Source organism: Acomys russatus, chromosome 3 (assembly GCF_903995435.1).
Source record: "Acomys russatus chromosome 3, mAcoRus1.1, whole genome shotgun sequence".
Lineage (NCBI taxonomy): Eukaryota > Metazoa > Chordata > Mammalia > Rodentia > Muridae > Acomys > Acomys russatus.
The window spans coordinates 10,115,243-10,682,030 of NC_067139.1; the positions used below are offsets into that span (position 1 = coordinate 10,115,243).

Below are 566,788 nucleotides of genomic sequence, written 5' to 3' on the forward strand. Positions count from 1 at the left end.
ATTCCGGTATGCGACTCAGTCTTTAAGCCCTGATAATGGGATGTGTAAGAAACACTGCCCACCATTCTTTCTGCCCCTTGATGCCACTTCCTAGATACTTTTCATGTCCTTAATAATACTGAAAACATGAGCAATAGTGTCCCACCCATCTCCTCTGGCTTGGATCCTCACTACAAGACACAATTGTCAAAATGCACCTGGCACCCATTTAACCTGCAGAGTACAGAGTTGGTTTGTGTCTATTTAGGCGCAGAATTCCATCCTTTGATGCGAAAGCAGCACTTAAAACCCAGAAGATAAGTTATGTATCGGAGGGGGAGGAGTGCAAAAAGCTCCGCTGAAAACAAGACTTGAATAGCAGGTGATTTGACTTAGAGGAGCGGGCCAGGCAGTGCGTGCTGCCCGGGCGGAGGATTTTTCTAGAAGACCTGTCCACCCCCTCAACAGTTTGGAACCATGGCTGGGAAGAGGTGGGCGAGGGACCAGAGCAGGGAAACGGAGGGCCCTCTGCTTTGGCAGTGCGGGCTGCAGCACAGGCCATCCCTAGGGGCGTGTGTGCGCGTGCGTGTGCGTCGCCCTGGTAACCCGGGAGGCGGAAAGGCGCTGAATCACCAGCGCCCGCAGGCAGCGTCTGTGCAGCAGGAGGGCCAGGCAGGTGTCGCCAGCAGGTGCATCTCGCAGGTGTCCCTACTGGACACCAGCTTCTGGGTGGTCAGGAGCACTGGAGATCGCTGGAGATGGAGGTAAGACCTGCACTCTGTCCGACGCTGGCGTTCCTGTTTTGATAGACGGGTTCTCAGTAGGGTGGAGTCAGGGAGACTTGGGTGTCTAACAGACCTCAAACCTAAGAATCGGTTTCTTTAAAGTTCATTCAGTGCTGGCGTTTGCTAAATGCATTTCGTATCTGATCTGTGCAGTAATCGCAGGCTTTCTATCTGGACTCCAGGTCCCCAGATTTCTAGCTAGTGCCTAGTTGATACCTCTGCCTAGGAATGAGGGTGAGAATGTGTTTGTGAGGCTGGGTGGTGGGATGGTGAGTGACGCTCCAGTGAGCCAGCAGTATTATCCAGCTTCAGTGTCCCCAGAAGCCACCTCAGGGCCCAGCTGGCCAAGTGACATCAACCAGGTAGGTGGTGCCAGTGAAAAGCAACCAACAGGAGGACTTCTCTGGTCCCTCTGGACACCTAAGAAAAGCGATCCAAGATAGTCGCATGATCTGATGGTTTCCCTGTATGGTGGAGGCAGGAGATTTGGGGATATTTCCAGTCTCCCAAATTGCATGCCTTAGACATGAACTGTTGCCTTTAAATTCCATTTAGTGCTATTGACGAGTTCCTTGCTACCATTTGCCAAATACCTGAAGCCTAACACTCTTTCAAGGCTTTCTTTCCTGCTCTTTGAATTCCCTCCAAGGAATGTCACAGATTTATCAGGAGGGGCACAAAGCTGGAATCGTTAGTCGTCACTCTCAACACCATTTGTTCTCATAATTGTATGAAAGGAGAAAGCAGTGTGATCATATTCGTGCTCATGTTTATTGCTGGCTTTCCTGAACATTTTTCTTTCTGAGTTAGATGTTGATAATTTTTCCAGCGCTCGAATAGAAAAGTTGAATGATGGTTTTGTTAAGAACTGGGGGAAAAAAAACCAATCACATTTCCTAAAAAAAAAAAAAAAAAAACCAACAACAACAACAACAACAAAAAACCAACAAGAATATTTGAAGTGAATGCATGTATTGCATTAGTCCTGAAATGCATGGTGCCTGGGAAAATTCTTTAGTGAGACAACTGAAGTTATGCCACGTGTAAGTTTTTATTTTGTGCTCATGATTTTACTTATTTCGAATGCAGCTGGGGGCAAAGTGGAGATATCAGTTCAGTTTGAAACTTAGAACTCATGGAGAAAGCAGAATTCTCTACAAACTGAAAAGGAGATTAAAAAAAAAAAAAATACAGCAGGAATTTTTAGACCCACAGGTAACAGGAACACACATCACATCTTTGCTGTGTAAAATGCCAAGGCAGGGGATGCATTCATCTCCTTTCAGAAAAACACAAACAGCTCAGCTAACACCCTCACAATTTAGAAAGCTGAAGGAGCGAACGCATCAGTAAGTTATAAGAGAATGCATGTGTTGGAGGGTTTTTTCTCTTGGTTTAAGCACCTCCCCCGAAACAGAATTTTTAAAAAAAAATAAATCTGTAGATGTAGGGCTGCCTGTTGTGGGGTGGGGGTGGGGTGTCAGAGGTGAGTGACATAGATAGCCTGATGAGAAAGATGGCCTGCTTAGGGCTGTGGTTCCACTGTTAGTGGCAGTCTCCTCCTCTGTAAAATATAGAAAATAGTAAGACCTACTCACTGGAATTTCTATAAGAATTAACATAAGATGGCTGGAGAGATGGCTCAGGCATTAAAGGCTGGGCTCACCAACCAAAATATAAGAATTAAAATAAGACAATAAAACTCCCACATGCTGAGCTGCAAGGATTGTTCAGACCCAAGTGTTGGAGGGCAGGTTTGGAAACACTGAGGGATGCTGTTGTCTCTTGTTTTAATAAACATTTTCATTTTTTATTTGTGTGTCTGTCTGCCAAGTGCGGGAACTTGGACCCCCTAGAGCTAGGTAGGGTTCAAGGCACTTGTGAATTTCCTGACATAGGTGCTAGGACCCAAACATAGAGACCCATTAAGAAGATCGTTAAAGCCAGACGTAGTGGCACAAGCCTTTAACCCCAGCATTTGGGGATGGGGGGGTTGGGGTGGGAGGGAGTAGGTGGGGGGCAGAGGCAGGCGGATTGCTGTGAGTTTGAGGTCAGCCTGGTCTACAAAGCAAGTCCAGAATATCCAAGGCTAACAGAGAGAGACCCTGTCTCAACACCACCCCCCCTCCGCCCCCAAAAAAGATCAGTAAAATAAGATGATATGTATAGAAATGCTTTTTTAAAAAACACGGGTTTGTGTTTGTGTTTTGTTTTTGTTGTTGTTTTCTGTATAGCCCTGGCTGTCCCAGAACTTGATCTGTAGATCATATTGTGTAAAGATTTAACAAGTATACTTATGTCACTGTATGTATGCTACCTGTGTCTGGGCACCAGAGAGACCGGAAGAGGCAGTGTGACCTGCCTTGTGTGAGTACTGGGAACCAAACGAGTTCTCCGAAAGAGCAGCAAGTGCTTTTACCACCGAGCCACCTCTCCAGTGCAATAAAAGTTATTTTTGAGATAAAGGTGTTCAGGGAAAAAAATTCATTTCTTCAAAATAATATGGCACTAGAAGTAGGTTGTCTCTCTCTCTCTCTCTCTCTCTCTCTCTCTCTCTCTCTCTCTCTCTCTCTCTCTCTCTCTTTCTCTCTCTCTCTCTCTCCCATTTTTTTCATTCTTCGAGACAGGGTCTGTCCTGAACTTCATTTGTAGATCTCGAGCTCACAGAGATCCTCCTGTCACTGCCTCCCAGAGTGCTGACTGTGCCACCGTGCCTGGCAGAAGTGGAATTATTTTAATTGTGCCCTAACTCTTTTCCTGATGTATAAAGTTGTTTCATTAGAAACATCAGAAAATTCCCTTGTAACATATACAAACAATAAATATAACAGATATGATTTAAAGGCATGCCAATTTAATACCCTGCTAATTACATTTAATACTCCAAGAAAGGAGATTTGCTTTGATAGGCACAAAATAACTGGTGGGTTATTGTTTTATTTCCTTTAAAAAAATTATTTTACAAGACTACAGAGACCTTGTCTCAGAAAACCACATAACACAAATCCCATCCATTAATGCTCACCTCTTATCATCACACTGTATAAAATAAGTTTAAATTCCAAATGCATTTGGGAAGGATTCAAATCCACACTAACGCACCTGCTCAGAATATCTTAGACTGGAAATTGTTCTTTTCTAATTTTTGGCCCTTGTATTACATTTTTTCTATCACCTTTGTTGAAGTATAGTTGAGTAAGAAAAACTAGCTAAGGGTGATTGATACAAGTGTGGAATTCCAGCACTTGGAGGAGGGGGGCAGGAAGATCTGGAATTCAAGTTCATCCTTCACTCTGTAGTAAGTTTGAAATTAATCAGGGCTGCATGATACCCTGACCCCCGACCCCCACCCCACAAAACCAAAATAACACCCAACAACAAAACCCTACCACCAGGGCCAGCGACACAGCTTAGTAGGTAATGGTACCTCCCACCAAACCCGACAACCTGAGTCTGATTCCAGGTCTCACATGGTTCAAAGAGAACTGAGTCCCACAAGTCTGCTTTTGTTTAGTTGGGGTTTTTTTTTTGTTTTGTTTTGTTTATTTGTTTGTTTTGATTTTTCTTTTCTTGGGTTTTCAAGACCATGTTTCTCTGTGTAGCCTTGGCTGTCCCAGACTTGCTTTGTAGACCAGGCTGGCCTCCAGCTCAGAGATCCACCTGCCTCTGCCTCCCTGAGTGCTGAGATTACAGCCAGCACACTTGGCTAAATTAAAAAAAAAAAAAAAAGTATTACTAGTTTACCTGAAAAAAAAAAAAAAAAAAAAAACTAAAGCTTACAAATAAACCACTTTTTAATTAAAATTAAAATAGATTGTAATCTCTTGGTTAATATCTGAATAATTAATGCAAAAAATCTAAGAACATGAGTTGGAGGAGGGAAAACTGATTTGAATATGTTGTATAAAGAAAATTTATATAAGCCAGGTGTGGTGGCGTACACCTGTAATCCAGCCCTCAGGAAGGCAGAGGCAGGTGGATCTCTGTAAGTTAAAAGGCCAGCTTGGTTTACAAAGGGAGTCCAGGACAGCCTAGGCTACATGGAGAAACCCTGCCTCCAAATTAACGTATGTATGTATGTATGTATGTATGTGCATGTATATACATATGAGTGTATGTACATGTTGTGGTGTAATTGATGTATATGGTGGTTTGAATAAGCATGGCTCCCATAGGCTCATATATTTGAATGATTAATCATCAGGAATGGCACTATTTAAGAAGGATCAGAAGATGTGGCCTTGTTGGAGTAGGTTGCATCTTTGTTGGAGGAAGTGTGTCACTGGCTGTGGGCTCTTTTGCCCACACAAGGCCCAGCATCTCTCTGTCTGCAGATCAGGGTGTAGCTCTCAGCCACTGCTCCAGCACCATAGTCCCACTGTGCTTCCACCCGGACAATAGGATAACCCTCTGAAACTGTAAGCAAGCCTATGGTTAAATTATTTCTTTTATAAGGGTTGCCTAGGCTATGATGCCTTTTCACAGCAGTAGAACAGTGAGTAGGACAGAAGTCAGTACCATGGAGCAGTGTTGCTGACAGGCCTGACCCTGCTGTTGCTGGAGGAATGTGGAAGACTTTGGGATTTGGGGTATCAGAAGATTTTAAATAATCCTAATATTGTAATACCACTGAGCAGCACAGGAGGGTCCCACCTGCTGACCTAAAAATTAAGCCAAACACCTTGCATGTAATCAAAAGGGAATGTGGCAAGGGTATTTATACAACTGCAGAACAGTCCTTTAAAGCACATGAAGGATTGTGCTTTCAGTTAGGGTCATAGGTCTTCTGCTGGGTCACCAAGAGGCATGGCCCTTCTTATCCTGTGTGAAATGGTTGCAGGATTATCTGAGCTTGTGATGACAGAAAGGCTGCTGGACGTCATGGTGGGAATAGTGCCTTTTGGAGTTAAAGCTTTGCTTTAGCAGTAAACAGCTATAGTTGCTTTGCAGCTTCCTCAAGGTGTCTCTGGAGTCTTCAGAGCAGTGGGTAGCCATAAAGCTGCTTGGCTGATGCTACTCCACTCAGGGCTGTCAGGTCAAGTGAAATGGCAAGGGGTTTTGTTTGTTTTTGTTTTTGTTTTTAAGATGGAGGTCTCTCTATTGTATAGCTCTGGATATCCTGGAACTCGCTGTGTGAACCAGGCCGACCTCAAACTGACAGAGAGCCACCTGCCTCTGCCTCTCAAGTGCTAGAATTAAAAGTGTACTTCACCACCCTGCTAAATATTGGGTTCTTAACACTCTCACAGAAATCATTAAAAGTGTGTTTTCAGTTGGGCATGTTGATATAAGCCTTTATTCCCAGCACACAGGATGCAGAGGCAGGTGGATCTCTGTGTGTTTGAGGTTATCCTTGTCTACACAGCAGGGCAGGGATACATAACAAGACCCTGGGGTGAGATATGTTTACTGAAAAGGTAAGGCCAACAGTTCTAATCCCAGGGAGCCAAAGATAGTCTTTAACAGTGTTTAACAGGGCTTAGTTACCCACTGCTTCAGCATCCTAGTGAGAACTGAGTCTCTCCGAGCTCTCTCAACCTCATAACTTATCTGTTGGGTGATCTTTTTGTACCCCGTGTCAAGGTTGTCTTTATATTATTCAAATGCTGATTTCTGTACTGGTAGAGATCTAACTACAGGCTTTGGTATTGTTATTCTTTTGTCTGCATCATATTTTGTAAACACTCCCTCCCAACACCTTCTGATTGGTTTAATAAAGAGCTGAATGGCCTATAGTAAAGGCAGGAGAGGAAGACAGGACTTCTGGCAGAGATAGGAATACTGGAAAAGAGAGGCACAGAGAGTCACCTGCCAGATATGGAGGAGGAAACAGCGCTGGGACTAAGACTGAGAGGTAACAGGCAACATGGCAGAATGTAGATTGATATAAAGGGATGAATTTAGGAGCTAGTTGGGAACAAGCCTAAGCTAAGGCCAAGAATTTCTAATATAGAAGGTCCCTGTGTCATTACTGTATTGGGTGCTGGTAGTCCCAGAAAGTCCTGTTTGTAATTGGCCCCAAACGGTTATACTTACCTCTTCATTTTTTAAAAGCTCTTCCAAATTTTTGTAAATTCTATCATTGAGTGCATACTGAGCTGTTGGCTACTTTATGCTTCTTCTTCTTCTTCTTCTTCTTCTTCTTCTTCTTCTTCTTCTTCTTCTTCTTCTTCTTCTTCTTCTTCTTTTTCTTCTTCTTCTTCTTCTCCTTCTTCTTCTTCTCTTCCTTCTCCTCCTCCTCCTCCTCCTCCTCCTTCTTCTTCTTTTTGGTTTTTCAAGACAGGGTTTCTCTGTGTAGCCTTGACTGTCCTGGACTCACTTTGGTTCTTCTTTTTTTCCTTCCAACTTTTTATTTCTTTGAGTTGCATTTTGGGTTATTATACCAGATAGAACTTCCATGTTCTCAGCTTTTTGCCTCAAATCAACTGTAGATATAATTTCTATTCTAAAATTCAGTAGCTGGGTCACTTGCTTGTTCTTCCTTTTTTCTTTAAAGTTTTATTATTTAAAGATTTTTAGAGATTTGAGTGTGTGTGTGTGTTTTCCCTTGGAGCTGTAGTTACATAAGGTTGTGATCTGCCCAGTATAGATGCTGGGAACCAAACTTGAGGCCTCTGCAAGAGCAGCAGGCACTCTTAACTCCTAAACTATCTCTACAGCCCCATTAAAATGCTTACTATGCTACATTCAGTGTAGAGACACTTTTTTTTTTTTCTGAGGCAGGGTTTCTCTGTGTAGCCTTGGCTATCCTGGAACTTTGTAGATTAGTCTGGCTTCAAACTCACAGAGATCCACCTGCCTCTGCCTCCCAAGTGCTGGGGTTAAAAGCATGCACCACCACCGCCCAGTTTAGAAATACTTCTAAATTAGTTCTTTACTGAGTTCCCAAAACAACATTCTAGTAATCAACATACTTTGGCAGTTTGGCTATTTGTTTTCAACCTTGTAGTTTATGACTGTTTTTTTTTTCCTAAGTTTTTTTTTCCTAGTAATAGGACTCATTACTCCTTCTTAGCCTGCAGTGGTGTTTATGAGACTTTTCACAATATTTTACAATGCCAGTCAAGGTTCACTCTCTTGCTTGCTGCATTAGTTTGATATTGCCGTAGAATATGAATAGTGACTTAAAACATCACACATTTGTTAGAATTTATGATAGTCTCATAAATTCTAGACTCAAATCAAGACAGATCAAGTTGGGGTTTTTTTTTTTTTTTTTTCCTTTTTGGTTTTTGCTTCTTTGTTTGTTTTTGATTTTTCAAGACAGAGTTTCTCTTGTAGTTCTGGCTGGCTGTCCTGGATTTGCTGTGTCGAGCAGGCTGGCTTCGAACTCACAGAGATCTGCCTGCCTCTGCCTCCCAAGTGCTAGGATTAAAGGCGTGCGCCACCACGCCCAGCTCAGATCAAATTTGCATTGCACTGTACTATGTGGGTTTTTTTCCCACTGGGAAAATAGGGAGGGCGATGATACTCCAAAAACACAACATTATACAAGTTCAGCTTAATGAACATCAACAGCATTACTTACAGGAGCAGCTGCATCACAGAGAAGTCCACCCCACCATGGCTGACCATTCACAAAACTACAGCACTGGAGACTCTTGAGACACTTGCAGGCAGCTACGCTGCTGAAGAGTCTTCTTAACTATAACTTGTCATAATCTAAGGGTCGGGCCTTACGATCCTGTGAGTTTCATGGGCCTGAGGAGCTTTCCTTCCTCCTCCATCCAGTGAGGGACTATTTCAGTCCAGACCAAACAGCTACCCAGCAGCTCGTGTTCTCACCCGGAGGCTCTGTGGGAAAGAACCTGCACGCAAGCACATTCTGGTGGCTGCAGAATTCAGGGTTTTAAGGTTGTAGGGTTTATGTCTACATGGATTAAAGGCATTAGGAATAAATTCCAAGTCAGTAATAATTCATTGGTGTCTCATCAAGGAAGGAATCAAAGAACTAACCCTTGGTGTCATTTAACTAAGAGAGCCCAGATTTGAATTCTCTGCTTTGGGCTCGCTGTGTCTTCTGCCTTCTGTCCGTCTGTTGTATGAGGATGATTTTGTGCCTGACTGACGGCTGTCTTGTGGATTGTCTGCGTCTCTGTATGACTGTGTGTGTCTGTTTGTTACAAAGGGCTTTGCTCTGTATTTAAGTGTTTTTCATTTTGTGGCAGGGTCTCTCTATTATGTAGCTCTGGCTGTCCTGGACCTTGCTATAGTAGATCAGACTGGCCTCGATCTCACAAAGATCCACCTCCCTCTGCTTCCCAAGTGTTGGCAAGTCTGTTCCTGGACAGGGACACAGAACTAAATTTCCCTTTGACCTTTCCTCCAGGCTTCTGGAAAGTCTTGGGTTGATCTGGCTCCCCACAGTGTCCTCTGTAGCAGCTGTGGCACATTTCTCTTGCTCTAGTTCCCACTTTGAGCAATGGCAACTCCATTCTTCTGTTTGCTGAATTTGCCCATAGCTACCACCTTCCATTCTACCCATAAGCAGATCCAGTAGATCACCTGAGCCATCTCTCCAGCCCTTATGTTTTGTCTCTTTTGAAGCAGAGTTTCTTGTAGCCCAGGCTGGTCTTGAACTTGTGGTCATCCTGCTTCTGGCTCCTGAGTGCTGGAATTAACATTTCATTCTGTAAGGAAGCAGCACATGGTAGTGATCAAATGGATGATTTAGGATCCAGACTGTACCTGCCACTTGTAAAAATTAATTAGTAGATGGCCAAAAGGTTTTTAAAAATATTTATTTGTTATTTGTATAGTATTCTACCCACATGTGTGGCCACACCTAGAAGAGGGCACCAGTTCTTATTATAGATGGTTGTGAGCCACCATGTGGTTGACTTTGGAAGAGCAGACCGCACTCAACCTCTGAGCCATCTCTCCAGCCCCCCAGCCAAAAGGATTTTTTTGTTTTAATGTATTTGAAATTTCAATAAAACAACTATTATTCACTCTGTGTCTACTATGACTTTATGCAAACCCAAACACTTTACAACCCATAAACAAAGAGCAACCATAACATAAGAAAAAGGAATTGAGAGAGGGAGAGAGAGGACTAGAGAGGAGGGAAGAGGAGGGCACAGGATTTTGTTTCTTTACTTTGCTTTTTATTTATTTATTTACTTACTTACTTATAGTTTTTCAAAACAGGGGTTCCTCTGTGTAATAGTCCCAGCTGTCCTGGAACTCATTGTGTAGACCAGGCTGGCCTCAAACTCACAGAGATCCACCTGTGAGTCCAGAAAGCAAGCCTGCCAACAGACTTCTGGGAACCTGGATTGACAACTCTAGTATTTCATGAGGCTAAATAATAGCTTCTACAGCAGTTAGCCCCAAGTAGGCAGAACTTCAGTAACTGACCCCTTCCCTATATTTTAACCGCCTCTCCTAGCTTGAGACCAACCAGAGAAAGCAAGAAATGCTCCTGTCTTAGTTAGATTTTATTGCTGCCATGAAACATTATGACTTAAAAATGAACTGGGGAGTAGAGATAGCTGAATAGCCATCGTCCTAAATAAGGACATTGTGCAATCACAGCTGGCTGTATTATGATAGTGATGGAACTGTTAACAACCTCTAGGACAAGGGGAAAGAATAAAGAAATATTTAGGACTTTACACCATGACTTTAGTCATTATTCTCCTCTGTCTCCTAAAGCAACATCTGATATTGAGAGGTCTGTCTGTCTGTCTGTCTGTCTCTCTGTGTGTGTGTCTCTGTCTCTCCCTCTCCTCTCCTCTTCTCTCTGTCTCTGTCTCTCTCCCTCCCTGCCTCTTTCTCTCTCCCTCCCTCCCCCCTCCCTCCCTTCCCTTCACTCTCTTGTTCTCTCTTGCTGTCTCTGTCTGTCTCTATTTCTCTGACTCTGTTTCTTTTTCCTTCTAGGGTGCCCCTTTCCATTACTTGCTCTTCCATGCTCCTGAAATAAACTTCTCCGTATCATATCTGTTGCCTGGCATCTCATTTTAAATCATTACATCCAGGACAGCCAAGGCTACACAGAGAAACCCTGTCCTGAAAATAAATAAATAAATATTTTAAAAAACAATCCCCCCCACCCCCCCGCCAAAACCCAACAGCATAAAAACAAACAAACAAAATCTCATTGTGGAACCTGTATCATGTTACAGTGTGTCACACAATATACCCTTACGTCCACGCATCTTTACTTACAAATGTTCATTGCAATGAGTCATCCATCAGTCTGGTTGGAGGCCTCTGGCTTCTGCTACTCCATCAGTAGTGGATCCTCATGGGGACTTCTCTTGGATCTCCTGTTGTTGCCCTGTGTCATGGAGAGGCTGCCGCTTTGGATCTGCAGGACCAGCCCTGTCATGAGTTCCAGGGTTGTGTAGGTGCTGGGGTGGGCCAACTCAAAGCCCTGGATCTGGGCCTGGGTAGTAGCTAAGTTGGTCAGCCCACCAGCTCTCAGGAACTCCCACCACTAGGGCAAGCTCTTCAACACTGCACTGGCTGGCAAGGGGCAGGGCCAGCTCTTCTGAACTCATACTCTCATGGTGGCTTACTTGAGCCCATGCCAGCAGAGCCAGTGCTGCCCAGGGGAGTGTCTTGGCTATTTTAACAAACTTCTCTGGAGATATAGCTTGCTCGGGATGTGGCCCCATTCTGTGAACAAGACAGCCTTTCTGTTAACATGAATAAATAATAGGAACAAGTGTTTGTTTCCACATCTGCCTACCCTTTTCTTCTTTCTTGTCTCTGTTTTGTCTTCTTTTAAGTTCTAGAGGCCACATCTGGCTCGTCAACCATCAAAGGGAGCCTGTCCCAAATCCACTGCCTAGAAGGCCTCATCCTGAGTGAGGCAGAATGGTGTCCCCAACAGGAGCACTGTCTTCATGGCTGCTGCTGGCTGCCATCACAGGTAGGAAGCCATTTGCAGGAGTTGTCATTGTTTCCTGGGAGAGTTGTAAAAGTCGGCTTCTGTGGTTTCTGGTAGCCTGAGCCAGGCATTAAACATGATTTTGCTCTGATTCAATTGCTGCAGAACAGCAATGTCTTCAAGGGAACGAATGCACGTCTGACCATCTGGGTCAGGAAGAAGCTTCTGGCTTGAGGTTTCATAAGCCAAGAAGAGACTTAATGGTTGCAAAAACAAAGCAAAACAAAAACCAGTGGTTTTGAGAGGTTGAGGGTTCCTTAATTCTTCTTCCCCCCATCCTCTTGTGATCATCCTAAGAGCTGCTGTTTCATTGTGTTCAAATTACTAAATTAGTGTTTCCTCTATATCTGGGATCTAGCTCTTCTCTGAAAAATGATAGATTAAAACCGCCCACATGATTTGGAAACTAGATTTGCATCTGAGAAAATACCACATCAGCTTCACATGTTGATTTTTTCATTTGAAAAGGAACGTGTGTGGCATATCTAATTCCTATTACATTGGATGAAGTAGTCTTTCCATAGAGCTGATGTTTGTCATTACATCACATTTACTCGTGTGTGTGTGTGTGTGTGTGTGTGTGTGTGTGTGTGTGTGTGTGTGTGATGGCATCCGTGTGGAGGTTAGCTTGTAGGAATCAATTCTCTTTTCCTATCATGTGGGTTCAGGCCACCAGTCTTGACAGTGCATATCTTATCCACTGAGCAATCTTTTTAGCTGGCACAATCTGTTGCAATCCACCTACCATGCTAACGAGACAACTGACATGGTGCTACTAAAAATCTACCTATTACACCGATCTTGTATACAGAAAGGTGATTCCTATCCATTTTCACATATTTTCTGTGGAAACTATGTCTGACAGCCCCTTCAGTTGATTAAATCAACATTTACTAAAATAACTTTGAAGGATTATCCCTTAGTAGGAAGGAAACCCCATGCTGCTGAGGTCGGATTCTACTGTTTTGCCATAAAAACAACATGCAGTGCTTGCCGATGCCCACTGTAGTGACTCTGCAGAAAGATTAATAGTTTATTATTGAGAATCTGACGAGAGCTAGTAGAATATAAACAAGGCATAGTGGAGCATGCCTTTAACCCCAGCATTTGGGAAGCAGAGTCACTTGGTTCTCTGTGAACTCCAGGTTGGCTAGGATGACATAGTGAGGCCCATCTGAAAAACAAACAAGAACTCAATCAGAGATGTGTACTGACAGCAAGTTTTTTTCTCCTTAGACAATTTTTGTTCAGATCAGCCTGTGAGATTTTTAAAAAATCTGTTGATAACATTAACAAAACAAAAATACAGTAACTAACTAGTTTTTACATGAGGTCTAGTGTAAGTTACATAAAAAGGAGAGAAGAATGGAAGAAGAAAGTTACATAAACATAGAGAGGAATGGAATTATAGAAGGCATAGAATGTATAGGTAAAAAGATACATGGAAAGCTGAAAGAATATATGCAGACAGAAAGGTAGATAGAGGGATGGAGAGGTGAGAGGACGGATAGAGAGATGGAGAGGTGAGAGGACGGATAGAGAGATGGAGAGGTGAGAGGGCAGATAGAGGGATGGAGAGGTGAGAGGACGGATGGAGGGATGGAGAGGTGAGAGGACGGATAGAGGGATGGAGAGGTGAGAGGATGGATAGAGGGATGGAGAGGTGAGAGGATGGATAGAGGGATGGAGAGGTGAGAGGACGGATGGAGGGATGGAGAGGTGAGAGGACGGATAGAGGGATGGAGAGGTGAGAGGACGGATAGAGGGATGGAGAGGTGAGAGGATGGATAGAGGGATGGAGAGGTGAGAGGATGAATAGAGGGATTATGGACAAGTAGGTGGGTTGGTGGGTGGGTGAGGACTGAAAAGTGGACGAATCAGTGGAAAGACAGGTAGGACCAACTGGATGAGAGGTGTGATGGATGGATGTCTAGTGCATAGGGAGTGCTGATTGCTGGCTGCATAACCAGGGATGGAAGAGCCTCTGGTTTTATGGAGTGGCTTTCCTGGAATGTAGAAAAAAATATATATATATACATGTGTGTGTACATATATGTGTAATATATATTATATATTACACTTTTAGCATAAAACGGTAGGCTTTGGGCCAGCAAGATGGCTCAGCAGGTTGAGGGGGCACTTTCTGTCAAATCTAATAACCTAAGTTGATTTCTTGAGACCTATATAGTTAAGGGAGAGAGACAACTCCCGTATAGATTGTCTTGCAACGTTCATGGTACATATGTGTGTGTGCATGCACACATAAAAACAAATAAATGTAAATCATTTTTAAAAAAATCTTCATTGTGACAGTTCATATATCATGGTTGTATACCATGTTCCTCTCCTGTGCCCCCTCCTCCCAAAGTGTGCTTTTCCTTTCATAGTATGTATGCATGCATGTATGTATATATGTGTGTATGTGTATGTGTGTACATATATGTTTATATGTGTGTATGCATGCATGTATGTGTGTGTGTTTATATGTGTGTGTATGTATGCATGTGTGTGTCTGTATTGTTTGTATGTGCATACGCATGCATGTATCTATGTATGTGTATGCATACAACTTAAATCCAGATTCTGCCTGTGAGGGGAAACATGGCCGTCTGTCAGCCATCATCCTCCCCTTCCCCTTCCTTTCAGAGCCCTCTTCCTCCTGTAGTCTCCCTTCTACTTTCATGTCCTATGTGTGTGCATATGTGTGCAGATATGTCATATAACCTAAGTCTAGATACTGCATATGAACTCTGGTTTGATTTGATTTCTTGAGACCAGGACCCATGTAGCCCAAGCATGCTGGCTCCGGCTCTCAAGGACAACCTTGAGGGGACCGTCCTGCCCCCACCTCCAGCGTGCCGACATTACAAGCATAGGGTGCAGCTTGGATATTTCCCTGAATGTTTATTAGCCATTTGTGTTTCTTCTTTGGAGAGCTGAGCAATTCCTTTGTCTACTTACCGATTTGACTTTTGGTGTTGACGCCTGGTACTGCTCTGGTCTTCAGGTGGCAGCTCTCAGCAGTGCAGCGAGGGGAGGACTTACTCCAGTTCCATCATTTCACCCAGCCTGGAAACCGTTAGAATCATGCGGGTATCACAAACCTTTTCCGTGGGAGTCTGCACAGCCGCTTGCTGTGACCTGCCTAGCTGTGACCTGGCCTGGTGGTTTGAGGGTAGCTGCTACCTGGTGAGCTGCCTGCGCCAGGAGAACTGCGAGCCTAGGACCACAGGCGCCATCCGGTCTTACCTCACTTTTGTGCACAGACCTCTCCAGAGGCCCGAGCTGAACTACGGAGATATGATGCTGGGCAGGGGGTTCCCCTCAGGAGCTTGGGGAGATTCCCTTGAGGACCTCAAGAGGGACTTGCCCTTTCTAGGCAAAGACAGGGGACCAGAGGAGACTGCTGAGTACCCAGATGAATTCAAGGAACTGGAGCAGGGCCTCTTGGAGCCCTCCAATCAACAGGACCCCAGAAGCAGCGAGGAGTACCCGGACTGGAGCTTGTTGCCAGGCAACGAGGGAGGTTTCAATGCCTCGGCTGCAGGAGACAGCTCAGCAGCTTCCACGGAGAAGCTACAGGACACCATGTCACACCCTCTGGACCAGGAGCACCTGCAGGCCCTGAAGGAGTCGACTTGGTCCCCCACGCCCACACACTCCGCAGAGAGCAGTGTGTGGCCCACTTCTGTGACTGCTTTACCTGCAGGAGTGGGGCTGGATGGAGAGGAGACGTTACAGCTCGGAGGGCAACCGAGCAATACCTCTGGAAAAGAGGTGGGTGTGTTCGAGATGTGCTGAGGTGGGCAAGGGAAGGTGCACACGGCTGAGTCTTGCCGGACGCTTTTCAGGCTGGAGGAACCCAAGGGCACTGCCTCGGGTTGATGTAAGAGGATCAAAGTTGCCAGAGCCTCACCGGAAGCAGAGCAGCTGGAAAATAAAAACTCTCAAAGGAGCTAGGGAGGTAGAGCTGTCAAGGAGCACAACTTGTTAGGATGGCTGGAATAAAATATTTAAAAAACAAACCGCAGGACTGGGGTGGAGAATAACCCAAGGTCCATAACCCGAGTTTTCGCAGCAGCAGCAACAACAGCAAAGCCTGAACTGGGACCGTGTTAGTAGAGACCCTGCAGTGCTCAGACATGGCTGATGGGGCACACAATGCCACACACAAACAGTGATACATACCATCCCCAAGCAGGTGACCCAGCAGGACTAGGGGGCACTTCAGAGGAATGCGCACATTTCTCCTTCCGAAAGACAGTTGCACAGCGGCGTTATTCAGGCCACAGCACCATTGAACAGGACAGCCAGAGATACCCAGCCAGTCTTGTAAAGGGTGAAGGGCATGCCAGTTCCTCCTGCTGCTCACCCCGCTCCTTTCTCATCTCCCCCCTTCTCCTCTTCCCCCCTTTCTCTTCTCCCCCTCCTTTCTCCTCTCCCCCTCCTTTCTCCTCTCCCCCTCCTTTCTCCTCTCCCCCCTCCTTTCTCCTCTCCCCCTTTTCTCTCCTCTCCCCTCTCCTTTCTCCTCTCCCCTCCCCTCCCCTCCTTTCTCCTCTCCCCCCTTCTTTCTCCTTTCCCCCTCCTATCTCCTCTCCCCTCCCCTCCTTTCTCCTCTCCCCCCTCCTAGCTCTTTCCTCCTCCTCCATCTCCTCTTGCCTCCTCATTTTCTCTTTCTTTGAAACAAGCTCTTGCTATACAGCCCAAGTTCACCTCAAAATATGCAATCCCACTGCCTCAGCCTGTTGAGTGCACCCATTAGGAGCCCACACCCCCCACCTAGCACTGATATTATTCATGAGTCATCACTCCCCTGGCCTGCCCACCTACTCTTCCTCCCCCTCACCTAAAAACCATCCCATCGTGGCTTGGATCCCAGTGCATGAATTTGGAGCGAGTGGGCACAAAACAGATTTTGTATTGTTCAACCCAAATAGGCATTTTTTTTTCATAACAATATGCTCTTGTTAATTTATCCCTTAGGTTCTAGTGCCTTCCCATAATCCTTCCCATGCCAGCCTGGAGTCCAGCCCAGCCACGATGGAGAAAAGTTCCATTTCCACAGTCACTTCATGGAATACAGAAGGCAGCACCCCAACATTTCCCACCAGTACAGTCCTCCCTGGGCTAACCCCACCAGCATGGCCCGTGTCACCTACAACCTCCAGGACAGGTAACTTGAAAAATATAATTATAAGGCATTTACTGAAGAGGCAGAATCCAGCAGTGACAATGTGTTTAAGGTTTACTCCTCCCCTCGGCCGCAGCCTTAAGAGAGACACATAGCAGACATCATGCTAATGTCACCAGAGCTAAAGATAAATCACCTGCTGTCGTCTCCCTCTGGCTCTGTGCGGCAGGGGAGGAGACTGACAGGTGAATGGATGGGTCCAATACCCTATGGAAAATGCCTTGAGACATTGCTATGGCAACAGGGGTGGTTACCTTACTTACCTACCAGGAGTGCCAGGGAGCCTTTCTGGAGGAGGGACTGGCAGGTCAGGGAGAGCCAGCTCACACGGGGCTGGCCTGTTCTGTAGCAACACATGTTTTAACAGGAGTGAGTGTTATGTATACTTCTGGTTAGTGAACTTTCAGCAAGAACACAAGGCAGCTGGGTTTCTATTTGGGGTGATCTCAGTGGGGAGATAAGGGAACTGCAGAAAGCTGTCCTGGTGCTGGGGAGCAGGAGAAACATGGTGGATCTGAAGGGCCTGCAGTGTTCCGCAGCTTCCGATGGCTCTCTCCATGGGAAAGCACGGGTCTTGAGGGAACTTCAACAGCATGAGTGATCTCCTCCATCACGTGTGCAAGAGAGCAAGACCCACCACACTTTGGAGGAACCAGAAGAAAATGGGTTGGCTAGAGCTGGTTTTGTGGGAGAGGAGGGCAAGGTGGGAATCTGGAACAGGAAGGATTGTCTAGGCTAAGTTCACTGAGGTGGGGAGACCTTAACGGTGAGCAGTGCCATTCTGTGGGTCAGAGCCTGGATGGCATCAAAAAGAACAGGTGAGCCAAGCACCAGCAATTCATCTCTCTCTGCTTCCTGACTCGTGGACACAGTGAGCTGCTCACACACCAGCTGCCTCACTTTCGGGCTGTTTAGCATTCCCTGCCTTAATGGAGTGTGTGAGTGCCTCTCACAGAGTGAGGCAGAACAAACCGATCCTTCCTCAAGTTGCTCCTGTCACATATTTGTTACAACAAGAAAGTTAAACAAAAACTAAAATAAGACCTCTGTCCAGAAGGTCAGTTGGGGGCGGGGTGGGGGGAGGGGAATGCTTCCAACATCATCTTGAATATGAGGGCGGCTGTAGCAACAGCCCAGTTCAAAGACTGAGCTGTACTGAGTGCGGCATGAGGGCTCAGCTACATTGAGACTTGACTGGTGTTCGGGGTGCGTCCTGAACCAGAGCTTCTCAGTTTTGATTCCCTGGTGCTCCTTTGTGGTGAAAGAGAAGCTGTGTGGGGGAAGAGAAAGCTGTGTGGGGAAGAGAAGCTGTGTGGGGAAGGGAAGTTATGTGGGGAAGAGAAGCTGTGTGGGGAAGAGAAGCTGTGTGGGGAAGAGAAGCTGTGTGGGGAAGGGAAGTTGTGTGGGGAAGACAAGCTGTGTGGGGAAGGGAAGCTGCCCTGGGATTGAGCTCCCTGGGTGCTATTGGTGATATGGGAATGTTGGGATATCTTTAAGAATGACCGGCCTAGCTGGGCATGGTGGTGCATGCCTTTAAACCCAGCACTCCGGAGGCAGAGGCTGGTGGATCCCTGTGAGTTTGAGGCCAGCCTGGTCTACAAAGAGAGTCCAGGACAGCCAGGGCTACACAGAGAAACCCTGTCTTGAAAAACAAACAAACAAAAAGAATGCACAGCCTTTCGAAGCTCTTTGTAAGCGCTCGGCTCTCAACTCAACACAATAGTTTACTCTGAGCCAAATATGAACAACAGTAAATTGAATGCCCAATTGAGGCAAACCTACAAAACCACAATAGGACTATCTCAATGCCATTCAGGTTGCACAGTGAATGAGCTCTGTTGCATTAGCAGGTAAGTGCTTCTCATGAGAGTTAGTGTCCCTGTTGCTGGAATTAAATTACCTTTTTATACTGAGCTTGCCTGGACTTCCTATTGGAAAGGCTCCAAGAGCAAAGCCATTAGCAGCCATTTGTGAAGATCTCCCACCTGCGAGCAGCATGGCTAATGACAGGACACGGAGACACTTAGGACCACTCTGGACCTTTTTATAAGGACCACTCACCAGGGAGCCAGGAAAAGCTGCTTGTCACTGAGAAAACGAATTCAATCAGCTGTTGGTAAAACTGCCACCCAACACATGGCTTCTTCTGAATGATTCTTTTCTTCACAGTGGCAAGTCATGTAAGAAGTTTTAAATTTACAAATTCTATCTTCCAGCATAGCAGAGCACACTGACCTTGGGTGGAGTGCCATAAAATTATATGAGGAATGATCATTGGAAGAACAGGTATATTATGGAGATGTAGTTAAAGCCGTTGTATTACATAATGGCACGCACTGTTTCTAATTAACTTTTAGTTGAGGCGCTTGCCGTGTCTGTTGGAGGTAACCTAGTTATAACCTTACCGGACGATGAAGCAGAACTGAAGGCCTTCGTTGAGCCAGCGCCCCCTGCAGGTGAGAGTTCGATATTCTTGGTGATTCAGGCAGTGGTAGCGCTGGAACCGTCTCTCCCAGGGCCGGTCTCCGCAGACCATCAGCCTGATGCATTTTCCCACAACATTCCGCAGGGGGAGATAGGCAAAGTTTACTGAGTTGGCATAAATGCAGTAGCTGTCTAGAAAGTTCAATATAGTAACTTTGTGTCTTTAAACAAAGTTCTGGAAAGATCAACTGAGTTGAAACCTGTTTGCCTTTCATCAAGAGGAGAAAAGTTAATTAAGTTTAAGTGTCCGTTGAGCTGGGCTGCGGGCCTTTGATGTCAGCACTAGGGAAGCAGAGCCATTCTGATCACTGTGAGTTCAAAGACTACATAGTGACTTCCAGGCCAGTCAGAGCTACATAGCGAGAGCCTGTCTCCAAAAAAGGTTTTTGAATGTTAACCATGAGGTTGTGGAGGTTTAATTTTTTAGCCTCTATTTTCTATCATTTGTATATTATGATCAATTTGTTTTTGTGTTTGTTTCTCTTTATTTACAAAGACAGAGGCCTTGTGATTCCTCACCAGGCTGAGGGTTGGAAGCAGAACTCGGTGTATCTAAGGCAGTTGATACTGCTGTCGGGTTAAGGCTCTCACCTCCTTAGGGTTGTAAGGCAACCTCTCAGAACTGATGAAGCATTCACATTTCTCATTTGCCCTCAGACACAGCTTACAGCTATGAATGGCGTTTACTGAGCCACCCTGTAGCCTTCCGAGGTCAAATCAAACAGGAGAACAGGCCGACTCTTCACCTCTCTCAAGTAAGTAGCAAGGCAGGTTAATGCACCTCAGAAGGCAGTTGGCAACACCTTCGCTGTTGAACGCAGTTCCCTTTTAGGATTAAGAGGGAATGAAGAAGCCAGGCAGGGTGGCCTGTGTCTGCAGTCCCAGCTACCGGGGAAGTGAGGCAAGAAGATTGTTTTACCCCAGAAACTCAAGGTCAGCCAGGGTGACATAATCAGATATCCCATCTAAAAAAAAAAAAAAAAAAAAAAAGGAAAAAAAAAAGTCAGAAAGTTATAATTAAATAAAATAAAACTCAGCCAGGCAGATGGGTGGCTCTTCTTCCTTTGAATGGCTTGCCATATCAGCGCAGGAGAAAGAGGCTGGGGGCCCATGCTGTGTAGTAGGTTCCAAGCCTGGGCTCTAATTCTTGCACTCTTTATTATAGAGGGACTTTCTGCAGACCTACCAGTGGTAGAAGTAATGACATGAGGCTGCTATATGATTTAAAGCTCAGGGCGTTTGCTTGGACAACCTCCCAGCTGGCTCATCCAACTTAACCTGACTTTTCTTGCCCACAGCCCGGGGCATGTGGCTAGCTTTCTCTGCTTGCTTCTGTTTCCCCCCCCCCCCCCCCTTTGTGGCTCAGAAGTCCTGCCCTCTACTTCCTGCCCAGATATTGGCCAGCAGCTCTTTATTACAACCAGTCATCAGCGATACAATTCTAGATTGCTGCCAGGCATGGTGGTTCACGCCTTTAATCACAGCACGTAGGAGGCCAAGGCAGAAGGATCCCTGTGAGTTCGAGGCCAGCCTGGTCTGCACGGTGAATTCCAGGACAGCCAGGGCTGCACAGAGAAACCCTATCTTGAAAAAACAAATGAACAAACAAACAAACAAAAACCCAAAACAAAACAAAAAACAAAAACAACAACAAAATTCTAGATTGCCTCTAGACTTATGGGCTGTCTGACCTTTAAATATCTGAGCGGGTGTGTAAGGACACTTTTTTTTTTTAAACAAATGTAAAGCCCATGATGGGTCATAGAAATGACAATGCCAAGATCCTGTCAGCACTTAACTCTCTGGGTTCAGAATTAACAATTGAAAATACAGAAACACACCTATATACAAAGTAAAGAGAGGTCACCCCACACTTTATAGTGTCTTGGGTGTCCTTCAGGCACATTCTCTGAGTTTTCGGCAGTTTCAGTCTAGTTCACAAATTGCTTAGATTATCAAATACCACACTACTCACAAGACACCACATACCGCTTTCTTGGCTCTGAGGAGTAAAAGTACGTTGACTTACTAGCTAGAGGGCTGGTTCAAGGCGGTACTAATCCCCATGCCTTACCAGCTCACATCACTGCTGCATGACTGCTCTGTCTCTTAAAAGTGTGGTACCCAGACCTCTGCCAGTAACTCTGTGGACCTGCATGTTAGAAACGCATGAGTCCAGATTGTCTCAGGTCAATGCAGAGTCCTTGCTTGAGCCATGTGAGGCCCCATCCATAAACCCCAAAATACAGCATGGTTCCATGCATACCCATCTGAGAGCTGATGTCCTTGGCTGATATAAGGCCTGTGGTATCTGTTACTAAGCAACAGGCCTATGTCGGTGTCCTAGAGCACCGCTCTCAAATGGGTAGCCGTCTCAGACAGACTGAAACGAGGTGTAGCCTCTCCTAGGCAGCAGGAGCCTGTGTCTTTGGATGCTCACCTGTGTGTCTGTTTTCACGTTGCAGTTGTCTGTGGGACTCTATGCCTTCAGAGTGGCTGTTTCTAGTGAGAATGCATTTGGAGAAGGATATGTCAATGTTACTGTGATGCCAGGTGAGTCTGTTGGGAAAATGGCCTCTTGGCTGTGCTAGTCTCAAGTTCTGGCACCTGGATGGCATGGGGGTATAACTGATGGATGTGGCTACTCCATTGCATGGCGAAGGGGAGGCTTTTATTGTAGGAGAAAGGTGGGGAGAGGGTGGGATCTGGAAGAGTCCAGAGCAGTGAGAAAATGAAGTAGACTGAACACAGCAGACTAGACATGGCCAGGGCTCTCTGTGAGAGAGAGGAGAATAGCAAGGAACGGAGAATAGAGGAAACACAGCACGAGAAGCAGGAGCAGACTGTGGGGGAAAACAGTGAGAATAGCAGGGTTATACGGAGACCGAGCATCTGGGGTGAGGGAAGCCAGTGACTTGGAGGGAGTTTAGGGAAGGGATGAACTGAGAAGAGTGACAGTGCTAGCACGGGCTTTGTTACAGGTAGTTGTGACAGCTGAGGGAGCCAAGAAGCCAGAGTGGGCTTTGATATGCTGATAGGCACCACAGGGTGGCCGTGTGCCCTGTCTGCCAGAGGCAGCGGTGTTATATATAAAAATTAAGGCAGATGCTAGATAGAAGGTACCAGGCAGCAGATGTTATGTTACATGGAGTTTATTAAATGAGCATGGGGGGGGGGGAGGTAGGGGGGAGGTGCCTCAGATAGAGAGAGAAAGGAGAGAGAGAGGAAGTGTAAAAAGCTGACTGAAGAGGTTAGAGGTGAACGGCGGAGCCGTACAGAGGGATGAAATCACACCATGCAACAGATCCACTTAAGACATTTAATAGGGAGATACAGGAACCATCTCTAGAGACACAGGTGCAGGGGGCGGGGGGAGGAGAGGGAGAGAGAGAGATAAAGAAGTAATGAAAGGTAGAGAGGAGCTAGAGAGGTAAAAAACAAAGTAGAGAGAGAAGTAAAAAAGTAAAAAGAGATAGATAGAGATAAAGAGGTAGAGAGCTCTAGAGAGGGGGAGAGAGAGAGAGAGCCATGTGGAGGGTCTGTTCTTTTATGTGGTCCAGGGCAGGGCCACGCCCCCGTGGCAGGTAAGCAGTGACATCACAGGTAGACGGACTGTAGCAGATTCCTAACAAAGCGGAAAGACTCCCTTTGGCTTCACAAGTTCCTGAGGAGTGCTGGCTTTTCTCTAACCATCACAGATTCTATAGTCCAAGTTGAGCTCCTTGATCGAGGTTTGCACTGCCTTTTGGTGTTTGGATCAGACAGCTTTTAAACACATATTCTTTTATTTTTACCTTAGACACTGACTTAGAGTTGTATTGCCATGAAGAGACACGATGACCAAGGCAACTGTTAAAAGGCAGCTCTTATAAAAGGAAGGCAGTTGTCCGGGGCTTGCTTACAGCTTCAGAGGCTTAGGCCATTAGCATTGTGGCAGGGAACATGGCAGCTTGAACGCAGGCGTGGTATGGTGCTGGAAGAGTAGCTGAAAGCTTTACATCCTGATGCACAGGCAGGCAGGCCAGCAGGCAAGGTGGGCGTGGGGGCTGGGCCTCAAAGCCCATCCCCAGTGACAGGCTGCCTCCAGCAAGGCCACACCCACTCCCATCATGGCCACGCCCCTAACCCTTCTCAACAGTTCCACTCCCTGCTGAGTAGTTAGTCATTCAAATATATGAGTCTTTGGGAGTTATTCTCATTTAAGGCACCATTGTAGAGAAAACATGCAAGGATTATGTTTGGCCTTTCTGTCTTTGTTTTCTTTTGCTTTTTATATAAGTCTAGCATTCACTTGCCGTGGCTACTCAATTAAACATGGTAACTGCTTGCTCTTCTGGAATGAGGACACACTGTACCTTGGCCGTCCCTCTCCAATATCCACTTTCTTTCCTCACAGTTCAACTTTCATGTAGGATCATGGTTATTTCAAATGTGTTCATCTGTGCTTCTAGAGGATCGGGGGCACATGTGTGTCATGGCCTACCAAGCTCGTCCCTGGGTCATAGTGCAGTGCATTATGGGTGTGGGTTAGAGGAGGTGACTTTTGGTCCTGGTAGGCACATCCCACTCTGTGTCCTGGTCTCCGGCTCCCACTTACCCATCAGCTCAGCTGAGCCATTGGCCTGCATCATCATGCTTGTAGCAACTCTACCTCCTACCCATCTCTCCAGGCCTGCCAGCTCTACCTTTCTCACAGTCTACTTATTACGGCTGAACTCTAGTGATGGTGGTAAGGCCTCCAGTCAAAGATTCAAGATCTTCTTCATGGCCTTGGGATGTAGGTTGGTTGTAGAATGCCTGCCCAGCACTGAACACACCTATATTCGCCCTGTAATCCTAGCACCTGGGAGGCACAGGCAGGGGGATCAGGACTTCGAGGCCATCCATAGTGAACTGCAGGCTTCTTCTTTTCTGTAATCACTGCACACATCCCATAACTCGCCTCTTGCCTCTGAGATTACCTATAGAAATGTAAACTGACAGACAATCCACAGGAGGGGTTTAAAACTTTACAGAGTTCTGCACAGTTGAGACGTGGAAGGATGAAGACCTCTATAGGATGTTTAGAACAAGCTTTTAGAGCCTTTAATCCCAGCACTTGGCAGGCAGAGGCAGGTGGATCGCTGTAAGTTTGAGGCCAGTCTGGTCTACAAAGTGAGTCCAGGACAGCCAAGACTATACAGAGAGACCCTGTCTCGAAAAACAAAAAACAAACAAACAAAAAAAGCTTTTAGAAAGAGGATGCCTTTGCTTGTGTGTGACTGGCATGTGTTATTGATGTAGGCTTACCTGCTGTCTGTTTTTTGTTTTGTTTGTTTGTTTGTTTTTTCCTGTCCCACAGCTGCAAGAGTCAACCAGCCACCCGTAGCTGTTGTTTCTCCCAAGACACAAGAGTTCACTGTGCCTTTGATCTCAGCCCTGATTGATGGCAGCCGTGTGTATCCTCCATGTTTCGGTGGTCTCTGGTGTTTGTGCTGTCAGATTGAGCTGCCTGCGTCAAGGCCAAGAAGATCTACGGTTACACCGTGACAAAACGGTGTCTTCCTGTCCTAGGCTATCCAGCTTCCAGCTGGGAGCGGGAGCATGCCTGTAATCCTAGCGCTTGGGTGGCAAAGGCAGGAGACTTGGGCATTCAAGGTCATCTTCAGCTCCTTAGGGAGTTCCAGGCCAGCCCAAGATACATGGGACACTGTCTAAAACAAAGTACAAACAAAGAAACACAGTGTTCTTTAAAGTCAGATGTTTGACTTGTAATTCAAATAATTACTAAAGATTCTCTTATGAATCATTTAGCATTTATAATATTAGCAATTAGACAGAACCTTTAAATATGGGTGAGGTTTGCTTTAGTGAGAGTGTGTAGTATTTTGCTTACGAATTTATTCAGAATTACTTTAAGTAGAGGATGAGGGTAGTATAACTTCATGTGTCCAACCAGGCACAGTGGCTCATGCCTGTAATCCCAGCACTCAGGGAGGCAGAGGCAGGCGGATTGCTGTGAGTTCGAGGCCAGCCTGGTCTACAAAGCCAGCCTAGGACAGCCAAGGCTACACAGAGAAACCCTGTCTTGAAAAACCAAAGCTTCGTGCGTCTCTACAAATGAGAATAGCCTGTGAGCACATGCAGTATTCCCCTGGTTTAACAGTGTGATGTGCTCAGCAACTGCTTTCATGTTCATTTAGCCACAAAGTTAACCCCGTGTCCTGCCGAGAGTGAAAAGCCGTGGTGGTCAGGGCTTGTCACTCAGGAGTGTTGCTCTGTCTCCTAGTCTGCAGATGTGGACATCGCAATGATGTGACTGCTCACATCAATTCAGTGTCACGTCCACGTCCTCCACCCACTACAACCCGAAATCCAGCCCCTTTGTCCGTTTGCCTGCTCTCTCACGCAGCTCAGGCTGGCACCATACTTGCTATGCACTTTAGGTTGACCTTGACCTCCTGTTGCCCTTTTGACCCTTTCCAAAGTGCTGGGATTATAGGAACGTGTGCCTCTATGCCTGGGTGACAGAGAGCACTTTAAATGGAAATAATATTATGAAAAAAAGACCTCACAATATTTTAAATCTTTTGACTCAGCATAGCTTAGTTACAAAAACCACACAGGATTATTAGTCAGCCACATAAACTAATTCCCTAAATGAATGTGATGAAAAGCCAGCTTTCTGAGGTCTATACAAATCTATGGTCCTATAAGACATATTGTTGCTCTCTTTTATCATTTAAATAATATGTTTATTTTTGTGATATGGAGATTGAACCTAGGTCTTTGTGGAGGTTAGGCAAACACTCTGTCACTGTGCTGTATCCCCCAGCCATGTTCTTTTGTGAGACAAGGTCTCACTATGTAGCCCAGGCTGGCCTTGAACTTAGGATGATACTCCTGCCTTCGTGTCTTGAACACTGGTGAACTGCCATGCCAAGCCACAGCCCCCTTCTCCCAGGGATCAAACCCAGGGCTTCACATGCATGGTAGCGAAGCACTGTATCACTGAGCTACAGTCCCAGCCGTCTGTTTGTATGTGTGTGTGTGTGCACGTGCATGTGTGCTTGTGTGTATGCATGTATTTGTGCATGCCTTTGTGTGTGTGTGCGCGCGTGTGTGTGTGTGCTCGTGTGTGCGCGTGTGTACGCACCATGGCGCAGGTGCAGAGCTTAGAGTTGCACCTTGTAGGTCCCAGCAGTTAAGACCTCTATCCGTAGCCACAGGTGCCTTTAGCTGCTGAGCCATCTCAGTCCCACCCTGGTTTCTTCTTTAAAGTCGAAAAAATTTATTTTAAGATACAGTTTTTCTCTGGAGTCACAGTTAATCGTTAACGTGGTAACGACATCGGCTAGTTCAGATGTGAGGCTGTTGGTAGCATGTCACTGTCACCAAGGTGAGCGGGAGCTGTGCAACAGCACCTGTCACTCTGCATCTTAAATATTCAGCAGGTTAGACTAGCCCTGCTCAAACCTATGCAAATCTAAAACAAAACAAAACAGTAGGAACTGGGAGCTGGCTACAATGCTTCCTGCATCCGGCTGAGGTCTGCGTGAATGTTTATTTGTACTAAGCACATTTATATATTCAGTAAGTTAATACGCTTTCATCTCACTATTCCCATAACTCATTCTGGATTTTGTTTTCTTCATCTTTGTAGAAAGTACAGATGATACTAAAATAGTGAGTTACCACTGGCAAGAAGTTGACGGGCCCTTCCTAGCAGAGGTGTTTCCAGCTGATGCCCCAGTCTTACGACTGTCGAACCTAGATCCTGGTAACTACACTTTTAGGCAAGTGGGTTCCACCTTCATTGTGTCTACCCAGGACTTCTCTTTTTGACTATTTCTTGAAACCAATGCTTTCTATAAAAAATAAAAGCAATATATCTCTAAGCAGAAGGAAATAAAATATTTCTCCATCATCCATGACCTAAAAGTGGGCTCTCTGGATAGTATGGCGTTTGGGCGCCTTTCCTATTCACGTGCTGCTTTAAGCCTTTTTCTTTTTTCCTAACTTGGATTGAAGTTCTGATGGGAGAGACCCCCGCGGTTTGGTTTGTGGTCAAAGCTCCAGCTGGAGTCTGGCCCTTGTCTGTGTGGAGTTTGTAGGATGTGTGAAAAGAAGCCCAGAAGAGGCAGATGACCCTTCATATACACTTTACCCTGCGGTGTTCTTTCCCAGGTGTTATTCTCAATTATGCAGCTTAGCTCCAAGACACCCTACCGCATGCCCCACCCTCACTGAGGGTGAGTGAGCCAGTGGAGATTGTGCTGTTCTTGGGACCACAGGAGGGATCATTTCTGTATGGGAGGGCCTGGGCAGTTTTCTTTTTCTTTTTCTTTTTCTTTCTTTCTTTTTTTTCTTTTTTGGTGTGTGTGTGTGTAGGTGTTAGCATTTATGTGTATTTGAAAATGCTTAACTCTAAAACCCTTTGCAAACACTCCACTCAGCATCTCAAAGACTAGTAAATTCATAGAAGCTAAGCCTCAATGTGGGGAACATATTATGACTGAAAATAAAACAAATCTGTGGCAACAGAAGCAAAGAAAAGTCTCCGGCCTGTGTGTTTTTCTTAGCCTCATTCTCGAGTTTCTATTTTCACCTCCTCTGAGAGTGGCTAGTCTGAGCATGCGAAGGTGACCACCTGCTTTCAGATGTGTCATAATCCTAGATGTAAGAGCTTCCTTTTCAGGCCTGGTGTGGCGGCACACACCTTTAATCCCAGCACTTGGGAGGCAGAGGCAGGCAGATCTCTGTGAGTTCGAGGCCAGCCTGGGTTGTTACACAGAGAAACACTGTCTTCGAAAAAAACAAAACAAAATAAAAACAAAAACAACAACAACAAAAAAAAAACCACCACCACAACAAAAAACCTCCTTTTTTCTTTATAGATTGACCGTCACAGACTCGGATGGCGCTATTAACTCCACCACTGCAACCCTCATCATCCATGGTCCAGTGGACTACCCACCTGTTGCCAATGCAGGGCCAAATCAGACCATAACCTTGCCCCAAAACACCATCACTCTGAATGGAAACCAGAGCAGCGATGATCACCAGATTGTCCTGTATGAGTGGTCCCCAGGCCCTGGCGGTGAGAGCAAAGAGATGGGCATGCAGGCAAGTCCTCTATCCTGCCTGCATGCAGACTTGTCTCTATCAGCTATCTGTCTGTCTGTCTTTCCATCCATCGGTCTGTCCATCTGTCCATTCGTCAATCCATCTATCTATCATCTATTCTTGGTTCAGGGAGGTTGTTAAATCAGAAAATCTATTTTATAAATTTCTCAAACCATGAAACCGTTGGAAGAGCTTCTAACCTCACAAATCTCCCCCAGGTTTGCATCCCTTGGTCTCACATGCCCAGGTGAGCACAGACCAGCAACCAAGCAGTCCATCCTGCTGTTTCAACCAGATCGTGAGGTCAGTCAGGAAGGGGAGCTGACTCAGTATTTAGTAGAGCAGTATTTAAGTCTTGGGATCTAACCTCATTACCAGAAAAGCAGTTATTATTTTGTTTGCCCTGTTTACTGACATCTGTACTATCTTGTCTACATCTAACATCTAGAAGTTTCTTTTAAAGAGTATCTTTGTGATTTGTGTGTGTTGCTAAGGATCAAACCTAGGGCTTTGTGTACGTTAGACAGATGCTCTACCATACGAACTACGGCTCCTGCCCAATCTGTTCAAACCTTGAAGTGCATTTGTCTAAAGACAAAATAATGTGCAACCTTTGCTGTAGGTAAGCTGTCTCCTTACTCGGGGTTACTCAGCTTTCTGTTCTCAGGACTGGAATGACAGCGTATACCAGGAGGCCTGGCTGACGCTTTCACTTTAGTGTACGTGTACCAACTCATCCTTTCATTACTAGCATTGTTGGGTCAGGCATCCCGCTGTGGGCAAGCATCTAAATTGTTCTCATGGCTGCGCTGCCCATCGCACATTGTGTTTGGTGAGCATGCAGTGTGGCCTGCTGTGATCTCTGAGGAAGAGATGCTGAGAAGCGGGCTTGCTTGGTGAAGGATGGGCGCCTGTGTCCCCTTAGCAGAGACTACGTGTTTACCGCTCTGGAGGCGGTGGGACCCGGGAGGTTGCACATGAGTAAAGTGTGCAATCACAAGGGCATGCCTCACTTGGCGAACAAGCTGTACATGGCAAATAGGTTTCCATAGAGGCATATAAACAAACACAACAGCCAGTTGTAAGGAGCCATCTGAAGTAAACACCCTTGCCTCTCTCTGCCACACCTGGGAGGAGCATACAAGCTTAATTCAAGAACAGTTTGGTGCTTTCGAAATAACTCTTGGCTTGGTTTCTTGGAGCTTTCTCACATGACACAATCCCTGGACCCCGAAGTTTTATTAGTTTACATTCCTGCAGTGATATGAGGATACGTGACAGACTCAAAATTACATTTTCTTGGGTTTACACCTGCTTTATTTTTCTTCTTTCCTCCAACTCTCCCTCTTTCCCCTCCCCTGACCCCTTTTGGGAGACAGGGTCTCACTACGTAGTACCCGGCTGTCCATCTCTGCCTCCTGAGCGCCGAGATTAAAGGCGTGTGCCACCACACTCTGCTCCTCCCCTTCTTCTTTTAACTTCTGTGTGCACTGAACCCAGCATGTGGCAGGCAAGCACTCCACCACTGAGCAGCATCCCTACTCCTTTTTATATTTTTATTGTCGAGCTCAGGTCTTCCTAAGCTACACACATTGGCCCTGAGCTTGCTTGTATCCCCGGCAGGCCTTGCGTTTGCCCCCCTCTGGCTTCAGTTTCCCAGGAGTCTTTGCTTTCTGTTGCTGTGATAAAGATGGCGGCCAAAGGTAATGTTGGCCAGGAAAAGTCTTATCTCGCCTCACTGGGTGTACTCCGTTATCAAGGGAAGTCAGGGCAGGAACCCAAGACCAGAGCCGGAAGGCAGGAACCAAAGTGGAGGTACACGGAGGTACACTGCTTAAGGCTTGCTCGGCCCACTTTCTCATACAACCGAGAACCTCCTGCCTAGGGGTGGCACCACGGCTGGGTTCTCTAAAATATGTCATCAGTCAAGAAAAGGACACCACACACTTGCCAACAGCCAATTTGATAGAGGCATTTTCTCAACTGCAGTTCCCTCTTCCCAGATGACCCTAGCTTGTGTCAAGTTGAAAAAAATAAAAATGTAACTGGGACACTAAGTATCTGGTGTGGTAGGTCTGCACCATTGCACCCTGCTTGTTTTCAAGCAGGATTTCTGCCTTAAGTAAGACCAGAAGCAACTGCATGGCACACTGTTTCCTAGCACTTTTTGTTTGTTTGTTTTTTGGTTTTTCGAGACAGGGTTTCTCTGTGTAGCCTTGGCTATCCTGGACTCGCTTTGTAGACCAGGCTGGCCTCAAACTCACAGAGATCCTCCTGACACTGCCTCCCGAGTGCTGGGATTAAAGGCGTGCGCCACCACTGCCGGCTCCTCGCACTTCTTTAATGATAGTTTCTTTGTTTTCGTGTTTGCTGTTGTGTAGGGAGTGCAGACCCCATACCTTCACTTGTCTGAGCTGCAGGAAGGAGAGTACACATTTCAGCTGATGGTGACGGATTCCTCGGGACAACAATCTACCACTTTGGTCACTGTGACTGTCCAGGCTGGTAGGTGAGACACAAGTGAGATATGACCCCAGAGATGAAAGCAGAAATGATAACTATACCCTTGGCCTTCAGATATGTCTAACTTGGTGGTAGCATTTTGAGATTCCTGAGCTGGCAGGAAATCAGAGACATGAGAACTGATGTGGCACAGAAAACCAATTTTTCTTTGGGGTTTTGAGCCTTGTCATATGTCTCTAAGCCATAGTGGGAACGACAAAATGAGAGTCATTGCCAGCACCATATGTGTCCTGACTTGTCATGTGATAACTCCTTTGGCTGTTGTACTCCCCTTGGGAGAGTCCCAGGGCATCTTGAGGAGACTGACTGACTGTGTGGCCTGACACTCAGATGCAGCCAGACACTGGGGCTTTGACCCCCACTCACTTAGTAGTCTTATAAAAATACAGGCCTCAAGCCAGGCAAGGTGGCGCATGCCTTTAATCCCAGCACTTGGAAGGCAGAGGCAGGTGGATCTCAGTGAGATTGAGGCCAGCCTGGTCTACAAAGTGAGTCTAGGCCAGCCAAGGCAGCACAGAGAAACCCTGTCTTGGGAAAAAAACATTCAGACCTCTGCCTCGTGGATACAGCCTTCAGGAGACTCACAGGTAGCCAGGCAGACCTTGCTTATAATGGTCTTAGCTTCAAAACGTCTCTATAAAAGGCTTGCTGTTTCCACACCATTACCCAGCACACTGGTGATGGGAACAGTCGCAACTGAAAGACAACTACGTCATTTTTTCTCTCTTTCACCAACTGATTCAGCTAAGCTGTTTAAGGTGCTCTGAGCCAGACCCTAGGGATGTGGAATTAAAAACCTGGCCTCTGCCCTTCCGGGGCTGGGGCAAGTGCCTGCGAAGTGACATGAAATTATTCAGGTGCTTTTCCTCAGTAAAGAAACGAGCCCACATAAAGAGCTCCCACAGAGCACTTGGGTCCATAAATAGCTCAGTTGCCACACTCAGGGCAGATGATCAGGAGGAGAAAGATGGGGAGTGGAGGGCAAGAAGAAAGGCATTTAGAAAGAGGGGACTGGATTCTCAGATACCACAGGTTGAGAGGAGGCTGGGTACATTGAAGAACTAGAGAGAGAGAGAGAGAGAGAGAGAGAAGAGAGAAGAGAGAAGAGAGAAGAGAGAAGAGAGAAGAGAGAAGAGAGAAGAGAGAGGAGAGAGAGGAGAGAGAGAGAAGAGAGAGGAGAGAGAGAGAGCGCAGGAGTGCACCAGGCCTGTGTGTAGGCCAGGATCAGAGTGAGAGGGCCCAGGCCCACAGAGGGACAGGGCTCTTATGAAGGGCTTTGTAGATGATTGCCCCCAGGAAGTCTGGAAGCCACTATGCATACTGAGGAGGACAGTGGGGCAGGGGTGGGGGGGAAGACACTACATCCCCGTAGTAATGGCTGTGGCTATGTGGTGCTTAGCTTGGACATGTGGCTATTTATTTATTTATTTATTTATTTATTTATTTATTTATTTATGCAGGGGAAGAGGAAAAGAAATAGTAGCTATTCATAAAGTTAACACCATGAGTTTTATTTCTTTTTCTTTCAACATTCCACTGAAATATTTTCCTTTGTAAAAATATTTATTTATTTTTATGTGCATGGATGTTTGGCTTACACGTGTCTGTAAAGCTAGAAAGAAGCATTGGAACTGGAGTCACAGACATTTGTGAGCTGCCTCGTGGATACAGAAAATTGAACCCAGGTCTCTCCAACCTACAACTGAAATATTTTCAACATTTGCTATTTAGCAAGTACTGTGCTAGATGGTGGGTTGCAGAGACAAAAGAGAAGCCTATGTACACCGCCTTCTGTTCTCTCTTTTTTCTCCTCCCTAAATTCTTCTTCCTTCCTTCCCATTCTTCCTTCCTCCTCCTCCTCACCGTCCCTCCCTCCCTCTGTCTTGTTTTCTCCTTACCCTCCTTCTCCCCTTCCTCACCCTCCTCCTCCCCTTCCTCACCCTCCTCCTCCCCTTCCTCACCCTCCTCCTCCCCTTCCTCACCCTCTTCCTCCCCTTCCTCACCCTCCTCCTCCCCTTCCTCCCTCTCTTCTTTCTTTTGTGGAATATCTGCAATTCTAGAAAGCAACCAGGCTCCGGTAGCTGTGGCGGGCCCCAGTAAGGAACTGTTCTTGCCGGTGCAGAGTACTACACTGGACGGGAGCAGGAGCAGTGATGACCATGGCATCGTCTGCTACCACTGGGAGCACATCAGGTAGTGGATCCGACAAGGCCGTGTCACTGATGAGGACAGCATCCCTTCCCTGGAGGACTGCATTAAACAACAACTCGGGCTTGTTGAGGAGTCAAGATCTAAGCAGAGAGTAACTGAGCCTTACTGATAAAGATATGTATTACAGGCATGCTGGTGCACTTTGCAATCCCTGCACTTGGCAGGCTGAGGCAGGAAACTCTTGAGTTCAAGGCTAGCCCAAGATACATAGCAGCCCCCCCCCCCCCCCGGCTCCCTATCTCACATAAACAAGCGAACAAATAGATGGTATTGTCCTAGGGAAGGTGGACATTGGTTGGTTGGCACTGGAGGGAAATGGAACCCAGAATAGGCGGACAGGGCTGGCTTGGGGTACGGTGAGCTTCCTGGTAAAAGAGACGTAGAGAAAGCTGCGTTTGGTCTGCTTACACCCAAGCAGCCCTGCGACTGCACACAACAGATGTACAGAGTTCAACGTGGAATTGTATCAGCGTTTGCTGAGCTCTTACCTACTGAGTCTCAATACTACATGGCTTCGGAGGAGGGACCACATCATTCCCATTTTTTGTTTGGTTATTTTGAGACAGGGTTTTACTGTGTAGACCTGACTGGTCTGGAACTCTCTACGTAGACCAGGCTGGCCTTCAGCTCACGGAGCTCCACCTGCCTCTGACTATCCTCTACCTCCCACGTGCTGGGATTTAAGGCAAGTCCACCACGCTGCCCTGGATCATCCCTATTTTAAAGTTTATAAACTCAAGCTGGAAGAAGCCAGCCAAGCTGTGTAGCTTAGGTTTCCTAACAGGAGGAGTCTGCATGAAGACACAAACCTGCGGCTGTCAGAGGACCAAGCCTAGGCTCTCAATGACTAGACGTGATGGTCCATCATCTGGTCAATGCCTTCCTCTTCTACACATGCCCCGAAACTAGAAGAAATGGGAGGCTGGGTATCGTGGTGCAGCGTTTAAGAGGCTGAAGCAGAAAGCTCATCATGAGTTCAAGGCTAGCCTGGGCTACATAAAGAAACCCTATCTAAAAAAAAAAAAAATGAAGAAAAAAATTGAGCTTTTTCTTAAAGTTCCATTTTCTAAAAAGAGTATGTCAGTGGCCTCTCAATTTGAAAAAAAGAAAAGAGGCCGGGTGTGGTGGCGCACGCCTTTAGTCCCAGCACTCGGGAGGCAGAGGCAGGCGGATCGCTGTGAGTTCGAGGCCAGCCTGGTCTACAAAGTGAGTCCAGGATGGCCAAGGCTACACAGAGAAACCCTGTCTCAAAAAACCAAAACCAAAAAAAAAAAAAAAAAAAAAAAAAAAAAAAAAAAAAAAGAAAAAAGAAAAGAAAAGAAAAGAAAGCCCTTTTCCTGGAATCCCGTACAATTTGTTTGAAACTGGCTTTAGCTTTGGCCCTCATGCCAAGCTAGAGAATATGTGTGCATATAAAGTTATCTTAGAACTCCGTAGAAGACCAGATGGTTACTATGGTCAGAAGCACAATCATCTACTAGGGCACAGATCTCATGTCGCACCTTCTGTCTACACACCCCCATTTTACAGAGGCCCCAGTGCAGTGGAGATGGAGGACGTGGACAAAGCCATTGCCACCGTCCGTGGCCTTCAGCTGGGTACCTACCACTTCCGTTTAACTGTGAGAGACCGGCAGGGCCTGAGCAGCACATCCACCCTCACTGTGGCTGTGAAGAAGGGTGAGTGGACGTGGTGACAGGACCTGAGCCTGCCCTGCCTTCCAGCCTCCCAGGTCCCCATGTCAGGTCCTGACTATGCAGCAGTGCTGGCCTTTACTCAGGAGTTCACAGCTGAGTCAGCTCTGCCCAGAGGAGCCAGCCTTCTTTCTCCCTGACGTCCAGTTCACTGAAGTCCTGGCTAGCCGGAGGGAGCGTGTAGAGGAGGAAGACATGAGCCAATATTCTCCAGAGGGAAATAGTGTGGCCTCTTGTTTGCCAAGCAGGTCACTGGGCGGTGACCCTGGCCATGAAAGATCCTGTTCTGGGCCGTGCTTTGCTTTCTACTTTCTTGGAAATTCCAAGAACAGAAATATGTTCAAGTTATATAATTTATTTTCTAAAGCAGAAGTTTTAAAAAATTATGTTTTTATTTAGTGTGTGTGTGTGTGTGTGTGTGTGTGTGTGTGTGTGTGTGTGTGCATGTAGGTCAGAGGACAGCTTTCAGGGAATTAATTTTTTCCAATTACCATGTGGGGCCATCAACCTTGGTGACAAGCACCTTTACCCACTAAGCCATCTAGTTGGCACATATTCCTCTTGCCCCCTTTTTAAAGACACGCTTTTGAACTTCTGATTCCCTTGCCTGATAGGATTACAAGTGTGCGGCATCACACTTGGCTTTATTGGATGATGTAGACTGGACTGAGGCCTTCAAGTACGCTGTATATCATTAGCCTCTATATTAGTTTTTAACTGTACAATTTTCAGTAAAATTACTTTCTTATGTCTGTCTTCCCATTGGACCAAGAGCTGCTCAATGTCTATATCTTATCTTGTAGGTATTTAGGATAGAAAATAATGCTTTGGGGCATCTAAAACAACCTTGGCTACAAGATGGAGCAGTTGTGGGTGTTTTGTGATGTGCCGTTGCTAGTGTTTTAAGTCAATTTCTTTGCTTTTGTTTTTGCTATGTCTGACTTAGAAAATAACAGTCCTCCCAGAGCCCAGGCTGGTGGCAGACATGTCCTTATACTTCCCAATAATTCCATTACTTTGGATGGTTCAAGGTCTACCGATGACCGAGGAATTGTGTCCTATCTGTGGATCCGGGATGGCCAGAGTCCAGCCGCTGGAGTGAGTTCTTGAAGGGTGTGCCCCTCAGCTGTGCACACGGTATCCAGATTAGTCCGGGTGCTCTCCTGGGACAAAAGACCACATGCAGGGTGACTCACTCAAAAAATTATTTTCACATACTTCTGGAGACTGGAAAACGAGGACCACAGTGCCAGCCAGTTTATCTTTGGTGAGGGTCCTCTTGTTGGACCCTGGATGGCCACCTACTTACTACATCTTCATGTGGCAGGGCCAGAAAGGAGGAGATGTGGGCGAGCTGCCCCTATGTCTCTTTATAAGAACACCAATCCTATAAATTAGGCCCCACCCCATAACCTCATTTAACTTTAATTACTCCTTCTAAGTCCTAACTTTAGGTCACATTGCAGATTAGGGCTTGAACATGTGATCTTTCTCTGGTACTGTGTCACCTCCCAGATAAGACTCGTGTGCCTCCATTTTTGAGTATTCTGAGGGATGGAGACACCAGGCAGTTGTTAGGTTTAAGCAAAGCTGAAGTCCATTTCCTGGGCTGACTTTGGGTAGGATAGCAATCCATGCAGGTATACCCACTCATGGTGCTCAGGCCTCTTGTGTCCCGGAAGAGCTGAGAATGCAGCCTAATACATCTGTAGAGAAAATAAAATCTCAGAACTATGAGAAAATACAACATCATGTCACAATGTCAAAAGGTTGTCACCATGAGGGACATGGAAAACCAAGCTTCTGGGGGTGGGGGTGAGGTGGGGTGGGGTGGGGTGACCTTTCTTACTCTTCATCTTCCTACGTTAGTCTTCTTCCATGTCAGATGCATGGGGATTCCTGTTGCCACTTCACAGGGGCAGAGAGTAAATATAGAGATGGAAAGTGACTTGGCCAAGGCCAACAAGCTTAGTCTTAAAGCAAACAAACCCAGACTTTTAGCTTTTGGAAGCCGTTGGGTCACTCTGCCTCTTAGAATTTCTATACATCTCCTTTTTTCCATCGGATCACTGTGAGTTTGAAGCTAGCCTGGTCTACAAAGCGAGTCCAGGACAGCGAAGGCTACACTGAGAAACCTTGTCTTGAAAAACAAACAAACAAACAAACAAAAAGATTTGAGATCTACAGAAGCACTCTTGTAGCTATATGAAGGGCACAGGGAAGGGGGTGAAAATGCCTTGTGCATCCTAAAGTACTCCTAGACTGAGTTCTGTTCAGCTAGATGGTAGATTAGCTTTTAAATGTAATTGCTGTGTGTCTCAGTTCAGATTTCTGACATTTTGTTGCCATCCATGTGGTCAACAAGTACAGACTAAAAAGTCCAAAAGATGTTCCTTTCACTTTTAGGGGCTATGGGCCTGTAGGATGAGTGATCTGTCCACCAAGGCCTTGTGGCCACTTGAGAAGGTGAATATGGTATCCTATGAGGGGACCTGAGGGGAGAGCTTTCTAAAACTCTATTAGACAGTAAGACCATGAAGCTCCAGGCTTTGCCCTGGGGCCTTCAACCTAAGCTCCCCAGTCTCCTGCTGACCAATCAGTTGGTACTTCCTGGAAAGTTGTCTACCAAGTCTTAACTGTGGTCCCTGCACCCCTGGAGTTCCGCTTAAGGAGGAGCTGAAGATTCAAAACCTCAGCCCTGCCCCCTGCTCCATCCCCCTCCCCCCAGCTATATTCCTCACGCACATCCAAAAGCAAGGAACTCAGAGCTCTGAGCCCCACAAAGGCTTAGAAACTGACTTCCATTCTGACAGCTGCCCTGTGGATGCCTTCACTTCTCAGGATGTCATCGGAGGCTCTGACAACGGGCCAGCCCTGCAGCTCACCAATCTGGTGGAAGGAGTCTACACTTTTCACTTGCTGGTCACTGACAGTCAGGGGGCCTCGGACTCAGACATGGCCACTGTGGAGGTCCTGCCAGGTGCGTGTTCAGTGATGTCACTGGAGTGGGAGGACATCTGTTTCTAACTTCTGGTCTTGGCCAGCCCCAGTTTAGTGGTTTTCTTTTTAATTAAAAAAAAAAAATGTGTATGTGCGTTTCTGTCTGTGTGTGGTTTTGTGCATGGATGTACTGTCGTTGGGGGCCAGAAGAGGGATAAGATCCTCTAGAATTGGAGTTAGAGACAGCTATGAACCACTGGGTGTGCGGTGCTGGGAACTGGACTTAGGTCCTCTGGAACAATGATGTGCCTCTTAACCACAGAGCCATCTCTCGAAAGCCCACTTTAGGATTTTTCTATACTTTCCTTTATACCACCAAGAAGATCCCAACTTGTACCTTGTTGATGAGAATTATAGCTGGCAGGAAGATTTTGCCTTCCTGATTTAACATGAAATGACCATGATCAGACTGAGGGAAGACAGCCTCAGTGAGGTGGGTGTAGTGACGCTGAGTGTAAACTGGATTCAGGGAGTGCCCACAAGCAGGAGGACAGCGTTCTCCGGTGCAGGGGAAGTGTGTGAGGTGCCAAGTTTCAAAGTAGCCAAAAGGGAAAAACTACTAGATGACAAGGTGGAATAAAATTGGAAAAAATACTCCAGAGTGACTTCTGTGGTGTTCTGCCCACCCGCTTTCTCTTCTTGTTTTTCTTTTTTCTTTTTTGTTTTTTTTTGTTTTTTTTGAGACAGGGTTTTTCTGTGTAGCCTTGACTGTCCTGGATTCGCTTTGTAGACCAGGCTGGCCTCCAACATACAGAGATCCACCTCCCTTTGCCTCCAGAGTGCTGGGATTAAAGGCATGTGCCACCACCGCCCGGCTTCCTTTCTCTTCTTTACATAGGGTCTCGTGTGGCCCAGGCTGCCCTTGAACTTACTGTGCAGTAAGGATGACTTTGAACTTCCGATCTTCTTGCCCCTACAGTCCCAAGTGCTGCTATTGCAAGCGACCACACCCGACTCTGCTATTTAGAATGATCTGAGTCCCCAAAGCCAAATATAGAGACACACAGGAGTTCTTTTAAACTTTTACTTGTGTATTTTGACCTTACTTTTGCTGTGCCAGACATGGAGCCCGGGTCTGTGGGTACAGGGCCAGCGCCCTTTCCTGAGCCACATTGACAGTCTGGCTTTGAACCCTTCCACAGACCTTATCATGCCTGAGATCGAGCCCCCATGAGAGTCCTGTGTCCTCTCTCTCCTCAGACCCCAAGAAGGATGGGCTGGTGGAGCTGATCCTTCAGGTTGGTGTTGAGCAGCTGACTGAGCAGCAGAAGGGAACCCTGGTGAGGCAGCTGGCTGTGCTTCTGAACGTGCTAGACTCAGACGTGAAGGTGTTGAAGATCCAGGCGCACACGGACGTCAGGTATGAGGCTGCATGCCCAGCACATGGTGGCTCGTTGGTGTCACATAGGAGCACTTACCCAGCACTGAGCCTCAACACATGTGTCAGGTTTGCTGCAGTCCTACTCTGCTCTCTCTTAGGCCATCGTTCTCCTTGCTCTCTTTCTTGTTCACTTTTTAAAAAAAGATCTATTTATTTATTTATTTATTTTATTTATTATTATGTATACAATGCTCTGCCTGCATATGCACCTGCAGGCCAGAAGAGGGCATCAGAATACATTATAGATGGTTGTGAGCCACCATGTGGTTGCTGGGAATTAAACTCAGGACCTGTGGAAGAACAGGCAGTGCTCCTAACCGCTGAGCCATCTGTCCAGCCCTCTTGTTCACTTTTTATCACATTCATGGTCCTCTATTGCTTTCCTTAAGGAGTAGAGTAAGAACAAATCATCCTTACTTATTTCTTCCCTTGGGTCCTGCTTTGTTGGCAGGGAGTGTTCTGGATGAAAGAGTTAGGGCAAATCCAAGAGAGATAATGTTTTGGCTCTGCTAGCTTTTGAAGGATGTGCAAATGGCCTGGGGCTTGTGACGAAGTTGATGTCAGATATGGCTCAGTACCATTTGCTGTCTTTAAGGGATCTATGTAGCCTTTCATTCTCACAAGACTTTTGTATTTAACTGAGTTTTATTTTTAATGCCCACCAACCCAGCACCAGCATAAGGCAGGAGATTAGAAAGAATGGGGCGATTAAAATCCACCATTGCCAGGAGGTACATTTTGTAGCTATAGTTGGCTCTTCTATCTGGGTTGGTTTTCCAGAGAACTGAAATTTACTTAGAAAAGCGACTAATAAAAACATATTCTAATGGGGATGGAGAGACGGCTCAGTGGTTAAGAGCACCGACTGCTCTCCCAGAGGTCCTGAGTTCAAATCTCAGGAACCACAGGGTGGCTCACAACCATCTGTAATGTGATCTGATCATACTGTATACATAATAAATAAATCTTTTAAAAAACATATTCCAATGAACAAATCATGGCGCTGTTGATGGAAGCCGGGGCTTGTGCACTCCCAGAGTGTCCATCCATTGAGATTGCTCAGCAATTAAGAATATATAGTATGTTTCTAAAAGACCAATGTTTCCTAGTACCTATATTGGGCAATTTATAACCTCTTAAAACTCCAGATCCAGGGGAGCCAAAGGCCTCTTATGGCCTGCATGGGAACTTGCACACGCACACCCACACACCCACCACACATATCTCACATGATTAAAAATAAAATTTTAAAAATGAAAGAAAGATTCATATAGTCATGTCAGTAACTATGGAAAAAGATTTTGATAGAGTTTAGCATCCCTTCACGATGAAAATATCCCTCTCTGGGACATCGAGCAAGTGTTAACTGCTGTCTAAATCAGGATTAGTGTTAACGGCAAGCTCTTAAGTCCTTGACGTAAGCACTTTTCCTAATGCTCAACTCTCTGTAAATAAAAGTGCCAGGGCTGGGACCATCTGACTCCCTAACTGAAGTTCTTGGACACTCTCTTGTTGTCTTGATCGCTTTAGGCTGAAGGGTTGTCAATCAAACAATTGTCTGGACTATACTTGCAGGACACTCGTCAATTTAAACACTCCATGGATGCCCTGAGATAACTATACAAAGGTACCAAGACATAACTAGGTAACACTGGATTTCTCTGGCTCCTTCAGGCAAAGCTTTAGCTGGGGTTGTTAGAAACAGTTTGTACCAGACATTAGGGTATTACAAACTGTGGTGGTCCGAGTAGGAACTGCCTTCATAGACTTGAATGTTTGATCCATAGACAGTGGCACTCTTAGGAGGTGTGGCCTTGTCAGAGTAAATGTAACTTTATTGCAGGAAGTATGTCATTGTGGGAGTGGGTTTTGAGGTCTCATATGCTCAAGCCAGGCCCAGTGTGGCATTGCCTCTTCCTGTCACCTGTGACTCCAGATGTAGAATTCCCAGCTCCTTCTCCAGCACCATGTCTGCCCATATGCTGCATCCTTCCAGCTATGACGATGATGGGTTAAACCTGTGAACTGTAAGCCAGCCCCAGTGAAATGTTTTCCTTTATAATAATTGCCATGGTCATGGTGTCTTTTCACAGCAATAAAAACCTAAGATACAAGCTGAGATTGTTAATTTCAGTTATCAACGTGATCTCAAAAATCAGCTCGGAGGCCAGGTGTGGTGGTGCACACCTTTAACTCCAGCACTTGGGAGGCAGAGGCAGAGGCAGGTGGATTGATGTGAGTTCGAGGGCAGCCTGGTCTACAAAGCGAGTCTAGGACAGCCAAGGCTACACAGAGAAACCCTGTCTCGAAAAAGAAAAAAAATCAAGTAGGAGATGACTCTCTGGACATGCCTGTTGAATAATTCCTTCGGTTAGGCTTACTGAAAAGGGAAGACCAGGCACTGTGGGTGGCACCATTTCCTAGGCAGAGGATTCTGGCCAAATAAAAAGGAGAAAGTGACCTGAACACAGGTGTTCATCATTTCCTACTTTTTGATTGTGGATGCAGCATGACCAGCTGCCCCAAGCTCTTACTACCAGGACTTCCACCCAAACAAACCAGTTCTCCCTTAAGATTCTGTGGTTGTAACAGAAAAGTAAGGGAAGGAGATAAACATGGTTTTGTGTTGTTGTTGTTCTTTAGATCACAAGTGGGGGATGAGAAAAAGACTTGTGAGAGAGCAGGTGATGTTTAACCCCTTACAAGTCGAACCACTGTGTGTGGGAGATTGGTCGTTAACCAGCTGAAAAACATTCTTGAACAAATTCTGAGAGGAGGTATAAATGTGAGCCCAAAACAAGAGGCGGGGCCTTTAGAGACTTGGGATGGTTCTGGCTGTTCATCCCTCCACTTCAAGAGGCTCCTAGAGAACCGCTCAAGGGAAGGCTTCAGGGCTCCCGGCTCCGGCTGAGGTTCCGGGTTCTGGTTGCACCAGGTTCCAGCAGAAGAAATCCTGCAGATTACACCAGGAGAATTGTTCCTCAGAACTGATATCCTCATGGTTTCGTTATTGTGTCCTTTAATCTCCTTTTCCTATTGTTTAGGTTAGTCGGGTTATAAGTGAGGTACTCTTGGTTAATAAGTTCGTAATAAAATATATTTGTTAAGAAAATTGAGCCCACAAGTAAGCAAGACAGAAATTGGTACCAGGAATAGGGTCAGTGCTCTGATAAACCCGATCATGTGGTTCATAGGCTTTTGGAATCTGTTTATGGGAAGACTATGTAAGAATTTGGAACTTTGGGGTAGAAAAGCTCTAGAATACTGTAAGCAAAACCCAGGAGACGAGAATGCTGAAAGAAACATGGGTAGTGGATAGATTGTCTGGCCCGTGAGTTTCAGAAGAAAACAAGGACTCTATTAGGACCTGGGATAGGGCCCATTCATGTGATGTGTCTCCCAGAATCTAATTTAATTCTGTCCATGTCCTAAATCCTTGAAGGAAATTGAATTTAAAGCTAACAGATTAGTTTGTTAGGCAGAGGGAATTTGAGGGCAATAAAGTATTTAAGCTGGTTCTCAGAAGGCTGGTCTCAACATGCATGTACATACCTGCATATGCACACACACACATGCCTGCACACACATGCATCTGTACACATACCTCATAGGCACACACACATGAGCAAGAGACATACAGGGAGACACATGGAAAGAATGCCAGGTAATAAAAAGGCACAGGTGGTACTAATGCGTCTATAAGCCCAATGCCTAGGAACACCAGGAAGCTGAGAGAAAGGTGTGGAACATATCTTTCCACAGAGCACCAGAGAGCATGACCTTGCCAACACTTTGATTTGTTTGATTTGGGGCTTTCGCTGGCCTGAACCTTGAGACTGAGAGATTGCTATTTTCAGTGAATTAAGCTGTGGGACTTGTTTGTTACAGTGCTGGGAACCTCACAGAGATCCGAGTATGTGTTTCTCTTGAGAAGATGTAGGTGTGCCAGTCAGCACATGAGAAGATGCTCACCAGCAAAACCACTCCCAGGGCTCAAAGATGGCTTAGCAAGGTGGGGCTGCCTGCTACCAAGCCTGAAGACCTGAGTTCAATCATCAGGACTGACATCGTGGAGGAGAGGACTAACTCCCATAAGTTCTCCTCTGCTCTCCACATGTCCATATGATCTCCATGTGCTGTGGCACATGTTCATGCATGTACACACACATACACACACACACACACACACACATCTTTTAAAATCTGTTCACTCCCTGCCTATAAGATGATAATAAGATGGCTATAATCTTAAGGTCAGCTATGGCAACTGCTTGGAGCACTATGTGTTGCTGGCGCAGATGTAAACCGGCACTGTGAAAAAATTTAGCTAAAGAATTAATTACCTACAGAATTGAAAGGAATAAAAACTTTACATTTACATTAAAAAGTATCTGTGGATATTCACAGCATACATTCATGATAAACAACCTAAATGTCCATGAACTGAAAGAAGTGATCTATGGGGACTGGGGAGAGACTGTTGGTAAAGTATTTTGCCGTGCAAGCATCAAGACCCAAGTTTGTTCCAGATCTCAAGTAAGAATCTGGACAAGGGGTCAACAAGATGGCTCAGCAAGTAAAGGCACTTGCTACTGGGCCCGATGGCCTGAGTTTATAATTTTGTTTTGTTTTGTTTTTTTCAAGACACAGTTTCTGTGTAGCCTTGGCTGTCCTGGACTTGATTTGCAGACCAGGCTGGCCTTGAACTCACAGAGGTCTGCCTGCCTCTGCCTCCCTGAGTGCTGGGATTAAAAGTGTGCACCACTAAGCCCAGCTGCTGACCTGAGTTTAATCCCTGGGTCCAAAATGGTGGAAGGAGAACTGCCCTCTGATCTCCACAGGTGGACTGTGTCATATGTGCAAACGCCCCTTCCATGCAACACACACACACACCCACATAAATGTAAGGGGGCAGAATTGGGCATGCTGGTGGCTGTGGTAGTTGTTGGCCTTCCTGCTCAGATGGAAAGATGTCCTGCGACTCAGGAGCACACAACTCTGAGGTGGGACCATGTCCCAGTGGAAGAACATCCTGAGCTACAGGCGCCCAGGAAACACACAGCTCTGAGAGGAAGCCTCCTCAGCAGAGGTGTTGCAGCACCCAGGGGAGGGTATCCCTAGCTGAGCTCAGGAGCTCAGGAGCCTCAGCCCATTCCACCTCTTTTCTTCTCTTTATTGCTTCTTGGCCTCTTCCTATGCAAGAGTCACACCAGGCAGCAAACTCTCATAAAAGAGATTTATTGGGAGAGGAATAAATTGAGGGTTGGCTGCCACTGCTCCTGGGAGAGGACAGCAGGGAACTGAGCAGACACAGCCTTTATGTAGGGTTTTTGTTAGAGGGTGACTTCCTCAGTCTCTATGACCCCTGCTACTAGGAATCTCAGCTAGAATGTCCTCATATCCTCCCAGAAACCTACCCTGACTTAGGTCTCCAGTTTGTCAGAGATGCCCCTGTCCATGGTTTCTCTTCTCTCTGGAGACTTTCTGTCCTCCCACCCCTGCTCTCCCCGAGTCTGATCTCCACCTTCATTTCTCTCCTCAATCCCTCTCCTCCTGTTCCCTGTCTTCAGCTGCTTCTGCTGTCTTTTCCATTTCCCCTTCCGGTTGAGATTTAAGCATCCTCATAGGGAGCATTCTTATTCAACCTACAGTGGTGGTCTGAGAGTGGGGAGGGTTTGGGGTAGGATACTCGGGGCTCACTGCCTGATCCCCCAGTGCTGCAGTGAGAACTTTCTCAGGGTCTGCCAAGATGACTCAGGAGTTAAGAGCACTGGATGCCTTTCAGAGGACCTGTGTTTGCTTCCTAGCACCCACATGGTGGCTCACAACTCTCGGTAACTCCAGTACGAGGGAATCTGGTGCCCTCTTCTGGCCTCTGTGGGCACCAGGGACACAAGTGGTACACCGATAAGCATGTAGCCACACACATAAAATAAATGCATAAATAAACAAGTAGCCCCCACCCCCTTTAAAAGAAAGACCCTGTTTCATTAAACAAACAAACAAACAAACAAAGCTGGATGGCTACTGATGACTGACACCCAAAGTTGACCTTTGACCTCCATGTGTACACCCAAATACAAACAAATCATACAAATTATTTTAACATATACGCAGAACCGGGGTGGTGGCACATGCCTATAATCCCAGCACTCTATGAGGCAGAGGCAGGTGGATTCCTGTAAGTTCTAGGCCAGCTTGGGCCACAAAGCTAGTCCAGGACAACCAAAGCTACACAGAGAAACCTTGTACTAAAAAAAAAAATAATAATAATAATAAATAAATTAATTAATTCTATCACAGAACTATAGTGGTCTCCTTTTCCAACTGTGCAGGTCAGGTGGCTGAGGTGAAACCATGCTAGCCACTGTCTAATACTGTGACTGTCCTCTCTTTGTCTCTTCCACAGCACTGCGATTATATTTTACGTACAGACTGGGCCACCTTCCAATGTTCTTAAAGCTGCTGCTGTGGCCCGGAATCTGCACAAGCGGCTTTCAGAGGAGAAGGCAGCCTTCCTTCATTTCAAGGTCTTGAGGATAGATACAGCAGGTGCATCTCCCTCGGAAATATTATAATAAAAAAGTCAGACTTGCCAATCATGGATGAGTTTTATAGGCACATCGTGGACACTGTTGTAGTTTGAATGTAAAATGTCCCCCATAGTGTCCTTAGATACTTGGATCCAGCGGGTGGCACTGTATGGAAGATTATGGAACTTTTAGGAGTGGAGCCTTGCAGGAGGAGGTGGACCCCGGGGATGGGGCCCCACTCACCCCACCCCCCACACCCCCATCTACTCTCCCAGCTTTCTCGCTGAGGAGCCATGTTACCAGCCTCCATGCATTTCTGCCAAGATGAACTGTATCTCTTTGAACTGTGAGCCCTTCCTCTTTTAAGCTCAGGAATCTGGCCACAGAAACAAGAAAGGCGTCTAATAGAGGTGTTTTCCTTCCAGCCCCCGGAGACTCTGCAAACGTTCTGATGTTGCTCCACCTTTAGGAAAAATATGATATGATATGTTTTTAGTATGCATGCGTGTGTGTATGCGTGTGTATGCATGTGTGTGTATGTGTGTGTGTGTTTATGTATGTGTGTGTGTTGTTGGGGATTCAATCTAGTGTCTTACACATGCTAGGCAAGGTGCTTTACTACTGAGTTGCATCACAGCTCTTGTAAGGTGTCCTTAAACTTTACGTCAGACCATTATTATTTCTTCCCTGCATTTGCTTCCTCAGGAGCTGGTAGATGGTGAGAGTTTAAGCTCCTGTTGTGGTGGTGGTGGTGAGGGCTGAGACAGGGTCTTATTATGTAGTCCTTGCTGACTTGTTGCATTCTGGGTAGCCAAGGCTAGCCTCACACTTGCTGAAATCTTCCTGCCTCAGCCTCCTGAGTGCTAAGATTTTAGGCATGTGCTGTCATGCTTGGCTCATAAGAGACTTTGTTTTGTTTTTCAAGACAGGGTTTCTCTGTGTAGCCTTGGCTGTCCTGGAACTCACCTTGTAGACCAGGCTGGCCTCAAACTCAGAGATCCACCTGCCTTTGCCTCCTGAGTGCTGGAGTCAAGGGTGTGCGCTGCTACCCTGGCTGCTTATGAGATTTTTAATTCACCCATTTGTTCTGGTCTCCACTGTGGAAGTGGAAAGCCGGCGACCTCCGCTTGTTCACGCTGACCTCAGCTCTGCACCACTTTTTCCAGGATGCCTTCTCAAGTGCTCAGGTCATGGTCACTGCGACCCCATCACAAAGCACTGTGTTTGCTCCCCGCTGTGGACCGAGAACCTCATACAGCGTTATACGTGGGATGGCGAGAGCAACTGTGGTGAGTGGTGTGTGTGGTGGTGGTGGCGGCTTCTGGTGTGGCCATTTCCTCCCAGCTTAGCATCTGGAGCCATCCAACCCAACTCTTTTTTTTTTTTTTTTTTTTTTTTTTTTTTTTTTTTACTTTATTTATTGCATATGAGTGCTTTACAGAAGAGGGCAGCAGATCTCATTACAGATGGTTGTGAGCCACCATGTGGTTGCTGGGAATTGAACTCAGGACCTCTGGAAGAGTAGGTGGCGCTCTTAAGCACTGAGCCATCTCTCCAGCCCCTCCAACCCCATTCTTACTCGAAGCCAAGTGAGCCAACTCACTTGGTTGTACCTCAAAACCTTGTCCCAGTCTGTCTCTGGAGAATCATCTATAAAGCCTCCTTTGAGATAGATTTGGCAGGGCAGTTCTAAAAAACAAGTGTTTTGAGACTCCCGCCTCAGATTGTACCTGCTGAGGCTTAGGATGTTGGGACCTTATGATGACATACCCCCTATGTACTCTGCTGGGATAATACACAATGGGACGTGTGGCCCACACTGCTAGGCATCAGCCCAAGCAGGTACCAGCCACAGGAGTCACAGTCTTCTCACACAGCCCATGCTGGTGCCCTTCAGTCTCTTTAGAGAGAAAAACCACACATAACACACACACACACACACACACACACACGCACACACACACACACACAGTATATATATATATAGTATGTATGTATATATGTTGTTTTGGATTTTTTGAGACAGGGTCTCATGTAGTCCACTCTGACTCTGATTTCTCTACAAAGCAGAAGATGGCCTTGAACTCCTGATCCTCCTGCTTCCACCTTCTGAGTGCTGGGATTACGTATCTGCATCACCATACTCAGCTAGAAAACTGTTAATGGCAGTCTACTCCTAAGAATAAATTTGCTATCTTGGGGATGCGGATGGTCATATATGGCAGAAAGATTTTAAGAGCTGCCTGCCAGGTTGTGCTCCTGCTTGACCCCCCCCCACAAACATCAGAAATGAAGGCAGCTTCAGGCCACTATTCTAGGGAGACGACATAATATGTAATCAGGTTAAGCACGAGTCTCTGTTCCGTAGGTGTTTTGGTTTGCTTGTTTTTGTTTTTGAGACAGAGTCTCTCTATGTTGTCGTTGCTGTCCTGGGACTCTTTATGTAGACCAGGCTGGCCTCGAACTCACAGATATCTGCCTGCCTCTGCCTTCCAAATGCTGGGATTAAAAGTGTGCACCTTTATCTTGGGCATTCACTAACATTTTTGCACCTAAGTTATTACCGCAAAGCGTAGGGTGTAGAAGGAATGAAGAATAGTTCCCAAATTGACCTCTGGCCCTGGTAGATGCCGTCATGCTACAGGAAGCCATCTAGACCCTTGGCCTGCTTTAGGAAGACCATGCCGTAGGTCGGGGGATAGAGCTTAGTAGGTAGAGTGCTTGCCTCGCATAGCCAAAGCCCTGGACTCTATCTCCCGCACCACATAAAACCAGGTGTAATAAGCCGGGCATGGTGGCGCACGCCTTTAACCCCAGCACTCAGGAGGCAGAGGCAGGTGGATCACTGTGAGTTCGAGGCCAGCCTGGTCTACAAAGCGGGTCCAGGACAGCCAAGTCTACACAGAGAAACATTGTGTGGAAAAAACAAAAACAAAACAAAAGAAAAAACAGATCTAGGGTTCACACCCATAATCCAAGTATGTGGATGTGAGTAGGAGGATCAGAAGTTCAAGACCACCCTTAGCTATGTAATATATTCAAGACCAGCCTGGGTTACATGACAGCCTGCCTTAAAGAGAAGACAGAGGAGTGAATGGAGGAGCAGAAGCCGGAGGGGGAGGACGGGGAGGAGGAGGGAGGAGGAGGAGGAGGAGGGAGGAAGAGGGATTCCTACAGTTCTGGGGTGAGCATTTTAGTATTTAATATATTTGTATGTAGGAGGCATAGCTGCTTCATTGCTTCACTTCAGTTATTTTGGATTTCCTATTCTCAAGTTAGCCTGAACTGTGTGCCTGAGGTCCTTGAGTTATGTGCCTCATGAGGTCCCTCAACCAGATAGACAAAGCCATCAGTCTGTTGTTCTGATTGGCACCTGGTCAGGCTCTATTGTCTGCCCCACACAGTGGTCCCTACACCATAAGTGGCCTCTGCTTGAGCAGAGCAAAGCTGTTCAGTAAACCGTTTGTCATTGTGTACACTGGCCCTCCTCCTTTTGCAGAGTGGAGTGTATTCTTCGTGGCAGTGCTGGCGTTGACCCTGACAGTGCTAACTGGAGCTGTGACTTGGCTGTGCATCCGCTGCTGCAGGAGGTACCAAATGTGCTTCTCTGTTGTGTGTAGAGAAGAGCCTTCCTGGGGTGATGGACAGCTTTGGGCTTGTTTGCTTGGTGTAACTAACTGACAGCCAGTTTAAAAAACAAACTGGAGTTCATGAGCGTGGTGATTCCGTGTGTGTGTGTGTGTGTGTGTGTGTGTGTGTGTGTGTGTGTGTGTGTGTGTGTGTATGTGTGTGTGTGTGTAAGTGGTCGGAATTGAACCTAGTATCTTGCATGTGCTGGGTAGGAAATCTCTCCTTGTCTCACGTGTTCACCGGATCAGTGCCCAGGCAGCCTTACATGTCTCAGCAAAGAAAGACATCCTAGAGATGCGTGGGTCTAATTTGTAGACTTGGTTATGTGAAGCAACAATTGGGTCAGTCTGAAACCTTTAGCCCACCTAAAGCTTGAAGAGAGGCAATGGTGTACCCAAGGGACCCTTGGATTTTGGTGTTTCTTCTTATTTTCCCCTACAACGGAGGGGATGTCTGAGAAGTCCCTGGCCTGCCTCATGTCAGAATCCCCCAGAACCCCCATGCTCAGCCCTCATGAGGACATTTGTGAGGAAGGATACCACTAGACCTCAGAAGAGAGTGGCGGGCTCATTTTCCTATAGGAGACACTGTGTTGTCTAAGTACGCACTTAAAATGGCATACTGTAACTAATACTGCTTCCACAAATCACAATTTATTTGAGTTTTACCTGTGATTGCATTCCCAGCAGTGGGTGTGGTAGGAGAGCCATGGTCTGAGGAAGAGGCTCAAATCTCATTAAGTCCCCAGGACCATGTGTGATAGGGCCCCCTAATGAGTGTGGCTTTAAACACTTTGCATCTCAGCTGGGTACGGTGGCACACAGCTATACCTCAGCTACACCTGCATCCACCGCACTCAGCTGCAATCCCAGCACTCAGGGAGGCAGAGCTAGGTGGATCCCTGTGAGTTCAAGGCCAGCCTGGCTTACTGAGTGAGTTCCAGGACAGCCAAGACTACACAGAGAAACCCTGTCTCAAAAAATAAAAACCAACCAACCAACAAACAAGAAAACCTCTACATCTCAGGTTCCTGTGTAGCAGGTAGCTGGTGCTGACCTTGAACGTCTACTGAGCGTTTACCATTTTGATTCATAATGATTGTTCTGACTGTATTGCTTGTTGTGTTTGGTCCTCTCAGCAACCACAGGAGCAAGGGACTCTTCCGGAGATGAGGGTATGGGACACAGAAGACTTAAATAGTATTTCCAAAGTCTCCAGCTAGCAAGCACTAAACTGAGAACAAGAAGCCCTTGCTTTTAATGACATATGATCAGAATGATTATTGCCTGACTGATGCACACCTTAGTGTAGTGGTCTGTCTGTCTGTCTGTCTGTCTGTTTTGAGATAGTGTCTCACTATGTAGCCCTGGGTTCTAGGACTTGCTATGTAGAGCAAGCTGGCCTCAAACTCAGAAAGTTCTGCCTGCCTCTGCGTCCTGAGTTTACTGTCATTTTAATGAGTGTTTTGTTGTTGTTTTGAGACAAGATTTCTCTGGGTAGCTGTCCTGCACTTGCTTGGTAAACCAGGGTGGCCTTGAACTCACAGAGATCTGCCTGCCTCTACCTCCCTGAGTGCTGGGATTACAGGCATGCGCCGCCACTGTGTCTGGCTTCAGTGAGTGTTTTCAAGTGATTCATTGCAGCTCAGTCAGTGCTGGGCACAAAAAGGATCAGCCCAGGGGCTGGGGTGATGGCTCAGCAGATAAGAGCACTGACTGCTCTTCCAGAGGACCCAGGTTCAATTCTCAGCACCGCAATCACAATTTTCTGTAACTCTAAGATCTGACACCTTCACACAGATATACTTGCAGGCAAAACACCAATGTACATAAAATCAAATAAAAAGTAAAAAAAAGAAAAGAAAAGAAAAAAAAGATCAGTTTTTTTTTTTAATATCTTGTGGGAAAAATGAAAGACAGAGTAATTTGTAAAGTAAGTATAGGGCTCCCTCCGCTTGCTGGTTTCAGTCCTGCATCTCTGAATATTCTTGGTTAGCACTGATTTGGAGGACTCTTGCTCACCCAGACCTTTCTGCGTGAGGCATTAGTCATGGGGGAAAGTGGCCTGGGCTGTACACAGGTGGTGAGCATTGGTCGGTGGGGCTCCAGCACCCCAGGCTCAGGGGACCCTTTAGTTATGTAGGGAGGATCCCAGGAAGAGCTCTGAGCCTTTGAGCCAAGCATTTCATTGTTTCTTTCAGACGGAAAAGGACTAAGATAAAGAAGAAAACAAAGTATACCATCCTTGACAATATGGACGAACAGGAAAGAATGGAGCTGAGGCCCAAATACGGTAAGACGCTTTCCTGACAACTCAGAACACCTTACCTAGGCACTGGCCAGAAAGCAAGGCAGAGTCAACAGTTCAGCTAGGCTGGAAAAGCAAGCCTGGGAATCTACAAGGGAACACAAACACCGTCAGTCCTGCAGGCAGGCTGTCCACCAGCAGCCTAGTAGTAACCCTATTAGACACTTAATGAAAAATTGGCAAGTACTCTGAGCCATTAGTGAGTGAGAGATTGAAAGTACTTTCTGAAGGTTGAGCCACTGCCAAGTGACCCGAGGGCAAAGACTTCTCTTCTTCTGAGGGGCCCTCGGTGCCTGCTTCCTCTCTGCTCTGGCTTGGAGGGAGGTCCCACACAGAGATGGACCTCAGTGATGCTTCAAGCAGTCTTGACTCCATCAACTTGACAATGGAAAATAAGCAATCAGAAGAACCTGGACAGAAGTTCCCAGGGAGCACCAACAATAGCTGTGAACCTACTAAGCGCTCTGTGTGGCAGAACTTACTGCCAACGGAGTTATATAGAAAAGGGCTTTAGTCCCAAGAAGTCGGGGTGCTTGGGGTTGGTTACCTCACCAACCTTCTACTTGATTCACACCCACCCCAAGACAAACTCTTTCTATTCACTGAAGCCCATTGTTCTTTTTCTTTCTTTCTTTTTTTTTTTTTTTTTAAAAACGATTCACTTATTTATTTATACAGTATTCTGCCTGCATGTGTGCCTGTATGCCACAAGGGGGCACCAGATCTCATTATAGATAAGCCCATTGTACTTACCCAGGTCTGGAACTTCACGTGACCCGACTTACACTACCACCTCATACTGCCTTTTACTTTTGCGTACGCCCCACATTATCGTTAGTATCCTGGCTCAGATCTTTATAATTCCACCCCCAAACTCACGATAGTATCTCTCTTCAGTAGCATAGGAACTTTCAACACACTTTTCCCCTTTGAGGCAAGTACTATGACTATCCCCGTTTTATAAACGGTAAAGTCTGTGAGCCTCAGAGCAGGGCTCTGTTCCTCCGTGTGCCCCACTGCTGTCTAAGTCTCCCCCAGCCACTATAACAAAATAAGAGACCAGGACTTAAAAACTATAGGTGTTTACTTGTCAGAGGTCTAGAGTTGGACCCAAGGTCAAGGTAGCAGATTCAATCTGATGAGGGCCACTCTTTCATGGCTAGTACTTTTCTCCCTGTGTCCTTGCATGGTGGGAGGGGTGAGGTAGCTCTATGGTCTGTCTCTGTGTCCCTGCCTCCATCTCTTTCTCCACCCTTTTCCTCCCATGGGGATAGAACTGAGGGTTTTACAACATATGTTAGACAGGTGCTCTACCACTCAGTGACATCCCCAGTCCTTTCTTGTGCCTCCTTCATGATGGTATTATAAGTTGTATTATAAGGGTACCAATTCTGTCCACAAGGCCAGTAGCAGCACCCTGGAGTGGGTTTCAATGTGAGAATTTGGGAGACACCAGCGTCAGACCATAGTGTCCTATAAGTCTGTAGCAGACTCCCCAGTTCTTCCTGCATACTGTGTGCCTTCTGTGCATGGGATAAAGTCCACCCCCTTTTTTTTCTTCCTGTAAATTCTTCTGGATGCTTCTAAATAGTCTATGCCTTTTTTCTGTCCTTCTACCTCAATATCTCTCCATGCTATTTGGACCATCACAGAACTAACCCCAGGTACCAGGGAGTGTTCATATCTTTTTTGTTTCGTTTTGTTTTGTTTTTCAAGACAGGGTTTCTCTGTATAGCAGAGCCCTGGCTGTCCTGGACTTGTTTTGTAGACCCGGCTAGCCTGTGCCTCCCAAGTGCTGGGATTAAAGCTGTGCACCACCACACCCAGTCCCTCATGTCCTCTTGATTCATGTATGATTTTTATGTATTATGTATATATTAGTTTTATTTCTTAGATATGTTGAGCTACCATGTCACGGATCCATGTTCTCTTTAGCTAAACACTCTAAGTTCCTTTTAAACATTTTAAAGCCTTATTTAGTGATAATTATAAGTTACTGTGACTTAGAATATAACTTACTGTTAGTGAGATGGCTCAGTGGATAAGGTGCTTGTCTCCAAGGCAGACAGTGTAAGTTCTACGCCTGGTGGTGTTTGAAGAGGGCCAGCTTCCACTGTTACGGTCTGGCCTTCACAGGCGTGCCATGGCCCTGCACCCCCAGAACCTTTTTCTTTCCTGTTAGACACTGTAAGTTGGTTGATATGAAGGAGCATATCCTAATCCTCTTCTTTGTTTTGATCCCCCAGAACTCAAATCATCTATCAAAAATATTTGGTGGGGTTAAACTTTGAAGTCACAACAGTGTGTTACGCGTTAAGTGCTGCTCACCTTGTGCTAAAAGCTGAGTGAAGGACTTTACAGTGAAGGGCCTCGTGGGCACGGTTTCATTCAGTCCTCACAGGTTAGGTATCTGATCTTGTCCAGCAGGATCACAAAGCAGGTGTCAAAGCTGTGGCTCAAGCTCTGAAGTCTCTGTCACGCCAGCCCACCTGCCGTGAAGGCAACTGCTTTAAAGAAAGGCTCAAAGAGCAATCCATGATCCTCCCTCCCTCCCGGAAGACTGCCAAAAGGATGGCTGTGAGGAGAGCAGCGCTATCCTCACATTGTCTCTGCTGCTTCTCCCCCAGGTATCAAGCACCGGAGCACGGAGCACAACTCCAGCCTGATGGTGTCAGAGTCTGAGTTTGAAAGCGACCAGGACACACTGTTCAGCCGGGAGAGGATGGAGAGAGGGGTCTTCAAGGGTTCCGCGAATGGCTCTGCCAGAAATGGTCCTTCCTTCAGTTACTTCTCCAAGGACAGATAACAGGCTGCTGTGGAGGCACCTGGGAGCCTGGGGCTCAGTACCGGGCAGTGAGAGTTAAAACACAAAGCTGACCCCTGCTTGGCACAGTGCATCATCAACCCTCTGGGGGGCCTTGCTCTGTGCTCTATGTATTGACTAGAAGACCCAGGTTCTTGGAACTTTCAAGACACACACACACAATACTGCTTATTCAACTGATGTTCAGTAATAGAGAAAGGGGAGCATAAAGCTTCTGCAGAGTGAACTGGAACGTTCTGTGTCTCTGTGGTGGACACTTCATTATAGTTATTGCCCAGAGTGAAATCAGACTAATACCTGTTTCTATGTATATAGCCCCCCAGGAAAGACAAGTTCAGGAGGGTTGATGTCCATAGAAGCTGTGATTGCCTTTAAGAACTTTCCAGAAGCGGCTTCTCAGAGGACCTGCAGGGTGAGCTCACAGTTCATCTAAGAGGCAGGGACCATCTGTGTGCAATGTCCTGCGCTGACCATGGTGTCCATGATGCCATCAGCTGCTGCCTAGGCCAGAAGTCCAGGAGCTGAGGAAGAGTCAGAGTGTAAGGACAGGAGGGGGCTAAAGACTTGCAGGCTAAATGTTGACATCTGCCTTTACCATTCTTTTCACTCTCTCTCTAAGAAAAAGAAACCAGAGTAGGGCTTCTTTCAGCCCCAGTAGACATTAAAACTGATTGCTTCTTCACTTAACTTATATTGTAGCAATGCCACAGAAAAAGGGGAGGACTCGGTGACCACAGACATATTCCAAAACTCTGAAATACATTCTTACTGAGGGGAGTGTGGTCACCAGGCTCTGAGCACCTACAAAGGCTTTCCATAGAAATAACTGGACAGAACATTCACTATTTATGCTTAAAAACATAGTTAAGGGACTGAAGAAAGGGTTATATATAAGACCACTCCCTACCCTTGCAGAGGACTGTGGTTCAGTTCCCAGCACTCATGTGATGGCTTAAAACTGTCCATAACTCTACTTTCAGGGGCTCTGAAGCAGCAAGAATGTACAGAGTTTGTACATTTAGGCAAAATACTCATGCACATAAACAAATCGTAACAAGTACTTAAAATTTAAAGAGCTAAATCTTATTTTAGTTCTTAACACAAAAAGGAATTAAATCATGTCCTCCCACAAAGCGGCACCCCAGAGCAATGGCTTGGAGTTAATTGCAGCCTCAGATGTTGATTGACTTGTAGTTTCCTAGCTGCCCACAGCCCCAAAGCTGGTGGCCTTGGCAATGCCCTTGACATTCAAAGAGTAGAACAGCCCAGCACTATTGTCCTAACACTTGGGAAAGGAAAGCGGGCAGCAGAAATTCAATACTAGCCTTGGGTATACAGCAAGGTTGAAGGCAGCCTGGGCTACATGAAATCCTATGTTAAAGAATGAAAGAAAAATTCAGGGAATTACAACCACAATGTAAATTTTAGTTAGTGTTTGTTTCTGAAATTTTCTGTTTCTGAGCTACAGGTAACAGAAAGCTTAAAACACACACACACACACACACACACACACACACACACACACACACACAGAAAAAGAAAAAAAAAGGAAAAAGAAAAAAGAAACCATGAGTAAGAGGGTCCAGCCTATTATACTTTATTGGGGGAATGTTCAAATTAAAATGTGAATGAATGGACTTTTATTTTAAAGGTAATTTGTTTGTGCCTATATAGCCTAGTTCAATATTATCTATAATGTTAGAGGAAAAGTGGTTTTTTAAAACACTAGTATTTAGCTTCATAAACAGAATCTTTCCTATCTACAGAGCAGGGTGATGCTCTTTTTGTAGGTAACTGAACATTTCTGGCATCGAGAATAGATGCTCAAGTTAAAACTGTAGAGCATAACAGTGAGGCCCGTGGACACTGCGTTATGTTCATACTGTTGACCTGTACAGTTAACCTTGAAGGAAAATGTTCCTATGTTGTAGACACCACTGAAGGTCCACGGAACCTAGGCAATTTTTCCAGAGTCACCATCTGTGAGGGATCTGGGAATCTGAGTGCCGAGACCTATTTTCCAATGCATGAAGAAATCCAGCCTTAAACGTTGAAGGGCACATCCTGGTGAACCTTCTAGACCCCTAAACGTTCTGTTGCTAGGACGAAGAGGAGCTCTTTGGGTGTGTCTGCAAGCAAAAGACAAAGTGGGAGATCATGGACCTAGTGTTGTCCCATGGAGCACATTCTGAGCCACCGTCCCTCTAGGTTTGCAATGTGTTTGCCAGTTCCGTCCCTGGTGTCTCAGCCCCATCTCTCAGATCTATTCATCAAAAAAGAACCTTGAATGTATAGTGAATCGGAAATAAACAGCACAATGGTGATGCAAAAATGGATTCTGTCTTGTGACCCACTTGTTTCCTGGGGACCAAACAGGGGGTAGGCTAGCCACCCAGCATCCATTCTTGTGCGGTTTACAACTAGGGATCTTGGGACCCAAAGACTCTGAGAGTGTTGAGAAACAAGCATCCAGAGTAGTGTTTCCCAGCCTTCCTAACGCTGCGACCTTTTAATCCGGTTCCTCATGTTGCGGTGACCCCCAGCCATAAAGTTACTTCATTGCTTCTTCATAATTGTGATTTTGCTACCGTTATAAATTATAATACAAATATCTGATATGTCACTCCATGGGAGTCGCAGGTTGAGGAGGTCTGCTGTAAAGTATGGGAGAGAGCATTGGTAGAGGGCCCAGAGGCTGAGTGCATAGCCTAGTTACCGCTTCAGACCAAGATTCAAATGCCAGCATTCCGCAACTGATCATGTTTAAAATACCTTAAGACATGCAGCGAGGAGTAGCTGTCACTTGTGATTTTTTTGCAGACCTGTCTCAAGCAAACAAACGTCCAGTGAAGTAAGAAAATGGTGGCACAGCTTAGCAGGTAGACGCCTGCTGCCAAGCCTGAAAGCCCGAGTTTGATCTGCAGGACCCACACAGGAGAAGGGGAGACCCAATGCCCAAGATTATCCTCTGGCCTCAAGCAAAATATTTGCCAGTGCATGCACATGTTCATCCACGCATGTGCAAGTGCACGTGCGTGTGGCGGACACACACACACACACACACACACACACAATTTTTTTCAAAAAATGGATTCTGAGTCTTAATGTTCTTTTCTTCTTTTTTTCTTCAAGACAGGGTTTCTCTGTGTAGCCTTGGTTGTCCTGGACTCGCTTTGTAGACCAGGCTGGCCTCGAACTCACAGCGATCCATTTGCTCCTGCTTCCCGAGTGCTGGGATTAAAGGTGTGTGCCACCACGCCCAATTGTTATTCTTTTCAATGCATTATTTTCCATACTTTGTGACAAGGTGTTGATCTCGTGCAATAATATTAAATACATACGCTGATCTAAAGAAAATCTGCATTTTTCTCTAGTGTTTACTTTGAAGGAGAAATATATTTCCTCTCTCTTTATAGAGCACTTCCTCCCAAGTGCTGGGATTAAAAGCCTGTGCCACCATGCACAGCATTTATCACAAATAAAACCAATTTAGGACAGGATATATAACTCAGTGAGTGTTCACCTAGCATGCGTAAAACCCTAAATTTAGCTCACAGTATTGGGGTGGGGGGAGTAAATTTTAAAAGGATTTTAATCTGCTTAGAATAAACTGCACATAAAAGTATAAATTGATAGATTTTTGATATGTGGCTATACCCTGGAGCAGTCTCTGTAACCAAGCTAATGGGGATGCCACCGCAAAAGATTTTGTGCCACCCTTCAAAGGGCCATCTTCCATTAAACCTCGCTACCAGATGTTCTTGAATTTCCTAGTTTTGTAGAATTATGCTGTAATGTAATCATTTTTGGACCTCCTCCACCAAGAAGTTGCCTCCAAGGTATTTATATCAGTCTATTGGCAATTTTGTTGGGGTAAATGGTGGAGGTCTCATTCCGAGACCCGGACTGCTACTCGTTAGCTTTATGAATTAAAAGTCTCCTTGATCATTACCGTATTGCAAGAGTTCTGTATTTTACCGTTTTCTAAAAGCAAATGAAGCAAAAATGTGTCACCTCAGCAACAATGACCTTCGGCCACTGTTTGGATCTAAAATATTCCTGAAAGGCCAGTATATGGAGAGGCTTGATCCCCACACCCTCCAACTGCTGGAAGGCCCTGGAAGCCTTGAGCAGTGGGGATCTGTGTAAGGAAGTGACCTCACTGCGTGTGTGCCTTCCTCGCTCTGTTTCTCTACCGTTTTCCCTCTGCCCAAGCGCGGTTGATGCTTAGTCTGACCCCGTCCCAGAGCCCCAGAGCGAGAGGCTCACAGCTGTGGACTAGACCGGTGAGTCACAATAGACTCCCCCTTGTAAATTCATCACCTCAGGTATTGTGGCCAATGACAGAAAGCTGATTAACATTTTTTCTTTATGAAAACGAAAATAATTTAAAACGTTTCACAAAGATATAACTATGTATGTTCCCCGCCCCCACCCCTTTTTTCTTCTATAGGTCGGTTTCCTCCCTTGCCCCAGAACACACTCAGTTTTTTCTTAGAGGGAGAGGCTTCCAGCTCTCCCGCGTTCTGCTTTCCCATGGCGGAAGTGACTCTCCGGGGAAGCAGAGGCCCGTGGACCGCCCGAAGTGTGAAAGAAATTGCCCCTGGTATGGACATGGCAGGGTCTGGCTGCGTCTCCGGTTCCTTGGGATTTGGCTTGGCTTCCGTCCTTTGGGCGATTGTCACTCCTGTCAACTGAATCTTCTTGAGTTCATCGGCAAGCCAGGGGTTGGAGGAAGCCCTCTGAGCAGCCTTGGGTTCTTTGTCGTGGGGCCCTGGGAAGGAAGCCCCACTAGGTATCCACACAGCTGGGGGAGTGGGTGTCTGTGCCTCTCCCTGCTGCCACTCAGGGGTGGTTCCCTGCACGCTCCGGATACTCTCTGTGTCCTAAGGCTTACAGGCCCGATATTGAGGTAGTACACGAAGCCCACAGCCAGCCGGTCCCGTCTTGATGACTTGTGACGCATTACCGCCCTCCTGCCTCCATGTCCAGCCGGGACCTGAGTGCACCTCTTGAGCCGTGAGGCCTGGGAGCTCGTCCTTGTCCTGGTCTCTGCTCAACGCTGGTCAAGGCTCTGCCTGGAGTTTCCGCTGCTGTTGCTTATTAAATGGACTCACTGGGTGTTGGGGATGGGGAGGGGTAGCTCATGTCAACATTCCAAGTCCCAACTTGAGGGAAGATGGTTGCCCGTGCACAGGAACCCTGTGGCCAAAACTTCATACGTTGGACTCCTAAACCCCAAATTCTAGAATGTATGAAGAGATGAGCCTGGTAAAAATGGCTAATCCTAATCCAGTTTTACAGATATCTTAAGGTAGTCTCCACAGATGGTTTCCAGGGGCACAGGAGCCCAAAGAGGAAACACAGAGAGAAGAGGGCCATCTGTGGGCCCAGGAGGCGGGGTCATATGGGACCTTTCCAGAGCTGACTAGAGCTTTGCCTTCACGGATACAAGCACCCACAAATTCAATGGATTAACGCAGTGTCTTAGGAGCAAGTCTACTGTAAAGGCCAGTTTGGTGAGGTCTTCTGCCTGCTGCTGTCCCCTACACCGCCTAGGGATTCTGCCTGCAAGGCCGTTGCCCAGCGCCTTGACTTTATACCACAGCAATGACCCAAAGCAATGCCACTTACCCAGGCTGTAGTGTGTGTTATTAGCAACTGAAATTGCACTCAGACAAGTGTTACAATTCATACTTGAGGATCATATCTGGATACCAGGGACTCGGAAAATGCCCTTCTTATACTTCTCTGTAAAATAAAGGACTGGGGAAAGTGGCTAACAGTGGAATTTGTAGAAGACATATTGGAGACAGCTGGAGCGTTCGTGAGCACCTGTTGCTGAAGTGCAAGTGAGAACAAACATCCCAGCTCCTGGCACATGGTACTCACTGATGTGGGCCTCGTTGGTGAGAAAGTACCATTTTATATCCACATTGCTCTAACATTTTCCAGTTAAGACTCAAAAGATGCACACCTATAATCCCAGCACTTGGGAGGCAGAGGCAGGTGGATTGATGTGAGTTCGAGGCCAGCCTGGTCTACAAAGTGAGTCCAGGACAGCCAAGGCTACACAGAGAAACCCTGTCTTGAAAAACAAACAAAAAAGTGCCTCAACAATGACCTTGTGTAGAAAAAGGCAAAAACAACACAGCCACTCACTTTAACCCAGAAATAAGAAATCTTGTTAGTCCAAGATTTATTAATGAGATTCAACTTGACCAGACAATGTCAAGACACTAGAAAAATGAATCAACATATACATGTTTACAGAACAAAATAAGTATTTCTCACCAACTTTCAAAGTATGGCACGAAATCACAGTATTAAGTACTATTCAAGTAAAATCTTGATTTTTAATTAGCTGCACCCAGGTAGTTTAAACACTGGGGTCCAGCCTTCAGAGAGGAAAACCCAAGCGACCCAACTCGGTCATAACACCACAAAACAGGCTTGTTTGCATTGTGCGTCTGATCTTTATTGTTCACAAGCACTTGCTATGGGGTCAGGTTTAAAGGACCCTCAGATGGAAAAGACACGGATGAGCTCTGGTACTTCTGGGGAGCCCCACTACCAGGGGGAAAGTGCTTTTCAAGGAGACAGGATTATTATCAGGCTAATGTCATTTGAGTTGTTAATTTCTTCCAAGAGCTCCTGGTAACAAATGCCCAGAAGATGCCCCCTTTTCCCAGAAGGTGCCTGGTAGAATGAAATAATGCCTATGAGCACGGGAGGCCAATGTCTGCCTCTTGCTATAGACGAGCGGCTGCAACCCTCCCCTCGCCCCAGCTTTGCAGGAAATCCTTTAGGGTCTATAGGCTTTAGTGGCTCAGCACATGTACTCAGGCACAGGGCACTGTGCTTGTTTACAGACACTGGGAGTTCATGAAATAACTATTATAGCCCACCCCAACCATTTGAATATAAAATAAACATTTAAACTCATGAGTTAGTCAAAAACGGGTGGCAGGTCAGGTTTGGCTCACAGGCAGTTCATCAACCCTTACGTGTCTGTAGATACATCTTCAAAAATTCTATCATATATCTTTTGGAACAAAGTTCATCTAAAAAACATGTCTTAGCTGGGCATGGTAGCATACATATATAATTCCAGCGCAGGAATTTGGGGCAGGAGAGCTCCAAGGTGGCCCTGGACTACATGAGACCCCAAATCAAAAACCCCTAAAAATAAATGGCTTTTGGCTGATTTGGTGCCAATATGCCTATAGTCATAGCTATTGGGAAAGAAAGGCAGGGGGACCACTTGAGCCCAGGAATTTTAAGGCCAAAAGGAGATCCTGTTTTTAAAAAAAATATTAAAAACCAAACTCACCATCTTCCCATAGCCCAAAACCATTATTCTAAAGATGTTCTTTTGGGTTCATTTCTTTTCAGTGATAATTAATCCCACGGTCTCCAGCAGACCGAGTATACCCCTTCCCACTGACAGCCACCCCCCATCGTTTTAATTACAAAACTGGTTACAATTGTTGTAATTGAATATCTAGGCCCCTGATATACCCCGGGGGTTAAACATGCGCACACAAGAAGGACAAGTTTGCCACATAGTCCAGGAACACCCCCTGGCTGACACTCTTCAAAGTGTCCTTAAAACTATTTCATTTCTCTGTATGTGTACTTTCTACAGAATAACAGCAGAGCATTTTATTACTTGAAAAAAGATGGGCACAAATCTTGAGAAATTAGAAATACTGTAGCTGCAAGGTAAAACAAAACAAAAAGTAACCCAACCCTGCTCCCTGCAATTTAAAACGCAGCCTGGAAACAAGGAGAAACAGCCCCTCCTTCCATATATTACATATGGCTTAGAAGGAAGTCTTAGGAAACCAAAGCCTTTGTCCCCAGCCCCAAACAGGTTCATCACCAAGCTAACAGATGCCAAGGCAGGGATGTGCACCCCATCCTAATCCAGCTGTCTCATCACCCCAGCATTTCCTCCCCTGCATCCTGGGCCCAAGTCAGGCAGTGCCATGTGGACTGGGACCCACGGTCCACACAGTGACTCTCTGCTTTGTGAGGGGTCAGAGGGCCTGTGCACACTGGCACTGTACCTTGTCCCGAGGCAGTGGGGTTGGGCCGGGGTCCCAGTACTGGTTGGGACCCACAGCCGTAGGTATATGGCGTCCATTGGTCCCTAGTTAGATAAGGGGAAGGGGTAGGATCTACATGTAAGGTAATGAGGAACGGGCTGGATTTTAAAAAATTCTTACTTGTTCATTTTAAGAAATGGGTGGCATGTCCCTACTGATCTGAGCAGTTTTCTTTCTTAAAGAAGTGAAGAACCCTATAAGCCTCCGTAACACACATACTTGACCTCTAAATACTCGTCAATGCCATACTTGGACCCTTCTCTCCCAAGGCCAGACTGCTTCACCCCACCAAAGGGACACTCCACTGAAGAGATGAGTCCTTCATTCACGCCGACCATGCCCACCTCCAGCTGCTCCGCCACTCTCCAGATCTGCGCCGGGTCCTGAGAGTAAAAGTAACCTAGCAGAGGAACAAAAAGATGTACACAGCATGAGCAAGTGTCCTTAAAGTCACTCGCGCCTGCCCCTGAGGATGCCGGGTCACGTGGACCCCCCGGGGCTCTCCTGCTTGCATGGAAGGGCCCCCCCCCCCCCGGGTTGTTTGATCCATATTTTCACTCCAAGGATCTCCGGCATCATGCTGGGCCTCTGTTTCTCTCTTGCTGAGGTTCTCCCCTCTCCCATTGGCTCTTTGTAACCAAGAGCTTCTGTGCCTGTTTCCTGCTCTTGAGTCCATCCGTCCTTTAGCTACCTGGGCGACACGTTTGTTCAAGCCTTGCAGTCAGCCCTAGTTGTCTAGAAAGGAAGGCCACAGTTCTTGGTGGGCAATCCATGCTTCCCCAAAGCCGCATTCTCGGCTTACTCCTGACCGCAGTTGACAGCCACGGTCTCTGGAACTCATCCACGCAGTTAGAGCTCATCTCGCTCTTTATCATGCTGCCATCTGCGCTTGCCTGGGCCTCTCTGTCCAGCCTTCTTTGTTCTCTGCACAGTCACCCTCTTACCACTTAGGACCTAAGGCAAGGCATGGCTTCCTTCACGTCATACCACAGAAGGAGGGGAGAAATAAGCATCGATCTTGAGCTTGCAGAAAAGCCTTGGGCCACACGTTGCTGCAGCATTGTGGCAACTGAGTGTGTGACATCACCTACTCAACTCCAGAGCACATTTGCCTTCTTGTTATAAACAGTTTGCATTATACTCTCAAGGGAGTCTTGAGACAGCTACAGCTGTACCTTTCGTTTGTTTGTTGTTTTGTTTTTCAAGACAGGCTTTCTTTGGGTAGCCTTGGCTGTTCGAGAGCCCTCTTTCATAGATGAGGTTGGTCTTGAACTCAGAGATCCACCTGCCTCTGCCTCCCCAGCATTAAAGACAAGTGTCTCCACCTCCCAGCTCTGCTACAGATGTAGCTTATATGTGTCTCTACACTTGCTTTTAGCCGAAAGGCTATACTTCTGCATCCCGCAGTTCTGCATTTACACCCAGGGCTGTTATGTACATTTTCTCAGTATTACCTCTAAACTGCAAGAACAGGAGCCAAGCACATGTGAAAAAAAAAAAAAAAAAAAAAAAAAGCATTGAGCATTATGCCTCTGGGGAACTGCATGTGACTCCCTCCCTGCCTAGAACAATCTGAACCCCCCCCTATTCTGTCCCCTCACCCCTTCCCTCCATGCTGTCTCCCACCCTCAGCGTTAAGTGGAAGGCTCTATTTGTGTGCCTTGGTTCACAGGAGAAAGAAACATGCTGGCACAAAGCCACTCTGGCCATTTGTAAAGCAACAAAGCATACACAATGTTTAAAGTTTGCATCTCAAAAACTCAGCGGTTTGCTAGGTGTGATGGTGCATGACTTTAATTCCAACCTCAAGACAGAGGCAGGTAGATCTCTCTGAGTTCAAGGCCAGTTTGGTTTACATACAAAGTTTCAGGCAACCCAGGGTTACATAGAAAGACTGTAATCTCAGCATTTGGGAGGCAGAGGCAGGTGGATCGCTGTGAGTTTGAGGCCAGCCTGGTCTACAAAGTGAGTCCAAGACAGACAACACAGAGAAACTCTATCTCAAAAAACAAAACAAAACAAAACAAAAACAAAAAACAAAACAACAAGAGAAAGAAAACTGAAGAGTAATGTGTAAAAGTCAGAGCCTGGGGCTAGAGAGATGGCTCAGAAGTTAAGAGCACTGTCTGCTTTTCCAGAGGTCCTGAGTTCAATTCCCAGCAACCACATGGTGGCTCACAACCATCCATCTATAATGAGATCTGGTGCCTTCTTCTGGCATGGAGGCACACATGTTAACATAACACTGTGTACATGATAAATAAATAAATCTAAATCAACAAACAAGTAAGTAAATAAAAGTCAGAGGCTGGAATTTACTTGAGGTAATGACAGTGCTGGCCGCCAGACAGACACGTACCTGCTAACCCCACATCAGCTGCATTTGCGATGGCAACGGCCTCTTCCTCTTTATCAAACCTGCCAGAGTTAAAGTAGGTCATAAGCAACATCTGTAAGGTGGAGAATAAAGACAACCAGCTTCATGGTCCCCTGAGTCATTTCCTAAATAAGGACAAGAAGGAGATCAGAGCTGCAAAGTGATCCAAGGGGAGAGCACAGGACTGGAGCACAGACGCAGACATGGCAGCTCACACGGCAGGTCAGTGAGCCCCACCTTTTCTAAGAGAAAGGGAAAAGCAGACCAATGTGGCAGAGACACTGTCAAGCAAAATCCTTTACGAAAAGGATGCCTGGGTGCTGGAGTGTCGGTTCACTGGTTAAGAGCACTGTTGCTCTTGCGGAGGGTCAGAGTTCAGTTCCCGGCACCCACACGGTGGCTCACACAACTGTTCACTTCAGTGCCAGCAGATCTGACACCGTCTTCTGAGCCCTTCTGGGCCCTGGATCCAAGTAGATAAAAGAATAATTTTCAGAGCACTGACCTGAAAATTATCCAGGAAAATAATTGTTTACTTGCTAAAATGGGATAAAAGATCACACAAGGTCAAAGTTCATTCCCTACAGGCTGCTGGGAGAGAATCCTTGAGGGTATTAGGAAATTACCCTTAGGAATTAGGGGGTGGGGAGTAAGTTTAGAGGCAGCGAGAAACCAGATAAAGAAGCTTGATGAATTTTGTGCTTGAAATTTGGTGTGGCGTGTGCCTATAGGGAGGCTAACACACGAAGATTGACAGTTCAAGGCCAGCCTGGGTTACAGAAGGAGGCCTTGTCTCAAACGCCCACCCAAACCCCAAACAACAATAACAACATCCACTATCCCAACAAAGACAAAACACAAACACTAAAACTGGGGCCAGGACTAGGGAGATGCCTGGTTCTATTGGTAAAGTGCTGAGTTCTACCCCCCAAAACCCATATCAAAACCCAGTTGTAGCAGCCTGTGCTTGTGATCCCAGGTCTGGGGAGAGAGACACACACAAGGGTCCCTGGCATTGCTAAGCTAACCAGCCTACTCTAACTAGGGAGCCCCAGCTTGCAATGAGAGACCCTGTCTCAAAATCTAAGGTAGACAGCTTTCAAGAAGCAACTCTCGGGGCTGACCCACTTGTGCATCCAAACACAAAGACACCCCCAAATCAAACCCAAAATATCATAAACCCAGTGCTGCTGTTCAACTGACACATGCAGCTCTGACTGCAGAAGCTCGGCCTCCCACACAGCCCCTGAACCGGCATAGGAACCTCTCTCAGACTAGCTTTTCCCTTCCATCTCCGTCCTCCCACTACCTGACAGACGTACTTGACAACCGGCGCCAGGGGTCCAAAGGTCTCCTCAGTGACGCACAGCATGTCCGTGGTGACATTGCTGAGCAGGGTGGGCTCAAAGAAATTCCCTCCACGTTGGTGTCGCTTCCCGCCCATCACAACTGCTGCCCCTTTGGCGACTGCGTCACTCACATGCTTCTCTACCTGTGAGATGAGAGGGAGGAGAGAAGGCTCGATGAGGACAGCTTCCAAACTGCACGGTCTCTTAAAAGGTTAAACAGGAAATACAAAGTCATTCTCCGTTTCCTTATAAAATAGGCTAGCAAGGTGGCTTAGCATGCAAGGCTGAGGATCAAGATTCAACTCCTAGGAGCCACATGGTGAGAGAGAGAGAACCAGCTATGGAAAGACCATTGTTTCTCTGAGCTTTGCCTTTACTGCACTCTGGGACAGTTGCACTTTCTTGGCTTCACTTGTCCACTTCTATCTGGGTTGAAGGGATGCTTGCCTACTTCCCAAATACAGAGGCGTTGCTTACCCATGGCAGATGTTCTGTCTCAGAAATATGTCCTCCCTTAGTTGATCCCACTAATGAGTAAACGTCATACAGGATTTTGATGCAAACCCAGATGGTCCAGCGTGCTGCATGCCTAGCCTATCTATACAGGGTGTGTATAGGCTCTATATGGTACAGCCTACTCCTCCAAGGACAATGATGAATAAACCAACTCAAGGTCAAATCATGCTTAGGAGAAAGCCGCACAATCGAAAGGCACTATAGGGAATCTGCAGAGACGGCTCAGTGGCTAAGCGCACTCACTGCTCTTGTAGAAGACTTGAAGTTGGTTCCAGGCACACGTTGATCAGCTTACAACTGTCTGTAACTTTATCACAAGCAGGTAAGAGCTCTTAGCCTGAGTCGTCACTCCTTTGGCCTTACCACTTCCTGACTCTTAAAAAGGATGTTTTTTTTTTTAAACAGTAGAATAAAACATGAAACATACGTGATGTGAAAGCAGAGTGGGGACTACTTGGGGAAGAGAGGAGTTAGCGAGGAGGGAGATAGGAGGAAGGGAGACAGAGAGCAGGCAAGAGCAAAGTAAAGTGAAATGTCTGTGTGCAGATGCCAAGATGAAACCCTCAATTTTAATGAAAACTTAAATTAAAACAAGCTAAAAACCATGGCTGGTCAGGTAGGTCAGTAGGTGCGCATGCTGCCAATCCTGAGAACCCCCAAGTCTGTCCCTGCCACCCACATGGTGGGAGAGAGAAGGACTCTAGCATGTTGCCCTTTGATCTCTGTACCGGTGCTGTGACACACGTGTGCCCTCCTCCCCAATACTCACACTCAGACACACTACATAAATAAATGTAAGAAAAGTTAAGCTAAAGGCAAACAAACACCAATGTAACAGAGAAATCACCACTGGATGCACAGAAAATGTAGGGAGGCAGACCTAGCCAGCCCGGTCCAGCCCAGTCCAGCTCGGTCCAGCCTGGGTCAGGTTCTCAGGTGGAGCCGGGAAGTGCATGTCCAGACACCACCATCCAATCACACACATTGGTAGGAATTCACTTTTTTTTTTTTTTTTTAACCTTTTTGCCTTTTCCCAATATTTCTGAAACAGCCCCACTGGAGACCTTATGAAACTGAAATCACAAATTTTCCTTAATGCAGACAATAAAACTAACTTACCTTTTCTACCGCTTTCTCGTTAATTAACGGCCCTTGAGTTGTGCCCTCCTCGAACCCGTTACCTACTCGCAGGCTGTTCTGCATTGCTTCTGCAAACTTCTTTACAAAGGAATCGTGGATACCCCGTTGGACCAAGAATCTATTTGAGCAGACACAAGTCTAGACGGAAGACAAAACAAACCCACAGGTAAGTTTTTCAGAAGTGGCTGATCTGAGACACATAAGGCAACCCTTCCCAAGAGGGTCCGGGTGAGTCCAGGCTTCTGTGTCCTTCCTAGGTGGGTTTGGCCCCAGGGATAAAGGTACTGAGTAAACACACTGTTCCCGCTATTCCCACCGCTGCCACACATCTGGAGCTAAACACATAAGCAAGAATAAGCAGCTGAGGAACAAAACCCAAATAACTAGAAAACCAGCCATCCGACATGCTTATAAAGCAAGTGGGGTTGAAGCGCAAAGGCTGTGCTGTTCCTGAGGAGCAGGGATGAGCTGTAGCAGCCGCAGAGAGCAGAGGCTGGAAAGAATGAGGCCAAATGATAGCTCGCACACTCCAGCTCAGCTCCTGCGTGACGTCAAAAATGGATACAAGGCCTTGTGTGTGTGTGTGTGTGTGTGTGTGTGTGTGTGTGTGTGTGTGTGTGTGTGTGTGTGTGTGTGGTGAGGCCAGAGAGATAGCTCAGCAACCTTGCAGAGGTCCTAAGTTTGGCTTCTCCAGCACCCTTGTAGCCAGTTCAGGACTGCCTGTAACTCCAGGTCTAGGGGATCTAATGCTCTCTTCTGGACACACATGGATACACAGTTATGCATCTAATCAGTTTTTTTTTTTTAAAGGACTGGAAATAGAGTTTCGCGGTAGGTTGCTTGCCTGGCACACAGAGCCATGGGTTCTATTCTTAGCACTGCACCCTCCTGCCCCCCCTCCGCAAACGCCAATCAAACAACAAACATAAAATTAGGAAGGGATCTGGAAAGATGGCTCAGAGGTTAAGAGTATTTGCATAGAACCCAGGTTCAGTTCCTGGCACTCACAATGGAAGTTCACAACAGTTCCAGGGGCTCAGATGTCCTCTCTGCCTCTGAGGGCGCTGGACACACACATTGTGCACATTCATGCATGCAGGAAAACATTCACACTCATAAAACAAAAAAATAATTTTTGAAAGCTCATAAACTTGTAGCTTTAGAGTTTTTTGTATATTTGTGAATAAAAAAATTAAAACATTTTTAAAAAGACCATCTTCCACGTCATGTTAAATTATTGAGACCCTTGCTTGTTTTCTATCCAGTTAAACTTTACATTTTAAAATGACAAAATATAACCATACAGCAGGAAATGTAGTTATTGATAAATTTTTCTTGCTGCTTTTCTAGTACAAATAAGTATATGTATAATTGTGTTCTAAACGGTGTTATTGGCTTAACAGAGTTCAGATCCATAGTTTTGTAGTAGAACTCTACTGACATTTTGTGTTAGCTTAAAGAAACATTTGTAAATTCTGTAACAAACAAACAATAACAACAAATTACTTAGGTTATATGAAAAGGGAAAATTAATTACCAAAGTCAACGCAAAGAAGAAAAGTCGTACAAAATAGTTTGCATCACCACCATCCGTTTCCCATGTCACCTTTTGATGTCCCTGTCTCAGGGAAGCCTTTAAGAAGCTCATTGGGCTGGACAGGCAAACAAGCCTTCTAACTCCAGGAGGGATGAGCCCCCATCCCCAACTCCCCCCTCCAGACTGTGCTAAGCAGCAAGTTCAGTGCCTGCTGGGCTACAAGGGCAGCACCTGTTTTTAAAAATAAAGACAATGATTTTCTGCTTGTTGGTTGTATTTTTAAGGCTGACTTGTCTTAAGTAGCTAGGTTCCTGGCAGTGGCTTGGGCAACAGCTGGGGAAAAAGGAAACAGGGCCCTTCGCTCATAGCACCAGGTCTTTGAAGATGGCTTGAGTCACTCAGTCTCTGCTTTCTGTTCCTAGTTTCTATCAGAAGTCATAAAGGTGCTGTCAGATCTGACATTTGGATTTCTAGGCAAACACGAGCTCATTCAGTGCCTCGGGACAACTGCATACAGCTTGGGCACAGTGCTCATGCTGGTCTGTGTATCCTGTCTTTGTGTCAGCTTTTGGGTTTTCCCAATGTTTACCTGCCTTCTTCTCTGTACAACAGGGGACCTCAGGCCTTAGCTGTTACATGTTGTTTCCTAACTGAGGAGGTGACTGCACTGGTTCAGTAAGGACCAGGGAGGAAAAACCATGAAAGGATGATTCAAGATGTAGGGGAAAGAAGTGAAGAAGAATCATTTGATTGGAAGACAAGGAGCTGGGGAGATGGCTCAGTGGGTGAAAGAGATACTGTGTAACATCCCGACTTTAGTTCAAATCCTTCCGACCCACATAGCAAAGCCAGGCGTGGCTGCTCCTGCTCATAGCCCCAGCACTGGTGGGAATAGGCTCATAAGAGGATCATTGAGGCTTGCTAGTCCATCTAGATGCAGGATCATTGAAACAGGCTGTCTCAAGGGCAGAGCGTGGTACAGCAGGACCCCAGGCGCCCTCCTCTGGCTGCTGCGCATGCTCAATAGGGGTCACTTTGCTATTTTGTGGTTCTTCTCTCCGCCCCCCCTCTGCCCCCTTCCTTTATCCCTACCCAGTTTCACCCCCTAAGGCTACATTGGAGAGAGACTAGGATAGAGGGGATAGAGGAATTAGGAAGATCCCGGAATCTAATTTCTTTCCTTCTGTTTCTTCTTTGACCACAGCTACTAGCAAACCGAAAACAACCTACCTAAACCACCACCAAGCCTACCTATTGGAGAGCTAGCGTTTGTACACCCTCAGAAAAGTTCCCAGAATTCCAAATGGCCAAATGTCCCACAACCGCAGAAACTCTGCAGCTGGCAAACCGACGCCTCTGCTGGAGCACGACCCAAATCATTGTCAGCTGTAGTGGATATAAACATGTTTTTGTTTTGATCCCAAGTGTGGGATGGGGAAGAGACTTGTGAGAGAACAGGTGATGTTTATCCAGTAAGAGATGAACCACCTCATGCCGGGGCTTGTTTTTTGCCAGCTGAAATACATCTTAGTACAGACTCTGAGAGGAGGAGCCCAAAACAGGAGGCGAGGTCCTTTTGGGTCTTGGGTATTGTTTGGCTGTTCATCACTCCTAGAGAGACCCGCTCCAGAGAACACTTTGGAACTCCAGGTTCCGGCTGCTGTTCCAGGTTCCAGCAGCAACTTTGGCTGAATTGCTGGTCTGCTGAAATCCTGCCAGCTATGCCAGGGGAATCGCTCCCAGGAACTGAATCCAAAAAGGTCTACTTTTTCTGTTCCCATTAACCTCTTTTCTCTCCTATCTAGGGTAGGTGGGTTGGAAGGGAGGTGTAAGCATTAAAGGACCTCAAAGTAGGTTTGGAAAAGGTTGAAGCGTACAGTTAGCTGCTGTGGACAGTCCAAAATAGCCCCACATCCCTACACCTGGGATTAAAATGAAAACACATTCTTATAATATTTCTGTAGGGTTTTTTGTATGTTTGTTTGTTTTTGTTTTGCTTTTTTTTTTTTTTTTTTTTTTTTTTTTTGAGACAGGGTTTCTCTGTGTAGCCTTGGCTGTTCTGGACTGATTTGTAGACCAGGCTGGCCTCAGACTTACAGAGAGCCACCTGCCTCTGCCTCCTCGAGTGCTGGGATTACTGGTGTGCGCCACTACACCCAGCTATATTTCTCTGTTATTAAAGAGACGAAAATTCCAAAATTGTCACTACAGGTCATGGACCTACACACATGTGTATTCATACACATATCCTATACATAAATTAAGACATCTACAGCTCTGGAAACTCTATGAAGCAACAGACTAGCTCTTACTTTTCTTTGGACTTTGCACGCCTAACTAGTGCCTAAGAGAAAGTACTCAGTAGATGTTTGCTCACAGGATGAGTGAATAAGCAAGCAAAGAAACTAGGGAGAGAAGCAAGACCGTGGTGGTGCTACCGTCTTTGCAAAACCACATACACCTACCCTTATCCCAGCACTAAAACACCTTGCCCGACTCACCTGCCCAGTATTTCTAAACTTAGATGCCATTGCCCCCGCGACAGCCTGGTCCACGTTGGCACTGTCAAAGACAATGAATGGGGCAAGGCCGCCCAGCTCCATGGAGACACGCTTCACGGAATTTGCTGCATGGTGTAGCAGGACCTGCGGGGCGCAGCAGGAGAACACTGTAAGAATCTGCATCAACATCCAGGGTGCTACTGTTTGCATAGAAAGTCCCTTCCTCTGATGGCTTTGATGTCCAAAGACTGGTCACCAGCTGGTGACTCACTGAGAAATGGTTACGGCTGAGTGGGCCACTCGTTAGCGGGTGGATCTAGCTCAGGACAGAGGACATGGGAGGAGGACATGGGAGGATGTATCTGGTCCTGGACCCTTTCCCCCCCCCCCCCCCCCCCCCTCTCTCTCTCTCTCTCTCTCTCTCCTTCCTGGCCACCATAAGGTGAGCAGCTCTTCTCCACCAGTGCCTCCTGCCATGTTGCTCGTGCCTTGTTACATGGTAAAAACAATGAAGCTGAGCAACCGTGGACTGAGACCTCCTAAATAGGAGCCAAAAAAGCCTCTGATCATCCCTCCTCTTTATTTTTCTCAAGAATTTTTGCAACAACAGAAAACTAACATATAAGGCTTCTAAACCTGTTTTACAAAATTACCCAATAATGCTGGGTGGTGGTGGCTCACGCCTTTAATTTCAGCATTCTACAGGCAGAGGCAAGTGGATCTCTGTGAGTTTGAGGCCAGCATAATCTACAAAGAAAGTTTCAGGACAGCCAGGGCTACATGTCTCAAAACAAAAACAAAAACAAACAAAAAACCCAACTCCCCCCAAGTTACCCAATAATGAAAAATTTAAGGTGCATATAAGGTCACCTTGCTTTAGATATCATTTTACATAAGAAAGAGGAGACATGAAATATATTATTACTTAAAATTTTTAAATATATATTAATTCTTTGATAATTCCACACATGTATACAATGTATTCTTGAGAATAGAGATTCTTATTTCATTAGATTTGATTTTTTAAAAAACCCACTAGGAAGGTAGAAGGAAACTAAAAGCAATCATTTGGAGAAGAGGAAGGGCCCAGGGGCGTTGTGAGCTGGGGCAATGCCACAGGTAGACAATGCCAACACTGCCTTGAGTTTTGAGCCATAATACCAACTCAAAAAATACATGACAGGCCAAGTGTGGTGGTACATTCCTTTAGTCCCAACACTTGGGAGGCAGAGACAGATGGATCACTGTGAGTTCAAGATCAGCCTGGCCTACATAGCAAGATCCTGGACAGCCTGGGCTATGTAGACCCTGTCTCCAATAAAACAAAACAAAACCCATGAAATTGTAATTGTATACTCTATAAATAGAAAGCATTAGGATACCACCTGCTTGACTCTGATGTCACATACCTTTCCTGTGGCTGTTGAACCAGTAAAGGAAATTTTGGCCACCAGTGGATCCGTACACAGTGCCTCTCCCACCTCCTTGGCCTTGGTTCTAGAGCAGGGAACGACATTATAGACACCTGGAGGGATTCCCGCCTGGTTCGCAAGCTTTAAAGAGAAATAGCAGGCACACTGTAACAAGGACTGAACTGAAAAACAGAATCAGAAGTAAACATGTTTAATGCAGAACACAATGCAAAATACAAGCTTGCCTTGGGCCAGAATGAGAACACACTGAGGAACCCAGACACGGTGGTGCAGGTCTATAACCCTAGCTCCTGCAAGGTAGAGGCGGGAAGATGACAAACTCAGGGTCATCTTCACTTACAGAGTGAGTTCAAAGCCAGCCTGGCCTATTGGAGACCGCAAGCTCCGAAATATATGTTACAAGATGGATAGCCAGCTCAGTGGTTATAAGCACGAACAGCTCTTTCAGAGAGTGTGAGTTCAGTTCTCTTGCCACTGCCCAGCTCCAGGGTACCCAGCTTCCTTTTCCACACATGAATGTATGCACATGTGCGCGTGCACACACAAACACACACACAAATAAATGCAATAAAAATTGTAAAAATATATTAATATCAATACCAATAAAAAACCTTATTTCAATTCCATATATATGTGTACGTATATGTGTGACTGTGTGTATATGTATATTCCACACATGAATAAATGTAATAAACATTTTAAAAATACATTAATATCAGCACCCATGAAAACCAATGTATGTGACTCTGTGTGTATATGTATATAAACACATACAAATAAATGTAATAAAAAATTTTAATATATTAATATCAGCACCCATAAAAATCTATTTAAGTGACATATATATGTGTACATATATGTATTACTGTGTACGTATATGTGCTAAAGATTAAACTCATGGCCTCACTCTGCTAAGCACACACACTATGACTGAGCTACACTCTTAATGCCCTAAATAAACGTGCATGTATAACAGTGTCACTCTTAGGTTTCAACAATCCAGGGTCTTAGGTAAGAGCTTTGGTGCCACCTTCTGTTCTGCCCGCCAACAGAGCTGAGTTTTCCAAGCCTCTCTGAGACAATCTCAAGCTTTTTGACGGACTGTAGCTTCCAGGGAGGAGTGTGGGAAGGGTGTTTAGAAAAGAGCCACAATGCTGCTTGCTAGTTCCTTGTGGGGCGGAGCTGAAGAAAGGGAATCCTAGACAGGAGGAACTCGGCAGAGGCGAGGGCCTGGGGAAGACTAAGTGGCTACCTGACCTGGGAATCTGGCCTTTCCATGCCAGGGCTCCGGGTCAGGTCTGCCCTGAGTTTGTTGTGTGACTGACTCAGTGTCTCTCTTTGTAGGTCTCATTGGCCTCAAACTGGTGGTCATCCTCCTGCCTCAGCCTCTCCAGTGTTGAGATTGCTGGTAATGTGTGGTTGTGGAGAAAAGTTGTCCCTTGGTCTTCTCATAAATAATGTCCTGATATTTGTGATTGCTACCTCATTGATGATTTGATTTGTTTAATTTTTAATTAACATACAAAGATATTTGCTTCAAATTTATTGTTTTTAATATATTTTATTAATTTATTCATATTATGTCTCAATTGTTATCCCATCCCTTGTATTCTCCCATTCCATATTTATTGTTTTTAATGAGATTAGTGAGATTAAAAACCTTACTAACTCCAGTAATCTCAACATTGGAGAGGCTGAGGCAGGAGGATGACCATCAGTTTGAGGCCCTAGGAGAGGTTCAACTGAACAGAGAAGACAGCCTGACTGGGGATTGGGGCCCACAGACTGAACAACAAGAGGAGAAGGAGGAAGCTGAGGACTGCCAGCATTCACTTTCTGTCACCTCCTGATGCAGACACAATTGGACCAGCCCTCTCACGCCCCTGCCGACATGGCTTCTTGGCCATGGTGGATTGCATCCCTCAGAGCCACTTGCTTCTCTCCACACTTTTGTCTGGCGTTTGGTGGCAGCAGTGAGAAAATGGCTCAGACACCCCCAAAAAGCACTGACAAACCAAGCGTTTTCTCTTTTGCTTCCTGGCTTGGTGAGGCCAAGAATTCTGGGGGCACTGCTTGGCAAAGTTCCAGTGCCCCAACAACCAGGTGTCCTTAAGGCCTGCTTGACAAAGTTCCAGTGCCTGGATGCCCTGCACTGATCCTTTACTGCAGCAATTCCTGTTAGAGGCTTCCCTCCAAAGGCTAGAATTGAAAATTAGTAAAAGCTGATACTAACAAAAACTAATAAAGTCATTGGTGACTCCCTGGGAAAATACAGCTATGCAGAAAATTGAGTCTTTTATAAAACTTATTCAGCTTCATCGTTAGATTATTAATAAACGAGTCTGGTAAATGATTTAGATGATTTTAGAAGAATTAATCAAGAAGAAAATTTTAGGGAAAAATTGAAAGCTGACAAACTATAATTAAAATCACTAGGTCTTTACGCTCAGCTTCGGAAACAAAGAACTAGTTTAGAAAGAAAAGAGATCCTGACCATGTCATCATCAATAGACCTTGGTGCCTACCTAGATGCAAAATAAAAGAGTTTTAAAATTCTACTGTTCCTTCACAGGATTATAGTAAAGACAGAAATTGCACTGAAGCAAAAATTCGTGATGAGGTTAAAGGTAGACATTGGAAACAGTCCTAAAGTCCCAATAGTCTTCTATTTCTTTTTTAAAATATATTTTATTAATTTATGCATATTACATCTAAATTGTTATCCCATCCCTTGTATCCTCCCATTCCTCCCTCCTTCCCATTTTCCCCTTACTCCCCTTGCCTATGACTGTGATTGAGGGGGACCTCCTTCCCCTGTATATGCTCATAGGGTATCAAGTCTCTTCTTGGTAGCCTGCTAGAGTCTTCTATTTCTTAGAAAGCTACAGTAAAGATAAAAGTTGTATTGATATAGAAGTTCAAGACAAAGTCACAGAGACAGGCATGTTGCCTTTCTGAGTAAACTTGACAGGTCAGGACTTTCCTGATGTTCTGGAAAGACAAAGGGACCAGCTGCTTCCAAGTAACAAGGCTACATAATAGTTTTAAATTATAGCTTTATTTTAATTATAAAATGGGAAAAGAAAGGATTAACTAAGGGTCAGGAAGACAAGTGTAGGGTACCAGGTGAAGGGACTGATCTTTGATCTATTAACTATATGCCAAGTTAAAGTCAAATAGAGTCACTTTGTTTAATACCTTTTGTAACTGCAAGGCTTTAAGAAACCAATCATAAGGAAGAAAGTTTTAAGTTAAAAGACAGCTGATTTAATCCTAAAGTTAATTTTTAGTTGTCAGGAAATTTGCTGTTTGCTTGCTTTGTTCCCCCTTGTCCCTATATACTTATGTAACCAAAAAGATTTCAAGCTGTGTCATCAATGATTAAAGTTTTTAAGGAAATGGTTTTGTGTATAAATAAAGCTTAAAGGAGACTCAGGTTGTCAGAGTAGGTAAAGCCACTAAGATTTCCTCTCTGTCCTGTCTCTCATCAAAAGAATTGAATGGTGTCCCATGTCTGATTCTTTCTTCCCTCATCACTCTTAGATACACCCTTCTTCAGGGCCTGTCCCTCATCTGGAGCTGAGGTGGGCAGTTTGCTTTGCCACGTTGCTCTTACCATGGTGTGTACTGCTTTACCAAAGGCACAAGGGAGGAGAGATCATGGCCTGGAACTTCTAAAACCTATGAATGAAACAGACCTTTTTCTCTTCCTAGGCTATCATCTCAGGTGCTTCGTTATAGTGACAGAAAGCTGGCTAACACAAAGTTTCAAGAACAGAATACCCAGAGAGGCATAAAATAAGTACTAGTGGTGTCCAAGCCACAGCTCCTTATAGAACTAAGTCCAGACAAGGAGGGAAAAGAAGAGGGTACAGCAAGCATCTCTTGGTTGTAACCCTGGACATTGCAAACCTGGAACTATTTTGTTACTATTATTAGTAATTGTTTGTACGGTCCTAGGAATTGAACCTAGGGCCTCATGCATACTGAGCAAGAACTCTACCACTGAGCTGTATTGCAAGTGTTCGTTTTTACATTTTATTTTGAGATACAGTCACTCCTCGTTGTTTCTCTAACTGCTGTGACCAAATCTCAGCAAAAAGCAGTTTGAGGAAGGGAGGTTTATTGTGGCTAGAGTTTAAGCTGGGATGTACTCCATCATGGCAGGGAGGCAAAGATGGAAGAGTGTGAGTAACACTGTATCCACAGAAACACAGCAGCAGACAGGAAGTGGGGCCATATTAGACAACCTTGAGGACACACCCACATGACACATTTCCTCCAGGGAGGCCCTACTTCCTAAAGACCTCACAACCATTAGGCCTGGTGGTGCATGCCTTTAATCTCAGCACGAGAGGCAGAAGCAGGGGTATCTCTGTGACTTCCAGGCCAGCCTGGTCTACAAAGCCAGTCCAGGACAGCCAAGGCTATACACATTACACAGAGAAACCCTCTTTCAAAAAACAAAACAAAACAAAACAAGACTTCACATCCATCTAAAGTAGCTCTAACAGTTTGGGGATATACATTCAAATACATGAGCCTGTGGGGGAGTCATTTCATTCAAATAACCACAGTGGCAAGCTCCAAGTTGCCCAGGCAGGCCTTGAACTTCGGAATCACCTGCCTCAGCCTCCTGAATAGCTGGGATATAGGCTGGTGACATTTAGTTCTTATGTGAATTCTTTGACTGGATGTAGAATCCCGGTGAATACAAAAGGTAATTGACAAAAGCATAAATGTTATAGTAAATTTGTATGAGTACAGTGCCCATCATGAGACAGTAAAGTCTGAAGAAATGACCGCAGCCTGGTCCTTGTATGCACTTTAGACAAAGAACAATGCATGTTTGAAGGAACGACAGGACGTGTGGGTCTCGGATAGGACGGCGTGTTCTATGAGCTGTACAGAGAGGCAAACGGGGACTGGAGGGACTACAAAGGCTAATGCGGCCTTTTCTTTTAAAATTAAGCACCATTCATTTAATCAATACTCTACTACTATTTGGAATACAAGGTTTATAATCTTACAGAAGATTAGCCTTTTCTAATGATACTATAGACTTTTTATTTCAGAAAAATCTGCTTTGCTAAATGTTTTCACCAGCTCCCTGCCTCAGATCTAAAGGTGCCTCATACTTGTGAATTTTATACCCTTTGTCTCTCCCTAATGTCTTCCATTACAATGTCACATGCTCTAAATAAATATAAAACAATTAACCCACACCCTTGACTTTCAGTGATAATTTTTTAAATTGGATATATATTTATCACTGAGTGATCATTCTTGTTTGCTGCAGTCTCGTGCTCTAGTCTCTGGTGACTCATGATTTTCCTAGTGTGTGAAGTGCTCCCTCCAAAAACTACATTTGTGGCTTCTTACATGTAGGAAGAGTTAGGCTGAATGGCCCTTTGTGAAGTTACATTTCCTGTACCTCAAAATAACCTTTATGCCAATGGGGTCCCTTTGAGGTGCATGCCCATCACTTCACTGACAGTGCAGGAGGCCGACTACATGTTAGCTCTCTTCCTTATAAAGACACAAAGAATGATGGCAAGGTGCTCCGTGGGTAAAGTGCTTGCTATACAACCTGGAGACCGCATAGAGGCAGAAGGAGAGGACGGACTCCACAGAGTTGTCTGTTGACCTCCACGTGAGTGCCACAGTGCACGTGTCCATCCCCATCTTGTACATATACACAACAATAATAAATAATTAATATTTTAAAAATACACAAAGAAAGCAGGGCGTGGTGGCACAGGCCTTTAATCCCAGCACTCGAGAGGCAGAGGCAGGCAGATCTCTGTAAGTTCGAGGCCAGCTTGGCCTACGAAGTTAGTCCAGGACAGCAAAGGCTAAACTGAGAAACCCTGTCTCAAAAAACCAAAGTGTATGTGTGTGGGGTGGGGGGCGAACAACCAACAAAACAAACCAAGAAGAAAAAGCCTGTTCGATACCCGAGTTGAGGGTGAAGTTGAAGGGATATTAGGGGTCACAGGGGCCAGAGTGGCTCAAACAGAAGACCAAGGGGCTCTGAAGTGAAGACAAGCCAGAGGGTGCTGGAGTATGGGAGGCTACTGCAGTAAATCTGTATTTCACTCAGAGTAGACACATGACGCCATCTGAGAGCTTTAAGCAGAAGAGTAAAAAGATGTGTCTGAATACAGCCTGAGGCAGCATCCGGGGTAGTGCATAAGAAAGCTCAGGCTAGAGAGACGGCTCGGTGGTCCAAAGCAGTGGCTGCTTTTCCTGGGGGACCTGAATTAGGTTCTTAATACCCACATCAGATGGCTCATGACCACTGGTAACTCCAGGGGAGCCAACACTTTCTTCTGGCCTTTGCAGGCATTGCACAAACATGGCATATACAGAACTCAAACATACATATAATGAAAATAAACCTTTTTTAAAAAGTCAAAGACAGCTCCTAAATGTAAGAAACACCCACATTTTTAATGCAGTGAAAAATGATGATGGATCAATATCACTTTTAGGGTATCAAAAATGTGACCAATGAGTATCTGAAAATCTCCTCTCCTTTTCTTTTTTTCCTATTAAAGAGTACAGCATGTGATATAAAAATAGCCGCTAGTGGACTAAGACACATGCTTGGTACAAGGCAGGGATAGGCAGAGAAGGAAATTCCAAAAATGCTTCTTCCTGACCTTGAGAAGCATCCACCTGGACACCTGGTTGGTTCTGCACATAGAGAAACTCACCTGAGCCAGGGCCAGGGCAGAATAGGGTGTGTCTTCAGCAGGTTTCACCACCACGGTGCAGCCAGCTGCTAGGGCGGCCCCCACTTTCCGGGTGATCATGGCACTAGGAAAATTCCACTGGAAAAATAGAGGAAGGATGTGAGTGTGTGGACTGCCTCCGGATCTGAGACAAGGCAGGGCAGGAAGCCAGTCACCATCCCATTGCCCAACTGACTGGCAAACCTGTTTGCTGCTATGCAGCTTTGCGCTCTCAGAACACCTGGCCTTGGTCAACTGGAGAGACTCAGGAGGTCAAGGTTCACAGAAGCAGAGTTTGCAACCATACAAAACTATCTAGACTGCTGTGTTCTGTGAGGACCACATTTTGTAGGGTGTGCAGTTTCTGTCGCAACTCTGTACCACTGCAGTTGCCTCATAAAAACTGGCTCACAAATGTACCCCATGTATACTTTATTTTTTGACCCCATGTATACTAATAAAACTTTATTTATAAAGATAGGAACTGAGCTAGATTTGGTCTGAAACTCTTTAAGTAAAATACTGGTGATGAGCCGGGCATAATGGCGCACGCCTTTGAGGCCAGCCTGATCTACAGTGTCTTCCAGGACAGCCAGGGCTTGTTGCACAGAGAAACCCTGTCTTGAAAAGCCGATATATATTGGTGATGTGCCTTTGAAATGGCTGATGATTTACTTCTTTTGACACAATATTTAGAGGGAATAGATAGCATCAAATCTATAATAATTTTCTATTTATGCATATGTATGTATAATATATGTGTGTAAGTGCCTGGGGAAGCCGGAAGAGGGCACTGGATTCCCCAGAGCTGGAGTTACAGGCAGTTGTGAGCTGTCTGATGTGGGTACTGGAACCAAACTCAGCTTCTCTGGAAGAGCAGCCAGTGCTCTTAACTGCTGAGCCATCTCTCCAGCACCACAGAAACTTTTATTTTTTGGCAAACTCTCATATATCACATAATAATAATATCCCAGGTACTGTTCTAAGCACTTTGAAATTCCAGTGAACTAAGTCCTTGGGATATCTCAATGAAATTATTGTTATTACTATCCCATTTACAGATCTTGGGAAACTGAGGCTGCACAGTTAAATAATTTGCCCAAGATCATACAACCTGCTCCTTCAGGGAAGGCTTCATCAGTGTAGGTAGCAAGGAGGACTCTATTTGAAACTGTGCTGAACACGGAGGGCCAGCAGCCTTGCAAACAGTTGCCAGATCCTGGAGAGAAGTTGGCACCTTCAGGATTGCTGGTGAGAGGAATCTGGTGTCCACCACTGTACTGCAAACTCATCAAAGCAGAGACAGCATCTTTTTTGTTTGTTTGTTTGTTTGTTTTTTGAGTCAGGGTCTCTCTGTGTTAGCCTTGGTTGTCCTGGACTCACTTTGTAGACCAAGCTGGCCTCGAACTCACAGCGATCCACCAGCCTCTGCCTCCCGAGTGCTGGGATTAAAGGCGTGTGCCACTACGCCCAGCAGCTTTTTAAAAAAATTTATTTATTCAGATTACAGCTCAATTGTTATCCCATCACTTGTATCCTCCCATTCCTCCCTCCCTCCCACTTTCACCCTATTCCCCTCCCCTAGGTCTATGACCGAGGGGGACCTCCTCTCCACTATATGATCATAGGCTATCAAGTCTCATTTTGGTAGCCTGCATCAGAGACAGCATCTTATTCATAGCCCTTGGACCTTGGCTCTACTGTTGATGGTAATCACAAAGTAAACATATTTCTTGAATAATGGTACAAGTAAAAAAAGTAAATGTCTATTTAAAATGACAGAATACCAAAGGTCTTTCCAGAGGAGCTATGTAATACCAGGATGGAGCCTACATGCCAGGTCAGAAAAGCCCCTGTTCTTGATGCACTCCCACTTATGTCACTACACTTGACACTGTCTCAGAGAATGTGGCAACATACCTCTACATCCAGGAAAGGAATCAGGAAACCAAGGACAAGTGGCAAAGCTAGCAAGATGGGCACACCTGTTCACCAGGAAGAAGAGATTGCTTCCTGCCACCCGACCCAGGCTCCCACCCTGGGGTGGTGCTGGCCTTGCTACATACCGGCGTGATGATTGCCGCCACACCAATGGGCTGCTTGAGGACCAGGCCCCGCTTATCTTTGGCAGAGGTATAGATGATGTCTCCGTAAACACGGCGAGCTTCCTCTGAGAACCATTCTAAGAAAAGGGCTGAATATAGAATTTCTCCCTGGGCCTCTTTTAGTGGCTTTCCCTAAATCAAATCAGAAAAGGTCATGTGTGTTGTCTTCTAGTAACCACCACCACCACCACCATCATCATCATCTGCACAGCTCTGTGTTTCTAAGTTATTCAAAGCTGTAAGGAAAAAAAGGGTGGGCAGGAACTTTGCATTGAAAAGCTCAGAGGTTGCTGAGAAATGACTAACTTTGGTGCAAGTCTTAGAGGTTGGAATGATAGAATAAGTGTTCACAGCTTAGGGGTGGACACAGAGCACTGCACAGTCTAAGGCTTCCTGGATATTAAGTCATGGTATGAAATCTCCTAGTCTGTGAATGAACTAATGGTGCAGTTTACAAACTGAAAAATAACGAGAAAACAAAAACAGGCTACTTAGAGAGCTGGGTGTAGTGTCACACACCTTTAGTCCCAGCACTCAGGAGGCAGATGCAGGTGGATTGCTGTGAATTAGAGGCCAGCCTGGTCTACAAAGTGAGTCCAGGACAGCCAGGATGACACAGAGAAACTCCAACTTGAAAAAACAGCAAAACAAAACAAGAACAAACTGGTCACTAGAAGACAATGGTGGCGCTCACCTTAGCTAAAGGCAACTACACAAGACCAAGCCGGTCAAAGTTCCAACATCAGAGAGCATAAGGCCCCATGGAGATACAAGCAGTGGATGGCTTCTGGGGCAGGGGAGGTAATTTTTATGTGAAGGAGTAGCCCTGTAGGTCACCATGCCCCAGGGTGTGGCCTCACACCCATGACCAGCACTAGCTGCACTAAAGTCATTAAAAGTACAATGAAGAGGACAAGGAGTTGGCAGGAGACTTGTTGGAGAGGGGTCCAAGGGGGACGTGGAAAGGGTAAAGAGTATGAAAGTCTCAACAAATAAGTAAGAAACATTATATTTAAAAAAGAGAAAAACTGGCTCAGTGGTTAAGAGCACTGACTACTCTTCCAGAGGACCTAGGTTTGACTCCCAACACCCATATTGTGGCTGACAACCATCTATATCTCCAGTTCTAGGGGATTGAATGCCCTATTCTTGCTTCCTCTGATATTTGGACCCACAAATGTACATACGAACATACACATGAATAAATACTAGCATAAATCTTAAAAAAAAAAATTTAAAAAACTAGATTAAAAAAGTCAGTATCCATATAGCTCCAAACCAACCTATTCCCTAAATATTTATTTTTGTTATTTTTAACTATGTATGTCTGTGGGGCTGTGTATGCACATGAGTGCCGGTGCCCACAGATGTCAGAGGCATTGGATCCCCTGGCGCTGGCATGACAGACAGCTGTGAGCCACCCCACGTGAGTTTGGGGAGCCGAACTTGGGTCCTCTGCAAGAGTAGTGCATGGTCTCACTTGCTGAGCCGTCTCTCCAGCCCGCCGCCCCTCCCCCATCTAGTTTTTGCAAATCAACAACAAATATAATAGAGCACATGAATTTTGTTTCAGCAAATGTGTTTTCTGAGCAGCATGACAACGCAATCCCTCATCATCAAAGGGCCGCAGGTTCTTAAGCTTCTGCACGCAGTCAAGGGTAGCCAGGGGCTTCCCCACGCTCTGATCTAACCACCCCAGGACTCCTCCTTGCAGCCGCAAGCCAGGACCTTGAACTCACACTCTCTGCCGTTATGATCTTGGCCAGGTCGTCCTTATTTTGCATCATTAGGTCGTACCATTTACGGAGTAAAGAACTCCTCTCCTGGAAGAGAAATGAGGCAGAGGAGCAATGAACTGGGCAGTGCAAGAGAGATGGCTCCATAACCTTTACCTGCCCCTCCCTCCCCTGAAAGCACCCCACGTGTGAACTTCACCAGGCTGTGGGATGCCCCAGTAGCTCCTAAAACATCTTTGGTTTTATCTATGGGGGCTTTTCCCAAAGAGATTAGCACCTGGCAGGGAACGGTAGCGAGGGAAGGGGATGAATCAGAGCAAGGTATAATGACACACATATATGAAGGAGCCAACATGAAACCAAGGAGGAAGCTGAGGCAGGAGGATTGTCTGAGCCCAGAAGTTTGAAGCAAGCCTGTATCAATTCAATGGCAAATATATACCTGAGGATGACCTTGAACTTCTGACCATCCTGCCTCTACCTCCTGAGTGCCCGAATTAAGTGTCTGCCACAAGCCCAGTTTATGGGGAGCTGGGGATTGAACCCAGGGAGTCATGCATGCTTGGCAAGTTCTTTACCAAATAAGCCACATTGCTAGTCCAGGAGGGCTATTAGACTTACCCTCATCTGCCTGAACCACCATCCAAGGCAATGAGCAAACCTAGTGTGTCATCCCAACATTGTTATCCATTCAGAAGTCTAACTTTTTACATTTGTAATTCCACTTGTGAACAGAGAGCCTGTGTGTACACACAGCACTGCTGCCTCTGGAGAGTGTCCCTTTCCCTATTCTGAACAGACTAACAAGCTGTGTCTCCTCACGCCTCAAGGATTTTGCTGAGGACACGTGTTCAGGAGAAGATGGGTCTCAGCTCTGCCTCGAAAGTACACCACCATCGTGGCTGCATTTTACTCCTTCCCATTTCATTAAGCACCACGTGTTCTTTCACCCTGATGAGAGAGAACTTATTAAAATCCAGGCAGCCTGGCTCTGAGGAGTGAATACAGATGTGCTAATGAGCCTGGAGATGTACTCCAGTGGGTAAAGTGCTTGCCTGGTGTGCATGAAGCCCTGGGTTCCATCCCAACTCAGCATAAATCTGGGCATGGTGCAACGTGCCTAATCCAGGCACTCAGGAGGTGCAGGCAGGAGGGCCAGAAGTGCAAGGGCCCCACTCACTACATGCCATGTTTCATTCCAGCCTGGGCTACACATGACCCCATATCAGGGCGAAAGTGACAGTGGCCAGTTTTGCACTGTAAACATGGGATACCATGTTTAGTCTGAAAAAGAATGAGAGAAGATAAAAAGCAAAACTATAGAAATAAAAAGTAATATGTGGGGCTGGAATAAAAGTTCAACAGTTAAAAGCAAATATTACTCTGGAAGAGGACACAAATTCTAGCCTCTGTAGGCACTAGTATTCACATGCGCACACACACGCACACACACACACACACACACATATGCTACACATAATTAAACATAAAATATATATTTTAAAAGTAAGAATTTGCCTTTGGTTACCCTGGTTGAAGGTACATAAGCCAGGGGAAGTCATGACTAGCCCTCTTATGCATGCAGGGGGTGGACTTGAACTGTTTACCTCAAGCAGGTAACCCCTGGGGTCTCAGAATGCTACCTTACCTGGAGACAAGGTCTTTATGGAAGTAGCAACACAAAATGAGGCCCTTTAGTTTCATCCTAACCTAATATTAAAGTTGTCATTCTAAAAAGAAGATGTGGGTTGGATGTGGTGGTCCATGTGTTTAATTCTAGCACTGAAGAGATAGAGCCAGGGGGATCTCTGTGTGTTGTGGGTTCCAGGCCAGCCAGGAATAAATAGTGAAAAAAAAAAGTGTGTGTGTGTGTGTGTGTGTGTGTGTGTGTGTGTGTGTGTGTGTGTGTGTTTGGGTACAGAAAAGACCATCTGAAGAGATACAAGGAAACAGCCATCTACAAACTATAACCATGTCTGGGATAAACCCTGCCCTCGCAGACTTCAGAAGACCGCTGCTGGAACACTTTGCTTCTAGACATCTATACATTAGCTCTAAGAGAGGCTGTTTCTGTTTGTTAAGCGCCCTGTTGGCAGCATCCTGTTACAGCAGCTGGAGAGCACTAACCGAGATACCCCTTTGTTTCTGATGAAAATGCTCCTAATACAAGTCACCGACTGAGCAGCCCAGCTCAGTGACACAGCAAGTCAAGAGCTGACTGCTTCTTCTCAAGCTGACTGGCTACTGCAGCCCAGCATCAAGAGGGAAACCCCACTGCACCTGGCTAGCCTAAGAAAAGGTCAAAACCTCCATTCCATAAATACCTTCTACCCAATGTGCACTCATCTCAAACCATCATTAGGTGCACAGTCCTAACCTGAATAATAAGTCAGTTGAAGATCACCTGTCTGCCCTAACAATGCAGCTGTGTGGACATGCAAAACTCAAGCAGGGTCTCGGACAGGCCAAAGAGTGGATGGTAGCACGTACCTCCCATCCCAGCTCCTCCGCTAGACCCACTCAGACGCTCCAGCCACAGCATGGCTCTAATGTCCACCTAGCAGAATCTTCAAAAGACTAAACACACCACCTACAAAGCACCGGGAATGCTATTTAGCCTTCAAAGTCATCCACAGCCTTATTCCCTGAACTTGTGGCTGCTACCTCAGATGGCAGAAGGGACTTGGCTAATGTGGTCACAGATTGGGCAGTAGAGATTATTTTGGATCCTCAGGTGGGCCCAGTGCAACCCTGAGAGTGACTGCAACAGGACAGAGTCAGCAGATCCCATGCCACCAGAAAACCAAACGTCAGAGAGATAGAAGGCAGTGGGCCAGTACGTATGGGAAACTTCTAGATTCCAGAAAAGATAGGGGAACAGAACTTTCTAGAATTTCTAGAAAGCATAAAACCTTGCCAACCCAAGCTGGAAGGTGGTAGCACACTTTTAATGCCAACACTCAGGAGGCAGAGGCAGGCTGACCTCTTTGAGTTCAAAGCCAGAGTGGCCTATGTAGTGAGTTCCAGTTCAGCCAGGAGTTCACAGAGAAACCTTTTCTCAAAGGAAAATTTTTCACTTATAGGTGATAATACCAAACTCCTTTTAAATTGGGAAGCAAAAACATAAACATTACACAGTATTCTTTCTCCAGGTAACCAAATGTGGCAGTTTACCTGACAAGTTTTTGAAGCCTAGAAATTTTTGGGCAAACCTAAACATTGCCAATATACATGGAATAGAAGAGTAAAATAAATAAATAAATAAATAAATAAATAAATAACCTCAGGTTACTGCCAGGACCTACTTCTGTTCTCTGCTTCCTGGTCTAGTGGCCCCATGTGGAGATCCCCCATGTGGTCCAGCCACCATGGAGCAGTGTCACCATGTCTTTCTCACCATCATAAGCCAAATCCCCGTGAATGGTGAGCCAGGCTCACTTCTTCCTCCCTTACGTTGCTTCTGTCAGATATTTTGTCTGACACAGATGCTCTAGTTTACAAGGTGGGAAAAGGTCGTAAACACATGAAAGATGTGAGGCTGATGACGAGGTGTATGGACCAGTTCTACTGCTTCAGAGGAAGTAGAAAATGGAAGGCCAAGGGACTGACAAGCCCAGAGGCAGAAGCCACACCTGAGCTAGACCTTCAAGAACACATAGATTGTGGTGGTGGGAGGTGAACGGGCTTAGAGAAGGGAAGTGCATCCTTTCTTCCCTCAGCGATGTCCTAGCATCCAGGAACGCCTTCTTCAAGAAGGAAGTTCCCCTAAGAAGTTCCAGGCTCTTGTAATCTTAGAGCCCAAACACATTCATGCAACCATAGCCTCCATCCTAATGCATGGTGTTGCCTATTTCAGACAGGCCGCAACAGCAAGTGGTTGGTTGCCAAACTAACCAACAGTTCCCTGCACGGAGTGGTGCCCTTGATCTTGGTGAGCCACTGGAAGTCTGTAAAAGGATGCTACAGTATCAAGGGGTCTGGCCTGCCCTGCTCCCCTGCCATCATGCCTACACAGCTGAGTGCACATGCAGGTACAGCGTGTACCTGCACGTGCAGCTTTAACACTTACCTCTCTAGCCCAGGCTCACTTTCAAACTGTAGCTCATCTATACAGACCTCTACCTGCGTGTCTTCTGGGCAGTCCATCATTTTAGAGGCATGAGTCCTGAACACTGCTCCACTTACATTTGCTCAGACAAAAAAAGAAAGAAAGAAAGAAAGAAAGAAAGAAAGAAAGAAAGAAAGAAAGAAAGAAAAGAAAAAAAGAAGAAAGAAAGAAAGAAAGAAAGAAAGAAAGAAAGAAAGAAAGAAAGAAAGAAAGAAAGAAAAAAAGCCGGGGTTGTCACTGATTCCTTTCTCTCCCACCCCCTGATACACACCAGTCAGCTCTACCTTCTAACGACATCCTTTATGTTATGGGATCTTTCGACACTGCCTCTACCTAGTTTGAGCCATCATGCCCTCCCACCTAAGCCAAGCAGTAGCCTCTGTTATGGTCGAAGTGTGTCCCTAACTCCTCAGTCCCAGGTTCCTGAGCTGGAGGCTTAGTCTTCAGTGATTGATAAGAGGCAGCACCTACCCAGTGGCCTGAACATCTTTAGAAGGGATTAAAGTAGTTTGCATGGACCCACAAGCTAGATATATTTTTAATGTTTGGTTATTACCATTATTAAAGTGAATATATGTGCTGCCCAGCATATATGGAGGCCAGAGGACAACTCTGTGAGGTTGGTTCTTCCCTGCTTTTATGTGAGTTCTGAGGGACAGAACTCTTGTCACCAGGTGTGTACAGCAACGGCCTTTACCTACTGGCTCCTGGAGTCTCCAGCTCTCTATCTGGAGATATGATCAGGCATGCCCCCACCATGACGTCATGCATCATTGGGGTCAAATCCATTAGGACCAGCAGACATTGGACATTTTGTAAATGAGTGAATCAATTACTGGTTCAACTTGTTATTCTAACTTTTTTTTTTAATTAATTATAATTGTAGACTGGAATGGTAAGCTTACTTTTAAAAATATTTTGTTTATAAATAAAATAACTTTTTATTTATTTTTATTAGTTTCATATAGTATGTTTTGATTATATTGCCCAAGATCCACCCCCACCTTCCCTACCCACACAACTTTGTGTCTTTTGTGTTCTTTTCTTTACCCATCAAGTCCAAATGTGTGCTTTGTGCATATTTTCAGATGTGTGGCCTTCCACTGGACTGTGGCTGACTGACTCACCCTCTTCCAACAACTGCAATTGCGTCTTGCCCAGGCACGGATGTGAAAGTCCCATTTCCCCTCTCTGCCGAGATCTGGTCTAGCTTGGCCTTGCACAGGGCTTATGCATGTACTCACAATTGCTGTACGTTCCTATACATAGCTGTCCTGCTGTGTTTGAAGGACCCTGTTTCCCTGCGCTCATCTTCCAGCTATGGCTTTTACGGTCCTTCTGCTCCCCTCTTCTGAAATGGTCCCTGAGCTTTGGGAGGAGGAGGCAATGTAGATGTCCCAGTTGTGGCTGAGCATCCCCAGTCTCTCACTCACTGCACCTTGGCCAGTTGCTGCTCTCTGGCTACTCACTGTCTACTCAAAACAGAAGCGTCTCTGATGGGTGTTGAGAGATGCATTAATCTAGGGATATGAGAATAAGTCGCTAGGAATCAGCTTAGTACTGTGTCTGTTTAACAGAACAGCAGTAGTAGGTTCTCCCACAGGGCTGACCGTGGTGCTGGGGATGGGCCCATCTTGTGGAATGTGGCTAGTTACTCTCATGATGTTCATGCCACTACTTGTGCCAGCAGGCATGTCCTGCCAGTTGTTGTTGTAGCTTGCTGGGTTCACAGCTGGGTAAGGCCGATAATTACCTTTCTCCTCTGGTAATATGCTATCTGAGCGTTTCTCTTGCTATGCTGAAACACGTGACCAGAAGCAGCTTGAGGAGGAAAGGGTTTATGTCATCTTTGAGTCCATCATCAGGACGTTAGGGCATGAGCAGGAGGTAGAAACCTGGACCTTGGAACTGATGCAGAGGCCATAGAGGATGGCTTCTAACTCGCTTGTTTCTTGTGGTTTTCTCAGCCTCCTCTCTCTTATACATCCTAGGACCACCTGGCCAGGGCCACCACCTGTAAGCGCTTGGGCCCTTCACATCAATCATCAATCAAAAAGGAAAAGCTGCGCTACAAGCCAATCTTACAGAGGCCTTTCTTAAGATTACTTCTTCCCAGATGACCCACCTTGTGTCAAGGTGTCAAATTGATATAAATTTATCCGTTGTCAACTTCACACACAAACACACCACTTGAGCCATAACTTTTCCTTTCTTGATGTTCTCTGGATAGCATGTAACATAAAGCTCACAATGTAAAACCTTCCTATGTCTAAAAGTCCCAGTCTTTACAAATCCAGCAATACAAAAGCTCAGTTTCTTTAAAACACTTAAAGACGCAAAAAAAAAAAAAAAAAAAAAAAAAAAAAAAAAAAAGGCCGAGCGTGGTGGCGCATGCCTTTTATCTCGAGAGGCAGAAGCAGGTGGATCACTGTGAGTTTGAGGCCAGCTTGATCTACACAGTGAGTCCAGGACAGCCAAGGCTAACACAGAGAGACCCTGTCTGGAAAAACAAAAAACAAAAACAAATAAATAAATACATAAAGTCTCTCTAAAGCATTGGAACTCTTTCCAAAATAACCCAAATCTCCCTGAAGTCTCTCTAAATATCCAAAATCTTTGTAAAATTCCAAAAATTTCTCTTAATTTTCCAAAGTCTCTTTACTGAAGGTGTCTATAAAACTAAAATTAAGTTAAGTACTTTCTTATTCCAAGAGGGAAGGGCCAGGCACAGTTACAATCAATTAGAGCGAAGCCAACGTCCAACAGCATAAGGCTAGTGTCAGACTTCCGGAGCTCTCCGTCGTGAGTTTTGTAGCAGCACATCTCCAGCTCTGCCATCCACAGCACACACAGCTTTCTCCCAGGCTGAGGCTAGCTCCACTCCTAAGCTGCTGCTGTCCTTGGAGGCCACATCACCATCACACTGGCATCTCTAAGATGCTGTGCTCTCCTGCTGTAAATGGGCTGCATCTTCACCAATGGCCTCAGCTGCCCTCCATGACCCAGTACCACCTGGGTAACTCTTACAGACTACTAAAGATGGATGGCTTCCAGCATGAGAGACATCCTCTCCCTACTCTGGACCACAGCTTCTGTATGCTCACCCTGAGGAAACCCCCTGAGAAGATTTCATCTCAATGTTCTCTCTTTAATCACCACTAATTTACCGGCTCCTGCTGACCAGGATCGTTCCAGAAAAGCATAAATTTTGCATTGGTAGCTTTTAATTCAAAATACCACATAAATGGCTTTCACGGAGTCTTTAAGGGACCTTTAAACTCTTCTCTGGACGGCCACATGCCAGGCCTCCATCATGTGCGCTGCTCTCAACTTTAGCTGCCAAACTCAACAGTTCTTCCTGGCCAAAGTTCAAATGATACCACAGTCCTTCCTCAAAACACGTGGCCAGGTCTGTCACAGCAATGCCTGTATCTGGCACCAGTTTCTGCCTTAGGGTTTCTATTGCTGTGCTAAAACACCACAACAAAAAGCTACTTGGGGAAGAGGGTTTATTTCATCCTACACTTCTCAGTCATTAAAGGACATTTAGGGCAAGAATTGGAGGCAGGAGCCTGGAGGCAGGAACTGATGCAGAGGCCATGGATGAGTGCTGCTGACTAGCTTGCTCGTCATGGCTTGCTCAGTCTGCTCTCTTATACACCCCAGGATGACCTGCTCAGGGGTAACACCACTCACAATGGGCTAGGCCATCTCCTATCAATCAAGAAAATCTCCTACAGGCTTTCCCACAGGCCAATCGTTTTATTAAGATTCCTTCTTCTCAGATGATCCAATTGTGTCAAGTTGAAAAAAGAAGCCAGCCAGCACACATTCATAGCAGTGACTGGCACTATGACATCTTTAGCCAGTAGAGGCGAAGCTTCTAGATCAGTACCAGCTTGATACCTCCATGACCTCTGACTCAAATATTTGGTGTCTTCAGCAATAGGATCTTAGCATCAAGTTCTAGGAAGTAACCAATAGCACTGGCAATAACCTTTAATAACACTAGAGACCTCTTTTTTTAAAAGTCAGATGGAAACCTACCTTCTACTGTAGAAGCTTCAATAGATAGATAGATAGATAGATAGATAGATAATAGATAGTTAGATAGATACACAGACAAATTGATAGATAGATGATAGATAGATTGAAAATGAAGTTACTCTTTAACAGCATAGCAATGCCCTTACTGGGCCCCATATGCTAACAAAGAGCTCAGTGCCAGGAATAGAGTACATCTTTTGGAGTTGTTAGCCACTGAAGTCCTGTAACCTCCAAACAGTATAGGTTATTATTGATCTTGAATTCAGTTAAATCCATAGGTGAAAAACAATTAGTTTCCTTATAAAGTTGGCCTGCCTCAGGAAAACAAGCACAAGCCAATAACTCCTCTTAGCAGGTCTGTTCTTCCACCATGCCCCTCTTACAGCCTCTCATCTTACAGCATTCTTGACACTGCTGTCAGGCAAAGTAAGCCCGGAAGTCCTAGGAAGGTCCACAGGTTCCGAATGAAGCAGCCCCCAGCCCTATCACAGCTTCCTGCATCTCTTCCTAGCTCTCTTGGTCTTCTGTGGGCCACGGGGGCATCCTTGTTGTTCTGGAAGCTGAGTAGCCATGTTTCTGAGTTGCTCAGGATCTCCCCTTACCTCACTCTCTCCGCCTGTATACCTTATATCCTGAGGAAGGCCTGCCCTGATGTTACAGGAGGAAATGTGTCCCTTCCTAGAGTGACGCGTTGAAGTCTTGACTCTCCTCATCAGTGCATCAGAAGGAGACTGTCTTTGGAGATAAAGTCTTTAAAGAGGTGATTAAGTTCAACGAGACCTTCAGTCAACAATTGGCCCCAGAAGAAGGTGATAGTGACAGGACCTCAGAGACCACGTGGAGAAAAGGAACAGTGTCTACAAGCGTGAGAGAGAGGCCTCAGAAGAAAGCGGGCCTGCTACCATCTTGACCTCTGTCTTAGCAGCTCTACTGCTGTGACAAAACACGACAATCAAAAAGCAAGCTAGGGAGGAGAGGGTTTATTTTTATTTATTTATTTTTATTTTTTTCTTTTTTGAGACAGGGTTTCTCTGTGTAGCCTTGGCTGTTCTGGACTCACTTTGTAGACCAGGCTGGTCTTGAACTCAGTGATCCACCTGCCTCGGCCTCCTGGGTGCTGGGATTAAAAGCATGCACCACCACACCTGGCTAGGACAGGGTTTAATTGCTTACACTTCCACAACACTGCTCATCACTGAAGGAAGCCGGGGCAGGAACTCAAACAGGGCAGAACGTGGAAGGAGGAGCTGATGCAGAGCCCACGGAAGGGTGCTGTTTACTAGCTTGCTCCACTGTGAGTGGGTGATACCACTCACAATGGGCTGGATGCTCCCGTACTGATCACTAATTAAGAAAATGTCTTGGCAGGGAGATATGGAGGCCCACACCTTTACTTGCAGCACTTGAGAGGCAGAGGCAGGAGGATCTCTATAAGTTCAAGGCCAGCCTGGTCTACAAGAGGAAGTTTCAGAACAGCCAGGGCTACATAGTAAGACCCTGCCTCATAAAACAAAAAACAAACAGAAAAAGAAAATGTCTCACAGGCTTGCCTATAGTCTAATTTTTTTCTATAGTCCAATCTTATGGAGGCATTTTCTCAAATGAGGTTCCTTCCTCTCTGATGACTTTAGCTTGTGTTAAGTCCACCCAGAACTAGCCAGCACAGCCTCTTACTTCAGACCTCTATAATTGCAGGAAGACACAATTCTGTCACTTGAGCCATCCATATGGCACTTTACAGTAATGTCCTCACAGACCTGAACACATGACCACACTCTATTCAGCACTGTGACCTTCCCTCTCACCTCTGACCTCTGGCCCTGCATCTCCCTTTTGCCCCTCACATCATTCATCACCCCCCAGTACACTTCCTTGCCAAGGTAGGTGTTTATTGCTTGCAGTTTGGATCTCCAAAACACACCCATCATGTGAACTCTATAAGGGGCTGCATCTATTGGGGTTTATTTGTTTGTTTAGACGTATTTATTTTTATTTCATGTATATGAGCATTTGCTTGTATGTATGTATGCGCACCTTCTGAGGACTTTTGATCCTGGAACTGGAGTTACAGACTCTTGAGAGAGCCCAGAAACTCTGCCAGAGCACCAAGTGCATCTTAACGGCTGAACCATTCTCCAGTCTCCCGGCACCTTTTCTCTTGACTCTCCATTGCAAGCACCTCCAGAAGCCTGTAACACACTCGGAAACTACAGGCTGGGTGGGTGGATGGTAAGACTTCGGTGTGCTTGTACCCCTATCACTAGGCAACTTCAGAGAGGCTGTGAAGGGTAAGGAAGCAATGATTTCATGGGGCTGACTGCAGGGGTAATAGCATAAGTAAAGGAGGAAGACTTTTTCTAAAACAGCTTTCTGTCAGTACCATCTAAGCCCGACTCTCCAGCCATCTCTGTTAGTAAGCTGTAGCACTTACCCACTCCGATCTAAAATCAGAGAATGTGTCTGAACTTTTCAGTCCCCTAAACAAAACTCACACATCCTTTCTCGGTGTCCTTGACACGACCCCCACATACAGATACATACCCCCTACATGCAGCTTCCACTCAGGCAGGCTGGCTCACAATAATACTCAGCTGCTCAGGTTCTTAATTATGCACCCCTGTCAGTCTCTCTTATTTGAGGTTTGAAAGCAGGAGGCTCTGACATTGAGCTGGGGACCGACCCATGCTCCAAATTTATTTGTCTCTTTTTGTTGTTCCCCCGGCTTTCGGCTTTCGGCTTTCGGTATTGTGTATCCCCAGGAACTGGGACGGAAGTGTCACGGGGTTAGTTTCACTTTGGGGATCTCTGCCTCTCGCTAGGCCGAGAACCTGCACCTGACGCGCTGCGCTCTCACCTTGACCGAGACCCCTTTCCAGCTGCAGAAGGCATGGTAGGCGGTGCGCACGGCAGCGCGGGCCTCTGGCACCCCGCAGTCGGCGACGGTGCCCAGAGTGGCGCCACTGGCGGGGTCGTGCACGGGGAAGGTGGCGGGGGCTGGGAGCCAGCGACCGCCCACAAAGCTGTCCCCACGGAGTAGGTCGGCGGGGAGGCCAGCGGGGCCCCGGGCGTAGCTGCGCCGCTGCTGGGCTCCTACGGGACAGAGGCGGAGACGGTGGCCCGGAGTTGGCAACGCCGGACGTGCGGCCCAGAAGCTCCGCAGCAAAAAGCAGGTCGCCATGGCCCGGCAGTGGCGGCGACAGCGGCAAGGGACAGGCAAGCGGGCACGCAGGAGCTCAGGGGTCGCGGGGAAGCGGGAGCGCGGCGGCGGGGACGCGCGGGGTGACAGAGACCGCGGCGGGAGGGTGGCGGAGACGCCGAGAGCGCCCTCTTTCTGCGCTCCTGGAGCTGCACCGAGGTCCTGAACCGGCCTATACTCCCCAGGTGCCTTTCTTTAGGGCCTGCGAAGTGAAAGACTCCCAGAAACATTAAGGCATCTTTCCCACTGTCGGATGCTCACCTGTCATTTCTTAGGCCTTAATTGTGACAAGAAAGCCTTCTGTTCCCCTGTACCCTGGCCTTGGCAAACTGCGCTTTGTCTAGAGATGACACCAAGGCCCAAATTGCGGGTCCATAAACTGCAGCTCCTGAGTACTGGGATTTGGGACCACTGTTCAACGAGGGGCGAAGTGTGGCTCAGTAATCCGTCCCTTGCATACTTTTCTGCATATCCCTTTAAGAATTCGGAGCACAGCGCTCCTGAGCGTTGGGATTTGGGGCAAGCATTCAACCAGTGTTGAACTGAGGCTCTTGCATACTTGCCTGCGTATCTCCTCTGTTGGTCCTGAGCAGGGTGCTCCCAAGACATCTCAAAGCCTTTGCTTCATGACCTAGCTGCTGTAGGTCAAGCAACTAGCAAGGCTGGAGTTTGCCAGGCAGTAATCAGAAGCGATCCAAGTATCATCAATAAAGCAGTGTGGTGGCCCATGCCTTTAACCCTAGCCATTGGGAGGCAGATGTAGGAGGCTCTCTGAGAATTCACGGCCAACCAGGCCTTGTTTTCTTTTTTTTGTTTCAAGTCAACAGAGGTGTGAGGATCGAATATAGCATGATCACCGTAAACAGCATCTTCACTCTCTTGTGACACCTGGGCCCCAAACTCTGCAGCAGCAAAGGACCCTAAATTTTAATTTGCATAAAAGTAATAGCAGGTCTGTGCTCAGTATTTGTGGTGTCAAATGCAATTCAACCCTGTGCATTATTTTAAGATCCCAAGTCCTAACATTTTCTCATGTTCAGTTACTATAGACTGGGTGAGAGTATCTTGCTGGTCTTTCTAGAGCATGCAGATTCTTCACTTAAAAATAATAACTATTGTTATTTCGAGAACATATTACTGTGTAGCCTAGGATGACCTACATCTCCCAGTCTTTCTTCCTAGAGATCTGAAATTACAGGCGAGTCCTACATGCCCCAGTTAGAATACTGTATTTACAAAATGCTTTTAACTATTGGCTTTGTCTTCTGCTGAGTCACAGCCTCCCAGCCTTGTGCCAGTCACATCTGGTAGAAGTCATAATGTTGTGCCAGGTTTCAATGAAACCCCAGTAAACACTAGGAGCCAATGCAGATGCAAACACACAAGGCTTTTTAAAAATTTCAGCTTAAGCTGGACCCACACTATCACCGACGCAGTGGATCAGGTGTGAGCCCCGAGTATAAGAAGGAAAGAACTTTTATAGATTGTAAGTGGGCTCACTACTGTTGCCCTTTGTCCTTTGTATTTTATTGAGGGAATTGTGGAGAGCAGGGCTCAGGCAGGATAAGGAGGACCCCAGTGGCTATCCCAAGCTGGCCTAGATGCCTGATGCCTGTAGGGGGCGCTCTGGGGACAGCTCATTCTACCTTCTCTGGGCATTTCTTTAGATCAGTCATGTCTTAATCCTTATAGGCCCCAATTTGAAATCAGCTGTTTCAGGTTCCAATCCAGAATTCCTTCTATTTCACTCTCTCTCTCTCTCTCTCTCTCTCTCTCTCTCTCTCTCTCTCTCTCTCTCTCTCTCTCTCTCCCTCTCCCCCTCTCTCTGTCTCTCCCTCTCACCCTCTCCCTCCTTCCCTCCCCCCACCTCTCTCCATTAACTGGTGGCACACGCCTTTAATCCCAGCATTTGAGAGGCAGAGGCAGAGGCAGGCAGATCTCTGTGAGTTCGAGGCCAGCACGGTCTACAGAGCGAGTTCCATGACAGCCAAAGTTACACAGAGGAACCTTGTCTCAAAACCAAAACCAAAAACAAAACCCCCACAAATAACCAAACCGAACCAAACCAAAACCCCAGAAAAACAAGGTCTCATTCTGTAACCAAAGCTGACCTCAAAGGCATTATGCAGCTTAGGCTGAGCTTGAACACAGCAAATCCTCTGCATCAGTTTCCTGTGTGCTGGGATCATAGGCACGTGTCACCACTGGGTTGAGAAACCATTTAAAGGCTTGCCTGCTCTCCTTCTCAGGTGACTTGCCCACCAGGCACTGGAGGAGTGATACCTAGGATCTATAGCACTTTCACTGTTTATTTCTGTTAAAGTAAGAAGGAAACAAACACATGCAAACACCCAATTTAGGCAGAATCCCGCTAGATTAATCTCCACATCAATGCAGTAGCAAATCCATGATTTATTAACTCCCTTGCTGGTGGAAGGAGCTCACCAGGGCAACTCTTCTCACAGTCTGAGGAGTTCATTACGTGCCACTCCCTGCTTCCCACCTGATTATTTTCCCCTACAGCAAGGCCCCATTTAGAGCAGAAACAATTCTGTCCAGTCTCCTGTCTTATTTTCCAGAGGTCTCTCAGATCCTGGACGGGCATGCTCAGTAGGACCCATGGGAGAAGTGCTCTGGGGGGCTGAGGTCTCCCTTTTCTCCTTATGGTCTTGGGCACCGTTAGTTTCCAGATCCTGGCTTTTTAAGACCTATTTATTTGTGTGGAGGAGGGGAGGGTGGCCAGACTTGGTTCTTTCCTACCAAGTCTGGGGATTGGACTTAGGCCATCGGGCTTGGCAGCAAGTGCCTTTACGCAACAAGCTGTTATCACTAAAGCCTCAGTCCCGGGCTTTGTCCATCCTCTTCCCCAGCTATTGTCATGGTCCTGTAATGACAGCAACATATTAGATTACCGGAGAAATCAACTGTTTTAGTCTGGATACTAAAGTTATATCTAAAGTTGGGTTTGACGGCTCATGCCTGCATTCCCAGCATGGAGACGCAGAGGCAGAGAGATCGAGAATTCGGGGTAAGGGCTGGGGAGATGGCCCAGTGGGCAAAAGTGCTCGCAACACAGGCCTAATGATCTGAGTCCAGACTCCAGAACCTGTGTGAAAAGGTGGGTGTAGTGGCACATACCTGCGATCCCATTGATCCTATGGCAAGATGGGAGGTGAGGACAGGTGGATGACATGGAAGCACCAGTTAGCCTGGAGGACTCAGAGAAGCAGAAACAAGAACGACTCTGCCTCAACACGGTGTTTGTATGTGTGTGTGTATGTCTCTAATGGTGTGCCTGCATACACACACACACACACATACACACATGCACATGCACACACACAGGTGCACGCATGCATGCATGCACTTACGTGTGCGCACACACACGCCCACATGCGAACATGCAAACACGCACGTGCACACTTAAAAATTAAGAAATCAAGGTATAGCTCAGCTACAGGGGGATAGGGGTATGAGGACAGGCTAAAACTACATGTGGCTTTATAAAAAATAGTGTATCTCATTTATCTGCACATTGGGACTTGCTTTCATTTCAATAGCTTCATCCAATTTTGCTTTATATCCATATCTAAACTTTTAGAAACAATCTGTCCCCCCTCTCCTCCTCTCTGCCCCCCCCCCTGCATACAAGAGTCTTTCTCTGTGTAGCCTTGGCTGTCCTAGGCTGCTTTTGTAGACCAGGCTATCCTCAAACTCACAGAGATCTATCTGTCTCTGCCTCCCTGAGTGCTGGGATCACAGGTGTGTGCCACCATGCCTAGCTAGAAATAATCTTCTACTGACTACCTGAATGCAAAGTCTTTTTTTCTTGACTGAAAATAAATCAATAAATGGGTTTAGGTTAGAACACTTGCCTAGAAGGAAGGAAACCCTAGATTTTATCCCCTGTACCACAGAAACCTGGTCACACTCAGAGGAAGGATAGCAGGCTACCAAGAAGAGACTTGATACCCTATGAGCACATACAGGGGAGAGAAGTCCCCCTCAGACACAGTCATAGGGGAGGGGAGTATGGGGAAAATGGGAGGGAGGGAGGAATGGGAGGATACAAGGGATGGGATAACCATTGAGATGTAATATGAATAAATTAATAAAAAAAAAGAAAGAAAAAAACTAAGCAAAACAAAAATCGACAAGGAAAATAATGCAATCATGATGAGCCTTTTGGGTTGGGAAGTTTTCTTCTGGGTGATAGTTGTGAACGTGTATTGCACCTAGTGCATTCTAACATCCATTTAAAATGCATTATGTATTTACTCATCTGATATTCACAATGACCCATAAGGTGGAAACCATTCTTACTCCCGAATCACAGAGACACACAAGGTAGCAGAATTGGTATGCAAATAAAGTGCACATGCCCACCCCCTCAGAGGGGACCTGCACACTTGCTTTTCAATTTGTGTGTTTGCATTTCAGGAAAGCTTCAAATGATGGAATCACATTGTCTCTTTTTAACAAAGAGCTGTGTTAGCAAAGGGAATATCAATAGAATGAAAAATGGTTTCATAAACATGTGTGCACGCGTGTGTGTAGAGGCTAGAGGTCAATATCAGGTGTCTTTTCCTGTACCTTTCCACTGGCTTATTTTGGAGATGGCCTCTTACCGAACACGGAGCTCACTGATTTGGTAAGGCTGTCCGGCCACGGAGCTCAGGTATCTGCTTGCCTCTGCCTCCCCGGCACAGGGCTTACAGATGCACATTGCTGTGCTGGCTTCTACATGATGGCAGGGATGGGAACTCTGTCCTCCTGCTGGTGCTTTAATGACTACGACATCTCCTCAGCATTTCAGATAGGTTTCTTAATACTGAGAACCATAGCTTAGCCTTATCTCAAAGTCGTAGCTTTAAAAGGGACATGTAACCGTGTTGTCATGCTTACAAAATAGCAAGAACTTCACAAAAACTCAAGAAAGCAAAGTTATCACCTAACCATCACACTGTCCTGAGTGAGGAATTCCTTCTTTTCTTCCTTTTTTTTTTTTTTTTCTTTAATCACACTAATAAATATAGTCATTCTAAACTTTGGATGTATAGGGTAGTCCAGGCTAGCCTCAAATTCCCGTCAGTCATCCGGCCTCAGCCTGCAGAGGGACTATAGTGGGACTTTATTTTCTGTTTCTGACTTAGGTTTACTAAAGTCCTAATTTATCACCACTGCCACTTCACCAGCAGGCTTGAGGAGTCTCAGAGTGAGAGGCAGGCAGGCGGAGTGGAACTCTGGGGCCCACCACAGACTGCGTGGATGTCTAGGACAAGAAGATACAGAGGACAGCATGATCATTGAAGGGACACCTGGTTTCCTGTTTCAGTTGATTGTCGTGCCACAAAGGGAGGTTGGGTCAGGGAAGTCAGCCTTTGAGGATTTTATGTTGTTTTGTATAGAGAGCTTAAATTCTAGATTTATAAGTGAATTTCTTCACTTAAAAAAAAAAAGCTAGTTTGACCAGGTATGCCGGTTCACAACTACAATCCCGACACTGGGAGGTAAAAGCTGGTGAGTCTAGAATTTAAGGTCATCCTTGGCTAGATAATTAATTTAGGCTATCCTGAATTTTGTCCCATTGACAAAAAAACAAAAGCAAGCAAAGTGGTGTAAGTTTATAAACAACCTGCCAGCCAAATTAAAACAAACAAACAAACAAACAAACTTCTAGACTGTGACCTATAGGCCATTAGAAGTACTCAGGCCCAGGGTCTCTAGGTCAGTGCCCCTGCAGAATTTATTTCTTAGGTTTGAATGGGGCTGAGTTAAGGTTACAAAACACACTCCAGCAGACAGCCTTCTCAAATTCTCCTGCCTTTTGTTCCTTGTCTCTTGCCCTGAGAACGAATACTAATTCGGTTTCCTCCCAGTCTTTTGGGAGCACCCTGCTGCTTTGAGCACTTACAATGCATCATCTGAATGTTAAGGTCACCACCATTTGTGTCCACCAATGACCTGGATTGTTTGCCTTGGCTGCCTGTTGCTGATTGGCTACTTCATGAGTATGTTCTGATTTTCAAACCCTTGTCTCTTCGCCCTAATCTGCTTCCTGCTTCCACCTCCCAGATGCAGTGGGTGTCTTTGAGCTACAAGAATCCGTCCTTGAAACACATCTCAGGTAAGTCCTGTTGGAAGAGCCGGAGTAGAAGGCCAGGAGTGGCTGGGGTTGCAAAACACACATACATGTGTCAGTATCTGTTGCCAAATACAAAAAGAGAAGCCGGTTCTAGATGATCACCGTAAAAGCTTTCCCAGCATGCACTTGGGGCTTGGGAGGATGAGGAAACTCTCTGATTAGTGTGAGCAGAGGATGCCGAGATGCTGCCTGTCAACTTGCACAGGTGAGTGTCTTGTTTAAAAAGCAAGTGGAAGGCAACCTTGATTTGCTGAGCCAATTGGCTGTTGAGGGAAAATCTGGGTGGGTAGGAAGAAAAAGCGCCTCCAGCAACAACAGGCTGCTAGAGAGCCCAGCTGATTGCTTTCTCTCCCCTCCCAGATGGACAGCTTGTTTGCTCTTGTGGACAAGCTAAACAGTGGGTGGTCAGTTGACTTCATTGGAAAACAGAATAATTTTGAAACGAGGCTTGGTTTCCCGTGTCAGTGACCTGTGTAGAGGGAACACACAGAGTCTGGGCTTGGATTTTGGAGTCAAACTTTGGCTACAGCTTGGATTGTCCCCACATGAACAGAGCTGCCAGAGAGGAATGACAACATGTCTGCTGTCGGGCTGTGGTCTGGCCTGCTGCTCCTGCTGTCTTCTTTTTGCTCTAGAAGTTCGTCTTGTGGCCTCTCAACACATGTAGAAATAGGTAAGTACCAGGCCTTATTTATCTGTCTGTCTGTCTGTCTCTCTGCCTGTCTGTTGGTCTGTCTGTCTGTCTCAGAGATAGGATCTCCTGATGTAGCTCTGGCTGACATGGGGCTCACTGTGTGGAACTGGCTGGCCTCAAAGTTGAGAGCATCTTCCTACCCCTCTTCAGTGCTGAGACTATGACTGGTCTACTATATTTGTGCTCCTTTGTGTATTTGTTTTTAAGGATGTTTATTTTAATTTTGTGTGTGTAGGTGCATGCACATAAGTGCAGGTGCCCTTGGAGGTCAGAGGCATCAGCTCCACTTGAAGCTGGAGAGTTACAAGCAGCTATGAGCCACCCGACATGGGTGCTGATGGACAAATTATGTCCCCATCAAGAGCAGTATGTACCTTTAGGCACGGGGCCATCTTGCCACCCCTATTTGTGTGTTATTAATTGGACAAGAATCTATTAGTAAGCTTAAGAACGAGATTGGAAATCGATCCCACATATTGACCCACTTCTCCCTGCTGTGGGAAGTGGCCCGACAGTGGAGAGAGGCAAGGTTGGGAGAGTCCAGGGTTAGGGAATGTCAGGCAGGCTTGGTGGAAAGATAGGTAGGTGAGAGAGCTGAGGCCCTTTGTGTAAGGCCACTGGGTGTTCCTGGCAGGGGATAGTGACGAACTGAAGAAAGTCACAGAACTAGGAGAGAAGGAAGGTGGATGCTTAAGGTAGGAGTGTGAGGTCATTTTAGTTGCTTTTATACAAAGCAACTAAGTGGATAGGCATTTCCAAGTAGATGTAAAGGGCCATGTGTGGCCGTGGGAATGGCCCCTGAGTGGCTGTGAATGGGTATGACACATCATTTGAACTTTAAGGTCACCCTAATTTCCATCACTGACCTACATTATTTCCCACAGGTCAAGTGCAACTGGGCAGGCTGCGTGCTTGTTACCATTACAGGAGTCCAGCTTAGCATTATGGGAGTTCGTCAGGAGAAGGCGACACACCCCAGTGTGCCTGACCTCAGGGGCACAGGCAGAGCTATCTTGACAAATCTACAAGAGGGAATCTCAGCTGAGGAAGGGCCTCCATCAGATTAGCCTGTAGGCAAGTCTGAAGGACATTTTCTTGATTCATAACTGATGGAGGAGGCTCAGTTCACTGCGGGCAGGACAAGTCTGGGTGTATAAAAAAGCAGGCTAAGCAAGCCGTGAGCGAGCAAGCCAGTAAGCACCGTTCCTCCGCGATCTCTGCTTCAGTTCCTGCCTCCAGGTTCCTACTTTGAGTTTCTGCCCTGATTTTTCAACAATGGAGGACTGTGATAGGGGTGTGCAAGCCAGTAAAATCTTTCCTCCCCAAGTTGCTTTTGGTCCTAGTGTTTATTTCAGCAATAGAATTCAAGCTAGGACACAGATAGTGGATTTAGAAAGGTGAAAACATGAGGGTTTTAAAAACTTACTTTTTCTGGCTTAGTTAAGGTATAGTTGGCAAAAATAAGTTGTATACATTTAAGGTATGTGATGTGACATGCAGATAGCTAATGCCACTCCATTACAGCAGCTACATGAGCCAGTTAATTGAAGATGTGCCTCGCTTTGCATAGCTACCGTCCTAAGCTTGTGTGACAAGTTTCTCCTAACAAAAGGATTTGGTTCTTATGCAATGTAACTATGACATTTTTTTAAACATGTGGAACATGTAAAGCAATTCATAATATAATCAAAATAGCACATTCTACAATGATTTTTAGGTATATTTGATGTTCTAGGCTCTCTTTTATTTCAATAAAGATGATACTGCTTCATAGTTATGCCTGCTACTAAGAGTGACAAGGTCACAAACATAACAGGAAAACTTACCAGTGTAAAGTAGATGTAGATTTTGAACCATGGCAGGCAGGAGCGTAGGATCACAGTTAGCAGTGTAAAGAGATGCAAAGGGCCCTGGTCCAGGCCTTCCAATCTGCAGATGAGGGAATGGACCCTACTGTCTGAGGCTCATTTGTGGGTGGTCTGGCTCGGAATGACATGTCTTCACAGTGAGTCTGCGGTTAGACACTCTCCGTAAACTAGACGTGTGGTTCTGAGCAGCCCACGGTTCCTGTGTGTCCCATTAAGCTGGGGGAGGGCAATCTAATGACTTCCGAAGGCTCTTCTAACTCTAGGCTAAAGTGACAGTCACTGAAGGGGAACACGTGTAAATGAAAATAATTTTTCTTTTTTAAAGACCCTTGGAGTAAAACAAAAAATTAAAGTTTCTGTGTCGGTAAAGTAATGGATGGATAAGTCCTAATGGGTATTTGAAAATAGCTAATCAGGGTGTGGGAGCTTATACCCATGGGCCCGGCAGTCCCAGAGCATAATTGTGAGTTCCGTGCCAGCTTGGGTTATAGAGTGAAACCCTTTAAAAAAAAATCTATGTCTACAGACATACATGAAATAGAACCAGCACAAATTCTAAAATTTTCATATAAAAGGCAACAGAAATTCCACTTTGTATTTATTAACAGCCTAGACAACACGGCTGGTTTGTTTTCTCATTTCTCATGTGAGGCCTCAGTGGAAGATTGATACTTATGTTAACTTGTTATTAGAGTTGTCCTTGGTCAACGGTTTGCTTTGGGGAAGCACTGGAGTTCTGAATCTGGATGCTTTGTACGCTTATGACTTGACTGTTAGGGTGTGAAGGCATACAGTTAGAGGAGTGGCTATTTTTTTAAAAATTGATATATGGATTTTAAAAATGATGTTCAGGCTGGAGAGATGGCTCAACAGTTAAGAGAACGGATTGCTCTTCCAGCGGACTGGGATTTGATTCCGAGCACACCCATACGTCAGCTATTTACTATCTGTGACTCCAGGGATCCAATTCCCTCTTCTGGCCTCTGAAAGGACTGAATGCATGTGGTGCAAAGACATGTATGTGGGCAGAACCCCCAAAGATGTAAACATTAGTCTTAAAAAAAAAAAAAAAAAAAAAAAAGAGTGTGATTCACAGTAGAAATTAGGTGTTGCCACTGAGTGTGTGTTCCCAGGAATATCAACCCTCCCACTGATGCTGAGATTCAGGTTGGATCTCTGTTGTCTGTGTGTGTGGGGTGGGGTGGGGTGGAGGAGGCAGCTTTCTGAGATAACTTTGTCTTTCCAAGAGAAGAAATACCCCTGGGGACCATTGGGCAGCCATGCTTTGGATCTTTATTATGTTTTATGTCAGGGTTTATCTATCTAGTTTTGAGGCAAACACCACGACAGTCTCTTGTTTCCCAAGTTTCTCCCTGGTGACTGTCACTGTGTCCTCGTTCACTATTTATTTTCTGCGGTTCTCTCAGCCAACTTGTAAGGTGGCATTTTGCTTTCATTTCACAGAGGAGGGAACTGAGGTCTACAGGGTTAGGAGACTTGCCCAAGGTCATAGTTACCTAAGCAGAAAATTTAAATTGCCATAAAAATTTGATTTGTATTCTAATAATATAAGCATTTTAAAAACAATTATGCCTAAGCCAGGCATGGTGAAACATGTCTTTATTCCTTGTACTTGGGAGGAGGCAGGTGGATCTCTGGGAGTTCAATACCAGCTTGGTCTACAAAATTCCATGCCTGCCAGGGCTACACAGAGAGATCCTGTCACAAACAAACAAACAGTTATGCCTAAAGACAACTTCAAGTGAGTGCAAGCTTACTTTTTATTTCCAGTTTTCTCTGTAGTTTGTAACTAAAAACTCCAATGCTTTCCTTAAAAAAAAAAAAAAAAATCTCTACAAGGCTAGATGGTTCAGCAGGTAAAAGTGCTTCATGCTCTTGCAGAGGACCCAAGTTCACTGTAAGCAGAAATGTTGAGAGGCTCACCACTGTGTGTAACTACTGTTCCAAGGGATCCTATGCCCTCTTCTGGCTTCCATGGGTAACTGCACTCATGTGCATATACACATACATATATACAGACACATAATTTAAAAGAAATCTCTTTTTTTTTCTTTAATGATCTCTGGTAAGAATAGTTGAACTTAGTTTTTATGGGATTCATGTCTTTCAGGACACAGGGCTCTGGAGTTTCTTCGGCTTCAGGATGGACACATTAACTACAAAGAGGTAGGAAGCTGGAAATTGTTGATCGTACATATATTTTCTTCTGTGGGTGTCAAGCAAAGGTTTAAACAGATCCTTAAACTAATCCTAAGAGTTATGCTTATGTCTTTATAAAATTAATGTTATAGTTAAAGCATACACATGGTCCTAGACTCAAGATGTGTTTCCTCTGCCCCTTGTCTGAGCTAGCCATACTGTAAGAGTCAACAAAAAATCGAGTGAGCACATTCAAGAAACAACATTCTAGAGAAAACTCTCCTATCCACTGTCACATAATTTTCAAAGGGAAAGGATATTTTTATAACCCTCTGAAACACAATGGAAGAGGAAAGGAAGGCAGAAGAGAGAGAGAGAGAGAGAGAGAGAGAGAGAGAGAGAGAGACACTAAAGTCCTATAGATATAACCTTGGACAGGCACACAGCAGTTTGTTGTTGCTACCTATACATTTGTGTTAAATCGCATGCACACGAGCGTGCATGCATGCGTATGTGCGTGTGTGTGTGTGTGTGTGCGCGTGTGTGCGTGCGTGCGTGTGTGTCTGTGTGTGTGTTTGGTTTTTCTAGACAGGGTTTCTCCGTGTAGCCCTGGCTGTCCTGGAACTCACTCTGAAGACCAGGCTTCCCTCGAACTCACAGAGACCCACCTGCCTCTGCCTCCCAAGTGCTAGGATTAAAGGTGTGTATCACCACTGCCCCCCAGCACATGTGTGTGTGTGTGTGTGTGTGTGTGTGTTTGTATGTATGTTGTAATATGTATGTATCTATAGTTTTCTCATTTCACTGTAGGTCATTAAAGTCTTCTCATAAACCGACTTTGGATTAGTTGAATAGTCTTATGGAATGCCAGGTATGGTGGTTGGTACATGCGTGTAACCCCAGCACTCTAGAGGTAGAGTCAGGAGGATCAGGAGTTCAAGGCCATCTTTGACTATACATCAAGTTCAGGCCAGCTGGGCCTTGTGTCAGAGAAACCGAAACACACACACACACACACACACAATTTTAAAAATAGTCACAGCAGAATTCTACTCCATTAGAGAAACAAAAATAGAAAATGACAGATGAAAAAATTTAAACAGGTGGTTTGGCTTTTAAACCGGCCTGCTACAGAGAAAAGACACTGAAGTTATATGATAGTGTCTTATGGTGAACTGTGCCTGGGATTTCAGCATTTACTTACTCCTGTCTGCCTTCCCCCATCATCCTGTGCATGTCCAGTGTAGTTCTAGTCTTTCATAGCTAGAAACGCACGGGGCTGACTTTCCCCCCTGCTCACTCTGGCCCTCTAATCTCTGCATTCTCTTGTTTCTCAGCTGCTCTTAGAGCACCAGGATGCGTACCAGGCTGGGACAGTGTTTCCTGACGCCTTTTATCCTAGCATCTGCAAAAGAGGTAAGTGGGGAGGGGATTCAGAGGGAGTGACACCACACTTACTGGGTAATAGGACTCGCTTTGACTATAAAATTTTGTTTATTTCATGGGCTGGAGAGACAGATGAGTGGTTAAAAGTGTATACTGCTCTTGCAGAAGATGGGGGTTTGGATCCCAGCACCCATGTAAGCTGGGCTCCAGGGCATCTGACACCTTTTCCTGGCCTCTACTGGCATCTGCGCTCACATGCATGTCATACACAAACACATACACACAATTAAAAATAAAATGCAACTTTATATATATAAACTTGCATATGTGAAATTGTTCACCAATGACTTACCTGCTTGGACACAGAAGTTCTGGAACCTTTGCCTTGTGGTTACTAGGGTCTGAAAATCCAAAACAACCCAAGCAGACACTGGAGTTCAGCAAAGTAAGCTCTTTGTTTGAATTAGGCAGCAGAAACTCTCCTGTCAGGGACAGGAACACTGACTTGGGAGTTGACTGCATCCTCAGATGTTCATCTTAGTGAGCATTTAAGCAGCTGATGAAAATTTTTTGTACTCAGGCCATTACTGATCGTCCAGGGCTGCAGAACTGTGACCCCAAGTCAGAATGCGCCAGGTTATCTCACCAGTCAGGATTTAGGGATAGGGGACTTCCTTAGGAACCTGTCTTTGTGGTACACCTATCCTGTTCGCATTGGTTGCCTTATTCAGCTGTGGCAGGGAGACTTGTTTAACCTTCGTGTCTCTCTCTGCCAGTTACCTACGTACACGTCTCTTTCTGCCAAGCAGGAGTCAGTTACCTAGGGAGGTCTTGGGAACTTAAACTTTATTTGGTCCCTTTCAAAATGGAAGTTTCATTCAAAATGGTGTCATTTTGGTTCCTTCTTATGTGGTAACACCTGATCTAGTTGTCGCTGCTTGCTTTACTGCTTTGTGGAAGTCCCTTCTGTGTTTGTTGGCATGTGACTTTCAAAGGGTCTCAGTTCTGTGTCTGCCCTACGGCAACCTCCTCCCTGGGTTCTTGGTACTGATGATGGTATTGATGAGACCACCGCGCGCGGAGCTATGAAGGTCTAAGCTAGCTGAGCACTTTGAGGGGGAACTTAATGAGAGCACCATTCCTAAAGGTGCGGGACAGTGTGTAAGGAGTCACCAGAGACAGGTGCAGGGCAGTGGTTACTGCATTGTGCTGGGAGACCTTCATGGAGGGGCCCACTTGACAGGAGTGGAATTTGTAGCTAGGGTTCATAGCCAGCCCACTTCCACCCTACAGCAGTGGAACTGAGCACATAGAACCCCAACCTCCCCTCTCCTCCTTTTCTCTCATCTCCTTATTGAGTCTGCCAGTTGACCAATCCCAACCTAACTAAACCCAAACAAAGCCAGGGCACAAAGAAGCCAGCTGAACCAGATACTGTCAGAGTAACTGTGCAGGGTGGAAGTGGGTGGAAAGAGGGTCTACAGGGATGACGTTTTCTATTTTATTGGCTAGTTAGGTCACCATAGAAACCACTTCTAGTGCCTCATGAGTATCTATTGTTTTACTCCCCTCCCCCTTTGGGTTTTTCAAGACATGGTTTACTGTGTAGCCCTAGCTATTGTGGAACTCACTCTGTAGACCAGGCTAACTCACAAAGATCTGCCAGCCTCTCTCCCATTTCTTAACACCTCAATCCCATTTCTTAACAAACGGGTAATGATGTTTAACATCAGTGAAATGCCAAGGTGCTACTCTCCCCTGTGCCCAGGACTCCAGACAGCTAAGTTTGGCATTTTTTGTATTTATAAATACTTCTTTCTGTTTCCACTAAGTCTGTCATTCTTCAACATTATTCTTTTTGTCTGTGGGTCATCGCTCATCTCTCTAACCTACCACTTCTCGCTGGGCATGCCCCAAGCAGCATTCAGGGAGTCCCACTGTCCCTTGATCTTCTGAAAGCCCCTTATCTTGAAACATAAGTGACTCATGAAAAAGAGAAAAGGATTTTTTTGATCATTAAATTTAAGAAGCACTGCTCAATGTGTGCTGGCCTTTGGTTCTGAGAAGTGTGAACAGGGTCATGAGACCTATCATCCATCTATCTATCTATCTATCTATCTATCTATCTATCTATCTATCTATCTATCTATGTGTTTTATCTAGGGGTTTATTGCTGTGAAGAGACACCATGACCACAGCAACTCTTATAAAAATTTTAATTGAGGCTGGCTTACAGTTTCAGAGGGTTGGTCCATTACCGTCATGGCAGGAAGCATGGTGGCATGCAGGCAGACATGTGCTGGAGAAGGAGCTGGGATTTCTACATCGTGATACTCAGGCAGCAGAAGGAGGCTGTGTCCCACACTGGGAGGACCTTGAGCATAGGAGACCTCAAAGCTTGTCCCCACAGTGACACACTTCTGCCAACAAGGCCACACCTACTCCAACAAGGCAACATCTACTAATAGTGCCACATCCCACGGCCCAAGTATTCAAACACATGAGTCTATGGGGCCATAGCTATTCAAACTGCCACGCTATCATTTGTCTATCTATCTATCTGGGTGTCTCTGTCTGTCTGTCTCTGTCTATCCATCTATAATCAATCTTTTTCTCCCTCATTTCCTTCTTCCCGCCCTTCCCCCCCACCCATCTGTCTCTCCCTCCCCTTCCCGCTCTTTTGTTATAGAGTTGTGTGTAGCCCAGATAGGGCCTCAAACTCACCATATAGCTGAGGATGACCTTGAACTTCCTGGTCCTCCTGCCTCTGCCTCCACGTTTTGGGTGTTGGAAGTGCAAGTATGTGCCACCATCCTTAGCTTTTCATGTTCTCATAAATCAGTTTACACCCTCTTCTGTGATGTAAAGATTAGGACCAATATATGATAGAGAAAAGTAACTTTCAACGAATAACCAGGGAGGGTGTGTGTGAGATGGCTCAGCAAGTAAAGGTGCTGGCTTCCAGGTCTGATGACCTGAGTTCAATCCCTGGGACCCTTTATTAGAAGGAGAAACTGGCTCCTGGAAGTTGTTCTCTTACTTCTGTGTGAGTGACTTCTGTGATGCAAGTTTGCGTGTACACATGGACAGACACACCATAAACAAATGTAGTAATAACAATAAATAGTAAAAAGTAAAATAAAGAAGAGTAACAGGATACGATGTCGGAATATAGGCACATCCTTTTGGAAGTATACTTTCAGTGAACCTTCTAAAATCGCACCTGGTCCTTCTGTTCCTGAGGTGTCCTTGGAGCAAGGAGAGAGGAAACAAGGGATCTGAGGGGAAGTGAAGGGATGCAGTGGCGGGGGGGGGGGTCATGAGAAATTTGAGGAGGCTTTCAACTTTCTAGGCTCCACAACCTCTCTTTTTTGTTTTATTAGGAAAATTCCATGATGTGTCTGAGAAGACTCACTGGACCCCATTTCTTAACGCCAGCATTCATTACATCCGGGAGAACTACCCTCTGCCCTGGGAGAAGGTAGGCATGCCTCTAGCACTACACTGTCCCCTGCTGTGCTCCAACTTCTGCGATTGACTCCACTTGGAATCTCTGCTCTCCAGGCTGAGGTAGTTCATGGCCATTTGACCTGCAGTGCTGTGCACACTAGAGGGGACACAGCAATGCCAAATCAATACTTAAAGTTATTAGAGAAAAGTTTGGAGCTTGTCACTTGGTCATTTTCCTCAAATGTAATAAATCTGAAAACCTTCCAAAAACACTGCATAATATTTTAGAAAGTCCTATGTACTTTCCCATGACTAGAAGTTATGTAATCCACCTGCTTCTAAATCTTTGTTGAGTCTCAATAATAGAAATTGGTTCATGTTTGTTAAAGCCTTGTCATAAGATGATCCAACACATAAGACTTGATTTTTTTTTTTTTTTGGCCAGGACACGGAGAAGCTGGTGGCTTTCTTGTTTGGAGTCACCTCGCACATGGTTGCTGATATCAGTTGGCACAGCCTGGGTATTGAACAAGGATTCCTCAGGACAATGGGAGCTGTGAGTGCATACCTCACACCACCCACACCCACACCAAAACCAGACTTAGGGTGGGGCGCGGGGCAGCTCACAGGTAGAGTGCTTGGTTAACATGCAACGCCCTGGGTTTAATCCCCAACTCTACAAACAAGACTGGATTATTAAAAAAAAAAAAAAAGAAAGAAAGAAAACTTTTAACTTATTCACATATCCTGTGAGAATAAGCCTTCTTATCAAAAGTGGCTTCTGGTCACAATCTTGTCTGTTTAAAAATTATTATTATTAATTCCTTTTATTGTTATAACTTTTAAAGACTCATATACAAAAACTAAATGGACCGATGTGCTGGAAACAGGGGCAGAGGTGTCCCTGTGGTGCTTTTGAGGCTGTGTGTCTGAATAAGAAAAGAAATACCTGCCACAATAAGAAAAGAAATACCTGCCACAATAAGAAAAGAAATACCTGCCACTTGGCTCTGCTCGAAACTGACAGCTCTCAGACAGGGGGTCACAATCTCGCCTAATGACTTAGCTGAAAGACCCTACTGATCACTAGTTGTTTTATTTGACTTTTGGCATTAAAAAAAAAAGATTTATTTATTTATTGTGTATACAGTGCAAATTAGATCACATTATAGGTGGTTGTGAACCACCATGTGGTTGCTGGGAATTGAACTCAGGACCTCTGGAAAAGCAGTCAGTGCTCCTAACCTCTGAGCCATCTCTCCAGCCTCCTTTTCACATTTTTTAAATTAAGATTTTAATCATTGCTTTTATTTTATGTGTGTGAGTGTTTTTGCCTGCATATATGTCTGTGCACCATGTATACGCAATGCCTGCAGAGGCCAGGAGAGGGCGGCGGGTCCCCTGGTACTAGAGTTACAGACAGCTGTGAGTCATCATGTGGGTGCTGGGAATTTCTGGAAAGGCAACCAGTGAACCAGCTCTCCATAGCATATCAAATAATGCATTTCATCATATGCGTATGTATATGTCAGTGCACCTTGTTCATGTTTACCCCTCCTCCACCCACTTTAGTTGCTATTAATTTTATTCTTTCGGCCCTGTAACCTTGGACTGCACTGGAAAAGTTGTTCACCCTAGAAAGACACAATTGTCTGCAGCAGTCTTGCTACCCAACTCAGCGGCCAACACAGCCAAGAGAGAGAATGTTAGTGTGAAAACCAAGTTCACAGTCCCCTGGGAGAGGCTGCCACCTCCCCTCAGCTTCTCCGACTTGGAGTGACATTCTGCGTCACAATCTGTGACATTCACCATGTACCTCTCTTTGTTCCTCAGATTGATTTTCATGACTCCTACCCTGAGGCTCACTCAGCTGGTGACTTTGGTACTGTTTATTCACTTCTTTCAAATGTCAATTACTTTTCTTTCTTTATATGGGGTGTGTGTGTGTGTGTGTGTGTGTGTGTGTGTGTGTGTGTGTGTGTGCATGTGTGCGTGTGTATGTGTGTGTGTGTTTATGTGTGAGTATGTGTGCTCTCATGTGAGCCACATTGTGCATGTGGGAAGGTAAAAGTATCACTATAGGAAATGGTTCCTTTCTGTGGGTTCTGGGAATTGAACTCAGGTTGCCGGGCTTAGATACTGAGCCATCCTGCCAACCTTATATGCTAAGTATTTTTCTAATTTTAATGCTGCAGTTTATTTAGAATACAACACAGCTCATTCAACACAGAGACATACTTCCTTTCTTTTCCTTCTTTCTCTCTTCTTTTTTTCTTTTCTTTTGTTTTTTATTGAGATAGGGTTTCTCTGTGTAGCCCTGGCTGTCCTAGAACTCTCTCTGTAGTCCAGCGTGGCTTTGAACTTAGAGATCCACCTGCCTCTGTCTCCAAATGCTGGGCTGGAAGGCGTGTGCCACCATACCCAGCTACAGATGCATATTTCTAAGTGGGTGTGTTAATGTATTTGTTTGCTCGAAAACATGTATTTATTATTAACATAATTTTATGAGAAATTTTTGCTTATATGTTAGATTAAAATTTACCTGCTACATTAGTTATAGTCACCTGCATTTTAGCTTTCGATTGGTGAACTTATCATCTTTTTTCTGGTAATAATTCTCTTTAAATATGAAAGTTAGTATTTATTTGAAAGAACTTGTATGGTCTATCTTGAAATAAAATAAAATAAATTTAAAGCTGGTTGCGGTGGCACACACACCTATAATCCCAGCATTTTCGAGGCTGAAACAGAAGGATTACTGCAAGTTGAAGGCCAGCGTTAAGCGCACAGTGAATGCCAGACTAGCCAGGCCTACTCATTGAAGCCCTGTTAAAACAAACAAAAAAAATAGCAAACAGAATTCTTTTATTATATATATGATTCTTAATTTATACACTTCATTAGCTACGGTTTTTAATAGCTTCTTCTTCCTGATATACCTAGAACAGAGAAGGAGCAGCTGTGGGAATGTGGTAGAAGAAGGTGTTTGTCACTAACTCACAGACTGTAAATATTTCTTGCCATAGGAGGAGATGTGTTGAGCCAGTTTGAATTTAATTTCAATTACCTCTCACGGCACTGGTAAGACCAACATTTTTTTAAAATATATGATGCGAAAATGGCATTTGTAACTTGTTGCATTTGCTTTTTAGTTTAATCCCTATTTCCCACTTGTTTGTCTATTTCTTTGTGTAATTTCACCCTTCTTACTAGGTATTGAACCCAGTGCCTTTTGGATGCTAGGCAGCTACTTTATTACCTTGCTAAGTCCCTACAATTTTTTTTTTTACAGTGTTTAAAAGTTGGAGACAGGGTCTAACTGAGTCAGGTTAGCATTGAACTCACTCGATAGCCCAGGAATGCTTTGACCTTGTGACCTGTTGCCACAACCTCTTAAGCAGCCTGGGTTACTAGCTGGTGTTACCAGTTCTGGCTTTTGTTAGTGTTTTGACTATATAGCTTCTGATCTCATCATTTTGTTAAATTACTTCTTAAATTATGTTTGTGTACTTTGTAGTATGTAATTTCACTAAGGGTGTATTTTATTCTTTATTCTTTTTTTTTTTTTTTAATCTCAGTTTTTCAAGACAGGGTTTCTCTGCATAGCACGGGCTGTCCTGGAACTTGCTGTGGCCTCAGACTTAGAGATCTGCCTGCCTCTGTCTCCTGAGTGCTGGGAGTACAGGCTGACTAGCAGAGTTTGTTAATCTATAGTAGTTGACTATATCTGTTCTTCTTGGTTATGTGTGCTTCTAATGTTTTTTTTTTTTAAAGATTTATTTATTTAATATGTATACAGTGTTCTGCCTGTACATACACTGGCATGCCAAAAGAGGGCACCAGATTTCATCACAGATGGTTGTGAGTCACTACTATGTGGTGGCTGGGAACTGAACTCAGGACCTTTGGAAAAGCAGCCAGTGCTCTTAACCTCTGAACCACCTCTCCAGCCCCCTTCTGATGTCTTTTTAAAGAAATAGTCTACTTTCAAAGTAGTATTATATGGAATCTTCTAAAACCCTTATGGTTTTAAAGAAGATTAATTTTTATTGTGTGTATATGTATATGTGTATATGCTTTCCTGTGTGTGTAACACTTACATGCAGTTGTTTGTTGAGGCCATAAGAGAGCTGGAGTCACAGGTGGTTGTGAGTTGCCTGATGTGGGTGTTAGGGAACCAAGCCTGGGTCTTCTGGGAGAGCAGAAAGACTTTTTACATTAATGTATCTGGGAATTTTTGTATAAGGTGAAGTACAAACTAATTTACTTTTTCCATAGAGGTGGCTGAGTGTTCCAGAGCCATTTTATCAATAACCTCTTTCCTCACTGGTCTGCAGCACTGTCTGTGAGCTTTCCTTTTTCTTCTCTTGGCTGGAGTGACTGCTTAGGGGCACTGTTTCTTCCTATCTCTGCAACTTTATCGTAGGTCTCCTTCTAAAAGGGCAGAGCTTCCTATTTGTCTTGTGTCTTAGAGACCATTGAATTGTGAAGAGACACCATGAGCAAGGTAACTTACAAAAGAAAGTATTTAACGGGGATTGCGGGCTTGCTTACAGTTTCAGAGTTCATGACCATCGTGGCAGGTAGGCATGGTGCAGGAGTGACAGCTGAGAGCTTACATCTGATCCACAAGCAGGAGGCACATACACACACACACACACACACACACACACACACAAACATAGACACACACAGACACACACATACACACAGAGAGAGACACACACACACACATATATAGAGAGAGAGATAACACAGTCACACAGAGACACACACATACACCGCTCCCATACAGAGACACACAGATACACACATACACCCCCCCACACACAGACATACACACATACACACAGACATACACAGAGAAAAAGAGAGAGAAACAGAGACACACAGAGAGAGACAGAGACAGAGAGAAAGAGACACTGGGCTAGACTGGGGACCAAACATTCCAGTCTACAAGCCTACGGGGGACATTCTCATTCAAACTATCTTTCTTCTTTTTCAAAGGTGCCTTTTGTCTTGCTCTTTCAGATGAAATTTAAGATCAGGTTGATGTGTTTCAGGAAAAACTTGTGGAAATTTTTATGAATGTTTATTCACTCTATAGTACAGCTCTGCCCTCAGCAGAGAGGCTTCTCCGTGCAGTTTAACACACTCATAGCTGGTCAAAGTGCAGAGAGTAAGTGCCCGAGAAGTGACCAGTCATACACGGGACATCTGTATCACCCAACCCCAGGACTCAGGGACCTTCTCAGAAGAGGAGGTGGAAAGACTCTTTAGGATGAACATAGTCACGGACTCCTACCATCTGTGGCTGCCTGCATAAGAACAACGGCATCCCAATATAGAGGAGAGAGAGAGACTCATCACTTCCCACTCAGAGCCGAGGAGTCTGGGAGGTGTGGTCCCTAGGAGGCCGACCACACTGTGGTGGATGGCCTTATGTCCATGCTCTCCGCCATCAGAACCCTGCAGCTTCTGGGGTCCGACAGATGCTAGATTAGCAAAGCTGGCTCTCATCCTCACTTGCCTTCCAAAGATTCCACTTTCTATTTGGGTTTGGACTTTGGAATTACTATTTTTTTTTTTAAATTTTGTTGCTAACTTAGTGATTCATTAAAGCAAATATTTTTGCCATTTCCTTTTGCCCATTAAGCTATTTTTATTGAGAAGGTCACAGGTGCTCTTATGAGCTAAAAGGGGACATCTTAATACCCTTTTTGCCTTGTAAATACACACAAATCAAAATTTAACTCCTTTTTCATTTTTGTTTTTTCATCTTATTATGGAAATTGGATTTATTGATTGTTGTATTATTGTTTATTCTGAGGATTTTGAAATTGAAGAAAAAATTATTCTATAAATCTGATTTTAAAATACTGTTCTTCTTCTAACTAAAATAATTAATGTCTGTGAGCCAAAAGCTGGGCCTACAGTTCTTTCTCTGGTTTTTCCCTGTGCATCTAAAACAAGTACAGTGGAGAAGGGAGCCACATCTGGTGCTCCTTCCTGGGAGCCCAGCACCCAGGAGGCTGAGGCAGCGGGATTGCTGCCAGTTTGAGGACAGCCTGGGCTATACAGTGAGTTCTAGTCCATACTTAGTTACAAAGTAAGATACTGTTTCAGAAACCCAAATGCACACCTACCCCCTCCCATGCCTCCCCCCCCCCCACATACACACCACAAACACACAAATGCACGTCAGTGATTCATGAGACTAATTTTCATGAACTCTGAAGTCACAAAATTGAACACTCTTTTTGAAACTTGATAATTTCTGATATTTAAATGTCTTTTTTAAATAAATATTTGGCTAAAGCACCTGTTTCTTGTTCTGTATCGTAAGTGCCGTTGGCGAGGCTAAATAACCAAAGCTGGTGAAGACTGTTCATTATCTGACACATAAAATTGATCACGGGACCCTGGGAGCTTGTGGGTTCCTGCCGTTGTTACTGTTATCTTCAATTTCAGAACCCAACCATCTTTTTTTTCCCCCTTCATTTTAATGCGTTTCTCAGGTATGTGCCAATCAAAGACCTTCTGAGAATTTACGACAATCTCTATGGCCGACAAGTCATCACCAAGGATGTCATTGTTGACTGCACCTACCTTCAGTTCTTGGAAATGTGAGTGCGAGCCAGAGGGACGTTAGCACTGCCTTATGGGGGCTTCCTGAGCACCCTTGTCCATAGTTCCAGTTCCAGGGGTTCATTTCGAATTCATGGCTTTTGCTTCTGTAAAGGCAGTTGAATGATAGAAGGCACACCCAGCTGGAACTGTGTTTTCATTACTTGCTTCATTTTCTCCCCCCTCTGGAAACTGCAGCTCATGAAGATTCTTATTTATGTTGCAGGCATGGGGAGATGCTAGCCGTTTCCAAGGTAAAGGCGTGCTTTTCCTGAATCTTGGCTAAAGGGTTGTGTGTAGACAGCACCATGCCTTACCCCTCCTGCCTTCTGCCTCAGCTCTACTCCACGTACTCCACAAAGTCCCCATTTCTGGTGGAACAGTTCCAAGAGTACTTCCTCGGAGGACTGGATGACATGGCCTTCTGGTCCACCAACATCTACCGTCTGACCAGCTTTATGCTGGAGAACGGGACCAGGTGAGTTTTGCCTTGCTACCGTCCCCACACGACCTTCCTCATTTTCAGCAAAAAAAAAAAAAAAAAAAAAAAAAAAATCAAAGGAAGCCAACCTCAGAAGTGTTGTCTGAACCCATGCAGGGAGAAAACAATGGAAACTATGTCCTCTCTTAAACCTGACTGGGGGACATTTGGTTGACTTGGTGAGTGCCTCTCAAGTTTGAGGCATGGAGGGACAGAGAGGCAGACATGGCAGATCACTGAGAAGTAGGTCACATGTTCCTGCCCCATCCTCCAAAACCAAGTCACAAACAGGCTCCGGAGGAAATCTGATGGCGAGCACCAATGAGATTGCTGCTTAGCCTCTTCTGGGCGCTAATCACCTTCATTTTGTTATGTTCAAGATGAGAGCTACTCAGAGACCAAACATAATCAGAGCAAACAGAAAGCAGATCTTTAGGAAGAACTGCCCCTACCGTCCTAGGAGGCCACTGTTGCTCAGAGGATCCACATACCCTCAGTATTGGGTGCACAGCTTCCCCAGCTGAGCTGCTGGGTTGTTGGGTGGGGGTAAGCAGGGTAGGAATCTTTGATGCCTGCTCCTGCTGCACGGAGGGAGTGGTGCTGGGAGCATGACTGAACCAGCAGGGTAGGAAAGCAGGCTCTTTGCGCAAGAGCTACACCCCAGAGCTGGTTCCAGGTCAGGAACTAGGGAGCGTCAGTGTTGGTAAGTTGGAGTGCCCACAGAGTTGTAGCTCCAGAGTGTTATGCAATATGTTCTTTTAAAAACTTTGCAGTGTTTTACACATTGTTAATCATAATTACATAGTACGGATTTGAAGCGAAATTCTCCTTAGTGCTAAGATTGACTTCAGCTTAATCCATAGTAAACTTCCTTGAAAGACTCAATGACTGATGACTTGGTAGGGTTAGTAATCTAATATAAATCCTATGTAATTTAATTTGTGAGTGTGTGTGTATCTATGTGTATATGCATGTTTGCATGTGTGTGCATGTGGAGATCTGAGCTGATGCAGGTGTCTTCCCCTTACACCTTGTGACAGGGTCCTTTGCTGAATGCTGAGCTCTCTTATTGCAGATGGTCGGACTAGCTAGCCCACTCGGAGATCGCCCATCTCCATCTTCTGAGCATTGAAATTTCAGGATGGTTGCCATGCCTACCTTTCATTTATGTGGCTTCTGGGGACTCAAATCTTGGCCCTCATACTTGCACAGCAAGCGTTCTACTCTCTGAGGGATCTTCCCAGCTCCCAAATCTTATTTTAATAATGAGCAAAATCTCAAGTCAGATTCCTAAGCCCTTGCAGTGGTGGTGGTGGTGATGGTGTGTGTGTGTGTGTGTGTGTGTGTGTGTGTGTGTGTGTGTGTGTGTGTGTGTACACATAGAGGCCAGGGGACTAACATTCCTCAAGTGCTCTCTACTTTGTTTTGTGAGGCAGGTCTGTCATTGATCTGGAGCTTGGTGATTAGGTTAGGCAGGCTGGCCATTGAGCTCCAGAGGTCTGCCTGACGGTGCAGGCCACCATGCTGGCGAGGAGTGACTCAGTCGTCTTCCAAGCTTGGGTGAGAGTATACATGCCAGCCTAGATGTAGAAAAGGTGGGGTTTGGAATTACAGACACCTCCTTCTCAGCACTGAGCTCCGTGCCTCCAGTTGCTAACCCTTCTAAGCCCTCGCTTCCTGTTAAATGGGGACACTCATCATTCCATTACTTATGAGGGTGTGAGGAGTCAGTGAGAACTCTCATGCAGAGGGTTTAATATACAGCGAGTGCTCAATACATGGTGGCGCCATTATCAGGGTTGCTATTAGGTAGGAATTTATATTGGCAGAACTCAGAATACCCAGTCACAGTAGAATGAGTAACCTCTCTCTGTCTCTCTCTCTCTCTACCACATGCAACAATTCCACCCTCATTTTTGGGTGATTTTGGACTACTTCTCTACACAGTTAAGGAAAGACAGGATGCAACAGAGGAGCACAGTTCTTGTCTCTGTTCTAATTTGTCAACACATGAAACTTCCTAAATTGATCACACACACATACACACACACACACATGCACACACACAAATACACACACACACACACACACAGAGAGAGAGAGAGAGAGAAAGAGAGACAGAGAGAGAGAGAGAGAAAGAGAGACAGAGATAGAGATAGAGAGACAGAGACAGAGAGAGAGAGAGACAGGGAGAGATATCAGAGTTTATGGAAAATTTAGAGAAGGCTCTAGAAACAAAAAAATTACAAAAGAAGAAATGTATTATTTTATTAACCAGCATCCCTCCAACTCACTAAGAGTGCTTACCTTTTAAAGTGCATTCTTGTTATTTGAAGCATACAGTAGGCTTTCCTGAAGAAACACTGAGATGGTGGTTAGGCCCCAGCCAGAGCTCCACCCACCTCAAGAAGGAGCTGAGGGTTTAGTTGTGTGTGTGTGTGTGTGTGTGTGTGTGTGTGTGTGTGTGTGTGTGCGCTTGCCACGTCACCTTCTGACTCCCAGCAGAGGAGCAGGAGGACTTAAAGAGAAAATCTTTCCTCAGCTCAGAGCTGCCACGATGGAGAGAGAAAGTGTGTGGAGACACTCAGCAGGAAGGATGGAATTACATCATCTGTAGGGAAATGCCGCTGAACATGACCATATTAGCTAAAATAAGCCAGACTCAGAACATCAAGTTTTCTCTCACAGGCAGAACCTAGAAAGCACAAACACCATGCTCATTAGGAGGAGAAGTAGTGCTTGTGAGAGGGGAGATGGAAGTGGGTAGAGAGAGACAGGATGGTGACTGTGGTTTCAGTACACGATATATAGGAATTAACATGGCATTAAGAAACCACTCACTTTATAATGAACAGATCCTCCAAAAGCGAAGGGATGGGATGTAGCTCAGTTGGTGGAATGGATACAAGTCTGGTCTAAGAGAATCGCTGATGGGGAGATGATGAAAGCTTTCTCTCAGCTCCTCCTCATCCCCTTACCCCCAGTTTCCTTCCCAGAACTGGTTTTCCCCTTGCTGTAAAGCCCTCACTCACACTTCTAGTCTCTTCCGGTGGCCTCCATAAATTCCCTTCAAAGTCCTGTTCCTTCCACAACGTCCCCACCCACTCCCATGAAGTCTCTTATGGAATGAGGACATCCCTTACATTTTCCAAACTCTAATTATTTATGAGAGAGATACCTGTGATCATATGGTTGGGGAGGATGTCTCCTTCTGTCATAGTCCTAGGGGAGGGGAATAGAGTGAAGGAGAGAGGGAGGGGGCAACAGGAAGATACAAATGAGGGGGTAACAATTGGGATGTAATCTGAATAAATTATTTAAATAAAAGAAAAAAGAAAAGAACCATGGAGGAAGAGAGAGAAAGAGAGAGAGAGCGAGAGAGAGAGAGAGAGAGAGAGAGAGAGAGAGAGAGAGAGAGAGAGAAAGAGACCTGATTTCCTATGTAATGATTGAATTTGTAGGGTTTAATAAGGGAATCAAATTGCACTCTGTAGGTCTATTTGGTGTAATTGGCATAACTGGGAAAAGATGCTGTAGTTGGGATCCAGTTTGTATCATATTCTCAGACTCTGGGCATTTCATGTTTGCCTGCAAGCTTGGCAGAGGAGCCAGGAGGGTGGAGGAAGGCTTGGCTAGAAAGACTTAGGCTTTCTATCCAAACGGCCAGGCAACGGAACTCTTTGAGCCTATGAGCGTGGTCTAAATGTGACTCCATGGCCCGATGGATAGCACATTGGACTTTAGTGATAAGAGTGGCTGAAAGTACTGATTCCCTGTCAGATCATGTGTGGAGGGAAGGAAGAACAGCCCTGATGCCTTCCATTGTTTTCCAGTGCCTGCTACCTGCCTGAGAACCCTCTGTTCATCTCCTGTGATGGCCAGAGGAAGCCCACCCCCAGGTAAGTGGGTCCAGAGGAGTGCCTCCCCAAGATGGCTGCCCAGGAGAGGGTGCAGCGTGGGGATTTCAGGCAAACAGGTGTAGGCTCCTGTTCTAGTGGAGCCATTTACAGCCAGGTGGCCTTTAAGCACATTGGCGAGTGTTTTTAAGCCACAAATCTTTCTGATAATGAAGAAAACCTATCTACCATCCTGGAATAGCATCATGCACTACAGATGATAGGGGCAGGCGCAGGGCAGATACATACAGTGAGCTGCTCACTCAATGGTCACTGGTACTCTCATGATTATCACCATTGTTATTGTGATTTATGGACCTTACCTAGATTCCATCCTTAAATAGCATTTTCCTGACTAGGTGGATAGCTGTGTGCTGTGGAAATTTCTGAGGAACAGGCCTCCTTTATATGGGTAGAGGTGGCACCTCCTTCTGGAGCAGGTACCAGTCTCCAATTCATGCTGTTTTCTATAAGAAGGGACAGCATTTGTTATTAATAAATTAAAACAATAACGTAAATAGTAATACCTGGAGCCAGTCATTGAGCCAAGAGCTCAGGGCATGCAGACTGACAGCCGACTGGGCACTGAAGATGTCATTGTAAATATTGCTGAGCATTAGAAAAAGGAGGGACGGCTGCTCCGGGAGTGCACCATGGTGGCCCAATCAGGGCCCAGCGGAGGAGTTTCTTTGCACAATCAATGAGATATTTAAGAGCAAAAAAATAAAAAAATAATGTAGATATTAAAGTGAAGGTGCCGGGTGGTGGTGGTGGATGCCTTTAATCCCAGTGCTTGGGAGGCAGAGGCAGGTGGATATCTGTGAGTTCGAGGCCAGCCTGGTCTGCAAAGCCAGTCCAGGACAGCCAAGGCTACACAGAGAAACCCTGTCTTGAAAAAACAAAACAAAACAAAACAAACAAACAAACAAACAAAAGTGAGGGCTTTCCCTGGAAAGGTCCTAGGGAGATTTAGGGCATTTTGAGAATTAAAAGGTGAAGGGAGGGGTTCCTCCAAGGCTTTGTTGTTTAATTCATTTAAAATAAGCAAGTCTGGTTAATGCTTTAACAACAGCAGCAGCAGCAGCAACATCAAAGCATCTTTAGGCTAAGCTTGCTGTCTGTGGCTATCAGAACCCCTCCTCCTCTGGCACCTCCCCTGGGGCCTGTTCTTCCCTAACCCTTAAGCATTCTGAAGCCTGAATGGCTCTTTCAGGCACCTGTGGTGTAGGCTGCCTAACATGTGTGATTTTTTTTTTTAAAACAGCGTCTCATGTAGTCCAGGCTGGCCTTTAACTCACTGTGTAGCTCAGGCTGGCTCTGAACTCCTAATTTTCCTATCTTTATCCCTGAAATGCTAGGGTCATGGTCACATCAAGTCATGTGCCACTGCACCCAGCTCAAGATCTCTGAACTAGGAAGTTTACTCACTTAATTTTTTTTTTCTGAAGTAGTTTTTTTTTAATTTAATTTTTAAAAAAAATTTATGTGCATCAGTGTGAGGGTGTCAGATCTTGGAGTTACAGACAGTTGTGAGCTGCCACATGGGTGCTGGGAATTGAACCCGGGACCTTTGGAAGAGCAGACAGTGCTCTTAACCACTGAGCCAACTCTCTAGGGCCCCTCACTTAATTTTTTTGAGACGGGATTTCTTTGTGTAGCTTGGCTGTCCTGGAACTCGCTATGTAGACCAGAGTGGACTTGAACTTACAAAGCTCTGCCTGCCTCTGCCACCCAAATGCTGGGATTGAAGGTGTATGCCATCATAGTCTGGCTGGAAATTATATTTTAATTTGATAACTAGTTACAGGATATGTCTTTATGGATGAGTCAGTCTGTCTATATACTGCCATCCTAAGTAGGTAGAGCTTGACCTCTTTAGTAAAAATTTGCAGTACATTTACTTGTGGTATGGTTTTCAAGAAGTACTTTTACTCCTACTGTGAGCTCCAAGACCACAGGAAATCCTACTTTTCTTCTTTTTTCTTCTTCTTCTTCCTTCTCCTTCTTCTTCTTCTTCTTCTTCTTCTTCTTCTTCTTCTTCTTCTTCTTCTTCTTCTTCTTCTTCTTCTTCTTCTTTTCCTGGTGCTGGGTGTTGAATTCAGGGTCCATGCATATGCCAAACACACACTCTGCTATAATCACCGAAACATCAAGTTTTGTAAGGGCGGCCTTCTAAGCCTCAGAAACACACTCACCCAAAAGATTGTATGGAGCAAAGCTGTTTTCTAAAATCATGTTTTCTGTCTCTTCAATTTCTTGATGCTAAAATCCCAGTATCTCAGGCAGCATTAACATGTTTGATTGTTTTATTCCTCTCTTTTCAGCAGTTCAAAAGTGCAGAAAAATGATTTTCACAGGAACCTGGCTGTGCCCATAAGTAAAGACATCAGGAAAAACCTGAACTACACAGAGAGAGGCGTGTTCTACAGCACAGTCTCCTGGGCCCCGGTGAGAACTTCCTATTATCAGTGAAGGAGGGTGGACCACTTCTCGGGACAGCCTGCTTGGAGAGTCCCTGCGTGGTGCCAGGCCATAGAGAGTGTCCTTGGTTTGTAAATACGGTATATTCTAGAGATGCCGTAGACATGAATGTGGGTCAGTGAAAGGGGCTGTGGACATGTAGGCCCGTCCTGGTTTGACCTTAGGCATGTGCTCCCTACACAGTCCCATGCTGACACACACCATTGCATGTGAAATGTAGCCATAGGGTTATTTCTTCCCCTCCCCGCTCCATCCCTCTCCCCCTCGCCCCGCTCCCCCGACAAAAATCGTACTTTACAGTTAAGACTGGCGTCAAACTCTCAGCATTCCTGGTCCTCCTGTCTCAGCCTTCTGAGTGCTGGGATTACAGGCATGTGCCATCATGTCCCCACCACAGGGGGTCATCTTTGAAGTCCCATTACTGTGAGGATGAAAATGGAAGGGGAAGAGCTTTTGTTCTTGGGAAATGTTGGCCTAAGGGGAGCAGCAAGGTCAGCAACAGCTATTACGTGGGGGAGAATGTGATAGAGGCTGCGGCGTGTTGGCGGGAGTATAGTGGAGAGGTCACTTTTCAGTTCAGGGGCCATCGGGGAAGGCATCACAAAGGAGCACTTCACCAGCGGAGAATGCGTTTCTGGCGGTGCAGTGCGCTGGGGGAAGTTTCAGAAGTCTGGAAATTCAAGCAGTTTCATTTGCCGGGAACCCAGGACAGGGTTCCAAGACTTAGAGATAGGTTGGCACTGGGTTGTGGTTGTTCTCCTCACCAGAAGGGTTTAGACCACAATGTGAAAGCTATACACTATGAGCCGGGCCAGGGCGGGGCCAGGACCAGCTTCCCGAGGTCAACCTGCACAGTCACATGGGATGGTCCCTCACTACTCTTAATCAAAGAGCTCATGCTTGGCTTCCTACTCTGCCATCGTGGCCTTAAAGTTCATGCTAGTAGGCAAACAAACGCCTCTGAATGTGGACTCCACGGTCATGTAATTGGTCCGCGAGCTTGGGAACTCTCGCCAAAGTACAAAGTGCACCTTTACCTAGATGTATTTGTAGTTGTCTCTGTAGGGGGAGATGTCTAAGCTGGGGTAAATACCTAGGAAAAGCCCCTCAAGGGAAGAAGGTTTGTTTTGGTTCACTTTTTGAGGGGACAGAAGCTCATCGCAGTGAGGGAATGTGGCAACCTATGGCTATGGCAGTGGGAGGGCGGTGGTGGGAGGTGGCAGTTGTTGCTTACATCTTAACAGGCTGAAAGGGAAGCTGAGGGTAACGATGCTGCTTCTCAGCTCACTCCCTCCTTTTTATTCAGTCTGGGTCCTCAGTGGGTAGGACGGTGCTGCCCCCATTCAGAATAGGTCTTCCTTCTCCACTTAAATGTCCCTGGAAATGGTCTCATGGACATGCCGGAGGTGTATCTCCTAGGTGATTCTAGAACAGTGAAGACTAACATCACAGAGACTCGGTATTCCCAGGGTCTGTCATGAGGGTTGATACCTTACAACAGACGATGATGCAGTGGTTTCTGCAAGAATGCGCAAGCCAGGCTGCCGGGCATGAGACTAAGTGGTTTGCATGCAGCCTGCTGGCAAGACAATAGTAGGAAGACAGGAGGCATGTTGCTTGCCTGCAGGCCCTTACACCACCAGTGCTTGCCCTGAGCCTGGGCTGGCTGGCCTGCCTCCATGTTCTCAGATGGAGCTGCTTTGCTGCACTCTGCTGGAGCCTGTGAAGTCTTCTTTGGTTTTATGTCACCTTGTGGTGAATTTAGTGGTGACTTTGGTGCTCCCTTAACTTGGATGGATTAAGGGTTTATTCCGCTTGCTAAGGATCACCCTGGTTTGTATTTGTGCCTTTGTAGTCAGCACTTTAAGACAATTAGGTAGTTCTATGTGGTGCCCCCGGTGGTGATCCCACCACTTGGGATGCTGAGGCAGGAGGATTACTGTGAGTTGAGACCTGCCTTCGCTATAGAATGAGATGCTGTCTCTAGACAAACAAACAAACAAAAAACTAAATAAATGAAAAAGGGGAAGTTGAGAATTCCAAGCTTGGCGGCCAGTTGTCCCCAGGTTCCCTGCCACAGGCTTCCAGCTCTCTTAAGGTCCTTTCCTGTCCCTCTGGTACCTTGAGGGTCAAAGCAAATAGCATCTCACTATGGGTGTGGCTTAAAGCAGTGGTTCTCAACCTTCCTAATGCTGTGACCCTTTAATACAGTTCCTCTTGTTGTAGTGAGCCCAAAGGTAAAACTATTTTTGTTGCTCCTTCATAACTGTAATTTTGCTACTGTTATGAATCATAGTGCAAATACTTTTGGAGATAGAGGTTTGCCAAAGGGATTGCAGCCAACAGGCTTAGAGGGCGAGGATTTTTGGAATCCAGCTATTGTTTCAATTCATTTGTTTGAGGAAAAGGAACCATCAATTTACAAATGTAATTCTGGTTCTAGGTTAAACAGGCTTGTCTTTCCTAAAATTTGGTCTGTAGAAATTCTTTTGTTGGCCAGGCATGCCTTTATCTTGGGAAGCAGAGTCAGGAAGCTCCTCATGAGTTCAAGGCCAGCATGGTCTACACAGTGAATTCTAGGCCAAAAGAGCCTGTCAGTGAGATCATGTCTAAAAGGAAAACATCTTTTACTGGGCTTGAGTCTTCAAATCAATGCAGACCTCTGGCTTTGAGGAGCTCCTAGCTGACTCGTCCTCTGTAGGCCACCCTCTCAGTTTTATTTGTCGGCCCTTGTGACTCATTTTATTCCCCCAGAGTGTCACCCAACACAACCTTTCATTTCAGGAATCCATAGCCTTTGTGTACCAGACTCTGGAAAGGAACCTGAGGACCATGTTTATGGGCAGCTCCCAGACTTCTTTGAAGCATGTCTCCAGCCCCTCTGCCTCCTACTTCCTGTCTGTCCCCTATGCCAGGCTTGGCTGGTAAGCATGGGCTTGTTAGATTGGGAATGCTGTATCCCATGCAGACCTTCTGCAGCTTTCGGTTGCCGCCATTTGTGTTAGCCAGTCACACGGGTCTGTAAACCTTACTGTCTCTGTATTTTAGAAGAAATCAGGACACAGAAAAAATGGATTTATTCCAAGTTTGGGAGAACTGGGGACAGAAAGAAATCCAATTTCCTCCCTACTGAGCAGTTGGCTATCTTACTGTTACAGAAGGCTGGGGGACAAGGCTGGACCATTAGTCAGTTGAGCTATAAAGCATGGGGACAAGGCTGGACCATTAGTCAGTTGAACTATAAAGCATGGTTCTGATCCTCTCCTTAGGAAAGTGGACCTGGGCCTCAAGTTGCCTCCATTTTGTTAGAGACTTTGTGTGCAAGTCTAGACTTAGGAAAAATGGGGTCTGTCTTGCCTTGTTTTCCACTGCTGTGATAAAACACCATGATTAAAAGCAATGTGGGGAGGAAAGCGTGTGCCTGGATTACATGGCCAGATCATAGTCCATCATCCAGGGAAACTCTGGCATATGCAGGCAGAGCACTGTATACATAATAAAAAAATCTTTTAAAAAAGGAAGAGATAAAGAAAATGCCTCCTAGACAATCTGATGAAGGCATTCTTCTCAACTGAAGTTCTCTCTTTCTAGATGAACCCTGGCTGTGTCAGGTTGACAAAAAACTAAGCAGCACAGGGTCTTTAAAATGTTTTTAAGATTTAGGAAAAAAGTCTGTATTTGTGTGTTTGTCTGAATGTATGTTAGTGTCCTGTGTGTGTGTGATTAGTTCTCCTGAGGCCCAGAAGAGGACATCATATTTCCTGGAGCGTTAGTTACAGTTATGAGCTATCAAGTGGGTACCCAGTGCAAGTACTCTTAACTACTGAGACATCTCTTCAGTCCCCCAACATAGGTTTGTAAATACCCCCAGTTTTGAAAGAGAAAAGAATTGTATTTGGTGTAGTAAAATATAAAGTCCCTGACAGTCCCAGGCTTGCAGAGCTCTTTGTCCCGAGTCCCACTCATTCCATGGTGTTATTTCTTTGGAAGTAACTCATTTTTGAGTGCCTGTTAAACACACCAATACTAGAAGTAAAAAGGGGTGAGCTGCATAGGCAAAGGGAGAGGCATAGGGTGGCTTCTCCAGAGTGCCTCTTCTTTGACGGGGCTCCAGCAGAGGACCCTGGCTGTGATAGAACCCATTTTTTTTCTCTATAATATAGACACTCAGAAAGGCAAAGGCTACAATGTCCCTGAGTTTGAGGGCAACTTGGTTTACATAGTGAGTTCCAGGACACCCAGGGATACATAGAGATATCCTGTCTCAAAACAAACAAACGAAGATATCAACCCAAATCAAACAAAAAAGAACCTCATTTTCTAATTAAGTCATCATCAGAAAGTCACTAATTTAATGTACAAGCTATATAAGATTCAATAGCTCTTGATAGTTAGCCAAATATATTTAAGCACCAGGATCTTTCTTTTTGCTAAGTACTTACAACAACCAAGTGCCATTTTGTAAAAACAGCATCTTTTTGTAGAAACAATATCTTTAAGGCCCCAGTGTCCTTGGGGACTTATTATCATGGCTTTCCTGCCATAGTATCATGACACTCTAAGACTGCAAGCAGAGAGCTATGATGACATGAATACTATTGCTTCTCCTGGTGAAAGCCTGGTACTCAGTGGTCTCTTTATAGAGAGAGTTGGGGATTCTTTTGATTTTGAACCTAGCCAGGTGATGAAAGTGACTGTTCTGGATGATTTGGAAACACTGGCTATGTCTTCTTAGAATGTTTTCTGATGGCCCTTTATTTGGAGGATACTGTTATATACAGCAAGCACGGGGGGGGGGGGGGCGTGAGGTGCCTCTGCTGTCATTTATGTGTTCTTTCTAGCCACCTTCCTGGAAGAGCTAACGGTGGGAATGGCAGCCAGAGGAAGCAGGGCCTTACCTGCTGACTAGTCTTGGCCTCGGGGGCTCTGCTCTGGCCTTTGCCCTGTAGGCATTGGAGAAAATGTGTTGTCCTCTCCCTATGCCTTGTTCTTTCCATGAGCTAGAATAAGCATAACTTTCATTCTTTTCAGTCCTGGGATGACATGTGAACCCTTGACTGTCATCTCTGTTATCAGTCAGTCACAAGTCCCCCTTAGGAGTATTTACTTGATACAAAAACAGTTCTCATCTCAAATATAGGGTGTATTCTGGAGCTAACTATGAGTGACCATGATCCAATGTATTAATAATTTCATGAAGTTTTTATAGTGATATAACAAAGAGAATTATAAATCAAGACACTTTAAAAAATATGTTAGTGGGGCCTAGGCATGGCAGCACACTGCTTATATCAGCACTTCAGAGGCAGAGGCAGGAGGATCCCTACAAGTTCAGGACCAGCCTGGTCTACATAGTCAGTTCCAGGTTAGCTGAGTCTACATAGCGAGACCCTGTCTCAAAACAAACAAACAAACAAACAAACAAGATATATTGGTGAGAACACCAAGCAGACTGGTTAGAGTAATGTGACTGCTACAGGCCTCAGATGGCATCCATAACTCTCTTAGTTTTAGGGTTGGCTATATCTGGGGGTCTGGTGATGCATTCCCCAAAAATTTCTCTGATCATCTCAAGGATTTGAGGTTGGACACAGGTAGGCAGTGAATGGCTACTGAGATGCCAAAGACAGTCCAAGATAAGTTGGCCCTGGATTTGCAGCATTCCAACTCTCCACAGCCAGGAACTTCCAGTCAACCTTATAGAATCTTTAATACAGGCGTGGCCTTTTCCCACCTTAGAAATATCAGTTCACACACTAAGCATGTTAGCCACCTAATTTAATGCCATAAGAACTGGGTTGTGTCAGCAGGGTAGAAACAGACTATGTATTTGATTAGGAAACAATGAGCCAAACAGGCCAACCCTGGGTCTCAGTGGCTGCTTGTAGGACACATAGCTCTATGAGGCAGCTCTTTTCCTCTTATGGTTCTGTGTTCCAGAAAGGCCCAGATGCCTCTAGGTGTCCATTTTTGTTTTGTATCCCCTGGGTGTAGAGTGACTGCTGCAAGTGATACAGTCCCCGACCCCCCAAGAGAATGTTCCCAGAAGTCGCGCAGAATGGTAGCGTCAGCAGCCCTCAGTCCTCTTCCTCTCTCAGGGTTATGGCCTCAGCCGACCTCAACCAGGATGGGCACGGTGACCTCGTGGTGGGTGCACCAGGCTACAGCCACCCTGGCCGCTTCCAGATTGGGCGGGTGTACATCATCTACGGCAACGACCTGGGCCTGCCCCCCATCGACCTGGACCTAGACAAGGAGGCCCACGGCATCCTGGAGGGCTTCCAGGTGAGACCCCCGTCACATCTTTCCCCTCTCAGGGGTGAGTAAGCCACTACTGACATCCTAGAATGTGTTCACTGATTTTGCTTTGCTAGTCCTGGGGATTAAATCCAAGGCTTCATGCATGCCGGGCAAGCACTTTACCACTGAGCCTGCCTAACCCTCACTCTGGCTCCTAGACAAATGCTCTTATGCTGAGCCCTGACCCCAGCTCTTCAATGGGGGTGTTAGGCTAACACCCTATCACAGGGTACCTCCCACACCTGGAGGGTTATGGGTCAGCACTGAGCCATGATCGCAGCCCTTCTCATGTGGAGTCTAGTGCTCTACCACTGAGCCACACTTAGTCCTCTCACTGATGGAGTCTGAACAGGTGTTATATCACTGAGCACCCCCTCAACCTATTGCTGGAAGATTCTAGACCAACATCCTACCCCTTAGTCACACTCTCAGCCCTGCACTGGGGGATTCTAGGCAGGTGCTCTGTCACTGAGCCATGCTCCCAGCCCCTTTATGGGAGGGGTTCTAGGGTAGAACTCTACGGCTAAGCCACTGCCCCCAGGCTTACATGACACATTTTGAGGCAAGTTCTTCACCTGAGTCACTAGTGAGAATAATTATAGTAGCAAACAGTTGGCAGCCTTACACACATGGCAGTGCCTTTCATTGTTAGCGTCACCTTCGTTTCATTGATCTCAATTTGTTACTATCTGTGAGTATGAAATGCAGTGCCTTCGCAAAACATACAAGTTATTTACAATGGCTTCAAGTGGACATTTGGGATTTGATTTCTTTTCTATTTTGAGAGACAGGGTCTCACACTTTAGCCCAGGCTGCCCTAGAATTCACTATGTAGCGCAGGCAGGCCTTGAATTCCTTAGTGCCTGTTCTTCCAAGCCCTGGGGTTACAGTGTGAAGAGCTGCAGTTTCTTGACGTTGCGGTGTAGTGGTGAAGGTAGAGTGTCCATATACTCTTCACCATTTCCCCTGTGCTACCATCTTCTATAATTATGGGATGTTTGTCAAAGTAAAAGCTGCCACGGGCCTACCCCCGAGCTCTATCCGGGCTTTGATTAGATCATGTTGCTTTGCTTCGCATAGTTGTTTATCACCAGGGAAACCCAACAGTCACTATTTATCACTGAATCAGTCTGTTTATTCCTCTTGGAACACTTAGGGCCCTGGAGGGCTTTGGCAGACACAGAAGCCATCAGCCATTTTAGTAGCAAGGAGAGACATCAGAGCTTCACTGCTAGTCATGAGAGAGGCTTTGGTGACATTGGCCTGGCCCTGAATCACTGAGTGTCAAGTGCCCTGGGATTAGGAACCTAGATTTTGGGGCGGGGGTTGATGGTGGCTGTCTGACTGCACAAGCCACCGTAGGCTCGATTTTCCTAACAAATATATTTTATTACAAACTTAGTAACTGAGAGTACCTCATTTATAACTCGACTAACTCAAACAATAGAAAAAGGAGATTAAAGAATACAATAATGAAACCGTAAGGATATCAGTTCCAAGGAATGATTCTCCTGGCGTAATCAGCAGGATTTCTTCTGCTGGAACCTGGAGCAACCAGAACCTGGAACCTCAGCCAGAGCCCAGAGCCCCGAAGCCTTCCCTCAAGTGGTTCTCTCTAGGGGAGTCTCGAAGTGAAGCAGTGAACAGCCAAAACTATCCCAAGTCTCCAAAGGCTCCGCCTCCTGTTTTTGGCTCACATTTATATCTCCTCTCAGAATTTGTTCAAGGATGTTTTTCAGCTGGTTAATAACCAATCTCCCCCACATGGTGGTTCGACTTCTGAGGGGATAAACATTATCTGCTCTCTCACAAGCCTTTTTCTCATCCCTACTTGTGATCTAAACAAAAAACATGTTTATCTCTCCTTCAAGCCACTTCTTCATTGCTTACTTATGAATGCTGTGGAGAGAAACGACACCATACCTGTCTGTAAAGACAAGAGGTTATGATGTAGCTTAGGCTCTAAGAAAAGCAGTCCTGGCCCTCCCCACATGTACGTGCTATTTACAATGGCTTCATGGGGACATTTGGAATTTGATTTATTTTCCAGTTTAAGAGACAGGCTCTCATAATGTAGCCCAGGCTGCCCTGGAACTCACTATGTACCCCTGGCTCTCCCATGTGGAAGTGAGTTGCCTTCCCAGTATATGAGTTCACACTGTAAAGGCTGTTCTGGAGTCTTCTGACACATGAAACATTTCCAAAACAATTAAAGCTGTCCCCATCTCTTCTTATTACTGCACAGTCACTGCTGTTAGACTGGTAGGTAAAGCCTAAAATTCTAGGCAGTGGCTTCCTGCACAACAAACTCATTCAAAGTCCACACGGGGGAGGCAGCAAGGGCCTCCACAATGTGCTCCTCCTCTGTGACCTTTGGCAGTTTGGAAGATGGCCAGAAGCAGGCATGGATGGACTAGACTTTGGTCCATGGCTTCATGGGGACATTTGGAATTTGATTTATTTTCCAGTCCCCATGTCATCATGAGCAGAGCACTCCATGTGCCTGGCTACCACGGAGAGGGTTAGGTTCGCTGCTGCAATGCTGCGGGAGCTCTGCTGTGAATGAGTGGCTGAGTCAACAGGGCCAGGCAGCACAGCTGCTGGAGCTGACACGGCCCATCTGCAGAGGGCAAGGCTCAGCTCTCACTGCTCCCCACCCTGCCCTAACATACATTCAACCCTGGGGGAGTCCTCTGCTCGTTGTCATGTTTCTGGATCATTTCAAAAGGCCAGATGCCACGATACCATTGCACACACCGTAGGAATTAGCTAATAGATACTATACAGGGCACTGGGCCATATGTGATGTGGCAAAATCACCATTACCAGACAGTTCCCTGCGGTGTACACTGTGGGAAGCATGGAGAAGCCGATGAGCTGGGTTTAGGCTGGTTTTGGACAGGAGGATGAAAAATACACATAGAGAAAAAATCTACATTGGGAACATATTGTGTTGGAATAGAACCGACTTCCCCCTATGAATAGGATGTGTCGCTCATAACAACAGCACCTAACTTACTCCATGTAAGACAGGCTTTTCTGCCATGATGGGCAGGCTCCACAGCTGTGCTCTGTGGTGCGAGTCATTGAAAATGGGTGTTCACATATGTGAAATGGGGCCATTGCAGCTGGGAGACTAGTTTTGTATTGATTTATTTAAACTGAAATATAGTAGCCATCTTGGGCTGGCGGCAGCCATGGCAGTGTGGCTCTGTCACCCGTGTCACGAGTGTTCATCAGAAGTCAGCTGCTGTTGCTGGTACTCTGTGATTGCGACTTAGCTACTTTCAGCTGGACCTGGGGTTGTAGGCCTGCCATTCTAGTTTACTCAGGAAGCTGAGACAGAAGAGAGTGTCACAAGTTTAAAGCCTGCCTAAGTTACAAAGTGAGTTCAAGGCCAGCTTGGGCAATTTAGGAAGACCCTGTCTCAATGAACAAAACCAAATAAAACAAAAAGGCTATAGTTTAATGGTATTGTACTTGCCTAGCATGTGTGAGACATTCAGTTCAGCCCCAAACACTACCACACACACACACACACACACACACACACACACACACACACACACACGATACTGTAGTGTGGATTAAAGTACACACGACCATTTCTATGAATCTAGAGATACCAAGAACTGACTGCTTTCTTGTACTTCTTAAGATAGACAGTCTTGCTGGGACCCAGATGTGCTACAGAGCACTGAGGTTCTGGGCCTTGGCCTATGGGTAGTAGGTGGGGGACCCAGGCTCTGCATGGTGGGGGTCTGAAGGCTATGCTTAGGCCAGAGAAGTAACCTGCGCTTCCTCAGCCTTCAGGTCGCTTTGGCTCAGCTTTGGCCGTGCTGGACTTCAACAAGGATGGGCTGCCAGACCTGGCTGTGGGTGCTCCCTCCGTGGGCTCAGGGCAGCTCACCTACAATGTAAGGCTGGGGGGAGGATGGAGGTGGGAGGGGCCAGGGCTGGGAGCAGTGTGCCTAGCAGGGAGGTGACAGGAACTGAATGGGGGCATGTGACTACAGATTGGGAGACAGGGATAAAAATGGCCTCCCCCCTTTCTTTCTGTTTTGGGGGCTCTCTTAAATCTCATGGGAGTGAAGGTTTAAAAGAAACATAGCTAGGCATGGTGATGATACATGCCAGTCATCCCTGCCAGGAGGCTGAAGCAGGGGGATTACCATGAGTTCAAGGCCAGCCTGGCCTACACAGTGCCAGGTCAGCATGGAATAAATGCACAGCAAAACCTTGTGTTAAACAATGATAAGCTCCAGTTTCCAGACTGTGCTTCTGAGAATAGTGAGGCCTCTCTGTTTTGCTGTTGTTTAGGATTTGTTGTTGTCAGTACCATGAAAGCATTATGGTTTGTTGCTGTTTGTGCTTACCTAGGGCTCAGTGTATGTCTACTACGGTTCCCAGGAAGGGAGGCTGTCTTCTTTTCCTAACATTACCATCTCCTGCAAGGTATGCTACCGCCTTCTGTCAGGGCCTTACTCAGCTGCTGCCCTACGGCCTCTGGGGATGATGATGGATGATGCGGCTGCCTCTAGGGATGACAGGTCGTGCTTTCCTATTTCCCTCCTAAGGACACCTACTGTAACTTGGGCTGGACCCTCCTGGCAGCGGATGCAGATGGAGATGGCCACCCGGATCTGGTGATAGGCTCACCTTTTGCCCCAGGTGGAGGGAGGCAGAGAGGGATTGTGGCTGCCTTCTATTCACACCCCGGACAGAATGACAAAGGTAGAAGCTGGTGTGGAGAGGGGCAGGGGTCATGGCTTGACTGTGGCTGCCATGGCATCTCTTGCATGTGTCCTTTTCCTGAATGTGCTATAATGCCCCTTGCTGATAGAGGCACTGGCAAAAGGTGGGGACAGAAATGCCAATGAGGACAGGTGAGGAGGCACGGTGGGTATGTGGCTTACCGCTAGGCCTCACAACCTGACTTCAATCCCCAAAATCCATAGGTAGCGGGAGAGAGCAGACTCCCAAGGAAATGTTCTTTGACCTCTACATGCATGTCATGGCATGTGGGTACTTTAACACACCCCGCCCCACCCCCACATACTCCATAAATAAATGTTTAATAAATAATAATCTCTGCATATACAAAAGGCTACCTGGTTTCTTGATCCAGATACAAAAGGGGACAAGAGGTTATTCTTAGAGCTTCAAAGAGTAACAGAGAAACGCTGTAAACCCTGAGGACCAAAGCCACCCCAGTTGCTCCAAGTGCCCTGAGAGGGGCTTTTCCAGATAGCATCCTTCCTCTTTGGAAATGAGCTCCAGAAACACACTTCTTGTCTCAAGTGTGGCATCTACTTCTAATGCTGGGCTCTTGGGATCCGTATATGGCAAACAGGTTCTGGCAAAATCTCACAAGGGACCTGGTTCTCATACATTCATAAACAGGACCAGCCCTCCTCTTCCAGGTCCTCCCTCATAAAGGGAATAGGTATCACTCACTCATTCATGTAGGGGTCTGTTTTTAATATGTATAACTACATATAGGCAAGGATGACCCTGAACTAATCCTTCTGCCTCCACATGCTAAGTTCTGAGATTACAGATGTGCACAGCATGCCTGTAACACGCCTTTGCTTGTTTCTTTCGTGTTCATGTACTGGGCCTGGGTTTCACTGATCGATGATTGACTGGGTGGTTGACGGAAAATGTTTTCTTCAGAAACACTCACTGTGGAGGAAGCTGATTGGAAGGTGAGCGGCGAGGAGGACTTCTCTTGGTTTGGATACTCCCTTCACGGGGTCACAGTGACAAAAAGAACCCTGCTGCTGGTCGGGGCCCCCACCTGGCAGAACGCCAGCAGGTCAGTGTGGACAGTGGGATCTGGGGAGGGGGAAGACAACCCGCATAGGTGCAGTGCCAGCTGTGTGGGGGTCTCAGTAAGTGTGGGAGTGCAAAGGAAGGGGCGAACAGCTGTTGCCCACAGAAGAAGCATCCTCAGCCCTGGAGGGAAGTCACGGACTTTTCATCTTAGAAGCTACAGCTGGTCAGTGCACTGGCTTGCGAGAATCAGCACACCAAACGCCTCACCTGAGGTGATTAAACACAGAGATATTTCATCTTACTGTTCTGGAAGGTAGAGGTCCCAGATCAAAGTGTGTCCAGGGTTCTGCCTATTCAGCTTATAGACAGTCATCACTGCAAGACACAGCTCTCTTCTGAGGAAATAAGAAACAGCTTCTTCTTTTGAAAAGGCTTTGTACACAAGGGCCCTCAGAGGCCAGAAAAGGGATCCCCTGGAACTGGAGTTACGGCCAGTTGTGAGCCACTATGTGGGGGCTGGGAATCAAACCCCAGTCCTCTGGAGGAGCCATCAGTGCTCTTAACAGCTCAGCTATCTCACTAGCACCAGAAACAGTTTATTCTTGAGCCAAAAGTGAATGACTGGGACGTTGGAACACAGATTCAGGTTGTACAAATAACATGTTTTAATGCAGAAATGGTTTCATGTTATTATTTTAGTTACACAACAAAAGAATGTAAGAAGCCAAAGTGCTTTCCCCAAGATGCATTGGTGGAAACAACAGTTAGGTGGGTTACAGGAACTTAAGATATCTCCACCTATTCAGAGGCTCTCTGATGACACCCTTAGCCACAGGGTCAGTGGGGGACAGCTGTCTATGGCTTCCAAAGGGTTTTGACTGAGAGTCACTGAGATGCTAGGTCAGACACAGAGATGGCCAGGGAGTGGAAGATATTAAGAGAATTAAAGAAAGCCCAAGGCCACTCGACTCGGTCTGCATCACTACAACAGTCAGGGGTACCAAATGGGGTGTATTCCCTGACATCTGCCCTGGGAACGTCACACACCCCGGTCTGTGTACAGATCTGTTCTTTTAAGGACTAAGCCATATTTGATTATGGCTTTCTCCAGTGTTCCCCTTCTCGCTTGGTGACCCCTTTAAAGACACTGTCATACAGTCTGATTCTGAAGCCTGGCAGGCAGGACTTCCTCCTAGGGACACCAGCACTGGGTGCAATTCAACCACTGGTCGTAGGCATCCCTCCTCTTGCTGTGTTGGGGAAGCAGAAGGGATGATGCGAAGAATGGGAGCCTCCATGTCAGGGAGATTAACTTCATAGGAGCCAATGCCTGCAGTTCAGGAGTGCAGGAGAGAGCTCAAGGGTCTGCATGGCGCTGTGAGGCTCGGCTCCTCTCCTGGACATTGGTCGCCATTGTGTTCTTCCCAGGATGGCACGCTCAAGCCACAAGAACCACGAGAAAAGCAGTCTGGGAAGGGTGTATGGCTACCATCCCCCAAACTGCCATACTGCGTTCACTATCTCAGGAGATAAGGTACTTGCCGCAGCCTCCCTCTCCAAGACCCGCTGAGGTGAACTTGGTTGACTGGTAATGATCAATTGTTCTTTGCAGGCGATGGGAAAGCTGGGCACCTCCCTGTCAAGTGGCAATGTGAGGGTGAATGGGACCCTAACGCAAGTGCTGCTGGTTGGCGCCCCTACTCATGGTAGGTCACCCACATTCCATGAGGTTTTTTGGCCATATTGTCTTGACAGAAAGTCATAGGAATGTGCCAGGAACAAGTGGACTTACATATTTCCTGTTTAAAAATTCATGAATAGCATGCTGTACCCCTCTGAGTAGCTACTCAACCTCTCTGAACTTTTATGCCATCATCTACAAAATATCTATATTATTTATTTCAAAAGTTATGGCATGAACGTGTCTGAAGCCCCCACACCACTGCCCTCAGAGCTAGAGATGTTTAGTCGTGTTTCTGTTTGTTACTGAGACACTGTTTAGCCCAGGCTCACCAGAAGCTTGGGACTGACTCTGCTGGTCCCCACTCCTGCAGGCCAAGCAGAGGCAGGAGGATCAGGAATTCAAGAGCTGCCTCTGCCACATAGTGAATCTGAACGTAGCCTGGGCTACATGAGACTTCCTCAACAAACAAATGCACCCAAAAGTTACAGGGCAGTCGGATGGCTCGGTGGTCAGAACACTGGCTGCTCTGTAGCACCCATGCCACGTGGCCCCCAATTGCCTGTAACTCCAGGTACAGGGGATCTAATGGTCCTTCTGGCTCCTACGGGCACTCACTCATGCACACAAGACACACATACACAGAATAAATGTTAAAAGCTTTACTCATATCTTAAAATTATTTTTATTATTTTTTAAATTTTAGTTTTGGGGTAGTCAAATCCTTTAATAATGCTGGGCACTTAAAGTATGTGGGGGTTAGGAGGTGGGATTGGTGATCTACCAGCAATTTCTTCTTGTATTTTTCATTAACTAAAAAAAATGGATTTGTATTTTATCATAAGCATGTTCTATGTCAAATATTCAAAAATATGATAATTCTTACATATACGGCATTTCCCCCACTTGCACCTGCCACAGTCCTTTGAGGGAAACCGGTGGGTACCACTTTGACATTGTTCTAGAGGAAGGGCTGAGCCTTCTTAGGCACAGAAGCCAGAGCTGGGGAAATGGTGGGCTAATTTTCTGATGTGATGGGCACTTTAGGGGGATTCCCAGATTTAGAGGAGCCAGTATCCCTGAGATCCTCCCTGCATAGTGCCAGACTATTTTTCAGAATGACTGCTTCCTGTAAGAGGGAGAGAGACTTGACTAGGAAGAGTGTTTCCAGCAAAGGCCTGGCTGCGGTCATTGCGCGATTAGGGATAGGACAGTGTGAGAACATGTCACAGTTGACATACACATGCATGAGGCACGGATGGGCACTGCTGGGATCCTGTCCTCACTCTTATGATGCTAGGAGGCCCTGTGGCTTGTTTCAGATGACGTGTCTAAAATGGCATTCCTAACCATGACCCTGCACCAGGGAGGAGCCAGTCGGATGTACGAGCTAGGCCCCAAGAAGACACAGCCTGCCCTGCTCAGCACCTTCAGTGGAGATCGGCGCTTTTCTCGATTTGGTAGCGTTTTACACCTGACCGACCTGGACGATGATGGCTTAGGTAAGGTCGGGACTGTGACTTCAGCTACACTTAACTCCCTTTATACTCAATGGACCCATGTCCCAGTTAGATGGGCAAGGCTCTGCCCTCTGGCTGACAGTCCAGTGGCCCAGGGACAAAGCCTCACATAGTCTAGGTTTGCTTCCAACTCCTCATGCAGGCAAGGCTTTCCACCATGGATCCTCCTGCCTTCCTCTTTCCCAAGTGCCAGCACTGCATGCATGTGCCACGCCTGGCTGCAACGGCTTCTGAAAGACCCAAAGGTAGCAACCCAAAGGTACAGCAACAAGCTGCACTTCCTAAGTGGGAGAGTCACCCGGCCATTATTGATGGGTGATGAAGGGGGGAAACAAAGGCCTTTAGCTGGCTTTGGAGGCAGCCATGGCAGACTGAAGGCTGTGCCGATTACTTGTGTGTGTGTGTGTGGGGGGGGTAGGCTCAGGATCCAGTGGTGCAGGAGGAAGGCTGATTGGAGTCTAATGCCCCCTTCCACATTTTGTGATCCATCATGTGGCTGCTGGGAATTGAACTCAGGACCTCTGGAAGAGCAGACAGTGTGTTCTTAACCACTCCAGCCCTTCCTTCCACATTTTGTTAACAGATGAAATCATCATGGCTGCCCCACTGAGGATAACTGACGTCACTTCTGGACTGCTTGGGGGAGAAGATGGGCGAGTGTACATTTATAATGGCAAGCATACTTCCCTAGGTGACATGACAGGCAAATGCAAGTCCTGGATGACTCCATGTCCAGAAGAGAAGGTAAGGGTGGGCTACGGATCCCACGACGGGGGAGGTCCTGTGCTTAGTCGCCTGCCGGAGTGAGCTGCCCAGCTGCCGTGTGCTTACAGCTGTGCTGGCACCTCTGGAGCTGGAAGCCCAGTTGTTCACAGCTGGCCACGGCCTTACTAGATTTCTGGGGCAGAGGCTAACAGCAGTTCTGGCCACACTAGAATTTCACTAAAACCTACAGCCTTTTTTCTCATTTATTGCTTTGTGTTAGTCCTTTCTCTGATGGGTTTCCATATGTTTCCAAACATTTAGCTTGGCTGCTATCATCATCATCATCATCATCATCTTTCTTAAATTTAAAAATTAAGGTGTAGTGCCACATGCCTTTGATCCCAGCACCCAGGATGCAGAGGCATTTAGGTCTCTGTGAGTTTGAGGCCAGCCTGGTCTACATAGTGAGTTCTCTGGTCAGGGCTACAAAGGTAGACCCTGTCTCAAAAACAAACAAAATTTATTTTTTAAATTGCAAAATGAATGACAGTTTGGTGTGAAAGATGTACACAATGCAGAAACACAAAGAACATTAAAACTAACCCACTTAGAATTCTACTCTACATAGCTTCCCCTGTTAGCCAGAGTGTACATTCATCTAGTATTTTCTACAGTTCGATACGTTAGTATTGTGGGGACTGGGGAGGGCAGGGTCTTGCTATGTAGTCCCGTCTGGCCTAGAACTTTGTACTAGTCCCCTTGCCTCTGTTTCACTAGTGCAGGACTACAGGCCAGCAGTACCATGTCCTATTTGGTATGCACACAGTAAGTGCTGTGTGTAGCTGGACCTACATCAAAGCTATGAAGCCACTTTGATGCCAATGACAGACAAAGGACCCGCAGGACAGAAGGCTTCTGTTCAAGTCACACTACAAATGGCAGCCAGAGACCTGAGCTAAGACCTGTTTCTAAAACTTGTTAAACGTGATCATATCATGCCTGATTTTGTTCACAATTTTTAATTTTTTTTTTAAAGGTAGAGTCCAGGCTGGCCTCGAACTCCTGATCTTCCCACTTCTACCTTCCAAGTGCTGGGCTTTAATCAGTGGGAGGCAAGTTGAGCATCCTCAGCCTGCAATCTGAGGTGCTGCAGAAGCAAAGGCTTCCTGAGATCTGACCTGATGTTGCAAATGGAGACCCTACAGTGGGAGACTGTCTCATGTTTAGACCTATGAGGCTGGGGGCCTGATAATATCAGCTCCTGTTTAGTCTCTGGCCCATTCCCTGGAGATCTCACTATGTATCTGTAAACACTCCACAATCAGAAGGATCCCAAATCCAAACTTCCAGACACAGGAGACCATAACAAGAACATTGGGCCAGCGAAGGGGCTAGGGTGAAAAGGCCCCTGCTGCCTGCCAAACCTGAGGGCCTAGGACCCACATGGTAGGAGGGAACCTACTCCCAAAAGTTGCCCTCTGATTTCCAAATGCATGCTTTGGCACACATGTGTGCACACACAATGCAAATAAAATAAATGACTTAAAAAAAAAAAAACAAAACCAAAACCCAGATAGCACTTTATGGAAAAATGTACACACTGTTCCAGAGGAGTCTGAATATGTGGTGATGGCTGTCATCTTAGAACCCCAGGCGTAAAGGCGGGGGGATCAGTAAGTTAGGATAGCCTTGGCTATGCATTGAGTGTGTGGCCAGCCTAGATTACATGAGATCTTGCTGAGATGGAGTTGGGTGGGGTTCTATTATCTGCCAACTTTTTCATCTTTGAGTAAACCCAATGAACTGACCTTAGTCATGGCGATCCTTAGTCACTTTGGCCGATTCTATTATAAACCGTAGGGCAAACACTTCCATGTACACGACTTCATACAATGGACTATGTCTTAGGACCTAAGCGCCTCTAAATAGGATTTTTAGAGTTGAAGGACATACTTGTAAGGATCTGGAAACATTGAAATGTGAGCATGAAGCGGTCAGACTGGCTCAAGCCTTCGGATGATTAGTAATTACGTAACCATGCTAATAGTCGCCCCCCGTTCTTTTTTTCCAGGCACAGCATGTACTCATTTCTCCTGAGGTAAGTACCTGAGATCTGACACCCTGGCCCCCGGCTCCTGGTACTTACTTTAACTGCTGAACAACCATGCTGTGTGTGTTTTACAGGCAAGTTCAAGGTTCGGGAGCTCGCTGGCCTCTGTGCGGTCTAAGGAAAGGGTGAGTACAGGACCTGCACTTTGACAACAGATCTGATAATCTCTTCTTAAAGTTTAGAAAAGAAAGGAACGCATGAACTTACCACCAATAAGTGCATGTCCCCAACTCTGCAGCAGGGCTTAGAAGAAGACAGCTGATGGGCCAACTATATTTGACTTTTTAAATAGTTGAAATAAGACAAGAAAACAAAGAACATTTCCTGACATGAAATTTTAAAGAATTTCGAATTTCCAGGTTCATGCCTCAAAGGTGTTTGTTATATGGTGCTGAAGGGCTCAGCTTGACACGTTCCTCATGCTCACTCATTCTTGATCTGTCTATGGCTGTTGACACATTGCAACTGCAGGTTCTGAGACTCATGTCTCACATAGCCTAAGATACCATCTGGCCCTTTAGGACATGTGAGCTGATCATTTGCTATGGCACTGTCAAAACTGCCAGTTTTTAAATGCTTGTTTTGTGTGTGCTACATGGATGTTCAGGTGCCACAGCACTCTTGGGGTGATCAGAGGACCACGTGAGAACATTAGTTCTCTCCTCCACCATTTGGGTCCCAGAGACCAAACTCAGGCTGTCAGGCAGGGCACAACCTGATGAGTGAATCCTGGCTGCCCTGTCAGTCTTTAAATGAGTCCAGACTAGAGGTTCTCAGCCTTCCTAACGCTGTGATCCTTTAACACGGTTCCTCATGCTGTGGTGACCCTCAACCAGAACATTATTTTCATTGCTACTTCATAACTGTAATTTTGGTACTGTTATGAACTGCAATGTAAATGTCTGTTTCCCGATGGTCCTAGGTGACCCTGGTGAAAGGGTCATTCAATCCCCAAAGAGGTCACTACCCACAGGTTGAGAACTGGTGGCCTAGGCAGACCTACACACCATGGCTGTATTTTTATGCACTTTTACTTTCTCTCAAATAAGTACACAGAGCCACTTAATTCTTCCCAATAGTTACACAATACTTTATTTTCTGGACACTCCATAATTCAGTTCAATTATATTCTCATATTTATGTTATTTCTTTTTTTTTTTTTTAACCTATTACAGAGAGTGCTGTAGTGAGCATTCTTGCACCTGTATTTTTACAAAATCGTGCAAAAATATCCTTGTAGGCGAGAAGCATAGCAGTGGGACTGCTAAAGGAAGCATCATTTAATATTACACTTTAATAAATAAAAATTTAAGAAATGTACCTCAATATATACTACTAAAGAGCCAGGTGTGGAAGCTGATGCCTGTAAATCCAGCACTTGGGAAGCTGAGGTAGGAGTTTTGAAGCCAGCCTGGGACTCAAGAGTTCCAAGTTAGCCAGGGCTGGAGTGAGAGCCTGCCTCAAAACAAACCACTACAGCCCTCACTTAGGATGTGGCACTGTAGACTGCACTAGGCTATGAACACAAACACAGGGAAGGTAGGACTGTGACAGTGGCATAGGACTAAAGGTTAGGGGGAGTGATTACAGAGGCTTTAGAACATGAAGATGGTAGTCTGGCAAGGCCAGGGAGGTGCTGAGGACACAGGTCCTGCTTGGAAGACTCAGAGTGAAGCTGCCCTCTAATGGCCAGCAGTTCTCACTGACATAGACACCCTGATGCAACTTTAGGGTTAAGCTACTAGAAATAGCAGTTATTAAGCTTACAGAAGGATTCTCCAAAGGATACACTTGACTTTTACTTACTACTTTATGCATTTTCAAAAAATTAGACATTATCAAGAGCATGGACCAAGGGCAGCGATAACAAAGGTCAGCTGAAAGTACTAAACAGTTAATTCCAGGTTAACCTTCCTAAGTGCAGTTCACTGTGTCACTATTAACCCCTCACTGTCCCAGCTCACATCAGAGACTCGGTGTTAAGGCTCAGCGCCTATAAACCATCAGAGCAGACTTTTTCTGCGACCTGAGTCAGGGCTCCTAAGGCAGGCTTCCTCCCTGGGACTCACACCTCGTGGACTGTGGAGGAACTGTCAGCTGGTGAGCCTCGGCGGGGTAAGCTGACCTGCTTCACTGGGCAGCTGTGAGGTAGATGGACAGTGAGATGGCCTGATCTCCCGCCTGCAGCTTAGGCGGAAGGATAAAATGTAGGGAAGATATTGGACATCAATATGCAATGATGCAGGGCTAAAGACGGTGGCTGTCTATGTGGGCCAAGGCCAGGAGGCCTTGCAGAACCTATGGGCCCCTAAGATGGCTAGGCTAGTGAGATGGCAAGCAGACAGGAAGGGTTAACTTTAGGGAGGAGTATGGTTTAACCAGGAAAAGGAAAAAAAGCACATTTAGTAAGTCAGTTCCATAAATAAGGGAAGAGAAAAAACAACTATCATTTTGTTAACTGCAAAGATTAATTTTCTCTTTGCTGACACTGGGGTATTAGGTACCAGCAAGGGTTCCACCCAGGACCTGACACGTGCTAAGGGTCTGAAACAGCGCTGCCATTATCATTTTGAAGTTGTTAGTAGTTTTAAAGTTAAACCACCAAGACAAATGCCATAACCTGCTGTCTAAAATGCTGGCAGCCAGCATGATCAGCTACACTTCACTCACCAGCAAGGATCTAGAATAACTTTTGGCAATTACCAAAAATCAAATTTAACTGCTGTGAAGATTTTGCCATTACTAAACTGTTTCAGAACCTGCGGCAGATTTTAAAGATAATTCGAAGGTGGGCCTGAGAACGCCTGAAGCAGCAGGAATGCTGTGTGAAGGCAGCCCTATGCAGTTCCTTATCATTCCAGATGCATGGTCCACATGGCCACAGCGAGGGTCTGGAATAAGCACGCACTTATAGATTCCTCCTTTTTGTGTGTGAGAGGGCGGGGCTGGGGCCAACTTCCACCACAGTAGTGTTTGGAACTTAACAGATCTGAGAAAGTGGCAGATCCAGACAAAGGGAAAGACACACAAATTGGGGTTGTGGGGTCTGGCTAGCACTGCCCTCCTATGTGTCCTGAGCACAGCGTGATGTCTGCTTTATGGTAGGGATGTCACGAGCGCTGTCTCTATTGTGTCCTCCACAGAACCAAGTGGTTGTCGCTGCTGGAAGGAGTTCTTGGGGAGCCCGGCTCTCTGGGGCGCTTCATGTCTACACCCTCAACTCAGATTGAAGATGCCACCCTACTCTGCTATGGAGACCCTCTCTCTTAGGCCAAGTCATCTCCAGAGTGGACAAAGTAGTCCTCCAGGGGAGCTATGGTGAAGCCTGACAGAGGAGGGGCTCCTGAGACAGACATATTGACAGCCAGGCTACCTGGAAACGTGGCTAGCTATGTGTGGTCACCGGATGATGGGGAGGAGCAGGCACTTGGAGGTCATGTCCCCTCTAAAGTGCGTTTGCATCCTCTGACCCTGTTGCCTGTGCTTGGCACTGTGACAACTCTCTTCTTCTGCTGGAACCTATTTCTCTCCTGTCTAGAAAGGCTGTGGTTAGTTTTAACATTCTCCAGATAATTGCTCCTTTAAAAATCCTTGTTAGTGGCAGCTGCTCCTATTTGGACCTTAAATGTGCCCCTAAAGTCCCATGTTGAAGGCCTGGTCTCTAGCTCAAAGAGAGTGGAAACTCTGGAGTGGGATCTTGTTAGAGGAAGTTATGCCACTGGGGTGTGCCAGGACCCTAGGTCTTTCCTTGCCTCTCTGTTTCCCAGCTGCCACGAAACGAGCAACTCGCCACTACCATGACATACCACTCCCTCTCCAGCTGCAAAGCAACAGGGCCCGAGCACCCTGGAGCAGACAAGGCTGACACTGTGAGCCACAATAAACATTTCCTCTTTTTAAGCTGCTTACCTTGGGTATTTTGTTGAAGCGATGGGCAGAGTGTACAGTGAAAGCACTGTGGGAAGGCGCGGAGAAAGGGGCTGCACACTGGTCCTCCCCGGTGAGGGTGTCTGTTCTTACACTGTGTGTGGTGAAGGACAGTCAGGAAAACTAAAGTCTGCTGAGCTGTCTCATGTCTCACAGGAGTCTGTGGAGCTGGCAGGAGATGAACCTCACGACTGTGGTTTTAAGGCTCACAGGGTGGGAGGGCTTTGCTGTGCTAAGCTGCCAGCTCCATCAACAGAGCAGAAAGGAGTGGTGTGGTCTGAGCCCAGGGAGACTGCATGGGACCAGCAGTAGACCCAGGGGGAAGTGGGCTGTGGCTTCACTGTTCTTGGGCTGTTCTTTAGGGGGCTTCTGTGTGCCAGCCCCACGGTGTGGCTGCAGGAGAAATTCACCAGCACTAGTACCTGCAAACAGTCACTGTCAGGCAAGGGAGATACCGTTCTTTCTGATCCTGGGAAATGATACCAAAATTAGAAGGAAATGGGTGACAAGCTCCACTCAGAGAGAGATTTTTCTGCCTAGAGAACGAGGAGAAACCAAGGAAAAGTAACTCCACTGCGACAACTCATAGTGGAGAAAGGGGGACAGGACACAAGCGCTTACCCCAGAGGGCACAGACTAGCTGTTGTGTGTACTGTGTAGCCCCCTGAGGCACAGCAAGAAGCACACAGAGACACTGGCCTTTCCTTGGGTAGTAACTGGCAGTGCAGCCTATGAGAAGACCACTGCCAGCAGAGAACTTTTGGCTAATGATAGCAAATCAGCAAATAGAAACAGCAAGTTAAGCCCAAGGCCCTCGCACAGCAGGCAGGGGCTCCCTCAGCCTGGGCTGATGCGCTAGCCCCACTAACTGACCAGGGCCTGTCTAAACATGACCATGGTTGGGCCAGAGCTTGGCTTTGGCTCAATGTCTGAACTTAGCACATAGCAGGCATCAGATAAAGAAAGCAGAACGCTTACAGATATCCAAACACATCTTCACTTTGAAAGGATACTTAATATACTGACTCCTCTGTGAGAAAGTAAATGCTACACCCACTTTTGAAGGTCAAAAGATTATGGAAAAACCTGGTATAGAAAAAAACTCAACACATGACAGTCTGAGCATTACCCTCCACAGCCGGATTAAAATCTGCCACCAAGCACCAACAGTTCTGAGAATCAGCCCCATGTCACTTAGTAACACAGATGGAGCAAGCTGAAGCAGGTCCCTCCCCCATCGGACTGTTTAACTTGGTGATCTTGACCTCAAGACACCAACAGACATTTCCGTGTTGGCTTTCTATCTTTCTCTGTACATTTTCAAGTACAATGGGAATTGTTTTATGCCTTATTCCCAGACCATGAAGTCAGGATGACAGCTTTGGAGTAGAGCTCAGGTTTCTAGACCCGACCATTAGATCCCCTCTCTGGCATTGCTGAAGTTATCACAGTGAAGTTCAAATGTAGCTTCAGTGCTGCCATTCCAAGCAACAGAGCTGAGCGCGGCTCCTGGCCCCACCACACAGCCTGCCGGTGTGTGCTGTTCAGTGCCCACTCCACATCTACTGTCAAGGCAACATGAGGAGGCATCGTTTTATAAGATGACCTCTGTTGAGCTCTGAACACGAGGACAGACTCAAAACTATCACACATCCCTGCTCACACTCAGCGCTAGATGTGACTGCTTGCTCATTCATAAAACTCGGTATTTGATATTTACAACATTTTCTTTACGTAGCAGTTTCAGTTGAAAATCGTACCTGACCTAATTACCTTTAAATTTTTAACAAACTGTTTGTTTTGTCTTTTTATCTGAGAAGCAGTTACATTTTGTCCCACTGCTAGAGACAATTACTTTATTCAAGCTCATAAACTAACACTATAAGGAAAAATGAGCTTCAATCCTGTCTGACCTGGGATGCAATGGACTTTAATTCTTATGTATCTCAGCTGAGCAAAATCTAAGACTTCACAGTGTAAGGCTGATGACAGCAGTGTGCTGTGAAACTCAGGCATCAGCAAAGAACTCAGCTGCCACAGTTTCCATAGTAACATTCCAGCATCTCACCCAGAGGAGCAAGGGGGCCACTCTCGGCTGGATACCAGGCCAGCTAAGCACCCTAGATCAGCTTCTCACAGCCCCACACAGGAGGGGAGCTCTCTTCTTGGTTTTCTACTGGAGTAATTACCCAGGAAATGGACCTGCCCATCCCCGTGGGCCACTGTTAGGGTATCAGGTGCCCAACATCTGGGGTGGGTGTCCTGCTTCATTATTCCTACCCTGCAGGCTGAGTTGCTCTAGCCTTCTACAATCTTACAAGTGTACCACTTTGGGAAGCACACTTTTTAATGTTCCAGCACACAGCTGTATGAAATCTTCAGGAAACACACAAAGGTGGCTACACAGTTACTAGGATGAGAGCTCTCAGACTTACAGCTCCGTTCATGAGGCAAGCACTCTGCCAATGAGCAGCACCCCCAGCCCCATTTTATTTGGTGCTTGGAGATAGTTTTACTTTACAGTCCAGGTGGGCCTGGAATTCACTCTATAACCTCCCCTGGCCTAGAACTTACTCTGTAGCCCCGGCTGACTTCAAACTCTCAGTCACCTTCTTGCTGCAGCCTCTCAAGGACCAAAGTACTGGTGAGGGACCAAGCACGTCCTTCTCTGCCACTTGTTCTAACCAAGAGCTTCTGGCTGGGAAGATAACGACCCCACCACTCTTACACCAGTTACCCTCTTGTCTGACAAGCCCACCTGCCAACGCTGGGAGGTAGGCGAGCACACTGTCTGTCTACGTTTTCTTTTAGAGGTATAGCATGACAATCTCTTAAATCAGGCAATGATCAAAACAGTTACAAAACTGTAAAAGAATAAGCACTTTCTTTCAACTTTACTTCCCAAGGTTCTATTTATATCCAAAGAAAAATAGAAAAAAATTTTATCCTTAAAATTGTAAGCGAATAAACACTTTCTTTCAACTTTAATTCCCAAGGTTCTATTTATAACCAAAGAAAAATAGAAAAAGTTTTATCCTTAAAATTGTAAGAGAATAAACACTTTCTTTCAACTTTACTTCCCAAGATTCTATTTATAACCAAAGAAAAATAGAAAAAAATTATCCTTAACATTATAAGAGAATATTTTGTTTCAACTTTACTTCCCAAGGTTCTATTTATAACCAAACAAAAATAGTAACAATCTTAATTAACTGAAATCTACCTACGCTGACATTAAATCAAACTTCCTTTTTCTTTCTCTTATAAATAAAAAGAGCGCAAATACCTGGCAATAAGGTTCTGTGGAGGACTGACACTCCCAAGTTTGCTAACAGATCTGCCAGTTTTCTTTCCTGAGTCAGAAGCTGAAAGCAACGGGCGGGACTCCCTGTGTGAGGACTGCAGCCTGTAAGCTCAGAACTGTGGGCTCCAGGGAGTTCCTGGGCCGCTTCAGCACAGAGCTGCATCTTTTGTGCTATGTATGACAACACTGAATCTAGGTAAGTCTGTCTCACAACAAATCAATCTATCCTTTAAAAAGCCCATAAAAACAGCATTTAAGGTTGGTAGGACACAAGATTTTGGCCTTTTACAAAGAAAGCACTTTGTCTCAGAATTCCGAAGACGCAATCAACTTTTAGTGCTGTGAATGCCATAGTATTTTCAGTCAGACATAATTTATATACCAGTTGCCTTTTTTTCCTAGATAGTGATAACAGCTTCAGAAGCGTATGAATCTTTGCCAGGCTGCTGCTAGCGGCTTGCCAGGAGAGTCCTGCTTGCTCCAAGTCCTTCTGGCCTGAGGCTGTTTTTCACTTCCATCCTTCTATCTGCCACAAGGCTCTTTTTAGGTAAGGAGGCCATCTAAACAGAGCAGGAAACACGTTTCAGTTTGTGTCTTTCTGGGAAGCCACTAACCAGATGACAAGGGAGGACTGTGCAGGTTCGCGCCTGTGGCTTGCTCCAGTGTTCCTGACTCCAGATACAAGGTAAGAAGGGAGGTGCAGCTCCCATATGGTCACAGAGGTGTCAGTATGGCTACGGGAAAGCCCTGCAGAGTGATGAGCATCTGACTCTATAAGACTCTTGCCAGTGTCCTACAGAAACCAAGTCATTTCCAACTGATTTGCTGTGTCGTGGGGCACTGCTAAGCATCTCACCTCACTTAACTTTCCAAATCACAGGAAGCAGAGTGCTGCTTGGACCAACAGAAGGGAAAGTAAGGAGAATGTGTATAGGCTTACAAAGCTGGGGCCAACTGGACCCCAGGCTGCCTGACGCTGGGCCCAGGACTGCAGATACCCCAGCAGTGTGGCTATGAGCCCCCAGTCCATACCATAGGGGGCAAAGGAGCTTCCAGCTGTCTTCCAAGGAACGACAGCAACCTCCTCCAGATGAGGCCACTTCCCATAAACATAATTCCTGTAATCAGCCAGAACACACGATGGTCCTGAAAGAGAAATTTTATTCTGATCACACAAGGTTAGGTTCCTCATAGACAAGCTCGTCTCCAGAGGTGAGAGGAGCCTTCCTGTCATCACAACAGCAGTAGGGAACTAGGCCTGCAGCAAAGACCAAAGGCCAGGGCCATGCCTCGTTCTCTTCACAGCTGGGTTCCATTGTACCAAGGACTGTGCAAAATGCCACTATTGGAAAATGCTGGAAATCAAGGTTTTGCTGCCCAGGCTGGCTCAGAATTCCTGGGCTCCTGAGATCCTACCGCCATACCCTACCCAAGGTCTGAGCCTACAGGTGTGCACCACCACATCTGGGTCAGAAAGGAATATAAACAAAATCAAAACCACTTTTCTTTTTGGGGGAAAACAGGCAAGAATATTAGAGGGAAGTATAAAACAGAGCTAGCTTATGGATTAGTTATAGCTAGGATAACTTATTGGTTACCCCATCTCAACTCCTTGGGACGAAAACATACTTCAGTTTAAGGATTTATAATATTGAGAAAATAAGAAGAAAGCACCATTCTTACATTAATTATTCTCTGTTCCACAAGCTCACCTACTAACTCTTAAAAGAAAGAGATACAGATTAGCTATATATGTTTTCTCTTGGTGGGAGGCAAGTGACTTAACAATGGTATTTTCTTTTGGTGTCTAAAGACAAAACATATTTCACATCATTATCTATACACATTTCATTATGCATCCATATTAGTTCAAATATAACACCATACAGTACTTTCAGTGTACCCATAGCTTGACTGACACCACAACATACCAACTATGGAATTTTCCACTGTCAATGTAGTGATTGGTCCTCAAGACATTTATAATGATAAGAAATTTTATATTTCCTATTTTCAGGTTTCTACCAGCATACAGATACAAGCGTGACTCTTAGCAAAAGCTAAGACCTGAGAAATGAATAGGAGTGAACCAGGTGGGTTACAAGCCTGGGAGCCAGCACTTGTGAGAAGTGATCAGGACACAGCCAAGGTGAAGCCAGGAGAAGTGATTAGATGTTTACAGACCTGGGGGTCTGGATTCACCCTGAGGCTGCTCAGGAGCACTGAAATACCTATATGCAGAAGGTTCAGACAATCAGTCTTTTAAAGATCACTTTTTACAAATGTGTGGTGGTCTGAGAGATGGTGTTGGTTAGACTACAGTGACAGTCATGGAAACAATAAACTACATAGGACATAGGACCAAACATCAAAATGCCAACTGTACATTCAGTCATTGCTAGAAGATTACCCTGAAGACTACCCTGAAAATACCACGCTACCATGGTATTAGGAGCCCTGGTGTCCAGTACTCTGTTAATATGGAAAGGCAAGAGGGCTGAGTAGAAAGCGGTTATCTTTGGGTTGAAATCCTCTTATTTTATAGATCTACAAACTAACCATTCTGAACCTCTATTTTCCCATCTACAAAATAGGAGAGAGAGATTTATTTCAGAGTTGTGATGACTATATCAAACAAGTACCTATCCCAGGTACAGGCCACACACACTAGAAATGAAGTCCTTCACTGCCATTGCCTCACAGGGTGGGGCTGTGTTGGTCAGCTTCTCCTGTGTGCTTACATGTCCTAGGCCATAAGGCACTGCAGGCTCTGGTCACAACTGCACACAGGGGCCATTGCTAGCTGCCGGGATTCTCAGTGACTGACAGTCTACATTTAGCTCCTTACACAAATGTGCAGATGTGACAGCTAATCCTAGGAGTCACTTAGGAGAGGGAGAATCACCTGCTTCCTGACTGTGGCCCACGTGACTCTGCTGCTTTGCCTTCCCTGCTATGGTGGACTGTAATGCCTTTAAACTGTGAGCAAAGCAAACCTTTTGTTGGTATGTTGCCTTTGCCGGGTATTTCTCTCAGCAATGAGAAAGGTAACGAATAAAGCACACCACACTTCAAAAAAAAAAAAAAAAAAAAAAAAAATCTAATAACCTAAACACTGAAAAATACAATCCTGCAAGTCATTTAAACAATTGCAAAAAAACCAAACAAAACAAAACCAAAACAAAACCAACAACAACAACAAAAAACCAATTGCATTCTCACCTCTTCAAGGGAAGATTCCAAATTCATGCCAAAAGCAACTCCCATTAGTCCAAAGAGTGAGAGAGAGAAGGTTCCCATGGTCAGCTGGAGATTCAACCTCATCATCACATTGCGATGGCTGGAGAGAAAACCTCTGATTCAGAGCAGCAAACACCCAAATCCAGCAGACCAGTGAAGGCCCTCCAGTGATGTCTAATACTGTCCCCTGACAGGGGTTGAGTCACTATAAAAACAAAGACCCACCCTCATCATGGGTGGTAGCACTCCCTGGCTGGGGCCTGGGTAGGAGAAAGGAGGCAGAGTGAGCTGAGCGCCACCACTTACCTCACTCTGGTTCCTGACTGGACACGTGACCGCTATTTCATGTCCCTGCCCCTCCTTGTCACGATGGACTGTACCTCAATATAACTCATGCACTCCCTTCAGCTGCTTTAGCCGGGTTAGGTAACTAATAAAGCCCAGTTACGGACAGTCACAGAGGTGATGGTGCGACATCTTCCAAACAGCATTTTGTTAAACGGGGCTTTACTCTAACCCTGGTCCTTACTGCCTTCTGCAGGGCAGCCTCACCTGTCTAGATTGATGAAGATGATGCTCTGTGAGTCATCAATCAGGACCCGAAGCTCCCGAGCTTCATTGGAAAGGTCCTCGGCTAAGCGGTAGTAGTTTTCCAGCAGCAGCTCCATTTCCTCTGCATGGTCAATCCCAGTGCTGCTCTTCTCACTTCAATTCAGTTACCACAGTCACAACCTGAGAAGGTGCAACACACACTCCCCCAACTCCAGCCACCAGTCAGGAAGCTAGCCTCGTCTCAGCAGTGAGACGGCTTCCAATGTGTGAGAAGCTGTGTCATCTGATCCTAAGCATGATGCGCTTAGCCCTACACGGGTAAGTCAGCATTACTGTGCTCCACAGCCCCAATCCGAAAGACACACGTAAGTACATGCCATTATGACGGGAAAATACAAACGTGAATACTGATGAGAAAGTGCAAATCCTAGGCCACTATGAAGAACGAGAAAATGCAGACTAAACTGAAGAGAGCATTTCCTGGGGTTGGAGAGATAGCTCAGTGGTCAAGGGTTAAGGCTCTTCCAGAGGATCTGGGTTTGATTTCTAGGACCCACTTGGTGCCTCACAACCACCTGTATATAAGTCCACTTCTGGGAGATCTGATGCCCTTTTCTGGCTTCTGTGGGCACAAACATACAAGAGGCACACAGGCATACATGCAGGCAAACACCCATAAACACTAAAAAGAGGATTTCCCTTTGAATACAGTCAAGTGCAGCAGAAGCTGAGTTCTCTCCTCCCTGATGAGTGAGCAGAGGACTGCTGATATCTGTTTCCTGAGCGCAGCCTGTGCGGAGTGTCTAGTTCTAGCCTATCTGCAGGACAGATTTAGTAAATGTGAATTTTATTGAGCCCTGGTGTCTCTACTCTGGCATGTTTGTACAAATTAAATGTTGGGAAGAGAGGGTTGTGTGATTTGTCTAGGGGAAACTAAAGAGAAAAGAATTTATTTATTATTTGTTTATGGTGAGTGTGAGGGTGCATACGTGGAGGTCAGAGGACAACTTTTACATGGGCTCCGGGGATGGACCTCAGGTTGGCAGGCTTGCACAACTCTCTCACCTGCTGAGCCCCCTCACTAGCCTCTTTCCTTGCTTCTTAATGCTTGTTAGCTGAAGATGAGCAGAGTACTTACAAGCGTGCCGCTGTCTAAGGGTGCATTTCTCTACAGGCTTTGGGCTCTCTGCTGGAGAAGACTCGTCTCCAGTGACTTAAATGCATTGTCTAGTAGTGTAGATCAGACAGTGAGTTCCATACTCTGGGTGTTTCTTGGACCTGCTTTATGACATATAGCAGTAACCATGTTCCATTAGATCTGTTCCTCAAAAGCAAATGATCTCTAGGGTTATATATCAGAAAGTTTGTAAGCTGTGTGTTTATACCAGACAGGGCTTATGGAATCCAATCCACGCTGCCTGGCTGCTCCTCCTGTCCTCTACCACGCAGTTACTGCCTTTTGCTCCTCAGGGAACATATTTCACTGTGCGCATGTTGCCTAGTGAGCCATCCCGAGGGTAACCGCAGTGTTTATGTTCTCTTCAGCCCAGCAGTTGGATGCAATGTGCACTCAATGCAGCCTCACTGAGCTGGGGCACGTGCAAGCAAAGTATCTGGAGATGAAAAAGCCCTAGTCTCTGTTTTAAAAAAGACAGGATCACCCGAAGGAAGAGTCAACACAAGGCGATACTTACAAAACCTCTGGGTCACTCCACTTGCTTAGACAGAGCTCTTCCAGCACCTCCTCCTCATCCAGGAGCTCCAAAATCGATTCTTTGAAGATTTTAATGTCTGTTTCTAACTCGGAGAGACTGTAGGAAAGGTTACACAGCAGAGATCAGCAGCATAAACGTGTGCCACTCACTGAACAACAGTGTGTAGGGCATCTTATAAGCAATTCATCTATCACGCAATGCGCACTGGTAAGAACATTTCAGTAATTACACAAAGTAGCCATTGCCAAACCCAAACATATTAGTAAAGTTAGCCAGTGTCACAGCTCTCTATACAACTTTGGTGGCTGCTAAGGTTACATCAGGCTAGAGACTTAAAGGTACAGTACATACTTGGTGTTTACCCTTAGCTAAAGGCTCTGCAGTGAATTAGATCAGAAGGTGTGAAGAGGTGCACTGAGGAGGTTTTCAGGAAAGTCAAAGGAAGCCTACGAAGCATAGTCAGGAGGTTACAAGGTTCATAGTTTTGCTTGTGAGATACACACGGGGACGGGACAGACCCTTCAGTTCTATGTGTGGTTCTGAAGGTTGACCCTTGTTCAGGACAGACAAGGGCACTGTCAGATTACTTACCCCCCCCCCCACCTCCACCTCTTTTTGAGAGAGGCATCACTCTGTAGCCTAGGCTGGCCTCCAACTTGAGGCAATCCTCCTGTCTTAGATTGCTGAATGCTGGGATTACATGTGGGACACCATACCCAGCTCTGAGCATTCTTTTACAAAATTAATAACATATTTATGTGTGTCTGTGTGTACTTATGCCACATGTGTGCATGTGCCTATGGAGGCCGGAGTGTTGGTTTCCTGGAGCTGGACTTATTACAGATGGTTGAGGGCCACCAGATATGGGTGCTGGGATGGAACTCAGGTCCTCTGAAAGAGCAACATATTAACCACTAAACCATCTCTCCAGCCTGGAGCTTGGATTAATGGATAAAAATACCCGAACAGTGGATAAACAGACAGGAACAACAAACCCTTTTACAAGTGTGACTGGGGTGGAGGCTTAGGAGAGAGGTGTCTACGCAGTTCTCATCACTCGCTGTTCTTGCAGAAGACCCAAGTTTGGTTCCCACTCCGATTCTAAGGGATCCAAGGTCTTCTAACCTCCCCGGCACCAGACAGACACATGGTGCTCATACATACATGCAGACAAAACACTCATCCACATAAAATAAACATTAATTTTTGCTCTGAACTAGGGCCAGTAAGAAGGCTCAAAAAGGTCAAAATGCCTGTTGCCTGATGACCTATGTTCAATATGTGGGACTTACGCGGAGTGGGGAGAGAACCCATTCCAACAAGCTGTCCTGATTTCCACACATGTGCACACAGTCTTTCTCCACCTTCTCTCCCACATTCACACATAAAATTTAATAAAAGCTAATTTTGTTTTTCTTTTTGTTTTCTGAGCTGGTGAATGGCTCAATAGGCAAAGGTGCTTACTACCAAAGCTATCTACCTGAGTTAATTTGTGTCAGAGTTTAAGTAACTATACTCTGAGATTTGTACTCCCCAACTTTCCTTGAAAAATTAAGTTAAATGCTGTGGTTGTGGCTCAGTGGTAGAGCACTGACCTGGTGTGTATAAGGCCCTGGGATCAGTCCTCAGCACCACAGAAAAAATATTCAAAATATTGACAGCTAAAATTTGCCATGAGAGGAGGAGTGTGATTGTTAGAGAGGTGGCTCAGTGGCTAAGGACACAAACTTCTGTCCCAGAGAGCCCAAGATTGTTCTTAGCACTTAGAAGGTGCAGGGTGTGAATGTGTGTGTGTGTTTGTGTGTGTGTGTGTGCAAAAGGGATGGGAGGGGGGAGAGGTACATAGAGCCATCTCTCTAACAATTGCACTCCTTCTGTCACACTGAATTGTCATGTGTAACTGTAATGTGCTGGGGCTGAACCCAGGCCTCACACACACCAGCTAAGCCGCAGCCATATCCTTTATCTGTTAAATTTTCAAGGAAAGCTGGGGAGTACAAATCTCAGAGTATATTTGTTCAAAGTATAACACAGATTAATTAAAGCACAAGTTTTAATCCTTTGATGAATCATGATTTTAGAAAATGAACATGGACCCTTGAGTGAGGGATAAGTGAGTTTGAATTTAGATCATGAATTTGCTATCAAAATGGAGATTGCATTAGCTACAAGGGGATGACAGATGGGCCTTAGGTAGGGCTTTGTGCAGTGTCTTTCTGATTAATATTAGACTGTGTACTCCTTTTAGGTCAATCTTCCACCTATACCACTTAAAAAAAAAAGTTTTCATTATGAAAACTTAACTCCCAGCACTGAGGGGGCTAAGGCAGGAGACTGCAGCAAATCCAAGCTTCTTCACTGAGTTCAAGGTCAGACTAGGATACATAATAAAGTATGTCTCATTCTCCCTGGAATCCTGCCCCCTGCCTCAACCAAAAAAGAAAAAGAAAAAGAAAAAAAAAATAAAAAAAAAAAAAAAAAAGAAAGAAAGAAAGGAAAAAGAAAATACGGCAGTGCTGACACGGTGAGGGCATCATTGAAAGCTGCTGTTAAGAACCAGGATGCACACTGGCTTCACATGTGAATTGTGTTAGCAGCTCTCTGCAGACACCAGCCAGCATGACCAGCCACCCGCACTCACCTCTTGCCATTCTGCAGGAGGACATGCAGTTTGCCCCTGTCCACAGAAGAGTGCTTGGGGTCCACTAAAGCATCCAGGGTCTCCAGGATCAGTGGCTGCAGGATGCTAAGCTTCCCCTGCAGGGTGTTCATCTAGATAACAACATGGCCTTTCATAAGAATTAAAACAACCTTTTTAGAACTTAGGATCAGTGAAGCCTCTGATTAAACATAGACATTTGTATTAGCCAAAAATACTGACAGCATTTCAGAACACAGCCCCTGCCAGACACCCACTCAGAGATGACGTAAAAGCTACACCTTCTGGGTTAGAAGAGCAGCGCAATGCTGTCTCCAGGCTCAGAATGAACTCTCATAACAATCTCCTCCATAGACAGCTGCTATGAAAGGACTTGGGGATGATGTGTTAAAACAAGAATCTGACATCCCCCACGCTGGCCTATCTCAGAGGCATGACTCCTCTTCTGACTTGGAAGTTGCAGCTACTGACTCTTTATTATGTGCAGCAGAATCCACTCCAGGCTCAGAAGAGCTGGAGTGGGAAATTAAGGTAGGCCTAATGCTTCCCTATCCTAAAAAGACACCAGCCCTCTGGCCAGCAAGGGCTAGCCGGCTAGGACCTCACCCCGGGTCCCTGTGAGGCCTCCTGCTCCTGGTGTGCCATAGACCAGAGGTGGGTTTAAGAACTCCCCTCTATTTGAAAGTAGATTTTACGAGGTGATGATTGGCTTGATACTGTAGTGCTCTTTTAGAAAGAAATCTTTTGGGGACCCCGTGTTACAGGTAAGATTTACTATTTTACACTAGACCGCCGAGCTCCCTTTGTTGTCCCCAATGCCGACAGCATGTGTTCCCACACTATGAACTCCTGCGCCAGCCCGGCCTGTCAGACCACTGCCTGCACTGTGCTGGTCTTCTGTAACCCGAGTAGAGAGGGAATCATCTGTTCCCTCATTAAAACAAAACAGCTGACAGAGTACTAGGTTCACCAGTCTCTTCTGACCACGTAAATGTCCTCTCCATCTCCCACTCTGGCTAATATGCTCCCAGCACTGACTCCAAATTATAGTTACCTCCTGAATAGTACATTCCAGATTAGTTGTGTGTGTGTGTGTGGGGGGGGGGGAGATCATAAAAAAATTGAAGGGGCTAGGAAGACAGTGTCCACCTTGATTGGGCCTATTCAACTTCCAGGAATCCAGTGACTACTGATGTACAGGGTTGGGGTCATTAGAGGAGCTGTGGTTGCTGTCAGCCTAGGTCCCAAATAAGTGGCATCTCCCTGAGTTCTTCAAACAGAGGGCCATGATGCGGGAAACAGAGGACCATTTAACAATGATGCATTCTTGGAAGAATGATGTGAAAGGTGCTCAGAGTTCAACATGCAGCTTAAGGTCTCGTGAATTCTCATCCCATGATGTGGTCACTGAAGCACACAGACAGCTGTGACCCCAGCACGAGAGGTCATGGAGCAGGTGGACCACCGTCGTTCAAGGCCAGCCTGGTGTACATACACAGGGGATCCCGATTCCACAAACAAAAACGTAAAAAGATAAAAGTGTATAAAAGGGAGCCAGTTTGAAATGTGCTGCCTCAGTTTCCTCTTCAGAGTCCTTAGTTCTACTTGGTTCAGTCATAAAGTTGAAGAATGAAACTCTGTCTCCCTGGAGGAGCCTTACAAGGGATTCCGATGTGGCTGTGGAAAGTGGCTTTGAAACAGTCAGTGCTAGCTTTGCCGATGAGGGGGCTCTGGCAGGCCTTGGCCTTCGTCCCGTTCTCTCTGCCTTGCTAAAAGCCTTTAGATGCATTTCCAGAGCTGCCACCAAGGTTTATACCCTTATTTGGCCACTTCCTCCTCCTGATGTTGACTACTGAGGGCCAGCTATCAAGGCCCAGCAATCAAAGCCCACATTGGCTGGCCTAATTAACATATCTAGTTAAAACTAAACACCTCATCCTAATACAGGGTCCTCCTTGTACCTTTAAAAGTCATCATTTTCCTATGGGCCATGTCTCCTCTCTGTGCTGAGGCAGTCTTCTTCCCTCCTCTTCTCCTTTATCCTCTACTCCTGTGTTTGTCTCTCGTTCCCTGCTCTCTGTCTCTTTAGTGCAAATACATCTCCTTTGTGCTGAGAACATGGTCCTGGGGGTCCTGAGCCGGTATCTTTACTAACATGTCCAGTCACTTGAAATCAGAACAACTCCAGTCAGTCTGTCAGACCAGGCTTACCCAATACTGCAGGAGTGCTTCAATAGCTCTGAACTCAAACGGTAACGGGTATGTGACGAGCTGCCCTTCCCCAGCCAGCTGTGACGGCAGTTCCCGGAACAGCCACTGTTCCAAGTTTAAATTCCGATAATCTAGTATCAGAAGACACTCTGGAGTTATCACAGCCTTCAAATACTGGAAAAGCAACAGAAAGAATGTATGTGTGTGCGCACACACACACAATCATACAAATGCAAGTTATTAAGTTGAAGGAAAAAGTAAATTCATAAAACTGATTTTGGACTAAACTAAATCAAACCAATATTTATTTTATAAATATATTCAAATATATGTAACCCTTGATAATTCTAAGCTGCTGTCAGAATAAGTGGAGTTACACAGATTAGATATTTACTAAGACTCCAGCCTGGTGTGGCACAGGTATGTACCCACAATCCCAGGGCCTGCGAGGTGGAGGAGAGCAGATGTTCACGGGCATGCTCAGCTACAGAGCAAGCTCACGGCCAGCCTGGTGTACATGAAAGCCTGTCTCAAAAAATCCAGACGCAAAGCAAGACATCTGGCTGGATGCACATGAGGAAACAGGGACTAAGTGAAAGATCGAGTTCCCTAGGCAACCATGCAGGGGGCCCAGCGAAGGCCAGTGCCTGGAAGCCAGCTCTTGGGAGCTGAGGTGAAGACTGCTATCTGAAGAGAACAAAATAAGCTTGCAGATCCCCATCACGAAGCCATGAAGAGCTCTAACTCAACAGTGTAACTTCCTTCCCGTTCTGTATTTTATGTGGACCCGAGCCCAGCCATAAAGAGGCCTGCTTGCTCTTACTCTGGATAGTCTCACTCTTTCTCTGAATGAATCCCCCATACAGCTGCTTTGCCAGCGGATGAGCTGCTTGCTTTCCTAGGCCCCAACTCAAAAGGCAAAAGGAACTCTTTCTCTAAATTAGATTTTACTCATTTTATTTTAGGTGTGGTTTGCTTGAGTGTACATGTGTGTACCACCTGTGTGTCTGGTGACTGTGGAGGTCACTAGAAGGCCTCAGATTGCCTGGAATGTGAGTTCTGGATCGCTGTTAAGCACTATATGGGTGCTAGGACTCAAACCCAGGTCCTTGCAAGAGTAACAAGTATTCTAGCAATCGTCCATATCTCCAGCCCGAGTATTTCTCTTCTTATCCATCCCCTCATTTTGAGATCTGCTGTTGTTTTCTCCTCTCTTACTCCAGTAAAAATGGTCCTTGAGCTAAAAAAAAAGGGTGTGTATGTGTGTCAAGTTTTGGGAGACTTTTAGAAGTAATTTAGTTTAATCATAGAGGTGCATATCTGTAATCCCAGCACTTGGGGAGACAAAGGGAAGTGGATCTCTGTGAGTTCGAGGCCAGCCTGGTCTACAAAATGAGTCCAAGACACCCAGGGCTACACAGAGAGACCCTGTCTCAAAAACAAACAAACAAAACAAAGAAGTTTGGCTCAAAGGGAAGTGGTTCCTTTGGAAAATATTGCCAACTCATTGAATTAATTGGAAATTATAGACAAGACATAGTTTCAGGGCTTCAAACTACAACAGTATGAAATCAGGAAATTTCTTAACCAGGTGTGAATAACCAGAGTTACATCTAAAAGAGATATGGAAGGCTGGAGAGACGGCTCAGCCGTTAGAAGAACTGGTTGCTCTTCAAGGAGACTCAGGTTCAACTTCCAGAACCCATGTTACAATCAGTGTGACTCCAGTCCCAGGGTATCTGATGCCCTCTTCTGGCCTCCAAGAGCATTGCACACATGTGGTACACAGAAATATACACAGGGAGAACACCCTTACACATCAACAAAATAAAAATTAAAACAAATTTAAAAAGATGTGGGAAGAAAAAAAGATACAATAGCCCATGATTATTTTATTCATGACACAGAAATTAGGATTGATCTTTTTTATATATGCCTTCCAACATTTAAATAAGAAAATGTTCACACAAAAAAAGTTGAGAGGTGATATGGTGCTATCTGCCTGTCTGTCTAGTATATCTCCATTACCTGGGTCCCACAGTCTAACGTCCTGTTTGACTCACTTCGTCTCACACACACTTATCTATTCAAAGAGCTGCTGTTTAGAAGTGCTGGCTATTGATAACAAGAGTGAAGAGTATTTTCTGGAGAAAAAAAATCATTTGGGAGCAGACTGCTTCTGTTGTGATTATTTTAATTAAATCTAGATTCAAAGACAAAAATGTGATCAAAGACAAATTTAAAAAACAAGTACACGCATACTTCAGGGCCCAGCACCACTAAACGGTCTCTTATTTATTTCAGGATCATAGACAAGGGTCCATGTGAACCCAAAGAGATCCAGTACATCCCAGTGTCCTCTGAGTAGGCAAGTGAGGCACAATGACTTTTACAAAGCGTTAGATGCAAATTTAAACTAAGGCCTTAAAACTTAACAGACATTCCTGGCGTACATGGAAAACCAGATGCTTCTCGGTAGCTAAGGCGATACTATAATTGCCCTTAAGAGGATGAAAATGAAAAATATCTATTTCAGCTGGTGTGCTGGCTTGTGCCTGCAGTTCCAGCACTGGGGCGGGGGAGGCAGGAGGATCAGGTCAACCTCATCGTCAGCTACACAGTAAGTTTAAGATAACCTTGACCACACAAGACCCTATCTCTATAAGTAAATTAATATCAAGTTTTTTTGTGTGTAATTTCAGAAACTGCAGACTAAATTCAAAGGCCAGTGAAGATCACAGTCAGAATTCCCCACAGAAAACTGAGCAGCTTCGTGCCTGGTGATATCACAGAATCCACGGAAAGCAAGTTCTGCTCTTATACTGCGCTCAGCACAAAACCTACCTACCTTTTCTTTTCTTTCCCCTCCCTCCATCTCCCCTCCCTCCCTCCCCCCTCCCCCTTTCTTCTTTCTTTCTTTCTTGGACAGTTTCTTTACATAGCCTTGGCTGTCCTGGAACTTGCTATGTAGGCCAGGCTGGCCTTGAACCCACAGAGATGTGCCTGCCTCTGCCTCTAAGTGTGGGGATTAAAGGCGTACACCAGCTTTGTGAAGTTTCTTTTACTCTACACGCCGAGCGCGAGGGCGAGGACTAAGTGGTGAACACGCAGCATGACCCTTACCTCCATCCTCATAATGATCCTGTTGTTCCTGGTGGTGATGCTCATCACGTGCTGAAACCTCAGGTCTCTGGCTTGGAGTGCTAGCTCATGGTATAACTCAGTTTTCTTCCTCTCTATAAGAGAAGCAGTGGGTAAAACTAAGAACTCACGAGCACGGGCTCCTACAGTGTCCTCCCAGCCCCAGCAGTGCAGTGTCTCCTATTATGGTGAAGGCTTCAGTGCCCATCCTACCCTTCAAAGCAGATCTGTGCTAACACACTCTCCCGTCTCTTCTGTTCTGTGACACTTCACCGTGCTCAGCAGCCCACTGGGGACCAACATAAAGACCACAACCAAATACAATAAAACCCAGCAGCAATTTCTACCTCAGGACACAGTCTCCTTCTCTGACTGGACGTCATGCATCCCAGGCTGGCCTTGAACTTCTTTTACAAAGCCAAGGATGACCTCAAACTTGCGCAGTTACTGCTGGGGACTGCCATGCACCCTAGTGTCCTAGGCAAGCTCTCTACCAACTGAGCTACATCTCCAGGCCACAGTCATTTTTGAACATGAATTTTATTAACTAGTGTTTTGCCTACATATACAAATGTGTCTGACATGCAGTGTCCATGGAGGCCAGAATGCTGCACCGGATCCCCTGGAACCAGTTACTGGTGGCTGTGACCTACTGTGTGGGTACTGAGACTCGGACCTGGGTGCTTTCCAAGAGCAGCAAGTGCTCGTAATTGCGGGTCCATTTCTCCAGCCCCTACATTTTCTATTTTCACCACTATAGCATCAGATTCAGGGTCTTAATCTGTGAATGGAATGAATTTGGTAATATATTATTGGACAACTAAAAACTAAGAAAAGTCAATATTCACAGCAGATTCTCTTATCTGAAAACTAAACTTATTAGCTAAGAATTTAGCAGATGAGAGAAACCTGTGATAGTCTGGGGACAGGAGTATCTGAACTTGTATGCTAAACCATCTCTCTCACAGGCTGTTAAGCAGAAAGCTTAGGGAAGAGCCTCCCACACAAACACAAGGATATAAGCAAGGACCACAGCGCTGCAGGGTGAGGTCAAATTGGAGCCTCTGCTGCTCAGTAAAACAATACCTAGCTCCGTTGTTAGGAGTCTAGAGGCAGATTGCCACACGCCTGCCACCCGGTGCCTTACACCTCCATTTTCTCACTGCAATGGTGGGGTTGGAGTGTTGGGGTGTAGAGCAGCGGGGGCACAATTCTACCTTAAATCTGGTTTAGAATGAATAGGAATTAGAGGGCTGTGTAAGGAAGACGGACAGAGGAAACACAGGAGGGAGGGGCAGCAGCTCCATGTCAGCTCTCCTCCAGACACGCTAGGTACCCTGGCCATCCAAGGGGCTCCTGCCCGAAAGAAGTAACGCAGGAGATCCACACACAGTCTGACAGCCCCGACGGCTGAAGCATAAGCCCTGAGGAGGGACCTCCTTTAGCACAGTGGCAACCACAAAGCACAACATATGATTCCCAATTTTTCACCAAACTCACTAGTCCATTGATGAAGATACTCACCAAAAGAGGTAACATTTCCTTCTTTGTCAAACTTTGTCTAAAGATAGATCATAAAAACAAATATTAATCTCAATGTAGTGCATTCATGTACTGAGAAATAGCCTTAAATATTGAAATGCAGTTATAAATCATATCTGACCTTTAGTTAAATACAGTTGTAGAAACTAGACCCCATTTCTAATCAATCCCTTTGCTAATACAAACCCGATAGTAGACTGAATTGCTATCTTGGCTCCTCTAGACATGCACTCATGAGAATCAGTCCTGTCTCCAGTAACCTTGCTGTGGCTAACAATGAGCTTGTGAGTGGGGCACTGGCCTGGACATGCTCATTGTGGGGACCCTGCAAGCATGCCTCCCATGCTCCTCTGCAAATCCATCTGCACCCGAGGTATCAGTGAGCAGCAGGGAAGCCTCGGGTGGCTGCAAGGACATTTTGGCTGGGAAAGGATGTGACAATAGTCCCTGGGTTGGAAACGTGATGAAGCCCTGCCTTGTTTCCAAGTGTGGCTGTCTCATAATCGTAAATGTCTTCTCAGAGCTAAGAAGTCTCTGGCAGGCAGTGCGGAATGAACAGAAAGGCACAGGAGAGGAGCCTCAGCACTCTCAGGACACACTAGGCTGCTACATTAGTTTCTGCTCAGTCACAATTGAAGGTACCAAAAGTGAATACACGGCTGTTCCACTTAAGAAAGTAAACACACCTCAAGCACTGGTCTTGACCCTGGCTTACAGTAAGAACCAAAGCAAACCCTACAGTGCACTGTAGCACTGTAGCCTGCTTCTCATGAGAAAGGCCTGATCAACAGGAGGACAGAAGCAGCAGGAAACCCCCAGTCAATTCTTAATAAAAGCTTCGTATCTTTGTAATACAGACTGGCTTGCCTTAGACTTATTTATGAAACACATATACTCAGTGCAGAAAGTAAGAAAATTTGTAAAACTACTTAAATTGCACGATTTGATAAATTTTAGAGGAAACCATGCCAATAACAATTTACGGGGTGTTTTCCAGTGTTCCCGTAAAACGTAACTCTACCAAAACATATTAAGTATTTTTACATCACGATATTTATGTATCCTTTTTCTTTAATAGGGTCCCTTTTCGGAAAGACATCATATAAAATTGACATTTAAGGTGTTTACTTTGTAACCAGCACACTCTCAACTCATTTAATAGAATCAGTTGATTGTTCCTGTTCTTGGGAGAAATTTGTATACAAAGAATTTCCTTTCACTCATCATCTGACTTTGTATCGTTTTGAGGGAAGCAGGGCACTGTGTGGTCCCAGCTGGCCTGAAATGCACATCCTTTTGCCTCAGTCTCCGGACTAGCTGGGGTGATAGATGCTGGGCTTAATTTTATTGTGGACCGGATCAATTCCAGAACACTAAGAGTAACTACTTTCCATGCAGTTCTGCAGAAGCTCGCATGGTGCTGCAGGGCTGGAAACCTAGCACACTAAGGCCTTGCCTGCCTTAAAGATTTTAAAGAAGCGAATATTAATTAAACCCAGATAAAGCACGTACTGCATGGTCATTATGTCTGAGGCACCTCTTCAGGGTTTGTGAGTTTCATTTTCAGTAAAAAGCGGTGCTTTACCTTTTTGGTCTTCCTTTTTATGAGTGTGTCTGTTTATTTCTGTATGTACCTGCAGCACAGAAGGTGTCCAACCCTGGAGCTGTGGCTAACGCGGTAGTGAGCCACCCAGTGTGGGTGCTGAGAGTGAAATCAAGCCTCCTGGAGAGAAGCGGTGCTGGGCATGTCTATTTCAAGTTCGCAAATGAACATATTACAATACAACGATGTTATCTCAACTTGTTACTTTAATCCTCATGATCACCTAAGGGAGCCTATTCCTAGTTATTAATGAGAAAACCAAGGCACAAGATGTCATAATAACTTGTCCAAATCCCCTACATCAAGAGAGCACACTCACGTTTATACTTAGGAAGTCGGGCTCAGGTCAAGCATTTATTCTTATAACATTTTTAGAAACCACAAACACCTAATGAGCTACAAAAACAATCAACTTACAATTTTACTTAGGTTACTTTTTGCCACCAAGGCCTCCTTTTTCTTAAATGCACACACAGAGACAGACAGACAGACAGACAGAGGATGTATTACTAACTCACTTAATTCCCCCTGAGTCATTTCAGAGAGTTGTAGAGATCATGATGGCCCTTCAGGGCACACAGCCAAATACTGCACTCAGCATCCTCCAAGTCTTTCAGTGGCTTCCAAGGGATTCTAAACAGACTCACAGAACATCTGGAATGTTCACAAAGGAAACTTTGGGGCCAGGGATGTGGCTCAGTTGGTAGAGTGCTTGCCTGGCATATAAAAAGCCCTAGGTTCAATTCCCAGGATCACATAAAGAAAGTGTGTCAGAACATTAAAACTCCTGTAATCCCAGAACTTAGGAGAGTAGAGCCAGGAGGAACAGTTCAAGATTGCTCTAGACCACAGAGCAAGTTCGAACTCAGACGAAGGTACATGAGACCTGTCTCAAAGACAGGCAGCCTTGGGTGCTGGTGGGAGCCCTTAACATGTGCTCCATAAGCTTTTCATTTTACTGAAAAGGAGAAACCTTTTGAGCTGTCATTTGAGCAGCCTATTCTGTATAGCAAGAGCCCCAGTCGGTAGTAAAGCTTCAAGAATACCGCTAAGCCAACCTCTCAGGCACTGTGTCCACTGGCCAAATACAACAAAAGGCAAAGATTTCTGTCAACTTAATAAGCATGGGAAATTTAGAGGACTTTTAACTGAGAACATGGCTGCTCTGGCAAGAGATCACATCCAAAGACTTTCTAGGTCTGTGTGATCTGGCTGGAATACAAACTCACCTTTAATCCGAGACAGAAGCAAGCAGACATGTAAGTTCAAGGCCAGCCTGGTATACAGCAAGTTTCAGGTAAAGAAAAGCTTAGGCTCAGGTGTGGTGGTATAGGCCTTTAATCCCAAACAATGAAGGTAAAGTTTGTTTGTAAAAGGAAGCACCCATGTTTGAAAGTGATGTCTATGGAGGGGCAGAAAAAGTGAAAAATTGGAGAAAGATTTGACAGAATAGGATATACCCAACTCTCATGAGAAGAGACAGGAAAGGGGCGCTACTTAAGGGGCAAGAGGGGGGGAATGAATGTGTGTGTGTGTGTGTGTGTGTGTGTGTGTGTGTGTGTGTAAGTGTTATTTTTACCAGGACAGTAATAGAGAGGCAGGTTGCAGAGAGAAAGAACTCAAGTGAAGACTGAGTGAGCCAGAGAATAAGAAAGAGCCAGAAGATTAGAGCAGATTGCTGGAGTTAGTTTGAGGCCAAACAGAGCAATTCTGGGGCCAAAAGGGAAGCCAGATAGAGTAAGTCAGCTGGGAGAGGAGTTTGACCCAGAACAGCTGAATTGAACCAGCCAGCCCAGAGCTCAGAAAGCACAAGAAAGGGTGAGCTTATCAAGCAGTAAGTCTCAGAGGCTGAAAACATTCTGGACCTAGGTTAGATTGTATGGAGGCTAGAAGCTTCCATGGCTAGGCCTAGGTTAGCTGACAGAGGCAATAAGCCTCAAAGACAATTAATTACTTCAGGCGAACAAAGTTCTTTTTACAGCAGGTGCCTGCTTTGAGTTCCAGGATGCCATGTACTCACCACAGCAAACACCTGGGCCACGCTGGCTAAAGTGGCTTGAGAGGCATCAGAGCTTCTAAAGCGGTGCACAGCACCTACAAAGAAAATGAGAGAATAAATGTCCTGCGATCATGGCTGGTTTTCAAGGAAGCTCAACTGCAGCTCTCACAGTACACGGAGCCTTCAGAACACCTTGTACTTAGAAATTTTTTCCTACTGCGAAAGAAACACGTGTTCTGTCAGGATTCTCCGCGGATCATTCCGTCTTTATTCCTTCCCACTACTTCCATGGACTGAATTCACACATTGCTAACTGAGGGGATTGGAGAGGTCGGCTGCAGCCGAGGCAATCAGTCCCTGTCTGAGATGTAAGTTAAACAAACAAATAAGTAAACTCACTTTTTTTTCTTTTCGAGACAGGGTCTCTCTGAGTTAGCTTTGGCTGTCCTGGATTAGCTTTGTAGACCAGGCTGACCTGAACTCACAGCGATCCGCCTGCCTCTGCCTCCCAAGTGCTGGGATTAAAGGCGAGCGCCACCATGCCCGGGCTAAAACTTACATTTTTTTCCCCTAGGGTGCGCATGAGCACTGTGGCCGTTAGAAGTCACTTTGCAGGTGTTTATTCTCTCCTTCCACCATGCAAGCTCTAGGGACTGAACACCGGTCAGGATTTAAGGTGTTGCCTGGATTACTACTCTGGATTTCATTGTTTATTCTCAAAGTCCCTGTGCCTTGCAGACCACTTGGTTCCCAAACATTATCCTCGTAGCTGTGCTCAGCCTGCTCTCTTATATAGCCCAAGACCACCTGCCCAGACATGGCACCACCCACAACGGGCTGGGCCCTCCCACATCAGTCACTAATCAAGAAAATGCTCTACAGGTTTTCCTACAGCCCCATCTTATAGAGGCATTTCCTCAATCACTCTTCCTCTCAGAGGATTACAGCTTGTGTCAAGTTGATATGAAACTAGCCAGCACAGTCACCAAAGAAAAGGACCACCACCAGCTGCCCTTCTGATGCCACATCAAAGACCTGGGGCCAGAGATAGAAGTCGGTGGTTAAGAGCACTTGCCAGTCTTGCAGCACATCCAGGTCTGCTTCCCAGAACCCATGAGGGACAGCTCACAGTCATCTGTAACTCCGGTTCCAAGGCATGTGACACTCTCGGTCTGCAAGGGCACGAGGCATGCATGCGACGTACACTCGTGCATATAAAAATGCAAATAGGCTCCCCTCTCCCAAGAAAGGGTTTCTCTGTGTAGCCTTGGCTGTCCTGGACTCGCTTTGTAGACCAGGCTGGCCTTGAACTCACAGAGATCTGCCTGCCTCTGCCTCCCGAGTGCTGGGATTACAGGCATGGGCCACCATGACTGGTTCTGCAAGTGGACATTTTTTTTTTTTTAACAGATAAACTCCATGCAGCTGGGGGATGGCTCGGTTGGAAAATTCTTCCAAATACTCACTTAACCGCCAGTGGGCACATATCTATCACTCTGGCTCTGGGAACACAGACACAGGAGGCTCCCTGAGGCTCACTGCACACCCAGTCTAGGCAAACCAATAAGCTCCAGGTTCAATCTCAAAAACTAAGATGGAGAAGAATTGAGGAAGGCGCACACCCAGTCTAGGCAAACCAATAAGCTCCAGGTTCAATCTCAAAAACTAAGATGGAGAAGAATTGAGGAAGGCGCCTGGGGTTGAGCTCTGTCTTCCACATGTGCTCACACATAAACAGAGAGAGAACGAAAACGAACAGAATGAACAGAATTGATAACACCCTAATCTTGCTAATCATGGTAGCTCACGCCACACAGCTTCGAGTTTGGTCTGGGCTCCACAGCCAATTAGTTCCAAGCCAGCCCGGGCTACAGCACGATCATATCTCAAAACAAACAAATAAAAATCTCCACTTAACAAAATTCTGTGACTTGAAAGCAGAAGAGGGTATATGAAAGTAAAAAGGCCAGTAGAGGTGAGAGGTGGTGTCAAGAAAAAGTTTGTATAAAAGAACATTCATGAAACCCATGATTTTGGGCTAAAACGACGGCTCTGCCGGCAAAAATGCATGGTGCCAACCCTTATGACCTAAATTTGATCCAGGAGGGAACTGATTCGAGCAAGCTGTCATCTGACCACACACAGATTCAGAGAAAGGCACACGCACGCTCAGCAAATTCTTAAACGCTAAATTTAAAACAATAACCAAACAAACCAAAGTAGCCCAACAAAGCGGTTAACGCTTCTAACTGCTGCATTCAGAAGGTGTAGACAAGATGAACGCTGTCAGTTTGCGGCCAGCCTGGGCTACACAGAGACAGACTCTGTCTCAACAAACAGAAATCACAATCAGGTCCTCCCGGTGCTGGCTTGAGAACTGCCGCGGGGTGAGCCGGGCAGAGGACGGCGTGGCCAAGGGCGGGGGAGGCAGAGGCCGCGGGCCCCGCGGGACGCGCGTACCGGCAGCGAGGGGCGCGCTCGTAGCCTTCTGGCTCCCGGAGAGCAGCGGGGTCGCGCGGCTGCAGCAGGCGGCGGGGTTCGGGCGCGCAGCAGCGGTGCACAGGACCCGCCGGGACTGCGCGGCGCGAGGCAGCAGCCGGGGCAGGCAACGCAGACACTCCATGGCGGGCATGCAACCGGGAGGCGGCAACGAGACGCCGGCCAGGCATGCCGGAACCCGTGTAGGTAAACGCACCTCGACAACCGCACAGCGCGCCTGCGCGAGCCGTCCCGCGCCTGCGCGCTGCTGTCTATGCATGCTCATGCGTGGACCGCCTGTGCGTACGCTTCCTGTATCCCGTGACTGACGGTGGAGTCTGTGTCGTATAACGCGGGTGAGCTCCTGGAAGTGGGAAGGTAGACTGACCTGAGTAGCGGCGAAAGTGTCCATTGTTTCCAGGAGCTGAGATTGCTACTTTCTGGAAAGGTTCCATATGTATAATGAAATATGTAATTTGGAGATGAGGAAGTTACCACCATTCTTACGTTTTACTTAAGCTTAATGTGTTAAAACTCACTTGGAAGGCACAGCGAGTTAAGCTTTTGCTGCAGAATAAGGAAAAAACAAAGCGGAGTGCTGGCTCATGCCTGTAATCCCTCAAGAATTCAAGGTCATTCTTAGCTAGAGTGTAAAAGGCCGGCCCGCACTACCTAAGCTCCAGTGTTGACACTCCTTCACCCCGCCCCCCAAAGGAAATAAAAATGTGTCAGTAGATTTATTGTCCACTCCACAGAACTTAAGACAGACCTGAGTGTCAGAGTTCCTTTCATTAATACATAGAGATCTCAACATTAAAACCAGATGCACTGCATCTGATAGAGGAGAAAGCGGGGAATAAATATGGGAAAAGGAGAAGGGTGTCAGAGAGAGTAGGACCACCCATCGTCAAAACACAAGTTAACAGTAGCAAAAATACCTTACCAATGACAAGAGTAATGGAGATGTCCGGAAACCAGGAAAACCCATCCGTGCCACGCCCCCAACCCCCCCCCCCACCCTACCCCCCCTCCTCCCTGCTGTCGATCCTGAGCAGGTTCATGAAGCTTAGTGAGACCCAGAGTTGGAAAAACTTCTAAACCCGTGTGACAACATGACCGTCCCCACTCCACCAACATACTCAAAAGCACGTTGAGACTACACTGGTTTATTTGGAGTTAGCCTAGTGACTGTCAACCTGTGGGTGTCAATTGCCCCTTTCGTGGGGGGTCCTTTAAAACCATCGGAAATACTAGATGCTTACATTATGACTCACAACAGTAGCAAAGCTACAGTTACGAAGTAGCCACAAAAATAATCGTATGGTTGGGGGAAGCGCACCACAACATGAAGAGCTGTATTAAAGGGTTGCAGCATTAGGAAGGTTGAGACTACTGGGTTAGCACCTGGTGCAGTTTGGATACGATTTGCACATGTCCCCCATAGGTATCTGTGCTGGAAGCGTGGCCCAGTGTATCAGTGCTTAGGTGATGAAACCTTTAAGAAATGGAAGCATGGACCAGGTGTGGTGGTGCACGCCTGTAATCCCAGCACTCGGGGAGGCAGAGGTAGGTGGATCTCTGAGTTCAAGGCCAGCCTGGCCTACCAGGACAGCCAGAGGTACACAGAGAAACCCTGTGTCAGAACAGAGCGAGAGAGAGCGAGAGAGAGAGAGAGAGCGAGAGAGAGAGAGAGAGAGAGAGAGAGAGAGAGAGAGAGAGAGAGCGAGAGAGAGAGAGAGAGAGAGAGAGAGAGAGAGAGAGAGAGAGAGAGAGAGAGAGAGAGAGAGAGAGAGAGAGAGAGAGAGAGAGAGAGAGAGAGAGAGAGAGAGAGAGAAGTATGGGCCGGAGAGATGGCCCAGTGGTTAAGAACACTTGTTGCTCTTACAGAGGACCTGGATTAGCTTTCTTTTTTAAAAAAATATAATTTATTCATATTACATATGAATTGTTATCCCATCCCTTGTATCCTCCCATTCCTCCCTCCCTCCCATTTTCCCCTTACTCCCCTCCCCTATGACTATGACTGAAGGGGACCACCTCCCCCTGTATTTGCTCATAGGGTATCAAGTCTCTTCTTGGTAGCCTGCTGTCCTTCCTCTGAGTGCCACCAGGTCTCCCCATCCAGGGGACGTGGTCAAATATGGGGCACCAGAGTTCATGTGAAAGTCAGACCCCACTCTCCACTCAACTGTGGAGAATGTCCTGTCCATTGGCTAGATCTGGGTCGGGGTTTGCATAGCTCAGGGAATCCCAAAGGGGAGGAGGTGGAAAGATTTTATGAGCCAGAGGGGATAGAGGATACCAGGAGAACAGGGCCCTCTGATTAACTAAGCAAAGTGCATATGAGCTTACAGACACTGAAACAACAAGCACACAGACTTCATATGTCTGCACCAGGTTTTCTGTGTATTTTATAGCTTTTAGTGTAATATTTTTTATGAGACTCTCAAGTATGAGAAAGTGCGGGTCTTCGACTCTTATGCCTGCTCTTGGGACTTTTAACTTCCTGTTGGGTTGCCATGTTCAACTTTAGTACGATAGTTTTTACTTCAACTTATATTTTATTCTGTTATTTTTGGCTGTTATCTCTTAGAAGCCTGTTTTTTTCCAATGAGAGACAGAAAGGGAGTGGATTCCAAGTGGAAGGGAGGCGGGGAGGAACCAGGAGGAATAGAAGGAGGGAAACTATAATTAGAATTTATTGTATGAGAAAGAATCTATGTTCAATTCAAGGGCAAAAAAAGAAAAAAAACATAAGATTTCAAAACTCACACTTATGCATGCGTATAAATACCACAGGGAATTATATTAATTTGTTCAGTTGTGTTTTTAATTTTAAAATGAATATTTTAGGCTCAGCATACAGTCTTCATCCCTGTGTGTCAGTACTCTGCTCTCATCTGTCCCTCCCCCCATCTTTGTACCCCTTCCCCAAACTGGTTCTTTCTTCACCCAGTCTCCATTTTTGCTTCCTTAGCATACTCCACTTCTCATTCCCCACTTTCCTTCATATCTCCTTCTCCTTTCATGGTTCCCTTTATGGTTTCATGAGTTAAAAATAAACAAATAGGTGTATAATTGATAATACATAAACACACACACACACATATAATTTTAAATCTTGGTTCCACATAGGAGGAAAAAACATGCAAGTATTTGTCTTTCTGAGTCTGGCTTACTTCACTTAACACAATGATTTCCAGTTGCAGCCATTTTACTGTAGAGGTCATGATTTCATTTTTTTCCACTGCAGCATAAAATGTATGTATGTATGTATATTCACCACATTTTCTTTATCCATTCATCGATTAATAAGTATCTACACTGGCTCAGTTTCCTGACTATTGTGAGTAACATGTCTATAAATATGGATGTGCAATTAATGTTTAGCAATATAGATAAATGAATGAATAAAATTCACAAAATTACTAGTGCCAGACCCCACCACTATTAAAATTTACCCTTATGTTTTTTCACCTGAAGTGCATTTTTGTATTTACTTATTTTATACGTCTGAATGTTTTGCTTGAATGGATGTCCATGCATCATACGCATGCCTGGTGCTCCCAAAGGTCAGAAAAGGGCATTGGATCCCCTAAAACTGTGCTTAGATTAAAGACATGCGCCACTGTATCCGACAAAGGTTCAACTTTTTGAGTCATCTTTCTGTTTAAATCCAACATCTACGGCAGTCAGTGGCTTGTGTGGGTCTCCGAAGTTGCAAGATCATCCTCGCCCCCTTGTTTGGAGAGTTTGGCCACAAGGGGGAGCACTGTTCCTTGTGTTTATGTTTGTTAACTTAAACATACTTTCTTTTATTGTTCTTGTTATTCGTGTGCACATGTCCATGTGGTGGTCAGAAGACAACTTTTGGGAGTTGGTTTCCTCCCTCCACCCTGTCTTGGCATGGTCTTTCTTGTTTGTCTATGCCGTGCTGCGTACTCTAGTCTAGCTGGCTTTGGGGCAATGCTCCTACCTCATCTCTCATCTCACTGCAGGAGTTCTGCCTTTACATATATACAACTGTCTTATTTTTTTTTTTAAAGCTGAATTCCAGGGATTAAACTCAGGTCCTAAGTCTTATGTGTCAATTGTCTTTACTTGATGATCCGTTTTGTAGGCCCTCATGAGGTAATCTTTAAAAACCACATTTTTTTGTTTTACCTTAAAAAAGATGAGGTCTCACATCCCCTTGATGGGGAGGCCCAGTGGCACTCAGAGGAAGGATAGCAGGCTACCAAGAAGAGACTTGATACCCTAGGACCATATACAGGGGGAGGAGGTGCCCCTCAATCACAGTCATAGGGGAGGGGAATAGGGTGAAAGTGGGAGGGAGGAAGGAATGGGAGGATACAAGGGATGGGATAACAATTGAGATGCAATATGACTATTATCAATAAAAAAGAAAAAAATAAATAAAATTAAAAAATGAGGTCTCATGTAGCTCAAATTAGTCTGAAAGTGTCTTTGTAGGGGAGGATGACTTTGAACTTCTGATCTTTCTGAGGGCTGGGATTGGAGGCAGTCGAGTTACATCCCTCAAGGTTCACTTTAAAAGTGAAATCATCAATGAAAACAAAAGCGCATTTAATTTGGAGGGGAAACTTTTCACAGACAGCGATTATTTATTTCAAAAGTGATTTCAGTGTTTCCTACCTGGAGACACACTCAGTGCCGAGGCAGTGTCACTCTGGTCTAATGGACATTGCATCTCGCGCGGACAACTGAATATACCACCGGATCCCACAGGTGGATGTATTTGATAAGTGCCAGCTGATAAAGTTTTAAGTCAGAGTTTGTGTGTGTGGTACCAGGGCTGGGGATGCAGATCAGTGGTAAACTGTTTGCCTAGCCTGTATAACGCCCTGGTTCAATTCCCAGTATAACACCCACATGTGAAAAACCCTATATGCATTACTGAGCATGCTCATAACTGGGTAATGTCGTGGTAGTGTGGCCAGGGCCCAAGTTCTGGCTTGTGTATATAACTGCTTCATGACTATTGCTTTGCCAAGGCACTTGACAAGTTAATGGGTGAGGCTTCGTGTGCACAACACGTCCTACTTTAGATGTAAAGTTGTGCTTAAAATGTGCATCTTAGGATAAGGAAGTGAGTAATTTGGTTTTTTTTTTTTTTTTTTTTTTTTTTTTTTTTGTCCTCTTTCTGCCTTGAGTAAATTCCTGATATTATCTTGATTTGTCCTTTCTATTTTTCAAAATTGACTCAAACATTCTTAAAACATTTACATTTACTAACAGATACACTTGAAGACAGGATTCTATTTTTGTTTCTGTGGTACTAAGGATTGAATCTATGGTTTTGTGCATGTTAGACAAGAGCCTTACCACTAAGCTGCATCCCAGACGGAACACGAGGTTTCCAAATCTAGTCCAGTGGGTGCTACTGGTTTCCTCTGAAAAGTGATTGGGAAGATCTGAGTGGCAGGAGTTGGCTGGGGTGTGTGCTGCAGAGACTGATGCACCAACCAAGGACTATGCATGGTGAGGAGCTAGACCCTCTGCTCAGATGGAGTAGATAGGCAGGACAGTCTCCTTGTGGGTCCCACAATACGGGAAGTGGGTGCTACTTCTGACATGGTGCCCATTTGTTGATCACTTCCCCCTGGCGGGGTGGCCTTGCCAGGCCACAGTGGAAGAAGATACAGATAGCCCAGACGAGACTTGATAGAAAGAGGTCAATGGTAGGTGAGAAGGGTTCCCCTTTCTGAGGACTAGGGGAGGGGGAGGGGGTATGGGGGAAGGAGGTTGGGTCAGGAGGCAATGAGGGAGGGAGTTATAATCGGGATATAAAGTGTAAAGAAATAATTTTAAAAAGAAAAGTGATTGGCAAGTATCTAAAGGGTTGTAAAACTGGCAAGTTGAACAGAACCACAGTTTACAATCAGAGGATCTGCTATAGTTTATCATTAAGTTAACAATCAATATATGTAAGTAGATACTCGGCCTTTGTAATGCCACTTCATAGCTAATCATGTTCTGGATCCGATTTTTAAATTAGAATTCCCGGGCTCAGAATGGCACCAGTACCACACAGCTCACTAAGGCCATCCTTTCCATTAATGCTAGAAGCTGCACTCAGTTAATCAATAACTTCTGTATCAGTGATGTAATTTGCTGCAGAACTGTTATCTTGTAATGGTTAACTTCTTTTTCCACCGTTCCCGGCAGGAGGTGATTTTTATAATGAGTCTTCTATTTATTAAATTTACCATGACCTAAGTCATTTGGCCCCAAAGCAAACAAAACGGAATCTTTTATGTGCAGAATAACAGTTCCATTTTTACCTCAGCAAACGTTATTGAACTGGGAAATGTCCTTGAAAACCATGAATGAAACATTAACAGTCAAAAACAGATATCTAAAATAGAAAAAATTAAAAGGCTTTGGTTTAGTTATTGAGAAAAAAATCTGCTGCCCTGGCTGGCCTTGAACTCATGACCGTTCTGCTGTTGAATACTGAGACTGCAAGCATGATCTCCATTCTAATAGTAATATACTGATACAATGATGGAGTCAGACATAATCATCGCAGTACAGTTGATGCTGGTTGCTTTTTGAAAGATTGTTTTTTTATGTATATGAGTGTTTTTCTGCTTTGTATGTTCACCATATACATGCCTTGTGCTTAGTGAGGCCAGAAGAGGGCATTGGATCCTCCTGGAACTGGAATTACAGATAGTTTTGAGCTATCATGTGGATGCTGGAAACTGAAGCTAGGTCCTCTACAGAGAGCAGCAAGTACCTTTAACTGCTGAGCTATCTCTCCAGACTCTGATGCTGGTTGGTTGGTTGGTTGGCTTTTTGAGGCAGGCTCTCACATCGTCCAGGCTAGCCTTGAACTTGCTATGTAGATGAGGGTGACTCCGAACTCCTGATTCTCCTGCCCCCCTACCTTTTCAGTGCTGGGATTACAGGTGTGTGTCACCATGACCAGTTTTGGCTGGCACTAAAGAATAATGAGAATCTCAAAACTAAAAGGAGGCCACTCCCCTCCCATCCACATCCTGGGTTGCTTTCTCTTGCTGAAAAAAAAAATCACGATTAAAAGCTGCTTGTGCTGGTAAGAACTTATCTCACCTGAAGCTTTTTGTCCATTGCTCAGGACAGGAAGAGACCCACAGGCAGGAACCAAAGCCGAGGTCATGGACGAACTAACGCTGCTTACTAGCTTGTTTTCCAGACTCACAGTGTGCTACTTGTCTTCCAAGCTGAGTTGCTCGGGCATGATGTCACTCACAGTGGGCTGGGCCCTTCCGCATCAATCACTAATCAAGAGAATGTCTCACCCTTGCCTACTGGCCAATCTGAGGGAGGCATTTTCTCAGTTGAGGTTTTCCCCAGTTGGTGTTAAGCTGACAAAAAACTAATCAGCACACACCCATCCCGAGTACCCCCGTTGTGTGTGATACTGCATTACAGTCATTCTGAGAACAGAAAAGAAACGCGTCAGGAAAGGGTGGGAACTCAGTCAAGCCCACCCAGCCCAGAGTCAACTTGATTCCTGACATTTAAATTAGGCTTCAGAATGAACTTGCCTTCCACAGAGCCAAGAAGCCAGATTTACCTCTTGTCATGGATTAGTCACAGAGGGGGACGGGGTCTCTCTGACAGCTTAGAGGATGCTGCTTCATTGGTTGGGTGGCTTGAGGGAACCAAACGGGAGGAGCTAAGCACTAAGAGAGGCAACTGGCTTCAGACAAAATCTAAGGCAGGGGCTGCTTAGCCCTGCTTTTTTGTATTCCATGGAAGCCCGCCAATCTCTTACATGTAATCCTTAGTATTTACCACACTTACCTGGACAATGAAGAAGAGAGATTTATCTTTAAAAGAGAGATGTTTCCCAGTATGGTGGATCTTGCTGATATCACAGCACTTGGGAGGCGGAGGCAGGAGGATCATGAGTTTAAGATCTTCGGTTACTGGGCTAATTGAGACCCTGTCTCTAAAAAAGCAAAACCAGCCAACCAATTAAAAACCTACTAATTTGGCACACACTGCACGTCAGATACGCCTCCAAACGCAATGTGCTGATTACTTCTCTTTACCTAACATGGGTGGATTTCTTCGCCTACTTTATTGAGGAAAATAAGGCTTTGGTAGAGTAGCCATGAAACAGACCCAGCTAGTGAGGGAATGCAGCCCAGATTCAAAGATAGGGAAGAGGAATCATGTGCAGCAGCTAAAACGACCCAAGTACTTCTGTTGAAAGTAGAACGACCCTTCAGTAAAGTGGCTATAGTTGCCCTGAGAGCACCCATGCAACGGAAGCTGATCTTAGTAATTGGACAAATGTATTAGCAGTGTGTGCGCACTGTTATTGCCAGTGTATATTGGACAAGTCCGTTTCAGAGTGGAGACTCTGAAAATCGCTCACACAAGACCTCTGTAGCTAGAGCACATCGTTGGCATACTGTGTGGTGTGGTGCAGGAGCACTCCTCCCACCCCTCCTTCCTTTCCCTCCATCTTTCTGTTATATGTGTCTGTACGTGTGTGGGCGCGCACATGCGCACGGCGTCCTCAATTGCTTTCCACCTTATTTTTTGAGATAGAAGCTCTCTCTGAACCTGGGGCTCACCGATTTGTCTAGACTGGCAGGGATCCTTCTGTCTCTACCTCCCCAACACTGGAATTATTGATATGTACAATCTTACTCTGCTTTAAAAATATCTTCTGTGTGTACATGTGAGCCTGAATTTATGTATGTACACGGCATTCCTGTAAGCTCCCTGGGCTGGGAGATGAGAGAGGTGTTGGGCCTCCTGGGACTGAAGTTATACACGTGTGTAAGCCTCCATGTGGGGTGCGGGAACTGAACCTGTGTGTAAGCCTCCATGTGGGGTGCGGGAACTGAACCTGTGTGTAAGCCTCAATGTGGGGTGCGGGAACTGAACCTGTGTGTAAGTCTCCATGTGGGGAACGGGAACTGAACCTGTGTGTAAGCCTCCATGTGGGGTGCGGGAACTGAATCTGTGTGTAAGCCTCCATGTGGGGTGCGGGAACTGAACCTGTGTCGTCTTCGACAGCAGCAAGTGACTTTAACCTCTGAGCAATCTCCCCAGCTCCCCCTTGCGTAGATTTCTGTGTTTGTTAGGGAGTTAATTCAGGGCCTCAGGCCACCCTAACCTTTCCTTCCTTCTTCTTTCCCCGCTCCCTGTCTCTCTCCACCCCCCCTGCCCCCCCCACCCCCCCCCCCCCCCCCCCCCCCGCTCCAGAATAGCCTAGCCTGGCCTTGATTGTTCAGCAATCCTCCTGCCTCAGTCTCTTGAGTTCTTGGACTACAGGCATGATCGGGATGTCTGGCAAGCTTTTGTTCTTAGCGGACTTGTGGCTGCCGAGCTCCTCTCATGTGTTTATTGACAGATGAATTTGACCACGGGTTGAAACCGTGGGCAATCTTTTCTTGCTTGCTGTGAAATAATTGTCTAGAGATAGGAGAATCCTCCAGGTGGCTAGTTAAATGCCTCCAGAAAGCTTGGAGCACTGAGGACTCCCTCCAAGGAGTTCTGTAGTTTGCAAGTGGCCTGTCAGTCAGAGCTCTCATTAAGGACATGCTCCCCAAGAGGCCCTTAGAGAAGGAGCCGCCATTCTGCTTCTTGAATCTGGGTCGAGTTTTGCCTCTTGAAGACCTCAGTGATATTTATGATCATCTCTAATGTGTCTTTATAAGTATTACTATGGGCCATTTTTATATATCTTTTTAATACATACATATGTGTGTTAGTGTGTGTATATGTTTGTGTATGTGTGCATGCACATGCATGTGTGTGCCCGAGGAGGCTAGAGGGTGACACTGGCTGTCGTCCTTAATTGCTCTCCATCTCCGTTTCTGAGACAGGGTTTCTCCCTGGCCTGGAGCTTGTTGAGGAGACTGAAGTGGCTAGTTAGCAAGCCCTAGAGACTCTCCTGTCTCAGCCTTGTTTCTCAGGCTCCCACATTTTCAGGCCTTGAGTAAGGTGGGTCAGAATGAGTAAGCACAGCTCACTAAGCTCTTGTTCCCACATGTAAAGAGTACAAACATCCCATAAGCTTTCCACAGGCCCCCTGATTACTGTTTCGTCTGCACAGCTTGGAATGCCCCTCATCCTGGGCTCTGCTGCCTTTGTCACTGTTGCCTACTGAGCAATCCACTGCTTGTGAAGCTGGGTACCGACGCCTGAGTGCTGTTATCTTGGAAGTGATCCTGTCTCCTGTCCAGTGCCATAGCGGTCTTCAGGGCCCAGAGCAAAGTGCTGAGATGACTCAGCTCCCTGCGACAGTCAGCCTCTAAGGTCCCGGCCATTTCTACATTATAATTTACACAGCTACTACAGCTTTGTCCATTGCATTGGAGAATTTGTATTGAATATTTAATGCAAGTTGTACTCTGTGTCCAAATCCCCATGAGCTCAGAGAGATTGGAAGCTCACACGAGGAGTGCCCTTCTCCCATGGCCAAGCTTACAACACTTACTCTTACTTCAGATTGGAGTTGTTTCTTCAGAAGATGCCCAAGATTCCCATTAAACTACACTTTCCATAAAAGCAGGTCATGAGCCTTTAATTTCACCACCCTAGAGGCAGAGACAGAGCTCTGTGATTTTCAGGTCGGCCTGGTTTACATAGTGAGGCCTAAGCCAGCTATCTCCAAAAACAAATGAAACAGCAACACCCACAAATACTCTCGCTCTGTTTACCTAACGATGTGCCAGACATACCTGGGTATGTGTGAATTCTGAAGTAGATGTAGTCAAGTCACAGTGCTTCCTTTCTCCTGCCTCTTTTCCTCTCTCACTTCCACTCCTTCCTCCTCGATCTCCTTCCTACAGCCACAGTTACTCATTTGCTGAGCACCAATTATGTGCCAGGCTGCTCTAAGCACTTCAACTGAGCAATGACAAAAACAGATGGTGCCCCCGCTTTCCTGGGCATTTCAGAGCAACTGATGCTTTGAGCAGGACAGATAGCAAGGTACAGGAACCAGTCTACACGGGACGATGAGGAAGGCCTTTCTGATGAAGCAAACAAGGGCTTGGCTCAGGTGAATGACAAGACAGCTCTCGTTAAACAGAAGACTGGCATTTGGGCCTTGCGCACAGAGAAAACAATATTTGTACAGTGAGGACCTGAATGAAGATAATCACAAGAGACATTTGTGTCCCTTAGTCTATCAGACTATTGAAATAGCAGACCCCCAAAGAAAGGGATTTTCCCCAGGAGCCCTATACTGTGAGAAGGAAAAGGCACCAGCAATTCTAGTAACCTGTCTCCTAGGAAGACATTTTACACAGTTCTAATAACCTTGTCAGAGCATCTTAGAGGATGGGACTGAATCTCAATGACGGGCAGTGGTGGGTGGGGCCACACCTTGACCAGGACTGTTCAGATGTTCATATCTTTGGTCTTCTCTCTATTTAACTAGACAAGACTCCTAGTGGAGGGAGGAGAACACCAACCCACCCACAACAATTTTGATCCAAAACTTATCTTACCTACATGACATGTAAGGATAAAGATAGAACAGATAGAATAGAGATTGAGGGAATGTCCAACCACTGCCTAGCCCAACTCAAGACCCACCCCTTGGGAGAGAGCCAACTCCTGACACTATATATATACTCTGCTATACTCGCAGACAGGAGCCTATCAGAGTTGTCCTATGAGAGGCTACGAGAGGCTCCACCCAGCAGCAGTTTGAAACAGATGCTGAGACTCACAGCCAAACATTGGGTGAAGCATAGGTAATCTAGTGGAAAAGTGCGGTGTGTGTGTGGTGGTGGTGGTGGTGGGGGAGGATAAAAGGACCTGGTGGTGACAAGATCTCCACAAGAAGACAAACAGAGCCAACTAACCAGGGCCCATAAAAGCGTGTGGAGTCTGAAGCACCAACCAAGGACTATGCATGCACTGGACTTAGGTCCTCTATGTAGATGTAGCAATGGGTAACTTCATGTGGGTCCACTAGTCAGGGGAGTGGGGGCTGTCTCCGACATGGACTATGTTGCCTGCTTTTTGATCCCCCTGACAGGATTGCCTGTCCTGATACAACTTGATGAGCTGGAATGGGTGGGTAGGGGGGCTCTCTTTTTCTGAGGAATAAGGGAGGGTGGGTGGGAATGGGAGGAGAGGAGGGAGGGGGCTACTACTGGGGTATAAAGTGAATACATAATAAAAAAGTTGAAGAGAAATTTTTAAAAATGCTCTTTCTCTTTTCACGTTTCATTTGGCTGTTTTAATTGGCTCGTTGGAGACTGATGTCCAGATCTGGCTGGAGCACGGCTTATGCTCCTAGGTTGGATAATAATATTGTGTATCCTAATCTACCTCTGAGAGATGGACCCCAGTAATGCAAGAAACAGTGTTTCCCGCTCAACCCTCTCCACTGGCTTGCTCCATTCATGCAGGTGTTACACCGGAGCCCACCTTGAGTTGTACTCCCCAGTGAGTGATTGTCTCCTGTGGTTCCATCTATGGGGCTCCTCCATGGACTGCTCTTGAGGCACAGTCATATCTCTGGGTCACCACACACTCTAATGGGGCCTCTGGGCATAAGGTTCACAGGGTTTCTAAACCTATTCCACTGGGAAGCATGCTCCAGGGAAATCCAAGCCCAGATGCAGAAGCTTAGGACAGTGAGCCCAGTGAGGAGCCCAGGTGTCCCGTTCCCAGGAATGCCAGAATCCAGGGAGCTATCTCCATCAGATAAGGAAGAGCACATATGTGTCTGCCCAGGGTCAGCTCTGATAGAGCAGGAATGTTTCTCCAAGATGACCTTGGACCCCAGGGACTCTGAAACCTCGTGAGGTCTGGGTTTCCTTTCCTCAGAGGGGATGTTGATTACCCTGAGCCAGGGTTCCTCTCAGCAGCCTCTGCCGCTTTCTCTTTCTCGCTTTTCAAGGTCCTTGCTGATAGGGCTCTGCCATCTGGGCACTGTTCGCTTTTCATCACTTGGCCACAGGACTCTCTCTGTCTCCAGGCCAGGCCCTGTGTGGGAGACCATGCGCCTTTGAATCCTTCCACCTTCTTCTCTCACTGAGACCAAATCATCTCACCTTTGCTTCTTCATTACAATCACACCAAGTTAAAATTTTTTTAACTAATTAACATTATGCCCCCTCCGTAGAACAAGTCCTTTTCATTTATCTCTAAGTCTAAGCTGATGTGAGGACCGTGAGAGGGGAGGAGGAAGATGTAAACTAATACAGAGTCTCATAGAAGAGATGAGGACAGTATTTCTTAGAGCCAGACACTGGGGTCCAGCCCAGGGCTTCATGCATGCTGTGTATCTTGACTGCACCCTACAGATTCAGGCACCAGCATTTCCAAGGCTGGTGTAGACAGCCTAATACATCAACCAAGAGTTCAGCTATTATCAGACTGACTTAATTAACTTGACAAGAGGCATTAGGTCCTGTTTGAAACAGTAACCATTACCCATGGGTATATCTGAGAAATATAGTCTTGAGTTAGAACTATAACTCACTTGGTAGAAAGTTTGCATTCTGTGAAGGAGGCTCTGGGTTTTAGTTTGAGACTGGAGAGATGGCTCAGCCATACAAGAGCTTGCTGTACTTCAGAGGATCAGGTTTGGTTCCCAGTACCCACGTCAGGTGGTCAACAACTGCCTGTAACTGCAGCTCCATGGGATCCAATGTTCTCTACACACACACACACACACACACACACACACACACACACACACACTAAATCAATTAGTTAATTAAGAAAAGCATAAGTTAAAAATAAAAGAAAACCAAAGTTCTTGCTCATTCAGAGACTGAGATGTGAAAAGCCATAACACTCTGTAAGGGTAAGATCTGGCTCCATATTTCATTCATGTTTCTATTGTTTTGCATAAACATTAAGATCCTAGCTTAGTGGTTGAGGACTTGCCCTATGTGTGTGTGCATGTGCATGTGCGTGTGTGTGTGTGTATGCATGCATGCATGTATGTATGTGAAAGTACATGTGTGTGTGTGTTTAATATGTAAGTGTGTATATGTGCGTGTATGTATGTATGTGTGTATGTATGTGAATGTATATGTGAGTGTGTTTAATATGTGAGTGTGTATGTGTGTGGCCCAAGTTTGACCCTCAGCACAAAATAAAACAAAACAACACCTTAATCCTGGGCAGGAGAGCTTATTCTGTGTGTTTCATTCCTTATGCACACAGTGATGTGTTTTCTATTTGAAGCCAAACTATTAATTTTAGCATAAACAAAACAAACAAAAACCCTGTAGTGTGAGATCTTGACTCAAAAAAAACAACAGAATTAGAACCCCCTCAAAACTCTTGTAACTGAATGCTCATTTGCCTAAAACTGAAATTTGTGGCATAAGAACATTTTCCAGCTTATTTTTCTTAATTTTTATAGGATATTTTCTGTTCATTCACAAAATAATTATTTGTTCCTTACTGTGCTAGGCACTGGGAAGATGGTGGAATAAAACAGGCACAATGCTTTCCCTCAGGAGGTTTACACAGGCATACGGTCCTAAGACCAGGCATACAATTATGTGAAGATTTATAATTAAACCTATCAGTATACAAAGACATAACTATAGTTGATAAAAATGATGGAGGAACAAATCCTGATCTGGGGAGTGGCACAGAAGTTATTTTCTGGGGTGATGATATTTAAGTAGAGGTTTGACACAATGGTTCGAGAGAGCCAGATAAATGGAGACTGGGAGAGGACCGCAGTTAGAAAGCGCAGCCCAAAGGGATGTTAAAGCAAGTGGAGAGTGGAGCTTTGGGTTTGGAGAGGTACAGGGAGGGCCATGGGAGGGCAGAGAGGGTGAGGAGGCCACATTTCACCCCTCCCAGACCCATGCCTGCCCCTGCCATCCCTCCCACCCCCTATCCCCCTACTCTCCCACCCTTGGGAAGGAAAGCGTCTTCAGGGGGTTTGATGTTGTTTTGTTTTTCTGAGACAGGGTCTCATTATGCAAACCAAGGCCTGAAACTCATATCAATTGGCTGCCTCGGCCTCCCAAGTGCTGGGGTTAAATGCTTGTGCCTCCACTTGGCACCAGCAGCAGCATGTGCCAGGAAGTGGGGAAGGAATAAATTTGTTTTTCAGCAGTCTTTCAGGCTGGCTGGAGAACAGAAAATAGAGAAACAAAACTGGAGATAGGGTCACTTTTTAGGGGAAGACTGCTTGCTTTTGGTAAGTAGAAATGGGATGGGATAAAGGAATTTACGAATACATAGGAGGTGGGATTGACAAATCTGGGTGGCGGAAGGACACTTACAAATGCACACTGTAGGTTTGGATGTGTAGTGCCAGCAGAAAAACACAATAGAAAACACTCCAGGAGGTGGCCAGAGTCTGGCAGCACTTTTAGTGTGCAGCAAAACTTCCTTAAATATCCTTTTGGGCCATCTTGCCCATCTTCCATACCTTTTACACACTCGTGAGAAGCTAGAAAGACTCCCTGCGCGTCTCTGTGTACTCTCGCACACTGCATCACCCTTCTGCAGAGAGCAGCTTCTCACTCTGCTACTTCAGGGCTTGGCTGACCTTTCTGTCTTCTGAGACCATTTCCCCCCTCACCATTAGGGGTTCACATCACAAAAGAACTTCCATACCAATTCAGCAAAGGAAAGGGGCAAGGAGCGAGAGGCTAAGATAGCCTGACTGTTATTTTGTGTTGCAGTTGGCCATTAAATGAATGTATAAGGAAGTGAAGTGTTCAAGTCCCAGCTTCAAGCAAATGAGTAGGGGGCATCCACTTGTACAGAAAGGGGGTATCTCAGTGTAGGGTTTTATTGCTGTGAAGAGACGCCATGACCACAGCAATTCTTATAAAGGAAAACTCTTAATTGAAGCTGGTTTATAGTCCAGAGGATTAGTCCATTATCATCATGGCAGGAAGCATGGCACCTTGCCGACAGACATGTGCTGGAGAAGAAGCTGAGAGTACTACACCCAGATAGACAGGCAGAAGGAAGACAATGCCACATTGGCCAGGCTTGAGCTCCTGGGACCTCAAAGGTCACCGCCTAGTGACACACTTCCTCCAACAAGGCCACACCTCCTAGTAGTGCCACTCCCTATGGGCCTGTGGGGGCCACTGGTATTGAAAGCACCACAGGGATCAAAGGTGAAGAGGATGTTTTAAGAAAATGTGTGCTGGATGGAACTAGAAATGATCATCCTGAGTGAGTTAACCCAGACCCAGAAAGATACATATGGCATATACTCACTTAAAATTGGACACTAGCCCAACAGAGATGTCCCCTGAAAGTCTCCACTTAGCTGGAGATTGGGATAGATACTGGGACTTCCTACTGGGACTCTAGGTGAGAGAGGTAAGGAAGAACGGGGAATAGAAGGATCCAGAGGCTCCTAGAAACCTATAAGAAGACCATTAAGGCTGGTGGATCTGGACCCAGGCGGGTCACTCAAACTATTGCACCAACCAATGACAACGCGTGCAGTAAACCTAGAACCTGTATCCAGATCTAGCCAATGGACAGCAAATTCTCTACAATTGTGTGGAGAGCAGGGACTGACTCAGGACATGAACTCTGGTGCCTCCTCCTATTTAAGCACTTCCTCTTGGTGGGGAGACCTGGTGACACTCAGAGGAAGAGTAAGCAGGCTACCAGGAAGAGACCTGTCAGGCTGTGCTTTTATAGTGGGGGACACAGACCTAGGGGAGGGGAATAGGATGGAAGAGGGAGGGAGAGGGAAGGGAAGATGCAAGTGAAGAAATGACAAACGAGATGTAATCTGCATAAGTTAGTGAAATAAAACAGAAAAGAAAAGAAAAGGTGTGTTGCTTTCTCATTGCTTTGTCCCAACTTCATGGAGGAGGGTTTTATTTTGCTCTCGGGAGACTTCAATCCATCATGGTAAGACACGGTAGCAGGTGGACCCAAGGTGGCAGGAGTATGTAGCAACAGCTCCTGGCCCCCGAAACTCACAGAGCAGGACACACAGCCCTTGTTCCCCCTTTTATTTGGTTCAGGGAGTGGGAAATGAAGGTAAGCTTTTACCCTGTGACTCCGTAACCAAGAGTGGATTCCGGAGGTAAATTCCAACTGGAGATACCATTATGAAAAGCAGAAGATACAGATGGTGGCTTGGCAGACTGGTGACAAGTGACCCACACCCAAAAGTACAGTGGGCCTGGGCTTCATTTAGTGCTATGCCTGCCTTTGGGAAGCTCTTACGTTTTGAGCAGGGAGCATGTTTTCATTCTGCCCTGGGGCTGGTGTGGGCAGCAGGGAGCTTGACCCTGTTGGAAATCTGAGTGCTCAGCTCACTTGTCACAGCTGCTTTTCCCACAGGCCTTCCACCTCTGTATTCCAGAAACAGAATTTCCATGCCCTATTCTCTCTGCATTATTCTATTCTCTGGCACTTTGAAAGCTGCCAGTTTTCCTTCCTTCCTTCCTTCCTCTTTCTTTCTTTCTTTCTTTCTTTCTTTCTTGTTTTTTAATAAACATTTATTTATTATTGTTTGCACAGTATTCTGCCTGTATGTGTGCCTGCATGCCAGAAGAGGGCACCCGATCTCATTATAGACGGTAGTGAGCCACATGTGGTTGCTGGGAATTGAACTCAGAACCTTTGCAAAAACAGCCAGTGCTCTTAATCTCTGAGCCATCTCTCCAGCCCAAAAGCTGCCAATTTTTCAAGGCACCATTACGGGTTATGATTTTAATTGAGATGTTTCTGTGGCTCCTGATGTAGCTCAGTTGGTAGAGTGCTTGCCATGCATGAAGCACCTGGGTTTGACCCCCCAGCGCCTCATGCACAAGCAGGGCACATCTGCGATTCCAGTATCCAGGAGATCGAGGCAGGAGGAGCAGAGACTCAAGATGATCCTCTGCTGCATAGCAAGTTTGAGGCTAGCCTGGGCCTTATGAGATTCTTTCTCAAAGAAGCCAAACCAAATGAAGCCCCAATTGTTCTGTCTCGTATCGCAACCCCCACATGGCCATGTTACGTCAGCATAGTCAAGGGAGTGCTACAATAGGGCAGATTGAGTTTGGAGCCTTGAGTGCAACTTACTTCAGGCAAATTGCTTCAGTTTCTCTGAACATTCTTTTCTGTATCTGAAGATGGCTGTGAGCATTAAATTAGACAATGTGTATAAAGTGCCTTGGTAAATTGTTAAGTGCTTTGTGTACAGTTTTTTAAAAGTATTTTTACTCAATTATAATGAATTAGGAATACCTGCTTGTTGTTGGCTGTTGTTTGTTGTTATTTTCTCATCTACGTGACCAAATACCTAACAAGAAACAACTGAAACAAGGAGAGATTTATTTTGGCTCACCTTTTGAGGGGCTACAGTTCACCATGCTAGGGACCCACAGTGGCATGTGGTTGCATGGCGGTGGCAGGAGCTGATGGTGGCTGCTTGTTCACAACTATGTGACTCAGGAAACAGAGACTGGAGAGAAAGTCTGAAACCTTAAGATCTACCTCTTAGGGGTTCCACACTCACCTCAAATACTCCGCTGGCTGGGGACCAAGTCTTCAAACACTATGGGGGCATTTCCTATTCAAAAGGCAATGCCCGCTTAAAATGTAGCATTTTAAAATACTTAGCACCAGTAAGGGGAACAGTGGTTTGGTTTGTGTCAGCATAAATATCTGTATTTCCCAAACTGGACAGGACTAAGCAGCTGTACTGAATTTTGTTTCGAATCTTTTCTAGAGAGGGTCTCACTATGTAGCCCCAGCTAACCTGAAACGACGTATGTAACTGGCTGCCTTGAACTCATAGACATCCGCCGCTTCATCTTTTAATGTTGGCGCGCGCGCGTGCGCGCGCGCGCGTGTGTGTGTGTGTGTGTGTGTGTGTGTGTGTGTGAGCCCCCACGCCCCTTCTTGTTGGTTTGCTTGTTTTAGTTTTCTTGGGACAGGGGCTTACTCTGTTCCTGGCTGGCCTGGAACTCGCCGCTAATCCTCCTGCCTTTTGCTCTCTTAGTGCCGAGCTTACAGGTGAGCTCCACTAACCGTGGCTTTACTGAAGTTCTTGATTAAAATCTCGACTCCATCTGGACTCGACACAGCCAGTGTAGATGCAAGCTCGTGGGCACAGCAAGGCTTCTTGTAAACATCCCCTTTAAATCATTTGTTACAATAGTAGTGGCTGAAAATACTGTAGAGTATCACCTACCTAAGCCGGGTGCGGGTCACCACTCTGGCACAACACTGACATGGTAACTTCCTTCCCAACCCCCTTACGACTTTGATGCCAGAGAAACACAAGGGCGCCAGGCGCTCTCCAGGCCTAGTTCACAGGCTAGCTCTCCGCGCGAGGCAGCAGTTGCTATGGAAACAGCGAGAAAAAAAAAAAAAACAACAAACTGGGCTCCCCGCGGGCCTAGGCGGGCCCTCAGAAGACACCAACGGCCGCGGCGGGAGGATCGGTGCTAGAGACGCGCGGCCTCCTAGGGTTCACAGTGGTGCTGGCCCTTGAGCTTGCAACCCGCCCCGCCCCCACGTGAGCCCCTCCCCCAGCTCCCCCCCCCCCCCCCCGCCCGAGTGTCGGTAGGTACCATCGCCAAGGGCTCACCCCAGCCTCGCCACTGGGCGGCGCTGGCCAGAGAGGAGCGCCGGGGTCTTGGACTCAGGAGCTGTCTCTCTCTGTGCAGATTATTTAGTTTATTGATATTAATTTAGTTTGACTATAATTGAACTGGCTATAGGCCAGAACTTTCTAGGTAGTCTAGGCTGGCCTCGAACTCAAGGCAGTCCTCCAGTCCCAGCCGCTCTAATCCTAGGATGACAGACGAGCGCCACATCACTCGAAGTTCTGAATACATTTTTAAAACATTTCGTTTTCCTCAAAGGAAAATCCCGGCAACCTTAGTCGGGATCTGAAATGGCTTTTTGGGGGACAACGATTGAGCTGGTGGTATTAGAGTGCAAGCCAAGGGAAAGAACGAGAATCTGCACCTACTGCGAGAAACAACGCAGATGTGATGATAGGCACTGAATCTCGCCATGTTAATAATGTGCACTTGAGTTCTCGTGCGTGTGTGCGCGCGCTTGAGTGCGCGCGCGTCCGCCGCTGTCCCTCCTGTCCCAGCTCGCGCAGGGGTTTAAAGCCCAAGCGGGCGCAGGTTCCCAGACAGCACACCTGGATGCTGCGGGGCGGGGGGGGGGGGGGGGGGGGGGATACAGGTGTGCGAGCCTGTGGGCTCTGATTGGCCGTCGGTGCCGCGCCTTACTTGAACTGCTACCAGCCAAGGCTGTCCCCGCAAGGCTGGCCCTTCATCATCTGCGGGTGACTTTCCTTGTCCCTGTAGGAGGCGGTTCACGAGCTGGTGTTGCAGGCCGGTGGAGTGCTTGCTAGCGGGTCCGGCGGTTCCACGGGGGAAGATGAACGGTCCCAGCGCCAAGTCTACCCACCTGTCGCTGCCGGTAGTGAAAAGTGTGCTGGTGTACCGCAATGGGGACCCCTTCTTCGCCGGGCGCCGCGTCGTCATTCATGAGAAGAAGGTGTCCAGCTTCGAAGTCTTCCTCAAGGAAGTGACGGGTGGCGTGCAGGCGCCCTTTGGGGCGGTTAGGAACATCTACACCCCAAGGACCGGCCACCGCATCAGAAAGCTGGACCAGATCGAGAGCGGGGGCAACTACGTGGCTGGAGGCCAGGAAGCTTTTAAGAAACTCAAGTGAGTCAGTGCGTCCCTGCGCGCGCTTCGGGGTGTGGTTGGTAGGAGGCGACCTCTGGATGGGTCTGGCAAGGAGCTGGCAGTTAGTTGCAGGTAGAGTTGAAACCAGAGAAGGAATTTTACTCCAGTAGCAGTAGGTGCAGATTTTAAATGAGTGGCTAGATAGTGTATAAACAACAGGATTATTTTGTTATTCTTAGGGTCTCTGTAGTGCTGGCCGGCCTGAAACTCACTAGATCACTCTGGCCTCGAACTATCTGCCGTCCTCCTCCTGCCTCAGCCTCCCCAAGTGTGGGATTACAGGTTCGTTTTACTTTATTTATTTTATTCAAGGCCATCCCTTTAGCCTAAAAAAAAAAAAAGTTCTTATGAATAAATTCCAAGGATTGGATGCTCTGTTAGGACTTTGCTCTTCATTGTTTGAATTCCTACATTGCAAGCTGAATACACACAGCCAGGCGCTGTGCCCTCTTCCTGTATCCGGGGTGTTTGTGCTAGTCACAGAATGCTTGGAAAAGTCCAGGCTTTTGTGTCTGTGCACATATCTGTCTCGGACCTGCATGTCACTTGTTGGCAGGAAACTCGCTCACAGTCATTTCTGTGAATTAGCAACAGAGCTTAAGATCCGTGGAGTGGACTCACCTTTGAGGACTTCCAACCTACACAGTGATCATTTTAATGCACATCGTAAAAGTGCACGCACAGTAAGCAAAGTACTTTAAATTTCTGTGGGAGTTGGGAGCTGAAAGTTGTCAGGAGTGGACAGGATGGTAAACTCTTCCATCCCATGAGTGGCTTAAGGCTTTGCTGACATATACTTTGGTGAATCCACCCATTTCGGCGATTTCCAGAGTTGGGAACCATCACCCGTTTTACCACATTTCCATCCTTCCCCTATATAAACTGACACCTCCCATCGTCAAATCTTTCTGCAGGCATGAGCCAACCACCTGTACCTATGGGATGGAATAGTGCAACAATGGGACGTAAAGTGTCTGCTGTTTGCCACTGTATCACTTTCAAGGTTCATCCACACTGCAGCATGTGTCAGTGCCACTGTGCTGCTGAGTAGTTTCTGACGATATGGAGCTAATGATTTTCCTTTACCCATTAAGCAGTTGATGGATATTTGGGTTATTCACTTTGGGGCTATTAATGAAGACTATTTCTGTGAACATCTGTTTAACATGTTTCATTTCTCTTGATTGTATCTACCAATGGAATTGTGGAAGTATAGATAATCCTATATTCTATAGCTTTGAAATAGAAATATTTTAATTTAAATTTATCTTGGTCCCCAGATAGCAAAAAGTTTAAAAAAATATTTGCTATAAATCTAGTTCCTGTGATTATTTTCTAATTGTATGGACTCTGCAGGGTTAACTGTTGCTTTTAATTCACACGTAAGCACACAAGACCTGTGTTTGCTATTGGAGTCCCCATGGTTAGTTTTCCATGCTGACACCGGTGTTGAAGTAGCAGTCAGTCTCTTGGTGCTTGCAGTGACAGACACTAGAAGAGTTAAGTGCTTACTATGTTGAAGCTTCGTGTTGTATGTTGGTAACAAGCAAAGAGACTGGCAGAACAGAAGAGTCTGAAGTGTGCCATATTGTTGTTAGGGAAGAGAGCAAAATACTTGTCAGAAAGAGACAATCAATTTCCTGCTGGGATGTGTTTCAGTTAGACATTTCTAATACTTTTGACACATCCCTAAAGTTCGGGTAGGTTTTAGACCTTTCTTGTACAGCACCTTTTGGGAGTATTTCTCTCAAAACTTCTCTTGGGGTGCCAGTGAGATGGATCAGAGGGTAAAGGTGCTTATGGGTGTAAGCCTGTGACCGGAGTTTGACCCCTGGAGCCTATGTAACGGTGGAAGGAGAGAACCCACGCTACAGAATTGTTCTCCGACCTCCATGAGTGAGCTGCAGCACGTGCATGACTGAGCACACGCATCCAAGTGCTCACGCATGCACACGCCTCTATAACTTTTCTCATACATTTTTTGGAGTTGTCTCGCCAACATTAACCTATGAGGTCTGAGCCATTTAGAATATAAACCAGGAAGCATTCTCCTGTAGACAACAGAATATTTTATTTTCTTGACAGAAATACCTCTAGGAAATTTACAAATGACCCAATTCATTTCTGTTGTTCACACTTTCTCACACAATTGCTATTTGGATAGAGAAATAGAGTTTCATTTTCACATCAACTAACTAACATTCTATCAAAAAGAAAAAAAAAAACCCAAAACAAAACTAAACAACATTAGCCAATAGTGAACATAGTTCAATAGGCAAAGTTAATGCTAACTCACTAACTTGTAGCAACAATGCATTACATTTATTCTTGTTGTCTGTGTGCATATGTGTGTAGGTGCGTGTATGTTACAGTGTAAGGGTGGTAGTCACAGGACAACTTTGGGGAATCAGTTCTCTCCTTCCACTATATAGTCACAGATGAACCTCAGTCAGGCTTGATGGCAGGCACCTTTATCATGTGAATAAACTTTTTTTTTTTTTTTTGACAACTTCTCTGCTACAGTAGTTAAGATAGTTGAGTCCCTAATCGTGGTTATAAATTAGAAGGTAGACTTATATTTTTATATTAAAATAATTACTTAGGTTTTTAAAAAAACCTATAAGACAAATTAGGGAGCATTTAAAACTGGAAGTAGATCACACTGATGGGCCAATCCCCTGATGTTGACAAAGATAATACATTTTCAGGTTGTGTTTGGGCACTGGCCACTAGTTAGTATCTGTGATGAAAAGAAATGGGAAGGGTTTCAGAGGTTAACCAGCCCCAAGCTGCCTGTAAGCTGAGCCAATGCCTACCCCACATGGCTGGGCACCTCAGTGTCACTGGGAAACCTACCCAGTCTTTCCCAGGTCTTACTCTGACACCCTAGTCTGTCTTTCCCAGGGTTCCACTATTTCCTTCAACCTAACATTGGTAATTAATGGAATTAATAAAATTTATAGGATTCCGAGAATAGAGCTATGTTAAATAGCTAGAGAGTAACTCAGTTGGTAGAGTGCTTGCTTGCGCTGAGTTTGAGCATTACTTAAAGCAGGTGTGATGGCATATGCCTGTGGTCTCCGCCCTGGGGAGATAGGAGCCAGAGGATCAGAAATTCAAGGCCACTCTTGGCAACTAGGTGAGTTCGAGCCAAGCTTTCTGTATATAAAAGCTTGTCTCTAAAATAATGGAAGAGAAAGGGAGAAGGGAAGAAGTAAGAAGTCATGGGTGGGGAGAAGAGACAGGGGTAGAGAAATGAAGATGGAGAAGAGGGAGGAGGAGAGAGGGGGAAGACAAAGAGGGAGAAAATCAGTCCAGAGTGAGAAACTAGTACTAAGGGAGCAGTGCTTCATAACCAAAGCATGCATTTCCACCACTTTAATTCTTTTGGTGTTTGGACAGATGTTTCAGCTGTAGTTGGTGAGGCCACCCAAACACCATTCTAACAACTCTAGTACCTACTGATTTCTGCTTCAGGCTTATGCATTTCCTATAACTGGCTTTACTTTTCAATAATGCTTAAACATTTTTATATGACTGACTTCAAACCTGTAAAAGCAACCCCTACTTTTTCTTCCCTTCTAGTTACTTGGACATAGGAGAAATCAAGAAAAGACCAATGGAAGCTGTCAATACTGAGGTAATACAAATTCTATCTTAAAGGTTTAAATTAATGCCATCTTTCAGTTGTTGTCTATAATATGTATGACATGTGGGCAGTACTCTACTGGTAAGATATGGGTTCTCAAAGGTATGTAAGGGGCACTATATATTTTAAGGAAAAAGTGGTCCTTTCTTTGCTAGACTATTTTCAGAAATGCAGAGATGTAGCTTTGGGCACGCAAGATTGGATGGAACATTCTCTTATTTTCCTATTTCATGGCCTTGTGTTTTCTAGCTGAGACCCATTCAAGTCTCTGTTCAGTGTGAGAAGATTCTAAGTAGTTCTGTATGAATCTCTGTTCAAAGCTCACAAGGAACCCTCCTTCCTGACAGTGTACCTGTCACAAATACCCAGGGTCATGTTTCCAGCCTGAGGCCTTCCTGGAAGACAAACAGTTGCCATATTGGACTTGCCATGTCATTATTTTTGGTTTTTTTGAGACAGGATATCTCTATATAAAGTCTTAGCTGTTCTGGAACTCACTATGTAGACCAGACTGGCTTGAGACTCACAGAGATCTTGCCTCTGCCTCCTGAGTGCTGGGTAAAGGTGTGTGCCACCATGTCTGGCTTAAAAATGTGTCTGTTTTGTTTTCATTTTTCCCCTTGTGATAGGATTAAACCCAAGGCTTTATACATGCGAAGCAAGTGGTCTGCTATGGAGTTAACCCCCTATCTATCTATCTATCTATCTATCTATCTATCTATCTATCTATCATCCATCTATTACGTTGATGACAGGATCTTTCTAAGCTTAGCCTCAAGCTATTGTAGCCTAGGCTTCCCTTGAATTTACATGCGTGTCTAGGCTTCCAGAGTAGGTAGGATTATAGGTGTGTAGCATGGTGCCCTTTTGTTCATTTCTATCTTGGGAATTGAACCTAAGACCTTGCCCATGCTAAGCAAACATTCTGCCTCCAGGCTACAGCCTGACTGCTGTGTTGTTTGAGAGCCACCTCCAACTTGTATTAACCTTCCATTGTGCATGGTCAGCAGACACTTGCACCAATGTTGGAGGTGAGCCTTGTGAAGCAGGTAACCAGGACACTGTATTCTAAGTTGCTTCAGAAAGCCTGGTGGAACTTCTGGTAATCCTATAGCATGCATTTCTTGGCTTGTCATGAGAACAATAAAAAACAAAGCGAAACTAAGATGACAGCCTGAAGTTCTTCAGTGAGGCAGGAAAAGATGTAGGCCAGACTGGACTCTGCCCACCAGTCCAGTGGACAGTCTTCCCACTCACATTTCTCAGATCCAGTACGGCCCATGCAGGAATCAGTTCTTCCCATTCAAAGTCCAGACCCAGAGAGACTGTCTACTGCTCACCACTTTCTCTCTCATTCTTCTTAAGTATATAGCAAGGCCAACTAGATCCCTCCAAGAAAGTCACATAATCATGCAGTTTTGAACAGTGTGAGGTTACATTCATTATTCAGTGAATAGTCACTGAATGGTTTATAAAAGGCGCTATTCCCAGATCTTGTTTAAAATAATATTTTGTCTATCTTTTTCAGTTGTATGTCGTATTATCTATGAAAATGATGGGCTTTAAAGCTCAAAGCAGACAACAGTATACATTTTTCTGGTTGTGTTTATATTGTGTTAATAGCTATACTGAGGGGAAATAACGAGCAGATTAGTGGATTAGTTCTGCATGTGAACCTGTCCGCACCTGTATGAAACAGGCCACCTTGGATGCGGATGATGCTGGGACATGGATGTCTGCTGTCAAGTTTGAGATGTGGGAACTCCTTAACAGCACAAGCTGTTCCAGCCTCTGTCACAAAGGCGTCAAACCCAGTAAAGTATAGCAGGTGTACAACAGGGTTGTCAAGAGTAGCTTTTCCATGTGATCCTAGCACAACAGAAAGATCAGAAGTTCAAAGTCAGCCTCAACAGCTGGAGGCCAGCTGGGACTACGAAACCTCGTCTTATAAAACCAGTATCAAAGTCAAAATCAAACAAACAAATAACAAACAAAACCAAAATACTACAACCATCTGTAACTGCAGTTACAGGAAATCCAATGCCTTTTTCTAGTTTCTGAAGGACACACAGACACACACAGACACACACACACACACACACATGCACATACATGGTTCACATGAATACATACAGGCAAAAAAATACACATAAATTAAATAAATCTAAATAAAAGGAAATACCACTTTAGCTGTTAGATGATGATGATGGTGATGATTATTATTATTATTACATGTGTGTGCATGTGCATGCCACAGTACTCACCTGGGAGTTAGAGGACAATTTGTTGGAGTAGAGTTGGTCCTCTCCTTCTCCTTCTACCATGAGGGTCCAAGGATAGACAAGACTGGCATGGCTTTGACAAATTCCTCTATCTGCTGAGCCATCTCACCAACTCCTATGATGTCGTCATGTGTGTATGGTAGTGAGACCTCATTCCAGCTCTTGGCGCAGGGTATCCATGCTGTGTTAGTCAGCAAGCAGCTGCCCTGATGTCCAGATTGACAGTCTCAGTATTGCAGTGCTTATTTCATTTAACAAAGGCTGCACTATTACTCGAGTAATAGTGCTGGGAGTTCACTTATGACAAAGAGAAGCTGAAAGTGCTACATTACACGAACATGTAAAAGGTAAAAGTCATGTGTTCCCCTCCCACCCCCACCCCAGCCCCCTGCCCCGCCCCCTGCCACCTTTCTTATGACTGCTACTTTCTTGTTGCCTTGTTTATAATCTCTAGGATCTGGTAATGTCTGTGGGTTCGGGTGTTCATGGGAGGTCTTGGAATGTACCTGATTGTATAAGTAGCGGGTAGGGTTGGGATGGAGAGTGCTGTGTCCCTAGTCAGGGAAGGAGCCCTGTCTTCTGCACATGGTTTATGAACAAACTCTTGGCGTTCACTGAGGCTTTAAGTTAGAAGACTGATGGCATTCAAATACTGAAACTGGACTTGGAAGCCTTTCACAAATACACATTTTTCCTTGACCTAAGGTGGAGATTTCCTTCTAGTACTTAGTGTCCACTGAGAGAGAGCACACCACATACCTTCTGCAGACCTCAGGCCTGGCCACTGCTGGTCCCTCTTGCAGCACCACGTAAGAGGGAGGCCATCTGCAATGACTTGCAAGTGGATTTAGAATACACAGAATTTTAGAGTTTAGGGTTGTTTCAAAGGGAAGTGCCAGGGCCGCACTGACACAAAAATGCCTTTTCAAGGTGTGACACTATAAAGGATGAGATTAGAGGAAGGTTTTTTTTTTTTTTGTTTTTTTGTTTTTTTTTTTTTTTTGTTTTTGTTTTTTAATCTTTCAAATACAAAGAAATTCCCCAGCATCGGGGTTTGCCAGTCACTTTAGGCACAGGCATTCTAATTATTCCCAGTGGGCTTTGCTGCAGAACGTTCTCTGAATTTCTTTGGGCTTATGCAGAATAGAGGGGGAGTCCTAGCTACCATAGCTGGACTGTCCTGGGACTCAACATTCGCACTCAGCTCCCAGAGCCTGCAAGACTGCGGGACGACGGCTGCTTTTTACATAGCGCTAGAGATAGAGTGCTGCCATGTCTTGCCTATAGGTGCTGGTTGCTAGAATTATACTTCTCATCTTAACACTCAGAGCTTTATGGCTGGCGCCATTGCTGCTCTGTCCCACCAAGCTCATTTTTGTCCTCTCTGTTTATATGTGAGCACATGTGGATGACAGAGCTCAACCCCAGGCGCCTTCCTCAATTCTTCTCCATCTTAGTTTTTGAGACTGAACCTGGAGCTTATTGGTTTGCCTAGACTGGGTGTGCAGTGAGCCTCAGGGAGCCTCCTGTGTCTGTGTTCTCAGAGCCAGAGTGATAGATATGTGCCCACTGGCGGTTAAGTGAGTATTTGGAAGAATTTTCCAACTGAGCCATCCCCCAGCTGCATGGAGTTTATCTGTAAAAAAGAAATCTATTTGCATTTTATATGCATGAGTGTTTACATGTATATATGTACGTCACATGCATGCTACAGACCGAGAGTGTCACATGCCTTAGAACTGGAGTTACAGATGACTGTGAGCTGTCCCTCATGGGTTCTGGGAAGCAGACGTGGATGCGCTGCAAGACTAGCAAGTGCTCTTAACCACCGACTTCTATCTCTGGCCCCAGGTCTTTGATGTGGCATCAGAAGGGCAGCTGGTGGTGGTCCTTTTCTTTGGTGACTGTGCTGGCTAGTTTCATATCAACTTGACACAAGCTGTAATCCTCTGAGAGGAGGAGTGATTGAGGAAATGCCTCTATAAGATGGGGCTGTAGGAAAACCTGTAGAGCATTTTCTTGATTAGTGACTGGTGTGGGAGGGCCCAGCCCGTTGTGGGTGGTGTCATGCCTGGGCAGGTGGTCTTGGGCTCTATATGGGAGCAGGCTGAGCAAAGCCACGAAGAGCAAGCTAGGAAGCAGCGCCCTCCGTGGCCTCTACATCAGCCCCTCTCTCCAGGGTCCTGCTCTGTGACTTCCTGCCCTGACCCCCTCAGCGACGACGGAGTATGACCCGAGAGAGTGGTAACCTGAAACAAACCCTTTCTTCCCCAAGTTGCTTTTGGTTATGGTGTTTCATCGAACCCTGACTCACTAGTGCAGTGATTCATTTGAGAGACCATTTGTGTAAACTGTTTGCTTCAGGATTATTGTGTTGCTGCAAAACCGTGTGTGAGCCTTCTGACGGAAGCTTCTGCCTGCTCTGACCTAGATGAGAACTCCACTCCTTACCCTGTACTCCTTGAACCATCCCCGGAGAGGGTCTTCCAGACAGTGGCATTCATACATAGTTAGGGCCAAAGTCTCTTTAACCACCAAGGGACCAAAGCTCACAGGCATCCTAACTGTAGAGCACTTATAAATTAAATGCCTCACAGCTCTGCTCTATAGGTGCAGGAGTCTGGTAAGAGTCAGAAGCAAGCCAACTCTTTCCCTTACTTTCCATGTCCCTGTGACCAGATACAGGAGAAGAAGTAATTTAAAGGGATTAATTTCATTTTATGGTTTTAGAGGATTCATCTATCATGGTCTCAAAGGCTTGGGAGCTGTTGGTTTTGTGACCATGGGAACATGAGGTTGGGGCTCTCTCACCTCCTCAAATCTCATGGGACAGGAAACAGGCTAAGCAACATAACTCAAGGCACACCCCCCACCCACTTCCTCTATCTAGGTTCCTCTTCCTAAGGGATCCACACCTTCCCATAACAGCATCACCACGTGGTGACCAAGGGTCACACACACAAGCCTGAGGGGCACATTTCCTTCCAAACCACACCATTAACTCTGGTCTTCCAAGGGCATCTGCACCTGGCTAGAGGTGTGTCTAGAGGCACGGGGAAGTGCTGGTAGAGGTTCAGTGGGTTGAAAAGTGTTTTAAACATGAGTCTTATATTTTTGGCCTGTTCCTCTTAGATTAAGATCTTAAAAACATTTTTCTATAAGTCATAGAAGAAATTATTTAATATTTATCTCTGAAAGAGTAAAAAAAAAAAAAACCCGTGTTTCAAAGAAAGAGTGAAAATTGGCTTGGAAGAATGTGAGGACAAGGCAGTGCTGTGTCACTCAGGTTGGGAGGCTAGGCAGGCAGAGGCCAGCTGGGCCTTGGCAGGAAGCTCTGTGTCTCCCACACTGTGCGGCAGCTTTGCCGTGAGCTTAGGGGCCTGTGTGTGCTGACATGGCCTTCCTCCTGCCCACACTGTCACACAGTTTTGCTGCTCCCATACCTTAACTGCTAAATCACCCTCACCTCACAGTCACTCCCAGGGAAGACCCATCGCACCTCAGAAACAACCAATCTAGAATTGATCTCTGCTTCATTTCGGTCCTCCCCAGAGTCCTTCATTACGCCCCTGTAAGAGGCCTCATCGGTTCTCTCAGCATCCTGTGGTTCTCTGAGCACTGCACTCTCCTACATCAAGTCAACAATCCAATCATGTTGCTCTTAGCTGGCTTCACCTGATCAGCTTAACATATGCACTGGAACCTTCTGTTAGGAATTTCTAATTTTTTCTGCTAGGAATAACTAACAGCTTCTTATACCTGCTGGTAATAGCTTCAATTCTTTTTAATTTTGCTGTTCCTCATTGGTTGAATAAAGTAGACATCAGTTTGCTGTGTGAATATCCCATTTTTTTTCCTGGATTTCACACAGATAAGATTGCTCAAGTACCTTGAAAATCTTTATGTATATGTTGGCATATGTTTTGTTGCAGGTAAATGCTTGTTACATTTATTTTTCTACCAGGATAATTTGAAGTTACCTTGAATGAGTACTGCTCACTCTGCAAGCATTTACTGTGTATCAGGCACTGTGATACCTGCTCAGGACCAAACCCAGTCCTGTCCACAGAGCTTAATTTGTTAAATCACTGGTTTTAATTGGATTTTAATCTTCTCAGTATTGGCTTTTGTTGTAAAACTTGATGTCAAAAAGCTTCTTTGGTGCAAGAATAACTTTTGGGTCCAGAAACACAGTTTTTGAATTTTAAAATTTAGATTAAATATAGTATAGTATATAGCAATGTGGCTGATTTTTGAGGCGCAAGAAATGCTTGAGTCCTGAGAAAATTTGTACAAACTTCCGAAGGTTATAAACATAAGCACAGATTGGCTGTAAGGTGACCCCTTCTTGTGGCCTCATTGGCTCTAAAGTATTGGTTGAATTTGTGACCTATAATGATTCCTTATGGCTTTTGTTTGTTGAGTGTGCCATCAACCCAGAAACAAAATCCTCTTCTTGACACCCGCATAAAACCCGTCCTATGCTAATGGCATTTACCAATAGTTTATGGAGCCCAAGGGCATTTTTGGTAGTGTATACATTTCAGCTGAGAATTAGCATTCCACTTGGCCTTCTTAAGATGCAGCAGCCCAGGCTCCATTTTTGCTCACACTTTAGAGTGAACTCCTCATTCTCTTCCTCTTCCCATAGCTCTCCTGCCTTCCCCCCACCCTGTGTTCCTGCTGAGTGGAAAACAGAACAGTTTAGGGCTTCCTCGTGTTCCCTTGAATCTTGCTGATCCACACACTCAAGATCAGTAAATATTTTTGTTATTTATTTCTTTGGTGTATGTGTGTTGGGGGAAGCCAGGGGGCAGCCTTGCTGAAGGTGGTTTTCTTCTGCCACTTGGGTCTGGAGGGTTGAACTCAGGCACCTTTGTCTGTTGTGCCATCTCAGCAGCCTAGTAAAGATAATTTTATTTTTTATCCCCATGTTTAGTTTTGAAAAACCAGGAGTCTGTTTGGACATTCTCCTTCTTTTGTTTGCTGGTCCTTATACACTACTGTAGGCGCCCTGGTCACCAGTAAAAAGACAAGCAAGAAGAGGGAGGATTGGCTTTCTCCTTCTCCATGTGACCTGTTGATGAGGAAAGTGGCGGCCTGTACCTGGGAGAAACACTGCTTTGAAGCCATCTGCTAGTTAGGAGTTGGGCTTAGACCTCAGTGAAAAGCTTTGTAAGTCGTAGCAGTTCCCCTATTGGAAAAAACCACACTACTAAACCCTCTTGGATATACCCACCTCATTTTGGAGTTTTCCCTAGGAGAATCTGAGCAACTTTGGTCATGTGGAGAAGCCTGGGGGGGGGGGGGGCGGTGCCAGGAGAAGAGAGGGAAGGAGGAAAGCACTAGGAAACTGCAAAACTTTGCCTTGATGGAAACGCGTGGGGGACCTGAGCTATGTCGGGTCACCTGCTCGGATGAATGTCCTTCAGATTGCAAACATCACCACTGAGACTTGACTGGCTCTGTTTAATCATTAGGCACAATCTCCAATGAAATATACCATGAAATTGCTACTTAAAGCACTTCGGATGGGGCTGGGGTTCTAGACATTAAGCTGAGTGTAATTATTAACCGTGCTGCAGGAAGGCGTGGGGACTCTGGCCGAGCACACTAACTTTTAGCTCACATATTCTGAGTTCTCAGGGGAGTTCAAAGGGGCAGCCATGGAAAAGTTCAATAGTTTTTTTTTTGACTCTAGGAAATCATTCTAGAGACTCAGGTGTACTAATCTGGTGAAGAATAAAAGAAAAAGAAACCTCCTGTAGACTCACCTAACAGTGCTGGGGCCCCTTTCTGCTCTTTCTTTGCACCATCCCCACCTCTCAGCAGAGGTGTTCTGTGAGAAGCATACCTTTGCGGTGTGAGCCAGGCCAATGCAGTGGCTGTAGTAATTCCAATGTGTAAGACATTGCCAAGGCTTTGTAGAGAGAGTCTTGCTGAAGAACAATGGGTTATTTTGTATTTTTTCTTAAAATTATTTTTTTATATTTATAAATTTTGTGAGTGATCATGCTTGCACCATGATGCTGGCATGGAGATTAGAGAAATAATTACGCCAACCTGAAAAATACTAGTTGAATGAAAAAAAAAATCCACCAATAGTTCTCATCAACTATGATCAAAGCCAATACATTGGTGGTTTGCGTGTGTTTGACCAAGAGCAGGTATCTGGCACTGATTTAAAATAGTTCCAATCCTCTTTGCCTTTAGATGTGGTTTTAGGAAGCCTGCTACACATGGAAATGCATATTCAAGCTTGTATTATTCTTCCTTGTGTTAATAAGTTGTTGCAAACAACAGGAAAAATTCAGTACCTAACATTTAGGTCTCAGTCTCCAGTTTCAGTTTGTCCCCCTGAGATTGTGCTGTTCTCTCATGGGTGATGCTCTTTACAGCTTGCAAAGGACATAATAGCCTGTATAGGTTGCCGCACTGTTAAAATGGCGGAAGACTGTGTCTTTAAAGCAGCAGGCTATATACCTCCTTGCACTATGTGGAACAGGCACCAGCGTGGTTCAGCGCCAGGCAATGGAGGTCTGCTTTAAGGGCTGGGTCAGTGACCTAATGTCTGGCTTGGCCAACAGTGAAAATTCCCACATACCATCATGAGAGACTCCCTTGTGAGCAGCCAGCTAGATCCAGCTCAGATATCACCCCATGATTACATAGTTTAGATGTTTGTTTGTTGAAAGAAAGTCAGCCTCGGCCCACCTGCTAGCTCAGGGCAGAATGCTGAGTGGCTCAGAATTGTGGGAAAGACACAGCGGAGTCAACTCATCATGTTTGCTGCAACGCTTGGTGTTCAACGGGAACCTCTCTCTCTAGGAAATTCCGAATGGCAGCCTATGCAGCAGTGTGCTTCCTGCTTCTTCTAGCCATGAGCATTTGGGACTTGCAAAGATTTAGGAGCCCCAATGCCTGTCCTTGCTAGTTCAGGTCCCACATCCTCATGTAACTGGTCTAAGACTTAGAAAGTTTTATGTTGCCTGGCTTCAAACAAGTTTGGTTTACAATGATAAGGAAGGCTGACCAGGGTCCAAACCTCTCAGCTGTCTGTTGCATGGAAGACTTCGTCTGCCCAAAGGAAGACAGTGCGGTCAGAGTCAGAAAACACAGGGTGCTGGAAGGCAGTGGCTAGAGGCCAGGGCATCCTCAGCAGCCCCCTTGATGAACTGATACTTTTACTGATCCCTGTTAGCGGAATGGAGGAAGAGCACTAAAGGCAGAAGGGAAATATTGTCATGGACTAAGACAGAGGAAGGTCAGAGCCAGAATGGTGGGGGTAGAGTGACGTGAGAGGCAGGGCCTGAGAAATAGGAAGAACCTAACTGCAATGTTAAAAATATAAATAATAATAAAAAACTTCCTCCTAAAGCCAGCTAGAACCGTTGATGGGGCTTCAGCCAGGAGTGGCCACAATCTCTGTTGTCATCACTGTGAGCTGGGAGGCCAGGAAATTCCTGCTGGCAATTTTTACGTCAGATGGACACAGTTATAGTCATTTGAGAGGAGGGAGACTCAACTGTGGAAATGTATCCATAAGATCAGGCTACAGGCAAGCTTGTAGGGCACGTTAAATAGTGATGGATGTGAGAGGGCCCTGCCCATTGTGGGCGGGGCCATCCCTGAGCTGAGGACCCTGCTCCTGCCTCCAGGTTCCTGCCCAGTTTGAGTTCCTGTTCTGACTTCTTTCCATGACCAACAGTGATGTAGAAGTACAAGCCAAATAACCTCTTTACTCCATGAGTTGATTTTGGTTGTGGTGTTTCATCAAAGCAACAGTAACCCTATCCAAGACAGTAGCTATATAAACCATGTTTGCATTCATAGAAACAAAGGGACACTTTTTGTTTGTTTGAAAAAGGGTGTTGCTGTGTAGTCTTGTCTGGTCTGGAATTCACTATGTAGACTGTACTGGCCTTGATCTCATGGAGATCTGCCTGCCTCTGCCTCCCGAGTGCTGGGACTAATGGTCTCTTCTGTTATGTCTGGCCACTCTTGGTGCTTTTTGATAACAAAGACAATCATAAATACCACACAAACTACTGGAATATACAATGTTGAAGGATCTGCAAGCCCAGGATATGCTATGAACACATGTGGATTTCTGTGTTATGTTTTTAGTATGCTAAGTCCTTTACCTTAACACAACTGAAACTTCCTGGCAGCCTTACGATGAAGCAAGGGTTGTCACCATTCCTGTTTCATGAAGCAAACTCGTGAGACCTGGTGTTTGTATCTGGCATCGTGCAAAGGGCGGCATTTCCAGATAAACCAAGAGGATTTAACTGAAAGTGATCACTCAGAGTCTGTTGCCGTGGAAGGACTTCTGAGTGCGGTGAAGGTCTTCAGAAGTTACCATATGTGATTTAATCATGATAGGAAGAAAATGAGGAGGATGGAGCATTGGGAAGTGAGTCTAGACAAGGGTATGGTCTTCTCTTAATTACCTCAATGACCTTCTTCAACAACTTGTTAGTGACAGTCCTGCCTAGAGCTATTTTAGTTGTCTTCTTAATTGGCTTTTTTTTTCTTTGCCATGGCTAATATTCCCTATAGGACAAGATATTTATGTTGAATGTTTCCACTGCAGTCCTTGAAATGGCTTTGGCATGTCTACTTAGAAAAGACTCCCACAGGAAGCTGAAAGTATTTTTACATGGAAATTTACTACCGAGCATGAAGAGATTAGTGACAGGGACACTGAGGCAGGAATGGCTGATTAAGGGCTTCATGCTACTGTCAGAGCACCCTTTGGTCACTTTGACTCTTCTGACTGGATAGTTAGAGTGCCATCAACCACATTATCAGGAACATGGTGTAACTTGCCAGGCTGGAGGAAAAGGTCGGGAGGACCACCAGGTGCTGCAGACAAACTGCTTCCAGCCCCACCTCGTCTCCTTTGTGGTTGGAATGCATAGGCTTATGTCTTCACTGCCCTGTACAATGGACTATAACCTTGTAAACAGAAGGACATTTTCCCCTCCCCTACGTTGCTTTTGGTCAGACCGTCTTGTTACAGCAACAAGAGATGAAGGTAGAATGCCTAGTTTTAAGGATTAAGTCAGAAATCATCCCAGAACTTAGTGGAAAAAACAGCACTGTATTTTATTCATAGATCCCATGTGTTAGGAATTCAGAAGAAGTGGCTTGTCTCTGCGTTATGCTATCTAGAGCTTTTAATGAGATACTTGAAGGCTGCGTACTAGCCTCTTCTGAAAACTAACATGGCAGTACAACGGATGTCAGCCATTGGCTAGACCCTTGATGATTTTCCTTCTCTTTTGTCTTGTCCATGTGGTTGCTCTTTCCAGGGTAGATTCACCACCATCATAAAACAGTCGTGGAAGTAGGGGAAGCAGGGAGAGGGTGAAGGACACATTTTCCCTGTGTCTTCGTGTTACTGGTCTAGGCTGCTTAGTGAGCAGGGGGCTACAGGTTGTTCAGGATCTTAGAATATGGGCCAGGTCGTGATCACTACACGCAGACATAGGCAACATAGGATGCTCCAAACAGACTTGTCTTAGAAGGCTTTGTTAGTATTGCATTTGACCATGGCTCACTGCTTGTTGAAGAGCCAAGTGAAGGGAGTACTGTGGGAGTCTCACAAACCAGGGGAACCTCTCTTTGTGTCTTCCACTTACACAGGAAAGATTTCATAGGATGGGTAGCGTTTTTGTAGCTGCTTAAGCAAAGGAGAGAAGCTGTCTGGAAGAGCTGGAGATGAAAGAGAGCAAGTGGACAGGGAACAGTGTGCATTATTTTTTTCTTTAGATTTATTTATTATGTATACAGTTGTCTGCTTGCATGTGTGTTTGCACACCAGAAGAGGGCACCGTATTTCACTATAAATGGTTAATGAGCCACGATGTAGTTGCTGGGAATTGAACTCAGGACCCCTGGAAGAGCAGCCAATGCTTTTAACCTCTGAGCCATCTCTCCAGCCCCAGCAGTGTGCATCTTTATCATACTGGACAGAAAAAAGAAAGAATGCATATGCCTGGCCTCCTTTCCTTTCCATATTCCTTTCCCCCCAAAAGTTATATTCTTTAGAGTGAAGGCTCCAGTTGCTTCTCACAGTAATTCCTCTTCATGGTGAAAATGCCTACTTCTAAAACTACAATCCAGCCCTGCTGGGCACACATCCAGGCTTTGTCATGCTGGGTAAAGGTTCATCACACAACTGAAAACCTCGACTAAACCGACCAAACTTCTCTTATTTAGACCCAATGTGTCATTTAAAATGCCATTCCTTGTGGATGTTGTTTTTCAACTTCTCAGTTGCTGTGGTTCTCGGTTCTTTTTGCCCTGCCTCTCTTTGAATTATGATTAGAATAGAAGAAGAAATGGAATATTAGGGAGTCAAAGACAGTGGCACAATCCTACCAGCCCAGGGTAGTCTGAAGAGAAGAAAGTGTTAAGCATGAGAGGAGAGCCTTCACATTGGCAAAAAAGTTACAGTGTAAAGTTCTTAAGCCTTCTTCCTGGTGGTCCCTTTCCAAAGGCCAAGTCTTAAGATAGTTTTGGGGACAAAATTCCTCTTCTCTTTGAAGCTGGACAGAATGACTTTTTAGCGTGAAGTTGCTCAACCAGCACCATTTGTACATCGTGACCCTTTGCTTTGATTTATTATTCTACTCCCTATGGGTGTGAAGATTGCAATTCATCATTTGGTGCATGCAGCAGGTTTTAGAGTCTGCCTGAGGTTGTTTGGTCCGTGGTAACCTGGAAACCTAATTGCAACAACAAGCCATTTAAAGGCAGCTCCACTCTTTGTGCTTACAATAAAAACAATACCGGGAAGGATCAGCCAGTGACTGACCAGTAGGTCCTTCAGGCAAACTCACCCTGATTTATGCTTATTCATGATTGGGATGCTGTAATCCAGAAGTGTGTTTAGTAGATTAAAGAAGAAAAATAAAAAAAGAAAGAAAGAGGAAAAAAAGGAAGGAAGGAAGGAAGGCCATTGAATGTAGTAGTTGGTTGAGATTAACATTTTCTTTTTCCCACCAGGCGAGTGAAAAAAAAAAAAAAAAAAAAAAAAAGAACTAAGAAAGGAGGACATGACTGCTCCTAGGTGTGGTGGAGGAGAGAGTTTATTGTAGATATGAGGAAGAGCACAGCCAGAGGTAGAGATAGAAACATCTGGGAGAGTCCAGGGTGAATATGACCCTGAGCCAGGCCATGTGAGGAGAGGTGGGTAGGGAGAGGAGAGAGGAGAGACCAAGAGACCAGGAGACCAAAGGCAAGAAAGGGCCTGCATAGCCAAAATGGTTTGATTATACAGAGAAGACCAGCTGGGGGAAGGGCAGCCAAGCCCTTGTGGTTGTGGGTCAGGTATACCAACCAGGAGGACCCTGTAACAAATAGGGACTGAGGGATGCTGAGAGAACTTGGTGGCCAGCTTCAGCTTTGATGTATTAATAGGCACCTCAATTAGCTGGTTGTCCTGGGTTTGAGACCTAACACCCCGAAGAGCTGAGTCTCTTTGCTTCCTCTGTATTCAAGATTGCGAGAGACTTGCTCTCTCAGATGGATTTGTATTCCTACTCTTAGTATTATTTCACATTATGCAACAAAACCTCAGTCTTCCTCACTGATGAAATCATAGAAATTAGGTCTGGAGAAAAAAGTTAGCTCAGATAAGCTTAGTCACTCCAAGTGAGTATAGACAGACAGTAAGTAGTACAGCATAAAGAAAGCAGTAAACACAGGGCAGAGAAAATAGATGCGTGGAGGAAGTGCTTGGTATGCAACATGAGGACCTGGCGTGGATCTCTAGCATCCACATAACAAGTTGGGCGTGGCAGGGTGTACCATGTGATTCCATCACTGGCAAGGCAGAGAAGGGCAGATACCTGGCTTGCTGGCAAGACTTGCAGGTTAGCGTTGGGGTTAAAGAGAAACTTAGAGTGGAAATCTGAACACAAGCAATCTCTTGCCTTTCCCTGTTTTATTCAACCATGTCTTCATTTTGGTACCGCAGAAACAAATGCCGATAGAATAAAAACATGTGCAGGGAGTAGCCACAGGCTTCATGCGCCTAATCTGTGTCGTATCATGGATTCTCTGGATAACTTAAACAGCTCCACTGAAGACGTGCAACAAGCTTGACCACGTCCCTTGGTGGGCTCCTGTTTTTATGTGTTATAAGAAGCGCTTCTGCAATCCCCACTGCGTGGAACTTGGGGAGCTCATGTAAAATTGCTGGCCAAGCCATCTGCTTGCACCACAGCTTTACTTCCAGCTGCCATCTTAGCTTCTCTTCCTGTCACTCTTGACAAAGGCCACTTAAGGCAGGAAGGGTCCGTTTCTACTCTCAGTTCAAGGGTGCAGTCTACCATGGTGGAGATGGGAGGCGGCAGGAGGCTGAAGCGGCTGGTCCCATCATGGCCACAGTCAGCTATCTGAGAGTGATGAGACCCTGTATTCAGCTCAGCGGTCTCCTCTAAGGTCAAGATCCTGCCCAGTGGGCCTCTTCCTCACAGACACGCCCAGAGGCTAAGCAATGTCTCACAGGGGTTCTTAGATACAGATCTTCCTCCCTGTAGCACTGTGGGTTGACAGCAAGGTATAGAAGCAAAAGCACACGGGTCCCTTGAAAAACACATTTGTTTCAATAAACCTAAGTTGAGAAAACCAGATTTACTTAACCTTAGTTTTCCTCTTTATGTTGGTTCTCTGCTTAGGGAAGCAAGCGAATTCTATCTTCCGTGCAAAAGGAATGGGTGTGAGCGTTCCTCTTCAGTTATGCTCCTTAGTGCTCTGGGTGTTGTTCTGCTTACAGGCGAGTGAGCATATTTAGCCCAAGTCTTCTCTCCAGATCCGTGCCTGTGGCTTGGGAACAGGAGCTGAGGTATTTTCTGAAGGAGCTAAGCCAACTGACCAGGCTGTGGGCTGTCTTAATCTTCTCTTCAGAGCATAACAATCCAGATTTCACACCGCCTTTCTTTTTTATTTATTTATTTTTTATTTTTTTTAAATTTTATTAATTTATTCATATTACATCTCAATTGTTAGCCCTTCCCCTGTTTCCTCCCATTCTTCCCTCCCTCCCACTTCCCCCCTTCTCCCCTCCCCTATGTCTGTGATTGAGGGAGACCTCCTCCCCCTATATATGCTCTTAGAATATCGAGTCTCTTCTTGGTAACTTGCTATCCTTCCTCTGAGTGCCGCCAGGCCTTCCCACCCAGGGGACATGGTCAGAAAAGGGGCACCAGAGTTCGTGTGAGAGTCAGATCTCACTCTCCACTCAACGGTGGAGAATATCCTGTTCGTCAGCTAGGTCTTGGTAGGGGTTCGAAGCTTACTGCCTATATTCTCCTTGGCTGGTGCCTTAGTTTGAGGAGGACCCCAGGACCCAGATCTGCCTGTTATAAAGATCTTATTATAGGTTTCCAGGACCCTGTGGGTCCTACTATTTCCCCATTCTTCCATGCTACTCTCGCCTACAGTCTCAATAGGATGTCCTCTCTTCTGACCCACTTTTTTGGTAAGTAACATTTTTCATGGTACGTATCCCTTGGACTAGTGTTTTAATATAAGTGAGTATACACTGTTTGTCTCTTTTTGCTTCTGGGTGAACTCACTCATTATGATAATTTCTAGATCAATCCATTTGTCCACAAATTTCAGGAATTCCTTGTTTTTAACAGCTGAGTAGTATTCCATAGTGTAAATGTACCACAGTTTCTTAGTCCATTCTTCTACTGAGGGACACTTAAGCTGTTTCCATGTTCTGGCTATTATGTATAAAGCAGCTATGAACATGGTTGAGCATATGTCCCTGTTGTGTGGTAGGGCATTTTCTGGGTATATTCCAAGGAGTGGGATAGCTGGGTCTTGAGGAAGCCCTATTCCCATTTTTCTGAGAAAGCGCCAGATAGCTTTCCAAAGTGGTTGTACTAGTTTGCATTCCCACCAGCAATGAAGGAGTGTTCCTCTTTCTCCACATCCTCGCCAACATGTGGTGTCATTTGAGATTTTGATCTTAGCCATTCTGATAGGTGTAAGATGGAATCTCAGTGTCGTTTTGATTTGCATTTCTCTAATGACTAACAAGGGCGAGCATTTCTTTAAGTGTTTCTCGGCCATTTGATATTCCTCTGTTGAGAATTCTCTGTTAAGTTCCAAGCCCCATTTCGCAATTGGGTTGTTTGGTTTTGTGGTGTTTAATTTCTTGAGTTCTTTATATATTTTGGATATTAAACCTTTGTCAGATGAAGGGTTGGTGAAGATCTTTTCCCAGTCTGTAGGCTGTCATTTTGTTCTACTGACAGTGTCTCCTGCCTTACAGAAGCTTCTCAGCCTCATGAGGTCCCATTTATTAATTGTTGACATTAAGGCCTGGGCTGTTGGTGTACTGTTCAGGAAGTTGTTTCCTGTGCCTATGTGTCCCAGGCTCTTCCCCACTTTTTCCTCTAACTGAATTAATGTCTCTGGTTTTAAGTTGAGGTCTTTAATCCACTTGGACCTGAGTTTTGTGCATGGTGACAAATAAGGGTCTAATTGCATTTTTCTACACGTAGACATCCAGTTAGACCAGCACCATTTGTTGAAGATGCTATCATTTTTCCATTGAATAGATTTGACTTCTTTGTCAAAAATCAAGTGAGCAAATGTGTGTGGATTCATCTCTGGGTCTCCAGTTCAATTCCATTGATCCACTAGCCTATTGCTTTGCCAGTACCATGCTGTTTTAATTACTGTTGCTCTATAGTACAGCTTGAGATCAGGTATGGAGATTCCTCCGGAGGATCTTTTATTGTATAGGATTGTTTTTGCTATTCTGGGTTTTTTATTTCTCCATATGAATTTGAGAATTGATCTTTCAATATTTTCAAAATATTTTGTAGGTATTTTGATAGGGATTGCATTGACTCTGTAAATTGCTTTTGGTAAGATGGCCATTTTTACTATCACACCGCCTTTCTTAACCCTGGGAGGATGTTAGGATTTGCTTATTTGCTGTAATATTGACAAGCTGTCTGGAGTCACTAAGATGGTGGCCCATGAGGGCCTTTCTTTGAGAAGAATTGGTATGAAACATGATGAAGTGCTGTCTTGTACCTTCAGTGCTGGTTGGAATGTTTGAGTTTGGAACACTGGGCTTGGGAGGTTCTGGGTTTGGGAGAAGCTGGTAGGTGGTGTTCCCATCAGATAGCCCTTGGGTCCAGGGCCTTTACTGAGGTAGACAGGTTGGGAAAAAGAAGAATGGAGCCTCATCCATGCGGAGCCTTTTCTACTTTTCTATGTGCTGTGCTGTCTTTGATGTAACTGAAATATTCTAAGTATCAACACACCTCAGCTGTCTCATGAGCTGCCCTCACTCAGGCAGGGAAGGAAGAGGAATAAGGGGGAAATATAGTGAGGGAATGCTCAATCTGCATTCTTAATGAAACAAACATAAATTTTGTCCCAATACAGTTTCTCTAAAACAGTATCAGTCAGTGCCATTGAATCCTGTTCTTAGATGATGGTGTTTCAGTTATGTAGGCTGGAAAAGCCAGCAGTGGGCTGATGAGATGACACCTAGTGCATTGCTGTCAGTAGTCTCCAACAATAACTGTTTTCAACTGGCAAGTAATTTTTCCATCATCTTGTATTAATTTTTATATAACATATTTTGATATTTTCTTCTTCCCCAGCTACTCCTTATCCACCCAACTTTATGTTCTTTCTCTCTCTCTCTTCCAAATACAAAAACAAAAACAAAAACCCAAAACATTCTCATAAAAACAAAACTCAAAACAAAAGCCCAATAAGACAAAAAGAAAATGACAAAACAAAGCCAAATGAAACAAAAGTACACACACACACACACACACACACACACACACAAACATGGAGTTTGTTGATATACCCAGTGACACTCCATTAGAAAAAAAAAAAAGCAGTGCATTAAGGGTGTGGCTGTATTCCAGCCAGATCACACACACCTAAGTCTTTGGATGTGATTCCTTACCAGAGCAGCCATGTTGCTGGATTAAAATTCCTCTACAAGGGCAGTGGTAGTAGGTTCTTCTGTAAGATTCAAGGCCTCATTAGCCATGTACATTTTGCTCTGCTGACAGTACCAGGCATGAAGTGACTTTCCCTTTACCAGCATGTATCAAGCACACATAGCTTCTGGGTTAGGAGTGGGACCACGTGTCTGTTTCCCCCACTCAGCGCTAGAACTCTGTCTAACATGAACCTGTTGCCATAGTCTCTGTAAATTCATATGTGTTGGTTACTGCCAAGATAGATGCTTGGGGCGTTACTGTCATTACTGCTCCGTTAGGGCTCTCTTGCTGTGCTGATTGTTGCTGTGGTCCATGGGCATCATGGCTGGAGCGGCTACTGATTGCTTTCCTCCATTGGCAGCTCTCGGGGTGCTTTCTTGAGGCATGAGAGCTGGTCCTCAGCGAGAAGACTTTCTGTCCAGTTCCAGCTCAAATCCTCTGAGGCCTACATCCACAGTGCCTGGTACAGCCACCTCATTTTTGACAGTGGTGTCAACATGTCCTGGAAAAAAGACAATTGGGAAACTGGATTTCTACATATAGAAGTATGAAATTAGATCCATACCCTTCACTCTGCACAAACATTGATTCAAAATATATCAAAGACCCTAGTATAAGGCCCAAGGCAGTGAAAACGGCTGGAGGAAAATATAGCATGCGTGCAGGCATATGCAAAGACGCTTTGAAAAGGACTTCAGTAGGACAGGCAAGAGCCCTCTGCATGGACAGTGGGAGAGTAAGCGATTTTAATTGAGGAAGTGGCTCAGCGAACCCTGAACAATTCTTCTTTATCTACACTACGTGCTTTGACCTCCTGGATGGTGCGCTTTTGATGTGGAGCTGAGGTTCTCTTGACCCACTTCTACCCTTAGGGAATGTAAATATTTTCTCAATTAAGCCAGACCCGCTGGCTAACAACAAGCCAGCCATTGTTTCTTACCGTTCTGAGCTAATAAGCTTGGTATGTGAACGAGGACCCCCCTGGCTCTGCAGATCAGCCGCAAACCTCACGGCTGATCTTCATAAGATAACTGCGAGAAATAATTAATTTAGTACAAACTTGGTGTGGGTACTTTTGTTTGTTTGCTCTTTTCAACCGTCCCTTGGCCTAACAAAGTGAAGGAGGGTCACATTTCTCTGACTCCAAAGCAAAAGCCAATGTAACCACAGGTCTGAGGTACTCAGGGTTGGTCCAGCTGGACTGGTGTTGGCTCCCAGAGGTGAAATAGTACAGAACTCTTCTTCGTCCTTATGCTACACAGCTTCTGTTAGCTTTTTACTTGTAACCACTTACAGATACCAGATACAACTTGGAAATTAAAATTGATACAATTACCAAATCTGCAGATCTTGAGGAATTTTGTCAAATTTCCCAACATGTGTGCGGCTTGTGCAGAAACATACTTTTCATTTAGTTGCCAATGTTTTCTTAGTTAATATGAAGCTATGACTCCTCATCAGATTTTCATGTTTTTGGTGATTCTGAGGCCCCCTGCTTAGTAGCAGGTCTGTCAGTTTGTGTCTGCGTGTTGTTTCCCTGTGGTCTGCTTGGGAGCGTTCATTTTGGAGACACAAAGTCCACAAAAAGCTGCTTTGTCCTGCTGTCATGTCCTATCAGAAGGTATTGCTCAGGAAGTATCATTAGAAACAAGACACCATCATCACTACAAGGAGATAAAAGTAGTGAGAGAGCTGCCTCTATTGCCGAACAGCCTTAGGCTGTAATCATAGAGTCAACTAACGGGTTGCCCGGCAAAAGGAAGCTTCACCATTTTGTATAGCCAAGTACTCGCAACCTCTCGCAGCCATGTTTTCCAGAAGCTTAGTAACCAGTCCCTCAGTGAGGGCTCTGGACAGGACCCTTTGTACATAATTACCCTATCCTAGTTGAGCCAAGCATCGGTGTAAACTGGCCGCATCCAGAGGAGAAACAGACTCCTCTCATCTTGAGGACAGTTATCTTTGCCCCTCGGAACAAGTCACTCTTCTGTTAGGCTCTCAGCCACCCATCTTGCTTTCTGCTCTCGCACAGGCACCTGGGAATGGCGCTGCTTCCGTTCCTGGACTTTTCTTTTGCTTTAAAATTCTTATTTATTGGGGCTGGAAATGACTCAGCATTTAAGAGTATGTATTCCTTTTCCCAGAGAATCCTAGTTTGATTCTCAGCACTCACATGGTGGCTAACTCCAGTTCCAGGCTGTCTGATACTTTCTTCTGGTATCTGTGGGCATCAATCACTCACTGTGGTTCTCAGACAAACACTCAGGCAAAATACTCATACACATAAAATAAAATAAATATCATAAATATTTATTTAAAACTTTCATTTATTGTATTGTATTTATTTCATGTATGTGTTGGGGCTTGCAGATGGATACTTGCATCCCATGGTACACCTATGGAGGTCAGGAGACAACTTGAAAGAACTGGTCCTTTCCTTACCATTCTTAGTGGCAAGTTCCATCCTGTCCGGCTCCCTTTCCTTATGATTCTGAGAGATGCTTCAGACGTCTCTAAGAAGGTGTTCATATGAGCGATGAGAAGCCTGTCTGGCTTTATTTATACTAGCCTGTCTAGTACATTCCTTTCAAAGAGAAAGTAAACTGTTTAAAATATCTAATTTTCCCAGAGTGTGGAGAGGAGGGAGATGCCATTTCAGCTGAATCAAACCTCTTATTCAGTGTTAACTGTCCTGGCAGCACATGATGCGAGCATGTGGTGCTGATGCTGATGCTGATACTGATGCTGATGCTGATGCTGATGCTGATGCTGATGCTGATGCTAACCTTAATCACAAAGCTAGGTGTGCTATCTGCCAGCTCTCTGAGCTGACAGGGATGCCCTGTGGAGAGATTTAGAGACTGCACAGGTACACTGTTTCCCCTTACAGGGTTCCAACCACAGAGTATGTGATGAGTCAGTGGGTCTTTTCTGCATCAGCTGGCATTGTGTGTTGGCCTGCGATGGTTTTTTCTCCCCTTTATTGCTTCACATTCCTAACTGGAATTCTACTGAACAGGACAATTTCTTCTTATACATTCACTTTATCTTTTTATTTGTATCAGTAGGGATATGAGTATTTAATTTTCTTTTTACTTACTGTTATTCTTTGTATGTGCACACACATATGTGTCACAATGTGCACATAAGGTTAGAGGACAACTTTGTAGCATAGGGTTTCTCCTTCCAACTTCCCATGGGTTCTGAAGATGATCATAGGTCATTATCTTTGTCATTGGGCAGGACCATGGATATTTGTTTTGACCTAAATTCCAATATTGTCATTATTTATTGTATTGCTTATGTTATCCCTGATTTGGACCATGGTCACTTCATCAGGATGGCTGTGAAGGCCCTGCTGCTCTCTGAGTGCTTCCTTACCTTCTAGCACCAGGAGCTGCTCCAGACTCACTTGTAACTTTTAGTGTTTAGTCTTGGATTTGCTTGTTCAGAAAGTCCTTATTCCCTTTTGTTACAGTTAATTTTTTTATTAAACTGTGTTTAGTTCTCTTAGTTTATTTCTGAACCTGGCTATCACACAAATAGTTGACTTTTAAAATATTTGTTTATAAAGGTTTACAACACAATCTTGAGCAGTTTAAGTCTGTTCTTAACCCTCTATGTTATCCTGACTCCATCTTTGCCACAAACTGCAAATTACTTGCTTTTTAATTCCTTCTTTGCTCTAAGCTGAATCTTCTTCATCCCTCTTGGACCTCTGCCTGTGGCTGAATCCCTGATCCTTCTTCTCTCTCCTCCTCCCCTGGCTGGCAGGAAGTCCAGCCCTATTATCTCCTCTGCTCAGTGATTGGCTGTAAGCTGCTTTATTGGTGTATCAAGGGACAGTTGGGGAGCAGTGTTTATACAACATTAAGATAGGAGATTCTCAGAACAAGGCTTGCAATCAGGTATGCGGAGTACAGAAATCAACATTTGTATTATACAATAACCTTATGCCTACACCTTTTAGTTTAAGGTTTTTGAACCCATCAATCTGGGCATGAGGTGCTGCTTGCTCTTGGGGTGTCACTGCTTGGAGGCTTTCTCAGTAGACAGTGTTAAGAAGTAGATGCATGAGAGCATGCACACATGTGCACACAGCTGTGTTATTCTACACGCATCCATCTTTATAAATGTATGCAGATATGTCTTTCGAACATCTGAATTTATCCTGACACATCCAGTTATACTCCAGCTCCTCCTGACCTGCACCTATTCCTCATTTGTAATTCTCTCTAGTTAAACCTCTGTGGCTTTAACATCTTTATACCACAGTGGGAAGCCATGGTCTCCTTATTAGCCACATTAAGCTATATAATATGATGTACTACGTACACACAAAATAGTTACAGGAGTGCCAGCCCATACTTACACAGGAAGCCTTTGGGTAACTACAATATATGATTTGTTTTTGGTGCTTTTTGCATTTAGATTTCCAGTATACAGCAAGGATCCTGTTTTCCCAGGCAACTTAGATTAGGATCTCTGTCCCTTTTCCACTGCATGAGTAACTTTTTGTTGTTGCTGTAACTGAGCACCAGACAAGAAGCAGGAGGCAAAGGATCAGCTTATCTTGGCTTTCAGTCTGAGCACACTGCCCGTCGTGGAAGGGAGGCATGGTGGCAGGAGTGTAAGGGAGCTGGCCGCACTGCTTTGCCATCAGGAAACAGAGTACACAGAAAGTGGTCTCAAGGTCCATCTTCAGTGATCCATCTCCTCCACCCCAGCTGTACCTAGTAAATGTTATGCTACTTTCTAAAACAGCGCCACTACCTAGGACGAAAAGCCGAAGCTCACAAGCCTGTGGTGGACACACCGCGTTCAAAGCCGGAACTCGCCCTTTCCATTCTGTGTTATGGCTGTGTGACAGGCTTGCTTATTTCTGCTGACTGAATCAAACATTTAGAGAAGCCTCCCCTACTAAGGAACATTTACTCTGAAATACAAAACAGGGCTCATTGCGGTGTTGATAAGCAGGAAGAACTCTCATTTTCATTAAATAAAATTGAAAAGGAGAAAAAAATTCTTTAAAAATTTTTTAAAAGTAAATAAGCAAGCAAGTTTATTGTCTTTTTCAGTAGTAAGAAGAAGCTGGAAAACCCTGATAGAATATCAGATGGTCTTAAGGTCCTAATTGGATGCTGCATGGACAGTTGTTAAAGAAACTAACATTTAAAAGATAAAGCGCGTGGCTTCACTGCAGTGGACCAGCTGGGCTATTCCTCAGCAGCTGTTTCTGACATGAGCGTTAGTTTTCATTATTTATTTTTTGTTTCTTTTCACACTTACAAGAGCATTTAAAAGTTTGTATTTCCCCATTCATTCTAAACTTATCAATGTTTTAGCATTTGCTTCTCACATTAACCTTTCTCTCAGCAGTATTCAATTATCATTATCAATACTAATAATGCCAATACCAATACCAATGCCAAGACCAATACTAAAGCCAATGCCAATGCCAATACCAATGCCAACACAAATACCAATGCCAATACCAATGCCAGTGCCAGTGCCAATGCCAGTGTCAGTGTTCCCTTCAGAACATCACACTCTTTTGGTTCCCTTTTATTTCCCTAATCCTCTCTTGTTTCTCCTCCATTACTTAACTTCAAGGATTAGTCTCAAGCCCCCTTCTTTCCTTTGTGCTTCTCCCTTAGTATATTCTGTACTTTCGTTGCTGTGGTCCAACACCCAGCAAGAAGCAACCTAAGGGGGGGGGGGGCAGGAGCCATCTTGGCTTGTAGTGTGACGAGTCAGCCCATCATGGCAGGGAAGGCCTTTCAGTGGGAGGCAAAGCAGCTGATCACACCGTGCCTGCAGCCAGAAAAGAGAGAGGACTAGAATGGCGGCTCATCAGGCTTTCCCTTTCCCCCATTTTAATTCATTCATGAGCCTCAAGACTAGGGGATGATACCGTCCACACTTAGTTCAGAGTAGACCTTCTCCTCTTAAGCCCCTTGGGAAGTCCCTCACACTCATCCACACCCAGAAGTATGCCTAGGTGACTCCAAATCTAGTCAAGCTGGCAATAAAAATTAGCTACCACACTTGGTGAGTTCACTTCCTTTCATGGCTCTAAATATCATCTATGCAATAATTACCTTCGAGCCTGTGTCTCTAGCCCCGACTTTTCTCTGAACTCCCAGTGATCTGTGTGGGTGACATGGGGGGGTCTTCTGGGCACCTCAGATGATGTAAGTGCAGCAATGGCTGGCACGGGTGAACTTGAGTCATGGGACGTTCCTTCAGGCTGAAGTGCTTCCCTGAAAGGCTGTAGAAACACATGGTGTAGGACTGTACATTTAAAATGCTTAGATTTATGAGTGTCATTTTCCATCTTGGAAATCAAAGTATTTTCACCAGTATTGCTTGTTTCCTTTGTTTGGGTTTTTTTTTTTTTTTTTTTTTTTGAGACAAAGTTTTCCTGTTTAGTCCTGGCTGTCTTGGGATTTGCTATGTAGAGGAGGCTGGCCTTAAACTCAGAGATCTGTCTGCCTCTGCCTCTTGAGTGCTGGGACTAAAGGCATGTGCCACCGTGCCTGGCCAACTGTTATTTAGTTAACTCGTGTGGGCATGTGTGGAGATAGGACGGTAACATGAGAGTCAGTTCTTTCCTTCTACCATGTGGGTCCTGAGGACCAGACTCAGGTCTTTAGGCTTGGTGGACAGCATCGTTTGAACCATCTCATTGGCTTGCCACTGGGACTTCTATCAGAGAAGCATTGCTGTTTTAAAAATGTAGGCAAAGGAGGGGTAACTTCAGAGACTGGATTCATCTAAATCAGAAACACACTTAAATCATTATATTTTGTTTTTAGGGAAGAAAAACACATTTCTTTTGACAAGTCTCAGCATTAGCACTACTTGCACTCAGCGCTGCTTGCACACAGCACTACTTGCACACACGCTACTTGCACACAGTGCTACTTGCACACAGCACTGCTTGGACACAGTGCTACTTGCACCAGCACTACTTGCAAATGTAGTGGTTTTGGTGAAGAACAGAATATGTATTGCAACTGTTTAGAGCAGTTGAAGAGGCGCCATAGGCTTGACCATGCCAGGGAGAATTTCTTCTTGGATCTCATGCCTTTTAAAACTCAGGGGTGCTTATCGATGCAAATTTAGTTCCTGTCCTGTTGCCTTGTGCAATGTATGATTACAGATGGAGTATCTAGAAGATGATGAAAAGTGATGTTTGTGGATGATTTTTATAGATAAATATAAATCAATGCAACAAATTCAAATTTTCTCTCTCATATTTCTAAATTGATGTCATTTCTCGGAAGTAGTGAAAGGATAGCTGTATCTGATTCCATTTGTTTACATGATATTTATTGCAAATATTGGAGGTTTCTGTGGCTTGGGTAAGTATCTGATATTTGGGCTAGCATGATCATATTTTTAATAGTTTAAATTTCAAAGAGTTTCTATTTGCTTAAGATAATATTCATTGTAGTAATATTTTAATATCTCTGCAGAAAATAAGACCTTGAAGGTATTTTAAGGATCTGAAAGTGAAATGCTTGACCCATATCCTATGTCTGAACATGTAAAGGCACCCAGGTGATGAGGCAGTGTACCACGGGAAGGCTGCTGAAGACTTGACATTTTTAGGCCTTGAAATGAGCCCCCAGATCAGGGCTCCCACAGGAGGCTGAGCGTTCATCCTTTAAACCGACACTGCCATCCTTATGCTCCAGGGAGAAAAAGTGATGGTGGTGGTGGTGGTGGTGGTGTGTGTGTGTGTGTGTATGTGTGAGTCTTTATCTGTATCTGCATGTGGTATCTGTGTCTGGGTCTACCGTCCTCCACGGTGAATCCTCAGTATAAAGCCCAAAGCCAGGGCTGGCTAACCGTGGTAGCTTCCCCTCTCGCACATGTGTTTCTGGGTGAATAGCTTTCTTAATATTGTTTTACATCTGAGTACAGGTTGTGTGCACACATGTGGCACAGAAACCCCAGTTTCCATGCAGCTGGAAGCCATTCCCCTGTTCTACACGCCTTCCCTCCTGACTTGCCCATTTTCATCTGGGATTGCTGCCTTATACTGTGTTTGATCCTCTGTATTCTTAGAGGATAAATATTCTACTGCACAGATTGGTTTGGTAACCTAAATCCCATTTGGGAAAACAAAACAAATCAGAGGCTGCTAATGGCGAAATAGCAAGTACGGCCAGGAAGGAACATGCAAATAAAAGGCACAGTCCAAAAAAGGCGTCCTTTTTAAATGCTTGGTTAGTGGCAGTTCCCGTAACTTCTGAGAGCTCTCTTGGGTTAATTAGTTATTTTTTAACTTTACAGGGGTCATATTGTTCTCTTCAGCATAGCATTAGGAGACCCACACAGACTCACTTATGACTAGTTGCCTTGACAGTATTCAAGTACTGTCTTGTTTCTCTATAAGGCAAAGTGCCCATTGAATTAATTCTTTTTAGATTAATGTAATCAGCCAGAGTTTTAACATTGCATATGAGGAGTGCCCAGGGTTAATGTGATCTTTCAAAATATTCCACAGAGTGTAATAAAGAGAAATTAGACTGTAATGTCAATGGTTTATAATCATTAGACATGTTGGGAAATAGATTTAATTGGATCAAAATTGGTTGAAGATTTAGCAATATGAGCATTAATTAGTATACACATGCATTTTAAAAGTGTTTCAAGCAAAGGTTTGATTTCAGTGATAAGTATTTTTATCTTTTGGATTGTGTGCATGTTTGTATGCATGTGTGTGTGTTGGTTTATGCATGTGAAGGTCACAGGACCACATTTGAGAGTCAGTTTTCTTCTTTCACAGTGGGTTCCAGCTACCAAACTCAGGTCTTCGGGCTTGTATAGAAATCACCTTTGCCCTCCTGAGACATCTTGTTGGTCCTCCATTTCTATTTTTACTTTTTTAAAAATTAGACATCTCTTACTGAGCTGGGACTCTTCAAGTAGGCTGGGCTGGCTGGACAGCAAGCTTTAGGCTGTCTTTGCCTCCCCAGTACTAGGACTATAAACGTACACCACCACACTTGGCTTCTCAGCCTGACAGATGAACTGTAGCCCACCTTCTGGGAATTGCTGCCTGTGCTGGGTACAACCCAGGGACCTGCACAGGGCTCGGCCAGGACTGAGGTGTTTCATCAGCTCAGAGACTAATTGGAGCCTCCAAGGAATGCTCTGAGCAGCCTGCTCGTTGTAATTAGGGACACCGTCTGTGACTAGATTCTTACTGAAGTTAGGCTGGTTGGAATTTACAAAAAATTCATAGCTCAACAGTAAAATGTTATTCAGCCAGAAGTCTGACTCTGCCACCACCCTCGGTACCTGAAATTTCTGTAAGCTTCAATTTCCACTCTATCTGTGTACACAGAAATTATACTGATGAGGTCATGTCAAGTATATTTGACAATAGTAGCTGGAGAGAGAAGAACTTGAATGAGTTGAGTCGTTGACTAAACAAGCCCTGTATGGTAGTATGTGGAATATGTGCATCTATGCATCTTTACATAGCCCAGTAGATTCATGTAGATGATCACAAACACATGCCAGCGCTTTCTGCTAGTGGCTAGCTTTATCTTGACACCACCAGCAGGGTGAATGGTGCTCTGAGAAAACTGGCATGGGAAGCAAGGGGGCTTATGGGACTATTTCTTTGGCTACTGAGGTGTGAAAAGGCTCCTCATGATTAGAACAATGTTAACCATATGGCTAGTGAAATGGCTCACTGGGTGAAGGCAGGAGCCACCAAGTTTGATGACCTGAGTTCAGTCACCGAGACTCACTTGGTAGAACGTGAGGACCACTCCCGAAAGTTGACCTCTGACCTACTGTGGCACATGTGCCTCTCTGCCCTGGAATAAATAAGTGAGATGTAATAAAGAAAAATAAAACAATGCTAACTTTTTAAGGCACTTTTTATTAATAAGTGTGGATGTGATTTAAAGTTCTTTATAAAGTTGTAAACCTTCAGAAAATAAGTGGCTGCATTGTAAATATATGAAAAGCAAAGGGGATGAGATGCTTGCTTAAGCATGATTTGTGTTCAAAACTTACCCTAATTTGTTTAATGGGAGTGTTCTATCTCCAAAGTGCCATCAGTGAGTTGCAGTTGAGAGCATTTACTGGGAAAATAAGAAGAGATGCAGCCCTGTGGTGTGGTTACTTATAACAGGAGAAGGGTGTTACATTAATGGAAGATGCACAGTGGATCCTCTGGAAGAAGATATAGGATTTCCGAGGGGAGGAATTCTATCCAGCTAACTGAACAGCCTGTGAGAGGGCAGATCACTGAACAAGGCCACAGCATGCTGGGTGCGGCCAGAGAACAAGTGCTCAAACCTCTGAGTCCACCGCTGTGACCTTCCTCTGAGGGAGGGGCTGCTAGCCGCTGAAGCTCTGGGACGTTGCATGCTCGGGCCTGCACAGACTGAAGAACAATTCAGAAATGGGTGACTGAGCGAGGAAAGGTACCAAAGGCAGAAGCTGTGCTCAGCTGTTCTGGATGCTGTGGGAGGATTTGTGAGGTCCTAAGACTGGGCCTTGGTTGAGGGTGGGGCGCAGAAGAGGGGGCGATGCAGCAAACTTGAGGAAGGAGGAGTTATGCGAGCCATCACTGACTGTTCAGCAGTACATTTTGTCATTCAACCGCTCTGAAAAAGTGCAAGTTATCTGAATAACGTGTGAGACAAATGAACATTTGTGCTGCTCGGTGAAAGCTTAGGTACAAATAGATGTTTCCAAATCTTCATTTTAGGGTGAAGAAGCGGACACATTCTGTGTCAGGAGAAAGATCTGGACAGCAGACAGAAACTTGGTTGAGAGTGACAAAATCATGTTCGGTCGCAGTGGAGTGGACAAACTCGTCCAGAATATTCAGGTTAAGAGAGCAGAGCAGGTGTGGAAGCCTGGAGAAGGCCACGCTGACCTTTAACTGCGGGTCCAGAGGAGGAGCAGTTAGCATAGGAAATAGAATGGTCAGAATAAAAGTGGATCAGAGGCAACATACGGATGAATTATGGTAGAGTCTCTAGCCACGTATTGTTAGAGTTTTCTCTTTGATACCATGGAAGATCGATGAGGTAAAAGCAGCTCGGCGTAGTGCGGTCGTATTCTGAAATGCTAATATGTGTCCTTCTGCAGATTAATTTTTTGAAGTCTCAAAGAACACAGATACCACAAAAATATACTTAACACACCAGCCACATTGTAGCTGTTCTCTCTAAGGAGTACTCAGCTTTGGGCTGAGCCATGGCTCCGTGGATAAGGGCACACTCTGCTCCTGCAGAGGAACTGAGTTTGGACTCCAGTACTTAGCAGGCAGCTTACAACTGCCTGTCCTGGAGCTCCAAGGGATCGTTGCCCTCAGCGGACTCTTGTGGGCATGCGCACTCTTTACCCGAGACAGACGCGTGCGCGCGCACACACACCCATAATAAAAGGAACAATACATTAAAAAAAAATGCTCAACTTTAGAAGTAAATACATGAATTATCTATGACAATTAATGAAGGAAATGCGCATTATATGTCTCCTATACTGTCTCATTGATCAAACCATTTGGATTGACTTGGGTCACGTTCAGTTAGTGTGTGTCCCATGCTTTCCATCTGTTCCCGTCTTTATACCTAAAGCGAGTTTCTTGTTAATGGTACGCATTTGGGTGTTATTTTCTTATGTGGCTCCTTCCATTCTGCACTTAGTTGGAACTTGTAATTCCTTTATATTTAGTGAGTTACAGGCATAGCTGGATCTGAGTCCATCGCATTGCTAATTGCTTTTGTTTGTGCTTTTCTGGATTCTTTAGGTACATTAGACATTTGAAATATTTAACCTTTTATCTCTAAAACGAATGCTTTGTTATGATGTTTGAGATCTGAAAAGTTACTTTAGTGTTTATCATATGTACCCTTAACTTTAGTGTGATTTCAAATAATAGCCTCTCAGGTCTTGAAGAACGTTATAGTAGCATAACTCCGTGCATCTTCACTCATTTTTGTGTTTATGTTAAATAATATGCTTTTAATAATGTATGTTAGCAACTTCATGAGTCATTGTTTTGCTTTAAAACATTTTTTTTTCACAAAAAATAAACACTACATTGCTCATATACCTGGTACATTTCTTTCCAATGTCCTTTATTCTTTCATGCACACCTAGGCTTCTGTCTTTAATTATTTCCCTTCTGTCTGAAAACTCCCATCACATTTTTTGAAGCGTGGGTCCATTATCAATTCTTTTGGCTTTTTTGTACTTAAAAATGTCTTTATTTCATTTCTTTTTAAAAATAGCATTAATGGAACTAACTTTATTTAAACTGCTATTTATTGATTTTGTGTGTGGGTGTGCACACAGGCATGTCATGGTAGTCACATGTGTTGGTTCTTTTCTTCTTTATGTGGGCTCCAGGGCTCAGTTTGCCAGGTGTGTGTAGCAAGCATCCTTACCGGCAAAGCATCTCTCTCGCTCTTCCTTTCCTCTTTCAGAATATGCTTCCTCAGGTACACTCTGCTGTGTCTTGGCCACTGAGTCTATGTAATGAACCCATTCATTCCAGATGTTATGTTTTATTGCTTCTAACATTTTCATTTTTTCTTTTAGAAGTTTAATTTGTAGTCTAGATCTCTTCATAAAACATGAATATTGTTTGATATACCCTTTGCCGCCAAGTTGTTTAATTTACTTACAACAGTTACAGTAAAAAACTATATTGCCATCTCTGGTTTGATTTTGTGCCCCTCCAAACAATGGACTTTGTTTCTTCCTTTGTTTGAATTGTTTTGTAATGTCTGTTGTATAGAGGTCACTTTGTTAATGTTTTGTTATGTAGAAACTGAAAGCACATAATACTTTTCCTCAGAAGAAAGTACTCCTGCCTCCCCTGTTGAGTGGATGTCGGGGAAAGGGGCTGGTCATCTCCCAGCCCACAACTGGTTTCAACACAGGCTGGAGACAGCTTTCCCTGCCTTCACTATATCAATGCCTTCAAACACTGCAAAGGTAAATTAGGACTTCTCTCAGGGCTCGAGAGCTAATCCTGATGAGATTTAGAGCTGTCTCTTGGCAGTTGGTCCAACTGTTAGCTTTATACGCCCCTGGAGAATCTATTACCTAGCCCCACCTCCACCCGTCCATGCCATGGGGTTTCTGTCCCTGTTTCTTTGCCTTGCTCCTAGCTTTCATTACACCTCTGTGCGCCTGAAGATAGCTCGGGTGAAGAAGACTTCGTTGGTGGCGTGGACTTATTGCATTCTAGTCTTCTCTACAATGCCAGCCCATCCTCTGGCTAACTCGCTGCAGAAGGTTTGTCATCCTGGGCATGCAAGCAGCCCTAGACTTCTTCACACTCAGGACTCATTCTCTCTAGAATTTAGGTCATCTGGGCTTCTTTGCAACTTGAGTTATGTTATGTGCTTTTAAAAATGCCTTTCAGCTTCCCTTGTTTGGGCAGATGCCACTGTCTCCTATAATGTCCCTTCAAAGCAGGACTGAGGTTGTGTCTTATATTCTTTCTTATGGAGTCAAGCATCTGTCTTCACTTCTTGCTGTACAGTCTTTCCTTTGCAGATGTCTTTTTTTTTTGTCTTCAGGCTGTGCACCCTGAGCATTTCTACAACAGATGGCTTATCTGTTAAGTTTAGGAACTGTTCCCAGAGTGAAATATCCTGATAGAGGCCTTTCCAAAGTCACGTATAAGCCTCATGGTCAACAGCAGACCAGGCTCAGTCCCATGGAGTGTGTGCTTACTCTGCACTGCCTTTTACCTGTCATTTATTCCACTGAAAACAGTGACATTGGGGTAATGACTGACAATAGTGACTGTTACTCATCTTTTGGAGGGGTAGTTAGTGGGGATCAAGCCCAGTGCCTTGTGTGTCCCAGACAAACTCTTCACCACTGATACACCCTGAATGATTTTTTTTGTTTTTGTTTTTGAGGCAGAGTCTCATTGTGTAGATAGAGCTGGCTGGCCTGGAATTCACTATGTAGATCAGGCTGGCCTTGGACTCACAGAGATCCACCTGCTGCTACCTCCAGAATGCTGGGAGTAAAGGCTATGACACCATGCCCAGACCCTTAGATGATTTTTAAAAATTTTCTTTAGGACAGTTTATACCTGGAATGTCTATTATATTGGTTCCTAGGTAAACTATTTCTTATTTTTTGTGTCTTTAAACTTTTTTTTGAAATGTTATTTTTTAAAAAGGTGAACATTTTTGATTAAATATTTTGCATAAGACTTTGTTTTCTCTTTGGTCCTGGGTGGTGTTTGCAAAGTAACAAAGTTTCCTCAAAGATGTTCAAAATCCCTTAAGTACATACCAGAAGGAAACTAAAGTCAAAACCTGGTGCCGGGCTGACTTTGGTACACTTGTCTCTCTAACTAGACCAGCATTTCAGAGAGTTATAGTGAACTGAGCCTTTAAACAGTGTAAGGGCTTTTACAAGAGGTGAGCTCGTGAGAATCCATTCTACTTGTTCCCTTGGGTCCTAAGGCTGACTTTGCTTTTTTTGGTCTAGGGTTAAAAAGGTGGCAAGTGCCAGTTAAGAGCCCCAGGGAGCAGCCAGGGGTGTGCAGCTGCCACTGTGGCAATTAGTTCACCGAGCAGCTCTTTGGGCTAACTTAGCAGAATCACTCTAACTTCTCCACATTGATTGATTGAGTAGCATATATTTTCTACTTAATCTATCTAATCCATGATTTATCTATCATCTATCTATCTATCTATCTATCTATCTATCGATCATCATCCATCACTTATATGTCACCTATCAGTTATCAATCTATCATCTATTCATTTGTCAATCATATATTATTTACCTATCATCTATTACTTATCTGTCATTCCAAGCTGGCTCCCCTTGTCCCATGGTTCACATGCTCCACAGCTATCCTCTTTTTTAACTGTCTATGTTTAGATCTATCATGTGTCTCATCTATCTATGTATGTCTATCAGTTATCTGTCTACCTCTCATCTAACTATAGCTATCTGTTGACCACCCATCTACCTATGTATTTATCACTTTCCCTCCCTCCCTCCATCCCCCCTTTCCTGTCATTTATCTGCCCTCATCTGTGCTTTCATTTCCTTTACTCATGGGCAGAAATGAGTACTGACTTGGTCAGAATCACCCACCTGTCTCTTTCTGAATCATTCTGGTTTTCTGCTTCTCAGTGTTTTAGGAATTTGTCCTCTTCTAGTCCTTGGGTCGGGACCTGTGAGCCTGTGGGTGACATCTCATGCTAAACCATAGTGTGTGCTACAGAGACCCAGGTCTAGCCCCTCCTTCCTGGGTGTATGCTGCTGTTTCTTACTGCAGTTCTTCCTGCTCCCTCCACCCCCAGCCATGCCCTTACCAGTCTCTCATGACTGCTGTTCCACTCTGTTCTCCTACAACAGTATTCACTCCCACAGACAATGAGTGATGCCCATTCATTTGATTTGGCCTCAGTTGTAGGTTGTATTCTGGGGCCGCTAGGCCTGCTCCCCGGTGTGAGCTACCCAGGGTCCATAGGTCCGAGTGGGAATTCCCTACCCTCCAGCCCTGATGCGCACTCCTTTAGACTCAGTGTGCGGATACTTTACATCATCTCATGCTAAATACTGTTCATGTCATGGGAAAGTGCAATGCCAATATGAGAAGGACTGATACAATTATAAGCAATCTTCTTTACTGTTGTCTCCCACTATCCAGAGTCATAATATTGATCGGCAGCAGCATGTGACCAATACTCCCCCCTGTGCCCCCCCACCCCCCAGATCAGAGTTCTGGAAATCCCCCACCCCAGTCTTAGTTTAATTTATTTTGCACTTAGATGTGATGTTATTGAAAATGCCATTTGGAATCACGCACGCACGGCGAGCTGGGTGTGGTGGCACATTGCTGTTCTTCCAGCACTTGGGAGGTGGAGGTAGGCCGATTAGCAATTCAAGGCCAGTCTTGGCTATATAGCAAATTTGAGGTACACCCACACAACATAAGAGCTTGTGTCAAAACAAGAACATAAACTATGGTTTTTCAAAAGGTAAAAATTGCTTTATCTGATGTCCTTAAGTGATTTTTCAATCCAGACATATTATTTTGTTTTTCAGATACTTTTATTGGTCTGTTGGAAATTGACAATGTAGCTATTTAGCTAGTATCTCTGGGCTGGGCATAATTAAGATTAATCTTCAATATAGACGGTTAATCATGAACCCTTATACACCATCTTGGCCATGCTGGAAATAACCAGTATTCATCCAAGCACTGTGATTTTTTTCCAAGAACCAACTTTTATATTCAGAATAAAGTTACAAAATTATTTTATAGCTGTATATATTCATTTCTCTAAATTACTAAAGTAAAATAATTTAGACAAGAGCTTTAAAGCCATTTCTTTATATAACTTAATCATATTTATCTTTAATTCAACAATCCAACAAGGTTTAAAGGCAGCAGTGAGTACATGGTAAGATGTGTACACGCGGAAAACTTTCCAATGACATAGTACATGTTGACTACATTACTGGGTAGTGTCAAGAGGAACTAAAGTAACATGGAATTGGCTGTTGCAAGCCCAGTCAATACAGCTATGGGAAAAAAACAGAACAGAGAGCAGCAGAGAACTTGGACACCCCAGCAGCTGTCAGCGGGAGGTGTGAGGAAGGCCTGTCCTGCACTTGGATAGAGCTCTATTCACACCTAACCTGTTAAGACCTAAAAGCAAGCAATCAGACATGAAGGTGTTTACTGTCTTCTAAGGAGTCCATAAGCCCCAGCCCTGTGTCAGACAGCATGGTTTGTATGTTGAGTCCAGGTTTTTATGCAAACGAGTGAGCTTAGCAAATAAAGAGACTCTTCAGATTAATTTGATCTTGTCATGAATATCATTGAGCTAAACATTTTATTTTAGAAAATTCTCAGTTTTCCTAGTTGATTGTGTGGATCAACTTACATATGTTGAATAGGAGATGCTGAGCCACAACTGTAGGGATTGCTTCAGAGGTGGTTAGCTGAGCTATAGCACATCTGTGGGGTGCAGGGCAGATAGCTGGCATGAGTGGCACAAGTATCCCCCTAAGTACCAGTGTGAAACCATTTCCACGGCAGACCACTAAATAAAAACACAAGGTGTAGAGTGCTCACGGCCCTCTATCGCTTAGCTTAAAAATTACACATCTGCCACATCTATGCTAGATAATATGCAGAGACTCTCTTTGAAGGAATGTTGATAAAATTAAGATGAAGCATAGCCTTTTAGGGGGACAAAGATTCTTCTTCTGAGATGGATGGAAAGGAGAAAGGGTTGGAGATGTGGGAGAGCTGCGCTACGAGGGGAAGGGAAAAGCAAAGGCCTTTATGTCTTTGACTTGTCTATTGACTTCCATTTTATTTCTTTTTAAAAATGATTTATTTATTTTTATTTTATTTTATTTATATTTATTTTATTATATTTTATTTTATGTACATTGGTGTTCTGCCTGCTTGTATGTGTGGGTGTCAGATCCCATGGAACTGCAATTATAGACAGTTTTGAGTTGCCATGTGGATGCTGGGAATTGAATCTGGGTCCTTTGGAAGAGCAGCCAGTGCTCTTAGCTGCTGAGTCATCTCTTCAGCCTCTACTTCTATTTTCTTGACGTTTGGAACAAAATAATCTGGTGTGTGTGTTTATCCATTACTGGGTTATCCATTACTGTTAGTGGTTGTTTTAAAATTGTGAGTTTGGCAGTCTCTCTCTTAACCCAGCTTCCACCCAAATAATTAAGAGTGGTCTATTATATTTGTTTAATAACCTTTATGGCACAACAGCTGAGCATTATTACTCTCTTCTTAACCCTTTATGCTAGTATGGCTCCCTCCCAGCATAAAACTCTAAGATACTTGCCTCTTATGCCTTTCTCTGCCCCAGCTGCTCTTTCCTCATGTCTCCCGAGCCCCTGTCAGTGACTGAACCCCATACTGCCTCTCTCTCTCTCTCTCTCTCTCTCTCTCTCTCTCTCTCTCTCTCTCTTCCTCTTCTGGTGGTTGGAAGTCCAGCCCTATTCTCTCCTTTGCTCAGCAATAGGCTGTTAGGCTGCTTTATTGGCATATCAGGTGACAACTGGGGAGCAGTTTTTACACAACATTGAGACAGGAAATTCTCAGAACAAGGATTGCATCCAGATATAAGGGGCACAGAAGTCAGTATTTGAATATTTACACAGTACACAATAACATTATGCCTACACATTATAGAAGGTAGCAATACTCATTGTCTAGGGAAGACTGAGTGGACGATTGGTCAAGCATTTCTTCTAGTGTGTTCCACAGGGTTGTGTGGCTCTAACTGCACCCTAGACTTCAGAAGCAAAAGGAGATATGGGAGGCTGGGGACATAGCGCAGTTGTAGAGCACTTATGCATGAGGCCCTGACTTTGGTCTTCAATTCTACATAAACAGGGTGATGGTCATGCCTGTAATCCTAGCACTTGGGAGTCGGAGACAGGAGGATGAGGAAGTTCAAGGTCACCCTCGGCTATATAGTGACTTTGAGGGGAGCCTGGGGAAGAGAGCCTTTCTAATAAAAGAGAGTGAGTGGCAATCAGAGGAGCCTGAGTAATGATGGGATGCAGGTGATGGATACAACATGAAGTAATGATGGGATGCAGGTGATGGATACAACATGAAGTAAAAGAGCTAAGAACGGGGAGGGGAGAAGGCAAGAGACGATGCTGCAGTTGCAGGTGAGGGCGCTTCAGAACTCAGGGTTGATGGGATTATTTGATTTGATTGTGCTGTTCTGGGTAACATTATTTAAGAAGTTGCCTTAACTTGTTTGGATCTTTGGCACAGATTGTAGTAAGTATGTGTAGGGCTTAACAAATAACTTTTTCTTTTATTTTTTGGAGAGCTTCTTTGAGGGCTTTTAGTTACCGATGGAGGATGAACCTGGAGTGTGTGTACAAGTGGAAAAATAGCAAGACTTTGGGGCTGGGCGTGGTGGCGCACGCCTTTAATCCCAGCACTCGGGAGGCAGAGGCAGGCAGATTGATGTGAGTTCAAGGCCAGCCTGGTCTACAAAGTGAGTCAAGGATAGCCAAGGATGACACAGAGAGTCCTTGTTTTGAAAAGCCAAAAATATATTAATAAAAAAATAAAATAGCAAGGTTTTAACAGAGACACTGAAATGAGCCATGTGAGATAGTTATTGACAACTATGCTGATTAAGCCTAATTAAAATTTTATGTCTTTTTATTGATGGTCAGACCAAGAGTTGGCTTGTGCCTCTGAAAAGACTCTTGGTGCCCAAGCTCAGGGGTACAGAGATTTTAAAGGCAAAACCCACAAAGAGCATAAGTTTTATTTCAAAGTTAGTTTAGAATCAGAGTAACCTTAAAACTTTCATTCCTGGCAGAGCACAATAATTATTTTAGATGTAACATGCCAGTTATTTTTTACCTATATTTTTCTAGTGATTTTAGGTTAATTACTTTCATTAATACTTGTAGACCATAGTCAAGGCCATGGAAATCTCAAATGTGCTGCCAAAGCAAACCTGACCATTGGGTAGAGTGGGGTATAGGACTGAGAACTTGCCTTAGCCAACAGAAAAGGGAGTCAGCAGAAGATGATGTTACCTTAGTGTTTCAGCATAACAAATACCGTCCAGCTTCCCCTTTAGGAAGCTAGTAATGTTTCCCCCTCTGCTTTGCTTCCAAAGGTGAAACCTGTCATCCACAGCAGGATAAATGTGTCTGCCCGCTTCAGGAAGTCGCTGCATGAGCCTTGCACCATTTTGTAAGTTGGGGCCCTCTGATTTCAGGGTACACTGAATTTCAACCAATTAATTGGCTGTGTACTTTCCTTGGGGTTTGGAATTTGAATGTTATGAACATAACTGTTGGACGTGTTGTCTCTTTTCTCCTCCCTGCCCCCACAGCTTGATTGCAAATGGAGACCTCATAAACCCAGCTTCTCGCCTTCTCATCCCCAGAAAAGCTTTAAGCCAGTGGGATCACGTACTACAAATGGTCACAGAAAAAATAACTCTCCAGAGTGGGGCTGTCCACAGGTGCGTCACAACGTCTTCCCACAGGGGGTGGCTTGGAAATCCTTGAAGATGTCCCCAAAGGCTCTGGAGTCACTCATCTCTAGATTTGACGTTTGGTTGATCCTGTTAAGCTTAATGTGCCTCAGTTTCTCTATATGAAGACTATGATATACAGTGGCACTTCAGCGGTGTTGTTTCCAACAGTCCTTGGCATGCTGAAACACACCAGGAACCCTGGCCTGCTCTTGCTATTTTAGTGTAGAGTAATAAGCAAGCATCACACTGTCTTAAGGGAGAAAGACTTCTTGGCCTGAACCAGCTTCTTGATTCATAGTTAACTGTCCTTTCCCTCCACGGATGCAAGACTGCTTATTAATTGGTGCCAACTGTTTGTCTCAGGCAAACACGTCAGATGCTAGGAAGAATAGGTGGGCTTACTGGGGAGACAGGTGACAGAGGATGAGTGAGATGATCTAAAATTAAAACCAGAAGCATTTTCAGTGAACTTTAAGTGAACATGTAAGCCATGGCGTAGCCTATGAAATTATCTCCTAAAGGCTTTACATTTATTTATTTGCTTATTTATGTGTGGTTGGAGGGGGCACATGCTGCCTATGCACACATATGGAGGCCAGAGGACAACTTTTGGGAGTCATTTCTCTCCTTCTACCTTGTGGGTCTTGGGGTTCAAACCCAGGTTGTCAGGCTTGGTGGCAAGCACTTTTAGTCACTGAGCCATCGCACTGGCCCTGAAATTATGTCTTTATTAGATAGAAGACAAGTACCATATAGCTGTACAAATAACATATCAATGTACAGAGCACATTAAGAGTATATACAGTGCATGGACACACAAGCCCATACTCATATATGTCTCAAAATACAAGCAGTCCCCTCACTATCGTCTTATTTTTTCCTGATGCACTGCTCCAGTGAACACATTCTTGCCTGTTGGTTGCATACACACCATACACATCATACACACATGTGCATGTATACACACACACACACACACACACACACAGAGTAAAATGAGCTTTTATTTGCCTGATTTATTGTCATCTCAGAGGCTTACTGCTTTTGTCTGTTAACCTAGGCCTAGTCCTGGAAGCTTCTAGCCTCCATACAATCTAATCTAGGCCTAGAATGTTTTCAGCCTCTGAGACTTACTGCTGAATAAGCTCACCCTTTCTGTCTCTTTCTGAACTCTGGCTGGCTGGTTCAACTCAGCTTTTCTGGCTCAAACTCCGCTCCAAGCTGCCTGATTCAATCTGGCTTTTATCTTGGCCTCTGACTGAATTGCTCTGCTTGGGCTCATACTAACTTTGGCAATATATTCAGTCTTCTGGCTCCTTTTCATTCCTTGGCTCATTCTGTCTTTACCTGTGTCTAGACTGTTCTCTCTCCAACCTCTCTCTGAAAAATGTTCCCAGTAAAACTGCCTCTGAATTCCACGAACTGAACTGCCATGAACTTAATTGCACTGCACTGACTTTCAACTCATTGACTCAACTGAACTGCCTGAACAGAACTAACTAGAGCTCAGAGATCTGCCTGCCTCTGTATCCTGAGTGCCTGTACCTAAGCTTTTCTTTTCTTTTTTTAAAATATGGAATGTTTCATGAATTTGCGTGTCATCCTTGTGCAGGGGCCATGCTAAAATCTCTGTATCGTTCCAATTTTAGTATATGTACTGCCGAAGCAAGCATGACCTAAACTTTTCTTTACCTGAAATTTACTCTGTACCAGCCTGGCGTTGAACTCAGATTATCTGCTTGCCTCTGTCTCCTGGATTAAAGGCATGTCTGTATTCCAGCTGGATCACACAGACCTACAAAGTCTTTGGATGAGGTATCTTGTCAGAGCAGCCATGTTATGAATTAGAATTCTTCTACAATGCACACACCAAAGCACAGCCACAGCTTAGAGTAAGTCCCAGATGACTGCACCTTGTGTCCTTCAACCGAATGCATGCTTATCTTAGAGTTTTATCATCACTGAAAATTTAAGTATAAAGTTTTAATCAAGAGTAATGCTTAATGTATGACAAAAACTCAAGTAGGACAGAAAGTGTAAATTAAAAATATTTCCCCCACCTCAGATCCACCATCCCCTTCCTGAGTAGTTTTTGTTTCCTAGAAATCAGAGGCAGAAATGCTCTGCAGGTACAATTGTATACAGTTAGCTTTTCCCTCTCTCTCTTTCTGCCTTCTTTCATATCTTCCTCCCTCCTTCGCTCCCTCCTTTCTTTCTTCTGTGTAGTGTGTGTGTGTGTGTGGGGGGGGGGTAGATGACCTCTGTGTGTGTACAGAAGCCAGAGAAAGATGTTGTGGGTCTTAATCTATCACATTTCCTCTTCACTTGGTTGAGAGACTTTCTTTGAACCCAGAGCTAGGCTGGCTGCCAGCAAGCCCTGGCAATCTTCTTGCCTCTGCTCGCCTCCTCAGTATTAGGGTTATAGGCACCCACAAAACATGTACACAAGAGCCAGAGATAGGAGGATCTATGGGGCTTGCTGGATGTCAGCCCCCTGAGCTCCAGATCGAGTGAGTGACACTGTCTCAAAGGAATAAGACGGAGATAGATCCAGGCATCACGTGACCCCCTCTGACCTTTTTTTCAAGCGTGCATATGACAGGTGTACAACTTCACGTGCTTATAACACACATTGCACTGATACACAGGTGGCTTTCATTGTTTCTTCATTTGTATTTATTTGGTATACATTACTGTCTGTTGATTCCTCCCCTTTTCCATTCTAGGTATTTTTATAATCACTTTACATTTTAAGTAAATTAACTCAGTGTTCTTATGAATTTAGTTGTGTTATTCTTTTTTAGTAGATATGACATATGAGACTCAGAGAGGCATGTCTCCTATCCAAGATTAAGCGGACCCTGGGTGGCATGGCTGGGCGACAAGCTTAGCGGGCTGGTTGGAGCTGGGGCTCTTAGCTCCAAAGCTACTTTCTAAATATGTGGCATGTGTATACACCCCATTTGTGTGACCTGTCATGGTCCTTACACATTTGTCTTAGTGGCTTTAGGCCAAACTTTGTGTATTAGAGAAGACAGCCTTTTGTTTGTAAGTTTCAAATGTGTTTCCACTTTGTATTTTCTTTATTTGTTTTGTGTATAAATGTCTTGCATTTTCAGTCTTTGTGTTTACTAATTTTATCACTAGCTCCAAATTTCCTGGATCTGGGAGTGTAAAAATAATTTTGTGTTGTTTCATTTTGCACATTTAACTTTTATGTAACCCTTAGCTACTTTTTGGTTTATTTTAGCTCCAGTAGGGAAGTCAACATCACTGATAATGCACAGTTTTTAAAGAAAATACAGGTTTATCTTTTGACATCCACATAAATGCTGACTTTCCCAAAAAATAATATAAACTATACAATTCCTTGTCTAAATGTATCTTCTCTTATACATGAACAAATTCTTATGTAGAAATAGCTAAACATGCCAACACTAACAGAAGTAAAAATACACATTTCCCATACATGAATATTTAGAGAAATTAATGTTTTTCTTTCTTGAAACAAGGTCTCACTTTATACCTTTGACTGGTCTGGAACTCACTCTCTAGCCTCAAACTCAGCAATCCTCCTATTGACACATCCAAATGAAAAACATTATTATTATTATTATTATTATTATTATTATTATTATTATTATTATTATTATGCTTTTTTGACACAGGGTTTCTCTGTGTAGCCTTGGCTGTCCTGGACTCACTTTGTAGACCAGGCTGGCCTCGAACTCACAGAGATCTGCCTGCCTCTGCCTCCCTGAGTGCTGGGATTACAGGCACGCACCACCATGCCCAGCAAGAAACTTATTATTTATTCAGTGCTAGACTTGTGCTGCTCACTTGGGAGAGCCCATTTTCCCTAACTAGCACACTGGTAAGTCCTCACGTTATTCATCAGTGTATTTATGTAATAATAGGGTGTTAATGTGTCTTTCTGTTGTACGTCAGTATATTAATTCACCAATAGCAATCACAGAAACCGGATGAACTCCCTATTCGTCATTCTCGTGCTTTGAGGGAACAGAAGGAAACAGGTCAAAAAGGGCAACATTCAAGAGGCATAATGAAGCCACAGGTTAGAACTTACTCAGGAGCCTTATTTTCCTGCAGCCTAGCCCAGGCCGCTCTTGGTTGGGAGGCCCTGGAGTGCTCAGCTACACTGCCGTTTAATCTCTAGTGTAACAGCTAACTGCTGATTTGGATCTATTTTGGAGGAAAGATGGTGAAGAATGTCTGGCCATCTGTTCTTGGCCAGTGCTTCTCATCCAGGTGTGATTTTGCTTTCAGGGCACATGCATCTGTGTCTGGAGCCATTTTTGGTGAGCACAGCTGGGCATGGGAACAAGTCCTCATTCAGTGGAGACTGGGGTGCTGCTAGGTACCCTGCTATAGACAGGGGAGAGTGTGGGGTGCGGCTAGGTACCCTACTTTAGACAGAGGATGGTGTGTGGTGCTGCAGGGTACCCTACTATAGATGGAGGAAGGTGTGGAGTGCTGCTAGGTACCCTACTATAGACAGGGGAGGGTGTGGGGTGCAGCTGGTATCCTACTATAGACAGGGAGGGTATGGGGTGCGGCTGGGTACCCTACTATAGACAGGGGAGGGTGTGGGGTGCTGCTGAGTACCCTATTATAGACAGGGGAGGGTGTGGGGTGCTGCTGAGTATCCTACTATAGACAGGGAGGGTATGGGGTGCAGCTGGGTACCCTACTATAGACCGGGGAGGGTGTGGGGTGCTGCTGAGTACCCTACTATACATAAGGGAGGGAGTAGGGTACTTCTGGGTACCCTACTATAGACAGTGGAGAGTGTGGGGTATTGCTGGGTATCCTACTATAGACAGGGGAGAGTCTGCGGTACTGGGCACCCCATGATGGACAGGGCAGCTTCCCTGGTGGAGGACTGGTTACAGGGCCTTTGCTTAGGATTGATGGTCTTGGTGAAGCAGGACAAGTAGAAATCTGGCTTGTACTTCTCGTTATACTTATAGCCTTAGAAACATCACGTTGTAAGAAGATGCTAGCGTCTGCATGCGAATACTTTTCAGGAATTTTGTGGATATTTTCAGCGTTCTTCTTGGCTCATATGATATGGCCAGCTGATAGATCAATGGAACCTTTTTTTCCCTCTTTGAGACAAGGTCTGTAGTCCTGGCTAGCCAGCTTGGAATGCAATGTAGCCTAGGCTAGCCTTGAACTCATGATGTTCCTGCCTCAGCTTTTCTAGTGCTGGGACGTTTTCTTATTGTCATTTACCTTATTATGTAACATAAGAATTTTCTAATATGTTAAAACTCTATCAAGATAGTAATATTTTATTTATAATCTTAAAAATTGCATTATCATCCTAGTTTAGTTTTTTAGTGGCCTACTTTCCTCTCTTTAAAAAAAACTGTAGATAATTTAAACCATCTAGTAAAAAAAATTCAGTGTTCTTACAATAAGTAACCTATTAATTGCAGTTACAGCAGCAGTTTTACAGTAACGGAGGTTCCATGGGCCCCACGGCTCTGGGAGGATTGTGCTCACTCTCCTGCTTAGGCATGGCTAAAAAAGGAGACAGAAACATTTATGCTATGCAGTTCTGGGTCATTAGTGCCAGCTTGCCCCTGCCTCACTTCCCTCTCACCTCCTGTTTTTGACCCAGTTCTATGTGTTCGGCTATAGTACCTTGGCCAGGGGCTATCCTTACCCGAGAGTGGGCAGGAAGCTCGTTGGCTTATGAGTAGCCCAAGAAAATACACACGATGTTGACAAAACATCCATCCATCAGTCTTCCGTGGAAGCTGAGCTTGATTTAAACCTCACATTCTGGGGCTGCTGAGATGGCTCACTGGGTGAAGGCACACACTTCCACATAAGCCCGAAGACCTGATTGTGAGTCTTTGGAGGAGAGACCCGACTCCTGAATACTGACTTGACCTCTCTCCACACTCAGCGTGGCACGCACATGCCCTACCCCCAAAATAACAAACTAAGACAAATACATTCTGTCCAAGTTACTTTTCTCCTCTAAAATCTTCCTATGGTACCAGAAGGGGACTCTGTGCTGACAGACACCTGTTCAGCCAGATAGTGGCCAGCTCTCTGGTATGAAGGGAAATTCCTGCTGAATCTGTTGACTTCATAGTCAGCACCTGGAAGAGTAAGAGATGAGCCACATGAGGAATGTAGTGCCTTTATTTAGTTATCACTCTGGCAGCTCTCTGAATGCTGTGGAGATTCTAATGGTTGGCATTGGTGTTTTGACAGGCTCTACACGTTAGAAGGAAAACTGGTTGAGAGCGGGGCAGAGCTGGAGAACGGGCAGTTTTACGTGGCCGTTGGTAGAGATAAGTTCAAGAGACTACCTTACAGTGAGTTACTTTTTGACAAGTCAGCGATGAGAAGGCCCTATGGGTAAGTTGTCATCTTTGTTCGCTCATTCTCACGCTTTAGTTACTGGTTGAAGTAGACCTGGGGTGACATCAGTGTGGAGGAGGAGGGGGATCAGGAGTGGGCAGTGGGGAAGAAAGGCCCTATCTCATGGGTTCCCTTGTATTTGGGACATATAAACATAAGTGTATGGCTGATGTTAAGTGTGAAGGTACACACAGAATTCTCAGCACAGAGGCGGAGGCAGGAGGACAAGGGGGTTAAAGCCATCCTCAGTGATGTTGTAAGTTCTAGGCTACCTCTCTCAAAACCAAACAAAAACAAGCCTTTCTGTAACCAAGCCTTACTCATCAGTTAGAATGAACAGCATTCATGACCACCGACTGTTGCATAAAACATACTGTTAGAATTTGTGAAATTTGTGAAAGACTCATCACCTCTGAGGTAACCACAGCGCTCCTTTGTGAAGTAGACAATGGACCACGAGCTCTCTGTGTAAACCTCATGGGTGGCTGTACAGTATATCAGTGCAGCAGAACAAATGAGTTTTCCATTGGCTTAGGTAGAAATCTTTAGTAGCTTACACTTGTTTCTATTTATTTGTTTGTTTGTTTGTTTGTTTTTGAGACAGGGTGTCTTATAGCCCAGACTGGTCTTTTTTTAAATTTAAATTTTATTAATTTATTCAGATTACAACTAAATTATTATTCCATCACTTGTATTCTCCCATTCCTCCCTCCCTCCTGCTTTCACCCTATTCCCCTCCCCTAGGTCTATGACCGAGGGGGACCTCCTCCCCCACTATGTGGTCATAGGCTATAAAGTCTCATCTTGGTAGCCTGCTTATTCTTTAACTTGCTAGGCAGTCTAGGCTGGCCTTGAACTCATCCTTTTTCTGCGTCCATCTCTGGGATGACAGGCATGCACAGCCTCATCTGGATTACACCCCCTTCATCCCCTTTAAAAACCATAAAATACAAAAGCAATGTAATTGTACTTGCATAAACAAATAGAAGGCTGTTAATTGGACGCGAGCATGTGTGTGTACTTGTGTGTACACATGCCTGTATGCGCATGTGTGTGCATGTGTGTGTGTTTATATGTTTACTTGTATGTGTACACATGGACATGTGGAGGTCAGAGGTTAATGTCGCATCTTTCTTGGTTGCTCCATGCGTTATTCTTTGCGACAAGGTCTCTCAGTTAAGCCCCAGGCTTGCTGATCCAACTTAAGACAGCTTATTTCTGGGGTCCCTTATCTCTGCACCTTGAGCCTCGATATTACAAACCAGTCTCTGTGACCATCCAGTATTTCCATGGGTACTGGAGACCTAAACTTCATGCTTTTCAAGTACTTCATCAATTGAGCCATCACCTCAGCAAGGCTTTCACTTTAGTTACACATGACGTACTATGATCTTTTTTTCCATTGGGAAAACCCTTTGTGAGGATGTCCTGTGTGTGGATGTCATGTATAGCTTGGCATCTGTGCTGGAGAGCCTTGAGCGGTGACACTGGAACCTTCAAGGTGGGTGCTGGGGACTCACCTCTGTTGTTTGTACTGAGTTCAGGGCCTCTTGGCTCCTGGAACTGCCTTCTCATGGCTGTCCTCTGAGGAGGCCGAGTGGGACTCCACCAGTGTGTTCCCTGTAGTTTGCACCCTGCAAGGCTGATGCAGGTTAGCTGAGGCTTCTGGAGAGAAACAGGATGCGATTTCAGGGGTGTTGGGACAATTCAAGAGCCCAGGCCTTCATGAACGCTAGAGTCCTTTGCCAGCAGACTGGGTTGATTACCCAACCCATGAAATCCATCCTTTAACAACTGCTTAGCAATGCAGGTCAGCCTGCTGTGAGCAGCACCAGGTACTTGTTGGAATATAAAACAGAGACTCAATGGCTATTTCATACACAGTCATAGGGTTCACCATTATATGTGTGTCCTCTACTTTCAGAGACAAATTTCAGGGTGGATTTTTGCCTAATGACACAGAGATTTAAAACTTATAAAAAAGAGTTGTTTTTGATAATGATGATGATGTGATAATTGGCCAGTTTAAAAACTCTGGATATAAATGCCAGCATTTTTCATTCTTCTCCATCAGAAATGTTCATACTAGAAATTATTTTTAAAAGTCAGCATTATCATTATTACTATTTTGAGGCTAGCCTTGATCTCTCAATACCTGAGACTCTGCTTCCTTAGGGCTAGGATTACTAGATGGGGGCCACCATGCCCAACAGATTTATTGCTTTTAACTTAATCTGGCACGACTGTCATTTAGCTTAAGAAATGATATTTTAAAAAAATCTACGAATAGAAAGTTTGGAAATTTGAAATAAAACTGTTACTAAAAAACTTTGTATTAAAAGTTTGTAAGCATCAAGTCAGATCATATCCAGGAAACCATTAAAATGATTTAGAATGGGATTTTGAGATTTCTGTGGCACTAACCACAAGGGTGAGTGGACAGGGGCTTCTGGGTGGTGAAAGCAGGTTAGTATGATTACCGTACATCATGCAATATTTGTAACTAACATTCAGACGTCCAAATTGCAATTTGTTTCCACAGTCAGAAAGCGTCTTCACTGCCTCCCATGGCTGGATCCAGGAAGTCTAAAGGGAGCGTAAGTATCAGCAGCTTTCCTCATTAGCGTCCGTCTGTCTGTAGAGCCATCCTTTGGGTTTCAATTAAATTCAAAGCAATAAATCTTAGCTACCTAATGGCATATAAGCAAATACATGAAACATTATGAGAGTGTCAGTGTCACAGCTGAAGTCCTAAGCAAAAGCTAATGCTTTTCCTCACGTAGGTATGGTGTAGCTTATGCTGTGAGACCCTTGAGAGGTCACTGTAAGGCTTAAGTAGTCTTGTCCCCTGTGTCTAAGAAAGACAGAAAAGAAACTTTAGGTAAGAACATGGTGGTCTTTAGTTACATTTCTCTGTTTAAAAAAATCAATAATCATCCTCATAGTTTAGTTCCACCCCAGAAGCTTTTCCTGGCCGTTCTTTCACTGTTACCTGAGCAAGGACTAATGTTGTGCCTGTAATGTGGGACCTAGAGTCTGCAATGTGTAATTTATTTGCTAACAGTCCAGCCTGCACTGCAGCTCACCCCTAACCTCCAGCCTGCACTGCAGCTCACCCCTAACCTCCAGCCTGCACTGCAGCTCACCCCTAACCTCCAGCCTGCACTGCAGCTCACCCCTAACCTCCAGCCTGCACTGCAGCTCACCCCTAACCTCCAGCCTGCACTGCAGCTCACCCCTAACCTCCAGCCTGCACTGCAGCTCACCCCTAACCTCCAGCCTGCACTGCAGCTCACCCCTAACCTCCAGCCTGCACTGCAGCTCACCCCTAACCTCCAGCCTGCACTGCAGCTCACCCCTAACCTCCAGCCTTCACTGAAGCTCACCCCTAACCTCCAGCCTGCACTGCAGCTCACCCATAACCTCCAGCCTGCACTATAGCTCACCCCTAACCTCCAGCCTGCACTGCAGCTCACCCCCTAACCTCCAGCCTGCACTGCAGCTCACCCCTAACCTCCAGCCTGCACTATAGCTCACCCCTAACCTCCAGCCTGCACTGCAGCTCACCCCTAACCTCCAGCCTGCACTGCAGCTCACCCCCTAACCTCCAGCCTGCACTGCAGCTCACCCCTAACCTCCAGCCTGCACTGCAGCTCACCCCTAACCTCCAGCCTGCACTATAGCTCACCCCTAACCTCCAGCCTGCACTGCAGCTCACCCCCTAACCTCCAGCCTGCACTATAGCTCACCCCTAACCTCCAGCCTGCACTGCAGCTCACCCCCTAACCTCCAGCCTGCACTATAGCTCACCCCTAACCTCCAGCCTGCACTGCAGCTCACCCCCTAACCTCCAGTCTTCACTGAAGCTCACCCCTAACCTCCAGCCTGCACTACAGCTCATTCCTAACCTCCAGCCTGCACTGCAGCTCACCCCTAACCTCCAGCCTGCACTGTAGCTCACCCCCTAAAGTCTAGTCTGCACTGCAGCTCACCTCCTAGCCCTGCACCATCTCTAGCTCCCTTGGAGTTGAAGCCCACTTTGTTTCGGAGTGCTGCTGCAGCAGGTCTCTCGGCCTGAGGGCTCTCTGACCTATCAGTGGCTTCAGCAGGAGTGATCAGCCCTGACGTGGCATTCCTACCCCACTCTCATCAGCTGAGTGGCAGTTGTGGTGTCGTGTGTTGTAAGTGCTTAGTGAGCAGTGACAATCTCCTAGTGGACATGTGCCCCTCTTCCCCTACTATTTTATTTCATGACATTCTTAACAAACAAGAGAGAGAAGTTTGTTTTTATCGTTTGACTGGACAGCCATTCAAGCAGGCTGAACTGCTTATGACAAAGCTCTTGCCCTCCACACTCTCCACACTCTAAGGGAAGGTGGAAAACTACCTGGGAGGCCATGAGCAGCCTGGCACGGAATACCCAGTGTATGACAACCAAGAAAATGGAGTTTGAGCGTCGCCCTTGAGTACTAGTGTGGATTCCAGGGCATGTAGCTGCGAAGAGAGGGGTTCCAGGAGGAGGGTGGGGTGTGTGTGTGGCAGAGAGGGGGTGGTGGTGGTTTGTGAAGATGCCATCATAGTAACCATTGTTCAGTGTCCATCAAGGCCCCGCTGTGCCAAGTTCTCTCTAGGACCTACATAGTGAAAAGCAAACTAAGACTTGTGAATTTAGATTTAGAAATTATATTTTCTCTCCTCCTTCTTCTTATCCTCCTTCCTTTCTTTTTCTTAAATTTGTTTCTGAAGAATGCAGGTGCTTCTGCCTTCTGTGTTTAAAATTAAATACACAAACAAAAAATCCCAACAACAACAACAACAACAACAACAACAACAACAACAACAGGTCAAAGGCTTCCTTCTACTGAGCAACTGGCAGGCAAGGGGATCGTATGCACCTGCTTGCTCTGAGATATGGGGTCTGACCCTTGCACACTGTGACCAGTGAATCCTTAGGCCAACTTCAGCAGAGACTCTCCATGTGTGTAGGGTGATGCGCCTGGAAAGTCAATTTCTAGGCGCAAAGTCAATTTCTACATGATCATGAACTCCAGCATGAGTAGAGGGAGGTCTGAAAGCCTCTGAGAGGTTAAAAAAAAGGCTATCTGAGTCAGCTGAGGAGCCTCCGATCTTTTGTATGGGGGGGGGGAAGAGAGAGAGAGAGAGAGGTAGCCTGGGTATCATGTGCCGAGTCTAGACTTAGGTAGCCAGCAAGGGAAACTGGACCTGACTATTGTTCATGAAGACAGAGTTTTCTCACTGATTGGATAGGTAGGGTCGATGGAAAAGATAGAACCAGAGATAACCACAGGGTTTTTGAGTTTGGATGCCAGAGAAAATGGTAGTTCAGTGACCAGAAAGAGGACAGGCAGAAGAAATAATTAATAACGGCTTCCTTCCAAGTGTGCTGAATTGATATGGCTAGCCACACAGTGACCTGATTTGAGGCGCCAGCAGTGATGTAGCTTGATGGAATGGATGAGTATTAACCTGGGCAGTTGAGTGATAACCATAGATGACCAAGCCTAGAGTAGAACATCTGGTCTCTCAGGGTGGAGGGGAAGAGGAGTGAGAGTTTGTATGTTAGTAGCTGAAAATACCTTCACCATTAAAATGATAAATGAAACCCATACGCTTAAGGGTTTGGAAATTCATTTACTAACATTTGTTTTATTTCTAAACATGTGAATGTGCCTTTGTGGTGGTGGTGGAGGTATGTGCGCATGAGTGCAAGTACCTGCTAAGGCCACACAAGAGTGTAAGAGGCCCTGAAGATGTAACCACAGGCAGCTGTAGCTTCCTGATATAGATGTTAGGAACCAAACTTGTCTTCTCCACAAGAGCAGAAAGCAGACTTAACCTCCAAGCCATCTATCCAGCCCCAAGAACTGAATTTTGTTCTCTTATCTTTCTTTGGGCCTTGTGGCAGAATCCCTTCTGCATACACAGCATGCACGTCTCAGCTCTTCAGTCTCACAAGACAGACACGCAGTGGTTAAACAGAGACCCAGCGTAACCGGATAAGTGACCCAGGGTCACAGGGAAAGTGGATGGCACGACAAGGGTTACAACCCAGCTCTTCACAGCTTCAGCTATTGTGCTTTGCAGTTTTGTATTTGCTAGCATGAACTCTGCAAAGCCAAACGTTTCAGTAAAGATGTGAGACAGTCCCTGCTCCACAACACATGCTTCGGCACGCATGTGGCTCTTGTCCCTGGTCACTCCTTAGGAAGATTTCTGCATTTGTGGTGAATACCCAGAATGGGAATTGACCGTCCAGCTGTCTGAGTGGGTACTGAGCCCTGGGGGGACATAGATAAGTAAAAGGATGCTCATCTCTCTGACGCTCGTGGTCTATTGCAGGAGACAACTGTTGACCCAACAATTGCATAAGTCAGCGGATAACTAGAGAACATGATAAAAATGGAAGAATACTTCAGAACAGTATGTGAGGCAATAAAGAGAGAACCAATTTAGATAGCTGTGCAGAGGTCTCATTGAAGAAGTGACTCAAAGATACAAGGTATATTCCCATCCCATAGAAAACAGGCTCAAAATGGTTAAACATATCCCCATGTTACTAAAATATAACAATTAAAATGGCAGTTTGTCTCTCTATCATAGCTCTCCCACAGTGCTGTGTATATCCATCTATTTCTTGTTCACTTTCTCAGCTATGCATCCAACAACTATCACCCCATCAGCTCTCCACCCTTCCACCATCAACCACACATCTTTCTGCTCTATCCACCATCTATTCTCACAACCAACCATCCACCAGTACACTCTATGAGCGATCCATTCACTCATTCCATGAACCATCCACCCATCCAGTCCATCAGCCATTCCAACCACTCATCTCATCAGCTTTCCATCCTTCCATGCTGTCATTTACCTGTATGCTTCACCAGCTATCCATCTATGACACTTCTACTCTACCAGCCATGCACCCTTCTACTCTATTAGGCACCACTTACACATTTTATGAGCCTACACACTCTGCCAACCATCCACTCATCCACCCCAACAGCCATCCCCTCTATTAACCACCCCATCACATATCTACATCTATACATCTTCTCTATCAGTCATGTACTTACCCACTCTGTCAGCCATCTATTTTATCACTCACCCATCCTATCATCCATCTCATTATCCATCCACCCACCCATCTGCTGTTAGCCATCCATCTATCTACTCTGCAAGCTACCCAGTCACCTATTCTATCCCTTGTCAATCCATTCACTGTATCAACCTATATCAGTCTATTCATCCTATCAGCCTCTCACTCAACACATATTTGTTGACTATTTGCTACATGCCAGGAATACACATTCATTGTTACACATGTAAAGAGACTGACCAGGATCTTACAGGGCATGCTTCCAAGTCCATGTTTGTGTGCCAGGGGAATGAAGCTGTCCTGGAGCCAATCATACAGAAAAGAGATGACAGGGAAGAAGTGGAGGCAGAGAAACCAAGACTGTCCAGGTTGTTGTTAAAGAGCTTAATAGGCGAAAGGGAGGGAAACGACCAAGGTGCTGAGTAAAGTAGGAGGAGCAGGCAGGCGAAATCATATAAGCCAAGCAAGGTTTGTATCCAGACCTCCATGGGATGTCACTGAGCGGCTTAAGTAAGAGTGCTAGTATTTGGTTCATACTTTTGAAGATAAAAATTGAAATTATGTGTACTTGTGTATGTGTATGAATGGGTGAGTGCACATGAATGCAGGTGCCTGTGCAGGCCAGAAGAGAGTGTCAGATCCCCCGCAGCTCAAGTCACAGGTGCTTGTGAGCTGCCTGACATGGGTCCTAGGAGCTCGATTTGGGTCCCCTGCAAGACCAGCCAGTGCTCTTAACCACAGAACCATCTCTCCAGACCTTGATTTATAAATTTGAAAGCTTACTATGGCAGACATGGGGCGGGGAAAAGATATAAGGAAGGGCAGAGGGTGATTGGAGTCCAAGTATGGGATGCAAGTAACTGGCTGTGTGGCTGTAGGGCTGGCGGGGGCTCTCTGTTATAACTCTGTTTTGAGTGTGTTGCTGCTACTGGTCAGTTTACTTGCCCAGCAGCTGTTTGTTGAGTGACTGTTCCTACCTGGGGCACAGTTGTGGTCCTTGGGTGTCTAGAGATTTCAAAGCTTTCACTGTGCACAGGTTATCGTTCTAGTGCATGAGAGACCAGTCCACTAGGGAAAGTTGGTTGAAACAAGAGGGGAGGGATGGGACAGTAGGCGAAGGTTGTGCTGCTCTCTGGTTAGTTACTCTCTGAGCAGAGACTAATCCGGAGCACAGTGCCTGCCTGGTGCACACAGGGTTCACAGTCAGCTCACTTAGGTGTGTGTGGATGCCTGGCAGTGCACCCTATGCCAGCAAACCCAGTAGCTTGGTTTTTAACAGAAGAACTAATTCACGCCTTTGCTGTAATGAACAGGCTCTCCGGGAACACTGGGCTCCATAGATAGATCATTAACTGTCTGGCCCCAGGGGAGGGTTATGAGTGAGGGGACTGTGTAGGAGGGGCTCAACTTCCTGCTTTAGGTGCGATGAACTTAAAGGGGACACATAACTAGATGGTTAAGAATGCATGTCTCCCACATAGATTTCTAGTAATTATTTTAGTGCATGAAGAAGAGTGGGGAGGAGAGGAGGCGGTATAGGACTTCAGGATACAAGTAGACGGAAAACAACTAGTAGAATACACCGTACAAAACTGCCCACCGGCTCACAGGTGGGAGGATTGCAGGATTTACTAAGCTGAGAATAATTTTAGGCTGTTATTCTACTCTTATATCCAAAAAGAGAAAAATGATTTATTTTGTACAGAAAACACCATGAATGCAGGTCTGCCATTCACAGTCACACCACACAGGATCAGGGTGCCCTCTAGAGGAAAAGAGGTGAAAATGTCCGAAATGCTGAAAAGCAAAATGGGCTTTCATTTTTAGGCTTTTTCACATTTTATTTTTTTTATTAATTTATTCTTGTTACATCTCAATGTTTATCCCATCCCTTGTATCCTCCCATTCTTCCCTCCCTCCCATTTTCCCATTATTCCCCTCCCCTGTGACTGTTTCTGGGGGGGGATTACCTCCCCCTGTATATTCTCATAGGGTATCAAGTCTCTTCTTGGCTACCTGCTGTCCTTCCTCTAAGTGCCACCAGGTCTCCCCCTCCAGGGGACATGGTCAAATGTGAGGCACCATAGTACGTGAGAAAGTCATATCCCACTCTCCACTCAACTGTGGAGAATGTTCTGACCATTGGCTAGATCTGGGAAGGGGTTTAAAATTTACCGCCTGTATTGTCCTTGGCTGGTGCCTTAGTTTGAGCGGGACCCCTGGGCCCAAATCTGCCTATCATATTGTTCTACTTGTAGATTTCTAGGACCCTCTGGATCCTTTTATTTTGCTATTCTCCCATGCGTCTCTCATTTAGAGTCCCAATAGGATGCCTTCCCCTCTGTCCCAGTTTCCTGGTAAGTGAAGGCTTTCGTGGGACATGCCCCTTGGGCTAGTATGCAGATATAAGTGAGTATATACCATTTGACTCTGTCTGCTTCTGGGTTAACTCACTCATTATGATCATTTCTAGCTCAATCCATTTATCCACAAATTTCGGGAATTCCTTGTTTTTAATAGCTGAGTAGTATTCCATAGTGTATATGTACCACAGTTTCTTTATCCACTCTTCTACTGAGGAACACTTAGGCTGTTTCCATGTTCTGGCTATTATGAATAAGGCTGCTATGAACATGGTTGAGCAAATTTTCTTGTTGTGTGTGTGTGTGTTTTTTTTTTAAACCATCTGGGGTCAGTGCATCTTATGGTTTGTACTTTGGGGTGGAACATAAGAGCATCCAGGGTTTGGACACAGGACTCATTGGCTATCATGACTTCATGAGTATCGCAAAATCACTGTGAGGCAAATTATTATATTTTACTTTTATTTGCTTTGATTTCTCAAGACAGGGTTTCTGTGTGATAGCCTTGGTTGTCCTGGAATCTTTTTTGTCGACCAGGCTGGCCTTAAATTCATAGAGATCCACCTGCCTCTGCCTCCCAAGTGCTGGGATTACAGGGGTGCACCACCACGCCCAGCTGTGAGGCAAATGATAAGCACATTAAAGTAAAATTCTTATTCCTCAAATTGCATTCTGACACATGGGGAAACTGAGGCCAGGAGGGGCAAAAGGTCAGTTTTGCCATCAGTAGGTGCGTGTGTGAGGGAGAGGACAACAGAGTCATGGTGCACAATTAGAAGTCTCCAGCAAAGCAAGCTCACAAAATGACCTCAGCCTTGGTACTTTATGCCCGTGTGTGTGTGTGTGTGTGTGTGTGTGTGTGTGTGTGTGTGTGTGTGTGTGCGCGTGCGCACACGCATGTGTTAGGAAGTTTATGAGGTTGGAGTTGGCTAGATCTTCCTCGAAAGAGCCTAGAGAACTGTAGAGTTGAGATCCAGCTGTGCCCCACTGTGCGTAGGTTGGAGGGGCTATTGAAGGCTACACTTGGAGCCAACTCTGAGCTTCTTATTTATCTTTCAGTGTGCATATGAGGTACAGGCAGACCAGTGGCTGGAGGGTGTCCATGTGAGGTACAGGCAGCCCAGTGGCTGGAGCGTGTCCATGTGAGGTACAGGCAGGCCAGTGGCTGAAGTGGCTCTTTCTAAGTTTTGCAATGCACTCTCTAAATTTTGGCTGCTTCTTGATTGTTTCTACATGACCATAGTGTGCTATATGTGGGATGGCTCTTTTAGAGGGCCACGCCCCATAGTGGGTGTTTCTAGATGTTAGGACTCGGTGGGTAAAGGACTTGTCTGGGAAGCATGGTGACCTGGGTTTGGATCTTCAGCTCCCACATTAAAACAAAACAAAACAAAACAAAACAAACAAAGAAACAAACAACAACAAACCCCAGGAATATCGGCATGGCTTTAAAATCCCAGTGATGAGGAAGTGTAGACAGGAAATTCTCAGGTGTTTCCTGGCCAGCTAGTCTATCCAATTAGGGAGCTCTAGGATTCATTAGAGACCCTGTCTAAAATAGACAAGGAAAAAAAACCCATCATATCTGGAGAAAGTGGATTCTTTTCAGTAGACAACGCTTCTGACAACACTTTCCTTTAAAGCTGAAAAGCATGGCGTGAGTGCATAGTGGTGCTGCTTTACCCACTAACACACAGTAGGGTTGAAGACACTCTCTGAAATCTAACAGCAGTGACTGATGGTGTCTGCCCATGTCACATGAGCAGCAGGTGGTCCCTCTCACTCTCCTTCCTCCCGATTTAACCTCCATATGACTTACGGTATCATACACAAGTTATAAGACAAAGCATTAGCAATTCTTTCTTTTCTCTCAGTTGGGTTTACGTTCCACTTGGAAGGTATCTGGATGGCATTCCTTACTGAATGGTTCGGAGCATGTGTGAACGTCAGTTACCAATGACATTCTTTCCCCCTAGGACTGTCTGAATCAATCAGTCTTTTAAAACAATTTCAAATATGATTTTATTATTTTATTGTGTGTGCATGTGCATGCTTGTGTTTGTATGTATGTGCACATGTGCATGTAGTGTATGTACACATGTGTGCATGTGTATGTAGAGATCAGTTGACATCAAGGGCTCTGTTCGATGGCTCTTCACCTTAGTTTTTGAGATTAAAATCTCTCACTGAACCTGGTGACCAGTAATTGGATAAACTGGCTGGCCAGCAGGTTCCTGACTTTGTGCCCTGCCTCCTCCACTGCTGACTTCTCAGAGGCACTGACGATCTGAACCCAGCTCCTCACGCTTTGTGTGGCAAGCACTATTCCTGTGGGAACAGCTTTTCTGAAAACACATCTTGCTTTCAGAAACTGAGCTTTTGCCTGTCTTGTAACCAACTGAATAATAGTCCCTGAGAGCCAGGTGGTCGTGGCGCATGCCTTTAATCCTAGTACTCAGGAGGCAGAGGCAGGCAGGTCTGAGTTCAAGGCCAGCCTGGACTATAGAGTGAGTTCCAGGATGACAGAGAAACTCTGTCTTGAAAAGCCAAAGCAACCAACCAAACCAAACCAAAATAATGTGCTTTGAGATAATTCAGAACCATGAACTCGGCCTGCTATCCCACTGTGTACATAGCAGGTTTAAGTTTAACCTTTTACATTTAAGGTATAATGGAACCAACCTTACTATGTTTTGTACTTCTCAGGTAACCATCTTTTCTAACCCAAGCTAAATGTATGGCTTTAATCTTAAACTATGTACTCTTCTGCGCCTCTGACCATCAGGAATAGTATGTGTGTGTGTGTGTGTGTGTGTGTGTGTGTGTGTGTGCATGTTGTGCTTATCAATTGCTAAAATAAGTCAACAAGTTGGAAGCAACCTTTAACAAAACAAATAATCACCACGAATGTTGAAAATACATGTGGATACAGGTCGCTAATGTCTGTTTGTAGTTCTGAGTGCTACTCTGGGTAAAAAATGTAAATCCTTTGCTCTAAAACTCTGCTAAAGATTTCTGGGAAAAGTATTCACCATTATCTTTCTATACAATTTTTTATGCTGTTCAATAATTATAGATCAAAAATCTTAGTTATGGATAGGCAAAAGGGATAGACACACATACCAGGCAGACAGCAGATCTGCCACAGAACACAAACCAAAGAGAAATGGAAGACACAGGGAAAGGAGTGGAGAATTCCTATTTGGGTTTGCCCCTGGTCCAACTATTTCAAAGGGGAGTCTTCCAATTGAGCCACCTCCCAGCCTTCAGCCCATCTTTCTTTCTTTTTTAAGTTTTTATTTATTTATTTTTATGTATCTTATTACACACAAATACAATAAACTACATACAGCAAGAAGAACCACAAAACAATCAGAAATTATAAAAATGTCACATTCATAATGTTTTGGCTATTTGAACTTGGTAGCCTTGAAGAAAACATTTTTCCTATCTTGGTGAGTCTAAAATTTTGAATGTAAATCAATGTCCATCATGTCTTGTCATTATCAACTTAAAACATCTATCTAGACCTAAAAACATCTTAACCCCTAAACAACTAAGCTTAATTGTAAAACAAATCTATCTGGTCTTCATCTCCATCAGAAACTTGAGAAGGAATAAAAATTAACCCATCTTTTTTAATGCTTCCTAAGCCACTCCTCTAACTGTCCCTTCTGGAAGTGAGGTAAAATTATTGACCTAGGCAGTCTACAGCGAGATCTCTGATCTTTCTTGTCACACACTGCTGCTGGTGAGTGAGGTTTTCCCAGAGTGTAGTAACACCATCCTTGCTGGGAGCCACTGCCTCACTCCCTGGCCTTTCAATAGCACCCTTCCACATTTAATGGCATCTTCAAACCTTCTAGAAAGGCACCAACCATCTATGAAGGGCTGCTGTTGTCACAAGCATTCACAGTGTTGGGATCTCAGGCTGTATGGGCTGCGCTGACTGCAGACTACAGTCTGGGTCTTGGCTAATGACTTCGGAAGCTCCACTCCCTGCCATGCTGTCTGTCTTCTCCAGACAATAACTGTGCTGAAAGAACAGAAAGAAAAAATAAATCTCTTCTTGTAGATAATTCAATAATTAAATGGAAACTGGATGTCTAAATTGCCAGTGGAATGGAAATTAAATTATGCAAAAATGTTATAGATTTGGACAAGTTTTCATACTGTTAATAAATCTATGCATGATTCATTTTCTTGTAGGCTGTGACAAAATAGCATAAATAACTTCATTTGTAAGATGGTGATTTTTTTTTTCTATTCTTAATTGGATGATGGCTAAAACCATTTAAATGCTTTTGGGTGACTGAATATATAAATGTTTAAAGTGAGCATTTATAATAGGCTTCCAGGCAGATTTGTTTACTTAATATTACTACATTTATTTTCAGATAGTGGCATAGTACAGATGTTGTATGAAGGTTGCTCCAATCTGGTCGAGTTATTTATTTACTTACTTATTTTATTCTTGCAGTGCTGGAGACTGAATGCAGGGCATTACACACACTAAGCAAGTACCGTATCACGCACCCACACCCCTATCTCTGATATGACTTTATATTTTATATCTATATCTATATCCTCTGATCTTGGAGAAAACACCAGACCCTCAGCATCAGGCAATATTCTAGTCATGTTACACATCTTCCCCTTCATCCTTGGGACAGTATAAAGGCAGCTGCATCAGGCACATTCAGCTGATGAGGGAATTGTGTGTGCTCGTTCATGTGCCCAGAGGTCAATGTCTGATGTTGTTGTTCCTTGGGGCCCCTTTTGCTTGTTTGTTTGTTTTTAACAGTGCCTGAAATCCCTTGCCCCATTTTGGCTAGGCTGGCTACATGGCTGTGGGGCTCTAAGTGATCCCTTCCCAGTGCTGAGATTGCAAGTGCAACCTCCATGGCTGGCTTTGCCTGTTGGCTTTGGGAATTGAAGTGTGGTTCTCCTGCTTGTGTGGGCCAGTGCTTCACTGAGCCATCTATCTCCCCAGCCAAGGAATGGCTTTGGTTCTGTTTTTCTGTGTGCCGTGGTGATGGAATCTTAGTCTCACAAAGCACTAGTCAAGCGCTGTGCCTCTGAGCTCCACCCTCAGCCAGGACTTCCTCCTGCCTCTAGGAAGGTGCGTTTGCACTTAGCGTGAAACCAAGACCAACAGTTGGAAATGAATGCAGGGCCCTGTCTCTGGGATCACTAGTTAAACACATGTGTGTACTGGGAATACCTTTGAGAGTTCATTAGCCAACAGTAAGGGTCTAATATTTTGTCATTTAGGGAAATTATCGCCAATCTAAGTCAACCATTGGCTCCAGTGACAACTCATCTCCTCAGCCCCTGAAGAGGAAAGGAAAGAAAGACTCAAACTCAGAAAAACCCACAAAAGGGAAACAAAGTGTGAAGTCGAAGAATTCCCAACAAGCAATCCTAAGCAATGGTGAGTTTGTTATTGCATTGTCATATGGCTATTTTTAAGGATGTGGATCCATTTTAAAATCTTTCTTATTGAATTTTTTTTTATCTTTAGTTATAGGTAAGTGTGCTTGTATGTGTGGAGGGGTATGTACTTGTGAGTGCAGGAAACTTTGGAAGCTGGGAAGTGAATTCAGGTCCTCTGGAAAAGTAGCAAGTGGTGTTAACCACTGAGCAATCTCTCTCTAGCCTTTCAATTTTCATACTTTACTTGATAATGTTCATTTCTCCGGGCACACGGAGACATTCCTTTTTTTTTTTTTTTTTTGCCTTGTTGTATATGAGGTTGTTCAAAGAAGATTTTCACTGGACGAGAAACAACTGTTTCTCACACTCAGCTCCTATTTTAAGTCAGTCTTACTGGGATAAAAAGGGAACACTGCCACTCTTGCGCACCTGCTGAGAGTGCTTGCTTGGTACTTTACACTTTGCTTAAGTATTGCTAATACTGGCCTCTGCAGGTTAAAGTTCTAAAACCCTTGTCTGCACCTGTGATTCACTGGTATTCATACCTCATATTTCCTGAAGGCCTTCTGACATCCAAGTGAATACTAACCACACATAGATTTTACATGACATAACTATAAGACCAATTTAAAAGTTTTTGAGCCAGCCATGGCAGTGCATGCCTATGGTTTTAACACTTGGGAGGCAGAGGCAAGAGGATCAATCAGGAGTTTGAGGCCAGTCTGTGCTACATAGAGAGTTCCAGGCCTTCTAGGTCTCAAAAACAGAAACAAACAAACAAACAAAATCACACACAAAACAAAGAACAAAAACAACAAACCTCCAGTAAACAAAACCCAAAGCAAAGCATTTGCACTAGTCTGAGATCCATTAGTGGGAGACAAAGGCAGCCTGACATCAGGACAGGTGTGGGGAAATGGTGAACTTTCACACTAGGGTTTTGTAGAGAAGGGCTGTATTTGGTTTTATTCCAAATGTATTCTTGATAGGACAGGCTCATAAAAGTGGAGACAGACACTTGGCCCAGGCAGCAGCTGGCTGGAAATGGAAAATGGAGTGAGATGGACAGGAGAGGGCTGTAAGTCATCAATAGAGCCCAGCCACTGTATGGGAATTCCATCTGATATGAGGAGTCATGTGGGATGCAGGGCACACACTCATGCAAGGCAGCAGTTTAGAGAATGCCACCCAGATGCCTGAGGAATCAGACAGAGGCAAGGACCCAAGGGCTGAAAGAGCAAGCAAAACAATCAGACTGGGCCTGGTGACACACACCTGCCACCTCAGCTCCTCAGAGGCTGACTGAAGCTGAGGCTGTCGGGTCTCAAGTTCAAGGTCAGGTCTGAGAGTTCTTTCTTTCTTTTCTTTTCTTTTTTTTTTTTCACCAGAGCTGAGAACCGAACCCAGGGCCTTGCGCTTGCTAGGCAAGCACTCTACCACTGAGCTAAATCCCCAACCCCTCAGGACGGAGAGTTCATTGAGCCTATGTTTCAAAGTAAAATGTAAGAAAGATTGAGGATATAGTTCAGTGTAAAATACTTTCTGATTTGCATGAGACCCTAGATTCACTCCTCAGGGCTGCAGTGGGGAGTGGGGACAGGGCGGGCGCAGGATAAATGCATGCTCTGGTTCCCCAGAGAGGAGAAAAGGCTCTCCTATCTCCTGGGATTTCATTGGTGGAGATTAGCAGAAGCTAGGCCTACTGGGTTCTCTGCTGTTGACTGACGGTCCACCTCCTCCTTCCAGTCCTGCTGTCCCACTGTCTTCCTCCTAATTGCGGACTCATGTTGTAAGTTTTCTTCAGTACTTTGCACGACCATGGCCTGTTATATTCCCTCTAGAGAGCAAACAGTGAGGAGGTCAGGATGGAATGTAGCTATGTAGCTGGCAGGTATCATTGGGTGCCTATTTTATAGCAAGAAGGGCAGGAAAAAAAGGTAGCTGGGAAAAACAGGCAATTTCTGAAAGCTAAACACAATAGAGGCTTTATTTCCATAAACATATGTTACATTTTTAAAGCCCCTAAGACCATATGGACTGTGGCATACTCATGTTGTTTTGTTGAGACAAGGTTTCACTCTAGCTTGGGTTGACTGGAAACTCACCATGCTGTCCAGACTGCTCTCAAACTCATGGCAATCCTCCTGCCTTAGCATTCTGAGTGCTGGCATGAGCTGCTATATCTAGTTTCTTTAAAAAAAAAAAGTCTCAACAATTGCCTAGGTCTAATAGAAATCAAGGCATTTAATGAATGTTGGCCAAATAAATGGTAGAAACTAAAGATGGGTGGGTCTCTGTAATAATTTAAACTCCACAAAGGGACTGGACCAATTTACAGCCTGCAACTATTTTATTCAAGAGGGAAGATGCTCTTTGCTCTTTGTCTTTGAGGGTCTTATCAGTGTGCAGAGTGCCAGGTTTTACCTTGCAGCTTGGGGATTTTACATCTTTGGGCTTACGAGTGGTCACTGTGCAGGATGGAAAACACAAGATCGAATTAGCATTCCTTTCATTGGAAAGCAGACTGTACTGGCAAGTTGAACTCTCAGAACCTTGTCTTGTGTATTCAATAACATTTCTATCTTTGGGCATGAAAACAGCAACCGTCTTTAATACTGAAACAAGTAGTTTTAAAGATGCGATCAGAGCAGGTGGACCCCCTCAGTGGCCTTGAGGGAACGGGAAGTTGCTTCAGATAGCCTCCCATCCTAGACAGGCATTCTCCAGGCTAGCTTTGTAATGCAAGGGCCACGGGTTTTTAGATGGCTCTAGCTCATTATTCCCTGCAAAACTATAAGCTCCTTTCAAAGGAAGGTCTTGGGGATGATTCCCACCCCCACCCCATACTAGGACAATGTTGCTGGTTTGGAAACATTGTTGAAGAGCTGAGATGAAGCATTCCCACATATTTTCTACAATAGGAAAATCATATGACTCCCCCCCAATAAACCTTGACTTCCAAAATCATTTATTTTTCCATGAAAAATGAAAAGAAAAGGTACAGTTTTGTAGCCGAAGATGCGACACGGTAAATGTAACTATCAGTTCATATCGGCACAACTGAAACCTAAGCAGCTTCTCCTTAAAGACACCCCCATGTCCTTTGCTATCAGAAGTTTCTAGATTATAAATGTCACATGTGTCTCTCCCCTAATTCAGCCTTTGTATTCATTTATAATCACAGCTGCCTTTTACTTTAATGCCATCTATTTTAGTAATTGGAACCAAGTGTGTGCTTCTTGAAGCTCAGGTCTCTAGAGGGCCCAAGCAAAAGGAATAGAGATCACAAGAAAAAAGACTGTGCAGGATGCCAGGAATCAAGATAATGAGTAAAGATGTGCAGGGGATGCTTGTGGAGATGGAACCCTCGTCTTTTCTATTAAAAACTGTGTATATAAAGCGAGGAGAGGTATTTGGTATTTCAAAGACTTAAATTTGAGGGTTAGAGTGAATATTTAAAATTATTTTCTGATACCTATTAAACTATATACAAGTATTTAATTCAGTGTTCTGTACCTGTATACTGTTGTAATTATGATATTAAAAAAATAATGGTTTTAGACACATGTTTTGCTTTTGTAAAATCTCTGATGTTCACTGATGTTCAGCTATCAAGCGAATGCTCCTTGAACCAGCAATGCTGCCTTCTGACTGTAGATGGCAACCTGGCTCTAATTTTATTTTTCTTTTCTGTCTTTTTCCTTGACTCTGTTTCTCTCTGTAACAGTAAAGCTTAATAATTCAGGCAGAGCGGTGACATATTTCTTCAGGGAAACAAATCCCATTTTCTTTTGTAGCCAAGATGCAAAGTAAGATTGGTGAGTGATCGATGAAGGTGGGGCTGCAGCGTGTTTCCAGTGCTGCCTCCGAGATCAGCCCCAGTGGCCGCACAGCTTGCTGCCCTTTTCCTTGGGTTGCTGTGCCTGAGAGATATTTTAGCGGTGTTAACTAGCTACACTTTCCACTGTGGGCAAAAAAACATAATGTTGATTTGAAATGGCATCTTGGGTGCCTGGTTTTGTTCATTGCTATTATTAATATTGGATAATTGAAAAAAATACAGAAAATATAGGAGTTTGCTTAGGAATACTAGAAAGACTGCAAAGAAAGGAGCCTATACTGTCATGATTTACATTACACTGATAACAAGAAGTACTTTTAAAAGGAAAGTATTATTGTGAAACAAAATGCAGAGATTGTCTTCTTTCAGGACATTGTGGCGCTCTCTCTCTCTCTCTCTCTCTCTCTCTCTCTCTCTCTCTCTCTCTCTCTCTCTCTCTCTCTCTCTCTCTGTGTGTGTTTTATTAGAATAGCTTTCAGACTGTGGTCCAGCTAGTCCAACAGTGGCTGCCTACCAATGGAAAGTCCAAGGATCCAGTTGTTCAGTCCATGAGTATGGATGTCTCAGCTGGTCTCCAGTGTACTCCAGAATCACAAAGAAGTAGGCTTTGGAGGTAGTGAGGGGGTGTACTTGACAGTGAGAGCAAAGGCAAGCAGGCAAAGAGCAAGAGCTTCCTTCATCCACGTTGTTTATACAGGCTGCCACCAGAAGGCGTGGCCCAGATTTAAGGTGGATTTTCCCACACCAAAATATTTAGATTTAGGGTATGTCTTTCCAGCTCGAACAATTTAATCAAGAAAAATACTTCACAGTTGTATCCAGCCCCAGTTGGGTTTTAGTTAAGCCAAGATGTGGTCAAGTTGACAACCAAGAATAGTTGTCACAAGGCAGCTGGTCACATTGATCACAACACAAGTGTGTAGTCCTTTATCCCCAAAGGAGAAGTAAGTGAGGTGTTGAATTACATACAGATTTTCTCTTTCTCTTTCTTTCTTTCTTTCTTTCTTTCTTTCTTTCTTTCTTTCTTTCTTTCTTTCTTTCTATTCTTCTCTCATACAATACATCCTGAACATAGCCTCCCCTCCTTCCACTCCTCCCAGCACCTGCCTCCCCCTTTCCCCTAGATCCACTGCTCCTCTGTTTCTTTCAGAAAGGATCAGGCTTTCCAGCAATATCAACTGGACATGGCACAACAAAGATGCAATAAGACTAGGCACAAACCCTCCTATCAGGGCTGGATGTGACAACCCAGTAGGAGGAAAAGGGTCCCAGGAGCAGGCAAAAGAGTCAGACACTCCCCCACTCCCACTGTTAGGAGTCCCACACAACACCCCAAGCTAAACAACCACAGCATGTATGCAGAGGACCTAGCGCAGGCCTATGTAGGCTCTGTGATTGCCACTTCAGTTTCTATGAGCCCCTATGAGCCCCACTTAGTTGATTCTGTCCGCTGTGTTCTCTTGGTGTCTTTGACCCCTCTGGATCCTACAATTCTCTCCCCCTCTTCCATGGGGTTTCCTGAGCTCCACCTACAGTTTTGGGTGTGGGTCTTTGCATCTGCTTCCATCAGCTGCTGGAGGAAGTCTCTCTGATAACAATTGGGCTAAGCACCAATCTACATTGGGATTTTCAAACCTTTGGAAGGCTGTATTTCAAGGATTCATTTTAAGTAGGTATATTAGGACTCAAATCATATCATATATTATGTATTTCTTTTAAATCTCAATGCAATGTGTCATTCCATGTAGTCATCGTGTTGTACAGGTGGCATGTGAAGTACCCACAGGTGCAAGGATGCTTCCAGTGGAAAATGAAGCAGGAATCTGATTCCAGAAAGCCAAGACCTTATTATATCCTACTATGTGTAGATAAAGAATTGCACTGGGCTGATTTACTGGCCTAGGCCTGTGGGGACACAGGCTCTTTCTTTAGCATGCTCCACTGTGGGAGGAGTGTGTTGGGGCTGCATCTTCCTCACGTTGCCTGGACCCTGGGCTTGGCTTGCACTCTTCTCAGCTGTTGCCCATTACTTTTAAGCTGAGTGTTTTTCTGTCTCATGCTACCAAGAGCTCTAACAATTCCACAGCATCATCCTCACTCAAAGCCATGTCTTTTGTAGCTTAGTAAGCTGAAGGGGGAGTTTATAAGGGGCACTAAGGTTGAAGCAAGATGTTTCAGAAAGAACTAAAATTGGGCCACCTGTGCCTTTCATTCGGGGATCTGAGGTCTAGACTGGGCTTGGCTCTTCTGGTGTCATGAAAAACAATTAGGTCAATGTACTTCATAGGGGATGACAAGGGTGCAGGAGGAGACACAGCTGGTATTATTATCAGTCATCCCTCCCCATGCCCCTTTTCTTCTCTCAGGCCTGGAGTGGAATAAAATCAGGATTGGGTTTGGGCCACTGGTGGACCAGTGACTCCTTGCCTATCCACTATGTCTGAAGGATGCAGATGAGCGTTCAGTGGTGGATAATGCAGAGGGGCTATCTGTTGAGTGTGCATGTTTGCATGTGGTCCATAAGGCCCATGTTGCAATCTTTGAAAAGAAGTGTTACCATGGTATATACTCACTTATATCTGGACACTTGCCTAAGGGGCATGTCCCATGAAAGTCTGTACTTATCAGGAAAGTGGGACAGAGGGGAGGACATCCTATTGGGACTTTTAGCGAGAGAAGCATAAGAGAATGGGGAAATAGAAGGATCCAGAGGGTCCTAGAAACCTATAAGAACAACATTATGATGGGCTGTTCTGGGCCCAGGGGTCCTGCTCAAACTATGGCACCAGCCAAGGACAATACGTGCAGTAAACTTCGAACCCCTACCCAGATCTAGCCAATGGACAGGACATTCTCTACAGTTGAGTGGAGAGTGGGGACTGACTTTCACATGAACTCTGGTTCCCCATATTTGACCACATCCCCTTGACGGGGTGCCTGGTGGCACTCAGAGGAAAGATAGCAGGCTACCAAGAAGAGACTTGATACCCTATGAGCATATACAGGGGGAGGAGGTCCCCCTCAGTCACAGTCATAGGGGAAGGGAGTAGGGGAAAGCAGGAGGGAGGGAGGAATGGGAGGATACAAGGGATGGGATAACTATTGAGATGTAATATGAATGAATTAATAAAAAAGGGAAAAAACTTTTAAAAATGTCAAACACACACACACACAAAAGAAAATAAGTGCTACAAGTCACAACTGTTATGATGCTCAGGCTTGGCAACTGGTCTGTGCTAGATACTGATCTGATATTTTACAAGCTTTGCTTTCAAATTCTCAGTGTAACTTAACTGACATTTCCCTAGATTGGCCAATGGCCTGGGAACAGGGAAAGAGAAGGCAGTTCATCCAGAGTCCAAGGGCATGGCAGTAGCCAGTGGTTCTGGAAATGCACTGGCTGATAGGCAAGAGGCTTAGAGGTGGACATTCTTGTGTGAGCATCTGCAGTGCATCTCTGGGAGGATGGAGAGACACTATCTCACTACGCTGTGACCTATCTTCCTTCAGGGCTAAGAGCTGATGTCTCACACACTGCAGAGTTTTCATTGTCCACTCTTCACTCCGATATTTCTTCTTCCTATCGTTAGCGGGGAGAATTGATTTTAGTCCTTCTTCTTCCTTGGCAATCTGATGTAACAGTGGGTCTCCTCTGTTCTCATACAGGCCAGCCAGGGAGTCATCCTCAGCATTCAGGGAACACTGGAACAGACAGCCGTATGTGTGGATGGCCGCTAATTTACTCTTCAGATGAACAGACTCTGACTTTTCTTTCTTTCTTTTTTTATTCTTTATTTTTTGGCTAGAGTATCATTGTGTAGCCCATGTTAGCCTAGAACTTTTTCTATGATCCAGGCTGGCCTTTAACTTGTGGTAATCCTCTTGTCTCAGCCTTCTAAGTGCTGCTGTGACAGGCACGAGCTACCACCCCAGCTGGGCTGTCCTTATTTATTCATCAAGCAGTCACTTGAATGCCTACATCTCACACTTGTGGGGTGCAAGCCTTCCTCCATGTCTTTAGACTTAGGAGTCCTGCCCCCCTTTCTAGGTGCTACTCCACTTGTAAGCATCCCCAAGTGCCTGCTGGGTACCACATGCTGAGCTAACCCTTGGCATCCCTGCACTTTCTTTCCTTTGTACCAATTGCTCTGAATTTATGGCTTTGCTTCTAATGGCCACAATTCTGTCTTTATGTAGAAGTTTTCGTTGGTGAAGTAGAACCAATTTCTCTTTTTTATTTCAGTAGTCAAATTTCTTCCACAATTTGTCAATGCCAAAATGTGTTTTGCCATGCAAATATTGACGTTGTTCCTTGTTGGTCATGAAGTCTTTTCTTGGGCCTCCCTGTCTGTCTTATCTGTATAAAAATTAGCAACAGTCTGAGAACAATGAGGGCCTTCCTGCCCAGTGTACACATACAATGGTGTTTGGGGGGTGGGCATCAGCATTGCTAGTTGCTATGATAAGACAGGGTGGGGATATTTTTCCAAAAGCACAATATGCTGGGATTTTTCTATAGCCCATGGCCTACTTTATATCTGACTCTATTTTTGTTCTCTGCTGCCTGCCCCAGTTGTTTTTAGCCCAAGATAGAACCTTTATTGGAGACCAGCATGCCTTGTGCTACCACAGAGAGGAGAAAGAGGATGATAAAATATCCACAGAGAACTTCTGAGCACACTAAATTTAGAGCGTTTCCACTTATTTTTTATTCTATACAATTGGATGATAATTCAAAATTGGTCTGATTTCACCTCCCCCACCCCCCTTTAAAATGCCATCGTAACAGCCACTTCTCCCTTTGAGACAGGTGCCCTCCCTTAACAAGTTCATAGTTTCCTGTACCTGGGTCCTCCTAGGCTTAACAGTAAGGAAGTCACACAGAGAAGTCACTTCTCAAAGGGATTGGTGCTACAGTAAAGAAAAAGTGTTTCTTCCACATAAATCCCAAGGTCAGGTCCTGCTGAGGAGGCAGCCCATCAGGTTGGCGAATGACACCACCTCTAGCCTACTGCACAGGGTGGGAGGATGCTCATGAGGAGGTTCTTAACCAGGTCATTCCCTAATGTGGAGTTTGTGGAGCAAACAGTCTTGACTTTTGAAAGATATTTATAACAATAAGAATTTGATGCTCAAAAAACTATACATTTGGGAAATGGATTATTTAAGATTAAGCCACATTTTCTACTGAAAGATTCCAAAGTCTTTGCAGGTGTGCCATCTTATGTGTGCATAGTATGTTTGTGTGTATGTGTGCATGTGGTATGCATGTATGTATGTGTGTAGTATGCATGTGGTGTGTTGTGTGTGTGTGTGTACACCCTCTGGTGCATATGCACGCAGAGCCCTGAGGAGGACATTGGTGTCTTGCTCTTTCACCCTTTACCTCACTCCATTGAGACAGAGTCTCTCAGTGAACTTGGGGCTAGGTTGCTGGCCAACAAGACCCAGCAATCCTCCTCAGTTGGTGCCCCACAGTGCCGGGCTGGCAGATGTGCCCATGGCCATACCTGACTTCTTATGTGTGTCCTGGGGACCAGAGCTGAGATCTCTGTGCTTGTACAGCAAAGCACTCTTGCCTACTGTGCGTCTCCAGCCCTCTCGGAGCCTTCCCGGCGTAAGTAATCCACGCAAGCTCTCTTTCGCCTTCTTTTTGTTTCTTTCTTCCTTCTCTTCCTCTTGCCATACAGCACAGGCCGATGTCAAACTTGTCCTGCTCCTGCATCAGCCTCCTCCTTCACCCTCTGTGCTTGTCCCCTGTATGGGTCCTTGGTGCTGGAGACCCCCTCGGGAAGAAGCAAGGGCAGCCACACAGGTTTTGAGGCAGAGGAGTATCAGTGGATACTGTTTTTATGCAGTTCCAATCAGCGGTACCAGCATCCTGCCTACCATTTTCTGGGTGCACTGGGCACATCAGGTGTGCAGTCTCATTGGCGCTCACAGCTGCTGTATGAGGCAGATGTCATTATTGCTGCCATTATCCCATTTTATTGATGAAGGAGCCAAGGTGCTGAAGTGGTACAAAGCCTGCTTGTGACTCCTCAGTGCTGCTCACTGTCAAGGCTGTCATTTAGGACACAGGGCTGTCCACCCTCCCACAGATCGTTATGTAGTTCATTAATTCACAATGGCATGCTCACACAGGGACCAGCAATAGTGTTTATTAATGACAGAAAAAAGGAAGAAAAAAAAAAAAGGCAGTATGTATTTGACAGCCCTCATGTTCTGCACAAATTGAAGAATTATAACATGAGGCCAGGCTGCTGTTTATTTTGTCCTCTGCCTCATTAAATTTGTGTTCCCTTAACGATGATAAAGAAATTCCACGGGATTTCATAGCAGGAAAAATGTATGTTACTCATACTGAAGAAGACAATGCATGGAGGATATGATGAAAACTCACTGTGTGCCTGCCTTGGAGTGTGTGTGTGTGTGTGTGTGTGTGTGTGTGTGTGTGTGTGTGTGCGCACGAGCATGTGTGTGTGTGTGAGCATGTGTGTGTGTGAGCATGTGTGTGTGTGAGCATGTGTGTGTGTGTGCATGTGTGTGCATGTGTATGTGCAGGTGTATGCATTCCATGGTGCATATATGAAGGGTCTTTCCTCTCACTGTGGGTTCCAGGATTGAACCATCTCACTGCCCCATTAATTTTTTCTAGTAGAAATATGAGGTCTTGAAACACTGTCTTCTTATGGACCTCTTTTTTTTTTTTAAAGATTTATTTATTATTTATACAATATTTGTCCACACATATGCCTGCTCACCACAAGAAGGCACCAGATCTCACTGTAGATGGTTGTAAGCCACCATGTGGTTGCTGGGAATTGAACTCAGGACCTTCGGAAGAGCAGATAGTGTTCTTAACCTCTAAGCCATCTCTCCAGCCCCTTATGGACCTCTTTTAATCACACATTTTTACTACTTTTTTTAAACCTGCATGATCTGACTTTTATCATGACATGCTGTGGTTCAGTGTTAATCTTATTTGCGATTTCTGGCAGGTCATGACCTCAGAAGCCCATGTCTTTCAGTGCTGAGGTACTTTCCTGTAGTGTTTATATATTTTGTTTCTTATGGTACTGATAATTCTCTCTCTCTCTCTCTCTTTTTCTTTCTTTTTTTTCAAGACAGGGTTTCTCTGTGTAGTCCTAGAACTCACTCTGTAGACTGGGCTGGGATTAACGTGTGTGTCACTATTGCCCAGCTGATAATTTTCTCCTCTGTATTTTGTGTTTATTTTTTTCTGCTGGAATTTCTACTGAGAAGCAAATATTCTGGGCTGTTTAATCTTTATCCTTCCTTTCCCATTTCTAATCTTCTATCTCTTGTCTTATTGCTCCAATTTCTGGAAAATGTCTTCAGCTTTATCTCCTAATTCTGTTAATTTTTCCACTATCATGTTTTTAGTTCCATAGACTGGGTTTTGCATTTTTTTTTGTTTTGTTTCTCTGTGTAGCCTTTGCTGTCCTGGATTCACTGTGTAGACCAGGCTGGCCTCGAACTCACAGTGATCCACCTCCCTCTGCCTCCCGAGTGCTGGGATTAAAGGCGTATGCCATCATGCCCGGCCAGGTTTTGTATTCTTAGAATTAAACAAGTAAAGTTAAAATTCTATTTTGTTCTTTTCTCTCCCAGTTTTATTTACTTTTCATTAGTTTAAACTCATGAGGGACACACCATTTCATGGGTTCTGTGTCCATCGGCCTTTGCAGAGGTTGCCCTGGAATGTAGCATGAACTGTGCCACAGTTTCCATGCTCTCAAGGCCTTTCCTCAGACTACTCTGGTTTTGTTCTGTTTACCTCCAGGAGTCACTATGGTTTGTTTGTTTTTTCTTTATACATATAAATATATTTCTTGCCTGAGTAGAATTCAGTTTCAGCTCAGGCATAAACACCTTCAATTTTAAGAAGAGCCTCCTGCTCTCTTTGGTTCCAGAGACCTCGCTTATAGGCAGCAAAAAAATGGCGTTTCACCACATCCTGTCAGACACATTTGTGATTTATAAGACGGTGGGGGGAGGAGGGCAAGGCCTGCTGTCGCTCATGCTCATATGAAAGGACAATTCTTTCTTTTACCTTGCTCCATTTATTAATTTATATTTTAAAAGTCTGTTTGTGTTCCCAGAATTGCTGAAATTCCTCTGAACTCTCCTTGTTCTGTGTGTACCTCTATGTGTCTATGTATGAATGTGTTTGTATGTATGATGTGTGTATGCTTGTGTAAAATGTGTGTGGTGTGTTGTTGTTTTGGGCACTGTGTGTGTTGTATGGCCTGCTTTCCGGGACTCGTGTGGAAAGGTGTTCACAACTCCGAGAGCTGGGAACGTATCCCAGTCCTGAGGTGGGATAGTGTCCCAAGGGTTTCCTGAGGCACGGGAGCCCAGGAACCTCACAGCTCTGCGAGAAGAGCCTCTGTGGCAGTGGTGGCAGCCCCAGTGGTGGTGGTGATAGCCTCGGTGGCCCACGGTGGCACCAGCAGAGGCAGTGGCCTTTGATCTTGCCGCCGCTGGCTGCGCCTCTTTTGATCTTGCCGCGTCGGCGATGCCGCTCCATCCGCAGAATCCCTACATCATGTGTGTAATGAGTATGTATAATGTGTATGATGTGTGTGTTTGTGTAGTGTGTGTGTGTGTGTGTGTGTGTGTGTGAGAAGTGTGTGATAGCCTCAATTATGACAGATGCTTAACTCAAACTCTGCTGAGCCTGGCAGCCTGCTCACGTCACAATGAGGCACAGCGGTCGGCTTGGATAGCTTCTGCCTCCAGTGCTAACTGAGAGCTGGTTGGAGCTGGCCACATCCGGAAGCAGTTGTAGCTTCTCAGTCAATGAGTGAGTCTTTTCTCTGGGCTGAGATGATTTTACATTTTTCTTAGTTCTTGTCTGTGGGAAGGCAGCTGCCTTGGAGAGGGGCTTGAAGCTTGGCAGCCAGAAGCAGCCTCGTGGGAGGAGTTGTGGGTTTTTACTTGAGCACACAGAATTTTACCATGTGCTCCTGACTTCAGTGTGAGGCCTCCCTGGAGCCTTGAGAGCGATGTGGTCCAGACTGGACCTCTTCTCAGTCAGAGACCTCAGCGCCTTAGAAGGCTAGGAAGACCTGGAGATCAGCTCTTCCAGTATCCTTTCACGTAGGCCTTCTGTGCTTAGTCCTGGGCCATCTTCCTCAGTCTTGAGTGCGCTCAGGGCCTCTAATTCTGGAGGCTTTTCAGAGTCTTGGAATATGCTTTGAATTGGCTTTCTCACATGCTTCTCTGCCATAGCCATCATGATAGCAAATCCTCCACCCATTTTCTTGTGTGTTTGTATGTGTATGGGCACACGCATACGGGTGGGCATGTGTCTCTTCTCAAGCATGTACATTAAAACAGCACTGTGTGTGTCAATTCCTCTACCACACTACGAGGAATGCTTACTATGGACCCTGACATTCAAGAGATGACATCACGGCCACTGCGGCTTGAAATGGGAGAAAAGAGGGCAAAGAGCCTGCGCATAGTCTGAAAGTGCCGCTGTGTGGGCAGAACAGTTAGGTGAGATGCGTGATAGCATCATCGCACTGCTGTCGTGCCCTCCTGTGCTGCTGCTAGCACACACTATTTTCTCAAATGAATGAAAAGAGTATTGTCCAGAGCCCTAAGAAACTGGGGCTTGGAGGGTTTAGGAGACCTTCCCAGGGCTTTGTGGGGAGAGAATCCCAGCTCAACCCTGCACAGTCCTGTGCTTTGTTCTATCAGGTGGCTTCAGCAACAAGGACAGAAATTTTACCTGTGAACTTCAGGAGGCTTTGGAAGAAAGGGCGCTTCCTCCCTGGGTTTTTGAGAGATAGTCCACAGAGGATTATGTGGGTACTGGATTGCGGGAGTTGTCTACAGGTCTGGAGACCGAGGATTCAATTAAACAAGCAGCCAAGGAAGGGATGATAAAGGAGACAGGCCTCTGACAGTGCAGTGGACAGGAGGACCTTTCTTAAATCTAGAGCCAACAGGGTGCATACAACATGCAATTTTGTGTGCAGTAGTAAGTGGGACCACAAAATGGGGACCACATAGTATTTGGCCAGGGTGACAAGTGATTTGACTGGTGGCATTAAGTTTCTGCTGGCCTTTGTGACAGTTGCAGAGGTTTGAAATGCCATTATGACAGAGAGCTGTGGGGGTGGGGCCTATCAACACATGTCTCAAGGGGTTTACAAAGACTTGAACTCTGGACTAAGCAAAACAACTTGGCTCAAATAGTGAACTTATACTAAGGGGTCAGATTCCTGGTCCTTGGCTGCCAGTGTCTGGCTACAGAGATGGCGCTCACAGACTAGCTCCAGTTGGATACCGCTACCCCCACCCCCACCCGAGTGCCCTGTCGGCAGCAGCCATAACTGAGGCCTCAGGTGCTGCTGCTTTCTCTGTGGCTTCAGCTTCTTAGTTTCTTCAGGCATCTGATCTCGGGTCCCAGGCCTGTGGAGATTTAGCCTCAGTGCTCTGGAGTCCTGAGGTGTTGCTGTCGGGAAATGCAGAGAGGCCAGCAGCACAGGCTGAAGATCCGAGCACCCTTCTCAGACACCACACAGGGGAGGGGGTGGCATCCAGGGGAGATAAAGAGACAAAGAGGGGGAACCCCCCGGGGGAAAGATATAGGGGGAGCCCAGAGGCAAAACTTGAAGCAGCCCAATCTGGCTCCTGAAGCTCCTCAGGAGGGGGTCTTGGACACTTTCCTGCAAAGTATACAAAGTTTACAAAAGGAGTCCACATACCCTGTCACTTGAGTGGATGTGAGTAGCCAGCATCACCCCTGAGAGCACCCAGAGGCTTAGGAGCGAAGGGCTACCCCCTCGCAAGTAGTCCTTATGCCTTATAAACCATACCAGGCAGTGATTATGATTTTCATGTACAGAGCTGCGTGTTAGAATATAGAAAGGTTTGACATCTTGCTGTCACACGAGCTGTGTGACATTTAATAAGTGGCAGCTATCATGTTCCCAAGATATCACATCAAGTGAGCCAGGGCCTCACAATTCTATTTGTTCACGTGGTTATAGTGTGCAAAGCTTACGCATGCTGGAAGTAGTCTGTGTATATAAAAGCCTGGAGATTGATCATATTGCTGGGGAGGGAACAGAGAGGAACTGTTCAGTTTCTGCCCTTATGTACGTATGATCAGTGTAGTTAGCCACACATGGTCCATCCTAAGAAGCACACTTTGTGTGCATAGCATCTAAATGTGGAAAGGATCGGATGCTCAAGCCAGCGCAGATGCTGTCCACTCTGCCGAGTTCCTGAGCACTGTAGAGTGATAGCAAGGACACTGCTGTAAAGGTGCCGTCGAGAGCTGTGTGAGGAGATGGCACCGTGGATCCATAAACTGTTCTGGTATGAGGTAAACATTTTGTTGTCTCAGAATGAATGGCTGTCCCCATAACTGTTAATACTCCCCCAAAAGATCCAGCGAACAGGATTAGACCAAGACAGCATTTGAAACAAACAAACAAACAAACAAACAAACAAACAAAAAAAGGGACTTTCCTTACATAAAAGAAAAAAATTATATCACTCATCCTTCACTGGTCCAAAAGTTCTTGATATTTCAAACTTTCTTTGGCATCAGCGATGCAGGCTGCATTGTTCCGGGTGTCATGAGAACATACTCTCGGGACAGGAAGCTTAAAGGAGCAATGGGCCAAGTCCCTGACCAATGGCTTCCACACGCACATTACCTGGCTCTCTTCACCCCGGCGTGCTGTGTCTGGCTTTATAACAGTTTCCGCATCAGGGTTTGCTAGCCAAAATAGAGCTCGACACCTAATTAGCTCGTCACTCTAACTTTCTGAGGATTGAGTTTGTCACTGGGGAAGCTTCATTTTTGTGAGTAAGTCCAAGACAGAAAGGCTAAAACTTTCTTTAGCAGGGTAGATGGATGCTGCCCACTTAATTTCTAAAACTTAGAAATAAGTTTTGGAGAACAAACAAATTCCTGTTAGATTTTATTGCCAGGCTCACCCTGAGGTTGTAATTTAAAAGCATACTTATTGCTACTTAGCATTTTTAAATAATGGGACCGCACTAAAATGAGTAAGAAAACACTTTTACAAGGTGGAGAAGAGGCGCTTGAGAAAAGAGCAACACGCGGAGATGTGGCTAGTTAGGACTGGCTCCCAGATCAGAATCGCAGACATCTGTGTGAACCATTTTTTAACCATTGATCCAAGTTTTCTGGGACACAGGCCTCTCCGGCTGCTTCACTGCTCTATCAAAGTACCTGGCGAAATGATTTGGGAAAGGAAGGGTTTAGCTTGGCTCGCGGTTGACGAAGGAATGCTGTTTGTCATGACAGGGGGGTGTGGCAGCAGGAAGATGAAGCAGAGAGCACACAGGAAGTGTGGCCTGGCTTTTGATGTCCAGGCTTGTGCCTGTGACCTCTGTCTTTCATCAAGGTGCTGCGCTCTGAATGTTCCACAGCCTTTCAAAACAGAGCTATCAGCTGGGAACCAAGTTTGCAAACACATACGTCTGTGGGGACACCAAATTCGAACCACATTGCCTCTCATGCATTTCTTCCCCTTCCCACGGTTGCCCCTCTAATCTGACCCCAACAGCTGAGCCCTAAAGGTGGATAATAGGGTTGAAGAAGGCAGTGGGATCAGAAAGGAAAAAAAGGAGGGGGAGGGTAACAGGAACTGACCTTCATTTCTCATTCTATTCTGAGTTCTGCAATGAAAAATAACTGTAAGCATTCATCTCGTGCACGCCAGGTGTTTTTCAGTCAGTTTCTTTATAATGGCTTATAGTCGACACTGAATATGCTTCTCAGGGAAGGGGCATAAAAGTGTGTGTGTGTGTATGTGTGTGTATGTGTGTGTGTGTATGTGTGTGTGTGTATGTGTGTGTGTATGTGTGTATGTGTGTGTGTGTATGTGTGTGTGTATGTGTGTGTATGTGTGTGTGTATGTGTGTGTGTATGTGTGTGTGTATGTGTGTGTATGTGTGTGTGTATGTGTGTGTGTGTATGTGTGTGTGTGTATGTGTGTGTATGTGTGTGTGTGTGTGTGTGTGTGTGTGTGTGTGTGTAACCTTGTGACTTTCTCATGGATCTTAAAACTACGCCTACATGGTGGTGAGAAGTGGAGGATATGGCCCATGGAAGACCCTCAGGCCCCGAGATGCTCAGAAGCACAGATAACAGCAGGGAAGCTGCTTCCTGGGGATTGGGATTTAGCTGAGAAAAGAATCCTGGGCATGTAATTTGGAGTGAAAAGAAAAAAAGAAAAAAAAAGAAAAAAAGAAAAAAAAAAAAGAAGAAGAAGAAATGGGTCTACTTTCAGTATTTAAATCTCAAATGCATTTTAAACCAAGAATAGTTAAATGTTAATTAAGCCTCCCAATTGGAACAGTAATTTAATTTAATATGAACAGGGAAGGGAAATGTTTGCAGACTTGTTTAGCAGACAATAGAGAGTTGCTGCAGTTATTTCTTTTCCCTTTTTACTTTTTAGTTTTCGAGACAGAGTTTTCTTCTGTAACCCAGACTAGCCCAGAACTCATGATGTAGCTCACTCAGGGTGGCCTCACACTCAAGTCTTCCCTCCCTCCTTTTCCGCCTCTTCTTCTTCTACTTCTTCGCCTTCTTCCAGTTTTTCCATGTAGGAAGTAAACTTAGAGACTCACACACACTAACATGGAACAACATAGTTTACTAAGCGCCCCCATAGCTGGCTTCTTCTTGGAGTATCTGTCATTGTTGTGTTTCCTTCTCTGAAACCCTACACACAATCTCTTTAGGCACTGGAAGGGTTGTTTCAGACTCAACTCTAAGGTTTGTTTGTTTGTTTGGTTTATTTATTTTTTATTTAGGTTGACACCCATATTTTTTCTTTTTTTTATTTAATTAATTTATTCAGATTACATCCAAATTGTTATCCCATCCATTGTATCCTCCTGTTCCTCCCTCCCTCCCACTTTCACCCTATTCCCCCTCCCCTATGTCTGTGACTGAGGGGGACCTCCTCCCCCTGTATATGTTCATAGGGTACCAAGTCTCATCTTGTTACTGTTACGTATTGTCCTTGGCTGGTGCTATAGTTTGAGCACGTCCCCTTGATGAGGAAGCCTGGTGGCTGGCCACCACTCTGTTCCTGCTGTCAGCTCAAGCAGCCTGCACATTAGTTTCTCTGCTTGTCGCTGTGACTAAACACCCAGCAGGAGGCAGCCAAAGGATGGAGGAGTATTTTGGCTCACAGTTTAAGAAGGGGTACAGCCCACCAGGGCAGGAAGGAGTGAAGCAGCTTGTCAGGTCATGTCAGAAGCCAGGAAGCAGGAAGTGGAGTGAGGTAGACAACTTCCAGGTCTGTCCCTACCAGCCCACTTCCTTTACCATTACAGACTCCACAGCCTTCCAGAACAGCTCACATCTGGAGATGGAGTGTTCACAGATGCGCCTGCAGGAGCCATCTCACATTCAAACCATAGCTGTTCTGCGACTTGGCCCTTGAGGCTTACTCACACTTCTTTCCATGTAAATGACTGCAGCCTCCTTTCTCCATTATCCCTCCTTCCCTCCCTTCCCTCCCTTTATGAGCTGGGCCCAGAGGAATGGGATGAAAACTCAAAACTCTTCCGATGAAATCCCTTTCCTAACTTCTCCCTCTCAATCTACCTCTGTCTTCCACTATCGTCCTACACACACCCAGGGGCCCACAAGCATCGTCCTGATTGACTCCTCTCCTCTGCCCCCATAGCAGGAGGTTAATTCACAGCACCATGTCCCCGGTTGCAATAAAGCCAACAACAATGTCCTGTTGTCTCTTGCCTCTGTTTTGTGAACTCTTAAGAGCGAAGATTCCCCCCTCATCATGCAGAGCTCTTATTCACCTCTGGAACCCTTCCCTGGCTCAGCATCTAACATGTAGTTTGCTCTCTGAAAATGTGATGGGGCAACAATGGGATTTGTTCTGAATTGTGTGTAACTTTGTGTTAATAGTAGGTACTGCAGTCCTTAGTGATGCTTTCTTAATTAAGGCTAAGTTGATGAGGTTAGACTTGCTGATCGAACACCAAGATTACCAGTGTCTCTGGTGTGATGTTGATTGAGCCTAGGGTATGTACAGTGTAACCAGAGATATTTCATTTACGTTCAAGGCAGAGTAATAGGTTAGAGAAAAGATTGCTTATTTGACTCTGGAAATCAATATTGAGCTCAGGTGCAATAGATACTTCTGTGCAGAAGTAACTGAAAAATAAATCCATATATATATATATATATATATATATATATATATATATATATATATATATATATATATATATATAACAAACAGTCAATATGGTTGAAAGGCCCTGAACTGGTGCACCATGCCACTGACTATACAGCCTTAGGAGCATGTCAGTAAGACACACAGGCTGTTAGACCCAAACTGAGCTGATAGATGTAAAGCTATTCTCTTCAGATGCTGTCTGCCCGTTATTGGATTCCCTATTATTAGAAGATTTAAAAGCCACTTTAGACTAACAGTTATTTACATTTCTAATTTCCTACATTGGATGGTGGAGCATGGCTTTAAATAGTGGCCTCCGGAACAAAACATTATAAAGGCACAAATCCTCGGCCTTGTACTGAATGATCTTGCTGTTCGTGTAGACACAGGTCACTTGGTCACTTTGCTTCACCTTTTTCATGTGTCTTGTCCTCAGGTACAGCAAGTAGAAGTACACAGCTCTCCTGAGGTATCTGTCTACACATACACAAGGGCACATGGACACATATACAACAGACACGTAACACAGTTTTTAAAGCATAAGCTTTTAATTGACATGGCATTCCTGCAGAAGGTGCCTGAAGGTGTCTTAAGCACTTGGATGATTTTGTACAGATGGACTGGATGGCTGTGTGTGTTCACGGGCAATCAAAAGCCCGCCCCATTATTCTCCACCAATCCTCAACCCAAGAGGAAAACCATGAGCCTGACTTACATCTCCATAGAGTAACCTTTCTTGTTCTTGAACTTTGAAAACTAAGCCATATCTGCATCATCATCCTCCTCCGGGAATGGCTTACATGTGGACCTCGAGTCTCACCCCATGCCATGCTCCTGTGTGGTTCCCCCGCCCCCATCATGCCTTCCCGGAGACTTCTGGTTTGTTTTTGGCTGGAGCTGGAAGCATGATGCAAGTGTGGCTGTTTTCTGTGACAAACACACATTTCTGTTAAACTCTGCGCCCTGAGATCTGCAATTTTCATCTTCGAAGGCTTTTGCCATGCCCTGGCTATAGTTTCTGCTCATACGCTGCTCCCCTCACCTGTGTGAGACACTTTGAGGGCACAGCTACGTTCTTAGCAATGTTTGTTATTGTTAGTTAATTCTTTTAGTGATTACAGTGTGTGAATAATGAGATATCATGTAGATTATAAGTTGTGGTTTTTTTGGTGACTAATGGAATCAAGTATGTTTTCATATGTCTTTTGGGATGGTTTTTAATAAGGTTCTTTTTGCATTTATTTCTGTTGTGTTTTTAAAGTTCCTACATGAATACTATACTCCTATTTATGTTATGTTGTCTGTTACTTTAAAAGAGGATTTATCCAAGTTTTACGTGTGTGTGTGTGTGTGTGTGTGTGTGTGTGTGTATGTGCGTGTGCATGTACTTGTGTACACATGAGTACAGGTGCCCCTGGAGGCCAGAAGAGGCCACTGAATTCCCTGGGCCTGGAGTTTCAGGCTGGATGTGGGTACTGGGACTGAACCATGGTCCTTGGCACAAGCAGCAGGCACCCTTAGCCACTCTCTAGCTCTCCAGCCCTATTTGGCCACTTTGATGAGGTATATTTTCAAGAACACCTCACTTGCATTTAAAAGGTATTAGTATGAAAATGTTCATTATCTTCTTTATAAAAACAATAATGTTGGGCTAATAAGATGACTCAGTGTGGAAGGGTGTCTGCCTCCAAGCCTGAAGGCATGAGTTCCATCCGGGAATCCACACGGCAGAAAGGGGAACCCACGCCTGCAAATGACCCTCAGACCTCCATCCCCTGTGGCATTTGCATCTCCTTCCCTCACCTACACAAATAAACAAATGAAAATGTAAAAAGCGTTCTTTGGAAAACATTCTTGTGCTAGTAATGGATGTTTTCTGTTTTTTTTTTTCACCCACAATCAGTCTAATGTCAGTCTTTTAATTTTTCTATATTTTATTGTATGTTTTAGTTTTTATTATTTCTGCTCTTGCATTTATTTTGTATTTTTAATCTTATTTATTATGTGTTTGATTTTTAAAAAGACAGGTCTCTCTGTGTATCCCTGGGATCTGGAGTAGGTCACCTGGGTTCTCTTGAAGACAGCTGCTTCATGAACTCAGTGATGCCTTCTGGCTCAGCAGTGGCCACACAGCCATATGCCCAAATCTGCCATCTAAATGTCACCATGTCTTTTAAAAGAGTAAAATTGATTGACAGGGAATACACTCTTCTCAGACCACAGGTAGCACCCATCTGTGATTCACACTTTTTCTCTAATTTCAAGTTTTATTTATTTATTTTTTAGGTAAAAACCACTTTAACTAAATGAACTCTCAAATCAAAACATGAAATACTTTAGTTTTTTTTTTGGTGTTGTTTGCTTTTTCGAGACAGGGGCTCATATGATGCAGGCTTCCTTGAGCCCCTGTTCCTCCTGCTCCTCCCTGCTGAGTGCCGAGGTGATAGGTGTATGCCACCACACCAGACCTGGGCTTCTCTTTTCCGTTCTGCGTGTGCCTCTCTGCCTTCTAGGTTTTCTCAAAACTGTCCAGTTCCGCCTTAACAAAGGCAGTTTGCAAAGGAACAGGGTAGAGTTTTAAATTCCAATTATGCTGTGCTCCCACAGATTCACAACACTTTAGAGCCGCTGGAGGCAGCTCCTCCTCTGCGCCTCCTCCTCTCATGTCACAGTGGTGACTTACAAACTTAAATAATAGACGTCCTGTTTGAGAAACCTCCTTGCTGCCTTCTGCGGGAGCTCGGCCGGTCATTCGGCCCTCTCTCCTTGCAGTTTCCTAGGCATTTTAGGTTGCCATTTTTGCTTATCAGTAATGGTTCAAAAGATTTTTCCACATGGAGCAATTAATATCTGTCAGTGGAAATAAATGACATTTTTCATTGCTCGTGACATATTCTTCAATGCTGTTTGAGAGTGCTATAATTATGTGCCATCATGAGATGTATTCTTGTACCTTGTGGAGCAGTGTTTTAGGGGTCCGATCTATGGTTTCTGGTTTTTTATATACTGAATTAATAGGAAAGTTGTAAAGGTTGGGCTATAAATTAACAAATGACACTTTTTGCAGAGTAATTTGTGTTATTTCCATCCTTCTAAAGCAGCTCTCCTTTAGACTTGTTCAGACATCTTATATATATTTTTATATGCAAATTATGTGTTATGATTTTACCACCAGGGGCTTTTGTCTTCTAGTACTAGAAATTGAATGCATAGAACAGATATATGTTCAGAATGTATTTCTCATCACCATAAGGAAGAAACATTTTATTTGTGAAACTTTCACCTTTCTGGGGTCTTTGCCCACTAAACATGATGGGGCACCTCTGTGCTTTATTCCAGCCTGCATTAAGTACTGGCCACAGAGAAGGGTTCATGATGCTCCCTAGGCCTGTACCAACGACTGCTTGTTTTTGTCCTGCCTCTTTGGCCTTGCAGCACAGATTAGGCAATCTGATGTTGGCCCTGGCTTTAGGGTACCTATTTGGATCTCTCCTGGCTTAATAGATGCTATCCTTCCCAGGGAACCTTGCCTTCTGCCTTTGTAGTTTGTTCCCTACCTCTGTTGGGTTCAAGGAGAGATGAAATGCCAACAGGATAGAGGGGAGAATCTGTCATGAACTTGAGTAATGATCTGGTAAATGGTGCAGAATTAGAGCCTGCTAACAGCCTTTCAAATTGCCTACAAGGTACCTACAGTTTATCTTGGTGGATATCTTCCGTGGTTAATGGGCCCCCACCATAGCCAGTCATTGTTGGTAGCACCCATTCTTAAAGAGAACAGTCCATTTCTTCCCATTAGATAACAATCAATAATTCTGCCTGAGTCAGCTCCTTGGTTTACAGTGACCATGTGGTGATGACACAGGGCAGCTGCACAGGGGGATGGCCAGAGCAGGCCTCTAAAGTCTGCCTGGGAAGTCTGGCTCTCTCAGAGCCCCAAGCTGAGTGGGGGTGTCTGGGGAATGCAGTTGGATGAGGATTTCATCTTGGTCTCTTCCTCAACAGTTGGCTTTGCAATTTAACCCTTGGGCTGGTTTGATTTAGGTTTGATTGAAATACATGGTGGAGGTATAAAGTGCTAGAAATCTGGAGTAAGGGAGTTTTTCAATGAACACATCTGCCTTATCTTGAAATGTCTGAAATGATTTCTTGAGGAAAGGCTTTTTTCCCCTGTGAATCGCAGCAGACCTGCTGAATGCTACATCAAGGTGCTGATGCTTAAAAAAAAAAAAAAAGAAAGAAAGAAAGAAAAAAAGAAAGAAAGGAAAGGATCTGTTGAGCTCCTCCATTGAAGTAAAAAAGATGCATCATGGGACATATTGAACCGTGTTAGATGTCCAGATGGGATAGCAGCAATCTGTATGAAATAAAGGGCCTCAGCCTGCCACATTCATATGTGCCCAGACCCCAATAGGACACATCTTATTAATAAAGAAGCGTGGGAAACAATATTTTAAAATACATTTTTGCTAATTCCCTTGAGACTTTCATGTCTTTTGTATTTTGGCCATGTTTGTTCTTTTGTGCTTCTGTTAAACTTCTACTAAATCCACATCTCATTCTCCCAGCTCCTTCCAATTTGTATCCCCTCTCTCTATGTCTCTTTCTCTCCCTGTGTGTCTCTCATGACCCACAGTGTCCAGTTGATGTTGCTCACAGGCTCGGGTGTGTAGGACCATCCCCCAGCGCATGGCCACATTCACCTTTCACACTGTTGCTTGTGCAGGGAGTCAGGGGCATGGCTAAGGAACACTTTAGAATGAGTGGCTATGGGACAGCTGCGTTTTAACACTAATATATTAATTGAGGCAGAATAACAAAAGTCAGAGTGATGGTCATCTTCTATAGTCTCTTCTATTGCATTGCAAAAATGGACCCCAAAGTGATTAAATACAAAGAAAAAAAAAAAAAAAAAAAAAAAAAGAACTCAAGTGGCTCTCTGGCAAATGCACTGGTGATGGTGCTTATGTTAGGTTAAATGGAATGTGAAGACTCATCTGGCTGCATTTCGCAGACGTACCCGACTCAGCTCAGAATAACTGTCTTAGGGATTTCCTGTTGAACTCCCATTTCAATTTAACACAGGGCAAGTTCACATTTTAAAGTGTTTGTACTTATTTTTAATTGCTCTGCCTTTCACACGAGGCAGGTCAGCCCATCTTTTTATACGAGCAAGGCAATAACAGCTAACGGAGTACATGGCATGCAGCTATAAACAGATATTTCTGCCCTGGAGCGAATCACAAATTAAAATTCACCTCTTAGTGTCTTAATATTCCAAAGGTCACAGAATGACCTTTGCTTAATTGTACATTCCCTGCTAGTTCAACTGGGTGTAGCAAATTATGTCTAAAAATACTAGCACCTACTGCTGACTAAGGGCTTCCTGTGTGCCAGGCAGTATGTTTAGCTTGTTATCTGTGCTGTATAGTTTCATTTTCATAACAGTTTCATGAAGAAGCTGTTATCTCCATTTCATAAATAAGGTATCTGGGGCTTGAGTAAGTTTAGCCCACCTGCCTTAGCGTAAAGTTTTATGTCTGTAAATAAAGACCTTGGGTTTTGCATGTGACATCCCGATGCACAGAATAGCTCCAAGTAGTATGTGACTTGAAAACAAGGGCCAGGTTCTGAAGAGATGGCTCAGTGGTTAGGAACTCCTAGTGTTCTTGCAGAGGACTTGAGTTTGGTTCCCAGCACCCTCATGCTACTGTTTGTCACTAGTAACAACTTCAACTCTAGCTCCAGGGTATTTGTTGCCCTCTTCTGGCCTCCCTTGGCACTTGCACTCACATGTACATACACATGTATATGATTTAAAAATAAAATCTTGGTAGAGGATCCAAGATGGCGGCGAGCAGTGTGGACCGCGTTTGGAGGCTCCAGTGAACAATTCAGGGAATTGCACAGATTTCTGAGCCAGGAACACCGAGGTCCGAACATCACGACAGCGGGAGTGCTCCACGGTTCGGAGGGACCAGGGTGCGGAGGACCTGCGTGCCCCTGCACACGGGAGGAGCGTGGTTTTTCTCTGATCGGAGCGGCGGCAGCAGAGGCGGCAGCACCAGCGGCACCAGCAGCGGCGGCTGAGGTTTGCAGCTCATAGCCTTCCGGTGGAGGCGATTGGTGTGGTGGCTGGTGGGAATTGCTGCGGGAGAGGGGACTCGGGGCAGGATTTGGGTCGCGTGGAGCCTTTGGACCCAGATTGGACTCGGCGGACAGTTCGGCCCCAGAGTCCCGGGTATTGGCCCGGCCCAGCAAACAATTCTGCCTGAGGCACTAACTCAGCGTGGCCATAGCTCCCCTGCTGTGGCGCAGGCGTAGTTGAGCACGCTGCTCCACACCAGGCACTACCTCAGCTCAGCGGCAGCTCCCCTGCGGTGACACAGTCTGGGCGGAGCACTTGGTTTCACCACAGGCGCTAACTCAGAGCAGCCGCAGTTCTCCTGCTGTGGCGCAGGCTTGGTGACGTGCTCGGTTCCATCCTAGGCACCACCTCAGCTCAGCGGCAGCTCCCCTGCGGGGACACAGTCCGGGCGGAGCACTTGTTCCACCACTGGCGCTAACTCAGAGCAGCCACAGTTCTCCTGCTGTGGCGCAGGCTTGGTGACGTGCTCGGTTCCATCCTAGGCACCACCTCAGCTCAGCGGCAGCTCCCCTGCGGGGACACAGTCCGGGCGGAGCACTTGTTCCACCACTGGCGCTAACTCAGAGCAGCCGCAGTTCTCCTGCTGTGGCGCAGGCTTGGTGACGTGCTCGGTTCCATCCTAGGCACCACCTCAGCTCAGCGGCAGCTCCCCTGCGGGGACACAGTCTGGGCGGAGCACTTGTCCCACCACTGGCGCTAACTCAGAGCAGCCGCAGTTCTCCTGCTGTGGCGCAGGCTTGGTGACGTGCGCGGTTCCATCCTAGGCACCACCTCAGCTCAGCGGCAGCTCCCCTGCGGTGACACAGTCCGGGTGGAGCACTTGTTCCACTACTGGCGCTAACTCAGAGCAGCCGCAGTTCTCCTGCTGTGGCACAGGCTGGACAGAGCTCTCGGTTCCACCAGCTCTAAGACTCTGGTTGGACACAGTGTACAGTTTGAATCCAGAATTCCTGGCTGAGATTGGTGGTCAGTTCGGGCCCTGAGTCAATAACTGACCACAGCACGCACTTTGGGCCAAAAGGCCCTAGTGGAGCTTGGTGCGTAGTCCCAGCCCAAAAATTCTGGCTGGGCCCTGTGTGCATTTTGGGCCCAAAATCCCTAGCTGAGCTTGGCAGACGGTTCTGGCCCTGAGAATCTAGCTGAGTTCTGCCCGTGGTTCGGTCCCAGTGCTCCTGGCTGGACTTGGCAGGGAACACAGAAGGCTGTGGATACCTTGGCCTGACCCAACGCTCATTCAGAGACCCAGAACAATTGCAGGATCCACAGCAGAGAGGGACTGAGGATCACTGGCTGTGAGAAACCAGAACAACAGGGCTAACCTCCTAACATCCACACCAGTGAAGCTTTGAGCTCGCAGCCTAGGGAAATCGTAAGAAAACAAGTGAATCTATCATCAGACACCCTCCATTCAACTCTGGAAGCTACCCAACAAAAACAAAGACGGCAAGATGTCTAAAGGACAACGAAAAAGCATACGCAAAAAACCCCAAAACAACATGGCGTCTCCAGTTTCCAGCTATCCCAAAGAAAACCACCCAGAGAACTCAAATACAACGGAAATACAAGAAAATGACCTCAAATCCTTAGTAATGAGGATGATAATGGAGGAAACAAATAAAATTCGTAATCAAATGCAGGAAGACGCAGACAAACAGGTGAGAGACATAAAAGAAGCACATAGAATGGAACTGGAAAAATTGCAGGAAAATGCAAACAACCAGATGAAAGAAATAGCTAAAACGGTTCAAGCTCTGAAGACCTATAAAGAGGCAATGGAAGAAACTCAGGAATATACAAAAAATCAGATGAAAGAAATCAAAAAATCAGTTCAAGATCTGAAAATGAAAATGGATTCAATGATAAACACACAGACAGAAGAAAAACGAGAACGTGAGACCTCAGAGAAGAAGGCGAGCAACACAGAGGTGAGCTTTTCTAACAGAATCCAAGAGATGGAAGAACGAATCTCAGGGCTAGAAGATACAATCACAGATATTGAATCAACCATTAAAGAAAATGCCAAATCTGGAAAACTCCTGACACAAAACATCCAAGAAATTAAGGACACCATGAAAAGAAGAAATTTGCGGATAATAGGCATTGAAGAAAGAGAAGACATCAGACTCCAGGGCCCAGAAACTATTCTCAACAAAATCATAGAAGAAAATTTCCCCAATCTAAAGAAAGAGATGCCTATAAACATACAAGAGGCCTACAGAACACCAAATAGAATTGACCAGAAAAGAAAAACTGCCCGCCACATAATAATCAAAACACAAAACATGCAGAACAAAGAAAAAATATTAAAAGCTGCAAGGGAAAAGGGCCAAATAACATTTAATGGTAAACCTATCAGAATTACACCTGATTTCTCAGCAGAGACCATAAAAGCCAGAAGGTCCTGGACAGAGATCCTGCAAACCCTAAGAGAACACAGATGCCAGGCCAGACTACTTTACCCAGCAAAATTATCAATAACCATTGATGGAGAAAACAAAATATTCCATGACAAAAACAAATTCAAACAGTACCTATCCACAAACCCAGCTTTACAGAAGGTACTAGAAGGAAAACTCCATCCCAAAGGGTCAAGCTACAACCAAAACTACCCAGGAAATAGATAACTATCCCATGGCAAAAACACAACTACACAAACGCTCGACTGGAAACAACATCAAAATTAAGACTCTTAACAGTCACTGGTCATTAATATCTCTCAACATCAATGGCCTCAATTCTCCAATAAAAAGACACAGACTAACCGAATGGGTACATAAACAAGACCCAACATTCTTCTGCATCCAAGAAACACATCTCACCCATAATGAAAGGCATTACCTCAGGGTAAAAGGTTGGAAAAAAATATTCCAAGCAAATGGTCACAAGAAGCAAGCAGGTGTAGCCATTTTAGTATCGAACAAAATAGACTTTCAACCAAAATTAATCAAAAGGGATGAGGAAGGACACTTCATACTTATCAAAGGTAAAGTCAACCAAGATGACATCACAATTCTGAACATCTATGCTCCCAATACAAGGGCACCCACATATGTAAAAGATCTCCTAAAAAAGCTCAAACCACACATCGATCCCCACACAATAATAGTGGGAGACTTCAACACCCCACTCTCACTGAAGGATAAGTCATTGAAACAGAAACTAAGCCGAGAAATAACATCATTAACCAATGCCATGGGTCAAATGGATCTAACAGATATCTATAGAACCTTTCACCCAAACAAGAAAGAATACACCTTCTTCTCTGCACCCCATGGAACCTTCTCCAAAATTGATCACATCGTAGGTCACAAAGCAAGCCTCAACAGATACAAGAGGATTGAAATAATACCTTGTATCCTATCAGATCACCATGCTCTTAGGCTGCAATTCAACAACAACAGAAATAACAAAAAGCCTACACGTTTGTGGAAACTAAACAACTCTCTGCTAAATGACACCTGGGTCAGGGAAGAAATAAAGAAAGAAATCAAGGAGTTTCTGAAATTCAATGAAAATGAAGAAACAACATACCCAAATTTGTGGGATACATTGAAAGCAGTGCTAAGAGGAAAATTCATAGCACTAAGTGCCTTTAAAAAGAAATTGGAAACATCGCACATAAGCATCTTAACAACACAACTGGAAGCCCTAGAAAAAAAAGAAGCAGAAACACCCAAGAGGAGTAGACGCCTGGAAATTATCAAACTCAGGGCTGAAATTAACAAATTAGAAACTAAGAAAACAGTCCAAAGAATCAACAAAACCAAAAGCTGGTTCTTTGAGAAAATCAACAAGATAGACAGACCATTAGCCAAACTAACTAAAAGGCAGAGAGACAGTATTGAAATCAACAAAATCAGAAATGAAAAGGGAGACATAACAACAGACACTGAAGAAATTCAAAGAATCATAAGATCCTACTTTGAAGGCATATACGCCACAAAATTTGAAAATCTAAGGGAAATGGACGATTTTCTTGATCAAGTTCACTTGCCAAAGTTGAGTGAAGAACAGATAAACAAGTTAAATAGTCCCATTTCCCCGACAGAAATAGAAGCAATCATCGATGGTCTCCCAACCAAAAAAGCCCAGGGCCAGATGGTTTCAGTGCAGAATTCTACCAGACCTTTAAGGGCGAGCTAATACCGATACTCTTCAAGCTACTCCAAAAGATAGAAATGGATGGAAAATTACCAAATTCATTCTATGAGGCCATAGTCTCATTGATACCTAAACCTCACAAAGACTCAACAAAGAAAGAGAATTTCAGACCAATTTCTCTTATGAACATAGATGCAAAAATACTAAATAAAATACTTGCAAAATGAATACAGGAGCACATCAAAGATATCATTCATCATGACCAAGTAGGCTTCATTCCAGGCATGCAGGGATGGTTTAATATACGGAAATCCATCAATGTAATCCATCATATAAACAAACTGAAAATAAAAACCACATGATTATCTCCTTGGATGCAGAGAAAGCATTTGATAAAATTCAACACCCATTCATGTTTAAAGTTTTAGAGAGATCGGGGATACAAGGCACTTTCCTCAACATAATAAAGGCTATATACAGCAAGCCAATAGCCAAAATCAAAGTAAATGGTGAGATACTCAAGGAAATTCCTCTCAAATCGGGAACAAGGCAAGGCTGCCCACTCTCTCCATATCTCTTCAATATAGTACTCGAAGTTCTAGCCAGAGCAATAAGACAACAAAAGGAGATCAAGGGGATCCAAATGGGAAAGGAGGAAGTCAAATTATCCCTCTTTGCAGATGATATGATAGTGTACATAAGTGACCCTCAAAACTCCACCAGAGAACTCCTAAAGCTGATAAACATCTTCAGCAAATTGGCTGGATACAAAATTAACTCAAAAAAGTCTGTAGCCTTCCTATACACAAATGACAAGCTTGCAGAGGAAGAAATTAGGAAAACCACACCCTTCACATTAGCCACAAGCAATATAAAATATCTAGGAGTTACCCTAACTAAGCAAGTGAAGGACTTGTATGAAAAAAATTTCAAAACTCTGAAGAAAGAGATTGAAGATGACCTGAGAAGATGGCGTGATCTTCCTTGCTCATGGATCGGGAGAATTAACATAGTAAAAATGGCCATCCTACCAAAAGCAATCTATAGATTCAATGCAATCCCTATCAAAATAACTACACAATTTTTTAAAGACATTGAAAGTTCAATTCTGAACTTCATATGGAAAAACAAAAAACCCAGAATAGCTAAAGCAATCTTGTACAATAAAAGATGCTCCGGAGGAATCTCCATACCTGATCTCAAACTGTACTATAAAGCAATAGTACTTAAAACAGCATGGTACTGGCACAGCAACAGGCTGGTTGATCAGTGGAATCGAATCGAAGACCCAGATATGAATCCACACACATATGGTCACTTGATTTTTGACAAAGAAGCCAAATCCATTCAATGGAAAAAGGATAGCATCTTCAACAAATGGTGCTGGTCTAACTGGAGGTCTATGTGTAAAAAAATGAAACTGGACCCATATTTGTCACCTTGCACAAAACTCAAATCCAAGTGGATTAAAGACCTCAACATAAAACCAGAGACACTAACTCACTTAGAAGAAAAAGTGGGAAAGAGCCTGGAACATATTGGCACAGGAGACAACTTCCTGAACAGAACACCAACGGCCCAGGCCTTAATGTCAACCATTAATAAATGGGACCTCATGAGGCTGAGAAGCTTCTGTAAGGCAGGAGACACTGTCAAGAGAACAAAGCGACAGCCTACAGACTGGGAAAAAATCTTCACCAACCCGACATCTGACAAAGGTCTAATATCCAAAATATATAAAGAACTCAAGAAATTAAACACCACCAAACCGAATAACCCAATTGAGAAATGGGGCTTGGAACTAAACAGAGAATTCTCAACAGAGGAGTATCAAATGGCTGAGAAACACTTAAAGAAATGCTCAACCTCCTTAGTCATCAGGGAAATGCAAATCAAAACAACTCTGAGATTCCATCTTACACCCATCAGAATGGCTAAGATCAAAAATTCAAGCGACACCACATGCTGGCGAGGATGTGGGGAGAGAGGAACACTCCTTCATTGCTGGTGGGAATGCAAACTAGTACAGCCACTTTGGAAATCTATCTGGTGCTATCTCAGAAAAATGGGAATAGGGCTTCCTCAAGACCCAGCTATTCCACTCCTTGGAATATACCCAGAAGATGCTCCAGCACACAACAAGAAAATTTGCTCAACCATGTTCATAGCAGCCTTATTCATAATAGCCAGAACATGGAAACAGCCTAAGTGTCCCTCAGTAGAAGAGTGGATAAAGAAACTGTGGTACATATACACTATGGAATACTACTCAGCTATTAAAAACAAGGAATTCCCGAAATTTGTGGATAAATGGATTGAGCTAGAAATGATCATAATGAGTGAGTTAACCCAGAAGCAGAAAGAATCAAATGGTATATACTCACTTATATCTGCATACTAGCCCAAGGGGCATGTCCCACGAAAGCCTTCACTTACCAGGAAACTGGGACAGAGGGGAAGGCATCCTATTGGGACTCTAAATGAGAGACGCATGGGAGAACAGCAAAATAAAAGGATGCAGAGGGTCCTAGAAATCTACAAGTTGAACAATATGATAGGCAGATTTGGGCCCAGGGGTCCCGCTCAAACTAAGGCACCAGCCAAGGACAATACAGGAGGTAAACTTTAAACCCCTTCCCAGATCTAGCCAATGGTCAGAATATTCTCCACAGTTGAGTGGAGAGTGTGATACGACTTTCTCACATACTCTGGTGCCTCACATTTGACCATGTCCCCTGGAGGGGGAGACCTGGTGGCACTCAGAGGAAGGACAGCAAGTAGCCAAGAAGAGACTTGATACCCTATGAGAATATATAGGGGGACGTAATCCCCCTCAGGAACAGTCATAGGGGAGGGGAATAATGGGAAAATGGGGGGGGGGGAGGAATGGGAGGATACAAGGAAAAAAAATTAAAAAAAAAAAAAAAAAAAAAAACAATTGAGATGTAACAAGAATAAATTAATAAAAAAAAAAAAGAAGAAGAAAAAAAAAAAAAAAATAAAAATAAAATCTTTATAAAAAGCGATGGGCAAAAATTTTTGAGCAGGTACTTGGTGGTGTTCTACCGTACACTTCACAGGATACTTTCATTTAACGACACAACAGCTGTCAGCATTGTATTTCCACCCTGAAGATGCAGGAACTGAGCTCAGAGAGGTCACAGAACACTCTCAGAATCTGCAGCTATTCATGAACAGGACTGAGTTTCAAAGATCACTCTGGCTTCAGAGCCATTTCAACATCTGCCTTCCAAACCCCTCTCCTTTAAATATCCCTTTTCCTGTGAGATAAGGCTGCATAATTTTCTTAGTCTGTGTCGTGTTGGTACAAGAGAATGCTACAGGTAGAGTGATTTATTATGAACAGAAATCCATCTGGCTCCTGGGTTTGGAGACTCTGGGGTCTCCTGAAGGTTTATGATAATGGAATGGAAGCTATCACATGATGTGTGTGTGTGTGTGTGGGGGGCACACAAAACCCATTCTTTGTAAGGACTCAACTCCCAGAATATGACTCCCCCATCATAATGGCATTAGTCTATTTCTGTTTTTGTGATGGGGTCTCAAGTAGTCAAGGCCAGCCTCACACATGTGACTGACCTCCTGCCTCAGCCTCTGGACAGGCATGAATCACCGTATCTGAGTGGCACGGATCCCACCACCTCTCAACTGATGAGTATGGGATTAAACTTTTAACATGGCAAGTTTGGCAGAGGCATTCACACTGTAGCAATGGCCTGCTTATTTGAATGGAAGGGAGGCCCGCACCTATAGTGAATGACTAGTGGGGTTTTGTTTGGAAAGGCTCTTCCACCACTCTGCTCCCCATCCATAATTGTCCTCCTCTTCACACCTTCAACTTCAGCGTCTTCTATCCCTTGCTCTATAACCTCCCAGTAAAATGACATGGTAAGGGGACTTCAGGTTGCTTGCAGCACATTATAAAGGAGGCAGCCATTTGCTTTATTCTTCCCACAGTAACAGGCATTTGTTGGCTTAATTTCAGTGGCATTCTAGATGGAAGGCTTTGGCTGGGGCCCCTCCCTCCCTCCTTCCCTCCCTCCCTTCTTGTTTTTTTTCATTTATTCTTATTTTTATGTGTATGGGTGTTTTGCCTGCATGTGCCACATACACGTCTGGTACTTAGTGAGGCCAGAAGGTGCTGGAGTCCTAGGAATTGGAGTTGCAGAAAGTTGTGAGTAGACATATGGGTTCTGGGAGTCAAACCTGGGTCCTTGGAAAGAACAGTCAGTGCTCTTAACCACGAAGTCATCTCTCCAGCCTCTTCTTTCTGTTTTGTTGTTATTGTTGTTTTGGCTGAAACTTTGTTTTATTGAGGCAGGCTCTGGCTGGCCTCAAACTCACAGTGATCTGCCTGCCTTTGTCTCCCCAGTGCAAGATTAAAGGTATTCGCTACCATGCTGGGCCTTAATTGAAAAATTTAAGCAGCAGATATTAATTCTACAGGTCTTAAAAAAATCTTAATTCTATGTATGAAAGAAAAAACAATCAACATTTATCTTTCTGCCTCTAGTTTATTTCTCTTAGCATGGTTCTCTCTGGGCTCGGGATTCTTGGGATTCGTCAACAATTAGCATGGTCAGTCCTCTTTCCAAACATTAAGATCAGCCTGAACTCAAAGGGCGTTAAAGAGGCTCTTATTGTCTGTGGTCATCTAAGTGCCTGTCTTAGTTATTGTTCTATTGCTGTGAAGAGATGCTTATAAAAGAAAGAAGTTAATTGGGTGCTTGCTTACAGTTTCAGAGGGTGAGTGTATGACCATCTTGGTGGGAAGCATGGTGCTGAAGCAGTAGTTGAAAGCTTACACCTGCTCCACAAGCAGGAGAAAGGGAGAGAGGGAGGGAGGGAAGGAGGGAGGAAAAGAGGGAGGGAGAGAGAGAGAGAGAGAGAGAGAGAGAGAGAGAGAGAGAGAGAGAGAGAGAGAGAGAGGAGGAGAGGAGAGGAGAGGAGAGGAGAGGAGAAGGAGGAGTGCATGGGCCTTTGAAACCTAAAAGTCCAACCCCAGTGATATACCTTCTTCAACAAGGCCACGCCTCTCAATCCTTTCTAACCAACGCCACCAAGTAGGGACCAAGCATTTAAGTACATGAGCCTGGGGAGGCAGGTGTCCTCATTCAGACCACCGCAGTGCTGCTTGCTCTGTGCCAAGGGCTGAGGAGAGGCACTTTTTATGTAATACATGGTTGGAGTTTTGATTTTTTCCAGGAACCTGGAGAGGTGCTGTATTAGCTACATGAGGAAAGAAGGAAGGGTTTATGTTGGGTGATGGTTTGAGTGCACAGTTGATCACAGAGGAGAGATGTGACTGGAGGGGGAGGGGGAGCTGCTCACACTGCACCGACCATTAACAGAGAGATGAGCACTGTACAGGCTCACTTTCTTCTTTTTATTCTTTCAAAGGCCTCAGCCATGAATGGTACTGTCCACATTCAGGGTGGCCCTTTTCAGTTGAGACTCTTTGGAAACACCCTCAGACCCAGCCAGAGTTAAGTCTCATAGATAACTCCAAATCCAATCAAGTTGATAGTGATGATTTAACTATCATGATTCCTAAGTTCTCGTGCCATTTTTTTGTGGCTAGCAGCCAGTTTTAAAGTCCACTTCAGGGCTTGCTTAGCATGCAGGAAGCCCCAGATTTGGCCCCAAGCACTGCACAGACTGGGGCATGGTGGTGTACCCCTGTGACTGCAGCACTCTAGGAGCTCAAGGCCAGCCACACATACACAGATGTTTTCAGTCTGGGGATAAGCGAGCCCACTCTCTGGGGATTTGGAACTTGGGAAATCATCTCAGGTTTGTTCTGGGATCTCCCTTCTAGGTCCACCTGTGACATCACCTGGTTCCAAGGCTGCAGGGGTGACCCAGTAGTAAGAGCACCTGCGGCTCTCCCAGAGGACCTAAGTTTGCTTCGCCAAACCCACATCACGTATCACACAGCTGCTTTCAACTCCAGCTCCAGGAGATCTAATACCTTCTGCTGGCTTCTGAGGGCATGCATGCGCGTGCGTGCACACACACACACACACACACACACACACACACATGCACACGCACACACACACACACACACCCCTCTATAGTCCTGGTTTCTAGCTCCCCAAACAAGTGCATCTCAAGCCTCTCACCTCAAAACAACCAAGACTATGTGTTGAGCTGAGCTCTGAAGGGAACGCAGTAGTTCCTGGTTTGCCTGCTTTCCTGTGTATTTGTAGCAGGGGTGATCTACACCATCTTGGTTTTATAACACTTCAGCCATATAAGATTAAGAATTCTATCAGAATTGGCAGGTGGAAGAAGGGAGTCTGGTTTGGGCACCCTGAGGGGCTAGAGGAGCTGGGAGAGAGGCAGCGGTGGGAGTACTTACTTAGGATGAGGGGGACAGAAGAAGAACATGAGGAGGGGCACAGAAGGAAGCTAGAGGTGTGTGTGTGTGTGTGTGTGTGTGTGTGTGTGTGTGTGTGTGTGTGTGTGTGTGTGTGAAGGGGAGGGGTTCTAGTCTTCAGACCCAGCCTCACTGTGATTCTACCCATACCCCGAATTAGCTTTCCCTCACTGACTGTGGTGACATTTACCAGCCAGATCAAAGACAGACTGGCTGTGGCCTCAGAGGCAGCTCCGTGATCTTCCTCAGGGCTGAAAGGTCAATGTGACTTCTATTCATCTCATGTAATTTCACAGAGTACATTTCCTTCCGCACCACCAATAGGTTATTTTAGAACGAATCTCACACATTTTCTTTAAAGGAGAGTCTTTTGATTAGCCTTCTTGGTACTAAGAATTTTATACCTCATTGTATTTTTATTTGGACAGTTGGCTAAAACCTCAGAAACCATTTATGAATTTCCCGTTGGTGATGGTAGAAACAGAGCTAGACTGTTTGTTTTATTTAGTTAGTTTTCCTGAGACAAGGTCTCATACAGCCCAGGCTGGGCTGAGGCTGGACTTGATTTCTCAGTCCTCCCACCTTGGTCTCCTCATTTCTGGGATTTCATGCTTGGCTGCAGAAGAGTTTTAACTACTCATTAGCGAGCAATGTGGCCAGTCGTCCTGAAGTCCTCAGGGTTGTCTTTTATATTGAGGCTCTGTCTCTGGTTGTCACTCACTTCGAACACAGACATGGGCCGGATGCTCCCAGATGGTCCTGGTGATAAGTGGGTTATCTTTCGCAGGAAACTGCCTTTCCAATGACAATTAGAAGACAGGAAGTGGACACTGGCAAACAGTTCACTGGCATGATGGAGCAGGTGCTGGGGACACACTGTCTCTTGCCGGATCCATGTGCTGGTGGTGTCTCTACCAGTCTCTGTTCTGACTGCGCCTCCCTGTCCATCCACACTCTTTCCATTTGCATTTATGTGCTTGGGGTCACCCCTCTCTGCTTGTCTGACCCCCCGCCTCCCAAACCCTTAGACTTTCCTCATTGTGTGAGGATCCTGCCCCTGAGGTTTCCGAAGCTTAACTGTGTCAGCCCAGTGGACAAGGACATCTTAATTCAGTCTGTGGCCACAGCCAGGCTCGAGTCTTTCTCCTGGTCAAGCCCTCAGTGCCACAGAAACTGCCACCCCTGGAGCAAGAGAGAAGATGGGCATTACCATCCTTCATTAGCATCCGCCAACCAGTGGCAGTGATAAAAATAACAAAAGCAACAATCGCAAAACAACAAAATACCAAAACCAAAACAGTGGTGGTGATAATGGTGTGCGCTTCTAACATGACAGGTGCTGTGTCTACACATAACATAAATTCACTTATCTCACTCTAATGACCCCATGAGGTGACTCATATTAGCCTTATCTTACAATGAGGAAACTGAGGCCTAGGTAGGTTTGGTGATTTACCCAGAATGACTCAGCTAGAACATAGCAGAACCTGGGCTCACACCAGGTGGACATGGTCCCCGGCAGCCGTGGGTTCCCGCAGCTTCTGCACTCCAGCTTTAGGGGTCCAGTCCTCTCTACTTTGTTCCTCTATTCTTTCTTCAATTTCTGAGAGGTTTAACTCATTTCTGCCTTGGATAGCACTTTAATTCTGCCCCTCCCCTCTTTTTTCTTACTGCTGTATGCTTGACAGTTACCTCAGAAGGTGGACCACTGTGGTTGTGTTGACTAGAAATCTCCAGGGTCTTCTCAGTGTGGGGCATTCTTTCAGCACCGGCTGGCCAGCGGCCTGCATCAGGATTTTGTTGGATGTCATAAGTGTCCTTGGAGAGCTCATAGTCCCCATGGTAGAAGCTGGCTGTGCATCTGCTTTTGGGTAGATACCACCTCAGAGGCTTGTCTTCCCTGGGGGCTTAGATGGAGCAGTGGGGCAGGGAGAGGCCAAGAGAAAGCCTCCAGGAAAGTGGCTCTGTGGCTACTAAACCTTCCCCGATGATGAACAGAGGACTGAGTCCAGGCCAGGAGCAGAGTGAGCCCAGGGTGTGAGCCATGGGGGGGAGCGGTGGTCGGTGGGGGGGGGGGGGGTCAAGGTGCAGTGAGCCGGGTGTGGTGATGTGAGATCGGAAAAGAGGCCAAGCAAGGACTCTGGGATTTTTCTGTTTTTGGTCACCTTTAAAGAATAACAGACTGTTAAATTCTGTTTAGTGGTTGCTTTTAGATGGCTGTATTTTTCTCTTTTAGACGACACAGAATAAAAAGTATCTCACACATCTTATCATCCTTTAGATGAACTCATTAAAGGAAAGGAAATAGTCATCGTTTTGGAGAATGGTTGGAGGGGGCCTATTTCAATAAGTTTTTTATGGTTGTGTTGAGAGCTTTGGGGGTTTTAAAAAACCCTGGAGGCACAGCTAGCCGTTCCCTCCAGTGAGCTTCTCACAAATATGGAAAAATAAGTTGTTTTTGCTGTAGGCTTTTGTTTTTGTTTGTTTGGGGTTTTTTTTTTTTTGGTAGTTAGAGAATACCATAGGTGTTATTTTAAAATTCCAGAGGAGATATGTATTTAAAAAATATCATCCTCTGCTTATTTTCCTCTAAATTTTTAATTTTTAGTTCTTCTGTTGGCTCTGTTTTTTAACAATTAAACTCTATTATACATCCCAACTAGCTTACACAAGAAGGAAAAAAGGTTAAAGGGAAAAAAGAGAGAACCTTCCAGTATTCGTTCCATGGGACGGGTCCTTAGGTGTCTCTCTGTCCTGTGTGCTGGTCCAGCCTGTTTGCTGCTCCACCTACACTCAAGCCCGGTCCGAACCTGTTGTTCTCTCCTCCCCACCTACCTGAGTCATGTGGGAAGGGTGGCCTCCTCCTGTTGAGGGTCAATTAGAAAAACAATAGTCCAGATGGGATTCCCAGGTCTGCTTCCTGGATTCCAGGCCCAGGATGGTTCCACTCAGTCTGTCACAAGATATTCCTGGGGTGCCCCAAGGGTAAAGCCCGCCAAGACTGCTTCCACCTGTGGCAAAGCTTAATCTTTCCCACACATCCCCCTTCTCTTTAAAAAAAATTAAGAAGTATATACACACATATACATATATACATAATCATCAGGTATCAAGTACATAACCAAGTCCTTTTATACTTGTTAACCTGAGAGAAAGTACTCCACTATCTTACCAAAGAGAGTTTTTTTTTTTATGAGAAATTGTAATTATCAATCTATAAATGTGTTTTTAATTCTTAAATTAAAGCTTTTAGTAACACTGTGGCTATCTAGTCTTTAATCCCATCAGAGACTCAAGAAGGAAAATCTAATAAAGGAAGTGCTGGCAGGCAACTTCCAAGTTGCATAGGACAGAGAGAGCTTGGACAGTCACCGGATTCTCTCCTTCATTGGGGCAATCAGTCTTCAGCCTTATCGGCCCAAAACATCCAACAAACTGCTTTTTGAAGCAGGAAATCTGACGGTTTGGTCCATCTAGTCTCTTCAAAGCTGGACAGTCAACTTTTCAGCATCACTGTTGATCATTGCAGATAGTCAGCCTGTCATCAGCAGTAGAGATAAGAGCAGTTTCTCCATCCAGTGACCATTCTGTCACCTGCGTCTCTTGAAGTCCCCATCTTCAATGATGCAAATGGAGATGTGGCCAGGAGCGGATGTCTCTCTCTGTCAGGAAAGCCCTCATCGTTAAATGTCCTATTCTGTGGATCTCTGAAGAGTTTGGAGACCAAATCTATCTATTCTTACAGTTATCAATCTATTCCTTTGAAGACATATACAAGAAATTGAACAAACCTGCTTTATGACAAAGTAAGTTAGTATCTAGTAGGATTTCTACGTAACTAAATACCAACTTTTATCCCCGATCTTAATAGTTTTTCATAAGACATTAGTGGTACATGAATAATACATTAAATAAACATTGAACAAAATGAACTTAAGTTTCTAACATACAATATATAATATTTTGTCAACATATAACATACAATACATAAGGCAAAAATGAATGACAATATACAATTTAAGTTCTTATCAATGTGAAGCAAAGTTGAAGTCTTAAATTTTCATCAATCAAAAGTCTTAAATTTTCATCAATCTACAATACCAATGTAGGATTTTTGAAGTTAGTAGATTCAATAATCTACCTTTTATTCTACAAACCTGTATCCTCCCTTTCTTCCCCCCTTTTCCTTAATATTAAAAGGGATAGAAAGTAAGAGAGAAAGGAAGATAGAAGAAAGAAATCCCCAAATGAACTTTTATTAATTGTAACTAACCCTGTTAGGCAAAAATGAGCATTGGTAACCCACCAAAAACACCCATCCCACCTACTGGGAATGGGGGCGTCATGTTTTCAAAATTACTTTATGCTGTTTAGGAGAAAAATCTTTTTTGGGTACCCTAGAAAAATAATATATTGGCCAAGTGCTGGAAAAGCTAGCTGTTTTTGTCCAGTCTTTTTGGGATCGATCCTTTTGGCTAGCCGATTTATTGTTAATATGTATATAATTTTTGGAAGAAGCAGTAGTGCCAGAGTCAGAAGTTCAATCTTCATAATTGTTCTGTTTTTTGTTCTGAAAGTAAGCAGACTTTTGAAATCATTAGTACAGGTATGTTAGTACATATATAATTTTTCAAGGAAACATCAGTTGAGGCACCTTGTTTGAGGTGCCAGAGGCATGTTTTTGGGGTTAAATCACCCATGCTGCCTGCTTCGTCTTCAGCATTGTCCTGCTTTTTGCAAATAATACAGGGCTCTACCTGCATATACACCAACAGGACAGAAGAGGGCATTAGTTCTCCAAGCCGTATGAAACAATGTCAAGTTGTTAAGAACCAGGTAGCTCTTAAGATTCACTTGCTATATGGTCAGATCTAATCTTTATAAGTTTAGTTGGTAGCCATATTTTTTACTCCCTGTGGAAACATACGTATACCCATGACCCCATCTCAAAACTACTGCAGGTTTTCACTTCATACTTGACAAGTCCTTGTAGAATATTGGTGTCCCAACTCTTTAGTTTTTTCTGTCACCCAATGTCTCTCCGCAGCTGACGTCCCTTCATCATTCACATTAAGAAAATTTAGAGTCAACAAAGCATTATTTAATTGGTCCCTGGGTGTCTTTACCCTTCCCTTTTGTTTAATAAGCATTTTTTTAAAGGTACGATTAGCTCTTTTCACAACTGTTTGTCCTGTGGGGTTGTGAGGTATACCAGTAACATGTTTTATATTATAATACATAAAAATGTTTTTTATCTTAGGAGACACATATGTAAGAGCATTGTCAGTCCTAATTTGTGCAGGTATTCTTATAAATGCCATTATTTTTAGCAAATGGGTAATCACACAGTCAGCCCTTTCAGAACTTAAGGCAGTTGTCCATTGAAAACCTGAATATGTATCAATGGTATGATGTACATACCTCATTTTTCCAAATTTTGCAAAATAAAACACATCCATCTGTCAAATTTTATTCTTTTTGTTACCTCTAGGGTTAATTCTAGCAGGTAATGGTAGTTGACTAAATAAGGAACATGTAGGACACTTACTAATTATTTCTCTGGCTTGTTGCCAAGTGATAGAGAATTCTTTTTTTAACCCCTTACCATTGACATGATGTTTTTCATGAAATTTTGAGGCTTTGAATACATTACCTATCAATAATTTGTCTATCTCTTTATTTTCTTGTGCCAATGGACCTGGTAAACCTGTATGGGATCGAATATGAGTAATATAAAAGGGATAAATTTTGCTTCTGATGACCTGTTGTAGTTCTATAAATAAGGTAGTCAATTCTGTGTTATCAGGAATAAATTCAGCAGTTTTTATATGTAAAACAACTCTTTCAGCCTATTGAGAGTCAGTAGTTATATTAAGAGATTTAGGAAAATCTAACAATACCATAAGGATTGCATATAATTCTGATTTTTGAACTGATATAAATGGGCTTTTAATCACCTTAGTCATTTTTTCAGACTTATAACCAGCCATACCTGATTTATTTGTATCAGTGAAAAAGGTAGGTGCCCCTGAGATTGGTGACCTCTTTACAATACTTGGAAGGATCCACTTAGTTTTTTTTATAAACTGTATACGTTTGTTTTTTGGGTATCTATTGTTAATGTCTCCCAAATAGTTACTACAAGTTTTTTGCCAATCTTCATTAATTACCCATAATGACATAATCTCAGAATCAGTAAGAAGCACTACAATTTCCGCCGGGTCCATCCCTGACAGGTGGTGCAACCTTATTCTTCCCTTTGTAATCAATTCAGAAATTTTTTCTATGTATGTTTTAAATTTTTTGTTTTGTTTATTTGTCAGGAATACCCATTCTATGATCCTGTCTTCCCTTTGCATAAGAAGCCCAGTAGGAGAATGTTTTGAAGGCAAAATAACCAGAATGTAACCAAGTTACATTCTATCCACATATGCCTTTTGAAGTTTTTGTTCTACCAGAATTAACTCTTTTTTTTTGTCTCAGTGGTTAGACACCTAGGACTGTTTAAATCCGAGTCCCCTTGTAATGTTTGAAATAAGTTACTTAACTTATAGGTAGCTAACCCGATTGTAGGCCTTAACCAGTTAATATCTCTCAATAATCTTTGAAAGTCATTAAGAGTTTGTAATTGATCTCTACAGATCTGTACCTTTTGTGGTCGAATTTTTTGTTTAGTTATTTTATAGCCTAAATGGGTAATTGAATCTCCTTTTTGTATTTTTTCCACAGCAATCTGTAATCCCCAGCATGGCAGAATTTTTTGTGCTTTTTGAAACATTTTTTTTCTACACCACTAGGATCAGAATCAGCTAGCACAATATCATCCATGTAATGGTATATAATAGATTGAGGAAACTGCCTATGAATTATTTTTAAAGGTTGTTGCACAAAATACTGGCATAAAGTTGGGCTATTTAACATTCCCTGTGGAAGTACCTTCCAATGATATCTCTTTATTGGAGAATTTCTGTTCAGAGTAGGTACTGAGAAAGCAAACCTTTCCCTGTCTTTCTCATGTAGAGGTATAGTGAAAAAACAATCTTTTAAATCAATTGTAATTATATGCCAAGACCTAGGTAGCAAAGGAAGGCAAAGGAATTCCAGATTGAAGCGAACCCATGGGTTGAATCACCTTGTTTATGGCCCTCAAATCTGTTATCATTCTCCATCCACCTGATTTCTTTCTTACCACAAACACAGGGGAATTCCAGGGACTGGAAGATTCTTTGATGTGTTGAGCCTCCAGCTGCTCTTTCACTAAACCGTGAAGTGCCTATAACTTTTTTTTTGTTAAGGGCCATTGTTTCTGTCATACAGGTCTGTTTGAAATCCATTTTAGGGGCAAGGCGGTTGGTAGCTCAACAGTGGCCCCTCTTATAAATTTTGATACTCTAAACCTGAAGAGTTCTGAGGTTGGACAATGGGCATAGCTTGTGGTCGCCCCTGATCACTTACATTAATCTCTTCCCCAGAAGCGCGTGCCAGTTCACCCATAGTTTTAACCTTGTTTATCTCGGTATTTGTAGGAATAGTAATCTGAGTACCCCATTGTTGTAAGAGGTCTCTTCTCTATAGATTTATGGGAATGTCAGCCACATAGGGTTTCAGCCTCCCTATCTGCCCGTCTGGTCCCACACACTCAAGCCACTGTACACTTTGTTTTATTTGAGATAACTTACCAATTTCTACAATTTCTGTATAAACCTTAAGTGGCCAATTTTGGTTCCAAGACTTTTGGCAAATGATGGAGACATCGGCTGCGCTGTCTACCAAGCCTTTTATTTTAACACCATTTAATTGTATAATTAACTTAGGTCTCTGATCATTAATTACTGTTTGTCAGAACACACATGTCCCTGTGCTTCCAAACGCACCAGTCCTTTCCACTGGAGCGGCTTTGCGCTTAATGTAAGGAAACAGTAGGTGTTGAGCAATTCTATCTCCAGCATCGATTTTCATCTCCTTTTTCACACATGCCATGATTTTTATTTCCTCCTTAGAATCTCCATCTATAATACCGGGATGCACAATAAAACCATGAGAAGTCAGCCCACTTCTTCCCAGAACCATTTCTACTGTGCCTGAAGCAAAAGGTCCAAAACACCAGTATTTATTTGTAACATCAACCTGGGGAGATAGGGTAAGAGACACATTTGAAGCCAGATCCAAGGCTGTACTGCCTTCAGTAGCATGCATTAGATCACTAACACTCAGTTCCCGTTTTCCTGTGGGTCTGTCACTTCCTGACTGGCCAAAGGAATTTGGCTGGTATTGTTTATGGGGGCCCAAGCCAATGGCCCCCTCCTGCCATTTCCTGTCGGCAAGATATTGCCTTGCACATCTCTCTTAGACTGACAATCCCGAGATCAATGTTTCCCTTTTCCACAGCGACTACAGTACCCTGGGAGTCTTGGTACTCCTTGTTCTCTCCTATGAGTTATGTTTTTTCCTGGGTTATTGTGCCTTTTATCTCTACAGTTTTTTTTTACATGACTAATTTTACCATAATTGAAGTACCGAGTATTATGATATCTGGGCTCTCTGGCTAAAACTTGTCCCACAATATTATTTTGATACTCCTGAGAGTTGATATTAACTGTCTCCTTTACCCAATCATCTAGTGGAGCGCCTCTTTCCTTTAATGGTCTAAGCACCCTCTTACATTCAGTATTTGTATTCTCATAAGCCATGATAAGTTTTAATGCTTGTTTGTTGTCAGAATCTGGCATCACCTTATCCATAGCAGATCCTAATCTCTGCAAAAATTCTGTAAAGGGCTCTAGAGGTCCTTGGAACACATTAGTAAATGGAATAGTTGTTTCCCCTGGTTCCTCTACCAGTTCTCAAGCTCTCAAGGTTGCCTTACAACATTGATCAATCACTCTATCTTTAGCTTGAATTTGTTCTCTTATGTTAGTATATTGTCCTTCACCAAGCAATTGATCTCTATTAATATTTATTTCCTGTGTCATATCTTCTTGTTCTATTGTAAGTGTTGTGTTGTTTCCAATACCGCTGAAACTAAATTTTATCAATCTTGGGGAACAAGTCTATTTTGAGTGGCCCAGCTGTTTAACATTTGTTTAACGAAGGTAGAGTGCATACCATATTTGACAACAGATTCCTTGAAATATTTTAAATCCATCATGTCTACAGGATGCCAGGCCATTTCATCATAACCCTCAGCACCATTTTGCGCGGGCACATGTCTTACAGTGACTGGTGTCTGGGTGACTGTGGAGGTGTCCTCCACTGGGACATTTACTTCCAAAGACCTTTTGGTCAGTCTGGCTTCCTTTGCCTCTGGTTTCTGACCTTCTCCACCCTTTTTAACCACAGGTGCCTTCTGCTTTTCCAGCCCTTGCAGTCTTTTCTGCATTTTGCCCATTTGTTCAGTCAAGTCAGTAATTCTTTCCAAAAGGATAGAGCTTATTGACTCTTCCGGGTTTTTTTTGGTTTTCCGGTCTCTCTATTTTCTGTCCTTCATCACTACCAATTACCAAAAATTCTATCTGCTTTCCCATTCCTTCATTTTCTTTCCTCAGCCTTTCCATCTGTCCAGTCAAATATGCAATCTTTTCCAAAATGATAGAACTTACTGATCCTTCCGGCTTTTCTATGTCATTAGCCTTTCTTCTAATCCTTTTAAGCATGAAATATTGTAATAAAAGAACAACGAAAAAACAGAGAATTCCCTCTATCATGTGCTATCGTGTGTGTGTGTGTGTGTGTGTGTGTGTGTGTGTGTGTATGTGTGTGTGTATGTGTGTGTGTAGGCCAGAGGACAACTCTTGGGAGTTAGTTTTCTCTCTCCATCATGTAAGTTCCATGGATCAAAGGCAGATCTTCAGGCTTCATGACAGGCAATTTTACCTGTTAAACCATTTTGTCTGCACCTTAATAAACACATTCATTTACATGTATTTAATTTGTGTATGGGTGAAGGCTGTTTTGATATTAATACCACATTAATTACTTTCTCATTTTTCTGACCAAATACCTGACAAGAAGGAAGATGTACTTTGGCTCCTCGTTGAGGGTTCAGTCTGTCATAGTAGAGGAGGACAGAGGATGGAGGATGGTGTCAGGTGGAGGGTGGCAGATGGCAGGAAGTGCTACCATCAAAGACCTGGCAGATCGGGAAGCAGGGGGGCACTAACAAGCTTCAGTGGCCAGCTTTCTCCAGCAAGGCCTCACCTCCAAAGCCTTCAGGGCCTCCCAAAACAGCATGGGAACCTGGAACGTACATATGGAGAGGTGAGAGTTGTGCAGACTAAGAGTTGTTATCTGGTTACAACAGTTGAAATGCAGCAAGCGCAGGGTGGAGAGGGGTGTTGGGGTGGGATGGGGGTCCTGCCTCTCCCCCCACTCCAGGAACACTGTAAACTCTGGGCTGCAGAGGGCCTTACTGCGCTCTTTTCCCAGCCTGGTTCCTCACTTGTCACTCCTGCCCACAGCGGGAAGCTAGTTCTCAGAGACCTGCAACAGCAGGGATCTGATGAGCTATTCCAGCTTTTTAAATTGACCAGTCCCATAGTCTGTAACTCATTTATTCCAGCACTCCTGGTGATCAAAATAATAGCATTAATGATTTCCCACTACCTAGACCCGCAATGTGAATTAAATGATAGAAATTGCTTTGAAAAGCATTATGGCTGAGAAGGTCTGTTCTTACTTTGTTGACAAAATAATTTTGTAAAAGTCTACTAATTTTAAATTTAGCCCAAATTCTCAGTGGAAAAAAGCTTTACAGTTCAATTAGCAGGAGATAAATTACACGATGTGTGCGAGCAGAAAAACCGGCACCAACTCGATGTTCAATTACTTCCTCCAACCTCCCCTACCTTCCGACGCAGCTCTCCAAAGCTACCAAGGATCCAAGGGTGATAATTAACTTCTCTAGTGAATTAAAGTAAGCAACCTGGCATATAACCAGCGCAACTTCTCCATGGGCATTCCTCAGCATCACCGACAGACTCCTTAGTCCTTTATGGTTTTCTAGTTAGAACCGGCCAGTTGGTCAGTTCACTGAGTCTGAACTACTCTTTTTACTTGTGCCACATATGGCTTTTATATATATTTTAACATTGTGACATTGTTTGTTATGTTGTTGCTTGTTTAAGATGTTCTTAGTTGACTGAATAGAAACAACCATGTCTTCTTTTTCTCTTTCTCTCACATCTCCATCAGCTTGAATCCAGTGTTCTGTTTTCTAGAATGATCTTATTATGTTTGTTTTTGTTCAACATATCTTTGATGATTGAAAAGAGGGTGTAGGAGCTGGGGCTGTGGGCCAGTATCAGAGCCGTTGCCTAGCGCATGCAGGGACTTGCCTTCTATTCCAGCTCTATAAAACAGAAAGGGGAAAGAAAATGAGGACGGAAATAAACAAGAGAAGAAAAAAGAATATAAAGGCCCTGAGGTGCTGCTCTAAGAATCTAGGGCTAGAGGGTCTCTAAGGTTAGACTTTTCAGCCCCTCAGTTTCATTCATCTTTTATTGCACATGACTGGAATACAGCTGCAGAGAGCTCCAAGAGCACTTCTACATCAAACGAAAGGGCAGGAAAGAGGACTTCTCCCTCGACCTTAGGTGGAAGAAAAACCAAACCAACCAACCAACCAAACACCACACACACACACACACACACACACACACACACACACACACACACACCAAATAATCAAAGAGAAGGAATCTAATTGGCTCAGCTTAACACCACGTGTCCACTCATGGTTAATAGCTAGCTGGGTCTCATGATTAAGTCAGAGCTTCAGAGAGCAAGGTTTGTTACTAGAAGAAAGGAGAAGCGCCCATGAGTTAGGAGGCTGCTCCTGCCCCCACCTGCAACAGGGTTAGAAGTCAGAGAATGAGAGGCATAGGGTTTGGGCAAGTATTGGAGTGACTTCCTTAAATGAGCTATGTGATGGTTTTATTTTGGAGTTAATTATACTAAAGTGACTTTGTTTTGTTTTGTTTTTTTAAAGAAGTTAAAATGAAGAAGAGATTGTGCCCTGACACATCTCTGGCTTAAAATGAGGGAATGTACTGGGAGAAGTGTGTTTTCTATCAGGAGGATGCTGGGGGGAAGTTTGACTGGACACTAGCAGAAGTGTTTGTCAGGATGTTGGACCAAGCAGGAACATTTCGTTCCTGTCCTTTTAAAAAGAAATGCTATTCTTGTAGTTCCTTCAGGTTGATACCAAACTATTCTTTACTGTGCTTGCCACATGTCCTAATATATTTATATGTTAATTACATAATTAATAATAACATACAACCATACACAATTATATAATATATAAATATAAACATGTTATTTAAATATATAATATATAAGTATATTTAAAGCCAATCACCATCACCCCGGTTTACCTGTTTGCATATGAGCATATTCATGGGGTCAACTGAATGCTCAGGACTTGTTGAGTGAGTGAATTTGATGGCATACAGCAGCCAACCATGAAGCCACAGCCCTGAGTGACATTCTTGTCAGATCACACATGACTTTTATTCTACAACTGAAAGAAAGAAAGGCAAAGCAGGTCCACGTAGAAGACAGTCTGCCTGCACACCTTCAGGGCATTCATGCTCCATCTCCCACAGGCCCACCATCCCCACTGCTCCGCCCTTACAAGTCCCTTGTTGTTTGTAATGTGCTTTCTCTGCTCTTCACCCTTGACCCCAGCCAGGGGACTCTCATTGCACAGCCTTTCCTATATCTGGAGACAGCTACTGATGCTGGCTTCAGCCTTGCTTCAAGGCGAGACTCACCAGGGTCTTTTCAACATCCCTCAGTGAGAAGGGTTTCTGGGCCTTTCCATCCTGGGGACAGTCTACCTTCAAACACTTGGACGTGGGTCAGTGGTTACCCAATCTGAGGCTTTTAGAACCAAAGGTGAACAGCAGGGTGTAGCTTAATTTGTGAATAATTTACCGTGTAGTGATAGCATCGCAGGATCTCAAGTGGTGGCTTGGGAAGTGGAACTATGTCCTTAAAAGCTGCTTTATGCCAAATCTACTTTACAAAACAAATGAAAGAGATCCTGATTAGTTGAAGAAGGTTTTGTAGGCACGTAGGAACAGCCTACCTACCACACTTATGTTCATTGTAATGGCTATTAGAATGCTCTTTTGTGGCCTGTGTCAATGTGAAAAATATGTACTATTAAATACCATATTTCATTTTTTAACTAAATGAAGCCCCAAGCTCCCAGACTTAATATAAACTATATTAAATGTAACTGCTATCAAATCTCACATTTCCTTCTTTATGAACACATGTCAAATCACAACTTCCTAGACCTATGATGAATTTCCTTCCTGTTTTCCTATTAAGTTTAATTTCTTAATACATATCCCAGCCTATCAGGACCATTTTGTATTTTTATTCTTTTGCTATATTTTCCATCTACCCAAATCTAAACATTGGACAAGTGCGCTTACCACTAGGTTTATTTAAAGCAAACGAGCTCCCGTCATTTATATATGAATGTATTTATGTTGTATAGTGAATGCTCGGTACTTGTTGGATGAATCAATTGGATGATGTGTAACAGCCAACCACCAGGCAGGGAGTGAAAAAGGACACTGGCACACACAGTTGGATCAGAGTCTGAAGACCTTAGGCCCAACATTCTGAAACTAAGAGAATTGTGTCTACTGCACAACTTTCCACCTCCACAGATGTCATGTGTTTGCCTGGGCCTGGGACTGAAGCAGTCTTGGCTTCTCTCACCCTTACTGCTTACTTGTGGGTGTTATCAAGTCTACTGACTCCATACGCTGTAGAAACACACCTTGATGCATGACCTTTCCCCCTCTTCCTCTCTATTTCAATCTCTCTTCACTTGGTGCTGCAGTCTCTACACAGGTGATGCTAACCTCCCAACAGGGTGCTTTTTCTGGTCTTTCCCGAGTCATTTGTGCACTCATTTCTAGTGTTGTTTGTCCAAAATAAAATTTGGTGGTGTGGCTCATATGCTCTGCTCCTATCAGCAGCTTCTGCCTCCCCCAGACAAAGCCCAGCATCTTCAATGTAATGTCCTAACTCATGCCCTGCCTTTGTTAACTGGAAACTCACTACTGGGTTCGATGCACTCACAGCAGTGAATGGTTTGTAAGTTTGTCCACAAGCCATGTGACTCCTTGTCTCCTTTGATATTTTTTGTCTGCCACTTGCATTTTTTTTTTCAAAACTGAATTTTCAGACTCAGTTTAGGTGTGACTGTCTATGAAGATATTCCCCAACCCTTTTCTGTAGCTGCCTTCTTGCTTCAATCCAAATCTGACTATCAGCGTTTGTCTATGTGCCATGTGCTTTTACCTATCAGATCTTACATGTAGTCTTCACTGGAGGGTGGGCAGCTTAAAGATGGCATCCTTTGGGTGTGACTTGAACTCAGTGTGGTATTTAGCATCTTATCAGAACCAATGCTTGTTGAGAATATGTGGTAGTTTTTATGTAATTGGCCCTCATGTTGGAGGAAATGTGTCACTGTGTAGGTGGGCTTGGAAGTGTCCTATGCTCAGGCTCTGCCCAGTGTGACACACAGTCTCTTTCTGCTGCCTGCGGATCCAGATGTAGAACTCTCAGCTCCTTCAGCACCATGTCTGGCTTTGTGTCACTAGGTTTCCCTCCATGATGACAATGGACTAAACCTCTGAAGCTGTAAGCCAGTGCCAGTCAAATGTTTACTCTTATAAGAGTTGCCATGGTCACAGTGTCTCTCCACAGCAATGGAAACCCCACGACGGTATATAATCATTTTATTTCCCAACCTGGATTTCATTTTCATTTACACACAGAGATTTGTGATTCCAATTGCTAGTATGTCCAAATGTAGATTTTTAGGGAACGGGTCTTACTTTGTAATCCAGGCTAGCCTTGAACTCATAGAAATCTTCCTGCTTCGCTCTCCCAAATACTAGGATTCCAGGAGTCCATCATCACAATAAGGTGAGTGCGAATATTTTGTATTGTGGACATTTGCATAATCTATCCAATTACTAACTTCTTAAGGAAAGAAAGGAAGGAATTTCCTCATGAAAACACCAGAGCCAACACCCTCAGGCTCCTGTTTCTACTCCACTCCTCATGCTCACAAGCAGTTCAGAGAGTGGTAGACTTCTCAGTAAACTGCCCAGCTGGAGGGCACTTTATACTCAGCATTTTCTTTTTGATAGCTTTAAACCATTAAAGCCGAGGTGAAATCACACAGATTAATCGACTGCTCTCTATGAAGATTTGTAATTGTGTTGGGAGATGAAGTTGTGGACATTAGGTAGAAAACAGTTCCACAGCTGCATTAGCACAGAACGGGTGAATCAAAGGCCCGTGTGGCTTGCCGGTGTCCAGCACTGTCATCACACAGACAGTTTGCATGGAGAACAAATGACCACACATAACAAGTGAGCATGGCCAACAGGTAAATCACGCACCGTACCGACGAGGGGAGTCAAACCATGTGCCATGGAGCAAAGGTGCTCTCGCTTTTATCTTAAGCTACGTGTGAAGCCAACAATGTTAGTTTAGAAATGAACATAAGAGTACACCTAAACTTAAGTCAGACGGTGACTAATGCACTCATGAGATGGAGACAGGACGATCAAGAGTTCAAGGTTATTCTTGCTTATACAGTGAGTTCAAAGCCAACCCGGCATATTTAAGACCCTGTCTTAAAACACACACACACACACACACACACACACACACACACACACACACACACACAGAAAGGTACACTCAAAAAATTAAAAATTCCATATTTAGATAGGTGTAAACTATTTTATAGAGCTTTCTGATGAAGTCTGATAGACATTTTATTGAGTGTGAATGTCTGGGTGTGCCTGTGCCTATGTGTGTGTGCCTGTGTGTTTGGGGTTGCGAGTGGGGTATAGCCCACGGTGTCCATGTGCAAGTCAGGAGACAAATGCTTGATGCTGGTTCTCTTTTTCATCTTTAAAAGTGTTCTGGGGGATCAAACTCAGGCCATCAAACTTTCACAGCAAGCATCTGTATCTGTTGAGCCATCTTGACAACCCTGGTAGGTATTTTAATCATATAGGACACAGATAAGAGTTCCTGTCCCCTTGAAGATTAAACAAATAAGAAATTCAGGGAAAGAGCCTGGAGTGCTGTCCTGGAGAACTGTTGTCTTTTTGTTGAAGACTTAGGAAACCTGGGTTTTCCCAGGCTAGTCCTCACCGGGGATAAAGAGAAAGGTGGCTTAGTGTTGCCTATGGCAATTGAATGAAAATGTAGACTTATTCCTGGGACCTCAATTTATTTGCCCATCCATCCATGCATCTATTTTTTTTAATCGAAGTTTATCAGATACTTACTGCAAACAGACTTGCTGGAAGGCACAACTATAGACATTTCATAGCTGCTAAGGCAGTGTTATAAATTTGATATCATCTATTCTACTCTGTTTTAGATAGTATTTATCATTTACAGGGTAGCCTGTAATGAAAGGGGGTCTAGCCTCACCTCCAGATGCCACTTGACAATTCTGCTTCCAACAATGAGATGAAAGGGTTGAATCATCGACTCTCTCTAGCCCTGGGGCTTTAGAATACAGTGATCTAATAGTTCTGATGACTTCCCAGCTTACCCAGATTTGTGGTTTTACTCAGTGCTGGACAGTGCTGATTGATTCCTGAAACTTGAATTTCTGAAAACCAGCGGCTTGGTAATTTCCACAAGAAAGTGTCCTTCTGTCTGTAAGGCTGTCCAGACTCCTACTCTGTAGGCACAAAAAAAGTTAGCAAACTAATATTTATTGCTTAGGAGGAGAACAGTTCAGTATTTCTGCTCCTGGTTAATTGAGATGTGGTGCTTTGATTTTATGACATTTTATGTAATAATAAATCTTCTAGCATGCTGCTTGAGAGCATGGATATTCCCGATGTTCCAGCCACAGCATAACTCTACATCTTTTTCTATCTATTGCAGTGAATTAAATTGCTGTATAAAGTTTAAACTGCTCCATCAACAAAATTGAACACTTTTTATATATATATATATATATATATATATATATATATATATATATATATATGAAATTACCAAAGGCATGAAACAAATATTATCCCAAAGTCAGTTTTGAAAGGGAGTAGGCTTTCATGCATAGTGAATAATTTTTGTCTGCCTGACAGCTACTGTTGCATCCTGGGAAATGTTCAGAGGAGAAGATAAAATTATTTAGATTTGCAACTTCTTGCCACAGGAGGTGAAAGCCTTTTTATTACTATTATTAATGTGATGGGAATGGTTTCAGTCTCACTGAGGCTGTGTAGCAGCCCCAGGAACCACCTTCAGATAAATAATTACACTTCTCTTTTTTTAATGCCCCTGTCTCTTTCTGCTCAATGCCTTTAAACAAAAATGGAACTCTGCCCCAGGTAAAAGTTTCCCTAAGTGTTTTCAAAAAGCTGGTATTTAGTGAGGGTGGTGGTGGTGACAAGAGCCTCTGCCCCACCTAGATACACCCTAAGCTCACCACCCAGAGAGACCTCACCAGAGCCAGGTGTGCTTCCTTCAAAGAAAAGCTGCTCATTTGTAGTAATGGCAGTATTGTTTTCCCAAAGATAGCACCAGCTTCTTGCCCGATGTCTTTTCTTTCCTCCTGGGTCTCCTTGTGACAGCAGAGCTCTGGGCCTAACATCCACATGGACCTAACTCAAGGCCTCTCCTAAGCCAGTGCTGACCCCCGCCATTTCTTCACAGGGTGTGTATTATGGCCTATTCAAGCTGCTTGGTCATTTTTTAAAGAAAGGATTTGTTTCATTTATTTGTGTATGTATATGTCACCATGAATATGTACATGCATGTGTTTGTCTGTGTATGTGTCTGTGCACATGTGGGTGCATACATATGTGTACATATACATGCATGTATATATGTCTCTGTGTATATGCATGCATGCATGTGTGTATGTGGTATGTGTACATGCACATGTGTGTATGTGCATGCATGTGTGTGTACATGTGTGTGTGTGGGATAGTGATACACAACTCTTCTTCATTCTCTAGAACAGGGCCCAGTGCCTGACACACAGTAGGTGATCAGTACAGTTTGTTGAATGAATGATGAGAGAACTTCTTCTTCTTCTTCTTCTTCTTCTTCTTCTTCTTCTTCTTCTTCTTCTTCTTCTTCTTCTTCTTCTTCTTCTTCTTCTTCTTCTTCTTCTTCTTCTTCTTCTTCTTCTTCTTCCTCAACATCTTTTAAGGAAATAGGTTGGACTGTAAGAACCTCCTCTTCTCTAACGAATCATCCCTCACAGGTGCTCACACAGAGGAAGAAGGAGAGAGGTGAGTGATGCAGTGGGCTGGGTGGATGGAGAATGAGGCAGAGGCTCAGCCACAGGCCTCCTGGGAAGGTCCATGTAGGGATCTGGGAGAGGCATTCTGACTTGTGTAGCCCTGGGACCAGTCAGATGAAAGCATGGCCACAAAACACACCCTTATGAAGGACATGGCTATAAAATAATAGGAGTGTGAAACTTTTAGTTTTTAATTTTGAGATAGGATCTCATTATGTAGCTTAAAATGAACTTATAATCTTTCTGCCTCTATTTCTGAAATGCTGGGGTTACAGGTGTGCACCACCCTTTAGATTACACTCTCTCTTTGAGCTGTGTGTCTTCTTGTCTTCCCCATGGTAGTTTGGAAGGCCTGAGCTCAATCAGTCCTCCCCCCTTGGCTTCCTGAGTAGTCAAAGACTATTGGCTGCATGAATATTTATACCAGGTTACAGGAAGCTATAGTGTTTGGGATTAAAAATAATCATATTAGAATTGTAATGGGGCCGGAGAGATGGCTCAGCAGATAGGAGCACTGTCTGTTCTTCCAGAGGTCCTAAGTTCAATTCCCAGCAACCACTGGTGGCTCACAGCCATCTATACTGGAATCTGATGTCCTCTTCTGACAAGCAGGAACACATGCATACATAAAACAAACAAACAAACAAACAAATAGAATCTTTAAAAAATGCTTTATCTGCTAGGCACGTGGCACAGTTACTAAGAAGGAACTAATGAAAACCCCTGTAGACCAAATGAGTTCTTCTATCTGCCTTGATGTTTCTTTCAAAATGTTGATAGCAGTTACTCTTTTTCTGTAGTGTGACTTTCTGTACATTCAGTTACTCAGGGTACACTACAGTTTGGAAATAAAGGAGAAGAAGGAGGAGGAGGAAGAGAAAGAGGGGAAGGGGGAGGGGGGAGGAGGAGGAAGAAGAAGATGAGGAGGAGGAGGAGGAGGAGGAGGAGGAGGAGGAGATCACCACCACTAAGACCAACTTCCCAAATTGACAATTTGCATTTTCAGTTGCTTGTCCTTTTTGGAAAATATGGTATGTTGCCATGCTGTTCCCTCTCCATCCTGTCTGGGGTAGGACTCATCTCTTGCCCATTGTACCCAGAAGGGATCCCAGCCCCATTAGCTCTTCTAGTTTAGCCCAGTATGGTACCTGTCAGACTCCTACTTCCACATCTTTAAGTATGTTTGCACAGTGGTAATGGTATAACAGCGGTCAGGCACCAATCTAGACTTAGCAAAGGAAAATTCATGTGTCCTCAAGTGTTTACCTGGCAGAGCTGTGATTCCCAGTATCTGTTTAGAGAAAATTAAGAGACAAAGGCCGTAGAGGTCTGCAGTGCACACAGCGCACACACAGCATCTAAGTGGGAGTCAGCTTCTCTTCAGAGATGACCTGAGGGTCTTCCCTTCCCCATTAGCCCTGTCTCTCCCCAGGTCACAGACTCAAGGCCTCAATGTTTGGGGACTCCATCCGAGCCTGGCGTGGGCGGAGTCCGGATGTTTTAGTTAGTGCACAGTGCAGCTCTCCTAGTTCCTCATTAGCAAATGTTTAAAAGTCAGCATTCTAAAATTACACGGAAAAGCTTATAAATATGAAGTTCCTGCAATTTGCATTTTATAAGCACTCCTATCAGCTGTATCACAGCTTGAAAAATACCAAAGATGTATTAGAAAAATCGTTCTGTTTAAAACTAGATTGATCCCACATTTACATGGAAAAAGAAGGCCATTACACGGCAGGCATTAAAAGCCTCATTTCAGAGAGCTTGGTGAAAAAAAAAAAAATCAAAATAATCCACTTCTACCCAGGACATTTGACAACTGTTAGACTTTCCTTTACAAAATAAAAAGAAACCCTACCACCTGCTGCTAAAAATCTCCAATTAATGCTATAAAAACTGCCTCCGTTCTTAAGATGCCAACGTGTAAATTTCTCCAAGCTGGGCTCAGGCGCCTTTCTGACTTTGGATGGTAACCTTTGCCCCTGGCAGATGGAGGAGTAGTCCACCCCGGTTCCTCCCTAATTACTGAGGTGCTGGACCCATTTCCACTCATTAGATCCAGTTCTACAGCATCCAGAAAAGGGTCCACACAGCCAGCTGGGTGTTATGTGTGTGCCACGAGAGCTGCGAAGGAAGGAAGGTAACACAAGGTTCTTACTTGCACCTGGCAGTCTCTTCTGAGGGCAAGCTGGCAGGAGTGGGTTTGCCTCCGAGCACTTTGCAAGCATTGATAAAGCATAAGTGTTTCCTGTGTCCCTCCTAGCTCAGGTCTCTGCCTACCTTTGGCACATGCATCTTTCCTCCACCTGGTTAAACAGGGTCAGGTCAGCTGAGATGCCACTTACCACTTGCACATCTCCTGCCAGCAGTGGTGTCTGCCCAGGAGCTAGCATAGAAATGACAGAGGCCTCTGTAGAGAGCGGCCTATCCTAGCAGGTGGGCCTAGTGGTTGTGGTGCTGACTGGCCCGGTGTAGAAAGTTCTCACAATCTCTTTCCCTAAGGAGCCCCCTGCCATGCTCCTTCTCACTTCATCCTCTCTGCTCCTCACAATGCATCATGAAGCACTGGTCCAATAGATTGCTCAGTGCTTGCCCTTCCAGTATTTCATGCTTTAAAGCCCACATGGAACATTTTACACATGAGTATTTCTCTTCTGTTTTCTATATTGAAAGGCCTGGAGGGAGTGCAAGGTTCTCTGGGAACTGTAGTCTCTGTCCTTGTTGGTCTCATTCATTCACATTGGCTCACTGAATGGCCGATGACTTCGCCCATGGCATAGATGTTTGTTTTCAAAAGGCATCTGGGTTGCCTGGTGACTAACTAAATCAGTGCATTTTCCTGCTATTTCCTGTGTGCCCTGAAATCCTCTCAAATGTTTTCCCCTGGTTTTTGTGGTTCTCCTGTCTGCCGTTCTCTCGTCTCTGTTGGGGAGGATAGGGCAACCGCTTCCCTATCACCACGTGTAGTATTCCTCAGGGCTGTGTCACAGGCTGGCATCCTCCTGTGCCTCTCTGCTCTCCCAGCCTTCCTTGGGGCACCAGCCTTACCCGATGTGATAGGATTTTCAAGCATGAAGGAGTCTAAGTTAGACTCATTCTCATGGATGCTGTCTTAGAGTTTTATTGCTGGGAAGAGACACCGTGACCATGAGGACTTTTTTCTTTTTCTTTTTTTGCTTCTTGTTTTTTCTAGACAGGGTTTCTCTGTGTAGCTTTGACTATCTGGGACTTGCTTTGTAGACCAGGCTGGCCTTGAACTCACAGTGATCCATCTGCCTCTGCCTCCCAAGTGCTGGGATTAAAGGCTTGTGTCACCACAGCCCGGATCCATGACAACTTTTATGAAGAGAAACATTTACTTGGAGCTGGCTTACAGTTTAGTCCACTCTGCTCATGGCAGGAAGCGTGGTGACATGCAGACAGACATGGTGCTGGAGAAGGAGCCAAGAGTTCTACATCTGGATCCGAAGGCAGCAGGAAGTGATTGAGACACACTTCCTTCAACAATGCCACATCTACTTCAACAAGGCCACACCTTCTAATAATGTCAGTCCCTATGAGCCTATGGAGGTCATTTTTATTCAGACTACAACAGATACTTTCCAGTGTTGACTTCATGTCTGCTCTGTGCAGATGTGGAAGTGGAAAACCAGAGTATCTTCCAGTGTGTTCCTGACTTGTTCCAATATACCCTCAGGAGATGGCTTGGTCTCTTTCTAGGTCATGCCTAGAGTTGGCTCACATTTGACTGTGAGGGGGAGGGAGGTCACATACCCCTCCCCCATGAGCTGTCTTGCTAAGGGGGCTCTGAGCCTCTGGTCCTGTTCCTCTTTCTGCTGTTGATGAGGTTGTCAGACAATGATACACAGATATGGTCCCCATCTTTTGACCCTTAGCACATGCCTTCACCATGCTCTCTGTTGCACACTGTGTTATGGGTTGTGAACATGATCCACTTGAGTCCAGAAGTGGTGACTTCTGTTCTTCTTTGTGTTCTAAGTGCTAGTGCAGCACCTGATCTGGGTGCAGGGGATGGGTATCAGTCAGAGCCTGTCAATCACTGGATGCTTATGTCCAAAGAGAACACAAGCCTAATTTTAACATTTATTTTAAAAGTCAGTATACAAAATAATGGTTTTATTATCTCTCTCTCTCACACACACAAGCACACATACACTTATTTAATAATAAAGAGAGAGAGAGAGAGTGTGTGTGTGTGTGTCTATGTATGTGTGTGACTCTACTTTGTACTTATCCATTTTCCCTGCCTGTTGGCTTGCCACACCCTTTGACTACTTCTTGCAGGGTCCTTTCTCTATTTACAGATAGTTCCTTTTTCTGTTTTCTTTCCTTTCTTTCTTTTAGATTTTATTTATTTTATGTATTTGAGTGTCCTGTCTGCATGTACACCTGCATGCCAGAAGAGGGCATTAGCGGGTATAGATAGTTGTGAGCCACCATGTTGTTGCTGGGAATAGAACTCAGGGCCTCTCGAAGAGCAAACAGTGTTCTTAACTGCTGAGCCATGTCTCCAGCCCCTCTTTGCTTTTTTTTTATTTGTAACATACAGTCTATTATTTTTTATTTTCCTCTACTTTCACAACTCTCAAGATTTCCTTTTCTCCTCGTAAGGTTCCTCTTTACTGCGTGCAGGCGTGCACTGCACACATACACACACACACACACACACACACACACACACACACACACACAGAGCTATCTAGAGATGCATGTGATAAAAAAGGACAAAAACTTTTGTTTGAATCTGGCTTATTTTACTTACTGCAATGTGTGTAAGTATGCCATTTTTCTTATCTATTCATCTGTTGATATAAATGTAAGCTGATTCCATTTCAACTATTGTGAATAACATGATAAACATGGATGTGCAAGTATTTGCGTGGTAAGCTGACTTAGAGCTCTTTGGGTTTGTACTGAGGAGTGCTGTGGCTGGGTCATATGGGAGTTCTGGTTTTAACTTTCTTTTGAAGAATGTCTACACTAACTTCCATACTGATGTATATAGCACAGAACACACATACAACAAAGAATAAATGGTCAATAAATGGTTCAGGATGTAAGTGAGAGGAAGCACAATATGAGTTTGTGGGTGGAATTCCGAGTGTGATGGATGATCTGAGCTTCATGAAGGCTCTGGGGTTGGTGGCGGCATATGCTGGCTGCATGAGGTTAAAGCAAGACATCGATTTCCAGGACTTTATTCTTTTGCAGTATTCATTCAGTTTAAATAGGCAGTCAGATTAAGTTATAAAAATGAGTTTCAGACCTCTGAAAGAGCTGTAGTTCCAGAACACTCTCTCTCTCTCTCTCTCTCTCTCTCTCTCTCTCTCTCTCTCTCTCTGTGTGTGTGTGTGTGTGTGTGTGTGTGTGTAACCACAGAGGCCATCATGGCTGACTAGGATTAGTTAGTTAGTTTTTTTTTTTAACCACTGAAATGAAGAATTACAGGATATGTCTGATTGTCATTAGTGACTGTCTAAAGGAGAGTCAAATTAGTATAGTCAGAATGGTAGATAAAGTCATCAGAGGCTAAGACTTAGTTTTCAGGATCATTTGTAGCATCCATCAATCTTCATATATATATTTATTTTTTTCTCTAGATATGCATGTGTGTGTGTGTGTGTGTGTGTGTGTGTGTGTGTGTGTGTACCCAACGAGACAACGTTTTTCTGGTCAGGGGCAAACTTGTCCATTTATTACTTGCATCTACTTTCTATTCTGGATCAATACATCTAATAAGCTGTTGAGTGTGTTGTGATACAGATTCTTGCTGACACCTTAATTATGTTTGTATATCACATTGAAATAGTAAACTTAGTTCCATATTTTTTTAATTAAAAGAAACACCTGGAATCCCACAGCAGCAATGAATTTCCTAAAGTTTGCTAGGCACAGGCCCAGTGGCCACTTAGGACCAATCTGGGTGTGAGGGGAATCCCCAAATCTGAAGGTGAGACTTGAAATCAGAATAGATGCTTACAGCTTGCAAGAAAGAGCTTTTCTTCTGGTTGCTTTTTGCACCATGTTCTTTGACATGGCTTCATGGGCCGTGTTCTGACACAGGACAGAAGCTCTCCTCCATCCACAGTCTTTCCACTTCCATGACTGCTCTCACAACTCATTTGTATCAGTTGCTCTTACCAGGTAAGAGTACTGGGGAGGAAGAGGCAAGCCGATCTCTGTGAGTTCAAGGCCAGCGTGGTCTATAGAACAAATTTTAGTACATCAAAAAAAAAAAAAATCAGTTTAGTTTTTAGGCAATTTTATACATGTGTATAACACCTGAATACTGAATACCCTCTCATTTTTTTTCCTTCTTTATTTAGCTCGGAAACGCAGCCTATGGGATGGTGCCACCCATATTCAGGGTGACCCCTTTGTTCTTCAGCTAAATCCATCTGTAGCTGCCCTCACAGACAGGCCCAGAGGTGTGTCTTTTGGTTGATCCCAACTCCAGTCAGATCCTCTCTGTTCACTTAAGTGCTTGCCCTGTGTCAGGGACCCTTTGTTGTCATGCCTGGCATGTTGGCATGCCTCGCCATGTGGGCTCTGCAGCCTTCATGTCCTCACCTCAGCTGCATTCTTTCACATGAACTTCGTTACCTATCACCTCCTTTCTTGTCTGGCTCTTCTAGTATTGGAGTCTCTGTTATCTGGGTACTTCGCACCCTGAAAGACATCCTTAGGTCATGTGCTGGTGTGTATACATAGCTGTCTCCCTAAAATGCTCACTCTGTGTTCTCCCGAGCTCAGAAGGAGGCACTGTGATAGTTGGTCCAGAGACGGTGATCAGACAGCGAATGACCCAAATAAAAGCGCTATTAGCTAACAAAGCTGGAAGAGAGCCAGTTCTCTGTGATTCTAAGTTTCTCGCTTCTGACTTGGGGAGCTCTTTGCGGCCCCCTTTTCTTTCTTCTTCTGGGGATGCTGGGGGAATCCAGATGATCTGCATGGCTGCAGCCCTGTGTTAAGGGAGGGGGAGGGGCAGGCAGGTCCACCGTCAGATGGACTGATGCACTGGGAAGAGCACTTCCTGCCGAGCTTGGAAAGCCCACCACCACAGTGAAGAGAACTTACTCTTATTTTTTTTTTTTTTTAATATTTATTTATTTAATTACATATACAGTGCTTTGCCTGCATGCCAGAAGAGGGCACCAGATCTCATTACAGATGGTTGTGAGCCACCATGTGGTTGCTTGGAATTGAACTCAGGACCTTTGGAAAAGCAGGCGGTGCTCTTACCCTCTACCCCATCTCTGGGCTGGAGAGAACTTACTCCTAAACCCTTTAAATGAACTGCAGTTGTACCATTTTCTCCCTCTGGCTGCTTTCTCTCTTCTTTACAAGACCCACTTCAGTGGATACAAAGACAAAATGTGGCAACTGTTGCTAGCTGAACACCCTCAACAGGTGATAGTTTATAAAATGCCTTCTTCATGTGGTCCCCGAGCTGAACAATTCATGACTTATTTTACAAGCTTATAAACTCAGAGAAGTGAGTCGAACATGCAAAACATCACACGGACTGCTTGCTTTACATAGACATTTCTTTGGGGCTAGTCAGCCATACCTGTATTCAGCCACTGTATGCACCCTGACAAGCCAAGGTCTTTCCAAGGTCATGGTGAAGGTGCTGTGCCTGATGAAGGACTGGTGAAGCAGATAAGCTGGGTAGACGTCATATTTGATGTACAAAACAAAGCCCACTGGGACCTTTGGGCAGGATTCACAAAGCGCTCGGCTTGCCTGGTGTCAGCTGTGCTCCTACATGCAGGTGTGCCAGCGCCCCCACCCCCACCCCAAGTCTCCTTTTTAACCACGGAGGTCATTGTGTGGGGTCTCATCATCTGCTTTCAGACAGTTTAGCTTAGCACATAGTTAAGAACAAAGTGTGGCACATTGAAATGGAACAGCACTGTATGAATACTCCTAGGACTGTGTTCATAATGAAGTCAGTTCGGTTTGACACGGTTTCAGTGACATTATAAGCTCCTCTTTTCTTAAGAGCTTTCCACAAAAAGTTTTCTTACAGTTTGCCAAATCCCATTTAAACCCAGCTATAAAATACATTGATGTATGCTGAATTCATTTGCCTGCTGAATTTTGGAAAGAAGAAAAACCAATATATGAATATATATATATATATATACATACATATCTGTGTATATATATTCATATGAAAATATACATCTTAACCAGTCTTTTTAAAAAGTAAAACTTTACCTTGCTCAAAAAAGTGAAACTGTATTCAAATAAGTAGATATTATTGAAAATAAAACTTGCTTTGGGGTAGAGTTTTGTGACTTGATCGTAGGACCAGTTATTCAATGCTTTGATGGTTTTAATTTTGTATTCTAGTTTACTCTATAGCACATAGATCAAGCCACTATTCTATCCTCAGATGAGCTTGTTCCTCTCTCCTTATTTTAACTGTTCTTTCTGTGAGGAAGAGCCCACATGAGCTTAGAGTGTCTAAGGAAAGAGTCCAGCATTGGCCCGGAAACTAAACCCAGTACTCTCCACCTCTGCGGTAAGAACGAGATGAGGACTGGCCCAGTCTGTGCACCAGAGCATGCTATGTTCATGCCCCACACTGCAATTCTTACTCCCACTGGGACTCCTGATAGAACCAGGTATTAAAACTGAGGTTATTTTGGCAACTCTATTCCACCTTATATGGAAACATCCCAAAAGTTAAGTGTTAGGGAAAAGTGGACTTTTGCTTCATGGAGAAGAAAAATTTTCCTAAACAATGGTTAAAAAAGGTTAATTTTTAAAAAGGTTATGTTTACTTTCTTGACTTCCTGTTCACTGAGCCAAAAACAGATGCAGCGTTTTTCTCCAGCTCCCGCCAAGGCACACAGCAGACTGACACACGTGCTTCCCTCTTAAGTCCGAGTTCAGAGCTTCCTGATCGGCTTCTCTGCTTGCTTTTGCCTCCAAGAATTCTTACCCAGCCCTGCAATTTTGATTGAGTTTAAGGAATATTCTTTCTCTACCTTTTTTCTCATTTGTGTCACCCACAAATGAGAATTTAGAATTAACACCACCCTGTTCCCCACTGCCCCCTGTGTTGATGCGTCTACACTTACATTTTTTATTTGTTTCTTTTTGTCTATAACTTAGGAGCTAGACTGGGGGAAAAAGTGTCCCTCCTAGCCCCTGCCAACTGCAGCCTATGAAGCCAACTCTGAGTAACATGCCAAGCAGCAGCAGCGCCTTCCTAGGCTGCTTCTCACCTTCATAGTAATCACCTTACATTTGACTTCAGTGCAATTATTTAAATGTACTTATCTTAGTCCATTTTAAATAAAAGTTGGTCCAAGATAGGTGATATTGCAGGAAAAAAAATCCCATGGAAGGATTTTCTAATCCACTCACTGACAACTGTTCCCTGATTTTATGCATATTCAGATAAGACGATAAATTGAATGCATTACAACCTCCACTTTATGTTAAGATGGATGATTAGCCACCAATCAGAGCTAAGTTATATTGTTAGCGAGGCATCAGCTCTGATAACATTTCATCCTGGCCATAAATTACCTTGGCTATTTCATAAACACCCGAAACACAGCGATTCGAGGGATCTCACTTTGTTTGTCTAAAGCAGGCAGAAGTGTGCTTCTCTGTGAGCTGCTGACACGCTTAAGCTAAAGATGCCTTCACTCTGACTTAATTACCTGTGTCAGCTAGGCCAGGTGGCAGGCAGCCCTCTCCTCAGGCTTGCTCAGAATCACTCATCTTCATTGGGCCTGTACCTTGAGTGAGGACCATTCCACGGCGGCACCTGCCTCAGAATGCAGCCAGCAGTTAGGGCAGTGGTATTGGCATTATAAATATGGTTTTAAAGCACATTGTCAATAATCATTCACAGTGAAACCTGGAACCTTAGAATGTTAAAGCTATGATTCAGCTTTAATATAGTGATAACCTTAAAAAACACATTGTGATGGTTTGTTCGTCTTTCTTGCCTGGATCAGGAATTGCCAGAGAGACACCTCTGGGCATGTCGGTGAAGGTGTTTCCAGAGAGCGTTATCTGAAGAGGGAAGACCCACACTGAAAGTGGGTGGCACCAGACCAGAGACTGAGCTCTATGGCTGAATGTTAAAAAAAAAAAAAAAAAAAAAAGGAAGGAAGGGAAAACCGACACCACCAGCTGAGCACCAGCATTCCCTCTTTCTGCTTCTTCCTCTGCCCAGACATAAGGGAGCAGCCTCTGCTACAGGTTGCTGCCACCCCACCTCCACAGCATGGTGGACTGCACCTTCAACCATGAACCCGAGCAAACCGAGCAAACCATTCCTCCTTTACACTGCTTCTTGCCAGGAGTTTTACAACAGCCAGCTATAAGAAAAGTGCTTCACACACATTCGGTCCATTTGCATAGTGGAGCTGCGGATTTAACCCTTGCAGTCCATGCTGTGTATAGACTTTAGATATCATAATAAACCATCACTGAATCCACAGCCCATCAGGAGAGCAACTATACAGCCTTCTGCCGGTAATCTGTAAGCTGCACACACAGGGCTAACAAATGTCCCCTCCTCCCTCTCAGCAGGAATTGCCCACCTGACGCTCTTCATCTGGGGGTGGGACCATGTGGAATGTTCCCTGTGGATATTGAGACATTGGCGTGTCAGCTGGTATTGTCTTTGTGTTGATCTTGTTCGGACAAATGGATTGTTGAGAGTTTACGGGAGCATCTTCCCTACTGTATATAGAAGACACTGTCTCACAGCCGACTTCCTGGTCTTTCTTCCTGCCCTTCCGTGATCCCTCCCCCCCCCTCGAGCCTTAGGTGTAAGGGTTGTACTACAGACCTATCATGGGGTTGGGTACTCCACAGTCATGTATTCTCTGCATTTTGGCCAGTTGTGAGTCTCTGTAATAGTCTCCATCTGATGCAAAAGGCAGCTTCCTCAATGAGGCACGAGGACTACACTTACAAGGATAAGTATCCAAAACACAGTTAGAAACTATGTTTGTTTCATCAAATGGCTGTAGTAGGTTTTCCTTTATGGTCCAGGACCTCTCTACCCACAGGTAGCTGGCTGGGTTTATAGCACCAGGCAGGATTTCCCTCCTGTTTAGCAGGCCTCCAGTTTGATAGCTCTTGGTTACACCCAAGATAAAAACGTACTTCTATTACACCATTTTTGCTATGTTGGCAGTCAAGTCATTGTAATCATTCATAGATTCTACAGCTTGGTAGGACTATGGCTTGCTTCTCTCCTCAGCAGCCTGCATAGCACCTTCCCCTACTACCTGTGCTCAGGGAAGTGAGCATGGTACCCAGATGCCCTGAAGTTACAGATGGTTCCAGGGCAGTACCAGATCAGTCCTGTAAGTCTTCTGTCCCAACTATGTGGTGTCATCAGCAATAGGGCCTTACCTTCAAGTTCCAGGAGGCAACCAAGGGCAACATATATAGTCTATATTGTCTTGGAAATCTCCTGGAACCCTTGGACCAACAACTTGAAGGGAAGGTGCCCATGCCTGGAACCAGGGCGTTGTTGTTGTTGTTGTTAGACAGTATACAGCTCTTGTGTGCGAGCGTCATCACCCCAAGTGGTACAACTTCATTTAAACCACACACACATGCACATCTTATATATGTATTGTTAACTAAGCATAAAATATTGTATATTGCTTTGGCTTTTTCCGTCCTCCTGGTCATCTTTATTATCCCATTGTGTATATGAGCACATTTTTGTTATCCAGTTATCAGTTGATGGGCATTCAGGTTATTTCCGTGTCCTAGCACTTGTGACTAGAACAGTAATGAGCACGATTGAACAAGCATCTGTGGAGGAGGATGTGGATTCATTTGAGCATATGTATATGTGTGTGTGTGAATGTATACATATATGTGTGTGTGTACATATATAAAATTTATTTTATAATTTATTATATATAATATATAATAGTAATAAAATTTTAATATTTAATTTATATAAAATTAGATAATATAAACATTATATATATCTTTTGTGAATTCTTCACACTGATTTTCAGAGTGGCTGCACCAGTGTGCGGTTCACTAACAGTGAGGGAGGGTTCCACTTTCCCCACATCCTCTTCGGGGTCTAATTTCACTCTTCTACATATGGACATACAGATTTCCAGCACATTTATTGAAGATGTTGTCCTTTCTCCAGTGTGTATTTTTGCCTTCTCCTGTTTTCTCTATGATCTACATGTCTTGCTTGTTGTTTGCTTTTGTTTTTTGCTAGCCCTAGGCTGATTTTGTTACAGTGGCTCTAGAGTTAGTTGGAGATGGGGGCGAAGAGGGACGAAGGGCTGCCGTAGGTGGACTGCTGCTAGTTCGTGTTTCTGTGTGATATATTTCATTTAGTTTCTCCTCATCAACTTCATTCAGGCCTGTTTTGTTCTTGTTTTCCTAAATACTTGAGTTGTAACATTAAGTCACTTTCTGTGTGCTTTGAGTTTTATGTAGGTGTTTACAGCAATGAATTTCCACCTTGGGCCTGCTTTTAGTGTTTTCCAGGAATGTTGTTGTGTTTTTGTTTTCTCTTAGTTCCACGAATTTAAAAAGTTTTTTTTTAAAAGCAATTTTTCCCTTTGGCTCATTCATCGTTTACCAGTGCATTATCTAATTTACCTGAGACTGTATAATTAGTAGCAATTTGTTTGCTGTTGATTTTAAATTTTACTGCATCATGGTCAGCAAGGACACCAAGAATTATCTCAATTTTAATGAATTTATTAAGATTTGTTTCATGTCCCAAATGTGGTCTGTGGTGGAGAATCATTCATGGACTGATGAGTACAATGTGCTGGCTTGAGGAGGGTGTATATAGGCTAGGGTCAGGAAGACTCACCAGGCAAGGCTGGAGCACAGGTTGTGTGGCCCTGCCTGGGCCTGAAGGTTGGCTATAACGTGTGGAGGCTAAAGTCCAGCAGACCAGCAGGCCGGGCTGGCCCACAGGATCCGACTGGTCCCAAGTTCACACCATTATCTTAGACCCTCATCTGAATTGAGGTTGATATTTACAACATTTACAGGGCATGGCTCTTGGGGCTTCTCCCATTGGGGATGCTGGGGATTGACGTCAAAGCCTTCTTGCACTCGCAAAGCTAGTTCCTTATCATGCGCCTCTATGAAGATTGCTTAATAATAAAATCTTATTTTGTTTGTGTGTATGTGTGTTTTGCCTACATGCATGTCTGTGTACCAAGTGTGTGCCTTGTGCTGTGGAGGGCAGAAGAGGGTATCAGATGCTCTTGAGCTGAAGTTACAGATGGTTGTGAGCTGCCAGGTGGGTGCTAGAAATGGAACCCTCGTCCTCCATGATAATTCTCAATGCATCTTAAACTAACACTGACTTTCCAAGACTTACCAAAACTTGATTTATGGCTTTTTGGCTTTTCAAGAGTGCAGAAGCTATATGCATTTAATAGAAATTAAGCTTTGGGCTTTCAACTCTTCTGGGCTTACAGCATGCAGTGAATCCATCCCTCAGTCACCCTGAGATCACAAAGGAAACCTCAGGCAGTCTGCAGTGGCATGCATGCCTCTACTGTGATGCTATGATGCCTGGCAGGTCAAGCACATCAAATGCACCTAGATACAGTATACTCAACATATGATGAAATTATCAGGACTTAATCTGTGGACCCTGCTGTAAGGTCAAAGTGCGACATTTCTGGATAGCTCCTAGCCCTGTACAAAAACAATGGGCAGGCTCCCTGCATTAAAACCCCTTAAGCTGTTCAACGTAATCTTCACGGTCAAATTCTTGGTGATGCCCGACAAGGTTTTCTAAAACATTGTCTTTTCCTCTTGCCAGCCATATACCCTTCCTACACGGAGGGTGGGGGTGGGGCTGCACAAAACTAATGCACCAACCAAGGACAGTGCATGCAGAGAGCCTAGACCCCTTGTTCAGATGTAGCTGCAGACAGCTAATTCTCCATGGGGGTTGGGGGAGGGGGGCTGCCGCTGAACCTCTATGCACTCTCTTAACAGCCAAGTAGCACTTGACACACACATATTGTCACCATCCTGCACTATGGCTTTTCCCATGTAACTCCCCTGGAGGCTATAAGCACCGTGAGGTCAGGCCTTGTCCACTGATCAGGAGCTGGCTCAGCATGTCGTTATAACCAGCAAGCAAATGCATGAACAACCGAAGAATGCCGTGGCTTCTGGCTACAAGGGAGGAAGTGCTCCGTTGTCATGATGAACTTTGAAAGTGCGATGTTTTTCTGTATTGGTATTTTACTGACTGGAATTTCCAAGGTTGTTTGGTGGGAGTTGAACCAGCCAGAATTCTGAGCAGGAGTTGTGAAATTTAGGTTGCTTACTAGGAATTTTAATTACTAGGGTTGAAGAAGAGGAACAATTTAGTAATTCTGATAAATTAGAACTGATTTTTTCAGGGTAATTTTTAAAGGCTAGAAATAAAAAGTAAGGCTTTGCCAATCTGCTAGTGTAGGCAACCCTGCTCAGAAGCATTTTCTTATCCAGAGTTACACATATCTGACATAGATTTCAAAATTTGTATAAAAATTATACAGCTTATAAAGAAAAATCACAAATTGTATATGTTAGGAATATATGCTTTAATTTTATACTCTGAAAACTTCTGACTTTGAGGAAAATGTAAAAACACCTATATCTAAAAGGAACAAAACATAAATGTAGACATCAGAGCAAAATTGCCCATGTTTTAGAGAAATCATGATAATAATCTTTTGCCTTTTATCTACACTCATGATATTTTGTTGCATTTATTTAAACTTAAGGTAAAATATGTGTGGTTAAAATCAATTCTATGCAAATAGTTGATAGTCAAATTTATACATAATTTCATAGCAGATGACAGTCGTACCCTGCAGTGGGAGTCAGAGCAGAAAGAAACCAGACAGTTCAATCTAGGGATATAAAAGCACAGCCTGTGTGAGTGTGCAAGGTTATTTTCATATAACTGTATAAATTGCTGAAGGAAAATTGGGGCTTGTGCTGTCCGTGTCTTTGCGGAGAGTTTGGGCTTGAGTTATGCGATGCTATGGCACATACTGAGAGGATTCATGACAGAAAACATTCAGTTACTGACCAACTTAGGTGTTCTCAGAACATTTGCTGTCCTTGGTGACCTCTGTAGCTCTTCTTGTGGTGAAACGTGAGTTTAGAGGAATGTGTGTGCACATATTGGTGTGTGCATGTGTGCGTGTGTGTATGTGTGTGTTGGTGCATGTTTGTGCATGTGGGGTGTGTGTTTGTGTACCATACATAAGAGATATGAGGCATACTGTGGCCACTGTAATAGTTTGAGGAGAGCTGGCTGATCTCCTCCATAAAGAAGCATCACTGCAGTGTGGCTTCTCTTCCCTCTGTCTCTCTGCTTGCTAGCCCTCACAGGGACTGCTTCCTCCTGGGCCAGCTCCCTGGGTGTGCTTTAACTTTCAGTAGTACATTGTAATGTCAGGAATACATGTCTTTGAAGAGTCATTTGGAAATTCAATATATTTCTCATGTTCAGGTACTTACACTAACATTAAGATGATAGGAATTGCTCTTCCGTTAGCTTGTAAGTCTTTGTTTAAATTCTGCCTCTGACGACTGACGTGAAGTTTGGACTGTTTCTTCATGCATGGGTCCCTTCTTAGAGGATCATTGAATATATGCAAAGCCAGAGGCTCTCTTTCCCTACATTGTCTCAGTAATATGCTGGGATGCGCCAGTGAGATGGCTCAATGGGTAAGAGTGCTTGTTGCAAAAGCATGAAGGTCTGAGTTCAAATCCCTAGTGCCCACACAAAAAGCTGGGTATTGCTATGCACGCCTTTAACCTCAGCATGGTGGGAAGATATCTGAAAGATCCTGTTTCAAGGGAGAAAGTGATAGAATAGGTCTATTTCTGAGCTCTGTACATTCATAGTGTGCTCACATGCACATACGTGTGCACATTCACGACACACACACACACACACACACACACAGAGGGGTCTAGAGAGGGGGACAGAGAGAATATAAATAAGTAAGTAAGTAGGCAAAAACTAGTTTTTTTGAAAGATTGCTGACATGGAGGGACTGACTGTTACCAGCTACATGACTGAATCACAACTTATCAACTATTCAATCACCTCTTTAATCTGAGGATGGTGATGAGTTGAGATCCAAGGGCCTTGGAGTCAGAGAAGCTTTCATCTCAGCTGTGGTCACTGGATGCCTGAGAATCACCAGCATTGCTTTTTTGTTTCATCAGGAGAAACAGATTCATAGTTACTATGAACTGCACAGCCATGAGTTGTCTTCCCTGCCTCAGCGGCTCTGCTTTTGTACTTTAGGAAATAAAACTCATAAGAGATAAGTGAAAAATAATTGAAGAGCATTTTTATTTCTCCTGGAGTGTTTGTTATTGCTTTACAGTGTAATGTGCACTAAATGTCCATTCATGATACAAAGAGAAAAGCTGAGAGTTGGACTCGGGTGTAGTGTGCACCCAAGCATTGAATTCGATCCTCAGAGTAGTAATTGAATGAAAGCAGTATTGTATATTGAGCTCATCCTGGTTTCTTAGTTTCTCAGAAAACACCTTTTATTACAAAGGTTTCAGACAGAGGGAGCATTAAAATATTGAGTCTCTTTTCTTCTTGCAGTTGTGTGTGGGGTGGTGGTGATGACACTTACATGCTGTCGGGGAGGGAGGAAAACAAAAGGCTAGTGCTCACGGAAGGGTTCTCTGTCCTCCTTGCCAGGATATGAAGAACACTGACTCCTGCACTTGTCTTTGCAAGGCAGGCTTCTGCCAGATCAGAAGGGGCTTGTTTTCTCTAGACCATTATTTTTGGACCTGTGATGTATTAGCTACCTCTGGCTGCTATAACAAATGATCCAATACTTGGCCCAAAATAACACTAAGGGCAATATAATTCTAAAAGGCAGACTTCCAACACAGACCTCACTGGGCTCAGAATCAAGGGAGAAACTGTCCTGGCTGGTCTGATCCCCAGAGGCTGTGTGGCTTTGCTGAGGGTGCCCTTCTGTTTTTAAAGCCAGTGAGGGCACCTGCACTCTCTTTCTCTTTCTGACACATTCTCTGGCTCCCCTTTTACCTTCAGGCACCATTGTAACTGCTTTGGGTCCACATTAAACTTAACTGGTGAATCCTTACTTTTATGTTCCACAGCTTAAGGTGGCCAGTTTCCCAGTATTCTGATACAGGCATGTGTGTGTGTGTGTGTGTGTGTGTGTGTGTGTGTGTGTGTGTGTGTGTGTGTGTGTGTGTGTGTGTGCTACTAGTATTTAGTCTTCCGCACATAATTATCCATCCCAATCTAGGTTGTACTTCTTGTGCCTCGAGTCCTTTAGTTCTTCAATCACATCTCTATTCAAATCCTATATTGCCAAGTGTGGCCAGGTTAGGACAAAGGCCCTGTTAGAACTGAGAGTGAAATGACTTTTTAAAAGAGGATGGCTCCTTACATATGCAAATATGCCTCAGTGTCCAATCACTCTTCAGTTGTCTTTTTTTGATGTCTTTATGCTGGGTCCTGGTCTTGGATAGAATTCAGTAGTGAACAAGGTGGATACCTTCCTGCTCTCTGCTTTGGGGGAAAGTGACAGACAGGAAGTCACCAAACAAATGGGTACTAGACAAAGAATGAAGAGAGGACACTCCGAGGGAGTGGCAGGCTGCTGGCTTTGGAGTGAAGAATCCTTTTCTGAGAACCGAGTTGCAAGGGACAGAGGACCTGTGAAGCACAAAGCCCCGTGTGACACGAGTGGGAACAGAATGAAGGTCGGTGTATGTGGATGTGTAGGAAGCGGAACGCACGAAATGTCCGTATCTGAGTCACAGCTGCTCAACCTCAGCTCTACACACCAGGTGGAGAACTTGTGTTCTAAGTGTAGTGGAAAGATGTTGGAGGGTTTCTAGGCTGTAGGATGGACAAAAGTGTGTGTGTGTGTGTGTGTGTGTGTGTGTGTGTGTGTGTGTGTGTGTGTGTAGGCCAGAGACTGATCCAGTCAGGGATCCTCTGACATCTGCCACACCTGGCTGCTGCTGATGCCTCCCCCTCCTCTTCACCTTCCTTGTGCTTGTGTACACTGAACTATGTCTGCAGCCCAAAGTAAATAATTTTAATTTTTTTCTTTTAACTAAAACTTTGTTTTGGAGAACTTGTGAAAAAAAAAAAAAGTCATGCAGCAAGATTAGCAAAACTCAAAGTCTATACATGTCAGTGAACTTCTGTATAGATAGGATAGTCATTTTAAAACTGTGAGACTTTGATTTTGATTATACATTTTCATTATCAATCACATTTTTATGTACTTATCCTCTCTCAAACACACACACACACACACACACACACACACACACACACACACACACACACACACACACAAACACACCAAAGGGACAAATACATGACAGAGTTAAAACTTTCTGGCCAACAGCTTCAAAGGGCGCTTTTCATGCCTGGTTACTAGGGTTTTCATTAGATAGTCTGTGTCCTGGGGGAGGGGGGAGTGGGGAGGTGGCGAGTCGGACACTGTCAGCCTGGAAGTGTTGGAGGCGGGGCTTGTGCATTGTGCTTTCAGATGCTGATTTCAGTGCCCAGAGAGCTGGTTACTACCCTGCCAAAGGCACTATTATGTGTGTTGTACCATCTCCTGAATCCATGTGATGTAAGGAATGTTCCCCAATTATCCCTGATTGGCTAATAAAGTTGCTGAGGAAAGGAGGAGAACTGAGAGGGAGGAGGATGGAGATTGAGAGGAGACAGGAGGTCACCATGGGATAACCAGGAGCACAAGGCTAAGAGCAGCTACCTCCGAGGACTGGTCTGATGGAGCAGAAGCAGCCCAAATGGAACATGTACAAGTGTTTGGGATTTTGGATGGGAAGCAGACAAGATAGCTTACAGGGTTGATATCTGTGCAGCTCCAGAGCTTTAAGGCTTATTACAACCTAACAAGTTTCTGTGTTTTTTATTTGGAAAATAGCTGGTTTAGGAATAACTGCTGCCACAATAACTTCCTGTATTAGTTAATATATAGAGAATAATTAATTCACTTTACAAAGAAGTGAAGAGTTTAACTATGAGGAGAATAACAGGGTACAGTGACGTGAAGGAGAAACAGGGGAGGGGAGCTTTAGATAGGAACAGGTAGAGACTTAAATACAGGCGAAAGGCAGGGAGGCTTAATAGCAGTAAATATATCTGAAAAAGTCATAAGGGATCGTATCATTGTTTACCTACCTAAAATTGCACAGAGCACTGATAAATCTGTGTACACACACACACACACACACACACACACACACACACACACACCTATAGTTTGATGCATTTACTTTTGAAGACTACATTGATCTTGGTGACAGGCATATGCACATTAAAACTCTGTTATAGATAACATTTGTAGGCAGGAGGCTGATGTTGACATAGTACTTGATGCTGTTAGTTTAGCTTGTCAGACGTTTTCTCAAAACCTGCATGGAGGCAGCCATTGTTCCAAGCACTGAACTAGCAAAGACAAAAGCTGTGGGTGGCCTATGCCTGAAGCGTTTGTGGAACTTCAGGGACCAAGACAGAGTTAGTAATAGAAATTGATAAACGAAACAATGATTTATGAATAAATAAATAGTGTGAGATAACAAGTGCCTGGGAGGAAATGACTGGTTTTGTTGGTGGTCAGGAATGAGACTGCAGGTAATCTTTATAGATTCAGATACTGAATGTGATCTGAACTGAGGCTTAGACTCCGTCAGGACTTCTGCAAGGACAAGAGAGATCATGAGGTGGGCATGATGCTGTAGGCATGGACTATGAACAACCCAGGGCACACAGCACTCATGTTCATTGTTAGGACAGGAGATGAAGATGTGATAGCTGTGGCTGAGGCTCTGTCCACGAGTAGGAAATAGGACAGATACATAATATGTGGGCCAGGATACAGGATGCCCCTGTGGTCACTATTGCCTTGGTGATTAGAGATGGGGTGGGGAAGGAGATAGGAAGGTGGTATCTCCTTAAGGATGAGGTAGGAGGGGCATCCAATGAGATGCTAAGGACAGAGATGAGATGGTTGTGTCCTATGCACAGAGGCCAGTGTGGAAAGGAAGAACTAAACACCCACAATGTGGCTGTAGCAATGGCACACGAGGAGGGCACATCAAGCAGGGAGTGAGAGAGAGAGAGGAAGCCTGGAGCTTGTTTTTCTCCTTACCTTCAATAAGTGTTCACCGTGAGCTTACTATGTGCAATACTCCAGGCTTACTCTTGGAAAGCAAGGATTCAGAAGACAGATCTCTTCTGCTGCTGCTGTGCACACAGAGAGGGAGGTGGCACTTGCCTCTGGGATCTTCTTCACCAGAGTCAGAGCCTCCAGGACACGCTTCCTGCGTCCACAGTGGCAGTTCTACTAATCACAATGCAGCTGCACATGAGCCAACCTCTTACAATGTGTCCTATCTGTTCAAAGATCTATCTTTATTATTTAGCAGTGCCTATTTATTATGGCACAGTAGCACTATATTTTAATGTTTTCAAGTAACACGTAATGGCTTGGTAAGAACCCATGATATAATTTTAAAGTAGATAGTGACTTATAAATCTCAAGTTTTATTTGTGTGAGAACATGTGAGAGAGGCGGGGCGGGGGAAGAGGGAGAGGGAGAGAGGGAGGAGAGGGAGAGAGAGAGAGAGAGAGAGAGAGGGAGAGGAGAGAGAGAGAGAAGGAAGAAGAGGAGTAGGAAGTTGGAAAATGTTGGTGGCAGTTGTCTCTGGGCCATGAGATATTGGAAAAGTGTTTATTTCTTTCATCTTCTAACTTTCCTAAACTGCATACATGATATATAAACACGAATAACAACACTGCTTTAGAAAGATACTCTTTCTTGAGTCAGAGACAGTGGTTGCATGCCTGTAACCTCAGCACTTGGGGAGGCAGAGATAGGCAGATCTCTCTGAGTTCAAGGCCAACCTGGTCTACAAAATGAGTCCAGGACAGCCAGGGCTACACAAAGAAACCCTGTCTCAGAAAAAAAAAAAAAAAAAAAAAAGATGTGCTTTCTCTAAGAATGTAGGGCATTACGACATCACCACCTCTGTAGTGACATCCATGGCACCCCAGTGGGCTCTCTCCTTTCCTTCTAGTTTGGTTTCTGTTGACAGTGGTGACTCTTTCACTCCACTCCAGCCCCCTTCCCTGATGTGAGCTGGAACAGTTTCTGCACCTCCACTCACTGAGGAATGAGCCCCACCCCCATCCAGGCCATCACCTCCATGGCTGTAGCCGTTATGTGTCTGTTCTTAAGATTGACACTTGCCATCTGAGGACCATTTCCATTTGACGTTATTGTTGAGACAGTATCTCATGAGTCCCAGGCTGGCCTCAAATTCACTATGTAGCCAAAGATGACCTTGAACTTTTGACCTTTCTGCTTCTACCTTCAGAGTGCTGGGAGTACAGGTGTGCATCACTGTGAGCAGTTTTGCATTGTTGCGGATGGGGCCCCTGTCTTTATACACAACAGGCAAGCACCCCACCAGCTGAGCCACACCCCAGTCTCACTTGTTATTAATGTATGTGCCTTTCCTGTCTGGTGGAACGCCTTTTCCAAAACACACCCGTGGACAATCCATAGCTCGGCTTGATGACTCAGACACTGACACTTACTATGAGTTCTGAAAACATATTCTGTTGTTATCGGTAAATTATAGAGCATTCCCCGTTAAAACATATTCTGTTTTTATCGAGAAATTATAGAGCATTTCTCGTGTTGTTTCTTTGTACATAAGCTCGGCATTTGGAATAAGTCATAGCTAGTCTACTGCATCCGTCATCTCAGTGTCCTGTCATCTAAGGCAGGAATGGCAACCATGCCTGAGTTTCCATCCCACCCCACTTCCTTCCTCTTCCTTCCCTGGCTATCACCTTCACTTTCCCTGCTGTCTGCCAGAGGTTTACCTATAGACTCCCGACTCTGAGAAACTTTATGGTGGTGAGTTTCTCTCTGCTCTGTTGGGCTGTAAGCAACCATAGGGAGCACATAACATTTGAGTGAGTGCTCCATCGCTGACCTACTACCTCCCTAGCCTAGGTACCACATCTCCCTCATATCTTTGATGAACGTGTTGGTGCCGTATGTACAATTATTCCTCAACAAATGTAAACACACATTTTGCATGTAGCTAAGGTTGACTTTGGAACTTCAGCAAGGTGTGGTGTCATGTAGCATGCATTAAGTAACTTTCCTAGCAAACATGCCCTCATTACAGAGAGAGGTGACATGACAACAAAAGACTGAAACAGTTTCTAGACTGTAGGGTTAAAGAACTACTGGAGAAGAGTACCAGTAGAGGAGGCAAAGTTCCTGTCCCTGGAGAGCCTTAAAAAGTTAGACAAAAAAGACATCTGTGAGGGCAGCTGAAGCGCTAAATCTGTCTGGAAGCAAGCAGACAGACAGAATGACAGACAGCTCTGGGATTTGACTACTTGGCCTGGAGATGGGAAGGCGAAGGGGACACATTTAAAGTTCTTCAAATAGGGACAACAGAGAAGGCTGCTTTGGGAAGGGAGGCCAGGTTGAAAAAGCTTAACCCAAATCCCTAAGGCCTTAAGTCTCTTCTGTTGTAAGAGCTTAAAGCCACAGGTTCTGAAAATCCCATAGAAATCTGCAAAACTAAAGCATGCTGTTTTTCCGGAGGGAGGCAGAAAGTCCACTGTGTAATGCTTTTGAAATAAAAGCATGTTTCCCTACTCTGAATAGAGAGAATTGTTTGTTCGTATTATATTGAATGCTTAGCATTCTCCGAGGAAATGGAACTTTAAAGTGTAAGGCAGGGAACATTGTCACTGATTGCTGGCTTGGAGGGGACTGGGGTCCAGCCAGGAGCCCATCTCCTGCCACTGGTGCTACCCTGTCAGCAGCAGTGTGTGAGCAGGCCTTCCAGCGGAGCTTGGCTTTTCCAAGGCAACCTTATTGGGGCCACTGGACACTTTTAAAACAGAAGAACTGAGGCTCAGGACCTTTAAATCATAGCTGTGAAAGAGGAACAGAAAAAAAAAAAAAATCCCCCTTCAGGCATTTCACTGTAATGTTAGCTTTTAGCCACACGGTGTCACGATCGGATTTTGATTTTTTTCCCACATGTGCTTGTCTCCTCAGATGAAGGCATTTTCAAAGCTGGAGCAGAGAGATCTGAAACGAGAGGGGCAGCAGAAGTCCAAGAAGATGAAGACACACAGGTTGAGGTTCCAGTGGACCAGGTAATCCTCAGGCTGCCTCTAAACATTCATGGAACCCAGCAATCATAGCTGTGGTTTCCCTGCCCCCTCCGCCCCCAACACACAGGTGCCAATGACTTCTGGAGTATAACATAGTACCCCCAGTTCTTCCCTGTACTCCTCCAGAAAACACCCACCTGTCTCTCTTTTATGTGGAAATGCTGTCTTCTTACTAAGCAGGGAAAGACAGGAAGGAGCTACACGTGAGTAACACGCTCACAGAGAAAGTCTGATTTTGAAAAGGAGCCTTGACTGGGAATTTTAATCTAGGAAAAAGTGATTTCCTATTGAGAAAAGAGTAAAGTGTTTTTAAAATGCCACGATAGTCTCTCCTTCAGAGTCTTCAATATTTTTGTGGTTAGATGTTTGTTTTGTAAAGGAAATGCTCACACGAATACAGCTTGGATGTTTTCTTGTGTGTAGTAGTTTTCTCTCCCAGGCCAGGGGAACAGTGTGTTTATTTGTGTTTCAGGAAGGTGTGCTACCAGAAGAAATTAAGTCATGTTAATTCTGGCTACATTCAAGAAGTATGTCAGTTATGTGTGTGTGTGTGTGTGTGTGTGTGTGTGTGTGAGAGAGAGAGAGAGAAAATATGTGAGTTTCCAGGTATGTGTGCATGTGTGTGTGTGTGTGAGAAAATATGTGAGTTTCCAGGTGTGTGTGCATGTGTGTGTGTGTGTGAATGTATGTAAGACAGAAGCAGACATCCAGTGTCTTCCTTGGTTGTTCTATATCTTATTTTTGACATGGAGTTTTTCATTAAACCTGGAGATTTCTCACTGATTTACCTAGACGAGCTGGCCAGCAAGTCCCTGGGATCCACTCGTCTGCCTCCTCAGCACTGGTTTAAAGGTGCGTGCCATGCCCAGCTTTTCATATGGGTTCTGGGCATCTGAAATCAGTTCCTCATGCTTGCATAGCAGGCTCTTTAGCCAGTGAGCCATCTCCCTAGGCCCTACCACACTATATCTATTTTTTGTTTACAGCAATACTTTAGTAAATATGAATAGCATTATATGAATTTCAGGGTATTTTTCTTTCCTTCACTTTATTTTTTGCGCTGAAAGCTTTTAGAGATACTAATGATACAATGAACTTTTGAAACCCACGACTCTATGTACCAAAATGAGTGTCCACACAAGAATATATTTGCATTCTAAAGAGATATAAATCAGGTGGAAGCCTATTTAACTAAACTATCACACCTGGTACCATCCAGTAAATGGATTAGATTTTTCTGGTACTTCCAGGCTTGGTTTCATATTGAAAAAGTTTGGAGAACTTTAAATCAAAATACTGATACCTGTGCCCCAAATAAACAAACAATCAAGTAAATAAATAAGTAAATAAATGAATTTATTCCCTATTACACTTTTTTATATAATCATTACACTTGTAACTGGAAGGTTGGGATTCAGTGTCAGACTCTGGAGGAAGGAAGAGACCACTAGGAATTGCCACATGTCCTGTGACTATTATATGCTATTTCCTTTTCTGGAAGCAAATTTCACAACAGGGCAAACCCACGAGTGATCTTTCCACATGTGTTTGTCTATCAGGGTGGCAGCGTGCCCGATGCTTGACTATTTCATCATACTTCCTGAGCAGACCATCTTCCCAATGTGCTAAAATTCACAGATTTAAAAAATCCAATTTATTTTCTAGGATTTGCTCTCACTAATAATTTTTCATAAACCCCAGTTATAGTTTTCTTTCCCTGGGAGAAAACAGAATTTTAAGTCTTCTGTGAAGCCATAATTAAATATTATATTTTCAGACAAAGAAGAGAAATCATGTATATACAAAACTTTTTAGGTGTAGAAGCTAGGACTAATTTATATTCTAAAGTCAAAACATCAAGACAATATGGTAGCATCATCAGTAAATCACTCCATAAGCACCCTGTGCAGTTGTGAGGCGCATCCGTTTGCCTAGGTGTTCTGTGATTTGGAGGGAGGGGCACGGGGAGGGCGAATGCAGCTGTGATGTCACTGGATCCACCTTGCAGCTGCAGAGCTTGGTTTCTTATTGGGTGTGTGGAGATAGCTGGATAAAGTGCAGCCAGGAAGACAGATAAACAACAAATGCTGGGCAAGAACAGCAGCAGCAGCAGAGGGCTGGGAGGAAAGAAAGCAGGTGGTTAGCGACTCCTCACTACCGTTTCCTCCTGCTCTGTTCCACAGTTAGGGCCTCTTCAGTTCCGTTGGCTCCACACTGGGCACCAGGTGCTAGGATCAGGTCTCAGAGCCACATTGGTGTCCTAAATGGCTGAGATGTGAATATTGTGTGAAGCCAGATGAGGGTGTGGAGAGATCATCACGAGTGTCATTAGCTCCATAACAATAAGAGCAGCTCTGAAGATCACATCCCTACATGGCCTGCATTAAATAGCAGCCGCCTTTTATCAAGTACATGCTGAGGGCCAGGAACAGCATGGCCCTGATCTCAGTAACCATGGTGACAACCTGGTAGACAGGCCTTACTAGCCTCACTTTCCATGTACACGCACACATACACATATATAAACATTGACAAATATGCATGACATAAACACATGTGTATACGTATGTGCACGCCCGTCTGTGTGTGTGTGTGTGTGTGTGTGTGTTTCAACACATGGACCCCAGGGATTAAGATCTTCGGCTTGGTAGTAAGCACTTTTACCTGCTGGGCTAGCTCACTGGCCCTGAGTGTCTTCTCAAGGATGTTTCTATAGGAATGGCCTTGGAGAGCAAAGGTAGTTACTTCCTTTAGCGTAGTCACCCTCACTGGAGGCAGTTTTGTCTCTAGAGGATATTTGGCTCTCTGTGGGGACATGTTTGTTGTTACAACTTAGTGAGTTTTATTGGATTCTAGTGAGTCATGGTCAAGGGTGCCTCTAATTAATTGTAATACACACAAAAACCCTCTCAACTAAAATTATGTGGCCCAGGATGCCAAGAGGGATGAGAGGCCAGGCCTCTTTATTGTCCTCCTGTGATTTAAAGCACAGGCCCGATTACTGAACATGACAAAAATTTGATGCCATTAACTCACACACTTAAGACTGACTAAGAAGGCAAATTCAATGTTATGTGTATTGTCTCCATAATAAAAGCGCTGAGAAAGGATTTGGGTTCCCCAAGCGTAGAGCTCTTTTTCTGTCAGGCAAACCGCAGAGAGGTCATCAGGAAGCCCTCTTCCCCTGTGGGAAAGGCTTTGAGTCATTCCCAACTCTCAGGCTGTCGCTGTCGTTGTGAGCAGCGACTTGTTTTTGACCCTAGCATCCACGAAGCTCTGGCAGAATAGGATGTTTTGTGTAAAAGAGACAGAGCCTCAGGTTTTTCATGTCCTTCTGGCATCTCTCACACATTGCTTATGTAAGGGCATCCTGCAGGTTTGTACACCTATGTTAGACACATTCCAGCTAAGAGTCTGAGTCCTGTCCCTAGGTCCAGATTTGTTTTGCTTGTCAGAGTCTAGCTACTTTGTTGCTGTGACCATAGCATCCTCCAGGGATAACACCGGAGAAGAAAAGTTTACTTTGTATTATATTTTTCCTCCATTATTGTATGGCATGCAGAATGGACTTCTGGTTGTTTGTGATAGACCAGGAATTAGAGAGCACAGAGGGCACATGCCAAAACCTTGAAAAGCTCCCAGCAGCGAGGCTACACCTCCTAAAGTTTCCATGGCCTCTCAAAAGGTGCCACCAGCCGGGAACAAGCATTCAAAGTACAGTGGAGAGTATCAGACTCTAGCCATTCGTTACAATGGTGTGTCTGGCACTGCTTCCAGACTCACAGGGACTGTTACCTGTCTCGGAAGCCTGTCACAGATGACTTTGTTAGGGGAGAATTTAAGTCTAGTTAGAATAAGGCAGACTTTTAAAAATTTCATTTTTTTTTGCATGCAACCCAGGATGGACAAGTATCAGATTAACTGACAGCACTGTGGTCTCTGTGTCACGGTGAGCCTTCAGAACACAATGTGGACAGTTGGGAGGCAAGAAATGAGCCTATTTCATATTTGCTGATTAACTTAGCCATTAAGGACCAGGAAACAGAGGCCCTCCACCTGAGAGATACAGGCTAACAAGGGCCATTAAAATACAACCAGATTCTCAGAAGACAGAGACAGTAGCTACCTGTCTATCCTCACAGGGTGTGTGCAGCGAGTGGATCAAGGGCGTTCCTCACACGCACATAACTGCCTTTGAGTATTAAAACAAGGAGAATTTCTCAATGTTTTTATGCTGAGTCATTTCATTATGTAGTGTAGAAACCACCGTCCTCAATGCTGGAGCAGACAAAGTCTTATTTTATTGTTGTTGTTGTTGTTGTTTTAATTGGAGGTGTGGCACCAGTTATTTTTTTGATTTATGTATTCATATATATATATATATATATTTCAGTTAAAGTTGTGCATGTAATATTTCAAGACAACCATTTTGACAAGGGCTGTAGAAAAAAAATCACACCTTCTTACCACACCTTTCCCCATCTCTGTTTCTATTCTGGGGTAACCAGTTTGAACTTGTTTCACATTTTTCTAAAATATATAATACCCTAAGTTGATATCTCCAGGATCTTTAAGTCTTATACAAGGGTGTGTCATTTTAATTGGAATTTTAGTCATTTTTTATTTTTAGACATACATCTCAAATTTCATGGATGCCAGGTTCAAGGACCAGAGAATATTTTCAAGAAAATCATAGAAGAAAATTTCTCCAACCTAAAGAAAGAGGTGCCTTTGAACATACAAGAGGCCCACAGAACACCAAATAGACTAGACCAGAAAAGAAATTTCTTTCACCACATAATAAGCAAAACACCAAGTCTATTATAATTATTTTATAATACATTTTGTAGGTATTCTCACTATATATTACTTTAGTTCAATCTTTTTTTTTAAGCTCTAATTACACTGTGAGCTTCCTTCCTCCCTAGCTTGTTTCCCATCATTTTTCCTTTGCTTAGCTTTCTGTGCCCCTGTAGCTGAAGCTGTGGGTGTCCTCTTGACCCAGTCTGCACTATTTGGGAATATGCAGTCTTTTTTCTCCTCTTTCCCAAGCCCTTTGTTCACTGAAGCTGTCCAGGTTGGCTCTGCCCCTGCTTCTCAGATTGGCCTGGTATTTTCCTTATCATTATTTTGGGGATTTCTTTTGTTTTTTCCAACATATAGATCCTGATATTTGGAGCCCATGTCTTTTCTTCCCCTCTTGACTAAACCTTCATTAAAAGAGAGTCCCCCACACAAATGATGGTGTAATCAATTTTTCTTTACTAGCTGCTGGAGAAATGCTCCATGAGAGGCTCACTGCATGGGAGAGACATTTCATTCAGTAGCACTGGGCCACGAACCTAGTGCCTGGTGCATTCAAGTGCAAGTGCTTTACCGCTGAGCCACAGGCCCAGTAAGAGGCTTTTCATATTTGAAAGTGGCCTTGATTTCTCTCTCAAACTTGACTGTCACTGTGGCTGTGCATAAAATTCTAGGGCCACACGACCCCTCTCAGGACTCAACCCTGCTCAGTCTTCTTCCCACTCATGAAGGCCACTGAGAAGCTTGATAGCTCCGCTTTCCCAAACTTCTGTGGTTAACACTTCCCCCCAGCCTCCCATTCTGGCCTCATTTCTCTGTTCCTGGCATTTGGCCAGTTTCTAAGTAGGCCCTTTGACTTTATTGCATCCCCATTTTTGTTGATATTATTTCTTTTTCAGCATTCAGTGTCTTTATGGCTGGATTCTTTAAAAAATTCCCTTTACTGATTCTTTGGAGGGATTTGGAAGATGTCAGAGGGCAAAACAAACCACATTGTTCCATTTACAGAACCCAACCAGAATTCACTCTCACTCTAAACTGTCTTCACTCAGTCCGTGCTGGGACGGAGAGCTGATTGCCCATGAGCAGATCCCACAGGAGCTAGTTAGGGGCCAGCCTGCAGTGTATTGTGCCTGGGTCTGTTTGGCATGCCACATTCTTCAGCCATTCTCTCACTCTTGTCCCAAGTTAAGCATTACATTGCTGGCCCAGCCCCTTGGGTAGCTAGTGTCAGCTGTGACTAGTGTTTACATCTGCAGAACACAATACCATTTCAAAGACTCTCTAGCTGACCCAGAAGGTATAACCAGAAAGCAGGAGCTCTGAAATCTGAACCCTCAGATTGTCCCATCTCAATCTATCACCGACTCTACCTGCTTCCTGGAGATGACCAGCAATTACCTGCAGTTTCTCCCACAGGAACCAGCAAGAGGCAGAGCCTATAAGTATCATCTTTCATATGCAATAATACAACCCCAACTCCCCTTCAATCAAATGCATTTACTAAGCAGAAGAGTAAAACATTTAGAACCAAAGGGAACCTGGACTCAAGCCTTTCTTTTTGTCACAGAAGAAACAAAATTGTCATTAGAGAGTCATTTTTCCACAGAGACACCACATGCTTCTGCTGCTGTTGGCACAGGAGGAGTGCAGAGGCCCTGGCTTCCGGTCTGTGGCATCTTAGAACCCATCATGAAGGGCAGTGGAAGGAGTGGGAGCTTCTGATTTCCCCATAATTGGCCCTATCTCCTGCCTGAGCACAGGGCCACTCAGCCTTTGAGAATGGAAGGAGTTCATTGATACCATGTATTCCAGCCACAGTTACCAGTGGAGCTATGGGCATCACAGACAGCAGGGGTGGTGGTGTCTGGAGCTGTGGGCATCACAGACAACACCGGGCGGGGTTGTGTCAGGATGACAGTGAGAAAGCCCCTAATCGCCCTGTGCACTCACCAGAAATTGGACTCTTAGTAGCACTGTGTTTGTAGATTTGTGTTTAATGGAGAGAAATGGTGTTAAACATTAAAGTGTAGTCTGTAGCCAGGCACAGTGGCTCACGCCTGTAATCCCAACACTCAGGGAGGCAGAGGCCAGGTGGATCTCTGTGAGGTTGAGGCCAGCCTGGTTTACAAAGTGAGTCTAGGACAGCCAAGGCTACACAGAGAAACCCTGTCTTGAAAAAAAAAACCCATAAAAACAAACCACAAAAAATGTGGCATGTGGGGATTTCAGCGAAAAATGAAAGAAAATCAACATTTTGAGAAAACTCACTGGGATTCCCCTTCCAACGATGACTTCATAATTCCAAACTCTCCAGATACTTCTAGTAAACTGCATTTTATACAGGTTTTACAAGAGCTGTTAGAGCTCTACAGGGTCTGGGTGAGCATCTACTGGGCAGTGGCAGCCTCAGCTTCACTCCTCATCTGTATCAGGCCTCTGCAGATAATCATTTCTATGGTCTATGTGCCCCTCAGACAATATCAGCCCCCCCCCCGAACGTAAGCCTCAAAAAGCTGAGAACAAAAAAGCAGTACTTTGCTATCATGAAAAATTGAAACTGATTATTTCAAAATACCTCGTTCAACTTGGTAGGAGATGATTTTAGTTTCCATGGGAACAGAAATAAAAACAAGCATGATAATTTCTGTACTTTCCCTGCCAATGCCTCTGCCATAAATTGCAGAAATACCTTCCATTCAAAAGCAAGCATCAAACCTGCACACATCCCCATACTGCTGATAGCAGAGGGCAGTACCTATGGATGCCTCAGGTGGCCTCGCCTTCTCTCTAGGCTCATCTCTCCAGTTTCTAGGTGTGGTGTGTTGTCAGGATGGGAATAATGCTGTGCAGGAACGGATGGTTAGATTGAATAGCTTGCCTAGAAAATTCTATGTATTTTACATAGCCAAAGTCTTAGAATATGAAGACATATCTGTCAGGAATGGTGATGCTCACATAATAAATGAGGGCACTTTTTTTTCTAAGTGGGCTAGGAATCAGCTGTGGTCCTGGTTTAGCTGTCTTCTCCCATTTCTAATTTCTCTTGTTTTAGTTACTGTCAAACTGGAGCATTTCAGGCATAAGCCATTTGGATAGTCCCATACTGCTGGGAAGTCATCATCTAAGTAACCGGTGCTTTTCTTGCCTGGTGCTATGTTTCCATATCATTTTGACATCCATGTCCTTTCTGCCTGGTGCTCAGGGATGCTGAGTTAACCTTGGTAGCAGCAGGTATGCTTTCTAGAAAACCCAAAAGAAGCGAGGATGTAGCCAGACCTTTCCCAACTTTTCACACACACACACACACACACACACACACACACACACACACAAAGTGTCTGCACAGTGTGCTGGAGACTAAAGAGCAAGCTGTGCTGTGGGCAGACCCGGGCAGCATACACTCAAAACTCCATCGCTGGTGTTGTGTGCAAGAGGAAGTCTGCTTTAGCTTTTCTACTGACAAATATTAAGAGCAATCACTAAGATATATATTATGAAATATATAATACATTACTAATACAGTATGTGCTTTTTAAAAGGCAAAGGTTGATTTTCATATGCAGAGCTGTGGTGTCTGTGATTGTACACACGTGTATAATATGTTCATTTCTCATACCCACTAACTTCATGTGGTATGGGTGAATGCCAAGGAACCTGAAAGGTTGGTCATGGTTATATTTTTATGCACATCCGTTTAACGAAATTTCAAATAGAATACCATGAATACATCTTTAAACTCCAACAAAACACAATTGTGTCTTATATAGAATGTAAAGTTGTGCAATTACTCATAGTCATGAGCTTGTCCTGAAATATCGGGATGTGTATATTCCTTGGAGAAACAATTTCTATATGAGAACCTATTTCCTGAAAATTTGAGTCACAACTTGACTAAAATGTGATGTAAGTGTTGGGTAGACAACGTGATCACGGGTAGAACTCTTTCTAAGCTACTGCTTTGCACATCTGTGTCCCCTTTTTAATAATATGATTTTAAAAACAGCAACTGTAGACGAGTGGCATGAATAGAATAAATCTTCTTGACCCAAAATTATCCCATCAGCATCACCACTTGGACTGACAGGCTTTAAGATAAGGGTGTCACTTTTTAAAAAAGAGGCATCACCACAGTTAGAAACGCCTTTTAACGTGGTATATTTGTGACCATGCTGCTCATGAGGTCTACCACTCTGTGAGGGGGTGTCCAGAGGGGCACAGTAGGGATCACATCACCAGTGGAGGTGTCACCAGGTGCTGCATGCTGAAGCTTCTGGCTCAGAACCTGACGCTCAAGCTATAGCAGTAACTGCTTGAGAGTGGAATTCTATTCTGCTCCTTCTAAATTGGTGGAGGAAATTTACTGAATTCTATCTTCTTCAGTATCTTAAAATTAGGATAATAACAGTATGATTCTCAAATCATTGCTGAAGGTTAATATGGATGTCATTATGCATATGAAATGCACACAGCATGAGACTGGGTAGCGGGAGAGTGCTTGATGAGCGTGTGTCTCCCTCCTCTTCATCAGTGCTTTCCCAAGGTGTGTGTATCCTTTTACCCTATTGAAGGCAATAGGCCACTAGTCTGTGGCCATGGGCTTAGGACAAGTAAGAGAAGGCTTCCTTTGAGGAATTTCCGGGGGTCTCCACAGAGGAGAGTGACATATCTCCCATCATTCCATATTCATCCCAGTATTTTTCAGGGAGAGGCTCTGTTTCTGGTTAGCAATTTGTGTTCACTAATTTTATATAACCTGCAATTAGTGGCTCAGGGAGTCCTAAAGGAATCAATACGTGGTGAGGGTGCCTAGCGGTGAGCGACTCCACCTGAAGGAGCCAGGAGGCTTCCTGGAGCCAGTGGTGCTAATTATGGAGAAGCTGCATTAGCTATGCACAGACATAAGGAGTGGCTTGCACACTGGTTGCTCATGGCAGTGGGCAAAGGGTATATTTCTTTCTCAGAGGACTCTCCTCACACCAAATTACAGTCTGGAAATGGCTGTGTTTAGCTTTCCTTCCCTTTCGCATTATATGTTAATGATCTCTCTCTCTCTCTCTCCCCCTCTCCCCCTCCCTCTCCCCCTCCCTCCCCCCTCTCTCTTTCTCGTGTGTGTGTGTGTGTGTGTGTGTGTGTGTGTGTGTGTGTGTGTGTGTGTGTGTGTGTGTATGCAGGGAAGAGGGAGTACTTGGGTAGTGGATGAGTGTACAGGGCTGTTATGACAAAGAACTACAAGCTGAGTGACTTAAACAGCAGGAATCAGTTCTGTTTCTGGAGGCTGCAGTCCGAGATCAAGATGATGCTGATTTGGCTGTTCTGAGGCCTCTGTCCTGCGCTTGCAGATGACTGTCACCCTGGGGTCCTCATTGCAATTACCCTCTTTCTTTAAGGATGCCCAGTCACATGGGGTTCAGGACCACAAATGGCCTCATTTTGACTTGGTCTCTTCTTTAAAGACTATCCCGGAGTACAGTTACCTTCTGAGGTTTAGGGACCAACATCAGTTTATGAATTGCAGAGGGAGGCCAGGGGATGCAGTTTAGTCTGAAGCGGTGAGAAAATGGGGAGTCTCTCTGATTTCATGTTACCCAAGAGGTTACAGTGATAATAGCCAGAGGGTGTGGAGTCAGCTTTTAATGGCTGCATTTGTACAAAGCCCGGTCAGTGAGGGGATGCTGGGAAGAAGCAGAGAGGTGAGCTCGAGCTCTGCCCTTCAGAGGGAGCTAGTGTTTCTTTATCTTTTATGATGCCGAAAGCTGGTATCATCTCTGGTCCCAGAAAGCTGGGGCGTTTTCCCTGTTTCATTCTCTACCTTGAGGATAATGCAAGCATGGTGGGAAGTGAAATGTAAAAGTGCTTTGAGAATAACAGCCTGCTGCCTGGGGTGTGCATCATTGGGCACACCAGTGTGCAAACATGTGTTCCCTAAGAGCTGCTGTTGATTTCAGGAAGCCATCCTTGCTGCTGTCTCCTGCCAGTGCATCGCCCTCCTTTAGGAGGTGGACAGCAGTTTGGAAACAAGCATGCTTTCAGATAGTAACTTCCTTGCCAAAGTGTACGCCAGAGATCTTGAAAGCAAAGAGCACTGCCAAGAGAAGCCTACCAGAGGTAGAATAGCTTTTGGAAATTGTACCTCACCACCTCAATGAACCTTAAGTCACATACCGTCTTTCATTGTAGCTATGTAAACTCACAGAGGGAAAAACCACTAAGAGGCTTATTCTCTTTTTTATTACATGTTACAATTTATTTGTGCGGGTGTGTGCATGCACAAATGTGTGCTGCAGTACATGTGTGGCGATCAGAAAACTGCTTGTCGTAGTAAGTTACCTCCTTCCACCATATGGATTCTGGGATAGCTCTTAAGTCCTCAGGTTTGGCAGCAATCACCTTTACCCTCTGAGCCATTGCACTGGCTCAAGTGTCTTAATCTGAAAGCCACGTTTTGTCTTTATGTGAATGAAAAAGTATACAGCTCTATGTGAATGCTTAGGAAATGGTTTCATCCACACATTAGTGTAAGCTCTGTACTTGCCCCGCCCTTTTGAGACACAATTAATGTATTCCAGGATGGCATCAGGATCATTATGTAGTTGAGGATGACCTTGAACTTCTGATCCTTGTGAGTGTTGGGATTAGAGGCAGGTGTCACTACACCCTCCAGTACATCTGATTTTATTCAGCTCTGGGGTCTGTATCCAGGGCTTTGTGAATCCTAGGCAAGCACTTTACCAACTGAACTGTTCCCTATCATCAGACAGCTCTCAATGGCAAGAAAACTGGAGGAAGCCACATGCACCGTAGCCAGCTCACCCTCTCAGTCCTCCATCCCCATGCTCTCACTTGGTCCTGCTGCAATCCCCTGAGGCCTGGGCTGTGTTCAAAACTCTCTAAGATTCCTGAAGCCTTTAAGTTGGATTCCTTTTTGAGTCTTGTGATCTCTCTTCTTCCTCCAGAATTGAATGTTTCAACTGAGATGAAATAGCTACACAAGGAGGCCCTGAATAACCCCCACTACTTAGAGGGAGGACACCTTTCTTTGCAGGACCTTAATATAGGCTCTCTCTCTCTCTCTCTCTCTCTCTCTCTCTCTCTCTCTCTCTCTCTCTCTCTCTCTCTCTCTCTCTCTCTCTCTCTCTCTCTGTGTGTGTGTGTGTGTGTGTGTGTGTGTATGGATGTAAAGCTGGGTGTTCCTTCTGGGATGGATTGATTGGTGTATACAATAGAAACTACAATAGAAAATTAATAATTTAATGTATGCTTCAAGGGCATTTACACCAAAAAACAAAACAAAACAAAACAAAAAACCCCACATTGCTCTTCACTTATTCATTACAGATCTGTTAGAGCAGTGGTTTTTGTTTGGTGTTTTTATTTCTTATTTTTTTTCCCTGAATGTCAGTGACATGGTAATAGTGAGTTTTATTCCAGGCTTGGGGTACTTTAAAGGATTATAGGCCTTCTAACTAATGTTATCTTATTTAAATTGGTCAAATTGCTATTTCAGTATCATAATCTTGCATCTTTTAAGTTGTGCTAGGCAGCTGTGGCTTTATTTGATTATTACTAAAGAGCCATGCTCGGGAAGTCTAATGAAAACAACAAGATGAGAGTGTAACGCTGACGATGGCCTGTGACAGTGACAGCGACAATGGCAGGGGCTTAGAGTGCACATTCAGAACGAGACACTAAGAAGTTAGGGAACCCACCAGATCTCTGTAAAGAAGAAAAATGAAAAGTTTACGAATTGGTCAGAGGAAGAGGTTTAGACTAAGGGAAGGGAGAAAAAGGAATCTAAAATCTAAGAAAAAGGAATTATGTTCTCATTTGGCAATTAGTTATTAGTTATAAATCCATATGTCAGGGAAATAGATTTCCCTCCATTTACATGTAATCATCTTAATAGATTTTAACAAGCACCTAGAGAAGCCTAAACAGTTAAATTATGAGCCTTTCCTCTTCTTTATGAATATGTTATATAGACACTCACCTCCCCATGAAGGAGAATTGTACTAAGGTCCCAGGGACAGGAAGCTGCCCATGCGGAGAAGCGGTAGAGTGCTGCCCTTGACCTGTTGATACAGCAAGATGCTCTCAGCACAGCACAGCCCAGGTTTCAAAGCAGTAAGATGTCCCAGCGGAAGCAAACTCATTCACAGCGCACATGAAATAGTTTCTAAGCCACTGATGTGCAATCATCCTATTGCCTGAGAAAAGCTGAAAGAACGCAGCTCCCCTCATCTGTTAGCCCTGTAGGGCTTCTGCTCAATACTTCTTACACAACTCTGCCCAACAGTCCTTGCAATGTCTGCCCCCTAGGTCACACTGGAGGCCTCCAATCAAGGCCCAGAAGTGTCTGGTTTTCAGGGTGCTAATTCTTTCAGCAGCACAATCAGTGAGGCCTGGAGCAGATGGCACTTTCCATGGCCACTAGAAGGACATGAGTGTCCCCTGGCAGCATCAACGCCTCATTTTTGTGATACTTGTTTTTGGTGGGATAATAGGACTTTGAGCCAGATTTTCTGGGCTCAACACTACTCACCCATCTTAGTCTCCTGCTCCATGGTGTTGTGAGCATGGGGCGTGTCAGTATCTCTCTCATCATGACACCGGGACAAGCAGTGGATGCGTGGGACATCTGTGGGGTTATCTGGAAGCGTGCTGGGACGGCCTTTGCACAGTGAGTGGCCTCTGACTCAGTAGATAGTGTCAGGAGGCGTTGCTGTCTTGAGCTCAAGTGTTTGAAACCAGACTTGTGTTCTTTATATCCCTGTTCCTGACTTTCATAGTATTTTTCATAAGTTTTCCATCTCTTTGATTCATTTAATTTATAAATATTTTATTCCCTTTAGTGCTTTTATACCTGGATTTGTTTAAGTAATTTCTTTCAAATTACTCATAGCTAATAAACACAATCATTTCCACATGTGATGTACCCTTCTGTCATTTCACTTTTGTTTCATTTGTGTTTTCTGAGTCAGGTCTTGCTATGTAGCCCTTGATGGCCTAGAACGTGTTATGTAGTTCAGGCTGGCTCAAAACTTGTAGTGATCCCCCTGCCTCTACTTCCTGAGTGCTGGGATTATAGGCAAGGGTCACACATCTGGCTCTTTGTTTTGATGACAATGTTGCCCCTCCCCCACTTGCCAATGCTTCCTTATGGCTTCAGGGGTCTGTGTCTCATTGACTCTCTTTGGAGAGAGGTGAGCTAAGGATGTGGAGGGCAGATGGAAGCTGCCGTGTACCCAGTGGAGATTGGAGTTTTGCTCATCGTCAGTTGCTAGATCCACACCTTTCCCAACCCTGGTTTCTGCCTGGCATTTTCCTCCTATAGGCACTCTCCTGGGCAGAGCAATCAAGGTGCTGAGTGCTGGGGTTTGATCTGAGCCTTGACACTGAATCCATATGATGACACATACAGTTTTTCCAGTCCCTAAGAAGCGCTGCATTTCTCTCTTAATGTTCAACTGTGCATTTAATATCATATAAGCAACCTAGAAGTAGAGAAGTAGGCTTTTGATAGAAATTGGACATCATTAGCAGTATACAGGCCTAATTTGAGTATATAGAATTTAAGTTTTGCCTCTGGGGATAAGTTGTCAGCTCTGCAGCATTATGTGGAAACCCATGTTCTGCACTAGGAAAGCCCAGCTTCTGCCCTGATGCAGCCCCCTCCCCTGGAGGCTGAGTTAACGGTCCCCACGGGGTGGCGACTATGGTCTGACTTGCTCCTCTGGGTCGGACATTATAAAGGCAGCCAGTGTTCCAGGACCCGCTGTTTGATTTCCTGTCCACCATTATGGATCATGAGCTGGAACCATAGCTTAGTTCAGATTATGGCTCACCCACCAGGACTTCCCAGGCTTTCCTTAGTTTTCTTATCTGTAAGATGGAACAGTGAAGGTTTGTAGGGCTGTCTGTAGCCATGCTCAGTAAGCGTAAGCACTGGATACTCTGTAAACCACTCAGCAGCTGCGAGGAGGTTTGAATCGACTGCAACATACTGATCACAGTTCTCTAGTGTGCAATGAAAGTGCCCTGTGACACGGCTCTTACCCTTTGTTTCTTTTGCTTCGTAAGAGGCCAGCAGAAATAGTTGATGAGGAAGAAGATATAGAGAAAACAAGCAAACAGAAAGAAGACTTTTCCGTGATGAATGGTGAGCCTGAAGACGGAGCGGGCGGTGAAGCTGCCAATGCCCCTGAGCAAGAAGAGGAAACCCCAGACCGTGGGGAGGAGAAGGCAAGTCCCTCTCGGGTAAATGGCGGCACTGATGAGGAGAACGGTGAGGAGCTGGACCAGGTCACTGAGGAGCTTCAACCAGCAGTGGATGAGGAAGGAGACAATGAAAGAGACAACAGTGGACAAGATGAGGTACTTCTGTTGTTTTAGCTTGTTTGTGCGTAAATATGAGTGTGTGTGTGTATATGCTTACACACACATGAACGTGCTTAGGAAATTATCCAAAAACTTAGAATTGCAACAAAACTTCTTATGGTAGAGTCAGAGGGGCTGAGAGCCATGTAATTAATTTCAATTTTTACTTATTTCAATCAGTTAGTAAGTATTGTCATGCATATCTGTTTCTCATTCTGTTCATTATCTACCTGCCCATGTACCCATTCATCTACCCGCCTACCAATCCACGCACCCACCTACTATCCACCCACCCACCCATCCACCCACCCATCCATCCATCCATCCATCCATCCATCCACCCACCCATCCACCCACCCACCCATCCATCCATCCATCCATCCGTCCACCCACCCATCTACCCACCCATCCATCCATCCATCCACCCACCCATCCACCCACCCATCCACCCACCCATTCATCCATCCATCCATCCATCCATCCATCCATCCCATCCATCCATCCACCCACCCATCCACCCACCCACCCATCCATCCATCCACCCACCCACCCATCCATCCATCCATCCATCCATCAATCTATTTATCCACTCACCCACCCACCCACCTACCCACCAGGAAGAACAAACTAGAAAATGGTATGGAGCTCACTGAGACCTTGCACTATCATGGTCATTACCAGGGACTTTTGCCCTTTACAAAGTCTAGTTGTTTAATCCACATTCGATTAACCCAGCATCCACAATACCAGGCACTGGCTTGTTTCACTGTAGCAAATCACAAGAGGGAGGAAGCTTAACCGCCGAGTGGTGGGGAGTGCCCTTCTGGCCAAGGCTTACCAGCCACGCAAAGCTGCCCGCATCCTGCTGTACAGCCCTGCACAGCGTCTTTAACACCCACAGCAAAGCGCCTGGCACACCTTGTGTCTCATCTTTGTTCAAGGTGAGAGTTCCACAGTGTGGCTGTGTAAGACATACGGAGCACAGTCCCTCCCGTGGAGCTTAGCATGGTCCTCCTGGCCACGTACATGGCAACAATAGCAGGCTTCACAAAGCTCTCTGTTGCCGTAGCCTTTGATGAACGCATGCAGCATGAAAGCAGAGTGCAGTTCTACGTGGGGCTCGGCAGGAAGCTCGGGGACACAGTCTTCCAGTGGTTCAGCTTAATTCAGTGTTGGACCTAGTTAGACTACACAAAGTACGTGGTTTGTAAAAATCTTCCTGTAATTTGCAACAACATAGAAGGTCAGAGGGCATTATGTTAAGTGGAACAAACCTGACACAATACTGTATGAGCTCTGGTGTATAAAAAGCTGAATTTATAGAAGCAGAGAGTAGAGTGATGGTTAACAGCGATTGATGGTTGGGTCTGGGGAGACGTTAGCCAAAGAACAGAAAATGTCCATTCTGAGGAATACGTTTATGAGCTGCAGTGTCCAGAATAGTGACTAAGAGTGTGTGTTTATACTTGAGGCCTGGAGGGGAGTGTTCTCATTTCTGCTGCTTGAGAAGGTAACTGTGAGGTGATGCAAATTAGCCAGTCCACAGTGCACATGCATTTTAGGACATTATATGCTATGTCAGAACATGTATACTTTTTCAATTAAAATAAATTAACTTAAAAACTAAGGTAGAAAAATAGGCTTTTGGTAGGAATTATGCATCACACAGTTTGGCAAGGTTGTATGATTTCGCAAGGGTCTGAGGCACAAGTGTCTGTGGGTTGTAATATGGTGAGCCCAATTCTTGGGTGCTCAGGTAAGTGGCTCACTGGAGACTTTAAGGGTCAATCAAATGTCCAAGATGGAGCAATTACCCACAAGGACATGCAATGTCCTTGATTCTTCTCTCTCTTACAGTGATTAAATGTGTTCTCTTTGCCCTCATGCATTAATACAGATATACTTTAAATATACCAAGTATAGGGACATTTAAACTTATATGTACTGCAAATTAAGATTAACTGGGGACTTTTGTGAAAGGATTCCTTACTCACAAATGACTAAAACTTAAGTTTACATGTAAAATTGTGTCACATGACAGTTCTTGTGCAATGTGACAAATAAAAATAATAAAAAGCAGACATCAAATACACAATAGCAACTGACACTGTAGGCAACAGCAGGAAATAGATGGATACACAATAGCATCTGCCACCTGTTGACATTATGGTGTACATTATAGTCAAGATACCATTTGAGATACCTTACAAGGAAGTAATGTGAAATAAAATCAGACCTGGGAACATACATACACACACATATATAGGTACATACCTAAATATATACAAGCATGTACACATACATATATAAACGCATACAGGCATACACTCATCTACACATACACATCTTCACTGGGATATATACTTTCATAGATATGTATAAACGTCTATGCATATATACACATACATGTATGCATGCACACATATGTATACACATATCTATATACATAAATGCACTCACACATAAATGTACACATATACTTACATATGTATATACATAAACACATACATGTCAACATCCATGCATGAATATATATACTTGCGATGCACATATGTATTCACACAAGCATGCATACATACATGTACAATATGTATACACATACATATACATGTATACATATGTACGTACATACACACACACACACACACATATATATATCTTTATTTTTTTAATATAAATCATTGCTATGGGGTTCAGTGATCTGGAGTTGCTCTTGTCCCCAAGACTAGGGGCCCTCATGGATCTGTGAAGCCATTAGAATTTCATGGACTCTAGTGTGAAGACTAGCCAGTCTCATCTCATGTCTCAGTAGCAGTGTGATGAATGCCATTGGTAACAGGGGTTGTGAAAGGGACAGTGGTCTTTCCTGGAGAAAGCTGCCTCCATGCTGTGCTGTTGTACCCTGCTCTGCCCTGGCAGACACTGATGGTATCATCCCATGAACCTGCAGCATCTGTCCACTGGAAGGCTGGACTTAGAGGAGCCTTGGTAGCTCACTGGGTTAGTGAGCCATGGAGGTGAAGCAGCGATGCCCTTTTCTTCCCTTGCCTCCGGAAATACCAATCCACCTTTTAACAGAAAAACCTAAGGAAACGTAGATGGAGAGTGAGGAAACTTTGCAGCATGAGAGAAGATTCTGTGCTTTCGTTCCATCTAGTTAGTTATTTGCTTTAGTTTTTGAGACAGGCTGGCTTCAAACCTACTATGCAGTTGAGGCTGGTCTTGAGGCATCCTCCTGCCTCCACCTCCAAAGCACTGGGATTGCAGATCTATGCCTCCATGTCCTCTGAATCTGTGCTTTTAAAGCACATACAGGATTATGGTCACGGGAGGCGTCAATCCAAATAAAGGGCTGAAGTAACAAGCTGGGAAATGACTAAGAACACAGAAGCCTAAGGGATGATTTGTAGTTGAATCCATCTATGACTAAATGGGACAGTTATGTAAACCTTATTATTCTCATAAATCAAAGAGCCTTTGTTTTGGTTTATTTTTCTTCCAGGCTGGTTTAGATGCTCAAAGACCACCAAGACCAGAAGTGACAGTCACAAGCCCTCAAGACAATGAAGAGCAGGAGCAAAACAAGGGCTCGTCTACTGTGGCATAGAGGACTTTTAAAGCAGAGAATAAGTGGGACGTACGCGCGTGAAGGGCTGTAATGCTTGAATAATGAACATGGCATCTCTGGTATGCAGAGTGTGGCAACATGGCGGGGCACTTTCTGTTGCATTTTAAAAAATAGAAGTTAAAGGAAAGGAAAGATTAGTTAATTTTTAGCTCAAAGGAGAATGTCTTATGTTTATGACAGCTGCTTAAAAACTTCTTTAGAAGAACAAAATAAGAGAAACAGAGGGGATGTGCACCCGAAGACAGCTGGGTACCTGTCTGTAAAGGAGAAAGCCATGGCTAGTTCCCATTAGATACTTTATCATAAACTTGGAAGCAAGAGTACTGGCAGCTTGTTCTAAAGCATTTACTTAGGAAAGTATAGACTTTTAAAGAATTGGTAATAGGAAGACATGTATTATGTTTTTAAAGCAATAAACTGTTGATTGAACAAATTGCAGCTTAGTTTCAGAGACAATTTGGAGATGGCAATAGATCCAAATGCTCTGAAGTCTGGTGACGTTTCTTTCTTCCTTCAGCCAAGGTCCACCTTGGGCAAAGTCAAAACACAGCCTGGGGTGTTATCTGGTCAGAGGAAACACTTTCTAGAGTGCCTTGGTGATTCACGTCAGGTGTGCTGGACATGGTGAGCATGCTCTTAGGCAGGAACCGGAAGTAAGATCTGGAAGTCCTACAGATTTTCAGTGGCCTATTTTCACTATGTACCAGGAACAAACTCTTTCCCTCTCCTGTATGCTATTGGAAAACCCAATGTTGGTTAATATTGAATTCTTTCCAGGATTTAAAAAAAATGAACTATTTGTTAAACACAAGTGAATAGATTAGGAAGCAAAAAGTGAAAGTTTATGGCCACCCAGTTCCTTACCTTCTTGCTGTGTTTCTGTCTGGGATGTCACGGTTGCTTAGAGATATTATGTCCATCTGTCCACCTGTCTATCCACACATCCATCCATCCATCCACCCTCCCACCCACCCAGTCACCCATCCAATCTATTTATCTGTCTACTCATCTATTGCCTAACCTTTTAGACATTCAAGCAGATTTTTAGTCTGTTTTAGCTTTTTAAGAAGATACATTAAAAAAATTAAATTCTATCTGATGGAAATTAGTGAAAAGAAATCTTGAAAAATTTCCATAGATCCTGATTGCAGTTTGTGGATGGGTAAATTAACATGCTTGTACCTTGTGTTGCATAGATGAAGAAAAAGAGAATTGTATTACTTTGAGATGATGCCTCTCTCCTCTAAATACAGAAATAATATGTTTTTCTCATTTTAAAGAATATATTTTTACTCAGAAAATTCAAACTGGAGGATTTTAACTTCTAGTGCTTTTGTAAGATTCATTACTATTGTAAGTCTGCTTTCCCCTCCAGATTTCACAACCAACCATCTGGGATCAAAATAGTTGTGAGTTATATATACTAAAGCAATATAGAAAAATAGATGCATTTTCCCTCCAAGCTATTTTGATTGTTCCATAAATAGAAAATATGAAGAGAGCTTATGATATCACAGTATTTGAGGAAGATCATGACAATAGGGCCTGGGAATCCAGGAGGACGGGTTTTAACTGGGCCACAATCTGGGTCATGCTTTGTTTGCACAGACTTACTTTTAACACACATGGAGTGCCGGCAGCCATCTTCCACTGTTAGGGAAACAGAGAAGCGGGCCTTCTGACATGAAATTCTGGAGGTCTCGGGCTGGAGATTGAAAAATCATAAAGGTTGAATATAAGAAATGTTAACTATGTCTCAAATTGATTCTCTTTCTTGAAATAAAGCATGCTTCTCTTTAATGGGGAGTCACTCTTTGCCCCTCCTTTTCTTCACTTCCCTGCGGCGCTTGGTTTCAGAGACTCTCCTGCCAGGTGCCTTTACAAAGCACAACACTGATATTTTACATGAAAAACAATCTTTGAGATATTAAGAATATTTCAAGAAGGTTAAGGGCATAGTCATAGTCGTAAAATGTTAAAATAAACAGGAACATAGTCTTTTCCTGTGCATGTATTTTTAATACCTCTCAATAACTGGGACCCAAACATATGATTCAAATCAAAATCATCTCCTTATATTACCTAACCAAACATATAATCCTTCATTGGGGATTGAAAATGGAGGCATTACTCCAAAGGTGGCCTTTACAGAACTTGAAGGTCAGTTCATCTCTCAAAGTGGCAGTGTTTTCTGTGGAAACTAGGTACCTACAATAAGTTAGGTCCACAAGTAATCAAGACTTGCTGACAGATTTGGGAAGTAAGCATAGAACATATGAAAGAGGTCCATCAGTTATAGAGAAGGCTCTTGGAGATACACACACACACACACACACACACACACACACACACACACACACACACACACATATACCTCCAATGTATTGCTTTGAGGTGTCAGTTCTTTGTAATTTCTTAGTTTTAATTTTATATCACCAATGCCTTAGCTATCTTTCAATTTTAAGGACACATATGATCACCTGCTTCTTGATAGAATTGGAACATTGGTAGTTTTGCACTTGATTAGTAGCAGCTTTGACTAAAGTCACCTTCAGATGAGGGAAGCATTACATGTTTTGGCATCTGTTGAAGCCAGCATTGCATACCCATCAGCTTTCTCCTACTGTGACTATAAGGCAGCCCCTAATCTCTATGTTTTCCTGGGACCTTGGGAAAACTTGCTGTTTAAGGCATTTTTCTTGAGTTTTGTTTTTTATGTCAGAATGCCAGTCCCTCAAGGAAGAGCATGGCAAGGTCATGTCTCCAGTTTTATTCTGAAAGGGCTAAGTCTCGAGGTGGGTCTAAAGACACACAACATCATACATGTGGCTTAGCATCAGTCATGTATCTCTGTAGGTGCACAGCCGTGAAATGATACTGGTATGTTTTGTGCTATCTACTGTAGTACTAGGGGAAGGCTCAAACCCCAGAAACCATAGAGTTTTCTTTTGGGGGCTGGCAAGACAGCAGCTAAAGTGCCCACCAAGACGCCTGATGTCCTACTCTGTGGCATGTACCTACCAAAGCGGTGTCTCCCGCCCCCACAGAGAGGGAGAGAGAGGAGAGAAAGAGGGAGAGAGAGAGGAGAGAGAGAAGAGAGAGAGGAGAGAGAGAGAGAGGGAGAGATGAGGGAGAAGAGGAGAGGAAAGGGGAGGGGAGGAGAGGAGAGAGGGGGGGGAGGAGGAGAGAGAGAGAGACACTTGTAGATACTTTGTTTTCTTTAGACAACCTGCCTTATACACAGAGGATAATTTCACTCATTTAGAGAAGATCAATATGCTTAAAGCTGGGGCTACAGTCAGTAATGGTGGCTCACACCTAATCCCACAACTTGGGAGCTAGAGATAGAATCAAGAATTAAAGATCATCCTTGGCTAACATTTGCAATGTGACACACACCCGCTCCATGACTCAAAAACAAGACAAAACAACAACAACAACCGAAAACAAACCAAACCAAAAAACCCGATAACAACCCCAAAATCCAACTGACCAACCGAGCAACCCACCCACTTACCCCACCACAAGCTAAAGCTGAACTTGTTGCTGCAGAAAAACAGGACCACATATTCATTGTGTTACCAGGAGGCATATTCATCATGTTGAACATGTCTTCTAAAGAATCAATTTTACACTTTTATTGTTGCTGTTAACGCAGCAAAAGCAAAGTTAGAAGGCAAGCTAATCACTGAGTAGAAAACCCCACGTCTGACCTGGTGCCAATCAGAACAAAACACAAAACATGATGCGTGTGCATAGCAGCCCTTCCATGGGCACGCTCTTACACTCCCTGGCAGCAGGAAGGGCCTCCTCGCCCTCTTCACAGACTCACGAGGCTCTTCCCATGGGGCGAAGCAATGCAAACAGTGAGAGAGCAAACACTAAGAGGCTACTGTTATCCTGGTGGTTTAGTACTGCTTTGCTAAGTCCAAGAGGTGTAATATTTTTTCTAAATCAGAGAGTTACCAGCATCATTTAAAGTAAGTGCGGTGGCACATGGCTGCTACCCTGTGGTCTGCAGGTAGTGGTAGAGGGGTCAGAAGGTCAAGGTCATTCTCAGCTACATGATGAGTTCCACGTCTGAGCCAGGGCGCATAGCTAAAACAAAAAAGGAAGAGAGGCTAAAATTAGTTTTAGTCACATTTTAAAAATAAGAGATGCGTGCCCGTTGCCTGAACTGATGACAGACTACAGTTTCTGCAGCAGCCTAAAGTAGCATATGAACTATTTGGGGGGTCAGGGAGAAAATCCGGGGCTCCTCCTTGTACCCAGAATCCAGTGTGACAGTAATACAATGACACCCTGCAGTGGAAGCAGTTTCTGAAGGTTAGTCTGTTTTCTAACCGGAAACACATGGAATTCTTTGTCACTGATCAGCCTGTTCATAAACATTGTAAGGTTTTGGCTTTTGAAAAAAAAATACCCTGGTGTATAGTAGGTCTGTATATTTTGCCCCATGAAGTTTGAGAGGCAGCTGAGGAATAAAAGAATGTCCCCATATGTTCAGAAGGAAAGAAAGTATTGTTCTTAATAGGCATAACATCTATGGGAGATGTGGACTTAGGAAAGACTTAAATATAATATAGAAAAAAAGTACTTATCCAACCAGGGGGCACTAGTGGAACTCTGGCCATGTGAGCCAACAGCTGCCTAGCTTCACTCTGGGAACTCGACCACATGAATTCCATGCAGCGTTGTCATCTTGGCATGCATAGTTTCACTGGGTGAGTTATTGTCAAAAGGTGTGTGTGTGTGTGTGTGTGTGTGTGTGTGTGTGTGTGTGTGTGCGGGCAGGGGGGTGTTGTGATCACTCTTAGAGGATTACAGAAAGCTTGCTGCCTTCATGTTTTCCTTGCATCTTAAACTGCTAACATGCATACAGTAATGGGTAGTTTTGAATGCACTCTCTCAAGATTGAATTAAGCGCCCGCTCTCTGTAGCACTTGTAAATGTTTAGAATGTCTTTATGTGAGGAAAACTATTTGTGTTGATCAAATTTTGAGATGTAGCTCTCATTTCTGTATCCGAGCACATTCTAAAATGTGTTTTATGTAGTTAACATACATGTTCAGCATTCCCATATGATTTGATGTGTGGATCCTTTTTGTAGACTTTTCTGTGGACACGATGTACATGCAGACGCTCAGCTCATTGGAGGGGACTTCTGTTTGTATGTAGCATAGACACCAAGCTCATTGTGTAATCTTTTTATAATTTCACATGCATGTCTATTTGATAAAGTTCAGATCTATTAAAACCATTGTTTCTTTGTTGTATGAGATATTTTTTAGAGATGCACAGCTTCAGAGCTTTTGTGATGTGCATGACATGTATCTTGTATATAGACTACCACAGAAATAAATGTATAATTTTACAGAATATCACTCAAATTCAGCTTGTGGGACTTTTTTTTTTTTTTACTGCTGTCTTTTAAGTAGTTTTGTGATACCCTCCCTCCACGATTAAGAGATCTTTAAGCATAAAATCTCCATGATTTGAAGACCAGGACCACAGAATATATACTTAAGCACCCTTAGCTCACATTGCTCATTCCACCAGAAGAGAACAGCAACCCTGCACAGGAAGCAGGTGTGTAAACTGCATGGTTAATCAATGTCAGGGACACCCCACAGCCTGCACTGTTAGAACCTTTACAGGGCACTGCAGCATTGCTCCTGTGAGTCTCTATGTTGCACTTGCTTATGAGAATGAGCACACAGCTCTTGCAGGCTTCTGAGTGGATTTTTTTCCTTCTCTAATGGGGCTTTAGTCTACTAAATTGTTACAACGTCTCTTCAGTGCTCTCAGTCAAACTCAATCTTCCATTAAGAAGACAAATGATACTGGAATGCCTGGCACTTCTGGTTGATCTAAGAAATTCACTGGTTTGGTAGTAAGGAAAGTGATGTGAAAATGCAAAAACAAAACAAAACAAAACATCAAACAAATAAAACCAGAAAAAAAAACCCCCTCAAAGTAAAACAGTAAGCTTAAAACCAGATAAGGCAACAAACTTTTTCACTGTTCACTGCTCACTTTATTTATTTATTTGGCTTAATTTTTTTTAAAATGTGTGTCTGTCTGTGTGCCATTTGTATGCAGGCACCTTAGGGTGTCAAGAAGAAGGAGTCAGATTCTCTGGAGCTGGAGTTAGAGATGGTTTGTGAGCTGATGTGCTGGGAACTGAATCTGGGTCATCAGGCAGGAGGCCCCCTAACTGCTGAGCCATCTCTTCAGCCCCTGCTATTGTCATTCTTGTCATTGTCATCATCGTCGTCATCGTCATCATCATCATCTTATCATCAGCATATTCATTTGAAACAGGATCTCACTGTCTATATAGTTGTAGGTGGCCTGAAACTTACTACGTATCCCAGGCTGGCTTCAAATTCACAGCTACCCTCTTGCTTCAGCCTTTGATGCTGGGACAATAAGTGTAAGTTACCCTGCTTGGCAAAAGTTATTGCTCCTTATTGAGATGTAATATGAATAAATTAATAAAATATATTTTTAAAAAGTTATTGCTCAAAATTTTTTATTTTATTATTTCAAATTTATCCCCATGCCACACACCCACCCCCTTCCCTGATATGACCATGGCAGTCAGGAGACAGTGCTCAGAAGCTGTTTTTTCCCTTCTGCCTTCTGGGCTCTGGAGTTAGTCAGAGGTCAGGCTTGACGACAGGTGCCCTTACCTGCTGAGCCACCGCATTTGTGTCTCCAAGTTCCTCCCTTTGGCTGCAGGTAAAAGTTGGAAGTGTACTGGTTCTCTTGATTCTCTGATCATTTGCTCACTTCTCATCCTTCGCTTTGAGTTCCCAAGATCCTCCTGAGCAGTCTCGTCCATAAGCTTAACAGCCTCTTATGCACATGACCTCCAAAGTGACAAGTACAAACCAGGCTCCTCCCCAGAAACTCAGATGTCTGAGTACAACTTTTGGTGAGACATCTTGGCCAAATGTTTCATTCTTGGAAGACACTTCTGCCCCCACGTTGCCAATCCTGGTGCTTGGTGCCAGCTGCCACCCCGGAGATCACAGGGTTATACCATCATGTCCACTTTGTAGGGTGCTGGGGTCAAACCCAAGGCTTCCTGCACGCTAGGCAAGCACTCTACTAACCTGCATATATCTTAGCCCAATACGGTTTTGAAAACATTTTTTATTTTGGGTACCACTTGCTTTCTGTTTGGTTACCTCCCTCAGTTCTTATCACTAATATTTTCTCCCGTTTCTATGTTTGCTCTAACTCTTTCAGCTGAGCGCCTTGCTAATTGCATTTTGGCTTCTTCCGTTTCTGACATATGCTTTTGAGGCTGTAATGTACCAGCATGTTTCACACCAGCTAGAACAACAAGTTTTGATATAAAATATTTGTGGCTGTGATTTGACCGTAAATAGTTTTTTTCTTTTCTTTTGTGTGTGTGTGTATGTGTGTGTGTGTGTGTGTGTGTGTGTGTGTGTGTGTGTGTGTGTGTGTGTGCGCGTGCGCGTGTGTGAATTTCCCTATTCTTTGACTCATGGCCCAGTGGATAGTTCTGGGGACACTTGCCCCTTCCACATCCCATTTAATCAACTCCTGTGTCCATCCAACTTCTGTGAGCACTGAGTCCTTGGGTACCAGGAGGTTCACTCCTGCAATATTGGCTTACAGCTAATGGTTGACTGACATGGGAAGCAAAGGCATTCGTGCCTGGCTTCAGGGGGAACTGACTCTGTGCAGTTTCCGCTGCACAGCGTCTGTGCACACGGGCTGAAGGTATTTCATAGTTGGGCTATATCCTTGTTTTCCCACATGTCCCTTCTCCTGCTTCTCTCATACTTCTTAAGCATGCCCCTTCATGAGTGTGTACGAGGACGTCCATCTCAGTTCTGCAATGAGACTGCTCAACATAAAACAGAGGCACGCCAAGTACCATGGGCTTTGGAAACAACACTCCATGTCCTGGGGGCTATGTGAGGTTTTGAAAGGTTACAGCCAGTGATGGCGGATTGTCTCCTGTGGTTAACTGTGGTGCGCGGGGATGAAGAGGAATACATTTGCTAGTGCAGAGTCTCTTTCACTTGGAGGCATGTAGGAAAACACAGCCGTAGGACAGACTACGGTGTTTGGTAAGTCTCTCTGGGTATGTTTTAATAACTGAAGTGAGGTGCCAAGAGCAGCGGCTCTTTCCTGTGATCCCAGCATTTGGGAGATGGAAGCGGTAAGATGATAAGATTGAGGCCAAGCCTATATCTAACTTTGACTATAGACTAAGACCTTGTCTCAACCCCACAGCCCTTCACTTTTGAAGAACTTCTGTAGAGGAGTTCACTAAGCCCTGGCATCCACCAATGTCTGTAAAAGTTAAGTAGTTAGGCCAGATTGACCTGGTAGACTATGGACGAAGGGACCAGACATATTGCTACAGGAATGCTCAAGTGAATCTCCTGTATAAGATAGGGGTGTTTGAAGGGCTTAGAATACAGACCATTTATCAAGGTGATGGGTGCTCAGAGGTGCTGGATTTCACAGAGAGGTGGGGCTGTGTCCGTAGGCTGGATGCAAAGTAGATGCTCTTAAGAACGGACTTCTGCCGAAACAATAAAGATGGCTGGATCTCAGAACAGCATTGCGCCACCAGAAGCCAAATGGTGTTAATTACTGTTATGAGGGTCTCTTGGAGGGGTGTCCCTGATTTGTTGTTTGTAACGACGGTTTATAAAACATGTAATCTTAAAAACTTTATTTGTGCGTGAGTGAGTGCATGCGTGTGTCTTTCCACTGTTATGTGGGTTCAGGGGATTGAATTCACAGAAATCTCTTTGCCTCCTGACTCGTCTTTAAAGATCCAGAATGCTGTGTTTTTAAAAGTAAGATAGAGTATAAACTATCGAAGGATTCACTTAACATATTGATGGACTAGGGCCTGGAAAGAGGGCTCAGTGGTTAAGAGTACTTGTTGCTCTTACAGAGGATCCTGGTTCAGTCCCAAGAGTCAACAATGTTAGAATTCTTCACTCTGCCTACATATGATGTCACTGCTTACCTGCCACAGGGGTGTGGCCCTCCCCAGGGCCATATAAAAGAACAAACCCTCCTCATGGTCTCTCTCTCTCTTCTCTGGGGTACCCCCACCCCCTTTCCCTTTTCCCCCATGCCCATTTAATAAACTCCTCTACAACATAATATCTGTTGCCTAATACACATTTAGTCCCCTCAGCTGGAAAGGTTGAAAAAATCCTAAAGCCCCCAAGCCTGGATGGCTTAGCAATGCTCTGCTCCTTCCCCAAAGCAGCTTGTACATGCTATTTGACATTAATGTTTTTAAAATAGTGGGAATCACCAGTGCATCATTTGTGGGTGCAATGCATCCATTCTGGGGTCTGCCTTAGCCAGCTCTTCATCTGTCTTTAGTTCCCACATGTCTCCTTCTCTTAGAGAAAAGGAAAGGCTGGAGTCTGGAGAGATGGCTCAGTGGTTAAAAGCACTGCCTTCTCTTTCAGAGGACTCAGGTTCACTTCTTAGCACTGGCATGGCAGATCACAAGCATCTGTAACTCCAGCTCCAGTGGCTCTTAGACTCTCATCTGGTCTCTGCAGGCATAAACAGAGCTCAGAGATTGACACAGGAAAGCATCTGCCTTAGTCAGGGTTTCTATTGCTGCAACAAAACACTATGACCAAAAAGCAAGTTGGGGAGGGAAGTGTTTATCCAAGCTACACTTCAACATTGCTGTTCATCACCAAAGGAAGTCAGGACAGGAACTCAAGCAGGGCAGGAACCTGGAGGCAGGAGCTGATGCAGAGGCCATGGAGGGGTGCTGCTTACTGGCTTACTTCCCCTGGCTCACTCAGCCTGGTTTCTGATAGCACCCAGAACCACCAGCCCAGGGATGGTGCCACCCACAATGGGCTGCCCCCCCCCCCATTGATCACTAATTGAGAAAATACCTTATAGCTGGATCTCTTTTCTGAGGATTCTAGCTTGTGTCACGTTGATGCAAAACCACCCAGTACAGCATTTGTACATAAAAATAAATAAATAAATAAAGATCCTATATAGAAGAGACCTTTATGTCACTTTAAGTCCTTCAAACTATTGTTAATGTGAAACAATCCATGTGGTCATTTTGCCAGAGCCCTAGATGTTTCACGGGGCTCCTAATCTTCACCTTTACCAAGAAGTCCCAGGGTGCCTCTGAGGGGTTTGGGGTTCTTCTGTCCTGGATTGAGCAGAGACATATTTGCAACAGAATTGGAGGCAGTTGACTGGAAGGTACGTATCTGAGAGAGAGGAAGTGGGCCAGAGCATGAGAGCTGAGCAAAATAGTGGCCCCGATGCCCAGATGTGATGCTTTGGCTCATTTGCATAGCACTGGCTTTCCTGCAATGCTCTCTTACATATGACTCCATACGCTGTGTCTCATCTGTATATTCAGTGTCTACCCATAGGTATGTGTTTCAGTGTTGTAAGGACTCACAGTTGCTCTTGGACTCTGTGAATTACTCTGCCCCAGTGGTTTGAGTCTGTTTCCCTGAGCCACAGCTGGAGCTTTCCAGCTTTTCCCCTTGCCATTTTGTTTTTCTCATATTTTAATTTCACAACCTCCACATGATGCTTTTAGGGTCTCACTGTCTGCCGTATCCCCCACTTCATTTCGAGGAATGGCCTTTTTACATAGTCTACTTTTCCAGTTTGGAATTCTTATACATCTTGAGTAGTGCAGATTTGAGACCTGCATGTGGCACTGTTGCACTTTGGTTTTACATAGTCTTATTTTTCACGAGACTAGATTAGGGTGGAGGGGTTAGAGAGCCAGCTCAGGAGTTGAAAGCACCTGTTACGGAGGGCCCAGGTTTGACTGCCAGCACACACATGGCGGCTTACAGCAGTCTATAATGCCAGGGGAATCTGACATTCTTTTCTGACCTCTGTGTGCACCAGGCAGGCATGTGGTTCACAGACATACATGCATGTAAATGCCCATGGACAGCAAATACAAAAAAATCTTAGAAAAAGATTAGAATAAATACCAAGTTTTTTTTTAATGGTATTTATAGGTGTCTATTATCAAGTTCTGAAATGTTCAGAGTTTTTGTTTGTTTTTTGAAACAAGGTTTTTTTTTGTAGCTTTGGCTATACTTGACTCACTTTGTAGACCAGGCTAGCCTCAAACTCAGTTCTTAAAGAAGTTGCTAGAGGGATCCCATGGTGGAAAGAAATGTTTCCTTCCTGCCCCTTCTCCATCTTGAGTAATTAATTATCAGTTCTACAAACACCTGCTCCTTCCTGAGTTTTCCAGAGTAGTGGCCAAGTCTTACTTTTTTGGGATTATTCAGCCCATGGCTTCCTAACAGGCAGGGCTGGAGAGAGGTAGAGTTATTCTGTGCATAGAATATTGGGTAGATTATGTCAAATGAAACAGGGCTCTAGACCCTAGCTTTGCAGGTACTTCCTAAGGGCTCTTGTTAAGAGAAGTTCATACTTTTGAGGAGAAGGAGGCCTTTCTCTGTGTGAGCTCTTATCAGTTTGACAGGTATGGTACTTTGAACAATTATGGCCCCCATAAGTTCACAGGGAGTAGCACTATTAGGCATTTCCTTGGAGAGAGAGTGTCACTGGGGGTGAGTTTTGAGGTTTTAGATGCTCAAACCAGAGGCCCAGTAGCTCCTTCTCACTTCCTACTGCCTGTTGATCCAGATGTGAAACTCTTGGTACCTTTCTAGCACCATGTCTGCCTACGTGCCGCCACACTTCCTGCCATGATGACACTGTACTAACCCTCTGAACAGTAAGCCAACCCCAGTTGAATGTTTTCTTTTATCTGAGTTGCCGCTGTCATGGTGTCTCTTCAGAGCAATAGAAGCCCTAAGACAGAAGGTATCTGTTCACCACAGTTATCTTATGGTGGGGGACTGGTATTTGTTGCAATGGGTAACATACATTTAATCATTCCCCATGTGTCATGGCTTAAAGGCAAAATGTCCCCTGCAGATTCACTTTCAGCTGATGGTGCTGTTTTGAGAGTTTGTGGAACCTTTGGGAGGTGGGGCCTCACTGGATGGAGTGGGCAGTTGGGGGTTGACCCTATAGATTATATAGTCTTGCCTTAATTCCTGCACCAGACTCTTTGCTTCCTGTTCTTCTGGGAAGAGACCAAGCTGCCTCACCATGAGGCCACCAGATGGGTGATCATTCACTCTTTGGGCATTTAGCTTTGGTTAGTTGTATACAAACTTTTTAATGTGTGAAATTTGGTGGGAGGGCACTTCTCTTTATGGGTAGCCTAGAGCCTTTGTGGTTATTTATCCAACCTCCAATGTTGAGCAGCTACAGGTACTGTGACTGGCATGGTGGGAATTTCCTACCACATAGATGTGGTTATCTGTGAAGTGGCCCTGCATGTACTAGGGAGAAGCCCAGTGCCTGTCTGGGTAGTACATCACTGTAAAGTCTTATAATTCATCATCTTTGTCACTCATAACTGTTACTGGGCTCTCCGCCTTGCAGAGCACCTGTGCCTCCAGCTGCCAGGACAAAGCTTTGGTGGGCCTCATGTCCCTGCCATGCCCCTTCTACACTGTGAAGGAGTTGCCAGAGGCACCTGTTCCTCAGCCTCAGCACCACACTTTGCATTTCTGACCCACATTCTCCAATGAAAAAGCAAGGCTGGGATTGGATGCTTGATGCTCAGGTGGCAGAGCTGTAGCAATGGCGCACTTCCTCTCTAGGTGTCAAGCTCTGAAGACCACTGGAATTATTTTCATGCTTCAGCCTGTTGGGTCCAGTCTTCTAAGATTCCTGAGGAAGAGTGTTGGGTGGCTTGCTGTAGAAACTGCTTCCTTCTCTTCGGCTGAGGGTTATCATTCTAAGCTTATTTCTACTGTTCAGCATTGGAAGGCAGGACACCGTCATAAGTGGGAAGCTTCAGATGATGGCAGAGCTGTGCTCAGGAACTTGGTTGCTGGGAAAATAACCTCTGCCTACTTTATTAAAAAAACTAGGTCTGGGGCTGGGGGAATAGCTCAGGGGTTAAGAGTGTTTTCTGATCTTGCAGAAGCCTGGAGTTAAGTTCCTAGTACCCTCAGGCTCACAACCAACTATAACTGCAGCTCCAAGGAATCCTGCATTGTCTTCTGCCTTCTGTGCATGCACATGTATACACACCACACACGTGCATGCACACACACACACACACACACACACACCACCACCACCACCACCACCCCACCACACCTACCCCCATTACCATCCCCCATATATTTAATTCTATTTAATATCAATCTCTGGCTGGCACTATGAGTGACCAGCAGGCCCCTGACCCTCAGGAGCTTATAACAACACCAACTTCAAGGTTGATGACAGTCAGCTCCAAGGATGACAGACAGCTGCAACCACACAAATGGCAACACTGATAGAATTCTTTGGCTGTTGGATAGACATTATGTTTTAAGCCCCTTTCTTTTAAATGTCTTAAAGCCCTATGAAGAAGGGGCTGTCGTTATGTCCAAGTCCATTTTATTCAATGAGTATGTGAGACATGAAGTAAATAAAGTGCCTAAGTCCTACTACTAGTAATTCAAAGATTTACTTTTCTCAGTTCTTGTGATTCGCCACTGTGGTACACTTGTTCTGGTCCAACCAGAAAAAACAAGAAAGACTAGAGGCCAAAGTATGAAAGAGATGGCTCAGTGGGAAAGAACACTTGCTTCCAAGAGGTCGGCCTGGAGCTCACATGATGGCAAGGAGAGAACTGATTTCTCTAAGTTGTCCTCTTATCCCACACATGCACAACGCACTAGAAATATCTAAGTTTATAATTGCCACCAAAGTAAAGAACATTTTGCAGGCTCTCTTCCTTAAAAGGCAGCCTTTTTAAAAGAGGGCACATGTTGCATCTTGAATAAAGGGGTAGCACAAAGCAGGAGATGCATTAGAAATGGAAACAACACCATGGGAAAGTTGAAAGTTAGGTGCTTGGGCTTCTGGCCCATAGACTCTTGCTTTGGTGGACAGGAAGCAAGGCCAGGGTGCAGGTCAGTCTTGGCTCCTTGGAACTTAGTTTCTCAGTTCCCTTGGCCAACCTCACCTCATAGAAAAAAGGAGCAGGGTAAAGCCTGACATGCTTCCCTGCGGCACACTGGCAGCCTTCTCCATGGCTCCAGAAGCAGAGCAGTGTAAATGACCTCCCTCACTTGTTGATTCCGCTTTCTCCTAATGTTGAATCAACATGGTCTGGCCATGCAGACTCCAGTCTGGGAAGTCAATAAAGTCAGATTCTATTTCAGGTCTTTTCTGGGATAAGTAGCTGGCTGGGAGTCACAGTCATTCTGAGCAGCTGAAAATAACTAACAAGACATTTTAATGAGTTAATAAGTCTTTCTCACTGAACTACATGGAGAGACATAAAACATCACACTTAAGCTACTTGCCAGCCTTAATTAAACTTGATGCTGAAAAGGTCAGTGCCCCGTCTGGCAGGTTCCAAATCACTCCAGCCTTCAACAGCAGGGGTGACTGTAGGGGTGAAAGCAGATGTGTTCACAGGCAAATATGAACCTTCTATTTCCACCGACTTTATAAGCAGGTGCATTTTAAGTGGGCTGTATCCCAGCTAGTAACAACTGACATTTATCTTGTCCTTGCTCCTAGTGCATCTGCTGTTTTATTTACTTAACCCTTCCAACAACTCTGGAAACTCCATGCTGCTGCTCTTCTTGATAGATGAGGAAACCAAGGCTTGGAATGTTGCACTACCCAGTTGGCAAAGGGAAAGTGGCAAATGCAACACTTGAATGCCTAGTAACCCACTTCAGGGCTCTGCTGCCTTTCTTAGGCAAGCATTGAATTGTGTGTGAGTCTCCCATGAGCTACACAAGCCAGTAACAGTTGCCAGGAATCTACAAGGTCCATCTAAGGATAGCTTAAAGTATGCAAGGTACTTCAGATACTTGGTAGGATGCTGGGCTAGCTCCATCCTGTGGGTTGCTGGAGGTCATCTGGAAGTCCGGTTGGTTAAAACAATCATTACAGCTCCTTTTCATCTATTTCTAATTAGTTTTTTCCTACACTGTATTTTGACAGTGCTTTCCCTCTCCCTAACCTCCTCCCAGGTCTTCCCCACCTCCTTACCCACGCAACGTTTTTGTTCCTTTTTTAAAAAAAATGTCTTTTAATGTTCCTTTCCCTCACCTCACTTTCAAACGTATTCCACAGAAATGCTAAAACAAAACCAAGCCCCAAAAAAATCCAACAATGCCAAAACAGAAGTCCACAAATAAACAGACTATTTAGTATTGGCCAGCTATTCCTTGGCACAGGTCCTGTTCCTAGAATGAAATTAACATAGCCAGTGACATTCCATTGAGGAAAACTCATTTTCCCTTTGCTATCAGGTATCAATTACAGATAGCTTCATGGTTAGGGATGGGTCCTTGTGCTCTGTTCCCTCTCTTAGTGCTGGGACCCTGTTTGGCTTGAACCTATGTAGGTCTTATGCATGCTGTCACAATGTCTAGGGATTCATATGGACACAATCCTGTTATTTCTGGCACATACTGTTTCTTTGGAGTTATCCACCACTTCTGGCTCTTATAATCTTCCTGTCTCCTCTCCCCTATAGGTGCTTGAACCTTGAGGTAAGGAGTTTGATGGAGACATTCCATTTAGGACTGATTGCTCCAAAGCCTCTAGCTCTGCATAAATTGTCCAGTAATAGGACTCGGTATTCCTTCCCATCTACTATAAAAAGATGCTTCTCTGACAAGGGCTGAGTGAGGCATTGATTTCTGGGTATAGCAATGTGTTATTAGGAACCCTTTGATTGCTGTTTCAGGAGACTAATAGTAGTAGGTTTCCCTCTAGGCTTATGACCTAGCTAGTCTCAGTCTCTTGGACCCTTAGCAGTGTCAAGTATGGGTTTCATCTAATGAACTTGGCCTGAAAGCCAGTAAAAAAGAGTGACTGGTTATTCCCATATCACTTGTGCCACTATTGGACCATTATATTTGCCATTGTAGGTCACAGTCTTTATAGCTGGAGTGATACTGATAGCGTGCAGAGTACCTTCAAGTACCATGGATGCTGGCCAGTAGGGATAAAGCTTTCAGTTGGGCACCATCTCAAGCATTCTGTGTTTGATGACATAAGTAAGCTTTGTCTTTAGCAATAGAGCCTCACCATCAGGGTGTAGAGCATAACCAACAGCCTGGGTGATGTGATGTCTGGAAGGTCCCATGTGGCCTCTTTGGCCAATGATGCAACAAGGTGCAACCTATTTCTGGACCTGAGGATTTTACTTGGTGGCATGTCTAATTAGGACATTGCTTCCTCCATTATATGATGACCCCATTTTGAACAGGACACTCATAGCTCAGGCACGAAGACCAACAATTAATAAATTGGACTTAATGAGGCTGAAAAGTTTCTGTATGGCAAAGGACACCATTATGTGGGCAAAACAGCAGCTACAGAATGAGAAGATGTTTGTATCCATTATACATCAGGTAAAGTGTTAGTTTCTATAATATATAAGGAACTATAAACATTGAACACCAAGAAAACAAGTTAGGCACAGCTAAAAATTAGGCACAGAACTAAAGAAAGGATTATCAAAAGATGAAACACAAATGGCTGAGAAGCTCGTCAAGAAATGTCCAATATTATTAGCCATCAGGGAAATTAAATTAAAGCTATTCTGAAATTTCATCTCACCCTAATCATAAGATAAGTGAAACAAATGACAGCACATGCTGGCAAGGATGCAGAGAAAGGAAAACGCTTGCTGGTGGGATTACGAACAGGGATGGCCACTGTAGAAATCAGTGTGGCGATACCTCAGGAAGCTGGGAATCCATCTACCTCACTATCCAGCTGTACCACTTTTCAGCATGCGCCCAAGGGACTCTACATCCTACTACAGAGACACTTGCTCATCCATCTTCATCGCTGCTCTCGTCATAACAGTCAGAAATTGGAGACTGCAAAGATGTCCATCAGCTGACGAATGGATGATGAAAATGTGTTACATTCATGCAATGGATTCTAGTCGGGTGTTAAGACAAAGGAAATGATGAAAATTTCACGTCAGTGGGTGGAACTAGAAAAGATCCAGTCTCTTCAACCTGAAGATTTCAAGTGAACACTCATTTTCATTGCCCCACTCTCTCTCTCCAGGCTCAGCAAACTGCCTTTTGTCTTTCTCTTCCTACTGTCCGTCCCTTAACTCCTCCAGAACCTCATAGCAAGTTTCTTCTAAGCCGGGATCACTGCAGGTTAAAGTCTGTTCTCGTTCAGCGTCCCCTGAGGCCTTCCTTGAACTTTAGTCAGCCGTGATCCCTATAGGCATCCTCTAATGGGTAGATCCTCTTTTCTGTAGCATCAAGCACACCTGAGATCTCTTTAATGCTCAGGTAAAGCCCATAGGAGCAGGGCTAAAATTAGGCTTTGCCTTTGCTGGTCAGTAATATGGCCCTGTTTGTGCTTCTACAGGGTCACCCAGCAGGCCTCTGTTTAGACATCCGCAAAATTCTTCCAGTGGCGATTTCCACGTCTCTAATTCCCATGTTTACTGCCTCTAGCCTGACACAGCGATGGCGGATTGAGGGCTTCATATATTACCATACAACTTTTTAACACCCCCCTTCTTTTCTTTGCTTGTTATTTTAGTTCTTTCATTGAGTATCTTTATAATTGCCATTATATCTTATAAACATAAGCCATTACTTCTCACTATAAATATCTAGACAGTAATTGCTACTAGTTGAATGCTTATGACCTAACCAAATCAGTATGTTGAAGCCTGTCTTCACTGTGTGGGACTTTGGTGTCAGGGGTCAGGGTCAGGGTGTGTGGATCATGGGGGTGAAACCTTATGAGTCGGATTTGTGCCTTTCTAAGGATCTGAAGAAGCCAGAGTTCAAGTTCTTCTCATTTCCTTTGTTTCCGTGGAAACACCATCTATGGACCAAAGAGTGTGTCCTCAGCAGACAGTGGGTCTATAGAAACCATGATCTCGGGCTTTGCAGTGTGTGGGACTCTGAAGACTGGTTTTCTTATGCAAACAAGCTGTGCAGGTTCCAGGATTTGGTTTATGATGCCCAAGTAACTAAGACAGTTACTCTTGAAATGTTTTTTAAAGACTTTATTCTATTTTTAGTTATGTGTGTGCCTGTGTTTCTGTGTATGGATTGTGTGCACATGAGTGCAGGTGCCCTTGGGGGACAGAAAAGGTTTCAGATCCTTGGAGCTGGAGCTACGGACAGTTGTGAACCAGCCAGTGATAGTGCTGGGAATGAAACTTTGGTCCTCTGCAAGAGCAGTCTCTGTGTGTGCTTGCTTGTTTGTTTTTGAGACAGAGGATCACTGTGTAGCCCTGCCAGACTGGAACTTACCATGTAAGCCAAGCTAGTGTTGACCTCCTAGAAGTCACCCTGCCTCTGCCTCTCCGGAGCTGGGCTTAATGGCGTGAAGTACCACAACCAGCACAGTCTTCCAACCCCTTGAGAGAATTCTTCTCAACTCTCCATTAAGTTAGAAGAGGGTGTTAGGATCTTCCCCCTTATCTGCTCCCTTTCTCTTTCAGTTTTCCACATTTTGGTAGCTTTATCTTAAATTCTTTTTAACATCACATTGATCTATTCTAATGATTTCATATTCGGAATTTGGATTTGCCTTTGGTTGTAGTCTGATTCTAAAAGCTAAAAGCGAGTAAGCAAAGTGTGTGTGTGCGCTTTTGGTTTTGGATTGTTTGTCTCTATAGGGCACAGAGTACTTTGCCTCATGAGTCCAGTGGTCTCAGTTCATCTTCTATAGAAACAGCTGGTCCAGTTGGGACGCCATTTCCAATGGCTCTTTTTTTCTATGATTTTATCATTTCTTTCCTCTTGTGGCCCAATCTTGTTTACTATTTGGACTGTGATTTCTTGACACCACTTATTTAAAAAGTTTTCTTCCTACAGTTTTGATTGCTTTCTTCCCCTTTCTTTCTAAGAGCCCCAGATATTTTTCTCTAGATTTTCTCTATATAAAGCTACCTTCTATATATTATGAAAGCACACTCCTTTTCCTTCCAGTGTGATTTTGTTCACTCTGTAGCTAGCTTGCTGTTCTGTATGGAAGCTTTTTGGATTATTTTTATCTTTTGTGTCAGGAATTTCACAAAAGAAATGTGTTTGACTTGAAAATATAAAGCCATAGAACCTAATATTTAGTGAGTACATCTGGTAAAAATGCTTCTATATATCATAACCTTCATTATTTTCTTTTGGTATTTTATCAGTGATTTATTCTCTATTATTTTTTTCTATTATCATTTTCTGCTTTATTAGATACCCTCTATCTGTCTGTGTCTATGTATATCTTTACCTTTTGTCTCATATTTTTATTTGCTTTAGTGAGGGTATTTTACTTTCTAGGAAATCCTTTCAATTTATCCTTTTACTAATTTGCCATTTTAAACCACTTAATATTGAGAGTATTCTATTTTTATCTTACTTGTATACTTAGGTTTTTTTTGAGTTCCTCTGTGATTTCTGAAGTCCTGCTTCCCGTGGCATTTATTCCCCCTCTCTGGTCTTCTGTACTGCTTCCCATCAGATACTTGAATATCCTCCTCCCCCGTTTATCAACCTGGAGTTCACCCACTCCTTCACTCAGTGCCTGACTGGCAGGTCTAGCTCTTGCTGTTTCTTTTATTGGGATAGAAAGTATAACTGGGTTTTGGATATAATAATGGCATAGTAGGCAGCTGTCTTCGCTACCCCAGTGTGGTGTGGAGGAGAGCCTGCTTCCAGGACCTCTGTATTTCTGCTCTCATCTTTTGTCTGCTTCATGCTTGTCTATGCACATTGGGCATTTGCTTCTGAGAGTTCACAGAGCACCAGTCTTAAGTAGCTGGATCTGTGCGCACAGGCTGACATTGTGGCAGCACAGCCTCTTTTCCACTAAAGACCTGGATCCTACTTTATTCAGTTTGATTTCTTTTAGATCTTGGTCTGAGCAGTAGAGCTGGTCTTTAATTGCACACACACACACACACGCACGCACGCACGCACGCACGCACACACACACACACACACAGAGGCAGAGAGAGTGGGAGAGAGAGAGAAGGAGGGAAGGAGGGAAGAGAGAGAAGAGGAGAGGGGAGAAGAGGAGGAGAGGAGAAAGAGAGACTAACACTTCAGCACTAATTTCCCCTTTACATCCTGGAGTACTAGGGCAATGCTGGGCTCTCAACAAAAACTCAGTCATTGTTTTAAATGACTCTACAATAGTCCCACAGAACCTTTAGGTATTTATTTTGGAGAATTTCACTGCTCATTAAGATATAAACTTGGCACCCAGGCAGCTAATAGTCTAGTTTAATGGACAGAAGAGTTATGTCAAGAAGTTACTGTTTCCTTATTAAGTAGACGTTAGTGTGAACTAGGATGTGTGTGGGTATGTGCATCTGTGTTCGAGAGACAGGGAGACAGGCAGAGACTGATGGTGGGGAAGTGAGAGAGAAGAGTGCAAACAATCCAAGAAGCAGAAGAGCCTGCCTGTCCAGGCACAGCCTCAGTGCAGAGCTGACCTGTTTGGATTTGAACTCTGCCTCTGTCATTGGACTGGTTACTTATTTCATTGCTATGCCCAAACACCTGGCAAGAAGCAGCAGAAGACAGATGCATTTACTTGATGTGTGGTTTAATAATGGGCACAGCCTATTATGGCTAAAAAGGCACGGCAACAGAAGCACACGTGTGCTTGTTATGGGTCTCCAGAGGAGTAGACCCAATGGGGCGAGTACATACATACATACATGAATTTATTAATCAATTAATATTAAAATAGTTACATCTACTGAATCACACATGAGGGGCCGAGAACCCAGCAGTTGCTTGGTCCACAAGGTTGGATGCTTTGGCAGTCACTGTCTTGCTCTGAAATCTGGGAGGCTTCTGGAGAGCCATTGTTCCTTACTGCAGGAGGGAGGGACACTGGCTCTGATAACAGTGAAGGCAGTAGCTACAACTCCAGCATCAGCATCAGCATCAGCATCAGCATCAGCATCAGCATCAATAGCAGCAGCAATAGTTGCGTGATTCAGCTCTGCTCCAAGGTCAACCAAACAACAGTCAAGTGATGCTGTACTTAAAAAACAAAACAAAACAAAACAAAAACAAAACAAAACAAAAAAACAAAAAACAAAAACCAAACAAACGACTGCTACCAGGAGGTGTCACCTATAGCTGGCATGCATTATCCCTAATCAATATGGCAATTAGGTGAGTTCTTCAGTTGAGGCTCCTTACTCAGTAATTCTAATTTATAGCAAGTTAAAATTAAAACAAAACATAATAATGAGACATCTGGTTATGTTGTGTCTATAGTCATGAAGCAGAGAGGGCAGGAAGTGTGGCCAGGCTTTAAAACCTTAAGGCTTGTCCCCTGGTGACTACTTTTTCCAGTGAGTTTCCATCTCCCAAAGGTTCCACATCTTTCTAAAAACAGTGCCACTATCTTGGAACCACATATTCCAATATATGAGTTAGTGTGGGACATTTCATGTCCACACAGCAGTCACTTACAGATTATCCTTGTTGGAGTTGCCTTTTATTTGCCGATTTCTTCCCTTAGAAAATGGACTTATGATTATTAGCCAGACATCATGATTGAGAGCAGTGTCAGGATTAAATGAATGAATGCATATAAACCCCTTCAAAGGTGTTCCTTCCTAGCTCTTTGTATTATGGCCAGCACTTCCCAGTGTTACCTTAAGTAAGGAGTTATGTTTCCAGGGAGGTAAAGCTTATTTTTCCCAGAAAAAATAAGTGTTGCGAGTGGAGACTGAGGCTCCAGTGCAGCCACATCTGGAAAGGGGGGAAGGGCTGAGTGTGATTCAAAGGCAGGATTCTGGAGCATGGGCCAGAACAATGCAGGAGAGGAATCTTCTAATCTTTACAAATCTCCAGCATCTTTAAAGCTAGGGGGAGGGAGAAATCTCCATTTAACTGGCAACATAGATATATTGGAAACATTAAGAACATGTGAAAATGTCTCCTTGAAAAAAAGGACCAAGAAGTTGATGACAGGACTCAGAGTGATTCAGTGAATTATGTGTCTCTTGGGGCTTGGGGTCACTTGCCTAAGGAATCTCGTCCAATGAATGGGAGGGCTAGAAAAGCAGACTTTTCTCCTCATATGAGGTGTAGGGCTACCATAGGGTGATGAGGCAGGGAGAGCCCAAGCAATGGAGGTGGCTTAGTCAGTAGATCAGTGTTGATCTAAGAGATTCTGCCCAGAGAGCCACATGTTTGAAGCCTCTGTTGACCCCAAGAGCCCATGCTCATGTGACCTCCAGGACAGATCTCATTTCCAAGGCTCTTCAGACATAGTCTCAGTGGCTCATCTCTATTTTCCCTCTATAGGTAAATGTTCATGGAGGTACCACAGTTTCCGAAGTTTGTGTCAAAGGGAAACTGCAGTGTAAAGTCAACCAGGTCCATGGCTCCCAGACCATCCTTTCTACAATGTAGGCCCATGCCTAGCTTTAAGATGGCTGTTGGTTTAGACCCACTGACAGCATATGGCTTGCATCTCTACCCACTGTAGGGATCACTATAGTCATTGTTTTTCCTGTCCAGTCTTTCCTCTGTGTTGCTCAATGCCTGCCTGGTAGGCTGTGTAGCTACTGATTGGCTTCCACTTTCACAGGGCTGGGCCCTGAGCAGAGTCTGGGAATGTCAGCTGCCTGTTCAAGACGTAACTTCCAACTTATTCATTGTGGCTCCACCCCAAAATGTTTTCTAAGAGATGGAGCTGCTTCTACACTAAAGAAGTCTGAAGTCTCCAAACCCCACCACCTATCATTAACTTTCATCCCAGAGCCTCACTCTCCATGATTCGCTGGTACCAAGACAGAAGCAAGCATAGGAAAGGTGCTCAAGATAGATGTTTGAGGACCTTGTGTATGGCTTCAAAGAATAAAATTAAAGTGGTACTTCCGTGGGAAGATAGAGAACCTGAGGAAACCAGAAGGGATTCTACAAAACCTGGCAGAGGAGCCCCACTGAGGGTTCTGATTGCCCTGTTATGCTGCAGGGTGCAAAATAAACATCACACACAAAGACCACTAATTGCTTCATTTATTCTTCCACTTAGTCAGGGAAACATCAGAGTTTATTCAGCCTCAGAATGGAAAATTACATGTTGGAGAGAAAAGAGCCACGTAGGGAGGATGACAGTGCAATTCTAGTCTGGCCCATCCGCATGTTTTATTTACTCTTTACATGAAGTCTATGTATACGTATAAAGGCAAAACTCTAAGGGGCGCATTCAGGAGTACCGCAGTCACACTTTCCCCTTTCTTCAGTCTGATCTACATTTGCAGACTAAATGAAAATGCAAGGGCACATCTTGAAGATTTGGGGCTTTGTTTCTCCTGTTTGAAGATTAAAATTCTTTTTAAGGTTAACACCAACATGGGACCTGAGGAAAACTTACTCCTCTCTATAGAAGCAAGCTGGCACCATCCAGCCTTCTTGGGTTCAGTATTTATGGTAAATACGGTAAAGTAGGCAGAGTTGGAAACTCCAAGAGTCCAGTTCTGAAAAATACCCCAACATGAGACCACCACAAATATCCCCAGAAATGAGACTCAGTGACACATGACTGAAAAAAAAATGCAGATACTTGAGAAAGGAAGGTTCTTAAACCTTCATATGTAGGAGGGGAAACTGAGGCCTGGGGACCATTTTTTCCTGCAAAGTCACATGACAAAGTTAATGGCAGGAACTTGAATTTTCTAGTGTTTAACTGTTTTCAGATATGACATAAATATATACTCTCAATATTATTATCATTGCTTTTACCAAGATGCCAAAATTGGCAATTTTATCTCTTTAAGTGAAAAGAAAAAACACCTAGAGAAAGCAAAATGATTTACATAGAACATTTATAAATTCTTATTTATTCTTAGGACTTTTATGCTAAGATAGAGTTAAAGGTCTAACATCCAGACCAAAATCAGGAAACAGCGCTTCTATGAATACAAGGTGCTGTCATACACAGAGACAGGCGTGAAAGGCAGCACCGCACCACATGGAAGGATCAGAAAAGCCAGTTAGAGAATGCAGTGGTTGGGCTGGTCTGTACTGCTCAGTGCTTTCAAGTAACACAGAAAATAACACAACATTGGTACACCAGAGAGACTAGCTCCAGAGGGCTGGCAGAACCCATCAGAAGCAGGCAACAGATTGACATATGACATACACTGTCACTTGAACTACGCCTGCATGACACCGTGTCCAGCCTCACACAACTTGGGGATAGGTCACTGCCAAATGCACGTCACCTCAAAAACTGGCTACCTCTTTTTTTTTTTTTTTTTTAAATGACGATGCATGTAAATCAGAGAGGGGAAGGCCTGAGGTGGCAAATGTTTCAAGTGGCTGACAGAGGCTGTACATTCTGAACTCTGGACAAAGTAACTGGGATCTTGGTGTCTCCTGGGCCTGGAGCTTTAGTGATAGGCTGCGCATGGGCTTTAATGTCTGCTATTCGCTCTTTAAACTTCTGTTGGAGGAACTTTTCTTCTTTGGAATAGCTCTTGGCAAACACGGACATCAGTAGGCACCCAGCCATGGACGTGCCCCCGATGCAGAAGAGCAAGGCTCCTGCTAGCTTGCACGTGTCCAGGGCGCCATTGAACTGCACAGCGTGTGTGTCGACCACCATGAAATCAGCTTCACCAAAAGCTTCAATCTTCGGGGGCACAAGAAAGCCCACTGCCAGGACAGTTAGTCCAAGAATCACAAAGACAGTGCCTGAGATGAGTCCGACCTAGAGAGAGAAAGACAGAAGCAGGAGAAGTGAGCAGCTGACCCCTTCTGCTGCCACTCAGCCACAAGGGTACTGCCCAGACCACCCCTAATCTACGTAAAAACCAGAAGCTTACATCTAAAGTGGAAGGTGGCATTTAATGCCAGCCAGAAAGTGCAGCCCCAAATCTTGGCTGCTTTCTACTTGTACAAGCTGAAGGAACCCAACTTTGTTCACATGCTTCACTTGGTGATAAGAAAGAAACTGTCCTGATGCCTAGAGCTGGTCTGACTCTGTTCTCTGAAAATTTTGATGCCACCAAGGTTGCCATCTCCTAGTATGTTATGTCAAGCACAACACATCTCATAGAGTGTCAACTCAGACAAGCTCAACCTGTGACCACCATGGAAGAAGACAAGACCAACCACTTCGTGATTCTGTCATAGCTTTTACAAAACATGGTCACCATGTAGGCTGCTCTTCCCAGCCAATAGGCCTATTACTCCTTTTTCTACCATGCCCATTATCTCACTATATAGTCTGCTTCCCTTATAGACAAACTTTATCAGAGAATTGTCTAGACAATCCAGAGTACATCATTGCTTCTTTAGTCCCTCCAAGAGTTCTCTAAGCAAAGCTACATCTTATAATTCATTCTTTCTCACTCCCTTGTTCTGTGTCTCTGTGGTGTGTATCTTCACTGCAGTGAGTAACAAACCCAGCATTCTCAACAGAAACATGTGGTCCTAAGGATCCGGGAGTCCTTATGAATGCTGATGCCTTCCAAAAGTAAGGACAGAAGGATCCAGTGCCACCAGTTAAAGATGTGGAGTCTCCAGAGGCTCAGTCATAGGCTATAAACAGACCCGTCACAGAGACAGGGCCTGGAGGGCACACAGATGACCCCAGATCCAGTCTCTGTTTCTTTTCACATGTAGCCAAGTGAGTAGAACTAGTGCAGATACCAACACGTTAGAGCAACACGTGCCTCAAGTCAAGATTTCCTTAAGGGCAACACATTTATGTTAGGCTCTCATTTGTGTAACCAAAGCTCTGGTAAAAGAAACCTCCAGGAGAGAGGCTTTGTTTGGGCTCAAGAAGATATGGTCTTATTGTGGTGGGGAAGGCATGTCTGGCCCAACTCCATGGCTGTGAAGGCGCAAGAACACTACTTGCTTACACCCCCTCTGCTCAGGAAGCAGGAGAAGGGGACTATGGGTGCATGATCAGTAGAAGAAAGACACGTTCCCTTTGTTGCCTGCTTGCTCCCACTCCCAATGGCAAGTTCACCGATTCTATTACTGAGACATTCACTCGCCATTTATTAGAACCTATTTATCTGGGATTCCAATGTCCAACCAAAGACTAGCAGCTCTCTAGGAATCCTCGGGGCCTCCAGCACCAGATTGAGACTGCTGAGACATCCAGCCTTGTGGACTGAACAAATCCTGAGTCCTTAGCCTTTTGGTTGGGAGACAGCCAGGCTTGGACTCCCTTGATCATAGCCTGTAAGTCACTCCAATACCCCCTCTCTGTGTATGTATGTATGTATGTATGTATGTATGTATGTATGTATGTATATATGTGTCTACATTCGCATGTGTATGTATTTATGTATACATACATATATGTGCATATATATTACACACACTCACACACAATATTAATTCTGTTAGTTCTGTTTCTTTAGAGAACCCTGATTGATACAGTTAACATTCTTCTCTTTCTCTTTATTGACATTCTGGGATGTGCCTTGTGGTGATTTGAGCGCACACATGAGGGGTAGGTAGACCCCCCTTGGGCTTGTATCCTGCAGCTTGCCTTGGAATCACAGAAGCAAATAGAATGACAAGCAATGAGAGTCTCCACATTATGACATTGTGAAAATTAAATATGACTGTGCTAAAGGCACTTAACTTTGTGTTTTGCTATGTAACAAACTACGATGAGTAGCTGTGACGATGGAGGAAAAAGCACCTTCGGTTAACAGCGTTAAAACAGTAACAGCATTTGGAATAAAGATCGTTAACACTGGAATAGGGATGAACTATCAATTTTTTTAAATGTCTTTTTTCATTTCCTCCCATTCCTAATTGCTTTAAATTAGAGTAACAGGGTTAGGAAAATAAACAAATATGTAATCCTACTTAATCTTGAAATTTAAAGTATGTGTATTTATTTGTTGAATTTTACAGGCATTGATTGACATTGCGTCAGGGGTGGCCCAGGCACCATGCTAGATGCAGTACATTTAGCACAACTGCTTATGAGAAGTAGGGATTTTCATAGTCATCATCAGAAACTGCAGCCTATAGTGTGCAAGAAGAGCAACTGCAGCCTATCGTGTGCAAGAAGTGCATTCCAAGCTTATGTAGTCAATACAATCTGGATCGGTGTGATCCCCTGCTCTTCTTATGCCCACAATACTCTACCAATTACTATTTTGCATATTCCATGCCTAGTATTTATTTTAATTTCAAAAGGGTTTTATAGACCATGTACAGACACATCCCCTTTAATATAATGCAGTGAAGAAAGTAAAAGACAAAAAATGTCAGCATGAGACTAAATAAAAACAGAGAAACTATTCTGGGTAAGATGCAAGTGATATAGGAAAAATTGGGTTGTAAAATCATATTTTGGATTGCTAAAAATAATGGTAAGTTAATTCACCTTCAGAGACTAGCCATTATTTATAACTCTTCAAAAATGACTCATGTTGGAAAATTCTGGAAGCACAAACTATATTAACTTACATATCCATGGTGACTTGTTTGCCACGTCAGTAAATTACCTCCTTCCTTAAGAACTGGTACTGAACCTCAGACACGGAGAGAGGCAAAGCTGTGTTTGCCTTGGTTTGGCAGTTTCTGTAAAGCCTGGGAGGCAACATCCCATCCTTTCCTGCCTTGCTTCTTCAGAATCCGTCCTGGGGTCCGACTCTGAAAGCACTCTCGACTGGCAAACCCCAGCCTCTAGCCTACTGACTGCAGGCCACAGTGATCTCAGCACAGCCTGCTTCTCAGCTGAGCAGAGCATGACACAAAATCTACTCTTAGAGCATTGCTCACAAATGAACAGCAAACCGAGGCTTCCACGTGGAGGAAGTGCTGGTCATTTGTCAGAACTGAAGCCTGACTAGCCAGGGAACCTCCTTCCTCCCTTATCTCCATTAGAGTCTCAGAGGAAGGGGGAGGAGACAGTCATCACTGGCTGTCAGCAATCAACGCAAGTGCCACGGAGCCTCCAAACAGTGTGCACGGAGCGGGAACTGCAAACCTGAGACAGCATGAAAGGGTCATGAATGAATCACGACGCAACTGCTTCTTAAAGCCACATGAAGACCACAAAGGGGAGGGCAGGTGGAATGTATAGCCTGATCCTAATATCATGTTGGAATTCTGGGAGGAATTTAAAATTGGGGGTGACTCCATCAGGCGAAATGTGAACTGTATCCGAACATAGTTGTGAGCTGAAGCAGTCTTAGGTCCGGGAGACAAATCAGTAAAAAGCAAAGTCACACAAAGGTCGTTTAAGGCTTTGAGAGAGAGCGAGCACTGTAGGACTGTCCAGTGCCATGTGCGTGGGAGGGCTGGAATGCTGCTGGAGTGGTCCCATCCAGGTCCCAAGAGCATCCTAGGGCAATGGCGGTGGAACCAATATTAGAGGTGCGTTTGGAAGACCTCAGTAGGTGATGATAGACTTCCACAGCAGTGGCAAGGCCAGCATCTAGGCTATCACTCCTGACGTCTGCCTGAGCTCTGCAGAGCATGTGTGAAACCCGTTCCCTGATGAGCAAAGGAGAGCTGGCTAGAGAAGCAACCCTGGGTTCCAGAAATCAGCCAAAAATTGCTGTTAATTTGACCAACATCTCCTTCCTTGTTCCCTAGTGTGCTGGTGAGGTCTGAATTCACAGTGTGTGCCAAGCTGGTAGACAGAGCCAGCAAACAGCCTCTGTGGCACAGCTGTTCTGTGATGGAGGAGGCAATAATGACCGCTGGAGGCCAGAAGCTGCTGGGCACGGAAGCAAAGCCATGGAGGAGAAGGATGCATGGAGCGGGTGTGGAGGAGCCATCTGGGATAGAAATCTTTCAAATCTCATAGGGAGTTAAAACTGGCTTTTGGTCCTTCCCCATTCCCGAGGATGACTGTTGCTTTCTCTGTAAGCCCTGTTGCTTTCTTTGACCCTACACAGTACAATTGGTACCCTTCCACCAGAGCAATGAACTTACCCATCAGCCCTTGCACTTCACAGAGATTATCCCCTCTAGCATACAAGCAAATGCAGTAGCTTCTATATTTAATAATTATTTTAGTTCCCATGTTCACTGCTTGGCGTCATTCCTGACCTTGAAATCCAACCTTAGTCCTCTCTGATGCCTGAAACCTGTATTCTCTGACTTATTAAAATTCTGGAGTCACAAGGACTATCATATACATTGGAAGTTTGTGTTCACCCTGGATTATGAGACACTCATCAAATCTAAATATTGTCTTTTTTTTTCCTCCCCATAATCACTACACTGTGAGGACATGGAGAAATTACTATTGTACCCAAAGCCTTCTGTGAGCCTCTGAATGCATTCCCAGCTCACCTCTGACCCTTCTGTCTAAATCTGTAAACACCCCTGCTATGCTGCTCGCTCTCTTTGGGTCCCTGCTGTCTGCTATGCTCTCCCACCCCTCCACATTTGCAATGCACTTCTATCTACCATGTGCCCTGCTCCTGCAGATGCACAGGAACTCTCTGCTGGGAGCAACTTCTCCAGGCTGCACAAGATACACACTGTTTCGTGCTTCCCAAGTCTGTGTTCTCAATATGTGCCGTGAATACTTTGATAGGAGTGGTTGGCGTGCTGGACTGTAATAATCTGTGTCCACATCTACTTCCTCCATTTAACTGTGAATTGCTATATCTCATTCAGAGACAAGAAGAGATCCTATGTACTCTATCGCATTTTCCATGTGGTCTAGATTCTGGACATTACTTGTGTAAGATAGAAAGGAAAATATTAAAATCCTGACAGAGTTGGCCATTTGCTGTGAATTCTTTATTTTCAGAGTTTTATAGTGTTTAATGGATTTGCAGTTCCCAAATCACAACATCAGTGCTTTGGAAGTACACAAACGTTTAAGTGTTCTTTATGTCAGTGGCATTTAAAGATATTGGGAAAGTAAATATAGTCCACTCAGTTGTATACATACATGTATATGTATGGAGAGGAAGAGAGGAGGGGAGAAAAGAGGTGAGAAGGAAGGAGGAGAGAGTGGAGACAGAAACCAAAGAGGAGGGAGGAAATCATCTGTGTAAGATGTGCCTGGCTCGAGTGTGCATTTCATTGATCCAGGCCAATAGGGATTCATCTGAGCTGAGATTTCTACAGAACAAAGATATTGACTTGTCTAACTCAAACGTAGATTCTGTGACAACAGTACAGTTTTGAATGAACACAAGCCTTGGGCCATCCACATTAATGGCTATGTTACCCAATATTTGCCAGATTTCCAGTTTGATTTCCACTTCAGAACTTTGTACTCTAATTGGAATGAAGCAATGGTTGCTAACACAGCCAAATCTTATTGACTGTTGTCTTAAGCACTTTTTAAATACCATCTCAAGTCTCATGTTATTTACATGGTAAGTAAAATGTTACAGAGCTATGAAATGCAAGAGCTCAGGTTTGAGTTTATATGGCCTGTGACAAGAATCTATGCTCATATTCAGTAGGCAGAACTCTTGCTACATCTAGAAACACATTTCCATTTAAGTCAATGCCTGGGTAAAAACTGTGGGAATCTTTCAGAATAAGCGCAGAATCTTGGAGCTAGATGAGCCCCCAGTCATCCTCTGAGGGACTCAGTGTCCTCCCCTAAAAGTTTCCCCATTTCTTAAGTACTGGGGCATTCAGGCACCCTTGTTTGTGTCCATTGCCTTTTCTCAAGTTGACTCAGCTGGCACCTCCTGTCCATTCTATCTCTGAATGACCTCAGTTCATGAGCTGAGACAGACAACTGGAATGGCCACTAGTGGGCTGTCTCTATTGGTGTAGTAGTCACCTTCCGCGAGCCAAAGTCACACTCGTGGGTTCTGCCTGTCCCTTGCCTTGGCTGGATATAGCCATCTAAGCAGGTTGCTGCATCATCCAGGACACAAGCCCAAGCTGAGGGCCTGAGATTTTGCTTGATGTCTTCTTCTCATTAGCATATTTTGATGGCCTGGCCCTCAAGCTTTATGCTAAACTAGACCATTGACATCCACCCAACCTAAGCTACCACCGTCTCTTGCTGTGTTCATCCTCTGATGACTTATTTTCTGCTCAGTAGCCAGAAAGATCTTGATAAAATACTTGTCACTCTGACTTCCTCAGAAGGATTTCCCTATTTCTTGAGATAAAAGCCCATGTCTTTGCCATTGTCTACAGAACCCCACAGAAACCCCCTGTGCTATTGTTTTTCTGAATCCATTGCCTTCCCCATTATGACTCCATTTCTAGACTGGACTTTGTTTCTCTTCCCAGGGGCTTCAGGATGGCTGTTCTCAGCTCCGACTGCCATCCAGCTTGAGCACGTTCTTGTCTGTTTGCTCAGATTTCACCTCTTCTGCAAACCTTTCTCCATCCCTGCTCCTCAGTGTTTCTCATCACTGTACCCCTGTGTCCATTCTCATTACCTTCTTCCTCTTATGTGTATAGCTGCAGTCACTTGATGTGCTCTTAGGACCTTTGTGCAGCCACACTAGCATTCATCTCTCTCTTCTTCCTGACTACAGATGCATAGGACTAGCTGCCTTGGATTCCTGCTAACTGGGGCAGATTGTAAGCTCTGCACACGTAGGAAAATTTTCGTTTCTTGTTTATCATTTTCAGAACTTCAATGCAATCATTATACAGATGCCATCAGTGTTAAGCATCTCTTGAGATACTGCATGCATGCTCTAATGAGGTGCCTCAGAGAGCCCTGTGGTCCCCTATATGGTGAGGACTGAGCTCATGTTATGACTCCAGGGCCATGTTTCAGCGTTAATGCTTTCTCAACACCTAATGATTTCTTTTATTAACTATTTCTAAGGTATTAGATGATACAGAGTTAGTTCCTTCTCTTAAACACTGTGAAAAAACACTTAAAAGAAGCAAGTTAAGGGCTGGGGAGGGGATTTACTTTGGTGTACAGTTTGAGGGAACACAATTGATCCACCATGGCTGGGAAAGGCTTGGCTCCTGACTGCAGCGTCAGGGCCTTACTCCCTCTGGACAGTCAGGAAGCACAGAGTGCATAAGAAGGCAGGAAACAGTGTAAATCTCAAGGCTCACCCTCTAGGGACCCACTTAACCCAGCTAATCCCTATCTCTTAAAAGTTTCACCATTGTTCAAAATAGCACCAGCAGCTAGGAACCAAATGTTTTTTTCCCCCATTGCTCCTTTCCTCACCTTCCAGAATACTGAGCTCCACCTGTTAGGCGATCTCTGGATCTGGAAATCATCCTCATACTCCCAGATGGAGGCAGTGCAGTCCTCATAAAACTGATGCAGGTAGGATCGAACTCCATAGCGCTGGTACCCACCCTCAGTGTCAGATTGGGCTTGCTTGGACCCACAGGTATTGCTGCAAGAAGTCATCTTCCCAGCTGGAATGACAGCATCCACAGAACTCAGCCCCATGGGCTAGTTCTTGGACCTCAGGATCAGAAGGCATATTAAAGGCAAGGACTAGGCTGGTTCATGCCAGACCAGGCTATTCAAACAATTCTCTTTTCTTAAGGGAAGCAGTACTTTTAAATAGCCACCTACCTTATCATCCACTCTTTTCTTCTGCTGACTGTAAAATCACCCCCCTCACACCAGTAGTCCATGCCTAGGATTTGTTCTCCACAACCAAAGGAGAAACCACAGCTTCAGTCACTTAAACTATATAAAATATAAGCACAAGGCACATAGGAAGTGGCTGACAAAGAGATCTGACAACAGACCTTTTAATGTAAGAAATTTGTGGACACTCTCACTGGCCATGGGTAGAATTTGCTTTGGGTTGTCCTGGGTTTTTAAGCATGCTCCTTTCCAGGATGTGTACAGTATTCCTCTTAGCAGTTTCCATGTTTGTATTCAGAGCTCATGCAGCACGCTCTGATATTTTAAGTGACTGCTAAGTCATATGAAGACTTTGTTAGAAAGCTGAGGAGTGACTTACATGGGTTGTTAATTACAAGTGTCTGGACCATTACTTTACATCTCACTAGATCTAGCGCCATGTGTTTTTGTCCTTTGTGGAAGTATCTGTCCATGTGGGTGTGACAATTTAATGCAGACAATAGACCCTTTTTACTATTTCCTCCCAAGTGTCTAGTATAAATAAGACTTAAGAAAATGAAATAAAACTTGTTGTAGGTAAGCTGTCTAGGGAGCCACATTTGCAAGATGGGAATTTGAGGTTGATTTGTTCCAATTGTTACTCTTGGAGACAGCAGTTTCTATAGATTTGATTAATAATTTGTTATTTTTTTTAAAATAAAACTTTATTTAATATGTTTGGGTGCTTTGTCTACATGTAAGTCAGTCTACCTTTTGTATGTCTGGTACCTGCTGAGACCAGAAGAGGGTGTCGGATCCCCTAGAACTGGAGCTATAGGTGGTTATGAGCTGTCATGTGGATGCTGGGAATTGAACTGCGGACCTCTAGAAGAGCAGCCAGTACCTTAAGCACTAAGCCCAATGCTTTTGTTTATTATGTTTAGTAAGGAATTACTGAGGGGGGTAATAGTTTTGGTGGGTGAGGAACATCTCAATTCTGTGTTCTTTGGCTTTTCAGATCTCTGTATAAGCGGTTAAGTGTTTAGCTAAGTATGGGAAATAATTGGTAGATTTCAGTTTCGTTTTGTAGATTGTTTCCCATGTTTGGACATTGACCACATATGACAAAGTGACACTCAAAGTTATTTTCTCATTGGGAAAATATTTTTCTGGGAAAGTCCTGGACTGTGCTATAATATAGACCACGAAAGATGCATTAGCATTCTAATAGTCTATCAAGGAACCAGCTAGTAATGTCTACGGGACAAAAAATATTCTCTATAGTTCTATCAGCTAGTAATGTCTCAGGACAAAAATGTTCTCTATAGTTCATCAGACTTTTTAGTTTGGTTGGGTAGTGTGATTGCCAACTTTAAAGAGTTTAGAATCATCAAAACAGACTCCTAGGTGTGCCCATGCAGGGCTTTCTAGATTAGGTTAATTAAATTGGGAAGAATTACTGTAAAGGCAGGTAGTGCTGTTCTGTGAGCTGAAGAGCTGACCTGAATAACGGACTGAGCACCAGCATTTATCTCTCCTTCCTGAACATGCATGTAATGTGACCAGCTGCCTCCAGTTCCTGATGACACAATGGGCTACCCGTTGGAACTGCGAGCTGAAATAAGCCCTTAATTGCATAGGTTGCTTTTGTCAGTGTCTTGTCCCCGCAACTCATAAAGGAACCAATACAGACAGGTGGCAGTGCAGGTTGGGAACAGTCCTACGGGAACAAAGCAAACCCACAGGAGCACTTCTTTTTAACTGCTACTGCTACAAATGGATTTCATCAGAGAATGCAGTCAAAGTTGAGAAAGTATGCTGTCGGTGACAGAAAAATGGCATAAGTGGGTGGTGTCCTTGCCAACTTGCCTCATCTTTCTATACGCTGGCCGGCATTACGCTTAACACCTGTGCACTTTCTGTTCAGAAACAGCTACCTATAAAAAAATCACTCAGGAGAACAGGTCAGGAGAGGTAAATGTAAGCGTTAAGAAAACCCCAACTTTTAGACATTCAGAGGGGTTTTGTTTCATAACTAGTCAAGGTTTTCAAAAGCATTTTCTTTGACTGCAGCAAAGCCTGATGGATCAAAAGAAAGGTACCTAACTCTTATAGCTTAAGTGCCTGGTGACCTCTCCAGTGCCTTCTGTTTAATGCATAAGCAATGGATAGGATCAGGGAAAAAAAAACACCTATTACCAGTGACACATAAGTAGAATAATTTTAGAGCTGCCTCCTTTAAAGACATTCTGATAAAAAATTTTGGGCAACTGGAGGTGGGGTTGGTATTACTAACTCTGCTTTGTCATTGAGGAAACTGAGGTATGGAAAAATGATCTTGCTAAAGGTTGCACTGTGAGTCAGGCAGGAGACAAAAGATGACGGTTACAACAATGTGCAGGAGCTTGGTCTGAATCATGGGCCCGGAGTCAGAAGCCACTCACCTAGATGCTTTATATAATCTTTGGGTGTCCTGCAGAGCACCAGACTCTTGAATTCCAAGAGAGAACAAAACCAGGTATAGGAGGAATGAAAACACCTTCTCTAGCAACAAGAGGAGCCGCTCCCCTCAGTTTCTGAAGTTCCCCTTCTTAGGACTCAGCTTTGATGCTGAGAAGTCCCTGAAATTCATCGTGTTCACCCTCAACCCAACTCACTTCCAGCATACTTTGTAATATTAGTTAAACTTTGCTAACAACAAAATTGTACAAAAACAAAAAAACCGGTATTGGGATGGGGTTGGGGGTGGGTGGGAAGCAGGTGGACAAAGAGTCATGAAGCAAACATTTTGACCCTGAGCATGCATTCTACTCCCAAAGAGCAACCCTGATGAGCCTTGCTTCAGCTTCCAAAAGCGCAAGCATGACCTTTGTCATGCTAGCCACACAGAACGGAAAACGGACCCAGTCCCTTGTTTCTGGTCATGAGATCACACAATAGCTTATTAACTTCTCTGGGCTGTGCTTTCATCGTACATTAAGAAGATTGGGCCTGACTAAGGTTTTATTTCCAGATGTGCTTTTTTTCCCCCTAGGAGTTGTTGGCTACACATCTTCAGAATGAGTCATTTACTTTCTGGTGGGCAAACGGCTGAGCTTATTGATTCCCCCACTTCTTCATGGACTGTCAGTCCCAAACATGCCCTTCATTCCAGTGTGTATGAAGCTTAGATTGAGGGCTTACAGACTGTTTGTTTAACACACTACACCAGTATCATATATGCTGCCTTCAGTAGTAGCCTCTGATGCAGGGAGGGTGCCTGAGAAGATTCACCCACCTTCCTCAAGATACAACTATTTGGGACTGATCTCTAGAGGACAATGACCACTTTAAAAATGAGTTTTAAAACCTACCATAGTAGAGTGAAGATATGGGGACCTAAGAACCTCAATAGAGTTACAGAACTCAAAGAGAAGCTAGTAAGTCAGAAACTAGCTGTCTCCAGATAAAGTGTTATAGTTATTTGGAATCCACTCTGTTGACTGACACCTGCGGCATTAGACAAAGGATACATAAAGTTGTGTCATAAAGTGATTTTAAAGCTGGACAATTTTTAAATAATATGCAATAAGCTAGGATGGATACAGGAACACAGGACTGGGCAAAGGCCTTTGAACTTGAATCAGTACTCCCTTTCTGAGCAAGGCTTTGTTACTGTGTATTAAATATCTGTATCAGTGGTCACCAAAACAGTACTGTCAACACTATTAATGGCTGTTGTTATGGGATAGATCTAACCATGCTCCTTGATTTAGAGAAAGCTTTAAAATCCAGGAGGTAGGTATAAGCATAGAACCAGAGAGGAGAACTTTCTAGAATTATATGTAAATGAGATACTGTTGGTATATAACTTGTAAATACTCTAGTGGAGTCTCTTTGTGTGTGTGTGTGTGTGTGTGTGTGTGTGTGTGTGTGTGTGTGTGTGTGTGTGTGTTTGTAGGGAGGGCAATGTCTCTAGTCCAAGATAGCATTGTAGCCGAGACTAGAATTAAGTTTCTGACCCTCTTGCTTCCATGTCAGGAATTACAGATTTGGGGTTACAGGGATTACAGGTTGGGATGACAGGTATGCATTCACCACCATGTCCGGTCTGTGTAGGACTGGGTGTCATATCAGGGCCTTGTGTGTGGGAAGTAGACATTCTACCAACTGAGTTAATTCCTTCAGTCTGGAGTCATGACAGAATGCAAACATCTACGTGGGGCTGTTTGCTCACTTATGAAGAGGAATTTGTTTGTATTCTCCCTGAAGGACCTTGTAGATACTGACAAATGAGGGCTATCCATGGCTTTCTTATTCCTATTATTTGTCTTCAGCAAACTAGCTTTCCTGTGTAACACTGACAGTAGGCGAGAGCACAAACCCTGAGAACCACCCACTGGATGGAAAGACAGACCAGCATGGGCAGTGCCGTGAGTGTGTGGATCAGTGTACAGTGGCGTCCATGGTTGGGAGTTTTAATTCTGAACTTATGCATGCAGTTATCCTCATTTTGTTTTCAAGGTGCTCACAGTCATGGAGATAGAAATAAGTCTTTGTGCCTCCTACAACTCTGGGGACATCACAAGCATAATGCTGTTTATCTTCATGGCCTTCATGAGAGAAGGGAGGCAGCAAATTGTGACACAAAGTGGATGAGTATTTTCCCATGGCTCTGTGTGTGAGTCACCTGTGGGCTAGGCTCAGGCCCTGTTCTTCTTCTTCGCTTTGAAATAACTCTCAATTTTTATACTGTTTTTTCTTCCTCAAAATGATCCTGATCTAATGAGAATGGTATTTCCATTACAGTTACTTTCCACAGGGCCAGTGCTATGAGACACAAGGTATAGACACAGGCCATTGAGACCATTTATCCAGAACCAAACCCAAAAGGTCATTTCCCTTAAAAGACTTGATGTGATTCATAGTGCACACAGGAAGGTATGAGAGCCAGCTAAGGGCTGTGCCACTTTGAAATCCAGGGTTCTTGAATTTCACCAGCACAATCATAAACCCTGAAATGTGTTTCTACCAATGGATCAGTTCAGAGATTTTTTTTTTTTTTGCAATAATCACAAAGATCACAGCTGGGTGGAATGGGGTATTTTTCTGCCCTCCATGCCAGTGCATTGGCAGTCACTTTTATAATTTAGAAAAGAGGAATAATAGTGTATAATTATTTTATTCATTATCACTTGCCTGAATCTTTCAAGCAAGGGTTATCTGTCTCTACTTATCCATTCATCTATCTATAACTTTCTATCTATCTATATTCCATCTGACCATTGACTATCTATCATCTATCCATTCATCTATCTATTCATATCTATTATTGTCTATCCATTTATATTTGTCCACTTAGCTATATCCATTTATCTATCTGTTATCTGTCTATCTATTTATCTATCTATCATCTATCTATCTACCTATCATCTATCTATCTATCTATCTATCTATCTATCTCTTCTGTCTTCTAGCCATCTACCATCTACCATCATCTATGCCTCTATATGTCTATCCTCTATCTGTCTATCTATGTATCTATATACACATATATATTAATAAGCTGTATAAATTCAAAATCAAAATAAGCACCTTTATTCTTTCTTTAAACTTCTTCCTTATCTGCATTCACACGTGACAAAATCAGACTCTTACCTTCAATGTTCTCCTTGTTCTCTGCCTGTTTATTCTTTGATCTTTCTTTTTAGAAGTTCATTCTTCAATTCTATTTAATAAAAGAAAACAACAACTCTGCAGATATGACACAGATCTAAAAAAATTTTTTTTAAAGCCACTAATAAAAACCATTGACCAAGACCTTTTTGTGAAGGAGCAAAGATGGCTTTTCTTAAATTAAAAGAAAAAAGAAAAAAGAAAAAAAAGCAAACAAAAACAAACTCAGATGTCTAACATGTTTAAAACTTTCTAATGGCTTCTTGGGATAATTTTTGGAGTGACTGAAGTGACGTGAACCCAAGGACTTTGTGAGCCTTAGCATGTAGGTGCTGTTTTTATTTTTGCACCATTGTTTTCCTGAAGTTGGTAACACTAACTTGACTGCTCTGCTTATATCCCACATATTCTTTTTTTTAAATCCCACATATTCTGAGTGAAAGATGATATCTTGTTTCCTAGGCATCTCAAAAAACTGCTCCAGAAAACAAATGATCTTTACAATCCTTGTGTCTTCGGACAAGCTTACACATCACATCCTCAGAAAATCTCTTTGGACAATTTATTCATTGTGTTTAGTTAACTTCCGCATCCGTTCTCTTCCTATCACGATCAGTTTTATTCTCCAGCTGCTCAAGAGAAGCAGGTGGCTGTGCAAAATTCAATTAGGAGACTGCTGCTAGCCACTGAGCTATTGGCTTCCTGCGTTACTCTAGTCTTGTCAAAAACAAACAGACAAACAAACAAACAGACAGACAAACCCCGAGGACCATATCATCCAAAAGGCCTTTAAGAATCTTGTTAAATAGACACCCCCGTGAGGCTGTAGAAGATTGGGGAGGAGAGAGTAAACCCAGAAAGAACCTAACAAACTATCTTCAGCATTTCTATGGTCAGCCTATAATGCAGAATGGCTGCCCCATCTTCAAGACCCATTTCCTTGCTCCTGAAGTTTGCGTAGTGTATGAGGTAACATTAGAATCTAGGAATCGAATTAGCAAAAGAAGTCGAGCCAGGTAAAAGCTACTACCTCACTACCTTCTTCTGTCTCCTAGATTCTCCTGTTCTCCCTTCCCCCCCTCTCTCTCCATCTCTCTGTCTCTCTCTGTGCCTCTGTCTCTATCTGTCTGTCTGTCTGTCTGTCTCTGTCTCTGTGTGTCTGTCTGTGTGTCTGCGTGTCTGTCTGTGTGTCTATCTGTATGTTTGTCTGTGTGTCTGTTTGTCTGTCTGTGTCTGTCTGTCTGTCTGTCTGTCTGTCTGTCTGTCTCTCTCTCTCTCTCTCTCTCTCTCTCTCTCTCTCTCTCTCTCTCTCTCTCTCTCAGCAGTATCCTTTCTTTTCACAAGCCACCTTCCTTGTGTCTGAAGAAACTGATGGCAGAGCTCTTCCACCAAGGCGATGGCCTGTCTGGAGCCCTGAGAGCTCTCCAAGGTCCTGAAAACATTGGCGCCACAGAGCCAGGAACCAATTAAGCCTGCTCTAGCTATTTCAACTCCAGCTGGTTTGTAAGGTCGCCAGCCTTGGTCTGACCTCCACCCTTGTGTCCCTATCTAAAAACAAAAAGAAGTCGGTCCTAAAATCATGTCAAAGCATCTTTTGACATGGCCAAAGAGTGGGGAGGGCCGGTGGTGGTGATTTTGGTAGAGAAGGGGGTCAAGTGAACCTGGAAGAGAAACCTAAGGCAAATTCTAAATTCATCTGCTGTAGCCTCACTGAAAATACAACTTTTCTGGTCTTACAGGAAGCAAACTCTTTTAAGTTTTAGCTGTGCAACCCCCCAATTCTTACATAACATAGACCACAAACCTCCCAAGCCTGAAGTTGGTTGTCATATATTGCTACGTTTTTGTGCATTTTAATATGCATGATTTTTTTTTTGTGAATAAAAAGGAGGAAGAGAGGAACAGGAGTCGGGTGGGGTGGAGGAAGAGAGATCGGTGGAGGTTTGTGTGCGAGGAGGGCGGGAGGAAAGAGAAAGGGAGGAGAGCGAGGTGAAGACAGCCCCAGAACAGCCCTCAGCCCTCCTGCGGTGTTACCTGTCCCTCCAATCCCCGACCCGTGGAGCAAGTGCAGCCGACCTAGCCGCAGATCTCTCGCTGGGGTCCCATCGTCGCCGCTGCCGCCACCACCGCCACCGCCGCCGCCACAGCCACTCCCGCCTCTTCAGGCTCAGCTGCGCGTGATTGACAGCTGGAGGCCCACGTGCCCGCGCAGCCCAGGCGCGCGCAGCCGCGAGTAGGGACCGGGTCCACGCAACGCGGGCAGGCGGCCTGTGGGAAGGGCCGCCCTGGAGCACCGCCCCTTCCTGCCCCTGGTAGCTCCTTGTCTCCATCCTGGCTGTGAGGCGCTCCCGCCTTGCTCACTGTTTATTTTACCTCTGCTTTCCTTTTCTGGCTCCAGCTATATTCTGTCTCAAAAGGCTTTTTCCCTCCAAGGACTAGGGGTTGAATTCTGAGCCATGAGCTAGCGCTCTACTATTGAGACATATCTCAGCCTTCATTGTATTTTTCTTTTGATACGGGGGTCTCGAAAGTTGTACAGGCTGGCCTCGAACCCGCTTAAGCCCAGGCGGACCTTGAACTTTAGACCTTCCTACTCTAACGTAATTGAGATGATAACTAGATTTTTAAAAAGGAAACAGAGCTAAGGGTGGTGGTGCACACCTTTAATTCCAGCACTTGGAAGGTAGAGGCAGGAGAATCTCTGTGATTGAGGCCAACCTGGTCTACATAGTGAGTTTCAGGATTGCCAGAAGAGAATCTGTCTCAAATAAACTAACAACAACAACAACAACAGCAACATATTTACCCAGTTCCTGATTTGCTAGCCATTGCTTTACCCACAGTGTTCAACATTTATGTAAGAAATCTTTACTGTCTGCAGCAGTCTTCTGTGGTAATCTCTATAATCGCATGCAACAGGTGAAGAGGCTGAAGTAGGGAAACATTTTATACACACACACACACACACACACACACACACACACAGAGAGAGAGAGAGAGAGAGAGAGAGAGAGAGAGAGAGAGAGAGAGAGAGAGAGAGAGAGAGTCATAATTGCTTATCACAGTTCACACAACCACTGCTATGATTTAAATGAAATGGCCCTGGAGGTTCATGTGTTTGAACACGTGGTCTCTAGCTGGGACAGTGTTTTGTTTTGTGATGGGTTTTGTTCCGTTTTGAGACAAGGGTCTCAATGTGTATGCCTGTCCATTCTAGAACACAGTACACAGACCAGGGTGGCTTTGAACTCACAGAGATTCATCTTCCTCTGTTGGGATTAAATGCATGCACCCCCCCCCCACCAGCTGAGGGTTTTATTTTTAATACGCTGACTTTTTGGAAGTTCCATATATTTATGCAATGTGTATTGGTCATATCTATTTACTACTACCCCTTCCATCTCCCTAGTCACCCCCCTCTCACCCCCCCAACTCCATGTCTTTGTTTTTGTTAATGTTGTTATTAGTAACTTGAGTCCAGTTAGTGCTACCCAAATGCACATGGGTGTATGGCCATCCACTGGGTCATGGTTAACCTACCAGAGGTCACATCTCCAAAGGAGAGCGACTCTTTGTCCCTGAGCAACTAACCAGCTGCCACTGTCTCCTCTGATGGCGCTGGAGCCTTTTGCCCATCCATTGCGGTTTGACCGGTTTGGTCTCATGCAGGTCTGCTGCAGGTAACCACAGCTGATGTGCGGGAGATGCGACAGTCGCATCACCTGCAGAAGCCAGCATTTCCCAGCTCTTCTTCCCAACTGCTAGCCCGCTTCCATTCTGCATCCTCTTTCATGAAGATTCCTGAGCCTGGCATGGTAGGAGGTTGGTATGGATGACCCACCTATAGCTGAACACTCAAAAGTATTGATACCCAGCCCTCTGGCCAGTTACGAGTCTCTGTATTAACCACAACCCCCTGCAAAAAGAAGCCTGTCTGACCAAAGGTGAGACCATTGTAAATTTCCTACCTGGGTCTGCTACTTCTGCCACCTGAGGTCAGACCTTCAGGTTTTATAATCCAGATCCACTTCCTGTCTGCTATGTTTTTTGTACTATCAAAATGTGTGTGTGTGTGTGTGTGTGTGTGTGTGTGTGTATGTGTGTGTGTGTGTGTGTGTGTGTGTGCGTGCGTGCATGCGCGCACGTGTATAGTGATCCAGGAGCAGACACCTGCCATGTGGAACTGCCTGCCCCATGCCTTTCCTGCTGTGGTACACTGCATCTCTTTGTTGTTGTTGTTGTTGTTGTTGTTGTTTATTTTTGTGTTTTTTGATTTTTGAAGACAGGGTTTCTTTGTGTAGCCTTGGATGTCCTGGACTTATTTTGTAGACCAGGCTGGCCTTGAACCCACAGAGATCCACTTGCCTCTGCCTCTCTTAAATGCTGGGACTACAAGTGTGTGCCACCTCACCTGGCTTACACTGAATCTCTCAAACTGTGAGCCAAAGCAATCCCTTTCCTGACATTGTTTTTTGTGAGATATCTGGTCACACAGCATAAGAAAAACAATGAAGCTACCACAGCCAGGCAGGGGAGAGGGACTGCATTTTACAAGGCTGTTTCCTGTTTCGAGAGGATCAAGACTATAGGTGTCATTGTACTATTTCCTTAGCTCCATGAAGTTTCAGAAAAAAAAAAAGCCCAAGAAATAATTCTATTCTTTAAATAAAGAGTGGACCTGGTAGAATCAATGTTGATCAAGTGCTTAGCGAGGACTGAGGAGGCAGCGTGTTGCTTTCTTTTTCCCTTTGTTCAGACTTATATCCCCAGTGCTCTCCAGCACTACTTACACCCGATTTTCTTCTCCCCTCCCACTCAGCATGAACAGTTCACCTTTCAGGATTTTAGAGAAGCTGTGCACTAGCTTCCTCCCCTCACATTTTCTGTGCAGATCTGATGAGCACTTATTCTTAGATGAAAGCCCGGCTGTGCATGTTTTCACATCCTTGAAGGTCTCTAAAAATCAGCACATCTGCAAAACGCCAGCTTAGATGCACTCCTCTTCTGGGCTTCTAGAATGATGTAGCTGATGACTTCCTGCTCTTCTATTTGGCTGATGCTTGACAATTGCCCTGGTTTCCTTTGGAAAACATCTATTGCTTCAGAATACTTTACATTTCTGCCTGTCTTCCCACCATCATGGCCTTCCCCACCCTGCAGGGTGGAGAACAGGTGTTTCTCATTTTGCTCAGGCACAGTGCACATTCTTTCTCTCAACTTTCTCTCTGTCTGGAAGACATTTCTTTGTTCTCTCCTCTTTTTAATGTAACACAAGTACAACTGCTTCTGCACAGGGTCACCCCAAGTGACTGCTCACTCCTGACCATGTTCAAAATCTTCATCTTCCCATTACTTTTCATATTAGAGTATGGGCTTATTAGTCCCTGAATTTTTAAAATTTAATTTATTTTATTTTTTTACATATACATTTATATTATTACACATATATACAATAAACTTCCTATAGCAAGAAGAACCATGGATTAATCATGAATTATATAAATGTTAAATTCTTAGTGTTTTGGCTATTTGTATTTGGCAGCCTTGAGGAAAACATCTTTTCTATCTTGGTGTGTCTAATATTCTGAATGTAAATCAATATCTATCATATCTCATCATTAACTACTTAAAACATCTATCTAGACCTAAGAACATCTTAACCTCTAAACAACTAAGCTTAATTGTAAAACTAAACTACCTGGTCTTCAACTCCATCAGAGACTTGAGAAGGAATAAAATTAATTATCTGAGTAGACAGGAAGTGTAGCTTAGTAGCTTCGAAAAGGAAAAAAATGACAGATGGTTTGCTGCCTGAATAGTCACCCAAAACTCTTTACAATGCTGGAACATCATCTTCAGACTCCTGGACCAATATATCTGACAGACATATTTGTGAGGCAGCAACTACTGAGGATTGCTTACCCTGTCTTGGCAGAGTTTGGCCGTTGACTCTGGCTTCATCCAAGCTTGCTCATTTTTAGGAAGAATTCTGTCTGTGGCAGAAATGAGGACATTTTCCCCAGTGGCTTGTTTGCTACATTTGCAGTTATCTCCAGAAGGAGATTCTTTGGTGCTCATCATCTTCTTTGAGGTAGGGTGGGTGTTGACAGGAGTTAACCTCTCTTATTGCCAAGGAATCTTTAAAACAATAAAAACATCTTTAAATGCTTTATTTTGTAGGTCTCTGAAGTTTTTGAAGACCATATCCAACTATTTTAGCTTATCTATCTATAGAATCATATCTATCTGTTAAACCTAGGGTGTATATTCTTATGATAAAAATAGACTAGTAATTGACATGACCATGATTTGATCAATTATCAATTAACCTGTATCACTTAATTATCCTAAGCAGCGTGCAATAACACTTTCAAAGTATTAGAATAAACCTTGTATTATAATTGAATTGTATGGGTACAATATTTCATATTAGAGTAGAAATATATGTAATGTGTATGAAGAATAATCTTAAATTTGAATTCTATACCAATGTATCAAATTTAAACTTATTTTGCATCAATATACAAAATTCTATACCAGTGAATTAAAATAACCTTGTGAGTAACAATTAAGGCATTAAGTTGAGGGGTAGATTCAATAATCTACTTTTTGTTCTATTGTCTCTATATATTTCCATATTACCCGTTCTTTCTTTTAAACCCCTATCTCCAAATGCAAGAAAGAAAGATAAACGAAAAGGGAGACACCCTTGAGTCTAATCTTGCTTTCTCTCTGAGTAAGAGACATAATAAGTTATAACCAATTCCCAATGAAAATAAACATCTACAGCCCAAGAAAGCAATCAAAATATACCTAAACATCCTTAAGGGAAATGGGGTGTTGTTCTCTTAAGGTTTCTTCAGCTTATTTGGGATAAATAATACCATTGTAGAGGACCAAATAAAAATTGGGGAAAAATGGTTAAACAAAACTAGGAATAGCATTTGTGGTCCAGTTTCTAAATGTTGAGAAATTACAGGCTTAATCAAAGTCTTGTGTGGGAGAGTCTAAAATATTGGACCAATTAAGATTGCAAGCTTTCTTCAAAGCTGTCCTGGGAGCTGCCCTGTTCTGATGAGGCACAGCAACTGAAGCTCTTGGTGCTGGAGCAAGGAGGATGCAGGATGTCAGTGTTGAGCATGCTGAGAGGAAGGAATCCTGTCAGGTCTGATCCAGAGTCAGTGTCTGGTTCTTTTGTCCTGAAAACATATAATTTCTCACAAGCATTATACAGTCCTAAAGTTATAAATGTATGAGTTATGCAGGATGCAGTTAAGGCTGGTTCTCTGCTCATTGTACAGGCAGAAGAAAGACATCTGTAAATCTTCATTCATGCCATATGAAGAATGGCACCTAATAATAAATCACAGGGATTCTGTAGGCAACAAGAAGCATTGTCTATGCATAGACATTCATGCCTCAGCCAGTCTCAGAGTTGTTCCCATGTAGTGGGATTATCAATATAAGTTACCTGCTTGTTCTGCAGTTTGAATTCTTGGCCCTGAACTTTAATTAGCATCTTATTCAGTTTAGATAGTGAGAAAATTGCATGTGAGTGTTACAATTTTTCATGTTTGAATGTGTGTGTGCGTGTGCATGTGCGTGTACACGCGGAGGCTTGAGGATGACACTGGGAATCATCTTTAGTTGTTCTTCCTTCTTCATTGAGGCAGGGTCTCACAATTAAATGCAAAGCTCATCACTACGGCTAGCCAGCTTGTTCAGGGGACCCTCACCTTTACTTTTTACCTTGTGAAGTTGGAAATTCAGGTGGCTGCTACACCCATTCCGTGTTTACATGGGTTCTGGGACTTTGAGCTCTGGTTCCCTTGTTGGCAGGGCAGGTGTTTTCACTATGAGCCATCACCCTGGTGCTGAGCTGCATTTTGTTTATTATGTACATGCTCCTTTTTTCCCATTTCTTTTCATTTTCACTAAAGGGATGAGGAAGGGGGTTTATCACCCCACCAACAGCACTGGTGGTGGGGAATTAGTAGCTGTGAACCCTCAGTGAAGGGAAACCTAGGTTTGGAATCTCAGACTGTACATTCGATAGATTCCACGGTGGCTGGCCCTTGAAGCAGTTTAGACAAACCCTTAGATTAAGTTACCTGCCTTTTGTGTGCTCAGAATCTACTCCAGAACAGGCAAGACTCAAACGAAGGATGAGCAGCGGCTCTTCTGCATCTTCCTCCTGCCTCGGAGTAGGCAGAGATCGTTCAATGATTTAAGCGGAGCCTCAGTCACATCAGATGAAGTTTCCAGTGTAGTGTAGAGGCTGCAGTGCACAATTACCTAGTCTGGACTCTGCTGAGAAGCGGTAATTAGGTGGTAAATGTTAACTGGATTACAGCAGGGATCACTCTGCTTGTCATTTAACACCCTGTCGGGGGGTGGGACCTTGGATTTTATTTCCTGCTCCGTGCAGCTGCCTGTCCTGACCTTTCTCCAACACTCTTTATTTTATCTTTCTGCCCAATTTTGGAACAGCCACATTTATTTGCCTACTTGATTGAATCAGCATCTACAGCCCACAGGTGAAACTGTGTGAGGAGATGGAAGGAGACAGGAAGCTCAGAGAGTGTCTAAACTTTCCCCAGGACAGACATCATTTGCTTTTCTCATATAGTTTGCTATCTTTCTGTTTACAAAAGAACTCTTTAATGCTGTGCAAGGGTTATTTGGTGTGTGACTTAGCTGGTGTCATTAGAGTTCACATGTGACATTGGTGAGGACCAACACAGAGGGAGTTCCAGGATGTACTGGGGCTAGGTGGATTCAAAATGCAACATATTTTTGTTTAATTAACTTAGAAAGTTTTGTAAAATCAATTCTATGTGTATGGATGTTTTACCTGCAATTTTATCTGTTTCCCATGTTCATGCAGTGCCCACAGAGGCCAGAAGAGGGTATCAGATCTTCTGGAACTGGAGTTAGAGATGGTTCCCAGCTGGCATTATGGGTGCAAGGATGAGAGAACCTCGGTCCTCTGAGAGCAGCCAGTGTGCTCATTCGCTGAGCCATCTCCACAGCCCTTAATTGAGTGTCAGTGTGCGCACGTGTGTGTGTGTTCCCGTGTGTGTGTGCGCACGTGTGTGTGTTCCCGTGTGTGTGTGTGTGTGTGTGTGTGTGTGTGTGTGTGTGTGCGTGCCATGGCAAACATGTAGAGGGAAGAAGACAACTTGTAGGAATCAGTTCTCTCGTTCCATCATGTGGATCGCGGGGTTTCAACTCAGGTCATCAGGTTGAGCCAACCCAACACGGTTTTAAACCAAGCTCAGTGAAGGATCAGCACCTGGCATTGTCTCTCTGAGCTTGCTTTCTTTCACTTAGCACCATTATTTCAGCTGCACTCCCTTCCTGGAGGAGCTTGAGCTCTTCGCCACTGCGCTGTCACTGCACTGGCACTGCACTTCCAACCTCTTCACCCCTGAGCTCTTCAATATATCCACTTGGCACGGAGGGTGGAAATGCCACCCACACAGTGCTCCTACTCAGACAGCTGGGAGGAGGCGACCTGTCCTGTCCTGTAGGACAGACTGACAATGTCCAATGGGTCTGGGAAGGGATGATCTGAGTCTAACAGTTAAACGCACATGGCTAGAATATATTCTCCCAGATGCTCTCAACAGAATATCTGAGGACCTTTGTCTGCTACTATCTTCTCTGCTGTCTTTGAAAATCCAACACCAAACATGTACCAAACACCTTCTGGTAAGTGTAGTTAAGTTCGAAAGCACCAACAAGCCACAGACAAATGAATTATTTATTTACTCATCCACACATCAAATTACTTCAAGTGTCCCCGTTAAAGCCCAAGTGGTTGAATTTCTATTCATTATGCAACCAAATTTCCAGATGTTATCCATACAGTGACTACCAACTTGTCTCTCAGAGTATCTCCTTTTTCATCCTATACATTACAATAAAAGTAACTACAGTTTAGTAGATAATAGATTTCTGTTCATTTTAAGAATTTCAATAGGATTTTTTGAGGGATTAAAGCCCTACATGACTCAAAGCATTTTTATTCTTTGCAGTAGTAAATGTAGCAGGTTTCAGAGTAATTTTTGATTTCCAAATTTTATTTTTTCCTAGTATTTATCTAATGACATTATTGTATCAGTAAACTATTATACCTCCATTTTAGATTAAATCTACTGTGAAATTATATAAATAGCCATTTACCTAGCTGTGTATACATTATTTATTATTATTATTTGATTTATGTGTATGTATCTGTGTGAGTGCAGTGCCTATGGAAGCCAGAAGAGGGCAGTGGATCCACCTGGCACTGGAGTTAATAGGCAGTTATGTACCTCCCAATGTTCTCCAGTCATCTGCAAGAGCAGTATATGGTCTGCATTGGTGAGCCATCTCTCCAGCCGCATGCTACATATTTTTCCTAAGTATCTCTCAGTAATTATACTTTTAAAAATGTAATTCTGGCCCCTGACTTACTTGCCATTCACCATGCTTTCTCCTGCACATTTATTATTCTGAGGTTGGTTGTAGGTGGTGGTTTTACACGTTTTCTTCAGCATATATTTTCTCAGTGTGAACTGCACATCAGGGTTGATGTCAGTACAAAAACTCACTTAGCATTTTCATCTGAATCTCACTTAATCCTTGTCACTTGGCTGACACAGCCTGCACATTCACCATGCCAGCTTAATCATTCTGAAAACATTTGGTCATGAATAAAAGAACACTGCAGCCGATCCAACCCTCAGGTAACACAAGACTGTTCTCCTAGATTTGTGCCAGGAAGATGTAAATTCACATGAACCTTGACCCCTCACCCAGGAGAGCAGCAGATGAAGTCTGGATTTTTTTTTTTTTTTAAACTAGAAACTGTCCTCTCTCCCAAGTTTATCAACTATTTCTATAAATATCGCTCAAGGAAAAGTGACAGTACTAATGACATTTTTAGGGTCATTTTGCCCCCCCCCCTTCATCATTCCTTTAAGAAAGTTTGCACTAGTTGAGGATTTAAAACTTTGCTTTAATATTTTATTGTGTGTGTACATGTACAACACTGGGGATTGACCCTAGAGCACTGAGCACTGAGCATGCTAGTCAAACATACTGTGGGTGACACACCTAGCCTTTCTCTGAGCAACCCCAAAACAAAATGACAGGGAACCAGTACACATGTACATTTGCTCCTGTTTTTTTTTTCTTCTGATGCAAATCTGTCTGATGTTGAGATCATTGACGATGAGCCTTCCTTTCTAAGGCTTCTGTGATTCAGTGGTGAATAGCTGGAGTAAGCAAGCTGATCTGTAGCCAGTGGACTTCTCCAGTGCCCCCACAAACCTGTGTGCCGTTTTCTCCATGTACCCCGTACATTCAACCTCTTCTCCACAGGCCCTCGTGTGATCCTCAAAGCTCTAAACTCTGAGTTAGTGGCCTCCTGTGTTTGTCAGGACACGATAAGTTGTGGACAAAGTATCTTTATACTTCCAGTGGCTTGCTTGTAGAGCGCCCTTACTGCAGGCTGTTTGGGGCTTGTCTCTTTTATGGAAACCTTCATCTCTACTGCCAGACAGGGGATAAAGCAAGAATCTGGGAAATGGAACAATAGCTTTGAAATCTCTTTCTCAGAAGTGATATCATTTTCTGCTACTTTGAAACACTAAGAAAGGTTTGACCTTAATCCAACCCATGTCTGGGCAGAGAACCTAGCATGTTTGCTCAACGGTGCTCATAGCTATGGACATGTTAGTTATTTTCCTCATCACTATGACAAAATAACCTCACAAGAAGCAATGCAAGGGAGAAGGAGAGTTGATTTTTGGTTTACGGTTTGAGCGGGTAGAGTTCACTGTGGCAGGGAAACCATGGCAACAGGACTGTGAGGCTGCTTGTTCATATCTGAGTGGGTAGGGAAACAGAGATGGGACAGGAAGTGGAGCCTGGCTATAAATTTCAAGCCCTGCTTGGGGTGAACCACTTTCTTCAGGGAGGCTCTGTCTCCTCCCAGCTTCTTCAACCTCTTAAACCACACCACCAGCTAGGGGCCAAGTAGTCAATGACTTGAGCCTTTTGGGGAACATTTGCTTTATAAACTTTTAACAGCTTTGAGGAAATAATTCCTGAAGTGCCCAGGGGAATGGTCTGCTAGGTACAGAGTTCCCATTCACATCCTAGAGTCAGCTCAGTATATGCATCTTGACGTGGCCAGGATGTAGCCCCAGGCAAAATGAATGCGTGGCCTGATGTCCAAAATTATTAAGAGCTTCCGGGAGGAATAGCTTTCAGAGACTTTAAACCATGAGATCCTCTTAACTACTTGTGTATGTGCAACTATACAGGTCATGTGGCTTTGGAAACATCCCAGGAAGGGAGGGAAGACAGGACCCTTAGGTGACTCATTGGCGAATGCTGATTTAAATATGTGTGCTTTCTCAGGGAGACCTGCAGGGCAAAGCAGATTGTCTGTCTGTCTCGCAGGAGGTGCTATCAGGATGAATAAGGCAGCGTGAGGCTGAGGATCTTCCCTTTGGAAATCCTTATAGAGAGAGGTGACCTCTACACACAAGGCATACTAATTTTCCTAACAGTGATTTAATGATGTTAATTACAGTCCTGCATCTGAGCTGCCTCACTCTTATAATTTCCTTAGAGGATGAAGTTCGAAACACTTATCTCTGCCCTGATGCTCTCTGGGGGAGGAAGGATGGTAGCCTGCCAATAAGTGTTAAGAGTCGACCTGCGTATGCAGGGCTGTCAGAATGACAGGCTTACTCAAGAGGTGGACAGGCCAGACCTCTGTCCTCTGTACCCTTCTTGAAGAACCATAAGGACTGTCTCTGGTTTTAGAACTTGCAAATATTATCTTGATTGTTTTAAAATGTAAGATAGTAAGCTCAGCATAGCATTTTGGATTGAACACTTTATAGAATGCTATGCTTATATGTACAGGGCTCAAGAAACAGCTAAGGTCTTATGACCTGCTGAGAAGACCCTGGCTTCAGACCTTTATCACAGTTATGCCCTCTATGGTTTTGGAGGAACATAAAGATGCAGGGTATTGTGGTCAGAGTCACTCGGATTATTTTTCATTGTTTTCAGGCAGCAGAGAGAGAGAGAGAGCTCCATAGAAAATAGTCACCATAACCTCACAATATTTAAATCTGAGTTGGCAGCTTGGAAAACATCCACAGACAAGGTCATCTACATCTTCGACATCTCTGAATTCACAAGTGAGTCATCTGCCGGCTTCCCTGAACAAGTCTGCTGTCCCCTCACCAGGGACACTAGGCATGAACACTCTGGTTGAGTTTGATGAGTGACACCTGTCTGTGTCTTCTGCAAACCTGCCAATCCACTGAACATCAGGTGACTGGAACTCTCAGCTCCATAGCGTTGCCTCAAATGACTGTGAAAGTCAGAAAGGTTGTGGGATAATTCTGCCTCCTGGGAAGTGGAAACCTTGGCATGGCACTGGCTAAGGAGGTCCTAGGCATTCACGGGTGTATGTGTGTGTGTGTGTGTGTGTGTTTGTGAAGAAATGCAAGGTGTTGGCTCAGACATTCTTATGGATGCAAATGAACTCAAGGGAGAAAAGCCAAGGAGGTCAGTAAGTTAGGGGGCTATGCTAGCTCACCTTCTTTCCCTCAGTCTGCAACCCCCCCTCCTCTATCCCTCTCCTCCTCTCCTTCTTCCCTTATATCTTCTCCTTCCTCCTCTTTCTTTTCTCCTTTCCCCCCTACTCTCTTCCTGTTCCTTTCTCTCCTCTGTGTTGCTATGATTTCAATTTCTGATGTATTTTTAGTTTTTAGTCAGGCGTTTGCTACACATTCCAGGCTGGCCTTGAACTCACCGTGTGTTCCAGACTAGCTTCAGAATTGCAGAAATCTCCATGCCTTGGTCCCTGTAGCACTGAAACTGTAAGCATGAATCACTGCACAGGGTCTATCTCATTCTCTTCTTGAACAGAAGCATATTCTAGAAACTGAGACGGGAAGTGTTGGAAATGCCACAGAGTGCTAATTTAAAGCCACAAGCACTACATTATGGAGCTTTAGTCCATAAAATAATAATAATAAAACCTTTAGGTGACTGTTTAAATCTCACACTGTCCACTTTGGTATCTTTTTGCTTTATTATCACGATATAAATACCTGTGCAGAGGCTCACCTGAATCACTCATAGGGATCAGGGGTGAACTCAGTACAGGTACCTCTAGAATATTCTGACAATGCTTCTGTTGCTCTCAATGGTCTCTGTGAGTGAAGGCTATTTGGTGGCAAGGTTAGGTTTTACGTATGGATTGGGCCAGCACTTAGCTGAAAATGTTTTTAGATCCTGAGATTTGTTTTTATTTTCAACTAATGCTTTTGAGAGAATGCTTACTAGTTTGCTTTGATTAACTGCAGATATTTCCTTGTGGGTAGTTTGAAAGCTAAATTTCAAACCCAGGACAAGTGGCTAAGTGCCTATTTAACATATTAAAGTGGACTTGGCCTTTAGGTTCTTCTAGCATCCCTTAGTGACTATAGGGTATGGCTGGCATACACTGCCCTTTACCCTGAACCCTTCAGGGCAGAGGTTGGTATGATCTTCTTCCAGAGGCCCTTCCCAATATAATTCAGACATTTTGCTTACTTGCTCCTTTTATATCCCTTTGTACATTTGACCTCCTGCCTGCTGTACTTGGTTCTCCTCTCTCCCTTCCCTTCCCCTTCTCCTGATGTCTTTCAGGGTCATGACCACTCTGGCTCTTCCTGATGTGTCTGCCTCTGGCTATGCCCTTCCACAAATCTATAATAAACTTTTCTCTCCACTATGCCTAGGCGCAGTCATGTCCTTTTCTTTTTCATTTCTTTTCATTCAGATATGTGATACTAAGAAGACACAGTAGAACAGATCATATCTCACTCTGTTCAAATTGAAAGGTCAGTGGAGGCATGATTATTGACTAGGAGTGTGTGGTGGTTTGAATAAAAAAATGTCACTCTCAGGCTCAGCCATTTGAACACTTGGTCTCCAGTAGGTGGCACTGTTTGGAGAGGTACAGCCTTGCTGGAGGAAGAACATCACAGTGAAGACTTTGAGAGTTTAAAACCTCACCCTCCTTTTAGTTTATTCTCTGCTTCATGCTTGTCACTGAAGCACCAGCTGTCCTGCAGCAGCTGCCTTCCTTGCCTGCTGCCATGTCTCCTTTTTATGATGGGCTGACTCCTTTCCCTCTGGAACTGCAAGTCCAAACAGATTCTTCCTTCTGTAAGTTGCCTTGATTATGGTGTTTTATAATAGCCAAAGAGGGTAATTAATAATGTCAAAATATGATCTTAAGGTATTTTGTAATCTTCATTTATGCACATATGTATTTGGAGTACATCCATTCACTTCTTACTCTCCCACCTTCCAATTCCTTTCCTGTCTCTCCACTGCTAATTTCTCCTCCAAATTTCATGTGCTCTCTCACTTTTTTAACACCTACTGAGTCAATTTAGTGTGGCCTGTATGTACACAGGGTGGCATCATTTAATGGAGCATGGGTAGCATTTCAGGGACCATATCCTTGAAGAAAACTGATCCCCCCCCTTCCCCAGAAGGCATCAACTACCAGTATCTCCTCAGTGGCACTTCATGATGACGTCCCTCATCTGTGTTGAGATTTTGGTTGGTGTGATCTTGTGCACGCAGTCTCCGTTATGGTGAGCTCATATCTACAACTGCACTATCAGAACCACCAGCTTTTATATCAAACTCTTGTGGAATCCACGTACTGATTGTGCCCCTCGGTGTGTTTCTCACTCTGCAACTTTTTTTTTGACATGCACAATGGAGATTATAGCATGAAGGTATGCAGCATTTGATAGCTCCTAGTCTGATGTGTTCATAATTTGTTTTACAGAGCTCATTGTTAAAGCTGATGAAACCAGTGAAAATTTTCATCTATCACTCATTGAGCCCATACAGATCTTGTTTCTGTGCTTTCTGTAATCTCTCAATAGAGGGTTCTGGATAGGAGTTAGCTTCTACCAAGGTCTTTACTATTTCCTGGTGGGTTCATGACTTCCCCTCATTCTCACAATGAATGTTGGCCTACATACCTATGGCAGAGTCTCTACTTTCCCAGATTGCACGTTGATGTAAAATGCAGAGATTTAAACTATTGCTATTATAATTCTGACCTTGCAATAATCACAATAACTAGCATTTTGGACTTCTTGCAACAAGTTAGACATCAAGGTGATCAGGAATGGTTATTTTTCAGTTGAAATATTTCTTACAATATTTCTTCAGTGTATGAACTTCTTAGAGGCTTGGGCTACTTCATTTGGGACCAGTAGGCATATTTGGCAGGACGTGGGAGGGTCAGTGCTGTATAGCTTCTCTGTCTCTCTTCATGACATTTCTAAGGCCCTCCTGGGAGAAATAACCTAAGCTCAGAATGCCATTTGTATGTGGGCGTGGCCAGTGGGGTTGGGTACAGGGCCCTAGTGTCTGTTAATGGGCTTAGTCTATGGTATGTGCTGCAAGGTCCTCAGTTGCAGTCTCCTTGGGTAGCTGTAAGGTTTCTGCTATGCCTCCAAACCTGGCATGGTAGCAGCAGCTTTCTCAACATGAAGCCTACCAACATATCTGTAGTTCCTTGAGATTGGCCCCAAGGATCACACACACCTAAGATCTTAGTCCATAGTCTGACACCTTCAGCCTGTTTGAGTGTAGCTTATGAACTGCTGTGATCCTTGATAGGATGTTAGGGAGGAAAGACACAGGCATTTATCTTTTGGGTAAATGGAGTTGAGTAATAAGTAGGTTATATTCATACCCAATTGGCTTAGTAAATTTATTTTACCATAGCAGTCATTTATTCTCTTAAAGGCACTCTATTCATTAGGATGGCAGGAACTAAAGTTAGCTTTATAATTCCCATATTTTTGCCATTTACTGTACGTCTAAATTTCTGTGCCTTATTCATGAATTGGTCTGAATAAAAACTGCCAATGCCTGTGCACAGTAACACAGCTTGAAAATAATAAAGTGTCTGAAAACAAATTGTCAATTTTTGTTTATAGTCAATTTCACACTTGCCCAGAGACTGGCCTCTCAGATCAATGTTGAAATGGGTTATCCAGCTTTACATGGCATTTTTATAGGAACAAAATGCATGTGAATCACTTTCATTAGCAATGATCTTATACCTTGTGATTCTAGTGAATGTCTGTGAACAAATGAGTGGATTGTTTTTGGTAAGAGAAAAGAAATGAAACAAATGTAGAAACAGCCTCCTTGCATATTCCATTTCCAACATTTACATGAAGATAACATTTAACTTGAACACCCTGAAGTTAGAACTTGCTTGAATCTTACTGTTAAATGACCCTTTGCTGATTTGTTGTCCTTTTTCAGGAATAAAATCATCATGTTGCCTAAAGTTAGCGTTTGTAAACCCCAACCCCACCATGGACAATTGAAGTTAAAATGACATATTCAGATAGTTTAAAAAAGTTTCTAGAGTCAGCGGAAGCAAGTCTAAGGAGTTGTGAGGGCTGTTAGAAACCCACGCTATTAGAATCTTTCCTCATGTGTTTCTTTTGCTGGTAGTGTTTTGTTTTCTGAGACAGGGTCTCACAATATAGCCTTGACTAGCTTGAAACTCACTAAGTAGACCAAGATAGCCCTGAACTCAGTGAGACTGCCTGCTTCTGCCTCTACAGTATTGGAATTAAAGGTGTGTGCCACTATGTCCAGCATGGTTGGGGATATTTAAGTAATATATATGTTTTAATTAATTTTACTTAATCTTTGTGTTTACTTTTGTGTACACATGGAAAGTAGCAGAGAGCATAAGAGTCAATAATTTACTTTGGCCTTCTTTGAGACAAGTTCTCTCACTATTCTTGAGTTTGTCAAGTAGGCCAGGTTGCCCATCCAGCCCAGGGACTTGTCTCCGGTGATGGACTATAAACAGGAGCTGCCATACCTGGCTTTTAAAAACATGAGTTTTGAGATTTTTTTTTGTTATTACAAATGCATTTAACTTTTTTATTTAATTAATTTATTCAGATTACAACTCAATTGGTTTCTCCTTACTTGTATCCTCCCATTCCTCCCTCCCTCCCTCCCTTTTTCACCCTATTCCCCTACCCTGGGTCTGTGACCTAAAGGGACCTGCTCCTCCACCATATGGTCACAGCCTATCAAGTCTCATCTTGGTACCCTGCTTATCCTTTCTCTGAGTGCCACCAGGCCTCCCCACCAAGAAGAAGCAGTCAAATATGGGGCACCAGAGTTCATGTCAGCATCAGTCCTCTTTCTCCACACAACTGTGGAGAATGTCTTGCCCATTAGCTAGTTATGAGTTAGGGGTTCAATGCTTACTGCATGTATTGTCCTTCATTGGTACAGTACTTTGAGCAGATCCCCCTGGGCCCAGATCTACCCATCATGATGTTCTTCTTGTAGGTTTCTAGGACCTTCTGTATCCTTCTATTTCCCTATTCTCCCATACTTCTCTCACCTAGAGTCCCAATAGGAAGTCCTCACATTTATCTCCATCTCCTGGTAAGTGAAGACTTTCTTGGGACATCCCTTTTGGGTAGTATCCAATTAAAAGTGAGTATATACCATGTGAGTCTTCCTGCATCTGTACGATCATTTCTAGTTCCATCCATTTTTCCACAGATTTCTGGATTTCTTTGTTTTTAATAGCTGAGTAGAATTCTATAGTGTTAATATACCACAGTTTCTCTATCCATTCTTTGACTAAGGGACATTTAGGTTGTTTCCAAGTCCAGGCTATTATGAATAAGGATGCTATGAACGTGGTTGAGCATATGTCCTTGTTGTGTGGTGGAGTTTCTTTTGGGTATATTCCAAGGAGTGGAATATCTGGGTCTTGAGGTAGCCCTATTCTCAGTTTTCTGAGAGAGTGCCAGATAGATTTCCAAAGTGGTTGTACAAGTTTGCATTCCCACCAGCAATGAAGGAGTGTTCCCCTTTCTCCACATCCTCATCAGCATGTGATGTCACTTGAGTTTTTGATCTTAGCCATTCTGATGGAATCTCAGAGTTATTTTGATTTACATTTCCCTGATGACTAAGGATGTTGAGCATTTCCTTAAGTGTTTCTCAGCATTTGCTATTTCTATGTTGAGAATTCTCTGTTTAATTCTGAGCCCTATTTCCTAATTGGTTTATTTAGCTTGGTGGTGTTTAATTTCTTGAGCTCTTCATATATTTTGGATATTAGACCTTTGTCAGATGTAGGGTTGGTGAAGATCTTCTCCCAGTCTGCAGGCTGTTGCTTTGTTCTCTTGACAATGTCTCCTGCCTTGCAGAAGCTTTTCAGCCTCATGAGTTCCCATTTATTAATTGGTGACCTTAGGCCTGGGTTGTTGGAGTTCTGTTCAGGAAGCTGTCTCCTGTGCCAATGTGTTCAGGCTCTTCCTCACTTTTTCTTCTAACAGATTTAGTGTCTCTGGTTTTATGTTGAGGTCTTTAATCCACTTGGACTTGAGTTTTGTGCATGGTGATAACTATAGCTCTACTTGCATTTTTCTACATGTAGACATCCAGTTAGACCAGAACCATTTGTTGAAGATGATATCCTTTTTCCATTGAATAATTTTGGCTTCTTTGTCAAAAATTAAGTGTTCATATGTGTGTGGATTTATTTCTAGGGTTTCAATTTGATTCCATTGATCAACCATCCTATTACTATGCCAGTACCATGTTGTTTTAATTACTGTTGCTCTATAGTACAGCTTGAGATCAGGTATGGAGATTTCTCTGGAGGATCTTTTATTGTACAGGATTGTTTTTAGCTATTCTGGGTGTTTTGTTTTTCCATATGAAGTTGAAAATTGAACTTTCAATGTCTTTTAAAATTTTGTAGTTATTTTGATAGGGATCGCATTGAATCTGTAAATTGATTTTGGTAAGATGGTCATTTTCACTATGTTAGTTATCCTGGTCCATGAACAATGGCATTCTTTCCATCTTCTGATGTCATCTTCAATCTTCTTCTTCAGAGTGTTCAAGTTTTTTTCAAGCAAGTCTTTCATTTGCTTTGTTAGAGTTACTCTTAGATATTTTATTGTGGCTATTTTGAAGGGTGTAGTTCCCCTAATTTCTTCCTCTGCATGATTGTCATTTGTATATAGGAAGGCTATTGATCTTTTGTGTTAATTTTGTATCCAGCCAATTTGCTGAAGGTGTTTATCAGCTGTAGGAGTTCTCTGGTGGAATTTTGAGGTCACTTATGTACACTATCATATCATCTGCAAATAAGGATAATTTGACTTCCTCCTTTCTCATTTGAATCCCCTTGATCTCCTTTTGTTTTCGTATTGCTCTGGTTAGAACTTCAAGAACTATATTGAAGAGATATGGAAAAAGTGGGCAGCCTTGTCTGGTCCCCAATTTTAGGGGAATTTCCTTGAGTATCTCTCCATTTAATTTGATGTTGGCTATTGGATTGCTGCATATAGCCTTTATTATGTTTAGGTATATGCCTTGTGTCCCTGAACTCTCCAAAACTTTAAACATGAATGGGTATTGGATTTTGTCAAATGGCTTTTCTGCATCTAAGAAGATGATCAAGTGTTTTTCTTTCAGTTTGTTTATATGGTGGACTACATTGATGGATTTCCATATATTAAACCATCCCTGCATGCCTGGACTGAAGCCTACCTGGTCACGGTGAATAATATCTTTGATATGTTCTTGTACTTGGTTTGCAAGTATTTTATTGAGTACTTTGCATCAATGTTCATAAGAGAAATTGGTCTGAAATTCTCTTCATTTGTTGGATCTTTGTGAGGTTTAGGTATCAAAGTGACTGTGGCCTCAGAGAATCAGTTTGGTAATGTTTCATTAGTTTCGATCTTTTCGAGTAACTTGAAGACTATCGGGATTAGCTCTTCTTTGAAGATCTGATAGAATTCTGCACTGAAACCATCTGGCCCAGGGTGTTTTTTGATGGGGAGACTATTAATGATAGCTTCTATTTCTGTAGCAGAAATAGAACTATTTAGTTTTTCTGATCTTGGTTCAAATGGAATTGATCAAGAAAATTGTTCATTTCCCTTAAATTTTCAAATTTTATGGCATATCTACCTTTAAAGTAAGATATTATGATTCTTTATATTTCTTCAGTGTCTGTTTTTATGTCTCCTTTTTCATTTTTGATTTCGTTAATTTGGATAGTATCTCTCTGCCTTTTAGTTAGTTTGGCTAATCATTTGTCTATCTTGTTAATTTTTTCAAAGAACCAGCTCCTGGTTTTATTGATTCTTTGAATTGCTCTCTTTGTTTCTAATTTATTGATTTCAGCCCTCAGCTTGATTATTTCCAGACATCTACTTCTCTTGGTTGTTTTTACTTTTTTTTCCTAGGGCTTCCAGATGTGCCATTAAGTTGCTTATATGGAATGTTTCCAATTTCTTTGTAAAGACACTTAGTGCTATGAATTTTTCTCTTACTACTGCTTTCAATGTGTCCCACAAATTTGGGTATGTTGTTCTTCCACTTGCATTGAATTTCAGGAAGTTCTTAATTTCTTTATTTCTTCCCTGACCCAGCTGTCATCATGTAGAGAGTTGTTTAGTTTCTATGTGTGTGTAGGCTTTTTGTTTTTTATGTTGTTGTGGAAGTGCAGCCTAAGACCACAGTGATCTGATAGGATACAAGGTATTATTTCAATCTTCTTGAATCTATTGAGGCTTGCTTTGTGACCTACTATATGACTAATTTTGGAGAAGGTTCCATGGGGTGCTGAGAAGAAAGTCTAATCCTTTTTTGTTTGGCTGAAAAGTTCTGTAGATATCTGTTAGATCCCTTTGATTCATGATGTTGGTTAGTGTCCTTATTTCTTGGTTTAGTTTCTGTTTTGCTGACCTATCCTTTGGTGAAAGTGGGGTGCTGAAGTCTCCCACTATTAATGTGTGGGGATCGATGTGTGGTTTAAGCTTTATTAATAGTTTTTTTTTAAAGTGTGGGTGCCCTTGTATTGGGGGCATAGATGTTCATAATTGTGATGTCATCTTGGTTGACATTACCTTTAATGAATATGAGGTGTCCTTCCTCATCCCTTTTGATTAATTTTGGTTAAAAGTCTATTTTATTAGATATTAAGATGGCTACACCAGCTTCCTTCTTGTGCCTGTTTGCTTGGAATAACTTTTCCAGCCTTTTACCCTGAGGTAATGTCTATCCTTATGCCTGAGATGTGTTTCTTGTATTCAGAACAATGTTGCAGCTTGTTTATGCATCCATTCAGTTAGTCTGTGTCTTTTTATTGGAGAATTGAGACCATTAATGTTGAAAGATATTAATGACCAGTGACTGTTAAGTCCCTTAATTTTTGATGTTGGTTGCAGTAGAGTGTTTGTATGGTTGTGTTTTTGTGATGGTGTAGTTATCTATTTCCTGTCTAATTTTGGTTGTAGATTGTCACTTTGGGTTGGAGGTTTCCTTCTAGTAATTTCTGGAAGGCTGGATTTATTGATAGGTACTCTTTGAATTTGTTTTTATCATAAAATACCTTGTTTTCTCCATCAATGATTATTGATAGTTTCTTTGTGTATAGTAGTCTGGCCTGGCATCTGTGGTCTCTTAGAGTCTGCAGGACTTCTGTCCAGGCCCTTCTGACCTGAGAAGTCAGGTGTAATTCTGATAGGTTTGCCATTAAATGTTACTTGGCCCTTTTCCCTTGCTGCTTTTAATATTTTTTCTTTGTTTTGTATATTTTGTGTTTTGCTTATTAAGTGATGGGAAGATTTTCTTTTCACATCTATTCTATTTTGTGTTCTTTAGGCCTCTTGAATGTTTATGTGCGTCTCTTCTTTAAATTGGGGAAATTTTCTTCTATGATTTTGTTGAAAATATTTTCTGAGCTTTGCAGTCAGGCATCTTCCCTTTCCTCAATGCCTATTATCCTCAGGTTTCATCTTTTCATGATGTCTTTGATTCCTTGGATGATTTGTGTTAGGAATTTTTCATATTTATCATTTTCTTTGGTGGTTGCTTCAAGATCTATGATTTATCTTTTAGCTCCAAGATTCATTCCTCCATCTCATGGATTCTGTTTAAAGAAGCTCACCTCTGTGTTGCTTGCTTTCTTCTCTAAGTTCTCTAATTCCCATTTTTCTTCTGGCTGTGCCTTTATCACTGTTTCCATTTTTATCTTCAGATCTTGAACTGTTTTATTAATTTCCTTCATCTGATTGTATCTTCCTGAATTTATTCCAGTGCCTCTCTGTAGGCCACTCTATAGGTCTCTTTTATGTCTTCAACCTGTTTGACTGTATCTTCCTGCATTTGTTTATGGATTTTATTTGTTTCTTCCATTATCATTGGAGGTCTTTTTCTTGTATTTCAATTGTTTTTGAGTTCTCAGGGTTGCTTTCTTTGGGATAGCTGGGATCTGGAGATGCCATATTGTTTTGTTTTTTGTTGACCTTTAGTCATCTTGCTGTCTCTGATGTTGGGAGGTAGTTTCTGGTGTCTTTCACTGGTCATTGAGAGTGAATTGTGGGTGAGTGATTATAGGTCAAGGGCTCTTGCCTGTGGGGATCAGGGAATTCTTCCCTGGATCAGGTAGATGACCTGGTTTCATTTCCAGGGAACTTTGCTCCATACCTTAGGCTCCCCACTGGATCAGCAGAGATAGGCTCCTGCCCAGTCCAGTTCAGATTGCTCAACTGTGGCAGTTCAGTCCTACTGCATTGGGGTTGCTGGTTAGTTTTCTGTCCTGTCCCCTTAGGCCTGTCCATGGAAGGCCCTGCCGGGCTGTGGAGCCTTGCTAGGCCAAGTTAGATCTGTCCAATTGTGCAGGCACGGTCCGCTGTGTCCGATAACTAGGTTCCTGTCCATACCATTCAGACCACAGCTCTGTGGCTGGCTAATGTGTTCACAGCCGCCTGGGCATATATGTGGCACTTGGAGCTTTCTGTGGACTGGTGTGTGGTGGTGGTGGGAGGTCTGAGGACAAATCCACCTGTTTCCCTGAGATTTTCCCAGGCCAAGAGCTCTGGTGCTCCACTTCTGGAGTTCAGTCCCACATACCAAGTTTGTGTTATAGAGCCCGGCTGCAGTTTGCAGGCAGCTTCTGGTCCAGAGTCTGGGGACTGGGTTCCTATCCTCTATGGGCCATTGGGTGCCCCAGAGCCTGTGGTCTGCACTGTGCGGGACCCCACTCACCTAGTGTTCTCCAAGTCTTGTGGTCTGTGGTTCCCAGTCAAGTCCCTGGTTTCTGTGAAGTAGATCAGATACAGTGCATGATAGCCACCACCATCTTGGAATTGGGTTTTGAGAATTTAACTAATTACAAAATTAAAATTAATTAAAGCAAGCACTTTACCAACTGAGCAATCACTCGTGTCTGAGAGAGCATGCTAATAGCTCCTTGCAAGGTTCTCTTTCTAAAGAAGGAAACCCACATGAGAATCGTGGGCTCCCACAGAATGCTGTGAAGCCACTAGCAGGGGTCCGAGTTGGACCTATAGCCCAGAGAATGCTGACTGCAGAGATGTTAGTGAGTCTGCTTCCTCAGAAGCAGATAAATATTTTTTCTTTTAAAAGGTGTCATTTGGTACTGACATCATCACAGAGCTTGTTCTTTGATGTCTGCAGTGCTCACTCTTTTATAACCATCACCAAAGAGGGAGGCCCAGATCCTCCTAGGAATCTTGTTTTGAGACATGAAAAAGAAAAGATCCTCTGAGGTAACTGTGGACACTGCTCCCTGCAGGATAGGTCTGGCATTTATTTTCAAGTTAGAAACAATGCAAGGGAGCCAACCATTAAGGTATCATGAGCTTTATGAGTTGAAATTCAAAGTCATTCAGGAAAGCAGGAAAGATCACCATTTTAGAAAAGCAAGTGTGAAGGGCTGAGTAGATGGCTCAGCTGGTGAATTCCTGTGCAACAAGCAGTAGGGGTCGCCTTCAGATCCCCAGCACCCACGGAAAGATTGGCATGTTGGTAACGTATCGGCGGAAATCCCAGTGCTGGCAAGTACATAGAGACAGGAAGATCCTTGGACTTGCGCGCCAGGCAGTCTGGCTGAATCAGTGAGGGACCCTGCCTCGGAAGACAGGGTGGGATGAATCACAGATGTCAATTTTTGCTTTGCAACGGACACATAGGCACATGCTTGCGTGCGCGCGCGCACACACACACACACACACACACTCACACACTCACACATACACACTTAAATATAAGAAAAGCAAGTTTTTTTGTTTTTGTTTTTGTTTTGTTTTGCATCAAGCCTGGACTTAGAGCTGGTTGCTAAGCTAGATTCTATAACAGGGGGAGTTATAAAACTGTGGTGTGTTCAATGATGGCCAAGAACACTTTCCTGCCAGATGAGAACACACCAGCCAGGCAAGAAGCAGAGGCTAAGCAGAGAATGAGCAAACCTTCAAACGCTGAAAGAGAGAAACTTGACCTATTTACCTTCAACTAATGGATGTAAAATCCAATTTGATGAACCTGGGGGCATCTCATCTAGCCTGCTACTGATTGTAAGAATCTCCAAGGCAATATCTCCCAGCAGGCAATCACTCCAGTCTGAAGTGCCATCCTGCGCTGCAGCTAGGAGGCACTTCAAGAAAAATGCAGGCTTTTAATGAATGGAGCCTACAGCGCTCTGCTGTAACTTTCGACCCCAGGCCCTGATCTTTTGAGCCAAGCGGATTGGACTCTGTCTTTTTGTTTCTGGAGGGAGGACTGTCACATTCCTTATGAGGTTTCTTTAGGGAAAACACTGGAACAGTCACTTTCCTTTAGGATGCGAGGAAGTCATGGGGCAGAAGCAGGAGGGCAGGAAGCTGAGAAGGATGCACACAGGTGCAGGAAGAGCACGTCATATAATTTTGATGCTGAAGATCCCAGCCCAGAGGATGGTACTGCTCGTAATTAGGGTGGTTCTTTCCCCTTTAATTAGCCCAGTCTAGACTCCTTCTCATGTAGGTGCTCAGGGTTGCCACGGTGATGCTAAATCTGAAAACTTTGACAAGATTAACCACCAGAAGCACCAGTGTCCCCATCCTGGAATCTTCAGCACTGTCATTCAGAAGACACTGCATGACACTGTCTTCATGATCTCTTTTCCTAAAAGACATTTCCACACAGCCATGTCTTTATATAAAGCGGTAGCACAGAGAACTGGGTGTGCCATTTTTGTCTAAACACTGGAGTATGTAGCACCTAAAACTCAGCCATCGCTTTCCTCATTCAGTAGTCAAGAACTCAGTAAACAAATGCATTGGACTGACCTTTGTTTAGTGACTTAAAAAAAAAAAAAGAGAGTCCACACATCTTCCCATTACTTATATGTTTTGGAGGTCCCCCGCCCCCATTAAACTCACAAACATATATTTGTGGTATCAGCCTAACTCTCTTTAAAATTTCAGAATTATTTGGTCATCATTATTCTTTTAAAACTTAGTATTTTGTGCAAGATTCCTAAAAGTTTAGAAGCCATAGAGATAAAATTGCATTAATAATGACTTTCAGTAGCCAAGGGGGATATATCACTTTGTTTCTCCTATATAGCCGACTTAAGCCTTTGTAGCCTCTCCTCCTTCCCTGCCATCTTCCCTCTGGGTGCCTGAAGTGCAGATCTTACTGCTTTTTGGATATTTCCTCTTGGGCGATTCATATGCAATTCAAACTGTCCTTGAATTCTTGATTTCCAGCCCAAACCATTGGCAGCATCACTGTTTGTTAGTCTGGCGAAGGGTGCCATCATCTGGTCACTTCTAGAAACTGGAATCTCTGCAAAAGATCACAGAGACACCCCGCTCCCCCGGTATCCAGTACATAGTTCCATGGAATGTGCGCTAAGAAAATATTTGCATATTTTCTCATTCTTACTTGGTCACCTTCTTCATTCCAATCCTAGGAACAGCATGTCTCACCTGAAAAATGTACAGCTCCTTAGTTGGCTGTTACAAGTATCTTCTTGGTGGATATAGTGGTATTTTTGAGCTACAAATATGACTGTCACATTGTATCAATAAATCCCGTGCAAAAACCAGTTTGTTTCTGCAAACTCCCCTTGGCCTTGACCATGGCTTAGACTGTCTAGAACAGTCCATCTCCCAAGTGTGGCTGCATCTCACTGAGCCTTCACCTCTATGCTGGCACTGGTCTTCCAGTATTTGAGCACTTTGTCTTGCTTCTCCTGAGGCTCCCACGCCCATCCATCTGCCTGTCAGGTACCCTTCCTGCTGCAGCCATGGTATCTGAACTTAATTCCCACCAATACTCATGTCTCTGAGTTACCGTCTCTCCTTGGGAGGGCCTTTCTAAGCTACTTTTTTTCCCATTCTTTGTCTCCTCTAAATCAGTGCTACCTCATAAATGATGCTGTCACAGCTCTGCAGAGCCCATAGCACTTCCTAGCATGCCTGAAATAAAATTCCATACTTGTTTTAGCGGCGATGGAGTCAACTTATCTTCCATAGTGTGTGAGCTTGATGGTGCTTGAGTTTGTTCACTGTTAACCCTTGCCACATATGTTTATCGTCTATGTTATGTTTATATTGTTTTGGTAACCCTTTCACTGCGCATGACGTGTTGTGTGAGCCTGACAAGCTGTGGGTGAAAGAACAGGTGGAGATTGTACCCTGTTCTCTTGTAACAAACTTGTTTACCCTTTGAAGACTAGATATGCCTTTCTTCTGTCAGAAACATAAAAATGAGGGCCATGCTGAATTTTCTCCTTCTGATTCAATTAGTTTGAAAACATTGCCATTGAAATGAATAAAAATAAAAATTTATGAAATACTATAAAGTATACTTCCTTTTATTAATTACTTATAATGAATATTATTGTTATTGCTGGTATGTGTGCATGCATGTGTTATTCTTGTGACACTAATTGAAGGTACATTATGTATAACAATAATATATAATTACTTATGTACATCTATCAGCAATCTATATATTTGTAAACCATAGTTGGTTAGCAAAGTGCCGTCATTGTGGAATCAACAATTAAGAACACAATTGCTAGGCCATATAGAAGCTGCACATTTAGTTCTATAAAAATCTGTCAAACTGCATTGTAGGATCACCAAATCCTTTTATATTCTTATCAATGATGTATGAACAAATGGATTTTTATTGCCACCTGGATGACATTTGGTACTGTCACTACTTTTTACTTTGGCTGTCTTGTCAATTATGCAAATATCTCTTGGTGGCTTTAATTTGCATTTCTTTAAAAGCTAGCAAATTGAGTATTTCTTCTTGTGCTCATTTGTCATTTGATTAGTCTCTTTGATATATTTTGCATTATTTTTATTTTAGATTTTGGATTTTCTGAGTCTTCGGAGTTTTCTTTGTATATTCTCAGTACTAGTCCATGACCACAGATGTGGCTTGTGAATGTGTGCTCTGCTTGTTGGTTCTTTCTGCATTTTGTTGGTTTTTTTTTTTTTTTAATTTCCTTTCCTTTTTTCTTTTCTTTTCTTTTTTCTTCCTTCCTTCCTTCTTTCCTTCCTTCCTTGCTTTCTTTTTCAGATAAAAAGCTGTTTGGCTTCAAATTGGCTATACAGCATAGGCTGGCCTTGAACTGACCTTCTTGCCTCTACCTCCCAACTAATGGGATTAAGGGAACAGATCACCACATTGAGAATTTTATTTCCTTTAAAAGATCCTTCACAGAGCATTTTGATACAGTCCAGTTAGTTATTTTCCCCGATTAAGCACATTACACTTGAGATCAAGTCTAAGAAGCCTTTGCTCAGCTGCAGGTTATGAAGACTTTCTCACATACTTCTTCTGCCTGAAACATTACAGCTTTATATGGAACATTGACAGCTATGGTTGATTTTGAGTTAATGCTGTAAGAGGTTTGGAGTTTGCCTTGCAAGTTACTTGATACCCTTAGGCATCAAATTAGACCAACAAGATTTGTGATTGACTTATTTTTTGTACCTTTCTCCAGACTCACTAAGTTTTAACAGCATCAGGTAAGATAAAACCAGCCACTTTCTTCTTCTTCTTCTTCTTCTTCTTCTTCTTCTTCTTCTTCTTCTTCTTCTTCTTCTTCCTCTTCTTCTTTTTAAAGAGTCTTACAGCTGTTCTAGGGCTTGTGTATTGCAAGTTTTAGGAAAAGCTTGCCTTTGTCTATGAAACACATTTTTGTTTTGTTTTGTTTTTTTAACTTTTTTTTATTAATTTACTCTTGTTACATCTCAATGGTTATCCCATCCCTTGTGTCCTCTCATTCCTCCCCCCCCCCATTTTCCCATTATTCCCTTCCCCTATGACTGTTCCTGAGGGGGATTACCTCCCCCTGTATATTCTCATAGGGTATCAAGTCTCTTCTTGGCTACCTGCTGTCCTTCCTCTGAGTGCCACCAGGTCTCCCCCTCCAGGGGATATGGTCAAATGTGAGGCACCAGAGTACGTGAGAAAGTCATATCACACTCTCCACTCAACTGTGGAGAATATTCTGACCATTGGCTAGATCTGGGAAGAGTTTAAAGTTTACCTCCTGTATTGTCCTTGGCTGGTGCTTTAGTTTGAGCGGGACCCCTGGGCCCAAATCTACCTATCATATTGTTCTACTTGTAGATTTCTAGGACCCTCTGTATCCTTTTATTTTGCTATTCTCCCATGCGTCTCTCATTTAGAGTCCCAATAGGATGCCTTCCCCTCTGTCCCGGTTTCCTGGTAAGTGAAGGCTTTCGTGGGACATGCCCCTTGGGCTAGTATGCAGATATAAGTTAGTATATACCATTTGATTCTTTCTGCTTCTGGGTTAACTCACTCATTATGATCATTTCTAGCTCAATCCATTTATCCACAAATTTCGGGAATTCCTTGTTTTTAATAGCTGAATAGTATTCCATAGTGTATATGTACCACAGTTTCTTTATCCACTCTTCTACTGAGGGACACTTAGGCTGTTTCCATGTTCTGGCTATTATGAATAAGGCTGCTATGAACATGGTTGAGCAAATTTTCTTGTTGTGTGCTGGAGCATCTTCTGGGTATATTCCAAGGAGTGGAATAGCTGGGTCTTGAGGAAGCCCTATTCCCATTTTTCTGAGATAGCACCAGATAGATTTCCAAAGTGGCTGTACTAGTTTGCATTTCCACCAGCAATGAAGGAGTGTTCCTCTCTCCCCACATCCTCGCCAGCATGTGGTGTCACTTGAGTTTTTGATCTTAGCCATTCTGATGGGTGTAAGATGAATCTCAGAGTTGTTTTGATTTGCATTTCCCTGATGACTAAGGAGGTTGAGCATTTCTTTAAGTGTTTCTCAGCCATTTGATACTCCTCTGTTGAGAATTCTCTGTTTAGTTCCAAGCCCCATTTCTCAATTGGGTTATTCGGTTTGGTGGTGTTTAATTTCTTGAGTTCTTTATATATTTTGGATATTAGACCTTTGTCAGATGTAGGGTTGGTGAAGATTTTTTTCCCAGTCTGTAGGCTGTCGCTTTGTTCTCTTGAGAGTGTCTCCTGCCTTACAGAAGCTTCTCAGCCTCATGAGGTCCCATTTATTAATGGTTGACATTAAGGCCTGGGCCGTTGGTGTTCTGTTCAGGAAGTTGTCTCCTGATGAAACACATTTTTGAAATTTTGATAGAAATGGCATTATATCTATCAGTTCATGTAGAACATTGCTATGCTCAATATTCAAATCTATGATCCTTCTAATACCCTTTCAACTACTCTTGTGCATGTTTCAATTGCCTTTATAAAATCCTCTATTTGTTTTGTTAGGTTTATATTTGAGTACTTTATCTTCTTTGAAGGGATTTTAATCATGGCATATTTTTATTTTTTGGTTTTTCAAGACAGGGTTTCTCTGTGTAGCCTTGGCTGTCCTGCACTTGCTTTTTAGACCAGAGTAGCCTCAAACTCACAGAGATCTTCCTGCCTCTGCCTCTCAGAGTGCTGGGATTACAGGCTACATGGTCAAGATGAGTATAGAAATGAGGGTTTATAAGAACTTTAAACTTTATTATGAAAAGATATAAATAAAAAATTTCACACACTGAAATTAAGACTATGGTCTCTGGGTCCAGTTGTGCATGTGTGCGTGCATACTTATGTGTGTGTGTGTGTGTGTGTGTGTGTGTGTGTGTGTGTGTATGTGTGTATGTGTGTGTATGCGTGGTGCTAATCTTGTGACCATGACCTGTGACCATGTCAGACTCACTTCTTAGCTCCCTAGCTTTTCTGTCTTGTGGACACCCAGCCACAGCAGTACACATGCTGTGCTGCTTATTTTAAGAACTTGATGAAATCCTAGGCATGCCTGGAAAGAAGCAGTCTCACGCAGGAAGATGCCCTTCTTCTGGTCTCTGTATCTCTGCTAGTTTAGTTTTCTGCTACTATGATACACACCATGAGCAAAAGCAACTTGGGGGAAGAAAGGGTTTATTTCATCTTAGAAGTTAGTCTGTCATCAAAGGGAAGCCAGGGTAGGAGCTCAAGGGAGGAAGCTGGAGGCAGGAACGAAAGTAGAGACCATGCAGAAGTGCTGCTTACTGGCTTGCTCTCCCTGGCTTGCTCAGCTATCCCTTGTACAGAGCCCAAGCCCAGGTAATAAAGGATGGCACCACCCACAGCAGGCTGGGTCCTCCTACATCAATTAAGCAGCTAAGAAAAGGCCTCACAGGCATGGCCACAGGCGAATCTGGTGGAAGGCAGTTCCTCAAATGAGATTCCTTCTTCTTGGGTAAATCTAGGTTTGTGTCAAGTTGACAAGAACTAACCGTGACATATGCTTCTTTCATCAATGGTGTTCTGAGGTCTGTGTGGCCTTTGAGTATATAAAATATTGCTTTGTATCTACACACAGATATAATATACCAGTAAGTCTGCTGCAGTTCACAGGGTAACCTACCTGGGAACTTCGTCAATGTTTAATAATACCTTATTTTGTTTCCCTATTTTTCCCTGTTGCCCATAACACTTAATTGACAATAAATTTACCTCATTTCCCCCCATTGGGGTATAGTACAATTAATCTATTTAGAACAATTTTCATTCATTTACAACTTCAAGAGAACAGTGTCTTAGTACAGATTGAACTGGGACTTAACAAATGCCCTTGCACAGTATGAGGACACGCACTCTGGTGAAGGGCTTTTTTGTCTGATTTCATTTAGACTCTTAGCAGGTACACAAAGTGCTCACATTGTGCTGGGAGCCGGCTGTTGTCATTTTCCCCTGGTGCCAGCAACAATTAAAGCTCTGGGAGCCTTGCCTCAGTTCGTTCTCAGAGTTCCTTTGGCCTTGTTTGTCCTCCTTCTGGCTTAGGCATGGTTGAAGAATTTCAATGTCAACGTTGTATTACTAAGGCAACGTGTTTGTCTATATGTCATATTTTCAAGAAAACATTCTTTTACAAATTTTTTAGAAAAGATAATTAATACTTGGCAGAACGTACAAATGGAAAAGAGAACAGCTGTGAAAAGAGGCTCTGTGACTTAAAGTTAATAAGCGAAGGAAGAAATGACAGTCACTTCTGAATGCCTAGGACACCAGCTTGTAAGGATTAACATAGCCTAATAATACTTATCTTCAATGTTATTGAAGCTTAATATTCTCCAAATATGTGCAATCAAAAGTTACTATCTAGCTTTGTTAAAAGAGAGACTGATAGCATAGATGATAATATCTGAGATGTTCTCCTGGTTTACGAAAATTTTATTATTACAGTAATATACATGAAGGGATAATGGAGGAGTTAGAAAAATCATTGCTTAGGTATTCAGCTCCCTGAGAGATATTCTCCACCTTCCAAGCAGTTCTGACAGTAGTGTAAATTCCAGTGTTTCTGGATGTAGATGAATCAAACAGTTCACCAAATGGACACCAGGCCCCTGTTTATACCAGAATACCAGGATACACTGTGTGTGCAAAGAAGCACAGGATATAGTTCTTCATCAAAATGTATTGAAACAGATGGCTTTCTTTTGGAAAAATCTAGGAAAACTCATGTTCTGAGAGTTTAAAAGTTGAATTTTCAAGTGTCATCAAACTAAACTAAAAACAGTACTAAATTAGATGAAAAATTTCAAGAAAATATTTAATTTATCATTAGTTATGTGTTGATGTGTGAGCATATGTACATAAGTATAGTAGTAACCATGGGGGCCAGAGAGGCAGTTGGATTCTTTGGGGATGGATGTGTGCTGCATGACATGGGTGTTGGGAACTGAACTCAGGTCCTCTGGAAGAGCAGCAAGAGCTCAGCCATCAACTGATTAGGTTTTCTTGAGGATAAGTGACTTTAATAAGGACTGAGGGGACATTAAACAACAATGCTCATTTTAAATCCATCATCCATATAGATTCATTCATACAGAGTCTTCCATGGTTCTATGTACTTCATGGATACTGAAATCCCTAGATACCCAAGTTCCTTTTATAAAATGGTGTTTTTTGCATAGACCTACATACCTCCTTATGTGTATTTTATATCATGTATAGATTACTTACAATAACTAATGCATGCAAATACATTTTATATTATATTGATTAAAGAATAATCACAAGAGAAATTTACGTGTGTTTAATACAGATATGAATTTTTAAATTTTTTTCTGTTCACAGTTAGTTTAGTCCCTTTCTGTGGAACTTGGAGCCACCAGAGGACTGATTATTTTTGAAATCTTTGTCATAAGCACCTAAGCCAATAACTATAACACGAACTTGACAGTCTAAGTCAGTAGTTATATGTATTCATTTTGGATCTACTAAATCTGAGGTGTCTTTTTCCCAACTTGGTTACAGGTGTTACAATTCACATTTCAGATAGATTTGAGTCTGATGACATCATATTGTTAAACTTTATTGAATTTGTGACATTAGTTATTTGGTTGCCAGGTGGTGGTGGCAAATTCCTTTTATCCCACCACTTGGGAGGCAGAGGCAGATGGGTCTCTGTGAGTTGGATGGAGTACAGCCTGGTCTACAGAGACAGTTCCAGGACAGCCAAGGCTACACAGAGAAACCCTGTCTCAAAAAGAAAAATTAAAAAATGTATTTGGTAGATAAGACAAATGACATAAGCAAAGGGTATCCTGTTCCTTGTTCATCTAATTTGTGCCAAGTAAAAACTGACCTGAAGAAACAGGTTTATTTATCCAGTCAACAGTTTAATGCACAGTTATACATTTACATTGTGTGGAGAAACAAAAATAAAATAGTCACAATGGGATGCCTTCAATTATTTTAGTATCCAGGAGAACAGACAATGATTCCTTAGTCAGTTTCCCTGAACTATAATGAAACACTTGAACTAAGTTATAAAAAGAAAAGGTTCTTCTTTGTCTTACCATTTTGGTGGTTCTGGCCATGATTGGTTAACCCTCCTGCCTTTGACTTGCTGCACACAGCATATTGCTGTGGAGAAGAACTTTTAGGAAAAAAGGAGGGTCCTGAGGGCACTTTCAGGATACACTCTCAGTGACATAAAGGCTTCTACTAAGTCTCTTAAAAGTTCAACCACCTCTGAACAGTGCACCCCAAGGGCCATGCCTTTAACATGGATCCTGGAAGATGCTCAACATCCAAACTATAGCAGCTATAAGACACAAATAATCACACAAGAGTGAGGTAGGTTATATAAGTGTTTGTTCAAGAGTCTGGCTGTCCAAAGGATAAAAAAGACAGAGAAGTTTATGCCATCATAACTCAGCACAGCCTCAAAAGTGCACTTTGTACTTTGGGATGAAACCACCTCAGCAGAATGCCAGCTTGTGCAGATCCAGGGGCTTGATCTATGAAGCCCATTAGAAAAATGTAATTTGAATGTAGAGCACCCCATGAGATGGTGAAGTTGGGCTAGCAGATAGGAGCTAGCTGATGAAAGGCTTTTTGGGTTTCTGAAGGAATTTCGGCTAGCGAAAAGAAAGGAAAAACAGGTTTGTCAGGAGGAAGGTGGTGGAAATCTCTTTTTCTTTCAAACTAACAAAATTACAAGTACAGTGTCATGCAGGTGTTGTATCACTGGCCCCAGGGCACCTATTTTTCAAGTAGCGTAGATGATAGAGCAATGATAGGCTTGAAAAAACAACCAGATTCTACTGATGCACAATTTGGCAGACCAAAGAGTTTAATTTGGTTTGCTTGCAGGAGTGGTGGAGAGGGTTCTTTACAGGAACAAGGGTGAGGGATTGACCACAAGAGCAGGTGTACATGGGTGCTTACAGGAGCATGGGCAACTAATGGGAACTTGACTACTGAAGAAGACATTGCCTACCAATTGGTCTCCCTAGCAATTGTTAAATGCTTGAATACCCTTGGGGTAGGGTCTTCTATGCTCTTATAAGTGTGGCGTTCTCCCTCCAAAAGAGAATGATAGCATCTCAATGTTGTGAAGTCACTTATGGATACTTATGCTTCATTGAGCAATGGCTGGCACGGAAGAAGAGAAAGTGGCAAGTTTCATAGCAAAAGACTCCAGTGTTCTGAGCACATCAGGAAGTTGGCCCATTTTCTAGATAAACCTGAGGGGCTGTTTTGGGCACTTCAGGAGAAAAGGTTTAGAATCGAGATTGAAGAGTCCACTAGGGAGCAAAGTTGAGATCTACACAAGGCTCGCCCAGGAATAGTATAAACTAAACTTGGTTTAATTAGCATGCTTTGCAAGTACACGGTCTACATGCATTTTAGGCCTCCTTTATTGCCAGTTGGTGTTGTTTTGGCCCAAGGTCCACCCAGGATTGGTGAATTCCAAGGTGGTACACTTGAAGAATTGGAAGCAGGCTTGTAGGAACTGAGGGGGAGTCTGGGCAAAAGGCTGAAATGACTGAGGTAGGAAGGCATTTAAAATCAACATGACTGTGGATAACGAAAATTGAGATGAAAGGACTCAAGACTCAATAGAAGTCTCTCCAGAGATAAGAAACACTCATATCAAATATCATAGATGTTTATGCAACTTACAGGCTTCTGAATTTATAGGTAACTGACACAATCTCAAGTGCAAGAGTCACAAGAATTGGTCTCACTCTCACCTTGCTGCCACAAGTGAGCTAGTTAGTCTCTCTGAGATTCAATTTCCGTTCCTATAAAATAAGTCTAAAACCTGTATCACTGAGGTTGAAGAATGTGTGAAATCCTGGATGAAAGGTTCGATGACACCCACAACAGGCACCTGCAAACTAGCAACTGTAAAACCAAGTGTCTCCCAATCCCAGCTCTTGGGAGGCTGAGGGGAGTGGACTATGAGGTGGAGGCTAGTCTGGGATGCATAATGAGACCTTGTCTCAAACAAAATGCCACCGCCAAAAGTTTGTTAAAATGGAGGTTAGGGCTGGAGGGAAAGCTCAGTGGTAGAGTACCTGTTTATCATGCACAAGGAACGGGGTTTGATCCCAAGCACCTCCACACAAAAAAGCTTCTAAAAAAATGGAAAAAGAAAAGAAAAGAAAATCAAGAAGCCACAGAGCAAGTATGGTTTTGCATTCAGATTCCCATGAAGTGTGTTTATAGATTATAGATTAGCATTTGAGGCTAGAAAGCAGCACAAATTTGGTAACTTTAAGTAGGAATCATTGCCAACAAATGGGGTCATTGAAAATACAATAAAGCTAAAAAGTTTGTGCTGTTTGCACTCACACCCTCAAATGCATATGACCTGCCCATGCTGAACCCATCCCCGCACACTGTCTGTGTAGTAATGCGCTCCAGACAGATGCTCGTTGTCTCACAGTCTCCTTTGATTTAAAACCATGCAGTGAATAATTAGATATTCCATCTGGGTGGCTCAGGAATTCATGAATCTAATCAGGGCTGCGTTTAGGTAGAACACATGGAACCAAGGCTGCTTTAGGATGCCACCCTCACGTCTGTTGATATTCAAAGTCCAGGAGAGAAAATCAGAAGAGTCCCACTGTGGTGAAATTGCATAGAATATTTAGTGGAGATGACAAGCCAGAGGGAGCAACATGGTCTGACGAATCAGATCTGATTAAGATAGACAATGACTAGGAAATCTTATGGCGAAGTGCATGTGGCTAAAACTTAGTGCTTAGGTAAGGGTTAACAGGGAGTGGGGAGACTAATACAACAGGTCCCAGTGCAGACGTGCACTGCAATACTGAAAGACTGATCTGCCAGTTTATGAATATAAATGCACCAGACAGTCATCTCCAAGCTTCACAAATGGCTGTGGCTGACAATAAGCCAGTAGGAAATAAATGAGAAAGAGGAGGAAGGGCGCTACTTTGTTTATGTGGTCACAGTCTTGCCCCACGAAAAATGCTGCCAAGAGGCCAGGCTTCAAGATGCCTTTGAGATGCTAGGCTTATGTTTCATCAATGGTTGTTACCATGGCTACTGATGGAAAGAAATGAAACCCAAAAAGTAGAGGGAGGTAAACGGATTAGATGGAAGAGAATGGGAAAACAATCTCAATAGCCAACTGTCTGGGAAGATAGATTGCTGAAGGCCTGCCGAAGAGCCTGTATATTCAAGCATATTCTCCCAAGCTAGGCCGGCTATTCAGAAAGCCCTAAGTGTCCTCCTGCCTCTGTACTCCTTCACCTCTTCTTCTAAATCTTATTGTCAATTAAAGGCATCAGGAGAATTATTTCTGTTTGAAGATTTTATTATTATTATTATTATGATGATGATGATGATGATGATGTTTTAGTGTGTGTGTCTATGTTCCGTGTGTGTTGGTTATGAGCTGCCTGATATGGGTGCTGAGAGCTGCACTTGGGTTCTCTCTAAGAGCAATGGGCACTCTTAAATGCTGAGCTATCACTGTAGCCCCAAACTATTTCTATTTAAACCTTTGGGAACAAGAATTACTCACAGAGTGAATGTGAACGGCATGCCTCTCTCATCTCAGCTACCAACAGAGGTTTTGATATACAGTGTTCAATTTTCATAAGGCACGAACAAGCTGCATTCAATAGAAACTTTTTTAAAAAGTAATCTCACAGCCACTCCCCCTTTCTTTCTTGGAGCTGTTGCCAATTAATTTAAAGCTCCACAACTATAGATGCCTCACCTTCCTGCAGAGGTGCTCTAGAATGTTCTGAGAAGGAAGCGGAGAATTGTGGCTTCCATATATCTTGCCAACTTTTATCAGATTCAGAGTGACCCCTTCTGTCGGTCTGTATCACTGACGATTGTTATAGCCCAGGAGAGTATGTTTTGGACACAGGGAGGCAACCTGAGTGTGGGCCATGAGATCTCTGTGGTAATTGTGGTATCATTTAAAGTGGAGTAAAGCAGAATAGGAAAGAAAAACCAAGACATTTGTGCTGGCTAACCTGACACAAGTTAGAATCTTTTGGGAAGAGGGATCCTCAGTTGAGAAAAATACTCCCACCAGATTGGCCTGTGGGCAAGGCTGTGTGTGACACCTCTTCCTGACCGATGATTGATATGGGATTGACCAGCTCTCTGTGAGTAATGTCACCCCTGGGCAGGTGGTCCTGGGCTTCATAAGAAAGTAGGCTGAGCAAGCCGTGGGGGCATGAATCCGTAAGCAGCACTCCTCTGTGGCCTCTGCCTCAGTTTCTGCCTCCAGGCTCCTGCCTTGACTTCTTGCCCTGAATTCTGTGTATGAGGGTACTGTGAGCTGTAAGACGAGATAAATCCTTTCTCCTTCAAGCATCTTTTGGTCCTGCTGTTTTCTCCCAACAGGAGATAACATTACACATAGCTGGGTTAAATTCTGCTTTGGGGCAATGTTTCTGTTAAATATTTTCACCCTTTGGTGCAGAAGTGAGGCCTGAAGTAAAAGCATTATGCCCTCTGAACCTGGGGACCGCAGCTAAAGAAAGGGCCCCCTCCCCTTGACACTATGCTTTCTTCTGCTCTCATCACTGCCCCGCTCTGGTTTCTTTCTTTCTTTCTGGTATCACATTCCGGGAATGTTTTAGCCACTTTCTCAGTGAACCCATGTTTTCTACAGCCCAGTGAGTTATCCTGAGCTTGACCTTCTGTGCTAAAAGGCATTTATAAATCCCAGACACCTAGCCAATCTCATTAAATTTTGTCTGCCGCCATGTTAGTTGCTTTTCTTCTCGCTTTGGCAAAAATCCCTAACAAAATCAACTTGAGGAGGGGTTATTTTGCATAGCCCATCACTGCAGTGGATGGATGGAGGCGGGAGGCAGCCGCTCACATTGCATCTGCAGCCAGGAACCAGGGACAGTAGACTGCAGGTGTTTAGCTCACTTCCCTTCTTTTTAGTAAGGCTGTGACCTCAGTTTAGAGGGAAGTGCTTAGCACATCCAGGGTGGCTCTTCCCTTCTCAGTTCGTTCTCTCTGGGACTCTTTCATAGAGACTCCTGCATGGCTCCAAAGCCAGTGGAATTTATAAGAATAGTTATCAGACATGTGCTTTTGGAGGACTGCGGATGCCATCAGCCTGCCTTTCCCACTGCCTATCAAGCCCTCAATTCTATCCATTGTTCAAAGTGATGCCTGAACATCTCTCCTTTTTTTTGGTCCCACTCTCTGGGTGGAAGGATCCCTGCTGTCTTAAACACCATTACGCTGTACTTGTATTTCCTCCCTGTGTTGTTTAGGACCCTCTATCTATTTGAGCATCCAACCATGTCTCCCTTTCGACAGACGCCTCAGTTCTCCCCTGGCCCCCTGCGCTTCCACATGCTAGGCAGGTGTTTGACCTTCACTATGTCTCAGAGACTTTTCTGTCTTTCAGTAACAGGGTCTGAGCCTATGCCTTCTACACCTTCCTTTTTTAATTTTATTTTTCATTTGAGACTCAGCGAGCTGTACAGATAGGAATAGGAAGCTCAGTCTTCCTGCATTAGTCCCTAGAGTCCCTAGAGATCTATGTGACCTTGACACAGCCCAGAGCCATCTGAGGGAGTCTTTTTTTATATATACATTTACTTTATTACACATGTATAAAACAAACTACATACGGCAGGGAGAACCATGTGACAATCATGAGAATAATGAGTTCTATACACATTATATTCATAGTGAATTGGCCATCTGCATTTGTCCAGTTTGAAGTGTCTTTCCTGTCTTGTTGGGTCTAAATTTCCAAATGAAATTCAATATCTACCCTATCTCAACTCTAGTAGCTTAACTTCTTTATCTTGATCTAAAATGATCTTATTCCCTAACCAACTAAACTTGGTTGTAAAACTATACTATCTTGTCTTTAATGCCCCTCAGAGACTTGAGAAGGAATAAAACTTAAATTCCTGAGTGAACCAGCAGTGCAGGTTAGCAGCTTCCGAAATGTACAAATTGACTTAAGACAGTTTACTGCCTGACCCAGTACACTTTATAACGCTGGAGCCTCATCTTCAGCTTTCTGGCCTAATATGTCTGCCAGACTTGTTCACGGGCAGGAACTATGGAGGACTTGCTTACCCTGACTTGGCTGAGGGAGTCTTAATTGAGAGACTTCTGAACTCAAGATTGGCTGATGTCCATATGTTGGTGATGGGTGTGGGTGGGGCTATCCTCTGTGAGCAATATACCTTTTCCTCAGCTTCCTCCAGACTGGTTTAAACTTCATAGGAAGCTAGTTGATTGTTGATCTTAGAGTCTGAGCTTTTGGTGTTCTTTTCAGGAGGCTGTCTCCTATGCCAATGAGTTCAAGTCTCTTCCCTACTTTTTATTCTAACAGATTTGGTGTGTCTGGTTTTATGTTGAGGTCTTTAATGCATTTGGACTTGAGTTTTGTGCAGGGTGATAAATGTGGATCTTTTTGCATTTTTCTACATATGGACATCCAGTTAGAGCAGCACCATTTGTTGAAGATGCTATCTTTTTTCCATTGTATGGTTTTGGTTTCATGAAACTGAGAGGCTTTTGTAAAGCAAAGGACATTGTCAATAGAACAAAATTATAGCCTACAGACTGGGAAAAGATCTTCACCAACACCACATCTGACAGAGGGATAATATCCAAAATATATAAAGAACTCAAGAAACTAAGCACCACCAAACCAAACAACCCAGTTAAGAAACGGTCTACAGAGTTAAACAGAGAATTCTCAACAGTAGAATATAGAGTGGCTGAGAAGCCCTTAAAGAAGTGTTCAATGCCTTTAGCCATCAGGGAAATGCAAATCAAAATAACTCTGAGATTGCATCTTACACTCATCAAAATGGCTAAAATAAAAAACTCAAGTGACAGCACACACTGGTAAGGATGGGGAGAAAGGGGAACAGTCCTCTATTACCGTTGGGAGTGCAAACTTGTACAACCACTTTGGAAAACAATCTGGCACTTTCTCAGAAATCTGGGAACAGCTTTACCTCAAGATCCAGCTATAGCAAAAATATACTCCACCATACAACAAGGACATTTACTCAGCTATGTTCATAGCAGCTTTATTCATAATAGCCAGGATATGGAAACAACCTAGATGTCTTCCAACTGAACAGTGGATACAGAAATTGTAGTATATTTACATAGTGGAATTCTACTTGGCTCTCAAAAACAAGGGAATCTTGAAATTTGCAGGCAAATGAATGGAACTAGAAAAGATCATCCTGAATGAGGTAATCCAGACCCAGAAAGACACACATGGGCTATACTCACTCATAAGTGGATATTAGCTCAACATAGATGTCCTCTGAGAGATCCCACCCAGCAGGGGAACTGGACAGATACTGGGACTCACAGCCTGACTCTGAGCAGAGTGCTTAGAGTCCTATAGAAAAGTGTGTGTGTGTGTGTGTGGCGGGGAGGGTAATGGAAGGACATGGAGGGTCAGGAGCTCCACAAGGAGACCATAAAGGCTGCCAGATTTGGACCTGGGGAGCCTGCAATAACTGATGCGCCAATAAATAACAACACATGCAGTGAACTATGACCCCCGCTTAGATGTAGCACACGGTTAGCTCATTCTCCAAGCGGAGGGGATGCGGGCAGTGAGGACTGCCTCTGACATGAACTCCGCCTGCAACATGATCACTTCCCCTTGAGGGGTGGCCTTGCTGGCCCACAGAGGAAGGGAATGCAGACTATCCTGATGAGACCTGATGGGCTGTGGTCAGATGGGGGGAATGGGAGGATATGAATGAGGGGGGGTACAATCGGGATGTAATGTGAATAACATAAAAAAAAAAATGGAAAAAGCAAGCAAGCAAGCAAGAAAGTAGTTGGGCCAGAGAGTGAGGCAGTAAGCAGAATTCCTCATGGTTTCTGCTTCAGGTCCTACCTTGACTTTCCTCAACGATGGGCTGTGACCTGGAAGCATAAGCCTCAGAAACTCTTTCCTCCTTAAGGTGCTTTTGGTCAGAGCATTTCATCACAGCAACAGAGAGCAAACTAGCGCAGCTATCAAGATGGATTCCTTCACATCTCTTGTTTGTTCCAGTGTTTTATAACTAGCAGGGACTGAATATAGATGGCTGAATAGTCTATGAGGTGGCACTTGTCAGTAGCATAGTTATGAGCTAGAAGGTCAACTTCCCACCTGCCTTCAGACAACCCTGAAATTAAATTTTAAATCAGAAGAAGAAAGACTCTATACATATGGGGACATCTATTAATCCCACGACTGCCTCCAGACATCTTGGGACACTGACAGATGGGTCCTTTCCAATCATCCACAGTGTTATCAGTATCTGGTCACATCCTTCTTTGAACATCAAGACAGTATCTAGCCCAGCAGGGCTATGGGCAAGCCACCCTGCTGCAGAATTTTCGGGATGTTTCTGACTTTAACCCTTTATATTTACAATGGTTTCCCCAGCATCATCTTGAAGATGATAGTGTCAGCATTGCCTGGGAATCTGTTAGAAACGTGGTCTCATTCTCACCCCAGGCCTACAGATCAGAGCTCTCAGCAGGAGGCTCAGTAATGGCTGCCCATGTGTCCAAACAATTTCCATGCATGCTAAACTTTGATGATGGGTGACATAGTTCTTTCTACGTCTCTCACATCCACTCTTCCTACACCTTGCATGAGGTCTTAATGCTATCACCAACTTAGGAAGAACTTTAGGTCAGCCATGTTTAATCACAGATGATTACACAGCAGGAAAAGATCAGCATAGGAGTTACACAAGAAACAGGAAAACAAGTTCATGAAGGAAGGAGAAACAATTAATTCACCTACTCCATTCACCACTACAGTTTTTAAGAGTTGTCAGGAAAACCACTTTAAAATGTCCCTTCTGTGTCATCTTTCTTGTGTTTGACTCTCTTCACACAGTGCCACTCAAGATAAATCTCCTCTCCCTCAGTATTTTCTCCCACTTATTCCCTTGCTGTGTGACAAGATTCTGTTATCCATCGCTAATTTGCAGCTGATCAGTAGCATTTTTAAGTTAGTCATGTTCTACAGACTAGCTCAGGGCTCTAATGTACAATTATATCCTTGTCACTACTGGGAAATGCAGCCTTACTTCCCAGAATTCAACTCACAAAGCAGTGGCGCATGGTAAAGTGGTGTCCTGGGAAATGTCTGTGCTGGCAATCAATAGTGTCTTAGCAGTGTCTTCAAGGGCACCAGACAAGACAAGGGGTGCTGGGAGAAGCAGCCTGTGTCTGAGCTCCCCATCTTGGATTGACTGCCTCTTGAATGCTTCCTCTGGAAGAATCTCAACTTTGAGACCTCTCTTAATATTCAATCAGTTTAAAAAAAAAATCTCAGTAAACTACAATGAATGAATGACCTCAGGTGAGAATGGAAGACTTTTAAGACACTTTAATCTGAGTTATTATTTATTTATTTATTTTTATTTATTTATTTTGTAAGAAGGAGAAACTTCAAAGGAGCTGAATGTCTGTGTTGATGCTCTGCCTTAGGACCTTCGCACCTGCCATTCATCCTGCTGGGGCTTTCTTTTTCTGTAAGCCTTTTTTCAGTTGGGTCCATTCCACCATTGTAAACACAGTGGAAAACGGTTATCAGATACATTATATCTCAAATATAAAACTTCCTGTTTTATTTTCTTCAATAACATTTTTTGGACCATTAAACACTACATTTCTTCACTAGACAACTGGCTTTCTTCTATGCTTTTTCTTAAGCTTTGTTAATATAAGACTCTCCATCTCTCTCTTTTATCACAAATTTCCTAGTGTTTAATATGTTCATGATTCACAGCAGATGACTATGACCAGCATCTTAATGAATGGGGTATGGAGGAAGGAAGGCCAGATGTGATGGTACCATCAACAGTTCCAGTATACAGGAGGTAGAGGCAGGAGAATCAAAAGTTTCAGTCAGACTGGGTTATATTAGATCCTGTGTGGAGACAAAACAGGGAAGACAAGAGGGGTGAAGGACTAGACACAGCAGGAAAAGGCACTCTTCTGATGACTTCACTGATTTGTAGGTGATGACTCATCAAGGCTTGGAGGGAATTCTGCTGGACATCACTTTGAATTTTAGACCTCAGTTTCCTTCTCTGAGGCCGATGGTATCTCCACTAGGGTACAGAGAGCAGACAGGAGATGCTTAGCCCACAGGTAATATCAGATATATTTCTATAAATTCCCCTTCTGCCCTCAGTGCACTTACTCCCCATAGCCATCCTTTAGTAAGAAGAATTATGTTTCACAGTCCCCATTGCTAACTTTTCATGCGGAAAAGAAGGACTTTTTGGGCTAAATTGCCTACTTCAGAAAGAAAAGAAAGGCCCTTTTATACGGCACTTACTGCATATATATCTTGTTTGCTGGACATTTATTCCATAGTGGCAAACATGTAGATAAATGTGTTGCTATGTTTGTTTCCTTTCTAATGAGTTGAGACTCCATTTTCAGAGCTGGACCCTATATCATCAATTCTTACTTTTGCCCCTGAATAAATTAGCTGTGACAGAATTCCTAAGCTAATAAGACAAACAACCTCTTGGACTGAGCTGGAGAGAAAATCCGGATTGCTCTTAGGTCAGAGACAGGGATAGCAGTGAGGTAAACATTTCCAGATTTTCTGAAGCAACTGCAGTATTCATGCTTAGGTACAGAGATTTCAGGAACTGTGATATTAAACTATAGAAACATGATTGTCACTCTGTGATAGTAACCAGACACGTGCATGAGTGACTTTAAAAGCCTCATGGGAATGAGATGAGAATGGCAAGATGAGGCACTGGCAGGGGGTCCACTTGATGCTTGAGGTATAGGAGGTTGTGTGTGTAATAAGTGGTTAGAGATTTCAGACCTACTATAACCTCTGTATGTGGCTTATTTTTATGTTTAAAAAGAATTTGCTGGAATGGGACATTAGTACAGCCCTTTCTGTAGTTTTTAATTATTTTAAAACATTTATCTATCTATTTATTTATTTATTTATTTATTTATTTATTTATTTATTTATTTATTTGTGTGTGTGTGTGTGTGTGTGTGTGTGTGTGTGTGTGTGTGTGTGTGTGTGTATTGAAGTCAGAGGAAAACTTGCTGTAGTTGGCTCTGTCTTTTATCATGTAGGTCCTGGGATCGAACTCAGGCTGTCTGGCTTGGTGGTAGCTACCTTTACCCTCTCAGCCATCTCACTGGCCCTTGTTCGGGTTGTAACAGTGCTTGATCCCTGGTGCTGTTTTGACACAGGTCATTGCTTTAATCAATGAGGTGACTGGAACTATAAGCTGGATGGGGTGTCACTGCTGCTTATGAACAAATGGGTTCATTAAGGCTGTGTGTTTGGGCACAGCTTCCTGCCCCTGAAAGCCTTCTACTTGGAAATGAATCAGAACATGGTTGTTTCTCTTTGTTAGAACAAGTCTGAGTTTAGGTGTACAAGATCTGGATGCTACTTGCCTTAGTGGAGAGCTCTCCAGAGCAGAGGCCCCACACTCTGTACAAGTTCCTCGCAAGTTGTCCTTCATCTGCTTAGCTGTATGCCTACAGGTTGAGTCTCCAAGAGAACCCAGCAGAAGACAGCAGCTTAGAAATAAAGGAGTTGAGGGCTGGAGAGATGGCTTAGGAGTTAAGAGCACTACCTCCTCTTCTGGTGGTCCTGAGTTTAATGCACAACAACCACAACCATCTATAATGTGATCTGAAGCCCTCCTCTGGTGTGCAGTTGTACATGCAGGCAGAATACTGTATATGTAATAAACAAATACATCTTTTAAAAAGAAAACAAAGGAGCTCAGGATAAATTAGTTTAGGTCCAAGGAAGGGGCAGAATAAGCAGATCACAGGCTGGGAAAAGTGACAATACAAACATTCCAAGGATGTGAATTAAATAAAGAACTTTTTCCCCTACAAATGTGCAAAGAAAAGATAATGCAAGGAAACACACTCAGACATTTGCACAAGCTTTATGAAGGACGCAGAGGAGAGGGTGAGTGACTTGTATCAAGCCACATTTTCTATTACAGAAATAAGAATTCAGGCCACAGAGCAATGCCATTGCGTCCCTACCAGTATAGTAAACATAAAAGTTGTGACTTTTAAACATTGATCTGGTTTGGACAAATAGAAGGCTCCTCCTAGTATGTGAGAGGACAAATTTATGAAGTGATTTTGGATGCTTGTGATACTGTGTGTGTCTAAAATAGGCTTATTGCTCCTATCTGAGTTATGACAGTGTCTTGTAATATCATAAATACCAAGATGAAGGATGGGGAGAGAGGACCACAGACTACAGATAACTGCAGCCATTAGTAACATGGAGCATCTATGACTACCATCCATTTCTCATTCAGACCGTCAGCTACTAAACTGGTTGCTTTTCTTGTTGTGTGGTTAAGTATCTGATCATAGGAACTTAATGGAGGGAGGGCTTATTTTGGTCCACAGTTTTAAAGGCTATAATCTAACATGTCTAAGAAGGCGTGTTGGCAGGAGTGTAAAGTGGCTGGTCATTGTGACATTCTTCAGTCAGGAAGCAGAGAGAGAGATAAATACTGATGCTCTGTGTGCCATCTCCTTTTGTCCTATTTATTCAGCTTGGGACCCTAGCCATGGGAATGGTGCTGCACACATTCAGAATGGGTTTCCTCTACTGAATTTTTCACCAAAAATGTCTGCACTGACACAGTGCTATATCTCCTAGGTGATTCAAAACCTAGCTAAGTTGACAATGAAGGTTGTGTTGGCTTAATCTTGGTGGCCAATTTGACTGCATCTGGAATCAACTAAAACCCAAGCAGCTGGGTGAGCCTGTAAGGAGTTTTCTTGATGGAATCTGGGCCACACCTTTTCATAGCAGCCCATATAAAAGCACATAGAAGAAGAGAGATTTTGCTTTTTGCCTGGTTGCACACCCCCTTACTGGCAGGGCCATCTATTCTTTATTGGTGTTAGACGCTTCTTTGTAGGCTTCAGACTTTTTCAAACCTACTTTATTTGGAGTTCTTTAATGCTTACACCTCCCTTCCAACCCACCTATTCCTAGGTAGGAGAGAAAAGAGGTGAATTGGAACAGGAGAAGCAGATCTTCTTAGACTCAGTTCCTGGGAGCAATTCCACTTGTGTAGTTGGCAGGGTTTCAACAGACCCATTAAACAGCAAACCAGCACTTCAGCAAAGGGGACTGCAACTGCAGCTGCTGGAACCTGGAGCAGCAGCTAGAACCTAGAACCCCGAAGCGCTCTCTGGAGCGGTTCTCTCTAGGAGCATCTCTATGTGGAGTGATGAACAGCCAAGACCAAAAAACCCCACCTCCTGGTTTGGTAAATATATCCTCTCAGAGTCTGTATTAAGATACTTTTCAGCTGGCAAAGACCAAACCCCTGAAAGAGGTGGTTCCTCTTCTAGTGGATAAACATCACCTGTTCTCTCACAAGTCTGTTCCCAATCCTGCACTTGGCATCAAAACAAAAACATGTTTCCATCCACTACACTTCTTCTTCAGGTTCCCAACATAGACTGAAGATCAGCAGCTCTCCAGGAACCTTCCAGGACTGCAGCAGCAGATAGGACTGCAGAGACATCCAGTCTTGTGGACCAAATCACTACTGGATTCTTGTCCATTCTGTTGGACTAGCAGGAGCACAACCTGAAAACCACTCAAACAAATCCTCCCTGATCCTGCACATTCACTCTGTTGGTTCTGTTCCCTCAGAGAACAAGACCTGACTAATACAAAGATGAATCATCACAATGATCTCATAGCTAAGTAAAGGAGTGCAGCTGAGTAGCTTTCTTACTGATTAACTGATTATTCCACTGTAAAAAGAAAAATGTGTATGTATGTGTACAGGTACACAGCACATGGATCTATCTATCTATCTATCTATCTATCTATCTATCTATCTATTTGACCTCTAGAATTTGAAATGTAAAATTTGTTATTTAGGCATAGTCAAAGATTAGTTGCTGATTAAATTAATTCCTGACTATAAGGAAATTTATGAGATATGCAACAATATCTGGTATTTTCACTTTCATTGCCCACAAAAATACATTGGGCTTCATTTTGAATAGTTTGAAAATCTAGAGAGCCATTTCAGAGTTAGGCTACATGTTGATATGTGTTTGCACAGGAAGGGTACATGAGAAAATGGTCATAGGACACATACTAAAGCAGACATAGAGAGTGTTAGCAATTGCTATAAAATTTAATTGCTTTCACTATAGTGTAATTAATAATGCAATGACTCAATATTAACAGCTTCTTATGAAAATAATTGGCTCCAGTCTCTATTAGCTCTGTCTCATGTGTCTTTTTATCCTTAACACCATGCGCTATCTTTGGGGACTATATGACAAATATGTAGAAGCAGCTAATTGGGAGAGGGGCAGGGTCCACCAAAGAAGCATGTGGTCACATTGCAATTTATTCTAATAGTTGCATATAAGACCATATGATGAGCTCAACACTTGGAAAAATTCTTGGCTATTACAATTGTTTGGTAATTGCAAGAAAAGAATTTTACACATTTATAGAAAAGTGTCTTTCAGGAGAAGGTTGAATAATTGGCTACTAGTTGTGTATTTATCCTTTAAACTTTTGGAAACCATGTTTTGCTAAGTAGCCCTGGCTGGCCTGGATCTCACTGTGAAGGTCAGGTTAGCCTCAGACTGAGGGCACATCCAACCCCTATCTCCTCCATGCTGGGATTGTAGGTGTGAGCCACTATATGTTAGTTATAATGTTTAGTATTTTGAACAAAACTACTGAACAGAGCATTGCAAACAGTAAGAGAGAGGGAGAAGTGGTCAGAAGGAGAGGTGGAGGGACAAGGAGATCAGTGAAGACAACAAATGTTCAGACCATTGTTTTCTTATGAGTCTTGATAAAAGGTGTTAGAAGGAAGCAGTCTGTGCTCAGAAGCACTCAGAGCATCTCTGCATTCTTGGGTTGGATGGTTCTCTAGAACTCATTGGCTTCCGTTGACTTTTCACTGAACTCTAGTGTTGGACATTAAGTGTATCCATGCCCCCAGTCTGTAAGATATTTAGAACAATCACACCAGAAAACATGACTCTACTGACTCTGGCATTCAAGAGCAGAAATTGGATTTGAAAGTCCTGACTATGGCCACAGAAGAAATGGATTACTAAATAAAAATTTCAGTGCCAGGCTTAGAGTATCTCTCTGAAAGTTATTTTGCAGGGAAGTCATAGAGGTCTCCAAAACATCACAGGGTATTGCCAGTGCCTTTGATAAACTAACATAACTACATGGTAAGATTCTGTTGCTGAAGATATCACAACTTTGGCTGGATGATGTAGGGAAACAAATCTCAACAGATTAAGAAACTTTCTGTCGGCAGTTTTCATAGTGCTAGACAATGGTGAGTGCACAGCAGCCCACTCGGGTCTATCAGGCACATGCTTTGACCACGACATTGATTTTGACAAGACTTAATCATGCCATAAAGGTGGAGTTGATTGGCAAGCCCTGCAGACATCTTAGGTAGAGAAGGAGACACAGTGCAGCTGACTCACAGGAGGCCTGGGTGTTCATTGGGTTTGAATTACACCTCCCACCTCTGCCCTAGGGTGGTTTCCTTTCTTTTTGCCTTTAGTCCTAAGGTATACATGTGTCCCTCTGATATAGGGATTGGGTTTTGTCTTTCTGTCTACAGGCTGCTGGTTTGTTAGGGTCCATTACCAGTCAGGGTACACCTCTGCTCCCCCAATTTGGGGTTGTATTGGTGAAGAAAGAGAAACTTAAATAGAGAGAGGAAAAACTTCAGGCAGAGATAGGGAAACGGGTGTCATCTCCTCCCCCACTTTCCCCTCTGTCCATGAGCTTTGGACCTCAACCACTTTCATGATTCACTGAATGCTTAGTCCCCCTCTACCCACCACCCCACACCCCTATACACACACACACACACACACACACACACACACACACACACACACACACACACCAATGAGTTCAGACCATGGCTCAGTGTGTGACAAATTCAATTGTTACCTTTTGGGAATTACTTGAAACTTGAGATGAATATTTATGATCCATGGTTGTCTCAAGCCAATCATGTAGAATCCATGTATTTGGGGTTGGAGTGGGCTGCTGTGCACTCACCATTCTTATTGGTTAGGAAGTGACAGTATGTGGGCTGGACTTGTGTGTGGTCTTCTTTAGTTGGCTGTACTCATCTATGAAAAGGACTCTGGACAGAGTACACTCAAGTTATAGGATATTGAAGTGTCAGCTCCATACACTTTATGCTTATAAGACGACAGAGCTGAATATAAAATCATTAACTCATGCCTTCTTTTCTCTACTTTATGATAAATGTCCCTGAATTCTTGCCTTGCTTTGTAGACTCTGAGTAATATGGTATTGAAATTCTTTTGCTCTTGAAATTATTAATTCTAGAGGGACTGTGAGTTTTTTATAGTAAATTTCTAGTTTTAAACATTCTTTGACAATTTCATATCCATAAATAATAAAGGTTGGTAATTTTTACCCCAATTTTACCCTCTCTCATACCCCTTTCTCCTGCTGAAATTGTTCTTCTTAACAAGTTGTTTGTGTATATGTAGTGTGTGTGTGTGTGTGTGTGTGTGTGTGTGAGAGAGAGAGAGAGAGAGAGAGAGAGAGAGAGAGAGAGAGAGAGAGAGAGAGAGAGAGAGAGAGAGAGAGAGAGAGAGAGAGAGAGAGACTTTAATTAGGCTTGTTTGCATGAGTAGTGGGGGCGTATTTACTGGCGCATGGCTACACTACTGAAGAGAATGACTGACTACCCTTTGCCAGCAACCATTACCTGTCAACAGGTCCTCAAGGAAGAGTAGTCCATTCTACAATCCATGATGAAATTTCAATAGTTTTAACTTGTGTAAATTTAAATTTTTTTCCAGACTAGTTTTTATCAAGTTCTTTTTCTTGACTCTATGAATGTGCATATTAATGTAGATTCATGTTTCCCTTTACTTGTAGACACTTTCCCTTTTGGTTTTAATTAGCATGTAATGCTTGTGCATATGCAAATAGTTGGCAAGTTTGCTTGAGTTGTAGTTGAAATATGAGCTCCGTTATTGCATTGTCTTCTCTGTGGGGCCATTAACCCTATGCTGATAGATAGTCAATTTCTCACTCCAATCAATTCCTCTCTCACCTTTGTCTAATATTTTAATTCTCTTTGTTTCTTTCTTTAATGCTACTCATTAATATTATGAATACTTCTTATAATGGGACTTACTTTAACCTATGAAATTACCTTCCTGTATTTTTCCTGAGAAATACTATTTTTTTCTTGTCTTTACCTATCATTTAGTATTTTGGCTTTTCTGAACTCATGACTCTTTTCTGTAGCCAGAGGTTCACTTAATTTACAGTTTTTATTTGTCTTCATGATTATTCATTTTATTGTTTGGGAGAAAAATTCCAGCTGAAGCTCTTGTTTTCCTGTTATAGTGTGATAGCCTTGTCTAGAAGAAAATTACATATATTAATACACTTGGGCCGACTGATTTGGAGGAGTGAGTGGTTCCCCAAACTTCTAGTCCAATGTTACCATCCCTGTCAAAGTAAAAGAGTTAAGTGTGTTAAATGGACAGCATGAAGCTGGGCTCTCTCATATTCTTCAGAATCAAGAAAATACCCCATGGATAGGCTCACAGGCTTCAGGAGAGATTCTCTCTTCCAAGGTATGTCTAGCTTTGAATCAAGCTGACAACAATGCACTATAAGGCTTCCTTTATATCTACATACTAAAACTTGGCATTTCATTTGAAATAGAGGAGACAGACCAGATTATATCAAGGAGATAAAAGTCATCACGGTTTGGGAAGGTTTTATTTATTTAACTCATGTGACTATTCCTTGTTTCATTTTAAATAGATGCTAAGAATGTTCCATTTACACTATGGGACACTACCCAGCTGTTAAAAACAAGGAATTCTGGAAATTTGTGGACAAATGGATTGAATTAGAAAGGATCATAATGATTGAGTTAACCCAGAAGCAGAAAGAGTCAAATGGTATACACTAACTTATATCTGGACACTAGCCCAAAGGGCATGTCCCATGAAAGTCTTCACTTATCAGGAAAGTGGGACAGAGGGGACGACATCCTATTGGGACTCTAGGTGAGAGAAGCATAAGAAAATGGGGAAATAGAAGGATCCAGAAGGTCCTAGAAACCTATAAGAAGAACATTATGATGGGCAGATCTGGGCCCAGGGGTACTGCTCAAACTATGACACCAGCCAAGGATAATATGTGCAGTAAACTTCAAACCCCCACCCAGATCTAGCCAATGAACAGGACATTCTCCATAGTTGAGTGGAGAGTGGGGACTGACTTTCACATGAACTCTCGTGCCCCATATTTGACCACTTCCCCTGGAAGGGGAGGCCTGGTGACACTCAGAGGAAGGATAGCAGGCTACCAAGAAGAGACTTGATACCCTATGAGTATATACAGGGGGAGGAGGTCCTTCTCAGTCACAGTCATAGGGGAGGGGAGTAAGGGAAAGTGGGAGGGAGGGAGAAATGGGAGGATACAAGGGATGGAATAACAATTGAGATGTAATATGAATAAATTAATAAAATATTAAAAAAGAATGTTCCTAAAAAAGGTTACAAAAAAAGAACCTTTCTCTGCCTTTTAAAAACATTGAAAATGTAAAATTTTAACTTTGATCATTATACTATGGTTATGTAAGATATTTCCTCACTTTTATAAAATAAAAATAATTAAGAATAAAGAACCATATTTTCACTTCAAAAATAATACAGATGAAAAATTTAAAGATGCTATATTTGTATTTCTATAGAAAGAGAGGGCGAGATGGAGACAGGATGAAGCATATGTAGTAAGATGCTAACATTTGGGAAAAAGCATGCACAAAACTTTATGTAAGTCTGAAGCAGTCAAAGCAGAACATCTATAAAAAGAAAGTGGAACTTACCAAGTTGCAACTCACGTAATACAGTCATCCATAAAGTCACATAATACAATTAAATGAAGAAGCGAAAAGTAGCATTAGGATGTTCAGAGAAGTCAACAGTCTCAAGTACTGACTGCACGCAGACTCAGCAGTTATAAGAACACCCACAGGGATAAGTAAAACCTCCAGTGGTCTATGTGAGCATCAAGAGTGATGGAGCCGTGTACAATAATTAAAAAAAAAATCACAGAATCACTTTGTGACATATTCACCAAGAGCATTCCATATTTTTCAGGCCATAAGATGCACTTTCCCCCCTAAAAGTATGGGGGGAATTAGGGTGTGCCTTATGGTCTGGTTGCTGTGTCTATGGTTTTTCTTGTTTTACTGTTCTAAAAACTGGGTGCGTCTTATGGTCAGGTGCATCTTATAGTCTGAAAAATATGCTGTGTTCCGAGTCTAATGGTAATGATTCATCAAGGAATGCCAGCTTTAGTGCTTCTACCTCAAAATGGTCAAGAATTCAGGCCAAAGACAGACCGAGAAAAGCCCAGACTAATTGTAGGAGTCTAAGAATGCCACATTCCAGTACAATCTGTGATCCAGAAAGATCTCTTCTTTTAGAAAGGACATTATAAGCAAGTAACCAAGCTTGGGATGAATCTGAGGGTTAAATGACAGGTGTTGGGCTAACTTCTTGAGTATGACCATACTTTAGCTATGTAGAATGCCACGACTTGTAGGAAAGACACAGTAAGCAGGAGATGAGAAAGGATGCACTTCAGTGAGTGAGTACCCATAAGTGGTTAAGAATATGAACCATTTGTAGAACTTTGTGCTCTTACCTAACATTAAGACTGTTTTCCAAAAGTTGATAAAAGATGAGTAAATAAAGAAGCAAACTGAAGGAGAATCCTGGGGCAAATGGCTCTCTGTGAGGTGGCAACTCTAAGCTCCAAAAGTCCCTGCATGAGGAGGCAGATGTAAGTTGCAGGTATCTCTAAGTGAGGAACAAACTGTAAAGTATGGTTAGAAATTATAGATCCAAGGAACAAAATTGGCATAGCTTGAAGGCATTATACGAATTATAATATACAAGAACATTGACAGTGGCCACGGTACCAGTATGTCAAAATGATGCCTAAGCCTTCAAGTCTCCTTTGGTATACACTCTCACGTGTCTGCTACCTCAGAAGTTCTAGAGGCTTGAAGTCTGCAAGTTCATGGAAACTGCATCTGAAATAATTAAATAAAATATTAGGCTTAGAAAGCAATGACATTCGGAAAACACAAGGTAGCCATTACCCAAGCGTCACTAAGGGTCTTAGACTCTTCATGGCACTTCGGTTGTTTGGACGTTAGCTGTACACCTGATGTTGAAGCAGGTTGTACATGCAGCACCAATGATGGTGATCTCTAGCTTTAACATCCACCTAAAAGAGACCTTAGATGTATAGAAAGATGGAAATAGTAGACATATGACTTTTCATCACACCTATCTGATGTGAAATAGTTTTCTTATTCAATAATGCTTTCAAGTCTGTTCTAGTTACTTTCTGTTGCTTTAACAAAGCACCCTAACTAAAAGCACCTTGAGGAATAAAGGGTTTTTTTCCTTACACTTCCTGATTATGCTCCATTACTTCCTATGTGAACTCAGAGCAGGAATTCAAGGCAGGACCTGGAGGCAGGCCACGGAAGAACACTGTTGGCTGCCTTTCTTTCTCTGTGTTGGTTATTAGCTCACGCTTAGCTGTAATTTTTCTATAGCTTAGGGCCACACACCTTGTTATAGTGCTGTCTGTAGTGGGGGGGCACCTACGTGCGTAAATAACCAAAGCAAACCCCTCCAGACACAGATACAATCTAACCTCATCTGGGCAATTCCTCAAACAAGGCTTTTTCAAGTCACTTAAAGTGACTCTAGACTGTGTCAAGTTGACAGTTTATGTTACCTAGGACAATATACTAGTTTAGTCGGAACAGATTTCCATAGCAGCACTAAACAAATGTCCTTGGATTGCTGGCTTTATTTTTGAATCTCTACTTCCTTTCCCAGGATAGGCTTCAGGTTGAAGTGTCAGCAAGTCCCGGCGGAGAACTCTCCATGACTCTGATGTCAAGTGCACATCTGCTAACTTTGCTTCTCTAGACCTGATTTGCAATTTGTATTGTGTTACCTGCTGTGCTAGAGTCTCACCAGGCCAGTTGTCATCTAATGCTGCATGACAGCATGACAGTACAGCCAGCATGTCTAGGGAGCTATGGATATTGAAAACCCATGGTGCTCCTGTTCTAGGTGAAAACATGGTGGCTGAACCTGCTGTCTATAACGTGGTGCGTGGCCCTCCGTGAGCAGCCTGATGCCTAGATGGGCGTGACAAATGTTACCCTCTGATTCTGGTTCCTGAAAATCTGAATCTCCCCAAAGGAAAATAATAAGTTGTGTTTTGTACCATGTGGAATTTTCTGTAGTTGGCGCCTTGCATCGAGAATAGGGAAGGCTCACTGGTCTCTGAGTTAGTAGTACATCTTAGAACCTTGGGATGAATGAAGGCCAAAACACACTTGTCAAATGAACTAGTCCAAGCTGCCAGTCATTACAGACCCTCTAGAGTCCTCTGTGAAGGAGTTTTGGACATGGCTGATGGATACAGAATTAAGACCATAGCATAATCTCAGAGTAAGTGTGGGTAAATTGCAGAGAAATTGGTAGTGGAATTGTCCAGTTTCCAGGATACAAGCTAATATACATATCTGTGGAGGACTTTTTAATGGTCCCATATTTAGTTATTGATTATGAGACACCCATGCCTCTTATTTACTGGCCGTTACTGTGTGGTCTCTCTCTTCTGAGGCAGAGAGATATGATCTAGCCTGGCAGTGTTTGGGATCAATTCCTTTTATTGTTCACTATTATAAGATAGTGAGCACAATTATTATTGTACAATAATTTCTCCTTAGGCTCCCTAGGTTTCAGAAAATATATGAAGCTCACAGTGCTCAGGATCTATAAACAACCTTCAGGTTTCAGGAAGTTTCTGAATCTTACAAAATTCAAGAAGGCCTTTTCCAAGGTTATACAGGTAGTGGCATTGCCAGAGTCAAGTGCCTCTCTAGCCAGCAAAGCTGCCTTCAAGTCACTCAGGGAACTCTACATGCATCGTTCATGAACCATCACACATGATGGTGTGGGTGTTTCAGTGACGTCACTGCCTTTGGGTCAGGCTCCAGAAAGGATTCTCATAAATTCACTGGCTTACTAAACTGGACTTGAGTGGAATCATGTTTTTGTTCCCTGTTTGTTCCTTATCTCTGGTAAGTAGACCTTTGTTCATATCTTCCCAGGAGAGGTCACACAACAACCATAAGTTCCTTGTGTTTTTTTTTTTTTTTTTTTTTTGCAGAGCTGGGGACAAAACACGGGGTCTTGTGCATGCTAAACAACTACTCACATATTAGAAAAGTCTTTAACCCTTGATAATACAATCCTGGACGTAGAAACCATTTTGAAATTGTGTTGTTGCCTTTCATACTTTCTCTTCTCTGTTATTTTTAAGTAATGGCAAACACAATGTTGCTAACAGTTTTTAAAAATGCAGTTTCACATATTAGGACACACCCAATTGAATCAGGCAGCTTTGTGGCTTGGTATTACAACATCCTATTTGTGTGTGAAAGAACAAAAGGTGGGTCATGGGGGGTGGAGGGGAGAGGGAAGAGCAGTGAGTGGAGGGAGGAGGGAATCTGGACTCACAAGCTTTCCATTCCGAAACTGAAGACGACCTTCTGTTTTCCTTATCTCAAGAGCCGCCACTTGCGGAGGATGTTCGTAGCCATAGTTCCACTGCTGAGAGAGAATCCCATTAGACTCTGTACCCGCTCTCCGAGGAGCTTTTAAGTGCCTTCAAGGGCTGTGACTGCTCCGCACAGGCTCTTTTATGGGGTGTAGCCTGGTTTGTGACATTATTTTTGTTCAATTTACTCAGAAAAATCATGGCGTGGCTGTATCTTCTTTCTCCTTCTTTCCTTTTCCTTATCACCCCCAAATGCAGGGGAAAAAGGAAAATATGGTGACCACATAGAACTAACAGACACCGAAGAGAAAGAAAGACCACACTCATGAATCACTAATCCATTGTTTTTTCTAGAGTATGTCACTCAGGGGCATTTTTATAATGCGATTTAAGCTGTGGCTTTTGCGGAGTGAGGAGGATAAGGGGCTCACAACTACTCACAGTAAGATGACTTCATACACCATACCCGTTGTTAGAGTTTGTGTAAATTTCATGACTCTCATTCTTGAAAGATATTTACATATAAAATGATGTAGCTGGAAAGTAAACAGAAGCTGAAACCAGTTCGGTTAAAAGCGCGAAACCACCTTGTTACCTGTCCATCTGATGCTGGGAGTGACAGACTCTGACGCATGAGGGTGTATCCATGGGAAGAAAGCTGGGCTTTGCGCTCGAGAGCTAGCTTTGCTTGCGTGATGCTTCCATATCTAACTTAGCTTCTCTTTAGTACCTTATTTTTTTTTAAGCAATCCTAGCTGGATCTACTGCACAGGTTTCTTGTATTTCTTCATATGTGTTTCACTTGCTTCTCGCAGAAAGGTTTATTTTGCCTCGGTTTTTGTTTCACTGTCGCATAGTGAATGTTCAGAGGATAATTTTTGCTTTCTTCATTTGTGAAATGGGGAGGGCAGAAAGCTTCCTTCTCTGATGTGAATGCCAGGACTTTTTCTTGACCTTCTTTCAGGCCTTGTGGCTGTTGTAAGTCTCTCTGTTTGCAGAATTTGCAGCGTAGATGAAACGCCAGCTCTTCTCATGGGGTGTTATGTCTCCAGCACAGGTTGTTGGGTCGGGTACTCATTGGGTGTCCCGAGGCCCCTAACTTTCCTTCACACTTCATCTTGGCATTCCCTTCATCATTTCTGGCTTTGGAGGATTTTATGTTCCTCATCTTGATTTGAAAATACATTATAACAACACATTTTCCTTATAAGTATTCTATAATTCTGGAAGTTAGAAGGCATTTCTTTTCATATTAACTCTAAAACCTGTATTGACCAGGATTGATCTGCAGTGTGACAGGCCTGTTTTATGTGTGTCCTCTCTGCATGTTAGCAGGCCTCTGAGTGATCAGTCAGAGTTAAGCATTGGGTGTGTGCTACACAAAACCAGCTCAACTTGGTAATAGTTTTCTAACCCAGATGTTCACAGATGTTTTCTTTATGCATTCTCCCTTTTGGGAGAATCTTTTCATTTTGATGAATGCCTCCAGCTCCAGGTCATGCATCTGAAAGAAAACAAGCAAGTCTGATACTCTGTTATTATTCACACAGCCAGAACCCCGAAATGTGCCCAATGAAAGCAATGGCAGCCTGAAATTACTGATCCGCTTGGTGTGCGTGGTGTATGTATTTTTAAACATGTGTTCTTCCCTGCTATCAGTAAACTCCATGACTAATGTTCTATTCAGTGCTGCAAATAAAGAAAGAAAAATTGGGATTAGTGTAAACCAAGAGGGCAAAAGAGCCATTCATGAATCCAAGGATTGCATGACGGAGATGCTATGTGACTTGTGAAGGGCATCACTGGTACTTCAAAGCATATCTTTAATGCTGGTGTTGGGAGTAGCTCTGCTGGATTGAGACCAAGACCTCCGCAGAGGTCTCCAGACTTTAGATCCATCACCTTGTTCTGTCTTCATTCCTGCAGTGTTTGGGATGGTGGAATAAATAGTATGTGTATGTGTGTGTGTGTGTGTGTGTGTGTGTGTGTGTGTGTGTGTGTGTGTGTTAAATGTTAAAGCCTCATGTGGGTACAGCACCTCAGAATTTCCCCAAACCTCTCTGTACAATGCTTCCATGTGACACAATGTTAGTTTTTGCTATTTCATGGGAAAGATAGGGAATTTTTTTTTTATCTGGTTAGCTGAAAATTCTGTTGCACATGGGAGTGGTATTTAGCATTAGCAGAAAGCTCCCCAGGTGTCAGACACTCTGTGGAAGGCTCGGTCCCCACAAGATCTGCAACCTTGAAGTTGCTCATCAGAAGGAGGCCTGAGAATCTGGTATTTCAAGCAAAGGGAGAAGGCTGTGCAAAGAGCAGTTAGTGCTGTTCAGGGCGCTGGGGAGGAAGGAGTACTTGTCTTCTCAAGCTGGGGCAGGCAGACTTCTTGGGATGAACAATTAGTGAGTCATTTTGATTTTCTGGCCTGTATGGTTTCTGCTGCAATTATTCAAAAGAAGCCACTGGCACCCATAAGCAAAGAGGTGTAACTGTGTTTCAGTACATTTTTTGTTTACAATAGGCCTCAAATGATCAATGTATATTCTCCAGACAATTGTTTTCTAGCCTCTATTCTAGAAAGTAGTGAAATAATTAATGGGGCGTGGGTATGTGTGTGTGTATCTATCTTCTATCTATCTATCTATCTATCTATCTATCTATCTATCTATCTATCTATCTATCTATTTATCTATCTATCTATCTATCACCATCATCATCTATCTATCATCTATATCTATCTATCTATCTATCTATCTATCTATCTATCTATCTATCTTCTGAAAGGTCTTCCTCATGAGGTATGAAACCAATGAGTAATCAAGGAAGATATAACTCCCCGCCCCCCCTCCCATGTCAAGCGCAACTTTACAAGCACAATGTCTGTTGTCATTTTTCTCCTAACAGATTAATTGTAAGTGCCTACTTTGCCTGGGACAGACTGTCTCAGGTCAGGTATTCTGCTTTATAGATCCTAGCACTTCTTTACATGTGTTTAAATGTTACATATGGCCAAGCCATTTAAAGTTTAAAAGAGAAGCTATTTTGGAACTTTGGGACATGGCTAGTCTCCTTGGTTCTGATCTTTCATAGATGGTATGATGGGCTCAGTAGTGTGGAGACAGAATCAGAATGCTTGTGTGAGTGAGGCCCCTAGTTCTGCTCTGATCAGCTGCGCATTCTTAGCTGTGCAAACTTATCCGGGCAGCCTTAGCCTTATCTGGACACCCCTTGCTAGGTATCCTTAGCTGCTCATCTTTAGCAGGGCCTCCTTAGATGGGCATTTTCAACTGTGCACCCTTAGCCAGGCATCCTTAGCTGGAGAAGCATAGACTCATTGCTCAGCCTCTTCTAGTTGATGTTTCTCTAATTAAAATTGAGCGTCACAGGTTCTTCCTCTTTATAGGGTTGTTTGAATACAACATGGTTAGGTTTTCAAGGGTTGTAGTCTGTTAGCCAATGGAAAAGAGGCAGAATTGAAAGGCAGGAAGAGCTTGAGATCCAGAGAAGTCACACTACAGTGTTAGCTAACTATTCATGGGGTCTTGCAGACACCATCTCCTCTTTCTGCACGGCAGGGTCTCATTGGCCTGATCAGTTACCTTCCCAACAACACTGCTGGGATAAAGTGCAGAAACTGTTGAGCACAGTAGCGGACACAGACACAGTTCTTGGCGAAATGCAGCTGTTATATTTTGAGCAAATTCACAACACATCCACACTATGCCTTTCCATTGACACATGCCACAGTTGATTACTTCCAGCCTGTACAAGGTGTCAGCGTTCCATTTCCCTGTCCTATAAGCCACATCCCTCAGTTGTGCTGCACAGTTGGGTTGGTGATCATTCTGATGGTGGTGGTAGTGGTGGTGGTGATGATGTTCATTCCTTTTGGAGCCCTTTCTGTGATGAGGCACATTTCCTGTGTGGGCTAATGTAGCTAAAGCTAACTTTGGACTCAGAGTTCTGAGATGGTTTCAAATTCTTGATTTATGGGTCCATTTTTGGATCACGGCAGCCTCCCTGCTGCAACCCCCTAGTTTTCTTTCAATAAGGAAGGCAGGGCGCGATCACAGCTGAGGGAGCCTGGTGGTGGGTACTGTGTTATTTCTCACCCAGCGCGTTGCCTACACCCTTCCATCCTGCTCACATTTGGACCTGAAAATAATTGGTTGAAACTGCTCCTCACTTTTAGCCTTTTATCCAACTTTGACAGTACATCACACCAAATAACATGGACTATAAATGGTTTGAACCTAATGAATACTCTTTGTGGACAAGCCATCCACTGGCCTTTTTTTTTTCTTGAGAGGGAAATTGCCAGCTCCTGGCCGTCTATTTCCAATTCTATAGAATGTGGGTGCTAATTTGAAGGCAGCTTCATAAAATGGAAGCAAACAGGCTAATTAGAAATATTTATGGGACTGTTAGTGAATATATGCCTAATTGAAATAATGAGGCACTCCCTAAGGGGAAGAGAAGTGCCTGTGGTTGTTGCAATAATTAGCCTGCACTGTTTCACTGAAATAAGGCAAAACCCTTGTCTCCTGACCAGATCCAATTTTACGTGGCCAGGTCAGGATGTCCCCAGAGGGACTCATTAGAACTTTTATTACTTAATTTTTAACTTTAAAAATCAAAGCCAACTTGAATATTTTGTACTTCTCTCAGAATATCACTCCAGTAGTGTGTATTGACACTTTTAGTACTCATCTCAACCTCCGAGTAACACATTTATATTACTTCCAAGTAATTTCTCTAAGCTTCTGATATTTTTAAAATCAAAGTTACATGTACTTGGTTAGGAGAGACATATATTTCATAGTACAAGAAGCATAATAATGTCCTGTACCTTTTTTTTTTGTCTCACTAGAGGAAGTAGTATTTCACGTTTATTTGTATTATTGTATTTGACAATCATTGTATTTTTTCATGCTTTGATTTTAAACATTATATTTAATCTTAATGCTTTAGAAATAGAGGATTTAATTTTCTCTCACACACATGGCAGTATGAGGGCTATTATGTATAGGACATCCTTCCTACCTTTTGTCTTCCATGGAGTTATTTTAAAACTATTTAACATTTTATTTTAAATTATTTGTTTGCATTTGTGTATTGTTATGTGCACATGAGGGCAGGTGCCAGAGGAGGCCAAAAGAGGGCACCAGAGTCCCTGGCATTAGAGTGACAGGCAGCTGTGAGCCAATCGATGTGGACCCTGCAACACAAACTTAGGCCCTCTGCAAGAGTAGCCTGCACTCTTAACTGCTGATCCATCTCTCCACCCCACCTCACGCAGTTTTCCAGTGATTTTGGACACATCAAAATTCTATGTGTTAATATGACTGTGTTGAAACTATTTAAAGCTGGGCCATCTACTGCACCTTGAATATCTTGGCTCTTTTGCACAGCATTTGCTTTTTCCTGTAGTTTTTGATTGCTTAAAAAATATATTTGCTTAGCTGGGCGCAGTGGCCCACGCCTTTAATCCCAGAACTTGGGAGGCAGAGGCAGGTGGATTGCTGTGAGTTCGAGGCCAGCCTGGTCTACAAAGTGAGTCCAGGATGGCCAAGGCTACAGAGAGAAACCCTATATATATTTCTTTCATGAGTAGTAAGTAGGTGGTCAGTTTTTCTCTTCTGAAGAGTTATCCTTTAGCCCATGCTAGCATGCTCTCATCTCAGTTAAATCTGAGTTTCCTCATTCTGAGTGTTCTCTTAACCTCTGCTTCTTCAATGTGTTTCTCGATCCTAAGTTCATCCCTCCATAGGTCTTTCCTCTCCTTACCACTGTCCCTGGTAGAGCCCTGGAGAAAGTATAAAAAGAAATATAAAAAAAGTATAAAAAAAATATAAAAAGTATAAAACCATGTAAGTTGTTTGGTATTTCACCTGTCTGAACATTTTAAAAGTTTTGCATCTAATAAGAAATGGACAGGCTAGAAATACCAGAAATCATTTTGTTTTTGAACTTGTTCAAACACCTTATCATAAAATTGTGTGGGAAAAAAACCAGGAAAAAAAAACCCCAAAACCTTCATGGAAATTCCCCATACTCAAGAACAGAACGATGAGATTCAATGGCTGTGAAGCAGTTTTCTTGCTTTCCTTGTCTCACCCTACGCCTTGTTGTTTTTCCTTTGTTTTGCCAAAATGTTTGGAAACCCAGACACCATCCTGTCTTACTGTCTCACCTGATGCTCACTCACCCAAGCTCTCCACTACAAATCAGGGTCATAATTCTCTGAGGTTCCCCCGCCCCATCCAGTCCAACAAAGAAACTTCTACAGCATGAACACTTCAGGCTCTTAATTGTGTCCCAGAGCAAAATCTCTTTCCGTGTCCAAATCACTTTTCGTTTTTCTTTGGGGGAGGGGTTGGCCTTCTTTGATTTTCCTCTTAGAGGCTCTCCTCAAACATCCGGTGATCATCATTGATTGTACCTAGAGGAAAAACACAAGACGACGGTAGCTTGTGCGCACAGTGGGGCTTGTGGGTCACTGTGTTTGTAGTAGAATTATTTATCTGGTCAGTGCTTTAGATCCCTTCTGATACTAGATTATAGAAGTGTCCTTTTTGGATACTGAGAGTTTTGAAAGGATATCCTTCCAACCTATGCGTATGTTTGTGGTGATTTGAATGAGAAAAATCCTACAAAGTATCAGGTATTTGAACACTCGGTCCCCAGTCGTGCAGCTGTTTGGGGAAAATTAGGAGGTACAGCCTTGCTGGAGGAAGTGTGTCCCTGGGGGCAGGCTTCACTCACCTACCTTCTGATTTAGCCTCTTTGCTTTACGCTTGCAGGTGAGGCTGTGAGATCTGGAGCCTCAGCTCGGGCTGCCAGACTTCCCCACCATGATGGACTTCTAGCCCTCTTAAACTATAAGCCAAATAAACCCTTTTTTCTGTAAGCTGAATTCAGCATGTTTATTATTATTATAGTAACTTCGCAGGCCTGGGTACCAGTGTTCAGAGAGATACCGTGGGAAACATGATGGGTTCCCACATTAAACTTGTTCACACCACTCTTCTGTTTCTCCCCATTCTTAGCTGTGAGTTTAGAGGATCTCTTTTCCATCTTCCCAGAGAACCTGTCTCCTAATTTTTGGTAGATGAGGGGGCAAGAAGCAGGGCCATTAAATTGATTCTCAGCTGCCCTCTTCTAGCCTCATTCTTGTCTCTCTAGAGTCGTCTGGTGGCAGTGATTCCATTTTGTTTTAAAAATCTGAGCTGTGATCTGGTTAGCTCTCTCCTAGTCTTCCTGCTAGCTTACAATTGGCCTTTAGAGTACAACTCGAGGTTATACAGATAGACTGGGTACCACCTGATGGATGAACTTTTATGACCAGCATCTTGTGTAAATGTCCCTGGGAGGTCTGTGATATCCATAGTGACTCAGAAACTCCAAATCAGATTTTTTTAGATCTAGTGAACGAGAAAAGTTTTACTATTCTAATTTATGCATGAAGTTTTCTTCCTATTTCTTTCTTGTCTATTCTTTTTATTATTGCGTGAGTATAACATGGCTGGAAGTGGAGTTAAGGGCATGTTCACCTTCTTTAACTTGAATTCTTTTTTCTAAAATAAGATTTTAAAAGATTTTATTTATTTATTTTATATATACAAGTGCTCTATCTGCATGCACACCTGCATGCCAGAAGAGGGCATTAGAGGGTATAGATGGTTGTGAGCCACCATGTGGGTGCTGGGAATTGAACTCACCACTTCTGGAAGAGCAGACAGTGCTCTTAACTGCTGAGCCATCTCTCCAGCCCTCAACTAGAATTCTTAAGACACATATTTACGTTACAAAACACAGGCTGTTATAACTATATATAACATTTAAAGTGTGTGTGTGTGTGTGTGTGTGTGTGTGTGTGTGTGTGTCTAGAACCTGGGTTGGCCAGAGTCAATGTCCATAAAAGTCTAAGGGATTTCTCACTCTTTTTCTTGATCCCTTTCCTCCCTTCTCCTCCCTCATTCCACCCTCTGCCCCATCTTCATATTTTCCCAAATTTTCAAGTGGTCTGAAAACCATCAGAATTTAAGGTAACAATGGCAGCAACAACCACAACATGAGAGTTACCTATGAACTTATGGCTGCACAGCTTATTCTCACACTCTCAGATCTTCAGGAGTTGTTTATTAAAATTCACTAGGTGTGGGGAAGAACTGTGATGACAGGTCATTGTACTTGACTAGCGATATAGGTACACGGGGTAAGAGGACGGAATATGAGGAAGCTTGTCTTAGCATTTCTTGCTGTGTTGAGGAACTTTTATGTCCATAATACTGAACTGAAAAGAAACTAGCTACGCCTGCCGATGGACCTGCTTTAAGACAGAGTTCCCCGTGCTTTTTGTCCTTTTTTGTGGAATATCTTATGATGTTTATCAAATCTGTACTAATTATTTTTTAATTTTATATTTATTAAATTTTATTAAAATTTATTATTTATAATGAGATTTTGATTCTACATATGTTGTTTTTCCTTTTATTTTATTTTATTTATTTTTTATTTTTTATTTTTATTAATTTATTCTTGTTACATCTCAATGTTTATCCCATCCCTTGTATCCTCCCATTCCTCCCCCCCCATTTTCCCATTATTCCCCTCCCCTATGACTGTTACTGAGGGGGATTATGTCCCCCTATATATTCTCATAGGGTATCAAGTCTCTTCTTGGCTACTTGCTGTCCTTCCTCTGAGTGCCACCAGGTCTCCCCTTCCAGGGGACATGGTCAAATGTGAGGCACCAGAGTACGTGAGAAAGTCGTATCACACTCTCCACTCAACTGTGGAGAATATTCTGACCATTGGCTAGATCTGGGAAGGGGTTTACAGGAGGTAAAATCTGTACTAATTATTCATTCTTTTGAATGAAACTTTAATACACAAATGCTCCATGATAGTGATGACATGATACACGTTGTGTGCTCCCACACTTGTGTGGATAACAATTCCTGGAAAGGAAAACTGCCTGGACACAGGTTGATTGGGACTCCATCAACTGTGAAGAGTTTGGAATGTCACTAGTCCACCTCTGTGTGTGACATGACATCCTTGTGACTACTAGGTGAACCCTCTGGAATGTACAGAGAACCACTTCCCACCAACCAAAATGCTAAGTATGAGGACAGATAGCCTCTGAGGCCTAAATCTAAGATTTCTCCACTTTTCTGAACCCCACCTACCTCATGTTTTCATCAATTAGATTAGCCACTTTCCTGCTGCTTTGACACTGAAAAGCATCTCAGCACTAGCCAGCTTATAGCAAAGTGGAATTAGTGATTTCATTACAAGATATTTTAACATTAAGGCTAAGAAAATGAGAGCTACTCAGAAGAAGGTAAGACGCACACAGATGGAATTCTGTGCTTCCAAGGAAAAGCTAGGGAAAGCAAGCCACACCCAAGTATGGGTAGGGAGTCCTTGTCATGGAGCAAGTGATTACCTGGTTTAGCATTAGCCATTTCTCAGTGACTTGGAGGTTTCATCTCACGAGGTTACTAAAAAACTATTTTTAGCTTTTCTTTCTTGGGTGATGAAAGAGATACACCAGGTGGGTCTGGAAGCCTTGGATAGAATTGCCATCTGATAAGGTAAAAGCAGAAGCTACCATGGCCGCACAAGGAGTTTAGTGCATGCCGTTTCCCCTAAATGGGATTTCTGGTGAACTTTCTCAGAAATGACAGGTTTATGGCTGGGAAGAGAAGGACACTGACTAGATGCTGACTGTGTTGACATGCTTCCTCTACTGCTGGTGAGTGTGCCTAGGTGAGGGGCTTCTCTGTCTTATCGGATTTCTCAGTACTACCTCCATTCTATCCTGCCTTGATATAACTAGATTTTCCTCAGGGACAAAATTGATAGGAAGTTGTGTTGAAGCTATCCAGCCCAAGTACATATATCCACTGCCTATTCTGCCTTGTGGTTTTACTATCAACCTGACTGGATACTTTATTCATGTTCAGATGCCAACACAGCAATACAATTCTCACCTCTAAGTGGATACTGAGCAGTTTGTTCTGAAGCAAGATACAACTGACCATGGCCTATGAACACAAAGCTAGTGTCCAAGCCATGGATCCTGGCTTAGCTGAGTCAAGACTCAAGTCTGAGGGAAATCCTCAGGCTAGGGAGAGTGGCAGTGTGAGTAGTGTCCCTGTGCCTTCACTGCTGACATTTTGGGGGACTTATGCAGGAAAGGTACATTTCCCCAGGCAGATAACAATCTGTTGCCTCTGTAGAGAGCCCAGGTTGAAGAGAGATTTTACAGGGCAAGTATATGTTACTGTCTGGGAAGGCCAGGGCACCAGGGAAAGTGCTGTGTGCAACAGGCCTTAAGAGGCTAGAGCTTTTTCCCACTGCAAAGACAGCAAACATTGGAAAGCAATAACATCTCATCCTTTCTAGGCAGATGAACCTTCTCTGACCTGAGAGATGATTGCCCTTGAGATATGGAGGTGCGAGAGGGCTCCCGGCAAAGGCCCACTCAAGTGACCACCAGGCACCTCTGGTGAGTCTTGATTGTGCAGGAAAGAAAGAGTTAACTTTGCAATATGGGGGTTTTTCGTCTACCTTAGTTGATACTCTACAACCTCTTCCTAATAAGCAAACTTAGGTAGGATTAAGTATTAATGGGAATGCCCCAATCCCCTCCTCCAATAAAAATATTGCTTGCTGTTGGTCTGAGTCTTGAAAAGTTTCTGATTAAGAAAAAAGTCTAGCTAAGATAGTCAGGGTGCTTACAGACTGCAGCAGCTGGCAGTAATGTTTTGAGGCTATAGACATGACTCTGAAACCTCTTTTCTAAAATTGAGTGTAAGCTCATCTTATACAGAAGCAGAAAAGAAATGAGCCACTCAGCGAGGATGTGACTAACACGGTCCATAAGACACTCGTCTCTGAAACAGAAGTGTATTAAGGGACTTCATGACTCATGTTCTTTCCCCATGACAACCTAGGACGTGAAACCAAACCCAGGCAAATTGTGAGAGCAAGACGGCAATTTACTCAAACACTGTCAGAGGCATGGGTATATATAAATGCATCCTAACAACAAGGCTACTTGTATCTTCAGACCATGGGCCAACCTAAAGTTCTTTCCAAACAAAAGTCCCATTGATCTAACCCAATCAAGAGTTTTAACAAGCTTACTCTATTTCTTGACACTAGTAAGGTGATACACAGGCCCCTGTTGGATTCCTTCATGCTTATTGTAACGTGGCTGTTGACATGTTCTCTCTGCTCAGCCCTAAGTCCAAAGTTTAAGATGATGATGGCTATCTCTCAAGACAGGATGGCTCTTCCTGGCCCAACAGGAACACAAGCAGAACCAATGTCAGTGCTGTGTGGAGACAATAACTGGGCCCATGTGTTTGTGGCCTGTAAAGATTTACAGACTCATAAACAGGGGAAATTCTTCCTTCAGCTCTAATGATTCCCTGAAGGCATGCTTAGCAGGCACACCCTGCTACTTTTGGTGCTAATCTTATCCATGATGCTCTACTGCATGCTTTATGATGTATGTGGTTCCATGTCTCTTTTTCATGTTCCTTTCAAATGATGGACCTCTGGTTGCCAAGCTCGAGCTTCTAATGTCCCCCTTGCCTGCTTAACTTAGGCTATGATCTTTGATTCTGCGTAGGTAAAGTCAATACCCCATTTAGCATGGAAGATGGTATTAGAAACCAGACCTTCCATTTAGCCACCATAAGATTTAAGGATCAAATCACAGAGGGGAAGCATGAGGCAGGATAGAAAGATAAGAAACAGGTTCGATATAAATGGAAAATTGGGAAAACGTTTCTTGTGCCTAACGTAACAGTTAAACACATCCTAGAAAAACAGGAATCTGGAAAAATAAATGAAAAAAAAATTTCTAGTATCTTGTCAGCTTCATGTAATTGAATTTATTAGTGATTCTCAAATAATGATCACTTTCTTAGAAAAGATGGATCATGAGCACTAATTCTGCCCAGAAGGATTTAGTATGTCTGCTTGCGACAGGTAACTGAGAGGCCAGAAGCTATGCAGAAACAGCAGATGTGCAAGGGAGGAAGGAGAACCCACCATTGTTCTATACTTTGAGAAAAAGCAGACTTGGAACAGAGTTTGTCAGAAAGTGACATTAGCCTAATATATCACCATGGAGAATGGAGCTTAGCACCTGTAATTAAGAGCTTGAGATGCTGTCACGGTCAAGGGTTCCAGGAGTCACAGACAATAGCGCACACACACTCTACTCCCCCAGCATTCTGAAGCTCCCAGAACAAAAGCCAGTGCAGCCTTGGGGGCCTGTCCTTCAGATTCTTTAGTGGGTGGAGGCTGTGGGAGGCTGTGGTGTCTACTTGCACCAAACACCTTCTCTCTTTCTCTGTTTGCCAGTAACGAGGTTATGTCACTGTGGTGGCAGTCAGATGTGGATGTGACATCTGGTGTGGCAAAGAGGAGGGATTTTTAGATGTTAGGGAAGCAAAGCAAATTTATTTTCTAGAAAAATATCAAGTATGGTTGCTATTGTACATGTTTTAACTATCCTCACTCTCTGATTTTAGAGCCTTGCCATCATCCAGATGAGACACAAGATACCAATAAGCAGGGAGCTCCCTGCATCTGCATTGGCCCAGGCCCTGGATACCCTCTTTATCTACAAGCTTTCCCATGCCAGCATCCTCCTGTAAGAGGGGCCTTGCCGTATGTATCTTATCGTGTCTGGCTATTTTTGCTTGGCTTAGCATTTTCAAGGCATATCCATGTTGTGGCACATGTCAGGCCTTTGTTCCTCTCTGTGACTAAATAGCATTGTGTTGTATGGATGTTCCACATTTAATTTTATTTGTCAACAAGGTTGTTTTCTATCATTTGAATGGTGGCATAAAAATATTTACAGCCAGAGCTAGGAATGCGGCTTGGTAGTAGAATACTTGCCTAGTATGGCTGAGACCCTTGATTTGAGTTCTAAGAGTACATAAAAGTGCAGAACAAACAAATTCACCTGGTTTCTATCATTTTATTCTTTAATTTCTTTAAAAAAATATTTATCTGTTTTAGATAGAGACTTGTTCTATAGTCCTGATTGGCCCCAGACTCATGACAATCCTCCTGCCTGTAAATGCTAAAATCACAGGCATCACTACTATGCCCCACTATGCTTTAGTTTTTAAAATATATGTTGGAATAGAATATCTGGGTCTCTTGGAAGGTCTGTGTTAACTATTTGAGGAATGAAGCTACCTAACTGCAAGGGGAAATTATTAGCCTTTCTTCCCTTCTTCTTTATGTATACAAAGAAGATTTTGTCAAGTTGTTTGGCAGCCATTCCTCAGCCTTTGTGGGACTTCTTCTTGGCTGCTGGTGAGAGAGTATGTTTATACAGAGTAGGACAGTTCCATTTCTTTCATTTTCAGAATTCAAAAGGCCACCAGCTAAGCATAGCCTGCCATGGTGCCTACTGTTGGCTCATGTGTTTGAACCGTTGACCTACAGATGGTGTGACTGTTTCAGAGGTTCTAGGAACTTTAGAGGGTGAGGTCTAGCTGTAGGAAGAAGGTTGCCAGGAAAGGGCCTGTCAGTGTAAACTGTCCCTAGATGTGCTGGTTAATTTTCTTTTTGTCAATTTGATACAAACCTAGTTAAGGAAGAAGGAATCTCAACAGCAGCTTGTCTGGTGGGCAAATCTGTGTGTGTGTGGGCATCTACTTGATTAATGATTTCAATGGGCGGCCTTAGCCCACTGTGGGTGCTACCACCTCTGGGCAGGTGGCCCTAGGGGGTATCAGAAAAGCAGGCTGAGCAAACCATGGGGAGCAAGCTGGTAAGCAGCACTCCTCTGTGGTCTCTGCTTCGGGTCTCGCCTCTAGGTTCTTGCCTTGAGTTTGATGAACTATAAAACTGTAAGCCAAATAAACCCTTTCCTGCTCAAAGGTGGTTTTGGTCCTGGTGCTTGCCTCAGCAGCAGGAAGCAAAGGAGAGTGCTCACCTTTCAGGTCCTGCTCTCTGCTTCTTGAGGTGAAGAAGCACTCTCTTCCACCCCTCCACTCTTCTCATGTGTTTGGGCACAGTATGCTGAGAGCACCAAGGCACAGAGCAGGGAAGGCTGCCTATCTCTGCTCCTGCCCAGTGTTGTCTTTAGAGTTTATTTATTTATCATCACCTATTTCCGGGGAAGGAAGGCTCTATGACCCTAAAGAAAAATCTTACGCTTTAATTAGTTTCACCTTTTTGCCTCTGGTGTATTTGAAGCCAATGCAAATTTCATGATGGTTTCCCCAGGCTTTAGCTAAGCTGAAATCCTGTAGTCTTGGTGGGAGGGGTGGTAGCTTGGTAGAATTGCTGTCCTCTGTGGAACTGAAGCCCCCACTAGGATGATGGTTCTATAGTGGCCCTGGATGGAAGTTTTCTTTGTTGAGAAGCTGACAACCATTGCTTATTTCAATGAGTGATCGTCTTATACTATTACTGCCTAGAATCTAGAATTGGCAGGAGAAATACAGAATACCCTGGTTGAATGTGTGTTCGGATAAGCAATGAATAATTCATTTTTAAAAAGTGAGTGCTTTATAAAACAAAACATAAGAAAACAAAATCTTCTTGCTTAATTTAAGTGCATCCCCAGGATGGCATTTGGGCAAAGTTGTATGAAGAAACTATCTGTTGTTTATCTAGGATGTAAATTGAGCTAGGTTCTCTTAATTTGACAAATCTGGTAACCTTTTTCAGAGTCCTACGTGTTCATTAGAACTCTTTGGCAAGCACAGACTCAATCCAGGGGACGTTGCTCCTCCAGTGTAACTCACACCTGACCCATGTCTCTCAAGCGCCAGCACCCAGCAATGTACATGCAACAAACATGTCCAGCGAGGCCTATGATGAAGAACATTCCAAGGACCAGATGAAAACAGATGTGTTTTGTTCCTTTGCTTGCACAGATGCCTCATGAGGCAGTGTGAGAACGTGCACATGGGAGCCACATGGACCTTCTGCCAATGGAGCTGATCTTCCACACAGATGCCAGGGTGCTTGTCTACTGACCTTCCACATGGCTGCTTGGGTGCACGAGGGCAGGCAGGTAATTTCACGACTTGGTAGACATAAGCTAAAGAGTAAAAGTCTTTGTTAGAGATGGGATGACTGAGATGGTGTCTAGATTTTGCAGAGCAGGAAGGGTAAGCTATTCTTTTTGTTCCCGTGACAGATGTATCTCATGAGAGCCACTTAAGGAAGGATGGAAGGGGGTTTGTTTTGGTTGACTGAGGGTACAGCTCATCAAAGCGTGCTGTCACGGCGGCAAGATAATGATACGGCTTATCACCTCACTCCCAGAGTCGGGAAGCGAAGAGAGATGGGCGCTGGTGCTGTGCTCGTTCAGTCGATAAAATGGTGCAACCTACGCTTAGACTTGGTCTCTCCTTCTCAGTCAACCCAATCTAAACTCTAAAATCTCCCTCACAGGGGTTTGTTTCCTAGGTGGTTCTAGATCATGGGAGGTGCAGAATCCATATTCGCCACCACAGGAGAAGAGTACTAGGGGAAGGGACAGGGGTGAGGAGGACTAGGAAAAGGCAGGGAGGAGTCTCTCCAGCTCTCCTTTCAGGGCCCTCCCCAGAACGGTAAATGCAGGCTTCAGCTGTCAGCCACTACCTTTGCCTCAGCCATTCCCCTACAGGAGCCAGCGGCCTTGTGGTAACTGTGGAGCTCTTCCATTTACAGCTTCTGTCCCCTAGTGAGGATTTGTACCACTGTCTTTTTATGCCCTGGATTTCCATCTACCTGAAAAGTGTCCTATTTTCTTTCTTTCTTTTTTTGTTTTTTTGGTTTTTTTTGTTTTGTTTTTTTTTGTTTTGTTTTTTTTTAAACGCAGTAACTACAGCCACAGCAGCTCCTAGGTATCGTTAGGCAAGTTCTCCCGTGCAGATTGGCTTTCAAATGAGAGTTGATAAATTAACTCAGGGTCATCCGTGGAGGAGTGGATGAGAAGTGACGAGTTGAATGCCTGTCTCAGGGTCACTGGAGCGAAGCTCTGGGATGTTTCTCTCCCCTTCATATTTCCTATGTTTTCCAGATGAAAGAATTCTTCATCTGTTCTTTCCACCCAAGCCACAGCACACCAGCACCGAATATTGCAGGAAGGGGTTATCTATAAGTCAGGGCTTTCTATATGTGCTGTCAGAGGCCTCAGGGAGGCCTTTCTCAATTGTTTCTCTGCTTATTTTCTTTCTGACAGCCTTAAAGGGTCTTTTTAAATTGCCAGGCGAGTAGATTCATATTTTATCATTCCACCTGCATAGTATTTTAGACAATTTATATTCCTGAAAGCATAATACTACATAACATTTAGCATTTAATTTATGGCTCCTGCCACATCTGGTATAAAACTCCTTTTGAAGCAATAAATCATCCCCTCCATGTCAAATTGCCACTCATTCTTTGACCTCCTCCATAATTTATGGTTCGTGAGAGCAAAAATGGGAGAAGCCACTTAAATCAAGTGGATTTTAATTAACAATCTTAGAAAATTCACAAGAACATTTGCAATTTATTCAGGAGAAGAAAGGACTTGAGAGAGAAAGAAGAGAGAGAGAGAGAGAGAGAGAGAGAGAGAGAGAGAGAGAGAGAGAAAGAGAGAGAGAGAGATTCATTTGCTTGAAGTCTATTCCAGATGCTTGAAAACCACAACATAAAGAATTTTTTTTCTACTTTGAGCTAAAACCCCAAGTGATTCTGATAGGAGAAGCTGTCAAGACTCTTAGGGCAAAATCTATTTCCTAGAAGAGATTTTTAAGAGGAGAGAGTCGAGGAGGGCATGGAACCATCCCCTGCTCAGTCTAGCCTTTAACAGAGTTGCCTGGCTGCTGACACGGTGCCTTTTATGTCAAACAATTTTATTTCCAAGCTTTTCACAGTGTGTCCTAAGTACTTCTATTAGCATTGTCCTGTCCGTTGCCTTGGCAACAGAACTGGTCAATTTAGACACCATTTAAGAACTGTGGAAAAAGCAACAACCTGCATCATGACGGGGGAAGTTACAGAGAACACGTCCATGCGATCTTTGCTGGGTGAGGTGTGTTGTCTTCCAGGGCCCATTATATTTTAATTAAAATTGAAAGGCTCCTTTAAACACAGCCCTAGATTAAGCAGAGGGCCACAGCAAGCTGCTGTATAACCATCACAGTTGCATTCTTCAAAGCTGTCTTTTTAACCTGAATGGATTACTTGTGGGTTTTTTTCTTTTCAAATAAATGAGGAGGGAAAACCCAAGGCAGTGCGGGAGCCTAGTATTCATCCATAAACACTGGTTTGAAACATAGAAGTTTTTCCATACCAGGAGCTTTGTTTAAGGGGACCATGGGAGAATCCCCAGCAGTACTTTTTTGCTAATTTTTTATTTTTTATTTCTTGTTTTGTTGTTGTTGTTGTTTGATATGGGGTTTAACTTTACCTAGCCTGGGATTGAACTCACTATGTAGCATAGGTTGACCTTGAACTTGCAGGAATTCTTCTGCCTCAGTTTCCTGAAGGGTTCAAAGGTAGGCACTACTATTTTCAACTGAAAATAAACTCGGATTTCAGATGTCAATGGGTACTTAATTTGCCATTCATCTCACTTAATTTATGTAGTTATTGGTCATTATTTATTACCAATAATATTACACAGATTTTTAAACCAATTAGAAGCATGATATTTTTTTAACCAGGTCTGGTTATGTGTACTTGTCACCCTGACATTCAGGAGGAGAGTTGAGGCAGAGCCAAGAATTTGAGGCCACCAAAATTTTGTATTAAAAACAAAAGCAAAAGCTACACAAAACAAAGAAAGAAAGAAAAACACGAAACAGTCAGAAAGTGTAGAATGTTATGACTTGGGCTTTATATTGACAGCTAGCTTTGCACTTGTAATTTCATTCAAAGCTTTGGAACATTTGTTTTATTTATTCTATGGGTATGTATATGCACCACATGTATGTAAGAGGCCCTGAAAGTCATAAGAGACATGGGATCCCCCGAACAGGAGTTCTAGATGGTTGTTAGCCACAGTGTGGGTGCTGGGGACTGAATATAGGTTCTCTGCAAGAACAGAAGTGCTTCTAACTGTTGCTCCATCTCTCTCTCACCACACATAGCTTTAAAACATCATTTTAACTATGATTATGTGTGTGCGAGTGTATGTGGGTATGTGCACATGCTTGAGGAGACCACAGACTTGAGCATTGCAGGCTGTAGTGATGGAAGTGCTGCTAAGCTAACTCAGGGGCTCTGCAAGAGGGACCATAGAAAAATTCCATCATAGCTTTCCTATGTGTGCAGAACAGGGCAGAATGTAACTTATGAGTAGAGACATTCTTTTCTCCTTGTACTATATTTAAAAATAAGATCCTTGTCCTCTAAGAAGAAAATGAGAAGACCAATTACTCCTGCAGGGACTCGAGAGCAGTTTTAGGGTGATTTCCCCTTGAAGAAGTGTGAACACAGTCCCTTTAAGAGATGTAGGGAGTTCTTGATAACACTGCCTTGGTGAATGACAGGGGCATCTCAGGGACTGCAAAGCAGTCCTGGCCCTTAACTGAAATTCCTCACAGAAATGGGTATTTTGCTCTGGGATAAATCTTAAAGACTATTCATAGCCCAATGGGATGCTAAATTTAATGACAAAGTCCATTATTACATTAGTATTCCATCATCCTGTCCCTGAAGAGAGACAATTGCATGTTGCCCAGAGTGGCCCAGGAATTGCCTGCAGACAGCAATCCCTTTGCTTTATGTGACACTGACTGAGGATATGTCTCTTCTCTTTCTGCTAGGCTTTCCTTTTTATTTTCTGGGACCAAAGCACAGAAATGTACATCTCCGTGCTTTCTGGAGCATGCTCTCACCTTGTGAGTAAATATAAGTGACGGAGGGCCAACAGAAAGCCCTGCTTACAAAGCACAAGCCCGGAGAGTTGCTACAGACCCTCTGTGATCCACCAGGACTCAGTCTGAATCACACTTCCTCTGAGAGTGTGTCTGGTTCATCAAAACAATCCCCATCAAGATTTCTATGGTGAAATGACGAAAACACTAATTAGTACTGCTTGTAAGGGGAGCAGCAGGGGCCACTAGTCGATTTCCCGTAAGGTGAATGAAAACAATTAGATGCAGAGGCTGACATTTCATCTCTGGTTTTTACATAATGAACATTGAGGTGACTGATCAGATGGAGCTCCATACAAATGGCAGACTGACAGTGGAGAGGGGTAGATTGCAGCCTTCTTTCTCACCGCAGTAACAATGGTAGAGGACACACCAGCTCGTGACTGTAGTCCATCAAGTCCCCCTAGAGTCCAAACATCAGCAGAATCATTTTAGGAGTTGTCAGGTATGGGCTCCTTGGCTTGTAAGGAGGAAGGGTAGGGGATCTTGCGGACTCTGTACAACGTACAAGATCCATTTATATTGACACCAGGGGCTCAGATAATGGGAAAAAGATTCCTTCAAACGGCACACAGCTGTAAACCTTCTTCATGATTTTGAATTCTTCTAGAATCCTCCCTAGCTTCTTGTCCCTTGGTTTCTCGACTTCAGAATTTGATGCACAGAATAATCTTTAGGCAATGATGCTTCTATAGCTCCTGTTTTTTTTTTTTTAACCTGTGGAATTGGAGGGGTTGTACCCATCTGTCTCCCAGCTCCTTCTCTCCTGGGAAGGATACTGTCGAAATGCATTTTGATTCTCACCGGGAGATGTGTTATATAGCAGCATAGAATTCTACCAGATTCTACACCATCCACAGGTTCAATTTTTATGCTCTGCCCGAGTCTACACATAGTCTAAGTTTCTCTCTCCATGTTGTAGGTAGTAACAACCAGGGGTGGAGGAAATTGTTTAAGTTTCTATGTTGCCAGTATTTAGGGGGTGTTTCTGTAAATGCCTTTGTTCCACTAAAACAACGCTCTTCCACCTTGGCACTTTGTCAGTTGAGGTGGATCCATGGTGGTTTCCTGAGGTATTAACGTGTATTTACTAGCAAAGCTCTTCCCACCTATTCCACAGTTTGAAAAGTGAAAATGTCACAGATGGTGCCAAATATTTGGGAGTGAAAAAAAATCACATCTAGTTGGTGTAATGCTATCTTGTGCTCTGACTGTCTCCCATCCCTTCAAGAAAAGGGCTGTGCTAGACAAGGGCTAGCCTAGACTGCACCTAAACTACTTAAGGTCTGCATGCTGCTTGGTCTTAATTGCCAACTTCACTGGGCCCAGACACACCTCTGGCTGTCTCTTGGTGCTTTTCTAGAGAGGATGAACTGAGGTGGAAGACCAGATCTTATTATGGGCTGCTTTTTCCTAAGGGCAATACAGATGTTAAGAGACGCTAGGGAAAACAACGCATGTGCTAGTCTTCGCTGGCATTTCTGTGTGTATTTGTTTCTGCCAATGTCAGATTCCAGCTCGTTTACCTTCTAATGCAAATCAAATACCAAGGACTTCCCTGGGGTCAGCCTGGCTGTTAGCACCAGCTTGGCACTACTGGTGCCCAGCTTCCTAGATTGAGCATCTGCCAGATCTCTTCTCCAATATGCAGATAGACTTTGCTAGAGCACCCATCCCCATCACACAGGCCAGTCTAATGAATCTCATTGTTTTATTACTCATAATAGAACAATATAATGTTATCTATTATAATAGAGTGGATAATTCTTTTGTTGTGATCCTTTAGAAAATTCTGCCTCACACAGCCTCCAAAAAGGCAAAATGATACCATTTTCATATTCAAATACAGCTGATGCTGTTATACTCCCCAGCACTCAACAGCTGTTTCCTTTCACAGAGACCAAATAGTGATTCTGGCCCTTGAGCATATTTTAAATGACGTCTAAGCCAACTATTAGGTTTACCTGAAGTCTCTGCATTGATAAGTGACCACTACTCCCACTATATGGCACACAGGCTCCTCCACTAAATAATGTTGTATGTCTTCATAGAAAAGTTCCTGCTCACAATTGCTGCTCATTAGCTGGCTCTGTACTCAGCAAGCAGACTCATCACTTCATCTTATGCTTGCAGTGTGGTATTGAGTTGGCTCTGTGCTGGGCAGGCATAGTCTATAAACATGATGGAATTGTTGTAAAACAACCAGGAGGACCCTGGTTTAAAGAAATGGGTGATGGAGAACTGTGCCTATCACAGGTGCCAGTAGACACAAGGTTACTCAAGTATTGCTTAAGCCTTCCGCTGGCCAACTAAAATGCTAGCCATGTTTATTTTTTATTTGTGTGTATGCATTGATGTATGCATGTCTTTGCATGTGTATGTTGTGCAGGTTTCCACAGAGGCCAGTGTGTCCCCTGGAGCTAGAGTCACAGACAATTGTGAACATCTGGACATGGCTGCTGGATCCTGAGCTCCAGTTCTCTGAAAGTATATGTACCTTCCAATTGATCTCTCCAGCCCTCATATTTAAAAAAAAAGTATACAATATTATTGGAAGAAGCTCCTTAAGGTATTTAACAATCAAAAGATCAGTGTTTCTAAGAATTTAAACTCCTCAAACAAAATGCCACTATCACAAACCTATCCACAGAACACATTTTTTTTTTGTAGTATGATTTATATACTACTTTATATAACTAGAATTTGACAGACAGCTTCACTCTCCCAAAAACTAATGTGGAATTAGCAAGTCCAAAATATAAACTTTCCTTTTACAACCAAAAATTCATGCACTTCAATTTGTGCTAGTAGATCAATAAGATAATTAATATTCATTCACATCCATTTAAACACATTCATCCGATGATTATTATCTCCCAGAGAGGATGCCTGCATGGGTAAGGAAGCAGGGTATGCCACGTGTAGGCAGAGCCTAAATTCTCAGTTACCAGGAGTGTCTCTAGAAAGGGAAGTTAGCTTCAAATGGGCACATTCTTTTCACCTTCTAGACACTATCAGGAAGGTGAAGGCCATTCTGGAGGAGAGCTATACTAAGGTTGTTACAAGGATGAGGCTTTTTTTTTTTTTTTTAATCTTGACACTTGCTTTTATTATTTATTTATTTATTTATTTATTTTAATTAATTTATTCTTGTTACATCTCAATGTTTATCCCATCCCTTGTATCCTCCCATTCCTCCCCCCCCCCCATTTTCTCATTATTCCCCTCCCCTATGACTGTTCCTGAGGGGGATTACCTCCCCCTGTATATTCTCATAGGGTATCAAGTCTCTTCTTGGCTACCTGCTGTCCTTCCTCTGAGTGCCACCAGGTCTCCCCCTCCAGGGGACATGGTCAAATGTGAGGCACCATAGTACGTGAGAAAGTCGTATCACACTCTCCACTCAACTGTGGAGAATATTCTGACCATTGGCTAGATCTGGGAAGGGGTTTAAAGTTTACCTCCTGTATTGTCCTTGGCTGGTGCCTTAGTTTGAGCGGGACCCCTGGGCCCAAATCTGCCTATCATATTGTTCAACTTTTTAACTGCCTCTAAAGGCAAGACTCCTGACCATTAACCCAGCATCTGGCTGAAGTAAGACAGATGGAGTTGGTTCAAGTTAGATGACCTAAATAATCGCACCCCACAGCTCTTTGCACTCACTCCTGGCATTGTAAAGACAGCATAGATGTTAGCCATCCTGTTGCAAATGTTGGCCGGTTTAACTCCTAATATAACGTGGGTGTACTTCGCAAACACACAAGATGGTTTTGATCTCTTAGCACTGTTATCTTCAGAAGAATGCCCCACCTCTGAATCATACTACTTACATTATTTAAATTATGCTGTGAAATTTGAGTGTTTGTGGGCTTGCCATTGTGCCTGTGGTCATGCATGTGTGCACCCATGCACATAACATGCATTTCCTGGTCAGGGCTCAGGCTGGTCAGTTCTCGGTGGCCAATATCTTCTTCTAGTCTTTTCTTTACCGTCTTGCAACGGTGCATGCTTGGCCAGGTAATGATACTGCTCAGAATACGGATAAGATCAGCTGAATTTTGTTGGCACTGCTAGGGTGACTCAGAAGGCTTCTCCTTTAGGCGGTGGCCAGATGTTTATTTTTTACATGGCTCTTACAGCTCAGCCTATATGGTCAGACATTCCTTGATCCATTACTTAGACTTCACTTCTCAAGAAATGCGTGGCTTTCTCTGTACTTATTTTCTTAAATTTTATCCCTGGAACAATGAGTTACTGGTTCTATTTTTCTCAGTAGTCCGCTTTGGGAGTTCTCTAAGTATACTGTCACACTGGTTATCTCAAAAACAAACAAACAAACAAACAAACAAACAAAACCCAAAAAACAAAACAAAAACAAAACACAAAGAATGAACTAATGTTCATTGAATTTTCATGGTGACATGGCCACATTCCACCTCCTCATCTCCTTTGCAATATTACGCCTCACATGAATCTAGCATGAGGCTGACTGGAGGTCTCTGAGCTCACAAATCAAGGTGTCATGCCAGGGTCATTTATTGCTTCTGACTGCCAGCAAGCCTGCTGAGCAGCCTGAAATACCAAGGGGCTCCAGAATGAATCATCTCAACTTATTTTAGGCTTTTGAGTTTCACTGGGTGATTTTTACATTTCAGCCTGTCTAGTTTGGGAGAATTCTGGTTCTGATGAATCAGGATAGGAGGTCCAATAATAAAAAGAGAGATCTGATGAAAGCAAAGGAACATGGTCAGTTTTGCAACTAGATCACACTTTTTGATACCAAAGCTAAAAGAGAGAGTGGGCCCCACTTAAAGTCTGCAGGACTGATTTTTGCTTAATTGATCCATTGAATATTATTTCATGCAGAGACACAGAAAGGTCGTTATGCAGGAATATAGAAGCTCATTTGAGCTATAACAGCACCTTTATCCCCAAATAATAGTTCAGCAGAGAAACACTTGATTTATTCTTCTTAAAACTAGTTTCACTTTTCTTCTTTCTTTATAGAGATGTTTCCTATGGAAAAGAAAACAACAACAACAACCACAACCCCAACCTGCCATTTAAGAGCATCTTCTCCACTCATTCTCATTTTGTGATGTCTTAGTGACTAGGAAGAGCCCTACTTCACCTTGCCATGTATGTGTTCATGAAATGTGGAGGAAGATCCACATAATCTCCGTTTTACAAAAGTATTGCTGAGGTTATGACTCTCATAAGTTCTAAAAAAAACAAGTCATAAGAATGTTCTTGTAGCTGGACTTGGCACATGCCTGCAATCCCAGCACTCAAGGAGGCAGAGGCAGGTGGGTCTCTGTGTTAGAGGCCAGCCTGATCTACAAGACAGCAAAGGCTACACAGAGAAACCCTGTCTCAAACAAACAAACAAACAAACATAATGTTCTTGTCTTGAGATGAGAAAATTAGAGGTTCTTCCTTCTCCCCCACTCCTCCTCCTCCTCTTCCTCCTCCTCCTCTTCTTCTTTTTCTTTTCTTATTTTTCGAGACAAGGTTTCTCTGTGTAGCCTTAGCTGTCCTGGACTCACTTTGTAGACCAAGATGGCCTCGAACTACCAAAGAACCATTTGCCTCTGCCTCCCAAATGCTGGGACTAAAGGTGTGTGCCATGACGCCAGGCAAATTAGAGGTTCTTGACTGGGAATTAAGATCACCTTAGGAATGCAATGTAGGCAAAGGATTATTGTGCAGTCTGAATTCTGATTTCCTGTCTAAATGTTGAGTAAACTCTGCTCCCCAGTTGTCGCCCTATTATGTCAATAAAACAGCTTACAGCCAGTTAGTGATCAGGGGAGAGAATAGTGATGGACTTCCTACTAGCCAGGGGAGTAGGAATCAGGGGGAGAAGTCAAAGGATTGGGCCTTGAGGAGAGGTCCAAGGAAGAGGAGGAAGCAGTTGTAGCCTAGGAAAGCTACAAAACTGCAGGTATCATCGGGAGGTTTGCTGGGAGTAAGAAGTAGCACAAAGGGTTAAGAACAGACTTAAAAATTGTGTAGGTATTTTGATAGGGATTGCATTGAATCTGTACATTGCTTTTAGTAAGATGGCCATTTTTACTATGTTATTTCTCCCGATCCATGAACAAGGGAGATCTTTCCATTTTCTGATGTCATTTTCAATCTCTTTCTTCAGAGATTTGAAATTTTTTTCAAACAAGTCTTTCACCTGCTTGGTTAGAGTTACTCCTATGTATTTTTCTATTGCTTGAGGCTATCATGAAGGGTGTAGTTTCCCTAATTTCTTCCTCTGCAAGGATGTCCTTTGTATATAGGCTACTGACTTTTTTGAGTTCATTTTGTATCCAGTCATTTTGCTGAAGATGTTTATCAGTTGTAGGAGTTCTCTGGTGGAATTTTGGGGGTCACTTATGTACACTATATCATCTGCAAATAGGGAATCCCTATCAAAATACCTACACAATTTTTAAAGACATTGAAAGATTAATTCTCAACTTCATATGAAAAAACGAAAAACCTAGACTAGCTGAAATAATCCTGTACAATAAAAGATCCTCCAGAGGAATCTCCATACCTGATCTCTATACTATAGAGCAACAATAATTAAAACATCATGGCACTGGCACAGCAATAGGCTGGTTGATCAATGGAATTGAATAGAAGACCCAGAAATGACTCTGCACACATGTGGTCACTTGATTTTTGACAAAGAAGCCAAATCTATTCAATGGAAAAAGGATAGCATCTTCAACAAATGATGCTGGTCTAACTGGATGTCTATGTGTAAAAGCCATGCAATTAGACCCATATTTGTCACCATGCACAAAACTCAAGTCCAAGTGGATTAAAGACCTCAATATAAAACCAGAGACATTAAAAGAGGGGAAGAGCCTGGAATACATTGGCACAGGAGACACCTTCCTGAACAGAACACCAACCATGAGGCTGAGAAGCTTCTGTAAGGCAGGAGACACTGCCAACACTGCCAACAGAACAAAGTGACAGCCTACAGACTGGGAAAAGATCTTCATCACCACCATATCTGACAAAGGTCTAATATCCAAAATATATAAAGAACTCAAGAAATTAAACACCACCAAACCAAATAACCCAATTGAGAAATGGGCTTCAGAATTAAACAGAGAATTCTCAACAGAGGAATAGCGAATGGCCGAGAAACACTTAAGAAATGCTCAATGCCATTAGTCATCAAAACAACTCTGAGATTCCATCTTACACCCATCAGAATGGCTAAGATAGAAAATGCAAATGATATCACATGCTGGTGAGGATGTAGAGAAAGAGGAACACTCCTTCATTGCTGGTGGGAATGCAAACTAGTACAACCACTTTGGAAATCTATCTGGTGCTATCTCAGAAAATTGGGAATAAGGCTTCTTCAAGACCCAGCTATTCCACTCCTTGGAATATACCCAGAAGATGCTCCACCACACAACAAGGACATATGCTCAACCATAGAGGCCTTATTCATAATAGCCAGGACCTGGAAACAGCCTAAGTGTCCTTCAGTAGAAGAATGAATAAAGAAACTGTGGCACATTTACATCATGGAATACTACTCAGCTATTAAAAACAAGGAAATCCTGAAATTTGTGGACAAATGGACAGAACTAGAAAGGATCATAATGAGTGAGTTAACCTAGAAGCAGAAAGACTAAAATGGTATATACTCACTTATAATTGGACACTAGCCCAAGGGCCATGGCCCACAAAAGTCTTCACTTACTAGGAAAATGGGATAGATGTGAAGACATCCTATTAGGGCTCTAGGTGAGAGAAGTATGGGAGAATGGGGAAATAGAAGGATCCAGAGGGTCCTAGAAACCTATAAAAAGAACATTATGATGGGTGGATCTGGGACCAGGGGTTCTGCTCAAACTATGGCACCAACCAAGGGCAATACTTGCATCTAAACCCTACCCAGATCTAGCCAATGGACAAGACATTCTCTACAGATGAGTAAAGAGTGGGGACTGACTTTCACATGAACTCTGGTGCCCCATATTTGACCATGTCCCCTTTTTGGGGAGGCCCGGTGGCACTCAGAGGAAGGATAGCAGGCTACCAAGAAGAGACTTGATACCCTAAGATCATATACATGAGGAGGAGGTCCCCCTGAGTCACAGACATAGGGGAGGGAAATAGGGTGAAAGCAGAAGGGAGAGAGGAATGGGAGGATACAAGGAATGGGATAACAATTGAGATGTAATATGAATAAATTAATAAAATATTAAAAATATAAACATAAAAGAGAAACTGTAAGCCAAAATAAATAATTTTCTCCTCTAAATTGCTTTTGTCAGGGTATTCCATCACATCAACAGAAAATTGACTAATGTAATCTATCTTTAACTTGGAAAAATAATGGCAATAAAACTGAAACTGTGGTACATATACACTATGGAATACTACTCAGCTATTAAAAACAAGGAATTCCCGAAATTTGTGGACAAATGGATTGAGCTAGAAATGATCATAATGAGTGAGTTAACCCAGAAGCAGAAAGACTCAAATGGTATATACTCACTTATATCTGCATACTAGCCCAAGGGGCATGTCCCATGAAAGTCTTCACTTACCAGGAAACTGGGACAGAGGGGAGGACATCCTATTTGGACTCTAGATGAAAGAAGCAGGGGAGAATGTCAAAAATAGAAGGATCCAGAGGGTCCTAGAAACCTACAAGTAGAACATTATGATAGGCAGATTTGGGCCCAAGGGTCCTGCTCAAACTAAGGCACCAGCCAAGGACAATACAGGCGGTAAACTTTAAACCCCTACCTAGATCTAGCCAATGGGCAGAATATTCTCCACAGTTGAGTGGAGAGTGGGATATGACTTTCTCACGTACTCTGGTGCCTCACATTTGACCATGTCCCCTGGAGCGGGAGACCTGGTGGCACTCAGAGGAAGGACAGCAGGTTACCAAGAAGAGACAGGGGGAGGTAATCCCCCTCACGAACAGTCATAGGGGAGGGGAATAAGGGGAAAATGGGAGGGAGGGAAGAATGGGAGGATACAAGGGATGGGATAACCATTGAGATGTAACACAAATAAATTAATTAAAAAAACCCTGAAAAGTCAAGTATCCAAGTATTAGTAGTCTCGGATGTGGAACATTATATTTTGTTTCCCTTATCCAATTTTCAACAACTAATGTATACATCTAGTTAACAAACTTTGAGGAACAATAGAAATTTAGAAATAAAGTGCTGACTTACCTAGAATAGCATAAGTGTGTGTGTGTGTGTGTGTGTGTGTGTGTGTGTGTGTGTGTGTGTGTGGTCCTAAGTGGAATCTAATCTGTTTTGTATGGGAGAGGGCAACAGGTTGAGTGTGGTCAAAGTACATGATGTAATTGAACGAAAATATCATTGGAAAAGAAAAAAAAAAAGAAAAAAAAAAAAAAAGAAAATATCATTGGATTAAGATATGTGACCAAAGTAAATTGAGGGGTTTATTTGGGTTTACAGCATCGTGGTGGGGAAATCAAGGCGGGTGCAGTGTGAGGCCGATGGTCCCAATACCCACAGCCAGGAAGAGAAGAGATATGAATGCTGATCTTCGGCTTGTTTTCTTCTCCTCCTTCAGCCTGGGACCTCAGCCAATGGAAGGGTACCATGACATTTACAGTCCACCTTCCATCTTCAGTTAAGTCTATCTGGAACACCCAAGTAGGCATAAACCCTTTGTAAAGTTAAGCTATCAAAAATAAATGTGCATTCAATACACTTAATTTGCTTAGCACCCTTGCTTAGTGATGCCTGTCACTCTCGAGTCCTTTTCCCTCTTTGAGCATATAGCCAACTGGAGTTTGTGGCTCTCTGTTGCTGCACAGAAGGACCAGAGAAAATTGTAATGCACAGCCTGCCAAGAGGACATTTTAGGTGTGGTTTCTCCCAAATGCATGTTGCTCTTGTCTCTTTATGAATTCAAGTCCTTGAGTTGGGGACAGTTCCCATTTCATCCACTTTCCTATATTCACCAATACTGCACTGCAATGGGGGAGAAATCACTATTTCCCACCCCACTCAAGACAAAGAGAATGCTGAAAAAATTAACTCTACATAATGACAGTCAAAACTTCCATTCTCTTTCTGCCTAGAGCCGTCTTATTCACACCTTTCAGGATGTGACAATAAAGAGATAGTCTTCCACTGGGTAGCACAGCCTTCTGTGTGCACTACCAGATCTGTCTCCTCCAGATGGGATGTCACAGAAGTGCAGTCTGTTTCCCTGTTAGTGGTCAGATTGAGCCCTATCTGAACCACACTTGGACAATAAGATCCTGTCTACAGTGCTCTGAATTGAGAATTTGCAGAGCCAATGGGGGCAATCTATCATTTTCAAGATGCATGTTTTCCCTGTCAGCCCTCTGACAGTCCCCGTCTATAGTAAGCTGACTTTCTCTTCCTCTGGTGAATGAAGAAAAACACTGTGGTCAAATGTCAGTGACACATAAAGTGAAGGTCACTATTTTCTGACATTTGCTGCCAACATCACCTGAGAGGTGACTTAGTCTAGGCTCATAGTGGGCATCCCTTCTTGCTAAGTAAGAAAGGAAGTATGAGACCAGTCCACTTGGCATGTACTGTCTTTGACACACACACATACCTTCTCTCTTTGAGCCAGTGGTTGCGAAGGTCTAAATTTAGATGTAGAACTTTCAATGAATTTTATATTCTACTCATAAAGTGATTTATTTAGGATTGAATGTATTTGTTTATTTATTCTTATTTTTAATATATATACTTACCCATTTTTCAAATATACTGCTGGGCTTTACTCACTCAATGGAAATGTGCATGGAGGTAAGCTGAGTCCATTGTAAAAATTGTCTGCTCATTAAACAGCATGGAAGCAAAGGCCTTCATTTTCAGTTTTACAGAACTATAAATTCGCAGTTTCTGTGGCCTGGTTTCCTGAACTCATTAATGAAACCGGTGATGGCTGTACAATTTATCAAGGCAGAGGAATCTGCAGATTAGGTAGAATTGGTGATTGGGTGAGTGAACACAGCTCCTTATTCTCCTCATGGGTACTTTCTTTGTGTTTAGTATTGTGTGTGTGTGTGTGTGTGTGTGTGTGTGTGTGTGTGTGTGTGTGTGTGTGTGTGTGTCCATGTCCCTCTATGGGCTGCATGTGTACCTGTGAGAATGGAGGCTGGGAACCACCACTTGATGTCCTTGCTCAAGTGAGTTGAAGTTCACCAAACAGATTACTCTGCCTGACCAATGACTTCAAGGGATTTGCTTATTTCCACCTTCCCAGTACTGGCATTATACAAAGGCATTGCTTTGCCTGACTTTATTTTTCACGTGGAGTGCTGGAGTTCGAACTTAGCTTTTCATGCTTGTATGGCAAACACTTTACCATCTAAGTCATCTCTTTAGCTCCGCTCTCGGTATTTTCTAGACATTAGTGTCTTCCACAAGTAAGACACCAGGCACTGGAAGTGCTTTAGGTGTACTTTAGCTGTGTGCTGAGTTGCAAACCCTTGTCATAAACCCAGGGAGGAAGAAGGCAAGTCCACACAGCACATACCACAATGTGTTGTTGTTGTATTTCTCTGAGCCTGAGGACCCAGAAACAAACTGATATTTAGGAGCCTGTGGAAGCAACCAGAGAGGTGAGCAGTCCTCTGTTGATTTCGATTAATTTAAACTGCTCAGATAACTCGTGTTTAAAGCAGAGGATGGGAGCTCTATTACTTTGTGATCAGATCCGTGTTCCTCTCAAAAAAGCAAGGAAGAATTTGCTCTGATGGCTTAGATAATTGCTTCTGCTTTCAGCTTCCCCCTTCCCAAGTAAGAACCACAAAATACACAAGATGTTCACTTCATCTTTAAAAGAGAAATTGCGAGTCACAGAAATACTGAACCCCAGCAAGTCTAAGAGTTTTGAAAGGAAATACACTGACTATGACTATATGCTACCATACAGATGTCTTTCCTTATTTCTTCGAGAATTAAGCACTCTGAACTTTTACATAGTTGCCTTACTGACATCACTCATGTACCATTTCATTAATGTATATTACTCACTAGCTTTTAGTGTGTTTTGTATGTGTGGGGTTGGGTGACTTTGCTACATCAAATTCTGAAAAACTGAGTATTCCTCCAAAATACTTCTGTTTCTCAGCATCTCCATCCATCCCTTTCTTCTCTCTCAGTGCTCCCAAAGCAACAAAAACTGCCTTCTCTCTATGTGTTTACTTCTGGACAGTTCATAAAGTGGACTAAAGAAAATACATGTTCTTTTGTGGCTCTGGCTTTTTTTGACAGTGCACGCTGTTTCCAAAGTCCACCTATGTTGTGGTAATCACTAGTGGATGACATTTAATGTTTATGTTGAGCTTTTATTATCATTCATTAAGTTTTAACCTAACTGAAATAATCCTGTTTATTTTATCCTTCAAGTTTCCTTAAGCTATTTACTATATTTTTTTATTTAAAAAGGACTTTTTCTCACATAATATATCCTGATGATAGTTTGCCCTTTCTCCTCCTAGTTCCTCCCCACCTCCTCTACTACCCATACCCTTCCCATTTCTGTCTCTCATTATAAAACAAATAGGCCTCTTAGGAATAATAAAACATAATATATAATATAACATAATATAATAAAAATATAATATATAAGATATATAATATAATAAAAAAAAAGAAAGAGAAAAGAACGAAAAAGCTCTGACATGACATTATGAGACAAGGACCCTCCAGAGATGCCTTTGAGTTCATTTCTGTTGGCTGTCTACTGCTAGGCATGCAGCCCATCTTTTAGAGCAGTTTGTTTCCTTCATGAGATTCCTTTGGAGAAAAGTACAGTTGTATTTGCAAGTGGTTACTAATTGCGGGGAGCTTCTGGGTTAGGGATGGAGATGTGTGTCAACTTCTTTCAGGTCTAGAGGCACATCTGGTATAGCCCTGTGCAGGCCTTGTGTGTGCCAGCTGCCTCAGCCTCTGTGGATTCATATGTGCTTCAATCCTGTTGATTTAGAGGACCTTGTTTTCTTGGTGTACTTTATCCCCTCTGCTTTATACTCTTTCCACCTTCTCTTTAGTGGGTTCCCTGAGCCCAGCTGAGCCCAGCTGGGAGGGATTTGATGAACACATCCCATTTAGGGCTGAGGGTTCAGAACTCTCTCTGTCTCTCTGTCTTTCTCTCTCTGTCTGTCTCTGTCTGTCTCTCTCTCTGTCTCTCTCTGTGTCTCTCTGTGTCTCTCTCTGTGTCTCTGTCTCTGTCTCTCTGTCTCTGTCTCTGTCTCTGTCTCTCTCTCTCTCTCTCTCTCTCTCGTGTGTGTGTGTGTGTGTGTGTGTGTGTGTGTGTGTCTGTAATCCACTGCAGGAGAAAGCTGCTCTGATGATGACTAAGGAAGGTACTGATCTGTAAGTATAATGGAATGTCTTTAGGAATCATTTTATTGCTATGTTTTTTTGTTTGTTTTGCTTTATTATTTTTTTTTAGAACAGTAGTATGGTGGCTTAAATAGATATGGCTCCCATAGACTTATGTATCTGAATGCTTAGACATAGGGAGTGGCACTATTAGGAAGTGTGGCCTTGTTGGAGGAAGTGTGTGCCACTATGGGGCTGGCTTAAAGATCTCCTAGGCTCAGGATACAGCCAGTGTTGCATGCAGTCTCCTTCTGCTGCCTGCAGATCAAGATGTAGAGGTCTCAGCTCCTCTATCACCATGCGTGCCTTCATACCATCATGTTTCCCACCATGATAAGACAGAGTAAACCTTGAAACGGAAACCCAGACCCAACTGAATGTTTTTTAATTTATTAGAGTTGCCTTGGTCATGGTGCTTCTTCACAGCAATGAAACTCTAAGTCAGACAGAAGTTGCTTCCAGGGGGTACGGTATTGTTGTAATAAGCCTGGCCATATTTTTGTTTAGAGGAATGTTGGCTTTGGGACTTTGTGTTAGGAAAGAAGTGAAATGTTTTAAGAGATGTTTAATAGGCCATGCTAGTAAGAGCATGGAAGACAGTGTTGCTGAGGGTGATTTGAACTGTGGGGGGCTGCCTAAAGAGGCTTCAGAGGAGAACATTTTTAGTATGTTGCCTAGAGGTCCTTCTTGTGATATTTTGGTGAAGAATGTGTTTGCTTTTGGCTTTTGTGCAAAAAAAAAAAAAAAAAAAAAAATGCCTGAGACTAAAGTGAAGAGTTTTGGATTAATTGCATTGGCAAAGAAGAAAAAAAAATCACAAAACAGCCTAGTAGAGACTTTGTCTTCTGGTTACTACTATTCACTGTTTTTTTAAAAAAATTTTTTTTAAAGTTAATTAATTTATTCTGATTACAACTAAATTGTTCTCCCCTTACTTGTATTCTCCCATTCCTCCCTCTCTCCCACCCTCACCCTATTCCCCTCCCCTAGGTCCATGATCCCCCACTTTATGGTCACAGGCTATCAAGTCTCATCTTGGTAGCCTGCCTATTCTTTCTTTGAGTGCCACCAGGCCTCCCACCAAGGGGAAGTCATCAAATATGGGGCACCAGAGTTTATGTCTGATCTAGCCAACAGACAGATCAGGGACTGTTCTGTGGAGAGCAGGGACTAACTCTACTATTTACTCTTATGAAGAAAGTTTTGATGAAAGGAACAAGGTGAGCAAGTAAAAATACAAAATGTGTGGTTTAAGATTTAGATGGAAACCAGCAAGCAGAATGGAGGTAAATCCTGTGTATGTCATGATGTCTCTTCACAGGAATGGCATTCCAATTAAGACAAATAGTATTTGGTTTTATTCTAGGTCTCTGAGATATCTAGTCTCAGGATCTTGGTCACAAAAAGAGTTGCAGTATCAGGTGTGGGTTTTTGTCTCATGAAGTAAAGGCTTTAAGTAAAATCAGATACTGCCTGGTTCCTCTCACAAGCTTTGTGTCACCATTTCTCTAGCATATCCTGCAGATAGGACACCATTGTCAATCAAGGGGTTTGTAGCTGGCTTGGAGTTTACATTTATCCTTTGGTAGAGTGCAGTGTACCTTCTTGTACCCAAGATGATAGAACATAGGGGCAAAGCTCCATGTAGGCAGCAACTTGACCTCTTGTTAATGAGTTGTGTAGGTGTTGTCATGAGCAATGGAGTCTTGCTGTCAGTTTATGGAGAACACCTGTATAGTCTTGGCAACAGCCTGGCTTGTTTGAGGATTTCCCCCCTTGGCCAAAACTCAGTGAGATGTAGCCCAGTCCTTGTACTAAAAGCTAAAAGCTTCATTTGAAGACAAGAGATGTACAGTGCTCTGTCTTCTCCAGTATTTTGCTATTTCGTTTAGATCACATTCATATATCTTCTACTGTATTGCTTCCATACAACTCCTCAAATAGCCTTCTGTTTTTAAGCTGTCTCTCTTTGTATTCCCACCCTCACCCCCCTCTTGTCTCCCCCTCCTCATTTTATTTCCCATTCGACTCCCAACCATCTATTACTTTCTATTATTCTTCACTTTCCTAGGAAGATCTAAGTCCCATTTTGTATACCTAACCTCTGTGGTTGTATAGATTGTAGCTTGCTTATCAAAGATGTAAAAGCTAATATCCACATATAAGCAAATACCTATCATAATGTCTTTTTGGGTCTCAGTTACTTCGTCAGGATTATTTTTTATAGATAAATTTATTTGCCTGTTGATTTCCTGTTTTAAAAAACATCTAAGAAATAATCCATTGTGTAAATGTACCACATTTTCTTTATCCATCTATTGATGGGCATTGAACCTTTTTCTAATTTACGGCTATTAAGGATGTTAACTAGTGTTTCTTGCATACAGCAGAAAGATGGACCCTGTATTTTTTTTTAATCAGTTCTGTTAGTCTTGGCCTTTTTATTAGGGATTGAGACCATTGATGTTGAAAGACATTAAAGAGCAGTGTTAATTTGTTTTATGTTGTGGTGGTAGTGGCGTGGTTGTGGTGGTAATGGTGGTGGTGGTGGTGGTGGTGGTGTGTGTGTGTTTCTCTTTGATTTTCTCATCTGAGATTATTTATTCCTTGCATTTTCTTGGGTGTAGTTAACCTTTTTATATTGGAATTTTCCTTCTAGCACCTTCTAGTGCTGGATTTGGAGATCGCTACTGTTTAAATTTGGTGTTATCATGTAGTGTTTTATTTTCTCCATTTATTGTGATTGAAAGTTTTGCTGGGTATAGTAGCCTGTAAAGGCATGTGTGGTCTCTTAAGAGTTTGTTGAACATCCCTACAGGATCTTCAGGCTTGCAGATCTCCACTGAGAAATCAGGTGTTATTTTGGTTTTTTAAAGATTTAATATTTTCTTACACTGAGGTGTCTACTTTTTCCATGGTGTTTTCAATGCCTGAGATTCTCTCTTCTATCTCTTGTATTATTTTGATTATTTTGGTGAGGCTTGCCTCTGAGGTTTCTGTTTGAGTTCCTAAATATTTAATTTTGAGATTTTCCCTCATTTGGTGTTTTCTTTATTGGGTCTGTTTCCACTTTGAGGTCTTGAGTGGCTTTATTCATTTCCTTATACTGTTTGTATTTTCATAGATTTATTTAAGGTATTTATTCATTCCCTCTTTAAGAATCTCTGTCATATTCATAAAACTATTTTAAGGTCTTTGTCTTGTGCTTCAACTATGTCACAGTTCTCAGGTCCTGCTGTGGCAGGGTTTCTGGGGTCTAGTAGAGACATGTTATTCTGGCTGTTATTGATTGTGTTTTTATTCTGGCTTCTAACCATCTGGATTTAGAACACTTGTAATTCTAGGTGCTGATATCCCGTCTTGTCTTTGTTGGGTGGGTATTTTGTTCCTTTGTTTCTGTTGTCTTCTCTTGTTAGGTGGGTATGGTATGTGTGTTGCCTGGAGGGGAATTCTTTTGGGACCCTTCTAGATGTGGCTATTGAGGGTTCCAGGTAATATGTGTTTCTAGGTATTTGGAGCTGACACTTAGGAATGTAGATTGGCTGGGGGCATCTGTTGGGGTCCTCAAGTATGAGGGAAGCAGGGTGTTCCTTATTGGGAATGGGGGGAGAAAGTGAGGACAGCCATACAGTCTGCTCCAGATCTGGGAATGAGATTAGTGGATATGATTTGGAAGAGAGGAGGGAGAGTGAAGATCTGAAGCTCATCTACCTGCTTTGCTGGTGGCTAGGATGACAGGATGTGTGGGAAGGAAGGTTGGAGGAGAAGATCTGGGGATCTTCTGAAGATGGGGCAGAAAGGAAGGGGGAGAACACAGCAGGTGGTCTGCTACAGAGCTGGGGTCAGATTGGGGGATTGCCTTTAGAAGAAAGGAGAGAGGGATGAAGATCCAAATTAGGCTCCTTATTTCCCTGGACGGGGTAGCCTACATCTTCCCAAGGCTTCCTGCTGGAGTAGGGACAGTGATGATGCAATGAGTTGGGGAAAGGAAAATTAAAAGGGATGTTTTAATAATGAACACTTCTTGGGACAGTAACTATAAACTGTGGTTACCCCACAAGTCTCATCTGTGTGGTCCCATGTGAGGACCAAGGGGGAGGCTGCTGCAGGTGTCCAGCTACAGAACTGGGGGATTGGATTTGGAGAAGAGGGGAGAGAGATGACAATCTGTATTTACCCCACCTGCTTCCTTAGCCAGAGCCTATTTAATATTGGAAAACATACCTTATCCTGTGAAATGTGAATATGTATAACATATTAGTACAATGTATCCTTAAGCATTCAGTACAATACTAGCAATTTGAAAACTTCTTGTGTATTTATTTCCCTTGCTTCTCTTTCATTTCTATATATTCATTCAGAGGTCAGAGTTTTATTTACCTATTTTTGTTTGCTTGGTCTTTGATGCAGGGTCTCACTTTGTTATCCAGGATGTCTTTGAACTCATGACAATCCTCTTTTCTCAGCCACCTCTGTGCTGGGATTACAGGAGTGCACTACCCTACCATAGGTAGCCTGATGTTTTAATCATGAAGACTTAACTTCTCAGGGACGAGGCTATAAGCTTAGGTTATCCCAGAAGTTGCATTAGTTTGGGTGACTTTCAAATGTTTCTAATATGGGGAGTTTACTCAAACAGAACAGGGGCTTTGGGCTGTCTAAAGTCTGGTCTCATAGAAGACTTTGAGGCTTATCTCTGAAAAAGTAGAAGAAAATAGAAGTGAAAGTGGTACTTTTGGGTTTGAGAATGCCTTTTGAGCCATTTACCTCCCACCCACAGCGTGACTGGTGGTACCTCTTCTCCAGGGTGCTCACTTCAGACCGGGGACAGAGATTTAGTTTTAAACTTATTGGATTCCCAGTCTACTTTTCCATTTTGGAAGACTTTTATATGACATGCAACAGAGCAATTAAATAATCTTCAGAAATGGACAGCCAGCGTGCCGAAGCAGCTGTCTCATGTGAAGAGGTGTAATATTTCCTTGGACCTGATTTTATTTATGTGGTTTCCAGGCATCTGAGTAAACAAAAAGTGACTAGGGCAGGCTAGATGAGAAGCAAGTCTTTGCAACCACCGCTCACCAGAGTGTAGCCGATTTCAGAGTGAACGCTGTGATGAGCAGACCAGTTAAAATGGAAATTGAGCAGAGCAGAAAGCACTCATCAAGCTAAAAAAGGGCTTTCTTTAATATTGTTATAAGATGCAGTGCTGTCGTCAAAACAGAAGGTCCACTTCTTAATTGCATTAGCATGGGAAAAGTAATTAATGGGAAAATGAGCACCCGCACACGGTGTCTTGCGTGTGGGGATTTGCAGGGCCATTTAATTCATGGCAGGCCAAAGAGTTCATGGATCCACAGAGGCTAAGTGGTATTGCTTGGTATAAAATCTAATTGGGTAGTTTAAAATGTATGACTTCCACTGTAGTACGCTTCCAGGAAATGAAAGTGAAGTGTTACCCAGAGATCACCATATAAGAAACCTTGGGCATGCTTCATATATCCAGTGGTGTTCCTCTCTTACTCATTTCCTTCGATTAGATTCATGGAATAAATTATGCACTGTCATTTTTTGAGCTCTTCAATGAACACACTTAGTAGTATTAAAAAGGGTTTGAAAAAAAGAATGAATAGCATTTTTTTTTGTATAATTTCTTTGATATGACAATTTGTTTCAAAACCATAGGACATGTCCAGTGGAAAGTGTTTCTTTTCAGAGCATGATTATTTTGAAAGCTTTAGATATTAATTAACAGTGCTAGTTGTGCTAATTGTTTCCTGGATTAATAGGCTTTGTTTAAGAAGAGTGAGCTAATTAGAACCCTAGACTAAGCACTACTGATTGTGGAGGACTTGATTTTGGTGAATGCTCTATTCTGTTATACATTGATAACTACTGTTAAAATATTCTCCTGGAGACATCAGCACTAAATCTCAAGCAGCATACGATGCAATTTGTGTCAACTGCCTTGCTGTAGATGCTCACTAAGACAACATCACCCCAAGTGCTGTGAGCAATCATCCTTAAGTGGCAGGGCTATGCTAACCACACTGTAAAATGTGATGGCTCAGAATGAGCAGGCTGGAATGAGAGATGATTTAGTCCCATGATCCCCTTAGAACCCGAGGTGTATTCAGCTATGGCTGGCTGGTGGTTATTAGGAGTGCGGCACTCACAAGGCTGAACCTGCAGTCATGTTGTTGCTGATCAGCCTGCTGGGAGCAAGGCAGCCAGCAGACACTCAGTGATGCTGCAAATGGCTTTTTGGCTGGCAGCATCCCTCCCATGCTGTTTCCCAAATACAGTAAAAAGGTATACAGAACAGGCCGGGGGGGGGGGGCAATTTGCCTGTCATCAGGTATCCAATGAAAGGTAGTTTTGGAGTTTGCTTTGAAGCACCTCCAGGTAGCTTGCTTCCTGTAAATTCATGTGCTTCCATTTTATTGTAAGCACAAGGATGATATCAGTAACCTATTGAGGATTGAGCTGGCAGGGGTTCTTGTAGTTACTTGAAAACAAAACAAAAGAACAACAAATCCACAGCCTGAGCTGCAGAGATGGCTCAGTGGCTAAGAGTTCATACTGCTCTTGCCCATGATTGGAGTTCAGATCCCAGTATCCATGTTGTTTGGTACTCAACTGCTTATAACTTAAGTTCTAGGGGGAATCTGATGACTTCTATACATGCATAAAGCCAGAAACAGATACACACATACATATAAATAAAAAAATAAGACATCCCTTTAAAATCACTTATAGTTTGAATCCATTTTTTAGTTGGAGATGGGGTGGTGAATATTGAATTTAGGGCATCGTACTTAGTGAACTAATGAGTGCACAGTACACTCTAGATCAGCAGTTCTCAACCTGTGGGGCACAACTCCTTTGGTGGGATCAAATGAACCTTTTGCAAGGGTCACCTAGGAGCAAATATTTACATTATGGTTCATAAGACTAACAAATTTACAGTTATGAAGTTAGCAATGAAAATAACTTTGTGGTTGGGGGGGGTCACCACAATATGATTAATTGTATTCAAGAGTCACAGCATTAGCAAGGTTGAGAACCACTGATCTAGGTTCTATGTTTGAATATTATTTTATATTGTGTTAAGTGCCAACAGGCCAAGGGAAGAATGAAAGGAAAATGAAAAAGATGATATGTTCACCATCCGTAGGAAGCTTCTGGTGTGATTCTCCAAGGCAAGGAACCCTGAAGCCACAGCTTTCCAGATTATACTGGAGTTTTGTTAATGTAGCGAATAGTTGTTCATCAAGAAGTCCTGTGTACGGGAGAGAACAGACCGGGAATTCAGTTTGCAATCTGGTAAAACAAAGGACACAACTGTATCTTCTTTCCCTGTCACTTGCAACTCTAGGTTTTGGCTGATATAATGCTTCTTATATCTACCAGCTAGCCACTGGGGCCAGGTTGATTGGGACCCTCTCTGAAGGTAGCAAAGACAACTCTTCCTGGTATTACAAAGGGATTTTCAGACTTCTATTTCTGCCAATGTATAGTCATGGGGAGAAGTTATAGGCTGGGTTGCAGGCAGGAGTTATTCTTTTCACTACATGTAGATGAAGTATGTTTACCTTTAATCGTTGATCAATGCATGTTTAGCGTGTGCCTGCCTGTTGGGGCTGTCTGTTGAAATGGACAGGACTGGCTCAAGGAAGCTGTGGTCTGAATATGTGGGGCATGATTCGTGAGGAAGAACATGAGTGTAAAACAAGAGGGCAGCCATGCCTAGCTGGTCAGTAAAATGAGCATATATTCTACAAAAAAAAATACCTTGATGGAGAAAGGTACACACGTCTGTCCATCCTGGTTTGTTGTAGAAGAGGAGTACAGTCACAGTGGAGATTGATGTCATTCTTACAGATAGCACTGCAGTAATTTTGTGGATTTATACCACTCTTTGAGCTCACAGTGTGATATTCTCCAACAGATGTTACCAGAATCCTTTCACATCCCCTTTAAGGAGCTTGCTCATTTTGACAAAATCTTCTTCCTAAGCTGAACACAACATAGTTTTTTAGAGTGGCTTGGAACATCCTGTAATGAAAGCAAAAAATTTTGATACCTCAGTAGACAAGGTTGTTGTAATCTTCCCATCCTCTGTCTTCCAAACCATTGGCATCTTCTTACCCATAATGCAGTTCTCATACAAGGAATGGCCTGAGCTTATGAGTCATACTCTGTAGCTTCTCTCTACTTTGATAAAATGAGCTCCAGGCTACTTCAGCAGCAAATGGACAGATTGTAACTTTAGGAGGGTCTAAGTCAGCTGATGACAAGGTGTATCCAACGGACGTGGCTCACAGAATAGCATAAGATATCCTGGAGAGAGAATAATGGAAAATGTGTCGGATCAGTACTTGAGTAGTGAATATTCTCAGTCTAACTATAAAAAGGATTGAAATTCCAGTGCCCACACCTAAAACACCATGGAGGGCTCTCTCAAATACAATAAATAGAAAGCCTTTTTTCCCTCTGTGTGTGTGTGTGTGTGTGTGTGTGTGTGTGTGTGTGTGTGTGAGAGAGAGAGAGAGAGAGAGAGAGAGAGGAGAGAGAGAGAGAGAGAGAGAGAGGAGAGAGAGCGAGGAGAGAGAGAGGAGAGACAGACGACAGACAGACAGACAGACAGGCAGGCAGGCAGACGGACAGACAGAGAGGGGGACAGAGAGAGAGACAGAGAGACAGGCAGAGAAAGAGAGAGAGAGAGAGAGAGAGAGAGAGAGAGAGAGAGAGAGAGAGAGAATGGGTTTGGATTAAACTCTTTGCAGTAATTTTAATGAAACTGGTCCCTATAGACGCATGCTTTTGAATTTTTAGTCATCAGGAAGTTGCACTGTTTGAGAAGGAATAGAAGAATTGGGAGATGTAGCCTTGGTGGTGTAGGTATAGCCTTGTTTTAAGAAATGTGTCACTGGAAATGGGCTTTGAGGTTTCAAAAGCCCACAACTGGCTGAGCACCTCTCTCTGCCTTCTGATCAGGATGTAGCTCTCAGCTATTGCTCAAATGCCATGAGAGGCATGATGCTCCCATCATATTCTCACCACAATCATAACAGACTAACCCTCTGAAACTGTTTGGAAGCTCCCAATTAAATTCATTCTTTTATAAGCTATTCCTTGGTCATGATATCTCTTTACAGCAATAGGACAGCGACTAAGACACCCATTAAACATCGTGTTGATATATATATATATATATATATATATATATATATATATATATATATATATATTGTCATGGCACACAATAAAAGGACCATTACATTTGTATGAAATTTCCAAAATTTGAATTTCATATCATTTCAGTAAATTTTTAATGGTAACTTTGTGTTGGGGTTTGGTATGCTTGCTACCCAAATGAGCAGACTCATGTACCCCAAAATGTTTGTAACCTTACCTAAGAACTTATCCTGTTTGACCAATAAAAATCCAACACACTCGGGCAAGGAAAACAGGTTAGGCATGGCTATGGTTCCTAGGCTGGTCAGACAGAGAGGTTCTTGGGAAAGGAAGCAGAGGAGGATCAGAGACAGCCAAAGAAGGGAAGTAAGAAGGCTATGGCCGTGGGTGAGGTGGAGACGAAGTACATGGCCAGCTTGCATGGAGGACCTAGCTCAGATGACCATTAGCAAATATTTGGGATTATGGATGAGAAATAGCTTGATAAAAATTATTAGAAGCAGATGGCTTGGGATTGGGGCAGGGTATGGGATACCTGCCCCAATATGGGAGAGGGTTTAGGGGGTTAATATCTGTCCCGCCCAGGTTAACTAAGGCTATTTTAAAATATAACAGCGATCTGTGTTTTCATTGATTGTTAGTGGGTTAGAAAATACTGCTGTAATGATAATTAGCCTATTATAAACATTTATTAGGTCATCCTTCTAAATTAACCACAAAAACTTTCAAGTTTATGTCCTCTAACTCATGCAAAATAAACTTGAAACGTATGTTCACAACCACTCAAAATATATAGTGTGTAAAGTTCTACATTATATGTAAAGCAATCCCAACACTGCCTGTTTCATGGATCCATGCAATTTTGGAATTTCTTGTGATCATGTGAATGGGTTTTGAACTCATAATAGGATGTTTATGTCAGAGTTGTAAAAATAAGGATCACGTATAATCTGCAGAGTGTATGGGACTGCTAATGCAGTGATATTACCTGGATTTGGTGTCACTATGGTGTCACTTCTATTGCAGAAAGATTGATACGTTTAATATATGAAAAAACAAGGATTTCTGTAGAGCCTGTGGAATCACAGAGATCTGGGATCCCGCGAGACCTGCAGGAACACATGTTCATATTTCCTACTTACCTTAGCTTGATTAGATTTTCTGGTTCTCTGGAAGCTGGAGGGAGACAAAGGCCTCAGCATTCACAGTGGTGACAACATAACCTTGGCTTAGTTGCAGAAGTGCATGCATGTTCATATGGTCACTGTGGCTTGTAATGTAGTTTGAGTTGTGGTCTCCCTTTCAGGATTCATGTTGAAATATATTTGCCAGTGGAATAACACTGATTAATGTGGCTTACTGGTGGGGATAGTTGGGAAGAGTAATCTCATGGAAGGCCTTCACAGGGAAGACAGGCCTTTCTTTCCCTTCCTTTCCTCCTGCCATGGCCAGGAACAGCACTCCTTCACTCCAGAGGATGGAAAGACGGGGTGCTGCCTTGGTGCCAAAAGGGGTACTCGGCAGATGCCAGACCTACTTTCCAGTCCCTAGAAGAATGAGACATAAATTTATTTTTTTAAAATAAATTATCCATTCATAAGTTCTATTAGCTCAAATGGACTGAGGCCATCCGAGTCAGAACACTGCAGCATTGGCACACATTCATGCTCCCTCTGGGGGTGGCTGTGATAGTGCCACCTGGTCCCTCTTTATGCATCATGCCTTCTGAGAACTCACAAACAGGACTCGCTATCACTGAACCAGACTATGCCGAGCTTCCCCTGAGTGGAGGCCTGGTTGGGTACTCCTTACTCTCATTTAACAGCATTCAATTCCAGCTTTTTGCATGGCACAGGGAAAACACCCTACTTAAAAACAAAGATTTTATATGTTTAAAATATTAATGTACAAACCTACTCAGGACCTACCTGTCTATACACACACACACACACACACACACACACACGCCCGCGCGCGTGCATGCACACGCATGCACACACACATGTACACACAGAAAACAATTGAGGAGTTCCTTGATCTTTTGTGAATTTCACATCATGTACTCTAATTCCACTCATCTCCCCATTTCTTCATACCTTCCTTTTACCCTTGCAACCTCCCCTAACCAATATATAAAATATATATATAATAAACACATATAATAAACAAAACAAAACAGAGACCAAAAACATCTTGTGGCAGCTGTAGTGTGTCACACAGTCTACCCTTTCGTTCATTGCAATGAGTCACTGGTCTGTTTCAAGGCCTCTGGATTCTGCTTCATTATCAATACTGGATCCTTGTATATCTTGTATATCTTGCTGTTGCGATGTATCATGGAAATCCTGCAGGACTGGTCCTTCACATCTTCCAGCAGATCATAGACGGGGCAGATGTTGAGGTGGGCCAGCTCAAAGCCCTGGATCTGGGCCTGGAGGGCTAGCTGAGTTGGCCAGCCTGACAGCTCTCCTGCACCAGCACCATCAGGGCGAGCTCTCCAGCACTGTCATGGCTAGCTCACCCAGTACCATAGCAAGGGGCAGGGTCAGCTCTCCCGCTCTCACGCCCTTGGGGTTATGAGGTCACCCTCACCTTTGCGACCAGGACCAACTCTGCTGTGCTGCCCTGCGGAGGTGCCAGACCCGCTTTCTTTAGTACTGCAGCTATTGAGGGGCTGGGACAGCTCTCCTGCTCTCCTGACCTTTGGGATCACCTCACCCACCTGCCGCAGGTAGTGAGGGGTAAGCAGGGAGGGGGAAGGGCGTCTCTTCCTCACCCGTGCTACTCTACGGCAGATGAAGGGTAAGGCTACCTCTCCCATGCTCGTGCCTCAGGGTCAGCTCTACTGCTGCCCAAGCAAGGGGAGGGGCCAGATCTCCAGAAGTCATTCTAAACATGCAACCTCATGTGGTGCGCTCCAATATTCCGGATTCTCTTATTTCAAGTGTTGGAATGCTCTTGTATTGTACCAAATTGACTTTGTGGTCTATTAACGGGTTGTGATCTGAAATTTAAAAGACATTGCACCAAACAAGAAGGGAAAGATGGATTTCATCCTGTGTGATAACATGGATAAATCTCAAGATACAAGCCTGCAACATCACTCTGTGTTATCGATATGAATACAGATCCCAGATTTCTCAGAACTAGAGGAACATTTACCCAGAGATAGGCTGTGATATTATCATGGCTGACTTTTAGTGTTTTTATTTGACCTTTCCTTATTTTCCACACCTTCTACCATAAAAAAATGTACTTATTTAATTATGGTTACCTCATTAAGTGTGATAATTAATTTCATTTTCTATGTTTATTGAGTTCAAACTTTATTCCTGATATTCTTCTCTTGGAAATTACTTAAACACTATAACATAATAAAAAGTACTTGGATGAATTTTAAATGAAATATTATGATATTATATTCTATTTTAAAACACTGTATTTTTTTCCATTAAAAACATTAATGCTTGCTCATTATGGTTTTATTCCAATACCATAAGAATGAATTAACAGGAAAATTACCCTTTAACAACTGGACTGGGCTTAGCTGAACAGGGGAGGCCAAATGTGATTCAGGTTCATTTTTGTTATTCTTCTAGATGGTCTTCCATGGCACGCCAATATCCACACACTATTGAAAAGACACATTTTTGATGTTATGGACCAAAACAAAGGATCCCTTTGGAGCTTGTTAGATTTTGCCTCTTGTGGATCTTGTAAAATAAGCTTCCCCACAGCCGAGCAGGGCATCAGTTAACAAACTTTGGTTGTATCCTAATTTTGGAAATTATGTGATAATTCTCATTGATTTATGACTTGTTAAATTTGACAATAAGATAAGCTTGCATTTTTACTCGTCAGAATTCAGAATATATTCTTGAACAAAATAATCTCAATACAAAAGATGTGATGTTGAGAGGAGTGTTGGAGGATCAAAGGGGAGCTGAAGTGAGGGATTATGACCAAGATACATTGTATACATGTGTAGAAGTTTAAAACGTGTATACAAGTTTACAATCTTGGAAAAATACACAAGTAGAAAAGTTAGAAGATGGGACACTTAACAAAAAAAAAAGACTACAGTTGAATTATTGCTTGTGCTGGTTGGTTTTTTTGTCAATTTGACACAAACTAGACTCATCTAGAAACAGGGAACCTCTGTTGAGGAATTGCTTCAATCAGATTGGCTGCTGAGCATGTCTGAGGGGTGCATTCTCTTGATTAATGATTGATGTGGGAAAGTTCAGCCCAGCTTCTGGCTTATATGAAAAAGTAAGCTGGGCAAGACAGACGAAAGAAGCCCGTAAGCAGTGTCTTCTATGGCTTCTGTGTCTGTTCCTGCTTCCTGCTTCCAGGCTCTTGTTGGCTTTCCTGCCCTGGCTTCTCTCTATGATGAGCTCTTGTGAGATGTAATAAACCCCTTCCTCCCCAAGTTGCTTTTTTTTTTGCAGTGGCTTTGTCATAGCAAATTAGTATGCGGACGATTTTTACTGTTTTTATTTGGTTGTCCAGCGTCTTCCATATTTGCTTCCTTAAGTTGTGTTAAATAATTTACCTATATTTATTCACTAAGTTCAAAATTATTCTGGGTTTGATAATGCAAAACGTTCACTTTCCTTGCTTTGTTTCTGCTGCTGTGATGAAAATACTTTGACCAAAAACAACTTAGGACATGAAGAGTTTATTTGAGGTCTTAATTCCAGGCAACTCAAGGCAGGAATGGAAGCAACTAGCCACATCACATGCATAGTGAAGAGCAGAGAGAAAGCAAGTACACTGATGGGACCTGCTTACTCAGTTCTCAGCTAGCACTCCCTACTCTTACATAGCCTAGGATTCTGAGTTAAGGAATGATGTCACCCACAATGGGTTGGGTCTTTCTACATCAAAGCAATGAAGACAATACATCCTGCAGATATATCACCAGGGCACCCTGATCTGAATAGTTTCAGATTGAAGTTTCCCAGGTGACTCTAAGTTGCCTCTTCTAGGACTGCATTGGTACACAGCTTATGTGCTGGCATGCTCTTTGTGGAGTCTAACATTTCTTATTTCCTTCCAACACTACAAAGGACAAATCCTTAGTTTTGAGAGTTCATTTTTGGATCCATTGCAACACCATACAGGAGGCCTTTCTGCCATAAGTCGGGCTAATTGAGATTGTGGGATAAATCACCAAAATGGGGAAGAATGAAAATTAGGAAACTCATGGTAGAAAAACATTGGCAGATACTATGATATTTCCTGAAGTAGAACCTACTTAGCTTGGTTAAACTAAGGGTCTATGATCCAAAATGGCTGTAAAACCCTGTGCATGGTACAGCACAATGTGATCTCACATCCACTGTCTCATGAGATTCGCGTGTCTTTCATGTTTCTGACAGTCTCTTGAAGACTCACTGTAGACCGAGATGATTCAGTCTTTAAGAGCTGCTGCTGAGAACTGTGTAAGATGCTTCTATTTGGCCTTAAGACATTTTCCTCATGTTATGTAGTTGCGAGTTTCATATCATGCCCTGGACTTGCTTCACAGAGCAGCAAATGGCAGGAGTGAACCAAGATCAGCGCAGAGCATTTGACAATTTACTTTCAAATCTCAGACTCTAAAGGGAAATGGTCTCAGATATGAATGATTCAGCTTGGCGAAGGCCAAGGACAAGATAATGTGTATTCCTTTACGCCTGGCCCTCCTGAGTGCAAAGACAGACGATCCGGAGAAGGGAAAGAGGCATTTAGACAGGTCAGAAATCCCTAGATCCTGACAAAATTGTGTTTTCCTTCTCTTTTCCTTCATATCTTCACACTCCTTAGATAAATAAGTCTATTTAGTTAGACTGCTCTCACTAGTTAGCCGCCTGAAGCAAATACAATAAAAAAAAATGACAGTCACATTTTCAGGGCCTAGCACAGAAATTTCATTATCTTAATGGATATCTAAAACTGTGGCCTTGTTGAGGGGGGCGGAGCTTTGTGCTTTTTGCCTTTTGTGATATAATACACATGTTTTTCATCCTACCCCAAAGTTTTTTGCTCCTGGCGGGAGGGTAAGGGGGAAAAAGAGGGAAGAGAGACAGGGGAGCAATAGATGGGGCAGATGCTCTTCTTTATCTTTGATGAGCCACATTGCCCTTCAGAAAGTGAAATCTTGTGCAAATCAGTAAGACTTAATTTTTTTGAGGGACTCTTACGAGTTTGACTCCTGTGTCTGCTATGTTTTGGTGTGATTTTTGAGGACATCTTCCACTGATTTTTGTGTTAATGTTTACCCCACTGTGAGGTAGTAAGTGCGCACTTCCTAGCATATGGTGATTGTATAGGGCAGCATGCTCATGCTCGCCTCACTCCTCTCCAAGCCTTTCAGAAGGGATTTGACACAGGAGGGGGCGGGGCTTTGAATGATGGTTAGGATTGGTTAGGGCTACCAGGGTGGAGCCCTGATGAAGAAGCACCAATGGCTGTGCTAGAAGACTGGCAGGGCTCACCCTCTGCTTTCACTGGATGTTGTGCACTGGTCTGAGATTCTACCAGCAAGAGGGACATGGGCCCCCAACTTTGGAACTCCAGAGGAAATGTAACCCAAAATGTAACTCCTTACATAGATTTTCTCAAAGCACATTCATGACCCCAAGGAGTCTCAGAATGGGGAAAAAAGCAGTCTATAATTAAATAATATGGAAGCACTCGCGGTAACAAAGCTGAGTAGATCTCTTCACTGTAAAAATACTGGAGACATTTTTATATTAATTTACATTTTAAATCTCTAAGGGCAGGGCACTGTGTGAAGTTTTTTCTGTATAGGCTAGCATAAATATTTTGTCTTTTGCTCATTGTACATAATTTCTGTAAGATTGCACCTGTGAGTCTCCAAATTTGGGCACACTGCTTTAAAGCAAAAGTCAAGTCAACAATTTTAATTTGGGACACTCTGCTTACTTTTACAGTACCATAGCACCTTTGCTGAAGATTGAAAACACTTTGGTGATTTTTAGCTCATTGCATAGCAGGTGTAAAATAAATATGAGATTTTAAAGTTACTTTTTCCTCTGCTCTGGGGTTATCATATCTTCCTCCAGATGGAGGTGGCATCTTGGCTAACTCTTTAGGCCTGATGCCTGTGGTTGGAGAGAAAGAAAGGTATTACCATTCCACCCAGCTTTCCCCTGTAGAAGTGACCTTATTATGTTTTCATATGAAAGCCTATATTAAAACATTATGTAAATGGACAAGACAGGTTATGATATAAAAACAATGGCAATAAGATGTAAACAACAAATATTTTCACGAAAATAATACAATCTATCAAAATTCACTCAAGTTTTTATTCTTTGACTGAGGGAGAATGTACTAATTATTTTCTGTGTATCTTTTTATATCTGTACATATTTGAAGAATTAATTAGTAATTTATGACTATATGGAAATGCTGACCTTTTTGAAAGCTTCCTGAATTTTTCTCTCAGCTAGGTAGTCTGCTTAGCATAGAAAAGGAATGACACCAAGTCTGAGAAAACTAAGTGTGGAACATATGGACAGATGTGAGACTTTGGGAGTGTGCATATGAGAAAGACTCTGTATTACCAACACCACCTCAAGAAGAAATAGAGAAATCTGAATGCAATACTTTGGTATTAATCTTTTAGTTTAACGTCCTTCCAATGGAAAGGAATCTTGGTCTAGAAGGCTTTGTGAAGGACTTTTCAAAAAAATAAATATTTCTTAGTTTGGAAATTGGGAACAAAGATATATAGGTAACTGGCTTATCTTATTCATTTAGTATAAATAAGATGTAATAAGGAGAACGAATGATAATACAATTATAGTCCAATCTTATTTACAAGCAGAGATTCAAAAATTATGAAGTAATAGCAATATTATATATAAATTTGAAAGAAATGAATCAATAAAAAGTAAAATAGGATTTATTCTTGGACTAGAAGCTTTTCACAATAGCAAAAGTTATTACTATAATCTACTACATTTACAGATTAAAGAGGAAAATCCATTTGCTTTCTATGGTTGTAGAAAACCTGCCATTAACGAAGTGCAGTGATCACTTCTATAATTATGTTAATTAGGGAGAGAAGAGAATGTTCAGAGAAGCATGCCCTGGCAGTTAACAGGAAAGCTCCAGTAGAAGCACTTCTGCCAAAGCCAGGAGCATGAGCCCTGTAGTCAGAGGCAGTGAATTCTGCAGTCTCAGGACCAATAAGGACAGATAGACATCCCAGCAACAGCAAAAATGCCACCTGCCCAGAGGCAGTTCTTTAAGCTATTTGACTTCTGTGATGAGAAATAAAACAACATGGAAATTATTGGGACAAAATATAGTAAAATATTAAGACCATGGAATTTATGACAGAATATAAACCTTCTGTGTAGTAAACATATATAAACTGTCTACTATGCATGAAAGATGAATACGTAAAATATGTTAATATTTAAATACAAATTACATTACTATGCAACATTATTTAATATCAATTTAATATATAAAATTGAATTAGAAAAATTCATTAACATCCCAAATATACATAAAATATATTAGTACACATTTAAATACCAAACATTTAAAGAGCTGATTTCAATATAATAATTATATGTATGACCATAGGTAGGAAAGAGTTTGTTTTTTCTAAGACCATGCTAACGAAAACTGGGATGGAATTTATTACATAACACATGACCGTAGGCATGTGCCAACCACTTTGCTAAGAAAGGATTTGCTAAATTAAAGTTATAAAGAAGGACTGCAGAGACCATCCAGCAGTTAAGAGTTGTTTCCAGGGAGTTAGAGTTCTGTTCCCAGCACTGACCGATATGGCAACTTACAAAAATGCCATATCACCCATGTCCATCAACTGCACCACCCCTTGTGACTTCCATTTCAGGTACTCCAACATTCTCTGCCCTCGGTGCATAACTGCATGTACCTGATGCATGCAGTCTCATGCAGGCAGCAATTATTACACATTAAAATTTCTAAATTTCTAAATACGTATGTCATAAACACAGAAAAAATAGAATAGAATATAATGAACATATTTATTATCACAAGGTAGAAAAGATTTCTCAAATAAAAATTTTCATGGTATTAGAAAGAGTCAAAATTTGATATGTTTTTGTAATGTTAAAAAGGTTTTGCACAGAAAACACACCACAGAGTTAAAAGCACAGAGCTCACCACAGGCCAATAATGTCCAGTTCTAGAAATATACCTAGATTTTAAGACCTTAAATAAAAACAACAGCTTGATAGAAAACAGGGAAACTACATAAACTAGAACCTACAGAAGAGGAATTTGAGGGAGCAACAGGGCTACAGAAAGTGCCGACTTTGTTAACCATCCAGATTCTCACAAAGAAAGGATGAGACTTTGTTCTCAGCCCTGTAAGAATGGCAGCTTACAAAGGTGAGTGAAGGAGGGGAATTTGAAAAGGCAGTAATTCTGTCAGCACGAGTGACGCCGAAGAGGGAAATAAGCCCTACCCAGGACATCGCAGCAATGCCTACAAGAGTGAAAATGTCTTTACACCATGACTTGCTGCATAACTTTGGCAATATTCTGAAAAAGGGCCGTAAAAATTAACAGAAGGTTTCCATATATATACAGAATCACACAGCTGGTTGGAGTTGTTATTATTATTACTATTATTTACATGACCATCGGGGTTCTGGAGGTGGAATCCAGTGCCTCATGCGTGCTGAGCAGGCCTTCTGCCATTGAACTACAACCCAACCCAACCCTTGCTAAGCTCGCCATGCTAGATTCAGTATGTGTCCTACCCAGGTCCTTAAAAGCCATAGCTGCAGTACTCAGTAATTAGCAGACAATGGCAGATTTAAACTAGAACACTTGTCTTCTAGCTTTCAAAGCAACAGTTCTGGTTATTTCTCCAGTTCCTTCTCTTTGTCAGTTATGCCTGCACCTTTGTTTTATAATTCAGGGTTAGAAGAACATGATTTTAGAACAATTTTTCCAGAGGGGAATTTTGATTTTTGAAATATAAATAAAAATTTTTCCCTTTATAGAATTGCACTTGAACAGAACTGCAAACTCTTGCTTTGAGTGACCCAGAACCAAGCTAGAAAATATTGCTTGCATTCTATCAACAGGAGAAGGATTGCTATTGATTGTTCAGGATGCTTTGAGTTTCCTGAGAGTCCAGAGAATGACATCTCTCTCTTTCTCTTTTTTTTTTAAACTTTTATTTTATGTACATTTGTGTTTTCCCTGAGTGTATGTCTGTAGGTGGGTGTCAGATCCTGGAGTTACAGGCAGTTGTAAGCTGCCACTTGGGTGCTGGGAATTGAGCCCACGTACCCTGGAAGAGCATCCTGTGCTCTCTAACCATTGAGCCATCTCTCCAGAACGAAGAATGGCATGTCTTAAAGTTAAGAGAATCGGCATGCATGCAGGAGTTGAGGGCAAGTGGCTTGTAAGGGAAATTGTGTTGGATTTTTCTGTTTCTTTTCTAGCCTGTAATCCACAAACTTCCATACCCTGGACCATTCAAGCCCTTCCATTCCAAAGGCCACACCTGTGAGGGAGAACTGTCTAGGTTTCTATTAAATGAAAACAAGAACAACAACTTCTTCTTCAACTTCTTGTTCTTGTTCTTGTTCTTGTTCTTGTTCTTGTTCTTGTTCTTCTTGTTCTCTCTCTCTCTCTCTCTCTCTCTCTCTCTCTCTCTCTCTCTCTCTCTCTCTCTCTCTCTGTGTGTGTGTGTGCGCGCATGCACGTGGATGTGCCTGTGAACAAATGCAGGGGACAGAGGAGGACAGATGCCTTCCTCTAGCATGTCCCATTGTACTTGTTTTGATATACTTCCTCTAAGTGAACCTGGAGTCTACAGTGTTGTTGTTACAGATGAGTGGCCACACCTGCAGTTTTACATGGGTACTGGGATTTGAACTGAGATCTTCATGATTGTATATATCAACTGCTCTTACCAACTGAGCCATCACTCCAGGCTTCAGGCTCCTATTTTTTTTAAATCAATTCTGCTGTAAAATATGACTGGTAAAATTTGAATGTCCAGTTTCTCTTTCTATCACTCATTTATTTCAATCCATTTCCACCTGGTATGTGCACATAACTGTTTATTGATATGGATCTAGTCATATTCTGCTTTTTAGAAATAAAATATATGGTTAGCAGTCTTGTAAAAAAAAATAGAAAAGTAAAGGCATGTATAGAAACATTGCTTTCTTAATCTCTACCTCAGTATTTCCGCCCCTGCATTTCTTTTCATAGGATTCTATGGAAGTGACGTTTCCAGAGGCCCATCAAGTCACTAAGAGGGAGCAGAAGACCTTGCATGTAATTTTCCACTTCTTTCTTTTAGAGAACTAGTCCTTACTCCAAGGAACAAAGGGAAGAAAGGCAGCTTGAGGATGGCTGCTCCTATGAGCGCTGCAGACCTGACCTTGCTAATGTTTAAGCTCACAATTGGCTTGATGGACTTATTCTAACAGCAATTCCATCTCGTTTCTTTCAGGGAGGGATCCTCAGGTCTGCATTACCTGGATTCATCCTTTCTACTCCCATTTTGATGAGAGACAGGCTCAGCATACTGTGCTAAGCTAAACAAAAGGCCTTTCTCTGATCACCAACGGTAGAAACGCCCAGTCACGTGAAACTCAAACCAACCTGAGGGACCCTTTTGAGATTTCCACAGCAATAAGCCCACTGCTATTTACACCCTCTCAGATCCCAATTCAGGCCAACGGCCCGTTTGTGCCTGGCATCCTTTTCTGAAAAGCTGAAAGGCTTCGTGAAGGGAGAGGGCACAAGCCCCGGGCTTTATTCTTGTCAGAAGCCTTTGTGGCTTGCATTCAAGTTCATAGTGCATTTTGAAAATTTTCTTCTACGGCTTAGTTTTCCTGAGGTTTTATCGATAAAGATAAGGTAGGCTCTGGCAGCGGCTTTCCTTTCAAAGAAGCATTTCAAAAGCTGTGATTCGAGAGACTCGGGGAGAACTGTGGCATACATTCCATTAACTTTAAAGTAGAAAATGTATGTTCCCACTCTAGAGGCAGCCCTCTTGCCTCTCACCACTGTGAGCCTTGGGAAGTTCGGGGATTTCAAGTCAGGAACCAGACCCCTGCTGCAGTTACCAGAAGAGTGGCCCCTCTAAATTCATGTCTACACAGAGATTCACAGTGTGACAGTACTTGGAATTAGGTTCTTTGCAGGTACGATCAATAAATCAGATATAATCAGAAAATAGATGATGCTGAGCATAGGGTGTCCCTGTGAGAACAACTGCTGTCTCTTTAAGAAGATATAGAGAGACCTAGGGGTGAGAGTTTTCTGGCAACTGCCAGGGGCATGGTGTGGTTGTTTTCTGTTACTATGAAAAAAATGTGAGGTAGTCAACTTCAAAAAGATGACTTCATTTCAGCTCATGTTTTCAAAGATGTGTGACTGTTCAGTTTGAGGCTGTTTGCCTGTGATGGTACAGTACATCATGGTGGAAGCTCAAGGGAGCAGCTTGAGGCAGAGGTTTGTATTCCTCAGGGTACCTGGGAAACAGAAAGAAAAAGGAGAGGCCAGGTCTCAGTATCTCTTTCCAGGGCAAGCTGCTACTCAGCTAACTTCCTTCCACTAGACCATGCCTTTTAACATTTTTACCACTTCCTAGCAGCCCCAGTCTCAGGACCAAGCCTCTCACCTATTTCTATAAATGGCAACTACAACTTTATACTCAGCCTGTGTTAAAGAAGCTTCTGGAATCCTGACTTTCTCTTTTTTCTTTCCAAGAACACTTAAATATCTAAGCATGCAGTTGTCAAGAACACCACGATATAGTAAATACTTTTAGATCTAATTTATGGACCCTGCAGTCACCAAGTCTAAAAGAGTGGACAAAACATGTTAGAGCGCTTTGCTTCAGGTTATATCAACCACTCAGCCCCATGCAGTGCCGAGCACTGATGCTTTTAGTGCTCAGCTTTCTTTCACTCCCCTGTAGCTGGTCTGTCATTCTCTATCTTGTTCTTTATCCATCATACTCACGTTTATGCACATAAATTTAGCAATATCGAAAGAGAGAGTGAGCGTAAAGAAATTCCCATGGTAAGCGATGAATATTATTATCAGTGTTTGTGTCACCTCTGTTAATTAGTCATTTAGTCAACAAATAAATATTGAGCCTCAATGGAATGTCAAGTGCTGCTATACCCATTGGAGAAACAACAATCAACAATGAGCAAGGCAAGGCCTCTGTTGTCCAGTAATTAATGTCCTCGTAGGGAGATGTGGGAAAACAATGCTTGGCTAGTACCACTCAGGCTCTGGTCTCAGTAACTTGTGACCACGTTCACTTGCATAGAAGAAGGAAGTTCAGGCTTCAGGTTGAATTTAATTGCTGGTTTGGCAGCCATAAAGCAAGGATTGGTGTATCCAGATGGGGCCATAAAGCAGAAATAGAGTTACCATAGAGGAGGGTGAGTCAGAGGAAGAGAGCACCGGAAGACATGCTTCCAATGATGGACAGATGATACAGGTATCTAGTGTTTGAAGAAAGTCAGGGACCCCTCTCCTCACCCTATAGAATGACAGCGCCAGATGTTCTAACTTTATCCCTTGAACCCACTTTGGGCTTCTTAATTTATAGTAGTCATTTCTTAGAGAAACACTAAAAACTATTACAATAAAGTAGCTAAATTAGCACATAAACAGCAGAAAAATAAAGTAGCTTCAAACCAGTGCATGACGGAGAGAAATAAGGCACTGTGGTAAGAGCTTCCCTTCCTCCATGTGTCTCCACCCTTCACTCCTCCTCTAATGCTCTGTGGAAAATGCTGCTCCCTGTGGGTCCCTGGCATCCTTCCACCCTCTTACAGTACTCATCATTCTGTTCTGTTGGGTTCTTGAGGACCAGAACTCTTGTCTTTATATCTGCCTTTCTGGAATGTTCTTCATATCGTTCACCCTCAGCATCTGATCAATGAATAAGAGGTAAAAGATGGCTTTTCAGAGAATCCAAATGTGTGTTCACAGAAAGAATAAGATATAGCCTGCCTAGGAATGCCATCTTCCTCCTGTGTCTTTCAAACGAATAGAACTGAAGATGGTGGATGGAGGGATGGATGAAGGAAATATGGCGTAGAGTGAAAAAATGCCGTGACAAAGACAAGTGCTGAGACCTACTTGGTTTTGGCTTGACCTGACTTGGGCAACAAAAAAAAGACAGGCACAGGTACAGAAAAGCTGGGATCACATGGCTGTGCGCGCTAATGGAGACATGCTAGTAGCCTGGAATGGCAGTGTGTTTATTATATACGCCTGAGTGAAGAGGCTGGCTTCTTAAATATAGCTGGTCAAGAAGTAGGCAGGTCAGCCAATCACAGTAGATCTTGGTAGGGGAGAAGTATCCGTTTGCAGTCATCTGGGCTACTGATGTTGTGTTGATGTGATAGTTTCTGCATACTTGGTTTTAGTTAAAGGTGAAGCCTTAGTAACATCTGTACTTGGTCCAGAGAAAGGCTTTGCCATTTCTCTGATTCTGACCTGGGGAAGGCTTTGCCATCTTTTTGAGCCTGACCTGGGGAAGGCTTTGCCCTTCCTGTGTGTCTGAGGCATTGGGGTCATTGACATGGCTGTGATCAGGTCAACAACACACGCTGACACAGGGTTTCACCGGCTCCCCACAGACAACTGTCTAATTCCAATGGGCACTTACTTGTATGTAAGTTTGCCATGATGTTAGTTATTTCTCTTCACACTGACAACTAAAAGAAAAGAGGGTTTATTTTGGCAGCTGGCTTGAGAATAGATATAACTCGTCATGACAGGAAGACATGGCAGGGGAAGCTTAAGGTAGCCAGTCACGTTGTGTCTGGAGTCAGGAAAAAGAGAGAGATTAACTTGCTTTCTCTTTTCCCTGTTTTATTTAGCATGTGAGCTCAGTCCATGGAAGTCTGTATCTGCCCAGGAGACAGCAGGGCTGCTGTAATTGCATGGTCACCATCCTCAGTTAGCTAACTCTATCTCATTAATTTGTAATTATGAAAACATTCACGGTGGGTCTTCACTCTTTGGTGAAGTATCTCTGAAAAAAAAATCCTTTAAAAGCACACCCAGAGCTGTGTCTCCGAGGTGATTCCAAGTCTAGTCAAACAGAACATGCGCAATCACAGCTCCCACCAATTCCATTCATTCAGTCCTACTTTATTCCCAGTATAGGGGGAATTGCTTTTGGGCAGGCAGGAACAGAATCCTGTTTCTGTGGTGCATGGAAGAGTGCCATATTTGTTCATATGGTAGTTAAGCTCAGCAATTTGATTGACACTCTATGAAGTTAAAAGATTTGTAGAAAATCACACAAGCAATGGGTGGCAGGCCAGTAGCAGCAGCTGACCTTCTGAATCTAGGTTGCTATTTCTTTTTATTAGGAACTGAGCAATAGAATGCCTGAGCAGTGAGAAATGAAGCAAATTCTTAAGTCCTTAAGAATAGCTATGCATGGCTGCCCCTGCCTATCCTTAGGTAGTTAACAATGCATAATTCAAGTTGGGGTGTCTACTAACTACATGCCCCACTGGTCTACACTTGGTGTCACAAAACACTGGCCTCGTGGACCCAGTTAGAAAGACCAACCACGAATTGAGGTTTCTCAACACACCAGTGATCTTTCTTACTAATTCTACTTAAAAACAATTAAAGTAGCCTTTCCTACAGCTAATTTGTAACTAACTTCTTAATTAACTGAAGTGAGATGAAAGTTGCTGCAATGGTATGCTGTCCATTTGTCTGTGCCAAGAATTACAAATGAATGGGACAGTGAACTGATCACTGCTGGCATCCCTGCAGCTGTAGCAGTTTTAATTTCTAGTCCTGGATAGACATGGGTGTGCTTGTTCAACATCCAGTCTGCCAGGGCATCATAGAAGTCGACAAGTAGGATCTTAAGGTGATCTAGCCCAGTGATCTCATACAGATGAGGAAACTGTGACCCACAAATGGTAAACAGCTTCCCCAGTGGAAGGAATTGGCCAAGAGAGACCAGGGCTCTCTGCTTCCAGCCCCGTGTTTCTTCTGTCCTCTCAACCTGCCCATGTGCCTCATATGTGTCACTTTCTTCCCTTACATTTTGCCTTTGTCTCAATGTTCAGTCCATCTACACAATCCACTAGAAGACTCATGACTTGCATTTGTAAAAGCTCTTGCTTGATTCAAGAGGAAGGTGCCCATCTGAGTGAGCAGCAAACTATGGTGGTTGTTAAAAGGCCTAAAAAATCCTATTGGGACTCTAGGTGAAAGAAGCATGGGAGAATGGCAAAATAGAAGGATCCAGAGAGTCCTAGAAACCTACAAGAAGAACATCATAATGGGCAGATCTGGGCCCAGTGGGGGTCTGCTCAACCTACTGCACTAACCAAGGACAGTACAAGCTGTAAACATCGAACCTCTACTCTGATCTAGCCAATGGACAGGACATTCTCCACAGTTATATGGAGAGCAGGGACAACTCTGACATGAACTCTGGTGGGCCATATTTGACCACTTCCCCTTGGTGGGGAGGCCTGGTGGCACCCAGAGAAAGAATAAGCAGGTTACCAAGATGAGACTTCATAGGCTGTGACCATATGGTGGGGGAGGAGGTCCCCCTCGGTCATAGACCTAGCGGAGGGGAATACAGTGAAAGCAGGAGGGAGGGAGGAATGAGAGAATACAAGTGATGGGATAACAATTGAGTTGTAACCTGAATAAATTATATATATAATATATATAGGCATATATATGCCTAAAAATTCCTAACATGTTTGAAGGCTGGAATGGAAGAAAAGTCCAGTTAGGAAGTAGAATTTCTGTTTGTTTGTCCTGCTCTGAAAGTGAGGGTGGACAAGAAGCATGGGGAAGTTTGCATCATAGTGTAGAACCTGCTGAGTTTATTGGTCTTCTCTTCAGGATGCCTTCCTTGTTGTATTTCTGCTTTTCAAAAGGGCACTATCTACAGCCCCAGCTGCAGCATAAGAATCTTAAAACAGCAAAGGAGAAACATACTTAACTGTCTCATCACTGATTTAGCATACTATGTCTCCCTTCACAGATTTATTACTGTGGTCAATGAACTCACCCATGAAGGTGCTGAGCTTTTCGTAGCTCTTAGCTGTTACATTGCCTTTTTCTCTGTGGCTGTCATCATCACCAGCATCACCATGATAATCCTTCAGCAGCCCAAATCCCTCCTACTCTGGCTAGCTTTTCTGGATAGAATGCCTCTAGAACCCAAAGCCTCCTTTGTCTCCAGCCTCATCTCCAAGTGCTCTCTCTTTGTTAGATTACAGCTCTGCTTGCTTCCTCCCAGTTTTCCTACAGGCATCTCTTCCCAGGATATAGGTCTCTTGCACTGGCTGTTCCCTGGGCATGGAGGAAACTTTCTATTGGCAGCATCTTTCTTTACATGTCACCTTCCTCGACTCTGCCTTATGAAGCAAGCTTTTCTCCATTACTAATCATGCTCATTTCTTTTGTGTCTTTACTATGTTTTTTTTTTTATTTTTGAAGAGCTCTTTCACATATACAATAAATTGTTATCACACCTACCCCTAGCTTAACTCCAACATTTACTCCCTCTAAACTTTGTTTTCTTTTCTCTTTTAATAGCCCACTAAGTCAGGTTAGAATTGTCCCTACTTTTTGCAGCCTTATTTATTAATATTTATCACTGTACAGTGGTTTCTTAAGGGTAAGGATGGCAAGCATTCAAAGCCATGAGACATTCATATGTAGGAGATACGGACATGGCTGAAGACCTCTATTAACATATGACTAATAACTGTGATAGATAGTGGTAATGGAAAATCTCCTAGCACACGGACATTAAATATGGTGTTAGAAGTGGCTTTTTAAGGAAGTGATACCTAAAGAGCATATGTCGTGTAACATGACGAAGGAAGAGAAGTGTCCAGAGACAGTGGTCCGATGCTGAACCCAGAAAATAGCATGATATGTTCAAGATAAAAGCATCACAGTGTGGATAGGGTGTAAGACCCTGAAGACACACACCAAAGATGGACTGTGTGTGCATGCGTGTATGTGTGTGTGTGTGTGTGTGTGTGTGTGTGTGTGTGTGTGTGTGATTCAGAAAATGGCTAATAGCTCAATTAGTGAATGTTATATGTACAAAAGAGTCTTAGAGTTGACTCTTTCTCCTGAGGGCAGCCCACTTGTGTCTGAACATCAGTAATGACACAGCACGGAGAAAAACTGCTTAGCAATTTGGCTCCCATACAGCAGGGAGATGGAGTCAGCAGATGTGCCTAGAATCTTGTCTTACTGGCTACATTTTCTCCTTAGGTCTCAATGGTTTTTGACTTTAAAAAATGTGTGGAGGACAATCTAGCTAGAAAGGGATTTCACATAGAGTAGCCAATATGTATTTCTTACATGATAGGTGGGTGAAGAATTGTCTTTTTTCAAAGGTGAAAACTCAATGTAGTTTGAGCTTTAGTTAAGAAAAAATGGACTACTACTAACAAAATGTTCTCTCCAAGTACCTGCCTGTCTAAAAAGTAAGCTCATAAAATCAAAGGAGTTTGATTAACAAAATAGAGATGGAACACCATTCTCTTTAGTCATACATTTCTTTCTTTCTTCCTTCCTTTCTGCTGAGGTTACAGTTCACTGAATATGTTCTTGCCTAAAAGAGCGAAGATTTGAGTTAAAGATTGAAGAATCACGGGCAGTCTTGTAGACTTAGGTGCTAAGGGTTAGGAGAAACACAAAATTCACTTATTGCTTAAAGCATAATAAAACCAGAAGATTGTGTAAGAGACTCTGATTTTAAAGTTATTTGCTAGTAGTTTGAAGACAGCCTGATCTACAGAGTGAGCTTTAGGACACCCAGGCCTATAGAGAAACCCTGCTTTGAAACCCAGTAATAAACAAACAAATAAAGAAAAGTGTTTATCAAATAGCTGACTTTGGGGTTTTAGTAGAAACTATGATTTTTTTTTTAAAGCTACCTATCAAAAGTCATGGTAAGTTGAAAACACTGCAAATTCACTAATAATGCTGCCAATCAGTCTTTACTTAGACCTTTGAAAATGCTTCTTTGTGTCTCAGGAAGATCTAAATCTTGTCAATAAATTTTCAGAACTACAAAATTCAAAATTTCTAGGTTTTACTCTTGGCTCCTCAGGCGCCATATCTGCCTGCACGCTGCCATGCTTCCCAGGATCATGGTAATGGACTAAACCTCTGAAACTGTAAGCCAACCCTAGTGAAATGCTGTCCTTTATAAGATGTACATTGCTCATGTGTCTCTTCACAGCAATACGACCCAAACTAAGACACTAGGGAAGGAGAGGTTTTCTGACTCCTCTACCAGGCTTCTCTGTAGTGTTTCCTGACATGATTTACTTCAGAGATTGTGTTGTGATTAATATTTAAAATAAAAGGCATATGTGAATAGATGAGGCTTCATTCTTCCCTAGTGCCTGGATAGCAAAGGTTTAATGAATGCACTCATTACTCCATCCCATTTATAATAGCCATTTCTTTAACACCTGGGAAAGTTTGCCCATACATTTAAACTTAGAGTTTATTTTGTTATTTTACTATGTAGCTTGTGTGTTTGAGACTAGACTGATAATAGATGGAGAGTTACAATAAACTATAGCACTTAAATTTTTGTTCTGGCATTTTTCAACCCAGTGTTTTTGTTTTTGTTTTAGTATTTATTTATTTTTATGTATGAGTGTACTATCTGCATGTACACCTCCATGCCAGAAGAGGGCATCAGATCACATTATAGATGCCTGTGAGCCACCACTGTGCTGAAGCCCTAGTATCTGTGAACCAACCTGCATGTAAAGGAAAGAAACACCTGTCCCTAAAAGAAAGTTAATGGTAACTAATGACATTAAAATCTGAATTTAGATTAAGAATATGGAATGTTGAAGTTGATACCTTTATTGTGGATCTAATTTCCTGACCCATCACCTGCTTTTCTGTGTTTCTATTTAACTTAGGTCTAACAAAACATTTTGCACAGTAATTTTGAAGGGAAAGACAGAGTCCATTGTTCCACCTCCAAAGTGTTTGGATAGATTTAAAAGCTGATTATTACGTATGATGATCAATGATTGGCTAGAATTGACTCAACTCTTCTGTATTTAAGTGCAAATGTTTTCCTTGCCCAGGGAGCTGGATCAATGCTTCTCTGTTTAGTTAGTGTCCCATGTGCACAGGGTGGTCATGCCATGAATCAAGCCCCCCCCCCTTTCTGTTGCTGGCGTTTCACCTCACAACATCCCCAGGGTGAACTCATTCCAAATATAAATTCTTGGGCCCCACCTACTGAATCAGATTCTAGGGTGATATGAATTTTTCCTGTCTTCTAGGGGAAACTGATAAGAGACTCTCAGGGAGAGTCACTTTTACTCTACAGTTTGATGGCACATTTGTGTATACATTGTAAACAGCCATGGTGCACTGGTAATAGGCAGTTCTGAGCTAGCATCTCACCCAAGAGGTACAGTGGAAGGAATGCAAAGCCTAGTGACATTGGCAGGATGCAAACCTAGCTCTTGAGGGAGGGGAACGAGGAGAGTGAGAAAAAAGTGCTAAGATTTGGGAATACTGGTTGCCTTCCCTCACATTCCCTAATGTCTTAGTTTAGGTCGTATTGCTGTGAAGAGACACCATGACCAATGCAAGTCTTATAAAAGCAAACATTTCATTGGGGCTGGGTTACAGTTTCAGAGGTTTAGTCCATTACTACCATGTTGGGAAGCACGGCAACATGCAGGCAGCCATGGTGCTGGAGGAGCCAAGAGTTCTACATCTTGATACGGAAGCCCCCATAGTGATACACTTCTTCCAACAAGGCCATACCCACTTCAACAAGGCCACACCCACTTCAACAAGGCCACGTCTACTCCAACAAGGCCACACCTACTCCAATAAGGCCACACCTACTCCAATAAGGCCACACCTACTCCGACAAGGCTACAACTCCTTATAGTGCCATTTCCCAAGGGTCAAGCATTCAAACACATGAGTCTATGGGGGCCAAACCTATTCAAACCACCATACCTAGCAAGTATGCTTGCTAGAGATGAGAGGGAAGACTGATTTGGGGGTGGTATTCCTGTGTTCTCAGGTTGCCAGCTCTCTGAAGGAAGCCCAGCTTAAAGAGCCCCTTCCTGTCTCTGTTTTTTACCATTGAAGTTAATAATGAAACACAGCATGAACTCTGTTTTTCTGCTTAGAAATCTGCTTCTTGGATAATCTCTATTCTAGACACTTCTGTGTATTGACTTCTTGCAAGGTTCTTTTATGATATGCCTCAACCAATGTGAAGCTTAATTTTCTGTTCATTTATTCTGTCTATTACTTCCTAATACAAGCTAAAATAGGTGCCCAGGCTGGCCTGCAGTTATTGGTGATACTGTTTCAGCCTCCCAAGTGCTTAGATTACAGTCATGAACCATTATGCTCATCTGATTGCTTAACAACATAGTTTGCACAGTGCCAAGATGTTTAGATTATTTAACATGATTATATTGGTGAGTAGTACTACCCTGCCCATTTCAGAGATGGGAACACTGGAGCTTTAAGAAGCTAGCAGGTTGCTGAAGTTCAAATAGTTGTTGGCATTGTGATCTAAGCAGTCTGTATTTCATATTCAGTATTGTTCTATAAAACTCTTGTTTATTGGGTGACTGCAGCACAGCTGAAGCCATCCATGCCCCTATAGTACATCTTAGATTCCTCTTTACACTTGGATCTTCCTAATTGTGATCCAACATGATACTTTCTGCTTGCACAGCTTCAGTTTCTATGAGCACTGTGGTACCCTCAGCTTACAACAACATCCTACCCATCCTGAAAGCTGGAGTTGGTAATCTCGTGAAGATGGAAACTGGGAGAACACTGTTTGGCTCCATGTTCGGGACAAATGTGCAGCATGGGATACAGCAGCAGTGGTGACACACCACACTGATAGAAGACAAAACACAAGGCAAGGGGTGGGGAAAAGCAGTTCAAAACAAAGGAATGCACATTCTCCAGGCTGTAAGGACAAGCGGCAGTGTCCTCCTCATTGTAGGGCGCAGTTCGTGACTGGAGATTGCAGGTGAGAAGTCCCAGAAGAACTAAGCAGTAAATACTGTAAACCAACGAACTCTGTTGCGTTTTAGTGAGTGACTCACATACCAGACTCTTCATCTGAGGAAGAAAAAGCTCCCAGAGAACAAGGGAGCTGGCTACCGGGTGAATGCTCTCAGGGCTCAGTCTCCTGGCTCCCTTCGCCTTAACCACTCGGTCTTAGTATTTACAATCATCTATCACTTAACCTGCTCATCCTTGTGATTTCTATGTAATGATTTTTGTCCTCTATTTGTCACTCCTCAGTGACTGACAGTGATGCTGGAATTTTTATGGGGTAAAACATCCAGTTATGTCTCAGGGCACTGCGGGTCTTCGATAAGCATCAGAAGTGTGCTGTAATGAAGCAGGGCTCTGCCATCAGCTGTTCCCCGAGTAAACCTCATCAGATACTCCTCATAGGTCAATCCTCAATTGCACATTTTAAGCAAAGGGCCCTACAGGGCACAAGAAAACGCTTGGATGATTGTCTGTAATCTTCTTTTTAATGCTATGTTTTCCCCAGGATAACACCTAATTGCGTTGTAAATGGTCCTGGTTTTTGCCTTTGACAGTCTTGCATGGAAGGCAATTAGAGAATTCTTTTAATGTGTAAAAATACTTTCTTAGATCTATTTCTTTTGGTTTTTGTTTATGCTTCCAGTCATAAAAGTCCTACACCTTGCAGTCATCACTTCTTGTCGTCTGTCGAGGTGTGTCCTTCATTCCTTGAGATTTTCATCTTTGGAGGAAGTGGGGAGTTACTGGTCGACTGACCGCAGGAATTCTGCTCCTGCTCCTTGCTGACAAGGAAGAGAGAGCACTCATATAATTGATGTAACTTTCAAGGCTCAGATCTGTTTTTCAGACTGAACATAGCCTTGGGTAGAGGATTTAGAAGCTATGAAGGCCACTTTTTCTTAAGAAGACAAAGAATGTGTCAAAGTCACCTTCCTAGAAGCTATTCATTTTTAATTACTGCCCACGTTTCAGAACTGTGGCAGCGCACCCTTTTCCTCTTAGCAGCAGAATGCTTTGTTGTGGCGGAGTGGCCTCTGCACTCTGCATCTTGTGGGCAGATCTCAGACTCAGGCCTCAGAACTCCCACCCCAATTCTCCTCTCCCCACAGTTCTCTTAGCTAGAAACCAAGCTTCCTTCTTAGCTCTTCACACTCAAGCGTCTTAATTATTCTGACTCTTTTGACTCATCTGTCTGTGTGCCAATCTTTTAATTATTTGAAGAGCTCATGATAAAAAGTTTTTTTGTTTGTTTTTTTTCGTGTGTGTGTGTGTGTGTGTGTGTGTGTGTGTGTGTGTGTGTCTGTCTGTCTTGCTTTTGTAATTAAAGAAATCTTTGGGATTATTTAAGACATTATTTTACCTTCTCCAATAATGTCAAGCATCATTTGTTTTCTTCCCTGTCCCCTTTCTTGGTGACTGAATAGCAAGGACTGAGGATATTTATGTTTTTTAAAGATGAAAGTACAATCATTATGTTACCTGCAAAGACACTACATTGTAAGAGATATTTGTGCATGTATGTTTTGTTTTTTTAGATCTTTTTTTTCCGTTCTATTGAAAATATTATTTTTTTGAGACAGAATTTCTCTGTGTAGCCTTGGCTGTCCTAGACTTGGTTGGTAGACCAGGCTGGCCTCAGACTCACAGTGATCTGCCTTACTCTGCCTGCTGCGTGCTGGGATTAAAGGCGTGCGCCATTTCACATAATACATTCTGGTCACAGCTTTCCTTCCAAGCTGTGCCATCCAGTTCTTCCTTACCTCTCCTCCCTTCTGAATCTACACCCTTTTTGTTTTAAATGAACAGGAATCTAACAAATAATAATAAAGTAAAATAAGATAAACCAGGAACAAACAAATCAGAGTGTGACAAAACAACCAAACAAGAAAAAGAGCCAAAGAGAGAATACAAATAGACACAGAGACACACATGTTCATACACTCAAGAATCCCATTAAAAACTCAAAACCAGAAGCCATAATACATACACAGACCTGTAAGGTGGGAAACAAACAGACGACAAACAAACAAGCAAACAAACATGCCCTGACTTAACATTATGAGACAAAGAACCTCCAAGAATGCCTTTCAGTTCATTTACATGGGGCCTACCCTTAAGACAGGTTTGTTTCCCAGTGAGACTCCCTTGGAGAAAACTAATTTTTCATTTGCAAGTGGCTATCAGTTGGAGATTGCTTCAGGGTTAGGTAAAGGGCCATGTTTCTACTTTTCCTGTTCTTCTAGGACTCCATCAGGAACAGACTCATACAGGCCTTGTACATGCTGCCTCCATCTCTATGAATTCTTTTGGCTATTCTTTTAATTTAGAGGGACTTGTTTTCTTAATGACCCCCCAGCCCCTCTAGCCCTTACACTCTTTCTGCTTCCTCTTCTACAGGGTACCCTGAGCCCTGAGGGGAGGAGTTTGATGGAGTCATCCTTTTTAGGGCTGAGTGTTTCATGATCTTTCACTCTCTGTGTGGTGTCTGGCTGTGGGTTTCTGTATTTGCTCCTGCTTGCTGCAGGAGGACGCTTCTCTGACGTTGGCTGAGCAAAGCACTGGCCTGAGTATAGCAGAATGTCTTTAGAACTTTTTGTTAGGACAGTAGTTTTTTGTTTTCTTAGGACTAGGTCTCTGGACTCTTAGGACTAGTCTTTGGCTCTTGGTCACCCAAGCAGTATTAAGTAAGGGTTACATCTCATGGAGTGGGTCTTAAGTCAAATCAAATAGTGGTGGTTACTCCCACAAGCTTTGTGCCACCATTGTCCTACCATATCTTGCAGGGGCGGGGGATGCCACTTTTGATCAAAAGGTTTTGATCAAGGGTTTGTGGCTGGCTTGGTGTTTATGCTCTCTTGGTAGTGTGTAAAGTACCTTCCCTTACTGAGGACACTAGAACGTAGAGGTGAAGGCTCTGGGTGCCAGCTCGACCGACATCTCCATGTTTACTTAGTTGTGTAGGTGTCGTCCGCAGCAATGGCATCTTGCTGTCAGTTTGTGAAGTGCAACCCAATAGTCTTGGCAACACCCTGGATTGATTGTGATTTCCCATGGTACTTTTTGGCCAAACCTCAATTAGGTACAATAACCCAATCCTGGTAACTGGACTCATCATTTGGTGAGAAGAGACGGCCAGCTGAAGCTCTGTGTTCCTCGGTATTTGGCAATTTTACTTGATTTCCTTCATAATGTATGTATTTTGAGAAGTCCCTACTATATTATGTTTCTACACTACCCATCAGATGTGCCTTAATTTTAGTCATCTCTCCCTGTATTCCCTCCTTAATGTTCCTTTCCCCTCCACCTCCCTACTTGATTGTTCTATTGCAGCCCCCTCATCCATAACTGTCTATTCTGTTTTCCTTTCCTGATGAGACCTATCTGACCTCCTGGTCCCTTATTCTGTACCTAATCTCTGTAGCACTATGGCTTGTAGCTTGGTTATCACTTACTTAGCAGCTAATATTTTATATTATTTATAAAAAGTATTGATTGAGGATCCAAGATGGTGGCGAGCAGTGTGGACAGTGTTTGGAGGCTCCAGTGAACAATTCAGGGAATTGCACAGATTTCTGAGCCAGGAACACCGAGGTCCGAACATCATGGCAGCGGGAGTGCTCCACGGTTCGGAGGGACCAGGGTGCGGAGGACCTGTGTGCCCCTGCACACGGGAGGAGTGTGGATTTTCTCTGATCGGAGCGGCAGCGGCAGAGGCAGCAGCACCAGCGGCACCAGCAGCGGCGGCTGAGGTTTGCAGCTCATAGCCTTCCGGTGGAGGCGATTGGTGTGGTGGCTGGTGGGAATTGCTGCGGGAGAGGGGACTCGGGGCAGGATTTGGGTCGCGTGGAGCCTTTGGACCCAGACTGGACTCGGCGGACAGTTCGGCCCCAGAGTCCCGGGTACTGGCCCGGCCCAGCAAGCAATTCTGCCCGAGGCACTAACTCAGCGTGGCCATAGTTACCCTCCTGTGGTACAGCCTTAGATGAGTGCGCAGCTCCACACTAGGCAGCACGTCAGCTCAGCGGCAGCTCCCCTGCGGTGACACAGTCTGGGCGGAGCACTTGGTTCCTCCACAGGCGCTAACTCAGAGCAGCCGCAGTTCTCCTGCTGTGGCGCAGGCTTGGCTGAGCACTCAGTTCCACCCTAGGTGCCACCTCAGCTCAGTGGCAGCTCCCCTGCAGTGACACAGTCTGGGCGGAGCACTTGGTTCCACCACTGGCACTAACTCAGAGCAGCCGCAGTTCTCCTGCTGTGGCGCAGGCTGGACAGAGCACTCAGTTCCACCCTAGGTGCCACCTCAGCTCAGTGGCAGCTCCCCTGCAGTGACACAGTCTGGGCGGAGCACTTGGTTCCACCATTGGCACTAACTCAGAGCAGCCGCAGTTCTCCTGCTGTGGCGCAGGCTTGGCTGAGCACTCAGTTCCACCCTAGGTGCCACCTCAGCTCAGTGGCAGCTCCCCTGCAGTGACACAGTCTGGGCGGAGCACTTGGTTCCACCACTGGTGCTAACTCAGAGCAGCCGCAGTTCTCCTGCTGTGGCGCAGGCTGGACAGAGCTCTCAGTTCCACCAGCTCTAAGACTCTGGTTGGACACAGTGTGCAGTTTGAATACAGAATTCCTGGCTGAGATTGGTGGTCAGTTCGGGCCCTGAGTCAATAACTGACCACAGCACGCACTTTGGGCCAAAAGGCCCTAGCGGAGCTTGGTGCGTAGTCCCAGCCCAAAAATTCTGGCTGGACCCTGTGTGCATTTTGGGCTCAGAATCCCTAGCTGAGCTTGGCAGACGGTTCAGACCCTGAGAATCTAGCTGAGTTCAGCCCGTGGTTCGGGCCCAGTGCTCCTGGCTGGACTTGGCAGGGAACACAGAAGGCTGTGGATACCTTGGCCTGACCCAACGCTCATTCAGAGACCCAGAACAGACACCCTCCATCCAACTCTGGAAGCTACCCAACATAAACAAAGACGGCAAGATGTCTAAAGGACAACGAAAAAGCATACGCAAAAAACCCCAAAACAACATGGCGTCTCCAGTTTCCAGCTATCCCAAAGAAAACAACCCAGAGAACTCATATACAACGGAAATACAAGAAAATGACCTCAAATCCTTAGTAATGAGGATGATAATGGAGGAAACAAATAAAATTCGTAATCAAATGCAGGAAGACGCAGACAAACAGGTGAGAAACATAAAAGAAGCACATAGAGTGGAACTGGAAAAATTGCAGGAAAATGCAAACAACCAGATGAAAGAAATAAATAAAACGGTTCAAGCTCTGAAGACCTATAAAGAGGCATTGGAAGAAACTCAGGAATATACAAAAAATCAGATGAAAGAAATCAAAAAATCAGTTCAAGATCTGAAAATGAAAATGGATTCAATGATAAACACACAGACAGAAGAAAAATGAGAACGTGAGACCTCAGAGAAGAAGGCGAGCAACACAGAGGTGAGCTTTTCTAACAGAATCCAAGAGATGGAAGAACGAATCTCAGGGCTAGAAGATACAATCACAGATATTGAATCAACCATTAAAGAAAATGCCAAATCTGGAAAACTCCTGACACAAAACATCCAAGAAATTAAGGACACCATGAAAAGAAGAAATCTGAGGATAATAGGCATTGAAGAAAGAGAAGACATCAGACTCCAGGGCCCAGAAACTATTCTCAACAAAATCATAGAAGAAAATTTCCCCAATCTAAAGAAAGAAATGCCTATAAACATACAAGAGGCCTACAGAACACCAAATAGAATTGACCAGAAAAGAAAAACTGCCCTCCACATAATAATCAAAACACAAAACATGCAGAACAAAGAAAAAAATATTAAAAGCTGCAACGGAAAAGGGCCAAATAACATTTAATGGTAAACCTATCAGAATTACACCCAACTTCTCAGCAGAGACCATAAAAGCCAGAAGGGCCTGGACAGAGATCCTGCAAACCCTAAGAGACCACAGATGCCAGGCCAGACTACTTTACCCAGCAAAATAATCAATAACCATTGATGGAGAAAACAAAATATTCCATGACAAAAACAAATTCAAACAGTACCTATCCACAAATCCAGCTTTACAGAAGGTACTAGAAGGAAATACCATCCCAAAGGGTCAAGCTACAACCAAAACTACCCAGGAAATAGATAACTATCCCATGGCAAAAACACAACTACACAAACGCTCGACTGGAAACAACATCAAAATTAAGACTCTTAACAGTCACTGGTCATTAATATCTCTCAACATCAATGGCCTCAATTCTCCAATAAAAAGACACAGACTAACTGAATGGGTACATAAACAAGATCCAACATTCTTCTGCATTCAAGAAACACATCTCACCCATAATGAAAGGCATTACCTCAGGGTAAAAGGTTGGAAAAAAATATTCCAAGCAAATGGTCACAAGAAGCAGGCAGGCGTAGCCATTTTAGTATCGAGCAAAATAGACTTTCAACCAAAATTAATCAAAAGGGATGAGGAAGGACATTTCATACTCATCAAAGGTAAAGTCAACCAAGATGACATCACAATTCTGAACATATATGCTCCCAATACAAGGGCACCCACATTTGTAAAAGATCTCCTAAAAAAGCTTAAACCACACATCGATCCTCACACAATAATAGTGGGAGACTTCAACACCCCACTCTCACTGAAGGATAAGTCATTGAAACAGAAACTAAACCAAGAAATAACATCATTAACCAATGCTATGGGTCAAATGGATCTAATAGATATCTATAGAACCTTTCACCCAAACAAGAAAGAATACGCCTTCTTCTCTGCACCCCATGGAACCTTCTCCAAAATTGATCACATCGTAGGTCACAAAGCAAGCCTCAATAGATACAAGAGGATTGAAATAATACCTTGTATCCTATCAGATCACCATGCTCTTAGGCTGCAATTCAACAACAACAGAAATAACAAAAAGCCTACACGTACGTGGAAATTAACAACTCTCTGCTAAATGACACCTGGGTCAGGGAAGAAATAAAGAAAGAAATCAAGGAGTTTCTGAAATTCAATAAAAATGAAGAAACAACATACCCACATTTGTGGGACACATTGAAAGCAGTGCTAAGAGGAAAATTCATAGCACTGAGTGCCTTTAAAAAGAAATTGGAAACATCGCACATAAGCATCTTAACAACACAACTGGAAGCCCTAGGAAAAAAAGAAGCAGAAACATCCAAGAGGAGTAGACACCTGGAAATAATCAAACTCAGGGCTGAAATTAACAAGTTAGAAACTAAGAAAACAGTCCAAAGAATCAACAAAACCAAAAGCTGGTTCTTTGAGAAAATCAACAAGGTAGACAGACCATTAGCCAAACTAACTAAAAGGCAGAGAGACAGTATTGAAATCAACAAAATCAGAAATGAAAAGGGAGACATAACAACAGACACTGAAGAAATTCAAAGTATCATAAGATCCTATTTTGAAGGCATATACGCCACAAAATTTGAAAATCTAAGGGAAATGGACGATTTTCTTGATCAATTTCACTTGCCAAAGTTGAATGAAGAACAGATAAACAAGCTAAATAGTCCCATTTCTCCTACAGAAATAGAAGCAATCATCAATGGTCTCCCAACCAAAAAAAGCTCAGGGCCAGATGGTTTCAGTGCAGAATTCTAACAGACCTTCAAGGGCAAGCTAATACCGATACTCTTCAAGCTACTCCAAAGGATAGAAATGGATGGAAAATTACCAAATTCATTCTATGAGGCCATAGTCTCATTGATACCTAAACCTCACAAAGACACAACAAAGAAAGAGAATTTCAGACCAATTTCTCTTATGAACATAGATGCAAAAATACTAAATAAAATACTTGCAAAACGAATACAGGAGCACATCAAAGATATCATTCATCATGACCAAGTAGGTTTCATTGCAGGCATGCAGGGATGGTTTAATATACGGAAATCCATCAATGTAATCCACCACATAAACAAACTGAAAATAAAAAACCACATGATCATCTCCTTGGATGCAGAGAAAGCATTTGATAAAATTCAACACCCATTCATGTTTAAAGTTTTAGAGAGATAGGGGATACAAGGCACTTTCCTCAACATAATAAAGGCTATATACAGCAAGCCAATAGCCAAAATCAAAGTAAATGGTGAGATACTCAAGGAAATTCCTCTAAAATCGGGAACAAGGCAAGGCTGCTCACTCTCTCCATATCTCTTCAATATAGTACTCGAAGTTCTAGCCAGAGCAATAAGACAACAAAAGGAGATCAAGGGTATCCAAATGGGAAAGGAGGAAGTCAAATTATCCCTCTTTGCAGATGATATGATAGTGTACATAAGTGACCCTCAAAACTCCACCAGAGAACTCCTAAAGCTGATAAACACCTTCAGCAAATTGGCTGGATACAAAATTAACTCAAAAAAGTCTGTAGCCTTCCTATACACAAATGACAAGCTTGCAGAGGAAGAAATTAGGAAAACCACACCCTTCACATTAGCCACAAGCAATATAAAATATATAGGAGTTACCCTAACTAAGCAAGTGAAGGACTTGTATGAAAAAAATTTCAAAACTCTGAAGAAAGAGATTGAAGACGACCTGAGAAGATGGCGTGATCTTCCTTGCTCATGGATCGGGAGAATTAACATAGTAAAAATGGCCATCCTACCAAAAGCAATCTACAGATTCAATGCAATCCCTATCAAAATAACTACACAATTTTTTAAAGACATTGAAAGTTCAATTCTGAACTTCATATGGAAAAACAAAAACCCAGAATAGCTAAAACAATCTTGTACAATAAAGATGCTCCGGAGGAATCTCCATACCTGATCTCAAACTGTACTATAAAGCAATAGTACTTAAAACAGCATGGTACTGGCACAGCAACAGGCTGGTTGATCAGTGGAATCGAATCGAAGACCCAGATATGAATCCACACACATATGGTCACTTGATTCTTGACAAAGAAGCCAAATCCATTCAATGGAAAAAGGATAGCATCTTCAACAAATGGTGCTGGTCTAACTGGAGGTCTATGTGTAAAAAAAATGAAACTGGACCCATATTTGTCACCTTGCACAAAACTCAAATCCAAGTGGATTAAAGACCTCAACATAAAACCAGAGACACTAAGCCACTTAGAAGAAAAAGTGGGGAAGAGCCTGGAACATATTGGCACAGGAGACAACTTCCTGAACAGAACACCAACGGCCCAGGCCTTAATGTCAACCATTAATAAATGGGACCTCATGAGGCTGAGAAGCTTCTGTAAGGCAGGAGACACTGTCAAGAGAACAAAGCGACAGCCTACAGACTGGGAAAAAATCTTCACCAATCCTACATCTGACAAAGGTCTAATATCCAAAATATATAAAGAACTCAAGAAATTAAACACCACCAAACCGAATAACCCAATTGAGAAATGGGGCTTGGAACTAAACAGAGAATTCTCAACAGAGGAGTATCAATGGCTGAGAAACACTTAAGAATCCTCAACCTCCTTAGTCATCAGGGAAATGCAAATCAAAACAATTCTGAGAATCCATCTTACACCCATCAGAATGGCTAAGATCAAAAACTCAAGCGACACCACATGCTGGCGAGGATGTGGGGAGAGAGGAACACTCCTTCATTGCTGGTGGGAATGAAAACTAGTACAGCCACTTTGGAAATCTATCTGGTACTATCTCAGAAAAATGGGAATAGGGCTTCCTCAAGACCTAGCTATTGCACTCCTTGGAATATACCCAGAAGATGCTCCAGCACACAACAAGAAAATTTGCTCAACCATGTTCATAGCAGCCTTATTCATAATAGCCAGAACATGGAAACAGCCTAAGTATTCCTCAGTAGAAGAGTGGATAAAGAAACTGTGGTACATATACACTATGGAATACTACTCAGCTATTAAAAGCAAGGAATTCCCGAAACTTGTGGATAAATGGATTGAGCTAGAAATGATCATAATGAGTGAGTTAACCCAGAAGCAGAAAGACTCAAATGGTATATACTCACTTATATCTGCATACTAGCCCAAGGGGCATCTCCCACGAAAGCCTTCACTTACCAGGAAACCGGGACAGAGGGGAGGGCATCCTATTGGGACTCTAAATGAGAGACGCATGGGAGAATAGCAAAATAAAAGGATACAGAGGGTCCTAGAAATCTACAAGTAGAACAATATGATAGGCAGATTTGGGCCCAGGGGTCCCGCTCAAACTAAGGCACCAGCCAAGGACAATACAGGAGGTAAACTTTAAACCCCTTCCCAGATCTAGCCAACGATCAGAATATTCTCCATAGTTGAGTGGAGAGTGTGATATGACTTTCTCACGTACTATGGTGCCTCACATTTGACCATGTCCCCTGGAGGGGGAGACCTGGTGGCACTCAGAGGAAGGACAGCAGGTAGCCAAGAAGACACTTGATACCCTATGATAATATACAGGGGGAGGTAATCCCCCTCAGGAACAGTCATAGGGGAGGGGAATAATGGGAAAATGGGGGGGGGGGAGGAATGGGAGGATACAAGGGATGGGATAAACATTGAGATGTAACAAGAATAAATTAATAAAAAAAAGTATTGATTATAGAGTTAGGTGTTGAGCTTTTTTATATAAGCTTTTATTATCTTATTAAACTTGTATTTGAGCCTTATTTACTTTAAAGATGTTAAAAATATATAGTTTATATTTTTTTGTCCATCTTAAAGAATGTTTTGAAAACTCACTGGCTTGATTTTATTGAGTACTGCTATGTAAGTTATTTTAAATGTCTAGTGAAATGTTATGTTCAAAATAACAATATACTAAGCCTGCATGGGTCTAACCTAGGCCCTCTGTATATGTGTTATAGCTGTGTAGCTTGATCTTTATGCTTTTGTTGGGATTCCTAACAGAGTCAGTGGGGGCTTTCTCTGATGCTTTTAGGACCCTTGTCCTCTTACTGGGTTGCCTTGTCCAGCCTTAATATGAAGGGAGGCGCCTAATCTTATTGCAACTTGGTATGCCATGTTTGGTCGATATCCCTGGGAAGTCTGCCATTTTCTGAAGGGAAACAGAGGAGGGGTGAATGGGGATATAAGAGGTGGGTGGCAGAGGGGAATGGAGGAGGTGGGGGATGGAGGGAAAGAGGGAAAACTGTGGTTAAGATATAATATATGAGAGAATGAATTAATTAAAGAAATATCATACAAAGTGGGCATTATGATTATCGCTATTTTACACATGTGGGAACTAAGCACAAGAAACATATGTAACTTGTCTGAAGTTACCCAGACAATAACGAAGACACTGGGATCCCAATGCAGAGTATCTCACTTTAGGACTTGAGGCTTTAGCAAGTTCTCCAAGGTGTGAATCTGCAGTGCGAAAATCAGGGTGCTGTCCTTGTACTCTGAGTCTTAAACAACTTCCACAGCCTTGGTCAGCATAGTGGAGCCACCGGGAAGGGGTGAAACCATTAAGACCTCCACCTACTACCCTTGGTGGTACACTCTTATGATGCTAGGCCTTTGGAAGCAGACAGGAAGAGGTGGAGTTCAGGGTCATCCTCAGGCACATCATGAGTTCTAGGCCAACATAGGACACATAAGACCTGTCTCAAAAATAAATGACATGAACAGAGCAGAAGGTCTTTGGGCCTCTAGCAGCTCTCCTGGGGTGGATTCTGGCCTTTTCCTCACTCTGACCCTGACTTGTGAATGGAGTTGTTCTAGCATCATCTGTTCCTGTTACAAGTTGATGGCTCATAGCACTCCTAAAAGTATTGGACATGGAACCCACAAAACTGTGAGCAAGGGCTATTACAGCTTCTTTCTGATTTGGTTGTATTTGAGATTAATGCAATGGTTATCTGACTTTACACAAGGTATTTAAATTTTCAGAGACTCAGTGGTACTCTCATCTATAAAATGGGTCACCACCCAATTGTGTGTCAATAACAGCAGCGATTTTAAAGGCATTTTGTGGAGGTTGAAATGATGACTATGACATGATCTTGACAGCACTGCACCCTGTCTTCCACCATGGGCTCCAGAGTAGTGGCTTTTAAATGATTTTGAACTCTGAGGCATTTTGGTAAAAACTATCCAGGAAACTAGAGTCTATTTTCCTCTCTTTAACTAAACAGATGTGTTCCCTAAACTTGTAGGTTTTTAATAAAAAGTATCTATTCAATGTGGAAAAGAGTACATGCACACACGCATATGAAAAAAGTATAAATACACACACAGATTAGGAAAAATATACACATACAGGGATATATATATATATATCTATATATCTCACATACACTCATATATATGTATATATATTGTGTGTCCTTTTCCTAATCTTTGTGTGTGTGTGTGTGTGTGTGAATCTATGTTTTCATGTGAACTGACATATATGCATGTAGCAGTCAGAGAACAATCTCACCTGAGAATCTTGTTGGTTCTCACCTTCTACCTTGTCAGAGACAGGCTCTCTTGCTTTTTACCCCTGCGTGCATCAGGCTAGCTAGCCTGTAAGCTTGCTGGGATTCTCTGTCTCCACCTCCCATCTTGAAGAATGATTGATATGCTCTGCTGTGTCCATGGCTTCTGGTGATCAAAATCTAGGTCTACATGCTTATGTGACAGGGACTCTACCACTGAGTCACCTCACCAAGCTTATGAGTATCTGTATTTTTTTTAAAGGAATTTAAACATGGAATTGAATTAGGGACACCAGTGTATCACAGAGGACTCAACATCCATTCACCAAACATATCTGTTAATAAATGTTGGGTACCCATCATTCCAGATACAGCTATGTGCTCGAGCCACCACAGAAAGAGGATGGGATCTTCACCATCGCCAAAGTTATCTCTAACCATTAGCTATGAAGTTATCAGAAAACTCCACCAGGAGGCATGAGAAGAGAATCAATTTACCCTAGCAATGTGAAGACACATGCCCAAGACTGACTAGCAGGATCAAAATGAATAAAACTAACTAAATTCCTCACCTTCACAATTCCTTTAAGAACTGCCAGCTCGAGGGAGGGCATGATGGTGGAAGCACGCCTTTAATCCCAGACCTGGGGAAGCAAGGTAGGATGGTTTCTGTGAATTTGAAAGCAACCTCATCTACATAGTGAGTTCCAGGCAAGCTAGGGTTGCACAGTGAGACCCAGTCTCAAATACATTTTCCAGCTAGTAGGCTAGGGACCTGCATTTCTGTGTATGTATGTATGTATGTATGTATGTATGTATGTATGTATGTATCTATCTATCTATCTATCTATCTATCTATCTATCTATGACCAGCTAGCAGGCTAGGTTCTATCTGAAGTTAGTAGAGTGCTTGAGTGCTTGTATAGCATTCCTGAAGACTGAAGTTCAGTCTCTGAACACATTAATAGGGTATGGTAGAGCACACCTGCATTCTCATCTTTTATGGGAAGTTCAAGCCTGTGGTGGTATGTGTAGGAATCAGCCTCAGAGGCTCTTATGTTTGAATACTTGCTCTCTAGTTTGTGAAACTGCTTAGAAAGGATTAGGAAGCCCAGCCTTGTTGGAGGAGGTATGTCGTTGAGGTCTGTAGGTGGGTTTTGAGATTTCAAAACCTCATGCCATCCTCACTTAACTTTCTCTACCTCCTATTTGATAATAAGGGAGCAAGCTCTTAGCTATTGCCAGATCTATAGCATGCTTGCTTGCTGTCATGCTCCTTCCCAGGATGGTCATGAACTCTAACCCTTTGGAACTGTAAGCCCAAGTAAACCCATTCTTCTGTAAGTTGCTGCGGCCGAAGTGTCTCTTCACAGTAATAGAAAATAATTAGGACAAAAGCTCAATACGTGGTGAGTTCCAAGCCAGCCTGAGATCCGTGAGGATCCTCCCTGCCCTGAGGAACTACAGCAGTTAATGGCAACTGGGGAAGAGAGAGACAGGAGTTTCAGTGGTATAGGCACAGTTAAGGTGTCAGTGCTCCTACAAATGACCTCTTACAAATGTTCCTGTAAGAAACTTTAGTGTAATGCCCAGGTCACAAACAAATAGAGACATGAAAGTTGAAAGGGACTGGTGGGGAAGAGGAAAGGGATCAAGAGGAATAGGAGGAACAAGAGAGGTAATGGGGTGGGCATGAGAATGTAATAAAGATATATACATGCATGAAATGTCCAAATGAAACTCTTTATTGTTATATATAATTAATACATGATAGTAAAATACAAAAGGTAATAAAATACCAACTAGCACAGTACCGCAGGTCACAGAAGAATTACACAGAGGTCTATCTTTATTGTTGGCATGGCGTTGATTATGTGTAGCCTGTCTCTGCCCTTCGGGGCCTCTCTGAAACACTCCTGACAGTCTTGGGTGTGATATGTCTGTGTTGAGTTCCTGTCCTCACTGTTATAATGATCTCAAACTCACTTTCAGTATTGTTGTCCACCAGGTGTGGTATTTGACACTGATTTGCATGTATCTGCATTTTCTATTTTCTGAGCTCACACTCAGTACATAATAATGTAAACCCTCTGTGGCAGACTGATATTGGGCCCTGTGAGAACATACTGGGCCATGTCTCCTTCCTCTGGTTTAATGTAATATGTGGATTTTGCTTGTTATTTGTATACATAATTAACACATATCTTTTTCTGTTTAGTAATTTCTTCTACAGATGGTGAATCCATTGCCTCTATTTATTTAGCCTGCTGTTTGGAAGGAGGGTTTATAGGGCAGGCTCGGGGACACTCCATGGATCTAATCCAGCTTTTGTAAATGTATAATATTCTTAGCATTGACTGCTTTGCCCAGTGACTCTGATGTGTTTCCTTTCCATGAAAAGTTCTTACCAGAAATTTCACTAAAACATATCAATGGCGATTGGTAATGGGGAAACATTTTCCCCATTTGTAGAGAGATCTGAACACATCGTCCCCACGTGTCTGGGTGCTCACTGGCCTCCTCTTGAAGGCTGGATAGAAAAATGTGTGTGGTTGAAGGATATTGCTCTCGACACTGAATGCTGAATTTTTAATGCTGTGAAGCTTTTGGACAGGGTCCTGATTGCATGGCAACCTGGAGAGGATTAACTCTCAGAAACATCTGGCAAATTGGTTCCTAAACTCTCATTACAAGGCTGGGGGAGATTCTCTGGAGTTCTAAACTTCCTGCTTTTTATTAACTAGGAGTATCTAACAATTGGAGGCAATGGGGACGTTCTCACTGTGAAGCAAAACTGTCCAGGACAAGCTCTTCATGGACACCACTCATACCCGCCCAGTGTTTCTAGACCGCTTAAACTGTTGTCACCACTTTAGATGGTTAACGGACTTCATGTCTGTCATTTCACAATTGAGCAAGAAGTTTTAACAATGGCAACATTCTAGCCTGTTTCAAAGGGTGATTTCTTTGTTTTCTCTTTTTCCTACAGTATGGGATAAAGTCCACAGGAGGATGTCACCAACATAGGTACTAGTTGTGAAACACACCTCAAGTGAAAGTGATGTTACCAAGAAAGCCTGTGTAAGTCATCTTCATTGCTCTGAGTTGTCTGGAATTTATTATATCCTTATGCTTTCTTTATTTGAGTGTGTGTGTGTGTGTGTGTGTGCTCGTGTGCTATGATGTGTGTGTGTAAGTCAGAGGGAAACTCATGGGAGTTATTTCTTTCCTTTCCCCAGTGTGAGTCCCAGAGATTGAGCTCAGGCTATCAGGCTTGGGGATATGCATCCTTGATTACTGAGCTATTTCACAGGCCCTGTTTTGTTTTATTTTATTTTATAATGGCAATAAAGGACATGTTAGGGGCAAAGTGCTATAAAAACAGAAATGTCCCCTTTTCTGTGAACATCCTACTTGGTATCTAATGAGAACACATGGTATCTGTCACATGAAAGACCCTATGAATTATCCACTGAATGAATGAAGGAAGGAATGTACTGAGTGCATGAGACCTCGAATCAGTTTCTACCCATTTCTAGTGGATATAAAATTTAAGATATAAGAATACACACATTATACTTGATAATGCAAGTTTTCCATGAAAAAGGAGTGTATTTTAAATTTCTGGAGAAAAATATGTGAGAAGAAACTAGGAAATAAGGAGTCATGGTGGAAGAGATGGGGAAGGCAGAACTGGGGTACCACTTTGGGGACACATCCAACAGTCTGATTGTTAGTAACTTCCGAAAGGTGTCTGCCATTATCCTTGGGTTATTAATTCATGATCTAGTTTTCTTCTCCCTAAAGGTCTAGTTCTGTGGGCATGTTCTGCCTTAAATAGCTACAAGCCTCAGAAATCTAGCTTATGATTGCTTCACTTTAATACCTCAGACTCAAAGTGCGCAAAGTGGCCTTTGGCTTTCCTACAGCGTATCAATCAATGTGAAATTCAACTGAGCAATTCAAATCAAAAGAAAGTCCTGACATAGAGATTTTCCTAAATTGGGACACTCTGGGAAAGGCAGATGGTAACAGGAGACTTAGAAGTTCCCAAGGGATCACTTGGGAAGTGGGGCACTTGTTACTGCCCTGGTTTTAATGAGAGCCAGGAGGACAACGTTTCGGGGGGGCTCCTCTGTTATTTGTGGCTTCACAGAGACCTGAGCCTTTATCAAGTGGGTAGCTGGGGAACAAATGAAATCAGAAACATTTGCAGCAGGAAAGAATTAAGGTCCAGATGTGGCTTTGGGGACCACTGAGTGTGGCCCCTCCAACGGTACAAGTGGATGGTGACTCTTAGTCAAGTTGAGACGAGAATCAGATGGGTAATTAGTACTATTATTTATCAAATTAAAAAGCATTATGCTAATTTTAGTGCATCAGTTTGTTCAACCTGTATATTGTTTACTGTGATTTTACGTTTGTCAAAGCATTTACCAAATAGAAGCCTACAAATAGAGTCTAATAAATAGGTTTGGGGAAATGCAAACTCGTTAGCATTATCGTTAATCAAAGGCGTGAAGATGGATGCATTTTAAAATGGCTCAAAATGGATTCAGAACACACCGTCCTGCCTTCTTCCTGGGCAAACTCTAATGGATGAATCTTCCGCCCTTTGGCCTATAGGAGTCTCCTTATTTCTTTGGTGGGATCTGTTCTCAGTTGAAATTCTTTGTTTCTGAATGCAGTTCAAGCCAGGTATGAAGATACTTACTCCAAACAAGTTTCCATTCCCTTTGAGAAATTCACTTCTATGGAAAGAGAGATCGATCCCCAACAATGCTTGATCTCCAGCCTGCTGTGACCTGGCCCTTGGCTCGGTCTGTTTTGCCCTCCTACACTGGAGTTAGTGGATTTCTGTGTTTTCACACTCAGGTCAAGCTAGTTGGGGAGAAGTTGCTCTTCAATGCAGACCCACTGGCTCCTCATTTCTGACAGGAAAGCTCAACGAAGTGCAAGGGTTTTGCTGAGTTTTTAAAGCAGTCTGATAGATAGCCAGGGATGTGATTTACACTTCACTTGCCCAGGTGAGTGCTACCACCATCTCGCTGTGACCTCTTACTTTCTTGGAGTCTGTGCCAGTGCTGGAGAGGGGACAGAGCCTAGGAGTTAAGTATACACTGAATGATGATTATGGGTCACTTCTCCTCCTCTATTTTCTGCATCTTAACTGAGTCAGCGCTAATAAAATAATAATTATGAAAACTAAAATAAATAATACCACTGATACTCATATAGAATTGGAATATTTGCCATATTCTCAAACTGCCCATCACTCAGGATTTCAGAAGCATACAGATAGCTGTTAGGGAAAGATGTCTTCCTCACTCTTTCACACACACACACACACACACACACACACACACACACACACACTTACACACACACACTCATACACACATACACACACTCATACACACACATGCACACACACACGCACACACACACTCATACACACATACACACACTCATACACACACACACACATGCACACACACACGCACACACACACGGCTTGGGGAGTGAATGGGCTACCATCTTGTAGGTTAATGTGTCTTGACTGTGAGCTGCCTCTTGGTTCTGGATGTGATCAATTTCTACAGTCAGTGAAATGTGGCATCTTTGCCTGTCCTTGCAGCAGAGCTTGTTAGTTTCACATTGATGCTCCGGTGAAGGGGACAGCCTGTTTATTGTCACAAGAGTCTGGCTGAATGAACGTGGCCAGTAGGTCCAGGACCCTCAGGACACCCAGGGGTTCTATTGTAGACATGCTGCTCAGGGAGGCTGATGTTGTTGATCTAGGGCCACACTTTGACCCAGGCCTCTAGGTTAGATCAGGCAAGTCTGATGCTGGGTCTATGACCTGTGCTAGGTGTCTGAACCGGACTTAGATTTGTTGAGGAAAAATAGGAGATTAGAATATTTGATTAGGGACCTAGACCTGCAGTGCCCTCTTCTCTTACTGAACTCTTTGTGGAAGCATTTGTTTATTATCATATAAAATTATATAATGGTAATTATGTACAACATACTGTATTGTAATATATATGAAATAGATAATGACTACATTAAGGTAATTGATGTGTACACTGCCTCATGTACTTATTATTTCATTTGGAGACTACTTAAAAATCTCTTTTAACAATTTTCAAGAATATTTTGAAGCTAGCTTTTTATGATGTAAGAGTGTTTAAAATATGTTTTTGGATTTGGTTTGGAAATATTTTATTAAGAAAGTTTGCACCCATGTTCATTGTGGAAATTGACCCACGATTTTCTTTCTTTTTTCATGGAGCAATAGCATTGTGTCATGAATTTGTTGATATCCTGCCCTTTCTGTTTATGAGATAATTCCAGAAGCCTTGGTGTCGTCAGTTAACCCTTGACATTCTGATGGAATTCAGTTGCAAAGTCTACAGCCCTCAAGTTTCTTGAGCTGAGAAATTCATCATTGGTGCCTCAGTTTGACCTTGGCTTAATTTTGGTACCTCATATGTGCCTAACAATTTCTTAATTTATCCTAGTTTAAAATTTTTTTTCTTACTGTGGTACATATACACTATGGAATACTACTCAGCTATTAAAAACAAGGAATTCCCGAAATTTGTGGATAAATGGATTGAGCTAGAAATGATCATAATGAGTGAGTTAACCCAGAAGCAGAAAGACTTAAATGGTATATACTCACTTATATCTGCATACTAGCCCAAGGAGCATGTCCCACCAAAGCCTTCACTTACCAGGAAACTGGGACAGAGGGGAGGACATCCTATTGAGACTCTAAATGAGAGAAGCATGGGAGAATGGCAAAGTAGAAGGATCCAGAGGGTCCTAGAAATCTACAAGTAGAACAATATGATAGGCAGATTTGGGCCCAGGGGTCCCGCTCAAACTAAGGCACCAGCCAAGAACAATACAGGTGGTAAACTTTAAACCCCTTCCCAGATCTAGCCAATGGTCAGAACATTCTCCACAGTTGAGTGGAGAGTGGGATATGACTTTCTCACGTACTCTGGTGCCTCACATTTGACCATGTCCCCTGGAGGGGGAGACCTGGTGGCACTCAGAGGAAGGACAGCAGATTACTGAGAAGAGACTTGATACCCTATGAGCATATACAGGGGAAGGTAATCCCCCTCAGGAACAATCATAGGGGAGGGGAATAAGGGGAAAAGGGGAGGGAGGGAAGAATGGGAGGACACAAGGGAGGGGATAACCATTGAGATGTAACAAGAATAAATTAATAATAAAAAATTTTAAAAAAATGTTTTTTTCTTGGAATACAGGTTTTTCCAGAATTCTTTAACAGTCCTCTGGGTTTCACTAGTACCTGCTCTAATGTCTGCCTTTTCATCCATCCTCTTACTGTTCAGCTCTTCTCTTTTGGGTACTCTGTTGAGTAGTTCTATTGGCCTATAATTTTCTTTCCTGGTAATGTCTTTGCTTGAATTTTGTGTCAGTGTATGGGCAAGCTTACAAAATGAATTGATACGTATGATGCTGGGCTAAATATAACGTGTCAGATCTAGAAACTCATGTCATAACATCTGTATCCCTGCAATGGTTAACATGGCGGGTACTATAATCACAGAAATTTATCGCTGAGTCATGTGCTGGGTGGTGAACATGACACAAAGCAGAGGTGCCAGGGGAGAAGGGACTTGGCCTGTGGTTAAGTCTATGATGAGTTGTGACAGGGAGCTATAACCCAAATAGACCCTTTCCTTCCTAAGCTTGTTGTGGTTAGTGGTTCATCACAGAAATCACAAGAAAATACAAATTTTTGTAATGGAATTACACTGTAGATAATGTGGCTCTGAGAAAATAATTGCTGTGACCTTTCCATCATAATAGAAAAATAAACATTTTCTGCAAGTTTCGTATCCTGCTACTAAGAGTGTAAATTGGAAAGATCCTTTTCCCCCACCACCCCGCATGAACCAAAGATTGTATAACATTCACGATCTTTATTATAGTTACTTTCACTTTTACAAGAGAGCTAAGGCACTTTGAAGGAAGTGTTGGTGAATCAGATGGTGCACTGATCTTACGAGAAAACAGAAGTGGAATAATTTAGATAAAAGCACCAATGGGACAGCAAACTCATCTGCACCAGCCACTACCCTAAATAATTACTAGATCCACTACTCTGTGGCCTGTGTTCTCTTCTTAACCCAGTCTAACTGGCTACACATAGATCTCAGCAGGTTAGAAAGTCAGGCACTAGAAGACTCCAATGCCAACAGTGAGTCAATTACCTTGCATTTTGTCATAGTCACAGCACATGTTACTGTGAGGGATTGTTTCTTACTTTCTATTCATCTTATTCTCTCTGCCTCTAGTGTTTAATTTCCATGATTACTTTTTTGTTGCATGTGTAGTTATACAACAATATGTAATATATGGCAGAAAAACCTATTTACTTAATGGGTAAAAATGCTAGTCAAAATGTGTAGATGCTATTTCTTATAAGTTTCTAGGGCTATAATATTACTTAAGTATTTTGGCACCAGAAAGCTTTATGAATTAATGGAATTCCGGTTCCAGAGGAGATTGTCACATACATGGTCTGATTCAGAATCAGGCTCTTTCCTTTCACCACCAAAATGCAAAGCAACAGTGACAACAAAATTGTCCAAACAGAAGACAAAAACAAAAATCCAAACCTCCACACAAAAAAGCACAAAATCCCCCAGAGAAGTTCTGTGGTGTGTGTGTGTGTGTGTGTGAGAGAGAGAGGGAGAGAGAGAGAAAGAGAGAGAGAGAGAGAGAGAGAGAGAGAGAGAGAGAGAGAGAGAGAGAGAGAGAGAGAGAGAGAATGCAATGCAAGTTCATATGTGTCAACTGGTTACACATGTGTCACAAGGGAGAGAATAACTTTGAGTATTGGTCTTTGCCAGCTGCCTTGTTTGAACCAAGGTGCTCTGTTTGCCACTATGTGTACTGGATAGCTGCCTAGTAGACATGCTAGGATTAAAGGCACACACTCATACCTGGTTCTGGGGATTCTTTCTCAGGTTCTCATTTCATGCTTGCTTGGCAACTTCTTTACTCACTGGGCAATCTCCCAGATCCCAGACTTATAGTTTGGCATTGCTGATTATGTTGAGTGAAAAGATTTTTCTCATTGATGTATGCTTTAGCAAAGGACATGAGAAACAGTCAGTACCTAGTGCTATTAGTCACAGCACGGACAAAGTCCTTTAACTCAGATACAACTTCCGTTCTTTAAGTTACTCCTCATTAAGAAATGAGTAGTCCCATGAGAGAAGACTGAGACATATGGAGAGCATAGAAGATCCATCTGGTCCTGGGTACATTTGCTTTTATTTCCACTGATGAAATAAGCCAGTTCAAGTTGAATTAAAAGTATGTCTGGAAAAACAAACAAATAAACAAAGTATACAAAGGCAGGTTATTAGGGGCAGCTCTCAGGCAGGTTCACTAATATCTCACAGGAGGAGGTCAGGGAAGTTTATCTTGGAGTCCAGGAGACAGAAAAGAGGGGAATGGGTGTGGGGTCTGGGAGCCCAGCCCCTGGACTGGAAAGTTTAGTGTAGAGGGAGAACCAGGAGGCCAGGTCCAGTTTGGTGTGTTAAATAGGCATCTCAGCTAATTGAACTGTGTCTCAAACCCAACATCCACTAGCAGTACAGCCTGCTCAGGGGTTCACGAACAACCCCTCCCCTTCTGTGCAGCTGCACATCATCTTCTCTGGGGGATCTTATGTGGTAGGCAATTGCAGCATTGTGGCCTGGGTGCCGGGATGCATGCACAGCTCCTTTGCCTAGACTCTTGCTTATTTTGGACATAGTTAAGTGTCCCTTGGTTTGTTGTTGCAGGGGATACCACCAAAGGCGACATCTGCACATCCCCCTGTGATGGAAGAAAGGATGAGAATGAGCAATGAGGGTTAGAATCTCCCTTTCAGCCAGACTTGGGCCTTCTGGCATTTCTCTGCGCTAACACTAAAGCTGTCTGATTTGTGGGCGGAGAGTCCTGTTTTTGTCCCTCAACAGTCCAATGAGGAAGGTGGTTTTGTACCATTACATAGAAAATGAGTCAAGGGCTCAGTAAAGGTTCCTTAGGGCAGCTCAGTGGAGAGGGTTAGAGTCCATATTAATATGGCTTACATTTTCAAATTTGCTAAAGCATTCTTGGATTGAGCGAATTATCTGAGAAAAACAGGTTTGCCTGCATTTCAACTGCTTTCCTTGGTGTGAGGTAAAAGGAGCATCTTCTAATTGCAACCACTCTTTAGGAAGTCCACGAAGTCAAAATTGCTTTTGAAAAAGTTAGCATGAGGGGCTGGAGAAATGGCTCAATGGTTAAGAGCACAGACTGCTCTTCCAAAGGACCCAGGTTCAATTCCCAGCACCCGCATGGCAGCTCACATCTGTCTGTAACTCCAAGATCTGACACCCTCACACAGACATGCATGCAGGGAAAATACCATTGAACATAAAATAAAAATTAATTAATAAAAAAAGTTATCATGAAAATACTCAGGCTTTACGTTTGCTCTGATTCTCCAGTTGTCTCATGAGCAGCCATGAGGCTTTCCAAAGGCTAGAAGGCACTCACTATTGCACCAGACTGAGTGTGGAAGCAGGCACAGCTGCCTTTGTCTTCATGAACCGTGCATTTGAAGTTTCAGTGAAGTCTGGGAGGAAAATATAGTCAAAACCCAAGCATTATGGAGAGGCTGAGGCAAAGGAATTGCAATGAATTTGTGGCTAGCCTTGTCGCCAGAGTGAGACACTGTCCAAACAAACAAACCAAAAAACACACACACAAACAAGCATAGTTGAAAAAATTGTCTCCAGTGAAACTGAGCAGTTATGTTCTTTTAGGTTTCATATGGAGTTAGAGATGATTTCCAGCGTACAGAAGTCATGTAGTCAACATGCAAATATTAATACCAAACCATTATTTAGAGACCTGAACATCACAGATTTTGGTTCTTCTGTGGCCTTGGAACCAATCTCCAATGTATATTGAGAGGACTTGCATGAGAATCCAATGATTTTGGATTACTAGGTAGTAAAGAGATTTGGAAAAGAACAAAACAATGTGTCACTTTTTGAGAAAATAGTGTTTATAAATGTGTTTTTTCTTTTCAATGCATAATGGGTGCACTAGTTAAGTATTTTCTCGAATTTCCTTTTATTTTTGTTCATGTGTATATGGTATATATGTGTGCTTGTCACTTGTATGTAAGTACCTGCAGGGGTTAGAAGAGGCCATTGGAACCTTGGAACAGGGGATTGTAAGCCATCACATGGGCAGTGAGAATGAAACTCAGGTCTTGTGAGAAAGTAGCAGACACTTTTAACTACTGAGTCATCTCTTTAGCCCCTACTAGTCTACTGTTAAACAAAACGTTAAATAGAATTTAAGAAACTTTACATTCTGAGCTAAATGTAAGTTGATGTTATACACAGAGACCAAAGCTCTTTTGGGGCCTTCAGTGAGTTGTTACTGTAAAACTATCTTGACACCTAGAGTTTGGGGGCTCTTGATGGCAGGAGACATTTTTAGGAAAGAACCAGAAGAGGATGAGTGGTTATAGATTAGGTGGATACACTCCGAGTAAATCCAGCTAACTCCAGATTTCCTGCTTGCTTCTGGGACCCCACTCCATCCTCTGCCACGTTAGTGGGGTCCCCAATCATGTTTTTCTCTTTTTCTTGAGCATTTCTGTCCATGCTTTTCTCTTGTCTGGATACCTATTGCTGAAGTGCAACAGCAAACAGGAGATCATTGCATTCTGTCGCGTCAAATTGTCCTTGTATATCTGTCTGGAAAGATCATCTTGCCCAGCTTTTGTTGTGTTCTATTTTCCAGAGCTGCGAGTTGGAGCATCAACTCCAACAGTGTAGTCTCTTTTCCTCTGCTGCACTCAGCACTTTCCAGAAGTGCCAAGACAGCAGCTTCCCTTGGGTCTAGTCCCATTTCTTACCACAGAAAGAGGGACCTGGGAAAGAGAAGCACAGCTGGCTACACATCTGCTCCATAGAGAAGAGTCACAGCTGGCTGCACATCTGCTCCAAATGATCTGATGGCAACAGGTGCCTGCTAACTATTTTAGAGTCATCCTTGAGGAGGGCCATCTCTGCTCAGATGTAGTCAAGTTTCCAGGAACCAGGAATTTAAAGCCAAAAGCCGTTTCAGAGTCTTCCCACTTCTTTTCTCATGATTTTATTCACTTTATTATTCACCACTGTGTGTGTGTGTGTGTGTGTGTGTGTGTGTGTGTGTGTGTGTGTGTTTGAGGAATTTTCATGAGAGAATATGAGGACTGTATACTAAAATGAATTACAGTATTGTTTTGGGGAACAGAGGAATTATGAACAATGAAGGTCAAGTTCACGTTGCTATGGTCTGTTCTCATGGGACGTGACATCTCACCCTCACATTACCTTTGCATCGGGGTTGCCTCCAGATGCTGTGAGAATAGCATCTTTATTTACTGGAGTACAAGAGTCTCATTTGCAGCTGCACCCCTCATGTCATGAAGGCAGAATATGGAGCAAGTTTATGAATTTAATTTTAAAAAAAATTTGAGTTTAATTATGTTCTGTATGGAGATATTGGCAATTACCATAAATAAGATAAAAATACAAACATTTGATTTATCTGTTGCTGTAACTCATGTAATCTCATTGGACTACTCATTCGAGTCTAATGAGAACTGTTCTCAATTCCTGTAGATCTCTTTCTGCACTTGGGGGTGAAAATTAGCAAGTACTGTCATTTCCCCCTGCAGGTCAAATGGACCTGAGATAAAGTGTGTGCTTTCCAGTAGTTCTCCTGAGAAGTTGAAAAGGTAGAAAGACTCAGCCTGAGATGTCCCTCTGCTTCCTGAGCAAAGACTCATGTGGAAGCAAAGACAGTCTCTCACGCTGAGGGTGAGGGTGCACCCGCCATCTTGTCTTTCTTGCTTGGCTACTCCTCTTTCTATCTGGCCCATGTACTGTGGCAGGTTGGCTTTCATGTCTTCCCTTCTACCTCCTGTAGGGAGAATGACTTGGCTCGCTCACTTCAAAGGAATTCTGCTCTTAATGTTGAACTCCTAACCCGAAAAGTGGGAGGTGAATAGGTCATGGGGGTGGTACCCTTAAAGGATGGAGTAAAAAGAGACCCAAAGGACAGCCCCCATGCAACTTTTATCACGAAGGGACACAGTAAGAAGGTGGCATCCATGAACCACAGCGAAGCCCCAAGATGAATCAGCCAGCACCTCAGTCTGGGTGTTTGTGGGTCCAGCACTGTGAGAAATGAATTTCTGTTGCCTATAAGGTATTTGTCATAGCAAGCTAACAGCTTGAGGCAGGAGAAGAGCCTTTGTGTCTCATTCTGATGTGTGTCTGCTAGGTTTAGGAAGCACTGGCCTCAGTCAGCGTAGTGTGCCTCTCACTCAAGGCTGTTGATTTGTACGAAACTAACCCCCACAAAAGAACAGCACAGAGAAGGACAAAAAGCTCTCCAGTCTCCAGATTCCCATTGTGTTTGAAGGACAATAGCTGCTCCATGTTAAACATAATGGAATGAGCTCATGGCCTTGACCATGTCCTATCTTTGGACCTCAGCGACCTCTAAGTCTGAGCTCAGGATGTTCAACAGGAGAGCAGTAGTTGACTGTGCTGTTTAAACATTAAGTGAGGGTCGATGAGGACAATAGTCATCTCAGTGAACCCAGAGCACACCATAGCTTTGCATTAGTCAAGCGTTCTCTAGAGCGTCAGAGGTGATGGAAGGAATATATATTATAAAGAAGAGTTATTGGATTGTCTTGCACTACAGGTGTTGGCTAGTCCAACAGTGGCCAGAGAGTGAACACAATGTCTCCCTAAAAGTCTAGTGGACGTAAGCTGGGATTTGTTCTCAAAGGAAGGCACAGGATCTTCCAGCCAGTTGCATTATTTTTGAAGAGGAAAAGAGTGAAGCCATGTGAGGAGGACCATTTCTCCTTTGTGACGTGGCTTCATTGTAACAGCTTAGTTCTTCTTGTCTTACTAGATTTACAGCATCAATATATTAAGGACAGAAGCCAAAGGGGGAATAAATCAATGTTGGTGGAATTACAAGGCCATGAGCTATAAGCCTTCAATTATGAATGCTTTGTTTAGGGAAAGGGAAATCTCACCATCTGACCTATTTCAGTAGTTTTGTTAATTTTCTGATTGTAGCTCAGTGTTCGGGCAATAGCTGTTTTGTGTGTGTGTGTGTGTGTGTGTGTGTGTGTGTGTGTGTGTGTGTGCAAGCTTATAGTGTTGTCATATTTAAATATTTCTTACTGAAAATTACAATGATTTCTATCAGCTCATTGGAAATTCATAACATATATCAACACACCTAAATGTACATATCCATGAAGTTTATTCCATATCTCTAAGTTACTGTGTGGAGACCCATTGCTCTGCAGTCAACCACCACTCAAAGACTTTGTGTCCATGAGAAAGAAACCCTTGATATCCTTGAGGTGTTTGAGACAGTTGGATATTATAGCATAAATTAATGCAACAGGTTCAAATAGTCCTATTTTTGTTTGAATCAAATTCATAAAACACCACTTAGCTTACTCTTGATGTCAATTCCAACATGAATTATATATGTATAAAAGTAACAGTAGAGAGACATATGGCAAAGGAGCTTTGCAAACTAGCCTTCCAAAGTGGTTTTTGATAATAAACAAGTGCACAGGCACTACACAGAATGCTCCCTGCTGAACAGTTCTCAGGGTAACCTGGACTCCCTTCTCTGTATACCTCATTTGCACCCTTTACAGATGACCAAAATGTGTTGGGAGCACCTCCCAAGACAAGGAGGAGCAGGCTGGTATTGTCTGATCTTTGTTTCAGTTCCTCCTAGAAACAGGATACTCTCTAATAGCTCAGCATGCCATATAGGTCCTTTGCAAGGACCACTAGTTGAACGAAGAAAGCATGTGCAGATGGCTTTCTTGCTGCCCTGGATCATGAGTAAACCAACTTACTCTGCATCCTAGTCTCTGCTGTCCCTTGGTATCCTTGTGCTCGTGAAAGACCCCGATGTTGTTTATTTGGTCTTGGAGATCCTGGAGAAGCAGCTATAGCACAAAACTATGTTTATAAGACATCACTTCCTCTCTCTGATGTGTGTATGTGTGTGTGTGATATGGGTGCAAGTGCAGGTGCACACATGCCACAACATACATGTAGATGTCAGGGAACAATTTGAGTGTTGGTCCTTACTCTCTAACTCCTTTGAGATAGTCTCTTGTTTGTCACTGTGTACACTAGGGTACCTGGCCATTCATCCTCTGGGGAGTTCTCTTTTTACCTCCCATCTGATATTAGAAGTGCTGTGATTATAGGCAATGTGCTACCACATCTGTAGAGTAGGCTCTGGGGATCCAAGCTGGGACACTATTGGTTGCGTGGCAAGTGCTTTATACTCATTTATGACATTTCTATGATTTGAAAGGAAAAGAGAAATTTATACTTGGCTTCAAGGAATATCATCTTTCCTCTCTGGAAATATTGGTTGAAGTGTATGTCATAGTAGTAATTGTGCACATTGTGTGACTGACCTTGACTTTGGATGTAGAAACCAAGAGTCACAGACTCTGAGCAGTTTTCCAGGCAAGTTTTGAATGCATGTCTTTTCTTTCTAAAATGAGCTGCCACTCTTGGCTCTTGGAAAAGGGCAGAATGTCACAGAGAGTGCTGCTCTGAAGGGTGGGAGCACTCCACACATTTTTCTTGAGTGGTCCCTTATCTAGTATATGAGCTCTACATTTCTTTAACTTAACCTATACTGTTTCTTCTGGTTTGTTCTTTTATGTTACTAATATTTCTACCTTTAATGGGGAGTGGGGGGACAGAATAGCTGATCATGTGGGCCTGATTCTTTTTCCTATGAGGATGTTACAGCAGAGGCATACCTAACGGCTGAGAGATGGAAAATTACCCAGAAGAAGAAAAAGATAGATTTCTCAGGAAGAGTGTAAAGGAAGGACCCCTTTATTCTGAGTGCCTGGTTGGATTCATTGGTAGTTGTGGCATCAGAGAGATTGACAGATTCCTGAAGATATGCACAAAGAACAGAGTATGGCCATAGAGGAAATTATCTATATCTAGAGGGTAAGACTGTGGTTTCCAGGACTGCAGAGATGTCTCCGGCAGGAAAATGTTCCCTTGCAAGCCTGAGGACCTGAGTTCAGTTTCAGGATCCAGATTTAAAAAGCCTGGCATGTTGCCATCCTCTTGTAATCCCAGTGTGGGGAGATGGAGGCAGCTGGGTCTCTAGGGTTCACTGGCTGGCTAGTCTAGCCTAATTGACCAATTTCAGGTCAGTAAGAGATCTTTTCTCCCAGGAATTGGCCACTGTTCCTGAAGATGACAGCTGAGGCTGTCTTTTGACTTACATGTGTGTGCACCTGCACACCCACATGTGCATATGTACATACACACAGATGCATTATAAAAAGAGGAATATTTCATCACACTCTGAAAATTGTCTACTTGCATCCATGGTTATAAGATAGAGTTTTAAGCAGAGTATTGATGACAACTGGTTATTCTTCATCGGCCTATGAAATCTAGGATCACTATGCTGTACCACAGCCATTAATGAGTTTCTTTTTTTGTTAGATGGCTTGCTCCTACAATGAAATGCTTTCCTGAAGTCTGAATAAAAATGAAATTTCAATTCCTAAATTCAGACCTCTTTCTCTTCAACAAATCCCTATTCCCGTGTTTAACAATTGAAGTTGGAAAAACACATTCTTTTAATGATTTTCTTTTTCTAGAAAAAAACGTAAGAAGGCTTATTAGCAGCTCAAATGTGATCACTCCCTTTATTCTATTCTTATTGAGCTATCAAGGAGTTTTGCCAACGGCTTCTGTATTTCCCTCGCTACCTCCTTTTCCTTCCGAATTATAGCAGAATTCAACTGGGTCCAGTGTTTTGTCAAACTGAATAGTTTTAATTGCCTTATTTGCAGTGGGAAAATCTTTTAATATTTCACTTTTACCCTCAAGATATTATATTCTTAGTCACGTGACCTCCCTCTCTCCTTCATTGTGAATAAGATGAAGGTGCATGCCAGGCCTTCCCTTAGAGACCTTTATCTTTCTTCCTTTCACTTCTGCATGCTCTCTCTCCCCTCCTCCCTCTTCCTGCCCTGCTCTCTCCTTTTCTATCCTGCTGGGTCTTTCATTCTCATTTTCTTTTCTTCTCTCTAGTTGTATCTTCATCCATATTTTACTGTGAATTTCCTGCAACCCGCAGTTTAACTTTCATTTTCTCTCTTTCCACTATTTTTATTTATTTCATTAATTTTGTGAGACAAAAATCTCATACAGCCCAGGCTAATATTAAATTTACTATGTAGCTGAGGCAGAGGCTGGCCTTGAACTCTTAATCATCCTTTCTCTGCCTCCCAAGTGCTGGGATTTTAGGCATGGTCTGTCATACTGGGCACTCTATATTTTATCATCTATCTATCTATCTATCTATCTATCTATCTATCTTTCTATCTATCTATCATCATCTATCACTGATGTCACTCATCTCTTTGTAAAGAGACCTGAAAGAAGTTGTGTATGTTCATGTTTTGGTAAGTCATTCCCCCGTTATTTCCTTAGCCAGTGTCTTTCTATACACAGGAAGGGAGTGACTGGTGATTCCACCTAGTTATTGCTTTGTGTGATGTGGATGTTTTGTTGCTCTCTGGTCACATTTCCCCTCTTGCTTTCCCACTGGGCACTATTGCTTGATAGATATTCCATTCTTTGCGCAAACCAACTTATGAGAAGGTCCTCTGGACTTCTGTGCTATGAGGACAAGTGTGTCAGTCTTTGGTGACCAGGACGGTGGAAGGTATGAGAGGTCCCACCTCTCCTTTATATTTCTCCATATATCCTTGCCTTGTGGCTCTGCAGCTGGCCTTATGCCTTCTGATATCACTCACTACACATGATGGACTTTTCATCCTTGTGATTTGTATAAAGTGAAATTTGCTTTTTGTAACATTTTTAAATCTTCAGGACTAACTTTTATTTATTTTTATTCAAACTGCTATTTTTTTCCCAACCAAAAATCTTCCTTGTGTTTAACGTGGCTCAGTGGGAGAAAAAGCTATATTTTATAACTACCTAAACTTCTCCTTTATATTTAAAATTGTACATTCGTCAAAAAGGAATCTCTTTAAGCTTCTAAAAATGAGCTACTTCATATTTAAATCCAAGTGTAGTGTTGAGATACGATGTCCACTCCCATTTTCCTTATTTGATCAACATTCTATGATTTTTTTCTTGCCCTAATATTCTACAACAAAAACCTTAATTATTTGATGTTTCTTCCTTTTAGTATAGTATTTCTCTAAATGCCCAATCCCCCGTCTTATGCATCTTTGGTTGTAACTATTGTAGCTTGGACCTAATGGAAGCAGAGTATTTTCTGAGGTAGAAACACTTCCTTAGAGGGAGCAAGAGAAGAGCCCCAGGAAGAGATGGATGGCCTGTCATGGGCTGCTGCCTACCACACATGGCAAGGTGGTCTGGAACTTTCAGCAGCTGGAGTTATCAGTGCAATGTCTGCACAAGATTGTCTCCTTCAGCAATGTGGTCATGTAGAGAGGGAGGGGGTCATGAGGTGCCATCCTTCCCTGAGGATAAAAACACAATTGATGGTTAGAGGGGGAGAGCATGCACTTACAGTGCTGTAACCAAGTTTCCAATGCTCCTGTAAAGAAACACTCACCTGTGTTCTTGTGAGCAACCTAACGCAGCTCAGTGGGTCCCATGCACAAGAGGAGATAGAAAAAAGAGATGGGGAAGAGTTACTCCGAAGAAGGGGATCAAGTTTGTTTACTATATGTTGCCTCTTCCTTTACAGTCATTTAAAAATGGCAATCAAAGACCAGCAATAAGGCTCAGTAAAGGTGCTTGCTGCCAAGTCTGACAACCCAAGTTTTCTTCCTAGTACCTACATGGTGGAATGAGAGAACTGATTCCTGGCTTCCATGTAAGTGCTGTGGTGTGTGCAAATGCACGCACACACACACACACACACACACACACACACACACACACACACACTAAAATTTCAATTCAGGCAGATATAATTTGTCATACCAATAATTTTAGCCAGAGGCAAATGTCAGAACACAGGAATTTTTAAATCTCTGAGTCTTTTGTACAGGACTCCAGTGGGCACAATTGCATTCATTTCTTGGAGCTTCTGCAATGAATACCAAACAAGCTGGGCAGGTAAGCAACAGGATTTCATTGTCTCACCATGCTGGAGAGTGGAAACTCAGGGTGGAGGCTTAAGCAGGACCTGTGGTACCTGAGGAAGAGACCTCAGCTCATCAGGAACTACCCGTGCAGTGGGTATAAGAAGATACATGGAAACAGCAATATCTGGTTGGTGTCACATAGTTCTTGCCACTGGCTGTCCAAATTCAGTCAAGAAGAGTGCGTTTATGAGTTGTCTGTAAGAGCAATGGGAGCCCATCCTATGTCACAGTGTGGACTTGCACTCACTACGAGGATTTAGCTTCTCCTGCCTGTGATTGCTGGACCTGTCAGCAGCAGAGAGTAAAACTTAGCCCTTGGGAACGTCCTAGATCTTGAAAAGACCAAACTGTGCAAAATGGAGTACGATGTACTTCTTCCATTCTGCAAAACCCAGATTTTGCTCTCACAAGGGTAGACATCTGCTCCCTGTCAGAGTTTTCACTAACTTGCCTATGAACACCCAGGTATCCCATCATCTGGGACCATAGAGCAGTGACCAAAGCCATCACCTGGGAGTGCAGAAAGCAGCTTGATTCCCAAACGCCTTAGCACTTCACAGAGGGTTTGAGGGATACACGAGTTCTGTCAGGTAAGCCACCCCTTGTCATGGGCTCTTTCTCATTATACTTGCCTCTTTATATTGTCTGCTATGTATTAATTCCCTACGTAACTATGGATGGCATAATGTTGCTTTCTGTATAGAGTGGGAAAGTTGTGAGATAGCAGAGATTTTAAAGAGAAACACTATTAAATGTCTATGTAAAACTGAAGTGCTTATATCCTTAATTCATAAAAATGTAATCCCGAGCCAAAGTCATTTAATTAATTTCTGAGGAAGCAATTAGTCTGGTACAAGGGACAGTCAGAAGGAAAGTGGATACTGAATCCCCCAGGAAGACGGTGCTGAGACTTTACTAAGAGTGAACCAAACTGGGCAATAACTTTCAAGGTATGAAACCTTAAACTTTGGGGCTGTCTTTTCTACTAGAAAAAGACAGCTTGTGCTTAGATTGGGTGTAATGCATAGCCTGTGATGGCTTTAATGACCAATAAAGAGCTAGTTTAACATTGGCATGACTCTGACATGCTCTGTCTGGCTGTACACACTATTACATGGGGAGAGTGTGCAGTCCTCCACTTGTCTGAATTTCAAGCCTTAGATGCTTTCCAACAGCACCTGTACTGTGATCCATGAGCCTGTGCACTTATTTATTTCTTCACTTGTTTTTCATATCATTTAGGGTTTTGTCTTTTTCAGTAGAACAAAATTGAACAAAACTGTGACAGTACATTTTATACTATGTGGAAACAACAGCAACGCAAAGGGAATGTTTTGGAAAAGGTAAGTGGAACTAATATTTAGTTTTGCCAAACTTAGTGACCCAAGTTCTGTTTCTGGGAGCTAAAAAATAGAAGAAGAAAACCAGCTCTCACAAGTTGCCCACGGACTCCTACCTGTGTGCCATGGCACTGCCCCCTACACACACACACACACATACACACACACACACACACACACACACACACACTCACACACACACATGCTCACACGCACATACAAACTGCGTGTGTGTATGTGTGTGTGCATGTGTGTGTGTGTGTGTGTGTGTGTGTGTGTGTGTGTGTGTGTGTGTAAGAGAGTGAGAGAGAGACAGAGAGACAGAGATCAGAGGAGCACTATTGGGAGTTCATTATTTTCTGACACATTGTGGCATCTGGGAATCAAAGTCTCAGGTCATTAGACCCGGGACCAAGTGCTTCTACTTATCGAGCTATCTCATCAGCCAGAGATGGTATATTTTAATTCTTTATGTACGATATTATTTTAATCTTAATAGACATGTCTGGGCCATTTTATAGCACTGCTTTACTTCAGTTACATCTCTCTACCTACTTTATCTCAAGTACTATCTCAGTGAAGGAAAATTATCATCTCTATTTATTTACAGTGCATGCACACTTATACATATTATACATGGCTGTCTGGCTGTGTGTATACTAGAATGGAAGAATATACAATGGTGGCCCTATAAGATAATATTGTTCTGTGAAGCTGGTGACATCTTGATTTGTGTAAAACCACGTGTGATGTTTGCATACCAAAACTGCAAGGACACATTTTTCAGAGTGTGCTCATGTTCATATATATATGTGTGTGTGTGTGTGTGTGTGTGTGTGTGTGTGTGTTGTGCACATATAAGTGCATATTATAAATAGAGATAGGTAGAAAGCAAGAGAATAAGAAAGAGAAATGAGAGATGGAAGGAGAGAAAAGAGAATAAAACAGCAGGCTCAGTGCAACAACCACTCTATTTCCATGTAAATGTGGAATTAGACATTCTCGAAGGGTTAGCGATGAAATCACCTCATTAACATTCCAGGAGGAACAGTAATTTTTGCCTCAGATTCTTGGGTTGCAAAGGTTCTCTCTCTCTCTCTTTCTCTTTCTCTCTCTTTCTCTTCCCCCATCACCCCCCCCCCCCAGCTTTTGGCTTTATTTGCTTTTTACCTGCAGGCTGATTTTGCAGGTGCACAGTGTTTTGAAAGCCACAGTCATCAGCTCTGTCTGCACCGCATAGCTGAAAGGTGGCACTGTGTCCTAGTCTCTGTGAGAGAGTACATTTCCCGAATGCAAAGAGCGAAGAGGAACACACAACACCTGAAGCTCGCTTCATGAATCATTCCCTGTCTTCTGGGTGGAAAGACACTGTGAGTTGTGTTTCGAAGTTCCTGGCAGTTCCGGGTCACAGAACAAGCCTGCAGGCTAACGTCTCTGCTTTATGAAAGCTAGGTGCTTCCTTCCGAACAAGGGAGTCAGTGCCACCCTTGACACCCACATGTCACAAGACAGATGCTCACCGCTCTGCCTATACACAAAATATTCTCCACTCCCTTGGGAAAAGAAAGCCATCTGCTGCTATCTGCTTGGGGGTATGGGTCTGGGATGGGATGTTCTTTCCAACCATAGTAATCTAATTTTGAAAGAGTGCTTTTGAGATGCACGTGTGTGTGCACATGCGCGTGTGCCTACATGTGTTTTTGTGCAGTACATGCATGTCAGTGCCCACTGAGGCCAGAAGAAGGTGTCAGATAGTTTCAAGGTGAAGTTACAGGCTGCTGCGGGCCATCTGACAAGGGTACTGGGACCTGGACTTGCTTTTGACCATTGGTCTTCTCTCCAGCTGCCCATCAGCCATCTGTGTGTTTGATTGGTATTAGCTTCTGGAAAGCCAACTACTTATGAACTTGAGAAATGGAGCCTTTTAGGGCATAAAATGTATAGTGTCTGGACTGTACAATAAGCTCTTCCAGGTGACCAAGAACAGAAGGGTTTTACATTGAAAATATTCAAATATCACATACAAATAGGCTGAAGGCCATAAAGGTAGTCGGAGAAAATATGGAGTAGTACTTAGAGAAAGGTTAGCTTGTGGCTCCAGCAGAGCTCTGGTCTGAAGGAGAGAAACCTGTTCTTTAGGAACCCAAGTGTGGGATTGAACGGTCTAGTAAGAGAACAGGTGATGTTAATTCACTAGCCAGGCAACCACCTCCTGCAGGAGCTTAATTGCTACCACATGAAAAAGAGCCTGTGAACAGACTCTGGGAGGAGCTATTTAAATGAGCCCAGAACAGGCTGCAGTGCAGATTGGAGACTTGGGATAGATTTGGCTGTTCATCGCTGCCCTTCAAGATGCTCCTAGAGAAATCCACTTGAGGGAAGGCTTCAGAGCTCTGGCTCCTGCTGAGGCTCTGGGGTCTGGTTATCCTCGGTTCCAGTGGAAGAAATCCTGCAGCTCCCAACCGGAGAATCGTTCCTCGGGACTGATATCCTTAAGGTTTTGTTTTTGTGTCAATTAATCCTCATTTCCTACTGTTTTTGTTAATCTGGTTATAATTGACGTAGGCTCGGTCAATAAGTTGTTAATAAGATATTTTGGTTAAGAAAACTGAGTCCTGTTAAGTGAAGGCTTTCGTGGGACATGCCCCTTGGGCTAGTATGCAGATATAAGTGAGTATATACCATTTAAGTCTGCTTTTGGTTAACTCACTCATTATGATCATTTCTAGTTCAATCCATTTGTCCACAAATTTTGGGAATTCCTTGTTTTTAATAGCTGAGTAGTATTCCATAGTGTAAATGTACCACAGTTTCTTTATCCATTCTTCAACTGATGGACACTCAGGCTGTTGCCATGTTCTGGCTATTATGAATAAGGCTGCTATGAACATGGTTGAGCAAATTTTCTTGTTGTGTGCTGGAGCATCTTCTGGGTATATTCCAAGGAGTGGAATAGCTGGGTCTTGAGGAAGCCCTATTCCCATTTTTCTGAGATAGCACCAGATAGATTTCCAAAGTGGCTGTACTAGTTTGCATTCCCACCAGCAATGAAGGAGCGTTCCTCTCTCTCCACATCCTCGCCAGCATGTGGTGTCGCTTGAATTTTTGATCTTAGCCATTCTGATGGGTGTAAGATGGAATCTCAGAGTTGTTTTGATTTGCGTTTCCCTGATGACTAAGGAGGTTGAGCATTTCTTTAAGTGTTTCTCAGCCATTTGATATTCCTCTGTTGAGAATTCTCTGTTTAGTTCCAAGCCCCATTTCTCAATTGGGGACAGCGGGGAGGACATCCTATTGGGACTCTAGATGAGAGAAGCATGGGAGAATAGCAAAGTAGAAGGATCCAGAGGGTCCTAGAAACCTACAAGTAGAACATTATGATAGGCAGATTTGGGCCCAGGGGTCCTGCTCAAACTAAGGCACCAGCCAAGGACAATACAGGTGGTAAACTTTAAACTTCTACCGAGATCTAGCCAATGGACAGAACATTCTCCACAGTTGAGTGGAAAGTGGGGTATGACTTTCACACGTACTCTGGTGCCTCATATTTGACCACATCCCCTGCAGGGGGAGACCTGGTGGCACTCAGAAGAAGGATAGCAGGTTACCAAGAAGAGACTTGATACCCTATGAGCATATACAGGGGGAGGAAATCCCCCTCAGGAACAGTCATAGGGGAGGGGAATAAGGGGAAAATGGGAGGGAGGGAAGAATGGGAGAATACAAGGGATGGGATAACCATTGAGATGTAACAAGAATAAATTAATTAAAAAAAAAAAAGAAAGAAAACTGAGTCTACACTGGTCTGGTAAAGCATAACACCTTTCTGAGAATGCCAGTGGCCACCACTCAGAGCCTGAGAATATTCCTGAAACCAAGTCAAGGCTGATGGACTTCTGAAAGAAAAGACACACACACACACACACTTGAAAGTAGGAGATTATGACAGTGTGAATTACCACGTGGGCTCCTGTTAGAGACTCCTGAGCTGATGTCTGTGTGTTTTGATCCGAGAAGTTGTTTGGAATGCCTGCTTCTTCTCTTCTGTGCAAGCATTGGTGGACAGATGCTCAGCAGAGGTTGTTATTATAATACTAAATATTATTGCAGCATTTTATTATACTATTTATTATTATACTAATTATTATTATACTATTATTATTCTATTAATATTTATTTCATTGTTAATGTGGTTGTTCTTGTTCCTAAAAGACAGCTCTGTTATATTTCAAAACATCCTTCTAGGGCCTATTGGCTGACTCTCAGTTTTTTTTGTTTTTTGTTTTTTTTTAACTGTGGTTTTCAATTACTTACAGCTATTATATTTTCTCTTGTCTATGTAATTTATTAATATTAGTCATTGTGGAGTTTCCTTCTGTTCTCCCTACTGTGTTGATTCTTTCTGCTTTTCTTCATTTAGTTTATTTGATTCTGTCTCCTTCTTCCATGTTGAAGGATGCCCATAAGAGGATATGTTAATATTTTGTTTTTATTTATTTATTTTTATGTGTGTGGTGTTTTTCCTGTATGTTTGTACGTGTGTTCCTGGTACTCTCAAAGGCCAGAAGAGAGTGTTGGATCTCTTGGAACTGGAGTTAAAAACAATTGTGAGCCACTATGTGGGTACTGAGATTTGAACCCTGATCCCATGAGAGAGTAGCCAGTGTGCTTAACCACTGAGCCATCTTGACAGCCTCCAGTTGATATGCTAATTTTGGGTAGTCTTTTAGTGTGTTTCAGAGACCTAGCAACAATACATGTGATAGGTAGTATATTATCCATAATAGTATATAATGTGTTATATGTATGCTAATGCACTATGTATTTATTGTATATATAAGAAATACAAGGGGTCTGGAGAGATTGCTCAGAGGTTAAAAGCACTGTCTGTTCTTACAGAGGTCCTGAGTTCAATTCCCAGCAACCACATGGTGGCTCATAACCATCTATAATGAGATCTGGTGCCCTCTTGTGGCAGGCAGGCACACATGCAGGCAGAACATTGTATACATAATAAATAAATCTTTAAAAAATACGAATATGTAAAAATACTTATTTGTGTAATGTTATTAATTTTCTATTGTTTTATCACAGAATATCACAAACACGGTGTTTTTAAATAACTTGCATTATTAGCATACAGGTCTACAGGTCAGAAGCACCAGTGTGGGGAGCAGGGCTCCAGATACATCTCCTGCTGGGAGGCAGGATTTTTGAAAGTGTCTGGTGCTGAAATGACTAGAGCATAGGCTGGGCCAGCAGGTAGAGCCTCCATTGGTGGGGCCACTGGTGGGCACCAACTTTATTGGCCTAGTGGCTTAGAGAGAGAGAGCATGCTTCCTGGGAGCTGCTATTTGTTTTGCTTTTGTTCTCCCCAGAGAGCTCTGGCCCCACCTCTTGAGTCCTCTTTTTGCAGAACAACTTGCAAAGTCACCTAAGAAGAAAGAGGAAGTAAACAGAGGATGAGGATGGGGAAAGAGGGGAGGGAGAGGGCAGAGGGAGGGAGAAGAGAAAGAAGTTTTTGCCCAAGTGATACTTCCATGGACTTTAGACTCTCTTCTTAGAGGTTCATGAACAGGAAACTGGACTTGGCTAGGCTGGGCCTCTTGTCCAAGGCTCTGAGGCGTTTCCTGCCCCACAGTCTTCACTGTAACCAGTGGCATATCAAGTTCTTCCTATACCCTCTTCCTCTTCTGGGGCCCCTTCTATGTAGGGGAGCCTGAGTAGCTGCTTTTGAAGGACATGTGTTGGGTCCATCTGAGTAATCTCTTTGGTGCTGCACAGTGGTGGTAACACAGCATATGCATAGGCGCTGTGCACATTCAAAGAGGTCGGACTTTGCAGGCGCCACCGAGAGGCATCCTCAGAATGCCGCCTCGTGCATTTGCCAAGACGGCAAATGCCAGTCAGCTGTGTTATTCACATGGGGGAAAATTCGTAAGGAAGAGATTTTTAATCAGATTCCAACCGAGTCCTTGTTACCTCGAGGTCACTGACCCAGTCACGGGCGCCAGTCACAGTTCTCTCTTACCTCACCCAGTCACCTGTGTGTTTTCCACACTGGCAAGGGTGTCAGCATCTCTTGCTGTCAGTTCTTTTCTTGTGTCCTCATTCTGAGCTGCCGCGGTCCAATGTGTGTTCCTCCAAAGCTCATGTGCTCAAGTTTAACCTTTACGACACAGCTTCAGTGGGCTCCTCCCTTAGAGATGAGTGGGGCCTGAGGGATCTGCCCTCATGGAAGAGATGGGTGTTGATGAAAGGGCATCCGTTTCACCTGTTCCCCGCAGCGGACACTAGGCACACCTCTCCTGCATAGCGGCTGCCTGAGCCTCACCTGGGGTGTTGATAGGGAAGTGTCACTGGGTCTTCTATTCCCTGATCTTGGACTGCTCATTCTCCAGAGCTATGAAAGATACATAGATACATTTATACTACCTTTTTTTAAGCTAAAAGAGAGGCCTGACAAACCACCATTTTTTTTTTTTATTGCCTTTGAGCCTTGCAGCTACCTCTGTGACTGACATATTTCCTTTTGGATCAGCATTTTCTCTAGAAAAAAAAAAAGTCATTTAATAGTATCATAAAACTATATTTAATTGCCTAAAAGGGAGAAAATGCACCTGATACTAAAAATCAGACACCCATGTGGCTCCTTTGCACTACCAGGGAGCCTTTCACTGGTTCCTGCCTTTTTCTTTTCTTAAAACATTGAAATCTGCTATCAAGTGAGTAAAATATTTATGAAATCATTGTGATAATTTTAAACACTCTGCCAGGAAGCTAAGTGTTGGATAATGATCGAGATGCAGGGCTGCATTTTTAGGCAGGGGTTGTGTCAGCATCCTTTTAAGCCTTGGATGAAATTACTTTTTCTTAGAACATTGTCTTCAGTTCGTAGCAGATGAAATATTAAATAAATATGCAAGCCTCAGGGGCTTCTGCAGCCTCACCAAGACTTGGCTTTATTGATGTACTCTTTGATGTCCTGTGTGCTTTTCAAATATGTCATGCATTTTCTAAGATAAATTCCTCAGGCTGAGGCAGCGTGGAGGGCAGAGAGCCAGAAGCAGCAAGGTTCAGGCCTCATTCTTTCCTTTTGTCCAAGTGAACTGATCTAAATCTTATTTGTTACTTTGAAGAAATTTTCCATTAACATACACCCCTATTCCTTCCAGTGAGAGACAATTAAAGCCATTATTTGAGCGACACATCTGCCTGTAGGCAAGGGCTGCTTGTCTGTTTACTCTTTGGTATGTGAAAAATTATTCATGCCTAATTTTCACTCTAATTAACTTGTAAGTCATGTTCACTGATCAATTTGGAAAGGAATTCAAAAGACCATATAAGAGATTTGGAAACCATTAGAGTTTTAGAAGGATATTCATACTTAGGGGCAATTAGTTTTGCTGTATTGCTTTAAAGATACACACACATATTTATATATACACATATATAGTAACGTCCTTAACAAAATTTATTTTTATCAAATTTTAGAAATGGTGCATAAAGATTACAAAATGCAATTAAAATATAATCTGCTGGATTATTTATGAATTTTGCTTGTTTGCTGATTATTCTTCTCGATAAAGCGATGTGTTGATATAAGTTGGTGGGCCCTGTACAAAAAAAGATCAGTATCACATGCCTCTTGGGTTGTTTTGATCCTGAGAGTTTGGTAAGGTGAAGGTGTTTAATTTCTAAACTCCTTGATTTTCTCATTTGTGACATGGAACCACAAGACTGTGACTACATAAGGAAATGTATGTTTAGAATTAATATTTTCATCACTGTCACTGTGATGCTAGTAGGAAAAGTAGCATACCACATTTATCCCCCTTTTTTTCTATTGTGCATTTTTTGTGGAAATTTCTTTGTCATATATATGTGATGCAAAGACACAAAAATGTTTTTTAAAAATATGTGTAGGTATTTTTTTTCATGTATTTCTGTACCACATGTGTGCCTGGTACTCATGGAGTCCGGAAGAAGCAGTTGGGTCTCCTGGAACTGGAGTTACAAATGGCCATGTGGGTGCTGGTATTTGAACCTGTTTCCTCTCAAAAAAAACAATCATTACAATCATTGCTTTTAACTACTGAGCAATCTTTCCAGCCAGGAGTCACTATTCTAAAGTTCTTCTTGTGTGACTATGTAGCTATAACTTCTCTACTAAGAAAAAACTAAAACAGACATTTCATCTAATCTTAAAAGCAAAACTTACAGAATGATGAAACACACAGGTATATCTTTTCCTTGTCTGAGTACTTCATCAAGAAGACAATAGTTAGTGCAGTTGAGGGCTTGTTGTCGACAACATCAAAAGTATAAGAAAACAGGTGAGATGCAAAAGCAGATAATAGAACACACGAGTACTGTCAGAAGTGCTTGGAACCGCAGTTGTGTATGTGCCAAAAAGACTCAAAGGAAAACATGAATATAAGTAATGAGTGAATTTTTACGAGGAATCTCAGCAGTAAAATACACACACACACACACACACACACACACACACACACACACACACAGAATCAGAAGTCTAGCAACAAAAAGAAAATGTCTAAGAAGACATTTGTTGAAGTATAAAGGACAAATGATGAAATAAATAGAAGTTATAATCACAGTGGACAATAACCTGAATGTATTAATAAATGTTTTAACATGAATGATTTAAGTATTCCAATTGAAAGGCAGGTTTGGGAATGAAGCTCAGGGGTAGAGTGCTTGCCTAATATGCTCAAGATTCTGGGTTCAGCCACCAGAACCAGCACAGTTAGCACTATACTACTGTCTATAAATAAAAGAGCAAGTTTAAAAATAACAATTGATGTTTGTCATATGCTTTAAATAAGGAGCTAATTTTGAAAGTATTAACTATGCCAATATGAAATAATGGAAGCCAGAATAACTAACTTAATTCTGGTCAAGTTGACTTCAGAATGGTGACCATCTCTGGGAGGAAGTGGATAACAACAAAATAATAGAGGAACTGAGTCTATGAAAAGGTACAGAGATGCTCATGCCTGCATACCTGACTGTGGTGTGTCACAGGAGAAGCAGACACAGGCACCATTGCAGTGAATGAGCTCAACTGCCCTAAGAAAATGGAAGATGAAACAAGTAGGAAATAAGAGATGTGTGGGAGGTGTCACAGGTGGCCACGTTAAGCAAATTCTGGACCATAAGTATTTACAAAGCAAGATGTGTATAAACAGGCCACAAGAGAGAAAAGAGATCTTAAGAAAAAGTGTGTGTGTGTGTGTTGAAATCAAGTGCTTACACAGAAGTTTCTAGATCTGGAATGCATATATTGTAGAAAAAAAAAGATATAGAAAATCAATAACTTAAGCTTTTCTCCCAGGAAACTAGAGAAATTGCAGCAATTTAAGCTGAATTGAAGCAGAAAAAAATAATAAATGTTAAGAGAAGAAATAAATGCAACTGTGGACAGAAGAATAATATTAAAAATTGGCAAAAGCAACAATGGGCTCTTTAATAGATCAATAGCATTGATTATTTCCCTGCTGGAATGACCAAGATAAAAGGAGACAGTCGCAGATGATCAATATCAGAAACAAAAGGAGGGCCATCACTACTGATCCAATGAGACTAGAGGGACGGAAGAGATGATGTAAGTACTATGTGGCCAGTCTTGACAGGTGGATCCAGGCCCAGGGGGCTCTGCTCAAACTATTGCACTAACCAAGGATGATACAAGTAGTAAACATCAAACCCCTACTCTGATCTACCCGATGGACAGGACATTCTCCACAGTTATGTGGAGAGCGGGGACTGACTCTAGCATGAACTCTGGTGCCCCATATATGACCACCTCCCCTTGGTGAGGAGGCCTGATGGCACCCAAAGAAAGAATAATCAGGATATCAAGATGAGACTTGATAGTCTATGACCATATAGTTGGGGAGGATGTTCTCCTCGGTCTTAGACCTAGGGGAGGGGAATAGCGTGAAAGCGGGAGGTAGGGAGGAATGGGAGGATACAAGTGATGGGATAACAATTGAGTTGTAATCTGAATAAGTTAATTAAATTAAAATTTACAAAAGCAATTACAAATATAAGGACTTAAACCAGAATTTCTCTAAAGAGCTTTGTTTGTGCGCTTCATTCTCCGCATAGCTGTACATAGCAATTATACATTTCGGTTTTGCACCAAGTTTGGTGTTAATCTGAGTCTGCAAATCTACGAATTCCAGGACATCTGTATGACAGCACTTATCTCCCACCCCCACGGAATCCAGTGCTGATGTTTCCCTGTAGATGTTTCCTTCTCAGCAGGATCCAGGATGAGTTCATTCTTAGATGTTCACTCTAGTTCCCACATGATCTTGCAGAGGAAGGGAAATCACAGAGGACCATGACAGACCTTTCAGGGACCCAAATGAGAATTCATTCAGCACTTTTACTCACATTCTGTTGGGTGTAATGAAGTCATGTCTCTTCACTGCCATGAAGCCTGGGGAATTATTAGATGCTCAGTAAGAAATCTAGTCTTAGCTAGACAAAAGTAGCTCAGGTGGGATTGCACTAGACTGAAGAGAATATAGCCTTGCATTTGTCAAAATATGCCCATATGTTCACAAAGTATTATTCCTCCCTGTGTCTCATGTATTTTCTGTACCCAGAATTCTATCATTCTTGGATGATATTGTAGCCTATTCTGGTCTGTATAGAATCCTCTTGAAGGTATCTCATAATTATACTGACATATTCTCTTTGATTTCCATCATATAATGATAAAATGGAGACAGAAAACACCAACAGACATATTACACTAGCATGTGGAGAAGATGGCTACTTTTAAATGTCACTGTCCCTAGGATCACTGGTAAGAAAGCAGGAATAAAGATTGCCTAGGCCAGGCTGGCTTGTTACCATGCTTTTGGGGATTGTCTTGACTGCCTTAATTATTGGGATGACCCAGACTGACTGTGGGCAGCATCATATTAGGAGCTGAACCTCGGACTGTGTAAGTGTGGATAACTAAGCTGAGTAGTAAGCAAGAGAGTAAGGATTCGGGCATGTATTCCTACTCAGCTCTTGGCTGTGGATAGGATGCTTTAAGTTCCTGCTCTGACTTCCAGGATATTATGACCTGTAAGCTAGAATGGCAAGCCAAATACAGCCATTTTCTCCAGAGTTGCCTTTTTTTCAGGGGGTTGTTTACCACAGCAATGGGAATGAAATCAGATCAGGGGAGACATAACATTGAATGGTGTGACACTGTCAGTATGTCCCTTGGCAGTCATATAGGTTCCTCAAACTCAGCTTAGAAAATTCCTGTAGTCAGACCATGCCACCTTCTCTGGGTGAAAATCATTGACTTATTGTCTGTCCTCTGTGTCCTCTAATTCTGCTTGGTTCTTGTCCATCAGTTCATTTGATGGTTGGAGAGCATGTTTTTTCTCAGAATTCTAAGCTCTGATAGCCTCCCTGAAAATAGAGCAGGATTGGCTTAGACAATTAAAGTCTTTTAAATTGAGTCATGTGGATTCCTTGGCAATACAATAAAAAAAAAAAAAAAAAAAAAAAAAAAAAAAAAGCACTTGATCCTTATCTCCTTATGCCCAGCCACTTAAATATGCTCATGATCTCATTGAAAGTTCTTTGTAGAACATAATTCTGTCTGGTTTGTAGAATGTCTTGTGCCTTTCCAAGCTAAATGACAGGTGCCTTGGATTATAGAGAATCTTCTGAGAAGGCCTTATTCTTCACTTGAGTTTTAGGAGATGAAATCATCCATTCTATAGAACTCTCAGCAGGGTGTTTTCTTTTCTTTTCTTTCTTTTTAGCTAACTTGTTTTTTACATTTTTTATTAATTTATTCATATTACATCTCGATTGTTAGCCCTTCCCCTGTTTCCTCCCATTCTTCCCTCCCTCCCACTTCCCCCTTCTCCCCTCCCCTATATCTGTGATTGAGGGAGACCTCCTCCCCCTATATATGCTCTTAGAATATCGAGTCTCTTCTTGGTAACTTGCTATCCTTCTTCTGAGTGCCACCAGGCCTCCCCATCCAGGGGACATGGTCAGAAAAGGGGCACCAGAGTTCGTGTGAGAGTCAGATCTCACTCTCCACTCAACGGTGGAGAATATCCTGTTCGTCGGCTAGGTCTTGGTAGGGGTTCGAAGCTTACTGCCTATATTCTCCTTGGCTGGTGCCTTAGTTTGAGGAGGACCCCAGGACCCAGATCTGCCTGTTATAAAGATCTTATTATAGGTTTCCAGGACCCTGTGGGTCCTACTATTTCCCCATTCTTCCATGCTACTCTCGCCTACAGTCTCAATAGGATGTCCTCTCTTCTGACCCACTTTTTTGGTAAGTAACGTTTTTCATGGTACGTATCCCTTGGACTAGTGTTTTAATATAAGTGAGTATATACCGTTTGTCTCTTTTTGCTTCTGGGTGAACTCACTCATTATGATAATTTCTAGATCAATCCATTTGTCCACAAATTTCGGGAATTCCTTGTTTTTAATAGCTGAGTAGTATTCCATAGTGTAAATGTACCACAGTTTCTTAGTCCATTCTTCTACTGAGGGACACTTAGGCTGTTTCCATGTTCTGGCTATTATGTATAAAGCAGCTATGAGCATATGTCCCTGTTGTGTGGTAGGGCATTTTCTGGGTATATTCCAAGGAGTGGAATAGCTGGGTCTTGAGGAAGCCCTATTTCCATTTTTCTGAGAAAGCGCCAGATAGCTTTCCAAAGTGGTTGTACTAGTTTGCATTCCCGCCAGCAATGAAGGAGTGTTCCTCTCTCTCCACATCCTCGCCAACATGTGGTGTCATTTGCGTTTTTGATCTTAGCCATTCTGATGGGTGTAAGATGGAATCTCAGAGTTGTTTTGATTTGCATTTCTCTGATGACTAACGAGGACAAGCATTTCTTTAAGTGTTTCTCAGCCATTTGATATTCCTCTGTTGAGAATTCTCTGTTAAGTTCTAAGCCCCATTTCGCAATTGGGTTGTTTGGTTTTGTGGTGTTAAATTTCTTGAGTTCTTTATATATTTTGGATATTAAACCTTTGTTAGATGAAGGGTTGGTGAAGATCTTTTCCCACTCTGTAGGCTGTCGCTTTGTTCTACTGACAGTGTCTCCTGCCCTACAGAAGCTTCTCAGCCTCATGAGGTCTCATTTATTAATTGTTGACATTAAGGCCTGGGCTGTTGGTGTACTGTTCAGGAAGTTGTTTCCTGTGCCTATGTGTCCCAGGCTCTTCCCCACTTTTTCCTTTAACTGAATTAATGTCTCTGGTTTTAAGTTGAGGTCTTTAATCCACTTGGACTTGAGTTTTGTGCATGGTAACAAATAAGGGTCCAGTTGTATTTTTCTACATGTACATATCCAGTTAGACCAACACCATTTGTTGAAGATGCTATCCTATTTCCATTGAATAGATTTGGCTTCTTTGTCAAAAATCAAGTGAGCAAACTTGTGTGGATTCATCTCTGGGTCTTCAATTTGATTCCATTGATCCACCAGCCTATTGCTTTGCCAGTACCATGCTGTTTTAATTACTGTTGCTCTGTAGCACAGCTTGAGATCAGGTATGGAGATTTCTTCGGAGGATCTTTTATTGTATAGGATTGTTTTTGCTATTCTGGGTTTTTTATTTCTCCATATGAATTTGAGAATTGATCTTTCAATATCTTCAAAGTATTTTGTAGGTATTTTTATAGGAATTGCGTTGAATCTGTAAATTGCTTTTGGTAAGATGGCCATTTTTACTATGTTGATTCTCCTGATCCATGAACAAGGTAAATCCCTCCATCTTCTGATGTCATCGTCAATCTCTTTCTTCAGAGGTTTAAAGCTTTTTTTTCGAATAAGTCCTTCACTTGCTTGGTTAGAGTTACTCCTAGATATTTCATATTGTTTGTGGCTATAGTGAAAGGAGTAGTTTTCCTAATTTCTTCCTCTCAGCAAGGTGTTTTCATTAAAACCTTTTAAAAATTCCTACTCATTCTTTGAGATCTAGAATTGTCAACTTCTTCAATCGGGCAAGAATCTAAATGTCTTGACTTTCCCCTGTTGTCTTTCTCCCAATTTCTGTTACAGGACTAAAGATTTTACTGGCATGTTTGTGGTGCATCATGAGTATCAAGAGACATTATGTATCCAGAATATACTCTTGTCCATCCACCTGGTTAGAGCTATACTTCAGAAGGTATATAGTGTTTGCTCAAGGTATTTTGCCTTTAGGATATGATAAGATTGTATTTTTGCTAACTCCTTTGCCATTGCACAGCTCACACCATTACCTTCACAACCAATACCTTCACAACCGTCACCTTCCTGACTATCATGTTCATAGCCATCACCTTTATAGCCAACACATTAATAATCATCACCTCTAAAACCATCAGCTTCATAGCCATCACCCTTGTAACTATCACCTGTGTAGCCACCGCCTTCATAAGCAGGACCTTTATAACCAATACCTCTATAACCAATACCTCCATGACCAACACCTCCATAACCAACACCTCTATAACAATCACCTCCATAACCAGCATCTCCATAGCAATCACCTCCATAACTGTCACCTTCATAAACATTACTTTCATAACATCACCTTTGTGACCAACATATTCATAACTATCATTTATAATTATCACACAGGACCTCTAAGTAGCCAGACTGCAGAGAGGAGAGATTTGTTGAATCTGTCAAGCTGCCTGCAAGTTGTTGTGAGGACTTCAGGGTTGCAGGTTTTTGTACACCTGTGTTGCAGGTGAGCTTTTTCAGGAATAAAGCCACCTTTGAAATACCTATAAGTAACCTGCAAGTAACTTATTACCCATAGTCATTGATTCATTAAATTGGGATTTTGTGCAATTGTTACTTTGGTCTGTTGTGAGTTTTCCCTATACATGATGAATAAACAATGTGTGTGTGTGTGTGTGTGTGTGTGAGAGAGAGAGAGAGAGAGAGAGAGAGAGAGAGAGAGAGAGAGAGAGAGAGAGAGAGAGAGAGAGAGAGACTCCTCCAGGAAAGTCCTTCACCAGAGCTGAGCAGATGCTGTGTTGTGGAATGGCCTTGTGTTTCCAGCACTGATATGAGCTAACTAACCCTTTTTATTTCAGAAATGTCCAGGCTCAGGAAGTTTGTTACAGAAATGTCAAAACAGACTGATAAAGATAGACTAACTTTTCTAACAGCTGGAAGTTTATTTCTCATTCACACAGACTCCAGTGAGCACGGTCAATAGCAGACTTCCAGAATATGCTTCTCAAGAATCTAGACTTTCCCATCATGTAGTTCTGTACTCTGTAACAGCATTAATGTCACAGATGTAACATTATTCTTCTGCGTACTTGGTAATAAATAGAACAAAATGCGGAGGAGTGCAGAAGGGTGTTTAAAGTCTGTGGCTGGAAAAGCCAAACACTTGCACAGTTTTCTGCTGTAGGGTTGTTTGTTGGCTTCCTTTTTCTTTCATGCCTGGCATGTGAGATAAGTTTGAAGTGGAACATAAAGGGGCCTTATGGCAAGAATCTGGGCTTGAGGCAACAGAACAAATAAGAGAATCCTGAGTTTTCATTGATGATGAAGTGAGGGGTAAGTGAACTTTCCTGTGGGCTGAAGGAACTTCTAAGTGGGACTGGATTGAGATCATTTCGGAGATTCCTCCCAGGAGGACCAAGTTGGAGGAGAAAGAAATTCCAAAGTCAGGAGTCTGGGTTGACCACTATGGAGCTGAACCAAGCATGTCTTTTAACCTCTGAGAAGGAAACATCATCATTGTGGCCAAGAGGTCGTCTCTGGAGTCCCCAGTGAGAAGTGAGTCCAGAAGAAAATGATGTCCCACCCCAGAAACATCATGCGTTCTGTGTGTGACAGGAGCAGATAGAACCCTGTACGGCTGCCACACGGACTTCTCCATGAGGGGAAGGCTCTAACTGTGTCACCTATTTCACAGTGATGGTTTGTGAGTGGCCATGGACAAGGCTCTTCTGTGTGCCTCTTTCCTATTTGGGATTCCATACATCTTGTTCTTTGACTTGGAACAGCCTAGAGAGATTTTTATGTTGTGCATCTGTAGTAAAACAGATGTAATTAGAATTGTAGGCAAGTTCAGACAAACTTGCTGTCTGCCAGCGTTTTCTAAGGAAAGCTGTTCTCCTCAATATCATCCTGCCTTTGCCAATGCTTTTCTTTATTACTGAGCTAGAAAAATCACTTATGTAGATCCAAGTACACATGTCGGATTATTGCCTATAAAATTTTCATTTGACAACCTGGCAAGTGAATGAGAGCAGAGCATGAGCAGTCAAGGAGGCACACTGTCACGTGAAAATGGAGGAGTGCAGGAAGGGTTCCACTCTCACAGAAGACCAGTTTGGTCCCCAGAATCTATGTCAGCACATTCACCTATAACGTTAGGTCCAGGAGCTCCAATGCCATGTTCTGGTCTCTGCAGGCACTGCAGATATATGGTATACACCGACACATACACACACATACACATGTATTCCCACAAATAAAAATAAAAACAATTTTAAAATAGAGAACCAAGCATAAATGATGAATTATTTAATCGTAAGACCTTATCTGCAATCAACCTATCAGGTGAAGTTTAAATAAGTAACATTGTAGGAGTCATACCTTTGTGTGTGTTCTTTGATTTCTCAAGTGTTACTGAGGGAAGTGATTTGAGTTTTCTCAGTACAAGATTTTGGCCCTGTAGTTTGTCAGGGTATGATGGGTACTGTGTATGTCTGAATTTAGTGAGTGAAAATAATTCTAAAAAAATATTTTAATATTGTGAAAAAACTAACTGTAAGGTGCTATGGTCTGAGCAACAGTGATACATCCATGAGATCAGCTGGGCCTACTTGCAAAAGCAGTAGAATTGGGCCTTTATATTGTTGAAATTTTCTCCTAGAAGGATGGGAGGCCATTGGGCATTCACCAGCCCTCCCCTCTGAGCTCTTTGTGTGCAATGCAGCCTAATTTCATGATGTGTCAGACTCAGGGTGTAGCTAGAGTATATAGGCTGGGGGTGGGGACACAATCTATACAGTTGTGTGGAAGCCATCATCCATGCGGGCTGGAGACTGTCCAGTGTTGCTGCCCTGGGCTCCTACAATCCTATCATTAATCCCTCACACACGTACTGTTAAGAAGCATAATGAATTCACTGGTTTCTCAGGGCGAAGTGTGGTAGAACCATACTTTGGTTTGCTGTTGGGACCTTAGGAGGATGAAATAGACATTGTTCACATTTTAGCAACAACTGGAGGTGGTTTTCATCCCATGATCCTTTGAAAAGGCAAAATCCAAAATCCCAACGTTCTGGTTGTTAGACCAATGTCTGAGCAAAGCATCTAATCAGTCTGTCATAACATAAGAAGATGATTTTGTACTATTTCACCGAGGCTGGTCTTCCCCAGGATCCTTACATGTGGAAGAGAGAGATACAATATAAATAGAGGAAGGCGATATGAGAAGTGGGCTCAGGGGTGCTGCATCTGAAGCTGGACATTGACCAACCAATGAGGAGAGAATTTCTGTGATAGGAAAAGACAAGAAGATGAATTCTTCTCTTGGACAGCTGGTGTCACGTGGCTAGCTTAAGCCTCTCTGTTCTTCCCAAATAGAAATAATGAACAGATGAGGAGAGGTTCTTCTGGTATTTGTAGTTCCAGGTTCCTGAATGACCAGGAGACTTACAAATTCAGACTGTAAGTGAGAGAGGCCTGTTTCTTTGGGTTTAGAGGCCAGAGACTTATGGCCCTGAGCATTTAGGTTAGAAGGTCACTACTTTGAACTATGACAACTATCGTCTCAAGCAAATGGTAACCTTTGGAATCCTCAGCCTCAGGCTGCCATGAGTAACAGCAAGAGGCAGTGACTGTTAGCTTCTCAGCTCTTGGCTGAGCCTTGGAAGATAGGGACCTCAGCTTCTACAGCTTACGGTGCAAAGATATTCAGTTCTTATGGCTCAGAAGCCTCTTAGAACCCTTCCAGCAAGCCAAGCCAAGCCTCCACTTGTTCATCTTTGGCCAAATTCCTGTCTTTTTGAAGCCCTGCTTCTTGATGCTTTTGTCTCCCACATTTTTATCTCCTGCTCTCCTGCTGGGGCTGCTCCTCTGCACCTCTTTAGTTGCCTTTTCACTGCGACAGCTGCTACTTCTCTGTAGCTTTCAGCACCTTCAGTTTCCAGACTAGCCTGATCCATGAATGAAAACTATTAAAATTAGGCAAGAACGGAGAACCCAAGACAGCCTTCCTGTGAGCCAAGTTATCATCCCGTGGCTGAATCAAGTACCAAGCTGAACAGGGCGATAGCCAGAAGAGGAAGTGCAATAAAGGTGTTTGTACCCTAAATGGCATAGTCATTCATGCAAATGAAAGGTTACAATCTGCAGCAATCACTCAACTTTCTGTGGGCCACAGATGAAGTGCTTCCACTCTGATCTGGGTGAAGTGAGGCTCATCTTGAGGACATCAGGTTTTGTGGCTGCCAAAGGCTAGATAAGCCCTTTGTAATAGCCCTTAGTCATAGCTGGATAGTGCTTTCTGGAGCAGCAGTTACCTTTTGTAGCAAGCAACAGTGGCTGCAGTGTGTCTTCCTCAAAGAATCTGAGTCATGTTGAAAGCATCTAAGCTGCCAAGAGGTCAGTGTATCTAACTGTCAAAGAAGGGCTGGTTGGCTGTCAGTCCCCCTTTCATTAAGGAAGGATCTATTAGCTGCCTACTAGGAAGTCCAACCACCCTGACCCACCACATCTTGCTCATTTAAAGGGGATATAAACACTAAACAAAGTACTTTCAATAGAGGCCTACCTTTCATGAGAACTCTACTGATTTAACAACCTGCATGGTTTTTTAACAACACTTTTCTCTTAGTCAGAATCCCACAAGAGAGAGGCTGGCTCATTCTTGCTGCTCAGTGTCCTATGGATTGTGTGTACTTGATTGAGCCTTATCTTAGTTATTTTCAATTGTTGTGATGAGACACCATGACCAAGGCAACTTAGAAAAGAAATAATTTATTGGGTCGCTATAGTTTAAAAGATTACATATAGTCCCTGACCCTCATGGGAGGGACCAGGGCAGCAGCCAGGCAAGTATGGCACTGGAGCAGTAGCTGAGAGCTCACATCTTGAGGTAATCACCACAAGTCATGGAGAAGGCAGATTGTAAATGGCACAGGGTCAAGGCGCACTCTCAGTGGCATACCTCCTCTAATAAGGCCACACCTCTTAGTCCTTCCCAAACAGTTCTACCAACTAGGGACCAAGTATTTAAATATGAGATTCTGGGGCCCAGTGTCTTTCAAAACACCACAGGAACCATTTAATACTTTTAAAACTATGATCTGAGATGATAATTTTGTGTTTTATAAGCCATTATCATTGTGGCATTCTTACATGAGAGATAGACAACTAATGTTAGAATAGTTGCTAAATTTAATTCAACATAATGTAGTCATACTAAGTGCAAATTAACTTGTTTTACAACCTTACCACCTGCTCTTTATTATTTGCCTCTATTTGTCTATTTTTTTTTCTACTCAGAACCTTGCAGGGAAGTATGGAAGTCTCACTAATTCCCCAGATTGGAAGATTCTAGAAATTGCTTGTATATAAAACTTTTTATAGAGTTGTAAATTGTTTTCTAAGTGTATAAATTATCCTTCAATTGTTTGTTGATCTGAGATGTGTGTGACTTTTTTTTGTTTTGTTTTGTTTTTGGTCAAGTACTAATGCATGATAGGAAAGTCAGATTTCAGAAAGCAATTAGAAAGGTAAATGCTGTCATTGGTAACCTCAAAACTGTAGAAGGAGCAACATCATAAAGAAAGGAGATAGAAAGAGCTTCAAAGAGTGGGAGTGAAATAATTTTAATGACCTGTCAACTGCTGCATCCCATGTTAGCCAATGGTGAGAATAGGAAAGTAGATGTGGCCCACAAGCCCACCTCTAGTTCTAGGGAACAGATGACTTAACAACTCTTTACATATAAAGACTTACTTAAGGATTGTGCCTTATCTTCCTGTGTTAATCAGTCAAGTACTGCATAATTTATTTAGCCCAATTCAGGGTAGAGATGTACATTGACAGACATATACTAAGTCAGACTATGGTGAGCCATAATCCTAGAGAAATCTGTTCCTGAACTTTCTAGAAGGGTATTCAATAAAGGTGACTGTGTTCCCTTACTGCTGCAGGGCTTATAAACTGGCTTTCCTCAATAAGAAAATGTGTTGATGGAGTGCTGTGAGATGGTAGTTGATATTTTAAATGCCTAAGATGCACGAGATGGGAAGAAATAAATTCCAGGCTGATGTAATTGGGTGTCACATGCAGTTACTGGTTGAAATACAGCTCCAGTGACTAAATCATTTATTGATTGGTTAGATTAAACTAACTTAAGGAGGGCAATTTAAATATAAATGCTAATTGCTGTCACAAAAAATGAAAGACATTTTAATTATTTCTGACAGACTATCTAATAGCAAGCAATTGGAATAACATCAGGGGGAAGGCATTTACTCTGTGAGATGGCTAATCTAGATAGGGTTGGGAAATCTACATGAGATGTAAAGCACATCTCTGGGTATGTTTGTGATGGTTTTCCATACCATTAGATAGTTCTTCAGGGCTCTGAGTTAATGAGTGGTTTAATCCATTGATAGATTTTTAAATGTGAGTAAAGCAAAAGGTTGTAGCAGAACTGTGCAATGTGGGTCCTCGCTGGTAGATGTGGGTTACTGAAAGCATCTATGTTTCCCTAGCCGTATCATACTTCGGGGGCACCGTCTCTGCTGGGGTCACTAGGGGCATGCCCTTGAAGGCTAGCTCTTCCTCTGGCTCCTTTGTGCTAAGGTCTTCTCAGGTTCTTGTGGTGTGAGGTGCTTCCTCAGGCCACTCCTGCCATGGTGACACCCTCTGAAACTATAACGCAAAGCAAACGTTTCCTCCCCTAGATTGCATTTGTCAGGTTTTTGGCTATAGCAATGAGAAAGTTAAATAATTCTTAATCCCTCATGTTTCTCAACAAACACTGTAGCTGATGCCACTGCTTTCTGATGGCATTTTTTAAACAATTAAGTTTTCTTCTTTCTCTTCTGTGCTGTATGTGGTGTGTTTTGCAATGAACATTCATTGCGAATATTGCTCAAATGATCTAAGAGATTAGGAGGTGATTTAAATTATGGCATAATTTTCTTATGAAATATGCCTGTGTAATTTGAGGTTGAGCTGTTAATATTGTTAAACTTTGAAAAAGCCATTTTGGTTTTTATTCTGACTTGGGGAACATGAAGTACCATTAAACTTGTAGCCGCTAAATAATCCTTGTTTGTTTTCTTTCCTTGTAGTGGATCAATACACACCATTGTATTTATATACAACAATTTATTTTTCACAAAGTGCGCAGTTAAGTACGGAGAACTAACTAGGAAGCCCCACTACATGCATTTAAAGAGTCTGATCACATGGGCTCATTTCTTCTGACATTGTTCCACGAACTAATTTAATTGTTTTCACAGTATGCATTAGTCACGCGCGCGCACACACACACACACACACACACACACACACACACACACACATTGTTGTTTTGACTGTACAATTTTCTGTATGAAGGTGTCAGGTCCCCTGGAACAGGCATTTACAGACAGTTGTCAGTTGCCGTGTAGGTGCTGGGAATGGAACCAGGGTCCTCTACCTACCTCACGCCCTACACCACATATTCCATATTATTGGCTTCTTCTTTTCTTCTTTGCTTTTTTCTTTTTAAACCTTTCTGCCTACACTTCAACTCCTAAAGTCACCTCTTTTCGGTCCCTTTCAAAGCCATTGGCTCCCTGAGCATCCATGCTCCATCTTTGAAGCCCTGGCTCTGATCTGTGCCTCTTCAGGATGACTTCAAGATCCACTGTGTCTTTTCCTCTCCCCTCTACAATTTGTCTCATGCCTCCTGGCTCTCCACAAGCCTGGCTTGCATTGTGTCCACCTCACAGCTATTTTACTTTCATGCTTGGAACCTAACTACTGAGGGGTGTGTGTGTGTGTGTGTGTGTGTGTGTGTGTGTGTGTGTGTGTGTGTGTGTGGTTTGTCAGAAGTAATTGAATAACTGTCTTTTTTTTTTTGTTTGTTTCAAAGATGAAGTCAGTAAGTAAGCTTTTTAAAAAAAATACGTATTGAATAACCTGCTCCCCTTTTGGCATTTCCTTCTGTATCTGCTGCCTCTCTACTTCTTCTGCCTATTTGCTCATCTCCATCTTCATTTTTAAAAAATATTTTTTCTTCCTTTTTACAATAAAATAGAAAGAGCCTCAGTGATTGCAAATGGATCTCAAGGCTTCGACAAGCTCTGGGCTCAGTAGGAGTGCTCGTCTCGCTGAGCCTTTCATGTTTGTGTCAAAGAAGGAGCTTTGGACTTGAAGTCTAGATAGCTAAGGAGGGATTTCAGGACATAATAGGTGTTGCAAAAAAAATCTATTGTTTCATTCTTCTGAATGCAGAAAGGGGAATGTATTCAATAAGAGTCAGCTTTCAGGTGTAAGTAATACTTATGCGTAGGCCACGGGGATTAAAAAAAAAAACCTGTTATGTTTACCAAACACCTATTGCGAAGTAAGGACCAAATCAGCCAATTTCACATTATCAAATTTAATCTTTTTACCATTGCACATGTCACACATAAGAATTAATAAGAGCTTGAGTTAGGAGAGATGAACCACTCTCTTAGCAAGTGGCCAGGGAAGGACCTGATAAATGAGCCAGCCTTACCCTTCCTATTATCATGTGCAGAAACAGTACCTAGACCCGATAAGGTCTCTAATTATTGTATTTGTTTAGAAAGGTTAAAAAAGGAGGTCATCTGTCTGCATGCATCTTGCCTGTGTGTGTGTGTGTGTGTGTCTGTGTGTGTAGGAAGAGTTTTCTAAGATGATTTTAGATGCTGTTGGATGAAATCCCAGGGAAGAAGGAAGCAGTGTTTTGAGAGCATCCTTATTGAGGTATTTCTTATCTTGTCTACTGCAGGCTACAACATCTAACCCTCTGAAAGTCCCCAATAGATTTTTAGGTCAAAATGAAATTGTGTTTGTTTTCTGTGTTATTACTTTTCAAGAGAGCAATTTATGGTGCAAATGCCACCTGAGATTGTGACTGACAAGAAGTCCCATGTTGAGGAAGAAATGTGGCCAGACCCAGTTACTGCATCTGGTACTGTAAAATTCTGTGTTTGATAGGGTTAACTCTTACGTTAGTGATTTTCTTTATACATCTTTTTTTTTTAAAGTACTAGCACTGAATGTAGTTAGTACATCACTGTTGATGGGATTTTCCCATGCTTAAAGCCTCTAAACCACGTACAGTTTAATGAAAGTATATGCTATTCAAAAGGAATGGAAAGAGCTTCTATGCACTTCTGCACAAAAGTGATGAGTCTTGGTGAATCAATGACTCAAGGGGTATTATATTCATGTCTATTTCTGTCAATAGCTGTGACAAGTAGTGCAAGATTTTTTTTTTAATTTGTAGATTCAACTTATTTGTATTTATTTTTTTTTTTCATTTTAATTTGTTTACTTTATATCCCAATATTAGTTCCCTCCCTCATTGCCTCCAGGTCCTGCCCTCTCTCCCTCATACTTTCTCCCCTAGTCCTTAGAAAGGGGGAGCCCTCCTCCCCTAACATATGACCTCAGCCCAACAAGTCTCATCTGCATTGCCTGAATCCTCTTCCTCAGTG

The 566,788-nt window shown here is 43.6% G+C and overlaps 6 protein-coding genes and 1 non-coding gene across 8 annotated transcripts; 3 read left to right on the top strand and 4 right to left on the bottom strand.

The window, feature by feature from the left end:
• The first annotated feature begins 532 nt into the window (after nt 1-532).
• On the top strand, nt 533-55,207 carry Kiaa0319 (KIAA0319 ortholog). Its single transcript, XM_051169364.1, has 21 exons — nt 533-743; nt 11,501-11,643; nt 14,669-15,438; nt 16,645-16,834; nt 19,210-19,308; nt 19,994-20,091; nt 21,802-21,889; nt 24,678-24,770; nt 26,979-27,111; nt 28,213-28,445; nt 30,827-30,946; nt 33,025-33,157; nt 34,706-34,854; nt 35,816-35,967; nt 37,711-37,849; nt 39,070-39,229; nt 45,660-45,802; nt 46,950-47,072; nt 49,283-49,373; nt 51,614-51,705; nt 54,348-55,207. Exons 2-21 carry the CDS (start codon nt 11,589-11,591, stop codon nt 54,524-54,526), a joined length of 3,240 nt encoding a protein of 1,079 aa, XP_051025321.1. The 5' UTR covers nt 533-743; nt 11,501-11,588; the 3' UTR covers nt 54,527-55,207.
• Nucleotides 55,208-62,775: 7,568 nt separating this feature from the next.
• Nucleotides 62,776-95,536, bottom strand: Aldh5a1 (aldehyde dehydrogenase 5 family member A1). 2 transcript variants are annotated; one of them, XM_051169365.1, is made up of 10 exons: nt 95,096-95,534; nt 84,090-84,173; nt 82,312-82,482; nt 80,228-80,344; nt 73,485-73,628; nt 72,076-72,219; nt 68,017-68,175; nt 66,355-66,524; nt 65,015-65,073; nt 62,776-63,055 (listed from the first exon to the last, which is right to left on the bottom strand). In XM_051169365.1, the coding sequence occupies exons 1-10, from the start codon at nt 95,417-95,419 to the stop codon at nt 62,850-62,852; spliced, it is 1,578 nt and encodes a 525-aa protein (XP_051025322.1). In that variant the 5' UTR covers nt 95,420-95,534; the 3' UTR covers nt 62,776-62,849. The 2 variants fall into 2 exon arrangements, with proteins under 2 accessions (XP_051025322.1, XP_051025323.1); XM_051169366.1 differs by lacking the exons at nt 82,312-82,482; nt 84,090-84,173 and having other exon boundaries at nt 95,096-95,536.
• Nucleotides 95,537-101,506: 5,970 nt separating this feature from the next.
• Gpld1 (glycosylphosphatidylinositol specific phospholipase D1) lies at nt 101,507-146,082 on the top strand. The gene is made up of 26 exons (XM_051169367.1): nt 101,507-101,564; nt 101,943-102,255; nt 106,276-106,331; nt 107,642-107,720; nt 111,074-111,171; nt 111,586-111,696; nt 112,974-113,022; nt 114,167-114,221; nt 117,659-117,766; nt 117,994-118,021; nt 118,106-118,245; nt 122,082-122,147; nt 124,469-124,592; nt 127,410-127,549; nt 130,724-130,910; nt 134,732-134,842; nt 135,306-135,380; nt 135,503-135,659; nt 136,602-136,743; nt 138,132-138,237; nt 138,316-138,409; nt 139,707-139,886; nt 140,488-140,648; nt 142,681-142,707; nt 142,794-142,844; nt 145,863-146,082. The coding sequence occupies exons 2-26, from the start codon at nt 102,159-102,161 to the stop codon at nt 145,947-145,949; spliced, it is 2,529 nt and encodes an 842-aa protein (XP_051025324.1). The 5' UTR covers nt 101,507-101,564; nt 101,943-102,158; the 3' UTR covers nt 145,950-146,082.
• Nucleotides 146,083-150,129: 4,047 nt separating this feature from the next.
• Nucleotides 150,130-171,328, bottom strand: Mrs2 (magnesium transporter MRS2). The gene is made up of 11 exons (XM_051169379.1): nt 171,073-171,328; nt 168,634-168,707; nt 164,993-165,029; nt 163,451-163,563; nt 160,328-160,501; nt 158,099-158,229; nt 155,437-155,553; nt 153,743-153,895; nt 153,173-153,290; nt 150,983-151,096; nt 150,130-150,510 (listed from the first exon to the last, which is right to left on the bottom strand). Exons 1-11 carry the CDS (start codon nt 171,242-171,244, stop codon nt 150,400-150,402), a joined length of 1,314 nt encoding a protein of 437 aa, XP_051025336.1. The 5' UTR covers nt 171,245-171,328; the 3' UTR covers nt 150,130-150,399.
• A 19,905-nt stretch (nt 171,329-191,233) lies between these two features.
• On the top strand, nt 191,234-351,198 carry Dcdc2 (doublecortin domain containing 2). The gene is made up of 10 exons (XM_051169394.1): nt 191,234-191,729; nt 195,336-195,390; nt 233,365-233,441; nt 233,584-233,715; nt 239,983-240,129; nt 242,675-242,729; nt 254,890-255,049; nt 332,280-332,380; nt 347,282-347,575; nt 351,081-351,198. The coding sequence occupies exons 1-10, from the start codon at nt 191,437-191,439 to the stop codon at nt 351,183-351,185; spliced, it is 1,419 nt and encodes a 472-aa protein (XP_051025351.1). The 5' UTR covers nt 191,234-191,436; the 3' UTR covers nt 351,186-351,198.
• Nucleotides 235,298-235,401, bottom strand: LOC127187328 (U6 spliceosomal RNA). Its single transcript, XR_007830473.1, has one exon. It is a non-coding gene; the product is annotated as a U6 spliceosomal RNA (small nuclear RNA).
• A 24,354-nt stretch (nt 351,199-375,552) lies between the features above and the next one.
• Nucleotides 375,553-391,576, bottom strand: Nrsn1 (neurensin 1). Its single transcript, XM_051169405.1, has 4 exons — nt 391,464-391,576; nt 389,412-389,481; nt 383,418-383,614; nt 375,553-376,010 (listed from the first exon to the last, which is right to left on the bottom strand). Exons 3-4 carry the CDS (start codon nt 383,604-383,606, stop codon nt 375,612-375,614), a joined length of 588 nt encoding a protein of 195 aa, XP_051025362.1. The 5' UTR covers nt 383,607-383,614; nt 389,412-389,481; nt 391,464-391,576; the 3' UTR covers nt 375,553-375,611.
• Nucleotides 391,577-566,788: the final 175,212 nt, after the last annotated feature.

Excerpts from the sequence above, each read along its gene's own strand:
- Kiaa0319 (XM_051169364.1), top strand. The coding sequence starts at position 11,589 with ATGGTGTCCCCAACAGGAGCACTGTCTTCATGGCTGCTGCTGGCTGCC. Across the intron at positions 16,835-19,209 it reads ACCTACAACCTCCAGGACAG|TTGAGGCGCTTGCCGTGTCT; the intron begins GTAACTTGAAAA and ends ATTAACTTTTAG. Across the intron at positions 51,706-54,347 it reads GGAGCTGAGGCCCAAATACG|GTATCAAGCACCGGAGCACG; the intron begins GTAAGACGCTTT and ends CTTCTCCCCCAG.
- Nrsn1 (XM_051169405.1), bottom strand. The coding sequence starts at position 383,606 with ATGACTTCTTGCAGCAATACCTGTGGGTCCAAGCAAGCCCAATCTGAC. Across the intron at positions 376,011-383,417 it reads GGAGCTCAGTATTCTGGAAG|GTCGGACTCATCTCAGGCAC; the intron begins GTGAGGAAAGGA and ends TTCTCTCTCTAG.
- Gpld1 (XM_051169367.1), top strand. The coding sequence starts at position 102,159 with ATGTCTGCTGTCGGGCTGTGGTCTGGCCTGCTGCTCCTGCTGTCTTCT. Across the intron at positions 102,256-106,275 it reads CTCAACACATGTAGAAATAG|GACACAGGGCTCTGGAGTTT; the intron begins GTAAGTACCAGG and ends CATGTCTTTCAG. Across the intron at positions 106,332-107,641 it reads GACACATTAACTACAAAGAG|CTGCTCTTAGAGCACCAGGA; the intron begins GTAGGAAGCTGG and ends CTTGTTTCTCAG.
- Mrs2 (XM_051169379.1), bottom strand. The coding sequence starts at position 171,244 with ATGCCCGCCATGGAGTGTCTGCGTTGCCTGCCCCGGCTGCTGCCTCGC. Across the intron at positions 168,708-171,072 it reads GAGCGCGCCCCTCGCTGCCG|GTGCTGTGCACCGCTTTAGA; the intron begins GTACGCGCGTCC and ends TTTTCTTTGTAG. Across the intron at positions 151,097-153,172 it reads TGGAATCTTCCCTTGAAGAG|GACCATCGTGTGTTCTGGCT; the intron begins GTGAGAATGCAA and ends TTTCTCTTTCAG.
- Aldh5a1 (XM_051169365.1), bottom strand. The coding sequence starts at position 95,419 with ATGGCGACCTGCTTTTTGCTGCGGAGCTTCTGGGCCGCACGTCCGGCG. Across the intron at positions 82,483-84,089 it reads AGATCATAACGGCAGAGAGT|GGAAAGCCACTAAAAGAGGC; the intron begins GTGAGTTCAAGG and ends GATTTGATTTAG. Across the intron at positions 80,345-82,311 it reads TGGCGGCAATCATCACGCCG|TGGAATTTTCCTAGTGCCAT; the intron begins GTATGTAGCAAG and ends CTATTTTTCCAG.
- Dcdc2 (XM_051169394.1), top strand. The coding sequence starts at position 191,437 with ATGAACGGTCCCAGCGCCAAGTCTACCCACCTGTCGCTGCCGGTAGTG. Across the intron at positions 195,391-233,364 it reads TGGAAGCTGTCAATACTGAG|GTGAAACCTGTCATCCACAG; the intron begins GTAATACAAATT and ends TTGCTTCCAAAG. Across the intron at positions 240,130-242,674 it reads GCGATGAGAAGGCCCTATGG|TCAGAAAGCGTCTTCACTGC; the intron begins GTAAGTTGTCAT and ends TTGTTTCCACAG.